Source organism: Diadema antillarum, unplaced genomic scaffold (assembly GCF_040938485.1).
Source record: "Diadema antillarum isolate AM-2024a unplaced genomic scaffold, OU_Dant_1.0 scf00000130, whole genome shotgun sequence".
NCBI lineage: Eukaryota > Metazoa > Echinodermata > Echinoidea > Diadematoida > Diadematidae > Diadema > Diadema antillarum.
In genome coordinates this window covers 1-470,000 of record NW_027271019.1, presented here as the reverse complement: position 1 = coordinate 470,000, position 470,000 = coordinate 1, and the positions used below count along the sequence as shown (strand labels likewise).

Sequence of the window (470,000 nt, the reverse complement as noted above, 5' to 3'; positions counted from 1 at the left end):
CTAATAGACAATAAATTATTCATTTAATGATATTCAGACAAACTACTGCCCATCAGTAATAGATACATCTGTATATCAGATATTTTGTTATAACAGGGACGTGCAATTTTGATCCTGTTGATATTTTGATATTCAACTATTGTTGTTATACAGAAAAGATACCCACAGAACATATTCTGATATCAAACAAAGTTGACTTCTCAGCTATGGCAACAAGTGCTTGTAGTCGTTGGCATAGTTCTTAAACGTAATCATTACTTTTCTCCATAGCTTAAGACTTTAAACGTAATCACTGGTAACGTTGCGTCTGAGCTGTGACTACTAGAAACGTAGATGTGTGTGTATTTGTGTGTGTGTGTGTGTGTTTGTTTGTTTGTTTGTTTGTTTATAAGCTCCTAGCTTGCAATGAACCACTTTTTTCAAATTAAATTACAGATTGAAACATTGTCTATATCGATGATGACACACTACTATTGGACCTTGATGCTTCCATGGTTGATAGCATTAATCACTGAGATGATTCGCTGTGTTGGGGCATCTACTGACGTGCTAGTCACCACTAATTCTATTATCAATCATGATGGATTTGATGGCGGGAATGGAACATCTATTTACAATGAGACAGCGAGCACTCTAGCCCCCTCTATTTCTGAGTTGGGGCGTGGCGTCTTCAGTTGGCACCCTATCGTATGGTCCTGGGTAAATGTCATTAAATTGTCATGTGCCGTCCTTGGAGTCTTCGGGAATCTGCTGGTAGCGCTGATCGTGTTTCAGCGCAGAGGTTCCAATCGTTCGACTGACACACTCATTGGGGCTCTTGCCTTCGCTGACGCTTTAACGTCCATCTGCTTGTTGCCAATACCCATAGCGAGGGTGGTCCCCAACAACCCACTAGGCTGGCTATATTGCAAGGTGATCGACGGAAGCATGGTCTTCTGGTTGGCCATGACTTCTTCTACTTACACACTGGTCGCGATCTCATGCGATCGCTTCCTCGCCATCACGTTCCCGATCCGTTTCAACCGACTCGTCACCAATGCCAGGGTCAACTGCGTGGTCGTCCTCGCCTGGCTGATAGGTGTTCTGGTGGTCGGTGCGGGCTTCGATCTTGTGACGTTAGACGGAGCCGCTCGCACGTGCATATTCCGATCTCGGTCCCCAGCAGCTCGGCACGCCTACGCCTGGTTCGTCATCACAGCTCGGTTGATCCTCCCAGCTACCCTACTACTCTTGACTCAGCTTCTTATCGCCAGGGTTCTCTACCTTCAGTCTAAACGCTTCAGTTCACTAGAAGAGTCCCACGCCTCGACTGTTTCCTCCCATCTCATCGCTCGCACCCGCGTCATTAAGATGATGGTGATTGTAATCGTAGTCTACGTCATTTGCTGGGGGCCAAACCAATTCTTCTTCTTCGGGCTCAACACAGGCTTCGTACCCTTTTCATATCTAGGTACCCCGCTTCATACTTGTCTCACTGTTCTGGCTTTCGGCAATTCTTGTGCCAACCCGTTCATCTACACAGCTCAAAACCCCAAGTTCCGTACAGCTCTTGTTGAGATGTTCCGCGGCGGTAAAAGGCTGCACACCCCGATCTTCACCCACATTCCAGTCAGCACCAGCAAAGATAATACGCAGTTATCAGTCATTGCTGCTTAGATCAAATGTCATCTCCAAGTGAAAGTGTTAGCGTTTTAACAGATAAGTCTAACACTGACATTCAAGATTATGGCATGACTACATACAAGCCCAAACATTTTGCTGATTTCTGTCGTCTATAGATTTCCACAGAAGAATAACCCTCTTTCATAAGGACAGGACATGCCTACGAGAAAGACAAAATGACTTAAATCATTTGATTTCTCATGTCTTGATCACAGAGAACCGATAAAATGTGACAACTGAATTTTTCAGATAATTTTCAAAACCCTTTAATCTATCACAGTGAGAAGCATCATATTATACCATTGCGACTGAATACAGTTTGGAGTATGCATTTTTGAGAATCAGATTGTTAACCAAACATTTACTATTCCCTTAAAACCCACTAAAATGAATACATTCATGTGCAGTTAGCTGCTGTAATATTGTTATTTCTTACCACTGCTCGCCGTGATCGCTCTAAGGGAGTACAGATACCATTTTTTTTTTTTTTTTGATGGGGGGAGATTCGTGATCCTTGAGTCACTATAGGATTGTTTAAATTTGATGTAATAGCCTTATGTCATATCATACACATGACACATTCTAGGAATATTTATTTCATGATGTCGAAATAATATACAGTGGCAGTTGTAGCGCATTAGGAAGCAGACACTCTGAAATCTTTCGGTTTTGAAACAAATTCGAGTTAATCTCTGTAAATGATTACAACAAATTAAACAACGTGAAATAATGCAATAGAGGCTGAAGACGAAGTAATCAGGAGGTGGATTGAAAAAGAAAGAAAAAAAAGAGAGAACGTCGTGAATAATGAACAAAAAGCTTGATATGTAGGCTACAGTCTTTCGATCGTCTTTCCCAATCGATCTATTTTTACGACTAAAATCGAAATGGCAATGAATGGAGAGCGATATATAGCGGAATCAAAGCATGAAGGTTAGAAGACAATAAAGATCCCTTGATTTTTAGGTTAGAGTGCATGCCATGTTTACCTGCTCATCAATCAAGGTCTAACACTGAAAATTTGGAATCCATTTGAAGGTAATTATCAACCATCAGTGCTCATGTATCTTCTTCAATTACTCCCTGGTTGCCTCCACACATGATCGGAGTTGGAAGTAAGGAAAGATAGTAGACTTTTTTTTTCTTCTCCCTATATTTCTCCTTTATATCAGTTTTTGGAGACTTTTTTTCATTCATCGTTGTTCAAGTCAACATCGGTTAGATGACGTGAACCTAGAAAGGAGTAAAAAAGACGGTTTGAACGCTACATCAAAGCTTTTTTTTTTCTTTTTACTATTTACTTTTTTATCAGCAAGTGTGTAGCAGACGCAGGAATTGTCAACCCTCTTCGATCTATGATTCTTCATGAGAAGTATAGCAGTGCAATGATACATTTGGAGTAGATTTTCGACCTGAAGATGAACACAAGCTTTCTTAAAGACTGTTTTGAGTTACAGCGATATGTTATTTCCATCGTCCATATACGGGGGAAAACATTCAGATGTCAACAATATGAAGGAAAATGTCAAAGGATATCACGAGAGCCAACATCTTATAATAATTTCAGTTGATTGCAAGATTTTGCCTCGGCGAAAAGATGAGAACGGAGACGAGCGTGATGAAACTCTTTTAACTTCCTTACTTTTCATTTTACCCCATTGTATGCGCAGTAACCGTGATTGTGACGTCATTTATCGATTACACCTGTAAAAAGTTCAAGACTACCAAGTTCAGAAGACGATGAACCTGGTGGTGTCATGGCAAATATTGGGAGGGAAACGACGACATAGGATAATCTTGGAGGACTGGGAGAATTCGTTCATGCAGAAGATCAGAGCTATTGATTTATACCTGAATACGGTCTTCTTTGGTCTTTGACATGGCCACTTTTTTCTTTTTTCTTCGAGCGAAAATTTTCTCAGTAGAATTAATTAGAGAAAGATAGAGAGAGAGAGGGTGTGCGTGTGTGTGTGTGTGTGTGTGCGTGTGCATGTGTATGAAAGAGAGAGAGAGAGAGAGAGAGATAGAGCTCTTCAATCTGGCCAGACGCTGTCCCTTTGTTATCATGATTTGCACTCTATGAAAAAGGTCAGGGACGAATTTCATGCCTGAGCCTTTCCTTTGAAGATACACGAAGCCGGATTTGTATGGGATTTTAAGTGCAATAAATGAACTTGCCGAGGAAGAGATTATCGATTTTGTCAAAGAAGAAAGAATTTCTTAAAAGTTCTGTCTTTCTACATGTAATTCTCTACTTCCTCTTCTCTTTATCATTATCATTGTTATTTCATTATCATTACATATCTCACGTGTATCTTACATCAATCTATCAACCAATCTCCTCCAGGATGAGCCGGGTTGATTGTAATAGTTTAAACTAAATTAGAATGGACGATCACAGAGATAAAAAAAGAGAGAAAAGTTAAGTTCTATAAGAAAGTTGTCTTTAATATCAACTTTAGATCACCATCAATGTCATATAAAATGGAGACAAGCCGACAGTCACGGCCAGTTCGGCTTCCTGTTGGTGGTGAGAAAGGTAGGATTATTTTACACTCGTACTTTGTGTCGCATTCTGACTTGAGCATAATTTCACTTGAGCGTCTTCGGTTACGAGTTTGCTGCAAATTTCTTAACTTACGATATTGTCATCAGTGCTTGCAATCTGATCTATATAAGTCAGTCACTGGTTCAACTTGACATGGAAATCTTTCAACATTTCTTCCTCGATGAATTTTAGGCAAGAAGAAATTAGATTTGTCGCGAATTTCATAGCCAGGGACATGATTAAATTCACTTCCAATGTTAATGTTCACTGAAACCGATGTTAACGTCCAGGATGGACGTTTCGGGCTTACTCGGCTTAGAGACTTTATATCACTGGTTAATGTTCTGCTACTATACATCTTTAATCCCCGAACGATTTATGATTTCGGTGAACACCCCACAAACGAAAAGGCCATACTTGTAACTCTCTGAATTAATTCCTACGGGAACAATTACTTTCGAAATTGATATTAACTCGGGTTCCTTCGCAGGCCCTGAAATACCACATTCACTTTGAAAACAGTTTATATTCAAAAAGTAAATTAACTTGCGTTGTGATACAAGTATTTATTTCCTCAATTGCATTCTCTCTTGAATTGCAATTGAGCCCAGTTTAAATTGTAAAAAAGTATGTTTTGTCATTTTTATTATCCCAACTCAATCAAATAGTTATACCGAGACAATTCACATGCGTAAGCCTCTGAATGACATGAGCGACACGATTTTTTTTTTTTAATTGCGCTGTTTTTGTAAGGAACTGCGAAATTTCTGCTGCAAACAGCATATTCCTGTACATGGTGTAACTGCCGTTCAGGCCATGCCGTTTCCTTAACTCAGGACCCTACCTTAATAATTAAAGCATACAGCGTCCAGACCATTCAAACGAGTTGAGGCACTTATTGTCTTTGTCAGAGAGAAGTGAAGTAGTGACTACATTTAAATTTCTTTTATGTGACCGTTTTCATCAAGGCTAGACGTTTATGCGTGACTATCACAAACAGTATTTGTAATGCCAATGGGCCACTTCACTTATAATTTTGCTACTGACAACTCGATAGTAGTAAAGGTTCTCATGTTGTGTGATCTGTCATCAAATTTTCGCACAATTTATGGTCTTCTCATTCATTACTGAGTACACTTTCATTACTTTCGTGCAGAGGAATGGAATCTCTTCGCAATTTGCGCTAATGCGTAGGTTATTAAATAACACGACAATAATTGCATGCTTAGCATTTCACTGATTTTGATGTTCAATAGAATTTGGATATGGAGACCAAAAAAGAGGCTCTTGATTTCAACAATTTTGGGGCTGTATTTTACATGTTTCAGAAGATAGTGTTGAAATCCTGTATGGAACTTGGTGGTAATCTTGTACGAACTACATTAAGTTTCTCTTCATATCTTGTTATTACATACCCCCGACTGAGAAGAGTATTAGTGTATCATAACAAGGTTAACCATATTGCGCACATTTGTGCATAATATTGTTCACCAGGATAAGCACTTTAATGTTAAATCTTTCGAATTATTAAAGTAATTAGTTAAAACGTGTTTCTGTGTGTCTAGTAGAACTTTGCAATTAAAGAAGCACAATATTGTTACTAGTTGTCTTCGCATGTTTTTTATTCTTTACACACTAAACAATTGCTGCCCAAAAATATTTATAGGGACTGTAGATTACTGCTGGCTTTGTATGTTATATTTTAGGAGTAATGCATGCTTAGACAGAAGTGTTGTCTTTTGTCAAAGCAATGTACTAACACCTGCGTTAGAGCGCGTAACTACTCGGCGGCATGGAGTATGGGTACAAAGGAGAGATTCTTGTCTCTAATTCCTCTTGAACACCTCCCTGTTTCGTGCAGCTACCCCTTCCGAATTATGTACTCTTATATGTCTATGATTTCTGCAATACTGTACCCCCATTCCACAGACATTTTCTCTCATCGGTCACTCATCAGAAGCAAAGTTTGTTGCTTTCGGCCACCCACCGAAGTGTATCGGACTGCATTCCGATGAATCCGACTGTCAATTGTGTTGGTCGACTATCAGGTCAGACATGTCGGGCGGTGATCCGATGAGGCAAGATCGTCCGATAAGGATCACGCACGGCATGTCTGACACTTACCCGACAGTTTATCAACCAAGTCGGATTCATCAGACTGCGATCCGAATACACTTCGGTGGGTGGCCGAAAGCAAAAAAAAACTTTGCTTCCGATGAGTGACCGATGAGAACAAATCTCTGTGAAATGGGGTATTAAGATTAGTGTTCATGGCCTAACCGTACATGTTGTCTGTATAGCCTCTCGTAAAGAGGTAACGTTTAAAAACCAACAACCGGACTGCCAGCCGGCGTTCGTATTCCAAACGCACGGTTGATTGAAATTAAAATGTCATTAGTATTCGCATCATCCCTGACCATGTAAAACATCATCAAAACTGCTTTCAGTATACTGACGAAGTTTTATATTTGACGTAAGCATACGATAATACTCTCAAGCTGCTTGTTGTAATCTACGAGTTGCAAGTGATTCGACAATCAATTTTGTATTAAATTGTTTAAAATAATATCTTAAAGGGTGGAAAGGAAGACAAGGTATAATTCTATAGAATCAGTACATACTATCAGTGTTACAGCACCTCGCTATAAGCATTATCATTTGATTATTACATTATATAGTATACCTCATGGGTGTTTTTTTTTTTTCGGATACGCATTTTCAAGGCTGTCTTCAGTTTAGGAGAAAAAAAAGCGTCCGACATGACTAATTATCATAAGGGTTTTGTAATCAAAACACTGTTGGTTGTTGTTTTTTGTCAGAGTTTGGTGGGGAAAAGACATCCTGTTTTTTATTTTGATAACATATAATTCAGTCACAAGTATTCATCAAAAATAAACAAACATTGCTCATTTTGAAGCAGTAAAATATTGAACTTAAAAATCAGCTCCACTGGAAATTGCCAAATAATGAAGTCTTCGTCGAATATTCAAAAGTCATTGAAACACATTGTCAGCTTTTATTGAGTGATAAAGCCATCTGTGAAAGCCATATGACAAAGTGGACAAGAATGTCTCTAGTGCTAAGAATATCATTTCAATAATCATAGCATCGAACGTTATTGTTACAGTTATTACCTTCGGCAGCGTACAGATATTGACTGTTATTTGGAGGACTTTTGATATCATTCACTAAGAGACTTTTATCTTAATGCTGTTTCTTTACAACTTCAAGAAAAGTTGATATTCTAGCTATTTGGAAACATCGTTTTAAATGGCACTACGATTTAATTGCTAATTTGAAAGATAAGTCGAATGGCGAACCTTCAGGCTTTCCCAAGTCTTTTGTTATTCTACATTGGTTAACATGTGAACAATTTGACTGCAAAATGAGTTAACTCCATTCTTGTGAATTTGAGATATTTGCAACTAAAGCTCCTAAATAAACAATTGAAGTAATAAGAAAATAAGAAATTTGTTGTTGTTGCTGTTGCAACTCCAAGAATATTCCTTGTTACGTAGTAAGTGAGGTGGGCCTATCACTGGAAGTTTTATCTTGTTCTGCTCTGATGAGGAATTTACTTTAAAATGTGTAAAGATAGCGCTAACCCTGTTTGCCATCAAACTCTTCATATTTATGTAGCTTTATTACAATACTTCATCTGACCCCCGCCTGTCTTCATATCACTTTCAGCATGTAATTTACTCATCTACTCAATTCAAGAATGTAATCAGTCTAATGGATCGTTTGCGATTTAGCGACTACGCCCTTAAACATCATTGCGAGATATCTTGTTATCATTAAGTGGATCTTGGAGAGAGAGAAAAAAACATCATTTTCAGCAGTACGACTCAAACAAAGGGGGCGAGAAGAGATTTACAAGGTTTTATCATTAGTTTTGCCCTTTTTCAGTCCTCTAGTCAGTGCTAGTTGGAATACTACTCGCCACTGGAAAAAAAAATTCTACCAATAGAATGTAGATAAATTTGCATTCTTATCACAAATGAAATAAGATTCTTGTCTTTGTCATGAGGACACGACTGTAATATGTTATCAAACTTTTGCATCGCAAGCGGAGTTAGATGAAGATGAAAAAAAAATCTAGTATGTTGGTTGATTTGAAATTAAAGCATGAAAAGTATTGTCTTTACTATTGTTCATTGCATTACAAAAACGTTTTGGAGTTTAGCGATTCAATATTCTACAAACCCTCTTAAATGTCGGCGTGACCGAGTGATGGCTGACGAAATTTCGCAACATTTCGACAGTAAATTGGCCAAGGTTTTTGACGACTTAGGAAACTGCGAGTATTTATAGCAATATTGATGCAAATTTAATGGATATTATTACATCATGTATTACTGCTAGATTTCTAACATTGTGGTTATATTCTTTTTCAGGCGAGTTTTAAAATCATGTGACACTGTTTTCATTCCGTGACATTGCATGCGTCACAATGAATGCTGTGTTGAATGAAGACTTGAGGAAATATCATATTAAGCAGTGATTTGATAACTTTGTTGACTCAACCAGGGAAAAGCTTCGTTTACGGTAAACCTCCTGCAACAATGTCAGAACTACGCTTCATCTCTGCGACTATCTTCCTGGCTCTTCTCACCGCGCCGAAATGTTGCGTTGATGCATCGAAGACCGTGGTGCCAATTATGTCATCCACAACGAGCGATGGCTACACCACGCCCAAAACACCAATGATGCCCTTCAACTTCACAACAGATTATACATCTAATGTGTATGCGTCCACTGTCTCTGCCGGCACGGAATTGGGGACAACGCCTCGCTTCGACGGATCCGACTGGGCGTGGCACCCAATTCCTTGGACTCTAGTGACAAAGGCACAATTGGTGACGGCGATCATAGGCGTGGTAGGTAATACTCTGGTCATCGTGGTCATTTCCCAGCGAAGGAGCTTGAATCGTTCTACCGACATTCTCATCGGGGCTTTGGCCACTGCTGACGCCATCACCTCTTTGTGCGTACTGCCTCGCCCATTTGTCGCTAGAGTTCCAAACACCTTCTGGGCCTACCTTTATTGCAAGATCATATACGGCAGGCTATTGCTGTGGTCTTCAATCACCGCTTCTATTTACACCCTTGTTGCTATCTCTTTCGACCGCTTCTTTGCTATTACTTTTCCGCTGATATTCAAACGATTGGTAAGCACAGGTAAGGTCAATGCTTGTATCGTGTTGATCTGGATATGTGCAGCCTGTATGTCTTGTCAAGGGTTGTTTGTCGTCACAGTAAACGTGGAATCCCGTTCGTGTGTCATCCAACACGCCTCGAGCTCCTCCCAGCTCGTGATGGGAAGCTTCATCTTCGTTTACCGCTTAGTCCTCCCGACGACGTGCATGCTCGTTACCCAGCTCCTTATCGCAAGAGCTCTCTACCAGCAGTCCAGGCGGTTCAGCGGGGACACGTCCTCCAGCACCACCGGCGGGTCGGTCCATCTCGCTGCCAGGAACCGCGTCATCAAAATGATGTTGATCGTTATCATCGTCTACATCATCTGCTGGGGACCGAACCAGATATTCTACTTCGGCCTCAATGCTGGCTTTATATCCTTTGCATATCTCAACGGTCCCCTACACATTCTTTTCATTGTCATTGCTTACGCCAATTCTTGTGTGAACCCAATCATCTACGCCGCATGTCATCCCCAGTTTCGGGCCGCTTTGAAGAACTTAATCAAAGGTTTTCGCATTCAGAATGAGTCATCATCGGTATTTGCGCATAAGGACGACATTCCCAACACAAAAAGCACAAAATCCTCACTTGTCAAATAACTTGCTTAAAGGTAATGTACAGCCTGCAGTCCTTTTTCCTAATTTCTTTCATCTTTCTTACGAGATTTCTTTCTCTTCCTCTTTCCACTCACATGCACATTCATTTCTTTCATAATAGTTTACACAATCTCACTTGCTCTTTTTCACAATACCAGAGATATACACTAATATCAGCGAGCCTTAGATCTGCGACGCGAACGCTAAGACGACGCAGCCTCCCGGGTTGGACAATGAAAACAGCTGTCTCGCAGAATTTTATTGCCTACAGTATAGCGTCGTCTTAGAGTTCGCGTCGCAGATCTAAAGCTCGCTATTTCCAACACATACAATGCACAACATGGACATTTTGTAGGTGCTTCGCGTATAGGTTTCGGTAAGTTTTGAATCACTTTAACATGAGGAATTCAACATTTATTTGATGAAAATTGGTTTTGAAATGGTTGAGTTATCCAAAACAGAGCGATTCTAATAAAGTGTTGGACCCACCTTTTATTACAATCGCTTTGTTTTACTTTGTTTTTGGATGTTTCAGTCATTCCAAACCCGATTTTCATCAAATAAACTTTGAATTCCTCTTAAAATGGTATGCTCTGTACTATATCATAGTGTTTTCTCGGTTTCTCGCAAAAAGTTAAAAGCCCAATTCTCATCTCCACCAACACTGTACCATCCCTTTAAACTGTCTGATATGAATGACAGCTATAAATCAAAACTAATACAAATGGAAAGCTATTAATAAGAGTCAAGTTTTATTCCAGCCAGCGGTACTGTAACAGCATGCTTCAGCGGTGTTATAAACGAAACGTTATAAACGAAATCACATTAAAGAAGTCACATATACAGACTAATGAGCACTCCACATGATGTGAAGAGATCAAAACAACAGCTCAGTTTCTGAGGTGGACTATTTTTGTCCATAAAGCAATCATTAAAAAAATACTGCTAATCTTTAATACCTGCGTAACATTCAAGCAAGTTAGGAAAGCTTAAAAAAATGGTTGTAGACGATCATCCAACGAAATATTTCAGTTCATCGTATCTTTGGTCTTTGAGAGCGCAAAGAGGGCAAATACATAAAACTGAGAAAAAAAAAACCCACAACAATTTGCACATACACTGTTTAATATTCTAATGCCTATACAGATAAACTTCTTTTTGGAGATGAAATCCATCACATTTAAAAAGAGTCTGCATTTCTTTTAACGCGTTCTATGATTGCACTTAAAAGACTTATGACTTGAGACCTTGAAAGTAGTGTGCACCATGTAATGTCTGGTCAAACTAATTACTTTAACACCATGCCATACATACAAGGACAGATAGGCCAAAAGCAGGAATTTCTCTACGTTCCACCGACGAAATGTACGTCAATCTGTCAGAAAATGTCAATGTTGCAAACTTACAATGTATCTTGACCTCTATCTCGAACACAAGAACAAAAAAACCACATGCCGATTTTTTTTTTTCATTAACATAAAGTCTACACAAAATTCATTGTTAAAAGATTATTCAAAATCGCCAGTAGGTTACAATTAAAAATAGACATCTTTGTTTTCTACTTGCAATTCTTTTTAAATATATTTCTTTCTATTTTTTTTTTTTTTGTGAATGGTTGTAAAGACATCTTCCCAAATGTTTAGGACTAAAGTTTCTTAGAAAAGTAAAGAAAGAGAAAAGTAAGAAACCCTGATTTCCTTGAATCCACAGAGTACCATTACATAATAGATAGGCCCATGCACAAAATGCTTGTATCCATCTAACGGTGTAAAGTGGTAAGATACTGTTAATGGAATAACTGAACATACTACCTCATGCACTGCTTGCTCTGAGGTAGCTTGATAACTCTTCAGACAGATAATTGTACGACAGAGAACTCCCGTTACAACAAACATGGTAATACCAACATTTTGTTACAACGATGTAAAAATTTAGGTCCCAAAATATGTATTCTATTAATTTGGCTATATAACGAAATTAAGATTCATTTAAAGAAAATTGCCTGTCCTGAAGACTTGGTTATGACGGGGGTCGCCTTGAACTAAAAGTGTGCACAATATCAAGTCGAGTATAATGCCCTTTCACTTGAAGATGAAGAGCGTAATGTATTACTGTACTGTTTAGAATAACCTAATGAGTAATGTAATTATATTGCACTGTTTACATTGTATACTTTATGTAATCTAATTTGTACATATTCATGTGTTTATCTTTTTTCTTCTTTTTTTTGCACGGTGAGAAAATAGGGTGTATCGCAAAATTTTCACACATACAGCATGAATAGATAAATTTTTGAGAGGCAGAAAATGAGAATGTACTATCTTGTTCATAAAGCAAAATGAAATGAACCATTGTATGTGTCCAGTGGCTACTTGTAATTACCACAGACACAGCCGCAGCTTTAAATTTGTTCCAACCACCTTTACAGCTGCTTGCACAATGCAAGCTACACTAGAAGTATTGCAAGAATTGAACGTCAAAGAGTTTGTTTCATAATCTGAAACTCTATACTTTTTACAGACTCTCTGAGTATGGCACTGCTTCATTGGCACTGAAACATATGTGACAGTGCACCTCAAAACAAACAAAAAGTCGCCAGGCATGAATTTTAAGTTAAGATCATATTCTGAAAGAGCAGACCTTAAGCTTTAAAATGAGGTATAACTCAAATCAAATGGACTCTCTTAACCTATCTAAATATTGGAAAGAAAGCACAAACTCAGGAAAAGTGTGAACCGAGAAAAGAGGCTCTGAAGTGCAGTGTCTATTCAAGCGCTTTATCTTTACCAAACCGTGCTGGCTGTGCAATGATGGGACAAAAAACAGGAAGTAAACCACCAGAGTAACAACAATGAAGGGATTATCAGATTAAACTGAAATTAAGCATGCCTCATTAACACATTCTGTCCATAATTAATGCCAACTTTCAAAGCAGTAGCACTATCCTTTCAAAAGTTATTAGAGTCGAAGTTGAAGAGTGTGGACAAGGTTTTTCAGAAATGAAAAAGGGATTCTAAAGACACACCTAATCACACTATTCTACCAAAAATGTTCGAGATAAACTGCTAAAAAACACACTTTCGTGCCCGTTTTATGATCCCAAATTTTAGCATAATGTAAAAGAAGACCCGCTCTTTCAGAAAATATGAAAAAGTCAAGTTTGGCTAGGTTGACCCATTTCACTTATTTTCAGTCCTCACGCAAAATCAGTGTGTGCGACTTTATGTTCGTTTTGAGGTGCACGGTCACATATAATAAGATCTATAAATATACTGATGTATTATCTACACTACAAAATCTTACGTAAGCAAGTTCTTTTGGTTTAATACAGCTTGTTATTTGACATTTTAGCGCCTGCTTCTGACGGTAAAACTGAGTCATCTGACTAGCATATCAAGTGATATGATCATCTTTATCTCATATGGCATATAAATATGGTACTTTGTACATGACCGATTGTGTATAACATATTTATGCAGTAGCTCAGCCTCACTTCGCACGAAAGAATGAAGGTACAGTGTCTTTTGAGATGTTTAATTCAGTTGAGAGTATTTGGTTTCTTATCACTTTGTGTGACATTCAGTAGTTCACTTTGATACAAATATGACTTTCTTACCATATGACAACAAAAAACAGACTAATATGGATTCGATGGATTTTCTCGGACCAGCTCTTGAATCTCATTATTGCACCATGCATGGTTATCACGGTATTGCATCTTTGTATTCATGTTCGTAGATAACCAGATGGCCTGTCTGCCATTTTGCAATCAAAATATTACATGTGTACTTTACAGAAAACAAACATGATATATATGTATTCTATGTGTTAGTTTTTGCCATGTTACCCCTGATATTATCATAAACATTCAGGCCAAAAAAAAAAAGCCAACTAGGCTGATTTGGCTGAAAATGTGACATTTGTTGTCCGGTTAACGAATCAGAAGTATGGTATTCTGACTATCTCCTATCAATATCCTGTCTCAATATCTTTGACATCGTTCAGGGAATTGAAAACTTGTCCACCTTTGGAAGCATGTATACAGTAAAGTTTAATAGTATCTTTTGTTAAGTCGACTGTACAGTACTGGTTGAGGTGAGGTTTCAGGTTTACAAAATTTTTTGGTGAGATAATGAGAAACCTCTTATGAAATATGAAAGAGCATATAATTTTAAGAAGGATTCAACATTTATTTGATAAAAATTTGCCTTGAAATCTCTGAGATATCCAAAGATCGATCTCCATAGAATTGACAGGCCACGACTTTTATTAGGATTTCTTTGTTTTACCTTGTCTTTAGATATCTCAGTCATTTCAAAACCGATTTGCATCAAATAAACTTTTGATTCCCCTTAGAATTGTATGCTCTGCAACATTTCATAGAGCAGTTTCTAAATATCAAGCAAAATGTCACAAGCTAAATCCTCATCTCAACCAGTACTGTACAGTCGGTTTAACATACAACTGTGCATAATCTACTGCGCACAAGACTACATTAAATCTTAGCTTTGAGGCTAATTGTCTCAAAACTGTCTCTATCCACTGACCAGCTTGGTTTACTTCACTGACGGTTTGCTTTTGGAAATAACTCAGCACATATCAAATATCACTAGAAAGCTTAATGTATGACAATTCTAATTATATTTAAGTCACAAAATCAGTGTATGGCAATTTCATCACTCCTTCATAGTTGACTGTTTACTTTGGTGTAGTCACTGTCTATCACTGTCCTTTTTACTGTGCCAGTTCCCACAACATTATAGTAATTTGAGCAAACTACTGTCACAGTAAACACTTTTGTGATTCTTGTTTTATTTTATCTATGTCAATAAATATCACTTGTAATTGTTTTGTGGATTAAAGTATATTGTGCTTATTTTCACTCATTTATGTGTTCTCATTTTCAAGCTATATCAATGCAAAGCAAAATTTGCAAATAATGTTGAGCAATGTGTAATTCAGTTTGCTATTGTCTGTACAACTGTCAATAAGTTAGGCACAAGTTGACAGGATTGCATAGATAGTATCTAGTGATTGCATTCTCTTCTGTGCTGGTATACAAAGCCTTACCAGAGCTGCGTTATCTTTTCAATGGCCAAAGATATAGAAAGTGACTCTACAGTTTTTATTCTCACGAAGGAATGCACTGTGTAGAGTCATCTTACCACTAATCACATGTGTCATCAGTTTAACTGGACTACAACTGTAAAACTCCACAATTATAACTCCACCGTTAAAGCATCTACCCTAAAAAGCAAATTCGACTGATCATCTCGCAGTTTAAACTTGCACCAAGTCTGATCATGGAGCTACAAGGAGCTAACAGCTTCATGGTCTGATGCTCAAAAAAAAAAAAAACACATGTTTCTGTATCATCAGCTGCATCTGTTCTCCTATCACCTCAGTATCAAGAATCAAGCATGTTCCCTACAGATGGCCAGAAGGATGTGCAGCTGTCTAGAAAACTGTCTAGAAAACTGTCTCTGCGGCCAACATCCTGACTGGCGCAGCAGAAAATACATAGTCAGTAACTTGTGTTGAAAACGAGTTCAGATTTCTGCACAACACTATTACCATGAATCTACATCTCTGCTTACGTAAGTGAGCAATTTGCTCGTACAAACTGTACCAGCAGAGTTGAAATGTCTGCTTCGCAATCATTCACCACATGCCTTTGGCCAAAAGATGATATATCTTACTAATTCATCAGTGCACTCTGTTGTCTAGATCCCTTGAAGCTAAACTGTCCTGTCAGGAATTGACCTCACATCTGTTCAGCCTAATATAATAGCGACGATGATGGATGAGAAATCCGTGATGTCATCGTTGGGAATCTTGGTGATCCTGGCAAGATGTTCAACAACCTGTAGCATTTGATACAACAAAATATGACCTTTCTTCACTGGACAAATCAGAGTTGCTACTCATCCTCTTGATGCAGACAAACATATTCCTAATGAAAAAGTGTACAAATGAAATTCACAAGATTGATCCATCCTCCACTGTCCATCCCCTATAATGTTCCTCATCAATCAATTGGCATTCTTAGTTGAAGATGATAAAAAAAAAAGAAGAGAGAACTTACATGGTCATATTCAAGCTTAATCTGCATGCAATGGTAATCAATCGCCATTTGCATTTCTGATTGCAGCCTCTTTTGACAAGAAGTCATCAATCATTATAATGGAATCCCATGCCTTTAGAAATACCAGTTTTGAGCTGCACCAATATCAGAAGAGATGGATTGACCACTACACAACATTTCATGAATTTAAAAAAAAAAATGCCTCTTTCCGAAAGAGAAATAGATACAGTGTATGGAGAGTATGACATTAGCAGTGGTCCAGTGGCCTTGTGACCCGGAAACCACTAAAAATTCATGTTGGGCCACCAAATTTCACAAAAGGTTATCTGTCGGTGGCCAAATTCCGCATCTTGAATTCAAACTGAATTTCAACATTTCCTTTTTTTTTCAGCCAATACATTCATTTGTGCACCATATCAAAATGTAAAATTTTGTGGGCTTGATACACACATTTCTTTTGTCTCTTCCATTATAAATACACATCCCAATTTCCCTCGTAGCAAATCATACAGGAACTACATTTCTATCATAAATTTATTTAATTCCAACCAACCGTACTGGTTCAACATGTCGTCAACATAATTACTTCACCTAAAGCCCGCCGTATACCATACGACTCACGCCTACATGACTGGCAGACTTTGGATCTGAAATAAACAAGCATGTTCATTCTGAGGCTGTGATTTATTTCGGATTCAAAGACCTGTCAATCCTATTATAGTCATGAGTCATTTAGTGTGCGACAGGCTTAAATCAACAACTCTCTGATGAGCAAGTGAATTAATATTGCTACAACACTTGGGTGTACAGCAATGCTAGGAGGGGGAGTGATATTTACCCCCCCCCCCCCTCCTTTACACACACAATACAACAAATAAAGCAGAATCAATCAGCTTGACTTGTTGGGGATATGCATCAACTTAAATGTGACTGGATATGCTAAGTTTTTCAACCTTTCTTGAGTAAGCGTGTCTAGTGTCAATTGTTTGTTTGTTGGTGTTTGATGTTTGTTGTGCCTGATTAAGTACACAGAATTTCATGATGTTCATTTACATTCAGAACAAAACCAATAACACAAAAATTACCCCTTACACAAACTTTAAAGTTCATACCGTAGCAGTAGCAGACATGTCAACGAAGTGAGAAGCAGCCCCAATGATCGCTGTGGCAAGTAGCATCAGGTCATTCTCCACCATGGCAAATTTAGACCTGCAAAGGTAGGAGGGAGTAAAATGACAATGTGAATAACTATTGTTACATCACTATATACAATATGTAATATCAGCATCCAAAATACATAGACAGCAAAATCATTAAACAAGTAGATGTATCACGTCAATAATACAAATGCATATCATAGGGGAATTTCAGTTATCATTTTGTGAAACTACGGAAAAATCCATCTCAAATAAGATTACCAATTGAAGATACAATACAGTTGAGTTTTCCACCTGTAAAAAGTTGGATGTGACAATCTCATGCATCTGTTGTAATCATCAGGGGAAAAAGCATTATATGGAGATTGGAAACATGAATGTTGATTATGATTGCACAGAAACACTCACTGCGTAGCAGAACTAGAATGTTCTTTGTGTAGGTAAATTACTTGATATCTGAGTTTTATATGATAAAAACAAGATACTCAAGAACATTAAGAACAAGAAAATTCTGACTGGTTTCAGGCTTGCCATTTACACTGGGTGAAAGTCTAAAATTAAAGAAACATCTTCACAATACCTCCAGGTTAGGTAGTGATGACCAACAGTATGGACTGAATTTATTCTTTTCTCTCAATGCTAAAGATATTTTCATTATATGCAATGACAATGTTCAGTTTTTCTTGCAAACTTCTCATTAAATTTACACAAAAAAATAACAAAAGAACGTAACCTATAATAGTGGTTGCTTTATGCTATTTGAACATGTCACTAAGATAGTTTTAACACAAACAAAATGACAACATAGGCCAGCCACACTACTTATTGCTCAATCTATTGACAGAAAAAGAAAGAAATACTTGATACTTGACTCTTCAAGCAAACCAGAGAGGATCACACTGGTTAAAGCAACAAATGATGGTACCTTGTTCGTTCACTGACTGGACTATCTCCTACAGCAAGTCGCAGCAGTCTTCCGTACATCTGTTTTCTATTGATGTACACCACATCCAGTATCTTCAAACATGTCTCATGAAGAATTTTGACCTGGGATTCTGGATCATTATGACCTGGGTTGAATGGGAGTGTTCACAATTGATGATGCAAGCAATAATTATGGTTTGACAAGTGTAACACTGTATAAATTTTAAAAACAGTCCTGAAATAAGGTGATATTGCAGGGGCAGATCCAGGAATTCCATAAAGGGGGGGGGGGGGAGGATGCATAAAATATTTCTGGTGTTACTTTGGGCTACATTTCATTTTTTCATTTTATTTCTTTGTTTTAACAAAAAATAAAGGGGAGGGGGCATGCCCATTGGGCCCCCATATATCCTGAATCTGCCACTGTATTGGTATGTCACTTTTTCCAAGCATGTGTCACACTCTGTATTGTTATCATTAGTAGGATATGGTTGCCAAAAATTCATTTTGCCATTTCTGTCCTACATTACATACAAATCAAAAGTAATGTGTTTAGAAATTCAGCTTGGATCAATGTCGAAAAACCATCATTTTAATCCTAGAGTAGCAAAGCCTCACTAATCATTTTCTGTCTTTGACACAGAAAGGCATAACATTACGATACCTATTTTTTTTTTTTGTACAAATACTTATCTCATAATGAAAGGGTGTCCAACTGACTCAAATACATTAGAGAAAATGCAATATTAGGTCAGTTTGCTTGGAGCAGATTGGAGATCCATGACAGTACAATTTGCATTAATGCAAAACAAGAACAAGTTTGATGCTATGATGTCATTGCAATGAAACAACTAAGGCACTTTTGCAACATATAAGCACTGGATGCCCTTCATGACAGACCCTGTATTACAACATAAGTCGATGTCTGCATGAAAATATATTTTTTTTCATATGCTCCGTTTGTTCTTCTATGATATTTGACAGATATTTGACCAATGTGCTGGCATTCCACTATTTGTTTTAATAGGAAAACACACTGAGAAACTCTAATATACTTCATTACAATCAACTCTCACACAGCAAAAACAAATAAACAAACAAAACAAAACAAAGAAAAAGCAAAAATCAAACAGCAACTACTATAATTCCATGCTACTCCTAGTAGACCTACCCATAATTTCTAGCAGAGTCTCCACATAGCTGAGTGGACTGGGAGTATGGAGGTTGTAGTCGAGTGTCTTTAGGACAACCATCTCAGAGGAAAGCACCTTGCTGGTGGAGTAGCGATGACCCTTTTCCTGTAGCATTTCTGCACACCGTCGACATGAGATAATCTGTGCCAAAGAATCGGCAAGGTGAATAATCCAGAATAATGCTGGTTGATTATTAACCCATTGGCAACTAGACACGACATGAATCAAACATACTTACATGGAAAGTTATTCAAATTCATGAAATTTTTTGGTCGAGATGTTTTCATTGCAACTGATTGACAAATTGCCCTACTGCATCGATGTAAATATTTACGGCGATGTAGGGCAATTTGTCAATCAGCCGCAAAACTGTATCTTGGAGGGGACAGGTTATAATTATGCTCAGTACAAAACTCTAAACAACTAGAAGATTAATGTTTACTACTTCACCAGTGCATAAGGCTTTGCCAGTATCACAAAACACACAAACTTGGTAATAAGGTATCAAAACTATATCAATGCTTTTAGGATGAAAGAGAATTTCAGAGAAAAACTGCATTTTAAATCTGCTAAAATGTTGTAAATACAGCAGTTCACTGCAATTTTTAGCCACATCCTACTACATGTACATTCAATATCAGAAATGGTACAAACTTTTCAAATGTCATAAGTATCAACAGTTAACCTGGGAAACTGCACCGTCATATATTAGCCTTCTATTGTAATGTATACAAAAAAAAATTAAGGAATAAAAACCTACCTTGGTGCTCATACACATCCTTCTGTTCAAAAATGAACAGGAAGTCTCATTTCACAACACAGTGATGTGCAAACAGAATCACAGCTATGAGCTATAGCATACATCACACTGCAGAAAAATTCAATACTGAGAAAGTGGAAATTTTCATGCCTTTCGCGCAACCAGAAACTAGTGCCAAAATAAAAGCACACGAATAGTTTTGTTTGCCATATGTTCCAGTAATTGATGTCTTGATTCCGTGGAATTAAAAACACGTGAGACACTTCTTACCCGGCCAAGCATGAAAAATTGTCATGTAAAAATATCCACTTTTACAGCAGTGACTATTTGATTAGTCACTGTAGTGATACCTTGTAGTGTGAACACAGCTTTGACGCTATCTGTACACAGGAAACCATGAAGACCAGGGTCTGTTTACACAGCCTTCTGATAGATGTTCTCCATTCATCAGTCCTGGATGACGAATGCTTCTTCTGTATTCTGCCTTTTACAGCATGAAGGCCCTCGGATGACATTTCTCTTAGCTGGAGAATGTACGCCCTCATAAACCTAAGAAAAGATCACCAATGGATTAGGATTACAGGAGAGACATTGGCTATGGCATAACATGTACCCAAGGGTCCTTTATTGTACAAAACACATTCAGCACATCTCAAACGACTCTAACACAAACATGTGTCCTTCAAATGAGAGCTCACTTCACATTTGGGACCAAATGTTAGTGAGGTGCATACAGTCATGGCAAGTCAACATTTGTGCTTGTGAAAAGTTTATTCTCTGTAATAAAGACACTTGCAGCTTTAATGCTAGCTTAATTAATTGTTGATCTGTTTTTTCCACCGACTCAAAATGAGATGCTTAGGATACATTACTTTAGATTCAAGTCAATCAGCTCTTCTTTTCACCTGTACTTTGAGTTCATTGAGCACTAGTGAGCAAGGTGACAGTAAATTCAATTGATCAAGAAGGCTACTGTGATTAACCCATTTGCAATTTTAGTGAGAATTATTCCATTCTTTTCCAATCTGTAACTCCTGTTTCAAACCAAGATGTTGAGGTTGGTCCTTTTCCTTTTATAAGAAACTTTTTACATTTAATAGAGCACTACAACATTTTCATTGATGACATGTTCGCAAGGTTTAGCAAGGCAGGAAAAAGTTTCATGTGAAGTTTTAAAAGAAGATAAATACCTGTCAAATAACTCCACTGCAATGAATCTTGTCTCATGTGGTTGTTTAAATCTCTCACATATGGTGAAGATGCACTCTGAAAATGAGATATCATTTATACATTTGTATCAACATGCATCAAACATGGAAAATGAAAAAAAAAATAACATGGCATACAGTGAACACTTTATTCCCATCTTCATTCTACTCTTTAACATAACTTGTGATAATGACAAAAATCATATAAATAACAAAAACTGCAGGATGAATACTCTGGGCCACCATCCATCCCAGCCATTTTATGACCTGTTTTGCTATAATTGGCACTGGTAGAAATCCTGTACATTTCCTATTGACATGCATCTCAAGAACTGATCAGAATAAAGTGTTCCACCTTCATATGAAAATGCCTGAAAAAAAAATAGTCACAACCATCTACTGAAGATGTGAAATAATTTGGGGCTCATGTCACACAGCAATCTAGCATGATCCTCTCTCAGGAAGTGTTCAAACAGAAATGAAGAAAATGAAAGGCATACAACCACTGCTCAACTGGGCAGAGAAGATAAAAAGATTGCAGGTTACATGTGTCACAATTTCATGAGTGGTACAGTGATCAATTTTTTTTTCTTCAAAATGGTTATACATAATATTTTCATTGACACCCCACCCCCACAACTTCTTTTAGAAAGTAAACAGGTGTGTGTGTGTGTGTGTGTGGGGGGGGGGGGGGGGGGGGGGAGGCAGCTTCAACGACAAAACATCTGTAACTCCCCGAGTTTCTGTTCTAGATATAGTGCACTCCCGTTATAACGAAATGCTCGGGACCGGCAGTTTTCTTTCGTTATAACGAAATTTCGTTATAACCAAACAAATACACTACATAACGAAAACAAGGAAACCACGTATATATATCATATTCAGTTTGCTGAATACTCATCATACACTGGAAAGCTATGTGAAGTTTGATGGGATAACTGTATTACAATGATAAACGCAAGTTCCCCTCAGAAACTGTGCGTGACACAAGGAGCGAACACACAGTGGTGTGAAGCGTTCACCCATGCAGAGACGCTATACGCTTGTTCCGCTGCGTATTTTCAAAAGCAATTCGCATTTCGTTATAACGGAGCACATTTCTTTTGTTTGTCTTTGTCTGTGGTGCTCGGAAAAGACTTCGTTATAACGGAAATTTCGCTATAACCGTGTTCGTTATAAGCGAATTTTGTACCATACACTTTAATGGTGATAATTTTGGGACCAGAAGATTTACTTCGTTATAACGAAATTTCGTTATAACCGTGTTCGTTGTAACGGGAGTGCACTGTATCACCTTTGATTAAGAAAGGAATCTTAAAATGTACCAGTTTTTGTTTCTTTTGTGTCAGAATTTGGGTCACAACCTGTGACTCCATGGGGGGCTACACTTGCATCTACAAAACCCCTCCCCCTTTTATTCATACATGATGCAAATTTACATGCACACCTTTGCAGTGTCTAATAATGATCCCATGTAACATGGTCAGTAATCTACCTATGACTATAAAACATGCTTCACAAAATCATGAGTAGTGAGCTCTTAATATCTCCCTGGGAATCATTGGACATAGGATAATAACTCTTTCCTTACATATCAGATAGCTAACTTGTTATGGGTAAATAAAGGGTGTACAGCATAAATAAAAAGCTACTGTTTACCTACAGAGCATTGTACATTAAGCCTTTCCACTCAAGTCAATGCTTACCTGCCAACTGCCCACACCTGAAGACACCATAATGTGCAGAGACATTTTGAATGTTTGCTTCATTGGAAGAAGCTTGGGTGATTAGCAGTTCTTCCAGGAGACCCTCTGATAAGCAGCAACCTTTCATGTTAAAGACAGGTTCTGGTGGTGTCCCGAAAATCTGAGAGCATGCCATGTTAGGACTTTAGGTGATCTTCTCGGATAGGCCTACATGCAATGAAAACAAATCACAAACAAAATTCACCACGTCACAGTGAATTTATGCATACTCTTCTCTATATTTGAACTTCAAGCAAGTGTTGGCAGTCAATTTTATCTGATTACTCCATTCATTACTTCAGGTGCCTACCATAGTAGTAGCAATATCAGATAAACATGAGATACATTACAACATGATTTATTGATACACTACTATTCTAATAGGCATGGTACCAGGTACTCGGTACAAAGATGTTGAAAAGTGTTTAGTAGATCTAGTTCTCAACAAAGCAAATCATTCCCTGCATTAGACAGAAAGATCCGTCTGTCCGGAGGACTCTTTTATATTTTGCCATTAACGCTGTCCTCTGTATACGGAGGGGATCCGTGAAGCCAGACGCAGTCTCCGCGGAACAATCCCCGACGGACAGATACAGACCGATCTTTCGGTCAATCCCTGCATAAACCTTGCTTGGCTGGGTCATAATTCCAAATGATTTTAAACATGTGTAAAAATATCAAGACGGCTACAATTACTGATGACACTTTTTCTGATTATTGTGACACCTTATCAAAATTTAGAATTGTAAGAAGAGATCTTGAAGATTCCAAAATAGGGGATTAGGACTAACAGTTAGAATAGGATCTACGTATCTACATTTTGATGCAGACTTGTATGGAACCAGTAACTGTCAAAACAGACTAATCTAAAAGCACCTTCACTATTGACTAGATCTAGATCTAGACAACTAGGCTTCTAACTAAGTACTTCTAGACCATCTACTAACTAGACCTAGTTTCAACACTGTTAATCATTGTGCCTTTATTTTGGGACTGCAAAGAAGAAAAAAAATGGACAGGCCCCTATCTCTGGCCTGGTGATAGCAAGAATGAGAGATGTCTAGAAGGGTTCTTATAGGGAGAAAGTTACGTGAGTGACCCGAGAGAGAGATTGTCATTAAGTAACGTTAAGCTTGTGTGGGTTTTCCTTATAACGTTAGTACCATTTTTAGTTTTATTCAATATTGGATTAGAAGTCAGAAGGTGACACACGTGACTATAGTCAAAAGACGCAACAAATCCCGTATCAAGTCACTCTCTTCATGTGCCTTTATCCTGCAAGCTACTTCACAGTACTTGGGTACTTGTTTGTTAGACTGGATTCTAGTTGTAACAATTGTTAGAACTCTATGTAGCTAACGGAGTGCAAACGTTAGTTGAAGTAGCAGAAACACAATAGATCTAGATGTCTAACCGTTAAATGTACAAAAATGTACGTACCACTACCAGGTAAGTTTACTTGTACTGAAATAGTCTAACAGTTAGTATGAACCACAACTCACAAGATCAAGTTACCTCCTGGGCTTTTATTAATTCGATATCTTGACGAGAGTAGACCCACCAAAGCTTTCAAGTTGTTCTTGGTTCGGACCCCCAAGTTCGTGTGTCAGGTAATGTCGTGAAAGAAATGAAGAAACACGCAGTTTCGTACTTAATTCTGTGGACTGCAAGGGCTATGACTATCGATGATCCACAAAGGAAATCACGCATGATCCATATCACCTTCCCGTGATGTGCTTTCGTACTGATGGATCGTAGCTCCAATTTATAGGCCAAAACTAGTAAAGAAAGTGTACGAGAGTCCCACTCGTACACTAAGTAACCTATTTCCTACTTCTATGTTGTATGTATGGCGCTGCTATGATGAATATACACATTTGAACTATAGAGGGCGGATTATACTTTAGGTCCAGTGCATGCAGTGCACGGCTGAACTAAATTTTGCTTGCAGTGCACTAGGACAAATAAAATCCGTAGCTGATGATGTATCTTGAGTACAATACTGATCGCTGGTCTGGTGCGGATGCGGAAGTCGGATTGTTTTATAGTCCGCCCAATGTTTTTTTGATGGTGTTACCCTATTTGGAGAATGCTGAATTCGAGTCTGGATGATGCAACTCCTGAATCACTGAGATATTCAGTACTGGTATGACCGAAAAATCTGAATTTAATTGGATGTGGATAACGTTTGGCCTTTGAATGTTTTGAGATATTCAAGATGGCCACAAAAATGATTGCCAAAGTGGCCGCCAAAACTTGAAATCTTGTGTGCGCATTTTTTCATAAATTCATTATGAAAAAAAAAAGATGGCTTTTCTCAGTTTCCATGGTGCTGAATCTAAACCTAGATGATTAGATTCTTGCCATAACCTTTAGGAATTTGAGATAATCATAAATAAATGTGGCCGCTAAAAATAATGTGTAGGGGTGAAACTCATCTTCTCATTAAAAAAGTGGTGAAAAATATCGGCTCTGAAGTGATTCGGGAGATTGAACAAAGGGTGAAAAGGAAACATTTCTACTTATGTTTCAGTTGAGGGATTTTGTCAAATCAGCCAAAATGGTATCCAAAATGGCCTCCACTCTGGTAATCTGTACACACTGATACTGATCCCAGTCATGAGTGCCTCGTGGTACATGGTAACATAATTATTCCAAAATATAAAGGGAATTCCACCAAAAAAAAAAAAAAACATTTTTCATGAAAATTGGTACACATTCCATCAAATTGATACTCACATATCTCAAGGGTAGTAATTATTCCCACTAGCCCCTGCTTTCTGAAAGCAGTTAGTCAAGTACTCTTTCATTTATAGAAAAGTGAAATGATGTTTAATCTTATTTTCTTTATAATAATTGTTGTCCACACATTTTATGTCATAAACTCAAGTAGTCTCCTCATCCAGCAGTTCCAAGACCAAATTTGTAAAAAATCATAACTTTTGCATCGATTGTCCGAATTTCCTCCAACTTTTAACTGATGTATTCAACTAAATGTTGCTGCTTTCATTCAATTCACATTTGTCTTTGGGTTTGGGTTTCCTTTAAGAGAGAGACAACTTGAGCCTTTCTTTATGTGCATTCAGTGAATGGGTGAAACGTGACATTATTATGTATTCGTACATTTTGCGCCATATCTGCCTTTCCTTTAATGAGTAGCGAACAAATACGGGTATAGAATGCCTTGACACTGAACCGTGCATGGAGTCCTCACGTAATCCGTGTAGAAAACCCGGCTTTAATTACACATTGTCCATCCATTGTCCACTCCAAGTCTTTTGAACTTCAATCCTCGACCATACTGGAAGAAAACTTTAATAGCGTCAAAAATCCTTTTCAGAGACGGTTAAGGTCTACCAACAGGTGCATTGAAACTATCATCACTATTCACAACCTTTTGTATACAGAATCACTTTAGGCCCTACCTCTGGGATTGTGGTTTCAAGGGAGTTAATAATTCTTTATTTTGTAGCTACATTGTGGGCATTTGATCCGGACAATAGAGGGTTTGGTCTCCATGCGCAAGTCTTTTTGACATCACCATATGATTTGGTTGAGCTGCTTTGAAAGGTGTACTCTCTAGATTTTAGAGAAAACGGCTGGCAGGAAGAGACTAGGCTATATACTCCGTGATCATTCATGCAGAACGCCCAAAAGTCAAAAGAGATGCAACCCCCGGATGGTCGGGCGGAATTCTCCCTGGTGGCCGTCGTGAGTGGACGTGCAGCACAAGCCCCCACGCCAGGTCCACACACCCACACGGACGAAACATCCCACCACCACCATCACCAACACTCACACCCAGGCGCCACAATTAACCACTACCATCACAACCAAAATCAGGCCCGAACGAACCCAGCACATTAGCCCAAAATAATAAGTATAAATAAAGTTTATATAATATGTGACCCTGCACCTCAAAACAAACACAAAGTCGCCAGACATGAATTTTTAGTTAAGACCATAAATTCTGAAAGAGCAGACTTTAAGCTTTGAAATGATGTATAACTCAAATCAAATGGACTCTCCTTACCTATCTAAATATTCTAAAGAAAGCACAAACTCAGGAAAAGTGTGAACTGAGAAAAGAGGCTTTTGAAGTACAGTGTCTATTCAAGCGCTTAATCTTTACCAAACCGTGCTGGCTGTGCGATGAATGGGACAAAAAACAGGAAGTAAACCACCAAAGTAACAACAATGACAGGATTATCAGATTATACTGAAATTGAGCATGCCTCATTAACACATTCTGTTCATAATCAATGCCAACTTCAAAGCAGTAGCACTATCCTTTCAACAGTTATTAGAGTTGAAAGTGGCGCGTGTGGACAAGGTTTTTCAGAAATGACAAAGGGATTCTAAAGACACACATAATCCATTATTCTACCAAAAATGTTCGAGATAAACTGCTAAAAACACACTTTCTCGCCCGTTTTATGATACCAAATTTTAGCATAATGTAAAAGAAGACCCGCTCTTTCAGAAAATATGAAAAAGTCAAGTTCGGCTAGGTTGACTCATTTCACTTATTTTCAGTCCTCACGCAAAATCAGTGTGTGCGACTTTATGTTCGTTTTGAGGTGCACGGTCACATAATTATATAAACTTTATTTACATATATGTTTAAGTCTAATATAGTATACGAACCCAGCACGTTAGCCCAACATAATATATATAAGTAAAGTTTATATATATATATATATATATATATATATATATATATATATATATATATATATATATATATGCATGTAACATGGACAGTGGGTTTTTATATACGTATAATGTCTATTGTTTATGTTACATGAAAATAAACAATTCCACTTCATAACAATATACACATCAGGTGCGAGTTTCTTCACTTTGTCTCCCTCTACAGTTCATATAACATTATCTTTTTCACATAATTATACATGATTACATTATATGTATATGAAAACCCACAAAACACCATACATAATGATTATTGTGTGTAACACGCAAAGCCAGTAAGTTGTTACCTGCTATATGCATATCTGCACAGACATAATTCGCAGAAAAGAAAAATATGTAACAGACTCGTGTCACAGTATCGTAAATGGATGTTATAGAATGTTACCTCTGAATATTCCTTTACATAATACGAAAATAAGCGCAACAGTTACAGTCAATAACCACAAAGATATAAATGGCATCCACAAACAAATTTCGATATGTTGTATTCTAAATCAAGATTATAGTCTGCGGCCAAAACCAGATTAGGAGCCTAAGTTTATTAGTGTTTATTAATGTTCTTTCACGATTTTTCCCCATCTCGAGGGTGTCGAATCTGGATGATACAGTATTCTTACATCCTTCAGCGTTTTGAGATATCCAAAAAGGTCAAGATGGTAGGAATGTATAAATGCTTGTATCTTTGGGCGCGATAATTTTCCTCACGGTGATACCAGGGAACATGTTGTTGCAAGAGATTGGTGGTAAAGACGCGTCTTTACTTATGGCACTTGAAAGTCAAGGGACGGTGAAAGATGGATATGATAATGTTCTTAGAACTGTTATAATTATAGAGTGAGAATTTTATTCTGTGGCTCTGTAAACCGCTTGGCTACGTCTGAACCGCTTTCAAGACAATTTTAGTTCAATCTCGCATACAGTTGGTGAGCCCGTCGAGACTCATGCCTTGAAGAGTACCACCGTAACGTATGATCATGTGATTTCAATACCGTCGCCAGACCCAAACTGCTTGACCGCCCTCTGTTGTTTTGACGGAAACAGTCAAAATCTTCAGCCTACCGAAATGAACAACGCTGAAAGATCGGCCCGTCTTGTGGTGTCGTTGACCTACATGTTTAGTAATGATATTCTTGTGAAGTGGGGCCTATTAGGTGGATTAACGTTGTCTTTAGTAACGAACCATTTGTCGCAAGATAGCATCTCAGAATGTGTATTGCTGTTGTTTTTGTTATTACGGCCTGCTTTATTTTAGGAATATCATTTCATTGCGTTGTCCAATAACACATTATCTCAATGCTGGCATGGATAGCTTCGTAGCATGTATATTATACTGACTGTATGCCGAAAACATTACGTATTCATTATTTTTGAAACAGTAATATATTGCCTCGATGTAAAGAATAAGATAATGGAGTTTTACACATTCGGGGGTACTGTGGCATAGTGGATAAGATTCTTGACGTCCTGAGTTCGAATCCCCTCAAGGTCCTGTTATACCTCTCCTTGGGCAAAATGTTTTTACTCACCATATCCCTCCCGACCCAGCTGTATAAATGGGTAGCTGGCAACGCTATAGGGTAATGATAATAATGGCAGAGTCCTTTGCATGGTAGAACAGTGGCAACACCAAAGAGGCTACCCTGGATGAAGAAGTCCATGTGACATTGGTTTATTTGGAGAGTATAAGGCCTTCTATTTTCTCTTGTATGACTGTGTGCGTGAGTGGGGGGGGGGGGGGGGACGCATTGTCCCATCTCGTCTTGTTACCCTATGGAGTCTATATACAGATGTAATTCTCGTTTAGTTAGCTCATTATCATAATTTGTCAGAAAGAAGTGAAAATGTTTGTTTTACTATTATATTTGTATAAATTGTATGCACACACATTATTAACAAACACACAGGTAAACATATTCCACTTTTGCTTGCTCAAACGTTCACAAGGAGTATTTGCCGTTTCAAAGGGTTTCTTCTGAATTACATTCTGTTTTAGAAAAAGTTCAAAATGTTGCGATTGTCACTTTTGTTTGCCATTGTTTGCTGTTGTGTATTATGTTATTAGTTTCACTTCCAGCCATAATCATCATAATTACATCTTATTTCCTTTCAAAATCTAAAAAAAAAACCTCAGCAAGAGCAAGTGCAGAGATACATTGTACAAGGAATTACATTCATAAAATAGCAGAGCAGCATCAAATACAAGCTTTGATTAGTTAATGATCTCTCTACTTCTCAACATAGGTAATGAGTGTCAAAACTACTGATAGGGTTAAATTTGTGCACCCGTAGGAAAATATCGAAACAATCCTTGAAGAGTTTTATTGCAAAATGGGCTAAGCGCCATATTTAAACACTTCAAAGTAAGTCCATTCTCAGATAGATCAAAATTAAACCTTTCCAATATTACCTCTCTTGTAACATAACAAGGAATATTCTAGATGTTATGATCCAAAAATATCCTGTATTTTCTTATTATTTTCTCTGTTTAGCAGCTTTAATCGCGCATATCTCAACTTAACAAGAATGGAGTTAGCTGATTTTGCGATATAACTCTTCAATTGCAAGTACTTATTTTGAATTGCTTTAAAAATTATTCTATCTATTTCAAGCTGAAACATGAGAGAATAACATGCGTAATCGTCAACAGCAATGATAATGACGACAAAACAAGCAGACACACAAAATAATACAGACACACAGACACAGATACAGATACAGACACAGCACCCAGACACACACATTGACACAGGTAAACACACAGAATGCACAGGAGCACACACAGCTCAAGTTAACACACTACGCGATTCCGTATAGGCCCCTACCTCTATCGAAAGAATAACGTTGTCATAATACCGACAACTTTCACCTATTATCAGTGTTATTCCGGGTTAGTTATGACGCTACAATAGAGGCTCTTATAGCCCCTGCATTATTGGACCGCCCCTTAGCTTCCCCAGAGTAGATCCCGCCAAAATCCATTGGCCATCTGCCATCATCATGCAGTAAGTCCTGTGTACGCTGCTGTTGTATCGTCTGCTTGTGTCGAATGTATACATTAAAGGACAGTTTCAAATTATTTCATGTATAGCCCGAGTGGAAAATGCTATCAATGCATTGGATTATGCCGAGTATCTATTTCATTCTACATTCCACCTTGCTTAGGGGATATTATTTGTGATCCGTCACCACAATAACCTGATAACGTGGCCGGACATCGATTATCAGATTTGGTTGGTATTGAGGATTCCATGACCTCTATGTCTATGAGAAGTTTTCCAATTACAAGTGTTTTCCTCTTTTTGCCCCCAAGAAACCTGCGACCCATAAACAGAGTTTTGGAGAAAATAAAAACGGCTCTTAAATTCGGACGTACAGTAAATGTAGAGAATTTTTCATTTACATCCATCCAGAAAAATGTAAACACCATGTCCGCACGCTAAAACCCGCACAAAATTTCATATCTGCAAATATTTCAAAATATCATTCGGTACATACTGAAAAAAAAAGATCTTTATAAAATATTGGTGTATAGCAATTTCTTATTTCTTTATAGCCAGCCCGGTACCCTGTACTTTTCCTGGCTTTGATACATATTACTCTATAAAGGTAATTATTTACATTCACTTTGAAACGACCTCCTTCAAGGAACATCAAGCATGGTGACAAGTTACCATCTCCAATTTACATGATTGCTGCTTTTTCCAAAAGAAAACATCAAAGTCCATTCGAATGCCACAGATGTATTATTTTAGGTCCAATACTGACTCATTTATAAATCTATTTTCACAGTTAGAAAAAGAAATTAATATTCCACATACAATGTCACTATCTCTTTTAATCGATACTTGGCACCGGCCTTGTTTAGCGCGATAGTGTCGTGAAAACAAAAACCGACAGAAGATATTTCTTTTGTGTGTGTGTGAAGTACGTGTCTTTGTAAGCTGCTAATTATGATTAACGGAATCATTGGCTTCCTAGTATACGGCAGAATGATTCTGAGTCGAACTAGCGATGGAGACATTAATGCTCGGAGTGAAATTTCCTTTAATGTTCTCATGATATCTCTGTACCATGTAGCAAACCGACAGAAATGCAACAGCTGCAAGAGCTGGTGCCCTATCCCTCGCCTCATGTCGCCTCACATAGCCATGCCAGGTATGCCAACCCGTGGCGCCTAACTCATTTACCGACAAAGGGACACCAGTCTCTGAATGCATTTTCACGTGCGAGCTGATCGAAAAGAAAATATGTAGGCTAGACTCTGCCAACTCTACGGAGTTCGGCAGGTAGCTTAACACAACGGCGTGAATAATCGTAGCACTGTGAAAGTCGTTCAACAATGTCATACCCTCAATACTAGTTTATCCGTGGCGACGTGAACTATTCTCTCCCACGGTAAGTTCTCCTTTCCCTTCCAGCCTCTCTCTCCCTCTCTTTCACCCTCTCTTCCTCATTCACTCTCTCTTTCTTTTTCTCTTGCGTAATCGGATAAAGTCGAAATTCCAGGTCAGTACTCCAAGCAGTTTTCTCGAGAAGGATTTGTAAACGTGACAGTAGAGAGTTTCTATTTGTGTGCAAGTATCCCGCTCTCAACGGGGGCGAAAAAACCCGAGTAAATGAGACGACTAAACTTACCGTCTGTCAGTTTGCTAAAAGCATTACAGAACACACATGAATAATGATACAATATACCTCGACGTAACGACGTATTGAAAAGATGTCTCTACTCCGGTAGCGAAATACATAATGTTGAAATGCTGTGGCAGCAGATCACTTTATCCTGTTTCAGTGGCAAAAGGCTCTCACTTTACATTACAGCATAACACAGAAAGATAACACATTTTTTGTAGATTCAAATGCATTACTTGGAGAATAGTAGGGCTTACTCATAAGTACTTGCAAAATATACATTACAAGATGTACTCTGCAAAAAGTGTACATGAAAGGGCAGTTTATGAATGATTAGTTACAGAACTTGGAGCTCTTCGATTCACTAAATAAATTGTTTCAATGAATGAGACCGTGATAAAAAAATAAGAAAAGAAAAAAGACTCACTTCTGTTTCACTATAACAACTGGTAAAGAGATGGCTAACAGTTTCGTGAAGTTATTGTAAAAGATCAGTTATGTTTTTTTTTTTTTATTGGAATTATTTTTTAAAAGGTTATAAATGAGACCTTTTTTTGGATAACATTCTTGCTTGCAATATCTTAAATCTTTACTTATATATTTTATTCTTTAATACTTTATTTCAACTGTTTAAGTTATTTTTATGGTTCATTTTTACTTGTATAAGTCGAGCGGGCACACAACGGTACAAAATTCGTCTCCTGTGTTTCAGTCGTCTTAATGGGATGACTCGCCGCGTTATCTTGAACATCTCGCCCCCGGATAGTGGTCATCCAGACATACTACCCGAGTGAGGCTCACTCATGGGGAATCAAAATATCCTTGTCACCTTGGAAGATAAAAATCTCACCTTCTTCTTTTACAGTTAATCTCTACTTGCAACATAGACGACATCTAGACCTTGCATCATGTTAACTCTGTCTAGGGTCGACGGCGGTTAAATAATGGTCACGGGATTAAAAAAAAAAACATACTCTCTAAAAAAGAATCGAGTGAAAATATTCACTCTTGAAAGAGTGAATAACAAAAAAGTGTGAATTTAGAGCGAAATTGGAGTGAATTTTGAGGTTCATTTTCACTCATTTTGGAGTGACCTCAGGGATCACTCAAAGATTTTGGACTGATCCCTGAGGTCACTCTAAAATGAGTGAAAATGAACATTTTCACTCAAAATTCACTCCAATTTCACTCTAAATTCACTCTTTTCTGTTATTCACTCCTTCAAGAGTGAACATTTCGCTCGGGTTTTTTTAGAGAGTATCATGTCAAATCTTTTTATTCTGCGCTTGCTTATCGTCAACGAGATTCACACTAGAAAAATAACGCGCATGAAACATGGTGCACCATTAATGGGCAAAACTTTAATAAGATGTATAAAGGAATATTCAAACTAAATAAACATTCCTCTTCCTGGTTTCAACTAATAATAACGTTCATTTTTATTTCACACTGTGTGGGTTTTCTTTGTTTGTTTGTTCGTTCTTTTGTTTGTTTGTTTGTTTTTGGGACAAAATCTCGATGAGATGGTTAAGTTGCCTTTTTCATGTGGCATCCGATGTCTCACAATGATGCAGCAATTTAACATGATATCATTGTCAGTCGTCTAAAGATTTAACGTAAGCTATCTAAAGTGCTACAAAATTCCAAATATTTCATTATAATACCATGTCGCTTTTTCTGATTATAAAGATATATCTATAAAGATAAACATGTGTGATTTTTCTTTTATTTGTTTTTCTTGATAGAAATGATCTTATTCCGGAATTTAGATAAGGATGCGTATATGGCATGAAATAAGTTAGCAATAATGCCTTCTAAACATCAATGTCACATCAGTGTGTTTTTGTTCACTCTTTGGTAATTTGTTTCATAATGCAATACCCTCGTGACTAAAAGGTTCGAGCTCTACTAGAAAACAAAGTGAATAACCCGGAAAAGATAGGAAGAATGTGAGTCATTGATTTATGAGTTAAACTGCTTTTGAGCTTTTAATTGAAACGATGTATTGAAGCATATATGTTTATATGTCATAAGTACAACAAAACTTAATAGCTTGTACTACAGATGATACCAGCTACGTTATAATGCGTTGTCAAAGATCATTCAGATCAAAGGTGGGAAATTAACATTCATCATATTGATAAATGGACGAACTCTCAAGGTTAATGCATGCAAATGGAAACGTGGAAAGAAAGTCAATATTTCAACTTGCAAAAGCCATTCATACAGCTCTCTGCAAATTGATGAGGATGTATATGTCAAGCTTGTCGTGTAAACTGAGGTGCACGAGATTAATTTTCGACTTATTCGTTAAACAAATGCTGTTGAATATTCCACACACATTCTCGTCTTATGGCAAACCTCGTGCCATAGTATACCATGGAATTCTACACTCAATGTTACTACAAACATTTCAACAACATGAAAGAAAGATATTTTTCCGAGGGGTGAAGGTTCAGGTGCGAGTTTCGTCAATTTTTCTAATAACATGTTTGTCAACTCAGTCAATTTGATTTCTTAATAAGCTATCGCTTTGCTAATCTTGTGCTTTCCCCTATGCTACGGCTAAAGATGATCCACCTTAAGTACATCATACTGTGACAATATTATCACAGTAACCTAGTTTCTCCCTTCTTGATTTCACTACAGCCGTACAACTCTTGTTGAGTGCATTGATTTTTCATCGGCGACACATTAAATCGTAATCCAAATGTAATTTCCAGGGCAGCGGGTTTCTTGACGTTGTGTTACCAAGCCACACGACTTCGCTCATAATGAGTACCGGTAGATTGATATTATCAACGGATCGAGGGCGTAAACAAAATGTCTTCCCCCACCGACTCCCATAGTGTATTGTGGAAGGTTAATGGCATTTAGATCGTACCAACTGACAGGGACGACATGTTTGATTCCCATTTAGTGGCGCCGGTTTTTAATGTTCACTTCAGCTCCATTTCGTTTGCTATGTCATTTCTATGTCAGTTCAGTACACGTGGTTCTGTTTGGAATTCTCAACAACTGGAGCCTCGATCTGGCTACAATGAGAAACCTGATTGGGTGAGGGCACTATAATCGCTTGACAGAATACGATATACATACATGTCCACGATATGTCTAATATTGCCTAACGGCAGAAAATGAGTTTTCAGTTGCACTACCCCAGTACACATAGTGAGTAGAAGGCAGGTGAATGGGCTCATATCTACATCAAACTTCCATACCACAGTGTTTTACAAACTCTAATAATTATAAGCAGGGCATTTTTGTCGTGCTATGTTCATTGAGCTTGTTAGTGTCCTCTCTATTGCAGCAGAGAAGAATTAATACGAGCCCACCTATTCCTGTCTCAGGTCAACCTTATGAGTTTAGACTGTTTCACTGCTAACCATCTCTACCAGGTGTCCGAATCAGCATAGAGTGTGCCTTTAAAGCGTCACTTAGATGCGAGTGGTCTCTATGTACGGAAAGTATGACATCACCGGTACATTACAGCTCTTATCGGTTGATCAGCCTTACTTAATGAACACACGGCCTTCCATACTCGTTCACGCTAGGTAGGTTTTGTTTCAACCCCATGAGATACGATCTACCGGCGTGTCTAACGGAAGTCATAAGTCCCCTCACACACACACACGCACGCACACACACACACACACACACACACACACACACACACACACCTTTACACTCACACATATTCTCCCTATTTGCTTGGTATATCAATACTGCCACTGGCATAAATTGCAGTGCCCGTGGATATGGCTCAGTCATCAAAACATCAGAGTAGAAAATTGATAGCACAGGTTGCTAGTGTTGATTTAGCTCTCAAGAGCTGAAATCACCAAATACACATGCCTATATTACTGCCCTGTATACCCTCCGTGGCTAACAATTGTTATTATGATTTTGGCAAAAATCAGAAGCAGCAGCATATCGTTGCTACTTTCTTCTAGTCACAGCTCTGTCTAAACTTTACACCAAGTCAATTGTGATACATCGTCCCCACCACCCCCCCCCCAAAAAAAAAAACCGCAACAACAGCAACAACACACAAACAAACAAAAATGTCAGGGTAAGTGATATGACGGTACAATTTGTATGGACTCCTTGAGCATATGCTATCAAAATTCCTGGGTTGTCTGTATGTATGTTTGTTTGTTTTTTATTCTTTAAAAAATCGCTGTTGTAAACACATGCGGCTTACTAGATAAACATTTCAACAGTGCGGTCCCATTCCATTGTCAAGCAAGACTTGATAAAGCAATCATATTATGAATAATTACCGTCATTATGTGGCGCCGACCAATTTCATGCAAAATGTAAACTTTAAAGTCCCACACCGCTCTTTGCTTCATGTCATATTTCAATGAAAGTTTGCACTTCTTTACGTTTTGGTTTGACTCTTCTCATACAAGCAAATTTGAACATCAGTTGAACTTTATCACATTGAAAGGGGAGAAAAACGTCGATAGTGGCGACGAAATTAGAGATGAGAGAAAAAGAAAGAAGGAAAGACAGACAGACAGACAGACAAAAAAGAAAGAAAGAAAGATAGAAAGAAAGGAAGAAAAGGCGATCCTCAAAGACCACATTACGCTGAAATTTCCTTGAATGTCTGAATAATCTATCAGACGCCGATAAAAATTCAATTGCCAGTCATACAAAGGGAATGTGAGAAGCTGAAGCTAACGGTACAGCGAACAGTGTATCACTTTCACTGTAATCAAATGATCGTTCGGTAAAAAATGATTCTCCTCACTTTTTCGGCTAGCATGAGATGTAAATCATTGTAAAGTGTCACGCAAGTTTTCGCTTGACTGTAAAAAGTTCAGGAGGAAACGAGCTTTCTCCACGACACGATCATGCACCTCATTGTAAATTCATTTTACTCAGTATACAGATGACGGAATGAGGCACAAAAAGTGGTACCGAAAACGTTAAAATAAGCATCTCAATTAGGCTTTTAATTAGATTGATGATTATTTTGTCAGTTTCACCATCTTCACCACTATTGCCTTATGTCACCTGAATCAGCGTTAGCAGTGATAGGAGAAATAGTGGTGATGATATACTTTACCATTATTGCTAATCAATTAATAACTTTGAGAAATATTATAAGCATTATTATTCTCATCTTCCTCATAAAACTGACTACTGTTTAATGCAAGGACAAACGTCAAATAAATCATGTTTGAAAAAAAATGAAATACCTTGTGCTTCGCTCGCAGAGGATAAGTTCGCAAATGTATTTATAATCATTACATGATGTGTAATGTGACAGTAGAAACGCTTTTCTACAATACTTTCAGTTCAAAAACCAAAGTTCCACTGTCTTTTTCATGATCACTATCATACAAAAATAATATCATAGAAATATCATCGTTGAAATTGTTGGCTAGATATCACAAAGTGAATATTTGTCTGAGTGACGGAATAACCATATTCAATCGTCTTATACATAGTCAGTTGTGTTGGAATAGTAATTTCGAAAGTACTTTACTTGCGCGATGATACATCTTGAATGTGTCAGTTAGATTTGAACAACTTATGTTAGCCTTTTGCCGTTTATTTGAACATCATCATACAGCACAGAAAAAACAAAGATCAACGATTTAATTTTCTTTAGAATGATCCAGTCACTGACAATGAGATGGGGTTTGTACTCCTTTTAACTTATGATGAGAAAACTCCCTCTTTGGCTTTACATGGAGCCATTTTTAGATCTAATGCAGATCACACAGCTTAGAGTTACCCGTCTTTGAGATAATTTTCATATTTCATTATCGTCCGTGCACAGCACAAAGCAGGGAGAGGATTTCTCTTAAAATAAGAAGACGGAAGATGCAATCCCGCCCTCGGTATATTTCAGTGATTATTTTTGTTATCGCTTTGTTTTCAATTCAAGCTGGCAGTATAGAGTAGAATGACGCCTACAAATCGAACTCAAGCACCCTTACAATCTCAGAACATCTGCTGAGTTTCACGCCAATTTCCTTTCATACCTGGCCGTCGTCTTACTTCGGTTAAATCCTAAATGTCAATGAAAACGACTGGCTGGTTGAGTATTCCACAGTTATCCAGCGCAAAGTGAGTGGTAAATGCTCCACGATGAGCTAAAACAGACGGTGACTGCCTTGGTTGACAAATGCGCAGGGAAGCGGACGGGGTAAGATATTTTTATACAGAAACTTGCTGGCGGCTGGAGCATCTTCACTGATTCCTCTGAGAGGCGCCAGGTAAAACACCTCCGACAGTTTGTGGATGACTCGCAACCTCCAGTTATATGCTATTCTTATTCCAGACTGTGTTTTCAAGGTTATTGCACGTTGAGTGAAGCGTATGTCTTCCATTCTCTTCAATGAGCTCGCCACTCACAGATGAGTATGTGAAGCTCAGAGGGATAACACCACGGGTTCTCAACCTTGATGTCCAGGATTCAAGTCCGACAGCCGTATTAGCGTTTTGGGGTTACACAGATCATTTGGTTACATAGATTTTCACCTTATAGTATTCTTTTATTATGAACTTTATTTTTGAGACATGATTATTATTTCTGGCACTGAATAATATCACTCTAATAATAAATATTTGTATAAGCTCCTTTATAGAGTTATTTTGTATGCGCTCCACTGCGGAGACATCCATTATCAGCTCCCTCGTGGAGACTTTATGAGCTCCCTCGTGGAGACTTTGTGAGCTCCCTTGTGGAGACTTCACTATGGTATATCTAATATTCTTGTTTGATACTTTTAAGATTCATCATGTTTGATATGTCTGCATTGTCTGGGGCAAATTATTTGTTGCATAGGGCCCCATTTTTTTCTCTCTTCTCTCTTTAAAACAGAACACAACAACAAAGATCATCTATCATTGAATGTTTACAAAATTGAAAATAATATCTCTTGTAATTTTTTGTTTGTTTGTTTGTTTGTTCGTTTGTTTTTAGCAAGCGATCTTGCTACTTCCTATCCACAGAATCGCTGGTATAATATCTTCCCGATAGGCATCTTGATATCTCAGTTCGAACTCTTATACTTGTTCCCCTGCATGCCTATGTAGGCCTACATACATAGAATAATCTATACACTGTTTAATGGTGGAAGATCATTGAAATCATCGGATCCCAAGCCGTGCAATAACATCCCTGACAGGATAAAAACATCACAATTTATTGATCAGTTTAATATTACTCTCAATACGACTATATTTCATGCTGAATAGTTGAATGATAAAAATGTTTTTGATGATCAATCTGTAGGTGGTATATAAAATCTTTGCCTTCATGATGGAGCGCATACGAATATGATTATTATGTATGTTGTGATAAGAAGGGTTCTTCTAATCACCCTGATAGTATATTACTTCAGTCAAGACTTAAAGCTTTGGTTTACCTCGTTGTCCTGTTTGTATGACATCACAAAATTGGATAGATTATATTTAAACGCAAAGTTAAAAACGCTTCTGGAGTCTGTAACAACACCCTCTATTACCAACTCCTGAATGAACAGGTTGTTTGTTTGTTTTTTTTTTTGGGGGGGGGGTGGGGGGGGTGAAAGATGAACTACTAGTGCTTTGATGCCATGTGATATTTATGACTATAATATTCATGATTTTTTTATTGTATAAATTTATTCCATCAGTGAGAGAGGCATCAAGAGGTAATCAAAGTCAGGCGAATTTCAAAGAATCCAAATAAAGATATTATTATAATAATAACATGATGATATGATAGTTTAGCAGAAATTAGATAACGTTGAAATTACAGAAATGTCGCAGATTAACCGAAATGCATTGTGATACTCATGATACATTGACTGTAATCGTCTCGCACCGGCACAAATTCTTGTTAGTCATTAATGTCCAACTCCATCTTTCTCTTTGTATCTCTCTTCTCTCTCGTCCCGTATCAGGCAGGAAGAGGGTTTCAATTTTCATTTTGCCGATGAAACCATCGCAGGCTCATCTCAAACAACCTGTCGATGCTATTACACTCTGTGAAAATGAAATAAAGAGAAGACAACAACCCCGAAATTTTGCCTGGTCCTGCTGATTTGTGATTTACCAAGTTGATTGAATTCGGTACTATCTCAACGCCCCCAGCTGAGCGATGCCGTGCAAGGAGGATGTAATCGCTTACAGCAATTTTCTCGTTGGTGGGAAAAAGAGAGGGAGAGAGCTGAGAGATTTCTCATTTTCCGATCGTGCTGGAAAATTAAAATCTGGAAACATCGTTCGTCTGCCGGAATAGACGTTATACTCCTATCTCATTCTTTTTCCCTTCCCACATAATTGTTCAGCAAAGAGAGGAGAACCTGGGAGAAATAAAAAATGCTTTTGAGCAGAATTTGGTGCTTTAACCCTATTTCGCTGCTTCCGTTTCGCTGCTTCCGTTGACGCTGACTGAGTCACCCAGACTGGGAAAAACTCCGCCCAGCGTTTTCAAGGCACGATTAGGAACTGGCGTTTGGAAATCGAACATCAATCAAGTAAACTGGCTCAGTTTGTCAAATGATTGGATTTCTACCACCGACCCTCTGCCCCCTTTTTAATCGTTTAGCCTAGAGCATCCAGGTAGTCCTTTCACGCAGTCGTTTACCTTTCCTCGAAAGTGAAAATGAATCTAACGTGTCTGCTTTTTCTTTAGGCATGTTAGTGGTAAAAAAAAGATTCTGTGATTCCGAATGGGATGTTCGACTTGCAACGTCGATGAAGGGTTTTTAAATTCTGATCAATTTGAGAAAGGGAGGGAGACGGGGGGATCAAGAGAAACAGACCATTCTGGTAGACATCTTGACATGAGAAAACAAAATAGTCAGCATCCTAAGAACTACATTCTAACACAGGAGGACATTATTATGTCTCAAACCTATCGTCACAAACTTCACGACATCTACAAAGAGTCATCTTGGCTACAACTCTACAATGACAGCCTGAATAATTTGATTTTTTAAAGTTTTGCTTTTAATAACAAAATCATGAAAAATCACAACATTCACAAATGATTGTTACAAAATTAGCATACAAATCACAAGAAATAAAGGGAGTAACAATTAAAAAAAAGGCAGAACAAAGATCAAATGCATGTACATTTCAAGAGTAGAGCTCCGAGACATAGGAAGTGAAGCCACTGGAATGCCCGAGATTTACATGAAGAATTTGATTTTAAAAACATAACAGGTAATCTAATTTGATTCTGTAGCATTTTGTAAATTGTGCATGTCTTGACGTTGATGGCGTCATTCTCTTGTCTAACTTACGTCACTAAACACCACAGTACTAGACCTATGCTATCATACTTATTGTTCTAAGCAGAGTGAACTGGAAAATTCTACAACTGCCTTGATCATCTCATACTTTTGAGTTTCTATCGTCTCATTGTTTGTTTGACATCTTGATCAAAGTCAATTCGAACATGGAGTGAGTATTCACTTTAAGTGCTCATTAAGAAACTCCGCTAGCACCTCGTAAGCTCATCACGTAATCGAATTTCAGTGATGCAGGATGTTGTCTGCACCATGCAGGCAAGATAATACTACCTGCACATTGTGTCGCCATTTTCATGGAACCTTTCCCAGTGGCGGATCCAGAGGGGGGCGCAACCGGCGCATGCCCCCCCCTTTATTTTTCGTAAAAAACAAAAGAAATAAAAAGAAAAACAATGAAATGAAACCCGGAAGTAGCACCAGAAATATTAATCACGCCCCCCCCCCTTTACAGAATTCCTGGATCCGCCCCTGCTTTCCTACCATCATAGAATTACTGTGTAACAACAACATTAGAGCGAAGTAAATGATAAGTTTCCCCGCTCTTTTTTTTCACTATAGTGAGACTATAATTATACGGCTCTGGTTATTCATGGAGTTGTGAATGTTTCCTGACGCATCAGAAATCACAGGGAAGGGGGTAATGATAGAAATCGGACACACCTTCAATGACGCACACATTCATATCTATGGGAAGTCTTGTTCGGCGTGCTAAAAGAAAAAGAACACATTATACAAAACGGGGATACCGTGTCAGAGAGATACAGCATGAGGGGCTTGTGTTGAGGAGGGAGAATGGCGAAGAGCACAGATCGTCTGGAGAAACACTTCAAAGTATGCCCGCCTCTTGTTCAATTAGCATCGCTACAATCATCATTACATCGACACCAGATTGAACGACGCCAGTCAGCAGCGCACGGTGCACTCTGCGCATGTTTTCCGATCGTCGAGAGAAGCGGCCCCTGGCGGAAAGCTTGCAGTTCTGAATCATCTTCCAAAGCGTGCCGAGTGTGCGTGTGTGACTGACTGACTGTACGTTGTTCGGTGGCGGTTACCTAGAAGTCATCCTGCATTGTCGTCTGCTACGAAGCTATCGCTCTACGTCGGGGGCGGGCTGTGGCCGTTGTTACCATCAGGCCTGCATTATGCGCGGTGGCCCCGTAGGAATGTCCTCGTTAATGAGCTAATTGGGCAATTTTGTGGCTGCATTGATAAATGTGTCACTGCGTATTAAGCCTCTGGCAAAGAGTGCCCTACCTTGGGCCAAAAATAGTGTTCGATGGACTATTCATCTCAATCTACTTACCTCTGGTAGTTATCGGACGCCTCGTGTGATGCTGGATAAGCATTCACTACAGAGACCTCAACACTATTACGACACGACACGTCGTCTGCTAGCGCAGACCAGCGCATCGACCAGTGCCACGTTCCCTCCGCCAAATTTATCTCCCCTGTAACGCAGGGACACTCGGTGATTGTATACCGATGTCATGTACACAGCCTAACAAAGCAGAATCCAGATCACAAGAAATTGCCTGCGGAATTTGAGGACGTCGGTATTTACATTAATGAGAACATGGAATGTTATTCTTCGTAAAGACATGCTACTCGCATGATAAAGATGTTTTTCAGTCTCGCCTAATTTAAAATAAGGCGTGTGCTATACCTGAGCAATCCTTGGCACCTTATCACTGGAATATTACTCTGGAAATATACACCCACTCCCTAAAATCTTTTTACAATGTGTTGAGTTTGATTACAAAAGAGTCATGAATCAAGTGACCGGAAGTAGCCACGGTACGGCGTCCAGCTACAAAAATCTCAATTTCAAGAAATCGACGTCGAAGTCAAAGCTCCAGGCCGTGCAACAACACGGCTGCAAAAACAAAGATGGCGTCGTGACAGTCGAGCTAAATGAGGTGAGTCTAATCGATGAATTTTGATAATTTTTGCATAATATTATCATTGGTTTTTTAGTGACATGAAAGTCGATGCTTCCAGGTTTTTCACTACGATATATGTCTATGTGTCCGAGTTGCACCAGTGGTAGCTCTCATCTTTGGGTGCGTGTGTGTGTGTGTGTGTGTGTGTGCGTTGGGGTGTGTGTGTGTGAGGGGTCACGTGTGTGACTTTATTTGCAAAAAAATGCAATTGTTTGTTAAAAGAAAAGAATGTGATTCAGCAGCACAACTGAGAATACAGGTGATTTTTTTCATACTGATTTCATTGTGAAAATAAGACTGATATTGAATGACATTCAAATAAAGAATATCATAAAAAAGTGAGTACATGAAATAACACTAACACTGTGACAACGTGATGGAATTTTCATGACTTAGATAAACGGCAACGAGGCATATAATTATATATATATATATACATATATATATATCATATATAATGTCTGACGAATTTCAGCTTGGCGCCTCGAGAACGGGAAAATTAGAGAAATACTGCGTTACTCCGTGATTAGCGTATGAAAGGGCGCGATAGTTTTAATAACAGTTGCTATACTAGATGTCATTATCAATGAAGCGTTAGGAAACTTGACCTTAGCTAGGAGAGATAGCTGCCTCCTCAACAGTAGATCCCCCAAATCATCATCATCATCATCATCATCATCATCATCATCATCAACAACAACACAAAGAACAATAGCAAAAGCATCCGAAAAGAAGCAAAACCCTCACACACACATACATGATATTTTTGAAAGACCAGCAATCGAAACATTGACATTTAAATAAATCTAACCATGGAAATATATTGGAATTTGTTTTTCTTCAAGCACCTGTATCGCTTTACTTTCACCTTCAGGTAAGGATGAAAGCGTTCAAACTCTCATAAGTTACGTTTTTCGCCGTGGCCCTGCTAGTGTGGTGGCATGCTTTATACACCACCATAACAAAGAACCGATTCAAACTCCCACGTGCCACATATGAACACACACACACACACACACACACACACACACACACACACACATACACACAAACACACACACACACACACACACACACACACACACACACATACACAAGATCACAGTGATGTTTTGAAATGAAGGTCACATCATTCAAAGACGATAACTCTCTGAGCCAACAATATGTCTCTGACTGTACCTCAATGTACCTGCCAGACTACAATCTTTGCCCAGTTTGTTCTGTCGTTCATCTCCTACATGACTAAAGTGCGGTATCTAGAAGAGTGTGTGGAATAGAGTGTCATACACTGTTGTGTGCACAATATCATAGTTTGAAAGCCGGCATTCCATTATAATCAATTCGTTGCGACAATGATGATGAAAATGAGGCATGTTATTACTCTAATTATACGACATGATTACTTAATCAATAGTAAATCTAGATGAGTTTTCTATATGTTATCATGTTCGTTGAAATTCACATAAGGCATCTAAAAACAGAATAAGTCAGCATTATTCATTTTGGATGTAACCACTTGCTTTCCATGTAACTTTGAATTAAGTAAATGTAAATTTTCAACGTAACATTCTACCCACTCTAACTTCTAACCCTAACCCTAACCCACCCACTTCCTGTTTATGTGTATATACATATACTTATTATATATATAAATATATATATATATATATATATATATATATATATATATATATTAATATGCGTGCGTGTGTGTGCGTGTATGTGTGTGTGGGTGTGTGTGTGCGTCTGTGCGATGTGTGTGAATCTTTATACACCATAAGAAATGGCATTGTCTACTTCTTGTGACAGGAAGTGCGAACATGTATAATGAATGTTTTCACGTGTCTCGGGTAGAGGCGGGCCGAAAATCCTCCGTCGTGGACTTTGTGAGTCGGTGGACTTTGTGAGTCGGTCAATGATACCAAGAAGTTGAAGACGCTGTTTGTAGCTCAACTCAAAAACAATTGAAAAAACGCTAAAAACCAAATGTTTTTCCTGAATTCCTGAGATAAGTTTTTTTCTTATAATTTGGGCTGTAACCATTCAGTTATAAACAGGATACAAACACATCTTGTTTGCATAATCATTTTCGACTCTAAGACTCTTATATGTATTGAAAATTGATTTACCAAATCCATTCACTCAGAGAATTTCTCATTGGTGATTTCTTTCAAGTTGATTATATGATGGAATTGATTTTTGTTTGTTTGCTTGCTTGCTTGCTTGCTTTTTAGGGGGATATTATATTCCTAATGGCAGCGACACTATATATATATATATATATATATATATATATATATATATATATATATATATATACTATGTATAGGATACCCATCTGTGTTTTCTCAATTAGGAAACACTTTTGAAAAGTACATTAGATAATGGCTGCCAATACGCATACGCACTTTACAAGGTGGTCACTGAGCAATTCAATGCGAACCTTTTGAGGTGCACATATCTATTTCATGATTGACAATTATTGATATTCTGTACTTGATGTTCGTGTCATTATTTCCGAAAGTAACGAAAATATTGATACCACCATAATCGTAACTGTCAGATGAAAAAAATATGTTATAGCGAACATTGCAACATGTACTGTAATCATTTCAAAAGAATTTAAGTAATATGATTATTGAATAAGGTCGGGTATTTTACTTTCGTATACTGTTTCATTTATCGTTTCCATGCCGAAGTTAGCCGTTATTTTCAAAGTAAGACACTATGATATAAGCGGAGCATTTTGCTTGCGCCATGAATCTCCTTTCTAATCTTGGCAAAGGCTTCACACAATCTGCCATTATTTAAAGGCATGAACCCTACCATAAAGAGTCCACGTAAAAACCAACCACGCAGAAGTTAAATATTTGTTCATAGTCGAAATGAACCTTCCCAGCTTCGCTGTTCATTGTCTGACGATTGTGACCTCGAAAATCATGATTGACATTCATGGCGTTTGTGTACATAAACAATATCTTCATTTAGAAAATGTGGTGATGGAAAATCTCGTGACGTTCTCTCCTTACAGATGCACAAAATAAACAACACAAAAATGCGACAGTGTGAGCTCATCCATGAATGAAAATCATAAAGGCTTGACAAAAGGCAATCTGTGCGAGGGCAATGATTAATACATCATGCTATCAGTGATCGCTCACTTAACACTGCTTAAGTCAATTCAATTTAACCCGTAGTGCGGAGAAACTAAACAACATTGTTCGTTCGGGTTCGGTAGGTAAAGTACGGATGTGCTACAACACAAACAGGGCAGACACACTGAAGAACACGTCTAAAAATAACCTATATAAATCGACAGTGGCACATAATGGAGTATGTTGATGTACTTCATTAAGCCAGCCGGTATTATTTGGCTTCCATTAGGTCGTTTGTGTGGGTTCGCCCTTATAGCGGAACTGAAATACGTAACGAAAATACATCGCTAATAGATCTTATATTTTCTCGCACCTATGGAAGTTTCCACCGTTTACACGAGTCGTAACACTGTCAGACCCAACGGTGAAATGGCACTACATGCAAAAGAAGAGAATGTATCCGACCTAACGGTCAAAGGCATACTTAAAATTTGCGTGCATCTTTGCGCGTTATCATAGTGACTCGTAAAAAGGTAATGGCGTATCTTTGGATGTTAATCTGGTCTTTGCTCGGCTTCGTGGAAAATTGTGTCGCAGTTACACTAGCCTTTCGTAATCACACGACGTCTGGAAAACGAACAATTTGCATAGTTGTCTACACGTCTAAAATTTATCCACATGCGGGATTGTTTTATTTGACATGATTGATAACTATAGCTTGGATAACCTCACAAGAAATTTTTCAAACCTTCCGTGAAAAAGATGTTCTTCTTGTTAAAAAAAAAACACCCAGAAATCAAAAATACAAAAAATTGGCTGTTATCATCATCTCCTGCCTCTCCACATACTTATATTCAACATATTTTCAAGATTGAGTTGTTCATGGTGAAACATACTACGTTTAGCATTACAAAGTGACTGATTAACTCTTCCCCACCCCACCCCCATCCCACCACCATCTCGTTTTTTTCTCCACCATCGTTCTGTCTGCGCACTCTAAAGTATATTCTCACCCGTCTCCCGTCTTTATTTATACCACGTCAATGACCGCAGCCCTGCATCTGTCAGATCTGCTCAGGAAGATAATAATATACAGTGATTTTACAAATGGCGTTGATATAATAAGTGACAAACTCGTCGCATTCTTATCGCCAAAATGAGTACGATGGGCAGCTAGGGCAAGTATCGAGGTAATTCTATCTCTTTTCTTCCCCCTCTTTGCCCTTCTTTTTTATATCTGGAAGTGGTTACAAACTTCTGTGCATAAATGAATGGGCTCTTTGGGTGACTTCAATGCATTTTAGAGGAGTTGCGTTGCTAGGCAACATGTAATGGTAGCCCAAAGCGTGATGTACAATGCATGCTATGAAATTAAGCTCTTTAAGGGAGATGAGTTCACTCTAAATAAGATAAGATAGCAGTGTATGAGAGAGTAACAACTCATGCACGTTAAAGATCCCGCTTCATTCATTCATCGTAAAGAGCAGGGTGTTTAACCCGGTGAAGTGGTCCCACCTCAAATCCAACTGGACCCCATGGAAGACCAGCTTATCGTAGCTGATCATGGGCTATCCAGCCATCTTCTCAGATGGAAAATGAACAAACAAACAAACAAACAAATGAAACCCGCCCCCCCCCCCAAAAAAAAAAAAAAAAAAGAAGAAAGAAAACGAATTTACCACAATGCATAGGAACTACATTTTGCTAGACAAGGAGAAGGGAAGACATCTTTTAATTTTGTTGGCATTTTTTAAGGAAAGATGTATTTCAAAACAAAAACAAAATGAAATTCAATCAGATGACGCGGCTTCATGATATTGTAAACTGTACGTTTTGACCAGAAATGGGATAGTGTCGTTAAAGTGGACTGTACATATTTTTTAAATTATGCTTGTAATTCTTGTAAAAAGAAAACAAAACACATGAAAGAAACTGCTATCTTATTTTACACAGAGTCAAGTGTGTTGGAAAAAACACGTCCTACGCCTGTATGATGTCTGCCGTAGCCTTGAACGCCATACAATCATCTGAGGGTGGTGGACTTTTTTTTAGCACTGTCAGTGCGTGGTACGGGTCACGAAATATGGTTGAATTCGAAAGCCCATTTAAGTTGTTTACATTCGTGAGACCATTCCTTCTGCGGTTAGTGCTAATATTATTGAGTGTGATTACGACAGTCGTGCAAAGATGTAAACGCAGTGGGTGGATCGTTGGCCCAGCGTGAAACATAACGTCAGCAAAGCCATGTTACGAAAAGGTGGCGGGATATAGAACCAAGGTCAGGATTATGTTTACCAAAATAATCAGTCTTATGTCATGAGCCAATGGAAATTGTGATTATGTCTGGATGTCATTAAACCTCAATGAACAAACATCCTAAACCAAACTTTTTAAAGTATTAATTCTATGTCATTAGCGAATGCTGAGGCCATTTTCCTGTTTTCTTCTCCATTTGAATAATAATTCCTTATTTTGGAGAATGACAGTCTCTTTTGAAATACGCATTAGGTTGTAATCATATGTAAGTATTATACTGGGGTGTTTTTTTTCCCACAAGAATGCTAGTAATGATGATACAACATTGAACAACAGTAATAACTGAAACGATAATAGCAGTACTACTGCTGCTATAGTACTACTGCTGCTACTACGACGACTACTACTACTCGTAGTACTACTTCTATAGTATACTACTACTACTACTACTACTACTACTACTACTACTACTATACTACTACTGCTACTACTACTATTACTACCACTACTACTACTACTTCTACTTCTACTACCACTACTACTACTACTACTACTACTACTACTACTACTACTATACTACTACTGCTACTACTACTATTACTACCACTACTACTACTACTTCTACTTCTACTACCACTACTACTACTACTACTACTACTACTACTACCATTTGCAACGATAACAGTAATGTTAGATGGTTAATAGAGAGTATGTAAGTCTCTTTCTGGAAACCAAACGAGCACTGGACGAACTACTTCAGACGCAATAACAGCGACAAGTATTCACACAGCTTAGAATACATTGTATCCAATCTCGGCATGACAACGCCGAGACTCGAAAACACAATCTATACAATATAATTCTAAATATTTCAATAACGATATCAAGTGTCATTTTCAAGATACGACAAGTTTCTATCATATTCCAATAGGTTTGTTCTCATTTACTATCACACTGTTGGTTGTACGTCAATGAGTCAAATTTTCGTGGAAGAAAGAACAATATCTGCCAGGAGATGAGACTAACATAAAAAAAAAAGACCCAAAGAGCAAATGAACAATGCTGACTGAAGAGTTGACAACAATGGCCGATTCTTATTATGAACATGCGTATTAAAATACTCAATATGAATTGACAATCTGATGCAATATTCATTGAATCACGCTTGCTGGAGTGTAGTTTTAGGCCTACTACATCTATAACCATACACCAACACGATCAATTGAAGAGGAATAAGCACAGGGAATAACACTGTTTGTTCTAATTAAGATAATGACAACAATAATGTTAACCGGTATCATATTCATCTTTCAACAGCATGTATGACTGTGTCAACGATTACCATTTATGTGAAGATGAGTACAGCATTCATACTTTAAATCTGAAAGATATATCACATCCTTTACCATCAGTGCCGCTTCGTCAGCTAAGGCACAACGCAAATGAGCTACCTCACGTAATTGTCATTGCCAATGCGACAATGAACAAGGAAATATGAATCGATTACTTCTGTTTAAATAATCCTCGACGAGCAAAAAGCAGACCTTTAGACTCACATGACCATGAGCACAATATTGCTATCATTTCCCACCAAATTAACCTGTTTGTTTCGCGAGTAATCGGCCGTACATTACACGAGGGCGTATCGATCTTTAGCGTTGATATTGCTTGTCGGTAAACTCGTTGCAGTTTGCTACCTGTTCGAGATGTCGACGAGGCGACTATTCAGTCACTATAAACGGGAACAGTGTTTGATGAGTCCCGTTATGTCTATGTATTCACGTGCACGAGTGTGACTAAATCATTGCCAAGCAGATACAGCGTCATGCTTATCCGTTGTGGTCGTTGTTTCTTCTTCATACCATCTTACAATACCAAAAAGAGATTTAAAAGTGTACCTGATTCCTGCTTTGATGAACATGTTTGCGTCCACTTTTAATCGTTTTCCATTATTACATGTTTAATGCATACCACACACACACACACACACACACACACACATACACACACACACACAAACACATACATAAACATATACAAATATATGCCATGATGCTTCAAATACTCACATAGTATTACAATATATCAGGAATTGATGGTATATATTTGTTTATGGAATTTGTTCCGCAAAATACCTTTATACACAATGCAATCTAAAAACGCGCTGGTATGTCGAAACAAAATCCTGATTTCTCGTTTCAGACATGGCTACAGCGTTCTTTTTGCGTTTTGCGGGGTCCTTCGCCACGGTCTGTGAATCACCAGTTGAGCGTTATGTAAAATGTCAAAAAAAAAAGAAGACAAAAAGTTCACATCAAATATGAAACACACTCGGTTCAAAGTGAGGTTTAACTGTTTGAATGTGACCGCAGAGTACTTAATACAGCAGTACAGATATATTAAACATAATAAATTGTAATAGACCTACAGCTGTTAAGACAGAGAACATCTCTCTGTTATTCTGTAGCCTTCAGTATGTAGAAGCCTTTGTAGTAAGACATAAACTGGAACTTAGCACGGGTGATATTGTGATCAAATTAATTATTGCAATAGCAATGATATGATGATAAGGAGGATTAAAATAATAACAATAACATTGTTAATAACATTAGTAATAATGATAATAATAACAACAGCAACAACAATAATAATAATAATAATAACGATAATAAAAGGTATGGCACTATTGATTGTAATAACGTAAATAACAGTATAATAGCGATGTCGAATGAGAATAGATGATGTCATTGTTATACCGCCTCCTTTACCTCGACGAGATGTCAAGACCACTTTACAACATGGCTGGGGCCCAATAACTCCAGTCAACTATCTACCGGGCACTCGTTTATACACCTAGTTATAGAGAGGAGTGTTGTAGATAAAAAAAAGGTGCATGTCACGAGTTCGACGCCTACGAATCATACAGCCCACGAGTTATACAGCCCAAGAGTCATACAGCCCATGAGTTCGACACTAATAAGGCCCGTTAGTTCGACACTAGGCAAACAAGGCCCACGAGTTCGACACACTAAGCTTCGTGATATAATGTCGGTCTCGTGGGTCGTTTTTGCCTAGTGTCGAAGTCGTGAGCCTTGTTTGCTTATAGTGTCGAACTCGTGGGCCTTGTTTGTCTAGTGCCGGACTCATGGGCCTTATTTGCCTAGTGTCGAACTTATGGGCTGTATGACTCATGGGCTTTATGACCCATGGACCTTTTGTCAAAAAAGAAAACAGCATTTCCTCATCATAAGACTAGGGTGGAACGCTACTTTTCCTATTCAAAGAGGGTTACGATTTCTAAAGAATGTCTTTATGTTGGTCATTTGAGCAGAAAATTGTCACATACCAGATGCTTCCTAACACAGTAACGAGATCAGTATTATTCATTCAGTGACAAGGAAGTACCCAAATTAAAAGATATCACGGTTCTCTTCAGAAGTATCTTGATTGTAATATTGTTCTACTGGCTTATCATAATGTCACGTGATACTTTGATGACGTCACGACCTTCACTCGTCCATGCATGGGTCGGTAGCTCAGTCCCGGATGCTTGGGTTTCGACGATGATGAGCTAATTATGATCGAGATCAGAGTCATCAGTTTCCGTTCATAGAGATCGTCTGCGAAAAAACGCGTGAAAAGAACTCTCCCACAGTATCAGCACGACCAGGCCACTGATACACTACTTTGCCTGTTTCACAATGTACCATGTTGTCTGCCTGTCCAAAATGCGCGATGACGAGCCGTGTACTGCACCAGCTCAATGGTCTAGTATTTTATCTCAACATTCAAAATTCAACTTGTCACGTTCCAAGTAAAAAGAAATCACACTTCTACCGATTGCATTTAACAGTGTGTATTACCATGAAACCATGTGCAATTTTGTTACATGTTTTGTAACTTAACCCGCTCCATACTGAGATCTGACTTAATACACAGGCTACCAAGTTCCCAAATGGAACGGGTTAAAATGAATCGAAATTCACCACTAACAACGTAAGGATGATTATTAAACGTGTCATCAATGCCGACACTACCGCAGTAAGCCAGTAAGCAGGATAATGCTGTTTCAGCTTTAGAATCATTGCGATTTAGGAAGGGCGATCCCTAAAACAGATAATGATCTCTAAAACATCGCTCCAACTGAAAGGAGTAGACCTACAACTATGAAATTCGTTGTGATATATGATACATGATTGAGCATTTTGTTCAAACGCTAAAATGGAACGATGTCACGCACTCCAGGATTAGCATGACTGAGGATTACATGTATACATGCAAAATGGATGTTGACACTTTTGAAAAATGTATGCAGGTTTTGGTTGCACTCTCTTGATGTCGTTAGGATGCCATTTTAATGACAATGTCAGTTACTGCCTTTCACCATGAGAGCACTAAATTACCCTGCACTCTGACGCACTACATTGTCTGGCAGACTAGTATAGTAGGTCTGCTGTTTTTAGTGTGCTTTATCCACTAATCGTCACGTTGTGCCATAATAATTTCATGGGATGCGGATGTTTGGGTTTTTTTTTTCAGACAATTGTCAGACGCGATCGCTCTCCAGCTCTCCCCCTCTATCTCGTTTTTTTTTTCTCAGCCTGTCTCTACATGTACCAATGTCACACTTACATATGTCTGTCTTGATCTTGCATTTTCACGCGCATCTTCGTTCTGGATGATTTCAAAAAACGGGAAAAATAATTACACTATGGAAGCTGGAAACATGTGGGCAAATAATACCGAATATTCTTGATTATGGAGGCCCTCATGCTTCTATGATACCACGAGTAGTGTGTCAAAAGATTATGTTGTTATAATCAAGGTCTCTTTGATTTCAAATAAAGGAATAGGCCTATGTTATTTAACGGAGACTGGAATTTAATGAGATATCAACACTGAGAAGTAATACAGATGGGAAAGAACAAAATAACGAGAAATTGAGAGAAAAAAACCACAAAGAAAACTTAGGAAGGAAATCTACGAAGGCTTAACGTGAGAGAGGTCGATCTTATGGCCTGCAAATATGCAATGGCGCATTTGCGGAGGCCGAGATGACGAATGCCCCATCTCACGCATTTGAAGCTGACGTTCGACTGCAATAATATTGCATCCATTATCTAAGAACGACGTTTTTATAGTGATAAATTGCATCGGGACTAAGTACCACACATAATGTCCTTGAATTGATGATTCCCCTCCCCTCCCTTTCATTTTGCCATTTTGGTCGGAAAAAAAATGGCCCTCAGTGTATAACGCCTCAGAAGTGGGTCATCTTTGGTGAGATACTGGTATATGACTGAGTGTGTGTTTTGTCGACGCATGGCGTAAAAGCTGTGGTGATAAAATGAGGGCGTATGTCATTATTGATCCTGTTCGTTGTATTTGCACAAATCGGAGACAAATTACGAGCGGCAAGGGCAATAAACACGGCCTACCTATCCATCTGGTCTGATATATCTATGCACTCTCGCTATTGACCTCTCTCACTTTAGGCCTCTTACTTATCGACACTGGCTGAAGAAGAACAAATCATACAGCTACTAACCGTGACAGTCCCAGTTGTATTGTATTGTATTGTATTGTATTTATTCAGACAAATCAAAAACAACATGTCTAGGGGTGCAAAAAAAGGTACGAATACCCATGCATGTCTGCACCCCTGGAGTACATCATCACAAAATTAAACAAATTAAAAATTATGATTGGAACATTGAAATACAAAAATCTAAATACATATAGGTACAAATATAATACAGTTATTGTAAAATGACAATGAAATCAAACTCTGGCCTTCTGAACAGCAATATATTGCACAAAAAATGGGTAACCAGGATAAAATGTAAATAAGTGATATCGCAAGAGAGGAATAATCATCTAAGACAACAAACCATATTGCAGGGTATACTAGCGGAATATTAAAACATGGACGAATACATTAAAAAAAAAAGTCTATATCATAGTATATGCACATTAATATTGCACCGGACAGAGTAAGGTTAAAATTCATCAAATGAGACTTATATGATATACATGATACATTGTAGGATGAATTCACATACATAAAAACTGTCTTAATAAATATTTAAAGCGAGAAAGAGATGTACTGGCTACAATGTTACTTGGCAATGAATTCCATTCTTGTGAAGTCTTGAGATAAAAAGAACATTTGAAATAATCAGTTCTTGCAAACGGGATATATACTTTCTTATTATGATCATTTCTACCAAATCTGTTCTCTCGTGTAATTCTTTGTTGTCCAGTATTCACTATATCATTTATCATTTTGTAAAACATTATAAGTCTGAAATACTTACGTCTTGTAATTAATTTCGAGAAATGTATCTTTTGCAACAACGTATCATAACCTGTTTCCCAGTCACGAAACAATAATCTAACAAACCTCTTCTGAACACGCTCAAGTATGTTAATGTGAGATAATCTGTATGGATCCCATGCAGCAGCACAATATTCTAAACATGGACGTATAAGAGAATTATATAAACTGATTAAAACATGTGAGGGACAATGTAAAAAATTCCTTTTTATGACACCAATAATTTTATTACATTTAACATACGTTTCATTACAATGATCGTTCCAGTTGAGTGTTTCATTGATAATTATTCCTAGATATTTTTCTGAATGAGTTATATTTAATTTCTTTTCACATAAAACATAATCATAATCATATTTTGTTCTTTTCCGTGACATTTTCATAATCTTACATTTATTAACATTAAAGTCAAGATGCCATGTCTTAGACCATATACCCAAAGCATCAAGATCTCCTTGTAAATCGTCACAGTCTTCAAGTGAATTAATACACCTATACAAAATGCAATCGTCTGCATAAAGACGAATATTGGAAGATATATCATTAGTAATATCATTTATGAAACATAAAAACAAAATCGGACCAAGGATGGTTCCCTGCGGGACACCAGACTTAACATCAACCCAGTCGGCACATTCCCCGTTGAGCACAACCCTCTGCTCTCTATGTTCTAGAAAATTCATGATCCATTTCAAATTGGAGTTTACTACACCGTACCTTTGTAATTTAATTTCTAAAAGACTGTGCGGAACACTATCAAACGCCTTGGCGAAATCTAAAAAGAAGATATCCACTTGGGAGCCTGTGTCCATCGCACTTGACCAATCGTGAATAGCTTCGATCAATTGTGTCTCACATGAGCGCTTTTCACGGAAACCGTGCTGACCGTCACACAATATATTGTTCACTGACAGGTGATTAACAAGTCGACGACATACAATCTTTTCAAGTAATTTGCACACAATAGAAGTCATAGAAATTGGACGATAATTATTTGGGTCGTTTTTCTCACCTTTCTTAAATATAGGGCAAATGTTAGCTCTTCGCCAGTCAACGGGCAGCTTTCCCGAGGACAAAGATTCATTGAATAATTTACATAAGGAACTGGCTAATTGTTCAGACCCTTCTTTCAATATTTTTGCTGGCAAGCCGTCTGGTCCTTGGGATTTACTGACATCAATATTCTGTAATAATTTACGCACTTCAGCGACATCACAAACAATATTTTCCATGACTGGAACACAAGAAAACAAATCGTTCAGTCGGGGATGAGTAAACTGGGAATCATTGAATGTAAACTGAAACTGTGTATTTAAAATATGTGCAATCATTTTGTCATCTGTTACGTGAGTTCCGTTTACTACCAAAGATGATATCGTCTTTTGTTCAATCTTCTTTGATTTAACAAACTTCCAAAATCTTTTCGGATTTTGCTTTATATCCTCACATAAGGTATTACACATATAATTCTTATATTTTTGTTTCAACAATTTCTTAGCTTCCCGTCTTATTTGTGAAAATTTTTCACGGTCATTCTTAGCGTTCGTTGTTTTAGCAATATCATATAACTTCTTACGTTTTTTAAGTATTTTCTTCACTTCTTTATCAATCCATGGTACGTAAGAACCAATAGTTACATTGCGTTTAGGTATATTTTTCTCAACTGCATCTAGTAGACTACTCTTCCATATTTTCCAATCGGACTCAATGTCATTACATGATTTACCGTGCATTTGCGATTGTAACAGATCATTTCTATAAGAATCAAAGTTAGCTCTTGAGTAAAGATAAATCATCCTACGATTCTGATTCATTATCTGTGTGTTACAAAGAATCTTAAAAACAATAGCATCATGATCACTTATACCTGAAATAATTTTCACATCACTTATCATAGTTGGATCAGTTGAAAATAACAAATCTAGTGTATTACTAGATGTTATTGTAATTCTGGTTGGTTCCGAGATGTGTTGATAAAAAGAATTCATTTCTATTATATGTAACATTTGATCAGTCAACTGAGAATTGTCCAAATCAGTAACAAACCCGTCTGACCACTTTAACTGTGGGAGATTAAAATCTCCTGTCAGAATAATTTGCTTATTTGTCTTACCATTTTCGGTTATATGTGACAGAGATTTTTCTAATTCATACATATTGATCATACAACTATTTGGTGGTCTGTAGAATACACCTAAAAACAACGATTTCTTATTTGGAGAAGACATTTCACACCAGAGTATTTCACAATTTGTTTCTAAATCTTGGCGATGCGTTACACATATCTCTTGCTTATGAGCTATAAGTACACCACCACCATGTCTATTTCTATCTTTCCTTAACACGCTGTAATTTTGTGGAAAAATCTCAGCTGATATAACGTCACACCCCAAGTGCGTCTCAGTACAAAACATAACATCGGGATTTTCAATTTCTATGATTGCCTGTAATTCTTCCATCTTATTAACAACACTTCTCACATTCAAAGATATACATTTCAAGGTTTGATCAACATTATATCTACACTTATCAGAACTAAAACATTTCATACTTTTATCTGTTCTGCCTGTCTCTCTGTCTTTACCCTCATGCCGTGCATAGCATGACCCATGAACAGTCTGACGGGCACTCTCTTCTTGGCCGACAATCTAGAATGGACAAAGTTTCGCTTTGTGTCCATATTGCATACATCGACTACACTGAAGTTGCATACCATGGCGACATGACTGCGACCTGTGATTGGGCTCTCCGCAATTTTGACAGCCGAGCGGGACTCCATGGTAGCTGGGATACAACTGAAGGGGTGGGGCACGGAGCACTGATGCGTACGATGGTCTGTCGAGAGCGTAACTGTAAGGGATGCGTTGGATGTCGGTATTTGTGCGCTTTTGGAGTGGCCGGGTGGGATGGTACACGCGAGACGTCGTGGGGTGGGGTGGCTGGTTGAGGTGATACATGTGATGGTTGGATGGGCCGTGGGGAGGAGGACCTTGGGGAGGCGGGTGGGAATCGAACTGTTGCTGTCGGAGGGGTAGGTTGGGTTGAGGATAGTATGGATGCGAGCTCGGTTGACTGGGAGGTCCGTTGCCGAGTGGGGGCGTGGTTGTTGCTGTGGCGAGATGGCGGCTGGGGGGTGGTTGACGATTTGGGGGCATCTGACGAGAAGTTGACGGATTTTGATGGAGACTTTGTTTATCTGTTCGTAGGGTTCCTGGAGGTGTCGGTGGTTCACTTGAGGGGGGTGCAGTTCGGGGTGCGGCTGATGCAGAAGCCTTGGGGATGTCCAACAGGGCATCAATGGCGTGCTGCACTTTACGTAACTCCATTGTTAGGTTCACCAAGAGAGTATGGCATCGTGACTACCTGCAATTATTATGATGCTGCTCTCAAACTATGTGTTCCGTATGTTCGCTTCCTTTACTGCGATATCGATATCACTGATGTACATCTTTGGTGTGCGTGTATGTGTGTGTGTGTGTGTGTGTGTGTGTGTGTGTGTGTGTGTGTGTGTGTGTGTATGTGTGTGTGTGTGTGTGTGTGTGTGTGTGTGTGTGTGTATGTGTGTGTTTCATTATGATGCAAGATAGTTGATTTTGAAAGAACGGTACTTAATTTAAAACTTCTTGAAACCTGGCAAGATATGAAGAAGAATATTAGCTTTCTGGACGAAAAAATGAATATTTTTTTTCTACTTTGATTTAATTTGACAACAGAGATAGTATTTTGAAAGATATCTAAGAGGTATTAAGGAATTTATAGAGTGGATCACATCCTCGAAAGAAATCAGGTAAAAGGAATGTTCGTAAAAGAATATTTACGAACTTTTGAATATTCACGAATTTGATATTAGTCAAATGTTTATCTAGTATAGCATTATGTTATAATAGAGAGGGGAAGGGAGTCATTGTTCTTACATAGAATTTCTTTCACATTGTTTATTGTATTCTTTGACATGAAAGGAGTGTGCATCAATGTGTGAAATTAGGTTTAACAAAATGCTTGGGAAGAAGGTTTGTTTGAGCGAGTGTGTGTTAGAGGGGAATATGTATCAGAGTAAATGTGTTTCATGTGAGCATACGTCCTTTGCTTCATATAGTAGGTCCTATACTGCGAAGTAAGAAGCCCAAAACATCATTCTGTGGAACGATGATGTAATCTCACCCGTAGATCGTTGCAATTTAAGTCACACATTTTGTACAGAGCTAAGATCAATGTAAGTACACGGGAAATATGCCTCAAAACGACTACTTCATACACTAAGTCTTGTAAACGAGGCCAGTTGCGTAGAAATGAAATTGTAACAATGTGAACTTCCCACTAAAATATGTCGATGAAAGTGATTCTAAGAGCTCCCCTGCCCTCTCTCCCACAGGTCGAAAAGTATAGGTACACCATATTAAGGTGGAGAAATGTCTTATGAAAGAACGCTATAAGCGGTAATTGCAACTGATTGGTCGAACAAGGTTGTCATTTCGATGCCTAGAGCGACCTTTTGAATCAATCGCGCTGTTATATGAAATACTTAATAGAAAATAAAGATAATGATCAAGTGTAGTAATGATGATGATGATGATGATGACGATGACGATGACGATGACGATGATGATGATGATGACGATGATCATAATCATCATGATGATCATGATGATGATCAGATGGTGATGATGATGATGATGATGATGATGATAATGGTGATGGTGGTGGCGGTGGCGGTGGTGGTGGTGATGGTGATGGTGATGGTGATGGTGATGGTGATGGTGATGGTGATGGTGATGGTGATGGTGATGGTGATGTGATGGTGATGATGAAGATGATAATAATTATGATACTAGGGATGATTATGATAATGGTTACGGTAGTGGTGATGATGATGGTGGTGATGATGATGATGATGACTGGAAAAGTGTTTTTGTTGTACTCAGGAGTAAGTGAATTCCCACGCGGTGTTGTTCATGTGCAAGGCCCTGACGTAGACATGGTAGATAAGCAGTATGCCTATAAATGTGCAGTAGTTTCTTCTTCACCATCAATCAAGTTACCTCATTTTATGCATTTTACTCTTTTGATGATCACACGAAAATATCGCGCAAATATAGATACCCGTATGAAAATACCCTTTAAAAGTGAAAACCCAGATCATGAAGATGTTGGTTATGAAATGCGATAAACAGACACGCTCCTCGCCACAGGTCGGAAAAAAATAAAAGAAATAAGATACCGTTTCTACCAGTAAGTCTCTCCTGTTGATCCGAGGGAACGATTTCTTAGCCTTGGGTTACTCTAGTTCATCATTGCCGTAAGGTGTCACACTAACCTTTCGTTTATCATAAACATGTTAAAGGTCTGGAGAATACAAATAGAAAAAACACCCTGCGCTGTATTCCCTTTTGGGCGTCAAATTGAACCAACTTGTTATATTTCAATCTTAATTTTTAGAAATGGGTCGGGGTACATAGGTTTGGGGAGGTGTATCTCAACTCTGCTCACAGGTTCCGGGAGAAAGACGTGGCTTTTAACCAGTCATGAATACACCAGTCTACTCTAGGTAAATTGACTAATTTTAATCATTTTTTCTGTTATTCCACGTCTATTAATATCCTAGGACATGTTTCAAGGGCCAGGCGCCCCGTCCAATCCCAAGCCCTCGTGCACCTTTTGTATTAAGAAAGTAAACATAAATTACAGATTTCTTCCACGGCTGCCACGCTTTTAAGTTTTAAGTGCTCTTTGTATCACCCCCAACAACCTCACCAAACATTCCATTATAGAATAATTACAATTCATGTTGCTTCTTGATTATGCTTAGCCTACATAATACTATACTAACTGGTATGACGAATTTAAAATGTACCTTATTTCTTCTATTATTTTCATATATATTTCTATGTCAAATTTTGTTCATAAAAAAGGTGCAAGAACCAATAACAAGAAGGGAATGAAATGAAATATGTTTGCTGTTTTATAATAATGCTCCTAGAGGCTGTTAATATCATTGAAAATATTTCTTGCCAACAAATTTATGAAGAAAATTTTGTTGAGTAATTCATCCTAATCAGCCACTGCTGGCTCGTTCTCATCAAGCTTGTTTTCCACGTGACTATTCAAACACGTGGCATGATGGTCATGCTATGATTATGTAAGACCACATCTATTTGGCTCTTGTTGGCTGCACATGTTGTCAGAGACACAAATGCATAGAAAACCGAACGTGTGCAATCATCATATTCAAGTCACTTTTAATTCCAAAACGTTGTATTTAAAAGTCACTTCTAATAATCAAACATTGTACTCAAAAGTCACCGCCAGTCATGCCGGCAACAAAACCTCGTATTCATACGTCACTTCCAATTACCAAACATTGTATTCAAAGTCACTTCCAATTACCAAACAGAATATTCAAAAGAACCCTCTAATTTTACTTCTAATAGTTTTACCCATGGATATTTCACCTGGTATGTTTTACCTAAAAAATTTCCCCTCTAAGTTTAGCATTATTATTTACCGTGGTAGCTATATGTTTATCAATATTATTCAAGGACTAATGCACATCATGAAGTACCGCGCCAACCCAATGAGCGATGACCTAAAATAATTTGCTGGTATCTTTTCTTCAAATGGTAGATAATCCTTTGGAATGGTCCAGTTGTGGGTCTGTCGATGGAGGTGCACGCTGATTTTGATTTTCAGTACTTATTGCATTTATACACTGTATCTATTTTTTTTTGTATTTTTGTATTTGGATTTTGGTAGTTTTGTATTATTTTGGTCTAAATATTAATTTTTCCGGTAAACTGTGCGCTTAGAAACATCCGTAGTAAGCGCCTTATAAATGTATTGTATTATTATCATTATTATTAGATAGAGGTCATTAAAATAGACAAGTGTCGAAATCTGATATTGATAGATTTAGACGACGTTTCTCTGTGTTTTATTTTTTTTTCATCATTCCCAAGATGAAGCTTTCTCATGTTCCGTTCTGAAGCGCTGGGCCGTCGAGATGAATGGCACGATATTTGCAAATCTTGTATACGTGCATTTACTCTTCAATGGTGAAACACATTCATTCTCTGGCAAATGTGCCTGTGCCTTACGGTAATCGAGACATCTACCAACTCAAACCAAAGCTAGGAGTGTATGCCATGACGGAGTGTAACGGCGGTGTTTAAGTGAGAGAAAGAATGGCCTGGTTTTTCGTCGTTCACGAGAATGTATCAGAATGAAAGAAAAAAAGGAATCTCATGGATATTCATAAAGGAATCCAGTATATATCCGGGGACCAATTAGAATGAAATAGCATGAAATATAGGTAGCTTCTAGAGAGCAGTCAGAGAAGACGGTGGAATTGCAAATTAGCTGGAGCTAGAGGGAGATTTTAGCTACCTACCAGGTGAGGTAGAGGTGCACAAAAGTCCTCCAATATAAATTTCTCCCCCTGTCTTTCTATCTCTCCATTTCCTGCTTCCTCTACCATAGATATCTATCTCTCTTTCTCCCCGTCTTTTGCTTTCTCCTTCTCTATCTATCCATCCCTCAATCTTTTCTTCTACTCAGTTTCTCTTTCCCTATCTCATCCTTGTATACTCTAAATATCTATATATTTCTATCGCTGTTTGAGTCTCTCTCCTCCGGTAGCTTTCCTTCTCTCCCCCATCTATCCTATTCATCATTCTGTCCATCTCATTTTAGATGTATAAGGTCACTAAACCCGTTGGACTGTTGTGCTTCTGTTTTTCATCTCGTTTGAAAGATCGTCATTAGACACATTTTGTATGTCAGATATCAAAGACGAAGTCTCATATCATGACTGTCATGAATGTCAGTCTCAATGTTTGGCAGTGATCGTCATTTGGATATTCATCGTATCCAAGGCTTTTTCTTTATGCAGTCGTACTTGACGGACAGTCAGATTCACAAATATTATCAAGTGGAAGACCTTAAACTCGTAGGACTGATGTTCGCGGGTTGCTCATGTTTGGAAGACGATCATTAAATGCATTTGATGGCAAATATCCACGACGACATCGCGAATCATGAATGGCGTGATTGTCGGTTTCAATGTTTGACTGCGATCGTCATTTGCAATTCAAGTTATTCACCGTCTTCTTTTTTCTATATGCAATGGTATTTGAGGGGCTGTCAGACCCACTTATACAATCTATCATTCTTGCCACTCTATCCCCTTCCACGTTAAGCTCCTTCTATTATTCTGATTGTTTTTTCCTTGTTATTGTTGTGTTGTTGTGGTGGTGGTGAGGGTGTTAGAGGGATGAGTCAGTAAAGTAATGTTCATCAGATCCCTGGGAGTGTCGTCTTATTCAGTACCATCATTTCTCTAAGTTGAGGAGAGAAAAATGAGGGGAGAAGAGAGAGGGGGAGGGGGGATCATGACTTTCATGACAAAATCAATTTGGCGAAAACCTTTGCAAGGCCGTATTGCAACTCACATATTATTATCATTGAGAGCTGGCAGGAAGGAATACACGTGGAATGACTTCATAATTTCGTCTTCAGCAAATTCTACTGGTATTGCTAACATTAATGTGAAATCAAGAGGGGACGTCACACTTATGTTATAAAACCGAAATGGATACACCTCTCCGTACGACGAAAATGACTGAACATATCAAAATTCAATTGTGGTATCAGAAAAATCTCATTATATTGTAATCTGTACCTGCTAGGAGGTTAAAGAAATGGAGTCGCAACAGTCTTATTCACTCTGAACAAACTTTGATGCCGCCACTCAAAGATATTTGAAGTGAAGGCGAGCCAAACTTCATCTGTCTCACAGATAGGAAGACAATTGATTCTTGTCTCATTACATAATGACCAGCCAATCTCCTCGGAAATTATGTCTCTATTATGGTAATTACTTTTCGCCAGCCCTACTTGTAAAATTTTAGTGGTATACATAATGTTAAAGACACGGGTATCAAAATTACTCGATTGGACGTGTATTTGCAAGCACTAATCTAACACAGCCATTTATGAAAAAAAAAAATATGTTGAACTTTAATTGAAGGTTACACTATGTCGTTTTTTTTTCTTTTTCTGAATTTAGCGGAAAATTTATAAAATCGGCTTCTCAGGAGGCTGTAGTTTCAAACACTTTTACAACGCATCTCTAAGTTACATTTTCGCACATACAACGACATTTCTTGACGGGATTGCCTTCAGATTTGCGTTTCATGTCATTTAATAAACATGAAAAACACACTGTCTTAGAGTTAAATATTATTCTTCATATTGCTCAGAAAGATGGTGGTATCAAATGCCGAGATCAAAGGCACAAACGCTCCTGAAGAATTTCTCTATGCATCCCTAGAAAAATGACAGCTGTTTAAATAATTACAGTCAGTTTGAACTCCAACCCTCAGACCTCCTTGGTATGTATGAAATCCTCGCTGTCAGCAGGCATACATTATGAAATAAACTTTGGAAGACAATTTCGCTTTAATTTGGGCAACAGCATGGTCAGTTCGTTGTCTTCAAGGCTTTAGAATCTACGTATTGTGACATCATAAATATCTGCATGACGCTCCTATAGTCTCCAGGACGTTCTTGACTTCGACACGTTAGGGTGAGAAAACGACGACACCAAAAAGAACAAACTCTTGGGTTGAATTTCGGCGCCATGACGTTGTTGACTCATGTTGACTCATGAATTATGCATGCTCTCTACTGACTGTCACCTGTGGCTGTTTCACACTCAGGTGCCTGCAAAGCGCTGAAAGAATGTTAGTGAAAACACTTAGGGCACACATGATAACCAGCACTTAGGTATTATGACGCAAACAGCGATCGTTCACTTTTTGGGGGGTTTTATTAGTGGTGTGATGCCCGCATGATTAGTATACAGTAAATGGTTGATACAAGGTACAATAATCTTTGTACTAGAAAGTGCGTACTCATCCCATAGCTGACTTGGCTTTATTTATTTTATTTAATTTTTACATATCTTGGATATTTAATCCAGATTTTGGAGTAAAACATAAATGTACAATTAGCTTGTATAGAAGTGTCAAACTCTTCATCTTGGAAATTACACTAAGAGCATGATTTACAAGGAATGTAACACATCGCTGATCGATAGGCCTTGAAATAGAGCAGTCAATTATTGATTTACGGCCCATATGGTTTTGTGGTCGGATAGAATTACTGGATCTACGTTGAAAGTCTTACATCACTGAATATTGCGTGATACATGCTTTTTTATTATAATTTTTTACAGAGAATATATTAGAGGTATGCTTTCACACGCATTCACACGCACGCACATACCCATACACACACGGTAATTTTAACATACATCATCTTGCTTTAGCGTAGAGCTACCTTACAATTCGGGTATACATACTTCATTCTAAAATATATCATTAATTTTGATATCGTGACGCGCAGTATTTGCCTTTTATTTTAACATTTATAAAAGTGCGTATTTGCACTGTTGTCACCATTATTTGATAAAGGGTATTTTGAAATAATAACATATTATTTTGAATGTTCTGTGATCACAGCTTCATAAGCATTCATAACAAACGATGACCGATACAATGACTTCATGTGAGTTTTTGTTCCAATATCATGATAACCATAACGTAATAAAATCCTGGTCGAAACTGGACAGTACTATACCCTATCAGCATTATTGCTTCAAGGCAGTTTCACCAAAAGTTAGCGAATTGTTCTCATATTTTGTTTTTCACAACTCGCAATACCCTATGATCGAATAAACACAAAGAGTTTATCAATTCATGATAATGTCTAATTACATTTAAGTAGGCAATATAGTATGACTATAATGCGTTGTGAAAATCAGAGCAGCCACTGATGTAGTGATTTAAATCAAAGGGATCCAGTTGATTTTCCACTCACTTGTCTTGGTTTTGACTTGATTCCAGACGATCTATTGGGATTCCCTACACTGCCATACACATTCTCTACCTCCTATCGTTTTTATCAACTTTTCTGTCTTTTTTATACCGAAGAGAAATTCACCGACCTGGATGAGTAGATGCTAATCATCTCCAGCGGTTCGGCGGCAGATGCCGAGTAGTGGCTTCTATTCCCCATACACGTTACCATGCTGCTTGATAAATCGTACGAAATTCACAGACAATGATTTCAATAGCCTTTGTCGCATGCCGATAGCTGAAAAAAAAAATGACAAAAACCCGCACTAAAACAAAATAAACACTGATAAGTGATAAAAACATAAAAGCCTAGGTAACCGTCGGCTTTTCTGTTGAAATTCAGATTCTGGCTGTCCGCAAAGCAGAGTGAAAGATGAATAGATATCTATTAAAATGTTTTTTATTCGAACACAACACTCATCTCTTTATGGACAATTCCCCAAACATACGGAAATTTCACTATAACATGCAAAAAAGAAGGTTTTATTCATTTTATTGGACTATTCAGCATTGATATTTCAAGTTAATTTGCCTCAGTTGCTGCCAGTGTGTAGGTTAGAGTTTGTTATTTGTTCGGCGAAATTGCATTAAAAATTTGTAAAAAGAACTTTTTCATTTTTTAAAATATATAATTATGACGATTTCTGATTCTGTCTTTCTAGCAGGAGAATTTCAAGTTTGGAGAAAACTTTGAATTATTGGCGTTCAGTAAACCAAATGAGAGAGTGGTGCTAGACAAGCAGAATACCAGTCACGTGATCAGAACTGCAATTTTGAGGTGTCTATTCGACCTTATATAGAAGGACTAATTGGTATTTAAGTGGTCATAAGTTTATGAAGATTTCTTTTTTCTTTTTGTTTGTTTGTTCGATGTCACAAATGTATTTCACACTTGTAAGATTTCATTTCACACCCATAGAGTTTGTTCCTGAACCTCACATTCGTGTGCTTCAAGGCCTACATAATAGAAACCCGAAAGTGGATTTTATGTTGGGCTTGAAGGAGTAATGATTTGCTAAATCTCTCGTTGAAGATTGATGAATAGCGAATAGGATCAAAATAGAGGATTCTTTACACTCGAATTGACAATACACCTAAAATATATGAACAATTTAAATGGATGGGGTACCTGCGTTTAGATCAATAGAGGCGTCTTCAAAAGCAAACTTTGTACACATTAAATCGATCAAGGCTCAAAGCCTGGTAAACGAAGACTAATCTCCCTCCAGGGTATTGGAGCACCATGTACCAAGGATAAGATACGATTATTAAGTTAATCGGTTAGACGACTTGCTTGTTTTCAGTCTGCGGGACAGCTTCTGCCGACAGACTCTGTCTCATCTGTGAATTATCATTGTGTCCAAGAATGGGACACAGGAGTTAACTATTGAAAGAGTTTAAAGAATAAAGGAAAAGATTTAAAAATCTAACAAAAAGGGCCGACATTCATCTAACTTGTATTTCTCTTTTGTGGCTGTCTCTTTCTCCAAAACCCACACACTCACCTGCTCGCATATTATAAGATATACATACAGACATATAGTAATATATATACCATGTGATAAAGTAGCACTTGAATAAACATATAGCCACCAATCAAATTTATATGATATGACAATGAATGCTGACGTCACAAACACCATATATTACGTAACTGATTGCACATGCACCAAAGTACGTGAATTGGAAACTCAAACTCTCTCTTTCTCTCTCTCTCTCTCTCTACATTCATCATGTATCAGTGAGTCATACCAGACGAAGAACTCCATTTAAAATTGCAAAGCGCATGTCCTTACTCATCAACGTTTCTGAAAATACAGGGATTGACAACCGTCTGCTGAGACAAGAATCGTTTGATATACATCGCAAGTAACTCTTCTGACTACAAGTTCCAGATGTATATTTCTCCGCCACAGTAAAAGACTATAAAAAGCTGACATGAATCTGCCCGTTTTAACGCGCCTATATATATCTTCTGCAAAATGACATTTGCACGATATTGTAGTGACGGCTGTATGGTAAGCTACTTGTTATGATATTCAATCTTTGGCAGCTGTCTTGCAATTGAAAAATGAAAAAAAAAGTCTGTGATCATGTTTGTGTCTGGCAAAGTTGTGTATAATATTTTCTAAGCTATTGATATAGTGCCCCTCACCTTGCTTATTTTGAGAATGAAACAACGATAAAGATTCTACCATGCATATAAGCGACTTAAATCAATTTTTGAAAGACATCTTGACATGAAACAAAATCAAGTCAGATTGTGTTTATCTTATGTTAAATGCATGATAATTTCATTTTCCATATCCAAATAATACAAATTTATTGCTACGTAGGATTAACAATTTGTACAAGAAGGTGGCAGTTTCATTAAGCAAATACAATAATGATAATAAAGGTTATGCCACTCATATTATACATGTATATATATATATATATATATATATATATATATATATATATATATATGTATATATATATATATATATATATATATATATATGTATATATTTATATATGGGAGTACGTGTGTGTGTATGCGTTTGTGTAAATTATATATGCTCGATCTGTAAGCAAAAATTAATTTCGAAAATGCACCTGAAATTACAGTCGGCAAGTAATAACGAAAAGACAGCTGCTATCGTAAAAGTTTTATTTTCATTTCCCAAAGAAATCTTTAATTTCTGGAGCATCCTTTTGCTCGTGTGTGCGTGTGTGTGTGTGTGTGTGTGTGTGATTTTTTTTTATGTATGTGTCTATGTCTGTGTGTATACTTGTGTATCTAGAATATCAATAGTATATCATAAAGGGCACAACGGAAAGAAGTTGTAGCAGCAAGAGCAGAGCGTGTAAACCATCCTAACTGTATTAGCTTTACTGGCCATGGGTTTAATGTAATCACACTACTTGTACGTGAGCAAACTCGTGTGTCAATGTTACATCGTTGTGGTATGATCAGAGATTGGCGTCCTCGACTCGGCCAGGGCGGCATACCTCGTTGCCATAGAGACCTCTCTGAGGTCACGCCCTTAAATCATCAAGACTTCGATTCCAGATGACATCTTGACGCCAGTGAACCCCCCCCCCCAAAAAAAAAATGATAATAATAGAGTCTTTTTGTGAAAATGTTTATTTTAACAACAGCGCCTGTTACTCGATTGAAACTACAATCTTTTTTATATCATTCACAACCCACGCAAGCACATTAAAGCGAACTGCGAGAAGCAACTCTTGTTAACCATGACAGAATCTGCAGTTGGTACCTGTTATAGCTATATAGGCTTGACATTCATTTCTGCTATCAAACCTCAATGCCAAAAGATAGATACCATACATAAATACAAAGATACACTTATGCAATACATACAGACATAATTCATGTTCAGTAGCTAGTACACACACACACACATATATATATATATATATATATATATATATATATATATACTGCATTTCAATAGATTACCTATCTTACCTTCCTTACTGTTGTATGTTAGAATATTGCAGTTTTAATTAATCAGAAACATGCTGCTTTGTCACATCTACAACACTACTTTAACGTGTCTTATCCCTGATGCGCAGAATACAGAGAGTATTCTTTTCCAACGTTTGCCGAATTTTGCTGAGCATTCGAGCAAGCTGTATGCACGGAAACCCCTACGTCGCCAAAAGTTTATCATGGAAGGTATACCCTTAGAGTTTTTCAGCTCCAATATCAACAGCCATCAGGTCTATTTTGATTGTATACTGTGAGACAGTATCTCCATGAGATGTGAACAAAGAGAGGAAATTGTTGCTGGCGATATTTGTCTTTATTGGTGAGGTGGATTCGGTTTCATCGATGTCTGAATCTCGACATAATATGTAAAAAGAATCCTTTCATCGCCGCGAAAAGAGACACAATGATGTTCTGGGCATTATTGATACCTAGTGCTTTTGTTTGTGAACTGTGGATTGATATCATCCCCTCAAATGTAATATTTCCCTTACGTATCTATTCGTTTTGTCCGTATGGTCATGGGGCATGATAGGGGAATCCATCCAAGCGCCGCGGTTCATGAACAGACCGCTTGTCAGAAATGAATACTCTTCTTGTTTGGTCTAGGGTTTCTTCCAAATCATTATCTCGTCACAGAACGAGTATCATGGAAGGCACGTTTGTAGATAAATAGATAAAGGTTCAAATAGAAAGTAGAGTTGTTTGTCTCGCGGTAAGTTCAAGCCTTCAGTGAAAGAGTGAGAGGGAAGGAGAGAGATAAGGAGAGAGGGGTGTAAAAAACATTATTGATCGTGGAATTTCGCTAGTGTCGGCTAGAGAGATAGTTAAAAGTGAACGCTTGGATTGAAGACAACCGTAAAAAGTTCGATACCGTGCTTATCTATTGTGATATTTATACAGATTAGAATGTTGTTTATGGTTCTATATATAAACGGGGCTAGAAATCACGCGTCCAAAGGCTCCGCCACCCCCCCCCCCCTCTTTGTTGTTTTTTTGTTTTGTTTTGTTTTGCTCCCCTCCTTTCTCCCATAGCTATACGTACTCAACAGGTGGAGATCTGGCTCACAAATTTCTTCTCTTCGTCTTGTATTTGACTGATTGTTTGTCTACATGTCCAGGCTAACCTTAATGGGCCTCCACCACATCTGGATGTTATTAGGTGCACTTATGATTCCCTTTGCGGTCGTTTCCACACCTGCCTCTTATATTTTGATTTATTTTTTCTTATGTTTGTGTATGGAGGTGATGGCTGAGAAAGGGGGTAAAAATGTAAATGGTGCACCAATTTAGTGGTCTTTGAGTTGCCGTTAAAAGAAGTTTCCGGTAAGGAGCCTCCATTACGATCACTCGACTCCTTGGCAAATGCATCGCCTCGCTGAATTGATTCGCTCGAGAGATGAGAATATTCATGACTCTCGTTTTTAAGGTGTGTGATGGAAGAGTGACCTACAATTGATGGTCCGTACAAGTACTTCAGAGTCATGCACCTGAGTGCCGGTGCAGTTTAAAAGGGATACTTTATACAATGTTTCAGCATTGTGTATGTATAATACATAACTCATGGATATTTGTGAATTAGTAAGCGCAATCAGAGTTTCATGAGCATTGAAAAAAAAAAGTGAGAGAGATCACAAACCTTTCTTCACAACCAAAGACATCCATATATATCAATATGTGTATTTTTTTTTCTGTAGGATTATCTTTGAATACACCAGTATGAAGAAGTCAATGCGGATATACTATGTTCATGCAGGTTCCGCTAGATGAGTGTTAGCATTATATGTAAGCATGAATGTATATCTATATCTACGGATCTCTCTCTATATATACGTAAATGTAAGACGTCTATATATATATATATATATATATATATATATATATATATATATATATATATATATATATATACACTCAGCAAAAAAAGTAAGTTCCCCCTAGCATTTTTGGATATATCTCAAAAAGTATTTTACCCATTTTCATAATTCAAACGAAAATGGATAAGGAATTTTATTACTCGTAACATGAGTGACAAATCATTGCCACCAGATATCATTATTGGTGTAAAAAATGCATTTTATGTCAAAATGCATGGAAAAAAAGCTGCACTTTAATGATTTGCAATGACTTTTACACTAATAATCAAACAACCACTCATGATTCTGAACATTTAAGCATGTTTGATTGCATATTTCTCTATCTCTTTCTTTTCATGAGCATACAGTGAAGTATTTGATAATTGATATGTCCACCATCAGCTTCAATGACCAGCCGGCATCTCTTCCTCATACTGTTAACTAAAGTTTGTACTTGGCGCTGCTCAATGTTGGCCCATGCTCTCTGCAAGATGCGCTTAAATTCTTGCAGTGAAGTGTCATCTTTCACCTTTTTACTCGCTTTCCGGTCAATGACATTCCAAAGATTCTCTTCTGGATTACAGTCAGGCTATCTTGCAGGCCACTCCATACGTCCGATGCCATTTCCCTCAACAAACTGATCTTCAACTTGAGCGCATGATGCAAAATGGCCATAGGCACATTAATGTGATCAACCTAAATTGGGATTACAAATCACATGGCTTTTACCAACTTTTCATATTGAAAAGGCTATTGTTTAAAAAGTATGCATAACATCTGCTTGATAGGGAAGCACATTGTACCTGAAGAAATACCTGAGAATTGCACAATTTAAAAAGGTCATTTGCTAATTTACATAGGAATGTATACAATATTTTTCATATAGCCTGAAGTGCAACTTTTTTCCCATGCATTTTGACATAAAATGCGTTTTTTTACACCAATAATGATATCTGATGGCAATGATATGCCACTCATATTTTGAGTAATAAAATTCCCTATCCATTCCCGTTTGAATTATGAAAATCGGTGAAATACTGTTTGAGATATATCCAAAAATGCTAGGGGGGAACTTACTTTTTTGCTGAGTGTATATATATATATATATATATATATATATATATATATATACACTATATATATATGTATATGTATATATTATAGTTATATATATATATATATATATATATATATATATATACATGTATTTACTCATACATTCATACCTATGTGTAGTCTTCTTCATACATTTCGCATTGTAATAATCAATATAGGCATATGTGAATGAATTGGTGGATCTGCTATCTTAGAATGATGTGGACGTAGAATGATTTGTCGTGTGAAGCTAAAGTGGCCTTTCAGGGCACGGGATAATGGCGGTGGCTAGTAACTCTTGTATCGGCGTGTTTACCCATTAGTCGGACCCGAGAGGCCCCCCTCGCAATGCGGCTCTACACTCTATTGCCTGATATACTCCAAGTCGCAACGTACCGACAGAGAATCAACACTGGCCGTCGTGTACCGCCCGCCTTCTGGGATTGTCGACTGAGGGAGATTTAAGAAGGAAAATACACTCTAAGCTAATAATGACATTTCTCGTTAAACATGATTGTGCAGCAAGTGGTAAGGGACATCCAATTAGCAAGCTGGCGAGTGGGGGTGGGGACTCCGACAGTACGACACACACACCTGTATGGGATTGAGTGCCTCTATTTATACCATCACTAAAATGCAACGGTTACATCCGGCTAGGAGTTGATGTTTTACGAAGTCTGTTGAAATTGTCTTCGAAAGGACTGTCCCCTGAGAGTCCCCAACTCTAATCTCTGTTTTCATTCTTGTCATTGCGGCCTACCCTGCACGTTTACGTTTGACAGTCATTATTAATTTACACTTAAATCACTGTAATGTGTTTGACCAAGGCATACAACCAAGGGAAATCATCTTGACTTTCCAATGAAGTGACTCCAAGCTGCCCCTCCCCCTCACCCTCTTCTGTGGAAAACAAACATTTGGGCAAACTAATCAAAACAGTGGTTCAGACGACAAAGTAAACTGCGAAACGTGATTTTTCTGTCTACTAGTACTGCACCCACTATCTACGAGTCCTTCGCAAACGTTCATTCGACAACACTTGCGAACGCAGCAGAGGGAGGAATCGCACACAAAAACACATACACATCACACATACACACACCACATACACAAACACACACACACGCTCACACACAGACACACTAATACATGTTTTGTCATCACCTTTATAAATCTAGTCCGACCAGGTATAAGGTTAGTAATCTCACAAATGTGACATAAATTGGTAGCGGTTTTCATAACCTGACGGGCACAATCGGCCCTTCCCTCTACTGTGTGTCTGAATCTTTCACATTGCCTCTATGTGTTTCTTTGTACTTCGTTTTCCTTTTCTTTAGCCAGAATAAGGTAATGGCAAGATATTGATAAAGAACAGGAGACCCGAAAATCTTGGTGAGGTTGTCACTCATTGTAATGTTATACGGACTGCCCAATCTAACCATACTGATCAGTTTGATCATTGACCAAGTTGGACCTTCCTCCCTTCAGGGCAGGGCTATTGCTATTACTACTACTGCCACTTCAACTATTGATACTGTTACCACTGTTACTTATAACATTATTATTTCTACTATTACTTATACTACCGCTACTATAACTTCGTATACTGCTACCACTGTCACTAAACGCTAAATATACCAATATTACTTCTCCATATATTACTTATGCTATCATTACCACTGCTACCAACTCGTTCTACTAATTGTACCTTAACTTATCAATGCTTATACTACAACAGCTACTTACACTACTGGAAATAATCATCTATACTACTATTTCTTATACAAATTACTACCACTACTCCTATCGTTATCATTGCTTAGACTTTCAGTTGATATCCTCCGTTACGAAACTGATTACGCTTTTACATGCCTTTGGTATATGGATAACAATGCTAAGGTTAGCTCATATTTGCAGGGAAACGTGTGTTTTCGTCACCTAAAGCGTGATAGATCCCCCCGAAGAACTCAGTACATTGTATTGTGGAGATTCTTTAAGGGTGTACTTTACATCGCATGACCACACCACAACACTGGAAGTACCATAACAATGGACGTAGAGATGATAATGGCAAAGGTACTTCCAACAAAGAGTTAGGACGGGTCAGTACCTTGAACATGGAACGTCCAAATGCCAGTGGATGAGGTCATGTTTGCGAGCTCGTAGCGGCAGGAGACGGGTAGCCTTCCCTTCTATAGCAAGGTTGCGGCAAATTGGTTACGCGAGCCTGCCCAACTGAGAACTCCATCTGTGCTTTTAACTTTGAGCTAGACTTACTTTCATATGCCTCATTTAGCGGCGAACGTTTCCTAGCAGACTGGGTGAGTGGAATAAGGAGAGAGGGAAAAAGAATTAAAGAAAGAAAGAGAGAGCATATGCACTTACATGCTGACTGCTCTTAAATGCCTTACACATAATAGTCAAACACATGCGTCGTAATCGCTTATTTCAGCTCTAATGCCCACATTGATGTCACAAGTCAGTTGCTGTGTAGAGTGTTACGACTGTCTACCAGCAGGAGTTTAGAGCCAACTCTAGGTCCGGGTTGAGGGACCGAGTCGTTCCTTAAAGGCACTCTTTGATAATGTTTCTCAACGTCTCTGATATCACTTTATAAACATCAACAGCAACAACAAAAAAGAAAGCTAATATAAATGCAGTTGAAATGAACCATTCTTCAATATATATATGAGTGTGACCAGATTGACCATACTCCGTGTTTCATTATAATTATGGTGATTTTTGTTTGTTTGTTCATAAATATATTTTGATGGTAACAGCATGATTTATTTTCAAAACTGCTGTGTGCGTCATTCTTTTTCTTTTCTCATTCATATTATGAATATCACTATGCGGCCCGGTCAGTTTTAAGATCTTCGATCCATCCGAGAAGAGGCCGGAGGCATCACTTCTAATTGGCACCACCTCCGTGATAAAGAGAGTCTTTAAAGCAAACCGCGGATTGTAGAAGAGCTCGTAGACATGAGTGGGAAGCCGAGGTAGTGGGGGAGTACAAGCAACAAATTGTAATGATGGCGGCATCTGCATAGCTCATCAGACGGGAACAACTGCTTTTACCGGTGTATAATTATGGATGTGTCTTTTCTACAGCGTGGGGTGGTGACAAAGCATACACGATTCCAGGTGCAATGCACTCTGCTTGGTAGCCACAAGAGATTTCATTGGTTTGATGTGGTGCATGCATTAGAAGTCTGCGTGACCAGTAAACCACTCAAAATAGATTAGGATCCTAGAAAAAAAAGACAACTCCAGATTGCAGCTCCTTTAACGCAGAAAAGGCCAATAAAGATATCATTGCTGTAGAGTCTTAAATCATGGTTGCATATTTTAGAGGAGTAATGTAGATCGTGATTCGACTGACCTCTTTGTTTTAGAAATGTGTTTGATTGTCAATCTACATTTTTCATTATATATAATTATATTGCTATAGAATAGTATAATGATCGCAATAGTATAATGATTGTACTAATTGTGAGTACCGGTAGGTGGGTCCGTGTATGTGCTCGTGTAAGTCTCTGTGTACCACATTACTTCCCTTTTCTGATAACATTACTGTGCTTGGTCATGGGCAGACCCAGTTTTTTTTTACTTTTAACCTTCCTTCCTTCCTTCCTTCCTTTCTGTTAGGTCCTAAAAGTAAGTAGCGCCCCTCCGAGAATCAAAAGATGCTCAATATAACTCAGTTTCGATCAAATAGCGTTTTTGAGGATTCACACTTACATTACAGGGGCATGTCTATATGAACAGCAAAGATTACTGACACAACATAGCATAAAAACGAAAAGAACGTGAGCACGCAGAAGGTACTTCTATTAAATACCTAGTTCTAAGTATTTCATTTCATATCATTTCATTTCATTTATTTCCACAGGGTAGATAAAAAGACATACAAACATTACATGAGCGCAACTTACATCATGCAAGATGCAATGCAATAAATATATAACACGTGGGGGAATCAACAATAGGCCATAAAGACCTTTCAAAGGCTGATCCCTGACAATTAAAAATGGTACAATTATTAATTACTATCACAGAACAAAACATTACAGAATACATTGGACTATACTGATGACAAAACATTACAATAAACAAGTGATTAGGCAAGCAATATATTATCTAAGTCATTCAAGCGTGTGTCAAACGAGATTACTGAATCAAATGAAATTGTTTATACTTTCTTTTAAATGACGAAAGACTAATGGTACTTTTAATGTTGTCTGGTAAGTTATTCCACAAAAGTGGGCCAGCATACGTTATAGTACGTCTAGAAGCATTGTATTTATAAAATGGAATATATAACTTATTACTTTGACGAGTACTGTATACAACACGAGTATTGTTTTCAATGAAGCAGTTGTCTAAAAAATGTGGCAAGATATTGTTAATATAGGAATATACAAATGTGCAGGTAACAAATTCATTAATTTCATACACAGAAAGCAATTTTAGCTTTTTAAAAAAGGGACCTGTGTGGGTTTGGGGCTGTGAATGGGTAATAATTCTTATTGCACGTTTTTGTAAAATATAAATACGGTTTAAAAGAGATTTAGCACAGTTCCCCCAGATGATTGCAATACATAAAATGAGGCAAGATCATGGTATGATACAAACTTTGAAATATGGCAGGAGGAACTATTGCACTTATTCTATTTATTGCTCCAATTGCCCTAGATACTTTAAAACATACATCCTCAACATGATTTTTCCATGTCAGATGATCGTCTAGTATAACTCCTACAAATTTTACTGTATGTACAATGGGAAGGCTGATACCTGCAATACAAATATTAATATCATTAACTTTTATCACTTTGTTTCTTGTTTTAAATATCATACATGATGTCTTGTCAATATTCAGCTTTAATTTGTTTGCTAAAAAACCAATCTTGAACTTTGGCTAATTCATTATTCAATATTGCACAGGTACTGGTGATATCATCGCCAGAGATAAATAGATTGCTATCATCTGCATATGAAATTGAGTGTAAAATATTACTTGAATACTGCAGATCATTTATGTACAATATAAAAAGTAACGGACCTAAAACAGAGCCTTGTGACACACCAACATTAATGTTCTGAGTTGGAGAAGAATAACCATTTACATATACATACTGCTTACGATTTTGTAGATAACTTTTGAACCATTCTAAGTATAATGGGATATAGTGTCACGCTTCTAACTAATGAAAAACTTGCTTCTTACTTTTGACCGCCGTCGTTCTTTATCAGCAATCGATGTAAGCCTCTAGCAAAATAGGACCCTGGTGCAACTCACTATAGTCTGATCATGTGGTCGTTAATCTTTCCCATCTTTAAAAGGCAGCTTCTGCCTCTGTTTTATTCTTTGCGCATTAACACTTTATCATGTTTTTTTTTTTTTTGCTGCTTTATTTGCACTTGTTTGATAAAGATTAACAACGGAGTTTTCTTGGTGGTTTCATCAGCAGGGAGCAGTGACGTCATCAGCGGGAAGAGAATCTTTCGATACAAGCATTCCTCTTAACAACGCTAATATCACTGCAATCTAAGGATGCATCTGCTTTCGTCTATAAAATACCGTTGGCACCTTAATTTACGTTTGTACTGGAAATCAAAAACGAATACTCGTAAAGCACAACCTTGATTCTAATAGTATGCACTTGACAACCGTACGTTTTATGCTGTCCACTTAAATATATTAAGCTGTCAAGGTCTAACCTTAAGATACAGACACCATATTCCTCCGGGCTTGAAGGTCTGTGCTTGACAAACATCCAGTACTTGCGGCGTTGTTCTCGTCAGTACTCGATGCCCAGAGTAAGAGGGTGCTCGAATAGGAGCAAAGCCTCTTCTTTCGACATGACTTGGAAGTAAATTCTGATACATTGTATAATAAATCGGGTTCACATCAAGAGCCCGACATCCGCGAGTCATACAGCCCATGAGTGACAGCATACGAGTCATGCTGTCAAATAGTCAAAGCAGTCCACTAGTCATACAGCCACGAGCTACACATTATTTGTGTAAAAAAACTCACAAACTTGACATCAAGTAAAATAGGCCAACAGCCGTACCGTCTACGAGAGAGACACTAGGCAAATAAGGGAGTTTTCTCATCTTGAAATCAGTTGAGATTTATAGGTAAAGTTTTAATTTGGAAAAGAAAAACATATATCACGGGTCGTGGTTGCACCTTCAGAAAAATTATATACTCCTTCTCATAATATGAAATACTCTTTTAAAAGGGATTTGAGATTTTTAAAAAAAGAGAAAAATAACACACAAGTGCGATCTATGCTTCCCCAGATAAACGTGCCCGCAACAAAGTTTAGAATGGACGAGCGGTATTCATTCTATTATTCTAGGATCTGCGCACTCACCGTCCTATATCTGAATAATCCACGATTTACGTGATTTTGTTGAGGAAAATGAAAGCTCGATTGTACAGCAACCGTCGAATAGAACAGTACTATACAACACGTCCCGAAAAACCTGCTTAGAAGAGAAAGATTCCCATCTACTTTGCAGTTTGTCATCATACACTCCTGTGTGAATCCAGTGACGTTTTACTGCTTGATGTGTGAAGTTCAATTTGAAGTACATGTAATACAGGCGAATAGTGTAGATTAATTATCTTAAACAGTGGTGATAGTAGCATTATGTAGCATGAATCGTTGCTCGTGAACAAGAAATGAAGAAAGATGGCATTATCTATTGTAACGAACTTTACAATGGGTAATAGTGATTGTTACTGAAGCAAAAACACTTTATCTTTTACTCCTACAATGTTTGATGCATTACTATGACATAGTGCATTTGCAATGTCTGTGATGTTTCCCATCCCACCGAATGAGCGTGCATTTATATGGTATCAAAATACTTCCGCTATGAGTTTAAGTATGAGACTGATGAAAAACAACAACATGGTATAGATATTTGAATTAAAAATATATATGATGAAACAATTGTGGATGGAGGGGCATTTCATTTCTGATAAGTGACTGATATATCAAGCTCGTTTTTCTTGATAACATTTATATACGTAGAATCAATTTTCACATTCGTCTACAATATAATTACATGATTGATAAAGTACATGAGTAATAACATATCGTTTGCAAATTGTCATAATTTAGTTCTCACTCACGTAGCATTACATGAACTCTACTCTACTTATTTACAGACACAACTATAAATAAATTAGTGATATGTGACATGCGAATGAAGATTGCATCATACAACATTTATTCAGCCGATTTGTTTTCTTTGGTATCTAGGCCTATCCAGCTTTATATTACATAGAGCATGGCTATCATGGTCAGTTTAGGCTTTACTGCAGTCCTCATTACAGACGAATACGGAGTTCACCGCTCCCTTACCATGTGGACAGTTTGTATGTATAGGGACCTGTGTTTGTGGAACGGAACACGTGGCTGATTATCCAGCATGTTCGAGGCTCCGTAGGCTGTAACCTCGCGGGAACGAATCACAACTGACTAGAATTGAAATAACAGGCGTTACGAGCGACTGCGCGCCACAGAATTCGCCAGAAAGACACACGCCACAGACAGCGCTCACCGCCATTGTGCCCCCGCGGATCTGGCTACGGGGAATAATGTATTTGAATTGATGAATGGATGGTTGATCTATCTATCAATGTCCACTGTCCGCATAAAATGTCAGAGTTCGAGGCATATGGCTTGTCATCTTTAAGGACGGACGGTTTATGCTGCGACATGTCATCCTATACCATCAATAGATGCGCTCAGTGAACCGCGGCATAGATTCATGCACAGTTTTCTAGACATACAATAATCATGTTTGTCAACATCATTCCGATCCATGTCTTACACACACAACACACAAACACACACACACACACACACACACACACACACATACACACACACACATACACTCACATATTACATTATATATGTTATATGATATATATATATACAATTATATAAGTATATCTACTTGTGATCATCCGTCTGTTTACGTTTATGTTTATGCTATACATTTTATACTATACACAGACTTGTTATCATACAAATCATAGTCCATACACATAGACATACATATGTATGTATGTATATCATATATATATATATATATATATATATATATATATATATATTCCCTGTATATTGTATTAGGATTGATGGCCACAGTATATTCTTTCCTTCCATTAGGTCAACCTCCTCCGTGTTTCTTTCCCCTTTCGTCTTTTTATCTAACGTAGATAGTAAACTAGTCACATCAAGATTCATTAGATTTGTCCGCACGTTGATGGCCACAGGACTTGGAAATCGAACCTAATCCCATCTAACTTGACAATTCTAACGAATCGCAGCTTACTCACTGTCAGTGTACAACCAGTGCACAGTGCTATGGGGATTATTCCATAAATTGTGTGCGGAGGAATACAATGAAAGAAATCTAGTCCCGCGCTTCTCAACCAGTGGGCAGCTGATGACCCGCAAAGCTCTCTCGGGTGGGCCGCACTGTCGGCCAAAAAATTAACTTTAAGTATATTATTAATATCTAATGTAACTGGAACTTTAAAAAAAAATAAATTGTAGGAGCCAAAATGGGCCTCGGTTTGAAACAGGTTGAGAAGCTAGTCCACTTTCTGACCTACAGGCGGATAAATGCATGTCAGCCCATTACTCCTTCAACGCATGCAAGTCACATCTTTATTTGTGTAGTTTCGATGTTATTTTACTTTAACAGCCTCGTCATTTACGAATAGCATGCACATTTTTTTTTTCTACCGGGGTTTGGATATCCATGAATCTAGCAAAATGTGCATGAATAGATTGATCCTATGCCGTCCACGGACTTTACCATTTTGAAATTAATATTCAAAGAGCTGGTCTTGGACAAATCCTGCGAGATTGAGAAACTATCCGGTGAAGTATGAGCACAACCCACACACATACGTGAAGAGAAGTAATGCAAGAAAGAGAAGAACATGTTGGTTCGGACATGTGAGCATGATTCAGGGTAGAGAAAAAGTGGCATGTCATGCCAAGACGAAGCACAAGAAACGAAAAGAAGTTTGGTGAAAGCTTGAGTCAGAAGAGGCTAGGCTAAAAGAGATTTGGGGCATGAACGTGAGATGTCCATGTGCTTTCTGTCCGAGTTAGAATTTCAGTGAACTTTCCGGCTCGCTGGGTCGGAAGAGTACCGGGTATGTTATGGGTCAGACGTACTCTGGGTCGTTCAGCTCCGAGCTTCTTCCCTAATGGCATAAAGTGAGAGAAAAATAGAGGGGAATATATGGAGAGAGAGAAAGAACTGGAGAGAGAATGAAAACACGGTAAATTTGAAGCTTGATTTATTCCCTCTTCCACGTCTTCAATTTCCATTTTGTGCATTTCCCACCGGTGGCTCCATCTTATTTCTATCTGAGTCTATTCATCTCTTACGCTACTTATAGAGCAAGCAGAGCTTTTTCGTGTATGAAACATAACACAAGCTGAGTGGGAAGAGGGTCAATCTAAAATTGGGCTACGGCTGCATTTGTCTTCTGAACCCCTCTATCTTCTTTTTTCGACCCATTCGATCTTCTAGCTTGCGTTGTGATTCGGTTCTTTTTCTTCATCAAGAGGCGAATCATCTTGTCATCTGCCGTGGTTCCGAATGTCCCCATGCGGCGATTTCTACCAATCATCCGTGCTATGTTTGTGATCAAAATCGATCAGGGACTCCGTCTAATATCTCCATGTAGGCCATCGGCGGGGGGGGGGGGGGGGGAGGCACAGCTCCAAAGGGATTTCGATCAAGCAATGATTCCACGGTGCATGTTTACACCCACTATTGGAAGAGATTTTTATGTCAAGTAAACAGAACAGGCGATTGTTTTTTTTTGTCTACTTCAACCTTTCGTGCTTTTGGAGGGTGGGGGGGGGGGGGGAGGTTACGCGTGGCCTGCAAATATTGTGTTCAAACGATCCGACAGAGATATCCATTATTTTCGAATGATCATATCAGACAGGTTACACGAGTTGGTTCAGTCATCTCAGTATTGAAAACAAAATATCACATAAACTACATGAACATTGGAAGGGAAGAAAATGTGATTGCGCGCCAGTAATGTGCTTATATGGGTGTTGTCAAGATCAGTAGAAAAAATAATTGGATTGAGAAAGGATAAAAAAAAAAATGTCCACCCACGGGTATCTAAAACCTAATATATACTTGTTGAAAAGTGTGTCAACATTTCCAAACACATTCAAACATATTCTCATAACACATAACAATATGAACTTGTGGAGGTGGTGAAAACTTTATTAAGAGTTCAAGATTGATTTTTGTTTACTATATTTTACAGTAAGAAAACTTTGGACATTTGCAACAAACGTAGCTTGGTCTGGAGACATCAGTGATTTTTTGTTGTTGTTGTTATCAAGTTGGAATGTACATTGTATCTGAGGCGTTCATGAACTTCAAATCGTTCATCTATAAGAACACGAGAAATGGCAAGAAAGACTTAACTGCGGTAGTGTACTTAACCTTCACCTCTTGCCGGAATCCCTGGGGAGGGAGGGTCATTAAACGTGCTTAATGGCAAATCATTGTCGGGTCTGCCGGCCGCTTCCATTTTAGCTGAGAGTATCAAACAACCCTTGGTGGAAAGGCGCCAGGAGAATGATAATGGATGCTTCGGACGCAAACAACTATCACTGTATTGCAACTTGAGATAAAGCGCATCTGAAAAAAAAAATATATGACAGTATTATGATAACAAGGATTAAGTTACATTCATGGGTAACATAAACAGGTTTGTGTCGCTCAAGAAAGAGAATCTCTACAGCGTTCAAAAGACTGAAGAAGAGGGAAAAAATGAAAACACTCGATATTCCATAGAGCCTGAGGGAGCAAGGTTTGAGCTGAGCTCACTGTGATGTACTTTCTACCACAGAGCCTGAGGGAGCAAGGTTTGAGCTGCTGAGCTCACTGTGATGTACTTTCTGCCATAAACCAGCATCTATAGACGGATTGAAGTGAGAATCGGGAAAGTTTACAGTCTATTATTTCTGGAGGAAGAGATTCCAACACGTACCTCACCTTAACCATCTAAATCCCGGCATTACAACATGTTATGGACATTACCTACAAACAGGTTGCCTGTGGTAATGATTGACCTATGAATAATTCGTGCATCGCAAACTCCTCGATTAATTGTTTCCTATATTAGAACGACACTCACGTAGCGTCTCTCGGAAATAACGGTTAAGCTGAATGAACTTTTATTTTGCATCTGAGCCACCGCTAACCAGTGCTAATGTAGGCCTATATATACATATTTGGACGCGACAGTCTATAGGATTGCATTTTATTATTTTCTTTATTGGTGTCATATAGAAGGAATGCTTAAAGGCGAATGCTACGTACGTTTTTGAGGGTTAGATGTTAACTTGTAGAGTTAGAATTCTGAATAATATCTTTGTCTTTTTGTTTGTTTGTATTTTGTCATGTGAGCTCAATGCGGGGGCGGGCAGTGGCGGGCGCGCACACACTTTACAAACAAAAATAGGGAGAAACCAATAAGAGGCCATGTATTGCGTGATGAAAGAAAAGTGAATGGTAGGCGTAGACTTTTCAAAAGCAGGTTATCTCTCTAAACATTGTAATCAATTAGGTGCACCGTCACATGTCCTTGTCATCTAGGTCTTTTCTGGTTATCAACTTTTTACCATCCTTTGCACAAATGGTTTGAATTTGACAAAACCGTATAATCTATTATGTATTCAATAATGCGAAATAATGCTCTGTTTCATTGCGTCAACATCACATTTAGTCCAGGACTGTCATCAACGGCACAAGCGGGCATGACGGTGGCGGGCTTGTGTTTCCAGTGCTCTATTATCTATCTATCTATCTATCTATCTATCTATCTATCTATCTATCTATCTACCTATCTATGCTTTGTCTTGCGTGCGTCTGTGTATGTGTGTGTGTTGGGGTGGTAAGGAGGGGTAGCAATGCAATAGCATGGTCTATCGCATTTTCAGCATTTCTTTTTTTCACCATCCGATTAGATACTGTATAAAGTTCATAAGTAACTGAGAAATTTAAATCAAGAACAGAATGATCATCATTCGCTTACGTGATGACAAGATATGTTTTCGTTTTTGCCATGATGTGACACACTTCTATCGTGTCCAAGGCTGTGTCCTTTCTGTCATCTCAAATTTCAGCGCTCTTCTAAGGTTCCTGATTTAGTGTGTTTTGCCAACTGCAAGCAAACAACCGTCTCATATTCTTCCCTACACGCTCTTGCCATAAGATTGTGTTCACCGCGTAAACTCGTCACCTACATCTCATCTCATCTGCAGACGATGGAGTAATCGATAATTTCAGGACACGGTGTCATTAAAAGAAGCAAATAGTATCATTGATCCGTGGCCGTTGAGTCAGTTTTCCATCATTTGATTACGCGCAGTGACTCGGGTTGCAAGTTTCAGACGGAGCGTCCGGCCGTCAACGAACCGCATGCAGTCTGCTTTGACCGACTGGTGGATGTTAAACATCTACGTTGCTCGTTCTGTTCCGAGGCAACTGAAAACCGATGCAGTCACGTCAATATTTTGACAGTTGAGAGCACTGTGAGACTCGGGAGAGTTATTGCTGGCAGGGAGGGAAGCTCTTTGAACTGCGATGAATGAAGTGTGAGCGGGTTATGAGGATAATAAAAAGAATTCATACGCAAGAATACGAGTTCCACATGGTCTTGTGTCTTGATTGCCACGACTGAAGCAAGGCTCGTAAATAGTGATCCAACGAAATGAGATATTGGCCGCCACTACATGGTAGATTATTTTTTATTTAAAAAATCTGCAACAAACAAGCATGACAAGGAAAGGAGATGCCTTTTCGCTAAGATTACAAAGTGTTTGCAGAATAATCAAAGATCGAGCTTCATCTTTTGACCAAGTTACTCAGCGTTCATCATTGTACTCAAGAATATCGAATGTCTATCACGATTGAACTCTATCCAAAGGGTAGATACATTAATGACAACACAGATAGAAATGAGTTGGTAACGGTGAAATAATAAACAAAAGATTGTCTGATTGACAGTAATAATAATGATGATGATCTACTACTACTACTGCTACTACTACAACTGCTGCTACTACCAATGATAATGATAAAAATAATTATGAAATGAAAATGATAATGGTAACAACAACAGTAATAATGATGATAATGTTGTAATTATAATGAAATAGTGACATGCAAAAATTTGATAATGAAAACAAAAGAAGCTTGGTTTTTAATGGCACTACACTTTTATTTTCTCGGGAGTCCGCACCATGCTTCGGAAATTGATTCGACATTTAATTTTACCTGTCTGTTTAAACCGTAGCCCACTACCTTTTATTTGCACTGGAGTAGAGCGTCGAGATCTTCTCGAGTCACGCTCGCTGCCTCTAGGCTCGCAACAAGTCGAAGCAGATGATGATGGGGGTGGGAGATTGAGCCTATATTGATGGCCTGTGGGGATCACCGATTTCCATTTGCGCAGCAAATATTTAACTGAATATACCGTTTCAGTTGGTTTTTCGACTCCTAACGTCAGAGACTGATTCTCTTTCATGCAGTAAAGGCTTGTTCGCAGGCAGGTGATTGGCGCGCAGCATCTGTGGAACTTAACGATGACTTTGGTGTTCGCATGGTGATTTTGAATACTGTTTTCTCTTTAACTGCATGACAAAACACAATAAAACAAAACAAACAAAACAAAACAATATTTGGCGTTTGAAGTGACGGCTTACAATTGTATTGTGAGTGCATGTATGTATGTATGTATGTGTGTGTACATGTGCATGTGTGTTATAGTCTATTTCTGTGAAAAGCCATAATTTCTACTTCTGTGCAAAAATTTTGTACACAGAAAGGATATGATTATTTTCTTATTAGTATCCAAATTATGATACTTCGTTACCCAGTACTAGTTTATAATATTGTTTTCGTTTCATTTGAATGGAATGAATAAATACCACAGGAAAAAAAAATGTTACAACAGTACTAGTTTATGATAATGTTTTGTTCCATCTGAATGGAATGAATAAATACCACAGAAAAAAAAAAAAAGTGCGCGTGAGGTTCATACCGAGATACATACAACAGCATTGCTTTCCATCAGTTTCAAGAAAGTATATAATCCGCAAGAACGCGTAACACTATACAAGCATTGTGACAGGAACCTGAAATCAACAAAGGGTCTAACAAACTGGTGACTAACATGCCTGAAGAGAGTGATAAAAAGGAGCAAAATGGTACGTTTAATACTGACATTCCTGTAAATCGGAAAACAACGTCCAACACTCCTTCTCTCTCTCTCTCTCTCTCCCTCCCGCTACCCTTTACAAAGTATTTGAATTTCCTACTCATTGGCAAGTAGCTGACATACAATAAATTCGTCTTTGAAAATATTACTGAATTATAATGAAGCACAAAACGTACATGATCCCATTACTTGTCGACACTTTACAACTCCATGAATTTTATTAAACGCTACATGGTAACGTTTACACCTATGTTGCGATATATTTAATCATAGGGTACGCTATTACGAAATCTTGCATGAAGTTTCAGGTCAAGCAATGCGAAAACTCGAGGTCAAAATTAAACATGACAACGTAAAGCGTAAGGTGCTGCAATGTTAAACAATTATCACACCCAGCAAGCCTTGTTGATCTCAAGGCACACACACTAGGTACCCACTCGTGGCATGAATTAAACAGTGCATGCAGAGTTGTCCCTGTCGAGTTCACGGCAGTACGAGCTACGTGTTACAAGGTGTTCATAAGTATACACAGTTTCCAAGTACTCGTCTAGCCGCCTGTTGTTCTCAACCCTATAGTGGTGGCGGATTTGCCTCGGCGAAGCGTCAACGCAAAACGGATGGACCTTGTCGCTTCACTTGAGCAGTGAGCGCCAACCGTCCTCTCAGCGCCAAAAGTGATTAACTCCTCCATTTTGTCACCCGCGGCAAGCTCGGAAGAAAAGCGTTGATCATAATCATAGTTTGACTGGGAAAAGCTTAGTCATGTCGACTTTTTCTGACATATTGTAATGGGTGAAATGAGACACCTTTTAAGGGTCTACCACGATAAAGAAGTTCATCAGCCCTTTTAGTGTTGATAATAGCAGCCTAAGCGGCAAAGATCCTCGATACTGTTCTCATTGGAAAAGGTCATAGTAAATTTAGCTGAAAATTAGGCGAAGAGAAAAATTTGCTAAACATAAACTCAATATCGTGGGAATCGCGATTCTAAATAAAGTTTGAATCTATATCGACTGGGCTGATGTGATATACGCATGTACATACTATGCATAATGCTAGTGAAGACCGTCTTCTGCTTATCCTACATAACAACACCCAGAGGCATGACAAAAACAACAAAAACACCTTTGAAATAATTTACAGGTGGGTTGTTGTAGATGAGTTACGATAATAATTACATTTCACAAAATATATCTTCAAATTGCTTTCGGAAAAGCAAAAAGGCAAAAATATGTCTTTCACGTTCTGGCATCTGATAAACGAAAATATTCACCATACGTAAAATGAGGGAGAGTTGTCCTCATCGAAGATTCTGTTTTTGTTGTTGTTTTGAGATGATGTAACCATTTAATATACAGCATGAAAATAATTACACGATCTTGACGTAAGAAATAAGCTCATCTTTCAAGTTACCTCACGACTCAGTATGATGTAAGTATCTTACCTGATATTTTCCAAATATCTTGTTCTCCTAGATTAGACAGATTAGATATATATTCCATGTGGTTCCCGTAGAAAAAGGTTAAAATCCTAAGAGAATTATGGAAAAGATTACCGTAATTTTTAATGTGACATCAGAGTTGCTAAGCCTCGCGGCAGGCCAATAAACGTACCTGATTCTGCCTGTATCAAGAGGCTCACATCTGTTCCTTTAACACTATCAACCTCCTATTTCCTAAGACATTAATTACCTAATGGAATAACGAGCTAACGCAGTTAAGCCATGATGATGACTACATCCAGCTTTAGCTTAATATTTCAGTTGACGCCACGTGCATTGCCGATGGTGTTTCGTCTCTTTCTACTCGCAGTAAAATGAATCCCATCGAATCAAAACCTAGTTAACCCGCTGTGTGCGACATTAACTATCCGTCCATAGGTTTGTGTGTGAAAGGTGTACACATTTGACTCAATGATATAGAAAGGGTTAAATGTCACCAAGTGACGCGTCATCAAGAGTGACGAGATTCAAAGAGGACCGCAGAAAGCAAAGAGCTGATTGGCTGTTGAAATGACCGTATAGTTATAAACTTGATATTAGGATGAGAAGGATGACGGCAACTTGTTAGAGTTGAATTATAACTTGACTGTCATATCTAATGTGAAAAAATTGTCCCCCCCCATATCTAAAAAAAAAAAAAAAAAATATATATATATATATGATATATATAAATGGGGACACATTTGGTCATAACACATGTTTTAAAGCTCACATGAGTCACACGCGTTAGGCAATTTTCTTGTAGATTTTGATTCTCATTGGTAAGCTATATACATAAATCATGAAGCGGTGGATTGTGCATGGATGCCAACTAGCACACGTCCATCTACACAGCTCCCGAGCTAGGCATGTTAGGGAGGGATAAATCATTGGGTTAGAAATGGAAGAAAGAAGACTAATATATAAACAAAATAATTGTAATGATTTTCCTTTGGAACAAAAAAAAAAAGGCATAAAAAACATAATATTCATAATGCATAATACATACTTTGTAAAACATGAATATGTATTTCTTGCAGAATGAATTCTTTACTGTATGTTTTATTCTATAAATCACTTGACAAAGGACAACGTACCCGAACAAAAAGAGAACAAAATAACTGTTGGTGTACAGTTTACGGCGTAATGATATTTCTTTCCTCTCCTGCATTACTTGGCCAAGACGTGGACTGTGAAATATTAAACACACATACACGCGCCCACACTCATACACAAACACACACGTACGCACGTACACTTTGTTTTTGTTTTTCAACGATGTTTATTCTGTTCCATTCAAAGTAATAGAAAAAAAATAACAATTTTCATTTGCTACCTTTGAAATGACGAAAATATACATTTGTGATCATAATAGCAAATTTGCTATTGCTGTACATAATGACATAACAAAAATTACATTTTCATGAACAATTATCAATTTATATACAGTCACTTCCCCTATGCTCTCAAAAAAATGCTTAAATTTAACAGTGATAATTCAATTCTTCTAGCATTAATCTTAATAATCATCCAAATGAATTATGCAGCAAAATTATACAGTAATAAATAATGGAACCATATTATTCATCAACTAATACCCGCCCACCTACTAACTCATATCCCTTCCTGAGTCCCTATGACCACCCCCACCAGTTCCCTCCCTTCCTGTTTCCTCCCCCACCCCTATCTGTACACATGCAACACTCAAACACACACAAACACACCCATACACACACACACATACACATGCACCTGATTTGGTTAACTGCTCTTGCCTACACATCACAATATAGTAAATATAGTTATATAATCAGCCCGCCAACAGGCTGACAGGAACGCATGGGAAAGGAGGGGGAGAAAATACAAAACAATACAAGAGAAAAAAAAGAAGAAGAAGAAGAAGAAGAAGAGGAGGAGGAATGAAGGAAAGGAAAAAAATGAAGAAAAGAAAGAGTGGAATACTATGAAAACATTACTATTTTCATAAAAGTCACAGACGTTGCCGCAGCTTCAGACTAGTTTATTCAACGATGTCTCAAAATATTCCCATTTTTGTAAATGTACATGTAGCTTCCCAGCCTTGGTCGCAAGGATTTTTTCCTCATTTATTAATTCAACAATAATCTTTTGCATCTTTTCTCCAGTGGGTAACTTATTTCCCGTTCTAGATTTAAAAATAATGTATTTTATTAAGATAATCAAAGTATTTACACATTTTGATCTATTTGAATAACCCGAGATTCCTCCAAATATATCTCTCCAATCCATATTCCTTAACTCATTTATATCAAAATAATTAATTATGAATTCCCATAACGGTTTCACTTTAACACAGTGTAAAAATAAGTGCAGATAAGTTTCAGGCTCATGTGGCAGAAGGAACAAAGGCTGTCTGTTACAAAACCAAACTTCATTAAACGCTCCTTAGTGTAAACTACGCCATGTAACATCATAAATTGAAATTCTCTACACACACACACACACACACACACACACATATATATATATATATATATATATATATATATATATATATATATATATATGTATATATATGTGACCCGCTACAACAAAATGGTCCTAAAGTCGCGCACGGTCGAAGCCGTGAAAATCGAGTTTGAAGTTAGAGCATCAAAATTGGTCAAAACTTACGATTTTCTGAATTTGACATATTATTAGAGTCTGACATGTCTTCTATCATCTATCGAAATTTTGAAGCGAAATGATGAAAGGAAAGACCAAAAAATAGCGTTTTTCTGGGCCATGTTTTTTTGGCGTTTCAACGAAGCAGAAACTGGTTCGAACATTTGGATTGAGCGCCACACATAGGCTCCGCCCCTAACAACGACCAGAGTGATCTCATTGGTCAGTTTGCTGCTTGCCGCTAACCGAAGCGTGAAGCTCGCACACTGCCCAGTCGACTGGTGCGTGCGGGCGGGTTGCGCTATGCCTAGCCGCTTCTCCTGACATCCTGGTCACTGATTGGTCGGTGAGGAGACCGCCGACGCCGTGTTTGAATGAGCATTTCGGGGGTTGCTAGGGCTTAACTTCTATTGTTCGGAGGTGAATACTGACTTGCGTGTCTCTTGATTGTGATTGCGTCGCAAGGAGAACTTTTAGGGCGCTTTTCTCGAAACAGTGATTTCCCAGACGTCTTGACATGCTCTCTTTTAGACATCGATATCTCCGCAGCCGATTATTTTTATAAGATGTGTTATATATCAATTTAAAGCAGAAAGATTAGGGAATTGTGTCATGCAATTTTCAAATAATCGACCTCGCCCGACTTTAGGATCATTTTGTTGTAGCGGGTCACATATATATATGCCAACAGAAAGAATTTCTCATACTATGGACAAGGAAACGAAATCTGAATGTAAATCTGAGAAACATAGTGAACCTATTACGGAGACTGTGAATGGACGAGGAGTGCTTCATTGTCTCAGGTGGCTTGAAATTTTCTCTCGACACTGCATCATGCTCGATGGGCCGATCCCAAATGGGAACAACGCTCCCTAATTGCTACAATTACGTAATGTAGTGAATACATTAAACTGGAGTAATTTCCTCTGAAGTCCCTGTGAAGAGGGAAATCTCTTATATTTGCTTGAATGCTAATATCCCGTGGAGCGTGTGCTTTTTAGCTAGTGTAATAGCCTCATGCGCCAAAATCGTATTATCACCAAGCATAGTTATGATGTTAACGACTGTTGAGAACGGACAATCCTACTTCATTTGTGGTTGTTTTTTTAATCATCTCACAAGTGGCAGGCTGCTAACTCCCAAACCTTAGTTGTATTAGGTGTTAAGATGCAAAGCTTAATCATTCAGAGTCATTGTTCCTTATTCAAATCAATCTGGGTGAATTTCTGCAACCCGCTTGATAAATTCCAATGTGGGTTCCCGTCGATGCGTTGTCCTTTCATTTTAAGACTGACGATTATGCAAAACTTATTGCAACACGAGAATAAAAGCGAGTGAGAGAGAGAAGATGTGAGTCGATACAACTTTTAATTATCATCGTCTTAGTATGTTAGCTCTTTGAGCATCATTCACCAATTTCGGATGCAATATCCGTGAAATTTTGGTTGCAACCTGGTTGTTCCCCGTTTTCATAACCAGCGTGTCTCGCAACAGCATCGGAGATGGAGAGAGTGGTTACCTTGTCGACTGGAATATTTCCTAGACACTCTCCTCCATAATCTCCAAAAAGTGACGCGAATGCTAACCTTCAATCTAGATTCGTGTTCAATCTGCCTGGAAAAAAAAAACACTTATTCGGCCTATTACATTCTAAAAATAAGTAATCAGCAAACAAACGCAAGTAGATACTTCGCCATTAAAGGAAAAACCGTAATCAATCATGTCGCGATAATAGCTCAAAACCTAAAGTACCCTTAGCCAGCATAGAAAAAAGAAAAAATACAATGCTACGTTAAACCCTAATTCATTGATAATTATAAGTTCTATAATTACTATCTTATATTACTTATTACAAGTACCTCTTTTTATTTTAAATCGTGATATCTCAGTTATTGAAATAGCTATCATTCGCATTACCCTTACCCGGTGCGTGTTACTGTGTTTGCGATGAGAAGCGTGAATGAATCATGGTGATCAACAATGTAGTTTTACGCCTCATTCAATTACCAGAAAGCCTAATTCCAGTCATTAACATGATTAGTGTGTTGATCGTCTTAGTATATACGTGTTATACTGGATATCTCAGAGTCGTATTAGTATTGCAAAATGCTACGATCTTAAAGTACATTGTAATAGAACAAACAGCAGTTGGCGTTGGTTCAAATGACCCCGAATTTTGAACCATTAAAACATTTGTAAAGCTAAATATCACCCACTTACGTAATCCAACCTGCTTTTGTGTAAGCAAGCTCCCTTGGAATGTTTAGAATGTTCTTATACTGCAATTCCCAAAACCGTTCAGGTGCTGTCCAAAACATCGCTGATTTGTAACTCATTGCGTTGTTTTTTGTTTGTTTTTTTTTTTCTCACGTGACCTTTATCTGCTCATGCGCAGAATGTAACTTCGCACTGGCTTATAGGTTATATTTCATGTACCCACGGCGGGAAAGGATATTTCTGTTTATGACCATAAAGATTTTGTTTGGGGGCGAATATTCTTTATCTTCCGAGGTATATATATATATATATATATATGTACTATATGACCTACATAGATACCAATGTGTGATTGGTCAAAATGCTGTCACGTAACCATGGTCACAAGGATGAGAAGCGTTATATTTTCATAACATGACGTAAATTACGTACAACCATGGAATATAACAGCGACTACGTTAAACAGATAGCGTTATGTCTGGAGGGGTGACGTAATAAAAAAACCAATTGTTACGATGCACGCAACATACACAGAGACGCTTTGCACACACGAATACAATCGTGACCAGTCGACCAGTACCACGCTAATAGTACAGCAGCGCGCTAGCGATATGATACGAGCATCACACAGACACACGATACACGAGCCCGAATTACGAAATCGCAACAGATTTGTTTTCGTCAAACTGGTATAGTAGCTTTGATGAGCAGCTGCGCTTCGCTTGAGAGAGAAAGAATTGTTGTCCTGGAAGTTATGGAGCCTACTATTCCAGTTAATGTCAAACAGTCGTGACAGGAAAGCCAAAGGATTTCCCATTACATTACCAGCGCCTGAACTGAGTAAAGTTTCATGCTACTTGTACCAGCGCAGGACCTGGACCAGGGCCAGGTCCGTAGTCTACAGCTCTTGCACCACTGACTGCAGACAGAAGAGATTAGGCCCTACATTATCAGAAAGTTCACACTTTCATACATCACCACAAACAAATGTTATCTCAACAAACGTGCTTTACCCAGACCAAAAGCGGCAGTTGTAGTCTTCTACAATTTTTACAGCTGTCATTACAAAATCTAGCTCTCATACCGCTATGAAACTAGGCCCTACGTACGATTGAATAACGACTGTTCTAGAAATGTGACAACAAACATGCGATGGTAATATTGCAGCTGTCGTGCTCCAAGCACGGAAGAACGAATTACCGGTACGCGAAAGCCATCGTAGTTAGATCTACTTATTTTACCTATGGCTCAATTGAATACCACTAGCGCACTGTTGTCACGCGGTACGCGCGTTCATGAATATGACAATAAAAAGGAGAAGTCGTTTTGCTTTATACAGCAGTTTATTTCTTCACTGTAGGTCATATAACAGATATTGACTTTTTCCTTCGGTAGGAATATAACGTTTCATTTCCCTTGGGAAGTTATATTTTTGTCTTGGAATATTACAATTTTCCTCAGCGCTACGCGCTTCGGAAAAATATGATAATCCTCGACAAAAATATAACTTCCCGCTAGGATCTCAAATGTTATATTCCACCTCTGATAAGTCAACAATATCTGTATAATATATATATATATATATATATATATATATATATAACGCATCGAAGAAATAATCAATTATTAATCAATTTCTTTCCTGCTGTTTGACAAGAATATCCTGTTAAATCCATGACGATCAACCTACCTGCAATTTGAAAATTGATTCTTCTGTCTAAACCGTCTTAAGAAATGACATAGAATACACAAACTCGTGTGATGGGGCAATATTGAAATCTCAGTGTTTGGATGTCCTCGCCCGTTTGCCCGCCAAACTATTTTCCCGCGCAATGCCAGCGTGAGCACCCGCAGAGACTCCTGTGGCGAGTACACGTCTTGTATACACATGTGTGTTCATATACAAATGAGAAAGTGTGTGTGTGTGTGTGTGTGTGTGTGTGTGTGCATGTCTGTCTGTCTGTGCTTGCTTGGGGATAGGGGACGTGGGAGGGATGCTCCCAGCTGATATTGCCTCCAGAAATAATCGATGGCTAAACCTATCAGATAATGACTGGTGCTTGGAACAACAGCGCAGTCAGCGAAATCGTCTCGAAGATCGACGTCAAATTTATGACCCGTTCTAAAAAGTAAATCAGAGCGATGGTTCAGAAACTTCCATAACCTGTACAGACACAGCAATGTGCACGACATGCTTAATACTGGTACTCCATATCTATGCGTGTGTACCTTTTTCCACCTCAAACCTCCATAATTTATCAATATTGTTCCAAATTAATATTGATATAAAATTCAGGTAAATTGTTGAATTAAATTGAATCATTTGTTATCCGAAGAACTATTTTACCCACCACATCCACTGCATCGATAAATCGGTCTCTAATTTTAAATTGTTGATGAAAAAATGATAAATTGAGGAGGAAAAGTTTTTTTTTTCATTCTTTAATCTCTCTACTGATCCTCCACAACCTCAATAAAACCGTAATATACATGTATCTCTTCATTTTTCTTGCATTAATGGTATTATCCCATTACTTTATTCACGTAAGCGTTTACTCATACGCACAGAAAACAGAATATGTCCATAAATAAAGTAATGTTAAAGTAATCATTTTTTGCGATGCCAAAACAATGTCACTGCGACTAACACACACCACACACAAACACACATACTCATAATTATGTTTATATGTGATTATATACACATATACACATATATATGAATAGATATATAACAAATATATACATGAATATAACGTAAATATGATGTATCGAATGTATTGTATAAACATAAAAACCATCAAATCAATGCAGTGCTTATTGACTTCAGAGGGGCTTTACATCTTCCCTCAGTCAATCCAAATTCTCCCCATCCATTTACTCGATATTTAATTCGTTTTCTGTATCAGATTCCAGGTCACCACACACACACACACACACACACACACACACACACACACACACACACGCACACATACATACACCGTACAAACACGGGCGAATGGTGCAATAATAATCTTGAGAGACAGCAGAAATAACAAGATTATTGAATGGACCTTAAAGAAAGCCAAGGTCGCGCTTTTCACATACTCGCTGATCAGTGACACTTTGCCTCGTTCTCCAGCATCCTCCCGTGTATATCTCCGGTTATAAAAGTCACATCAAGCCTAACGTCCGACAAAAAAAGGCCAGAAATGCATCCAAGATAATTCGTTGTGGCATCTTAAAGATGTCAGCTGGCATGTTGGCCATCCTTATTCATCAGTCCTCATTACAGATTTAATTCTAGGACTTCCATAAACAAAATAAGTACCATCGTATATCAACCAATCACTTACCCTACTCAGGATTGGGGGGGGGGGGGGGAACCGGGTATTTTCGTGGTAGCGGGGTATCGAAGAAGATGCGGTAATGACTGACTACCATCCCTCCCTTTGGTCCACAGTGCATGCGAACTAGTAGAACCCTCCAGTAAAGATCCGAGTAATAAATCTGGAAAGGGGAAATTGGCGTAATAATATCTGGTTTAGGGGGAAAAATGAAAGTGCACCAGTTTTCAGGGAGATCTATACTCGTCCGTTGGTAAATCGTGAATGGAGGGAGGAAAAAGATGGACTCACGGATTGCTGAGGATCAGCTCGAATTGTCATTGATGATAAACCTCCATGAATGCACGCTACGAATGAACTAGATGGCCCGACATTTTTGCTGCGTTGAAGCTGAACGCTTTGACAACCTTCTGATATGTTCACCGTGGATTCATTCACAGGATAATTGGAAATCCATGTTATTGGGTTTCCGAAGAGGACGGAAAGGGTCACGTGACTGTAAATGTTAGCAATGGAGGTGGGTATGTTGATTTCTTCATCTTACAACCGGTCACGTTACAAGAAATATGTATCTTGTAGCAAACCCCAGTGTTACCAAGATTACCTCATGACCACTGAGGAGTCTGGGTCCTTATTAGAAGACAATCACCGGAAGTTATGAAAACATCTTGTCTCTTGAAATCAACATTCTTTGGTCCTTCCCTCCTCAGGGCACCTCTAAGGCATTGAAAAGGTGATTTCCAATGAAGCATGCAGAAAATACATTTGGTGCACGGTATATATAAAGCATCGAATTTTGCATGCCATTTCACAGTAAAGATTCAGTTGAGTCTAGAAAAGTCATCACACCACAAATTTACAAAGCTCTACAAACGTCAATATTCAAGAGTCGTTTTTTTCCAGATATTGAATAAAGAATGTCTCGCATTGTTAAAGTCATCGATGTGTTTGAATTGGTTATTTCACAAGTTCACACTCTGTGGATTTTATTGTTGGGTTTCTTTTTTTATGATCACGTGTATGCGCTTGTCCACTGTCAGTGTAATCTACGATGGTATTGTAATTACAGTGTAACATTTCATCTTTAAATGCGGTCCATTTATAGAAACAAAATTATTCTTTACTTCAATGAAACATACGTGACTAGATTTTTTAATCAGCTTGAAAATTGAAAAAAGGGGGTCAATGCTTCTCCCTGAAGCAAAAGCAGGCGGGTCAAAACAATTGGAATAGGATGGGGAGTTGCGATAAGGGTTGGCAGTCACGTGCTGCTCGGCAGTTGCGCAGGTGTGTCTCTTCTCGCTAACCTAGTAACGCCAAAGTGCATGAGAAAGGTGATGAGGTAGCTATGCTTCACAGCATCGCGTCAAGCGACCATGTGACTGCCGTCTTACGCCATTACACTAGTTAAAAATTCCCTACTCCCCCAGGTGTGCGAATTTTACACGTACGAGAGGTCTTACTATTCACTCATCATGCATGGCGCCCGGTAGAAAGCAGCGCACCTGTAACCCGGATAAACGAAGGGGTGGTGGCGAAGGACTTGGCTAGATGTCTTAAAGGGATGGTGCAGTATTGGTGGAGATGAGAATTGGGCTTTTAATTATTTTTTTGTGTGAGATACCAAGAAAACACTTATGATATAGTACAGAACATACCATTTTTAAAGATGAATTCAAAGTTTATTTGATGAAAATCGGGTTTGGAATGACTGAAACATCCAAAAACAAGTAAAACAAAGTGATTGTGATAAAGTGTGGGTCCCACACTTTATTAGAATCGCTCTTTTTTGGATAGCTCAGCCATTTCAGAACCAATTTTCATCAAATAAACGTTAATTCCTCATAGAATTACATGGTCTTTCAAATTTTGTAAGAGGTTTCTCATTTTCTCACCAAAAAATATTTAGAAATCTGAAATTAGGGCTCAACCAAAACTACGATCCCTTTAAAAGTGTGTTGTTACACAGTTACCTGGTCCTGTGTGGTTGCGTGACATATTTTTATGGAATATCACAAGTCACTTATAGAATACCTCATTCAAGTTGTGCACATACAGAGTGTAAACAAAATATTGTGGATGAGACAATATCAATTCTGGTCATGTGGACACTGTAGAATTGTTTTTATTGATTTTCTTGATATTTTTCATTTAAGGTGTAAACTTGAGCAAACGGCTGACTTACAGTCTGATTTATAATCATTAGATCCTCTGCTGCGTGAAATGCATTGGAAAAAGTCTGAATCAAATTAGGACAAGAAAGAATAATAAAGCGATGTAATGGATACTCAAAGTAGTGGTATATCGCTTCAGTGGTGCCCTGGACATTTTTTCTTTCCCTTCTGATGTTACGATGTGTTGATAGTGATGCTGGTTTGCTGAATGTTGCAAGTCACGTAGGGGCTCTACAAAGGGTCAGCATTATTCGCCCTCTTACAGGATGTGTTTTGGATGAATCAATCACGCCATCGGGTTTGCTCCCCGATTTTTGAGAAAAGTGAAGTGAGTTGTGTTTCTCTCTCTCTCTCTCTCTCTCTCTCTCTCTCTCTCTCTCTCTTTTCTCTCTCACCAAACGAGACATCCATTTAAATTGTCCCATCCGCGAAGGAAAGAGGGACATGGCATGTTAACACATCACATTGCTCAGCTGGTCTAAATGGCCATTTCGATTGCAAGGCAAACACACCACATTTTCACAAGCTGAGCCAGTTCCCCCCCCCCCCCCCCCGGTGAAGATTCTCTGCCAAAGTGTGTCTTATGAAGACAGCAACACCACAAATAGAATTTTTTTTCTGTGCAAGTATACATCAATACCCCAAATGAATAGTTACTTATATCATTATTTCAATTGAAATACAGATAAAGGGTAGGAGTGCGCGCTAGCTTTTCATATAGTACCCTTAATGTACGTATACAGTGAAGCTGGTTTCTAGTTTCCACTTGCATGACATAAAATTTCCCTAGCGATGCACTCTCGATATAGATGCGCATGTCAGAAAAGTGCACTTAAGTTTGAGCCCTTGATCTGCCAGCAATGTTTCATCATTTCTTTTTAAAGCTCCATCTTTTGGTCAAGTCCCTATTCCTAGCTCTGGTCTTTCAATTCCTACACATTAATTCTGTTTGCGATTTTTTTTTTACAAAGGCATGGGATATCTCTCGTGTGACACTAATATTTTCTTGTTCCTCGACCGTCACTGTGCAGTAGCGAACTTCAATGCCTCTAAGAGAATATAAACGTCTGCACACGAGCACTCCCCCCCCCTCTCTCTCTCTTTCGCACACACACACGCACACACACACACACACACACACACACACACACACACAATGATACCAGTATGATAACCATTTAGGCCATTAGGGGCCATGCAGCCATGAACGGGAAGAGAAACAGACCAACGTGATATGAAAAACAGCCGAATAACTGACGTGCAGTCAATATTTTCCATTGCATTATTTTAGCAGAATTTTCCTGACATGGACGACTTTGTTTGGCGTTTTGTTGGGGTTAATTCGCATGTTTCATAATTTTCTAAGCCTTGCGAGAGAAAAGAGGTTATTCGGACTACTGAAAGTCCATTTGTAAATTCGTGTTTTGTATTTATCTCCCTGTAATGTCGTCTTTCTTGAAGAAGAAAAAAACCAACACCCACACAGTCATGTAACAGAGTAATACTGCAGTTCTCTTCGTGTCATCCTCCCCTCTCTCTCCCTCGACCACTTTCTTCTTCTTCTTCTTTTTTTGTACGACTGATGCTTTTTGCTTTGTTTCTCTCCTTGAGTGCAATAATTCTTTGCCTGAACTTGAATGTCTGTGAAGTGCGCAGCGCAGGAGTAATGTGTTATGTGTAGAGCTGAAAGGATTTCAATTCCAATACTGGGAATTAACGAATGTCGCTAATTTAGATTCCGCGGAGCAGCACGTGGAGTGGGTCGAATTACTCTCATGCGTGCTGCAGGGGACGTATTGCCAGGTGTATTGCCACATACTTACATATGAGTGGGCGTGTGGGCGTGTAGGATTGGAAAACAGCGCAAAACAAAGTAAAACGAAAGGCAGAAACATTTTGTATGAAGCCCTTTCTCAGTCGTGAAGGTTTTCATCTTTCAGTCTGCCTTTGTGTCTTTTGCTCATGGGAGCGTATGTGCGTGCGTGGGGGGGGGGGGGGGAGGAGATTGGGTTGCGGTGCTTTTGGGTTGTACTGTTTTGGAGAAAAAAAACAACTTATAAAATAAAAAAAAAGTATACACGAGCACTAACAATATACAGGGCCTATACATGCTTTTAAAATTACTAGTATAGGTCGAATTGCACAGATGTACATCTAATCATACAAAAATAGAAGGAATAATTTCATAACCATAAGTATAAAAATTATCACATTCAAACGTAACTCTAAAGATTATTACTTGAATATGGGGTACATCAGTTCAATCAAAAGTAATAAACAAAAAACAGTAACCAATTAAGTAGGGCTGCATAAAATGTTGAGATGAGATAAAACAAACAAAGTAAAAATAAGGTGTCGCAATAAAAGATGGGTCCCACCTTTTATTACGTCCTCTCTGTCTTTGGATATCTCAACCATTTCCAAACCAATTTTCCTCACATTAACTTTGAATTCCTCTTAGAATTGAATGCTCTATTTCATTAGAGGTTTCTCATTATCTCACAAAAAAAAAAAAAAAATGGAAACCTAAAGCCCCATCTGAACGAAAACCTCTCCACCCCTTAAATGTGTTTGTCACGTGGTCGCAAGAAGTGGTGACAGTTAATTGGTGCAGTAAACTAATAACCTGTGCGCTAAGACTGTGTACTTCAACTTCCACGAGAACACATTTTCTAAAAATTCGTTTGAAAGATTTTTTTTTAAAGTCAATACATGGGAATTGAAATTTGTACCAAAACAAGAAAATCTCATCTTTAATCTGTCTTTCTTTCTTTATTGTTTTCTTCTTCATGTAATCCCAGCTACCGGCTAGTCATTAATGAGACAACGAAGAATTACGACGTTTCAATGTTTCGGGCCCACAGAATCAATTTAATATCGTTAATCATCTAACGCATTAGTCACGCGACCATTAAAAAAGGGAAATCAAAAGGAGAGAACGACCATCTTTAGGGTGCAAAGGACTCCGGTAAGACGCTCCCCCCTCCATCCCTCACTGACTTACGAGGGGAATAAAGCATCGCGAGAATTATACTCGAACTACCTCGAGATTCGAGGTAGTTCGGTAGGTAGATTCCTTCTTTACTTGGAGGACGTGGCAATAATAAATAATTATACCGGTAATCTTGTTCGTCCCAATCGTACGAGCAAATCCTCTCTCTCAGAATGCCCCCCCCCCCCCCGCAGTAAATGGACTTTGATACAGAAAATTATGGACACAAGTTCTCCTTTTAAACAAATAAAGACGCATGGAAGACAGAATATGATATACTTCAGTGAATTCATACTTACATGAGGAAGATATACGAAGCATTTTTATGTTTTGTCATTGCCGACACACAAAGAACAAATCACCGTTTCATGACACTTATGACAAAGAATATTCCTTACATTCGACAAGAAAAAATGTTTATGTACGGAAACGTGTGTTATTGTGTATGTGTATATGTATGTATGATTATGTATACCAACACAACATTGATGACAAAATATGCAACTCATGCGAAAAACTTCAGTGTAACTAACAGTGACAACTTCATATTTGAATATGTCCCAGAATGAATCGGCTATTTGGAATTAATCCTTAGAAGGGTACAGTGTTTGAAGAAGCTTCATTGTCTACGAGGTAATTTCAAAATCTCAGTACTTATAGTCATTAGACAGTGCAAGTACGATAGATAGTACAAACATAATAAAACACAGAGTAATATAAAAAGAACTCTTAGAAGATCTGGGGTAAACATCCGAAAAAGCATGCATGCTAATGAAAAAAAAGTAAATCGTGGTTGGAAAGTTGTACGCCATCTTGAAATGACCATTTTCCTCCCATTACACGGCTCATTAGTCCACAGACGTATAAAATATTCTCTGCTTAATGAGTTCTCCGGCCTACATTTGTTCCGACTCATTACAGGAGGAAAGCTAGAGACCAAATTATTTTCCTCTCTTCTCTTCGCCTCTTTTGTATCTCATGAAAATTTATCCGCCAAGATCACAAATTAGCATGGCACTCGAACGCAGAGAGCTGTTTTATCATTGTTATCGTTGTGATTATTTTTACTGTTGTTGTTGTTGTTGTTGTTGTCGTAATTTTTGTTCTTCCGTGGCCACTACCCTTTCTACTCTTTAAGTTATCCATCAACCTCCCGTGATAAAAACACCTGATGGTACGAGGCTCCAACAGTTACTCTTAAAAACCCTGTATTAATGTATTTAAATACATGCGCTTCGAGACAAAGCAAACAAACCAAAAAGTAGTAGTAGTAGTAGTAGTAGTAGTAAAAGTAATAGTAGTAGTAGTAGTAGTAGTAGTAGTAGTAGTAGTAGTAGTAATAATAATAATAATAATAATAATAATAATAATAATGATAATAATAATGATAACAATAACAACAATAACAATAATGATAATAATAGAACTTTGAAATCGCTTCCTATACATTCCATGAAACAGCATTAAGCCCTATAAGAAATCCACCGAACTCTGCTACAAGAAGAAATTTTCTTAATACTTTGTAAAATGGAACTTTCAGAAGAATAAGCGCCTTTCAGGCTTTTTGTAGAATGAGACAAAGTGCAGATAATTCATATTTCAATCTCTCCACGCCTGTAGATTGTCACAGAAAAAAGAGAAAGAGGAGGCAAGATTACCCTAAGAAGGGATCAACGCGTGTTTACTTCATGTCACTTGAGATCGACGACAAACGCTTTCATAGTGTCGAAACAATCATCAGTTAAATGTTTGCTGCTTTGAAGTGAGAGTTGGCTTCTTGTGGCGGTGAAAAGATAATTTGCTCCTGCGACAATTATTGCTCCGGTCTTATTTTTCTCGAGGACCTAGGGTTAGGGTTATAGGTTGTGACGGGTTTTAGGTTTAGTTTGATGTGAGGATTAGGATTAGGGTTAAGGTTATGTTTGTGGGTAGGTTTTGTTTTGGCTAAGCGCTCAGATATTTCATGGGAGCAACTGCTGCAGAAACCAACGTCATGAAACATACTTCGAAAATTACAAAGGGAAAGAAAGTGACTGAAAACTAGAAACAAACAGACAGACAGACTACTATGCAGACGAAGGAAAACACAAGGAGAGGGATGGGGATCACTTTGCATACTTGACGATACGAGATAGGTGTCAAGTGTAATCATAATTTGAATTGCGTTAGGTGATATAACCTTGATGCATTTTCTCTGGTGTGTTCTATAAAGCAGCAATACGAGACGCAGCGGATCAGTGATTCAGAGAGAGAGACAGAGTTTGAGAAACATAGACAGAGATAGGGCTCACGCACGCACGTACATACACACACACACACACACACACACACACACACACACACACACACACACACGCACACCCACACACACACACACACACACACACACACACACACACACACACACACACACACACACACACACACACACACACATCCATAGTATCTCGAGAGAGGAGAACGAAAAAGGTAAGAGATATAACGTATTTATACCGATATTCCTGTAAGACACACTGGACTATAACGTGTACCAATGATGAGGCATAGACGGGATATTACAACATCACTGCTACAAATTTTCTTTTTCTCATTTGTGCCTTGTCTCTGTGTTATAATTTGCTATTTTAATTTATCTTTGCATACTGAATCAAATGTGTTTTGTGTTTTCCCATGTACACATGTCTGAAATGCCGAATAAATAATGATAATAATGATAATAATAATAATAATAATAATAATAATAATAATAATAATAATAATAATAATAATAATAATAATCATCATCATATTGTTAATAATAATAATAATATTGTTCATAATAATAATGATGATGATAATAATAATAATGATAATGACAATAATACTAATAGTAATTACAAGACTTTCACCAAGCAAGGTATAGATTTTGGCATTCTGTTATCGGGAAAGTCTGAAAACATCGACGTATCAACAAGGTGTTCACATCTCAGGACGTTTTAGTTTTTATGAAGTCACGTTATATTTCATTATAAATATGTTTGTTTGTGTCTTACTTCCTTGTCGTGCATTTGCATGCTTTGACAGCTTTTTATGACTTTTTATGGAATTATCATCTCTTTGCAAGAGAAATGCTACTCCATTCATGCAGAGTGAAGCACTGATATATCACCAATATTACATATTCCAAACAGATGTCATGAGCAATATGTCTCCAATTATATACCTGAAATGATATACCACAAATATGTATCACTAATGTTTTATCCCCGAGGATTATCCCATATGAGTTTTCATCAAGTGCGATGCCCTCAATAATGTATAACCCTGAGCCAGTAACTTATCGCCAATTCAGATTGTGGTTTGAAACATGCGAATATCCTGATAATGTTTCTATGCGACTCGAAACACCTTTTGCAATCAAAATTTCAGATAATTGCCATTTACAGCCATTAAGGGAAAATGGTGTTCTGGCTATCTGAATGACGTCTCGCAACAAATGACCTCATAAATCGTGCCAGGACTTTGCAGCCTGCAGAAGAGTAAACATTCGAAAGCTGCTTAAATCAATATGGACCTAAGCATAGCAGCCAAACCCTTGAATTTTGTACTCTTCATGGGCGTACATTAACTTCTGGTCTATTCATGGAATGCTCTGCATGTGTTGAAATATATTAATATGATATGAAATATAATTTCTTGTACATTGCTCGAAGTTCGTAATTTTTATAGAAATGTAAAACTGTGACACAAAAGAATTGTTTATGTGAATATTTTTTTAATATCTTTCCATTCATGCACAAAATCATCCACTATTTGCCTCATTGTTATTGGATATTCTCGATAGCAATGCTTGAATATGCAATTGAGAAGATCGAAAAAAGCATCGCAGAATTTCAGCTTTTCATTAGTTCCAAATTTCGAGTCGCGTTTTTGAAAGGTTTAAGAGATAACTGTTATTTCTATTTCAGTATGCATCTCGTCGCATTATTCGCATACTTCGCTAAAGTCAGCTTGCCCACTGGTGTTTTGTAGCTACATAACAAAGAGAGGGCGTTTTGTGCACCGAATCAGAGTAATAATCATTATGAAGTTGAGTTGCGTTTTGAAATGAATACACGTTGCCATTATCGCAAGGGAGTAAAGAAAGCAACATGGACTGCTGTATGTCCCTTCCGATGGAATCGCACCGGAGACCTCAAGACTGAGTGACAACAGTCATACCCACTGAACCACAACATTATCACAGATAGGCTACCATAAGGATATAATCATTATGTGAAAGTACCTATGATATCTAATATCAAATGTTATTAATCATCTTGTAGGTACAAGTAACAGAATCAACTCGCTTGTTGACAGAGCGATAGTTCATAGTTCTCACTTAGACTTATATATCGAAACATTATTTATAGAATAATGTTTCAAACACACTAATTTAAAAGCAGGACTGATGCATACTCCAGCCTTCACTCTTCTATGATGATAATTAATATACACTCATGATTAATCGTCATGCTGGTTCACTGTCACGCTACGCCATCGAGGCATTTGTTCTCGATGAAGTAATACACCCTTTTGCTAATTGTTGCATTTGTCACGCCATCATTCGTTAAAGTGCAATCGACAGTATTCAGAAAGAACTGGTATAATTCTACCCATATCATAGTGACATTTCCCTCTACAGTGCTGTCTCCTTTCTCATATTTGACAGTTTTATTCCTTAACCCGTATTAAGGTTGATGTAGGTATTTAGGTCAGCGCGAACAGTGAAGACACATAGGTGTGAGAGCTGAGTTATCTCGTAGAAAGATCCTATAACAGAATCTGATGGTATCATACAAACGACGTAACGCCTTTTTATGGCATTGCTGGTCTTATTTCTCTTTCCCCCGTCTCTCTTTCTTTTGATCTGTCTCTTTCTCTCTTTCTTCTCCACATCAAGTCACGTGACATTCATCACAGCATTTTAAGAACTGTTACGACTCTCGGTGAGCGCAAAGCCGATTTTTATTGGCACTCGGTCCGGTGCGTTCGTGTTGACATTAACGGTGCATCAGTTGTAATAACCTGTCATATCATATGTGATCGGGAATGATCGAGCACTGCTGTTGATCGATCTACTGGCTGGTGGCTGTCACACACGCGCGGGCGTCATAATCTACCACCATTTCATCAAGCGTATCTGACAGAACATTTTCGGATGACGTCCACTCATTAATCTTGCATCTTCGCTCTTTGGTGGTCCGCTCGCCGATGTCGCATTGCTTATTTTTACGCCCTTGAATCATCGAAACATTTTGACATGTCACAACTGACTCTCATTTTAGATGGGGAAAAGAAACACAGATAAGCTTTTAAAGTATCGCTAACCATGATCCCATGGTTTTCCACCTCTTCATTTTCGAACTCGAAATTGCCTCCGGACCTCCGGACGAAACGGAAATGATCCGAGCTGCAGGTCTGATAAGGACTGTAGATGTCGACTGTATTGTGTATATCAAGAACGGAAGAAACCTTCTCGACAGTTTTTGGCCAAACGATGTCGACAGTTTCCATAGACCCAATCTAATGTCATCAAAACCATCATCATCGTCTTCGCTTTATTTCTTCTCCTTTTCTTTGTCCAACGTTATCTGCCTGTCTTCCCTTCGTAGTTGACTTTTCCTTTCCGTTTTCCTCTCATAATCATTACCTTTAGAAAGCCGTGTAACTGTTATATTCTGTGCTGGTTTGTTATTTTCTTTCTTTTTTTTTGCAGATATGGAGTGCAGCTTTAACCAGCCTCTTCACTTCCAACCATTTTAGCAAATCGATTTTCTCATCGAATGTGATGTGTCAGACTCGTCAGGCCCAAAGCACAGTGTTTATTTCTTTGAATGACATGTTTACCTCGGCTCCTGGACATCGAGTAATAGACATCCAAAGAAACACAGTGTGTTGTCTTCTCTCAGCGCACCTCATCGACTCAGTCTAACGGGGAAAGGTTACGGCAATATTTTCGGTGAAAACTTTCCGCAGGATTACTTCTGGCGAGACTTCAAATACGTTTGACTCGTTTAAACACTAACACTGTCTTCGGGACGCCCCGTGCGCGATGCTCGCTTTCCATCACATATTTGATGTAGCTTGGCAAGAACTTTTCTAGAAAAATCATGTTTCGGCTTGAACCATGCTTGAACAATAGAAACTGTTGCTCTATGTCATTGCTGTTACTATTATGTCATTGTATTTTTATTTATTCATATTCATTTTTAATTTCATAACCATTATTGTTAGCATTATCACTGCTGTTTTCATCGCTATCACCATTTGTAGCGTCATGAATTTACGAAGCTTCACACTTGAAGTTACACACTCTTGCACTTGTGTATTGAAGAAACAATAAGAAAAAACATGAAATAAATTTGAACTGAACTGAACTGAAACCACGGGTCATTTCTGGAGATGATGAATCATAGGAATTAGATGACGTATAAAGACATAGAATGCAAATTTGCTATCAACAGTTAGTCACCAGAGGATAAAACAAATGAATTCCAGAATCCATGACTGCTGAAGACTGGATCCATTTCATCTTTTTTTTTTTCTCTTTGAGAGCTGAGCGCATGCAGTAAAAAATCATAATCAGTTTCGAGTTTCAGCTGCTTCAGGTTATCAGAAATGGGAATAAATCAGATACCTCTTTTTCTCTCTCTCTTATGGATAGCTCATAGTGTAGAAAATTAAAATCTTTCAGCTTTATGCAGTCAATAGTGTCCCGTCGTTAGCAGACGAAATGACCAATTATCACCTCGAACCCATTTTCATTTTGTTAATGGCATTCCCCCAAGAGTGTAAAACATAAAAGAAATCTGTGCTGCCCATTATACTGACCACGCAGCGACCGGGTCAAATAGAAGTCAGTTCAGCTCTTAGCATCATTAAAATTCCAACGGTATAATGGTTGAGGCTGACAAGTATATTTCGTAATGCATGAAACCCATTTCCACATCGGAGTTCCTTATACGCTCAGAAAAATGGCAACTTGTATGAAAATTGTTAAAACTGCGTAAAATTTCAATTGCGTTTCTAACCCGCTCAGGTGAATTGGGGAACAAGTCTAGTAATATCAATAACGGCAAGAAACACAGATGTTCGTGTTTTGTTTTTTTCATTTCTTTATTTTGCATTATTTTGTCCCCTGACGTACGAATGGTAGCATTCTGAATTCCTACTCTGCTCGTTTCGTCTGTCTCTGTTTGTATGTGCCATTCTGAGACATATCTCATTGTGCATACACATACACAAACAAACAAACAAACAAACGCTCAGGCACACATACACACAAAGGTAAAATAAGTTAAAGCTGAAACTCCATTAGAAGTCATTATTGTGAAAACCGCCTAAAGCGGAAAAACTGATTCAGGGATAATCCGTACCCTATGCTGGTAGCCGTATGTTGATTAACATCGATCATCATGATTGATATCGCTTATCACATTTCCCTGGGGATCCGGGTGTGCTGGCTATAAATGTAAAGGAAGCGATTGTACTCCAGGAAAATGACTACTGTATATCTCCATTTGAAGGAGTAATGACTAACATCTCATGTAGACATTCACTTGTAACACACGTCGTTACAAACAAGTCAATACAAACAATATTATGTAGGGCCTACAGTAAAATAACAGGAAAGATGGAATTATAGCAAAAACACCCAAGAAACAGAAGAAAGAGAGAAAGAGGTGAGGGAAAAAAGAAATAAAATCCAGAATTTCACCATCACGATGGCTCTTTACTGCATGGCTATCGAGCAACCTTGTCTGCCATTCTTTCGAAGGAAGATTTCTCGCTCTTTACGTGATTGCAATTACAGCTTATGTCACAGAAACTATGGGCACGCATCTTACTACTCACGCAAGGCGGGTACCACGAGTTCAATGATAATATGTGTGTTTAAAAACACAATAAAATTTTAACCCTTTCCGTGTCATAATATAATTTGGACAGTGTGTAAAGCTCTGTGGTGTTTAATATTGCCGTAACCTGTCGGGTTAAACAACATCATTGCCACTACTCACGCAAGGCGGGTACCACGAGTTCAATGATAATATGTGTGTTTAAAAACACAATAAATTTTTAACCCTTTTCGTGTCATAATATAATTTGGACAGTGTGTAAAGCTCTGTGGTGTTTAATATTGCCGTAACCTGTCGGGTTAAACAACATCATTGCCACCACCAATATAAAAAAGGAAAGAAAGACAACGAACTAATGAGCTCAGCAAGTCCAGAAGTTAGAAATGAATATTTTATTTCATCACCTAGGCAACATTGTAGAGTATCCTTGCGAGAATGCTAGTAAGCAGATCAAATTGTGAAAATCCCCCTTAATCGTGTAGGGTATCTGGTTTCACTGGTGGCGCCGGAGAAAGCAAGTTGTGTCATATTCTCGTCAATTGAAATGAATGGATGTTTCAACTAATCAAGATAAGTAAACCAGCGTATCTCATAATCAGTAACAATAGCTCGAGGATCATCAATTCGATATTCAAAACGGTTGTCTGTTTATTTTCTCACGTCGATGGAAAGTCTTATGAAGTTTTCACACGGGGCGCAAAGTTTCATGGGGGATGTTAAGTCGGCTTAATCTGCCGGAGGATTACATTTTGCGGCCGACCTTTGCAATTATGTGCAACATGATTGATCGTCAGCGAAAGAAGGGAAGACGGCTTCATGCATACACGTGCTAAAAAGGGATGAGTTGAAATTTTATCCTTTTCATGTGAATGGGTATGATTTGTTCCAATACAGTTCGTTAATAACTACGCCTGTAATTGCACCGATTATTACACCGATTTCACCCATCTGTGATCGTCGATAGCTATAAAGAGCAATTATAGCTATCACATCACTTGCCCTAATTTACATCAAGGGATAATGTATAATTCAAAAGGGATTTTGACTATTCATCATCCTAATTATATTATTTGGAAGCTTATCAGTCATAAGATCTAGATTCACAGTGTTCCCATTTAGTTTGTATAGGGGTAGGTGTGTATGTAAAAAAGCATGAGAAACTCTTGATTAAATTTACTTTTGTGTCTTCTTTGGAAAGAGAAATGCAATGATTAAATGCATAAGTGAAAGGATACAGGACTGTATGAATGAATGCATGCATGAATGAATGAATGCATGCATGAATGGATGAATCAATGGATGAATGAATGAATGGATAGATGAATTAGTGAATGAATGAATGAATGAATGAATGCATGAATGCATGAATGAATGAATCAATGGATGAATGAATGAATGGATAGATGAATTAGTGAATGAATGAATGAATGAATGAATGAATGAATGAATGAATAAAATTAAGAAATGAATGAATGTTTAACAAATATTACATGATCACGCGAGTAAGTAGATTTTCTATAAAATCACGATTGCTGAAGCATTTTGGTGGAAATTGATTTAATTGTGTGAATGAACTCAGATATGTGAGGACATTTATTACATCGTCACCTCACATTAATGTCAATATTTCTTTGTGTGAATAACCTCGGGTATGTGAGAATATATCACATCGTCACCTGATCTTAATGTGAATATTTGTGTGTTTGATTTTGAACTACAAATGGTATTATGTAATAGAGATCCATGTTATAATAGCCTACATAATTCCATGAACTTTCGACTAGCTGTCTGACCCTTTTCGTTTAGTGTTCATTTTACGTTGTTCTCTCGATAGCAGGGTAGTTTCCCCTTATTACAAAATTTCATTTTCGTTGCTTCATTTTAGCGATGAATTTGCGCATCCGTCGATCGATATTTTCCCTAAATTTTGTGCACAAATATTGCACAACCGTCATTAAATGCACCCTTTAACTTACCTGAGGCCCACTTCTTAAAATGTAGCAAGCTGCCTGTTATGCACAGTCGATCGAACACAAAGTAGTAGCTGTGTGCATACAGGTGTGAGCAAAATGGAGCGAAAGAGGTGGTGGGAGGGGGGGGGGTGGAGTGTAAAAATAAAAGTCTCTCGGCAGGGAGCGATTTGCTCGTAAAATCTCTGACCCAATTCTCCGCTCGCTGCATAATATTGCACATTCGAGATTTTGATATATGCGGCCTCACGCATTACGACAAACACTGCCACGAATCGCACGTACATGTGTCAATTTGGAAATAAAGTCACATCATAAAAGTGTCATTTGAAAGATACTCCGGACAAAAAAAAATGGGGGACAGAGATAAGTAACGCAAAGTGAAGAGGGACTGCCTTTTTCTTTCTTCTTCTTCTTCTTTTGCATCCAAATGGTCTATAACTCAAGAATATGGAATATATTGAATATATATTCTTCCTCGTTCCTGTCATAAACACAAACTCGGAAAGCTTTTGTTATTTTGGTGTCAGACAATAGTGCTGCTTATGTGTGTGTGTGTGTGTGTGTGTGTGTGTGCCTCACATTAAAGATTAACCACTGTGATTCATGTGAATGTTTTGATGAAGTGTGTAGGTGAATACACATTCTTACGAGTCTGTGTAAATCCTACGTCAAATTGGAGGAACGGCCTGGTTTATGTAACTAATACAATAAAACTCTGACACAATCCCTCTAGCTTTGATTATTCACTCCATCCATCGTATGACTCCACGTTTGCCGCAACGTGGTCAGAAATCATTAGAAACAACATCAAAACAATTCAATCCAAAGAATCGCCAGAATTGTCTGTGACGAAGAAAGGAATATACATGTAGACTGTATTTACTGCCGCTCTATGTCGGTAGTAGTGCAGAATGAGAATGGTCGACATTTACTGAATTTTGTAGACCATCGTTTCCAGCCCACAAACTCTCAGGGGCGGATCCAGGAAATCCTTGAAGGGGAGGCACCTTAAGAAAATCAAACGGGGGGGGGGGGGGGGATCATGCCCCCCCCCCCCAGTTTTTTCTTCTTATATCTTTTGTTTCAACAAAAAAATAAAGAGGGGGCGCACGCCCGGTGCGCCACCCTCTGGATCCGCCACTGACTCTCACATCTTTATCCTCATCTAAATAAGATATCAACACACTATTAAAGAGGAGTTATGCTGTGGGTAATCATATAGCAGTTTTACTGAAAAGTTCAGCTTGAAATTCAGAGCAGAGAGAGTGCCGATTTTCTTTCTTTGTCTACCTGACGCACGTCTGACCGAGACAGTTCGTTTCCCGGGGGTTCGTTTTCAATGTTGTCACCGGTTAATGTTTTGTTTTAAAGTCAAATGTGATTGGCTTTCCCAAGTCTGATGGCCGTTCAAAAAAATAAGAAAAAAAAAGTCATCGATCCTACCTAAACTGTCACGTGATAACGATGTCTAACGCGTAGCTATATGCTGCTTCAATTTACAATCATCCTGACTCTTTTCGGAACATTTTCTTTTTATTTACCTGAAAGTTTGAGTAAACTTTCTTTCTTGAATAACGTACAATTTCATTTATATGTTTAAATAACCTAAACACACTCAATTATTTAATCCATTAACTATTCCGTTCTTCTCCAAATTCTCTCTTTCTCTCTTTATGAATGTATCTTTATGTATGTGTGTATGTATGTATATATCTATCTATCTATTCATCTATCTCTATCTATCTATCTATCTATCTATCTATCTATCTATCTATCTATCTATCTATCTATCTATTTCTCTCTTATATGCTCATGTAATTCACCAGCGGGAAAACATTGAAAATTTCTATTTTAATCCCGAGGAGCCTTTACCTCTGAGGTTTCTTGGTCACGTGATGACAGCTGCTAGAAGAGCCTCTTGGTTTGACGAGGTGATAAGGATGTGTGTCATCCGGGAACTTGGCATAAACCTGTCGACGACTCTCGAGTAGTCTCTCTGTCCAGCCGGTCTGATTTTACCGCTAAGAGAGACAGAGGATTGTATTACTTATGAATGAAAGTGAGAGCAGATTTCTCAAAGCAGCAAAAAAGACAGAGAAAAAGGATAGATACACAAAGTATCCGCACGAGGTCTAGCGGAATGAAGAAATTAACGGTCTGGAATAGCACGCATAACAGATCAGTATATTCAAATTGAAATAAGTTGGAGATTTAGTAGAAAGATGTAAAAACTAGGGGTGAGTCTAGGTGATATCTTCGGGACATTGTCTGATTGATAATAAACGTGTATGAGGGAAGATGCGTTGTGATGATTAAATGAGGTCGAAATGATAGATTGAAGAGTGGTTGAAGGAGGACCGGAGGAATGCCAAGGTAGAATGCGATGCGATGACACAGGAATGCACATCACAGAGAATAGAATATGACAGATTGACGAATGGTATTTCTATTGAGGTGTGCATGTCTTGCAATAAAGAAATACTGAATTGTACAAGTAATTACATGGTGTAAGAGACAGTATGAATGCGTAGAAAGAAATATTCATACTTTCACATGGTTACAAAATAGATTGATATTTAAATGAGAGCGATGCACACGAACCATGTGACAAAGCAAAATCCAATCATCGGTGATATCGTAAAGAATTGCTGGGGATACGATTCAATGTTATTCTAATTAATAACATGAAGTTAGAAATGTGCCTCCCTATGATCTCTCTATATTACATATTTCTCTATAAAACTACCCTCTTTTAGTCAGATACAATGTATGTGATGTACTGTATAGAATGCTTGACTTCCATAGCCAAAGAGGTGACTCATAACCCAATGTGATCGCAAAACGAATATCTGCGCTGGCGCCTGATGTATGAACTGGCCAGATCGATTGCGATCGACCAAGTAAAATTTCGCTTAATTTTATTCGACATACAAAACAGATTGGATTGTTTTTATTGTGGGAATTGTTTCGATGATTGTCCCTTGTTGTATCGACTCCATGTTATGACACAAGGATCACAGCATAGAGTTGAGATCCAGAAAAGCAGTCCCTATCTGTATAATATGATATATCAAAGATCAAGAAATGATCGCTCACACACTCCGGCCGGGAAGGCCCCTACCTTCGCCCCTGACTCTCTCTATGGCTCAAGTACCTTTAACCTTGGAGGAAGGAGGGAGTGCTCCAGATTTCGTGCCGTCTTAACATGAAAAGTCATGTAACGCCCATCACGTCTTAATATGGAGTAGTCGAGACGTGTTGAGGCAGACGAGTGGTCCCAAACTCATCGCCACTTCCGTCTGAAATTCACCAGACCTGTCAGACACGGTCATGAGAGAGAAATGTACTAGGTTGTGATGTACATCATAAATAACCAAGTGACTTTTTAGTCATAGCGTTAGGAGTGATGCTTGGCAATTCGTAAGATAAAAACATGCAACAATGGAATAAGAATTTTCGTTTAAGTATACATTCACATAACCATTGCGCCAAAAATAATAGTTTTTCATATAAATATAATTTCTTTTCTTTTCTTCTTTGACTGTGACTAATTTCATGACCTGCAATCCTGTAACTCAAGTACTAGTGGTTTAGGGACCATTGCGAATTTTTCATTTTCATTTTATAACAGAATTGAGTAAATTCCAAAATTGAAAACAGGATTCCAGACGAATACAGAAATGAAATAAAGGGGATATAACATTTATTTATAGATCCATGCAATTAAGGTGGAGTCAGTATAGTCGTGTCAAGGTTAGGGTCAGGGCTAATATCAGATATCTATTCATTTTTTGAACGAACAATCATGACTGTTTAAAGTATTGTTTGATTTCTCGCAGTATAGAAATAATACATTAGAATACTTTCATGTATGGCACAGACTTAAACGGGTATTAAGGATTCAAGAACGAGTTTCCAATGCCTTGCTTTATTTGGGATTGTACTGCCATTAAAGATTTCTGTTTATGAACACTATGATTTTGTCCTTTAGTGGATCATGCAGATTGTCATGGAAAATATGATGTAAATCCAAATTTAAATGTTAATTTGTTAATATTTTTCTACCATATAGGACTAATTATCTATATTGCTATTGGAAAAAGATGGTGTGACTTTTTGATTTTTTTTTTTTTTGCCGTTGAAATATTGTTTGGTTGATTAGCTGATCGGCTGATTGAGTAGTTTACTGTCACCTTTGCTGATTTCTCTCCTTTTTTTCTCTCTCTCTCCAAAAATCCAGCTAAAAAAGTAGCTGCTACGTGGAAAGTGAATTATTGATTTGCCGTTGGAATTGAATGAATAAATAATTGGAACGTGGCACCAAAGATCATGTGCTTTGCCATCGGTATTCATTGCAATTCGGCTCATGGTTGGGACGTGCTCCGACTGTTCTACGTCTAATCACCTAGTGATTCGGTCATGTAATGATAGCCTCAGTGGTACTACTTTTTAACTTCCCCCGTGCTAAGGGTCCCCTGATAGTATGTTTGTTACGTGCATGGGTTGTATCGTTCGTGACCGCGCGTGTATGTGCATGTGTGCGATTTATTCGTGTGTATGTATGTGTGTGTGTCATTTCTTAGGATTGGGAATGTGCCCTTGTCTGTCTGTATGTATGTCTATTTGTCTGTCTGTCTGTTTTTGCTTTCATAGTATCGACGGGACCTTACAGTCAACGGTTGCTGTTGCTTGTGCAAATATTTTCACCAGAATGACCAGAGTGTATGTTGAATCTCGGCCCACGTGCCCGATTCCCCGCTCTTCGTCAATGTTAGAGTGAAAAACGGAGCATTCCGGGTAATTTCCGGCATGAGGAGTGTACAAGTTTCGTATCACAAGAGTCTCGTTTTCATATACATCCAAGCATTATCTATCTCCTTTACGCTTCGACACATGCAGGTTTGTGGATAACAATGCATTTTAATTCGATAGAGAAAATGGGAGAAAATCCCCCAAATTTGAATGTTAACATGATTTGAGTCTTAGCGTATAGCAGTCTAAAGTTTATCAAACCCTGCGAACTCTGAAAACTTATGAAAACGGGAAAAGAAAGGAAGTGCAATGCTGAGAGTGTATTCCTGTATAATAATATATTAATGTGATGGTGTCTTGTTTATCTACTGGACTTCATATAGAATTATTCGTAATATATGTTGCCATTGCAAATATGAAACGCCACTATTGTATTTATTTGTGTTTTATTTTGCCGAATAAATGGCCTAAATTGGCCTCAAATAATGTGAATATATATAGACACATAAACAATATATGATTTTTCTGTTTGTTTGCGGGAGTCTCATGTATTATAAATACTGTTGAATAGGGCTGTATAATGTATGCCCCAACGTAGATTTCTTTATGTGGGGCAGGCGTACATTCTTGAAAAAAAAAATCAGTTCTTCCTTGAATGACTGATAGCTAATCGTCAAATACATTGCTGATTGTGTGAATTTGTCATGCACGTACTACGCAAAATGAAAAAGAAAACAAAACGTTCTTTAAAATGCAAAGATATTAGATATATTTTATTTTTGGCTGACATGGTTATTGAGACTTTTTTCAGCATGATGACAATCCATAGTATAATCGAGTTATCAGAGTCTAATCTAAAGACTCGAAAGAATCTTAATCTGCAAAAAAAAAAAAGGCAGCCAATTATGCAGTTGCCATGGTAACTGACTGCGTTTTCGGACTCGGTTGACGGCAGTCAGAAGAATTGCATCACACACAAACTTTATATACATACAATACTCCAACATTACAAGAGATAATTTATACATGATATTATATTGTTCGTAGGGCCAAAACATCCAAATCGAATATCCTCCAAGGGTATACTGGAAAGACAATTTCCATGCAAACAGTATTTCCTTTCAGCCCCGTTTTATGTTCTATTTGTCTGTAAAAGTTTGGATGTGCTTGCTGAATTATCAAACATAAAACTGACTAATACAACACGTTTAGAGACAAGAGAGATAGATAGATACACAGACAGAGACAGACAGACAGACAGACAGACAAACAGACAGGGTCAGCTTCTCTTCCTCACCTCCCTCTCTCTCTCCAGAGAAAACTCCCCGGATACCATACCAAGAGAATGCATCTTCCGACACGGCTAAACGCTTCGCTGAATCAGATATGAAACGGTCGAGATGAACTTGATGGCTCCCTCACTGTGATCAGGGGATTTATTTAAAGCTCTAGTATGGTTTAATGACACAATGTTTCGGCAAGAGACTATCTAGCACTTCTTGTAAATTTGCCATCATGATTGCAACCTTTTCCTGTTCTGCCTTCACTCGCTGTATGTATCTTATGTATTCTCGTAACTCAAATACAAGTGTGCGTGTATGGTTATTGTGTTTTTGTATGAACGCTTAACGCTCTATCATGACATTTTTAATGTTTATAATGTTTATAATTTAGTGTTACGTTGGTCTAAATACATTTCTGTCTAAGTATGAATCTTGTCTATATTTCTGTCTGTTTGTATCTAAACAGGTTATTTGTCTATATAATATCTATAGTTCTGTTTAAATAGGTAGGTTGCCTTATGTATATCACGTAGGCCTACAGTATATTTCTCTCTAAATGTGTTGTAATTCTGCATGTACGTTGGCCTTGTCTTTCTTCTATATCTCCCAATCTTGTTTCTTTTCCTCTGTGTGGTTGATTAGGGTATGACAAATTTCGGCGCATCATGAGACAGCTGGCAGAGAATCTGCACCTGGTGCTGAAAATTAGATCAAATCAATTATCTCATTAAGTCTCATTATTTTGTAGCTGTCCAAAGTTATGTCGATTGGAAATGAATGCTGTTGAACTTCATGATATATTGTATTGGTGAAACTTGTAAGCTTGTAGACATCCTGCTGTGTACAAGCAATGCTATTCTTTGTTTGTAAGATGTATACATAAATACATGTAAGTAAATAAATAAATGTATACTTTACACATATTCAGTCCATCAAAATCGAGTACTTAATCAATTTTCTTGGTTGACTTTACTTTTTGAGGAGATTATCTCCACACTATTATGTGAAACAGCTAAACATCCTTGACGTCATAATGGTATTGAAAGGTAAGAGAATCGTTGGCTGAAATTCTTCCGATGATGGCTTTCTCCGACGATGCGACTTTCTCGTCCCCCAAGTCTTCTCCCTCGCCCTTCAAACCTAAGCCTCTCTCTACCCTTCTCAAAAGATCCTCTCTCCTGTCGGCCTGCGGGTAATCCCGTTTTGATGGAGTTCGCTTGTGGCGACGTATGAAGTCGAAGATCAAGGCCATTGCCGGCTCGAAAAGAGATGATATAATGGCGATCACGGCCCGGATCACGGTGATTGGGGCATCTGGTCTCACTGGCAGATGGAATCGTGATTGATCACGCAGGTCAAATTTAGTTGCCCACCCTCTTTATTTGATGGACGGACTCTAGCGAGTCCCCTTTTAGAGAAAACGCCATTTTGCTGAACTTGTTTTCCTCCATGATTTCTTTCCCCCTTTAATATGTCATCCACTCTTACTCCTTTCCCACTCTCCTTTTGTACAAACTTGCTGATCCCCCCTCCCCTTTCTCTCTTCTCGTCTGGAATATCTCCTAATCTCAGAATGCCGATATACTATCACCTGGACGAGGAAGGCAAGGTTTCGTTTACAAATAACAGTATAATCCATGTTTATCATAATAGGGATAAGCACATGGATAATCATAATGTTATTCAGTTTACATGGTATATTCCATTACAACGTGATGCTCAGTAATCTTTGCAGCATAGTTGTTACCTCGATCACAGGTATTAAAACGGTACTTTTGTAACGCATTCGTTGAAATCCCTTGAAAATGTTCAAGCTATAGGCTGCCTCTTTACTGTACACAGATACTAAATATATTCCCATCAACGTTCAGCTTCCTACCTGTACCAAATTCTTGATTCTGATCGATCTAATCATCCACTCTTTCTTTATTTTGAAAGCTAAGGGGTGCAATAGCACAATATTGTCCCCCTAAAATTCAGTGTGGAATCAGGTAATAACCTTATAGCAGGGAAGGATATCACAGGGGATATCAATTCTGGGTGAAATGCTGTCATACAGTCGTACGTGCATGTGTTTTCAAAAGTATACATGAACATCTTTGAAATTCGGAATGATATCAAAATTATGTATCAAGGTTAGAACTATGGGATATCTCCTCCACACCTCCCCCCCCCCATAAAAATCACTCTTTTTGAATATCAATTAAACTCAATTTATGTGTATTTCTATTCTCTCATGTCAGAAATTTGATCACACCGGGGAAGTTTAGAACATAACTGGTAGTGAATAACAAACAATGAAACAGTTGTAAACAAGACAATAACAAACTGAGATTACTAGTTTTTGAATAAGCAAAAAATACAATCTAGTACATGCAACGTAAATGCACATGACGTTCCGTAATAAATGCGGGGGAGAGGAACAGAATTAGAGCGTCTACGCAATTAGGTAAATCAAATTAACTTCAGTGGGATTTTTTTTTTGAGCAGCTAATAAGGTTGTATAGAATGGGTCCCTCTGGAGATAGAAATACAGGTAGACAGAGAGATACATGGAAGTATATAACAGAACATAGAAACATACAACCGCATGTACATATGAGTATACGTGCATGAATACGTTGCACATTGTACATAAACAGTTCAGTAGAAGATAATACATTATTAAACTGTATTCTATAGTATGCAAAGAGAGCTGACACAGAAACAACATACAAAATACGACAACGGACAATGGGACTATAGCAAACATTACTATGATTTACAACATAGATAAATCGAGTATCTCACGTATAAGTGTAAACAAAGCCATATTATTGCAAAATGAGGATGCTTGCAGGGCATTGTTGCCCCTTTTCTTCTTAGGTCAGGTAATAAAGCACAATTTCGCCCCTTGCCATTTCCAAGTGACCTGAGCCATTCGTTTGAGGCGTGTGTCTACGTGCGATGATTGTTTCTCGAGAATCAGACGCCCAGCAGGCGATTGGTTTGATTCTGCGCGGGAAATAGTTTCGAGGACATCGGGTAGACCATGTCGTCTGCTCCTCAACAAGAGTTCGTGCCATGGCCTGTGGCTCGCAAAATGAAGGTTGTTGATCGGCGTGTGTCCGTGCCTCGCATTCACTGCGCATCATCAATCGCACCAGAGAATGCTTATTGTACTTTAATCGGCCCAGTCCAGAACTAAATGTCATTGCCACTCGGCGGTAGCAATTCACGCTACATAAATTATTCACGCCTTGGCTAAGTTGAGATGATGGGCAGAGAAAACTTGTGAAATTCGATTAGATGGCGGCTCTCTGGAAATAATATCCGGTCCTACGTCAAAAGTAGGGATATACAGATATAATGCGAATGCGAATTGTGTTTGTCTGTCTTAGGGTCTTATAACTTTGTGACTATATGAATCCATGATGAGTGATTAGTGATTCACGTGTCTGGCGAACTCATACATGTTTTAAGTCTGCATGAATAAGATAGACATCAAGATATATCACAACTTATTTTTAGAGTGTAACTCATTTTTCACTATACTTCCGAGTGGTTTAGAGCTAAAATCCATGTTAATTCTAGGCTGAATTCTAAACACAGATTTTACATTCCCTTTTTGTGTTAGATCAAGAGAATTTCTCTCATTTATTAATTTCGTGTTTATTTTCCTGTTATTATTGTTATTACATGTATCATTATTATGATTATCATTATTATCTTTATTATAGTTATTGTTATTATACAGTTTTTCATGTTATTAATTTGTAAAGCCGAGGCAGACAATCAATTGACATCAAGGTTTACTGCCTGCATAAATCTTGAAATCCTCGACAGCAATAAATCCACTAGACACAACAGTTGCATAATTCCTGAGACGGAATTTCACATATCAGTGATTTTATTGATCATGTGAAAGCGCTATTCTTAAGGTTTAAAAAAAAAGTAACATTTATAGTGATATACCTCTGCCAAATTCCAGAGATTTGAATCCTGTATGCAGTACAATCCATCTAAAACGGTTACAAATTTCGTCTGATGCTTGGCATTCATGTTAAAAAGTTCTTTCAAAGCCGTCTAATAAAACTACTCTTTCGAAGCTCACCCAACCCTCCTCAAAGTACAAATTATTTACTTTCAAAAGGACAAAATATATGATTTATATTGCCTATAAAGTCATTCTAAATATGATAAATCAAGTCAAATTATGAGAACTTTATGAAGCGGAAATGAAGTTGTTACAAACAAGAATAACTGCTTTGCTCAGAGTATGAGATAATTGAGTACTTTTAGAGTAAATCAAGAGTTTGAAAATAAGAAAGTTTCGAGGTTGAATATCGCAAAATGGAAACTCCAAGTATATGATATGAATGTGTTTTAAGATATTATGTGTCAGCATACTTTCGAATAATGCGATGCATGTTTGCTTACAGGTCGGACTGGCCAGAGGGACGTGTGTTGTTTGTGGTTGGGTTGATTTGCAGCTTTAACTTGGCCAAATTTTCTCACGTCGACTTTGATTGGAACGAGGTTCTGATTATTTTTATCGCAGTCAGTGCTTCGAATTCCGGCCATGTGTCGGCTGGACGCACGGGGAGATCTGGCTTGATGACTTCTCGTGTGCCCTGTGCTCCCGGCAGGCGGTCGGACTAGTTTTCCGCTGGAAATATTTTGGCGGTTGACAGTTCCCAAGGCCGTGGTCTGGTAATATCTGTTGGTGGAAGAAAAGTTCAAGTGTATCTTTGTTCAAGAATCAAACAGCCATAAAGGTATAGTTCATCCATTTCGCACGTTGGCAAGTAGAAAGAGGAATTTTTTAAAGGTTGAATTTAAGTGTTATGATACACGTCTTTGGGTTGTCAGCAACTGAATGATACGTTGATGTGTCTGTTACTGTACAGTATTATGTGCGCATTTATTATCCCATCATCGTTGATTTTTTATTCTTTAGTTCTACTCTTGCTTGTTATGATGCTACAGGTATGATGTCAGTTTTAGCATCTTTAAAGTAGACCTGTGTAATTTTATGAATACATTTTATGTTCGATTTTGATAAGACTTCTATCATTCTCTATCACCTTTTGAAGAGCTCTCGAAGAACATCACAACTTGCCTTTGTGTTATTAGGTAGTTGTTGTTGTTGTTTTTCTTCTTTTTGGGTGGTGGTGTTTTATATACTCAGCAGGTTACGCATTGAATCGATTTCTGGATAAAACACATTAAAACAGAATGCATTTCTCAATTGATGGTGAGAGAAGAGAAGACTTCACGTAATACCTTTCCAAAAACAGACGTGTGAATATTATTGAAGAAAAACAACAACTACACAACAATTGCTTTTGCATCAATCAATGATAGGAACCCGTATATTCCGCGTATATATGTCGGACGTACACCACTATGTACCATCGGGACTATTGGATCTGTTGACGGATTTAAAATAATTATGAGTGCTATTTTGTTTATTCTTTCTTAACTTCCTAAAATCCGTTGAGATATCCACTGTGTGGATCGATCAGAATTATGGAATATTCAATTAATTAATTTACGATATGACTTGCTGAAAGAGTTGTGATTAAATCGTCATCCAGTTGCCCATTAATGAAATATAGATGTGGTCACAACACATTGTGCACCAAATTTTATGCATGCATGGGACTGTGGCTCATTCAATGTTTGATCTCAGTTCAATTGGAAAATTTGTAACGCAATGATACAGCATTTTTTTTCGACGTTCTAATCAAAACAGCGCAGCTGTCATTTTCACTGCTAATATATAAGTCCAATTGTTTATCTTTTCTCTGACACTTATACGAGAATTAATTTTCTACCTTTTTTCAGATTTCTCACCCTCTCCGCCGTCTATTCTTACATAATCTGTTAATTATAATTCGAACCTAAAATAGTACCTCTTCGTGCAGGCGTCGTCTTTCGTTTCGCTTACTAAGTGCACGTATTTCACTTTGAAGTATGTGATCATCCCAGAAGCATGTATTGTTTCATGATGCAGGGATTAAACGGTCGATCTAATGGCTTTTGTTAATCCATTTCGTAATTCCCACATTTGTGATTTGTCAGAATTACGTTGTGATGATTCTATGTCTTCATTTCTTGATGATCATTTTTATTTCTTTCTCTCTGGGCGGTGAGGGTCGGAGGATGAATTTGGGTCTCACAATTAATGAGATTAAAGGGATGGTATAGTTTGGTTGAGAGGTGGATTCATGTTTGAACTTTTTGCGAGATGATTAAAAACTACTTATTTACAGTATCAAAAAGCACACAATTCTAAAAGGAAATGAATATATATTTGAATAAAAACGGTTCTGAAATGGCTGAGCTATATTAAAGAAACAGAGAAATCCTAATAAAGATGGGACTTAGATTTTATTAGGACCACTTTGCTTCACTCTGTTTTTGAATATCTCAGCCATTTTAAACCAATTTCTCTCAAAAACACTTTCAATTTCTTTTACAATTATCTGCTCTTCGATATTTCATGGAATGGTTTTATTTCGAAAAATGTTAGAGCCTGAATCCACTTCTCACCCAAAACGATATCATCCCTTTAAGTTGTTGATTTTGTAACGTTGTTATTTTTATTGGCTCTGAATAAAGGAGAAAGGAGACTGAGAAAAGGGGAGAGAGAAATAGAGAGAAATAGAGAGAGATAGAGAGAGAGAGAGAGAGAGAGAGAAAGAGAGTGAGGAAGGAGGGAGAGGGAGAGAGCTGAACTTGAATTAGATCGAAGATGACATAGGGACCGAAAGGTATTTTGATATACTAAAAGCGTATTACCAAAGACACAAAAAATTAATTTTGACAATAAAAAATAAATTCAGTGATTGATCTGCTGGACCCATCTTGAGTAACGCAGTTGATAAATCTTATACTGCCTTAAAGTACGTATATACCATCTTATTGTGCGTTTGCTTGTTTGTTTATTTGTTTATTTGTTTGTTTTTCCTGGAACGAAACGACACGCCATGTTGGCTGTCATTACACCGTATCACCAACCAGCTGCCCATCGATTTTTACTCTCGTCTATCATTTGTGAAGTGAACCTACCATCATTTTAGATAAGATTTTACCACTTTAGTCAAATACTGATCAGAGGAAAAAATATCAGTGTTTCTTAAAACACACTGCCCCTGCACCGTTATCACCGCAAGTAATCGTATGCAACATCAAACTTACTCGGCCATGACCGGCTTCGGTGATAGACAAACTCTATTCCAGATCGCCATATCGATTTGATGCTAAACCCTCGCTGAAGGCAGACTTGGTGGTGTAGTTTGAAACTGTATTATTGACGAATAGGCTTTCCAAATCCTTTATGGCTCTCTTTATCACTCCTGCAAATTGAAAGATAACATACTATTCCATCCTGGATATGCCTTACGAAAAGGATAAGAAAGTCATTGTAATGGGATGGTGCAAGATATGTGTCTTAGACACTTATCAACGGCAATGCCGTTTGACGTGTTGGTGGATACAGTGTACCTATCGAGAGATAAAACACATTGTACAGTTGATAGATATGATATGGCCAGAGAATAGATGCATTGACAACGGAAATTTACCGAATACTGGCAGCAGCCTGTAATTATGAGTCTTTCCTTGTATGATAAGAATTAGGGACATGGATAGCGGTTCATGAGGATGCACTTCATAATTATCATGACAGTGCCGATCACAAGGCAGGTCCTTTTCTGTGGTCTAAGGATTAGCACGGAGGACCGCGGAAAGTTTTCTGCCCAAGACGACCTGTTCTCTCGCTCAATAATCAATATTCGCGAACAAAGCGAAGTGCGGATCACCGTGTGTAAGGTAATAATGCACGCCCAGCCCCTTTTGTTGTATACGGTGACATAGCGATCCCAGTACGTAAGGAATTATAAGACTTGGTTTAGCACTTTATTCCAGACGTACAGATAGTGAAAACATCTCCCGTTACTCCTTGACGAGTGCAAATAGACATGATGTATTGTTGTCTGCAGTTTTAGCGCGTAGTAAACAAATATAAGTGGAGGACCCAACGAAACGTTTGATCAAAATAGAAGGCACCCAACGTGGTTCTGATATTTGCAGATCTAGGCTAGTCCAGGACTTACTCTGTAAGGCCAGGACTTGCTTGAACTGTAAATTTGTGGACGTAACTGGGGATCTTGTTGGATCATAATTATTTGCCTTGAAGTGAGGGTCAAAGGCTGAGCGGTATTCATCATGTCTTCGTTTGTCAGCGGTGGGGGAGACGAGGTCGTCATCCAGGGAAAATCAGCGCTGTACAACAAGCTAGGTTTGACCAAATCTGAAGAGGTATGTTCCATATGAACTAATACTCACATTACACAGCTACAGCAGCCATCATTTGCACCATCTCGGGGAAGGGAATGTCGGGGGGGGGGGGAGCCTCTGGGTAGCCATGTAGGGAGCAATCAACACTTCTGTCATGTTGTTCTTCTTATCATTCGAATTTTTCTCATACATGAAATCGATTTAATTTACATCTTATATGTTTCCCTGGGTAAAACTGTAGAATACTTTCGAAAATGCTGAAGGTCATAAAAAGGTAAGAAACATCTCAACTTTCTACAACAACAACAGCAAATAATATATTAAACAGACAAACGCCAAAATCTTTAAGATATCCCAGGATGCAACCGAATACTTAATATTCTGATGTTTTTTCCTATGAAGAAAGTAATGACCAATGTTTTATTGTCCTGTTCATTCCACTTTAACAAAGTGAAGTAAAACTTTTAGTATGCACGTTTATGCTCTAAAATTGAAATGATGAAATTGAAGAGGCATTGTGGAATAGTAACGACAGCTCAATATCCTAGCATATAAAATCATGGGTTCGAACCTCGCCTGGTGCGAATGTAGTGTTTCCTTCATTCCTTCCCACTTGACCCAAGTGTACGAATGAATGATTGACATTTCTAGGGAAAAGTAAACCCAGGTCTGTGGATAGGACCTGTGCTAAGACGACCTGATCTTCCTTCTGCAATCAAGACAGTGTTTTTATTGTCAGATTATTATATCATCACAATTATCATCATCATCATCATCATCATTATCATCATCACCATCATCATCATCATCATCATCATCACCACCACCAACACTACCACCACTCTCACCATCATCACCATCAGCATCAATCAAAGCACTTCCATCATCATTCTCTTCATTTCATGTACATACAACGCGTTTATCTCGGCCGTAAGATCTTAACCTTACCTGAAACGATCACAGTGAGTCAACCATATGCTATACTATAAGTATTTTTTTCACATAGTCTCGCCAGTATTTAAAGTAAAAATGAATGTTATAAGGGCCGACACAAAAAGTGTCATCTGACGGCTGTGTATACTGTAAAGTGACAACAGAAAAGGTTTCCAAATGTCTCTTTGAAGTAGAGATGACTCTGCTGTAAGTATTGGCAATACGTAAGGTGGGCAAGGAAAAACTCTAAACATCCACTAAATTTGATGATAATGCTTTACAATAAAGTAATATGCAACATGCTGCCAGTCCCCACCCCTCCCCCCTTGACATTTTGCGAGGTGAGCGAACTGGTGCGGTGTAGTGAGGGAGCGATGCAGGTGTAAGACAACACCGGGTTACTCCCTTACCACCTGCCCGCCAACCACTCACCCAGCCAATACACCTCTACAGATTCCAACCATGGGAAGAAACTCTCCCTTGATAAAATCACGAAGGGCATTGGGCACCGAATCACACACACCCACACATACACATAGATATACATCTTATACACACATACATACAAACATACACATACAAGCAAGCCATCACACACACACATACACACACTCTCACAATCACACACGCACATGCAAAGGCAGAAAATTGCTCCATTTAGCTCCTCAAGAAAATCTGTTCGTAACCTTCTTTCAATCTAGTTCGTTAGTTTTTATATTTTTTTTCTTTAAATTGCGACAAGACTGACGAAATAGCAGATAATTTTTGAGTAGGGCCTTCCGCGTTACAAACCTGGTGACAATGGAAATAACACGTGAAAAGACGCGGTGTGTATGCTGATCACGCATTTACCACATTTTTTTATATCACTGAAAATAGACATTTCTGTTCACTGTTCAATGAATATAGTAATCATCCCAGTTTGTAATGAACGTCATTGTACACAATGACTCATTACCGACCTTTCAATTTCTTCTTTTTCTTTGTTTCTGTAAAGAAAAAGAAGGTATGAAGATTTCGAAAACACAGCTGTACATGCATTTGTCATTAAATAGTAGATGTTTATGTGGACAAAGACGATGCCATTCTTTCTATAGAGACTATCAAAAACTCAACAGAGCGTTTTGTTTCTCCTTCCATTTCCATTTTCAACCATTCCAACTTTATTTTTCATTTCCAGGTTGTGGCACATCATAAAAAAAGTCAGGAACATTCAATATTATGAAAAACACCCTAATAATTCACAACATTGCCATATCTTATCTCAGGAGTGTGATGCACCTGCTGTTTGTCACATTTTCCGTTTTCCTGTGGTCATCTGACCGTACATGACGGGAACGCGACGGCTGTCATTGTCTGCAGCTAAAATGTCAGCGGTTTCGTTTGTCCCACGGTTTATAGCGCTGCAGAACATCACTAAGAAAGTGCTTCAGGGCAATAGAAACAAAACCAAACGGAAGGAAAGGAAGAAAGAAGTATTCAGTGATACTGCCTTAGGAAAAGTTTAACAGGCGTTTACTTGCCCACTGTGAACATTACAGAACTTTGAGAAAGAAAAAATTAGCTGGCCATAGTCAAACTGAAAGATTTCACGTTTAAATTAACTGGAGGTTGAAATCGGAGTCTAGGACTTTAATGTAAATTACTGCAGATTGGGGTTTGATCACCTCAATCTACTTTGAAAAAGCTGAAATTAGCATCAATTTCATGCTCCTTATCTCGCATGGACGAGTTTTTTTTTTCGGACGCAACTTGGTGCACCTGTTGCCATAGCAACTTACGATTTCGGCATTCCTCCATCGACCTTGTGCCCTACATAAAAATATATTTCATTTAAATCTCTCGCATATACCCATACTCATGGAAAACAAATAGACAGTATGTGCATCTTACTGATTCCACAGTGTTGCCACTGCTCTGCCAGAGTCAGAGAGCCCTGCCATTATCATTACCCTATAGCACTGTGCCCATGACACTTAAGAAGAGGGACAGTGTGGGTAAAAGTATGTTGTCCTAATTGATAATCACTTGGAGGAATTCGAACACGGGACCTCCGTTTAAAGTCAATAGTCTTATCTATTATATACACCGCCCCAAGTGTAGTGCGTACAATGTCTCTGATTCTGAAGCGAGTCTTATGCATTTCATGTTTCATGCCCCCCCCCCCCTCCCTCAGACAATTGCTTGAAAGTCCAGAGGAAATTTTCTAAATTTCTTTCAATCTAAGGTATCAAGCTATCAGTGATCAGTATCATAATCATGCGCTGCGTGTGGCCGAATGAATCACCACTATAGTACGTGCACGCAAAATTACCACATCATTTGCACTTGACTACGCCTCGCAGCATTCGTGATTCAAAAAGCCCTCTTGTTTGCCTCTATCAAGGCTGGCCATTTCTTCAACATTATTTAAGCTATGCTTAACATAGCAGCCATCTGTATTTTCCAAAGCAGTTACATATATACCGATATACTAGGTGTTTCAAAAAACATTTCCCACGTTTGATTCTTAATAATTCATAAACTATATATCAGATAACACTGTCATTGATATGAGTAATAGCTGAATAGTGTACAATTTGGTTGAAGGTGGTTTGAATATGAAAACATAAATCAGTTTCATGAAATCCATGATTAATTTCACAGTTAGGTTCCAGATTTTGCTCTATTTTCAACCCTCTGTACAAAATTTCACTTTGCAAAGGGGTCAATGGGTGTGTATGGGAGTGTGTGGTTAACACCCTGACAATGGTCCTAAAGAATGGTTAGGGTTTGAATGCTTCACTATTTATTCATGAGAAATTCCACCATCACAACTAGTCTTTATTCAGCCTCTGGCAGTATCCGTGTAAAGTCAAACGCCTGCCGATACTGTCGTTGGGTCTCGACAGTGCTCTCCCTACTTCTGAAAAACGAAATTACAATGAAAACCTTCTGTTCTATCGTAAACATAGTGACAGGAAGCAAAGAAAATCAATTAGAGTATACACTTGTGTAAATGGAGCCTTAAATAAATCTACTGTGAAACATATCGCCCCAATGATAAATGCTGCTGAACTCTTAACCAAAAATGATTTCTTTTTATCAAAAAGAGAAAAATTTGTCAGACTATTCAATTAGTAGACAGTTGTATCAAAATGAGGAACTTTAGATCATTTATGCTTATTTACATCCCAAATTTAGTGATATGTGAAGCAAAGATTGGAAATGATTGCCAGCTGGAATGGAATGTGGTGTTTGCAAGCACATGGAAACGTGTGCTTCCTCTTTCCATGTGCATGCAGTTTACCCTTTACCGTGCATGAATCCAGACTAGCAGTGCCCAGGGCAATCCACATGAATTATTGATTAAGCATTCATGTGCCAGGGAGCACGAGACTGACGCCTAGTGAACAGGTGGTTCAGGCATGTCCATTGTTAAGGGCCATTGTCAGCACACACTCACATACACATCATTGGTTCCTGTGCAAGGTTCAATTTTTGTACAGAGGGTTGAAAATTGACCAAAATCTGAAACCTTACTTCAAAATCAATCTTAGATTTAATGAAACTGATTTATGCTTTCACATTCAAATTACCTGCAACCAAATTGTACGCTATTCAGCTATCATTTATATCAATGACAGTTTTATCGGATGAATAGTTTTTGAGCTATCAATGATCAAAAGTGGGAAATGTTTTTTGAAACACCTAGTATGTATACTGCACATAATGCAAACACAGATCAAGTTTATCTTCTAAGTTAATTGATTTGATTTGATTTGATTTGATTTTATTTGATTTATTTCTGCATTTTTCACAAAATATATACAACGTAACAAACAGTCTTCCAATACCAATCACATCATATCCAATACAAAATGAATATAAGCATAATCATATATAATGTATCAATAATGAAATATTGTATAGGTGCTTTATAATCATACAATAACAATTGGGAAATCATTGCTTATTCAATCGAATTAATACATACAAAATGTAGAAGACCGTCATCTTAAGCTGAAGCTTGAGTTTGATGGCGGCCTCTGGATTGCTAATTGCCATTCATTGAATGTATTTCTTAATTTACCTTTCCTTGCTGTTAATTCATTCTTTTTAAAAGATTTTGTGTAACTTGTTACATAACACATGCAGAAAATTCAAACATGATATCCTTCCTTATAATAAATGATCCAAATGATCCAAAATCAAGAAACAAAAAATAGTTGTATACTCACTAAAGGGTCATGAGCAAAAGTACTTTGTCTTGAAATAACAATCAAGTAATTGAATTTTTAACCTAATTTATATTGGACATGAATTAAAAAAAAATCTAACCCTGCATCAAGCTCTGATAAAACTTGATGAAATTGCATCGGACACTTTTAGCTTTCCAGTGTGGAATAAGACTGTAGGCCTATTTCGACATTGCATACTAACAGGAGACACTCATACGTATCGATAATTAAAGCTTAAATCAAAGACAAACAGTGCAGGCTTAGAGACGAAGAAGACTCCCTTTAAATGTGTCCAGTCTGACCTATAAGTCTCCTTCCTATGACATGAATCCACACTGCGAAAAAATCCCTAGAAATATCCTTCTGTTTACAGCTGAACATTGGACGTGTAAATCACACATTCCCTTTAGAGCTGGCCTTAAACTCTGTGCAAATTTCACTCAGTGGCACGAGAGGGTGATATGTATTTGTGGACTTTAGCCAAGCAGTCAGAAGTTCGTTGGCCTCGGTCGCTCCCGAACTCTTAATAGCTGAGAGTCGGACTGACATCGCTTCCTTTTTTTTCTGTCCATCTATCACAACGATAAAGGAAGAACCACAATGTTCAAATTCACACCAATATTTCATGGTTTATGTCAGTAATATAAATCATTTGGTCGCCGCTTTTGAACATTTCCTCGATACAAGTCTCCTACTATTCGATACAACAACATGATAATCATAATCAAATTAAAAACAAAGGGCGTACTCTCTCATGTCTGAATGATTGAAATGGGGGGGGGGGGGGGGGGGGAGAGGGGTGCATGCACTAAGCATACTTTTACCTTCTATCATATCTATGTCACTTAATTAGATATGCTTTGCTGATGTCAATTCCAACAAAGTGATTGCGAGAACTTAGATTGTGAAACGTTTTATAAACGGCAGAAAAAGCAGTATGGAGGGTTATAATGTGTTAATAATCGTATAACCTTGTCATTTCTGGAGGGAATATCCTGAGTCAAAGGGCGGGAACGCTATGAGAGAGATATAGGGAACGGGAGACAGATAGACAGACAGACAGACTGAGACAGAGATACAGAGAGATGAAGTTAACATAGCGAGAGTAAGAGAAGAGAAAAAGGGAGACAAAAAAAAGAAGGTTATTGGGAAAACAGAAGAGAATGGAAGAAGAGAAAGGTACAGGTTTTATACTAGTATGAGATAACAATCTACACGTAAAATGCATTTGTTAAAAGAAATGCGTAAGTATTTTAATTGCGTGCATTTTTTTTAATTTTCTTGTCAGAAGTAGACATTCCGGCTATATTATAATGATGTATTTGTATATTTGTATGTATTTGTGTACTTGTATATTATTCGGCTATATCATAATGATGTATTCCGCCTCTTTACATACCATCATATCCAGGTGGCAGCCTAGTCCTAAGCATGCTACAAAGTTGATTTTATTCTATGTCATTTATTTTTGAGAAAAAAACAGACATCATAAATGAAACTTTACAGCAAAAACAAAATTGGGAAATGAACAGGATATGTATCTATCTATGTATCTAGAATGAAAGTTAGTAAACTCAGTATGATCTATCTTGACAGACTAACAAAATTCTGTCAGACGATTATAAATGAACACATTCACATCATGCACATTGCAGTTGGACTCTAGAGATGTGTTTGTAAACATGACGTCCCTGATGGAAACAACTCCCAGTGAATATCTCATTCGGAGTACGATTATTCGTATGTGCATGTGGACGGGTGTGGTGAGGTGTGTGGGTCGGGTGTGGTTAGGTGCGTGGGAAGCATGCGGCAGGTGTGGTGTTTTAATATTACAAAATACGGATTTCATTTGATCAATTGAAGTATGCCTTATGACATTTTAGTGTACTGCAGGCTTTCGTGTCATGCTGTCCTTTCATTTGTGTATTTTGTGCGATTAAGCAGAAGTTTTTGAGTTTGATCGAGTTGATCAAACTGAATTTTGTATTGTAAGATTTTTGTAAGATTTTTATGTCTAATTTTGTATCGTAACACTGCTGCATACATATTTGTAGGTTTTCTATAGTCTTTTTTGTTTGTTTGTTTGTTTGTTTGTTTGTATGAATCTACATAAATTCATTGTTTGTTCGTATTCGTTTCAGTGTGAATATGATGGTGATTTTGAATAAAGAAATTTGAATAAAGAATATAAGAAACAAAGAGTGGTGAGACGCATAGGGCAGGTGTGAGGTGCATAGGGCCGAGGGAAAGGGGAACATTGCTTGGAATTTGTTGATTAGGAATTGGACTTTACATGTTGTAATTTCGATGTAAAAGATTGATAAATTGCTCTGAATAGTCTTTTGATAAAATGCAAGCGAAAGAGAGGCAGATATTCTGTCCACCAATCTGTTAGTAATGCACGGGAATTGATGCACATTCAAAGCCCTTTCACTCAGAAGTTAATTGTTTAAACAGTCATAATATCATTCAAATATTCAACCATCCTACTTTGGATAAAACACTGGCAGTAAAACTTTTGAAGGAGCTTATAATACGCCCACGGCGAATACATAATGGTAAGACAATGAAATCGTAAAAAAACCCACACTGGATATAGGACAGAAAAGGCGCCATTAGAAGTTAGTGGGTTTGGAGTCACTGACTTCCGTTTGACATGAAGCGTTGAATAAAATGTCTGCTGAGTGCACACACCTGACTCACAAAATGCTTCTAATAGCAAAGTGTTATCGATGGTTGTATTATTGTCGTTTGAGCAGTCTCGAGGGTTTTTCTGATTTTGCTCTATCTACCTTACGGAAACCCGCCAGACGCTGATTCAATCTATGCTTCACTTGCAGAAAATTTTGCCTTGCGCCTGCTTTCAAAGTCGTATAGCTTGTTCATTCAATCTGCGTTTTAAACATTGCGTGCAGTTTTTTAAATTCCTCAATCCTATTTCATATCACACACACACACACACACACACACACACACACACACACACACACACACACACACACACACACACACAATGTCTGTGATTTCCTGTTTTCCTTTCTATCAATCATTGTCTTTTCGCTGCCTGTCTGTCTGTCTGTCTCTCTCTCTCTCTCTCTCTCTCACTTTAATAAATTTTATAGATAAAGCTCTCATCGTATTCAATTCCAGTAGTACATGTAATCCCACCTCAGTCGTATAGGCTATTACATAATCACAACGAATATAATAGAATATATAGCTTCATATAGTATACATCATCACTATAGTGACACGACATTAATTCCTGAGACAAATGCTCCGGTCTTATTTTCTCCAAGGACTTGGGGTTAGGGTTATGATAGGGTTTTAGGTTTAGTTTGATTTGATGATTAGGATTAGGGTTAGGGTTATGTTAGTGGGTAGAATTTGTTTGGTTTAGCGTGCAGATATTTAATGGGAGCAATCTATTGTCGCAGGAGCAAATTTCATGGAACCCATCACTACATGCATTGTGGTGGTGATCATTTGTGACCCTGCACCTCAAAACAAACAAAAAGTCGCCAGATATGAATTTTTAGTTAAGACCATATTCTGAAAGAGCAGACTTTAAGCTTTAAAATGATGTATAACTCAAATCAAATAGACTCTCTTAACCTATCTAAATATTGGAAAGAAAGCACAAACTCAGGAAAAGTGTGAACTGAGAAAAGAGGCTCTGAAGTACAGTGTCTATTCAAGCGCTTAATCTTTACCAAACCGTGCTAGCTTTGCGATGAATGGGACAAAAAACAGGAAGTAATTCATCAGAGTAAAAACAATGAAGGGATTATTAAATTAAATTGAAATTAAGCATGCCTCCTTAACACAGTCTGTCCATAATTAATGCTAACTTTCAAAGCAGCAGCATTATCCTTTCAAAAGTTATTAAAGTTGAAAGTGAAGAGTGTGGACAAGGTTTTTCAGAAATGAAAAAGGGATTCTAAAGACACACCTAATCACACTATTCTACCAAAAATGTTCGAGATAAACTGCTAAAAAAACACACTTTCCTGCCCGTTTTATGATACCAAATTTTAGCATAATGTAAAAGAAGACCCGCTCTTTTAGAAAATATGAAAAAGTCAAGTTCGGCTAGGTTGACCCATTTCACTTATTTTCAGTCCTCACGCAAAATCAGTGTGTGCGACTTTATGTTCGTTTTGAGGTGCACGGTCACATTTTATTGATTGTTTGAATTATGCAATTACCTATTTGCTTACATTTTAATAAGTAATGCGATATATATATATATATATATATATATATATATATATATATATATATATAAGTAACAAAGCTGCAACAAAGTTCATGCTGTATTCACCAACGGTTTATGTGAAGAAATAAACCGTTGGTGAATACAGCATGAACTTTGTTGCAGCTTTGTTACTTATCTTTTTATCTTGCCAACACGTGGACTACCTTATCAACATTTATATATATATATATATATATATATATATATAAAGCTGTATATCTGTTAATGATAAATGTATATAAACATTATCATATATAATTCATAATCAAGTATGAAAGGATGACTACTGTTCGCAATTGAACTATCTGCTAAGAAAGGCCTTTAACGACGGCTTTGTTTTCGGCCTAGGATGAAAGAACGCCTCCCTGACAAACAGGTCAGACCGATTTTACCATTATCTCCTAATTAAAGAATAGACAGTGATTGACGAGGGCAAGCAACAGTTCTTAATTAAAGGGCACGCATCCGTAATCACCCCATGAAGAAGTCTATTATCACGTCTGAGGCACGTCTCATGGAGCCCTGTAGTCTCATTCAGTGTGATATAAACCAAGTTGTGCTGTGAGAAGAGAGCATTTTGTAGATGTCAAGTGTTCCTTCCACTGATGATAGATAATAAAAATTAAAGCTATTGTATACGTGACAGCGTGGGTGTATGTGTGTTTTGTGCTGTGTGAGTCTGTGTGTGTATGTGTATACTCTTCTTGTGATTGCTTTACAAGAGTAATCATTACTTTCGTTCTGTTCTCAATTTGCAGTCCCTCGTAGGCACGTGTTTAGAAGCAGTGATTCTCTGCAGCATTGAGACTAATAAGCCCGCAAACGAACTCAGATTCGATCATTAGACGCAATGTGAATCCATGTGGTTGACTGGTCATTCAATAAATCACCACCTCTTTTTAATTAAGGTCTGCTATTCATAATTGTGGGTCGGGTGCGTTAATACAGAAAATTTTGATATATACAACGATATCATTGAGCATCGAACACGAGACAAAGATATTGGACTATCCTTCTTCGTGGGTATATCCTACTCCTATTTCAGCGATTCAGTCAGATTTGTGGGGTGCACGGTATATATCTTATATCTTTCGATAAAATTTATGATCACAACGGTTATGAGATTACTGTTGTTTCTGCATTAAGAACTAACAATAAAATTAGAAATTATCCGTACACTATCGCCATTCATGTTAATGATGAGAGTATGTGTATGATATTCTAGTCAGTGACTATAAAGACCTGCCCAGTATCTAACTTTAAACTCTTTCGTCACAATACCCCTGTTGGAATGAATACACTGTCCCGGATGTACGCTTCAAACCCAGATGAATGCGAGTGTTCTGGCCAGCAGGTGCATGAATCCTCTTGTGGAATTGCCCTAAATATAGATGTATCGGGGGTATGATCGGAATATTTGAAGGTCACGGACACGTTATCATTCTTTCAAGACGAATAGAGTGTGTCTGTAATTTGACTACTTTTTATTCTCAGTTTGAAAAGGAATGCAAGATTCAGAAGCAAAATAGTACACTGGATTCATTCAGAAATATTTTAATGCTACTGCACAATCTCGCGCTTCTGAATGACAAAATGAGATATGGTGGAAGTACTTAAAAATAATAACAAAGCTTTCGCTCGGGAATTGTTATCATTTCCGGTACCGGTTTGATGACTAAAAATACGACGAAAATGACGAAAAATTAATGTTTTGTGAACATGTTACTTTTATATCATTTCAAGAACTGCAGGATTATCTTACGAGTTTATATTAACAGACAACATGACATAGAATACGTGTATCATTAAACATGTTGAAAACCTGAGGCCTAACTTTAAAACCTCGCTCTTTCAGTTTCTCATTCTTCTCATTTAATTGTCATTTCGTCTTTGAAGCGATTTCTATCATTGTCCCTTAAAAAAAAAGAATATTTGAGGGAAAAAATCTCAATCTAATTTCTTTATGCTATTACACTTTTATTTTATAGTACTCCACTCCACTCCAGGTATCGCCTGCTGTGATATAGCAAATTTTCTAAGACTCCAGATCATACGGTCCGGCCAGCGGTGGCGCCACTAAAAGTCTATGGTTGCACAAAGCCAGATCTATCCCCCCCCCCCCCCTTTACACTCCTGTGACATATCACAGGACAGGTGGAATGAAAAGAGCAGTTCAGACAAAAAGCCCCAAACCCTATTATTCTCCTTAGGGCGATGTTCGTACATGTGGTAGACAATTAGATTCTCTCTCTCTCTCTCTCTCTCTCTCTCTCTCTCTTTCCATATGTATATGTGTGTATGTATGTATAAGTATATATATATATATATATATATATATGATATATATATAATATTATATGAATATATATATATTGCGTGTGTGCGCGCGTGTGTTTGGTCATATTTGATCATGTTTATCGCGGGAAACTTTCGTTTATTGACATAAATGCCGTGAAATATTCCAGGTTTATTGAAATTCATGGATGACATTCGTCATGCTGAGTTGCTGAAGTATTCAGTAAATTGTTCACGCACGTTGACTCAATGAATTGAGGGAGGTTAGTAAAGCGTTATTTGACATGATTGTACGTTACGGTGACGTAAATTTGACGACCTACGATTCAATTCTTCTACCCATGTCCCATGTTTTTACAAGTTCAATTCTTTGGCAGAGTTGTCTTCGCCTGAATTCTCATCTTCAGTGGTCACAAAGCTGTGAAATCTAAAATCTATAAATGTATGTTTTTTCTGTCGTCGTTTATGATTACTAGCATCCAACAGTGTGATGTCATTACGCCCGAATATGCATATTTGTATATATAATATCATTATGACAACATGGGATTGACATGCTGTTTTATAGATTGACATGCTGTTCTATTTTTGATATATATATATATATATATATATATATATATATATATATATATATATATATATAATACAGATAGATAAATAGATAGATAGATAGATAGATGGATAGATAGATAGATAGATAGATAGAAAAATAGATAGGTAGATAGATAGATAGATAGAGAGAGAGAGAGAGAGAGATATAGAGATATGATTATGAGTGTGTGCGCGCATGTTATAATACATATTTCATCTATCTATTAACATATTTCAAATTAGGTATATCAAGGCACATGAATATGTCTACATAAGAATCTCTGCCCTGTATTTTACAATTTCTAAATTTGTTGTCTGCTCTCCTTTCGGTATCTACCAAATTCGCTACATGGCGGAAATCAAATGAACATTTTTATTAGATGAATTAGCTTGTAATTGCCGTCGAAATTCCTCTGAAATTAGTTTCAGATATCATATAGAAACTCTGTTATATCATCTTCTTACTCCCAGGCAGTTAGACTTTGTTTGCCCAGATGTAAATTGTCTGAACGAAAAGAGAGAATTATGTAAATTTGTTATCTCTTGAAGTTGTTATTTTAATTTGTAGCCCCCTCCTTCAACACACGAGTACCTTAAAAAGTACCCATAACCTCTATTCGGAAGGACAAGTTAAGTGTTTAGAATGTTACGAGGAAAAACGCTCATGACTGCTCTACAAATTTCTGTAAAGACGGTATTCTTATAGTGATCAATATGCATGACGGTAAATGTTTGGCTCTGTACGAAATTATTGAATGCGGGAGGGAAACAATTCCTAAAACAGAAATAGGAATGCTCCAAGTCGGAACAACAAAAAAGTAAAAGAATTAATCTTCGCTTCAGGGTATGACTTCTAATATTTAAAAGTGCATCACGAAATTTGGCTTTTTTACACATCTCTTTTTCTTGTTCTTTTTTATCATTTGATTTATTTGGTTGGATATAATTTTTTTTTTTGTTTCTGCATTTAAACAAATAACAAACGGACACAATGCATACTTTGATGCGTGACTGAAAGATATACAAATTATGTTCATATATGATTGCATGCAATGAGATATTTGCGATAGAGCCAGCTAAAAACAAAGAAAATAAAGAGAAAATATTGACTATTTTTTGTCATAACTTAAAAATTGTTCCTTGTTATGTAAGAAGCGAGGTATCATTAGAAAGCCTTTATTCTGCTCTGTGTGAGACTGGACTTAGTTTGAAATGTTTCAAGAATGTTGTTGTTGTTGTTGTTGTTGTTGTTTCCAGGTACTATTATACAAATATCGACTGCTGCAGAGGGAGATGGTAAAACTATTTGCACCGAGGTGATTTCTCAACAGTGCTTATGTCCCGAGACGAAGTCGAGGGACATGGCACTGTTGAGAAATCACCGAGGTCAAATAGTTTTACCATGGCCCGAAAGAAAGCAGTCGATATTTGTTTTATATCCCTCTCGAGCATTTTACTAGAGTAATGACGGTTCCCTTTTGGAAAAATGTGCAGGTTTCTTGAACGATAAATCTACCGTTAGGCCGTAGCTGTGCAGCAGCAGTGCGTGCAGCGCGTAGCGAACGACACCGCTGCGCTGTTGTTGATTCCTACACACGAGCTACACTACTACACAGCGTGCAAAACTCCGAAAGATCGAGGAGGTCCAGGACTACGTTAGAAGTAGGCCTAAAGCAGCTTCGTTACCCAGATCATCTTCAAAATCGGTTTTAGTTTATTCCCAATTCGTACCTGATATGGTGTCCTCCTGCGATCATTCCTCCGTTACTTGAACCAGTCACTTTGTCAATTGAGCTGAATGCATTGATCACACTAATTGCAAATAACGTTCCACACACACGCCATCGCACCACAGATTTCTGTAATTATGCCGTCGCGCAATTCCAAAGCGCTGCTAGCGCTAGCTACAAGCCACGCACAGGACTGTCGCTCAAAAGTATCGCTACTACGCGCACTGCGTACATTCTTAAGTGAGAAATGTCGATATCGATCGCACGATCACGATGGGTGCAGATCGTGGATTCCCAAAAGTACTATATCCCGCTGGCTAGTAACCAATTGCACCGCATCCAGCTGCTCGTAGCTAGCTAGTAAAACTACACCATGTTCGTGCTCTGTACAATCCTATGGCAAGAAGCTTTACATGAGGGATATAATACTTTCTCTTCTCTCTATACTGATGGCATTTCTGTGGGAGAAAAAAAAAGTGGCTAGATAGCTTTTTCTTTTTTGTATCACAAGTCAACACTGGTGTCTGGGTGCGTTCAAGCTTTGATAATTTTTATGTGACGTATATCCCTCCAGAGGCGTCGATGCCCACCCCCTTCTGGCGTCTAATGAAGCGTGCCGATTTCGTTGGCGGCAAAGTCACAGGAGTGAAGCGCTAAGTTCATCAACTTTTTCTCTTGCCATCTCCCTATCTCTCTCTCTCTCTCTCTCTCTCTTTCTCTCTCCCTCTCCCCTCTTTATCTCTATCAATCTCCCCCTTATTTTTGTTATTTCTCATTTTAATCTCTCCCTCTCTCTCTCTCTCTGATAATGAAGGCGAAATCAAACCTTCCTTTCCTGAAACAAGCGGTATATGCTGTATATATTTTTTTCACATGTAAAATGAAAAAAGACGCAGAATGCTGATGGTGGCATATCAACTTTCAACACCTGACACTACTGGGAATCCATCAGGTGTATCGGGTCATCGCTGCGTATCGCCCATTCGAATTTCACAGAGTAGAGAAAACTGGCTTCTTCCTCTCTTATTCGGATATTTCTCGAGGCCTGCGGACATGACTAATTAACTCTGAAAAAAAAGGTATCTTGTTGGTAAACCATCAAAAATTCTGCTACATTTTCACTGATAAATACCATTTGGAGTCAACCCTCACGTATCTAGTAAAGAGTATGCAAAAAAGTGTACATATTTCAAATCCTCTGTTTTGATTTCGTTGGAGAGTGCATTAGGTGTCTAAAACATAAAGAGCCTTTATCAGTCTTTAAGCTTTACTACGACCTTTTTCTTTCTGAGGCACCAACAAAAAGGTTGTATGTGTTTTCTTTAAGCTCTGATTTGAATCGCCCGACGCGACGATGTATATTTACCATGCTCCATAAAGTGCCTCCTTGCTACAGGGGCAATTTTCACCTCTTTTACGGGTTTAAACGTGATATATTATACCGTTAGAACAGTCGGGTGCCTGGTATTAATGAGCGAGTTCTTTTGTAGGAACCCCTATTCTTTGCAACATTATATGTCTGCGTGTGTCGATTTCTGAATAACATGCGCCATTTTAAAAACAAAGATATCTACTGTCTCTGTTTATTTGGCAAAGAGAAGTCAACGTGTAGTTCACATTTGATTTTAATGTCTGGGGCCCGTTGCATAAAAGTTACAATTATGGTAACTTTGTCATCCAACTTTACCATAATTGTAACTTTTATGCAACGGGCCCCAGGGTTAATCTCTATTATTTTTGGGTTGTTGTTATTCTTTCAAGAAAACCGGAGAGCTTTGCAAACAGTGTTTCCATCTTACATCCGAAATATCATTTATTTATTCATAATAACTTCGCAAACCAGTTTCGGGTTGTTTAAACTTTTTAAGCTATAGTACTCTGAACAGGTCTATTGTGGTTGATATCACACATCACTTTGCGCAATGGAGTCACGTGTTCTTATGCGACCGCTGTAATATTAAGTTGAATCAAGCGTTAGACTAATTGTGAGCTTTTTACACGCTTAAACTTTCTTAATGTCCCGCTGCAAGTCTGAATACTTTTTTTAGGTAACAGGTGTTTGCCGCAGAGCTGCGATATAGGAACTACGCGCACTCAACACGTGATGATCTTAATAGACTGGGTGTTATTATCAATTGTGCGTTTTTCCTTGAAGCCGCGTGTTAATGTAACTCCGAGGACATGGTACTTACTTTCCGCCAGGGAAGGGGTCACTCGATACGAATTTGCGTCGTACAAGGGAGGTGGAAGAGAGACCTCCCTGGTCGTACTGACCCGACTTCCCCGTCTAGGTTACTTCTTCTGTCTCTACCACTGCCACTGGACACTCCTCGTCTTGTTGAAAATGTTGAGTTAAGTGCTTGTAACATAAACACAAGGCTTCTTACTTCGAAGTGCTTTCAAAGCGCTTCGCCATATTGAAACGTATGCTGTGTATATTGTTGGAACGAGAGACAACGTACCACATTTAATTGTCATAAAACATGTAAAACAGAAAACTTAGTGACAACCCCTTGTCACATACAGTGGGGCTGACTTTGTTGGTGAAAATTTGAAAGTGTGGATGTATTATCACTTTAAGCAAGCATAAAAATCAGTCATATTTTATCTATATCTATATCTATATATCTAGGTCTATATCTATATCTATATCTGTATCTATATCTATATCTATATATATATCTGTATCTATATCTATATATCTAGGTCTATATCTATATCTATATCTGTATCTATATCTATATCTATATCTATATCTGTATCTATATCTATATATCTAGGTCTATATCTATATCTATATCTGTATCTATATCTGTATCTATATCTATATCTATATCTATATCTATATCTATATCTATATCTACATCTACATCTATAATTATCTTTATCTATATCTATGTATTAACATAGTATAAACTTGCGTTCTATTACATGCGTGTCCATACTGACAGAGGAAATATCATGATTGTGTTTAACCCTTTGTCTGCTTTGAGAGTCGATTGACACAGAAAACCCCATAGCATTGAACAAACTGTCCAAAGTCCCCTAGCACAGAAAGGGTTAACTTATTTATAAAATGAAGACAATAAGATCTGCACCTTTCATAAGTAAGAACCGTGGGGGAAGGGGATGACATCCTGATTAATTCAAGAAGATACTCTCCTTTGAGGCGGTATCTTGAGCTGACCAAGATATTTGATGAGTATGCAAAATTCACCAAACACGGCACAGAAACGGCTGTCTAATCCGTCATTGCCATGGCAACACATCATTGCACGAGTCTGTCGTGATGCTGACTCGGAATTATCATGTCATATACAAGCAAATACTAGAACTTCATCGTTATGCAAATACTATTCCGCTCAGACTATGACGGAGCCCCGGGACCCGCCTTTCATTCTATTGTCTACCCTCTCCCGCTCTTTATGTGTGTTTCCTATATTTTACTGTATGCGACATCTGCATGTCTGTCCCTTAAACAATATACATCTCTTTCTCTCTCTCTCTCTCTCTCTCTCTCTCTCTCTCTCTCTCTCTCTCTCTCTATATATATATATATATATATATATATATATATATATATACATATATATGTGTGTGTGTGTGTGTGTAGTTTGTTTTTGCTTTTTTCATTTTCTTGCTTTAACACATGTCATTAGTGCATCATTTTCCCCCTTTTTCATTTGTCCTGATCCCCAGACGTTTTTCATGATGTTCCAATGGTCGGTATGTATCTGATTCCCCGGACAATAGAGATGACTTTGAGCACAGCTCAAAGACCCCATCTATATTAAATTGTACATTGTGTAATTGAGTTACACGGCTCGAGCTCATTACCGACTTACTCCTGTTTGGATGATCTTAAGGGCGACCCTTCTGTCTCGTGTTAATAATGGGAACGCTCAAGATTGTTGCAAGTTACAAAGAGTTTAGTTACCACGACAACTACAATGGTACCGATGACGGATTGCTCAAATAAGCAGCAGTTTAACGTAGCATTCGTTCGATTTTTCTTCTAGTAAATTCTGAACTCTTACTTTATTTCACAAGAGGTATAGTAAATAACTGGCGTCACACTACCCATGAATTACTAAATGAATAATTAAAGCAAAACAAAATAAATAAATCAAGACATGGAAATCAAGCAGGCAACGTGCCACTGGGATGTTGAAAAGGATGCATGGCAATACTCGAGCCACTTCCATCCAACTAAGTTTTAACGTTGCACCGTTTGACCACGATAAAGATCGAAAATAATGCTCCCCAGCTCTGCTATGCATTCCATTGCTTAAGCCTTATTTCTGCGGAAAGAAGTACGAAGAGAAAAAAACAACAACAAACGAAAACACGCATCGTATATTCTTGAATTATACTACATCAGCTTCCTCGCAATCGTAGCATTTAATATGCATTGAAGATTTATGAAGTGTTACCCAGTTAATTGCGTCTGGCTGCATATAGTACATTCGTGCAGTCGTAAAGCATTTTGACAAACGACAGATTACAGAGCCCAAGCGGAGAGAACATGGCTATCTCTACAAATATTTCTTGTTATTGCAAATTCGATTATTGAAATGTCAAAGTGCCTTTAGAGTGAACAGGTAGCAACATTCTGCAATTTTCTTAGTTGTTTAGCAGTGTATAATATGCAAGTAAAGTTAATATATAGGAAAAAAGAATTCCCCGCGTAGGAAATTCTGTTGCAGTTTTAAACTTCGTGTTTGAGATTCATGTTCTGTCGTGTGTCTCGTCGCGTGAGGGCGTATTGACAACCCCCTCCCCTTTTCTTATAGAGAATGATATTATCAAAAGGGTCGTAAAAGGGACTACAATACTTCATTATTAAAGACAAAATAATGCAACCATGCGACTTCAAATTCATAGTTGTTCCCTCGATCATCAACCTATGGTAGGGACTCTTTAAAATGCATTGACCAGGAGTTTGGCGCGTTAATGAAATTCATGCCGTCATCAAAGATATTAGAAAGTATCATGGTTGCCATGACAACCACGAGGGAAAATGTGAAGACGATGAGAGTGGTGATCAGTGCAAGAGGCATGAATTTTGATACCATTTCTGGTTTGAGAAATTTGCAATTTTTCAAGAGTAATGTCTGCTCCGGAGGTGATACCAATTACTTATTGGTTGACTTAGCAAAGATAATGTTGACGCGCTTTGAAATTATGCTCAGTCTGGAAATGAAAACGAAAAACAGAATACCGCCTACAGCCGTCACTCGCTTATATGTCACATTTAACAGACCATAATTATCTTGCATAACAACAATAACAACAACAACTGCAACGAAATATATTTTTTTCGAGACCCAAATTACAGAATGATGAGAATATTTAGGATTACTTTGTCGTAAGCAAAGAGAAAGTAAAAGACGGAGACAAAAATATAAACTATAACAATGAGATGAGAAAACACACAAAATGACAAAGATCCTTGACAATTTCTTTTCACGGAGAAGCGAATTCCTAAAGCAAATACAAAAATGTTGTCAATTCAATTCAATTCAATTCAATTCTTTATCTATTTCCATCATCAAACAAAACAAAAACAATCAGAGTACAAAGTATACAAGCAAAGAGTAAAGTATGCCTACACTATAAAGAATAGTTCTTAGTATATGCAAATGAATGTGTAATGGTATTAAACAAACAATGTAGGCCCCAAACTTTGCCGAGTGACATTAAGAAATAAATGAAGTGATGGAAAAGAGTGATCCACTAAGAAGCACATTTTGTAGACGTGGATCCCTCGGTAAACAATATGCATATCTGTCCATTTTTTAAATGTCAAATCAAATATTTGTTTACTGTTATGATAAAAGCATATTGTCAACAATATTTAAATAGTACGAAAATAATACGTCATTAAAATAAGATATCAATGGGAGGATTTCAGAAATATCCAGACAATAATTCATTTACCTTCAGCGGAAATTTCCAAACATCTAATGCTGATCACACTATATACTTCCCTGATATTGAATATGTCATTTTAATTTATACACTGCTTTATGCTCACAAATTTTGCCTTATGCTTGTCTTTGTACTGAGGACGAATGAAGTAAATGAAAATATATGACTGATATAAACTAGTGTAACATGATGGAACTCAAATTTCACAGAGGTAAGCACGGAGCTGCATTATACGAATAGTAAGGACAGAAAGTTTTGACACTATACCGTTCAGCTTAACACTTGAGTTCATCATAACTGTTTGGCATTTCTTTTCTTTTCATTACATATCATCACGTTTCTTCCGTGGAATATTGCCAAGTAAGAATCAATACATTACGTTATATTTGGTCGAATGATGTTATAAATGGTTACAACGTTGAACCACGAGCCTCAAAATCATGTCCACTTCAAGAAGCTAGCTGTATAACTTCTGCTTTAGTTCAATTCATCTACATTGTTCCTATTTCGAATTGTCCAGTGTATGCTAACACTTTCTAACAATGGATGTATGCGTGTGTATGTTTAGGGAAGGGCTAAACCGCCAAAGAATAGCAGTTTAAACTGATTGTCATGATTACTTTGAAAATGTTCGTTGATTTCCCAATGAAACGTTATGATCATTCTTATAGAAAATGTTTTCCACGAAACAAATCGCCATCAAAAGACTGAGGTTAAAGTCTAACTGGAGAATACAGCATCGGGGATCGCGATAGGATATTACCAATTCTGACTGATGTGGGATTCTTGATCGTGACCTGAGTCGATCGTTAATACACCTCATCGATCAGTCCGCCCCGCATTCATTGACGGCCATTCGCATGTCATCGAAAAGTCATGCCTCGGAAGCACCTTTTTTTTCTTCTTCTTCTTGACTTTTCCATTTCAAAAGGGGGCGCTATGTTTGGGTTTTTGAGTAGTATGGTATCGTCAATGCGGAAAACCCGTGCTTAAAATCACGTTCGATTTTGTGAAGAGGTGTAAGAATCATACAAGGTTAAACCCGGCTACCGGAAGAATTTTGAAGACCGAAAGGGCCAGCAATCATTGTTAAGTACTATTCCAAATCCTTTTCTAATGAATTCGAAAGAAGAATTAATCATTTTGGATACTACAATTGTATGGAATGGTTTGTATATTTCATATCATATAAATCTCCTTGTTTTGTTAATTCGGTTTAGAGTCCAATTATGCCGAGTCAATGCCGTCGATAATCGACGGAGGTTTCAGAGAAAACAAAACACAGACAGACAAACAAACAAATAAAAAAAAAAGAACTGAATCTCTTTCACTCTTCAGAGTTGCCAGTTAACTGTTTCTCAGGCTATGATTAATAAAAACTATGAACAGTCATAAGTTAAGTAATAATCATAAACTAATTCGTTTTCTCTTCGTCGTAGGTCCACATTGTGGTCGTATATACTTCTTTGATATTGTGAGACTGCATTGCATCAAGGATAGAGGTAGAATTGGTGCATTTATTGGGGGTTATACGAAGTCGGCAGTGAGTGGATCGTGGATCAGTGGACCACAGTGTCTTTTGTGACATACACTCATACAGTCCATGTTACCTGTACTTGCTTATTTTTTAGATCACCTCAATATTTGAAATGCATGTCTTCGATTGATAACGAGATGAAAATACAGAAGATGACGAACCTTTGTGCAGTGTAAGGCTTGCGGCTTGCGGACATTCTTCGTCTGATAATGTAACTTGCTACACAATAGTTTATAATCAACTTCATCCGTGGATTATGCGAAATCTGTGAAACAATAATAATAATGATAATAATGATGATAATAATAATAACAATAATAATAATAATAATAATAATAATAATAATAATAATAATAATAAAAATAATGATAATAATAATAATAATAATAAAAAGGTCTTATTTACCCAGGGTAGCTTCTTCAGTGTTACCACTGCTCTACCAGAGGGCCCTGCTATTATTACTACCTAGAGTTGCCAGGTACCCATTTATACACCTGGGTCGAGAGGGACATGGTGGGTAAAAGCATCTTGTCCAAGGACGTAAGCACTGGGCGGGATTCGAACTCGGGTCCTCCGATCGGGAGTCGGGAGTCTTATCCACTATGCCACAGCGCCCCCACAATCATTGAGTCCTAGTAATATCTTCCTGTTGCTATTTTTGGTGTTGTTCATGATAAGTCTTGGCTTGTTTGTTGTTTGAAATTTATCTTCCATACGGCAGGTATGGTGCATGGACGAACACGTGGCGAACAGCCACGTGGTGATGACATACGTTTAATGAATCGTTTACGAGAAAATGTCGAGGCGATTTTGTGGACAATTGGTCGCCCAGGTTGGCAATCGATCGACGCTAAAACGATCACCTGGTGTGATCATTATCGATGCAAGTACCTGATCAGAAGGCAAATCATCCCAAATTGAATACACACCCAAGCGTATTTTGACCCAGTTCAGTGTATGCATTGCGGGTTAAGTCTCGAAAGCATAGTCATATTGCATATGGTTTGGTACGGTCTGTTAAATTCGTTTTGCCATACACAGGATATACCATAAAGTTGAAATAAAGATGTAAAATGCACCAACATAGTGCACAAGTCGGTGGCATTGTGATTTGTGTATAAAATATACATATACACCTGCTTGCAAAGAGAGTTTATGCGACTAACATGAATATGAGTATGTTATTGTGTGAGACAACCAACAATTTGAGCGATCGTTTTTATGATTGATCTCCCCAATACGTGAGGATTCTGGGATATTTGTCCTAACGCCCCCTCCCCCTCCCCAGAAAAAAAGAGGGGGGGGGAGAGAAGAAGCTTGGGGAAATTGATATGTCTTTCCGCATGCTTTGATGTTTGATGAATTCTTCCAGACCCTTTGGCTAAAGAAGATAAAAAAAAAAGCAAGAAGAAGATCGCCCGCTTCACTCTCCCATTAACTCAAAATGAGGAGATGCCCAGTTCGTCTAATACTGATGGTACAACGATACATCACTCCAACAGCTGACAACACATACCTCAATCCAGTCAATGCCTTCATATGATAATCTCTGTAAACCAGGGTTTGTAATGTTATGACTTCCTTGCCCCCCCTCCCCCTTCCTCGGTTTCAAATCATCAAACTGATTCTTTTCTCTGACGCTCTCTAACCCGTAGTTCCACACTCGTTGAGAAGTCATTAATCCTGATTTCCAATATCGGTGGAACAAGCACGAGCCCTTGTCTACTATATATAGAACCCCGTGAACCTAATCAGCTAATACCTACCCCATCTCTCTCACTCCGTCCCTCCTTAGCTTCCCTCTCCCCCCTCTCTCTCTCCCTCCCTTTCTCTCTCTCTCTCTCTCTCCTTCACACTCTCTCTTCCTCTCTCCTTCTCTCATTAAGTTCCTCACAGTCAATAACATCATCTACTTTTAATATGGCTGCTTCTAATAAACTTAATAATTTATGGAAATTTAACAATTACTCAACTCGTCACGAAGACGGATGTTGACGAATCAGTGTGTTTAGTTTTATAGTTAGGGTGTGCTTCCACTCTTTCATCAATTAGTCGATACGATGAGCTTCCAGAAATATGGTTACCTTGCAAATGATACGAAACCATCTGGATATTTAAGACGAAATCATTATTTGTATGCGTGAAATCAGACATGGCATTCAAAAGAATTCAACCTGATGAGGACGAGTTAATTTTACTACAGTGTATCACACATTTGCCATAGACACCTGCCTGAGTATACTACCGACTAGTCTTCCACAGGATAAGATACGTAGTGCTCGAACAACATGCGTTTATTTCTCAGCGAACAATTTTATATCATAAAGAAGAAAAATGTTTAAAGATGTCATTACAGAAACAAAAATCATGTTATCTGTTTGCTTTGAACAAGACAAAGTAAACAAGAGCGTATCATTTTTTTTTTTTGGTGTTTGTTTCTTCAAAAACATATATTATTTTTATCTCTACAATTCCATAAAAAATCAAACAAACGGGGTTTTCATACCATCATAAAACTTGTCAACTAACAGCAATCCACGGTATACATCAATGTCAGGATCGCAGCTTGCATGCGACGGTAGCAGAGCACGTTTTTCCGCGAAGCAGCCGGGAACATTCGTGCAACCAATCAGAATGCCTCGCACGGCTCCTCTGATGGCAGTTGCAGTTTTTCTTTTCCATCCACCTCTTGTGTCAAAGACATATCTGCTTGTTGATATTGCAAGGTATTTATGTAACGTACAATATGTGGGGCATCAATTTTTGCGTAATGAATCTGATAGCTGTGTCGGGCGGGGGGGGGGGTGGGGTGAGGGGAGTGGATGAATGCATGGAATTGATGAAAGGGCTCTAGCACCGGGGGCGGATGCAGGAATCCCGTAAAAAGGGGGGATCTTTACAAAATTAAAGGGGGCGCACCCCCCCCCATTTGTTCTTTTTATTTCCTTTGTTTTAATGAAAAATAAAGGGGGGCGCGCGCCCGGTAGGCCCCGCCTGGATCCGCCACTGAGCACGTAGTATGCTTCGTACGAGCGATAAGGTACAAGCTACCTTTACCTTCTTGGTAATCTAGACGATGACTTCTTTTCATGCGTTCACTGCCCTCATGAAAAAGTGCGAAGAAATTGGAACTCTGGAGGAACTTTGAAGAGACTTTGATAAATTAGATTGTCGTTCTTCTAGTCTTTATCCCTCCCTATTAACTCTCTTTCTGTCTCTACCTCTGTCTGTTTGTTTGTTTGTCTGTCTCTCTTATGTATATATTATGTGTCTAATGTATAATACATGCATGTGAGATATATGATCATCCTCTTGCTGGTGATATCATTATGGGGGGGGGGGGTTGGAGAAGAGGCCCATTATGGAACGAAAAAGGAAACCCGACTGAGTTTGGCAACAGCAGACATGCTTTAATGCCAATACTTTTTATCAGCAACTGCATGAAGCAAAATATTTATACTCGACATTGCTCTGGTTGACGGGAAAAGTCATGGCGTAAATCTCCGTGCAGCCATTAGTATGGGAATCAAGACGCAATTTCATACTGGTAATCACGTGATATAATCACGTGATACGGAGAAAGCTCGTTGAGAAGTTTTGTCTTCCTTCCCTCTGTATTCTTTGTTTGTTTGTTAAGTTCTTTTTATCGCTCGCGAATTTGTGATTGATTCATGTCTCATGGCAGCTGACTAAGAAGTGTGGCGAGTGGTCCATCTTCTGGGATTAATCTTTCGTGAAGCTTTGGCCCAGCCATCCACTCGATCGATGATATTGTATCGTCTCTATATCACGTCATAAATAATGAAAGAAGCGCGCTTCTACGAAAGTAACTTACAGAGAGCTGTAGACAATGGGTGAGAGTTTGAGGTATGGGAAAGAGCAAATACACAGAGAGATGGATTAAAGACATCAGTTAACATCGTGGCAGCTCGAATTACAAGCTTTCCCCCCCCCCCCCCCACACACACACCCACTGTATGATAAAAGAAACTGCACAATGATGCTCAAATGTATAAAGAAATGAACATTTTTTTTTTGGGGGGGGGGGGGGGCAGTAGGCTGTTCGTTGTTTGCCTCGCTCTGTTTTTGTACAAAACAGACAAACTTGTATGAATATATGACTGCGCAGTTCTCAAGATGTCAAGCTGGAAAAATTTGAAGGCAGCGACTCTAAAGGTCTTCAAAATTGTCCCAGTGACTCCGGCCCGAGAAGAGAAACTTTAATAGAATAAAGGAAAAGGGAAAGAGTATTGGAAAGGAGATGGGAAGAGGGACGAGTGGGAAGGTAGAATGGTAGTAGATTGGTCGGTATTTCTTAGCCCGTTAGGATCCAAGCCCCATCCACATGAAATGAATACGGCTGTGAGGGAAAACCACCAGGAAACATTACTGAACGACTCGGCTGCCTAATAGCATTGCATAACAATGCATCCATCTGAACTTCCTACATTGTACTAGTGTCTCTGTTATTTTTGAATAATGAGAAGCTCTAAAAGATCAGGTAAAGAACATTGTTGTTTGTACTTAAATACCATTAAATGCATAAAAACTATGAGTGACCGGATTTATCCACTTACTATTTTCACTGCATTGTTGTGTTAGAAAACGAGAGCCTTGTGATATATCTGTAATATTGGTATATATTTTGCAAAGAATCTGACAGATGAAACATTCCTAACAAGTTTTGGATGTTTTAGAGTTTCATGTACAAAAAAAAAAATAGCATCATTATGCAGCTCTGACATCATAGTTGCACTTTATTTTTTAATATTTTGCCACTTCGATGTTAAACTGTCCCTTTGACAGAAGAATCATTAATTCAAAAGTCAAGAGGTGTGACGAATCCCTTTAAAGGAAACGTACTCTTCTCATTCGTGTTGCGCAAAGTTGGCGAATTACTTCTGTTCGTTCGTAGCTCGAGATGGTATATAACGATGCATTCTGCCCGTTTTCTATGGATACGGACGTGGGTGGAATAAGGTTTAATGACAGACAGCAAAGGGGATAGCCCGCGCAGTGGGACGCACACAAGGTGACGAAGCGTCTACCGATGACGGGATAATAACTGGGTTAATCAGTACTCCCCTGTGTAACCATTGAGAAGAGAGATTGGAATACTCCCTAGTGATGGCTCCTAAGGCTTCGTTCTCTTTCCGACACATCATGTGTCTAGATTATTGAATTCTATTCACTGTCCATCTTCCTTGTCCGTCTCTCTCTGTTTCCCCGCTCCGTGTCTCGTTCCGTCTTCATTTTCAGGTAAACAACACCGAAATACTGAATCTGTGACCACTTTGCACGTAGTTTGTTTTGACATTCTAGATATCGGTGTATGATTTCAACTGTGATTGTTTCGATTGGAAACTAAAAGCAGTGACAAGTGTTCTGTGTAGTCAAATTTATTTGCCAACCCATCTCTGTATATCGTACAATCTTATTGTTTAACCGCGTCTGTTTCCTGCATTTAAGATAGATATCGAATAGACGCTGTTCAGCAATACATTTGTTTGTTTTGTTTATATCTTCGCAATTTGAATTTCCACGGTTCTGTCGGAGGCATTCCTGAAATAGCTTGCTCGTGATAAGATGAAAAAGAAGATCTATGCATAGCAGACGATAAGGATTGATGTGTGCGGAAGTTGCCGCGAGACAGTCATTGACCTTTTGACAGGCGCGGGAACATCCCCACAAGTGATGGGGGAGCATCCTGCATGTGAGTGAAAATACACAATACATAAGAACTAATGTGTTAAATGCACACATACACACACTTTATTGCATACAAACACACAAACATGCACATGTACAGCATCCACACTATATGATAAATCGTTCAGATTCGAACGCTTCCAGAGGATGTCGTGAGTACGTTGATATGCACATCTTTAATAATCCTCCAGCAACAAGGAGCAAAAGTAAGGAGAAGTGGCGAGGTTTGAGGGTGTCAGCACGTTACACTGAAAGCTAGACAACTAGACAGACGGGAAGAAATATATGATATTTAACATGAAGGGTGTGTAGGTGTGTGTGCGTGTGTGAGCGTGTGTGTATGTGTGTATGTATGTGTGTGAGGGGTGGATGTGGGAATATGTAGGGAGGAAAATTAATAAAGACTGGATGTTAAAGAAACAGAAACGGAGGCGTTGTTATTCAATCGCGCACCGGTTACACTAATAGCTATGCTCCTGTTGCGCGCGTGTGTGGTGGTTGTTCAACATACCTGCTTTGTTAGTAGTGAAATACACTAATTTCTTATTAGGATGGCGGAGTAGAAGGAGGAAGGGGGGCAGTCTAGAACAGTCTAATACTCACTCGCTGCGCTCTTGGGTTTAAACAGTTCCAAAGTTAAACTCGCGCATCCAATTCTCACCTATCCACTCTGTCTTGTGCATCATTTGTATATTGACTTTTCTCCTATTAAGTAGGATTTATGAGTTCAGAAATTATCATGCAGCAAACGTATTGACATGTTTGAATTAGTGGGATCAATTTAAGACCGGTGTCTCTTTTATAGTTTATCGATATATCAATTATTGTGTTTGTTACTATAAGATGAATTGATCTTTATCTTTCATTTGTGTTCTTTTTCTCTCCCATGGTCCCGCTTCATCTTCCATCTAATGCAATCTCCGTTTCCATGCCAACATTAATAGGTAAGATGACCGATTATTATTATATATTAACACACGAGTGTTTCAGATGTAAAGTAGTAAGCAGTTATGATATATGTGTGCGTGTATTATGTTCATTTTACATATATATATATATATATATATATATGTATATATATATATATAATATGTTTTTCATATCTGTATGATGATGATGATGATGATTCTTAACATTTGTATAGCGCCATATTTCTATCTTAGAAATATTCAAAGGCGCAAGACTCCTCCTAGAGAACTAGCAATTGAATATCTGGTTAAAAACAAAGTGTGAGTCTTGAGTGAGGCTTTGAAGTGCTCCAGTTTGTTAATTTCACGGAGAAAAGTTGGGACGGAGTATAAATGATAGGCGTCTGTGTGTATACTACCCATGGTGTTTTACTGTTTATGCTGTATCTTCCTACTATGTTCTGTTCTGTTCAGTTCAGTTCAGTTCAGTGTTGATATATTGTCACCATACAGTGCATCTGTACGTTTGATTTATCTCTTCTTTTGAACTTTGAAAAAAGGGGAAGAACATATTCATACCACTGAAAAGAATTTATATCTCCTCAGATACTCCAAAGGGGAGAAGACGGGCTCGCACTTTAATCAAAGTAGTGTTTTATCACCAAACAGCAGATGATGGATCTTTAGAAACACAACACCCATTCCATTTCAGGGGATAGCTAATATTTCAGATACGAAAGCGGATGTAGTTAAGTAGAAGGTAGCTGAATATCGCAATCCCACGTGGGGATACATTCTTAAAACACTGAGCCCTAGATCTTCCCTCATTACCAGATAGCATCCTCTCTCGTGTCTGACTGATCGTTTCGCACCTGCTAATGTTGGTCTCTTTTTTTTTTGGGGGGGGGGGGGGGGTGGGGGTGGGATGGCTTACTTCCTTATTTCAGGAAGGACTTTACTTCTACATTTTCTGTAAATAACAGTAAATATAGTAAAATAAAATGTTGACATAAATTGTCTTGTAACAGCCATTATACTACCTCACCGTCTGCTGCCAGTGTTACGATTACAATTTAACATTATCATCATAATATTTGCTTTCATAAAGCATTGATAGTGATGTTGATGATAAGGATACATTTGGTGATAATGATAATAACAGTAATAATGTTACTTACTGTTACTTAATGTTACTTAACATAATGTTACTTATAGCAGTAGTAATGAAAAGTAGAAGTAGAAAATGAAGAATATAGATACGAAGGAGAAGACGCATTTTGATAGACATGATAGAAACCGTAATTTCTGAAATCAGCTTATAAGCCGATGTCTATTCTATGCGCCTTGAGACTATTTGTAACCTTGGCATGGAGATGTCTCGGGGCTCCTCGTAACATAAACCTCAGCAATGACTTTCTGATCACGGCAATCAATCGAAGCCTGCCCTCAAGTGATGACTTCTGATCAGTCACTCTTTGGACTGAACATTCGATTGCTTTTCGCTCGCAGCTCGAATGGAATCGGGTTTTATGTTACCAGTCGTCGCTTGGGAATAATTATGACGACATCAGTGATGTAGTAAGATGTATGACCGTTTGTGGATATTTTATCAGGTCAGTAGTACGACATTTTGACCAACAATAATAAAAATTGGACTTATGTTATGTAACAATAGTTTCCCTCCTGTCACCTAAAACTGCATGAAAATCTTGAATGAAGTCAATCTATTATTGAGGTCAATTTGGACAGAGTAACGCATGATTGGTAATAACTTTAAAAACCTAAGGGTGAACACACCTATCGTAATGCATCTCCTTTCTTCTTATCAAACTTGGCCTGAACTCCGTCTCCCCCCTTCTGTTTTTTTTTTTTCTAGCCACGGTCCATTATCGTTAAACTGTCAAGACTATGGCCCTCTGATTCCCCCAAATGACACGACATTTAGACTTGAGACCAGGATTAGGGAAATAAGAATTCGAGAGCAGCTCAGACGACAAACTCGCCAAAGATAATTCCGACAAACCAAAAGCCGTCTTCCACCAGCTTCATTACGGCGTTCTCACTTCAATCCCCCCGTAGCTGCTGGCCCCTTTTAAGCCGTCGTTAGCGTAGGTGTAATCCTCGTACAGGGGGTCATGCTAGCCTCCAACGTTATCCCCCATGGTCTAACTAGTTCATTCGCATTCCACACCGGCATTTGTAAGGAGAAGGGTATCAACGAACACTCACTTTGTTTTACTGCTATGCATTAGCAAGCTGGTCTGAAAATGGTAACACGTGTGATCCACGCTTTTTTCTGTTTTGTTCTTCTTCTGCTTCGCTTCGAGTACAGCAATGTTAGGTTAAAACTGCACGTAAAGCACTGTAAAGAAAAGTTTGGTATCAAATAGTGCGAATCGAACGGTTTGTGGTGTCAAAGCGATGAAATCATTATGACGCCATCCTTTAAAATGTTTTTCGCGTCAGTTAGAACCCTCATGATGTCTCCGTCAAATTTAGATTACTACGACTTTCTGCCAGGTATAGCGTATGTCTTATTTCCTTCACTGATGTGTTGTCACGCAATCATGCAATGAACGGGCAATTATCAATATTGCAACTTTGTTTAAAAAAAGAAAAACGGTTTCCACATATATATTCTTCTCATTTGACAATTTAATGTCCGTCGTTTAGTCGATAAATGTCTACATTAGAAAGAAAAAAAAAACAGTTAAAAAGATTCGCCTCCATGCCGATGAGTGAACGAGCGAGTGCTTGCATTTGATGCATTACTTTAGTCAATATTTGCCATGCCACGGAGTCACGTTGAGACCCTAGAAATCCAAGTCAAGTAGAGCGGGTTAGCGGAGGAAAGGGAGCAGAAGAAGAGAGGATGTGGTGTCACCTAGCAACGGTTGCTACAGAAGATACCTTCCTCCGTAGATTATCTCTCGAACGAGGGGCCGTATAGTGGGAACTAGAAGACGCGCAGCGCTGTCACTCGACGTAATCATACCTTTTAATATAGACACGCAATCACGCACAAGCAAACAAATCAAACGCGCACACACACACGCACGCACATCGACCACGCACGCATACACTTATTATTTAAATTTACCACTGTCACACGCAAACAAACGTTGATCCAAAAGTAAAATCAGAAACACGTGCCGAATGGACCGTAAGCTACAACACATTAAAGCGAAGATTAGTGCGAAATCGACAGTAAAAGTTTCATCCCTCGTTCAGCACATTGCGGTAAAACGAGATCAATGAGTGTGGTGTCTACAATGTTATTCACGTTTATGTAGCATGTAGCCAATACAATGTTCAACCCATTAAATTATCCCCCCCCCCCCCCCCCCGCCGTCAACTCGAAATGGCTCCTCATTACCTGAGTCAGGGTTACTTTGCAAAGCCTTTATTCATGGGCGTAAACTATTATCCCGTAACAATGCCCGTCCTCTATTACACACGCACACATACATGCCTATCATAATACCTTCTTTTATCTACATCATGAAGCTTTTCCAAATGTGTTTTCAGAATCATCTGACAATGTTTGTAGATATGGGGATTATTGTTCTAGATTTGGCAACCCTGATGATCTTTTCAAGGGCTTTTTACACTTGTGTTTCTTAACCCCGGACTTTCTCTGACCCAGGACTATCGTTAGTCCCGTACCAATTTTTTTCAGCTTTTTACACTCGCCAATTAGTCCCGTACTATCTCTTGTCCGGGGCTAAGGAGAAAACTGACCTTTTTACACTCGTATTTCTTAGCCCCGGACTTTCCAAACCACATGAATAAATTATTCATAATTACGCTGTGTACTGTACACGTACACGCACGCACCGGCAGCACTTGATTACCTCGTTTCTGATTGGTCAGTGAGGGTCGCACTTCGTCTCCGTCGCTTAGCCCAGGATTATTTTTTCGTTCTGTTTACACTCATTTGCTTGGCACCGCAATTGCGGTGCTAACCCCTGCTATTTTGCAGGGCCAGATAGTACCGTACTATCGGTGGGGCTAGCCCACTTTGGCAAAAACGAGTGTAAACAGAAAGTGGGCTAAGGATAGTCCCGTACCAACGGTGGGGCTAAGGCCCCCCCCCCCCTTAGCCCCACCGTTGGTACGGGGCTAAGCAAAAATTTACAAGTGTAAAAAGCCCTTTAGCATGCTACAAAGTTGATTCTATTCTATGTCATTTATTTTTGGAAAAACAAACAAACAGACATCATAAATGAAACTTTACAGCAAAAACAAAATTGGGAAATGAACAGGATAATATGTTGCGTATCTATCTATGTATCTAGAATGAAAGTTAGTAAAAGTTACAAGTGTAAAAAGCCCTTCAGACTGTCAAAAAGAGAAAAAGAAAGAAAAGGGCTTTTTACACTTGTAAAATTTTGCTTAGCCCCGGACCAACGGTGGGGCTAAGGGGGGGGGGGGGGGGGCCTTAGCCCCACCGTTGGTACGGGACTATCCTTAGCCCACTTTCTGTTTACACTCGTTTTTGCCAAAGTGGGCTAGCCCCACCGATAGTACGGTACTATCTGGTCCTGCAAAATAGCAGGGGTTAGCACCGCAATTGCGGTGCCAAGCAAGTGAGTGTAAACAGAACGAAAAAATAATCCTGGGCTAAGCGACGGAGACGAAGTTCGACCCTCACTGACCAATCAGAAACGAGGTAATCAAGTGCTGCCGGTGCGCGCGTGTACGTGTACAATACACAGCGTAATTATGAATATTCATGTGGTTTGGAAAGTCCGGGGCTAAGAAATACGAGTGTAAAAAGGTCAGTTTTCTCCTTAGCCCCGGACAAGAGATAGTACGGGACTAATTGGCGAGTGTAAAAAGCTGAAAAAATTGGTACGGGACTAACGATAGTCCTGGGTCAGAGAAAGTCCGGGGTTAAGAAACACAAGTGTAAAAAGCCCTCAAGAGAGAAAATGAAACCACTCTACGCAGCAGAAGCGCAGTAAATTAACGCAACCAAAGTATCTCGGATCCACAGATGTTTGCGCGAGATATTTCAGATTTAACGACTCGTGCAGACGGCTAAGAAATACCACCATACACGTAATCACTGTCGCAGAAGTGCGTGAAACTATATAGAGTGTGTTGTGTGTTTGTGTGTGTGTATATGTTCAGTTCAGTTCAGTTCAGTTTTTATTTCTGCATTTCAGAATCAATACAAATCAACAAATCAACAAAATACTTACATAGTCATTTACACAGCTAATATTCGTAACGTTTGGATCTTACATACATTTTCTTTTTTTCAAAAACGAATATCATATATGAAAGGAAGCAATAGGAAATGATAAAAATGAAATGCAGGGGACCATCATCATAAGCTAAGCTTGACGAGGAAGATGGCCCCATGTGTATGTGTGTGTTCTTGTTTTCATGTTAAAGACTCAAAATACATAACTTTTTTTGTCATTATTTTGTCGTCATTGATTGCAAGCCTTACCTGCCATCTTTTCTTTTTTTTGATATTGACGTTAACTCGCAGTCTTTTTCCAAGTTTATTTTCGCCGTGTTTCTGCCATCTATTAGCGAGCTTTAGATCTGTGACGCTATGAAATGTTTATGACGCGTCCCCTCCCAGGTTAGCCAATGGGAACAGCTGTTTTGCGCATGTGCAGCACACTATTTTTACCTAATAGACGCGTGGTAGGATTAGAGTTTACGATTACCATCTCATCTAGCGTGCATGAGTACGTGATTTCGACCGACGTCACTTTTCAGTAAAATACGTAGGGGTCTACAAAATTTCATATTCAAATTCCACGACTTTCGAATCTTATGTTCAGTTTTGATGAGACGTCTGCCATTCTGTGCCTTCTATTTTAACTTCATTATGTAATTGAGAAAAAAAAAACTTGAACGCAAAGTAGCATTACACTTGAACGAACAGCGCTGGTCACTGAACCAACTTACGTGTTGGGGATAAAACGTCCTTCAAAAGCTTAGACGCCGTGACTTCTCGGCCTGTGTACCGTCATCATATCCCCTAGCCACCTGCCATCTATCAATACACTAGATATCCTGGCCTAAATCATTGGAGTATAGGTTTATTGACACATCGGCCGGTGTTCCTCTCTACTCCTCCTTACTGGAATTCATGTATATGATATATATATCCGGCGGAGACCAATTTTTCAACTCTTGTGCTTTTCCAAAAAGGAGGAACAGTAAGAGGAATAATGATGTCAAAGCTACGCACCAATTTCTCCTCCCTTTATCACATCTCATATATATTATATATATATATATATATATATATATATATATATATATATATATACATATATATATATATATACACACACAGACAGGTGTACACACACACACACACAGACACACACACACACACACACATTCCCACCCAACCTCGCCTCTTTGCGAGAAAACCCTGAATAATTTGTCTATTCCTAAACAAATTGATACAAAGGTCTAAATCCGTAAGTGCCCCTGTCTGCCACCGTACTATTACCAACCGCATGCTCGAGCGACAGTATGACAGTTTGCAGGTACAAGTTGCCTCACCCCCATCCCCATCCTCTACTTTCTCCATCCCACAACACCCCAGCCCCTATTCTTTATCGTCTTGAATTGAATTACTCAAGAATGAAGAAAAGTCTTGGAGGGGGGTAGTACTGCGGAAAGGTCAGATGAAAGGGAATTCGTGTCGATTGTCGTTTTGTTTATCACGCTGAAAGCAAGATGGATGAAAATATCTCGTGATCAGGGATATGTTCGTAAAATGAGATTTATTACAAAAAGGAGAGAGAATTGCCAGCATCAATCATCAGCGTCAAATTGGATACATTTCAGATTGAAATTGAGCAGGAGACATGAAATCCATTTTCTTGCACTGTTGGAATGGACGTCTCTCATCAAGCTCATTGTGAATGAGAACTGATAAATGCAACAAAAAGTCATCGAATAGATTTTTTTTTTTCTATCAAAGACCCATGAAACGTATGTGACTGTATTATGATTTCAAGGAAAACTTTAATAGCGAGCACTGTTTTTTTTTTAAATTCTCTCTTCTGTCCTAATGGCTAACATCAGTCAAGACGTGCGGTATATGAATCAACATATATATATATATATATATATATATATATATATATATATATATATATATATATATATATATATTCCTACAACAGCAATTGAGAGAAAAATCTCAAATCATCCAAACGCAATATCACACGTCTCAGTGTGGCAAACAGCCACAACGGCGATATCATTGCGGTGAAGAAAACAGTTCCCCTCAACCATTAGAGTAACGGGTCACGTCGTCATGAAAACGTGATACAGCTACCGTGATCTCTATCATCATCCCTGATAAAGTTTCGGATGTAGGCTGATTAATGGACCCATTTCTATGCTGTTGTCATGGTGATGAGAATCTGTCGATCCCAGATTTCAAAGATATGGCCCATTTTGTCGTCATAAACTGATTTGGAAAAAGAAAAAGATTTTAAGCATGCGACAAGGGTGCTCCTCTTTGGCAAATGTGGTAGATGAGATGGGGTCATTGGACGGAAACACGAGATGGTCAGAGGCGAAAATCAAAACGTTTCGCTCTGATGGAGGTTGGCATCGAGTTTCACGTTTATCGTGTTGAGTTGATGAAGATGGCGATGATGATAAAAGACTTTAAAAGGAAGGAAGAAGATAACTACAACGACAACAAGAAAGAGAAGAAGTGCTTCACACTTCTCACAGAGATAAACACGTGCTGGAATAGTGTGTTGTTCTGTTCGTCCTAATTTTGAGGTCTGCGTCCAGCGACGGAGATGTCAGTGGCGCCTCATGTGAAAACATAGCCAAAAAGTCAGACGCACGAAAATTCCCGCGCAGTGGGAATGCGACAGCAGAAGTGTGAGTGTGGTCTATTCTATTTCCACACCTTTCTTTTCTGGTTATGGTTTGTACCTTAGGCCATCTCAGAGAATATACTAAGTCTGCATGCGACAGACTGCATGACAATAACCTATGGTGGGCAAGAAACATACTGTGCTATGTGTTCCTCCTTTTGGGAACTGTGTATCACATTATTCATGGCTATCACGGTTTATGCATATAATATATGCTACACATATATTATGCTACACAACGCAAACGCTTATGATCACTTTATCCACCACTCTCGTTATCATTATGTAGTTACTTATAATGTAGGTTATCATATTATATTACATAGATTTTAGATCAAGCTTTGATTCCAGCTGAACAGCTCCATACCATTGGAATGCGTGTTCCAATTTGCCCTCCTTGTAACATGTTTTCGAGTGATGACAGCATGTTTGTTGTTGTTTTTTAACGCTATCCCTGACGCCGTTAACCACGGTGTGTTTTTATACCAAGATGTTAGTGAATTTCCACGTTAAAAGAAGTAAAATTTCACACTGCAGAAAACGCTCATTCCGCCTTCCGCTCCGTATATAGCACACTGGCTTTATCTACACGCAAAGTACCGCTGACAATATCCAAAGAACTCGACAGCGAGGCAAGAAAAAAAAACGGCATCATCTACAAGAACGTCATAATAAGGTCGCCTGCTATCATTATCCGAACTCAAAATGCATTGATACACCTGCTCCAAGTCTCGACTGATCATTTGCAGATGGTAATAATCCTTTCTTTCGAAAAACAGGCCGAGTGGATGTTTGCTAATGGTATTTTGCCCATTTTAATAACCATCGTATTATTTTCTGTGCGTTAAAAAAAGCCCACAACAACAACACGGCAAATTCCGGAATACAACCAGCGAGACATGATAGAATGTCACCATACAAGAGGAAAAGCAGACAAAAGGCGAGCCGAAATACCTGTCATCGTCACAGATTTATATTCCGTACGCCGAAATGATCATCAAGAGCTTTTCGTTTCGATTAAAGACCCACTTTATGCGTGGATACTGAAACATATAATATGTAAAACTTGCCTTACATTAAGTGTTCCATTCCATTTCATTTTGACGCACGAATCAATCATTTGACCACTTGATTTAAAGTGATTCATGTCATCATAGAATGGAATTATTATGGGCCAGACTTATCAAGTGTTGCTGTATACTAAGCTCCGACAAGTGCACTTATGAATTGTGATTTGTTTCTGAAATAGACTAATGTTCGATTTGGATACGAGTCAACCCCCCTTGCATTCCGTCCCAAATGATCACTTCAGTTTCAGGCATTTAAAGATTTGAGAACTTTTTTTTTTTGTTCACGAACAAAAAAATGAGGAAACAAGTAGCAACGATAAATATTATGTAAAATGGATTGATTGATATATTTTGAATATCTCGCAGTCTATCACATTATCTACATTAACAAGTGTGTGTGTGTGTGTGTGTGTGTGTGTGTGTGTGTGCGCGCGCGCGTGTATAGGTAGATACACAGTTTCTATGGGACCTACATTTTAAAGCAAATGCATTTTCTTGTATCATTTATGACAGCTTGCTGTCTGGCGTAATCTATCAGAAACATAATCCCCCCCCCCCCTCCGAAAAAGGCTCCTAACTCTCAACTCTTCATTCTCCCTTCTTCTCTTGTTCTCATCTTTTTATGGATGTTTCTTAATCTATCTCTTCTTCGTCGTCACTTCATAGACTCGCTTTGACATTGCTCAGTGAGAGAATAAAATTATTATTCTCTTCTGTCGCAAAAATCTAACTGAGAACATCCAGATGGTGGATATTAATGCAATATTTTGCCTTCAGCCACACACGCACACGACCAACCGGGATATTTTGTCGCTCAAAGTTGTTCTCCTTCTGAGCTGAACGGTGTAAAATTTTGAAGTGTGCCCTCAGGCAACAGAAAAGGGAAATGCACGTCTGTTGGACCAGGCCGCTCATCAGCAGTAGATATTAAAACCTCGGCTGTGTGGCAGCGCGCGTAAAGCCCACTTGATTATTATTTCGCCCGTGTCTATTTCATGTAGGATCTTGATGTATGTAATATTCATTGTCTGTTTGCGCACAAAATTATAACATAAATCGTTTGTTGTTGTTTTTTAAAGTTTTGATTTACACTGTTAGTCAATGAATTAACCGGTCTGTTGATGTTTTATTTGGTTAAAGTGTTTATAGTAAAAGAAAAAGAAAAAGGAAAGAATCTGTTGTAGCTGTTATTCTTGTTGTTTGCGTTTCTAATTCTCGTTGTTTCATGTCAGTCGTATAAATCTCATTTGTATGTATATATATATATATATATATATATATATATATATATGATGAATCATCCGGTAAACCAATTTTTCGAAATGTTTTGATACTCTGATGCCGTTTCTTTTAAGATATTATACGGAAGGTGTTTTGCGTGATTTTAAAGCAAAGAATTTAAGCCCTCTCGAAATTAGTTTTTTTTTTCCTATGGGTATTGGTGTGGCAACAATAGTTTTACGTTATGCAGATAAGTAAGGCAAAGATTTATTGCTACAACTGTGTTGCCAAGTGAAGTGAAAAGGGGAATAAATCGAACAGTTTACCCTGTAAGTATGAAACAGATTACCAGACAGTTTGTTGCTATTTACATTGACTAGACGACTGGAACCAAAATGAAGAATGGATTTCATTTTGTTTCATCACTGCTCATCATTTAAAGGACAAGTTCACTTTCATGTACATGTGAAATTGAGAAAATGCAGCAATATTAGTTGAACACATCAGTAAAAGTTTTAGGAAAATCAAACAACCAATTCAAAGATTTTGAATTCTTTAAAGTTTCTGTGCAGTCACTGCTCGATGAAAAGACTACTGCAGTTTTTTATGTCACATGCGCAGAAGGGTAAGCAGATAAGAGAATGTCCCAAAATATCATTTTAATGAAAAAAAAAGGCACGCAATAATACCTCGACTTGTCACTGACATATATCAAAGATAATGATATACCACCTGCCTTCTGATAGAGGCGGCACAAGTGTTCTTTTATTATGCGAGAAATTGAAAATGTGTTGAATTTTCTTTATGATTTCTTTATATCGTTTTACACATGTGATACCACAAGCTTAGTAGTCTTCTCATCCGGAGTTGGCGGCCCAGAAACTTCAAAAATTCATGACTTTTTATTGGATTGTCCGATTTTCCTCAAGTTTTCACTGATGTGTTCTATTAACATTGCTGCATTCTCTCAATTCGCATGTATATGAAGGTGAACTTGTCCTTTAAGTCATGGAGCATAAATCTACGAAATAATTTCATCGTTTTATAATTCGTGTTTGTTACGTCATATTTGGCTTTCTTCTATATAATCACGATTATCGTAAAATATGAAAAGACTAAATACTACCATACTTACTCTCTTGAAGCGTATACAGTATACCATCCATAAACCTTTATAATTGTTATTTCTTGAAATTCAGAAATATTCCTTATATCATTATAAAGAGTGTCTTCTTGGTTTTTTTTTTTCTCTACCCCGTTGTACACTGTTCTCCCCTCTCCCGTTCCCTCTCTCCCTCTCTTCTCTCTCCCTTTCTCTATCTTCTTTCTCTCTCTCTCTCTCTCTCTCTCTCTCTCTCTCTCTGTTTGTCTCTCCCGATGCCGGTCACTGCTCCATCTGCCTCCGGCGCGCTAAACCACCGGGAATCCAACTCATGCAGGTGAGTGAGCCTTAGTTCAAAGCACTTCTTGCACATTACAAACCGGTCCAATGAATTCACACATTTCTTTTCACAGAGCAAAGTCAGGTCGAGTATTACATAATGTATGCAATACAGACTGAAAAAACAACAACAACCCAGAAGCATTGTCTAATATGCTATTATTATAATACGATATTCTCCCTCAATTGTGAAAACAGAAAGAACAAACTGCGTTGTCGTACGAGGCTTCAAAATAAGCCGTTGAAATTGGACTGTGATTAACTTCAAGACTTCAAAATGTTTTTACTTTTTAACAAAATAATAGAAGAGCTAAAATTGTTGGCTGAAATATATTTATTATCCGTTTAACTAATCAAACTTATGTTCCCGTGTGCCTTCAGGAATATATCTATGTGTGAGTGCACATTTCGGGGAAAATATAAAGATATTTATTCTTCTATCGTTTTCATGAATAATGATTTGGTTACCTCAGTGATGGCCATGATGATTTTTTCCGGCCTTGAATTCCAATTTGTTCCGAATTTCCTTTATATCAGCGGATACGAATATGTAAAGAAGTAGGACATTACGATGTAAGCATGATTAGAGGGATTGATTTTATCATTCATGTTTATTCATGTAATACCTGATAATTTTGATTAACGATCACACTAATGCAACGATGGAGATGATGATGATGATGATGATGCTGATGATGGTTGTGATTACGATGATAGCGAGGACAATGGTGTTGATGAAGATCTTGATGACGGTGGTTATAATGGTGTTAATTGTGATGGTGGTGGTGGTTGCGATGACGATGAAGATGATAATGTCGTTGGCGATGACGAAGACGCTGTAATACCATGGCATTGCTCCTGGTGTGGCTGTTATCACGTGAATGGTACCGATCATTCTCACGATAGCAGAATATCGTCACATACCTATTGACGTCAGCAAACAAGCAAACACCAAGAAATAGTGGTGCGGCAACTTTGGTTAATTTGTTTGTGGCGATAACCTTTCTAGAGTGCAGCGATGTCTATCTCCTTCTGTGACACATATTCTATTATTCCTTAACCTATATTCTCACCTCAAGAGAGACATGACTCGTTATACATGCATCATGTACATAGATTGCTCTCAACAAACTGCATGGGGCACATAGCAATGAATATTAATATGATTTTGCATTGTTATCAATGTAATGTCCCTGAGAACATCAATAAAATGTATGAATTAACTCGTACATGCCATCGTCGATCGTCAATTTTGTCTGATCCATGATACCGCCATAGGCTATGATGACGAAGTTCTATTTTGTCAGTCTCCTAGATCTCCTTCAATCGTGTACTATTCAAGGTAAGCTTCAGTAGCATACTGTTATGCAAACCTCAGGCGCGCTATCAGGGGGGCGTTTCATCAACGAGTTCGTCGGAGTTTTCACCGACGAATTTGCTATCAGCCAATCAGACGCAAGGATTTATACTGACAACTGTCAAAAGCTAATGAAATCCTTGGTCTGATTGGCTGATAGCAAATTTGTCGGTGAAAACTCCGACGAACTCGTTGATGAAACGCCCCCCAGGAGGCAACACAGATTCATGACCAGTGTGGGCATTCAATCCGTACTCTCGTGATTTTTAGTAGGCTGCCCTCTTTGTTGATTTAGCGCGTGCACGCCTCTCGGTTGCTACGAAGGAACCATTTTCTCAAGGATTCTAATCAATCCCGACTTTCAATTACTGTAGTCTGTAGTCTCACAAACATATCACTCTTACTGTTCATCATTCGATTCAGGTCTTCTTAAGACATCCATTTTGCGTCTTAGAAATTGTTTTTAGTAATGATTGCAAGTTTAGCATAATTAATTAAGCTTTGTGAAGATTCTGGCACGTATCAAAAAAAAATTCACAACCTTGGAAAATATCACGTTGATCATGGTGATTCCCAAAATGATAATTACAATGAAAGTAATGGTGGCACAGTACTGTATCCTCAGGCTCCTTTTCCCTCTTCCTTCTTCTCTATATTTTTGTACCCCATCTGCATTTTCTGAAGTAACTCTATAATTAACGAAATCTAGAGGCATCCACAGACATGTGTATGCACTGACGAAAGCCCCTTAAGGACTCAAACGAAATCTATGTCAAAGCGCCATCACCGTTAAGGGAATGTATAGGATCCCAGTTCCTCAAGTAGATGCTGATGTCTATGGAACTATAATTACACAGATATCAGATATATCAGTTTTCCTCTAAATTTACAGTCAGACGACGTGGTTTTATATTGTTAGCTTGTTTGAAAAATCAGAACTGAATGTGTGAAACCCGTCCTTGAAAGAGATCTGCAGCATCATAAAAACTAGTTTTACCATATGCCTACTCGTTTTTTACCCTTCAGACAGTTATCTAACTATTCGGGAAAGTAATAATTTACTAGTATAGTAGATAAAACGATATCTTGATAGTGACAGCATAATTTTCCACACTTTTGTATGCTTAAAAGTTTGTTCATAATGAATCAGTGTACAGCTCAGACAACAAAGTTCGGCAATGAGATTGAGCCACCTCAATTCTAAAAAGTGTCTTTTAAGCTTATAGTTCTTCGTCAACTCCTGAACACAACCACCAGTTTGATGATATCACCCCTTATAGGTCCAACTACATGAATCGGTGCTGCTTGCTCCGGTCTAATGAAGTTTCGATTGTGGCATTCTTAAGCGCAGTCTTCCTTCAAAATTCATTTTATGGTGAAATAATTGCTAACTCGATAGAGTACGGGGAAGGGGGTGCCTCTTTCTCACCTATTACAGTACATGAGCGAAATGACACTAATGGTAGGGTCATAAATGATACAGGTTGTACGACGGAACAGGATGGTGTCCCTGAACACACAGCTTCAAAAAAAAAATAGATAAAATCTAATTAAAGGGTGCGGTATTTTTTTCCCACCACTGAAGATGGCTCCACACACATAATAATAACTCCAGTGGGCTTCTATGCATTATAACTGATTCGTCCGGTCGTCCGAATGTATACAGTGTGGAGGTATACATGACCGTCTGATCAAGCCTTAGTAATGTTGTCTATTTTCTCCACTAGCCAAGAAGATGGTTGCATGGTTGCAGGGACAATTATTCATTATTCAAAACGTCGAGCAAAACATATTGATGCCGCGTCCATCGGGTGTATTCCGACCCGGCGTACACTAAGCATCGCCATTAAATCACACAGTCTACCTACCTGTTTTGGGTTCGGAGCTACGTTCTAAATCTGTTTTTCTAGAGTTTGAAAGACATAACATTTAATATTCTTTATTTTCATTAGTGGAACTTACTGCATGGGCCACGAACAATAATTGTCAAATATAAGCCTACTATGTACATAAGCATTTCTGAGTCAATGTTTGAAGTTCAAGTGTCTTTCAAGCGATTATTTGTCTAAAGATTAATGGGGAGACATCGACAAAGGTAATGGCCTAGACATTTCTAGGATTTGAGAGCCAAAGCTTTACTTATCACTCGAAAATCCCCTTGAACTAAGGTAGACGGTAGCTCTCTATTTGCGGCCGCTTGTGATAAAATGAACATTCACTACATTCAAGAGGAGCCCTTTATATACAGTGGTGAAAATAGATCAAATGACCTAGATTTGATGGGGAACTTAACTTTTTGGAGTTTGCGATTAGTTCATTATGGTTATTATCATAACCACGCTTGTTTTTTTTTTTCATACAGTATTTTACGTGTTTATGAAATGGAGACAACGACCAATGTCATCTGCACTACGTGTCTTGTTTTAATCAACTCTTTAACCTGGTGGACTACAGAATGAATCTACTACCCCTGCTCCTTATACATGTTGATATACATACATATATATATATATATATATATATATATATACATGTATATATATATATATATATATATATATATATATATATATAAGATCGAGAGCAACGTCCGCCCTAGTCTAATTTCTTTCAGTATATATATATATATATATATATATATATATATATATATATATACATACATAATAATCACTATGTGATGTGTGTGTGTGTGTGTGTGTGTGTGTGTGTGTGTGTGTATGTATTTGGGTTTTTTTAAGCAAACTGCTCATGTCAGCTGCAATGTTTCGATCCGCGTATGAACACCTTGAGAATCAAATCATATGATTTTAGAATCTGTTGTGATGAGATGCGATTGACTATGATAATAATATATAATCACCCTGTTGAAATCTCATACGTTAGGAAGCAATGACGCATTACCTTACATATTTTGAATGAGAACAGGACATCGCAATATATAACCTAACAGAACCATTGTTTAGAAATAAAAGTTTTAATTTTGTGCCATAATGCTGGACGTCGATCGACCAAATCTTCTATAAAGGCAATGTTTGAACGTTGTATTCAGAAATCCATATATTGCTCTTAAAGGGGAAGGCTAGTAACTGATCAGTGGGAATCAGTGGAAATGCTGGGAGATGATTGTTCCAATCCTTATGGGATTCATTCAAGAGTTCATTGTATATCTATTGTTGTGTGAAAATTATTTGCTTCAGAATGGTCTCATATTCAAGTAATGTGCAGTTTAATGCTTCCAGGTTAGCGTCCCTGGTCAGTGACGGAGCATTAATCTGCACATTACTTGAATATGAGACCGTTCTGAAGCAAATCATTTTCACACAAGAATAGATATACAATGAACTCTTGAATGAATCCCATAAGGATTGGAACAATCATTTCCCAGCATTTCCACTGATTCCCACTGATCAGTTACTAAGCCTTCCCCTTTAAAGTAGTATCACCATCATCAAAATTTCATCGTACGAAAAACCACTAGATATTCCATGATTTAAAATAATTCATCAAAAACAAATCCTGGACCTCTGGGCTTCCCTCAGCCAACCACTTGTTCTTTTAGCCTTCTTTTGCCAGCAATGAGATTACTCGTCCAAAATCTGGGACGACAAGATCCATAATGCTTTTCGCGCATGAAAAAGAGATAATGTATTTTTAATAGTGCCGTCTGCAAAGATTCCTATAGATTTTTTTTAAAAAATTAGTTTGACGATCATCAAATTGCAACTATGAGCTTTTGAGATGAAAAATCGCGCATGGAACTCTATTTTTATGTTTTCTTTATAAAGTTTCGTTCTCTTTGTTACTTTCCTTCCTCTCCTGAGATGACTTGTACTCCTCTCTTCAATATCATCCAGTTGTCAATTAAAATGAGTTATATGAGAATTCCAGCGTCTTACTTCATTAATCTTTGGCACACTGTGCTATAATCCTTGTAACTGTCTTTTTTCAGTGAGAATTTGATCTGTCTTTCTTTTCTTCTATTTTGTTTTGTTTACCTCAGTTTGGAATTCAAAGTGAGATTATTCAGGTTCCTGCTTTTCTCTGCAGTCTAATAAGTATATGTGAAATAACATCGGAAATTGAAATATAATACATCCCCAAGTATCTTTCTCTCGTCTTTCCTTGCATCAAATTTATGTGTATTTGTATAACATTTTTAGCTTCGTAAACCTTTGGATCTTCATTTTTTTCTTTAAAGAAACCAAAGGCGGAAAGATCGATCCATGACAAGTCAAAGTAACGAAACATCGCGGCAAAACTTGAACAAAGAAAATGCTATGTTGTTTGATGTGACCTTTAAATTTCTAAAGGCCAATTCTTTATGAACGATTCTGAATGGAAGCCCGGGATGGCAGTATACCCATTAAAATGTCGTGAATGACCGTGTAAACCAAACTTATTGTGTCCTTGCCATTAGTGTCAGTGATGATTGCACGGGGACGTTTATATCGTCTATTCCTGCACCACACACTAATTTAATTTTATTCTCCTTTACAGCCCGATGACGTGATATCCATTGCAGGTCACAGTGATCATTTATTGTATCGATGACATGTGTTCTGCTCTTCCACACTTGGTTTCGCTCTAAACATATACCGTTCCTCGTCCAGCTGCAAAGAAAGGCTCGTAATTGTTGTAATTGTACCTTGATATTGAGGTATGCGTAGGCTTGACGACAAATACACTAATGTTTTGTCAAGGTCACTTAAATTGTAAAAACACATAGCCCTGATAAAGAATTACTCATTGTTATGTCAATTTCTGTTACGGTATTCATGGGTTGTTATGCGTACGAGACTCTACGTGGATATCGTTAATTAAATATATTGCAGATATTATGATGATAACTGCCTTAAGACTTCAAAAGACAGAATTGCATCCTTTGCCTCTATCGCCGATCACAGCAAATGAACGCTAATGAATTCGTAACTCTCTTTTCAACAACAAATTTGCGTCGGAAGATTGCAGTTGCATTAATTAGACACATAATCATCATGAATTTCGATCGTGTCATGCCTGATATTTCATACAGCGGCACCCGGCTTGCAGTGTGGGTATACCACACATTGTCAGGGTGAAGATAACTTCTAAGAATACAAGCGACTTGTTTGGTATCAAAAGATATGGACGAGATCTTGAAGAAAGACTAGTGGCCATATTTTAACCCTTCATGTGTCAAAGACTTTGAACAGTGTGCACAATGCTATGGGGTTTTCTGAGCCATTCAGCATTCAAGCACACAATGGGTTAAGAGTCGCTTACCCCATTGATTCTTAAATTTCATGATGTCATCTTGGTTTCCTTAAAGTTGCCACGTCTGTCGATGTTTAAATTACTACTCCAATACCATGTCAAAGTCCAAGCTGACTCCAAGAAGTAGAGTAAAATCAGCTGGACGAAATAGCAAAACAGAGTTTTATCACAATTGGACGAAAATCTGAGAGAGGCATGCCAGTTTCAAAGTTCCAGTTGGTTTCGAATAATGGTGATACCATTTTGCAACCAAACATGCAAATCACGAAAGAGAAAGTAAAATGAATTTTTATTATCGATAACAGATGGTAACACCACGTTTCCCTGCATGTTGACCGTCCTTTCTACGAAATCATTTTTTTTCCTTTCTTTGGAATCATAGTAAAAATATATGTTCCTTAGAGACTTTTTAGCAATTTAGTTAGAGACTTGTGTGAAGATGATTTCATTTGCATATATGATTGTGGCCTGTGTATTTTGAGAAGACATGGGTATTATCATATCTTGAGTCTTTGGCTCGAATTTAACGATTTCATGACTTTAATGGTGTCTCGTTAGTAGCTTTGTATCACTCCTTGTGTAAGTTTGAGGCTACAGTCGGTACAAATGCCATGGAATGGTTGAGACTTTATCGGGAATCCCAAGTCTGGAAATAAAGAGACTGCACGAGCACCACTTAACTTAAATAGCAGTAATTGGATAGTATTAGATGCTGTACAGATGTCTGAAAGATACTGACTCTCTTTTCCTTTAATCACCATTTTAGGGGATTCCATGATGGTCAAGAAGATAGGCATGGCAGTAGTGTCTTAAAAGGAACGAGGAAAATATATGTTTGAAGATAACATCGAAAATCTAATCGATTTTTATTTTTCAACAGACAAATTTTTTGAAACGTGAGATTGAATGAAGTCTGGATGAAGTACCTTCTGATTTATATGAAAAATATTCATATTTTGTCTAAATGATAATGATTTCAACATTACATGCATTGTATCCATTATGCAGAGAAAGGGGACATTGTGTAATTGTTAGGGGTAACGATAGTCGTAATTGAGGACGACTTGATTTTGCCATAGCACACGTTTCCCGTAGACATCTGTGACACATCGTGCCACCTTAATAATCTGTAGACGTTACTGAAAGGGTCATCTCACTGGCAAAAACGTCGCTGCGACTGCCGCGACTGATCAGGCAACTCGTGCGACTGGAAGGATCAAATAAATGACTTACTCTCTCACCAGGAAAGCGACTTCAGGGCGACGTCCGAGATGTCTCCTAAAACGGTGACAACTTATTTGCCCATAAGCCGCCGCGACGTCCGCGCAACGTACGTCGCCGAGACTTCTTCTCAGTCGCGGAGACTTCTCCGCGACGTCTCCACGTCGTCGTCGGTATAGGTCTCTATAGGTTTCCGCAAGGTCATGGAAACGTCTCGGAGACTTCACGTGCAAACTTGGTCTCCGCGACTTTGCGGAATCTACGCAGACGTCGAGGAGACGTCTCCTAGATCAGCTGAAGACTGGAAAAAAATCTCCGAAAAATTGGACATGCTCGATTCTCTCGCGACTTCCCGGAAACCAGCCTGGTCTCCAGGAGTCCCCACCATAGGTTTGCTACTTGTCTCCGAGTTAATTAAGTTACCCACTTTACTGAGGGTTTCGCTTTCATTACTAGAATCACACGCATGATTTCACTCGCTACAATGTCTAATGCCTCTTTTATGAAAGTTTATTGAATTCTTATATTTCTTGGCTTTTTGTTCGCGCTTTTTTTTTTCTCGACTCTTTCTGACCTTTCACAGCTCATCTCGACTCCTAGCGTCTCGCATCGGTTCCTGGGCGCGATCTGGGCATCTGTCTACCTGTACGTCCTAGTAGCGCCACCTAGTACTGAAAATAGATATCATGTTATTTTCAGCAGTTGGCGCTACTAGGACATACAGGTAGACAGATGCCCAGGTGTCCAGAGTTATTAAATGAATCAGTGAATAAAAGTGACGTCCAGTGGCGGTCTGCGATCTTTGCACCTTATCCATGGCCCGTGAGATGGCTTGAAGTCGGCAAGATGAATTTTTCCCTTTTAAAATTCGAAAATACAATGATGCGCTGTCCTGCAACACCTCGCCGTCATTTCTTCCTTTCTAATTTCTCCCATCCTCCACTATCATACCTCATGTTATCATTCACATTGATTTAAAAGGTCGTTCGCATAATTTTGGCGATAATTTATCAATAGGTCAGTAGGTTACCTATCTGCTACCCAACTTACATTTACAGTAATTGGATATGTCTGAAAGCTTTCAGGAGGTTTATCACTCATATTGCTGTAGGCCCTACTTTTTCGAATAGTCACAAAATTCGCATTGCATTTACAGGCGGAATGACTGTTTGTGATCAAGCGATGGTATGAAATAAGACACACAATATGAAACACATTACAATTTTACATGGAGGTAAAAATTATGACTGAGGTCCTCATCAAGACGTAACGGGCTCATCAGCTGCTACGGAAAATCCTTTCCTCATTGTCAAAAAAAAAATGGATAAAAACACCCACAGACACACATAAACGAACACACATCACACACACACACAGACACACACACACAACCACCCCCCCCCCCCAAAAAAAAACAAAAAACAAAAAACAAAAAAAAACAAAAACAAAAACAAAAACAAACAAACAAACACGCACGCACGCACACACACACGCACACACACATAATGACGCGATGTCCAAGTTTACGGACTGCTATCCCGAATTAAGTATATTCCCTTCACATGTCATGCTGGACACATCCCATCACATTCCTTTACATCTCCAGGACCAGGGATTCGTATAACAAACCTACCTATAGTCTCCCTTCCAGCCTGTGCCTATTTTATAACAGATATCATTGACTTTTAGTACATTATGGTCTCAAGTAATTATGTTAACAAACCTATAATCCACTCCACCGAGGTAATATTATCGCTATTTACGATCGATGGCTAGTTAAAAGATTCATATATGATATGATATGATTTATGAATTGAATGGTATATTGTTATGAACTTGTGTGCAAAGTAAAGAGCTTGTTCGCTTACAGCATGACCAGACAGGGTGACATCCGGCGTGCGCAACGCCTTGAGCGCCAGGACGTACAAGACCAAGAGAGAGAGAGAGAGAGAGAGAGAGAGAAATCAAAACAGCTGTCATTGTTGCTGTAATCATGATAGAGATAACTTTTCACAGTATGGGCTCTAAGGGTGTAAAACTACGCCGAGCCCGAGCTAATCATTTTAAGGAAGAAGATCTAACTTGCGGAAAAAACAAAACAAAACAAAATCCAAACAAACAAAACACAAAAACTAAGCCTGGAATCACAGACTAAACTAGTATAGAATGAGCGAAAGATATGACCCAGATGATGAGCAGCTCAAGATGCTGGATCAAATCAACTACAAGTGACAGTGCAGTCATCTGTCGTTACGCTCTAATTTCTGAGAGAAGAAAAACCGAAGTGACACAAAGCCAGGCGATAAACAGCAGCAGCAGCAGCTACAACAACTAACAACAACATCCAAGAATATAAATATGAAGGCATGATCACAGCGTAACACCTGGATTTGTATACGTATCACAAATTCATATTATTTGAACTGACATTAAATTCCTCGTACAGTTTTGGCTGTGCATATACCAAACACCGCGCTCATATCGTATTCAAGACGGTACCTGCTTCCGCATCGTGCCTACCAATGCCTATCGAAGTATTCCATAGCATCTGGCCACTCAATACCACGCTACCATCAAATCTGTAACACATACACCCAATTCATAACTATCGTTGTTTGTTACAGTCATAAAACTTGCCCCAAAGTTGCTTGACGTAGCTAAAACAATGTACATGAAATTCCAAGAACCAAAATAAATAATTTTACTGCTGGATGGGGCAGCTTGTTACTAAGTCTTGGGAGAAGAAAAAATAATATACAATATCCATAAAGTTAATAATCCAGAAACTGTCAGATTCAACATGAACCAGAGTCGAATTAAGCACGTGCGCAAAATCATCTGTATCAATACAATTTTAGCGTTGAATGACTTTCTCGCTAAATTTTCCAATCAACCTATGTTTGCTCCCAGGGGTATGAGAATTTTTCGCGTTGTTTCCGCGATAGCGATGAAGCGAATCCCAAGATTGACACAAAAATGGAATGAATGAAAAAAAAATCAGGAAAAAAATATTGAAATTGTGAAACTGAACTCTTGCTCACCTCTTCCAAATTGCGTACAACTAATACATTGGATTGCACTGAGAGTTTGATTATTGGAAAGAACACCATATGGTCACGCTTGTATGCTTTGTTTTCAATGACCTTTACATTATTAAAAGCGCTAGATATTGTATGATATATAGTCGCATTTAATCGCAGGAGTGCATTATGATAGCGTAGTATGCTATGAAGGCGTGATAACGAATCACAGATACACAGATACCAATGGTTATTTTAATTGCTGGTGTGCTTTTACAAGCGATTCGTTACGCTACGCTGTTACGGTTGCATTGACATTAGGTTTCACCCAAACGTAATGATAAGCTTCGGTATGTCAGATATTTAACTTGGGCAATTAATGTGTTATCTTTAAAAATAAATACATGTTTTCCGTCTGTGTGCGTGTGTGCGTGTGTGTGTGTGTGTGTATGTGTGTGTGTGTGTGTGTGTGTGTGTGTGTGTGTGCGTTGGTGCAATTACGTCAGGTGTACAGTGAGCCTTGCCTTCTAATCCTCACAACAAAAATTGTTCGTCATCGATTAAAAAAGAAAAAAAGAAAGTAGAGAGTTGAACAGCGACTGTATGACATGTAATGACATATTCATAATCATGGACATGTTACATTTTGGAGAACATTACGGGAGGGACAGTTAAAGTGATAGACAGATGGAAAACCCCATTACGACATTAAATCAATCAAACGCATTCACCATGAGTGGACCGTTGTCTTGGGGTGATTATTATGACCCAATCAAGTGTGACCTTTGTCATGTCTATTGACCGTTTTATTGGTCTATTTCCGACTCTGGATCAATTAGGGCTGCGTTCATGCGAAACTAGAATTGCGTTTCTAAACACGTTTAGTCGCTAAACGTGTTTAGTTGCGTTGCGTTCATGCGATTTTTCCATTTAAACGCGTTTCAAAACGCCGATCTGAAACGCGGAAAAAAGGGCGTTTTGAATCATGATTCTGCCAGAATCACGATCGCAGAAGCCGCATGAACGCAACCGTGATTTCAATCATGATTCTATGACGTCATTGTGCGCTGTGCGCATGCGTGTCTAATGCGGTATCCCACAGCTTCTTGTTCTGTTCGCGCGCTTGTGTACGTCTTATGAATCGTGTGTTTCGGTATCAAACTTGCATTTGTTGGTTTACATCAACGCCACACACCGATTCTATGCTAGTATATAGCTGTTTAATATAATAATACATGTAATTACTCTCCGATTGAGTTGATAATAGTAGTGGCTGCAGCGCTGTGCCTACCAAGGAAAGCAATTGGAGAGACGAAGAATTAAGATTTTTCGATCTGTGCATGGGCAGAGCCTGAATGCCACATCTTATTGAAAAGTATTCACCGAAATATAAACGTAAAGGCCTATAATAAACTGACTGATCAGTTGGCATAAGGTGGTCTGGCTCGAGTTGCAGAGACAAGGTCAAACTGCGCAGTATGCTGCGCAATGGCAAAGAATGAGCAGAGCCAGAATCAGCGACGCGAAAGTCCGCATGAACGCTCTTCCGCTGAGACCGTGATTTGAAACGCCGTTTTGAATCATGATTCATGTTTGTGATTCTGGCTACGAAATTCGCATGAACGCGGCCTAAGATACTCTTCATGTGAGAATGAGAGTACGGGGCTGCAGAAGATATACAAGCTTCGGCTGTTGGTGTTGATCGTTTGAATTATTATGTGCGTCAGTGTGTGTGTGTGTGTGTGTGTGTGTGTGTGTGTGTGTGTGTGTGTATAACTGTGTTGTGTTGGAAGATGGGTATAGATTACGTACGAAGATACGTCTTATTGCAGAACACATGGCCATGCTTAAGATTGATCTCGTGTAAATGAAAGACCATACACTGTAGCTCGCTACACACATAGCTTCAATTTGTTTTTCGAACTAATACTGTATAAACTGTTATTTTCGCGAGGTTTTAATTTCCACGAATTTCGCATTAACGTACATGTAAGCATCGGCGTCGAAACGCGAAAACAACATCTCGTGAAAATGTCTGTGACCTCGTCATTCGCGAAAATATATGTATGCGAAAATAACAGCGTATATAGTAATATATTTATTTCCCCTAAACAAACACCACGTTATGATAACGTTGGAGAGTGAATTCACGTTACAATGGGTTTCAATGTTATTGCTGTTGCCTATAGGTGTGTGTGCATCCATGTTGAGAATAATAATACCAGCAAACATTTTTAGTTTGTGTTTCTTTGCTGTTTTCGAAGAGAGATGGATTGTTATTTGACCCAACACACTGAGAGGGAATACGGACCAATTCACAAGACAGCTGCCGAGACGTTGTGGGGGGGGGGGGGGGGGGGGGGGGGTGAGACACATGCGTTTTCCCATGTCCTGCATGACTTACAGCATTTTCAGGTTCATATCATTTTCTCACCATTTTGTGAGTAATTTCCAGATTCAAGGTCTTTTATGTTGACACGCCTTATATGGACTACATCGTGGCATTGAGAAGTGAGAAAGTGCCATGTGTTTTGTCCGGATAGCGGTTAACCCTTTCACGAGACTCATCCACTCGTAAAAAGACGACCGAGTATGCCGTATCACGGAGAAGGGAGTCCCCCTTTTCACCTTTGTAGCATGTACCATGATGATTATGCCAAGTACTGACCTTCTACATCTAAGTCTTGAATGCGTCTTCACGCGCACCTCAATTGTTTCTGCACGCATCTTTTTCTTCAGCGAAATTACCGAAGCTTCACACCAACATGCCGAAAGATTTAACCCTTACACTGCTGGAGAATGACATTATTAACATAAACGAAGAGAACAAGACACTGTATACTCGTAGTTAATGATGGAGTTATTAATTGGCTACAAAGTCTGTGTCAGAGGTGTTGGCTTTCCTCTCCTCGTAACTCCTGAGTCCCGAATGATTTTGCCTTCATTCTTCCAAACAATCACATGGACGCACATACTGCTTTCTTTACCATGGACTGGGGCGGATCCAGGAATTTCGAAAAAAAAAAGGGTGGGGGCGCAAACAATATTTCTGGTGCTGCTTAAGGGTTTCATTTCATTTCTTTAAAATTTCTTTTGCTTTAACAACAAATGGAGAGGGGGCGCGCGCCCGGTGCGCCCCCCCCCCCCCTGGATCCGCCACTAATGGAGATACCGTGCTTCCACATCCTCCACAGTCGCAAACATAATTATACACGTGCACCGTCTCTTTATTATGATAATCAATGGATAAACAAAGTGAAAATCCAATGCATGCTCATTTCGCCCTTCATATAAAGAGTGAATTAAGAAAACAGACACTTCAAATTACAGATTAAAATCGTCTCTTTAGATGAGGACGTTCAGAATCCCACAGTCAAATAAATCTCACGAAACAGTTCTTTCGTCGCTACCACAATCATGATAGCAAAATTTATCAATGTCAAGCATGTGAACAATGATTAAATATTTCATCAACTGATATCATGTACACTCCAGTTGTTCCGTTGTTGTTTTTGAACAAGAATTAACAATATATGCAACAGCGAAATAAAACAACAGCAACAACAACAACAGTAGCAGCAGCAGCAGCAGCAACCGGGCAACAACAACAAAAGAGATTATGTTGAAATCTATGACTCTCCTGACACATGCGCACACATGCAAGATATAGCGATGTACTTAGTATCGATAGGCTTTGGGCACATGAGAGTCTTTATACTAACTGCTACCACACTCCATCCAATGCCGCCAATAGTATTGTTGTATCAACGCTGAATGTTGATCAAGCTCTTATTGTCTGCGCAGTGCAAAATACACGAGTACAATATTAATAATTAGGCGAGGTCACACTTTATACCCCAATAGCCAATTTCTATCATGACGAAATTAAAAACGGAAAAAAAAAATCGTTGGCATGGATGCCTTTCATTTGCACCACGTCAATATTTGTCTTCGATAATAATTAATCGATACGAAGGCGAATCCAATCGTCGACTGGTCGCGTTGCTACCAAGTTTCGCAGAGAGAAAAAAAAAGTAAACGAGTGAGCCCAATTAAAATCAAAACTGGATGACTAAAATTTTAGCTACATGAAGACGACGACGACGCGGGGAAAAATGCGGCACACCAACAGATCGGTTCAGCGAGCACGGACGTGTTGGCAGCCCCGATCAAATATTTGTTTTGTTCTCATCTCGCTTGCCATAACTCTCGATTTCGCAATATTCCGCGCGCTGGCTGAATACCGTGTGATCCTCGGAGTGTCATCAAAACACCATGGCATGGGTGACTGAGATCTGGTGGAATTTGCGATGCGTGCTAATTTTCATCTATCCGCTTTAATCAGGCGTAATATTTCTCGCGATCACGTTTTAATATGTGTCGGAGTGATGTCATTCGCTACTTTTTCTGCCTGGGACAATCAAAGAAATTCGGCCTACAGGTCTGATGAACGGCGCGGCCTTTTGGTACTCTGCAGCGCAATCACCGCGTTCTGCTTCCCCGTATTTTGATTGTTCGACGAGCGGCGTCAGCTTCAAGAGTTTTGTTGTCAGCGCAACTGTAATATGAACTGTTTCGGAGTCCAAAAGCAGGACGGAAATGCAATATTGCCTGAGTTCAGTTTTCATTTTCCGATGAGTGTGGTATCGTGATGTCCAACTATAGCTGACGTCTGCTTCAGACGAGCGTTACCCTTGGACTTACTTTGGAATAAGCTCTTTATCTTTTGTGGAACTTAAAGAGGGATTATCAAAAATGTTTCCGGCAGCAACCGTTATCCGCACGCGATCGGATTATTCCTCGCACGAACGCCTGGATCGGCCCACCTCGAAACATGACCGACCGGGGAACTCACAGGTCCATACGCCTTCGCACCAGGGAGAAAGAAACGTAAATGAGCAGGTAAGCAGAACGATCATGATATGATTTTTTTAGATGCTTTCTCTTTTAAATTTTTTTTTTCTTCTACTCTTCGGTTCATGTATGCATTTCACGTGTCAATAGATCGTCTCCTGCATCATTAACCTTGGGCAATTCAGAGTTCGACCCCCAGTAAGAAGGGGGATCCGGATTCCGAATTTCCATTAAAGGTAGGGGATACCTTTTACAGACCTCCCAAAATGCAGCATAACATTAGATATGAACCTCAGGGGACTTGTTTAGGCCACTGCTGAGAAATTTGGAAGTCAACAGTTATCTACAATTTGAATAATGCACAAAACTCAACTACTCAGTAGTTCTGTGTGTCAGCCACACTTAAGCATTTTTCTTGCAGTCTTCTGTATTTTGTATCTATAAACACAAATCTAAAAGTATAAGAGCTGATGTAATAACATATAGAGTGTGTGGCAAGAATGTATACTGAAATGTTTGTAAGTTTTGATGAACTTTCTCCACAAAATATACATGATGGACACACATGCAGTGCATGGGTCTGCAAAGGTAGCCTAGTAATGTACTGGAACTTACGGTGAGCCCCGAAAAAAATTCAATTCAAAATCTAACGGTCAAATAAGTGTACTAAATGTTACCTTCCACTTTCAATACTTTATGGGAGTTTCTAAAATGATACTCTCTTCAACTTACCACTGTATTTACACAACTCTTCATTTAAGGCATGCAAATGGGATTCCCTACCTTTAAGGCAAGCCATTTAAGTATGTGTGTGTTGGGGGGGGGGGGAGCTGTGTTGTATGGGTGTATCACAGACTAATCGGGGCAAACAGTCGATTACAAGAAGTGCTAACTTTCTGGCCATGTTTCAAAATGTAGTTCACAGGCTCTACACTGCTAAGGAGAGTTGTCATGGTGACAGCGATGTCATCAGTGGTAAATCACATGAGCACATAAATGATGTATGATATTATTTTCATATCAGATCCATGACGAGGGAAATTTAGCACCTATCATTAAAGTTTAGATTATTGAATGTGAACATGGCTCTCTACTGAACCATATCAGTTGATTTTGATCAATAAATTGCTCAAAACGGTGATTACCCCTCTGAAGTATTTCAAGATATCTCATTTCAAGATAAATAATTAATTCACTCTATTGTGGCAAGTATCTACATTTCTGTCACATACATACTGGTTACATGTATAAAGACATTTGGTATTTAAGGCTACTTCTGCAGTATAATAGAATATATGCATAAAGGATAAAATTTGTTACTGTTTAACCACATTAGTGATGGCCTCATTTGTAATTCAAATAATAGATTAAACAATGATTTTAGGATTGCAGTAATGAGATTGCTGCAGAAAACTTTTCAAATGATCTAATAATGTGTTACAGTGCTTTTAGTTTTCTTGATTGAAATCTTTATAGACCTAGTCATTATCTTATAGTTTGTTAGCTGAACAGTATTATGAAAGGTCTATTTCAGGTCATCATATTCATAGCAGAATTTTATGAATTTGTTTATAAAGAGATGAGTATTATTGACATGGTTCATGAAGACAAAAAACTTGTAGACCGTACAGATAACAAGCACCAATGACAAATAAAAAAGGTACAAGAGAAGCAATCAGACAAGAAAAATGAGAAAAAGAAGATTTCAAGAAAGGAACAAGAAATCAACAGAAAATGAAGTCATAGATAATTGTAGGAACAGATCAAAGGAAACAGATTAAAGGCAGATAACAGTAAGAATATACATCTTGCCAAGTAAACTACCATACAAAGCAAGACACACACACACACACACACACACACAGATACAAGCACAAACACAGAAACACAAATAAACAAAAGCAAACTCATTCAGTAAAGAATCAAAACCTTGTGCATTATATACCCCAATTATGAAAAAATGGAGAGGCCTTTTTTAGTGGGTTCGTTAACCCGTTGAGGACGGACTTATTTTGCTTCAACACACATTTCCATAGACACTTGCCTGAGTATACTTGGGACTCGTCCTCAATGGGTTAATAGATTCAGAAGTACAAAGTGTAGGCCCTGCTAAAATGCAATGAGAATGTTAAAGTCTGATTTCATAAACACTTGTGAATAAGTTTTAGTTTTCTGAGCATTTGATAATTTTTAGATTATGAGCCATAACTTGGGGAATAAAAAGGATGTTAAAACACTTCCATCAGGGAAAGTTAAGAACATAACATACTAAAGTGAAGTAACCAAAATACTCATGAAATGCATGTTGTTATTTAAAGGGATGGCCACATATAGCTTTTATTAAAGTGGAAGCTATATTTTGAAATTATAAACTTTTAGTCTGGATATAGGATGGGATGTCAATTCCCTTCTTGAGAATGTTGATTTTCAAAATAATAACTCAGGTTAGGTTGGTAGAAGATGGGCAGAGTGCTAGCATTCACCAGTTTAGGGTAATATTAGAGGGAGATGGATAAGTACCGGTATCAGATGAACATGATGCAGAAACAAGCAAAACTAAGACAAGGATTCTGGCAGATCCTCAATCACCAATTTGCATGATGCGACCACTCATGTTGGATTGAAATCAAACAATTCCCTGACTGGAATGCTTTTTTCCCCCCTGTTTCTTGCTTCCCCGCTCCTTTGAAAGGCCTGAAGTGCGCAGGCCGCGAAGCACACATGGTTTGGTGTGTGCTGAGCACTTTTTGAGGAAATTGCAATCATCATTAAAGAGTTGGAGCTTTGAGGCAGGATGAGAGGAGTATGACATGGAAGAGTACTCCAGGAAATAGGAGAGGGTCGGGAGGATGGACGGGTGGTGAAATTTAATGTGTTCCATACGGGAACCTAGTGGCCTATGTATTAAGTCTATGAGGATTTCAGAATTCAGTATGGAATGGGTTAAGAGGTCCTCTGTCATGAGTAGAAAGGGAGTCAGACTTACAGGAATAGATTTATTTAAATCAGAATCAATGTGATGCTAAATAAAAAACTGCAGAGGGAAAGATGCCTGGGTAGATATCAGATATCTAGTACTCTAGATACTGCACTATAATCTTTCTTCCACTTTGAAATGTAATGAAAATGTTCAAATTTGAATTTCTAACCAAAGTTTGGCAATCAATCCATATCATTGAATAATGTTCTTAATCCTCCGAGTGCCCAGGCAATCTTACTTGTTGTAGAAACCCTTTTTCAGCAGTACCATTGACTAGATCCCCTTTATACTTGCATTCATTAGAAGTTAATTAGACAGTCCACTCAGGCATAACAATGCCTGAGTCCAACAGGAATGCCATGTGGTGACGATATTGGTAGTACAACGTAGTAGGATTAGGTCTATTCATTAAATTGTTAGTTAGTTTCCAGACATACTGTATGATACATTGTAATATGCCAATCTGGAAAGGTAACACTCAAGCAGATGTGCCAATTGGTGCATAGAACACTTAAATGCAGAGTTAACCCATTGAGGACGAGCTGATTATGCTATAGAACACATTTTCCCATCTACAGTCTGCACTGAGCATAACTAGAACTTATCCTAAATTTGTGAAAAATTTGATCCAAATACTTAACAGCTTGCCCTTAGGTAAGACAGAAAATGACTGAATAGTGAGAAATGCCAATAAAATATAAACCTTTTCATTGAAGACAGGAATTTGGAAGAAGTGCCTAGTACTAGAAGCTGGACACATCAATTGATTTCTAAAGACATTCTGTCCTGTTTGTTATAGAATGTGGCATACATAGCATATTTCTCTACTACTGCAATGCCACAAGGGCTCTATTTGTGTCCAGGACCAGTAGCTAGAAGGTTTTTAGTAGCATGCCTCTTTGTCAAGTGATCACATGATACAGTGTAACTAATGTAAAAATTGTGGGTCGCCGGTTTCACTGCTAGGGAGAATCCTCTCCATTCATTGCTCTTAACTCTCTCCCTAAGCTGCCTGCCTAATCCAATCAATTTTATGCTCTACTTAATTAAAATAGACTGTGAAGGCAGAGATTCTTTTTTTTCATCAGGTCACATACCCTCTCAAAAAGCATGCACTGGAAAAAAAACCCAAACTCAAACAGATGAATAAATCACCGAAGGATAGACATCAAATTTATTCTGTTGACTGGTCTGGAGTGGGCAAAATACTTTGGATTCTAGGAGAAATAAGAATGTAGGCTAATTGAACACTGCTGTATTACTGATTCTGTTTGGTACATGATTGATTGATGGACCTCATGTCAAGAAAGAGAAGGCAAGTGGCAGGATGTGGGGATTTTAAGCTTAGTTAAATTATGTCCAACAAATAGTGCAATATAGTACATGATAGAAAACTCCATCCACCCCCCACACATACTGTAAACACACGCACACACAACACATACCCCTACAAACATTACAAATTTTCTCACCATAGACGACCAGCAGTTACATTCAGAACATCATTTGTTAAGTAAATGAATGATGCTACATGGTAATTGGTAGAAATGAAATGCCTCAGTTTTTAATTACTTGTACTAAGCTATGGCTTGATGAGACTAATCTTATTGGTCGTTACTAAAGAATTCTATAGTTTATCATGTCCTTAGGGGATTAACTTGTACATGTTTTTTTTTATTTTATAAAACAGTCAGTTGCTCAATGCCTAATGATTGCCAGATTTGGCATGTGGGGAAAAAAATACAACTAAAGCTTTCTGTCTTAAACCCTAAACCATAAACAAAAAGGTTGTGTGTGAATAGATATTGATGGAAAGTTTGCTTGAGCCCTTTTGGAACCACCATGTCATCTAACATTGTGCAAAAGTAAAGGTCATTAGAGGACATACTTGCCAAATGTCCTATAGATTAGTCTTTAAAAAGATCCTGAAAAAATGTAGCAGCAAAAAATGATTAAAAAGCCTTCCAGAATTGCGAATCATCAACACTTAGTGTGACACCTGAAAGAGAAGTACAGTTATATTCCTGATACTTCTGTGGAACGTCGCTGATTTGGAAAAACAGAATGTTGGACGTCCTGCAGTGTTGATGACAGAACAACAACAACCACAAAACCAAGTCTACTGATCATAAATGAAAGTGTTGTTGAAGTATGGACTTGTAATCAAGGGAGCTGAAAGAAATTAATACTGCCCCCCTGAGGAATATGAGATGAAATCTAACACATGACATCCACCATCCAACCGAATTGGTCTTGGCATGAAAATGAATATTATCCCTGTATTACAGATTGATGTAACATTGATTGCAGGAGGTATTACATTTATCCCCTGGAGTCATACATAGGACTGCAGATAGCTAGTTTAGGCTGTGATTGACAACCTTTGTCCTGTTGTGCTCATCTATGACCTGTTCCCCACCCCATCCCCCTCATCCCCCTACCCCCCCCCCCCCCCCCACACACACACCTGATGTATCAAATCACTTATTATGCAAAGTCTTGGTGCTATTTTAGTGATACAAATGTCTTAGCATGGAGGGGGGGGGGCATTTCCGCTTCTTTCTATAGTTGACTAATCTTCATGAATGGATGCATATAATGCGTATTGTCGTGGAAACTGGCATTTGCTATTATATGAAATGAATGTGTTTACTTTAGGTAATTCATAGGAAATCATTCCTACCATTTATCAGGATGTACATTACTATCTTGCTTAGTACTTTATACTACATGTACATGATTCCAGAGGGAAGTTTGTTCTCTCCAGGTAATTTTCAAGACATCTCACATTTCATTCGTAAACTTACAAAGAAATGTGCACGTTGTCCATACGTTGTACAATGCACAAGTCCCAAAAATCATAATCAAAGTTCTAGGCCAGATAGTTTAATGAAGACACCCTAAGATGAGCTATGAAGAAAAGTATTTTACCCTTGTAGTATTGTATAGGTCTAGTAGAATCTCTGTTTAACATATTGTATATATGACATTGTTTAGTTGTGCTTCCAGTTTGGAATATCTGAGCTGCGTGGTTAAATCTGCTACCATCACCTTTGATTTAGTGTGTGAAAGAAAGAAATGAAGAGCAGTGGAAAAGTTATGGCTGCAAAAAAAAAGAAAAAAAAAGAAAGAAAAGAAAAAAAGATTATCAAATGCTGCAGCAAAATTTAGCTGTTTTAGAACCACAATGTTAAACATTGCATGTCAGATGCTTTTGTGTAAACCTGCTGAACATGTCTTAAATAAGCTCAGGTTTAACACAACCCGGCAACCTTGGGTAAGACAGCTTTGATAGCTTTGCCAATGACATGCACCATGACACATTCAAGAGGGTTTATTCGTCTATCTTTCATGTGAACGACACAATTAGAAAGAAAAAAAAATGCAGAAGACAGAGCTACAGAGTTCTGAATATTGTTCACTCAACCAGCACAAATGTACAGGAACCAATAGAGGACCAGATTTGTATGTGTACGTAGCTGTGTAGACAGTGAAAAATATATGGATAAAGAGAGGTGATTCTAATGAGCTACACATTGTAGTGTAAATGTTTATAAGTTAGTAAAAGTTTATGGATAAGTGAGCATACCAGACTGATGTTAATGGTAGGGAAATAGAAGTGATGAACTTGTATAGAAATCATGTAACCGAGTTTTGTTGACTATTTTTGTTTTTGCCTAGCAGGGGTCTTCTGGAGGCTATAACCATGGGACGTACTCCCGAATGCGAGCTGGATCCGTGCCCCAGTCGGCAATGGGCGATTCTTCGGTAAGGAAAATCCACATCCCACTGTACAGGTTGCTAGCCCTGATCTTTTGTCGATCCCAAAGTTAATTTCTAGATGAATTGTGGAATAAAAACAGGGCTGTACAATATAGGCCTATCAGTTACATCCATAGCCCTGCACAGCCATTGGTACCAGTAAGCAATGTTAACTGCTTGGCAGCTCGAAACTGAGGAGACTTTGCTATGCGGTATTCAATATACTTTGTGTCAGTTTTGTGAGACTCTTATTTCTGCATCCTGCATCTATGATACCGTATATCTTTTACAATCATATCGTCTTTTTTTCATTCATTATGATATAGATTTAAGCATTTGTTGATGATTTATCTGAACAACAGTGCTTAGAGTTCACGGCCTTAATGTGGGCAAAAAGTGAATTACATTGTCCTGTGTTTTTAATGTCAAAATTATATTTTGTTTATACTTGTATGAATTTTGTTTATTTATGAGTCTGGCAAAAATATGGAAGTGTAAATTATTTAAAGAGATGTAGACATAACAATATTGTGTTTACAGAATTAGTTTGTGTCATTTGTTTACAAGTGATGCCTGCCCTGTATCATACCAGTAACATGATGTAATAGGCTTAGAACTTCATTTTGTAACACGACAGTATTTGGCTCATGTCCACTGATAATTTTTTGTTGTCTTAAACCTTGCTATTTTCAAAGTCTAAAGCTGGCAATATTTGAAGAAACAGTTACTTTGTGATGATGAACTTTCATTATGTTTCGGATGATGATCTCCTAAAAATCATATTATTACCAAATTCATTGTCAATCATTTGCAATAGATTTCCCTTTCATGGAGACATACAATGTAGATTGGGAACATGTATGTATTTATGTCTAGTCTAATATTCATATCTGTCTATGTGTGTATTCAAAGATGGATGATCGAGCATGGGTAGTGAAATCAGTAAATATGACTGTCAGTCAAAATATTTTGTATCATGATCCCACTATCTTGGCGTTGTTACAAGCAAGCACATATTCATTCTCCTTTTCCAGGGAGAGTGAGTGTGAGCGCAAAGAATTCGAAAGACTTTAATTTGAAATTCTATTTGAATCGGTGATTGATCGCAGCCAGTTGGTGAGAGGAGAAAGGGGTGTTCAGTACCAGTAATGGTCATTGAGAGTGATAGCGAGTTAAAGTAGCCATCACCCACAGGGACACTGTCCCCTGGCTAAAGAAGATGACCTAGTGGTAGGGCTTACGAGCAAAGTGTCTCTCTTTAAAAAGTGGCTCTGGCAGGTAAATTGCATATAAAATAAAAAATATTGATTTATACCATGAATTAAACAAGTTGTAATAGAAAAGGGAAAGGAAATTTATTGAAGACTTCTTTTTTGAGTGTTGAAACATGATGAGTGTGTTCAAACTGACTACAGGTGTGTGCAAAAACCAAAAGATTTTCATTAGAATCTTTGAGAATCACTTTCAGTGGGCCGATATCAGAAGATTTGTTTGATAATTAATCATGGAAATTTCTTTTATATCATGTTGTAATTATCTGAAATGCTAATGTTTATTATAGAATCCATAATTGGTCAAATATTGAGCACATATTCAATGGTATTATGTGGGTTTCTTTTTTTTTTTGAAACTATGTGGTTGTGGATTGGTTAAAGATATTGATGCTGGTGTAGAGATACTTTGATTGCATAAAAAGACAATATCATACATTGTATGTCTGGAGGATTTAGTAATCCAAATGGATATAGGCTGTGAATATGGAGACACAAGTTTGCATTCTAAAGTATATTTCTCTCCATCTTAAGAAATGTGTTTACAATGTAAAGAGTAGAATAAATTATGTGGTCTGTGTGAAAGAAATGACAAAATGTGTTTGTGGAGTGGAGTGAATTATGTAGCTGGTATTGAGAAGAAACGATAAAGTGAGCTAGTCCTTTAATGAGAGAGATTGATTTTTCATTGCAAATATGTGTTAAGTTGACAAGAAAGCAAGATGTTTGCCACAATATTCATTGGACACTTCGGGCCTGGAGGGCATTCAGAGGCAGATGTGCATCTAACCTGCTCGCATGGCAACCAGAACCAATAACGCACCCAAGTGTGAGGCATCATCCGTGGATACCCTGCTACCAATGAAACAAAGAGGAAATTGAAATTGATTTATCAGGGTCAGCTCAGCGAGGGCAGCAGACAATTTCAGCCACAGCCGCCCCCTACTATCTCCCCCCCCCCCTCCTCCTTTCATCAGTGATAAACATTCTTCTCTGAAGTCAAACAGGTCATCGGATATCATTTTTAACACTTCACCCGAGCAGCTTCTTTTTTGATTGAGGGTAGCTTTAATGAGGCCTCGTTGAGTAGACCCATGACTGGCTATTATTTCCTGAAATCTGAGAAAAATGGCGTCTGCAGTTTTTAAATTATGGATGTCGCCTTAACCCATTGAAGGCTTAAGTCCCAAGTACCTTCAAGCAGGTGTCTATAGGAAATGTGTGTTACAAGCAAAATCAACTCGTCTTCAATGGTTAAAGCCCACACACAAGATTTGGGTATATCACACACACCCACACATGCAAACAAAATGTTAATTGATAAAGAAACCGAAAATACAAAATATCAGATTAGATAAATACGGTAAAACCATATGTGTGTATTATGAAATAGAATATCTTATGTTCAGCGTATATAAGAAATTAATCTTCTTTAGTTATCGTAACTGTTTTAATTAATAAACGCAAACAAAGGGAAACTGACCACAACCTTGACCTGATTGCAGTGTCTTGTTTAGGACAATTTTTGTGAAGTGGAAGGCCAACTTTGACACAATGTTGATAAAGACAGACTTCTCTCTGAATCTATATACTGTATTTGATATAATTTTGAAATATTTGCAGGAAAAGCCATGAAGAATAACTTTACAGTATGCAAGATAAAACAACTTGTCCTTTTGACAGTGAGAAAGCATGCACCAGGTTTGTTTTGCTGTTGTTCACAAAATTGCTAAGGTATCTACATGTATTCTGCTTTAACACTTTTTTTTTTGTTTCTTCTCATTTTTTAGAGAAAATTGGCTGACAGATCGATGAGTTTTGATGGGGTCCGTATTCTACTCTGACTTTGTCACCTGTAATTATGATTGATTTTTATATCTCTGATTAATAAACATCCAGGAAATCACATCAATCATGCAATCTGTCCTTGCAGTTTCATTTTTTTTTATTGGTTTGTCCATTTATTTGTTTATTCAAAGTATATTTTTTGGACTTCACTTTGCTGCCCAAGAATTTCTTGTTCTTTCCCATCAATCAACAGCACAGAAGTGAAATTACAGTGCCACCATTAGGAAAAGGTACATAGTACACATGTATTACAATTTAGATTTAAAAGTACAACAATACAGTACTTATAGAACACAAAGAGGTCTCCATTATACATGCTGTATGATGTGTGTGCTGCAAACAAATAATGTAGTTTGCTTACCAAATGTCATTCAACATTAGACAAAATGCATAACTTTTTACTTCAAAGACATGTCAAATGAGTACAGAGCAGTCCTGTTATGACGAACTTGGTTATTGAAGTTCCCATTTACAACAAATGAAAATTCAGTTCCCCAAATTAATATTTACGCAAGTACATCTTTTATACTTTATTTGTTCAGCTATTTTGATATGATGAAAACTGCTGGTCTCAAGAACTTCATTATGATGGGTATAACCTCATAACATGTGATCCTACAGATCATGATCTATGTAATGCAACCTGCTACAGTGTTGATTTATAGAAGATACAGAAATGTATTGAAAAAAAAAATCCAGTAAAACTATCCTTCTGATGTAAGTTTGCATTTCACTCTCAATCCTATTTCATTGCAACCTGCAAGCCACTCAGACAAAGATGAAATTAGATTGGGCAAACTTTACGGCATTCTGCATTAGACCCATTTGAGGGGATCTGATTGCCTGGGTTCAGTTTAGAACAGTTCTCTGTTATCTGCCATCTGAAGATAGAACCACCTCCCTGATAGAACAGAGACCATGTTTGTGTAATACCTGCTGTATCCATCCAGATGAAGTGCAAGTATGCATGGTGGGATACAGTGATGCATAAAACAGATGTGATACTGTCTGAGTATCAGCTTTGTGTTCATGAAATTTGGAGGGTGTGGTTACGGAGATGCTTGTACCATGTTTGCCAAGGCCTGTGACATCTATTCAGGTGTAGTGATGGGTGATGCGCTCTGAAAGTCACCATGGTTCGTGGAGGAGGATGTTGCCATTGGAAGGGTCTCCACGGTGATGTGAAGAGGATAGGATCTTGAAGCACACACTGTATCCTCCATGTGCATTCCTTGCCAGTTTATTTGTACAGTAGAAGACACACAACAGTCTCTGGCCAGTATTAGTTATACAGTGTATCTATACTCCTATGAATTTAACTCTTTATGAGCCTTGGTGGAAACCCCCTGTGTGCCACGTTATTCTGAGACACGAAGGTAGTCATGCTTTGAGATAGAATTCTGTTTTTCCGATTTGTATAACTTCTACAAATTTCTGTTGAGACGGGCATAATAGTAGGCAAGATTAAAGAGGAATGCCAAGCCTTGTTACGATATAAATTGTATGACGAATCTATTTTCAATTTTTCTTTTGAGTGACCAGTTGCTACATTACTGTAAAGGCATGACTTTTGCACATAAAACCGTGACAGAAACTTAGAATGTACAAGCAAATCTAGTTGGGAACATCGCTTGATAGTCGACCACCACATAGAATGCATGTCGTATAAATGAGAGGAACAAAAGCACAAGAAACGCTTTCATTGAGCCGCGGGATTAGCAGTAATTAGCGGTTTATCGATCGGTCTTGGCGGCTTTGTTTGTTGAGCAGAATATGCGAAGTTGGCACGCCGTCGACTGAGTCGGACATGCAAACGTGGCACATAAAGAGTTAAATTTAGCAAGCCACCTATAGGCAAGTTTATCCCACTTTTTTCATGTAAGTCTTTTTGTAAACTCTGTGCATAGAATTATAAAAGTTTTACTGAGTTCCTTTGTGTGTTTCATCCACATTGACACAAATGACAATGTGGTCCCACATCAATAAGTAGAAGTTTGTGATGATTTTAAGATACAGACCACTGAACTAGTACATGAAAGTTACAGTGTGTTTGATATAAATGCAGTATATTCTCTGCTGTTGACATTTTAACCCGTTGAGGACGAGTCCCGAGTATACTCGGGCAGGGGTCTATGGGAAATGCGTGTTGTAGCAAAATCAAACCGTCCTCAACGCGTTAATGTTTGAGTGTGTCCTTTATCTGCACAGTCATCCTCTTTTTCTTTTTCACCTTCTGATTTGTCTCCTTTATTATGTTATGATGATCAGTTTTATCATCATCGTTTTTATCATAATTACCGCTATCATCACTGAAAGTATGATTGCTGTTATTATCATGAACATTAATGTGTCAAAGTATTTAGTGATGATGGTCATAATTCAGACCAAAGTACTTAATATTCCTTTTATTCTTTATTATGTGGTTGTCATGGAAATAGCTTTCAGTTTCAGTGGAAAGACCTGGTGCCAGATAGTTACCTCTCATGCAACCTCACAGGATTTTGCATATTGCAGAGATTGAATTCTGCATCACAACACACTGCCGATTTTACTATAGTGATTGCACGTCTGTGAGATGGGCAGGAGTGAAAATCTCTACCTCACCTATAAATAACGACTGTAATTTCCATGCAGTGCTTCTAATGCCCCATGCCTCTCACTTGGCACTGTCGACAGGACGACCTTGCCCTTACCGACAACCACGTGAAGTAATCTTTGAAATTTAACTGTCCCCTAAAGATGTATGTGCCATACAAACTCATTATTTTTTACACTTTTGCATATATAGTGATGTTGGTTTGTAGTACAGGAACCACTTGGGTTTCTGCAATCTGCATCGTCATTGTAAGGAAGTTGCACCCCCTCCAACTGACTGATAAAGAAGAAAAGAACAACACACAATAACCAATCATCAGCAAATAAGCTATGAACATAAACTAAAACAAAAACTAAAAAACAATCACAGCTTTTGATTCGTAACATATCACTGAACCTACAAAATCGTATCAATATTCTACCCAGAAAGATGTATATTTCTCAAAAAGAAAATACAAATTTTAGAGATCTGAGAAACTAGGCATTCACTTTCTAAAGTGGACGACAGTTCAGCAGGAACATGACATATGCCACAGTCAGATATCAAATGCTTTCCTGGGATGATGTGTTATCAGGAATTGGAAGGCCTAAAAAAAGATGAATACATTTCCTCAAATTCTCCTACTATCATCTGTCTTTACTGTCTTTGGGAGAGACAGATATATTACTGATTATCTTACACAAAGAAAGACTTTTTCTTTCACTTCTTTCAATCATTGTTCTATACACATGTGTGTTGCACAAGATAGATATGACATCGCTGAAGCCTAACATGATTAATTCGCGGAGGAAACCAGAAATGGCAAGATTTCCACGAATGACCGCGAGGCAGCGGTGTGTCTGATCGTAGGTCCTTGCACTCTGTCAATGTATGTAGAGACATGCCAAATTCGACGAAAGGCCGTGGACCAAAGTCATAAATGTGAGGTTATGAGTAAATTTGAGAGGAAGGGGTATCTTTAGATGCACTCAGCTCACATGTTGGGGTATGTGAGGACATGATGAGAGTGGAAATGTGTCTCCATGGAAACTGCTTTATGAGAGTCTTGATTGGCTGTGGCTAGAAAAAAAAAAACAAACAAATGAAGGAAGGAGAAAAAAATCAAGCTGAACTCTGAAGAGAAGAAATCAAATCAGGATTAGTTATGTGGGTCACCGCAAGGCCAAATTAATGAGACATCACAGGGTATGGAGTAAACGTTAGATTGTATGCTGTAGAGAGGGGGAATCACTGAGCGGTGCATTGTGTCCGCTCTCGCTGATTTCTGTACATCGTGGTCTCATCATTTCGCGGCTGTCGGTGGATAATTTCAGGCTTGACTGATCGCTGCAGTCCTGTTAAAGCACATTAATTCATTAGGCACGGTCAAGGTAGTACTCGGTGGCATCAAACTCCCCATCCATCTCTCAAGACTCGTGTCGGTCATAAACCCAGCTCTGTCCAACTTGGATGCGGCTCTCTTCAGTCCTTTTCTTCCTTTTTTCTTTGCTTTGGCTACCAGTGGTCCTTTAATTGGTGATTATCGTCAGTGCAGTGCAGTGACCTGCTAAATTAGGATCAGCTCCTAAAACTAGGCATAGACAATGGCTGTGGAATTTCAGATTGGTTAGAAGTAACAGCAGAGTTGTCCCAATTCTTGCCCTAATGATGTGATTTTCTTTTTTTCCCCTTACTTCTGTCTTCCTAAATCTCTACTCTGAATTAATCAAGATACTTATAAGTTACTACCTCCAGAGGCACGAAGACTTTTACCTATTCAAATTAATGCTCCGTGTTTAAAGTTTGTATTGCAACTGATTGCCGAATTGCCCTACATGGGACCAGTGACCTCCTGATTGGTAGATCATTAGACGTCACATCCCCTAGACTACCAAGCTGTAGGAAGTGATTGTTCTGGTACCTTTATAACAGCAGGTTCTGTGTATTTATCAAAAATAATGACTCTTGCATTGATTTTTTTTGTTATATTATTTGTTTTTAATCGTTTTGAGTCCAATCGCATCGAGTCCAACTTGAGTATGTGTGCCCATGATTTTTTATTCCATGGCTGCTATGAAAACACTGAATAATGGTGTTTATTCATGTCAATGTAAGAGACCGTGTCAATCAGTTGCAAGCACAAACACTTGTTCTTCAAGCCTGTATGAATCTTATGCTCAGTCCTAGCTTTGCCAGGGGATGGTGTTTGCTACCTGACTACCCCTGGCCTTCCAAGCTCTGATGATTCCAAGAGAGTTCATACATTACCCAGGCCACTTCTCTTGTACACAATAGGTGCGGTCAGACTGGCAAAAGATCAAGAACTTTAAGATCATGATCTTTAGGATCTCAAAGTTTTTTGCCATTGTTACCGCAGTCTTCCTGCAAAACTTTCTGCGAAACTTTTCGCAAACTTTCCACTCCAACGAGGAATATTTCCCCCTATGCTACCATGCCAAACTGCTCGATCTTTTGCCAGTGAGAATAGACGACAAAAGATTGTGAAGACTTGGCAATTTTAACCCGTTGAGGGCAGACTGATTCTGCTGCAACACGCATTTCCCGTAGACACCTGCCCGAGTATACTTGGGACTCGTCCTCAATGGGTTAAACTTCTCAATTTTTTATGAGTCTGACTGCGTTTAATGGGTATAATTCATTGTCTTAGAATAATACCTCCTTGAAATAAAAGTCAGCCAAGCCCACTCTGGCATGACCATTAGAAGAATCTCACACAGTCATAAGTTATTATCAATTATAGGGAATTAGGAGTTCAGGGTCAACCCTTCTGACAATGAGTTTCTGGATGTTTGCATCAATTGATCACACCATTCAATATACAGATGAGGGAACAAAGTGCTGTTAAGGAGAAATATTGTTGATATTTGGGAAGCAGACGAATCAAGCTGGTGGTTCTAAAGGAGCGTGAGGTAATGATTTGCATCATAACTATGACAAAGTGTCACAATTTGATAGATGGTTGAGGTCATTATATATCTCAAGGGAAATTCAGGGATGCAGTAAACTTTCATCTATTGTCATATCATGCAATGATGGACCCTGAAGAGTTTCTTTTTTTTCCAGCATACTGTTTTTTTTTTGTTGTCTTTGCGTGATATCTTAACCCGTTCCATACTGAATTCTGAAATTCCCATAGACTTTATGCACAGGCCACCAGCTTCCCGTACGGAACGGGTTAAGAAATGTTTGCCATTAAACTGTTGTGCCAGTGATTGATGACCTGCTGACTGTGAAAGAAATTTGCAAATGAGTCAGATGTGTGCAAACTATGACAAATTTCAAGCTGAAGATCGATATCTAAGTTTGGATCACAGCTCATTACCTCTGCCATTAGGTGAAACCTACGGGCGGCGGAGGCTATGTTGTAGGTTCTGTCTGTCTGTCTGTCTGTATGTTTGCCTGTCTGTATGTTTGTCTGTCTGTTTGTGTACAAGATAACTTGAAATGGATGAACAAATTTTCACAAAATTTGCAGGGTGTGTTCATGATGAAGTAGGAAATAGTTTGATTATGGGGTCATGAGGTCAAAGGTCACGAGGGTCATTAGGACATACAGTAATCTTAATATCCCAATAACTCAAGAACTAATGATCAGATTTTCACCAAACTTGCAGGTTGTGTTCACAATGAAGTAAGAAAGAAGAAAAATTAATTTGCCAGGTCCTTTCATATGCTGTGAACCCTTGATATAAGTGACATACACGTACAGTGTAGGTGTTCTGGCAAATACATTATCACGTAACATTGTCATTTTTTTTTTAAATTAATCTGACATCTGCCTGTTTCTATACAGTATTTATATATCACATCTCTTTTTTTACCAACAGCAGTCAGAAAATGTAAATCATTAAGAAATACCATAAAACATGGTGCATATCATCTTTATAAATTAGATTGTTCTCTAGGCTCCATGTAGCATCTATGATTCACAGTGATAGAAGAGGTCCTTTAAAGTACAAGTGCAAGATAAAGTGTATAGCTGTTGAATAGCTATTAAGGCATTGTTGAGCAGAGATAAAGCAGACATTTTACCCCCCCCCCCCCGTTCCTCTTCTTACCTAGTCTTGCCACATTAATATTCTTCATGCCTTCCCAAAGCTACTCTGCAGGTGGTGTGTGTTTCAAATCAACTAAATGGCAGTGTCGTTTGCTTGCTAGCGACATAAATAGCAGCATGCTGGAATGTGAACAAGGGAGATGAACTAGGTGAGAAGGCTGTGGTGTCATCAGCCCGGGTGAGGGGTAAAAAAAAAATTGGGGGGGGGGGGGTGATGAGGGACAGGAGAATGTGAGTTGCTAAAAGGATTCTGTATCATAGTACGATGATGACTTTATGATGGTTAAAACTATTACAGAATGGCGTCAGTGCTACTAGAACTTGTGCACAAATTTTTAATGTCTTTAATGATTAATGCTTTTCTATCAAGCCCTTGTCCACTATTTATCATTAGTTCTGCTGGCAAATAATATGCATAGATGTGGTGTGTCAAATGTGTGTGTGTGTGTGGGGGGGGGGGGGACGGGGTAGCTGTAGTTGTGTAGCACTGAAAAGGGATGGATAAATGTACATTTTCTCATTTGGTCAGGCATTCCTCATGTACAGGAAATACATTGCGGCTTGATTTGTCCTTTCACGGGGCTAGATTTTCCCCTGGCTACGTACTGGCATCTATGAGCAATATCTAGGACAGTCATAACAATTGCTTCAGGGTTGTTTTGATACAGGTTGGTTATACACATTGGCAAGATATTTTACTGTCCTTTTTTTTTTTACTCTGTCTGTTTGTCTGTCTGTCTGTTTATGTGTCTCAGTCTGTGCCATAACTATAGGGCAGGAGCCATGTGAACAAGTCATTTCCGCAATTTTGTTAAATGTGCCTGCTCAAGTCAAAGTAATTCTCCCCCTTTATGTTTGCAATTGAACGGAAATCCCTTTTCGAGGTGCTGCATGCCAGCTTTCCCTATGGGCTCGCGTGCGTAGTAGAAGGTGAAATCAGCTGCAGGCATTTTGCGTCCGAGTAATGACGCACCCTACCTTGACAATTAGGACCGTTGTAAGCGGTGCCCCCGTACATTCTTTGCAAGTGCATACAGCTTAGCGGTATTACAGCATCATGTTGAGGTAGAACAGAGATTAGACAACCCCAAAATTCAAGCGTTTTGTAATGCTACTTGAGAATCCATGTAGGTGCACATATGACATTATTCAACCTCAAACAAACCGAGAGAGAGAGAGAAAAAAAAAGACCAACTTTAGTGAAGTCCTTTAAATTAATGGACCAAGAGATAAAAAGTTCCATAGTAAGTAGTTTAACAGTTACATGTTATCCTCTTTGAACTGACAAACTATTTATGCAGAGGTGAATACATGTATGGCTTGACTAAAATATGTATACCTGGTAGTACAGAGATTTATTAAACAAGTTATTTATAAGTACTGGTATACAGAGAAATAAGAAAAAATTCAATGTGGTGTTTGCCAATGATCACTACATTTATAAGACTATCAAGAAGAGTCTAGATGTCTTATAATCCAATTTTCCCAAATTTATCTGAAGTTGATTTATCTTAGTTTTGTTTGTTCACCAAGGATATTACAGGTCTTGAATGAATTATAGAAGAAGGAAATTACCACTAAACTTCATTGAATCTTAATTTAAAATTTCCCCTTTTTTTCAATTTCTTTATTGCTGACTTTGTCAGTGTTAATGTAGTTTAGCAGGATATGCTAGGCATGCACATTAACCTGTTGAGGACAGACTGATTTTGCTACAACACACGTTTCTCATAGACACCTGCCCGAGTATACTCAGCACTCGTCCTTAATGGGTTAAATTGCCGGAACCCTACTTTTCCCCAAGAACCAGTCTTTCCCCTGACTCTGATTGTTTCAAAGTTCAGCTCATGATACCAATTGGTGAAGTTTCTTGTTCTTCTTTGTTTGGTGAGTGTGCAAACATAGCTTTCATCTAGTTGCTGTAGGATTACTGTGTATTCACAAAATAATGTAACAATAAATCCCACAGTGCCATATCATCACGTCTGTGACATAAGTTGCCTTTGTCAGCCATGCCTCCATTTCTTGTTGAAGACTGTCAAACTATTTCACAATAGAGGATTACAGATCTTTTTTTACCAAATCCTTTGATGTTGCTCTCTCGTAGATGCTAGAAATATTGCTTGAAATTTAATCTGATCATTGGAAATGTGAATATCTATTCTTCATTGAGCATGTCTTGGCTCACATTCACAATAAACTGGGATTATAATTCCCTATTAGTTTTGTTTAAAGGTTTTCATTCATTCCACCTCACAGTTGCTCTATTTCTATTCTTCTACAGCATAAAAAAACCCCACCTGTTCATTGGTATGTGTGTGTGTGTGTTTGTTTGTGTGGTGTGTGTATGTGGTATGTGTGTGTTTGTGTGCATGCGTGTATGTTTGTACCAGTGTAATGTGCTGGTGTTTGACTCTCGTTTAATGTGAATGACAGAATGTAATTTGCTGCTCTGGTGCCCAATGCAATAAAGTGCGCGACCCAGAAGGCCTGGGTGCTCAAACACACAAGTGTGGTCTTGTAGATGTTTTGAGTAGAGAGGGCCTCATAATTGGCTCTCCTGACCTCATACTTTAAAGTGAAATTCCTTGCCAAATTATGTGGAGCTACCTCATATGACAGGAATGAAGTCAGTTAAAAACACACACAGAATGTTCTGTTGAAATCTAAGTGATATAGAAACCCTCACCACATTATGTGAAGCTACCTCTGATAACAGGAATGAACTCATAAACCCATTGAGGACAGGCTGATTTTGCTTTAACACACATTTCCCATAGACACCTGCCTTACTATACTCGGGGACTAATCTTCAATGGGTTGACAGATTATTTGTTAAGTAACTGCTATCATTTTTTTTTTCTGAGACAGTGATAATGATGATCAGATATGCAAATTAGATGATGTCATCATTCCCTCATACCTCTCTCATTGGTTAAACATGATGATGTTTAAGTCATTTCAAAGTCATCATCTAGCAACATACTGTAAACCGGAAACTGCAATTTGTGGCATGAAAATTTAACGAATTGCCACTGGCATTCAATACATTGTGTAGACAAACACTTTGTTCTGCATTTTACTTTTGTGAATTTTGGCTCTGGGTGAAATTTGTGAAAAGTCCCTGCATGCAAACATTTCAAGTTTTATAGTAACCCCTCCCTTAATGAATTTTCCTTATCATTTCAACAATTTTAGCCTAAAATAGTGATTTCTTCCATAGAACATGACATTTCCAGTGTACTGACTTCAAGGAGAAAATTATGTAATACTGGATGTAAAAAATGAATGAATATGGGCAGAAGATTCTGTACTTGTCAGAGAAAAGCAAACAAACTTGACAATGAACACTGACTTTTCCCGGCTATAGAGGGGGTATGGCTGATTGATGAAATAACATGCATGGAAGCCTTAATACCATATGACACCAACCCATACAATGTAGAAACAGAAACAAAACACGTTAAACACAACTGACATCCAAGCCCACTCACTCCAAACTGTGTTTGACTGATGGCTACCTGTCTGACCAATTCTGGGGCAGGTGTGGGGAAATAAAATGTGACACGTGATATATCATTGGGCTCCTGTAGAATCTTAACAATTTAAAACTACCAATGTCCAATGATTGATATTTGATGACTTTTTTTTTCAGGCTGTGGTGATTGTGAACCACACGCTCAGATTAACCCACTGAAGACCAGCTGATTTGGCTGTAACACACATTTTCCCCTTAGAAACCGGCTCGGTTTATTCGGGACCAGTCATCAATGGGTTAAAGGACCTAAGATCCACACAGTCTATTCAGTTTTTGGTCAGTTGGGACATTGGGATCTGTGATACGATGATTTCATCTGAAGAAAGAAAAAAAATAGTGGATAGATGTTTGACCGTTTTGTAGACCCTATCAAGTTGAGTATGTGGGTTTGTGTGTTTATGAATATGTTTGAATATGTCCTTATGTAAGAATACTAATGTTTATTAATGATGTGACCTCTTGACATGATGAGATGATTAAAAAAAAATGAAAGAAAAAGAAGCCAAGACTTGTGTGGAGTTTAAGAGTACTTTACACTTATTTCCCTGAAGATGTCAAAATTTGTCTCATTATGTCAGATATTTTGGTTATCTGCTCTCATTAATGAGGTTCCACTGCATACTTTTCAAAAGCTATAAAATTTTACACCGATGTCTAAGGTACTTGAAAAGAGTGCCACTAACATTCTTGATCCATTATCATCATTTTCTTTTATCGGAAGAGTAATATACTGCATTATATTCCACATACTAAGAATCTTGCTATAGGATTGGTCAAGAGCTGATCACGTGATAAAGCGTAGTTTTGCCCATCACATCACCTGTGAAGAAAAGTTTGTTACACCCTACAGTTGTATGTTGATAGTCCCTTTTGTTTCGCTGATCTTATTCAGTCCATACAGTCCTAACGCGAGATGAGTACGTGCGAAATAAAAGTGTATTGCACTGTGGACTATCACTTAACTAGGTCAAATGATAGTCCACCATTGCAACGCACTTTTATGTTGATGCTGCGCGCGGTGCGCAGAGCATATTCGTTGTTTTGTCATCTATACATGATACGTCTAAAGTAAACTACGTAGCCTTAGCCCTAAGGATACCCAAAGACAGCTAAAACGGTTTCAGATGTGGAATGAAATGGGAATATCTAGGACCCTAGGTGTGGAATATGAAGCAAAAATCAAGTTTTAGTATCAGGCAATGAGACCAACTATCACTTCCTTGGTGATCTGAATGGGTACGCTATCTTTCCTCAGCTGCGCTTCCGAAAGATGGTACATCCAGATCGCCTCGGAAGTGATAGTTTGTCCCATCACCTTCACCAACGTTGATTATTTTGCTTATTATCGAGGGGGAGGGGGCAGTGGTATGGCGCCATTTACAGCTTATGTATTCCCTTAATTTTTTAGCGATACCAGCAACTGAATTGATGCGAGCTATCTCTTCTTTAACCTGTTGAGGACGGACAGATTTTGCTATAACACCCATTTTCCCATAGATACCTGCCGAGTGTACACGGGACTCGTCTTCAATGGGTTAACCATCATATTGTAGTATCAGTTAATGGTGCCATTGGCTGCAGAAGAGTGAATACTCTATGAAATTGGCTTTATTCCATCGATGGTCTGCCTCCGCTTTGATGTTGAAGGCGAAAACAAACACTGTGGCCATCAGTACACCTGCATGCAAGCTCAAATGAAGCTGCAATTGATCACATTTTCTCGCATTACTGCAAAATCCATCAGATAATTCACAAAAGTAAGGTGCTGAAAGTACAAGCCATAGTCCATAGACAAATAGCTGACTGGTATGTTTGATTTATAAATCAATCTGGTTAAAAGCTGAATTGATGCTCGTATCCTGGACATGAATGGCTGTATCATGGCCAATAGACCACTTTACTACAAGGTTACCCATTACTAATTCATGTGAGTGGTGTTTTCATGTCTGGGATGTGTGATTTGATTCAGTCGTTGATCAGATTGATCCATGTAAAAAAATTTACCACCAATAGAAGGGTCTATAGCACAAAAATTGGCCATCCTCAAAATAGCATACATTGTATACCCTATTTGCCATCAAAAAGCTCTTCCGCTGTACCAGGTGCATCCCAACATTTTTGTGCCGAGAAGAGAGCAAACTGCAGAAGGATTTCATTCCAATTAAAACTTCAACTTTCTGAATTTTGATAACAAACTTCATTTGTACTTCTTAGCATTTTTTGTATTTAATATATCCATATGTGAAAATATGTATAGATAGATATGATTATCATTTCAACATACATCATTATGATAATCATTTTATCAGACATTATTGCTATTGCACTTTTCTTTAAAGTAAAGTTAATGTGTGATATTACAAACAGTTTAAAGATATCTTTCATAAGAAATTTCAATCTCCAAGCTTTACTGCATGTAGAAGATATAGTGGAATTATTCCCAGGCTAGCATTACATCACACTCGTTAGGTGACTTTATTTTTGATTACATCCTTCCTTGATTGTCACTCTGTATCTCTTCTCACTGCGTTGAGATGGGAAGCAATGAGTGAGAAGGTTTCACCAGAGCCAGCATGATAGGGGTTCCCCCTCTCTACCACTTGTTTAGCTGTAAAATTGGTATTGTCTGTTGTAATTCAGATTCATGGGTACAGATACACATCTCCCCCCCCCCCCCCCCCCCCCCCCCCCCCCCCGCTTGCTCTTGTATCACTCCCAGGCCGAAATTAGACAATGCATTCTAATTACAAGTGAGTTAATGACTTTAATTAACTCGTTGTGTGCATAGCATATATTTTAGCTGGTGTACTTGTAATTGGGTCTTGCATATAGTTTTTGATATCCTCCAAGTAGTCTCTACTCTATGTATATTTGGCCTCTATCGTAGCTTCATTGTGTATGGTACATCTTCGATGTTTCACTAATTTTTGTTAATTTTGTCTTCTTTGTCTTCTAATCTGTTTCAAGTTTTTGTTTCTAAAAGTGACCCTGCACCTCAAAACAAACAAAAAAATTAGCCAGACATGAATTTTAAGTTAATACCATATTCTGAAAGAGCAGACTTTAAGCTTTAAAATGATGTATAACTCAAATCATATGGACTCTCCTAACCTATCTAAATATAGGAAAGAAAGTACAAACTCAGGAAAAGTGTGAACTGAGAAAAGAGGCTCTGAAGTACAGTGTCTATTCAAGCGCTTTATCTTTACAAAACCGTGCTGGCTGTGCGATGAATGGGACAAAAAAACAGGAAGTAAACCACCAGTGTAACAACAATGAAGGGATTATCAGATTAAATTGAAATTAAGCATGCCTCATTAACACATTCTGTCCATAATTAATGCCTACTTTCAAAGCAGTAGCACTATCTTTTCAAAAGTTATTAGAGTTGAAAGTTAAGAGTGTGGACAAGGTTTTTCAGAAATGAAAAAGGGATTCTAAAGACACACCTAATCACACTATTCTACCAAAAAGGTTCGAGATAAACTGCTAAAAAACACATGTTCCTGCTCGTTTTATGATACCAAATTTTAGCATAATGTAAATGAAGACCCGCTCTTTCAGAAAATATGAAAAAGTCAAGTTCGGCTAGGTTGACCTATTTCACTTGTTTTCAGTCCTCACGCAAAATCAGTGTGTGCGACTTTATGTTCGTTTTGAGGTGCACGGTCACAAATGGTCATCAGCATCCCTCATTCTCACCTCAACCAGATCAACATCATCATTATTCTCTTCCTCCCTTTGTTAATTTTACCCCCGCCAAGGGGGGAGGTTATGTTTTCATTACCGTTGGTTTGTTAGTTAGTTTGTCCGTGTGCAAAATAACTCATAAAGTAGTTAACGGATTAGGATGAAACTTGCAGGAAAGGTTTAGAATGACACAAGTAACAAATGATTATCTTTTGGTAGTGATCCAAGAATTTTAGGGGAATTTGTGAAGGATTTTTGATATTTTGGCAGGTAGGGTCAATGAACTTGGGAGTTTAGGCTGCGCGTATTAGAGGTTTGCATGCGCGCACTAAAGTGCGTACTCTAGTTTCTGCTAGGGCAAGGCGCGCCGCGCAGCTGAGGGGTTTATGACGTAACAAAGGCTTCTGTATTGGGAAATTGGGTGACTTTCGGCACACACTGCTGGTACATATGGGTAGAAATCACTGATATCTCTATGGAAGAACAAGATCAGTGGTGGAAATGAGCTGCATGCTTGGCGGAGGTCTGCTCTCTCAGAGTGCTCTTCTAGTTTCTTTTTCGATTCCTTTAACCTTTTCTTTTTCTTATTCCCATATCTTTTATTGTTTCATTTTCTTTTCTTTCCTTGTCTTCCTCCTCCTTGCCTTCAATTTTCTCTTTTTTCAGTTCTTTTCTTACATTTATATCAAATTACATTCATATCTAATGTAGATAAATATTAGGTACTAATAAAATTTGAAAGACAGTCATTTGGTTGTGTCTGGTGGTTTCACAGGTAGATCAAGTATTGAATTGTTATGTAATCCTGCAGTACCTTAAAGGCATAATTTACCATTTGAAGATGAAACAAAAACCCAGTATTATTCCTTCAAAATAGTTCTAAAATGTGAGTTAAGGATAGAAACAACCAATTGATGTAAAAATTTGACCCAGTATAATCAATGTTAGGTATTGTTAGATATATGCAAAATGTGAACAATAGCTACAATAACATTGTGTCTAGACTTAACCGTCTACAGTTATGGTTTAATTAAAAAAAAATTGTGATATCTCCTTTTATCTTTATAGGCTTTATTGCAAAAATTCTATATGGTGTGATGTTTTGTGATATAACTGGCTGACACATATGCATCAAAAGTGATAGCTTGAACATTTCTTTAGATCACTGCTCCCAAAGGTGAACAGGACCTTTAACATGTAATTGCCATGCACCTGCTGATCTTTTGGGCCAAAATCAAATTACCTCTTAAATTATATTAGACCATCAAGGTTAACGTGTTGAAGAAGCTCAAAAACTAATTTGTTAGAATATCAGCTCATGTTTGACTTCATATCTAACTTCTAAAGTCATTGTTTAGTGGCTCAATTGTCCAAGGTTCTCATGTACAGAGACCTACAATGTAGTGTTAAATATTGTGGATTCTAACCCATTGAAGAAAGTCCCGAGAATACTCAGGCAGGTGTCTGTGGGAAATGCATGTTATGGCAAAATCAGTCCGTCATCAACGGGTTAACAGTGAATGTTGTCTCCTGCTATGCAGTAAGGCTGCTGTGACCTAGAAAGAATGACTTTCGATCCCGTGGAGACCACTTTCCCAAGCCATGTTTCTCACAATCTTCAATCTTTCATTTGCCCTTCATGTCCATAACATTCACATTCATACCTCCCAATGATCTCATCCTTCTTTTGTCTTCTTCTCATGCAGTTAGGTATATATGTTCATTTTATCACATTTTTTCTCTCTGCTCCCTGTAGATAGCAACAGCTCCTCCTTTTTTATTTTTTACTAGACACTTGCCTATTTGTATAATTTATTTTCTTTAAAGACTGAGTCCAAAAACAATGGATGAAGAGCTGTATCTTAGCTTTTTGAGCAAATAGACTTTCTTTGACAGTTATTTTCTTGAAATTAGAACTCCAAAGTAATCTTCCATCTTTTTAGTATCTCTTTTTATTTTTTGTTTCTTTCCGCATGGATGTTGCTCCTTCTTTCCTATGCTGTCTAGAAGGATCATCTATCTTTCTCTATGTGAATCACCTAACTCTAAGCTACTTCTCATAACTGTACGGACAACAGTGCATGCATACTAACTGTTGGTGAGGGTCTGCAGTTGACCACTTCTTCTTTTTTGTGTTTAATTTATCTCTCCCCTGATCCTTTTCTTCATATTTTCTCTCCATCTCTCTCTCTCTCTCTCCCTCCCCCCTCCCCTCTCTCTCTTTCTGGTCATTTTGATGCAGAAATCCCCGAGCTCTCTACTATAAATTTTGTGCTGGTTCGTTAAGTGTTTTTGTTACTCTTGTATGCAGTTACGTGGATGGTGTAATGGGTGAAATGTTGAGAGTAACCCAAGGGTGATTCATCAAAAGGGTATATTTTGATATATTTTGTTTCCATAATTTTCCCCTTTATTACTATAGATATCCAAGAATCCTGGCATTCCATTTTAGAGACAAAAGATCGATGCAGACTTCCCACAGCACAAAATGTTTTCCAAATCTGAGATTTCTAAATTTCTGCTGTTTTTTCACTTTGTTGGTATTATGCAATTCAATTGAACTCAGTTGTACTTTATTTCCATCCAGCACAACATCATACAGAATAGAAAGTCTATACACATTTGAAAAAAACAAAAAAATTTACAATTTGGAAGAAGTCCTCAAGTCATGAAGTATTTAATGCAAAATATTTGAACAGATTAGTGTATAAAATGAGAGATATGAAGAAAAAATAATGTTTATAGAAAAACTATACATTTTTAGCAAATTTTTGAAATTGGGGTTATGACATATTCATTAAAATGCTTTGGTTCACTGTGTATTCTTTCATGTAGCTACCTCAGAGTAGCTGTAGTGGTTGTAGAATTGTGAGATTACTAGAATCATACTCATGATACATTTTGTGCTCAAAACAACTGAAGAGACAAGTGAGACAATGGATTCTATTTGAGGAGATTAATTTCTTTCTTTCTCCTTCATACAGCAGCTTTTGATGCTTCAAACACTTTGTAGGCAAATCCATACAGCAGTTGTTTGACACTGAAGGGTTTTATAAAATATTTGCCTAATACATGAAGGCAGGTAGCTGACATATATTCACTAGATATTATTTCTGACTTTCACTTCCTATCAAAAGAATACCCAGTCCTTTTTAGGACTTCACCTGGCAATTCAACCTTTGTATCACACCAATTCAAAACATAAGAAGACTCTAATCATCGTCTTTTATACTTTTCATTTCACTTTGCCCATCTTTTCTCTAGACAGTCCTTTTGAAGACTCCCCACATGGTTTACGGCAATCTTCTCCCTACGTTAATATATTCACTTGGCACAACTTCTGTCATACTTGTTGGCTTTGTATCAAACTTTCAACAATCAGGTTTCTGTACCATGGCTTGCATTCCAAAATGACTATTTCACTAGGGAAGAAGTCTCTGATATTGAAGTCTACTTCCTGTCTCTTCAATTTCTGATGGCAAATTGACTTGGATGGAAGAATCGGTGCTCGTCATCGGTGCTTTCCGTTTCGAAAGCGGACAGTGTTGTAGTTGAATATCAGACATAGCAGTGGTGCCATAAAGAGCAGCACTGACATTGCCTCTGTAGTTTATCATAAATCCATCTGCTCATGCCTTTGAAGAACAATTATTCACAATCATATATAATAGCAGGGACCCTGCTACCACATTTGTGAAGAGGTTGTAAATTTATGGGGACATTTTTGTGGGCATCAATTCACCCCTCTTGACTGGTAGATGCCCCCTCCCCTTCCTTCTCTCTCTGTCTCCATTGAATTATGTTATATTATATTACATTGTATTGTATCATATATAATATGCCTATCTCTGTCTATCTATTTCTATCTCTATCTCTGTCTCTGTTTATAATGTCTGCTTTTTATTTCAATTCAAATCTATCTCTACCTTAATCTCTATCTGAAATTCTTGTACACTATTTTGTCTCACTTGTAAACCTTCCTGAGCTTAGCATTTACAGAAAATAGTAAAGTTTGAATGTATTCCTACCCAAAGATCATGTAGGTATACTGTTCAGTATGACTCAAGTACAGCCAGAATACTGTGGCTGACCACCGAGCAGAATTTACAAAGTGATCTGACCTTTGTTTGTCATTTGATGCAATCTTATCCAATCACAAAATATGCAAGATGCTTTGCTCTCATCAGTAACTGGATGAGAGTATAATGAAGGCCATATCTTGTTGTTTTAGCCTTCTTTTTTGTTGTTGTTGCGGCAAAAATTGTGCCTGTATTCTTTATCAGAGTTTTTGTACACATTGTAGCAGAGTTCTTATAACTCCAAGCTGCAGCACATAGTTATGGATTTGTGCAAGATGGTAATGTCTTGTTATTTTTCAGAAAATTATGTGAGGGACAGAAAAAAGAATGAATATGACTCTTGTGTTTAATGTATTGTACTATGATCTCTACTCTAAATGGAGTAAGAAAAACTTGTTTACTCCAGCAGTACGTGTATATTGACAGTGTAGAAAGCTATGTGATGGCAATACACGTGTTATATGTTTGACACGATGATAATCATATAGCTGTATGTCTAGTTGATTGCATTGAATTATGCATACCCCTGTCTGTCAAACTGACATTAGTGTGATTTATTATAAAATGCAGGCATGAAGGGCATAAATAATTGATATGCTGGGTGAGGGACAATACAAATGGTTTGGATGTAATATTTTCCAACTACAGCAATGTATACACAATTGTCAATAGAAAAGCTTATGGCTTATACACTTAGACATACAAGTCACACTTATACCCCCAAAGATAAAACAAAACAAAATAAAGTAAAGAGGCATATTACACTAAAATAAAATGTGTTAGAGATGAACTTAAGAATGAAATCTTTAAGAAATGAAAATCCTTTTATATAAGCATCCATGTTTGAAAGAACACAGTGTTCCACAGTGTGAAACAGTGTGAAACACAGTGTGAAGCACAGTGTGAACACATTGTGAACACAGTGTGAAATCTCTTTACACTCTTAAATTCAGGCATCATAACAGTATGAATACATTGTGAATCATCAATTCACAGTTTGAACCAGAACATTACTATGTGAACATTCTGTGTGCAAAACAACACCACAGTATGAAATCATCTTCACACTGTGAAATTTGAGCATTTTCCCATACTGTACAAGCTGAAATTTTCGCTTACAGATATTTTTGCGAATTGCTACTTGGAGGACATTTTTGCGTGTTGTTAATTTCGCGGTTGCGAGGGTCTAACTGAACTTAGTTATTCGCGCATTGTTATTTTCGCGGTTCAAAGGCGATTCGCGAAATTTGCGAAAATAAAACCACCCTGAAAATTTCAGCTCGTACAGTAGCCAAATACATTTGTATATGAACACTATTAAAAGGTCTTGTGAACACAGTGTGGGACACTGTCTTCTTTCCAACAGGGATACCTCGTAGCTATGTGTATAGTGTGTGTGTGACTTGCACCAATTTCATTCATGTAATCCCAATTTATTAAACGGATAATCTTGTTGATAGTTTTATTGGTGCATTCCTTTTGAAGCTACAATTTTAAATTATTTTCTACATTGATTAGATATCATTGCACATCTATGTAGATTTATTTTTCTTTCTCCCTTTTTTTAAAATTCATTGTATACTGTAATGTTGAGCTCTCCAACTGTTAGCGATCAGAATTGTTATTAATATCAGTGAACTCTGTCAGGGGATCAAATTTAAGTAGGATATTTAGGATTTCAACCTTTTCCATAATGTGACTTTTATTTGATGTGTCCCCGCATTCAAGACGAGTGTGCACTTTTATTTGCTCCGCACGAAAATTGAGCCCGAGAGTTCAGTGCCTTTAGTGAGTTCGTCTGCCGCATCTGTGTTTTTGATGATGAGAAGCATCTCATACTGCCATCCCTTCAATACAGGAGAGATCGTAGCATTAGCCCGACTCACATAGCACAGCATTTTTTTAGTCTTCATCAAAAGACCTCCAAGATATTAAAGCTGTGCTGATTTGAGTGCAGATTTATTTTCAGTGGTCACTAAGTCAGGGTTTAATTGCTTAGAAGCAGGCAGCCGTGGAAACAATGTATCTTTAAGTCCACTCTGAATTGCTAATCAATGGGGATGAAGAGTTTTTTACGATACCCAAAGGATATTATCACCACTTCAAGCTGACTCAAATTGGAAACTTGAAGACTGTGGTAGTCTGAGATCTTATCCACAAAGCAGCAATGATACCATGTGATGTCAATGACAAAAATGTAAGAGTGAGGGAAAAAATGTGGCCAGGCAATGCAACCCCATTCTTTGTGATTAATTGTTAATCTGCGAAAGGCAGAGTTACTAATATCTTCCAATTCTATGTCATTGCTTACTTCTTTTTTGAGAGGTTGTTCTTGGGAACCAGAAAAAACAACAACAACACAGAAACAAAACTTTCTGGGAGATTTTCCAAGCATAGCAAAAACTTTCTCCATGTGAATTGGATCCCACATTCTGAGATGTATTTAAGAGGCACAGATAGAGTGAATACCTTACTATGAGATCCTGATACAGGCAGCACACAAACCTATATACTTGAATACATCGGTAAAGTAGGTCATCAATCTACTTAGTTTCTGTGCATGTGCAGTATGTGACCTGCTAAATATATTCAATAGTCAACACAAGCTGTATTATCTCTTTCTGTCAACAAGATGGATCCACCAATGGTTTGGCATCTGATCTTCTTCTTTGTATGAGTATTGAAGCTGTAAAAAGAAAAAGAGAAAGGGAGTGAGTTGCTCCGACGGTGAGATGCAGCAGCCTTTCACAAGAACACCTGCCATGGATGAAAGTTTCATCTGGTCTTCTATATGTCTCTTCCTCAAGATAAAGGAAAGCAGAAAAACAGCATGTATAGAGGCAATATACATCATTTTGACAGTATCATGGGTTCTTAATATCATGTTGTTGACTAAAAAAACAGGTGTTCTTGTAGAACAATGTCATAATGTCTAAATTTAGTTGCTGCAAGAGCAAAGTGTGTCAATTTAAATCACTTTTACATGCCCTGACATATATTTTTTTTTTTTGTAACAAAACCATGCCTGAGGTTTTCCAGTTTTCCCTTGTTTCTCAGAATGTGCATCAGTTTACAAAGAAATTTCCCTGAGTGTTTGATGTAACCAAAACAAGAAAGAATCATCAATCAGATCACTTTGTCACAAAAAAATGAATACCTTTAAACAATACTGAAATGAATTAACAGGTCAGATAAATGAAGATATAAAGAGTTTGGTTGAATTCTCATTTCTTTTTCTGAGTTGGTTAGCCACTTCATCGGTTTTAAAGCATTATAATGTCAAAAGATTGCCCGTGAACTATAATTTATGGCATTCATCAGTCATGTTCAAACAAAGAATGAACTTGCGTAGACCAGGTGACCAGAATGGTCCGTCAATTAACATTTTAGGAAGAAACCATTTTCTTGTTTTGCATTGGATATATATCAAGAAACTATCAATTATTATATTTAGCACTATTGCCAAATACCAGACTTGCTGTGAGGTGGATGTGCTGGCAAGCACCATTTCTAAGGATTACGTGAATAATCATTGCATCACAAATCAGTGAATTTAAAAACCAATGTGCCTACTTTTTCTGCTTAAAATGCACAAAGTGAAACTGAACTGGTTTACTGTCAAAAGTGTATCTTTATTTGTGTGTGTGTATCTATGATATGTCTGTCTGTCTGTCTGTGTGAAGTAACAAAGGAGATTGTGGGATTATGATATCACATAATTATTTGCAAATGTAGCTGTGACTGATAGTTTTGTTGCATGAAACCATGAAACTTGGGATATTCCATTGATTTGTATTTATTTTGTTATATTTTGACAAAACTGTGGCAGATTAGTTTTGTTTGAATCTACTTTTGTCTTTTCAATGGCACTTACTTTTACATGTAGATTTAGAACAGAATATCATGACTGAATCTATGCAAAAAATGTCTCTGATTCCCTGTTAGTCTTATTCCAGGAGTATAGTGAAATGTGGCTCCAGAGAGATGAGATGTAAGGCTAATTGCAGTGAAGGTCCAGAGCTGAATCTGTGACCCACTTCTGGCTAAATTGACTGCAGTTAATAGGTTTGCAAGCCGTCCATGCTGCCTGAGTTCTCACCTATATGTCTCCACTCTTTAACTATTAAAGAAGAATTGGGGGAGGAAAACATGTGAAAGAATGTGAGAGATATCATGCATGGTGAAGTAAATTAGGGCTATTATCACAGCCACTTTTTTCTGCAGGTTTCATAGGTAACGGCATAATGAGCTTTGGCCCTCTGTATTCAGAGGTGTGGCGTTTGTGGCTTTAGTCATCAGTAGATTATTCACCATGATGCTCTGTATCAAATGAGCAAGAATGGTGAAACATGGTGCATGGATTGTATAGAATCACTCACCACAATACTATGCGCCATTTTAACAGAGTCTATAATGTCCTCAGACTCCAGTTTTGTCTGAAGGTTAGTACTGATTTTCTTTTGAAAGTCCAGATGATTAGAGTATAAAGTTCTCACAAATTTCATGAAGCAGTCTACAGGCATTGTTCTGCATTATATCAGCATTTGTCAATAAAAGGTCACATACCAGCTAATCAGATTGCTAAGAAGCATGAAAGAAATTCATAACATTTCTGTTAAAGTGTCTTGACTAAGCCATTTTCCAGAGTTTTTATGTAAATGCTGTGTAGTAGCCATGATAAGAAATAGCAAAACAAAAGGTAATGCATTCAGTAGTAAAGTCCTCTGTCCTAAATGTGGAGTACAAAAGGCCACACCAAGTTGAATGAGTTGACTTGAATGAGTTTATGCTCCATTCCTTCATCACTGACAGACAGCGTTTGTATACACACTCTGCTACCTCTCTAACAAACTGGTAATTAAGAAAGCATTGGGGATGGAGAAGATTTGCTCGGACCTAGAAGATTTGTTTCTTCCCTTGGGAGATTTCTCGCGATGAGAAAGCGAGAGGAAGGACTATTCCATTTCATATCCAGTTTGCCACGTGGTTGTTCTTAACGAGTACGGCAGGTGCACATATTCTTTTAGCCACACCGGTTAGTTTTGAAATTTGATTATGCCTCGATGCAAACCGCAAACTTCTATAATTTGATTATACCCCATGGTCACATTTTTTTTCTCTCTCTCATTTTCCAAATGATTTAATCCCTTGCCTATTTGCTTAATTGTAAATACGAAAGGCATATATTTTTTTCTCTTTTTTTTTGTAATATTAATGATTGTATATGATTATTTGTATTGATCCTGTCATTTGAGGTGAGATATATTCTGATCATACATGTTCTAAGGTACACCTCGGTGGCTATGAATGACACTTGCTGTGAAAGCATGCTTGATAAGAATTAAATTATTTTGGAAAGATATGATATCCATTGAAAAATATGAATGCCAGAGTAGGGTATGATAGTAAATGAATGGATATTTAACATTCATATGCTATTCACCCTTATGACTCACTCTACATACATTTCTTTCAATGATGTGGATGAAAATACAGTAGAAGGAAAGCTCCTGAACCAATGCGGTGCATGTTAACTAATCATACTCGCCTCGGGCCGTGTGAACAGTGGACGTATAATTCCTTTGTGATTACAGCAAGCTCAGGGGATGGCAGTCGAGTGCAGTTATAAACAAGGAGCTTGACCAGGCGTAATGAGTGTTTACGTGATTGATTTCTTCACTCTGTGTTGTAAGGAAAAGAACTCCCAATCCACGACTCTAGATTTTTGTCAGGAATTTTGTCATCCTGCTGCCCTGGTCCTCTCTCTCTTTCTCTCTCTCTCTCTCTCTCTCTCTCTCTATCTATCTATCTATCTATCTATCTCTATATCTATCTCTATATCTATCTATCTATCTATCTATCTATCTCTATCTATCTATACATCTATCTATCTATCTATCTCTATATCTATCTATCTATCTCTATATATATCTATCTATCTGTCTATCTGTCTATCTATCTCTCTATATCTATCTATCTATGTATCTCTCTCTCTCTCTATCTATCTATCTATCTATTTATCTATCTATCTCTCTCTCTATCTATCTATCTATCTATCTATATATCTATCTCTATCTCTATCTATCCATCAATCTATCTATCTATCTATTTCTATCTCTATCTATCTATCTATCTATCTATCTATCTATCTATCTATTTATCTATATCTCTCTCTCTCTTTCTCTGCCACTGCCTTTTGCTCATCTTGGTAAATTTCTTCTTTGTGTAATTACTCGTTGTAAGTAAAACACTTGTCTGGAATTGTCTGCTTTCTTGTTTCCCAAAAGTAACATATATTACCGAACAAATGACTTCTAAGACCACTCTGACAGGTAACAGTCATAGGCATAAATATATCTATATTCTGTCTTCTCTCTTCCTATTTTGTCTTTTGACTGCATAGAAAGATGTCAAGAGTATTCACATATATTCACTCATTTTGAGAGAAAAAAGGGGTGTATACTCATATTGAGAGAATAAGGATGTATTGCAATTTTGCTTTTAAACCAAATAAAATTTTGGAACTCAGTTGTTCTTCTTTTGTAAATTCACAATGATGCTAATCCAAGCAGCCCATACTACTTATGTATATATGATACAACCATTTGATCAGTTAAAGCCATTGAAGCAGTTATAACTTCTTAATAATGTATTTAATTTCACACAGGTTCTGTCTTTGATGTCACAAAGATTTTATTGTTTTATTCTTTGTCATTGCATAGACTTTATCAATTTTAGAGTAGCTTTATGCTAGGAGTATTTTGCGTAATCAGTTGCTTTTTACTTAATTTTAGTTGTTTCCCCTACATAAAACCCACACCAAAATGCAAAGGAAAGAATTTCTACTTCAAACATAGATCATGGTATCTGCTATATATGCCTTGATAGAAGCCTTGCATCGTTAGGCTTACCACATTCTGTGTACTAAAACAATTGTTGCAGTTTGTATGCTTGTAACTTTAATTCAACGCTTGTAACTTTAATTCAACTCTTGTAAGTGGGATGGGATGTACTTGAGTGTACGGGAATTCACAATGCTAATGCACTGAGCCATTCATCAGGAGAAAATAATAAGTTTTCGTTTTGCTGCCACACAAAAGTGGCAAAGCAAACGGCAATTCTCCCATGGTCCTGTGAAAATTCACAAAAAATTCCCGCTGTGAGCTTGAGGCAAACTGGTGAGGGTATCCCCTGTGTTGTAATATTCCGTGGCGAAAGTGGGCTGAGCTGTAAAGTATCACTCCGCTGGGATGACCCGTGGACTTGGACATCCTGGCATCGACCTTTGGATAAGCCATCAATCGACTCGCCAAACCCAGGTCCACATCATTACTCTTTTCTCTTTTAAACCTATTTCCTCTATCTCACGCATTCACTTACTCTATCTTTCTCCTTTTTATGCTTCTCTTTCTATCTCTCAATCTTTCTCTTTCTATCTCCCTCTCTCTTTCTATCTCTTTGTCTTTCTCTTTCTATCTCTCTTTTTCTTTCTATCTCTCAATCTTTCTCTTTCTATCTCTCTTTCTCTTTCTATATCTCTATCTTTCTCTTTCTATATCTCTATCTTTCTCTTTCTATCTCTCTTTTTCTTTCTATCTCTCTATCTTTCTCTCTCTCTTTCTCTTTCTCTTTCTCTTTCTATCTCTCTCTTTCTCTCCATCTGTGTCTATGAAGATAAAATGCGATTGATATTGTGCTGGGGTCATACAATCCTAATTGTTTATTTGTTAACCCACTGAAGACTAGCCTCAATATTGATATTATCATATCAATTATCTTATCATATGATATGACATAATATGTGACCCTGCATCACAAAACTAACAAAAAGTCGCACCTCTTGGTTTTGCGTGGGGCCTATAAAAAGGTGAAACGGGTCAGCTAAGTCAATCTTGACTTTTTCATATTTTCTGAAAGAGCTATTCTTTTTCTACATTATTCCTGAGTTTGGGATCATAAAATGAATGGGAAAGTGTGTTTTCAGCAGTTTTTCTACAACTTTTTTTTTTTTTGGTAGAGTAGTGTTATCAGGTATGTCTTGTAGAGGCAAACATTTCTTTAAAAGCCCTTTACACATTCTTCCCTTTCAACTCTAATAACTTTTGAAATGATAAAGCAATACTGCTTTAAAAGTTGGTATTAGTCACGGAAAGAATGTGCTTTAATATAGAGCATGAGGAATCTCAGCTTAATTTGATAATCCCTTCATTGTTGTTGCTGCGGAAATTCACAACCTATTGTTTGTCCCATTCATTGCACAGCTAGCACGGCTTAGTAAGATTAAGCGCTTGACTAGACCCTATACTTTAGAGCTTCTTTTCTCAGTAAACACTTTTCCAGATTATGTGTTTTCTTTTCTATGTTTAGATATGTGAGGAGAGTCCATTTGAATTGAGTTATAAATAATTCTAAAAGCTTAGAGTCTGGTCTCTCAGAATCTGCCCTTAACTAAAAACCCATGTCTGGCAACTTTATGTTGGTTTTGTGATGCAGGGTCACAAAATAGATATCTATATCTATATCTATGTCTATACCTATATCATATGTGACCCTGCACCTCAAAACAAACAAAAAGTCGCTGACATGAATTTTTAATTAAGACCATATTCTGAAAGAGGAGACTGTAAGCTTTAAAATGATGTATAACTCAAATCAAATGGACTTTCCTAACCTATCTAAATATTGGAAAGAAAGCACAAACTCAGGAAAAGTGTGAACTGAGAAAAGAGGCTCTGAAGTACAGTGTCTATTTAAGCGCTTAATCTTTACCAAACCGTGCTGGCTGTGCGATAAATGGGACAAAAAACAAGAAGTAAACCACCAGAGTAACAACAATGAAGGGATTATCAGATTAAAATGAAATTAAGCATGCCTCATTAACACATTCTGTCCATAATTAATGCCAACTTTCAAAGCAGTAGCATTATCCTTTCAAAAGTTATTAGAGTTGAAAATGAAGAGTGTGGACAAGGTTTTTTAGAAATGAAAAAGGGATTCTAAAGACACACCTAATCACACTATTCTACCAAAAAGGTTCGAGATAAACTGCTAAAAAAACACACTTTCCTGCCCATTTTATGATACCAAATTTTAGCATAATGTAAAAGAAGACCCGCTCTTTCAGAAAATATGAAAAAGTCAAGTTCGGCTAGGTTGACCCATTTCACTTATTTTCAGTCCTCACGCAAAATCAGTGTGTGCGACTTTATGTTCGTTTTGAGGTGCACGGTCACATATCACGTCATGTAATGTCATGTTATGTCATGTCATATCATATGATATTAAAACAAAACATCATGTTTTTTGTATTGTTTTGTTTGATTTTGATATTTTAAATCCTAGATCAGAATAGTAAGATTTCTGTGTCATGTGATAATGTACACTGTAATCTCAAACAAATGATTGATTTTAGTTTGGACTGGAGTTTGCTTGTTTGTGTCTCCAATGGCATAGCATTGTGAAAAGGATACAATGTTTATATGTGAAATCCTTCAAATCTGTTAGTATCTTGTATGCATCTATTAACTCGTTCAGGACGAGTTCCAAGTATACTCAGGCAGGTGTCTATGGGAAATACGTGTTGTAGCGGAATCAAACTGTCCTCAACGGGTTTAATGCAAATATTGTAATGTTCATTCATGACCTATCATATGCTTTTTTCCTTGTATATGTGTGTGTATCTGTCTGTCTGTCTGTCTGTCTGTCTGTCTGTCTGTAAGTCTTCATGACTGTCTGTCTGGCTGTCATTTTGTGGGATTACAATGCATACATATTCAATCAGTATTCCTGAAAATTTGTGGAGGGATGGTTTACAGGCCGAGGGAGGGATCCATTACCATTCAATGAAGGCAAAGCAGTTGTGACTGCGATCACCCTTAATCTTGATTGAAGCTCCCATTTCCTCTATCTTCAACCTAAATCTGCCTCTTTCGCTCAATGTCTCAAGAATTGTGGCTATTTACACTTTGGAAGCGCTGGTCAGTGGAGTGAAAAATTAGCTGTCAGATTTTGGCGGAAATGGGACGGTTCAAAAATGTTTGCCAAAGTTGGCTGTATGTGCCCCCTGGGAAATTCAACTTATATTCTTAGAATGGAAAGGTAGAGGGGGAAAAAAGGAGAAACATTGCCAATTTGCCACTTGCAAAGTGTCTGAGATGTGTTTAGTGATGAAGAATTAGCAAATGGTGTTTTTACAACAACAAAAAATTGTTGTATTCTTTATCACAGTAATTTTTTTCTTAATCTCCAAATTTGACAAGCTTGACAAGCATCAGATTTATACAGACATGTGACCAAGAATCATCTTTTAGTGTCAATAATGTCCACTTGATTAACCTGTTACATGCTGAATTCTGAAATGCCCATATAGACATAATTCGCAAGCCACCAGATTCCTGTACAGAACAAGTTACAATGTACTGTATACGCCAATATTTTCGCGTACAGATATTTTCGCGAATCACGGTGTCAGTGGCATTTTCGCGTGTTGTTAAATTCGCGATTGATACTAGTAGTAGTCGGGTCTACTGCCAAGCCCGAGAAACACGTTCAAACACTTGCCAACGTACATTGTACTTGTAACGTTTTTCCATTTGCATGCGAATTGTGACTACCCAAAAATGAAAATAGAAAAGACACAGTAGAAGATTTGTGAAATGAAACAATAATTACGGGAACTTACAGTGAGACAATCACATACGGCATTCACAAGTACCTACCAAATGTTGCAACAAATAGATGCAGACTACAAAGTTTCAGAGCTGCGCTAGCGCTAGCGAAAGTTTTACATGAATCCCTTACTAGGCCTCACACACCCAACCATGTCGAGCCGGTGTTCGTTCGCGTAGGGTGACGTACCACGGAGATTGCACATTTTAATGCATGTTTATCATCGTACTGCACTTAAAGAATCGGTCGCACCCGGACGCACCGTAGCGTACTAGTATTTGTACTCAGTACTAGTATTTGTACGTACTAGCCGGTTTGACAGCTGCGCGCGCTGGTGGTCCGGCCAGAGCTTGTCATCAATTTGTACATAAGGTTTGACGGGGTAATATTTTCGTGTGTCTTTAATTTGGCGATCAGCCCAAAGCTCGTGAAATTCGCGAAAATGAAACCCTCGCAAAAATAACGGCGTATACAGTAGTTGACTCTGCGAATGTATAATGGTATGTGTGCTTGTCTTTGTCTGTGTGTGTATAAATTTCACAGGGGATGGGATGGGGAGGAATCACAATGCAGAAATAACATTCATCTACAATTGCACCTCAATTTAATACATGTGATACATTATGAAGCTATTGTGGTTACTAATCACACTTGATGGATTTATGCACTATGTCCATCTTTTACTTGAAAATATTTAATGCTTTTATGTTGTAATTAGATGTATGCCTGTCATCATCAGAGAAAGAAAAAAGTCACTTCCATCAACCAGTCTATCAATCCAAAGTTCAGGTTTAGATTTCTAATCTAACAGATAAAGGAAAAGGAATGTGGGACTATTAAGTGGTGATGCTTGGCAGAGTCATGTTGAGTCTACTCAGCATGTATTCAGTGCTCTTTGTCAGAAGAACTGTACTGATCTTGCCAATAGGTGGCAGTATTGTGAGCAGCACCCACTTTCGCCTCAGCGGTGAAACTGCAGCAATACTAAGATACTGTGAGGCTAAGCGAGTTATAGGCTTCCATGGAGCTGCCATGTGAGCACATCATGGCTGTAGAAAGTACTCAGAACTTAGATGTTGTCTTTCTTCTGCCTCGTTCTTGTCAGTGTCTGGCCTTGATTTCATTATACACAACCGGGAAATTAATTACAATGAGCCAGTCAAAATGCATTTCATTCAACAATGTAACTGGTAATGGAAAGATTATTGCAATAAGTACTGGTATAGAAGTTTCGACATATTTCCTGGAGTTTTTATGATAAAAATTGTAATTTCCATCCATCTCCCTGATCTCTGAATTTTGTTGGTACTAAAGCTATGTTGAGGGAATCCATACTCATAGTTTCACTAGTGAAATTTTGTTTGGCGTTTGATTTAAGTGGTAAAAAGATAAAATCAGTAAATCTTATTTGTGTCAAACTTTGATGCTATATTGAGCCATTTGTCCTGATGGTTGCTTTCTCTTTTTGAGCATCTCTCTCATTGCGGACAACCTAGAGCAAATTCTGATTAAGAAATTGCAAGGTTTTTGAATAACTTCCACAAATATTTTTTTTTAATGTATACCATGCAGTACAATGAACAAAGATGGGATCACCTGCACTTGAATATTTCTTTGAGATGTGCTATGACTTCTGTCAGAAAACCAGGCAAGCAAACACTTAATAGCTGCAATCTACAAACATATTGTAGAAGGAAGACGTTGAAGACAAACAGTGCTTACTTAAAAGATCAAATGCAATGATGTCTGCTCTCACCTGTAGAGGCTAGGATAATTATTCATGACTAACCCCAGAATGATGTTAATCAGGTCTAAAAAATATCTCTAAATTTGATATCATTATGAATGAGGTGAAACATGACTTAATGTTTATCTATACCCACTATGACAATAGAATTGCCCAGATATGAATCAAAACAACAGTCCATCCTTTATTTCAGAAAAGTGATTCTTACATTTTACAGTTAATGAATAAGTTAATTTTGTTCTTAATTCTATGTACTTTACATTTTAGCTATAGCAACATACCTCCCTAATATCAAACCACTTCCCTATATGTAACTCTTATTGCAACAGTATGCAATGCAGAATTTTCAGCATTTGGTCATTTCCTCTCTGTCCTGTGCTCATTCTTGAAAGCCATTCCCCTGGACATTGTAACAGTGGTCATTGCTATACGTTCCCTCGTGCAATTTGATTGAGAGTACACTCTAAAAGCGTATGTCTTTGCTCCAATACCATACAGAAGTCTTTCAGAAACTGTGCTGATCCTGTCAATAGGTGGCAGCAGTCAAAATACAGTGTGATTGTTGTATTGCTCTGTGTGTCATGGCAATGAGGCCCTATACTGCTTGCAGTGTGAGATGTAGAAGTACTGCTAACAGCATAAGATATGAACATACTGTGAATATGACTGAAATATAACTTTACAATAGGGTCAGTGGAGGCACACACACACACACACACACACACACACACACACACACACACACACACAGAGGCATGCCATCATACAAGATATGAACTACGTAGTATTCCAATGTTAAGACCTTTTTTTTTTTTCCAAAATGACCAGCATGTTACATTTTGATTTCATGTGCTCTCTACACCCTTCTGAAAATACTGCTTGTTTTTTGTTCAGTGGGTAATTAAATGCACATGATACTTTGGGGATTTTATTTCTTTTATCTTATATCATTTAGAAAAATGAATATCTATTTCATACATCTTCAGTTAGTCTCATTATGGTTGTGAGTCCATGGTCATATGAAGGGATGTCCAATATACAGCTCAATGGCTTATGACCGAGTTTCCTGATATACTGCCCTCTCATGCCAAGTGAGTGTACAGTGGTTGTGCCAGTCTTTCCATCCTTATTCACAGACATTGTGTGTGGATGATCTCACTGGTTTGTTTGTACATTCAGCTTTCTTATTAAATCATGAACATGTTTTTGTATTGTCTGGTCCATTTCTTCATCCATCATCTCTTATCATAATGCTTATTTTCTTATTTATTATTTATGTGTTTCATCTCATGGGTATTCCTGTTTTATCCTAACCATACTTCGTTCCCCAATTGGCATGTAGGCAAGAGTGCTTTCACTGCTGATTGGCAGATGTCTGAAACCTGATTGTCAATGAATATGGATTACCTAATCCCCCTAATCCCCCTAATCCCTATTGTGTCACCATTCATTCATTCATTCATTTATTTCCATATCAAAACATAACATCTACAAATATCAAAATACAATTGCCTTAGAACATTTATACATTTTGAATGGAGGGATCATAGAAAGCACACAAGAGGCTTGTTGGAAATGATCCCCTACAAACAATTATCAATACATTTCAACTAAACAATTATCATACAAATTCAATTGATAAAACAAATGTCAAAGATACAATGAAAAGAGAAGAAAAGAGACAGAGGTGGAAACAATGCATACTTATACTTACAGTTTCAGATACATTTCATCAAAAATATGTTTTTTATAAAGCCTTTTAAATTGACGTAAGATCTTGCTACTCTTGAGTGTTGGAGGAAGAGTATTCCAAAGAATAGGGCCATGGTAAAAAATGGAGGATTGAGTTTTTGAAATCCGGTTTAATGGTGTGTGAATATTTTTTGCATTCCTGGTATTATAATTGTGTATAGAACAATTCAAAGTGAAATGGTTGTGAAATACTTCAGAAAAAACATTGTTGGAAACTTTAAACATAAAAATCATACTTTCCAAAGAAATAAATTCTTGAACAGGTAAAATTTTCATCTTAAGAAATAATGGCTTACTGGGAGCTAAATATGAAGAGTTGGTTATCAAACGAATACTGCGTTTCTGTAATTTATGAATACGATCAATATTTTTCTTTGTAGTAAAACCCCAAACAATACTACAATATTTTATGTGAACTGAAACAAACGAATAATACAGCATCTTTAAAATATTCTGTGGAAGAAATTGTAATTTGTACAGAACACCAATACTTTTCGATATTGTTGAACATATATGATTCACATGAGAATTCCAGGACAATTTATCATCAATAAAAACACCCAAAAATTTTATATCATATACTCGTTTAATTTCCTCATCTCTATACATCAATTTCAAATTACTGTCAATTTTAGTTCTTGTTCCAAATAATATATAATTGGTCTTATCAACATTCAAAATCAATTTGTTTACCGACAACCAATTTCTTATACAATCAAATTGAATATTCATATTATGAAATAATGTTTTTGGGTCTGTGCCTTTACAAAATACACTTGTGTCATCTGCAAATAATATGTAATCTACATCATATGTTGAATACGGCAAATCATTTATATACAATAAAAAAAGAAGAGGCCCAAGAATAGACCCTTGTGGTACTCCACATTTTATTTCTTTAAGATTAGAATGAACACCATTAATATTTGTTAATTGCTTACGATTTGAGAGATAACTTGTAAATAATTTTAATGGAGTGCCCCTCACACCATAATAACATAATTTTTGTAACAAAATGAAATGGTCTATAACATCAAATGCTTTGGTTAAATCAATAAATACCGTTAAAGCATATTCTTTATCATCTATAGCCTGATTTATCTTATTAATCAGTTGTAATATTGCCGTTTCTGTTGAATATCTCTGCCTAAAACCATATTGATTACTAATAAGTATATTATGTTTATTCAAAAATTCTATTAACCTATTATAAATACATTTTTCTAATATTTTCGAAAATATAGGCAATACTGATATTGGACGATAATTATTCACATCAGTTAATTGTCCTTTTTTATGTATTGGTGTGACTCGTGCAATTTTCATTTTTTCAGGGAAAGTACCAGTACGCAAACATTCATTAAAAATAATACATAACGGAACACAAATCAATGAAATAACACATTTTACCACCTTAATATCAATATCATCAATACCAGAGCTGATGTTGTTCTTCATGTTATTAACTATAGTTATTATTTCATCATTTGTTATAGGCTTCAAAAAAAGAGTATTACCATTTGGCATTTTCAAATAATCTTGAAAAGACTTATTCTCATATACATCATTTTTTAAATCTTGCAATTTTGAACCAATATTAACAAAATATTCATTGAATGTGTTCACAATATCTTGACTATTGGTAACTTTTTCATTACCGAAATGAAGAGACTCAATAACAGTATTTTTCTGACTTTTATACAAAATATTATTAATCAATTTCCAAATACTCTTCATATTACCTTTTACTTTATCAAATTTCCTATTAAAATAATCTCTTTTAGCTTGTCGTATCTTCATAGTTACATAATTCCGACATTTTCTATACATTTCCTTTCGATACAAAGTGGGATTCAAAAGATATTTCTTATACAATTGTGATTTTTTATGGCAAAGCTTTAATAAATCCTTTGTTAACCATGGTTTTTTATTTCTATTCTTTGGACAAAATAATTTCTTTGGAAAACATTCTTCATAATTTTCTTGAAATATTTGCAAAAAGATACCGTAATTATCATTTACATCATCTTCAACAAAAACATTTTCCCACCGTATATTAATCATCTTCATAAAAAACATCCGTAAATTAGATTCATTAATCAAACGTCTCTGATTTTTACATGGCAACACATTCTTGATATAAGTAGGGTCTGATAGAATAGCAAAAATCGGTAAATGATCACTGATGTCATTTACAAGAATGCCTGACTGTATAGGGATAGTTACATTTGTAAGGATATTATCTAACAAAGAAGCAGATGTTTGGGTGATACGTGTAGGACTATTGATAACTGGTTGCATATGAAAACTTAACAACAAATCTAAAAGTAAATTAACCTTATAATTAACATTCAGTTTTGTTAAATCGACATTGAAATCACCCAAAATAAAACAATTGCATAATTTTAAGTCGATCTTATCCAATAGAATTGTAAAATCTCTAATAAAAGCATCAATATTTTGACATGGTGGGCGGTATATAACACCTATAACAGTTTTTTTACAGTGAACATTACTAGGGATTTCTACAAAACTGCTTTCATATGACTCAGAAAAAGCTGTTAAATCATCTCTTACAAAACATTTCAACGACTCATGTGTATACACACCTGTTCCACCACCTCTCTTATTTTTCCTATTATTACAAAAAAATTTATAACTATCAAGGGAATACATATCTATTGATGAGGATGAATTCAACCATGTTTCTGTTACTCCTATAACTTTAAATCTATGACTAATACTACTGAGACAGACATTCATATTTTCAAAATTGCACCATGACCTTCTGGTTGGACTGAGACACACTTCTACAAACTTCTAGGTCAAGTTTCAGAAGTTTTCTTTTTTCTTTTCTATTCTTTTTTCTGTTACTCTTTTGCTATAACATACCTTTTTCATCTGTGAAGACACCTGGTAAATATGTGACTCTGCACCTCAAAACAAACAAAAAGTCGCCAGACATGAATTTTTAATTAAGACCACATTCTGAAAGAGCAGATTTTAAGCTTTAAAATGATGTATAACTCAAATCAAATGGACTCTCCTAACCTATCTAAATATTGGAAAGAAAGCACAAACTCAGGAAAAGTGTGAACTGAGAAAAGAGGCTCTGAAGTACAATGTCTATTCAAGCGCTTAATCTTTACCAAACCGTGCTGGCTGTGCGATGAATGGGACAAAAAACAGGAAGTAAACCACCAGAGTAACAACAATGAAGGGATTATCAGATTAAACTGAAATTAAGCGTGCCTCATTAACACATTCTGTCCATAATCAATGCTAATTTTCAAAGCAGTAGCACTATCCTTTCAAAAGTTATTAGAGTTGAAAGTGAAGAGTGTGGACAAGGTTTTTCAGAAATGAAAAAGGGATTCTAAAGACACACCTAATCACACTATTCTACCAAAAATGTTCGAGATAAACTGCTAAAAAAACACACTTTCCTGCCCATTTTATGATACCGAATTTTAGCATAATGTAAAAGAAGACCCGCTCTTTCAGAAAATATGAAAAAGTCAAGTTCGGCTAGGTTGACCCATTTCACTTATTTTCAGTCCTCACGCGAAATCAGTGTGTGCGACTTTATGTTCGTTTTGAGGTGCACGGTCACATATACTCGGGACTAATCTTCAAGGGTTTACTATCGTATGCTCCAGCTATATGGAATGGATCTCCTTCCTTTATAGTCAGTTGGTATTCATAACAACACAGATTGAGTGCAGATTCTTATTCATGGAGAGAAACAGAAAAATAAAAGAGAGAAAACCTCTGTAACTGCATTTTCTCAGCAAAACAAATTCCCTTCATTTGTAGGTCAGGTTTGAAGGGATTATGCCATGCTGATGAAAATGGTTGGCAGGCTAAGCTAAATGCCTGAGCACATGAAATGTTAATCCTACATTCTTCCCTTTCTTCTGTCAATACATATATCACTTAAGGCACTTCATTTCCACTTCATCTATATGCACTGGTATAATCTAATCTTTTTATCCTGTAATGCTTTTAAAACGCAGAATAAATATGCACTGAGATGACAGCATAAGGATTTGTAATTGTCTAGTAAGGTTGAATTTTTTGTTGTTGAAATGAGCGTCATGAGTGGCATTTCTGTAGGGGAAATCATATGTTTGGTGTGTTTTTAGTTTCATCATTTTTTTAACCTATCTTCTAAAGTAACTGTTATGTAGCTAGAATGTATTTTCATAGTTCAATTAGTTTTTTTTTCTTAATAAAAAGAACACATCTTAAATATCCATAATGTATGTTCACAAGGCAAGTAACTCTAAGCTGTGTTTAAAGGAGGTGTTACGCAGTGCATTAACACTGATGTGGCACATCAAAGTACTATTGTAATAACACTGGTTATACTGTATATATGAGATGTAAAATGTCATACAAGCATACCTTGAGGATATTCTTACCATGAAAAGCAGAGTTTACAAAACCGCATAGTGAACATGATGTTATCAGATGCCCTCTTGTGTGTGTAGTGGAAAGTAGGCATGGTAATCACCTTTTTACCCTTTTCCTGTTTTTCCATGTCACTCCCTGTTACCTGCATACATGAAAGATTCATGTGTCCCACAAGTTTTCCTTGTTTTCTTGTTCTCAGTGAAATACAAAAAAGAAAGAGAGAAAAAGATGCTGTCAAGTTTGATCGAGATTTAATTTTTGCCAAAGTGTCAAACACTCCATTACCCAGGATCCTCTCCACATCCCCCAAAGGAGCAAGAGAGAGGAAGAGTAAGAGAGTCACAGAAGTAGAGAAACAGGAGATCAGGCTTTTGAAAGAAGAGATAAAAAAGATATAGAATGAGTAATGGAAAGAATCTTTAAGTATTTTCCAGGGTATGTGAGGAAATCAGCCATTTTTCTATGTTTTTGATGGGAGAAGTAATCATATTTTTCTGAGAAATCGACAACGGAGGAGCAAATTAAATGCGTAGCTTTTAATATTTGCACCTCAGAAGCTCCCGAGGCATAGAAGAGAAGAAATAGTCTTTGTCACAGACCTTCAATGCATTGCCAGAGTTAGAAAATAGAGAAACTGAAAATCAATGTCTTATCAAAGACTCTTTCTTCTACTCAATTTATAAACTCCTTCCAAATTTTAAGTAGTTCATAAACTTCCATCACCTGTTTTGGCCGGAAACTCACCACCATATCTTCAAGTCTCTTTTCCAAAAGTAGGGTATGGAATCAATACAAAACTGGGTTTGCTTGTAAGACTTGTCTTTCTTCTCTCCTGAATCTACAGGGAAATTGGTGTACTTACCATTCCAATCACCTGCTTCACCCGCAGAAGCCATTTTTCCCCCCGTTCCTCTCCTCAGCAATCTTGATTCCTAGCCAGCTGTCGAGAAGCTCACAAGCAACAAAGTCAACCATCCAGGCCCTTAAACTTCAAGAAGGGGGGGGGGGGGTGGAGGGGAGAAAAGAAGAGGAAGGCTACAATGACCTGTCATGTAGGATGCGATGTCTTCGAGATGCGTTAATGGGACAAAACTCGGCCTATTGATTTTCTTGCTGTTTTTCAGCAAGACTGTAGGGCAGCCCCCTTTTTCGGGGGGGGGGGGGGGGGGGGAGATAGAGACTTTACCAGGGTTAAAGCAACTCCCTGGATCCTGATGACAGCGTAGCATCCTAAGTGAGTTTAGATGTTTGATCAAACTTGCTGCAAGAACAACTGCCAAAGGAGATTACTTGTAATTCGTTGATCGTGAACCGATAAGGCAGGAAATGCAGGACATTATATCCAAAGCCCCTTGGCTTACCGGATGATAAATTATGATGCTGTAGCTCCAATATCCATAACTGAGCTGGAGGATGTATTGCTGCTATCTTTTCAAATAAAACTTTCTGTCAACTATATGCACTTCAAACTCTAACTCTTTCTTTGACAATTCTGAAAGAATGATGTTATGGTTGATATAGTCCAGCATGACTGTAATTTGTGGAGGATGTTGTTGTATGGGTTTAAAGCTTGCTCCCAGTATACTTTTTGCCATTTCATAACAACCATCTTGATGTGTTGATGGATAAGTATAGTTGTGTGAAGGTGTCAGGTGAAATAATTACACTTGTGCAGCACTCAAGAAGATAATATGTTTGTGTGAGTTGGTGAGTGTATGTCTGGGTGTGAGTATGAGTGTGTGGATGTTTTTATTTTTCTCTCACTAGTCCATGTATCAAGAATACATGGGATTCCACTTATCTGAAGAATAAAAATGATAAATAATGATAATAATAATAAAGATTATGATTATGATGATAACAACAATGATGATAATGATAATGCATCCTTTAGTCAGTAATTCTTGGCAGTGTACAAATAGCACTTGCATTCTTTCTTCACATATTTATGCACAGAATGAGAATTTACAGCTACAAAGAAAGCTCGATCTATTGCACCAAATGATGCTGAAATGAAAGGATTGTGTTTTTTTTTGTAATAGAAATCATTGATTATCAGTTTATCTTTGAGAGTTTTGGGTGTGATATCAAACATTTATATAGCGATATTTACATGCTGGATTTTTGAGCGTTTGTTACTGTTGTTTTTGTCTTATTTTCTTTCATCTTGAACCCCCTGCTGCTCTTCAACTCATTTGGTAATCTTGTGACTGTGCTGTGGTTTCATCTGGATTTTTCTTCTCCCTTCATTCAACCCCTCCATGGACGGCTTCTACAGGTTTGTCATATTTGATCTTATCTCAGTGTGTGTGTGTGTGTGTGTGTGTGTGTGTTTATGTGCGTGTGTGTATGAGTGCCTGAGTGGGTGAGTGTGTGTGAGTGCCTGAGTGTGTGAGTGTGTGTATGTAGTTGTATGTGTGTGTTGTGTGTGTGTATGTTCATGTGAGAGTGTTTGTGTGTGTGTGATTTCAAATCACTCTCCCTAGTCCACTTGCTGATTAATATGAGGAAATCCATCTATTCAAGGCCAAATTTAGCCATTTTTTCTCTCTCATTTCTTGATTTCCTTTACCCAAACTATACCAGGACTTTATTATTCAGTTGTAAAGAAAGCGTTCAAAATCCAAAGCCCGAAGCCAAATAGAGTTGCTTCTTTCACACGTTGGTGTCTTTACATGCTCGGGGAAGAAGTCAAACCGTCTTCCCAAATCTGGATGATGAGCGAACCAACACTCAATACTCTCTCAGATTTAATGTCGCCATGGCGACTGATGCACTCTCTCCAAAGACTGAAGAGTTGCAGAAAGTTCCTTTTTTCTTCTCCTGTCATTTCTGAATTCGATGGGGTATTTGATAACGTTACTAAATACTGCCCTCAGGTGTTGGGAGTATTTTGTTCTGCTTGGTGGCTGCGGGAGTGGAGCAAATTTAGCTGGAAGATGTGAACGCTGATACAGTGATTTTGAGCCTGGAGAATAGCATGGTCAATAATAGACCGAGCCTTTATTCTGTCGGCTGCTTTTATTTTCCATGTCTCTTTGTCTTGTGGGGATTATGAAGAAAAGGTGCAGTAATTTCCTGATTAGCTTGAAAGAAATTATGCCCTGTCAGCAGTCCTGTGCAGCATGTCTACGATTAATTTGAGGAAATCTAAGCCCATTATTTAGCCAGATGATAGGATGCAGGTTATAAAGCATGAGGCAATTCATAAGATGACTATGCTGGGGCTATTATAGCAGCCAGTTTTTGAGATTTGATATTGCTTATATGCAACAGAGTTCAATTACTAATTCCAAAGACTGTGTTTCATCCTGAAAGAACTAAAATGTTTTTCAATAATTAGATAAAATGTGGGGAAACTGTCCTTTTCTAATTGCCTGCAGAGGAAGAGAAAGTGAGACCTGTGAGAATATGAGATATAAATATATTTTGGTTGGTTGCAACAAGTTAGACTCTGAGGATGTAGTACAGATGATGAAAATCTCAACCATGTAGGAAGGAAAGTGAAGCTGAGAATCATATCTATTCCACAGTGAAATATTTTAATCAACTGTGGCAAAAACATAAATAACAGAAAATCGATCATGCCTTCAATATATTGCAAAAATGTAGCATTCCAGCAAAGGAGTAGAAAGAGAAAAAGAGATAGAGAGAAAGAAAAAGAGAGGAGATGGGTTATTTTTATAAGTATATCTTTTCTAAATATCTTTTAATAATTGTGCAATTTCTGATTATTGATGGATGTGTGCGTATCAGTTTATCTATCTTTCTATCATGGAACTGAAAGAATGTTTCAAATAGAAAAAAGTTATATATGTCTATCAGTATGAATAAAGTAGAGTTTACCTACATACGTTAATGTGAGGAGGATAAACTACAGAAAAAAAGTATTTCAATACTTTAGATAGGTGCATGTACATGAAATGATGGAAGCAAAATGTGTGTCCAAGCTTCAGTCACCATTCTCCTTCCTCTTCCCATCCCCCTACCACCAGCATCTTGTGTCTCTATGAGGAGGGGTGAGAAAATTCTGGATTGAGAGGGATGATGCTTTCCTGGTTGCTTGGCAACTGCATCAGTCTGGTTTATCCCTCTTCCTTCCTTGATGCATTCATGAATGATTCAAATCCGCCCCCTCGATCAACTTGATTGATTTGGATGAAACGTATGACTGATTCATTATCAATCAAAAGCCTGATGTGTGAAGTGGCCGTTGTCAGGCTTGATTTTGTGTGGGTGTGTATGTTTTATTTACGCAGTCATCTTCTGGTCCTGTTATCTCGGAAGAGCGATGCTGAGAGTCAAGTCTTCATTATCCTGTGATCATAATGCATACTGAGTGAATTTTAGAGTGGTCGTCACTGCAAGACTGATGCATAAAGTTGATTCCTTTCCTCTTTCCAACCAACAATATTAAAGTTCCAATCTTAAAGCATGACTCCCTTTGCATCTACCCATCTGCTTGAAAGTCAAAATTAGTCCTCCCCCCAAAAAAAGCGATCAGTATTCTCATTTGCAGACCTCAATTATGATTTATATCAAAGGAGACAACTTTGTCTAATGTTAGCATCAACTTTAACCTGTGTAGATAGAGTTATGATCTGCATCAGGAAACAACTGCAGAGGAAAATGATTCATCTTCTCACATAGATAATCCATTCTCATCACCACATTGTGGGCAGGGCAATTTGCTTTCTGATGTCACAACAGTGTGTAGGGGTGATTAGCTATAATTAAAGCTTGGGTAACCATTGCCTTGGACTGTGTATTTTTCACTATGTCTTTATTCATTCATTGGTACAGGACAGATATAGGCCGCATGCGAATTTCGTAGCCAGAATCACAAACATGAATCATGATTCAAAACGGCGTTTCAAATGCGGGCTCAGTGGAAGAGCGTTCATGCGGGCTTTCGCAACGCTGATTCTGGCTCTGCTCATCCTTTGCCATTGTGCAGCGCACTGCGCAGTTTGACCTTGTCTCTGCAACTCGAGACAGACCTCCTTATGCCAACTGATCAATCAGTTTATTATAGGCCTTTACGTTTTTATTTCGGTGAATACTTTCCAGTAAGGTGTGGCATTCAGGCTCTACCCACAGATCTAGGAAAATCAATTCTTCGTCTCTCCAATTGTTTCCCTTGGTAGACACAGCGCTGCAGCCATTACTATTATCAACTCAATCGGAGAGTACTTACATGTATTATTATATTAAACAGCTAACGTTAGACACTACCACAGAATCGGTGTATGGCGTTGATGTAAACAAACAAGTGCAAGTATGGTACCGAAACACACGATTCATAAGACGTACACCAGCGCGCGAACAGAGCAAGAAGCTGTGGGATACCCCTCGAGACACGCATGCGCACAACGCACAATGACGTCATAGAATCATGATTGAAATCACGGTTGTGTTCATGCGGTTTCTGCGATCGTGATTCTGGCAGAATCATGATTCAAAACGCCCTTTTTTCCGCGTTTCAGATCGGCGTTTTGAAACGCGTTTAAATGGAAAAATCGCATGAACGCAATGCAACTAAACACGTTTAGCGACTAAACGTGTTTAGAAACGCAATTCTAGTTTCGCATGAACGCAGCCTTATACACATTGTAGATATTGATATGTACCTGTCCATAGACATTGTGAAGCATTTCTTACTTTGCATGCCATATACAATTAGAAAACAAAAATCATAGCATTATTCTCTTTCTTTTTGTAGTTGCTAACATTCCAGCAAATGGTTATCTCTCACCTACACTTGTTACCAACTCAAGTATGCTGCAGTGGGACTGTATGAAAGGAGCCCACTGCATAGCATCACTGTAGTGTGAAAACTTTGTTCATATCTTTCAAGTGTCTGTTTACCATAGACTTTATTGTGTGCCTGAGTGAGATGATTTCCAGAAGATTGTGAGCACAGTTCCAGGTGACAAGATGAATCCAAAAATTAATGTTCAAACCACGGACATAAAAATGACTGTCTAATTAAGACCAAACGATAACCAAACAGGAAAAAAAATGTTTATTGACTTATTCCTTTTGAACCGTGACAGCATTAGCTATACAGCAGTAAGCCTTGTAGCAATTTCTTTATTCCTATTTACCCCCCTCCCCCCCCCCCACAACTTGTATAACTTTGAAGTGTACTTACATGGTCTTGATCCATACAAGAATTGCTTAATGATTATGGTAATTAAAGGGCTTTGATTTCATACCATTTCAATTTTGTTATCCTTATAATTGGGACAAATAGTTTTATGTCTGTGCAACATTGTTCTCAGGTATAAAGTGGGGGGGGGGGGGAAATTTCATGAAGCGTTTTGTCTTACAATTTTGTCGGACAAATTTGCTTTCAGCCAATCAGATGCAAGGATTTCAGTAGCTTATAACAGTTTGTCAGAATAAAAAAATCTGACAAAATGCTTCATGAAATGCCCCCTGTTCAGTCTTTAAAATACTGTATTTTATGTCAGCCATAACGGTTGGGGGGGGGGGGGGGGGGGAGGGGGCTTCTTCTTAAAGTATGTTATAGAATGGGTAGCGAGAATCCTGCGATCTGATTGGTCGAGAGCTATGTGTTCATTTTTACTGGCCGCACGCTGAGTCACAGTGGTAAACATGTTATCGCGCACTTAGCAAGAGTACGCGTACTTGTAACAAAGGTTCGCGCACTAAAGCAAGCATTCGCGCACTCAGCTTGGCCATGCATCCAGTAAAAACTTATGCATGGCTGGCCATGCATCCAGTAAAAACCGTAAGTACGGGTATGCATGCCCTTTACGGAAAGCCAAAACGAAATGCATCCAGTAATTTTGTCATCGGGTAACACGATAGAAAACTGGGTTTTTGACAAGAAAATTACCCATTCTATAAATCAAATGACGCACATGTCTTTTCGTGCGTCAGTCGGAATATAGTGTGCATGCGGTAACTATGGAATTTAGCCTAAACCCACTCGGCTTCGCCTCGTGGGTTAAGCATTCCATAGTTACCTTATGCACACAATTCCGACTGACGCACTCAGACCTGTGCGTCATTTGTATACTGATACACCACCATAGGATAGTGGTTTGTACTTTATGGAAAGAAAAAGAAGAAGAAGAAATGATGATTCCATGGATTATGCAATGAGTCAGGTGCATTGCTATGTCAGAGCATAAATCATGTATTATTAGGCATTCTGAAGCCCCCCCCCCCCCCCCCCCCGCCCCTTATGGCTGCAATAGACATTGACATTAAAAAACAAACAAACAACAACAACAACAACAGCACCCAAACCAATCAGGTCCATAGAACTGGCAGCACTGAGGAGAAATGGTTGCTATGGTAACTGTGAGCGTAGGGATAGAATGTCTGGGCAGATTCGAGTGCTATGCATTGTCTGGGGGCTGTTGAGTGTGTTTCCAAGAAATCACCCTTCTGCTATTGCCTTGCATTAAAAATTATACTGATTGTGTCTGACTACCTCAAAATGGTTTTTACACATCGTCTCATGTGAAAAAAGGTTTGATTTTCAAATTTATCCCTCAGTATGCATAGTCTAGTACACCTTCCTTTTCCTATAAACAATATATCATTGTTTTACCCACCATGCAAATTCCTTTTTACTAGCTGGAAAACCGTACGGTGAAAAATTAGGAGAAATAATCCTGTGAACTGCCCCATGCCATGTATATGTGATGATGATATCAAAAGATGTTATCATATTGCCATGGCAACAGATGATTTCAGATAGTATAATGGCATCTTTCTTACTACCTAGCACCAGACCCCCCGGGCTCTTCACCCCTTTCTAGTCATTAGGCTGCTATCATTTCACAGGGTAGTGAGGAGACTGTATGGAAAATGTAAATCTGCACATATGGCAGGTAGTGGGCGAGGCTGGAACACCGTGCTAAAGAAAAAGGCAGGCCCCTGTGCGGAAGGTGTCCGCTCATGCAATTTTATCGGCCACTGACTCCATACTTATACATACATATATGTATGCCACTGACTTCCTTTTTAAGCTGATTGCGTACTGGTTGCCTTGGAAATGAAATAAGTTGCCATGGCAACTGCCATCTGTTGTTTGAGGGCATTTCACAGACGCCCAGCTGTGAAAACCCTCGGCTGAGCGGCAGGCGGAAGTGATGTGTGTGCATCTGCAGGCTTGTGTGTGTGTGTGTGTGTGTGTGTGTGACTGGGTGAGTATTGTCAGGCTGTGTGAATGTATGTATGTATGTGTGTGTGTTTTAGTGTGTGTTAATAGGGGTGGGGTTGTTCAGAGTATCGGGAGACAAGCCTACATGTAAAATGGCGGTATTCCCAGAATCTGATTATGGCAAGAAGGGGAATTTTGAATGGAAATTGGGTGGTTCTCTGCGATATTGGAAATTCACAATTTACATATGTTTCTGAAGCGTGTCTTATGTTTCAGCATGCTACGATATACAGAACTGCTCTCGCTCTGTGGAAATTGGATGGTTTTAAGTAAGATTAAAATTCAGGATTCACATATCTGAGAAGAGTATTCTTCATTTCAGCATGCCAGTACTTTAATATCTAGAACTGTTTTTACTGTGTGGTTTGCAATGTGTAGAGATGGAATGCTCCACGCTGTACTTAAACATTCCAAGACCACACAAATCAAGTGTTCATTAATTTCATAAGACTAATTATCATATGATGCTCTTCTGATATCCAATTTCAGACAGGATTGGAAACGAAATGGATGAATAAACAATGAAGTAATATATCATTAGGGGATGAAAGAATTGAAGAGAGTGTAAGATATGGGGAACTCAGGGGATGTGTAATGACAAGCGACAAGGTAGCATAGACAAGGGAGGGCTCATTGTTTAGAAATGGTAGCATCGCTGTAAACAACATGTAAATCAAGCTTGCCAGCTGAAACAGTATCTATTCTGCCATAGGTTTCTGAGGACTTTGGGTTTAAGTGGTCTACATGCTGCACTGTGTTAGACTTTTGGACTGTTGGGAAAGTTGAAATTTGTTCCCTTTTCTTTTTGTTTTCTACGGTTTTTGCTGGTGTGTTTCTGAATTTGCATTTGCTGATGTTTTCAGTGAGCGCTCGATGTCTGCCTACCATAATAAACAGCACTACTACCATTTGCCCTTCAAACTGATTAATTCACCCAAAATAAATCCCGTTTGCATTTCTTGATAATTTCGGTAAAAGGTCAGTTTTAGAAATGACATATTTTGCCCCGTACAGAAACTGAAAGAAGCCATAGACTTGTGAAGAAAGTTTCAAAGAAAATCAGTATAGCATTGTCTTCATTTACCCTTTACAGGCCATTTGAACAAAAATTTGACTTGTGCCATTTCAGTGCTAATTATTTATATTTTCAGTATTTTATCTACATTGTACGTGTTGTTTATTATTTTTTATGTACAATTTGATAATATCAACAATGACAACAGAATGCCAAGCTATCTGCAATTGCATTGCAATATTTCTTGCAATTTCATTTTTGCCACCAGAATATGATTTTCACATCTCTGATTAACAAGCATGTAAAAGCCTATTATAGATAAACTAAGAATGAATTGTAGCACACGCCCCTCCCTTTTCCAAAATGATTTTGTGAGCAGTCACTGAGCTACCTCACAAAGAAATGATAAAATTTCCTCTGCACTGTACTTGACATTAAACATCAAGCAATGTGATAAGTATCACTTTTAACAAGTGAATTTAGGCCAAGGAGCTGGAATTCCAATCGATGGCTATACTTATTATTCAAACAGCCATCAATTTTCTAGGAATGCACAAAAGGATTCCATGGGTGCATTTGACCCTTTGATCTCGGCATTTGAGACATCTTTTGAGCAATCTGAAGATTCATTTTGAACTCTGACATAATGTTGAACATGTTTTGTTTGTTTATTCATTAAATGACATGAAATTTCCCAGAATGATGAAACATATAAGACAAAAGTCAGTCCAGTCCAGAAATGTCTATAAAAGTATAACCCAGAGATGTATGTTGTGACAACATTTGAAACTGTACCCTCTGGGAAAGCCAGTTGTATAACTTTTCCAATTATTTTCTGCAAATAAAACAGATATATGTTCTTAGTAAATTGATATGTCAGATTAGTGTCCAAACATGTCCAGTGAAATAATTTTGATTTTTATTGAATCAATCTTTGTGCAATTCCTATTCACACAGCCCCATGTATTTCACAATGTGTACCACTCATCTTTTACAAGCAATAGCCATGTTCAGACGTATTTCTAGTCGGAGTAAGAATTTATGGCTCTGCAATTAAAATTCAAATTAATGCATATCTTACCACGACCCTTGTGTCCACACAACGGTCGTGGGAAGAAACTCCGACCAATTTATGTACGAGGGTCAGAGTAACTTCCGGAAGTGACAGCGCCGCGCATGCCGACCATGCGATTGTTTTTTACCAGTGGCATTTGTCTTCTCCATTCTTGTTGATGGAAATTTTGGCAAGAGCGGCAGCTTCTTCGTCGCGATCGATTAGGTTAGAATTGTACTGCAAGCGCACATGTACTCGCATTTGACTCCGGAAGTTTTACCTAGGTCGTATAAGGTTTGTAAGGTCATAGATACTCCGAGGACTTGTCCGCACGGGCAATTTACTGCGACCAGCTAGTCGTGGTAGCGAGATACTCCTTAGAAAACTCAGGAGTATCTCGGTCGGAGGAAGAGGTCGTGGTAAGTTCCTCCGAACGGAGGAAGTTACCACGACCTTGTTCAGACGGGCACTACTCCGACCTATCCTCCGAAGTTACTCAGACCAAGCTTCCTCCGACCCTTCCTCCGAAGTTACTCTGACCAAAACTGCCCTCGTCTGAACACAGCTTGTGAAGCAGATTCAGTTTGGCTCATACTTCAAATATTTCTGAGAGGCGGCATGAAGCATGGGATCAAAAGGAATAAGACTGTTGTTTTTCCGTCTGTTGACCCTCCTTTGTTTGGCTCTCTGCAACAGTGTCTTGTTCTGTTATGAGCTTTGTTAAATTGTGTCTGTCTGTTTGTTTGTTTGTTTTTTTCCTGTTTAGTTGTTATTGTGTTTGACTTGGTATATTTTTGGTTTTGTCATAATTACTTTTTTTGTTTACACTTATGCAAATATACGTTCCGATGTGTGATTGTATATTTATGTTAACAGGGCTCTTTTTGAAAGCAGGCCTTTTGGCTCTGAGAAGACTACCCTGTTTTTAAAGAAGACTGAATAAATAAATAAATGAATAACAGGGAAACATGTGGTATTTTTATTGTGAACAAGTAAGAGGAATCCAGTGAGGGAAGCTCCTAAATGCTTTCTAATTTATGGAGGATTCTCAGCCTTTCACATGGAGCTAATCAATGCATGTCATGCTGGTATTAACAGGTGAAGTCTAGTCAGAAAGATACAGACTTTCTTAGTCAGTGATTACAATATCAGTCAAGCCAAGAATAAAGCAAGCAACCCTGTACAAGTTGTGTGGTTGGGAGGTTTTAGGATAGTATGCACAGCCCCTGAATACATCAGAGAGAGAGAAAAAAAAATGCTGTGTTTGACTTAATGTGAAGCTATACCACAAGGTTCCAGTTTCTTCATAGCATGACTGATGCAAGGTAAAAAGTCATCCCTCCTAGCTCGCTGACCATGAAAGACGCGGCCGCTTTGATGACCGATGAAGATGCTATATGCTGTCGGCCAGTGATCATTTTTAAGAATGCCCACCGTTTGAGGTTTTGCTGCTGTAGTCGTCAGGTAGGACAAAAGAAGGGGAAAATTCAAGACTTCAGTTCAAGTTGCACCCTCTATGCCACTGAAAATGAATAAACAGCAACAATAATGTGATGAATACCTAATTACAATTATGAATTGTTTGCTCACTAAGTGTTTGCAAAAAAATTAGTGTTAGCTTTTGGAATGGTAACCCATTAAGGACTGGCTGATTTTGCTATTATAATGTGCATTTCCGGTAGACACCTGCCCATGTATACACAGGATTACAGTCTTCAACAGGTTAAGGGTTTAGTTTGCAGAACTTGTTGAGAATTTTAGAGGAAGATATATGCAGAATCCTTACAAACTTTTACAAGGCCTATAAATTTGTGAATACACCTGATATCATTGTGCTGTTGTTAGTATTATTGCTGTAATTGTGTTATGAGTCATTGCACGAATCTTAAGAGTTGTCTTGAACACACTAATAAAGTTATATTCTAACAGAAAAAAAAAAGGAAAATGTTATCTTTGACTAAGTCATCAATGTTATAGAAACGTGGACAGCAAGTCTAGTCAAAAGACTTATAGACTTTATTGTGGGAAGACATTGAGTACCGGTGGTTGAGAAGCACAGGTTTTAAAGCGAATGTGAAGACATTGCTCAGATGTGACGATATGGTATACCCTTCAATATTGTTCCGTCAGCAGCATTGCTGATTTTGTTAACATGACACAAAATACAAATGTTGGTGTGGTTATTTTGATACTGCTGCTTTCTCAGTGTTGTAATCTAACCCATTGAAGACGATACTTGGGCAAGTGTCGAAATATGGGAAATGCACGTTATAGCAAAAGTAGTCCATTCTCAACGAGTTAAATGAAGAATGTCAAATTGGACAGAAGGGTTTCATTGCTATGGTAGATATCTTCTTGTCAAAGAGTGGAACAGTGTAGACAGAAATCACTACCAACAACAACTGGTAAAAGAGAATATGATTACCATACGCCTTCCTGTTTCTCCTGAGTATGACCTATAGAGTGATAATTCTCAGTTCAACAAATGCAAGTATAGACATTGGAGATTGGAGGCCAGCGCAGGAGACTGACCTAGGAGAGGTCAAGAAAGGCAAAATGGAGATGGATGCAGGGAGGCTTGGCCATCTTGGCATAAAACCTGGAAGGGAGTTTGATAGGAGCTCATGCTTCAAACAGTCTCTGTCGTAACATCCCTCCCATTAAAGACTAAACACACAACCGTGACTTGTGTCTATAATAGTGCATTTATATCAGAATTACCATAGTATTAAACACCACAGTAATTTGTTGAACTGTCATCATTCTCATTGGCAAAAATACAGTGATAATAGATCCTGCGATATTTCAGTTGGTGCCATACTCATTCACGAAATACCTTGGTATTTCTGTGCCTGAAAGGTAACACCTCTCCAAGGTAAGCACTGCACATATACATGCATACACATATTTCCTATAGAGAGAAGGCAGGATATGTGTCAGGCCATGTGAGAAATACAAACAGTGGTATTTCGTGACAGGATTCTTGCTCAAATGTCGCATGCGTAATTGCCGCATAATTAGCGCACCCTAAAAACCACGGTATTTCACAAAGTATTTTGTTTGTGCGGCATTTGCGTTCACATTATGAAATCGTACTGCGTATTTCACTTTAATGTGAATGGGCCTCATGTGTGTGTGTGTGCGGGGGGGGGGGGGGGGGGGGGATGGTTCATGCTCAATACACACCGCATTACCATGAAGGCAAACACAGTGTAGTACATGATCCAAGATGGCTGACTAGCCTTGTGATATATATTTGGGAAAGTATCAAACTTCATGTACGGTTTCTTTCTTTTTATGTATTGTCTGTGAAAGAGCTTCTTTTTAAAGATTTATAATGTTTTTTAATATTCTGTGCCACTTTTAGCAATTGATAATCAGTGATTTTTCTATTGTTATTTGAGAAGTACCATGCACAAACTTTAATGGGCTCCCCATGAGTTTCTCTTCACTCTTTATGTGCTATGGTAAAAACGTTTTGCTTGCCACATTATTCTGAGACACTGACATAGGCTGCATTTATCATCTTTCCCCTGTTTGAAACGGCTTTCAAAAGCCATTTTCAAAGCCCTTTAGAAATGGCTTCCAAAATAGTTGCGTGTATCAACTCATCGCAAACACGATAACTGGCCTTGTCACTGCGCAGCTGCATTGCGCAATTTGACATGAGGAGAAGGGGTCATACACGGAAACGCATGGTTCATAACCACAGTACAAAGCCGATTCAAAACAGCTTTGCATTTATCTCACTTCAAAAGGCTTCTAGAAACAGGTTTCTGGAAACCTGTTTAGGAAACCTGTTTCGGAAAGCACAAATTTGCGGCTTTCGAAAAGGCTTTCAAAACAGCTTTGCGTTTATCATCTTGTAAAAATTCCCTGAAAGCCGTTTGGAAAACCTGTTTCTGCCGAGAAAAAGAGTTGATAAACACACCCTAAGTCATGCTTTGAGAAAACATTCTGTTTTTCAAATCTTTGTAACTTAAGTTGGACATGTATGTAGTATGTAGAAAAGTTGTAGAAAAATTGCTGAGTTTTGCTTTCACATAAATTGTGTGACAAAATCTAGGAGTCTTCTTCTTTCAAATGACCAGTAGCTACTTTATTGTAAAGCATGACTTTTGCACACAAAATAGTAACAGAAACTTGTAATTTACCCGTAAATCGAGTAGGGAACACAGCTTGCTAGTCAATCACCACATAAAATGCAAGCTATGTATGAGAGGGACGGAATCGCGTGAAACGCTTTCATTGTACTGCGGCATTTGGCAATTTATTGCTCAGTTTGGGCGGGTTTATGCGTTTGAGCAGAATATGCAAAGTTAGCATGCCTTCGACTGAGTCGGTGTGGGAACGTGGCACAGAGTTAAATGATCTGACTGTCTAGCATCATATATCTCTTTCACCTGTCTGCCTTTTATCAAGTCAGCCTTTTATTAGCTGTCTGCGCTAACTAAGCTCATACGTCACTGTCTCCTACTTCTCTTCACCCATCTGTCATGCTTAGTCTAAATCTCCAACTTCAAGGCTTTTGTTTTTGTATTTGTTTTGTCTTTATTTTGTTTCTCTTCACTCTTATGCATGCACACGGTCCACTCGTGTGTGTGTGTGTGTGTGTGTTTTCACTTTCATTACTTTTCGCATTTCGCTGCCACTTGTATGTACTTCCTGTAATAGTGCAATTCAACATCATGTTGAGATGACTTTCAGAAGTGGAGTTAAACCGCTACACAGTATGGTAGAGGTGTCAGCATAGTTTGACATGAAATTAGAAAGTGATGCATGGAACTTTTAAGGAGAATAAAACCTAAATATGTAAATTGAGGGAATGCAGCAGTATCAGTAGAATATATCAGTGAAGTTTGAGGAAAATCAGACAGTTCGTTCAAAAGTCATGAATTTTTAAAGATTTGGCGCAGCTCTCGCTGGATTAGAAGACTACAACACTTTGTGATATCACATATGGACGTTGATGTAAAGAAAATATGAAGAAAATTCAACATATTCCCACTTATCTGGCATAATTAAAGAGCACTTGTCCTACCTCTTTCAGAAAGCAGGGAAAATACTTACTATCTTTAACATATATCACTAAGAAGGTGAGGGAATGTGTTCTTTCCCTAAAAGATAAAATTTTGTGGAATCTTCTTCATACAAATCTATGTTTTATATTGCATATCACTTTTTCTTTAATACTGTAATAGTTTGTTTTCTTCATTATACCCGCAAAATGAGTATTTCTTTGTGATTTAAAAGAATTATATTTTTGAATGAAATGTTCATGGCAAATCAGCTGCTCATTGAAAGTTGCAGTGAACTAGGAAAATACTGGTAGTGGTAGGTAGTCTTACTACTGTTTAAAAGCCTCATCATCCTTATCAGACTAAGGGAGGATGTTTTAAAATGAAAGATATAAATATTTTTTCTCCCTCTTTGCTACCACGTTCTTCCATTTTCCTTCATGTTTTCTTCCATCTTACATATCATCCTGCCAGGTCTTTCTGTTTCTCCATCTTGTACCTCGCTCTAACCCTCCCTCTCTCTCCTCAGTCTTTGCTTCATCTCTTAAGGATGTTTGTGTTTGTCCTCTTGTCTGTCGCGCTGTGTCTTTGTCCGTCTGTCCACATTGTGCTCCCAAACACTCCTCTAATAACCCTGCCCCCTCCTTCTTTGACTGTCTCTCCGTCTCCCTCTCTCCTCTCTAATCTCTCTCCCCCTCTCTCCCCCTCTGAAATCTCCCACTCTCTCCCCTCTCTCCTATCTCTCCCCTCCCGCTTTCCTCGTCTCTTATTGTTTTTCATCTCGTTCCATCTCTGTCTCTCCCTGTCTCCTTCCGTCTCTCACATGACTTCATCTCCGTAGCCCCCCTCTGTGATTCATGATGGGGTATCACGTTGGAGTGTGAGCCGGTAGACGTAGAGGGACACCGACTGGCTCTGATTTGCTCGGAAAGGCTCAGATGATGTTTTCCCCGGAGGATGTGTGCACGAATGAGGTCTGGGCGAGGCAGCGAGCGAGGCGTTCGTGATTACATCTCTCTCACCATCCCCCCCCCCACCCACCACTCCTTCCTCGATCGCCGTGACTACGGAGAAGAAAGTCAGGTTATTTGTCCATCCAATTTGCTGCATGGAAATCGCATCCCTTGTACAGATTCATCAAAGCTCTCCTGGCTTTCATATCTTATGCCCATCATCCCTTCGTATCCTTACCCCTCTCTTCCCCTTTCTCTCTTCCTTAACCCCTTTCTCTCTCTTCGTAAGGGGGAAGTTGATGCCGTGAGCATTCTCTGTGGAATCAATCTGGGAGTGTAAACACCTTCCTGCCTCGTTATTGTTCCCGTCATTGTCTCCGGCAACGTGAAAGGAGATCATGTCCCACTTTGCATTCCCGGAGACTTTTTCCGGGCTCAGGACCTCTTCTGCCGCTACCCTGTTAGATGGATGGGCGGACATGTTTGCGCCTTGGATTTAGCCTCCCTATGCTTACCCAAATGTGTTTGTTTCTCAGTGAAACACAAATCCATCGTGCATTCAAACCCAGTGGGAGCCACACACGGATCACTCCCACCCTTTACCACTGACTGATGGTGACAGATCTATTTGCCTTTGGACAGCAGGCGAGCTGAGACCTTCATTTACTGACAGTATCGTAGTTGAATGCTGGAGAACAAGCAAGGGAGAGCAATTTCTATTTTTTTCCTCTCTCTTGGTGCTTAATTGTATTTTCCCTATGGCATATGTGAAACTGGTTCTCTTGTGAGTTATAGTTCATCACTTAAGTTGATTGACCCATTAAACTTTGATGGAGATGCGTGGACGATGCTTGGCTGACTCCCGGATGTATGGTTACCTGCCGCTGGTGGAGGACTAATCTGATGATGTACGCTCCCTTCCTCAACCTTGGATATACAGCTGCCATACTTCAACGAGTGTGCAACAAGTGTGTGAAACCTGGTGTGTGTTATCGCTGAGCTAGTTTCAAACTTTACTTCAGTCAACCTACGGCATTCTTGTCAAACTCAGCGCACATCCCATGTCACTGTGGCATCCCCCAGTTTTTGTCTCTGTCCTTTGTGCGTGGGTACGTGAGTGTCTCCCTGCCAGCCGCTAGACAGAAGTCACTCGCTATCGAGCTGTTCTCTCTCTCCTCTCTCTCTCTCTACCACACATCCCATTTCCCCCTTCTCTCTCCCCGCTGCGTCACCCTCAGAAGTTTGCTACATTCACATGCCGGATTTACAGCAATTTCCGCAATCAATACAGCGGATCAAACCTTAGTTTGGAGAGCTCCCATCTCTAGCTTTGTGAGGAGGAATGTAATAAAACGAGACAGAAAGAGAGAACAGAAAGGAAGACAAAAAGAAGAAGAGATAAAAAATCGGGGAGAAAGTGGTTGTGAGACGTGATGTGCAGGATCTAAATGCCGCAGCTAGTCTTGTCAGCACCCATCGGTTTCTGCCTCCGCATCATCCTGCGCAAGAAAATGCATTCGGGATCACACATCAAATCCAGCGGAACCGTTTCCGTGGTGAGCACCATACTTTTATCCTGAGAGTTTCTCATCAGTAATTGCATTGCTGCTTGAAACTCAGATCTCTGTGGGCTTGTTGAAGAATTTTTGGAAAGTTTTATAAATGTTTCTCTTTGTGCAACGTGGCATGTAGTAAGTGGGCAACAGGCTGAATATGGTCATGAAACAATATGTTTATGAACGGATAGAAGTATTGAGTGCATATGGTGTAAATATGTGTGTGTGTTTGTTAATTTGTATATAATATGTGTGGTTCGCAGTGTAGATTACAAGGTAGCTTGCTTGTAGTAGTTCCATGGAAAGCTGTGTAATTATTTCTCTTAGGGTGTGTTTATCAACTCACTTCTGGCGTAGAATTAGCTTTCCAAACAACTTTCAGGGAGATTTGGGCAGTTGATAAACACAAAGCTGTTTCGATTCTTGGTTTAGAAACGTCTTTCGACTGTGAAAAGAGTGTGATCGTAAATGTGTTTCTGTGGAAATGATAAATGCAAAGTTGTTTTGTATACATGCCCTACTACACAGCAATTGCAGTGTACATTACACTCACATCAACAATATAATTTCCTAAGTTAAATTTTATTAACTGTTTCTAACTTTATGCTTCAACAAATCATGGTTTTACTTTAACAAAGCAAAAACTAACCTCTTTGCCTGCTTTTTGCAAGGTATTTTGGATCCAATTCTTCAGTATTCCAGCAGAAAGAGGATCCATGTTGCTCACTACAACCTACATGTGGTCCAGTCCATACTGGCTTCTACCGTGTGTGCATGTGTGTGTGTAGCAGCTGTACATTTAGCTGTGCATACACATGCATGGTGCTATGTCAGGTGCATTGTCTAAAGATGTGCTACTACATAAAGTATGTCACTCTGTACAAGGGTCAAATTGGCAACAGGCTGAGTGAAAACAATTTCAGGTGTACTTTCACCATATTTCATTTAAGCAAAATAAAACATATATATTTTTATCACAATTTTCATTCAAAACAGTTGCCAATTTGCAACCAAATTACTGATCTAATTAATTCTAAATGTTGCCAATTTTAATATCCTCAAACAATTTTGCCTAAAATAATTCATATGAGCCAGTCCAACTTTAAACTATGATGCTTTCATCACATAGACCATGGAGAGATATTCTGTGTACATACTGTATAGGCTGTTATTTTCGTGTACAGATATTTTCGCGAATGAGGATGTCATAGACATTTTCGCGAGATGTTGTTTTCGCGAATCGATGCCAACGCTAGTGTAAATGCACTATTACCCAAGCACATGGACACATATTTGCGTGTTGTTAAATTCACGATCCAACTGAGATTCACGAAATTTGCAAAAATTAAACCCTCGTGAAAATAAGCGTATACAGTACACGTTAAAGTGAAATGAATGAGATATCTAAACCATATGAGACAGTTTTATCTTGGTGTGTATCCAGTACACATACAGCCAGTTCAAGTAGAGTATAAATGAACAAACCCTGTTTTACACACTCAGTGTGTAGTCACAGGTTGTCCAACGACAGAAAGGGTTTGTTTGACTACCCATCAGAATAATCACCTTGTGTTTGTTGCTAATTTTAAAATTCAATTACAAAATGGAAGTGGACACACACAGGAAGGTTCCCCCTCTTTTGCTTTATGTGTCACATATCTGCACCTGACACAATCGAGGGCTTGCCCACTTCCCATATTATGCTCGAACGGACAACTGCGCACAAACCAATCGATAAATTGCAATAGCCACAGTACTCCGAAGTGTCACGTGCGAGTCCATTCCTCACACAGATAGCTTGCAGTGTGTGGTAACTGAATAGCGGTGTTCCAAAGGTGTTTTTTTTAAAGCAAATTCTGATTTCTGTGCCTTTATGCCTTCCAGACCTATTATTGAAGGCATATATGCAGTGATAACCAAGAAACTAATTTTGCAGTGTGTTTTGTGGTTGTCTTTTCAATACTAGAATTTGTGAGAGAGATATTGTATGTAGCCATAGCCTTGTCATGAAATTCTCATCACAGAAAACCTTGCAATTTTCTGTACAACTTTGCTCTTCGACATTTTGAGAGTAAACGCTTCAGTAAAAAAATTACATGGCTTTCAGAGAAAAAAAAAGACTTTTTTTTTTTTGAAAATCACTCATGTATTGCAGTCTCAGAATAATATGGCACACAGTTAGTGATACTGTGACATGCAAAGACTTGAGGAGAGCCTCTGCTAAATTAGAACCATAATCTTGGTAGACCCAGAGGTATAATGTCTGCCCCGCCCCCTCTGATTTCAAAATTTTGTCTACTCTCAGAGTAGAATGGGAAATACTTAATCTGTAAAGAATGTGACATCATAATTTAGCTTTAATTGAGCATACCATTTAAGAATGGTATGCTCAATTAAAGCCAAAAAAAAAAAAGTAGCAGGGGAAGAAACTTTATGTTAACTGTTGATGTAACAGTAAGGAGGTTCATGATATTGAACTGTAATATTGAAATTGAACAATAGAACAAATACAGTTAAGATAAAGAAAAGAAATAGATAGGCACACATAGACAGTACTTTGTCTCTTTCTCATATACTTACATAAGACTTTGCTATTAGATTTAGACTTGTCAAACAGCTCATGATTTTGGTCTTTTATATTACTAAGAAGAAAAGGAACAAAAAATCATTGTAAGTGCATTGATAAGCTAGTTGCCAGGCAGTGGCAGATCCAGGCAGGGGGTGCACTGGGCACATACCCCTTTAATTTTTGTTGAAACAAAAGAAATATTTAAAAAAAGGGGGGGGGGGGCGTGTGCCCGCCCTTAATTTTGTAAGGGCGCCCCCTTTACAGAATTACAGATTAAAATGTTTTTTTTTTTTGTTGATATGATCATTGATTAAATGGCAGACGTATTTAGCATGATCAATTGTATGATTTTATATAAAATCATGATATTTGTAAGCTGTAATAGGACCAATTTTATGTGGATCCCACAAACCTTGCTTTTAAACAGACAAACAAAATAAACCAAAAGCGGAACTTGATCTCTTTTTGTCATCACAGTGACACTTTAACAAAAAATGTATTATAAAAAACTTGAATCAGAAATAATGCAACATAGGTATCAAATGATACAATTTTCTGGTGAACTAAATTTCAAGGATATTTTTTAGGCGGTCACATTTGATTGTACTGTAAGGTGATACTGTAAAAGTGGATATTTTCGCGCGCCTAATTTTTCGCGCTTGGCCGGGTCAGAAGAGTTTTGCGTGTTTTTAATTCTGCGGATCAAGACATCACGCACAGGAATGTATGGCAAGCAAAAATTTTCGCGTGCTTCTATTTTCGCGCTAGTTTCTGGTTGCGCGAAATGCGCGAAAATTTCAACACCGTGAAAATTTCCACTTTTACAGTAGCATAATATCCTGATCTTCCTTGAAGGGACCAAAACGATGGTGCTTTGATGAGAGAGGGAATAAGATAGAAAGAATGGGGAATAGATAGAAAGAAAGATGGAATGAAGGAAAAAGATGAAAAGGAGAAAGAAAGAGAAGAGGATAGAATGAGGAAGAGAGAAGGAGGGAATGAGTTAAAAGTGCAAGTGATGAGAGGTCCAGTAGTCTAATAAAGGCTGACCCCCGCAGCCGAAATGCCTCATTAAATGTGCTCCCCCTCAACATAAACCCCCCTGCAGTTCATCTACTTTAATGAATTCGGTTTCACAAGGGGCCAGGAGAATGTTATAATCACCTTCTATTTTCACACTCTGGGAAAAGCGATGATCTTATTTCCCCAAGGAAGATGGGAGCTGAATTTTCAAATCCTTCACTATAATGAGTACTCGTCCGGAGAGAGGAAAGGCATAGTCTATATTCCTTAGTGCTGGATTGTCTACACTCTCCCGAACCGATTGAGCTGACTTGATTTCTACAGGCTAAGATGAAGTAGACACTTTGATAGATGAATTGTGATAAGTTGAATATCAAGGAATCATACTCTGTCATTGCCGTGTGAAGGCAATCAATTAACTGGTTGAAAAGGAAATACGCAGGAGGTGTGTCATTGAGCATAACATACAATGTAGGACTTTGAATGTGCTAATTAAAAAAAAAATGACGTGATAAAACACATACACACACACACATGCACACACACACACACACACACACACACACACACACACAAGAATGTGTATAACGCCACATAGTGCAGAAAAATAGTCAGAGAAAACAAAAAGGAAGTAAGGTGATGTGAAGAAAAATTACGGGAGAAGATAGAATATATAGAAGGAAAGAGAAGATAGAATAGATGGAAGGAAAGAAAAGATAGAGTGATGGAAGGAAAGAGAAGATAGAATAGATAGAAGGAAAGAGAATGGTAGAGAAGGAGTTTGATGAGAAAAGAAGGGAGAAAATAAAAATATGACAGGAATGAAAAAAATGGACTTGACAATAAGGTATGATCATAGTCATATATGTGACCCTGCATCACAAAACAAACAAAAAGTCGCCAGACATAGATTTTTAGGTAAGAGTAGATTTTGAAAGAGCAGAATCTAAGCTTTAAAATGATGTATAACTCAATCCAAATGGACTCTCCTAACCTATCTAAATGTTGGAAAGAAAGGACACACTCTGGAAAGTGTGAACTGAGAAAACAGGCTCTGAAGTACAGGGTGTATTCAAGCACTTAATCTTTACCAAGCTATGCTAGCTGTGGGATGAATTGAACAAAAACAGGATGTTGACCACTGGAGCAACAAGAATAAAGGGATAATCAGATTAAGTTGAAATTGAGCATGCTTCATTAGCACGTTTTGTACATGGCTAATACCAACTTTCAATGCAGTAGCATCATTCTCTCTAAAGTTATTGGAGTTGAAAGTGAAGTGTATGGACAGGGTTTTTTGAGAAATGGGAAGAGGGTTCTATGAGAAACAACAAATCCCACTATTCCACTAAAAAGTGTTCGAGAAAAACTGCTGAAAACTCAAGTTCCTGTTTGTTTTATAGTCCCAAACTTTAATATAATATAGAAGAAGACTTGCTCTTTCAGAAAACATGAAGAACTCAAGATTGGTTAGGTTGACCCATTTCACCTATTTTCAGTCCTCACACAAAATCACTGAGTGCGACTTTTTGTTCGTTTTGTGGTGCACGGTCATATATATACAATAAACACAAAATTAATGAACCTTATTTCATCTTTGGATTAAGGATCATCTTTGTCTACAGATTTGTGTGTTTTGAAATAACAAATCTTTTTATTACTGAACCTATTTCATGTTGGATAAACAAATGTTTAGAATAACTAACACCACCTAAAATGACAATCCAAACAATTGAACCCTTCTGCAGATACCTATTGATTTGTTGATAATGCTTTGCTTAGTCAACCATTTTGATCGCTAAACATACCACTGAATGTTTTAGTATTGATAAACTTGCAGAAAAAAAAAAAATTCCTGTATAGCAAGGTTTCGGAATATTGATGTGGACTCTGAAATTGTGATTGTTCTTTCAGTTTAAAGTATTTTGTAAAATTAGAACAGAAATCCTTCATATCTTGCCATTCTCTGAAAACATGATTTAATTTCCATGTATTGGAAGGCAAGGCAGTTCAAGCCCACTGTAGGAGGGTTGTTTGAAATGCAGCTAGTGTGACTTGAATTTTAGCTCTCTCCCCAGGCACCTGTCTGCCAAAGTGACTTTGAACTTTTACATCACGTTCAACTGTCTTGTGCTCAAGTTTATTTGCTTGCCTGCCAGACTCTCTGCATTTCAAAAAGAGTTCCACGTGGACGGTAATGCAGAGTGCATATTTACCGCTCGTGGCACAGGAGAACTTTTTTAGAGGGCGAGGGTGGAATTGTGATGTCTCAAATTTACTTTGATGTCGCCCAATAAATGGTGCAGGTGGACAGAACTCTTGAGTCACAATTCTTTCTCTTTCTTGTCTTGGCTTTCTTTTCCTCTGAGTCTAAATGCCTCGTAGGCTATGTTGTTTTGAACATGTTGATACAAGTAAATGGGAGATTGGCAGCGAATGAAACATTCCAATCTGGTTTCTGGGGAGCGTTCCTCCGTCACTCAATCAGATTAAAATTGACCTTATCAACGAGGCATCGTAACAAACGTGCAGCCTGGTAAAAAGTTCAGCTGTAACTGACAGAGAAAAAATCTTCCTGAAGAGCCTTTATTCATGTTTTGTTTGTTATCCTTTTAACCTATTCTATGATCACTGAAGTGGTTAGTGCTCTTTTAAAGACGGTCTTCGATATAAGTGGAGTTATGCATCAAGAAAATGACATAGTACATCTGTGTCCGTGCGTGGATACGGTTGTGGAAGAAACAGTGCCAATCGATTCAAATTCCATTATCCTCGCAAGATGCCTTCTGCGTGCAGACGATGGTGCTGGCCCAGAAAAAGTTAAATCAATACCATCTTATGCTTGTGCGCAGCGGAGGATAAAAAAAATAAAATCAAAATGAGGGTTCATTGGTGGAGTGACAGGGTTATTGGCACACATGAAGGAGGCATGACCATCGTTATAGCACGAAGCAAATATTAGTCATGATGATACTTCCTGCTATCTTGACGAGATGAGATGATAACAGGAATGATTTGAGGAGGATTGTGATGCTTCCAGGAGACCTGCAGGATGGCTTATCCTACACAAAGATTCTGTGGTGATCAAATGACAATCTGCTTTATGTTTTTATGTTGCTCTGGGTAACAGGGATATGAGAATTCAGATTTTAATATGGTATCAGACTTTTTAAGTCTTCCAAAAGCCCACTTTTCAGACTTTTAGCAATTCATATGCATTGAATTGTTCACGATTTAGGCACTTCGAACTTTTTTTTTTTCATATAAAGTTGCAGATTTTTTTCAGACTTTTTTCTGCAAGTATTCACACATCCCGTTGATAACAAGGGAAGCAGCAAAGGAACAAATGGTAGAAATATCATAAAAATGGGACATAAATTTCATAGAATAAGCAATAGTCTCCTGAAGTTTTGAACGATCACAAAACAATATAATGCTGTCCCGTGATAATTGTACATGGTTACTACAAAGAATTTTGTCACATTGAAGTAAAAATTCAGTTCTAAAAGTCATCATCTATGAATCCTAATAACTTATTGTTTGGCTATAGTGAAGTATCGATACACAACAGAAAATTGCCAGTCCGGAGGACTTCGTTATACTAGTAATGGGAGCCATCTCTATTGGGCATGACCCATACAACCTGCATGCAAATTATTTTAGGGGAAAGTGTCATCATCCCATTAGTCTTTCATGGATCTGCTCACAAATCTTCACTAAATTTCCATATTTTCTAATGAAATGAAAGAAAATGAACTATGTTCTTCACATCAAATTATGAGGCCCCAAATTGCCATTACTGTAGCAATTCTGTCTTTATTCTAATTCCAGCTTGTTGACTGACATCACACTGTGTTTATTCTCCGTTAATATTAACCAATGGGAGATTAGTGAAGAGATGACATTATTACTACATTAACATACCATGTGTGGTTGCGACCAATGTTATATTTCATCGAATCATCTGAAACTATGAAATGCCATACAAATGTCTTATTTTATGTCTTATTAATAGTGAAGATGTACCATCCCCATGTGTTGAATGGTTTTTAATGCAACTGATTGACAAATTGCTTTCCGTTGATGTACAGTAAATAAACACTGACTATTCAGTGCTTGAGCTACATGTATAGGAATGATTAAATATGACTAAAATCATGATCATACATGCTAGGGTTTGACTTGAACCAATGGCCTCATGATTGCTAGACAGGCGTCATATTCACTAGACTGCCGACCGGCTGCCTGATAGCAAGTGATGTGTCTGATCCGTTATTGTAGGTTCAATCCCAACCAAGTATGTATGCCCATGATTTCTATCATGGCTACTACTCAAATCACCAAATAATCTGTGTTTATTTACGTTGATGAAGGGCAATTTGTCAATCAATTGTAATCTACCATCCTGTTTGATTTACTCTTCATCCGTCATCGAGCTGACTTGAACATTGTCAATCAATTGCAATCTACCATCTTGTTTGACTTACTCTTCGTCTGTCATTGAGCTGACTTGAATATTGGGGGGGGGGGGTTTCCTTTAAAACAGACGACACATGGTCTATTCTATGCCACCTTCCCACTCGCCGCTTCTTGCGGATGATATGGATCATATGGGAAAAAGTGATGGGTGGAGTGGAGAATTTGAGAAGACTGCAATGTGATATACGCAAGGCTGCTGCAGACAGTCTGTCCGTATTTCATTTGCTTTCTGAACAATTTTGGTGTGGTACAAAGTCTGTATGGTAGGCTAACATAATTCATTGTATCTAAAGGACACTCTTAATTTCTTGCTCTTTTCGTAAACAAATGTGTCACACACTCAAAATAAATTCTCAAATAAAAAATGCAGGAAGATTATCACGGAATTGCATATATGTTTGGGAACCTGCAATGAACATAATTCATGCCCATTTTGTTGACAATGAAATGGAATCTTCAAAATATGAAGTTTGTGGATCCAAAAAGTTGTGTTTGGATTTCACCAAGGTTTGAAAATGTCAGGTATAGTGAATCACCCCTGCAATTGATAGAGATTAATACCATTGCATAGTCTTTGCCAATAAAAAAATGAAGGCATTTAGTCATCAACGCCAAAAGAAAGTGTTAAGATTTGCCATATTTCCCTTGCCATTTCATCACAAAATACATGAAATTTGAGCACATGCATTTATAATTTCCTGTGTAAATAATATTCATGTAGCTTCTGTTTTATGATGTTATTACCGATTTCAACTTTCTCATCCACACCACTGTCCATTCCTTTTGCTTTTTCTTGAAATATGCCAACCATTTTACCAGAAATAGGCCATGCTTGTATGCTAATACATGCATGTACTGTTGCCATGGCAGCAGACATTGTGGAATCTTAATCCATGACAGAGTGAGGAATATGATTTACATTTAGTCGTGTGCCTGGTTACCAAAAACGGCCATCTTTCCTGTAGGGTAGATATCACCTGAGGAATATGAATATAATGTTGATATGTGTGTAGTGGAAGTGCAGTCCTGTTTAACCCTTTGTGGGCCCGGAGTACCAACTGGTGCAGAAAACCACATAGAATTGTACACACTGTCCAATGACACTGGCTCAAAAGGGGTTACATAGAATGACACCTTTGCCTGCACACTCATTACACACATTAGAGACTGTGGCCACTTACTTCTCTGTTGTTTGTTCATATCTTCCAAAGATGAACAATCAAGATGATGAAAAGAAACATGCTTCTGATCACTGACACTGATTATTAACCCTTCTTCTGTGATATTGTCAAATCACTGCAGACTCTTCCTAAGTAACAAGCCAGGTTCCCATATGCATTGGGTTAATGTATCATCTGGCAGGATTGTTTCAAAAGTTAGTTCATATCTGGAGTTGGGTCATACAGTTATCATATGCTTAGCTGTGTTTTCTTACAATGCCCAGAAATATTTCCATATGTTTTCCTCGTCAATCTGTGGTAGCTCCTCGTGTTCTTGTCTTTGCTTCATATGACAAGTCATTAGATTTGGGGAGGAAAAAAACAACAAAAACTGCACACACAACAAAATCCTAATGTTTCAGTGGAAAGTTTTCTTTTTCTTTTTTTTTTTTTTCCAGAGAGGGAAGTGGATTTAGGAGAGGATGGGGGGGGGGGGGGGGGGCATTGTGCAGGTCGAGATTGTTTTTGTTTCATCTTTTGTATGTTGTTGGGATGAAAGAATGGGGGGGGGGGGGTGGGGCTTGTTGCCGCTGTCCAATCACTTAAAGGAGCAGTCATTGCGGTGTGTTGGCTTGTAAGCAAATTGGAAGGACATGTGGCTGAGTGATCATGCCGAATACCTAAGGCCAGACGTCGGTGATGTAACCACAAATGTTTCATGTTTTTATCGATGTAAGCAAGGAAAAGTGCATTGAAACTAATAACTTCTACATGAAGTGCCTTTTACATTGATCAGTGAAACAAATATCACAGGAAGTATCTCTATCAGGCAGAGTACTATGGGTAGCCAGCTGATATCCGGTTCCCATGGATAGGAGTTTTTTTTTTCTACTGTCTCTGAACTCATTCAACAAAAAAACAAAAACCACAAAACAAAACATGTATTCTAAAAACTTTGCTCAATCAAGTAGTTATCTATGTTTTTAAATTTTTTCCAAACTTGACTGCCTGTAAGTACAAATGAGATTGATAAATGCAATGTTGGGAAATTTGCTTCAGTATGTTATAAACTGTACACTGTGTGACTCTTATTGCATATTACCAACATGGTGTTTGCATGCAGTTGTCATTTTGGATGGAAATGTTGTTGCAGTCATTTTGTTCCGTATGTCCATCTATTATTTCTGCAAAGTATATATTGTATAGCCATGAAATCAGGTATTTAGTGATAATTCCAAAATGGACATTAATGTCTTATGTCCTCTGTATTAGCAAGTAACCTGTGTTCTTTACAGACGTTTGCTCATCTAAGTGTGCTTTAAAGTCTAAAGGAAACTAAAGCGTTGAATGTTGAATAATTGCATTACAGCTGTCAGAATAAGGAAAGCGTGATGTGTATTTCTTATTATTGGCTCCTTCCAGGTGAGTTGTTAATGGCTTTTAAATGGCTTTCAAAACACCCTTGTGACTGTAAAAAAAAAATGGCATTGGATAGGTGTAGTGTGCAAGCGTCTGCGTGATACATTGATGCTAATTGAGAAAACAGAGAGCTTGCATGCATTGCATCCAGTACAGTCGGGGGAGGAGGTTGGTGGATTGTGGGTGGTATGGTATTTACAAGGGGCAAAAGTTTTAGCTCTCAGCACTTAACAACTCAGCAGTTGTACTTGCCTGTTTTCTTTAAAGGGGGACTCTGCCCTGAAGTAGAATATATCTGAATAAAGATATGGAAATTTTTGAAAGAAAATAGACAAACGAAAGATTAAAATCAATATCAGGAAGGGGAACAGTATATTGCATAATCTCAAGGGAATGAATTTAATCACCTGCGAAAATTGTCAGGAACTATCGATTCATGAAAAATTAGACTCGCTTAATAACATAGCATATACAGTATGTGGAGTGAAAGATGGGAAACTTATGTTGTTCTGTTCAGAGTAACAATCTATTCTCCCTTCTCCATAGTGATTACAGTTGTGGTATCCAGTAGCAACATTGGGTTGAAACATGTCAGATATGTGGTGCTTTGCTGGCCTTTTGTGGTTTCCCAGAACAAGCTCTGCGAGTGCATTGGAAGGCCTTCGGTCTGAACGTTAATCAATTATCGAACGGAGGGAGCCAGGTGACTCTGGGTATAGGTGGTTTTGAGTGGGCAATCCACTTCGCATTATGCATGCAGAAATGAGGGCGTTTGCCGCAAGAAGTGCACAGATGCACCAAAGTGAATGTGGGCTGATTTTATTGTTTTTCTGTTTTTTGTCTTAAGTCTGTTTCAAAATGACAAGGGATATGACTTGCACCTGTGTGTTTGGTAAAGTATGCCTTGTAGAATGCCAAGATGATTGAATCTTAAGGGGAATTTTCCCAAGTTTGTTGTGGATTCATCAAATACTGGGAGATTAGAGAAGCACTTGGTAAAAAGTTATCAGAATTTCATATAATCCTTTAAAAAGTTATAAATTCTTAAATTTGTGGACATTTCTAATGTGAGCCACACTATAGGTAAGAATTCAACCCAATTGTAATTTCACAATAGTAGAATGTTAAATGTAAATTGTAAAGGGAGAATTACAAACCTTCACTATCTTCTAAGAAAAGAGTGCGCTTGCTTGACGTTTCAGTAAGGTACAAGTAGATTATGGCTAACATGATTTTCCATGCCATCTGCAGGGGCAGATTCAGACGGGGGTGCACCGGGCACCCACCCCTTCTTTATTTGTGGTTAAAACAAAAGAAAAAAAAGAGGGAAAAAAAGGGGGGGGGGTGCATGCGCCCCCTCTTCAATTTTGCAAAGCACGTCCCCTTTATGGAATTCCTGGATTTGCCCCTGATCAGAAGGAGCTAAGATGAAAAGCCCTTTGATTAACAAGTAAAGTCAATAATCCACATTTAATCTTAGCATGCATTGTTGTTAATTAGCCTCCAAATCTGTAGATGAAAAGTGTTTCTGGACAACAAAGTAACAGTAATGTAGATTTTATCTTCACTGAAAGTACAACTTGATATTTTTGATCTGTTGGGGTAGCCAGAGAGAGAAAAAAAAGAAAGAAAAAGAGGGAATGAGATACGTAAAACAGCGCATTCACTTGCTTTCCTGGGTATATGTAAAAAAAAAATGTTTAGACAAGTTACTTGATAAAAATAATATTCATAATACTAATATTATTTGATAAATATTTTTTATTTATTATTTTTGATTAAGTATTGGTTTTCCGGTAAAGTGTGCTCTTAGAAACATCAGTATAAAGCGCCTAATAAATGTGTTGCATTATTATTATTATTACTTGATAAGACATAAAGCAAACAAAATGTAAAACCCTCACCAACAAAAGAGACTTTCAAGGGTGACTTTTCCAAAAGAATATATAAGAACATGTTTTTAGATGCTATTAAAAATAAGGAAAACAAGCACATTGTTATTCTGACATGTTATGACCACACAAAATGATAAAACTTGCTAGTTGGTAGCAAGTTACTGGTTACTTTCTCATTGCTTTGATCTATATGAGATACTATGTTTTTGAAAGCTGTTAAATAAACCTTGCCAGCAAGCTGATATGAAGGTCAGTGAGTTTGGGAAGCTAAAAGATTTAATGAGCCTGAATTGGTGAAAAGTCCAATGCAGTGTGGGTTCGTCTCCTAAGCTCTGACATTCTATAGAGATTTATTGCTTCCCAGCCAAATACTCTCAAAATAATGTGTGCAGTATGATACAGTTGCCTTTCAATGAAAAAAAAAAATTCTCTCTTTATTTTTTCCCCTGCATAAATGAAATTTGATATCAAAACTTGATTAGTGGACTGCCACTTAGGGCATGTTTCTGCTCGTGTTAGCAATCGTCGGCTATTTGCATGGGTATCAATTCTTGTCTGGAAGAAAAAAACAGAAGAGAGAGAGAGGAAGAAAGAGAAAGTCGGATGACAGGTTTCAGGGGAAACGCGATGGAAGAAAGAGGCGCTGTATCCAGTCTCCTTGGTGAGCTTTCCCCCATTGCACGGCTTGCCTCATGCATTTTTTTTCTTTTTTTTATCACCGCCAAGAGTAAACATTTACCTCCGTTAGATTAATAACATGAAGTCCCTGGAAGCTAAAGATGCAAATGGCTTCGGGCAGAAAAAAAAAATCAAAGAAAGGAGTCAAGGAAAGAAAACAACAAATGCTTGACTGGAGCGCCATCTTGGGTAGATGTTTACGAAGTAACCCATTTCTCCAAGAGAGGGAGGGGAAATATATATTTTGCATCGCAAACTGTTTGTTCTCCAAGTAACTTTGTTTAGACATACAGATAAAGGATTCTGTTGCATGTTGGAAAAAAAAAAAGGTGAGGGCAACATTGAGTTTGCCTCAGCTGGCAGATCTGTCACCTATTCTAAGAAATTCCCTCATTCAAACATGTAAGTGTAGTGAAGTTTATGTCTGCCTCTAATGATAGAGGATTGCTTGGGGGAAAAAAAAGTGTAGCATGAAGAACAGCAGTTGGAGACAAAACATGTTCCTAATGTTGAAATAATGACAATAACAATAGTTTAAAGTGCTTATATAGTGCATAGCATGTGGTCCATACATCCTTATGTCCTAAAAAATGAAACATTATACAAAAACAATACAATTTCAATTACAATGAAATGCATTCTTTGACATTAAAGTACTAGGGATATCAAATCAATTTTCCCTTGTGTGGTATTGAAGCTTTTGCTTGCTTATTTGTGATAGAGTGTCAATTTCCACAGAAGTTTTTTGAGTGATCCTGGTATCAAACATGATATACATTTATACAATTGTGATTAATAAGGAGTAATATGTTTGAATTATACCTAAAGAGAGTGAAAACATGATTTCAGCTGGTTTTCATGTTAGATCCATATCTGAATCAAATAAGTATTGAAAATGCTCCAGAGCACAGGATATGTTAATTATTCTGGTAGTCAGATAAACCTTCACTCAGCACAGTGCTATTTACCTACCCTCATTACAGTCTTATCATGTATGATGGCAAATAGAGATAAAGATATTAAATCTGGTCGAAAGAATTGTGCCAATGACATCATATTCCTTAGGAATGGTTTTGAAGGGCTCTGCCTGTCCCTTGAAAGCAGGGATTCTAATATTTGGGATTGATCTGTAGGTCATGTAATGCGTCGTCACGCGATATGCAAGCCTCCGACACTGGACAAGGTTTATTGCAAGGTGCTGATGGGAAGGCCAAATGTCCCTTGAAATGAATCCTCTGTAAATGTGCAAAGATTGATGGGATCTTGGTCTGCCCCACCTTGTCCGTTCCCTCTTTCTTTCTTGAAAGAAATAACAGAATGGGACAAACAGTGCGGGTGGGCAAACGGTGATGAGGAACCAGAAACGATAGATCGCATTGCCTCTCCGTCATTAGCATCTGAGACGAAAAACTCATTAACAAACTTCTGTGGAGGCAGACCACCTCGACTTATCTCCCCCCGTCGCAAGTAATTTTGCCGGAGAGCGTCGGAGGTAACGGCTTCTGTTTGGCGTATCTTCACCTCCGGATGGAGAACCCCACCAGCATCTCGAGACTCCTCTCAATGAGCCATGAAATCATAAACAACCTCCTCTCTGCACCCTGGCGAGTAATTTTGACCCATCAGGGCCGTAAATCACCACAAGAGCTTTGCCCCTCCAAGAGCAGCTCGTCTTTAACCCTTTAACCCTTTAGCAACTGAAGATTCCATACATAATGGCCTATTCTTCCTTAAAAGGTACAGCAATATTACTCTCATTTTGACAACTTTCTAAATCATATAAAATAGCTCTGCATGTTTATTTTTTGTCTTTTATATAGTTATGTTTGTATGAAAGCCTACTAAGACTTTATCAAGAGAATGGTGTGTCACAGAAGTAATTCCAACATACTTTTGTAGACCTTTGACCTCTTTCAAATTATTTAAATATATATTCTATATCAAAACAAAAATGGTAAAGCTCAACCGTATTAAAAAGCAGACAGGCGGTTTTGGGCATTTTAGGGACTAATAAGTCTAGCGGTTTCAGGCGGTGCAGTTATGAATGGGTTAACCATCAACTTTGATAAATGCTTCAGGGGTGGGATGGGGCAGGAAATGGCAAAAACTGAAGACTTCCACCTGTGTTTGAAGATGCGGAGAAAAATGATGTCAAGCTCTTCATTTAGCCAGTCCTAATGAAAGCAAGTGAGGATTGTTTGACTTAGCAAAAAATCCCTTTTTAACAGTCAGATTTAACAGTCAGAAAAACACACCAAATGATCATTTTGTAGGTGTATGCTCCTAGTTAGTGAATTAAATAAATATTTTTTTATACCCCCGCCAAACGAAGTTTGAAGGGGGTATATAGGAATCAGCGGACGGTCGGGCGGTCGGGCGGTCGGGCGGTCGGTCGGGCGGTCGGGCGGTCGGGCGGTCGGTCGGGCGGTCGGTCCGTTGCAAATCTTGCATTGCGAACTACTTCCTCAGTTTTCAACCGATTCCCATAAAACTTGGCACAGATGTGTGCCTTGGGTTGTAGATGTGCAAGACGTATTTTTTGACAGTACCCAAAAGTACGTTGCCATGGTAACGGCATATTATGGGCAAAAATGGGTACAAATCTTGCGTCGCGAACTCCTCCCACAGTTTTTGATCAATTTTTATGAAATTAGGTACAGATGTTCATCTGAATATGTTAATGTGCAAGACACATATTTCCGCAGTGGCAAAAAGTGCGTTGCCATGGTAACGGCATGTTATTGGTAAAATATAGGGCAAAATGCTTCATGGCAAAACTGCTTCATCAGTGTTCTTCCAATTCTCATGGAATTCATATTGAATGTTTGTCTTAGGATATAGGTCAGCATGACACATTTCTTGACAGTGACAAAAAGTATGTTGCCATGGTAACAGCTCACATATTATGAGCCAAAATGATGGAAAATTTTGTGTTGCAAACTACTTCCTCAGTTTTTGCCCAATTTCCATGAAACTTGGCACAGATGTGTGCCTTTGGTTGTAGATGTGCAAGACGCATTTTTCGACAGTACCCGAAAGTACGTTGCCATGGTAACGGCATATTAATGGCAGAAGATCAAGGAAAGATCTTGCGGATTTAACTACTTCCTCAGTTTTTTGACCAAAGCTTATGAAATGTTGTTTTGACCAAAGCTTATGAAATGTTGTTTGGCGGGGGTATAACCAGTCGCTGTAGCGACATTTCTAGTTTTATCCGATTTTGTCTAGTAACACTTTATGCCAGAACATCAAATTGTTGATGGATATTTTAGTATTTTGGGGGGTCAAATTTTGTACTTGCAATTGTCCACTTCATAAGCAACATTTGTACACTTTACCCACATTGACACAACTCCTATTATATTGAACACAAATGTGGTAATGCATTGGCATTGGAAGCTTACAGAGGATTTCCATGCATTGAATTCCTTGTCTTAGTTTCAAATTGTTTGTACTCATGCGGAACCTCGTCCATGATTCAGCACAGCATTCCTGCCAATTTACATCAATGGAACAAGGCAATCTCGTGGATAAGTTGGAGCTCATCTCATCTTATTTGCATTGATGGCTCGGTGACATCAATTAGTATGCACTACTGCCCATTCCAATTTCATTCCAGTTGGTGCATGGTGGGCGTAATTATGCTCCATGTCCTTGCGCTGGAAAGAAAGGACGTGCATGCGCTTGTCTTTCCACTGCCTGTAGAACAGGTGGAATTCCTATTCCTAATATAGCTGGGTCATCGCTGACCAGAAGTATGATGTCCAGCTTGGTCCAGTCTTCTAATCTGATTTACTTTCCCATGTCAGTTTCATGATGAATTTATCTGTAGATGAAATCTGTCACGCGAGTACATGCACAGTAGTACTACAAGGCTCTGCCTTATGCTCGAAGTCTCGAAGGGTAATTGTTTGTACAAATTGACATCAATGGCCAAATGTAAACCCATTCAGCTACTCATTTGTGACTTCTTTTCTTCTCCTCTTTCAATTATTTACTCAGGAGGGGAACTCGACCAGTAATGGAAGACCTTGTTGCAGGGTCGTGTTTTCAAAAAGTCTTTCACTACAAACATGTTCAGTAACGTTAATATTTCATTGAATGAAGGACAAATGAGAACTGTAGGTTGTTAGTTTAATGAGATGAAAATAGTACTACTACTACTACTGCTGCTGCTGCTACTACTACTACTACTACTACTACAATATGTATATAAGCTTTTACTTTAAATATTACAATATGACTTGTACAGTATGAAAGAGTCAAGTGGCCATAATTGATCGATTGATCGATTCATTGATTTCATTCTTGCATTTCTGTTTCATACACAAATGTAATACACAGAAATGTATTAATATTGAACCACGTTCCTATGAGAAGCGTACAAATGTGTTAGTATTATTCAATTATCATGCTTGTATGATGAAAATGAGTGTTAGGTCTAAAGTATTATGTAAGTACCCTTACATTTCAGCAGTTGTGTAATGTGTTATATCATACTTGAGTGTCATATGCTGCAATAAGTCATAGGAATGTAATTCTGTGATAACATTTTTGAAATGTGACCTAATGTAAAATGTGTGGATTTTTCATGATGCTTTGCGAGTGAAGCTTGGCTGGTTCGCGTTTCCAGAATATTTACCTGTCTTTGTGGACGATGGTTAAAATGTCATATTTTTGACATTTAAAGTGTCCCTAACAGAGGCTCGTGGGTGCTTCAAGCTGCACCTTTCAATTAGAACCCATCTCTGACGCATTATTGTCATTTCTACATCGGTGGATGGGTGGTGGTGGGAGGGGAGGGGAGGGGAGATTGATCTCGATAAGTTCGATGAAGAGCAGGGAGTCGGCAAACACGGGGTGCAAACAAACAGAAACTGACACGCCTGTCCTAGTTTCTCCCCTCCTACGTCCACCAACCATGTGAAACGTCAGTAAACATTCCCCTCAAATCGAAGTTGATGCCTTGCCTGCCACCCCCTTTTTGTTTTTGATGCAGCATAGGCTTCCCCCATTTTTATTTCTAAATCTTTATGTGAGCAGATTTTTGTATCTCACATACATTGTGCCCCCTTACGTTTTTGTGTCTGACCATAGGCCACCTTTGCAGTTGTGGACTCAAAGGGTTGCTGCATTTCTGCAAAGTTTACAAACTTGATGTGGACCATCCTTGTGTATTTGTGATTGATATTTATGTGAGGTTTCTTCCTCAGTGTGTGACTAGAGAGGATATGGTTATTTTGTCATCGCATTTCCATTAAGACAAGCCAGAAACCAGTGTTTTTATATAATTACTCCACTGACAGAAATCTATAGGCCTTTGTCATGAATATGTATTTATGCAAATGAGTGTAGCACGCTAAGCCCATGTGGGGTAGACAAGCTTTGAGAGTTTTAGGAGACAGCCGTGACGCTCGAGGGTGAGAAATAAAGTTGTCAGTTGCTGTTTCTCAAAGAAAGGCTGGTGGTGATGCAGTTTTCTGTTTGGTGTTACTGATGATGATGTGTGTGACGTCCCTCTTGATTACCACTATCTCTTCCTCAGACCCGTAACGCCACATTTGTACTTGATGTTGTTAGATTGAATTTAAATATGTGACCCGCTACAACAAAATGATCCTAAAGTCGGGCGAGGTCGATTATTTGAAAATTGCATGACACAATTTCCTAATCTTTCTGCTTTAAATTGATATATAACACGTATTATAAAAATAATCGGCTGCGGAGATATCGATGTTTAAAAGAGAGCATGTCAAGACGTCTGGGAAATGACTGTTACGAGAAAAGCGCCCTAAAAGTTCTCCTTGCGACGCAGTCACAATCAAGAGACACGCAAGTCAGTATTCACCTCCGGACAATAGAAGTTAAGCCCTAGCAACCCCCGAAATGCTCATTCAAACACAGCGTCGGCGGTCTCCTCACCGACCAATCAGTGACCGGGATGTCCGGAGAAGCGGCTAGGCATAGCGCAACCCGCCCGCACGCACCAGCCGACTGGGCAGTGTGTGAGCTTCACGCTTCGGTTAGCGGCAAGCAGCAAACTGACCAATGAGATCATTCTGGTCGTTGTTAGGGGCGGAGCCTATGTGTGGCGCTCAATCCAAATGTTCGAACCAGTTTCTGCTTTGTTGAAACGCCAAAAAAACATGGCCCAGAAAAACGCTATTTTTGGGTCTTTCCTTTCATCATTTTGCTTCAAAATTTCGACAGATGATAGAAGACATGTCAGACTCTAATAACATGTCAAATTCAGAAAATCGTAAGTTTTGACCAATTTTGATGCTCTAACTTCAAACTCGATTTTCACGGCTTCGACCGTGCGCGACTTTAGGACCATTTTGTTGTAGCGGGTCACATATAATTGTGTGTGTGTGTGTGTGTGTGTGGGTGGATGTGGATCAGTGGGAAAGTTCTCTATGTTTTCAAGACATACAGTGCTTGATCCATCTGACGATGCAGATCACTGCAAATAAAACCCATTGTCCATTTGTGCAAATCCATTTGTAGAGAAAAATAATCCATAAATGCTTTAGATATCTTATGTCTCATCTTCATTTTGGATTCTAATGGGGCATGCAGATAGTTGAATTACCCACGTATTGGTATTTGTTATTCCTTGCAAGTAATGTCAGTTTCAGTTGAGTTTGGGTCCAATTTGAGTAGGATGCTCACATGTCTAATAGGGACTTGATTCTTTGCCTATGATGTAATCATAACATGCACTGTTTGTCATAAATCATGCTCTAATGGATAGAAAAATACAGATAAAAGTCATATGAGGTGTAAGTTATTGTCTAATTAATCTAGCAGTCAAAGAACTGCAAAGTCCCTAAGGCCTAATTTCATCCCAGGCAATTCTATCATTGCTATCGGCACCATCAGTGCTATCAATATCATGTATCCCAGGCATGGTTTAATTGCAATTTTGAATTTTAACGTAATTATTGAGAATGGAGATCAAAATCAAAAGGGAATGGGGGGGGGGGAGGGGAAGGGGAGGAGGTTTGGAGAGAAAAAAATTCCTTTTTGTGCGGGTGATGTTCATGTATTATCACCTCACCATTTACTCTCTTCTCCCCCCCCCCACCCCCACCCTCCCCTCGGTTCTATTTCATAGTGATTTGGCAAGGATGGTTAAAGCTATGAATTTTAAGTACTTGTATGCGTGAAGATGCCTAATATGCCATCAGGGCAAGTGTGGGTTACACCGGGGACAGTTGTGTGATGGGAATATTCCTAATATATCTGACAAAATCCTGCCTTTATGGAGGTGAATATGAAAGAAGATACCAGCCATGTGAATCTGCATACAATCTCTAATCTCCTTGCTTATAAAACTTGATGTGTGATGAACTGGTCGAGAACCCGGGCAGTTGATTAAGAACAACTCGGAAATCGAAAACATCCTCTGTGAGTCAGATTTTTGACAGCATGATCTGTCATCATCCTTCTATTATCTTGTCATGCACATCTTAACACAGCTTGGAATTAAACAGATGTATAGTAGCAGTGAACACAATAAATCAGTGAAAAACTTGATTAAATCTAAAAGCACTTGGAGGCAGCCTTATGCATGTACCTTGACTTTTTAGATCAAACATTGAGACATGACTCAGTATATTTATAAAAAGATAACCATTACAAAATCATCAATAAATGATTGTGTTTTTCCCAGTGAAAACTAGCTATTTGATTTATGAATCCTTTTAATAGATGTTCACATGCTATTCCTTTCGTATTTCATTCAGCTTTCCTTTTTAATCAGCCCTGATACATGTAATGTTGATGACTTGGATGTGATGAATGTGTAGTTTTGAGATATGCTGACTTGTAATTGAAATGTGTGATGAATGTGTCTGATGGGGATTTTGTTCAGTGCTGTTTTGAATATGACAGACACATGGCAATGTTTTTCCAAAGGAGACTGATAAATGAAGTTGTGTAATCACTGGCTATCATCAGTGACATCAAACTTAATTGCACAGTAATATACTCCCACACTATGTTTTCCAATCAGGAAATTGAAAAATCTTGTTACTTATTCATGATTGCGTATTTTTTGTGGTTGACAATATTTGTTCTTTGTAAAGCTGTGCTAGCTGTAAAACATCTCTAATTGCGTAGTTAAGATAAGAATGATTGTAAAGGTAATATTGATAATGGTAGCAATGATGATGATGATGATAGATGATGAATCAATGAAAATTACAGTAAAATGACATAATTATGTTGGTAGACAGAAATAAGATGGTCTTTGTGTTTTGCATGCATATCCATGCTTAAAAACAAAGTGAAGACTAGCATTTGAAGACATACCCTATCTATATCACTTTTAATACTGACGTATCTTTACGATCCGTAAAGTGAATGCTATGGCAATTGTTTTTTTCCTACTCCTTCATCACCAGTATATTTTTCTAAAATACAAAGTAACAAACAGCAGTTGCACCTACATGCCGGTGTCTACCGTCAGCACTAGTAGCTGATTTTTCTTTCCAAACTCTTTGTTTTCTTTCATGCTAAATCTCCACCTGTCCTCAACTCATTTGATCATCTTTTGACTGTTTGGCTTTCATCTGGATTCTTCTCCAACATTTGACTCCTTCATGGATGACTCCTATAGGTATGTCATATCCAATTTCATTTGGGTTTGTGAAAGTGTGTGTATGTAGATATATGTCATTTTGAAGGATAATGAAGAAGATGTTACTTCTTTTGAGATTTTGATGAGTAATGACATCGCTATGACTTTATGTAGCATATCAGGGGCGGATCCAGGAATTCCGTAAAGAGGGGGCACCTTAAAGGACAAGTTCACCTTCATAAACATAAGGATTGAGAGAATGCAGCAATATTAGTAGAACACATCAGTGAAAGTTTGACGGAAATTGGACAATCGATGCAAAAGTTATGAATTTTTAAAATTCTTGTGTTGGAACTGCTGGACGAGGAGACTACTACAGATTGTGATGTCATATGAGTACAACAGTACAAAGAAAATGTAAAGAAAATTCAACACATTTTCACTTTTTTTCGCACAATAAAAAAGCATTTGACTTGCCTCTTTATAAGGGCAGGGGGAATAATATTGTCCCATAACACATGTCGGTAACGAGTCAAGGGAATGTGTACTTTTTTCAAAAGATGAAATTTTGTGAAATTCTCTTTATATTTTCCTTATATTGTTGTACGCATGTGACATTGTACACTGCAGTAGTCTTCTCATCCAGCGGTTACTGCACAAAAACTTCAAAAATTCATAACTTTTGAACGGATTGTCCGATTTTCCTCAAACTTTCAATGATGTATTCTACTAATATTACTACATTTTCTCAATCCTTATGTTCATGAAGGTGAACTTGTCCTTTAACAAGATTAAGGGGGGGGGCACACACCCCACCCCCAATTTTTTCTTTTTATTTCTTTTGTTTTCACAAAAAAATAAAGGGGGGGGGGGGCATGCACCCAGTGCACCCCCACCTGGATCTACCACTGCGTATACATGAAGTATGGAACAATGTAATCAGCCAAGCAACTTTAACCCGTTGAGAATGGTTTGATTTTGCTGCAACACACATTTCCCATAGACGCTTGCCTGAGTATAGTCGGGACTCGTCCTCAACGGGTTGAAATAATAAGTTATGGTGAAACTTTAAGTGAAACTCTAAATTGAAAGCTCATATATGGTAGATGCATCACAAAATTTAGTACCATGGCCTCAAATTGACAATGTAGTCTACTATTGAAGCCTGAATTTTTAACTCTACATATCTACAGATTGTAATATTACAAAACAGCTGGGAAGAAGCAATACAAATGCTTTCACAGAGAATGAAATGAAATATGAAAAATATTTCATTTTTCAATGGTGATCTGATCTAGTATTAGCTGCTGGATGTGGGCTAGTTGTGTTTTCTCATCAAATGAATCTGATGGGCAAATTTCATAGACATTTGAAGCCTTTGTGAGAGTGCGAACAATATTATAAAGACTTTAAAGATGTATTTATCGAGGTCAACTTGGAATGAATTAATGACCTCATCAGAAGCAAGTTTTCTGTACCGTTCTGTTAAAAAAAAATACAAGTGTAAAATCAGCGACAAATCACTGAAATATTTAGGATTAATATCAAAATAATCATAAATATTTTAAGTCATCTAGTTAGAGCCCCTCATTGGTACTTCAAAATGTTTTGGTCATTAAACCAAAGTGCTTCTCAAATACCTTTTACATTTCTTGTAAACTCAATGGATGAGTTTACTGAGATATCGTAAAATCAGAAACATATGCAAGTTGGAGGTGAAAGGCTTTTTTCTAGTATGCTGACCATGAAAAAAATAAGTATGCATATATTTACTACGTAAACATGCATTGTGTAGGCAAAAACTTTTACATGCATTTTACTATCACAAATCTTCGCTCCTCGCAAAATTCACAAAAGGTTCTTGCACCCTAAGAATCTCTGATTTTACAGTATTCAAATTTTCTGATTATGGTATGAAAGGACGAGAGACATCCCAACGTTCAGAAAAGTTGCCTTAGGCTTGCCTCATCCAGTGCATGGAAGAGGGATTCTAAGTATTGGCGTGTGATCTAATAACATATTCAAATATTATGCATATAGCTTTTGCACAACCATTGTGCCTTTACAACCAGAAAGCTTTGCCTGAGGTTTGCCTCTGCAAATGCATGCAAGTTTGATTTCAGGTACTGATTTCTGACTTGTAGAGGTATTTAAACTGAGAAACTGAGTAGTAACTCTTTGGGAGTTGGGTGAATATCCACAATTTTGAGTGCATTTGTAAACTAGCATTTTCAAGTCTACTTACAAAAAGTGTACTGTCTGTACCAGTATATCCTTGTTTTTGTTTGCTTGTTTGTTTGTTTGTTTCAAAAACCTTCTTGCAGAACCGTAAACTGGGCTGTTCACATTAATTTGTAGTGAACAGGTGTAAGGATTTTTGTGGAAATCTTTGTAATTGCAAACCAAATGCCACAAGAAAAAAACAACTCATAAGATGTTGTGATTCTTATTTCCCCTGTGTAAGCCTCTTGCATCTTGGGAAGGGTGAATTTTGGTAGCGCAAAAATGTCAGAGGTTTTGTTTTGATAACATCTAACACTTCTAGTTGACTTGTACAGTTACTCACCTCCAGGTATGCATGAGTGACCAATTTGTTGACGTACATGGCTCGCGAGTTCCCGTGGGTTTTTTAATTTGCTCAGCAAGCTTGTAAATGTGCAGAATTTGGCATGTCGTGAATACCAAGAGATTTCAGTCTTTTTGTTTTTAAGTGAACTGTAATAAGCCAGCGCATGATTAGCTCATGTGTACATTTTCCCAAATGAGCTTTCCATTTTTCTCAGTTGCTTACATACTTCACACTCATTTTCAAAGTAACATAATGCTTCAGCTTGCTCGATTTAATAATTCATGGTATTCATGTTCAAAAAAAAAAAAAGAACTTGTGTATGTCAGGTGACCAGAATATAGCCTGTTATTAAATATTTAGGGAAGAATCCATTTCATTATTGTGCTTTAACTCTTTATGTACCATGGTGGAAACCCTCTGTGTGCCACATTATTCTGAGACACAAATTAGTGTAGTCATGCTTTAAGAAAGCATTCTGTTTTTCAAATCTATGTAACTTTTATAGATTTTTGTTAAGTTGGACATGTAGTGAGTAAACTTGTAGAGAAAATGTCAAGCTTTGCTTTGACGTAAATTGTATGACAAATCTACGAGTCTTTTTCTATCAAATGACCAGTAGCCACATTACTGTAAAGGCATGACTTTTGCACACAAAACAGTAACAGAAACTTGTAATTTACATTCAAATTGAGTCGGTAACACCGCTTGCTAGCCAATTACCACATAAAATGCAAGCTATATGAAAGGAACGGAATCGCGAGAAACGCTCTCAGTGTACTGTGGCATTTGGCGATTTATCGATCGGTTTGGGCGGGTTTGTGCGTTTGGGCAGAATATGCAAAGTTGGCATACTGTCGACTGAGCCGAGCTTGTGAACATGGCACATAAAGAGTTAAATGCATTAGCAAATGTTATCTGTTATTAGTGTCAAACGCTCGGATCTAATGAACTCTTTGTTATGGTCATTAGGATATGCCATCAAATGCCATTTAGGATAACATGAATATTCATTAAATCACAGATGCTTATCTCCCTGAATTCCTAAACTCAGTCAACATGCCTGTTAGCAGAAATTGCCCTTTTTCTGTTATGTGCAAAGTGGAACTACAAACTGTCCTATTCTCACAGTTTCTTTATTTGAGTATGGGCAGAATAGGGAATATTTACAAGATGTTTTGACATTCACACAGTATTCCAAAGTACAAATAGCCTCAATGACAGATTTAAATTGGCAACACTCCAGCATTGCTTCTTTATTTTGTCTGCTTTGTCTTGAGTATTTTTCACTGCTACATCCCATCCAGTCTGGGGATATTTTCATATAAATTATTATTATCTTCTTGTCCTCAATACATTCACAGTACTGGAGTTTACCCCCTAATCCTATATTTCAGAAAGATTAGACAGAGTTCATAAAATTCATGAAATCTGCACAATTTAAAGTAGAATCAGAATTTGCCAAATTTAAATGAGAACACTATTACACAAACATATAAAGTGTGTTGCCAATTTGAGGATCATATATGTTGTTATTGTAGTGTTTGTGTGGCTTTTGATAATTCTGCAATGGAAATAAATGATGGTATATGACCAAAATTTGACTTCAAAGAAATGTAATTTCTTATTTCTACGATGTACCTCAAAAGGCCAGCAGTGATTGATAAGAATTATGAAAAAAAATCAACATCAAACCAAAGAATTAAGCAAATGGGACCTGAAAGTTTCATCAGGGCTGATGTATGTGATTTGGGGAATATAAGGCTAATTTCCCATCACTCATACGCAATCAGTTCCAGTTCGTCATGTAATTTGATCCCATTGAGGGCTTGACTACATCCACCACGACATCAAACGACTACCAACGGAATACTTCAGTCAAAGAAGAAGAATAAGAAGTAATAAATCAAGTAAAAAATTCATAGCAGATATAGAGTGTTTGTCAAAATTTGCATAGTGGGGTTCACTAGTACTGTCTTTATGCCCAGTTTTCTTTGTGGAAGATGTCTAAGTAAAGTCACAAAGACAACTGATTTGACAGAGGCACAATTTTTTTTTTGAAAATGAGAACTTTCACGTTTATTTGCATGTTGTTCAGAAGTGTTATACAAGACTTGTGTATTGGAGTGAGCAGCAAAAGTGAAGTTCAACTTAGTAATTGGCTACAGACTTCTGTATTAAAAAAACAGCAACAAACAATTAGGCCTACATAGTTTCAAGACATATATACAAAGACACACGGTTCCAAACATGATTATTCCATGGTAATGTAAAGTGTGCCTATGTCAGGGATGGGGTTGTCATTAAATGACTGCTCATTACATACTTTCATTAGGCAGAACTTTACCCATTGCAAGGCACACATTGTTTGATGTCTGATCTACTTTCATAGCAGTGGGATATAAATAGAGTTTTTCCACAAGTATTTTTTTCCTCTGCTGTCCAGAAACTCATCTTTAAGCTTTTAGATAATTGCTCTGTCTGTCCCAAAAATAGGTTACAAATGATTAAATCATCAACAACATCAACAACAAATGAAAGAGAAGGATTCAATTCATGTGTTTTGGTGCTGATAGCAAGAGGTTAAATAGAGAGAAAGAGAGTGGGAAGGGGTGGAAGAGAAAGTATATGGTTAGGGATAGATAGATAGATAGATAGATAGAGAGAGAGATAAAGATAGAGATAGAAATAGGTGATAGATAGACAGATAGAGAAAGAGAAAGATTGCAGATACTGTAAAACATGTTATATTCGCAGCACGAAATTTTCGCAAAGTGGAGCCGACGGCCTTTTTCGTGGCATGAAATTTTCGCAAATTGCCACTGGTGTTCAATGCATATAGTGAAGACAAGAAATTTCACATGCATTTTTATTTTGCGAATCTTAATTTTGCCAAATTTGCAAATTTAAAATGCATGCGAACATTCCTCGTTTTACAGTAAGCTGAAACTGAATGGCAGTGTTTGCAGTTTATGAGACAATGACAAAACATTTGAACTATTTATGAGACGTGTTCAATATGGCAGCCCATGGTATCAATTCATCCATATTTTCTTCAAAGCTGTATTAATATAAGGGGAAGATTTCTTGGGAGGTGGAAGAAGGAAATCTTAGATTTAATGTATTCATTGGACACATTTGTTGAAGAACTGTTGGACTATTACTGTAAATATGAAAAGGTTGGTATGTAAGTATTTTGGACTTGGTCTAATAAAACAGTATATATTTGTGTTGATGAAGCAGAATTTAAAGGGAATACTAAAATAATCTTATTTTGACCCTAGTATGCTATAATCCATGCTAATGGTATCATGTGTTTGCTGTTGTTGTTTTTTTGTTGAATGTTACTTATGAGAGTTTAAATTTATTTTGACCATGCAGAAGAAACAATTTTTTTTTCACCCTTGCATGATATAATACATGTTCATTGTATCATGTTGAGATACAAAACATAGATTGGAAGGCTGGAATCATAATGAAAAGATGATAATCAAACCTAACTGTATATTTGAAGGATAATGACATTTAAAAGCCATAAATTCATCCATAACCAATCTAATGTGGCAATTGACAAAGTGCCAATTTCTGTAATAGGCAATCATTTTTGTTTTCATGTAGAGGAAAATAGGCAATTTAAATGTAGTCGTACTCATGCATGTATATAATGTGCTTTTTCCTTCCCTCTCTTGCTTCAGGTGTAGTTAGTGGAAATTAGATATTGTTGCACTAAAAACAGAGCCTAGCAATAAAGTCAACTTGTATTGGCTTCCATAAAGTTGGCAAGATAATGATCACATATTTGTTGGTAACACAACATTAGACAGTGTAAATGGCTTTAAAGCTAAAACATAGCAATCGGCAGGATCTTAACATTTATCTTCCATCATTGGGAATATGCTTGCTATATATTGGAAATATCTACCAAGAAATTTGTCTGGCTGGTGCGATTTGCCAAGATATTGAGTTGTTTTGTAGTATTGTAAGATCAAAAAGTGTGAAAAGTCAATAATCTGACTTTTATCTTGGGAGTACCCACCCCCATTCAGAAGTGAGTGTGTTATAGTGCTGCTCGTTCATGATGATCGAATTGTGTCCAAGCAGTAGTGTTGAATCGTACGCATGCAGAATCAGAACATACTACATGCAATTCACTTTTGGGAGCGATGGACATTGCTATGGCCTGACATATTGCTATCGATGTTATTGAATGTAAAACATTCCATGGCAACCACAGTCCGCTATAAGCTGTAAAACTGTAGTACTTCCAGTAAACCTTTTTTTTTTGTAAATGATTTCACATTTTTGTCATGGCGTTCTTTCACACATTTTTTATACATAAGTGTATAGATTAGAGCAAACATGGACAGTTCACCAAGCACACTAGAACTACGTATTAGTTTTAAAGATAGAAGGTTGACAAAAAGGAATTACAGCATGGAAGGTTCTTAGAGAGCTGTGAGAATATGAAAGACATCAGAAAACAACACCTGAGAATATAAAACTTATAATATAAAATGCCCTAATAATAGCACCTTTTACCCAAAGGGTATCAGTATCGGAGAATTTTCAAAGACTCTACAAGAGTTAATGGGCTTAGAAAAAGTTTTGCAAGATATGGAGGCTGCAGAAGGCCTAGAGAATGGCAAAGTTAAAGGCGTAATTTACTATTTGCAAATGAAACAAAAACCCAGCTTTATTGCTTTATAGTTCTAAAATGTGACTCAGAGATGGAAACAACCTATGTAAAAATGTGAATAAGTGTAATTGATGTTAAGTGTTGTTGAATATACAAATTGTTAACAATAGTAGTAATAAAAATATTTCTAGACTATACCGTCTACAGTTTTGGTTTATTGAGAAAAATAGTGATATCTCCATATATTTTAGGCTTTATTGCAAAACTTTTACGTGGTAGGCTGTTTTGTGATACAACTGATTTACATACACATATGCATCAAATGTGATATCTTGATTATTTTTTAAATCACTGCTCCCAATTGTAAACTGTATATACCTGTAACAAAACATGCCTTTGCACGTGAAAGCTTTGAAAGGCTCATGAAATATAGAAGGTTAATAAAATAGTCTCTACTAGGAAAAGTTAGGCTGCAAAGAAAAATGAAGCTCTGAGAAAAGCAAGATTAACATAAGGAAGTTACAAAGTGAAAGATCTTAAAAGCTCTTAAAAAACATAGGTTAACAAAGTGACTACACATAATAGGAAGGAGGGAAAAGTCTGAGAAGAGGATTAACATTTTTTATCTTTCTCTTGACATTATCAAATCATATGCATCTCCTTATTTCATTTGCATTACTGCCTGTTGTATTGCAATTTCACTTTATTTTACATAGGCTCTTTGAATCTAGCTCTTCAAGGGTTAAAGTCATATTTCTGACAGATTTGTATCCTTATTATTTTTTGATAAACATTCGAATCAAATTATAAGCAAACCTTACGTTTAATTCAAACTGCTACTCTAAGGTATGAATCTCTAATCAAGTAAATTCAGTTTTATGGCAGATGTCAGTGAGAATTAGATCACAGTTACAAATGAGGACACAGGGGAGATAGATAGATAGATAGATAGATAGATAGATAGATAGATAGATAGATAGACAGATGGATAGATAGATAGATAGATAGATAGATAGATAGGTAAAGAGATAGATAGATAGATAGATAGATAGATAGACAGATGGATAGATAGATAGATAGATAGATAGGTAAATAGATAGATAGATAGATAGATAGATAGACAGATGGATAGATAGATAGATAGATAGATAGGTAAATAGATAGATAGATAGATAGATAGAGAGACAGATAGATAGAAAGATAGATAGATAGATAGATAGATAGATAGATAGATAGATTGGCAGATTGAGAGGGAGAGAAAAGATTGTGCTAGAGATGAAGAAATTGTGGTGAGACACATCCATCAACACAGCATAGTGCAAATTTATCACAACATTGTGCAACTCGGCTCAGATGAAAGCATGTTTCAGACTGCATGTGTTTTAATGAAATTCACACGTGATATTGTGCAGTTTGCTGAAGTCGTTCAATGGATGTGGCAGTGATAAGACAAACTCATACAGTGAATTGACGTCGTTTGAGATAATTAAGTGTGAATAAGTTGCCATGTGCCTGTAAATGAAAAAGAAAACCTTAAAAGCAACAAAGTAATGGATTTCCATTTTATCATTAGCCATTTCTAACGATATGTTCCCAGAATTAATGTTAGGCAAGAGTGGCACAATATTCTGTCTCTTCCATGCAGGCGTGAAATCAGATTTTGTTTGCTAGACTGAGTGTTCCCCTCACCGCTCCCCTCCATCTCTCTCTCCCCCTTGAGTCCAGAGCAGGTGGTGTTTTCTTGGAGGCTGCCATTGATTTCTGGCCTAGATGACTAGAGCAAAATGGGATTTCCTGCTTACAGTGAAATGGTTATACTTTGTGGTGTGCTTTCCGCTACTTCTCCAAATGTTACTGACACAATTTTGCTTAAATTTCCTGTTCTGCTTTTCAGCCTTAGGGGAACAATGTGTTTTCCTTTTCACAGCTACATGGCTAATGGCTACATCCCGATGGAGTTTTATTCCAGGAAAATGGTTTTATGGTTAGGATGTGTTTGTGCATTTGTGTGTGAGTTTCTTTTTCAGCTATTTTCTCCAAGGTAGGTTTTAAGTGTAATAAGAAGGGAAATACTTCACTCTCACTTCTCGCCAGTTTTTACTCTCTAAGTCAACCTTTCAACACTTGTCAATATCAAGCCAAATGTTAAGAATCAAAATATAATTTCCCTAGGGTCTAATCTCTACTTTAATGAAAGGAATACTGTTGGTTTGTCAAACCTTTTGATTTTCTGAAGTTGTTTTGTTCCAAAGACCTATCTCATTCCTATCATGTTGCAGGAGTTTTCAATTTCTTTTAAACTTCATAATTTGTATTTGTCACACCATTTGTTCATTTGCTGGGTTTTTTGTGACACCTCTTTAACTACTGCTTATTTTTCAGCTTTTGTCCATTTGAGCCATCTTTCAGCATCAGTCTTAGCGTTCACCACTTTGATACGTCCATTTGTTTATAATTTTTGTGACCCATCCTTACATTCCCCTGCTAAAGCCACAGTCTTGAAATTCAAACCCCATGTTGTGAGAAATTGGAAACTAGGTTCTCACTAGGAAATGAGAGGTTATTTGATAACTTGCTTACTTTTTATTCTCTTTTGAAATATGTGACTTGCAAAATTCAAGCTAAATTCAAATTCATTTCAAGCAATCACTAAATCGACATCCATAAAACAATTCAGGCATGCAAATTTGTAGGTACACTCCAAGTCAAAGGAAAAATTTGAATATAAAGTACCTCAAGCAAGCTTTTAGCTCATGGTCTCACTTAATACTGAAGCTCTATCAAAAATATTTCTCTGACAATCTTAATTGCTCATCTCACTTTTTGTTAATATGAAATATAGAGTTTTTATGATAATCTGGAATTCTCATTCTTTTTAATCATTAACATTATTTCTGAATATGAAAAAAAAAGGTCATGACTGTGCTATTAAGAATAAGTAAGCTCCATATCTCATCTCCTTTTCCATGTAAACGCTTTGAATGTGTTTACTATATGTCTTGGAATCAGGTCACCGTTAATGATAAGAGGACTCATCGCCGCTATTTTTCCCCATCTAATGGAAATGTCTACTCCCGTTTTAGGATACAATTCACGATTTTCTAGTTCCCATGATATTTTCGGGAGGGGGGGGGGGGGCTCTGCCATTATTTGAACTTTGTCAGTGATGCGCTGCCGCTAAGTAGAACCGGTGTCCATTAGCCCAGCGCTGTGGCATCGGTTGATATAAACATGTCCATGTAGAAGATGATGGGAGCGAGTTGTATTCCTCGCGGAGCACTTCAGGTAGGCAGTTGGAAAACTGGAATAGAGCCCTGTTTGTAGAGCGTTAATCATTAACATTTCACTAGACCGCGTACCGGAGTCCTTCAACTCACAATCTGCCCACGTACCCCCGTGTGGGAATTTGAAATCTACCGAAGATTTCCAGCTAAGTAGTATATTACTCATCAACATTACATACTGTTTGTTTGTATTGGAATTAATGATTTAGGATTATACATTTTGGAGTTTTTTTTTCTTGTTTGTACATTGTATGTGTGTGGTGAATTGAAAGAGAGTAATAGAAATATAGTTACTGAATAGTTTAAAAAGCAAGATATTCATCATTTTTATAAAATTTTGAAAGTTTCTACAGCTTATGACTTTATAGTTCTTCATTAGGTTTGTGATACACCTTCATCTGACCTGCTGTCATCAGTTAGATAACAGACTGATTTTTTTCTTTCTCCGTGTTTCTTGTCTTTAGGTACATAAGATAGGAAGGTAGCTCACAGTAAGAATCAAATCAACCCTTTAGAGCCCCAGTCTTTCATTTGAATTTCATTTTCTGCATGTATGAAAGGAAAATTGCATTTCACACTTTGGTCATTTGTTTTTACAAATTTATCATATATTCATAGAGCTTAAATTGGAGGCTATGGATGACCAAGAATGATACAAAGTAGCCAAAAGAAACACATGTTTTTATAACACACACACACACACACACACACACAAACATGGCCTGAGGTAATGTAGTAATATTTTGTTTGCTGAGAGCCAGAAGGGCTTTATGGCAGTTTTGGTGGTTATTGAGTAATTGGTATCATGCTGTGGTGCTAAATCTTCTCTGCTTTATGGTGTCAATCTTTAATTATCTTCATTTTCAGTAAAATATTAAAAATTAAACCAGAAGGGTGCCATTTTACTCTATATTTGGAATGATGCTTATTAATCTACCCATTTTTGGTTGAATAAACTTTTTATTTCATGAAAATTAATTATTTTATTTTCATTTACGCTCAAATCTTAGAACACAATAACACCCTTCTGGTTGTCAGCTGACAAATTTAGAGTCAGCATTTCAGGGGCTAGAAGCTCAAAGGGGTATACGTGAAAATAAAATCCATTATCGAACAGCTCATCATCCTCATGATATCACAGGTGAAATAATCCATACTTCTTTGCAAATTAAAAAGCGAACCTTTTCCTTCAGTAAGCATTTAGTTGTGACATGGAAATAGACTGTCTAAATGAATAGTGTGTGTGTGTGTGTGTGTGTGTGTGTGTGTGTGTGTGTGTGTGTAGAACAATGCAAGGGCTGCAAGTTGTTCACACCACTGGGTTAAAGGGCAATTAAATGAGCAAATGAAATTGACAATTATGTCCAAGGTTACCCTTGCTACTTTTAGCTCTGAGAAAGTTTTTTTTTTTCTACAAAGTGAAGACGAGTGTGAAAAAAATGACCCCAGTGGTGCGTGAAATTATTCCCAGGAATGGTGAAATTGACCGACCCCCAAATCCTCAATTATCTGTGCTGAGAATTGAGAAGTGTTAACACATCTCCCACAAGTAGATGGATTTGCTGCCTTGATGAATCTAAACGCCAGGACAGATCTCAAAGTGTTTAAGCCATCTGGTCACCTAAAGTCTCACCTGCAAAGCCAGATTAACCCAGAACATGTAGTTTGTACCTGAAAGTCTCCATTAACTCTTAATGTGCCAGACCCAAAACCCCTAACGTGCCAGACGTTTTTACCCAACGCCAGAAAGTTCGCGAACTTTAGTGGCAATGTAATTTAAAACTGCCATATCTTTGAAACTAATGACTGTTTTGAATTGAGGTCTACACAACATATATCAAGAAATAATTGGTCTTTCGTGCCATGCAGTCAGTTTGCTGTAATATCTATCTCAACCTGAAATATTGCAGAAATAATTGATATCATCAAAAAATTGTTAGAAAATTTTTGTGTAGTATGGAAAGAAAGAGTCATTCGTGGTTTTTCTTCAATAGAACGCTCCCTTGACTCTGTGAGAAAGTTTTAGAGCTACATCTCTTCTTTCGAATGATAACAAAATTGTCTTCTAGAGTTGTATAATTACAAAGATATTGGCAGTTCAATTTGTCTTTTCAATTTCTTTTTTTTGCCTCGGTAATTCACTCCCCAATCTGAGTCCTTTAGTCCCAGATCTTGTATTTGAAACTAAAGTAAATTCCGGGTCCTGGAATAATGTCTTTTGTCCACTTGAGAAAGAAGCACCGACTAATCCTTCTTTTGTCTATGCAGACTGCGGGCGGGTGCACTCTATTGAAATCGGCAGGCCTTTGTTTACAGGTCTACTTTCTGTCCACTATACATGTGCATAGACAAGAACAAAAGCGTGTTCTTCCTTCGTATATGCTAGCATGGGGACGATTAGTGAAGTTCACCAAGACAAAAGGATGAAAGACTTGACCGACGAACAAAAGCTTGACCCACTTTGAGGGACAAAATGAAAGCCGCTCCCGCAGAAGAGCACCCAAGCAGAACAATGCGAGTGGAAATGCATAGACAACACACGCAGATTAAGTAGCATACACACGCGTGATTAATCAATGAGAATTTAGATCTATACACAGCTCGCAGAGGGTGCGCTCACTGCGAATTTTCCCGACGCGAAAAAAATACATCTAGCTGAAAAAATACTTATTTACTCAAAATTTTCCTATGTAAGGATACTCATATTTTTAGCGGAAACAATGGCTATGCTAATCAGCTACCAGTACATATCAGTGGCAGTTTCTTTGTGTAACAAATTATGGTACCACAAGAACCTAAATGTGACCCTGCACCTCAAAACAAACAAAAAGTCGCCAGACATGAATTTTTAGTTAATACCATATTCTGAAAGAACAGACTTTAAGCTTTAAAATGATGTATAACTCAAATCAAATGGACTCTCCTAATCTATCTAAATATTGGAAAGAAAGCACAAACTCAGGAAAAGTGTGAACTGAGAAAAGAGGCTCTGAAGTACAATGTCTATTCAAGCGCTTAATCTTAACCAAACCCTGCTGGCTGTGCGATGAATGGGACAAAAAACAGGAAGTAAACCACCAGAGTAACAACAATGAAGAGATTGTCAGATTAAATTGAAATTAAGCATGCCTCATTAACACATTCTGTCCATAATCAATGGCAACTTTCAAAGCAGTAGCACTATCCTTTCAAAAGTTATTAGAGTTGAAAGTGAAGAGTGTGGACAAGGTTTTTCAGAAATGAAAAAGGGATTCTAAAGACACACCTAATCACACTATTCTACCAAAAATGTTCGAGATAAACTGCTAAAAAAAACACACTTTCCTGCCCGTTTTAGGATACCAAATTTTAGTATAATATAAAAGAAGACCCGCTCTTTCAGAAAATATGAAAAAGTCAAGTTCGGCTAGGTTGACCCATTTCACTTATTTTCAGTCCTCACGCAAAATCAGTGTGTGCGACTTTATGTTCGTTTTGAGATGCACGGTCACAAATGACCAATGTTTTTCACGCTCTTCTTAGTCGCCGATCGGCGACCATGGCACATCAGGACTAAGGTCGCCGTTCGGCGACCATGGCACGCTAAGAGTTAACCCACAGACTCTATGAATGTTGTAGAGCCTGTAGAAAGTCTAAGGGAATGTTAGAATCTAACAGGGAATGGTTTAATTGTGCACCTGTGGTTTTCTGGACAAGATCAAATTTTGTTTCCATCCATAGTCAATTTTGTTGTGCTTTTTTTCTCTTTTTGTCTGGTAAGCAGTGGATGAGTTGATGTCATGTGTCTTTAAATAATTACAGTATTTTTTCCACTTTGCACCTTTTGCTCCATCGAGTGTGAATTCCTTGTCTATTGTTGAACAGTATGTCCTTCCTTATAGTGTAACCAGACATATTTCTTGTGTGGTGACAACTCCAATCTCTACTGCTGAAACAGTTAAAGTAGAATACAAGAAGATTACAGAATCAATTCACAACCCTTGGCCTAAACCTAAACCTAAACCAGCATGTTTTTTTTTCCTTTTCGTGTGCAGAACATGAAAATAATCCTATATGATGTTCGTGAATACTCACACATACACCTGAAAATACATACATTGTATCCACCTCTGTGATATGCATGTACTGTAAAAGTGGACATTTTGTCACAAGTAATTTTTTGCACTCACTCTTACAAGATGAAGTTTGCATGTTTTTGATTTAATGGAATCAAATATAAAGTGGTATTGCATATAGCAAGCAAAAATTTTTGCATGTTTTCATTTTTGCGCTAGTTACATGTCGCAGGAAAATCTCCACACCACAAAAATTTCCATTATTGAAGGCATATGACTTTACATACATATTTGTTTTTCTGTTTTTTTCTATTGCTTTTCTTCCTAATGGCCATAATTGTAGAGGAATCACTTCACACAAAACAGAGACAGAAACTTAGAATTTACTTATAAATCCAGTAGTGAACACCACTTGATAGTCAATCACCACATTGAATGCAAGCTACATGTGACAGAAATGGCATCGTTAAAAACACTTTCATTTTTATATACTGTGGCATTTGGTGATTCATCGATCGTTTTGGGCGGATTTGTGCGTTTTAGCAGGATATGTGAACTTGGCACACCGTCGACTGAGTCAGGCATGAGAACGTGGCACATAAAGAGGACCTGAATAGTTCCTATCCTTCGCTCCCATTAATTAATTGTTAGGAATAGAAGTCAACCTTAATACTCTGTCGCATCGATGCAGAATATGAAAGATGACAGAGTTGTCTCGTGATTTAGTTTTGATATTCAAAAAGCAGTGTGTTTCAGTCATCAGAAAATACACTGTATATAGCTGGCAGAATTTCCTGCATAATCTTTTCTTGTCTGTCTGTCTGTCTGTGTGTGTCTGTCTGTCTGTCTGTCTGTCTATCCCATCTCTCTGTCAATTTTCCCCGCAATTTTTGAAATGACAGATTCCTCTCTATAAGGTGCGATGTGACGGGTACGCCAGCTGTCGGCTTCGCTTTGAATTCCCCTTCCCACTCAAGTTTGGTAACCAATTGACTAACACTAATGTGATTTGTGTGTTTGACTGGCTTTGTGTATCCGCCTTCTGATGCTATACTGAATCAGATGGAGGTTTAAGCATTTCTTTTTCTCAAAATCACTTTTTTTCATATTCTAGTTCCTCTTCCTCATCTTCATCTTCATCTTTGTCTTCATTTCCTTTTTTCCTCTTTTTCCTTCTCCTTCTGCCATCTGGCATAGATGAATGAAAAAGTGGAAGAAATAAACAGACATTGTGATGAGTTTTTTTATTCAGAATCGGTAGATGGATCCTTTTACTATACAATCAATCACATCTGATTTCAAACTTCTCATGAAAATATAACTTTGAATAGTTTAGTTGCATTGTTTTTCCATTCTCAGGCTAATGCTATGATACATCTATCAGGCATTTGTGCAATGTCCCTTAAAAAAAAAAAAAACACCACAGAAACAGGTGATCCTCAGAATGAAATTGACACTTTTTAAGCTTTGAGTTTTGATTGGCACAGAAAACTCCATAACATACACACTGTCCAAAGTTCTTGGTGCAGAAAGGGTTAAAGTAGAATGGCAAAAAGGAAATGAGGAGAGCAGCATACTGGTGTCATTTTTTTGATATCACATTCATGTCTTTTAGGAGTAATAATCTGCATTGACAGAGAGCTTGTTTTTGTATGAGATTGTAAGACTTTAGTTATGTGTCTGACGAATGCAAGAAAGAAAAAATAAATATGTTTCATGATGGCATATAACTTTATATAGATACAGGAACTCACTTTGCTAAGAGTTGATTCAGCCATGAGTCGATTTCATGGTAACCAAAGAAATGACTCGATATCATATTATGAAAGCCGCTGCATCCAATCAATCAGAAATCTTAACCTCCGCAGCTGCTCTCTGGAAAGCACATTTGAAATCTTGTGGATTTGCAAAAAAGAGCTGTAGTCGTAGATGAACTCGCATGTTGATTGCCTGTATAAAGATTGTGATCCCCCCTTATTCATTGAATTCATCCATAGATATCAATTGCAGTGCCAACCACCTGCAAATACCAGCTGCCATTCAGCTAGCTTGCTAGGGTGACTGAAAATTTGTCCTTGAGTTTATATTTGTACTTTTCTTTGATATGACTCTGTAAAAGATGCTAAAAGATTAAAAAACAGGAACTAAGATTCCTGTTTGTATTTCACATTCTGCTCTTCAAATGACATAGTGCCGTTTGTTTGCCAGCTGAACTCATCTTGCTTTCTGTAACTTCCCAAGAGTCTTTTAATCTACCAGAATCCCTTAACCGTTTATGTGCTTTAAGTGCTGATTGATACAGAAATCCCATATAGTTGTACACACTGTCAAAGTCCCTGGTACAGAAAGAGTTAATTTCTTTGTAATGGAGAGTTATTTACAGTCAGCCACAGTGATAATCTGACACTAGTCTTCCTACAATGCTGTGGCATTAAAGACTGCTGCAGTTGACCTTTCCATGTATAGTGTTCTCAAAATAGTATGTACATTTTGATTAAACAGCATTACCAATAACTTTTCAAAGATGTGCAAAGAGTATGATTATTACATCAACACATGATCTTCAGTGCGTGTATAAACTTGTTAAGTTCAGCTGACTGCTTGCTCAAGGATGTGTATTCGAAAGAAAAGACTGGAAATTATCAGGATAAATATCACTGTCCAGAAGTGCACTGTTGACTTGTGTTGCTTAGGAATAGAGAGAGAATGAGACCGAAAGAGAAGTCAATAGAATGCTGATAACACACTATCTGTGAGTCACAGGGAGTGGCTGTGTGTCTGTTTTGTTTTGAATAGGGAGCTATTTGGGGTGTTTTTTTCTTCCTTTACCATATATTGATTCTGAGCCATCCTGCAATTATTATTTTTTCTCTATTCTATCAAAACATGTAGATTGGAAGCCAATTTGAGTTTCTGGCTATCAGATGATGTTTATTGTATGAATAGTTTGGGGATATTGATCTCTATTTTACTTTCTTTTTTTTTAAGTCATTGCTTGACTCAACTTGATTGCAGCTGAATGACTTTGGGTCAAATTCAGTGGTATTTTATATATCTTTTTTTTTCTCTTTCTGCTTTCTATGAAATGAAACTTTCATAAGATATAATATATGAATGCATAAATGCAACTATGAATGTCTGTATGTTTGAGTGTATGAATGTATGAATTCATAAATGTGTGAATGCATGAGTATGAATATATGAGTCTATGAATGTATTGATGTGCGAATGTATGTACACATGGGTGTATGAATGTATGAATGCATTAAGGCATGGATGTGTGAGTGTATGTATGTATAAATGTGTGAATGTATGAATGCATGAATGTATGAATGTATGAATGTATGAATGTATGAATGTATGAATGCATGAATGAGTGAAGGCATGAATATTTGAATGCATAAATGCATAAGCACATGAATTGACAAATGTATGAATGCACAAATGTGTGAAAGCATGAGCGTATTAAAGTTTGAATATTTTATTGTTTGAACGTGATTGTTTGAATGTGTGAATGTACCTTTGTGCATATATACACACTTACTGTACATATCCCTATACCTTATCCCTACCCCACCTGCTATCAAATGGGAGTTCGTAGTCGGGTCATTCCATCAGTTGCCATGCCAACCGTTAAAAGCGTCATGTGATGTAGGATGGGAGAGTGTGGTGGACATGAAGACTAAGAGGTCAAAACGATCTGGACAGTCTCTCTGTGCCTATTCCTCGTAACAGATTTATACGAGCCATTTTGGACAATCTACTTTGATGGCCAGTCCCCACATGATAGCAAGCAGTGCGTGCAATCCAATCATGGATATTACCTTTCAGCACAAAAGTGCTTTGGAAAAATTGTGAACACATAAGCTCTTTTTTTACTCGAAGTTTGTTGTTGTTCTTTCCTATTTCAGTTACCTTCCTGATACAGAAAGCTTGAAATAGACCAAAGCTTGACCGACCAAAACTGTATCAAAAAAGCCCACTCCTTTAGCTTGTTGTTGTGAGAAATCACCTTCCATGATTCCCTTCTATTTCACTACTGTCTTGGAGAGGAGGGAAATTAACCCTTTCCTTGTGAGAACAGCTGAGTCATATATCGATTGTATTAAGAGTTGCTGTAACTTGGCGAAAGTGGGGTAAACCATTCTTTTAGTTCTTAGTGTCTAACAGTTACACATGTTGAGATGTGATAAAGAGTATGAAAGAAAAAAAAAGTTCAGATTCTAAAGTATAATTTCCACTTGAATAGGAAAAATGACATTTCTGAGTTGGAAATAGAATGTTTCTTTTTCTGGTCAGAAAAGTATTCTAGCAGAATTTTGTACAAAGAGAAACAAAATTTTCTTCAGATATCAATTTCACTTACTATAGCAATCACCACCACTGTCATCTACCCATGACTCCAATAGAAGGAAGGGGTGGGTGTGGTCATCTGCCCATGACTCCAATAGAAGGAAGGGGGGGTGTGGTCATCTACCCATGACTCCAATAGAAGGAAGGGGTGGGTGTGGTCATCTGCCCATGACTCCAATAGAAGGAAGGGGTGGGTGTGGTCATCTACCCATGACTCCAATAGAAGGAAGGGGTGGGTGTGGTCATCTACCCATGACTCCAATAGAAGGAAGGGGTGGGTATGGTCATCTACCCATGACTCCAATAGAAGGAAGGGGTGGGTGTGGTCATCTACCCATGACTCCAATAGAAGGAAGGGGTGGGTGTGGTCATCTACCCATGACTCCAATAGAAGGAAGGGGTGGATATGGTCTGGCTTCTAGCTCTTCTTTCTGTCTACCTTGCTTTGTTATTTTTCACTTTCTACAACTTTGATACACAAAGTAGGACATACCCACTCATTTATTGCAGTAGTGCAATAATTCCGTACAATGGTATCTGTGTTTTATTGGGTGTTGATATTTAACCTGTCACTATAAAAAAAAAGACATCAAGCCTCAATGTACAAATATTCGTATTGTTTAAATTTCCAGATTTCAAGCATTGCAATGGTGTACGATTTTTTCAAATTTTATATTAAAAAATAACACAAGAATGTAAGACAAAGCTGCCAAATAGAATTTAAAAAAAAGAAAATGTCACAAAGTTGCCTCTAAACCTTAGATACATTTAAGCATGTAGGAGATGATTTAAAGATAAAGGCTGATTCAAAATACTCACATGCTCCATTATATATAAGAAGAATGTGCAATTCTTAAATAATCACAGATTTTGAAATCCAGATTGATGTTAGGTACATATCAAACTTTCTGTATTTATTAAATGAGTATTATCTTTTCAGCCAAATCATATCATTTTTACAGTCTTTTGATATCTGTGATTTCATCAAGGAATTTCATCAAGGAAGTGTGGTGGGAAAGCACATAAAATCATAGATTCTGTAGCATTTATTTCAGAACCATCTGTACCCACTGTGAATGAAAGCAAAATCTTTGTGATTTTCCATGGAGGGGAAGATTACACAGTTAAGTTTAACCCGTTGAGAACCAGTCCCGAGTATACTCGGCAAGGGTTTATGAGAAATGCGTGTTGTAACAAAATCATCAAGTTCTGAAAGGGTTAATTATCATTTGTCAGTGCTGTGCACAGGGAGACAATATGCCTTCGTCTCTGTTGTGGTTTTACCTCCTGCCCCTCCCCCTGCCCCTCCCCTTCCCCTCCCCCACCTCAAGGTTTTGATCTCCTTTTCCACTGCCTAACGGCCTCCTTGCATGCCTGCTTGGAGTGGCCCTGATGAGCTGAAGCCGTAGTCTTCAGGCAGATGTGTCGGTTTCCATGACAACAATCTCACTAACAGCATTAAAGGGAGTTCACAGGCATGCTCCAAAAAGAATATCATAAAGTATCTTCTTATACTTTTTCTTTGTGCAACAGTTGCAGATTAGGTGAATGCTATTTTGTACAGTTTAAACATGATGAATGTTACTTAGATAATCATAAGCGTATTAGGATTCAGGATGAATGTCAAAATGGCATACCATTATCAAAATTCCGTACGCAGATTTTTTTTTTATCCCATAGCAGTGTCTAAGCTTTTTTTATCAAATGCTTTATCTTATACAGTGTGTGTGTGTATGTGTGTGTGCATGTGAGGATGTGTGTGTGTCTCTTTCACTTTACCCAAACTTCAGTTTAACTTTCAAGATGGATGTCCTTAGATGTGCATCCAGCAGACAGTTAATATTATTACCACTCACTCAAATATTCTCTACATAAAAACACAAAATTCATAGTATCTGTTAACTGGTTTCAGAGGTGGAGATTGCACACAAGGTGCGACTAATAACATCCATTAAAAAAGGCCATGTGATGTTGCCTGGGAACCAAGGAATTTACGTAGGAAATTACCCCCAGAGTGGTACAGTGCAGTGGGGAGCTATTCTCATGGAGAATGTTGCCATGGCAACCCATCCGACCTGTGGTATCAGTCTTTTTGTTTTTGTTTTGTTTTTGTTTTGTGGATGGTTGCTATCACTTATGTGCAATTAGTATGTGGTTAATGACTGACAGCCTCGTCTCCAAAGATCCTAAGCCATGGCATGGCGAACATTAATGTATGATAATGAGGATGGCAAGGCCTGGCCTTCAGTGAGCATCTCACCAGAATCCAGTCAGAAGCCAGTCAGAAGCCAGGCAGCTGCCCATATGAGGTGTGAGGTTACAAAAATAGACTGTCTGCTCATTAAATATTCAGAAATCATTATCCTTTGCACTGATCAATTTGCTAGGCCATTGGCCATGCTTGTACCTTGCACCTATAAGTTTGCTTCTTCACATTTTAGCATTCTTGCTTTATATATATTTTTCCTCTCTTCCTCCCCCCCCCCCCCCCCCCCATCATCCCTACCTATATTATTCCTTCTTTGTCTCAGCACAAGGATGAACAATGTTTTGGTTACCATCAAAGTAAAATTGTACTCAAATTTCAAATGTGAAACAAATCTGTGAAAAGTATTTTTATGTATGATTCTGTCTATGGACGCATTTTGTAATTTTTTGTTCTTGTTTTTCTCTCTGTGTGTTTGTTTTTTTCGTCATGTGGGACGATTACTGTCATGCACTTGTTTGAGTGGAAAAAGGAAATGATGATTTTTACCCCTGGGATTAGACTTTTTTTTGCTTCTGATCGTATCTCTTAACCCGTTGAAGACGAGTTCGGAGTATAGGAGGCAGGTTCCGATGGGAAATGTGTGTTATGTCAAAATCAGCTTGTCCTCAATGGGTTTATTAAACGTTACTCTCATGTCTTCTCTCATCTCTTCTCTTCTCTATCTTCTTCCTCTGTATACATGATTTCCATGATTTCTGCAGTCATCACTTTCACAGAAACAAACATTTTCCACTTGGATCAGCAGTCCCAGAATTTTATGCCCCCCAAAAAAAAACAAAAAAAAAATTTCTGTGCAGAAATTAATTTCTGAAATAGAGATCGATGGACAGCGTATGTCTTGAGGTCACCATGGCATGCTGCAGGATTGGAAAATCCTTTTTCCATGAACTCTGCAATTCCTGGTGATTGTTGCAGAATAAAACAGCTTTAGTCTCTAACTTCAGCTCCTAAAAGTCAGTAACCCATGGTGTTTAGGGATATAAGGTATGGTGATATACTATGCAGGAGGCCATACATTGTTTTATCTTTTTCAGAGGAAAGTCTTGCATTGAGACTAGTAATGACAGACACACTTCATCGTCTAATTGATAGACAGCTTAAATGGTATTGCTTGGTTCAGTAAGTGTCAACAAAACAGGCTGTGACCTCAATCTATCTCACATGTGTCTAGTATTTGAAGTAGCAGTAGCAACAGCAGCAGCAGCAGCAGCAGTAGAAGTAGAAGAAGAAGAAACAAAAAAAAGAAGTAGGAGAGAAAATGTGTCCTGACACGCTGATAGTACAGCCACCAGAAGTAACAATTATTACTCTTTGAACTTTTAACTCTCCCCGTTATTATATTCAGCTGGCTATGAAAACACATTATCACATGGTCATTGTGTATATTCACTTTGCAATAGTGAATATGCAAGAAGTGATTTGTAATTAACCCGTTGAGGACGAGTCCCAAATACACTCAGGCAGGTGTCTATGGGAAATGCGCGTTGTAATAAAATCAGCTCGTCCTCAATAGGTTAAGGTCCTCTAACAACATGTGGAATTAATGATTTTATAAATCAATTTTGACTATATTGAAGGTGGAGTTATGGTCTCATAATTCAGAGCCATGAATAAGATTTAATGCTGTTCAAATGGCAATCAGGATAGGGTTAGTAGTGTAAAGCTATTTGGATTTAAGCTAAACTTTGTAATTTGTTATATTTGACAGTTTTGGCAGCAGTTGAAAGTTTCCACATTTGTTGGGATTTTTTTTTTTTTTTTACAATAGATAACTGCATGCAATATCAACAGCCTCCATATGACGGTGGTAGGACATGTTTTGTTAAGATGATGTAAATAATATTTGTTCTTAATGATGAAATATGCAAAATCAGTGCATCAATTAACCCATTGAGGACAATTTGATTCTGCTACAACACACATTTCCCATAGACACCTGCCTGAGTATACTCGGGACTTGTCCTCAACGTTTTAATGTTATTAGATCCGATGGACTAGCTAGAAGTTAAGTGTTAGAATGAACATGTATGATGACAAATTGTCTGATGATTACATCTAATCTAATTCATTCTTTGAAAACTACAAGCATGTAGTACATGTAGGATAATAATTCACAGACATGATTGATGACTCGTCTATTGTAATATTGATCATCTAATGGTTAAGCATTGCTTCTTTATTTATATTTTAAGTATCTCAGAATCCTTGTTTTGATAGAAGGTAAATGTGTGTCAAGGGTGGATTTTCTTGATACATTATGTAATATGCAAAAAAATATGTCAACGTTTCATTTGTTGGTCTTTCATAGGTGTAGACAGGCTTTTAGACGCCGTTACATCACCAATGCTCATTTTCATGTATTTGTGTCAGTTTTTTGTGTACCAGTAGAATAAGAACAATTTTGGTGTGTTTCAGAAGACTATATTATTATGTTCCTTGCCACTAATCTTTAGTAGTGTAGTGAAAATGAGGCAGTGGTAAGAGACCATTGATTGATACCACTGTCCTGCAGAATGTTCTATGAACATAAGCAAAGAAGGGGGAGTAGGGGTGGGTGGATGGGGTGGTGGGTGGGGTGGGGGGGGGGGGGTAGAATGTCAAGCAGGACATGATGGATGCTCCCTCCAGTATTTCACCAGGTGAAATGTCATCTGTCATTTTTTTTCCATTTTTTTTGGGGGGGGGGGTGGGGGTGTGGGGTGGGGAGGGGGAGTTGTTTTTAAAGGTACTGTTTACCATTGGGAGCAGCGATTTCAAAAATGTTAGAGACATCACATTTGATGATGCATGTTTGTAGGTTAGTTGTATAACAAAACATCCTACCATATAAATATTTTGCAATAAAGCCTAAGATATGTGGAGATATTACTCTTTTTCTCAGTAAACCTAACTGTAGACGATCTAGTCTGGAAAAAAAATTAACTGCAACTATTGTTTACATTTTGTATAATTACCAATACTTAATTGACATTGATAATACTGATTCAAGTTTTTACGATTGGTTGTTTTTATCCGTAACTCACATTTTAGAACTATTTTCAAGCATGAAAGCTGGGTTTTTGTTTCATCTGCAAATGGTAAATAATGCCTTTTGAGTATCCATGAAAGAGCAGACATTATTCATAAACTGACTCGCACCTTTGCTACATGATAGATTACCGGGTAGATTACTTAATCAAAATGTGGGGGTGGGGGTTTGGGTTCCTCTTGATTCTTTATGTACCGTAATGGAATTAGCCTATTTTTTCCACTGATTTTGTTTGTGCATCGAGAAAGCTTTTAGCAAGACGAGAAAAGCTCCCCTGTAACCATGGTGAAAGATTTATGGGCTACTTATAGAATCAGGTTACTGACTTCAAAATTGCAGGAACAAGAGCATATATAGGCTACAATAAATGATGTAACACATGCTTATCACCCACACACAAACAAAAGAAAAGAAAAAGAAACAAATGCTGCAGTGGCTGACATGCTTTAAAGTATGATATTACTGTTGAGTTAATTTTGGCCATAACAGTATAGAGCAAAATCACACAAACATAATAGTAGAAATTTCATAAAATTGGACACAGGATATCACTATTGAAAGGATAGGCCTAACCCCAATACTGAAGACCTCACTCCAGAGCGACATTTTCTTTGAATATTTTGTTGATTTTAACTTTGCCAGGCACCATATTACATAGTTACATTAAAAAAAGCAAAACAAAACAAAACAAAACAAAACAAAACAAAACAAAACACAATGACAACAACAAAAACTGAGACATCGAATAACCCCAAAGCATTTCAGTTCATATTTTATACGTTTTTTGCTTTTTGTTGTTGTTGTTGTTGTTGTCATTTTGGCATTATGATGTACACTTCTTTTAAATCTACCTTCGATGAATTATCCTATGCATTGAAAGTATGGCTTGTTAACCCATTGAGGACAAGTCCCGAGTATACTCGGGCAGGTGTCTATGGGAAATGCGTGTTGTAGCAAAATCAAACCCTCAATGGGTTAAAGCAAGGGGAAGGGGATAAAAAAAAGAGTTCTACATTCATTTATTATGGTATACCACATGAAAGCATTTTGTCTTTTAAATTTCCTCATTGAGTGGTTCACAATATACAAGCATTGCTTTTTAGTGGACCTCTCAGTTCTCTTTTTCCCTTCTAAACATAACTTAGTATTTTGCTGGTATGTATGTATATCTCTATTTGTTAATTATCGCTTATCTTTTGCACATTCTAATGGAAATGATGTAAATCCTGATTTATTCTGTGTTATTTTTTGTTGGAAGAAAAATGAGAATGAAAATAAAATGAATTGAATATATATCCCTTTGTGTGTCTGTGTTGCACAAACAAAGTAGATAATATCTAGCACTATTATACCCCAACCAACCCCTCCCTTTGAAATATCGTGAGGTACATTGTATGACATACAATGATTAAGCTACTTTTTTATGGAGAAGTATGATAAAATGATGAGAGATCTTATTGCAATTTATCATACACCCAAAGTATAATGAAGAAATGATATATATAGAAATATATTTTGTTATTTCAAAGTTTAAAATGAGCCTTACTTTGGTGGGCAATTTGCCCCATAAGAAAAAAAAAATAGATTAATATTTGATATCAGCAAAGCAAAATTAAATCACTTATATTTTGATTAAGCTTTAGTTGTTTTAACGGACTTGATTAGAAAAAGAAATCATATTTATTTGCTTACTGTACTAGCTAGTAGCTATTTCATTTTAGATGTAAGTTTAGTGCTTAGGAACTGAATGTATGTGGAACAAAAAGGGGTACGGTAAAGGAATTCAGATATCACATTATCTCTCATCAAAGAGAGGATGTAAAAATAACATTGTTTCAGCCATAAAACTCTACATTGTACAACTTATGGCATTTTCAACTCTGCAGTCAACCTCACTGAAAAGATTAAACTGCTATAGCGCCATCTAGTGCCTTAAATCTGCACAGTTTTAGAGCCATGATAAAATTCAGCAGAGATCCAGGGGAAAGTAATGAGACGTCTAACACAGTAACTTCAGAGCAATCAAGACTGGGTTGATATCACCATCCCTCAGTGAGACTTCATCCTGATCGTTCATATATTTTGCATAGCGCCCTCTTGTGATGGGGGTATTCATATAATTAAGCAGTCTAAATTTACATGGATGCTCTCTCTTTCCTATAGCCCAGTAATGTGATATCATATTGCTAATGATTTCCATAGTTATGACAAGGTTATTTGGTTTGTTTTTGGTTTGTATCCATGCCACACTTCATCTGATTTGTATTTAGCATTATCTACTTATGAAGACCCTGTGTGTTCATTTTATTTTTCAGTCATTTTAATGAGCTTGATTTATGGGTGTTTTCTCAAGAGTATTTGCCTGTACCCACACAAGCAAATGACTACAACTCAGTATCATTATTCCAAGGATGATACCAGGACCAAATTGTCATTCCCAGAATAGGAAAGGACATTGAGCTGGGAAGATTATAATCATCAGTTTTATCTCCCGGGGGAAAAGAATGAAAAGAAGCCAAATCTTATTTGAAGTGATGCCTTCAGTTTCTTTTCATTCACTTATAATCATGCATACATTGTATATATGACCTTGCATCACAAAACCAACAAAAAGACATCAGGCTTGGATTTTTAGTTAAGAGCAGGTTCTGAAAGAGCTGAATTTATGCTTTAAAATGGTGTGCGACTCAATTCTGATGGGCTCTCGTAATATTGGAAAGAATGCACACACTCTGGATAAATGTGTGCTGAGAAAGAGGCTCTAGAGTATAGGGTCTAATCAAGCACTATAAGCTTACTCAATTATGCTCTGTGCAATAAATGGGGCAAAAAAAAAAAGGTATGTAAAACTTCATAGTAACAAAAATGAAGGGATCATCAGTTTAAGTTGAAGTTATTCATACTCTATCCACACATTCTATCCATGAGTAACACAAACTTTCAAAGCAGTAGATCATCCTTTCAAAAGTTATTAGAGTTGAAAGTGAAAAGTGTGGAAAGGTTTTTTAAGGAATGAAAAGGGGACTTTATGACATGCCTAATCACATTATTCTTTAAAAAAAAAGTGGTTTGGAAAAACTGCTAAAACACATTTTCCCATGCATGTTATAATCCCAAACTTTAGAATGACGTAGAAAAAGAATTGATCTTTCAGAAAATATGAAAAATGCAAGATTGTCTAGGTTGACCCGTTTCACCTGTTTTGTGTCTTCACACAAAATCAGTGAGCACAACTCTTTGTTGGTTTTGTGATGCACGGTCACATATAGACAAACAAGTAATGGCAAATCGTTGCTTCAAGGCAATGAGCATAATCAAAAGGGTCAGGTGACTTTTGACGACATTGCCATCAATTCAAAGTTTGTTGTAGACTCTGTACAGAATAGCATCAAGGACATGCATCTTTTGACCCGTTGAGGACAATCTAATTTTGCTACAACACGCAGCCATAGGCACCTGCCCGAGTATACTAGGGACTCGTCTTCAATGGGTTAATCAACAGATATTTTCTGTGGTACACAAAGATGAAATCCTCCAGTATTGTATGCTTCTTCAGTACACTGTCTGATTTGGCGAATAATACAGAAGATGTAAAACTTATTTCTTAAAAGAAAAAAAACAGTTGCAAAAGTTGTGCAAGCAGCTATATCTCATCCCAATAAATGCATTACCTGTGTATGCTGAGTGAATACCTAATGCTAAAAGAGTGTATTTAAAAGAATACTTTTTAGCCATTTAAAGATTTGGTGTAAGGTCTTCTTATTCCAAGCCCTTTTAAGCTTGTCTTTGATAACTCATCAAATTCATTCAAATTCTACCAGGAAAATCACTCCCCCTCTTTTTAAGATAGTTTGCATCCATTTTTATGTAAATGAATATGCTATCATCAGTATGTATTAATCAGATATATGCAGAATATCTATTCATTTCACTTACCAATGCCATGTCAATGAGAAATTTTCATATTTTATTAACTTTATTATACAATATAATCAAATTCAGGTAGTCCAAATCATCTTATTGGTACATTCCATTATAGGACACAGCCACTCTTCAAAACTTGTGTGGCTGGTGTGTTTTTGAGAAACCTGTTTGAAATATAATGCATTTAATATCATCCCCCTTTTTGCCTCTTTTTTTCTTTTGCATTTCATCACCATCATTGCTGACTGCATTCCTGATGATGTCATCACTCTGCCATTGTGATGTCACTCATCAAAGGTAAGTGAAGTTGAAGAAGAAAAAACATGTTCTTTCACATAGTTTTCTACCTTTTTTACCCCCTCCTGTGCATATTATTTGTGTTCTTTCATTCATATAATCCTCAGTAATATCTGTGTTTTGTTGTGTGTGTGAAGTTTACTGCATGCTGTTGTCAACTAAGAGGCAGAAGGCTGTATGTGCTGATTGAGCTATTATGCCCTTTGACATCTCGACTAATGATGCATGTTCACTTGCAATCTGAAGTGAAACGACAAGAAAAGTTTGTAATCTTGTGAGCAGTCTGATACCTGATGAATAAATGATAGCAGTATTCTTAATCGGGAATTAATATCCCATCAGATCTATTAAAAAAAAATGACTCACAAACAAACAAAGCAAACTATCACCAAAAAGTTAATCAAGCAAGTAAACAAAAAAGAAAAAGGACGTCAAAGAGTCCTGAAAGTAATGATGAATGACATTCAGCAGTAATCTGCCTAAGGGAATGATATCAACAAGTCTAATGGAAATGCCCCAAAACGAGCAAAAACAAAAAGTCAAAAGTTCCCCAGATAATTACAGCCTCAATTGACAAAGAATTACAGAGCAGGTTTATTTCGTTGAGAAATTCTCCATCAAGTCCTCTCCGGTTTCTGTTTTGAAAACTGAAAAATCTGTGTTGTAGTGCCATCTACAGTCAGGGGTTCTTGTTGTAACCAAGTTATTTTTGTTGATGTGATTGTTACAAAGTTTATCATTTTGTTTTTGCATAACGGTGTTTACCAATTTATTGCCAGTTCATTTCATTCGGTCACGTATAATCTAATGATGCATATGAAAGCATGCCAAGTGATAAATTGTACTGTGTAGTGTAGCCTTTGTTGATATGCTTGTGTGGATTTTTTGTTGTTATTTATTTGACCTCGTCCCTGTTTTTGGAGCTATTGAGTGTTGTATGCAGAAATAATTATGAGGCCCAGTGTAAATGCTTCTTTGCATGTGTCTACCTATCTTGAATGATATATACTGTAGCTCAGGAGTTTAAAAGTAATATGTGTATTCATATCTGTTTGTGAGTGTGTATGTGTGTGTGCATTAATGAGCCAATATGTGCCTGTGTGTTTATGTAAGTGCGTGTGTGCGCTCATATGAACAATTGCAGGGGTGAACTCATAGCAACTGACTTCCATCTGACATGTACAGGTGTACACAGCACAGCCACAAACATTCCTCCAGATCTCTCAAGAGCAAATATTTTTTGAAATAGATTCATTTCCATTCTAGAGGGGTGAAACATATTAATGGTAGAGTTGCTGACCTTAAATATTGAAGAAGGTGTAAAACTATACTAAAATTCTTAAAACACACCCATACAGTCACAATGGACAAGATGCCCATGATAATTGTGGGCAATGTCTACAATGACATATTATTCACAAATTTTCCAGTTTGTGATGAAAATATTAATTTCTCGAGTATACCCTCCCCTATCCTACCGATCTCCTTTACCAAGAAATTGAGCCCTTCTCCCCCCTCCCCACCCCCAAATCACGATTCATCCCACCTTTCTGTCATGAGGCTAGGGTTGATGGTCGAGGGATGGATACAGCTTCCACGTCATCATCACCATGCAGTCATACATCTTCTCTACCGGTCCCAGGGGCGGTGTCCAACTGGTAGAGTGGATGAGTTGAACACCCTGCTTTGTCTTCTTTCTTTCCTCCTCCTCCTCTTTTCCCCTTACCTTCTGTCCTTCTTCTTCTTCCCCATCTCTCTTTCTTCCATCCTTCCTCACCATTTGCCTTCTTCCATATTCTTCTGCTGTCCCATTCTATGTATTCTTTCTTTCTTCTTTGTATAGTATTGTGTCTGTTTGTTTGTGTGTCTGTTTGTCTGTCTATTCTTCCCTCCCATCTTTTTTCACCTTCTTCCTTCTTTATTTTCCCCTCTGCCTTACCTTATTTTATGCATCATCAATTTTTCCATTTCATCTTTCTCCCTCCGTCTATTTCTCATTTCTTCACTCATGCCTCTATATACAGTATATTTTGATCCACACTGTATATCATAATGTTACAGATTGCTAATATTATGTTTCATTCAACCATCCGTCATCAGGTGTCACAGTTTAACACACACACACACAAAAAGAATGGACACCATATATAATATTCTTGTACATTTACTCAGAATATATTTTCAGTTCATGCCATCAGCTGAGAATAAAAAGTGCACGATCACAATCACTAAGGAAAGTATTAAAGCCTTATTAATTTTTCACTTTTGGTTGACCACGTTTGCTCCACCTCCTTTTGTTTCATAAAAGATACACTGGAGTGTCTCGTTGCCTAGCGCCAAGGGACGCATTTGGCCCAGTGTTGAATTACGCCCTCTAGAGAGGAAATGTTTCATCATTGGCCATTAGCAAACGTGACTTGAATCAACTCCGAGAACAACGTACACTTTATGAGTAGTGTCCCTCTTCTGTGTTTGCTATGATGGCAGGTGAAGAAAAAAAAAGAGTCCGTGGTTGTCCGGCTGAAAATGTGTGATCGTTCTGGTTTCCCAAGGAGGACCATTAACCCAGAAATTAATAAATCACAAATGCGGCTGTTCCCATTTAAATGATGGCATAAAATATGAATATGAATTAAATCTTGCATATCATTTCAGTCTCAAGTTTGTCATGAAGTACATAGGTAAATGTCCTGTCTATGACATCATCCCTGCGCTAGCTCATTTCGACTCTTGGGCATGATCGCTGATTGGACAAGTTAGTTTTTGCAGATGTTCAGGCATATTTAGACAGCAACCACGTGCCGATGGATCTCCTTATGACGTAAATGTTGGTAGATTGCGTGCTCAAATCACTCTCACTTTCGTGCTATGATATATATAAACCCGTGCTATACTATGCAGGTGTTGCCTTTTTGGAGGTGTACTGTAACTTCATTTTCCTGTGGGAATAGTGTTTTCCTCATATTGTCTCGAGGGGAAAATTAATTCCCGAGGGACTGCTAATTGTGAGCTATTATAATGATAGACTGGTCAGTATTTGTTTTATTACATGGTCTGCATGAATGCACATTATTTCATTCTACCTCTGTCAGCGCAGCCAGTAAAATTCTCAATTTATATTACCTGGTGTGTGTGTGTGTGTGTGTGTGTGTATGTATTTTAATGAAATAAAAAGATTTCTTAAAGATATCATGAAAATTTTTACATATTTGGAAGTTTCAGAATTTATATCTGTCTATCGCCCGAAAATGTGTCAAACGTGTTTCGGATCGTGATTCTGTCTCAGAATTTTTTTTTTCGATAAACGCACCCTCAGTTAATGATTACTGCACTTTGTTTGCCTTTTAGGTACGATTAACTGCTGGCATGTTTTATTGGCTTAACAGCACAGATGTCCAGGTATTATATATATAACTGTCAGTGAAAGAATATTATGTCATTGCATAAGTCTTCCAATATTCATTGTTTAGCCAGTGATCCTGAAGGGGAAACATGTTACCTTAATATTCTCGATTTGGTTTGTTTGTAAACCCTAAGCCCAATTTGAGAGGTATCACAACAGCACACAAAGTAGATTATGGAGCACATTACACTTCTAGCGGTACTTTACGGATTGGATTAAAGGACATTAACTCTGTGTGCTATACTGTAATCCCCCTGTGTACCACATTATTTTGAGACCACAATGCATGGGTGCTTTTAGAAAACATTCTCTTTTGAAGAGCCATTTAACTTTGTATAAAAGCATTTAAGCTCGATGTGCAGCACAGCAAAGTGATAGAGAAAATGGCAAATTATATAATGATAATGATAATAATAATAATATAGAAAATTTATAAAGTGCGTAAGACAAACATGTTTCAAAGCACTTTACAATTATCAAAAAGGAACAAACATATAGATTGACCATGAATACAAAATAATCCACAATACATAATAATCAGTTCTGTTCTTTAGATACATGGGTTGTTAGAGTCTTTTCAAAATGTCAGTGGAGGTAGAGGACTAAATATGAGCAGGAAGATTGTTCCACAAAGAGGGCCATACATACCGGAGGGGCATATATAAAACCGGAGGTGATAGCCTTCTTTCAAAACAGATCCCTTGTTTACATCCAGGACTGCATCCATCCAGAACAGTAGTTTGTAATCTTTAAACTGATGCTGGTATGTGTGTCATTGCCCTCGAGCCTAGTAAAAGGTAGTAAGTGACAGACCACTCACACATTGGTTACTGGTGTCTTTGGATAAGAGACAGCAGTTCTTATACATATGGTTGGCGGTTTTTGTGTAGAGATGCTCCTGAGGGATGTCTAGGTCACGAAGCCACAACATTGCACTGACGTCAACGTTAGGTGGCAGATACATTTTTGCATGCTTATGATAAACAGCACTTGCTTCTGTTTTCTACCAAAACGAGGCAGTTAGTAGTCATGCATGGATGCACTTTAAGGGAGGATGCACTCTTATAGAAATCTCTCTCTCTCCCCCAAGCGAAACAACCAATACCAGATTCCCTCCCCCCCCCCCCAAAAAAAAAGAAAGAACTTTGGCATTGAAAGGCAGATAAGAGATTATGGGGAAAAGTAAAGAAATGGGACATATACTGAATCTTAGCATTCTTTGAACAAGACATGCATTTTCTTACTCCATTTATATGTATGAATATTTGTGTTTACACCATTTTATTAAGGTCAGGTAGATTTTCATCTTACTAAAGTCTAAAATAGTACTTATCCTATAAATTCAAGGGGCAGATCCTCAATTGGGCATCGAGATGTGGTGAAGCATTAAATCCTGTCCTATTCAGTTAGGATCGACTTTCCAGTTAAAAACCACTGCTTAGATTGAACGTTTCAACTGTTTGATGCTACAATAGTACAAGGATGGATACTAAAACATAGAAACAAAGCAATGACACCTGAATAAAGTACCACTCTAGTGTTACAGAGGAGTAGAATGCTTGAAGCATATCTGATACGAGGACACCTGAAGTATAGCAAACATTTTGCAGCCAAGACAAACACATTTCCTACTTCTGGGATAAAAAGTGACAAATTGTGTGTGTGTTTTTTTTTTGTTCTTTTTTTATTTTCTTCTCTCCTCACCTGGTTCAACTGAATTGAAAGAGTAATGGGTCTGCGTCACGGTTGACTGATTGTACCACAGTTCTGGCGATGTCAGAACTTACCAGAGCAAATAGTGTGAAAGAAAAATCTTTCCTCTTCGGATCGTAAAATACAATGCCCCGAATCATATGAGATTGCAATGGTGTGCACGTTCACCGACAATTGGTATCAAGAGAACTGGAAATACAGGGTGTGAGAAGTGGTACACCTGGGTATAGTCTGTGTTTCTGCTTGAGAAGAACTGAAACTCCGCATTTGCTTAAAGTTTAGTAAAGTTCAATGTAGCACAGGATTTTGGAGCTGCCAGCTGATGAGAGAGCCTACTTGATTAAGGATTTTTATGGAGGATGGCAGACTTGTATGCCCCATGTTTTGGGGGCTGTTGTGGACGGGCATATATGCTAAAGTGAATTTACACCCCTGGCTGTTCCTAGGAAAACTCGTGCAAGCTGGGTTCATGGTTTACAGTCAAGAGGAAGCATCAGTTACGCTTCAGATATACCATTCCCGGGAACTTTAGTCGGAAGTTTACGAATGCGTGTAGTCTGCGTGGTATGTTTCTCTGACCACGGCACTCGTTCCTGCGGGCTTTCTCCACCTGCCCTTTGGAGATTAAGCTTGCCAATTTGGACAGTGTGGTGGTAAAGTTTCGCTCAATATGTTTGACGCAATATTACATTGTCTCCGGAGGACATAACCTTATGATGCAACCACCTTTCAAGGAGAAATAGAAAGAGACAAAGAGAGAGGGAGAGAGGGAGTGTCCAGTGGACATACCTGTCATGCAATCACATGGTGACGGAAATGTCAAAATAGGCCAGAACTGACCCATTTTACTGCAGTCACCTGAATAGTAGAAAATAACAGCGAACAAAACAAACTTTTAGAAATAGTCGCCATGGCTGCGGCCGCCATGGTAGCACTCTCTGGGAATACCTCAGCCAAGAACTCTCCCAGGATCCAGCGAAGGGTCAGCAAAGTGCGCCCTCTAGCTGTTCTGGCTGTCCAGCTTCAGGAGCATAAGGACATGGTACCTAACAATGAGGATGAAGAGATTCTCATGGTAAGTTGTCCTTGAACCATTTAGAAAACCCCTTCAAGAAGCAGTCTCTCGTTGGGTTATGCTGCTTGGGCCGCTTACCCAAAGCAGCCCCTGACTAGCTCTGTTTTCATGGCAACCAAGTTCCTCTTAGATACTCAGTGCAGGCGTTTGAATGTTCTTACATAACCACAAACTTCTTTGAGTGTGAAAGTGTACAAGTTGTGGAACATTCATCTGTGGCAGTTGGTCAACATGATGGCTAGTTTGTTTACGTTAGCTGGCAGTGATATCAGTGATTTAACTTCCAGATCTGCATTAAAGCCACTTCTCTAAACCAGCAGAGTATTTACTGCAGCCGAGGCTCTTCCAGGCTGCTATACGATCCGATTGCTCAGGTTCCGAAACCACCTAAAGGGGGTGATTTCAAAACCTGGGCAGTCAGATCAGATGTCCTTTTTCTGCATTCTGTCTGTTTAAAATGAGCTGAAAGGCTGCTTGAGGTAGCTTTAGGAGGCTTCAGAACCCCCTTTTTGCGTAGTATAAATTGGGTACCAATTTCTTTTCTGCTATACTTTTTTTGGCCCCTCCCCTAACCCCACATGGTCAGTTATCACTCCGAGGACACTTAGTACTGTGACACGAGGCCCATTTACACTTGCTTGGAAAAATCACGATTTTTCTAAAATCGCGACATTTGGGTGTTAGTTGCTACGCAACTACACCCAAACGCCCTCGAAACATCGCCAGAAAAATCGCCAGCCGGAGTGCGATTTTTTGAAACATCGCGAAGTTTGAGGCGAAGTTAGCGAGTGTAAACCCAAGCTGCAGAAATATCGCGATTTTTCATCACGTGACTTTCGGTATCGGATTGCACCGGGAGTTTACGCGGGCTCCTGATCCCTCTTTGGAACGTGTAGAGAGTACGTCGGTCACTGGCCAGAGAACTAGTACACACGGTATAGACAGCTGTGTACAGGTCTAAACGGCCGATCCTCGATCGGCTCGTGGTCTGTCACCTCCCTCTCCCTGATGAAACTAGTACGTGAAAACTACTACTAGTAGCAAACCTGAAGTTCTCCAACCACGTATCATCACCCCATGACGACTTAACAAAGTAATGTTCTCCCAGAAAATGCGTTGATTCAGATTGTGGGAGTGCCCGTATGTACTGCTCTCGATATACGTTGTTTGTGGAATGGAGTATGTAACAAGTGTGAGTGTTTGCTGTCGCCTGATAAAATACTAAGCAGTCCTAACTTCCAAGTCCTACTTCTCACTTTCGTCATATCGGCAAAATTTCATGATCCTCCTGAATGCTGCTGTAGATGAAGTTTTACACACCTACTTCGTATGTGATCTAATATAGCAAGCTCTATAGTTTTACCGTAAGTAAACAGTCTCGAGAAGCACAAATTTATGTGTGCATTGCACTGATAAAAAGCCCTGGCTCAACATTCCAACCAGCTAGAATAGCGCGCGCTTCCACTCAGCTACCGTGTTGAAAAGAGGTAAATTACGCATGCGCACTACCGACCAAAAAATCGCGATGTTTCGTGAAGCTCAAACTTCGCATGCTTTTGCGCAAGTGTAAACGGTGGACCAAAATATCGCGATTTTAAAAATCGCGATGTTAGTAAGTGTAAATGCGGCTATGTTTTACCCTGTTTGCAAACAATGTTTGTGGCATTCTAAGACAGTAAAACACACACACACACACACACACACACACACACCCACACACCCACACACCCACACACCCACACACCCACACACCCACACACACAAACAATCAAAGTGAATTCCAAGAGTACCTTAGTTGTTATCATCCTCGGGATACTTGCTAGGACAATTACTGCCTAGGACAATGCTTTAAGGGCAATGGCCTGTTAGGGAAGGAGATCAGGAAGGATTGTCCAAAGAGAGTAAGTAACAAATAGGCTGATAAGAGTGTCTCAGGGTGCTTGCACTGTGGTAATGATTTGCTCTGATTACATGGATTTATAAGTCAACTAGACCGATAAAATTTAACCTTCATTGGCAAATAGATATAGCAATCCTGACACATTGTCACAACTTTACATGATTGTGAAAGAAGAACATATTTCTATGAAATCACTAATCAGATGAACCTCATTCAGGTGTTACAACTACATGTATGTATGCACATTAGAGGGCATATACAAATCTACCAATTTTTACATTGTGATGTTAGAGTTCATGAATTAAAATGAAAATGAGCACTTTCAATGGCTAAGGCTCGGTTTTGGATGTTAATGAAGAGAAGAGAAAATAGATGGACAGAGAGAAGGAAGAAGTAGTGGAAGAATGGAGAAAGGAGAAAGAAGGACAGAAGAGAAGGACAAGAAAAGGAGGGGGGGGGGGGGTGTTACCAATGGAGTACATTGTCTACTAGCCAGCAACCAGGGGAGAAAATACTAAGGACCACACACAAAAAAAAAAAAAAAAAAACTAGCTCTAGACAGAGAGCAGATTCTTTGCTAGGTGTGATATGTTTTTTCAAGTACAGTACTACTATTGACACTACTATATTATAATCTTATGATTCATTTTTCTTCACACATTAGCCCATTCCATACTGGAACCTGGTGGCCTGTGTATTAACTCTATGGGGATTTCAGAATTCAGTATGGAACAGGTTAATTGCGATTCATGATTCTTCAAGAAGCTGCATCTATGACCTAAGTACAAATCCAAATTGTATACCCAATTAGTGTGAATTATACAATACAACATCTGACCATCAAACTCCTTTCACTGTGTGGGCTAGACCTTCTGAACAAGCATATTATCTTGTGGGTCATTGTGTTACAAGGATTATTATCCGTGTGTGGAAAGGTAATTGACCTCAGGTATTTAGTAGCCATGCAGGGACTAGATGTGCAGAATATGCGAGAGAGCTATAAATAGACCTTCTGGCTATCCGTTCGCACACACCCAAAATTAACAGTTTTCAAAAATCAATTTTCTTTTTTTTTGCACTGAAATGCAAAAGCCTTTAGGCCTTACGCTCCTTTTCTGGGCTCCCATAGAAACCTGTGTTAAATGCAGCATATTCCATAAATCATAAAAAATCAATCGAATCATAGAATTTTTTTTTTTTAAATTGAAGCAGATGAAGGGAAATTTTCTCTGCTTTCAAGCAAACAACATATTTTGGGATGTTTTCCAGCTCTAAAAAAAATTAAGAGCCTCCATACGAGACTAGTCATCCAGTCACTCTCAAAAATGATAAAAGTAGCAAATTACCTCATACATCAATAAAAATTCACTAAAAATACAAAAACCCTGATTCATTCAACTTCTTCATTGCCTGCAGAAGCTCCTGTCCTCAAGCAATGTCAAACACCACCAAAGGTGGCAATTTTCCACTTGACTGATTTTTAATGATTTTTGGGGTAAAAAATAACATTACCTCATCTTTGTACTGCCTTCCCTGTAGGCAATGCGCGAGTTGAATTAGGAGCGAGATGCCTTTAATGCTTGAATATGGGCATAGAAATATGAAATACTTCATTGATCAGTGTCACAATGCACAGATCATGCCATCTTGAGTATTTGGGGAACCCCATGCAGTGTGTGTATAAATGGCAGCAAAAAAAAAAAAAAAGAAAGAAAGAAAGAAAGAAAAGAAAATAGTGTTTTTTTAATCCCAAGATGCAGCTTACCACATTAGAATTGGGTGAGGGTTTGTGGGGTCATGTTGCAGCCATTTCGTAAGGCATGACCAGAGACTTAAAGTGCTTCACCTTCACCAATGGCTGTGTTTGATGGTGGCTGGATTGGGTCTGTTTTTGTGATCTTGAGAAATAGCACAACTTGGGTATGGGTTCAAAAAACTCATTGTTATGTTCAGTCTCAAATTGGTCAAATCAAAACATCATGGTCCAATGAATTACAACCTTGTGGCATTATCAAAACACCATGGTCCACTGAGTTACAAATATTACAAATAATTGAGGAAGTTATTCAACTGAACTGTCTTCATGTAAGTCAACATCCATGTCTAACCCGGTACGGTGTAATTAGCCTCTTTTGAAATTTACTGGTGTCCCCTCGGGTACCCTGACATGGTTGTTTGTGTAGGTGTGTGTGTGTGTGTGTGTGTGTGTGTGTGTGTGTGTGTGTGTGTGTGTGTGTGTGTGTGTGTGTGTGTGTGTGTGTGTGTGTGTGTGTGTGCAGGGGGGGGGGGGGGAGTGGGAAGGGGTGATGTTGCAGATGTGTGTGCTTCTGTGCTTTGTTCTTATCCTCTGTGTCCATGTACTACCCACCCTTCTTTGCTAATTTATATCCAAACCTCAATCAATTTGTGAAGTCCCATACATTGAAATTTACTGCTTCCTGCTGTGAAGAGATCGTGAGAGGTTGACATTGCTAGAATACTGTTGTGTAACAGGGGTACTAAAATAAGAAAAAAGAGATTGAAAGAAAGTCACTGTAAGGTTTAATTCAAATGAATTTGTACTCATGCATGTAGCCTAGCTGTACTTTCTGCTCAAAATTGAATTAGTTTTGGAGAGAGAATTCTGTGGCAAGAGATAGAGAAAAATAAGATATGACTGTCAGCATCAGTTCCAACAACACAACACGAAGGCCCTATGTACTGGCAATTGTAGCTTCTTTTTGTGCAGAATTTGTCACAAAACTGCTCACTTGTGATTGATACCCATCATTTACATGGAAAACTTTCTGACCCCTGTGCCCTAAAAAATAGAGCAAAATTACACACATACACACACACACACAAACACAAACAAACAAACACTACTGTAAACGTGGAAATTTTCCTGGTGTTGAAATTTCCGCGCATTTCGCCCAGCCAGAAAATAGTGTGAAAATGAAAGCACGCGAATATTTTTGCTTGCCAAATATTCCTGTACTTGGTGTCTTGATTCCGCGGAATTAAAAACACGCGAAACTCTTCCTACCCGGCCAAGCGCGAAAAATTAGTAGCGCAAAAATATCCACTTTTACAGTAATAGATCATTGTGTGGTCAGCGGATTAAATGCTCAGAGACAAGAACTGATCAAGGACTCTGGTATCAGTCTCTCTCCTGTAGAATTTTACGCATTGTTTGAGATGAATGAACATATTATCTTCCATTTTACTGTCCTTCCTTTGCAGTGCTTATGTGAACAGACATGAATCCACCAATTTTATACCTCTTATCACAGTATTCTAATGTAGCCAAATTTACTGTACTTGCAAAATGAAAGAAAGAAATCCGTGCAAAATGAGGCAATTTAGTTGAAAATATCAAATATCAAAATATCAAATATCAAAATATTGATTGCTTCTGATTCATTGCCTGAAATCTTATTGGTCTCTTTTTAAGTCATTGTTCATTCTAAATGGCATTTGTAATTGTATGAGGACTGGCTCTCTTATCAATTCTGTGTCAGATTTTCTTTTTTTTTTCGGGGGGGGGGGGGGGTGAGACAGGACAGTCATGGGAAAAGTAAGATTTTGGAGAAATCTGAAGTGCTAGAATCAGAAATTTGTTGGTTAGTGATATCAAGCTTTGTTTCAGTCAGGGTTTCAATTACACTCCAAGCTCCTGTTGAATATACAGAGGGAATTTCTCTTCTCAGTTTTAGGTGATCATATCATTGACTGAGAACTAGAAGGGCTTTATCACAATTTTGGGAGTATTGGGTTATTGTTGTAGAGCTCGATCTCTTCTGCATTATGATATTGATTTTAAATTATTTTCATTTTCAGTAAAATGTTGAAAATTTAAAACATAAGGACACTATTTTACTCTGCATTTGGAACAATGCTTATAAATCTACCCTTCTTTTGATGAAATTCACTTTTTTATTTCATGAAAATTGATTGTTTTGTTTTTACTTACACTCAAATCTTAGACTGCAATAGTGTCCTTCTGGCTATCAGCTGACAATGTAGTCACTAGTATGTCCCATGTCATATTTTCAGTCACACAGGGAGCCCCGAATTATGATCTGTCCGCATTGCCAATTAACAGCATGCAATGCGCGAATTCGCTCTTATATATTCAATTTGTCTGCCTCCGTCATGCATAGTTTTCCAGTAATTAGAGGCTGGAATATGTTGAGGTGCAGCATTATACAATGTACCCATCACAAGTTCAAATCTGTATGAGAGGCTGTCAGAAATAATGTGATGGGGGAAAACTGGTATGTGGCTGAGCTCCGAGTATCATATGGTTTTTGCTCTTTTTTAACAAATGAATGTCATGATAAAAGCAAAGTAAAGATGTAACAAAAACTTTGTTCCTATTCATGGTAATATTGGCTGCAATATTGCCTGATAAAAAATATGTTAAGGGCAAAAATAGGGATGTGTGTGCCATAGATTCTGAATCTACTGCTTCAACTGTGTGGTTGTAATCACAGGTGTGCACACAGCACACAGTTACAAATGCACAATATCACACATAATCTTCATGTAATCCTAAAAATCAATTTCCATTTGTGAAGTACCCATTTTTTTTTAATCATCTTTCATGAGTGTGTTCCTCCTTATTTTCAGGGAGTGGCACAGTGTAAAATTATAGATTTTTGACACATTTATATTTTTTCCGTGGTCTGCAAATCTGCTATTTTTGCTCAAATAAATCTATGGTTAACCTAGTTTCCATTTTTGTTTTATTCTTTATCCAGATCTTTTTTTCATTTTTTTGTTACCAATCAAATGCTCTTGTTTTACTCTTCTCATTTTCATTTTCATAAAAAAATGAATGTTTGTCTACTATGAGGATTGTCCTCTGTTCGACATTGAGTATACATTTTTCCACCACCATATTTCTTTATGATCTGTACTTTTCTCTCTATGGCTCCTTCTCTTTCCTTTCCCTTCTACTCTTCTCTCATCATTCTCTTCTTCCTTCTGTCTGTCCTTCTTTCCTTCTCTCACTCTCGCTGTCACCCCTTCCCTCTTTTCTCTCCCTATCCGTCATGCTCTCTTGCTAGTGTTTACCATTCCTCTATCCCATCTCCATTGACCAACTTGTGCGAATACCAAGCATATATGAAATACTAATTGATTACCACTCTGGTGGGTAGCTGTGTCTTGGGGGTGGGGGTTGGGAGGGACACCATGCTCCAACTCTATTTCTGCCACCATTCTTCTTTGATCACTACATGAGATTCCAAAGAGTTAAATCTGACATCACCATTTCAATCTCAGTGTGGTGTAAGGTCAACAAAAGTGTTATTCAACATTATCTCAAGTGTGAGGTAGAGTTGCCCCCTTTATGAAAGGAAATGTTGTATTAGAAATACTGAAGAGTCATCTTAATTTTTCCTTTAAACTGAAAATATTTTAAGAGCTAACTCACTAAGACCTACATGTAGCTGTTTACTTTGTCACATTATCATAGTTGTGCAAGTAAATATCATTGTAATACAGTGCTGTACTAGTGTTTGATATAGATATGCATAATATAATATTTTGCATAATTTATTTGTCTGTATTTTGGTAATGTTAATTTTCTATAGCATTTACTATGTCTTTCTTTTAAGTCAGATGTTTCTTGTAATTTCATATTAAATACAGTGTACATGTGAAAAGCTCATCATAAGCTACATGTAGCCATAACACTCAATAACATGCAAGACAATGCTTACCCTTTTTATTAACAGGCTTGTGCAAAATTAGTAATGGTTGCTGCTGCAGAAATTAAGGAATCATGCATTGGACTTGACAAAACAAAGCCCAAACTTGACTGTAAATTGATTTTCATCTTTGACAAATGGCAAAGTTGTTATGTTTTGAAAATAACTAGTGGGCATGTTTGCAGGTGATCCAGTCTTTTTTTCTTATTACTATTCAGTAGAACTGCCCAGCTGTTTGAGTCATGATCTGATATCTGTTGCTTCCCTTTAATAGGTAGGAGCTCATCACCTGTCATATAGTGGGGACATCTGACATTAACCCCTCCCAATCCTGTTGGTATCAAGATCCGGTATCACTGAGGGATGGTGGGTTAATTTAGAGCCCGCAGTGTGTCTAACTCGATGCTTTGATGCGATTTGTTGTTCATGGCAGGTGTATCTATGGTAGAAAACAACTCTTGTGTGGCCTTGGTCCATCAACCAATCACTTTAGCATGTGATCCTCATCTGCACATTCGTGTTGAGTTAGCTCCGATGATCACTTGGGTTCCTCTCTTTTTTTTTTTGTTTCCCTCGTTTCCTTTTTCTCCCCCTCCTCCTCATTCGTTGGGTTGGCGGGATTCTTAAATTTAGTTGCCAGGCTGGGCCATGTGTGTGTGTTTCCCCGAGGTTTGTGCTAATCGGCTTCGTAGTTACCCGTTCTGCGGTGAGCAAATGAATTTATCACCGTGGTAGCATCATCTGCATGACTGCGGCGTTCCTGGGGGAGTGCTAATTAAAGCGTGATCAGCTCGGTTGGAATAAGGACTTTTCTTCTCAGGCACGCCGTGTCCCCCCTGGAAGTCCTGCAGCAGTTGTTCCCCATCCACCACCACCGACACCACGGACGTCATTGACTTTGCCGTCATCACTGCAAAACATCGGGTGTAGCGGTCACTGTTGCTCTGAGCAGGATATAGTGTGGAGTATCACCACCATGTGAAAGCAAGCCCTCTGTAGCTGGCTTAAAGGCAGGATAATGTGATGAATGCATAGGAGACCAGGATAAGAGGAATTTATGTTGTGGGTAAATCTTTTTTTTTTTCCTCCCGTGCCTGTGCATCCAAGAGTGATAATGTTCTGCAGGATCTGACATTCTTAGGGCTGGCCACTATGCATTCATTGTTTCTTTGGTGTTGTTATTTTATGTTAGTTTATGTCTTTGGTTATAATCAGGGCTTTTCATACATTGTATCTCTCTCAGCTTTCTTGTTCCTGGCTTGTTCTAGCCTTGTATTGTTAATGTAAGGGAGATGTTGTTTCATCATAATTTGGTAGATTTGTAACTTGGCTCTATGTTTGCTGTAATAAACCTCAACAGGCCCCAGGACAAGATATAATGCATAATCTATTGTATAAATGAAAACAGCTGTGCTAATACAAGATGTATGAGTAAACACTTAAACAGTGAATCTCATAGAATATTTGTCTGTATGCAGATTTGAGATTATTGATTTCTTTCAATGTTTTGTCCTAAAACAAACAAACTCTTTAAATTACTGAGTTATCCAGTTGCTGTCTAGTTGTGATTAAGGATATAAAGACATGCATCTTTTATGTGGGTGTGGTTGGTAACAGATTGTGTCAAGAACAGCTGAGACACACCAGCAAATCAATGTCTCCCGTTAAGTGACCCCACAACAGGTGCAAGTTGGTGTCATCCGGCGATGTGTCTCATGTTATGTCAAGAAAGATATTGATTCTTTTTTTTTATTGTAGCTATCTAATCTGGATTATTTTTGTTTTCTTTTATTACTTATCCTCATCCTCCAATCTTGTTTCTGGCATGCAGAGTTTAATTCAGCCTTCTTCATCGCATTTGTCGGAATATTATGGGATTATCGTCTGGGCTTCCCCCTGGTTGGGTTTATTTCGGAGGTTGAAATCTGGAGAAGGGATGGAAGAGGGAGTTTAAATAGGGGCAGAGAAGGGGAGAGCGAGTTGGCTGCCCTGGGCTGGTCAGGTCATCGGCACTTCTTTGAGAGACTAATGCACTCTGGCTCTGGTGCATTGGTACCTTAGGAATCTACTGATGAGATAGTCTCAGTCCAAGGCTGGTCATGGTGGTGGCAACTCGTGAAAATGTTCTGCAAGTTCGTCTATTCAGTTCTGATATCTCAGCTCTTTTCGTTTGTTTATTCCTGTCTTTGAAAGCTTGCACAAAATCCACTCATTGAATTGATTTTCAGAATTGTGCTTGGATAGTCAGATGAGTTTCTTTTATCCATTGAAGACGAGTCCCGAATATACTCGGGCAGGCATCAATGGAAAATGTGTGTTATAGCAAAATCATTCCATCCTCAACGGGTTAATAAACATTTGCCTTTTACTTTTATTGTTTGGTATGTTATTGCGATATGTTAGAAAAATTACTGGGCTATCAAGTCTTGTAATGATTGTCATCATATGATTACATTTAATGTATTTTTTTTAATGTGACATAATCTCAGTGTTTGAAGGGTAGGGTTACAGAAATGTCCCAACTGGATCCATTTTTACCAATCCTAAAATATCATTCAATTCTAAAGAATCAAATAATTACCATCAGAAATATGTCGTAATTTCATTTTATTGGAGTCATAAATCAATTAGGTCTTCTTCTTTTTTCTGAGAAGGTTGGGTAGGAAGAGTAACTGTACCTTGGAGAAGATGGTACACCACATTATACTCAGTCCCATGTATTCACTCTGATGTTTTGGTAGAGGAACTTGCAAGCCTGCAATATTCTTCGTGAGTCTTTTTGGGGGACAAATTAGCACCTCTCATCACAGTCCTCCTTGGAGGATGAAGTGCCAGACTGTGTTGTATGCAGGGTGTAGAGCCTGGATTACTATTCCTGATTGATTTACATTGTGTGTCGCTACTTCAGTTTTAATCTCATCACTACCCACATAAAGATCGGCTTCGGCCCTTTGGAGCTCCTTAACCCCATCGCACCCAACAGAGTGGAGATCCATACAAGTTAGAATAGAACATCATCACTTTAGGACTGCATGGGTTCCTAGCCCTACCTTGTCTCACATGTGCACCAGATGTAAGAAAGTTTGAGGCTTAATTGGATTGTAGATAATTGATATATCATACATGCAGCAGTCATTTAACCATTTGTAGGGATGGGTGTAACTCTGACTAAAGTGCATGCTTAAAAATGGCAGACTTTAATGACAACATACCTCTCGGTATGGCTGTTTTTAATATTAAATTTACTATGATATTTCCTGTGATCTTTTTTGAAATTTTTGAATAAGTGAAGGTGAAATACAGAGTAAAACTTTATTTCTTGAAGGTCATACAAGGATTGTTGGACTGTACTCTATTGTGCTGGGTTACAGTGCTATACTAAATACTAAGATAATAATGGCTACAAACCTTGCTTGCCACTCCCCCCCCCCCCCTTTCGTTCATATCCACAGTAGATTACATTCTGTGCGTGTCTGTGTGTGCATGTATGCATGTCTGTAGGGTTAGGAATATTTTGTACAATGCTTCATTTTAGTTGTGTACACTGTACATGTTTTTTTTTTCCTCGTAAACTTGCTATTGAAATTGCTGGCATATAAAGGCTAATAAAGTCCTCTTTCTAATTATTTTTCTGCCGTAGAGTGGTTGGGATCCCTGTCTTTTTAGGCAAACAAGTTAACCGTAGTCATACAAATATTGGTTAATCTTTTTGTATGCCATCTTGTTTGATGAACCAACATTTTGTCCCATATAATTGCCCGTTAGACATCCCCACCACCACCACCAATGTACTGGGAAGGTCCTTCTGGATCAAGCTGTTAAAAGATGATGGGATTAATGTCTGTGCAGGGAGTGGTGCAGTGTTTTGGAATGGATTCTGGATGAGAGGGGCACACGAGAGGTGGTTGACCAATGCCAGGGGAAAACAATGCATAGCAACCACTGGGTGATGTCTGGTATATCTGTTGCCATCATGTTAGATGTTCGCTTTACTGTTGGAAGGTTGCATTTTCTTTGTAGAAAAAGCATTTCCTTTTCTTTTTTTGTTTCTTTACAGTTGAAAACTTCATGATACAAATGTATATTGAAGACAATTGAGTATATGGGTTTCTTTCTAATCCTTGTCAGCCAGGTATGTTTGTAGTTCATGATTCTGAAATTCCATCTTTCAAAATCAAACACAAATCACTCTGTTTGCATGTGTTTAGGCAAGCTTTGCAACCAATTGATAGTGGTTGTCAACAAACTCTTACTTAAGTTTGTCTTTTATTTTTTTATCATGATTAGATTGGGAATGTACATGTATAAAGCCAACTGTACTGAAGAAACTGATCCTACCTTTACTACTGAATAGTCAGCATGACTGGTTCAGCTGTCCCTTTAGATCTGTATTCTCATATTCTTTTCATACTTTGTAATGATGAAGCTGGAAAGACAAAATATGTTCCTCCAAAATGCAGACTGAAAGATCATCTTGCAAGTCAACGACCAGCTGGGCTCATGAATCAATGTTGGGACCCAAAGCAAATATCCAACTTTTTGTTTATTTTATTGTTCTTGTTATTTGATGTATTCATGCTGTAATCTCAATAAGATTGGAAGTCTTCCCTTGATGAGAATATCAGTGATGCAAGGCATCTACTCCTGAAGTGCTTTTGTGCATTCAGTTTTATGCATGGCCAGCATTCCTTTGGGATAGCATCAATGAGGTTGCCATGGCAGCGAAAGCTGACCGTAAAGTGATATATAATTGAAAGTCGGTTCCCAACTAAAATTCTTAAAGAGAAAATCTTAAATGGAGCCAAATTCTGGGGCTCATATGTATGCGCAACCTGATCATTCAATCAACTTTGAATCATGTCGATTTAACATCGTAACTGGGTGGGGTTCAGGGGGGATGTACAGAGAGAGGCAGGGGAAGAATTGAAGATGAGATTTTTAGTTAGGTCTTCAGAGAAATATGACTCATCTAGTGCACAGAGCTCTGGAATAATTCACAGCATGACAAACAGTGCATATTGCATGGCTTACCTGTCTTGGGTGAATTTGATGCAAGGGGTAGGGGGCATTATGGCAAGTTTAATACAGGCCAGTGCCATGTATGACTGTATTGATATTAGATTGAGAGGAAAAAAGACCAACAAGTAAAAACGTTATTAAACAAAAGTGCATTTACATTTCCAGTTCATCTGACACAATTTTGTTGTATTGGTTCAGTTTAATGATTGCTTTATACCTTACATTTGTCTCAAACCAATAAATATGCATGTTAATGTATGCCAGTGCATGGTGGCACGTTTGATCAGTATACTCTACAAAAAATTTAGAAATAAAAGCCAATCAAAGTAAAAGTCATAAGGGACAAAGTAAAGATGTACTGTTTGTTGTGATCTCGAAAGTCTGTAGGATAGAAATAGTCACAAACTTGGACTACATAAAAAGACATATTTATAAATATTGAACGTGTTATGCCATGAGGTCTCACAATATTGTTGATATATATTAGGTATAGGATTACACCATCATTGCTGTATATCTCCAACTCTTAGATATTAGTCATGAAAAAAGTTTATTTCTTTAGGATTATGGCAGCAGTACACAGTTATCAACTATTCAACTCTATAACACATTTTCTAGCTGGTTTGTAGATGATGCCGGAATTGGCGATATGTTAAAATGCGATGCAGGAAATTCTCAGACAGTGACCACATGTTCACACTTCATTCCTGTTTTTTGGAAAGACCTCATCGTATACTGGATACTGGGCACGGTTAGCACCATGTGGCAAACCACAGTCTTTACCGATGCTGGCCAGCATGGCCGCATGGTCCCATATGAGTTCGTTCAAATCTAGACTAAACCTCTGGAAGCGGCCGGATCGGGGGAAGAACTGGGGTATCAAATTCCAATTTGTTCGGATCGTTGTGTTCGCTGATCTGCCCCAATGCACCATAGCACAAAATTTATGGCCTTTAGGGGGTTTCCTGAGTTTTTCTCCTCTATCTCAGGGGGTTGTGGTAAAATTGAAAGTAGAAGGGGTAGGCACTTGGTAGTGACACGCAGTGCAGCAAACAACTGTGATATGCATGAAACCACACACAGTACATGCCAGTCACGTGGATATAACTGGTATATTTGGATTGTGTTTTGCTTGTTTTTTCCCTTTAATACAATATTTCAAGAAGTGAAGGTTCTTGAAATCAAGAATCATATCATTTCAGTCCGTCTAGGATGTGGAAGCAGTATTTTTCAGTTACTTCATCAGTTGTTGTGTTGTTTTTGTTATGTTCCTGATAACACTCAACCTCAGACCATACCTTCCTGGTTATATCCGTTCCTGCGCTGTGCAAGTTTAATGCAGACCCAAATGGAATGCAGAGATTTCTGAAGGTTAGAGGGATTTTCTCTTCTTCCGTCCTGGACCTTGAGGTGACAGGAATCTAATTCTGTATCTCCAAGTTTGCTATCTGAGGCTTGTGCTATCCTGGCAGGCATTTCCGAGACAAGTTTAAGTCCATCTTCAAACTGTGAGTAGCATAAGAGGACACATGTGTTTGGGATTATGCCCCCATCTCCACCACTTTGAGACCAATACCAGTACAAGGAGACCCGCTGGTGTGCTCATGCTGTATATATAGTATATATAAGAAATATATCATAGGCTGTTTTGAAAGTGGTATAGGTCATTTCTTCCTCTTCTTTCCCTCTTTTTACTGTTCCATAGTTTCTGCTACAAAATCCTGCATTTACCATTCAGTTCTCTTTCGTATACGTAGAGATAACAGTTAATGGCCATTTTTTCATGATTCTTATGAGGATGAACTGCTGTCGAATGGTTGCACTTTCGGTGTGGTTAGATAGATATGTCAGCTGTTAGAGTTAAAAAGAAGGAAATTGAAATGTTTGGATACCAGCAAGGGGAACTCTTAGAAAGTCCATCCTCATGAATCTCATTCCTCCAACACTACTCCAAGGGAGATGCACTCAAAATTCACATCTTTGGTTGCTAGGCAACAAAGGATGGTTAGGGGAGGAGAAGGAGCCAAGATTAGAGAAAAGCAACAAAGGACTCAAGCTGAACAACTGCAACAGATTATATGAATGACCATTTGAAGGGAAGGTAGAGAGATTGTGTGTGTGTGTGTGTGTGTGTGTGTGTGTGTGTTATGTGCATGCGTGCGTGTAAAAAGTAAAAGAGAGATAGAAGAGAGAGAGAGAGAGAATGGAAATATAGATAAAGATCTGTACAAGAAAGATGAAGAATCAAAGTTGTCAGTAGTCAAATATTGAGAGAAAGGAAAGAAGGCAAAAAGGTAGAAAGGAGGTGAATGAGAAGGAAGTGGAAGAATGTTAAAGGTCTTGATTACCTTTGGGAGCAGTGATTTAAAAAGTGTTCAAGATATCACATTTGATGCATATGTATAGGTTTGTTGTATCACAAAATATCCTACTATATAGAATTTTTGTAATAAAGCCTAAAATATAAAGAGATATCAGTATTTTTCTCATTAAACCGTAACTGTAGATGGTTTAGTCGGGAAACGTTTTTATTTTAACTATTGTTCACATTTTGTGTATTTAATAATACTTAACATTGATTATACGTATTCAGATTTTTACAGTGGTTGTTTCTATCCCTAACTCACATTTTAGCACTATTTTAAAGCACTAATGCTGGGTTTTTGTTTCTTCTGCAAATGGTAAATTATGCCTTTAAACAGTTAGGAAACAAAAGGAAAGTTAGAAGATGAAAAGAAGAAGGGGCAGAGAGATAATGTGTTTGTGTGTGATTGTGTGTATGTGTGTGTGTGTGTGTGTGTGTGTGTGTGTGTGTGTGTGTGTGTGTGAGAAAGATAGAGAGAGAATGAGAGAAAGGGGGGGGAGATGGAGAAAAAATGAGAGAAGAGAATACTTTCCCATCTTATGTAGATAACCTTTGAGGCATTTCACACTTACCGCAAAACTTGTTTCAAGCCACATTTCTGAAACATATTTTTAAACTTTCTCTGAATTAAACAGTGATTACAGACAGTCTTGGATCTTGTTAAGTGAAAGCAACAAACCACAATATTTAGTACAGCAGCTGTGTCCCAAAATTCTTTGAAATTTCAGCCAAATCCCTGACAGGCTTACATGCAGGAGTGTATGTATCTATTGTATGTATGTATCATGACAAACTAAACTTTATCTCCTCAGTTGTATGTTTTTGAGGTCAAGTCATGCTGATTACAAACACACAACCAAAACTTAGCAAAACTCGAGCGGAACCACAGTGGATTAAATGTGATAAGAAATTAGTATTTGAAGAATGTGACTCGTGTTTTCTATTGGACTTTCAAAAACTGACCGACTAGTTCAAAAAAATGCTGCTATAAAACAGGTTTAGAAATGAGTCTGTTATGTGTGCATGTGAAAGCCTCACATGTAATCCTGCAGGAATTCTTCCATACAGCAGTCATCCCGTGCCAGCCTTACTGCATTTAGCTAGCACCGAGCCAGATGTCCAAATACTGACCCTAAATCTCCTCATTTACCGTCCTCCAAAAGTACATTTGTTTTTGACTTTCTCCAGGTCACCGTCGATCCCTCACTGGATTTTTAGCTCACCTGAGCCAAAGGCTCAAGTGAGCTATTGCGATCGCCCTTCGTCCGGCGTCCGTCGTGCGTCGTCCGTCGTCCGTCGTGCGTCGTGCGTAAACTTTTTACATTTTCATCTTCTTCTTGAAAACCCCAAGACCGATTTTCATCAAACTTGGCAGGTAGCATCCCTAGGGGGTTAGGAACTCAATTTGTTAAAATGGGCACCATGCCCCACCCAGGGGGCCCCCAGGGGGGCCCAAACCCCCCAAAATTAAGGAATCTGTAAAAATCTTCTCCTCTAGAACCAGAAGTGATAGAGCTAAGTTAATACTATGAGTTAGTACATTGATGACTGTAGTTTCAAGTTTGTTCATGGCAGAATCAGGGGTGCCCCCCTTGGGACCCAGGGGAGGGGGGTGGGGAAGGGTTCTAATGGGGCCTAAATTGTACATTTTCATCTTCTTCTTGAGAACCCCATGACCCATTTTCACCAAACTTGGCAGGTATCATCCCTAGGGGGTTAGGAACTCAATTTGTTAAAATGGGCACCATGCCCCACCTAGGGGGCCCCCAGGGGGCCCAAACCCCCCAAAATTAAGGAATCCGCAAAAATCTTCTTCTCTAGAACCAGAAGTGATAGAGCTAAGTTAATACTATGAGTTAGTACATTGATGACTGTAGTTTCAAGTTTGTTCATGGCAGAATCAGGGGTGCCCCCCTTGGGACCCAGGGGAGGGGGTGAGGAGGGGTCCTAATGGGGCCTAAATTGTACATTTTTATCTTATTCTTGAAAACCCCATGACCAATTTTCACCAAACTTGGCAGGTAGCATCCCTAGGGGGTTAGGATCTCAATTTGTTAAAATGGGCACCATGCCCAACCCAGGGGGCCCCCAGGGGTCCCAAACCCCCCAAATGAAGGAATCTTTATAAATCTTCTCTAGAATCAGAAGTTATAGAGCTGAGATAATATTATGAGTGAGTACATTAATGACTGTAGTTTGAAGTTTGTTCATAGGAGATCCAGGGGTGCCCTTCTTGGGGGTTTATTGTCACCTCGTCTACAGCCACTTTGTCTATTTTCCAATTGGTCTACTGGCATATCGTCTATTACCGATTAGTCTAATACCCATTTGGTCTACATCTCGTTTTGTCCAGTACCCATATTGTCTAATAGCCACTTTGCCCACTACCCGTATTGTCTAATACCCAACTCGTCTAAGGAGCATTTCGTCTACAAATCAATTGATCTAATAGCCAAATCGTCTACACTCACAATGTCTATTTGCCATGTCGTCTAATATTTATTTTGTCTACTACTAGTTAGTCTACTCCCACCTCGTCTACAAGTCATTCAGTCTACATTCACTTTGTCTAGTTATCATATCGTCCAACCCTAGTTTGTCCATACCCAATATGGTCTATACCCATCTGGTCTACTCCTAACTCGTCTACTCCCAATTGGTCTACTCCCAACTGGTCTACTTCCAACTGGTCTACTCCCAATTGGTCTACTCCCAACTCGTCTACTCCCAATTGGTCTACTCCCAATTGGTCTACTCCCAATTGGTCTACTCCCAACTGGTCTACTCCCAATTGGTCTACTCCCAACTCGTCTACTCCCAACTCGTCTCCTCCCAATTGGTCTACTCCCAGCAACTCGTCTACTCCCAATTGGTGTACTCCCAACTGATATAGTTTTACTCTCAACAATTTACCCAAACTGATCATTTCCATCTGGTCATGCTTATAATGAATATACCACTTTGTCTAGTGTCCAGTCCGTCTCACTGTCATGAACTATTCATATTAAACCTGCCCTTGATTAGCACAAAAATCAATATTACTATTAGACTATTCTAGTTGTTAATTATTCCGCACATGCTGAATATAAAGACATACTAATCAATGGTGAGACATGACTATCCAGTCTACATTCTGGCCGTAAAATAACTAAATAATGATAAACTAGCTTACAATCCTCCATCACAAACGAATTGTCAGTCATACGTAACAGAATAACATTTCGACCGACCACCCCAGTCCACCCGTACCTCCATGTAGTTTGCAGGCACAAACCCTTGTTGGTCGTAGAGGAGTCTGCGCCAAGACTACTATATGCACCACTTCGGCACTGTCCCATAGGCCCTGTGTTGTAGCTTCTCCCAACAGCCTTTGAGTCCAGAAACACCTTTTCATGTTTATTAGGCAGAGCTTCATTCTGAGAGGATTGTCATGGTAACCGTGATTGACATGTCCTATGTAGTTTGCAGGCACAAACCCTTGTTGGTCGTAAAGGAGTCTGCGCCAAGACTACTACATGCACCACTTTGGCACTGTCCCATAGGCCCTGTGTTGAAGCTTCTCCCAACAGGCTGCAGTGTAGTGGTGCGTGTATTAGTCTTGGCGCATGCAGACTCCTATACGACCAACAAGGGTTTGTGCCTGCAAACTATGTCCTATGGGGGCCTGTCTGGCTAACCCCCACTGAGATAAAGGTCAACCTGAGTAGAAAGCCAGATGGTGGTTTGAACTGTTATGTAACACCTCGGAATGTACTTTCTAGAGCAAGAAATGCTCCATTCTGTCTGCAATGAGAGACCTCCTTGCATGAGGAACCAAGGAACTATCCCAGCCATTCCCTTTCTGTTTATTCGTTTTCTTCTTTTCTCTCTTTTCAAGCTCTCACTAGATCTTTTTTCTTTCTGTCCGTCTGTCTACTCTTCATAATTACTGAATCATGTCAAGACCAACATGATTTTTCCCTCTATTTTCACCTTTCTCTCAATAAATCTCTTTATGAAAGAAATACTACAAAAGGCCTAAAAATCATTCTCTGTTTTTGTACATTGAAAATTCACTCCCCATTTGCATTAATAGCTGAACAAGTTTGTAGGTTTTTGTTGTGTTTTTTTTTTATATCAGTCTACCTTACATGTATAGTTTTCTTGGCCTCTGGCCGACATACTTATCCAATGTGTCATATAACTCCTTCTTTCATATTTCTATAATATTTCATGAAGGGCTATACAAGATTGTACAAAACTACTGATATGTCTATACGAGCCTAACCTTTATCTGTTTAAGAAAAAAAAAGATAATAGCTATAATAAGCTTTTACATTGTATGTGACATTCTGATTTAATTGTGAATGCGAGTTTACATATATATAAAAACCCAAGTTAATTCACCTATTTATGCATGGTGCCTGCTTATCATGCATTTTATCAAATTCGCCTTCTTGGAAGTTTGAGATAAATCTACTAAGGCTTATTCATCTACAGTAATAGATTACTATACTTAATGATTTGGTGACTTTTCCCTTCAGGCCTACGTAATGTCTTGTCGTGCTATTGCTAATGCGTTGTACATGTACCAAAGCAAAATCTCAACGAAATAGTTTGCCAATAGGCCCATAGGAGCTGAGATATAAGATTAGCTATAACCTGGATCAATCCATTCAAGTAAAAATCTGACACCAATGTCAAATTTATAATTGTCATGCATTTAAACTGTTTTAGCTGAATTAGTCAATAAATATAGGCGTTCATGTATCTTACGAATAATGTGGATAATATTATAGAGCCTAATAACAAAGTTATGAATTTTTGAAGTTATAACTTGCTCTTTATCTAACTTTCCTCAAACGGTCACTGATGTGTTTATTGTTCTAATAATGTTGCTGAATTCTCTCAATCCACATGTATTTCAATGTGAACTTGACTTTTACGATATCATCAAAATATTTTTTGCGATTGTTTGATATTTCAATTAAACAGTTTTATGTTGTCATAAAGCCATGACCCTGATAACTGTAGTATTATATATGTTGTAATGCTTTTTGCTAATTTGGGGAGTAACAGAAAAGAGATTAGATATGTTTTGATGATATCGTAAAAGTAAGTACTGCGCAAGTTCACGTTGAAATCATGTGGATTGAGAGAATTCAGCAACATTATTAGAACATATCAGTGACAGTTTGAGCAAAATTAGAAAAAGAAAAAGTTATGAATTTTTGAAGTTTCTATAGCCAGGTCAAAATATCAAGGTCCCACACATAATGTGGGCTACATTGCCAAGGAATATACGCCCATTTTTTTTTTTTAACAGAGAATATTACAGTTTAAAGAACAATAGCCTACCTACATTTCTTTCAAAAACAGCAACAGAAGTTCATTGAAATGTAAACAAACAAGCAAAAATGTGTTCCTCAGAAAATAATAAGAATGTACCACAGAGGACTGGCAGCAACAATACATGCAATACAGACTAGAACTATCACTAAATGTGATTAATACCCCATGGACCTCAAACTGAGGGAGTTAGGTCAATACACAATGCTTCTGTATGCTTTTTATCAGAAATAAAAAAGTTGCTACCATGGCAATGCGTTATTTAACATTGACAAAGATGTGTTTTTCAATATGCATATCTAAAATCTATAATGGTTTACCAAAATGTGCTAAATCTAAAGCTATAACAACATTCTCAAAACTGAGGAAAATAGCGTAAGCAATGTTTTTGTTTGATTGATTTTTATTCAAAAAGTTAATTATTTCTGTGGCAAATACTGTCTGTCCCTGACGAAAGAAGTGAATATTTTTTAATGAAAAATGCCGTTACAATGGCAACACGGATTTTCCATACTCCAAAGATTGAATTTAAGTATCAACATGCTATATAGTGGTCACATGTACCGAATATCAAATCAAATGTTCAAAGACTGAGGGAGTAAGCTCTAATATATATATATATATATATATATATATATATATATATATATATATATGTGTGTGTGTGTGTGTGTGTGTGTGTGTGTGTTGATAAGGTAGTCCACGTGTTGGCAAGATAAAAAGAAAAGTAACAAAGCTGCAACAAAGTTCATGCTGTATTCACCAACGGTTTATTTCTTCAACAGTATCAACACTTGAGAAAGGGCGGCGAGACGCTCGAAAATTTGTGTGAAGAAATAAACCGTTGGTGAATACAGCATGAACTTTGTTGCAGCTTTGTTACTTTTCTTTATATATATATATATATATATATAATTATATATAATTATAATATAGAAAAAGGATGTTGCCATGGGATCCCATTGTTTGATATTGACGAAAGAAATACTTTGAGCAATTGAATTTGTATTGGTATTATGTGTCAAATCTCAAGTCAAATCCTACAAACTGCTGGGTTTAGCTATTAAAAATCAACTAACAATTTGTATGATGTTTAATTTTAAAAAAATGCTGTTATCACGTCAATACATTGACCAGCAATGACAAGAGATGAAGTTTGCATGTCTTCACTTTACAGTAGCGGCCACATATATGCGACATTTCAATTATAATGCTCAATAAGTGAGGGAGTTAGATCAATCCACATAATTCTGTAATTGTAAGATAATACTCATGTCATGGCAACAGACAGACTGAAAACCACACACACACACACGCACACACACACACACACACACACACACACACAACTGTCTTGCTAAAATGAAATAGTAGGTGATCATTATAGTCTCTCAACTTGCAAATCAATTGTTCAAAAAGTGAGCAGTTTGTTCCACAAAATTTTGTATGTTTTTTTTAATGAAAATGCTGCTACCATGGCAAACACTGTTGACAATGACAAAAGCTAAAATTCTACAATGGCGGCCTCAATGTCATGTGCCAAATTTCAAGTCTAATGCTCAAAAATCGAGGGAGATACAAAGTGTAGGTCAGTTCATGTGATTTTGTATTTATCCATAAAAATATTGTTTAATGGAAAGAGGCATATTGAAAATTCTATATGTATCATATCTAAGTGTTGTCAAAAGTCGATTAGACATCACGGTCCGGATACATGGAACACTCTTCCTGAAGAGTTGAAACAGTGTGCCTCCTTGTTTTCATTCAAAGCAAACTTAAAGAAGCATATTTTATCACAGTATACTTCAAATACGAATTAAGCCCGAATAATTTATATGACTTATGTTGGTCTCCCGATAGTAGCAACATCGTAAGTCATTCCCTCTTCCAGCAAACCAATTTTATCATTCCAAATCCCAGCCTATCTGCCCCTGTGCACTCTCAAGCACTCGCACGCACATTCACCACCTTCACACATCAGAGTTTATTTTCCCCTGCTATCCTCGCAGCAGAATTTGTATTGTTTACCAATTTACCTACCTACCTTTTCCTCGAGCCGGCCATCTTTTCAAGCAATGCTTACAATGGCGGCCCTCTCCATTATCATTTCCTAAATATAATATTGTTATTGTAATCCCAGCTGCATAGACATGCATACTGTAATATCATTAATTTCCTTTTATATCATTGTTTATGCAAGTCAAACGACTCTGTTTCAAATATACTTTGTATATTTCCCATGTTCACGATTATTCAGTTTATGTATATTGATTTGCAGAAAATAAAGTATCTATCAAACAAACAAAACAAATAACATTAGGCCAACTATAGAGTGGTCATAATTCCCAAATTGCAACTCAAATCCAAAAATACAACTGAGCAAAAAGTTTGATCCACAAAATTGTAAATGATTCAAAAAAATATGAATGATGTTGTAAATCATGGCAAAACATTGGACGACAGTGACAAATATTACGTTGTTGCCAACATACTGCAGGTTCATTTCCAAAAAGCACTTAATTAGATTATTACAGCTATGACACAGTAGATTCAACTCATTTTGAGTGAACACATAACAACTAAGTATTAGCTCTTTCAGTGTTTTGCAATTAATAAAGATGGAAAAAAATTGATGGCAACCAGCAAATGATTTTAACTAGTATAGAATAGAGAATTGCAATCAATTGCAAGTTATGATCAACTGCAGCATCCAGGAGATTTTACATTGATATCTATCAGTATCACACGTTTTAAAAGATGTGATGGATACATACATCCACTCTGGAAATGTATTGTTTTATCAGACCAATGAATAGGGAGGAATTTACAGTGAATTTGAAACACTGTCGGAACTTACTAGGAGAGAGATCAAACTAGGGAGAGAAGTTATACAGAAGACCATCTCTGACTCCACTTATTAAAAATTCCTCCTGGAAGTAGAAAACCTCTTAGAAGTAAAATGTTTTTCTGGGTCTGGTTCCTGCATAGGCACAAGAACTGTTCTTTGCTTTTCAGCATTGATTTTCTCAAAATTAAGGTTTCATTCAGAACCTACACATAATGAAATTCAAGGGTATCAATTTTAGATTGTCATATACACTAGGTTGGTATACACTTACAATGAACCTAGGTTTGTGTTAGGGCCCATGAGTACACAGTATACCAGCGAGAAAAAGAAAACAAGTAGGTGTTAAAGGATGGTAATTTTGGTTGAGATGATGATTCAGCTTTTGACATTTTGCAAGATAGAAACTACTCGAGATATTATTATCAAACAGAAGTTAAAATTCTATTTGATGAAAGTCGGATTTGGAAATATCCAAAAACAAAGTAAAGCAAGGTGGTCCATATAAAAGAAATTTCCCACATTTCATTAGGACCACTCTGTTTTGGGATATCTCGACCATCTCAAATTTGATTTTCGTCTCTTAGAATAATATGTATGCTCTTTTGATAAGGGGAATCTCATGAATTGTTGCAAAAAGTTATAACATGCCTTGAAATCTTGTTCAGAATAGTAAATAATGCCCCAAAATATCTCATTACATTTTAGTCATTTCATGGTTTACACGTGAATGAATCCACATATATCTGCATAATATGTTACTCCATGGTTTACAGAAGAGCCAGATTAAGGGGGAAAGATGACAATACGGACTACTGTGCAGAGTAGGAAGAAAAGGTCACCTGATACACCCCTTGGAATTTGGTGCACTGGTATAAGGGTTGTCTGACCAGGGAGGTCACCTCCCTGGTCTGACCAGTGTTGTTTTTATTTCACCCATGGACTGGTGATATCTGCCTAATCTGCCTTTCTAATTATCCAGTTACTGGGTGCTGCCAGACAAGTCCCAAGAGATGGTGATGGACATTGGAAAGCAACCAATCACATGGGTGGAGTTTGATTTTCACCGTGAGAAACTGATTTTAGAAGTCTGTACAAACCCTTGTTGGGAGAGGCTGCAGTGCAGTGGTACGTGTATAATTAGTCTTGGCACATGTAGACTCCTCCCAGGTCGAAATTCCCATAGAAACCAGTAGAAACCAGTAGAGACCTTCTACTGGTTTCTAATGGTTTCCGGATTTGAGTGGTTTCTATGGGAATTTCCAGAGGGTTCCAGTAGGATTCCCATAGAGACCATTAGATTCAACTGGTCAAAAGACCAGAACAAACCAATAAAAACCAGTAGAGTCTACTGGTTTTCAAATGGAGTGTTAAATTCAAAGTTAGACCAGTAGAATCCAGAAGAAATCAGTACTGTTTAATGGTTTCAAGTGGAGAGGGAAACCTGTAGAGAACAGTACAAACCAGAAGAGTCGACTGGTTTCAAAACTGGGTTGAAAAAAGACAAGTCAGACCAGTAGAAACCAATACAAACCAGCATTTTTTTTTAATGCATGTTAAGACATTACTTGTTAACCAGTAAAAACCAACAGGTACCCGTGCAGCCTACTGGTTTGAAGATGGCTTTAAAAGAAGGGAAAACCAGTATGAACCAGTACAGACCAGTCACTTTTCTGCATGTATAAACAAGAATTAAATCAAACCAGTGGAAACCAACAGGTACCAGTAGTAATGGCTGGAAGAGGGTCATACAATTGTGATGAAGTAATACCAGCATAAACCAATAGAAACCAGAATATTCTACTGGCTTAAAATGGGGGTGTCGAAATATCAAGTCAAACCAGTGGTAACCAGTACAAACCAGTCAATCTCCTATACATGTAGAAACAAATAAGTCAAACCAGTAGAAACCAACAGGTACCTGTAGAAGTCTACTGGTTTGAAGAGGGTTGTAGAAGTGTGAAGTTATACCAGTAGAAACCGACAGAAACCAGTAGAATCCACTGGCTTTAAAGTGGGGTGTCAAAATATCAAGTGAAACCAGCGGAAACCAGTACAAACCAGTCAATCTCCTGTACATGTAAAACAAATAAGTCAAACCAGTAGAAACCAACAGGTACCCGGTACCTGTAGATAGTCTACTGGTTTGAAGAGAGTTGTAGAAGTGTGAAGTTATACCAGTAGAAACCGACAGAAACCAGTAGATTCCACTGGCTTGAAATGGGGTGTCAAAATATTAAGTTAAACCAGTGGTAACCAGTACAAACCAGTCAATCTCCTATACATGGAAAAACAAATAAGTCAAACCAGTAGAAACCAACAGGTACCTGTAGATAGTCTACTGGTTTGAAGAGGGTTGTAGAAGTGTGAAGTTATACCAGTAGAAACCGACAGAAACCAGTAGTTTCCACTGGCTTGAAATGGGGTGTCAAAATATTAAGTCAAACCAGTGGTAACCAGTACAAACCAGTCAATCTCCTATACATGTAAAACAAATAAGTCAAACCAGTATCAGAAACCAACAGGTACCTGTAGATAGTCTACTGGTTTGAAGAGGGTTGTAGAAGTGTGAAGTTATACCAGTAGAAACCGACAGAAACCAGTAGATTCCACTGGCTTGAAATGGGTGTCAAAATATTAAGTCAAACCAGTGGTAACCAGTACAAACCAGTCAATCTCCTATACATGGAAAATCAAATAACCAGTAGAAACCAACAGGTACTGTAGATAGTCTACTGGTAAGAAGAGGATTAGTAGAAGTGTGAAGTTATACCAGTAGAAAGTGACAGAAACCAGTAGATTCCACTAGCTTAAAATGGGGTGTCGAAATATCATGTCAAACCAGTGGTAACCAGTACAAACCAGTCATCTCCTATACATGTAAAAACAAACAAGTCAAACCAGTAGAAACCAACAGGTACCTGTAGATAGTCTACTGGTTTGAAGAGGGTTGTAGAAGTGTGGAGTTATACCAGTAGAAACCGACAGAAACCAGTAGATTCCACTGGCTTGAAATGGGATGTAAAAATATCAAGTCAAACCAGCGGAAACCAACGAGTACCTGTGGAGTCTACTGGTTTGAAGAGGGTTGTAAACTTGTGAAGTAATACTAGTAGAAACCGACAGAAATCAGTAGATTCTACTGGTTTAAAATGGGGTGTCAAAATACTTCTAACAAGTCAAACCAGTAGAAACCAACCGAGTGCCTGCAGAAACCAATAGAAACCGGTGGATTCTACTGGAATTTGTCAAACAACAGAACGTCGTTACAATGAACAACTTTTACGGAAAATTTTGTTAATTTTGTTGTCATGTGGATATTAACAATTGCAAAAAAAAAATAGAAATATAAGTCATATATTTTGAAATAAAATTATACTTATGTAATTGTTATAACCTAATTGTCTTTAAACTCGTTATGCTCATCAATAAATCCCTGGGTCTCAAACGGCAACATGACGTCATACTACCGCGCAGCTAGCCGTTATGCAAACGAGCTACTTTTGGCGGGCAGCGCAATCCGCCGTCCGCTCCCCAGCCCTGCGCTGGCTGGCTGGCCGGCCGGCCGCCACCGCATTCATATTTGAGCTGTACATCGGTTGCGCTGTCGTACACACATCAACGCACCCATCGCAATCTGTTCAACTCTGTCATCCAGCAGCCAATTATACCGAGAAAACTCCACTTACGATTGCATTTGTGTTTCGGAATGAGAATCTTCGATGAGCTCAGGAATCTAAGGTTTAGTTAGCGGTAAACATTGACGTTTTATTTCATTTGAGAGTGACTTTGATGTCGAGTTTGCTTCCAGGCCGTATTCAACCATAGCTGATCATACTAGGTGACGATCGGAATCGAAGCCGTACGTTTGAACGCTACGTTTTTTTTCGGTGTACTAGTACGCCCTACGGTATGTTTCAGAAATGTCGTACACCATACTACATGTATGTTCAAACGATTTGAAATGTGCAAGCTAGTGACATCGTGAAAATTGACGAAACAATCCACTGTGAATCCAAACTGTATCTGGTACTACCGTTGTGGTGGTGGTACGTGTCGGAGACTGACAATGCCCGATAATGGACTGTGAGACACTGGAACAGCTACAGCCACCAGTACGCAGTAGGTTCACTGATATGCATAGCCATGCTGTACTCGTCTGCAGTGCAAGTGTATGAGGAACCCGACTGAGACAAACCGAGCACCAGTGTTGGCCAGTTAGTGAGTGTTTTGCCTTAGACCTCTTGTTAGCCTAGATTTAAAGTATTATTAACGCTAACTACAAAGTTGGATTTAAGTTAGCTCTTTATCACTCAATATCAGTTTGTGTGCCATGATGGAAACATTCTGTTTCCCACATTAGACACCAACAAAATAGTGATGATTTGAGAATACATGTACATTCAGTTTTTCTCATCTAACCGAAACATTCTGTTTGCCACATTAGACACCAACAAAATAGTGATGATTTGAGAATACATGTACAGCTATGTATTTAACTTGTAGATTTATGTTGAATCGTATTTTGGACATGCAGTGAGCAAAGTTGTAGAAAAAAATGCCAAGCTTTGCTTTCATGTGTGTGTGTAAATTGTACGACAAATCTGTGACCATTTAAGCGTACAAAAAGCCAGTATATTATAACAACAGTTCGTAGGGAACACCGCTTGCTAGTCAATCACCAAGTAAAATACAGGCTATACAGTATGTACCGGTTACCCGGTACATTGTAAGTGAGAGAAATGGAATTGCCAGAAACACTGTCTACCCTGTGCTATTGATTTATCAATCGGTGGGGGCGGGTTTGTGCATTGAGCAGAATATGTGAAGTTAACTATAACACGCCCTTGACAGAGTCAGGCGTGGAAACGTAACATATGTTGTACATTAATCATACATGTATGTATAAAGAGTTCAAACTGAAACACTAGTTGACCATAATGATATGATTGTTGAATGTTGATCTCCAATGAAGAAGAAAAATGTGCTGATTTTTTAAACAAATGTTCTCAATTTGGCAAGATTTACGTACAACGTGTAGTGCAATATATCACTTTAACATCAAACATTGAAAATTGATTGATTACTCCAAGTTCTCTTTCTGTTTGTTTTATATTTAAGTATTAGGAGACGATGAAGACTAGAGGAAGCCAGCTAAGATCGACTTGCGGAGCTCCGCTATGCCACGTACCTGGTATTTTGACTGCCACGAGTGGGCCCTACATCTTCCCTTGCCTTCTTCAGAGAATGATGACCTCACTGAGAGTTTGGGCCTTCAGCATTTTGAAATCGTCATACAAGCACCAGATGGGCCCAACCAGGGAGGCCTGGCCAAATATTTGCTCTTACAAAAAGTGTATGTTGTCAGCTTGTCATTTCAGGAAAATTTCAAGATATTTTCACACTAGTGAAAGAATTATGTGAGCGAAAGAAATGTAAAACTGAGAGAACCATCATATTCAGCCAGACTCATCATCATCAGTGCAGAGATTTGTTAGCGGCAATGTACTTTAAAGATTGACTGGAGGAAAAGGAGTGTCACTATGTCCTGTGTTATTTCATCACTGGTGACAGCTTAAATGAGGAAATACTTGAACAGTACCGTAATGTACAATGTACAAGTTTAGTACATACATGTATGTCAGAACCAGATGACTGGGCTTGGGTGATCTTCTGTGCTACAGTGTATCTTTACATTCATGATGGGTACAAGTATAAACTGCAAGAAAGTCAGCATATACTTAGTTCATGTACAGTATTTTATCATTTTGCACAAGAGAGTTGCTGTGCTGGTCGAGGAGGGGAAGATTCCTGCGCTGTACTGATGGCAAAGGATTAGGTGAGGACTAACTTGGACAATAACACAGTATAGCTGTACTTGCTATCGGATAAAAAGACTAACGGGTGTGAGCTTGAAGTGCAAAACCTGCCGCGTCCATGCTGTGTTGTTTGTGCTCAAAGTTGTGTAATTGAATCATGCAGCGGTGTACATTGTATTTTTTTCTTTTTTATTTTAAATGGTCAAATGGGTAATGTTCAGTTTGATGCATTTTCTTTCTTTTTTTTAAATTAAATTAGTGTAACCTTGCAACTTGCAGACCTGCCAGTTTGCAAATGATAATGATTTTATCAGGTCCCAGGTGAAGACTCTTGACTTATTGTGAAAAATCTATGACTACTATTAGACATTAAACCTCACAGATTGTGCATACCACTTTCCAGCTGACAGAACAAGGACCTATTATAGAAAGAAACTAGCTCAACCAAATGCTGTGTGCAGCAAAGGGACAGGGCTGTGTATAATTACAATATAGTAAGAAAGGTGATATGCACTCAAACAGGTAATTACAGGTGAATCGTGGTATTTAGGTCCTTGACATAATGAGGTTCTCTTATGTTTTTGAAAGGCTGTTAACTAACATAAAATGAGCTGCCAAGCATGCGTGAGCATTTTGGTAATTGAAATCTATTCTGTAAACTTACATTCAGATGTGACTATGAATTTGTTTATTTGTTTATTTTCCTCTTCTTTTTTTTTTACTCATTGCCTCTTACCTACAATATCCAATCCCATTTTGGTGCCGCTTTTTTTAACTCTATCTATGATCGATGCTGTTAGTGTTATCTGTGTATGTACCGTAGATGTATGTACCTGGATGATGCCAGCAAGACAGCATGGTTTATTTTACATACATAATTATGAATATCTATTCTTTGCCAACCACCAATGCTGTATTTTGTTTTGTGAAGTGAAGTTTTGTTTGTCATGCCATCAGTTTAATATCTTTATTATTAAGTTTGTTTGTGTACGTATGAGTTTTGCATCCTTTCAGATGAACATTTTCTATGATTAGGGTAATCATCTTTAAGTTATCGCTTTAACAAACAAATGGGGCATATGGAAAGTGCTCAATGACAGGAATGTAAACCTTGTATTTTTGATGTAATACAAATTTACATGTTTTTTTTTTTTCAAATACCTGTCGAGGCCTTATTTGTCTTTCAAAAACAAAAATTCCTGTCACATAATCAGTTGAACGAATTTGTTAACTGAAATAAAAATTCTTTGGCTTGGCAAAACAACATGGTGAAAAAAAAAGTAATCTGAATAATGAATACTTTGAAATGTAATGTACTCATGTAATATGATTATCATCCATTGACCTGTAATAAAATTTCCTCAACTTAAGACTGTATTTACTCCAGACTTACAGTGTGTGATAGAAGTCTCATGTTTTGATTAATGTATGCATACAAATGCAGTGTGAATTTGTGTGGCATGTGTTGTGTACATGTATGCATTCTTAATTTTGAACATTCAGGTATGTCTCATTCAGTCGAAAATTGGTTAGTACTGTACATTAGTTGATGTCTGGTGGCACCATTACAAATAGGTTTTTTGTTTGCTTGTTTGTTTTTGCTGATTTGAAGAAGAATTTGTACTACTAGTGCACATCCATTATATTGGACATGGTTCTATGGAAACTTTTTTGCAATGTATCAAAAAAGTAAAAAATCAGGTCCTTAAATTACCTGTATTTACAACTGTACTACATTTACAATGTTCTTTCTTGCATTGTTGAGCTGTAACAACATTTTAATGTAACAAAAAGAAAACTGTCGGTCCTGAAGATGTCGTTATAATGGGAGTCACTTGAAGTGCAAGTTCTTCTTCCAAATGCATTGGTACATGCTGTTACTGGTTCAGTAGGAATTTCTTCTGGTTTCTACTGGGGCCAGTACAACATCTACTGGTATTCTGTTGGTTTCTTCTGGTTTCAGTAAGGAATCTACTGGCATTCTTCTGGTTCCAGTAGAAATTCCTACTGGTTTCTACTGGTTCCAGTAAGAAATCCTGCTGGTTTCTACTGGTTCCAGTAAGAAATCCTGCTGGTTTCTACTGGTTCCAGAAGAAATCCTGCTGGTTTCTACTGGTTCCAGTAAGAAATCCTGCTGGTTTCTACTGGTTCCAGTAGGAAATCATGCTGGTTTCTACTGGTTCCAGTAAGAAATTCAGCTGGTTTCTACTGGTTCCAGAAAGAAATCCTGCTGGTTTCTACTGGTTCCAGTAAGAAATCCTGCTGGTTTCTACTGGTTCCAGTAAGAAATCCTGCTGGTTTCTACTGGTTCCAGTAAGAAATCCTGCTGGTTTCTACTGGTTTTCTACTGGTTTTGTTGAGATTTCTACTGGTTCCAGTAAGAAATCCTGCTGGTTTCTACTGGTTTTGTTGAGATTTCTACTGGTTTTGTTGAGATTTCTACTGGTTCCAGTAAAAAAATCCTGCTGGTTTCTACTGGTTTTCTACTGGTTTTGTTAAGATTTCTACTGGTTTTGTTGAGATTTCTACTGGTTTTGTTGAGATTTCTACTGGTTTTGGTGAGATTTCTACTGGTTCCAGTAAAAAAATCCTGCTGGTTTCTACTGGTTTTCTACTGGTTTTGTTAAGATTTCTACTGGTTTTGTTGAGATTTCTACTGGTTTCATTGAGAGTTTTCATTGGTCTTCACTGGATTCTACTGGTTTAAATCAAGCATTTCTACTGGTTTCTACTGGTTCCAATAAGAATTCTTACTGGTCTGCTACTGGTTCCAGTACAAATTTCCTACTGGTTTTCTACTGGTTTTATTTCACTTTCCATATTGAAACCAGTAGAAAATCGGTCTCCACTGAACCCGTACAAACCAGTAGAATTCTACTGGTTTTAGCTCTACTGGTTTCTATGGGAATTTCGACCTGGGCTATTACGACCAACAAGGGTTTGTGCCTGCAAACTAACCTCCATGCGCGTGCATGCATGCATGCAGCGATCTTGGCGGGATGCGATTTTTTTTTTTTGAAATTGCCAATTGTGTCACTTGAGCAAAGACTATCAGTGTGCTGGCTGGTTTTTGTACGCATGCGCGTGGACTTCGTTAGGTTCCTCGCGAAACGTGTATTGAGTACATTGCAGGCTAGTAAATTATTCATCTCAGTAGTAGCTATATATTGTACATGAATCATATTTTTGTGCATATGTTTCAACCTTTTTTGTGCATTTAACCGTTTACATACATCAGTACGTGGCAGACAGAATAAAGAATACTGATAATGTACTTCTAAAGTGTTCATTTTCATTTTTACCATACTTATGATTGTGTATCAAAGTTGAATGGATGGAGTGTTGGAGTTTGGACATATAAATGCTGCATGATTGCTTCTGATATAAATTACACATCCACCACAAAAATAACACAGCAAGTTTTTCACACTGTGACATTATCTTTTTTTCCTAAAAAAGTGTCATAATTAGAACATAAAAATTTAAAATTCAAATGGGGCACCAAGAGTGTTCAACCTATTTCACTGGGAAAAAAGAAACTGGATGAAGTAGACTTAAATAACAAAAAAAAACTATAACTAGTAGTAGACCAGTTGGGAGTAGACTAGTTGGTAGTAGACGAGTTGGCAGTAGACGAGTTGGGTGTAGACGAGTTGGGTGTAGACTAGTTGGGAGTAGACGAGTTGGGAGTAGACCAATTGGGAGTAGACGAGTTGGGAGTAGACCAATTGGGAGTAGACGAGTTGGGTGTAGACGAGTTGGGAGTAGACCAATTGGGAGTAGACGAGTTGGGAGTAGACTGACTGGTTATTAGACTAATTGACTATTAGACAAGGTGGTTGTAGACTAATTGGCTATTAGACAAAATGAACTGTAGACTATTTTACTCATAGACCTAATGATTAATAGACGAAATGGTCAATAGACATAATGGGTGTTAGACGAAATGTGACTTAGACAAATTGGACTATAGATAAAATGGCTAGTAGACGAAATGACAATTAGACTAATTGGCATATAGACAAAATGGTTGGTAGACGAGTTGGTAGTAGACGAAGTGGGTTTAGACGAGATGGCATTAGACTAGGTGGACAGTGGACAGGGTGGGTGTAGACGAGGTGCCAATTTACCTTCTTGGGTGGGGGGGGGGGGGGTGGTTGGAAGGGTCCAAATGGGGGCCTGAATTGTACATTTTCATCTTCTTCCTGAAAACCTCATGATGGATTTTTGTCAAACTTGGCAGGTAGCATCCCTAGGGGGTCAGGATCTCAATTTATCAAAATGGGCACCATGCCCCACCCAGAGGGCCCCAGGGGGCCCCAATCCCCCCAAATTAAGGAATCTTTAAAAAATTGGGCCCTTATTGTACATTTTCATCTTCTACTTGAGAATGCCTGGTCAAATTTTAATTTAGATTAGTGACTGCGTGAAAGGTGAACTTGCGATACTCAGGTGAGCGCTAGACCCGCGGGTCTCTTGTTATTTTTGTCGACCCCCCTGAGAAGGCCAAAAATACAAATGTTGGTTTCTGCCACCTTTCCCTACAGCTGCTGTGCCCAGTTGTAACTTAAAACCTGCGTTGCTTAGCAACCTAATCGGATTGAGCCAAATTTTCCTCGGAGTGCTTCTGTAAGTGTTCTTCCTATTTCTCCATTTAGATCAGTGTCTCTTAAGTGCATTTCTGCTTTTTCTTCTTTCTCAGGGAGCCAAGGGTCTGTCTGTGGATTACGTAGGAATATTGTCTGGATTGTTTTTGTTTTTGTTTTTTTGTCCATGTGCTTTATGGGAGAACTTAGGAGAGACTGTATATCAAAGTATAGAGGGTACACATACTGCAATGCGAATATCTGTGCATACTTCTTGAAAATTGTTCCCACCAGTATAAATGTTCTTTTAGACTTGTGACCTTTAGAAAGAAAGACATTTGACACAAATTTCAGCGACTGATTTTGGTTGTCTGTTTGCTATCTTATAGCTACTTCCAGCTAGGCAAGGAGTGAAGATTTTGGTTAGGATTCTTAGAGAAAGAATCATTATGCCCAATCAATGTTTAGCCATGAATCAATATATTTCTTCTATTCTCTGAAGTAAAGCGTCCATCCTGTAGTATTAGCTAAATGGGGCTACCATCTTTCAAAGAAACTCTGGACATTGCATGAACGAGGTGGAAAAATAAAGGTGGTACAACCATAGGTATCAAATTTGCAATAAGAATGACAATATAAACTTTGATTCTTTATTCACATGTAAATGCTCAAGCAAATTAAAAACTGTAGAACTCTGAAATTTATACTCCTTTAAAGAAAAAAGGGTTTTTGATCTTACAAGTCAAATGATATACTTGTATCTACCCTACCTTTACCACTAGCAACCAAATTACACATAATATAAAATGTGCTTTTAGATGGTGATCTTTGGAAAGTCACAACTGTTACACTATTAATCTCCTGAATTGATAAAGAGATCTTAAATCTTTCTTATTCCAAGTCTTTGTTCATTTTTGTCTTTATTTTCCTCAAATGGCTAGCCATCTTGACCAAAATCCTGCTGCAATACTGCAACATGTGTTGATTTGTTAATGACAGTGGGTATTCGATATCAGTTAGTACAGTAGCTACCACACTCTCTTCTTCATGGTATATCCGTATTTGTAGTGGCCAGAATACAAATTGCAATTTTTTCATTGTTTTAGTTGGCCCATGCCGCGTGAAGGTCTTTGAACCATGTGATCTCATTGTGTTAATGCGTCTCCTGAGAAGAACCCATTGTTTGAGGAACTCTTGGCACACACAGCCAATGTGGACAGATCATATTTGCACCTGAATTCTAATGCACCCCGTGCGGAAGCAAGCATGGCGGACACTCTGTAACAAGGAAAGGATGTTTGCTTCGTTTCTGTTTTGATCCTTTCTCTTTCACTTGGTACATTCATTGCCCAAAGTTTCCTGAAAAGATGGTAGCCTTAATTTGGTAATAATGAGTGGAAGAGGGTCTTGAGTAGAAATAGAAATATGCTTATTACTGATGGGAAAATGGTTTCCCCTCTCAACGTGCCATTTCTTTCCATTCATGATTGAAATTTCTGCTTAGCTCGTACATCAAGTATCGTATCGAGATGTACTAAAGATGTTTGAGCAGCCACAATCAATGCCAGCAAAAGAATTTTAGTGGATGTTTTTAATGTCTTATTTTCTTATTGACTTATGTTTCATCAAAATATGGAAGGTTGTATTCTGGTTCTGTTTAGCTTCATCTTTCAATGTTTTATAGTGGAAAGGAGTTAATGCTGACAATTCAGGGCTACTAATACCTTTAAGATGTTGTCCCAGAGTGCCAGCAGTTGGACCACCATCTCTTCAAACTATAGTGGAGGGAGTAGGAATAGGATTGGGGGGGGGGGGGGGGTGGGGCAGAACCCTGTGGGCTATTTTTATTGGGATGTGGGATGTGCTTGCTGGAGGCTAGCTGGCTTTACATTTGCCCATATCCAGTCTGCCAGTGTTTGTATAGGGTCCATCAGAACAGCTGGTGTTTGGAATTTGCACACCAGCGTGGCCCGGTCACTGGATGCGAACTCGTCAGAAGGCTTCTGGTTATTGTTGTTGTTTTCTTTTCATTGATATTCGTGAGTTTTGTTTTTAATTAGGAGAATATTATCAACTCAAAATCAATGGTGATTAGGTGAATGTGTATTATAGCTGTTTATACACATAAAGGTGTCATTTTCTTTACTTTGTTGGTGTTTCTGTGATGAAGATTTCCGCCGAAGATTTTTCCTGAGTGTACTTGATGCAGGCAGTCGCAACATTTGATATGATATTGGAAATCGTAACTAAGAGGGTTGAGTTGGTAACAGCTCTTTAATCAGGCTTTGTACTGCCTAGACTGGATGTGGAATGTGCAGACACAGTGTGTTAAAGCTCTTAAAGTGAAAGTTAGATGTAATACATGGGGCTTGAAGCTAGAGATTTTTCGTCCAATCTCTGGCGAAATTGTGTGTTTTTACCAAAATCAAGATACAATCATCCGCCCAGCCCATGAACTTGTGGCCCTGGATGAAACTGGACATCCCAGAGAGTTATGGTCAGGATGGAGTGATCCGACAGCATAAAACTTTGAGATTTATTGATGTAGCCCCACTGGTCTGTCTCCTTTCCTGCCAGCTGGTTGAGTATATACCACCCAATGCCAAACTTTTGTGCAAAGTAACTTTAGAATTTGCAAAGCTCAATGTGATACTTATGCAGCGTGGCACTGTCGGATGCAACTTTGGAAGCATCGTCTGATCGGGGAGAGAGAGACGTAACCACATGTCAGTGAAGCAGCGCCAAGTTTCCGTGGATGGATGCCCGGCATTGATGCGCATCTTTGCTAACGACGTGAGAACAGGTTGCGAGGAGTTTTGACTTCTGACATTAGAGTGCGGGCCACACTCAACGTTTAAAGCCCGAGTATGGGAGCCAACTACAGCGTGCGTAAGAACAGTTTTGACAGTGTGACAGGGAACGTAAGGAAGATAGAAGCTGTGAGTATATGCAACGTCATTCAAACATTCTTTTTTTTTTTATCATTGGAAAAAAAAAATGCATGTTAATACGGCCTTTGAGATCCATTTATTTCATATGTTAAATGTTGTCTTACCGTGTATTGTGGTGTTCCAAGCATGTTGAATTTTTTTCTTTTTCTGTTTTTTGTTTGTTTGTTTGTTCCTTTTTTTTTTCCCCCTGGTACATTAAAATCTAACTTGGCAGTAATTGTATGTGGGACCTAGGATTAATGGCAAATGTCTGCAAATCGTGTTTGTAGTCAGCTAGTTGCATGACCTAGATTGTGAAGTGGTGTTCTGTTATAATTCATGATTTTTGGAGATAATTGCCCTTTTTTTTAATGTAATAGTTTGTTTTTCAGATGAATTCCTCTTCAATGCTATTATATTTTCGATCGGACATAATACAGATAGCCCACGTAGACAAACATTACCCATTTTTCTACCATGCAAAAAGCTACAGATGTACTGCATTTTACAGTGGATGGCTATTTGCTCTGACTAGGATGTTAAAGCTGCACACACACTTACCATCATACTTTTTTGTCATACTTGCAGTGTATAGCATAATGCAGCAAATGTGTATGATAGTACTATGGACTGTTCCTTTATGAGATGTATGCAACCCTCTCCCCTTTGAACTTGTTGTTCGCTCCAACACATTGTGTCACATCATTAATTAGTGTAGACTTAACGAGGTTGCAGCAGCCTGATTATTAATGGAAACAGATCCAGCGGCCACCTGGGGCTGTCGGCATGAATCTGTCGGGGGAACCAGCGAAGCGTGTGGATTGGCTGAAGGGCCGTGGATAGTCCAGTGATGGCTCAACACTTTGAGGGGCGGTTCGTTTTGCGCTTCTTTGTCTCAGTGATAGTGATCTAGGTATGATCTTGTTACAAAGATGGTTAAGAGGAAAGACAAGTATTTTAATTTGAAGGATACTTGTGTTATATGATCTTAGAAAACCACACAGTTTTATATGTTAGGTCTACAATATACAAGACGTACAGGCATGCATTCATACATATATACACAACGCACATACCTACATACGGACATAGATACATACATACATACAGTCCATGCATACATAAAGGTGTGTGTGTGTGTGTGTGTGTGTGTGAATGGTGATGAATTTACTTTACATGCTGGGATGAACAAACAAAATTACTAAACAAAGAGACTCTCAGGATCCTTGAATTTAATTCCATTGTAGTACAGGAAGAATACATTGAACTTGCGATGTGCCTTGGTGCTGACAAGATTATTTAAAGATATTAAAGGGACTGTACAGTACTGGTTGAGGTGGGGATTCATGTTGTGAACATTCCTAAGTGAGATAATGAGAAAAGTATAAAAGAGAATGTAATTTTAAGAAGGATTCAACGTTTATTTAGTGAAAATTTGTTTTCAAATGGCTGAGATATCCCAAAAAGTGATAATAATAAAAGGCGACAGACCACGCCTTTTATTAGGATCTCTTTGTTTCACCTTGTTTTTGGATATCTCAGCCATTTCAAAACCGATTTTCATCAAATAAACTTTTGATACCCTTAGAATTGCATGCTCTTTTACAACTCATAGAGTGGTTTCTGAATATCTCGCAAAACGTTAAAAGCTAACTCCTCACCTCAACCAGAACTGTACACACCCTTTAACTAAAGAAAAAAACAACAGCAACTGACAAACCCCACAACAGGACTTTAACAGGCATTTTTGGTGTATATTTAAGTTCTGAGAGAGGATCTGTGGTTACACACCTGATCAGACTGTCAAAATGAAGTCTTAAGACTCTGCACTCTTCAGGGTCATGTTACCAAAAAGGGTTTGCCGCTCTAAATGTGAGCATGAGTATAAAGTAGACTATCCTGTAAGTAAGATCAACGACGAGATGTCGACCATTTTTTTGAGTAGATGACAGTTTGCCGCGTATCATATTCAAAACCCCAGTGATGGTGTACCAGGAGATTCTATCACCCCCCCTCCCCTCTTGCCCACCTTTCCTCCTAGCCTGCCTACGAGATCAAGTTTCATATTAATGATGACGGACGACCCGTCTCTTGACCATTAGGGATGGCTGGGGGCTGCACGCCATCAGGCCTCCACCTTTGACCTGGCATATAGTCTTTTTCCAGATGTTCATCATAAAACATGTATGGGGGTGTATAATTAGTACCTCATTGGCTATCCTGGCATGCTCTGAATTCTTTTCTGTTAGTTCGGAACCAGAAGAAGGTCTAGCAGTGAGTGAATTAAAGGGATTGAATAGTTTTGGTTAAGACCTTACGTTCATGTTTCTAAAATTTTGGGGGAGATAACGAGAAACCTCTAGTGAAATATGAAAGAAGCATGTAATTTGAAGAGGAATTCATCTATTTGATAAAAATTGGTCATAAAATGGCTGCAATATCCCAAACAGAGCGATCCTAATAAAAGGTGGGACCCACCTTTTATTACCATCGCAGTCTTTTACTTTGTTTTTAGATGTCTCAGCCATTCCAAAACCAATTTTCATCAAATAAACTTTGAATTCCTCTCAGAATGGTATGATCTGTACTTTTTTAGAAGTGGTTTCTTAATATCTTGCAAAAAATTAACCTGTTTAGGACGAGTCCCCGAGTATACTTGGGCAGATGTCTATGGGAAATGCATGTTGTACCAAAATCAGTCCGTTTTCAATGGGTTAAAAGACCGTGCAATCCTCATCTCTACCAGTACTATACCATCCCTTTTAAAGACACAGTAGCACGGGATTCATATAGTGCAAGAGCTGGCCCAACTTGAAAATATTCGAAAAGACCCGTAACAAATTGTTTACAGCTTTATACAGATGCAGCCAAAGAATCTTGAGTGGAGTGAACCGTTACTGATGACCGTATGCTTAGATGTTCATATTCGCTGACTGATGGCGCTATTCATGGCTTGTGAATGTACCCAAGTGGGCAGCAAATTTAGTTGATTTGATTGGACCACCCACGTTTCCTATAGCTACCAGGTCTTTAACCCGTTTAGGACGTTTTAAGTTTGCTACAACACACAATTCCCGTAGACACCTGCCCGAGTATACTCGGGACTCATCCTCAACGGGTTAAAGTGACACCATAATATTGAAGCAGCAATTGGTCATTGCAATTTGAATAATGTTAAATAAAAAACAAACCAAAACCTGCATGCTGAAAGTACAAGCTAATCACTGAAGCATAAAACTCAGATTCAATCTTTAAAGCCACTATTTACCATTTGTAGATAAAAAAACCCCAAGCTTTAGTACTTCAGAATAGTTTTAAATTGTGAGTGAGGGATATAAACAACCAATGTAAAAAATGTTGATCTATATAATCAATGTTAAGTATTGATAAAAATACAAAATGTGAATGATAGTTTTATCAAATTTTTTTAAAGAATAAACTGTCTACAGTTTTGGTTTATTGAAAAAAATTTGTGATATCTCCTTATATTCGTGGCTTTATTGCAAAATTTTTATATGATAGAATGTTTCGGATACAACTGAGCTATACATACATTGTATGCATCAAATGTGATAACTCAACATTATTTTTAATCACTGCTCCCAGTGGCAAACAGTGGCTCTAAAATTAGATGTGTGAACCCAACTTATGTCAGTCCCTGTCGTTTGCATACATTCTCTATATTTTTCTGACATGATCAAGGATGATATTTGTGTCTGTTTTCTTATTTTCTCCCTCCTTTTTCTCCACTTTCAGTGTTTTCCAGTACTTCATCCTCACTACATATTCACACATTTTTCCATCACATATATTAGTCTTGAATAAAGTATAGAGCAAGAGTCTGTAGGTGTATACAATATCTCTCTCTAGTCCCTGATTATCCTTTCAGCCTACCAAAGTGAACGAGACATAGGGGTGTACACTTAACAATGGACTCAGTCATGTGAAAGAACATCACGTTATATTTCCGTCATTAAACATTCCGATAACTGTGTGATATTTGCGAGCATGAAAAGAGGTACAATAATCATCGTCGTGTGGGAGTGTGTCTGACAGAATGCAAGCCAACATACACAGCTTACTGTTTACACCATATCACAGTACATAAATTCAAAGACAGGGGTCACCATTTTGATTTCAATCATGCGCAATTTGATTGACGAAAAAATCATGATTGGCAATTAGTAGGGTATTTCAGTCCATCTGAATAGGCGCAAGAAAAATCTTAATATTTGGAACACGATCGACATCCCACTGTTTTGCCTGCATGAATGACACTATGGGGAACTGTTGGCCAGGCTTTTTAGTTTCTTAATTATCACAATAATTTGCACTGCAGTGAGTGTGTGAGCGTTGGAAATAATTATCCCGAGATTTTCTATCCCGTCATTCAAAACACACATCGCAGCACGTTCACCACCATGTGCTGTTTATACATTTTCAGATCAGGCCAGCCTTGGAGGCTGAAACTAGGAAAGATTCCTGCACAAGTAAACACCGAAAGTGTGATTCCGCTTGACCTCCGCGCACTGCGCCTGGGTGCGGAAGATCACCTCATTCATTTGCACGTAGTGTATGGCCAGCATATTTATCCGACCGCTAGCGACAAAATGTTTACATCTATATGCAATAGGGAGATAAGTTAATGGCCAATGAGCCACACGACTTTGAAAGAGGAAACATTTTCTATGATTTTGTGTTTATTGGGATGTAGTGTTTCATGTATTGTCTCTGTCTTTATCTTCTTTCTATAGGCCTTCACATTTTCAAGTTTTTCAGTGGAGTGTAGAGAGTCTTTTCAAGTATTAAACCTTTTGTATGCGCTGTGTACCAAGGCCTGGTGTTTATTTGTGCAGGGAGGTGAAGGAGAAGAAACAATAGAATATTTCTTTTGTAACCATGCTCTGTGCCGCCAAGAATTTATGCGCTCTATTGCAGATGTTAAGAAATTACCTCGACAAAAGACAGCACTTCTGTGTAAGCATGCATCATTCTTAAAATACAACATAACTAGCCAACAATAATGAGCTGTTCACTTCAATATTTTAGGCAACAATTATTTAGTGTGCTAAGAATATAGGACATGCAAAGAATATTATTTTAAAAAGTACTTCTTTATCTGTAAAATGCTACTAAACACACAGAAACATGCATTATCCAATTAACTCAAAAGGTTTTACATTCAAGTGCTAAACAATGTGATGCACAAATGTGCACAAGATGATTATAAGTCAACTCTTTTTTTAAGATTCCTTTTTCAGTCTGGGAGTATCAATAAAACGAGATTTGATGAAAACCTTAAACTACTTGTTCCATACAAGATTGCTGCCAAGTTTCATACATGATTTTAACATTTCCTCTGAAATACAGCTTAAAATTTCCTCTGAAATACAGTTCTTCAAATTGTTAAAATCAAGACACCACTTCTTTGGTCTTCATATCCAAACTCTATGGAAGAGCAGCTTCAAGCATGGAACATCAAAACCAGTGAAATGCTATGGGCATTTAGTTGTCGTGGTATAGAACCTGTGCATGAATTTGCAACAAATTCAGAAAAGATTCTACTCCTTCTCTATCCCTTATTTATGTAAGTTTGAGTTTGTGTATGTATGTGTGTCCAATGTTATTGTCTGGGAACTTCATTCTCTACATGTATGTACACATGCACATGTATTAACCAAAAACAAAGAATGAACATTTTCACGAGTTTCACAAGAACCCTACAATGTGAATAAGTAAACTAAAGAAAGGATTGAGGAGGTGATTGAATGCACTGTTAATGTTCCAACCCACGTCTTTCCTTTTTCTCTCATTGTTGCTATTCACTGAAAACACACAGATTTTCTGCCTCGTTCACAATATTTCTCTGTTTCATTTGGTACCTAAAGCTGCATTATAGTCATTTCTGCAAATCTGAATAAGTTTCCTTTGTGTACTAGGAGGGTATTCCCACGATTATACTCACCAGCCTGAAGTAAAATTAAAGTTGCCACCCTCGCTGCTACTTGAAAGAGAACTCCTGGCCGTGTCTGACATAAATTCTAATATGTGATGCGGAAGCTAATGCATTTTTCTGTCAAGTTTTGTTCGTATGTATAGTGAGATTGATGCCTACATACTTCTTGTTTTACTGAAATTTGCAAATATCAGATCCAAATAGGCGCACCTTCAAACTTTATTACAAGGCACTTTGTAAAGGAAGCCTGCATGACTCACATGAAAATGGTTGAAATGAAATCAAGTTAAAGGGAAATTCCAGACCACTTAAAGTTAATCTGAAAAGAATGAGTAAAATTTTATAAGCACAGAAGTGAAATTTAGATCAAAATCAGATAAAGACAAAAATTATGAAATGTGATATGATATCTTATATGAAGTTTGAAAATGTTTGCATAACACTTCTCATACTAGCAGTTGATATGTTATGCAAATCAGTGAGCTGATGATGTCATTACCGTATAATTTTCCTTTGATCCTGTACAAAAAACTAACAAATATTCAATTTTCTGATAAAAAAAAATTAAGCTTGTTAGTATGGAGCATTAGAGAAAGAAATCTAAAACTTGTAGATATTTTGATGGGCTTGCATAGTTTTAATTGCCTGAATAAAATTAAAAACAATCTGCATGACCATAACTGGGTAAACCCCAATATATAGTTTGCCAAAGAAACTGATCGTGCAATTTTGTTTGATGAAGAGACACTTCTCATGGACTATGTGATATGTTTCTTGCCCCATTTTTCATTCGCTGGGGGAATTTCTTGCCAAACACAAACAAACCAACATGTCATGACATATTTTCTGTTATGTCAGCGATATATCTGCTAGTATTGAAATAAGTGCCAGTATTGAATTGCCCTACCCTTGACATCTGAACAAAACATGCAGGTTAAATGTTAGAACACTTTGTGGCTAATTGATTCCTGTATACAGGTGTGTTGAGGTGCATACCAGCACATGATTTTTATGGGTGCTGAAATTTGATAGCTGTCCTGGCCTGTGCATGTAGAGGCATTGCCTCAGCCAATTCTCAGAGGAAGATCCTTTAGATCCTTTATTTTCAGACACTGCATGGAAGATTTGACAACCTGCAAAGTGCACAACACACTGTGCAGCTGTCAAGGGTTTCTACTATCTAGAGAGGTGCTATGTCAAAGGGGAACAATCTTTCCCCTGCAGGTGGTATAGGAGATACAATACCTGTTGCAAAATATTATTTCACCCAATGACAAAGCAACCTCCTATTTGGAAACTTTTTGGTCCAGTGGAGTTTGGATTTTGGCTCGGAAGGGTTTTGTGAACTTGTGATCAGTGCAAGTTTCAACCTTTTTTTCTGGTTGTCAGTCTAGCTGGGCATGATTTATTTCATATCTTCTACATCTGTACAAGCTCTGGTGACACAAATGCTTGCTTAAGATTCCACATCGGCATTCACACTTGGATCTTGCACCCAAAAATGGCTGATCTTGCTGATAAAATCTAAACATTGGAGAGAGGATTAACAGTAAACCCTTGTCATTGGGGAGTGCCTTGCTCCATTGGATTTATTTGGAGTCTATGCCTACCAAATTCGTCAATTTGATCTGCAACTTGATATTAGCAAGCAGCCAAGATGGGACCTGCTAAAAGCATGGTAAGCTGTTACGAGGGTTTCTGATTAATTTTGTATATATTATATGATATGATATATATATATATATTATATATATATTTATACACATATATATACCGTAAAGTTCCGTGTATAAGACGCACCCGTGTATAAGACGCACCCCTAATTTCGGACCTAAAATAAAAAAAAAAAAAACACGAAAATGTCCACGCAAATATTGCGTGTGTCATACATATTATTTCAGCTCAAAATTTCCCTAGAATGCAGCATGTATTTGCTCTATTTTTCGTTTCCTTTTATATCTTCTTTTAACGGTATTCATCGGACATCAACAAAAAATATGGAAGACGCAAAATGCGAGACTTGTCTCGGTACTCACTTGCTATTGTTTCGCCTTTCAATCGTGGTACATGTGTCATGCATATCGTACTCATGAGTATACAGTACGATCTTTGCTGTCATACATAGCAGAGGGTGTCTTGCATATTGACGCATGTCAGACTGGAAGGTTCATCACGAAAAATAAGAAAAACATCAACAAGTGTAGCAGAGGGATCATACGACAAGACGTACGGTGCGTACGGTAATTACACTCATGCACTGTTACCAGTAACATGTGTGTCTCTTGTACCATGCTTGTATGCACAGTGTTAGCCTTTTGCAAAAGGCAGCTCGCTATAATTTCAGCACACGCGCACACAGAGAGCAATGGACTTGCACACACAGCGCGCAACAGGCAAGCGCGCTTCGATCCGATCGCTGTGTGCACGCGAGTCCATTGCAAAAGCCTCTCAGTCTGCAGCTGCTGCCTTTGCCAAAGGCTTGCTAGCTAGCTACAGCTAGCACAGTGTAGCTAGCTATGCTATCCTAGCTAGCCGGCCTCGCACTCGTGAAATGAAGAGCGAACGAACGACATGGATATGCATGCATGCTTCACACATCGTTCATATTTACGGTGACATAGTGTCGATCCTACTGAAATTACTCCGTATTGTACAGCTTTTGTCTATGGCCATATTGATACTAGTACATTGATAAGTTTTACGGTATCGGTAAATTAATAATGATACCTGTACATCGCGTATTCCAGCTACTAGGTTGGCTGTTGGTAGCTTGTTAGACTGACATCGGTAGCACACAGCAGTGCTGTTACAGCTGTTGTCTATGGCCAGATTGATACATCGTTACTGCACAAGGGCGATGTTAGTTTATCTCATATTTGCAGCTTTTGTGTGTGTCCAGATTGAAAGATCGCTCTTTTATCCGTAAGTTTTAGTGATTGCTTACCTTCCAAACGTCGATGGGCATACATGGCCCCAAGTTGGCCTTATAAAATTGGGTGTACATGACGGATTTTTTTCTGTGATTCGACTGTACCCGTGTATACGACGCACCCCCCATTTTCAACGTTTTCCGACGAAAAAATAGTGCGTCATATACACGGAACTTTACGGTAGTGAAAACTTTGAGCAAAGAAAATGGGTTTTCATCGGGATTCGAACCCGAGATTCGGACCCGGGATTCGAACACACACACACACACACATGTATATGTATATATATATATATATATATATATATATATATATATATATATATATATATACACACACATATATATACACACACACACACATGTACATTTTTAATAGTTTTCACTTAATTGCCCATTAGTCATCTAGGGGTTTTTCAAGATGCGCATAAGTGTATCTTGTGCGCATACCTACAGTGTATATTTGCACACTATAACTCCTTGGAATTGTGCACATATCTATATTCATGAATTGTGAAATTATACTTTATGTCATTCTGTCTTCTCTGACCGGTAGCATAACAACTTAATTTCAATGCCTTGATTTAGCATAGACATCTTGAAATTAAGTGGAATAGGGTACATTAAAACAAATACCACCAGCATTTTTTTTTTTGGGGGGGGGGGCAGGTCAAAACATTGGTGATTTCTCAAATGTCCTATGCCCTTCGACTTTGTCTCAGGGCATCACACTATTGAGAAATAACTTCTCGGCAAATAGTTTTTAACTATTACCCTCGAAGCAGTCAATATTTGTATACTATATTTCTGGATGCAGGGGAATATACATGTTTATATTCCACATACTAAGAATGTTGCAACAGGATTGGTCCAGAGCTGATCACGTGATGATGCGTAGTTTTGCCCATCACATCACCTGAGAAGAAAAGTTCGTTACACTCTATGTTGATAGTCCCTTTTGTTTCGCTGATCTCCACACAGTCCACACAGTCCTAACGCAAGATGAGTACGCGCAAAATAAAAGTGCGTTGCACTGTGGACTATCATGTGACCTAGGTCACTTGATAGTACACAGTGCAACGCACTTTCACTTCCGTGCCGCGCGGTGCGCGCAGCAAATTCATTGTTTTGTCATCTACGCGCACACGTAGCCTAAGCCCAAAGGATACCTAAAGACGGCTAAAACGGTTTTAGATGTGGAATAAAATGGGAATTTTTAGGACCCTAGATGTGGAATATAAAGCAAATAATCAACTTTTAGTTTCAGGCAATGAGACAAACTATCACTTCCTCGGCGATCTGAATTTGTACGCTATCTTTCCTCAGCTGCGCTTCGGAAAGATAGCTACATCCAGATCGCCTCGGAAGTGATAGTTTGTCCCATCACCTTCACCAACGTTGATTATTTGCTTAATATCACAGGAAAGGAAGTGCGGTGACCTCATTTGACATTTGTCATCAGCCATTCATTTGAAAGGACATCTGTACCACCAACACATATAATGTTTATATTCCTTTGCAATTCCCTGAATCGATACAAAATCAACTCTTTCCCCTTCCCGTGAAAAAGCGCATGAAATGATTCGTGAGTTTTGTCTCTACAATGGACAATTGTGAATTCTGAAAACAAATGATTTCAATCATTTTGTTTTTCCTTTTTGCTCCTGAGGTATGATGTGTATGAATAGTTGACATGTGTACGTGACCACACTCTTTTTTTAAATCTTTTATCATATTCTGTTCACATAGGCGTGAAATATATCTTCCACTCTGTGGTAATGAGTTGGAGATGTAATCACCCTAATTTGCATGTCCATGAATTCAAGAGGCATTCAAATCGATCCCTTGAGAAATGAAATTGGGATAATTATTTCCCCTTGTTTCTGATATCACCCAGTGACAAGACTTTGCATCATAAAACATATATTGCCTCATTAATTTGGCTGCTTTTTTTTCTTATCCTTTCCTCCTCAGGGGACGAAACAAAATTGTAACTTGACAAATGATATGCCAAGGTTACGGGAATAAACATTTTGTCATCCTAAAGATTACGAGTAGAATGGATGTTGAACTATGAGGCTGATTTTGTCCTTGGAATGAAGGCTCTACCACTGATACCAGCCCTTGTTTGCCAAGTTTCTGTGTGTAGATTACTGGTGAATTTGATTAAATGCAGTGTATAGAATCAGTGAGTCTAAACAAAGCCAATGCAACAAGACATCAGCATAGTCACAGTCATGGCTTCCTTATTTTATTCCTTGTGATATTTTTTTTAATTCTTACAAATTTTTGTCATACCCGGTATGCATCATTTGGTTATATTTGCTGTATCTCATTTAAAGTGATAGCGTGAATAAGAAGATGAGTATACATTTGTATGAATTGACCATACATAAGTCTGCTATCCTTGCCTAGAATACCTAGAATTAGTAAATTTATCTTTGGCAACCTATTCATAAACTTTCATGCCATGAGTCATAAATGCTAAAGTTTTAAGAAAATTAAAAAATAATCTCATTTTGAAACAAGCAGATTTGTTCCGGCCTTTTTTATTATGTTGAAAAATGGGGGAAAACGAACAAAAATTTTGCATGCTGTGACATAATTAATCTCAAGACAAGTTATGGAATAACCATAATTACATAGGGCTGTATAGTAGATGGAGATGTACTCAGTAATATGATGTGTTGGTGATCTGACATGATGATATAGCGTTATATATATTTGGAATATAAAGTGCATTCATATTCCTAGTGAAATTATTGGTGTCTATTAATTGATGTCATTTTAGCAAAAGAGACTCTAGAGGGAGCTGTGCAACATTTTCCATTTTTAGTGGTTGAGTTTATTTAACGAAACACAAGAGTAATACACTAAACACATCTTGCATTTAGTCTAAAGTGATGATAGTTTGTACAGAGTCATTATAGCTTGTTTGGTATGGATAATGCATCCATTATATAGTACAGTTCTCTGGAATCCTAATGAGAGCAAATGTGTGTGGCTTGCCGTGCATTTTCACAAGCCTAATCACTCCGAGGTATGTGTTGGGGCATGGTTATTTATTCCCCTTGCCACCTTTAATGCCTTGCTCGTGTCATATTTACTGGAGCATATGTGAGTTCTGTCACATACCATCCACTGGGGCTTTGTATTTCTGTGTGGATGTTATTGACCCTTCCAAAGGATGTCATTTCTGGGTTGGCTGGAGCCAGTGAGATTGATAGCAGGCAGCTAAAGAAAGGGGAGGTTACGGTGGCTAGCTCGGTTGATGACTGTCTTGTCTCTCAACTCTAGAGGGCGGTATAGCCATTTCTTGGAGAACTTGGATTTAGTGTGGCAGGTTTGTGTATTGCAAACACAATACCATTTCTGTTCTGTTGGTCTTGTGAGAATGCACCACAAGTTTCAATTCAGTACATATCTACAGAAGATGATTACAAAGCATGATGACAAAGTTGAGACGGTGTGAATGTAATCTTTTTTTTTTGGGGGGGGGGAGGGATAGAAGCATATGGTCTTTTTGGTGTGATTTTAAACGAATTTAACAACATATCTATTCTCATTGTAGAGATATGCTTCTCTGTTCCTGTAGTGGGGTGAGACCCATGTGGGACAACCCTACGTTATTATCAATATTTTTGTCATTTGAATTATTATGTAGAAATGAACTAATTTATTTGAAAAGGGGTAACACTAGACAGGTCTCACTATAAGGATGTTTAACAAGCATGCCCTTGTCAAACACAAAATTCACACATACAAAAAAAAAAAATGATTAGCCTACTGACACTCGCTTCCTCATATTACATTGCCACTGTGTTTGATTTGGCACAGGAATATTTCATTTCATCATTGACAGTGTTCTGCAGAGAGGCCACAAAAGATTTCATCCAGCCGTTAGTGAGAGATGGTCAACATGGGATATCTTCCTCTCTCACGATATTGACAGGTGGCTACATTTCATTAGCTCATATTGTTTTCATTCAATATCTCATCCGTCAGGAGTACGGGAGTGATATGTTTGCAGTGGTAGAGAGAGAGAGAGATAGAAAGAGAGAGAGAGAGGGAGAGAGTCAATATATAACTCATATGATTGCCAGCACGTGTATCGTTTCCTACCCACTAAGAATGAATGAGCAGTGTCTTGTTTAACCAGTGTAGCAGTCTATCTGTTCATATATCTGTTCATAGTTTAGTGTAGTATATCATATTGCTTTATCAAGTAAATTATTCATATTTGTATATCTAATTAATCATAAGCTATTGTATAACCTTTCCAGCATATATTGATATATCATAATTCATATGATCATGATTCTTGATATGTTCCTCTTTTCCTGATTTTTCCTTCATTTCTCATGTTTTTTAATATACATGTAAATCAATGATTTGTGTTAGCTTAATACAGACAGAGAGATGTATAGAGAATATACTGCAGCATCCGTGGGTGTTTCCATGTTATTTCTTTGTTGATGTTGATACATGTGTATGTATGTATGTATGCATGCATGTATGTATGTATGTATGTATGTATGTGTTACTTACATGTATATGTATATTTATTATAATGTAGTATAATTAATATATTTGTTGTTGAAACCATTGTGTGCTCGTTTCATGTCATTGCCAAAGTAATATCATATAAATAATGTTTGTTAATGTGTGATTTCAACGGGAAAAACCTGCCTGTAAATGATAAAGAAGGAAAACTGAAGAAAACAGAAAGTGGTCCTCTCTTTTGCCATTTGGCAGCATCTACACTCGTTGATATTCAAGGGAGAGTGTCGTCGCTCTGCCTCATTGAGTGAGTGTTTGTCGGCTGGCGACCCCATCTCTTCTTGACCCTCCCACTTACTCTTTCCCCTGCCCCCTCTAAGTGGGCGCCCCTGAACTCCCTTTCTAATGCTTGATAAGTAAGTCAACAACTTCTTGAAGAAGAGTGGAGTCAACAGGGGCGCGTTTTCCACGACCTTCACTTATACCTGGGTACTCTGGATGTAGGTCTCTCTTCTCTGTTAAAGTGTTCTTGAACTAGAGTCTGAGATCCCCTGTAAGGTTTGCATAGTGCCTGTCAGTTGACCAAAGGAATTTTAGTTTAAAAACAACAGTGCATTCATTTTGTATGTTTTAATTATTAAAAACAAAAACAAATAAGAAGAGAGACTGTGACTCATGGAACCAGTATCTTTGTCCAACTGTGAGAGATATCATCAATCGAGAACTAGAAGGGTGCTATTGCGTTGTAAGATTCGAGTGTAAATAAAAACTAAACAATCAAATTTCATGAAATATTATTGTATTTAATCAAACGTTGGTAGATTTATAAGGATTTTCCAATCATCAGGTAAAATAGTGCCCTTGTGGTTTTGATTTTTAGCATTTTATTGAAAATGAAAATAATTTGAAATTAAAATAATACCATAATGTAGAGGAGATCAAGCTCTACAATGTGATAGCAGTAACTCAGTATCCCCCCAAATTGCAGTAATGCCCTTCTGGTTCTCAGCTGATAAATCATAATGTTTACTCAGTAAATGGGACTTAGGAGTAAGGGGGTGGAGCATAATGTTGTTAGTGTGATACACCAATTATTTTTTGAATTGAGACTTGTTAGAGAAGTTTACAAGTGAGTGAATTTGCGATGAAGAATCATAGTGAGGAAATAAGAAATAAGAAATATTCCTTTTAATGAGAAATGTCAGTGCTTTCCCACATTTTAAACAATACAGTGCATTTCTATAATGGAATGCAATATTTTTGCAAGTCACCAAATTGCAGATATCAGTCAACTCATGAAATTTGTGAAAATAAAACACTATGAAATGCCCCCATCTACAGTGGTCCATCTGCTTTCCCCCTATATTTGTACGTATGTAAAAATCCTATTAGGCGGTATTTCTTTATCATTTCACGTTGAACAGTTTCTTTACGTGAAAAAGAAAAGACTTATTTCCACTTTTGTGTTATTCTGAATGCTTGTGCATTGAGAAGTCATTATAATCTACCATTGTATTGAAAACTATGATTTGAATATTGTCTCATACAGTTATAACACAATCTATGCAGTGTTTATCTGTATCTTAACCCCTTACTGTGTTTGATTTGATGATACGCTCCACTGGAGTGTTTTCTAAGAAAAAATACAGGACAGCTGTACCTAGATGTCTTGTGCGGAAACGGTCCAGTGCTCTCCTCCTTGAAGAGTGAGATGAAATGTGTGGTGGAGCATTGCATCCACCGATCACAGGCTCTGATTTCTGGGTGGGGTGATGATAGCCAACTTGCAGTGCTCAAGTGGAGGTTATTGGGTTCATTAGTGATTATACACAGCATGTATACACCAACTTGCAATGAAATATCTGAGAGAAAGCAGAAATATATGGGATGATCACCACTAGAAAAGTGTCTGTTGATCTTGTAAAATTATGTGATCAATATGATAAAAAAACATGTGTTAGAAAACATTAACATTGCAGTGATTTTAAAGGAGTAGATGAGTGAAAATAAGGATCATTACAATTTAGTGGACGCATACATTCAAAATATGAAAATACTTTCATGGAAGTATGATTTTTTTTCCCTCACACACTTTTCCGTGAATCCGGTGGAGAAAAGATGGAAGTGAACAGATGCATTGAACCAACCATGAGAAAGTAACAAACCTCACAGATGGAGAATGAGGAATTCTTTGATTGCTTGATGTGAATTATGGCAGGTGGCGGTAATACAAACACAGCTGGGATGCTCAAGTGTGTATGATTCTAAACCAGATTTCCTTGTAAATACCGACCTGAATACCAGTTGGATCCTTTTGATGTGTGTAGTATTGATTTGTACGTGTTTATGTGTGTGTGTGTGTGTGTGTGTGTGTGTGTGTGTGTGTGTGTGTGTGTGTAATTCCATGAATCAAATCATGTGGCTTCCCTTTTACTAAACAATAACAGACATTTAACACCACCCCCATATCAAATACATGTTTGTAGACTGATTTATTTGAATTTGTTAAAACTCAATCAAGTATTGATATGCAAAAAGACCAGATTAGACCAGTAGATACAAATGCAAAAATATTTCTGAATGTGATTTTAATTCTAACTGTTGGTCATGTTTCTACAGCGTCATTTTGTTTTTCTTTTATTCAATTCAATTCAATTCAATTCAATAGTTTATTTATTTCCATCATCACAAAGAAAAGAAAAGAAGAAGTTGACATAATCCAAAGTGATACAATTTTTTTTTTCATTTCTCTTACACTCGTCCGATAAAGGATTTTTTTTTAATACAATATAGATTATACACGAATGATGTCGTAAAAAAGAAACAATGCACTTTGTCATGGCAACAAAAATAGTAAATAATCACAATGATGGAAAACAGTGTTCCACTAAAAAAGCCACGCTTGTAAAACGTGGAACACTGGAACAAAACAACAACAGCACCAATTTGTTATACCAATAAGACATATTCATTTTAAATTCTTCTATATACTACTGTACATTTTACTCATTGATATAATGATGTTGATACTATGAACAATACTTACTAGGATTTTAGGATGCAAACGTATAAACTATATAACATATCACATTTGTGGCACAGACACTATGGGGCCAGGTGTGCCAGGAAAATTGAACGGAAAGGAAGATATGCAATCGGCCACAAAAAAACATAACGACGACAACAACAACAACAATAACACAATACACAGAAACAACAGAATTTGAGGAAATGCACTCAGACAGATACTGGACAACGAAGAACGAGGAAAAAGGAGCAGGGAAGAATAGAGAAGGAAAAGGAGAGGGATGGAAAAGGTCTGTGGACACACTACAAAATCTCAAGGAAAAGTGAAACATGACGGGTTTTTTCATTGAACAGAATTAACTGGTATATTTAGAAAACAAATATTTTTTGAGTTTATACTTAAATGTAATTAACTTCACAGATTCTTTTAGATCATTATCTAAGCTATTCCAAAATCTGGGTCCGGTATAAACAAATGTATTTTGAGTGTGTACAGTTCTAACTAAGGGAAGATGAAATTCTTTAGATTGTCTAGTGGGATAGTTATGTACGTGGCTGTTACGGTGAAATAAAGAATAAAATATTTTGGGTAGATGATTGCAGTTGTAATTAAACATAAATTGACCAAGTTGAAACAAATACAACTCTTTTATTTTCAGAATTTTGTGCTCAAGGAAAAGCTTGTCAGTATGTGCTCGGATATGAAGGTTAAAAACAATTCTGAGCGCCATCTTTTGCAGAAGAAAAAGTTTATCTAACAATGTCGAATATGTATTCCCCCAAGCGAGAATTCCGTAATTCAAGTACGGCAATACCAAACTTGAATAAAGCGTAATCAAAGCCGAAGAAGGAAGATAATATTTCAATCTATTCATTATGCCTATGTTACGTGCAATTACTTTACATATATTGTTTATGTGACACTTCCATGATAACTTATTATCAACACAAACACCTAAGAATTTAATAGACGAAACCTCTTCTAGGGGAGTAGTGTCAAATATAACATTACCTGGTAATCTATCTAAAGAATTACTGAAAAACATATACTTTGTCTTCTCAATATTCAGTGACAATTTATTTGCATATATCCATTGTGAGACATTCTTCAATTCATCATTCACTGTACTAATCAAAGTATTAGGGTCAGGGTGGGAATAAAAAAGATTGGAATCATCCGCGAATAATATGAAAGAGAGTTTATCTGAAGATCTATAAAAATCATTAATGTAAACTATGAATAACAGTGGGCCTAACAAACTTCCTTGCGGAACACCACATTCTATTTTCTTCATAGAAGAATCAAAACTGTTCACATGTACATATTGAAATCTGTCAGATAAATAACTCGTAAACCATTGCAAGGCTTTTCCGCGAATACCATAATGGGATAACTTAGAAAGAAGTATACCGTGATTAATCGTATCAAAAGCCTTTGAGAAGTCCAGGAAGATGCCTATTGTATGCGAAAATGTATCAAGTGCATGTGTAATCTTTTCCACAAAGGTAAGTAAAGCGTGGGTGGTGTTGTGATTTTCTCTGAATCCAAATTGAAAATTCGTAAATATATTACTCATATTGAAAAATTTTACAGTTCGGACATATACTATTCTTTCCAAAATTTTAGAAATTGAAGTTAATAACGATATTGGTCTGTAATTATTGACATCATTTTTCTCCCCTTTCTTATATATAGGTATAACTTTGGCAGTCTTCATTTGACTTGGTACAAGCCCAGTACTAAGTGATAGATTAATAATATATACTAAAGGATATATTATTTGAAGAATTATATTTTTCAACAAATAATTATCGATTCCATCACAACCTGGGCTTTTCCCTTCTTTCAAATTATTAACAATATCTATCATATTCTGCTGGGACATAACTATACCTATACATGCGTATATCCGTGATATACACATGCACTTGTATATGTACAGCAAGAGTCATGAGAACATACCATGAATATATTCCATTATAAAACATTGTAAAAATTACGTTGTAAAACTATTTTAAATGGACTAGTTGGTTGGTCAGGCAAGCCTTAGGTAACATTTCCTGTTTTTAGAGACGGGCCATTTCAGCAGGCTTTGCATGTGATTTGAAAAAGAAATCATAAAGTGGCTGATCAGGAAAGTCTGTAAACAGAACCAATATACCATTCACCAATATAGGCACTGTTTAGAGAATGTTTGGTTTTGTTGTTGTTGCAAAGATGAAATTGATTATAAACCAATTCTTCTGTGGACCAAGGAAAACAGATATATTGCATTTTAAATGTGTGTATTGATATCAACTAAAGTTGACCTTTAGCATTAGTTTCCTTTTGTTTGAAGGAGGTTATGAAAGCATATGAGATTATGTTGCTGAGACGATGTTGCGAGATTGTAATTTGGGGTGGGGCCTATACGTGGATAGAAATGCTCACGAGGATTACCAGACAGTCTCACGGCAGTCGCGAGGTAGAATGGGAATTAAGCACAGCCAATTTGACGAGGGAGCTTACGACGCGCGAGCCTGGTTCCTAATTTGATTTTCATGTTTGCGCTGATGTCATTCTCCGATGCGGCGTGACGTCAGGGCCGAGACAGGAAAGTTCGCCTTCCATCTTTCGTTATGTTTACACATGGAAGACCTCGGCCATAGCGAGACTTATTAATGGCGGGACGGACGCTACACCGGAGGCACTGTATTTGTCTTGGTATCCTTCCACAAAGTTTAATTACTTTCTCTGCTTTTTAGCACAATCTAAACAATGGGGGCGGTGTGGCTCAATTTAGATGATGGCGTCGAGTATCATTGGGGAAGGTCTCTACTGCGAACCTGACGTGACAAAATATTTCTTTACGCTCCGCAGACTTTTCATCAGTAAATGTGTTACTGCCATCTGATGAAGTGGCCTGTATATCTCTTGTCATATTGTGCCCTGATGTGTTCATAAATTTGAAGGATGGTTTGTGTGACACCTGATTTGAATGATGGTGGTGAAGAGGGGAAGTTATGTTGTCATGTATCTGATTGAAAAATGAAACTGCTCTTTATTAATAGCATGGGTTGTCAAGGGTTCATAGATGAGAATAATCTCAGATTCTATATCTTTCGTAATAAATGTAGTTACAAAGAATAAAAAAGGGGCCACACAAATATGTACTCAACTCCTCTGAGATACAATTGACCAAGAAATCTGCATGATCAAGATGATAAAAGATGACATTTTGGATGATAAACTTAGAGTTCAGATGCTTGGCTTAAATGGCTGGCCTGACTTCATCATTGGAAAGCTCAGTAGGGCAAGAAGTTATGATTGCACCTCACACTCCTATTAGCAAATAAATGCATTTCTAAAAATACATCTTTAAATAAAGGGAGATTTATTAATGCACTCTTTTGTAAGGGATGCATGTCAATCATTGTGCCACCTATGAAATATGGAACAGAAAATACATAGTGTACACATGTATTTAGGAGTCTTCATCTTTTCACAGGAAGTGCAAAGTCATATCTATATTGTACAGATTTTCCAGTTTGTATCTATTTTGATATTTGCAGCATAATCCATCTTGTCTGTGTCAGAGCCCCAATTCAACTGCTTATTATTCACGCCCACAGTTATGTGTCTGATATTCAATCCTCATTATGTTATATACGCACACCAGTATGAATCTCTCACAACTATCTCTCACTCCTCTTTGTGTAATTTGTATGTGTAACGAGGCAGAATTAGTCTCATCTTTTCTAGACTGAGAATGATGAAAGATGAAAGAGATAGATGGGGGTGATGGTTCTTGGACGCCTGGTATGGGTAAGAGAGGGAAGAATGGATTAAATAAATTGTGATTGATATTGGATATAGAGCTGACCTTCATGTATATGAATCCTAATAAACCCAGTTCCATACTTTCTTCTTCCTCTTTGCTATCTATCTATCTATCTATTTATGTACCTATCTATCTATCTATCTATCTATCTATCTATCTATTTAGTATCTATCCATCTATCTATCTGTATTTCTATCTGTTTACCTTTCTATCTATATATCTATGTGTCTGTCTTTCTATATTTCAATTAATCTTTATATCTATCTATCTATCTATCTCTATCTATTTATCTATCTATATCTCTCTTTCCTCTACGGCTTTTCCCTTAGCACCTTGTAGCTTTATAACTTTGATGTCTTTATCCTTATTCTATCTATCTCTCCACCTCTCTCTCTCTCTTTTCTCTCTCCATATTTTACTTTTGTGTGTGGAGACATTATTGATAATACATATATCATATATTCCTCTTTCCTCTTTCTATATCTCTCTTATGTATATATGTATGTATTTTCATATGTTTATACATATACTCACAAATATGTACATTACCCATTACCATGAAAGCTCAGAAGACCATTACCCCTGAAAATAGAACTTTTTGGCAGATGTGTATGCTTGATGTGCAGAGTCTCTCAAACATAGCATGTTTCTTTTTTATTTAATTTAAAGATATCTATTTTAAGTTAAGCATGTGTCTGTGCTATTGAATCAATGTTTTCAAATGCCTTACCCCTTGTATAATTCACCACATCTAAACTTCTAAACCAGTTGTCTTCATGCTGTTTCTGTTTTAAACTATTTATATGCATGATATAAAATATTTTTTAGCATATAGTCTGGAGAATTGATAATACTAAAATCATGTAAACAATGATGGGCAACTTAAGCAGGTTTTCATTTAAGTGGGTAATATATATATATATATATATATATATATATATATATATATATATATATATATATATATATACATATATATATATATATATATATATATATATATATATATATATATATATTTATATATGTTGTATTTGTTTATCTATCTATCTATCTATCTATCTATCTATCTATCTATCTATCTATCTACATGCCTGTCTTTCTAGGTTATCTATACATTTTTTTTATATGTATATGTATATGTTATGTGTTGCATATATTCCATGTTTCTCTCTCTTCTCTTTTCTGTTGAATGTCATCAATTTCCCATTTCACATTCTGTTTTCATCCATCTGGCTTATTGACTGCCATTACTGAAAGCCTGTGAAATTCCCTCTGGTGCATTTAACCCAACAAAATGAGTTTCTGGCTCTTTTAAGGGCTTTCCCCCAAATGGCAGGAATATCCTATCTCGCTTTGAAATGTGGATGTAAATGTAATATTTGCTGTAGCGGCTTTGTTTTATGTCATTTTGGGTAAATCAATGACTGTGACTTAGATTAGAGAGCTGAAATTTGTCTATGAATTGAAAATTAATGCAATAGATAGAAAGCACTCATGTACTACACTCATAGGCATTTTTTTTCTCTCTCTCTTTTTTTTTAATAGATAATCCTTGTCTATTTTGGCCTGGTTATGGGAGATCCAGTTTTAGTTTTATTTTTGTTGTTTTATTTCAACTAGAAGTGGTCACACTATAAAATTTATTGAAAATTAGGCTAAAATCTGATTTATCAGTAAAAGCCAAATCCCATCCCATGCATAATTTTCTTTAAACCACCATAAAGCAGTATGTCCACCTTCACTTTTACACTGCGACTATAGTGAAGACTCCAAGATGAAGTGAGAGCAGATGATGTTGCAGACATGGACTTGAGTCTTGATGGTGACAAATTGAACAAATGCATAACTGACCAAAAAAACTCTCTCTTTTTTCAGTCCCACATAGCCATGTATGTGTTGGTGATCAAGTTTAGGTTGGTAAGCAAATTCTCATAATGTTGTCCACATATAATAAAGTGTCTCAAAATAGAAAATGGGTAGCCAAATTTTACAAACAAGTTTAGACAGGTAATGTGATTCTCAGTAGGTCCTCTCCATCCTGCCAGTATTGTCAGGATTTGTCCACACCCCAATCCAATTAAACTATTCATTAATATTCCATTGTTGTTGGGTGGTTATATTTGCCTTGTCTTTGTGGCTGGCCGAGACTTCCTGGTTTTGTAAAAGGTGAAAAGATTTGTTCAGACAGATCACACCTAATTGAGGCAGGCAGCAAATAGCCGCGGGGATTCCAGGAAAATGGGATACCACACTCCACCGCAGTGACCAAGATAAATGATGAGATTTTGATTGCTATGTAATAACCGTTACATCACCTGTCCGAAAGACAACCTGGCCTTAGGCCCAAGGTATCTGCATGCATATTGTCCTTACTTGGACTCCATGTTTAAGTCCTCCCTTGGACACAATTTAAATGTCCTCACTTTAAATGTCAAAATCCTGAACCATACCACACACCCTTCTGAGTGTATGTATGCGTTGTAGTTGTGTTTTTTTTTTAATCTATACTATGGAAAGTTAAAACAAATGAGTCCAAAAAATATGCTGTTGTAAAATTAACTGCTTTTTATCATTGTATTCTTTATTCACTTCATAAAAAGCACATATTATATACAATAAGATATTTCATAAAAACATGCAAATACACAAGTTGAAAAATAATGTATTCAACAAAGAAAAGAAAAGAAAAACATACGGATGAGTTAAAAATACCTTCGGGGAGATCCAACAGACATCCAAATTCTGTTGTTATTTTGGATTCATATTCTTGAAATGTCTTTCTTTTGAAGCACTACAGAAGCATACATGTATATCTGCATGCCCTGTCTTTCCTTCTGTAGACAATAAACATTGTCACATTTGACTCTTTTTTTTTAAATGTGTTTTCCACTCGGTTCTAAAATCTCCCATAGACTTTGTACACCTCCCATCAATTTCCTGTAGGCAATCTTGTCAAGTTTTGATACTAAATGACAAAGCATTTTTAGAAAAGGTTAGGGATGTCAACTTTTTGCGTGTACCCTTTCATGCTTTTTTTCTGAACTGAAATCAAAATATAAGACTCAGAATCAGAAACGTATTACCATATCAAGAAAACCAATTTCCTGTATGGAGGATGTCCTTGCTAACTTGAGGTACTGTAAAAAGAGTGCACGGTCAGTGCACGGTCAGTGCCCGGTCAGTGACCAAGCATGTGGAACTGGGGTTGATTGGTGGACATTTACTCCTGAAGATTTGGAAGAGTGAAGGATACATCTTCAGCTAAGCGTCAGAAGGGCGTTAAGCCTGTCCATTAAAGTCTGTGGAGTTACTGCCCTCCTAGCACTCATGACAGATGATATGTCAATTTGATGAACCAGCCATTATGTGCAGCGCATCATTCAATTTTACCTCAAAATCAATTTTGCTTCCAAAGTTGCACTGGGGGCTTGGGACCTAGGTTCAATATTTTAAAGGTGTTTTAGTTTTACCTGAGAAAAGTGGGACTTATCACCTTTGCTCTCTAGGGGGAAGGGAAAGTTCCACATGAAGCGTGATGCATAAATTGGCCATCAGAGAACCAATTACTGTTGATTCATTTCCAATGTGTTCATCTTCATTTTTTGCACTGACTGGCAGAGCAAACAAATTAGAGCACAGGTCCACCTCTTTTTGTCATAGTATCTGTTTTGTATTCATATCTCTTCTTTGAGATTGCTACCACAATTGATGAAATCACCTTGTGGGGTCACAGATTGCCTTCTGCTCATTAACCCTCAAAGCGCCACCATCCTAAAGTGCTTTGGGCACTGTTCTTATGCATATTGCTCTTGAGCTCGAGAGAGTTAACTGATTTCAAAGTTAGACCCCTTTCTCATTTCCCCAACCCCTTTCTGCTCCAAAGGTCAATGCACTGTCATTGGCTTCCTAAAGTGCATTTCATAGGTAATAGATTTGGCTCTAATTCACAAACAAAAGAGTGGAAAATATCATACATTGCTTCAGCAGAAAATGTTTAGATCTGACTTTCACTGTCTGCATCTGTAACAAAGAAACCATTGTGTAACATTTACAAGTGATCTCTTGATGTGTTTTTTTTTTTCACCCCACTTGGGGACAGGAAGGAGCCTGGAAGAATTCCAATGAATATTTTCTCCTCTCATAGATGTGAGAGGCAACTGGCTGTTTCAAGCGTTAACACTTGGTAATTTGCGGCCATATGTCATTTAGCTCTTAGAGTGCTCTCAAAAGATAGCCTCCACATCTTTGGCCCATCCTTTGACCACAAGATAAGGTGATTTCCCGTAGAGATAGCTAGTGGCATATCTTGTTCACATAAACAATTAGTTGAGTGTTTATAAAGATATCTTTTCCCAATCCATTGAATGTATTTTTCTTTATTCTCATCCCCCTGTATTTATAATTTTTATTTATTTATCTATTTATCTTTTTATTTATTTATTTATTTATTTATTATTATTATTATTTTTTTTTTTTTGGGGGGGGGGAGGGAGGGGGGAGGAGGATAGGGGTATGGAAGGTAGCTTCAGTAATTTCCTTTCAACAATAATGGCAAGAAATATTCATTTCTCTATAGTAGTTCAAATTACAGCTGACTAAACAAGAATGACAATTCATTTGCTATGATTCTTTTTTTTTTCTGCCAGTAGAAAGCAAATTTTTAAAACCTGTCAGACAATAAAGAATCTTGAATCCCGACTCTTTGATCTTGATAGGCAGATGTATATATTTTGGTATCGTGAAAGCGATCATTGTAGCTAAGGAGATTCATTATTTTGTTAGATTTTTCTCCTTCTTTCTTTCATTCTTTTTTGTTTTTTATCTTATTCATTTTCTGCTCTATTTTCCTTTAGTGTGCTGTGGTGCCAGAGAAAAAAATTTTTTCTCACCATCACCCTGACATGGCTTAGGTCATGTTACCACGGTAATTGTGGCGAGGACAGGAAAACGAGAGGGGAAAAAGGGTAGGAGAGTTTTTAGCTCAAGGGTGGAAGAGTGGTTTGTATCGAGGAGGTGCTAAAGAGAGGGATCCCCATCTAATGGGTTGGGGTTCAGAGTGCTTCATTGGTGGTGTAGAGGTAATTTCTTATGTGCCTCTGGTCTGCACCTAGAGGGTGTAAAGGGATACATTGTGAGTTTGTCTTATTGTCTGTCTGTGTGTATGCATGTGTGTGTGTGTGTGTGTGTGTGTACAGGTATGACGGAGAGATAGAAAAGGAGACAGAAAAAGGGAGAGAAGAGAGAGAGGGTGAGTGGTAAGGAATATGTGTGTGTGTGTGTGTTTATGTGTTCATAGTGTGTGTATAAGGGAGAGCTAGAGAAAAGAGAAAGGGCAAAAGCAAAGATGTGGTGAATGTGTGTGTTTGTGTGTGTATATGATAGGGAAAGAGCAGGTGTAAATTGAAAAATGATGTGTGTGTGTGTGTGTGTGTGTGTGTGTGTGTGTTTTGTATGAAAGGGAAAGGGAAAGAAAGCAAAAATGAGAGATAAATAGGCCTACAGTCTATGTGTAGCAGTGTGTCTATTACTGTAAAGAGCATGGTTAGATATTGTACTGCACTATGATTGACCCTTCTTGGCCATGGCCTTGTCAGTGCAATTCTTCTTCCTGTCTATGGATGATAAATACACAAATACACAAATACTCACCCTATGGGTAAAATTTCAGTATATTTTTACCATTTCCAAATAACAGTGTGTATGTGTGAATACAATGAATGTGTGGATGTAATTTGATATATGTGACCGTGCACCTCAAAACGAACATAAAGTCGCACACAATGATTTTGCGTGAGGACTGAAAATAAGTGAAATGGGTCAACCTAGCCAAACTTGACTTTTTCATATTTTCTGAAAGAGCGGGTCTTCTTTTACATTATGCTAAAATTTGATATCATAAAACGGGCAGGAAAGTGTTTTTTTAGCAGTTTATCTCGGTTTTTTTTCCTGAGTTTGTGCTTTCTTTCCAATATTTAGATAGGTTAGGAGAGTCCATTTGATTTGAGTTATACATCATTTTAAAGCTTAAAGTCTGCTCTTTCAGAATATGGTATTAACTAAAAATTCATGTCTGGCGACTTTTTGTTTGTTTTGAAGTGCAGGGTCATATATATACTTTCATTTCATTTTAGTTTTCACACAAATCGTACGGTACTGTATTTGTAACATACATCCACAGAGATCAAGGAAAAGTAGCATATACATGTATTTTGTAAATTCAGTATATGAAGACTATAATGATACTACATGACACAAAATGAATTTAAATCAGTCTTGTAAGAAATGAACAAAAAAGGTACTGTAATGTATGTTATACATATACAAGATATATCACCTTTTCAATCAAGTGATATTAGAAAAATCATCATGAGCAAATTTTTGCTTCATAAGAAAACTTACCCTGAAATAGCATGGCACCAAAGCATGTCATGATTTCATATCTGTCTCTTTCTACAAGGTTTATACAAATCAATTTTTCTATAGTTGTCAGTAGAATAGAATTAATGAGCTTGCAATTAAACGCTGACTTTTGAGTGGCAGATACCAAATCAATTGAGACATCTTTGCCCTTGTAATTGTTGTTTTGGATCGTATGTATTTGTTTCTCTATACTGATGTGTGTATGATTTCCTATAAACTGAAATTAAAGAAAAAACTGTGACATTCTGCCCCTCAGGAGAATTTCAGCAAAGAAGAATAAGACCCCCCCCCCCCCCCCAAAAAAAAAAAAAAAGAATGGATGGAAGGAAGGGAGGCAGACATGGAAAAGACAAAGTGTGTGAACGCCAAATGTCAAATGGTACACACACGTGCACACACACACACACACAGTGCACTGGACTTGTACTAATGACAGCTGTTACCATGGTGATAGCTACTCCGGTGTATTCATGCTTGATGAGAGGGATGGGTTAAGTGACGGTCTGGGTCTGGGTTTAATGAGAGACGTGGAATGATAAGAGATGTAAATACAAAGTCCAAGTGAAAGAGAGATATGTAGCAGAGAAACATAGAAAGAGATGGAGAGATGGAGAGAGAAAGAGATGGAGAGAGAAAGATATGGAGAGAGACAGCTACAGGAAGAGGAGGAGAAGAAGTTTCTGTTTGATCAGTAACAAGAGACCGATATGGAAATATGAGCATTTAATTGCTTTTGCTCATTGCAGCTAAATCTCCGTTGAGCCTATCACGGATTGTGACGAAAGTGTAATTAACCGCCACCTGAATGCATTATCCCCTCTGCCGTACCTTTTGCCATCGAAATTAACTCAATTATCGATAATATATGTCTGGTGGCTGACAGTGGTTAGTCCACGGGGTTCCCTCAGATGCTTATCAAGACGGGGTGGGCGCCGATGTGGGTGCTCGGTGATTGAATCTGTTGGAAGAGGCTGGCGCACCATTAGGAACACGTTTGGAAGAAAAGGGACACAAACCAGAGACAGAGAGACAAGAGGAAGACGTAAAGGGTGGTTTGGAGGCTGATTTTAGTCGGTGAGGGACAACGTCTGGTCTTATCGCTGAATCCAAACAGGACTAGATAAGTGGAAGGGAGGGGAAAAGAGAAAACAGAGGCCCGCGGGGAATGAAAATGCAGTAACCTCGATTAGTCGCCTCTCCGGCAGCGTTCATCACCCTTCCCCATCATTAGCATTCCCCGGTCCTCCTACCACAGTGGCCTCCCCGTGTGTATCTCTACCAGAATCCAGTAACCTTTTTATGTGCGGACAATCAGCCCAAGTGATTACGACACACAGCGAGATTTTTTCAGTGAATATTTTGTGCACACTCGTCACTCTCTCTCTGTCTCTCTTTCTCTAATGTCTTCTTGTCCGCACATTTCAGTTGCTGTGGTTTTAGGGTAGGAGCTGTTGCTTTCGTGTGCTGAGGCTGCATCCAAATACTCTTGTCATTGGTAAGCGGAAACCAATACGCCTGTTGAACAGCAAGGGATGCCTTGGTAATGGAGTTGGCGATGACTTGCCTGGAGAGGGGAGATTTTCTGGTCTTGACATTTCAAGATTAGCTTGCTGCTTGCACTCTGCGGGGATCCAACACAAATCCTTAAATCCTGTTGCAGCGGAAAAACAAATTTGTGTTATCTGCAGTGAAGAGTGTGCAGTCATCCATTCGGCCCATTCTTCTCTGAAGCATCTCGATATCAAGGCCAAGATAGTGCAGGAACTACCTGTATTTGGACTCGATTTCATAAATGCTGGCACTCCTGCATTCCTACATCTCACATGTGTCATTCTTTAGCGTCTTGGATGCAACTGGCTTCTGAAAGGCAGATGTTCTTCCCTAAAAAGTAATCCTGAGGGTGCATGTAGGCAGCAGTTTGCACTGGTGGGACTAAGCAAATTATCGGTTCATCATCTCGGCTTAATTCAGGTCTGCCCATCGCTGGGAGGAGGAGGAGAAAAGAGTGCGTTGGTGTGTATGTGTGCCCTTTGCAGCAATTAATGTGAAAATGAACCCTTGGGGGTGAGGTGCAAAATGACTAACTGTGTCTGGGAACTCCTGGATGAGATGATCAGCTGCATTTGCAGACATTTTTAATAAGACAAAACCCAAAGCTTCTCCATGCCTGCTGTGCTCATCAGTTCATGCTACCGGTCAAGTAGAACATTGTGGCACGCCCCAAGGGAGCATTATTTATGGTATACCAGCTACTGTGCCAGAGAAGGTGCAGAAGGCGCAAACTATTCTGTTCGGTTGCCTGGCAGTATTCTCGTATCAAAACCACCTGCATGGCGGGAGGAGGGAAAAGAAGTAGTTGCCCGCAAATCTTTGATCATATGATATTCTGATGGCGGTGGGATATTGCTGGTAATAATGAGCGGGATCTATTCATAGCCTGGGAGATGACACCGATACGGCTGCAGTGAGGCTTTGTTCAGGGCCACGGAGTGCGTAATTTCTGATGACTAAACTTAATCACAAGAGAATGTCATAGTTTAGATTCGGGATCATGGATATTGGTGAGCGATGGGAGCGCACATGAAAATGCTGAGCTCTTGAGCAGAGAGTTGTTATAACGCAGTGAAAACAGCCCTTGGTCATGAAAGCCAGGCGAGGATACGTGGGGTAGAAGGGGGAAGAAAATAGAAGCATCGATTGGGAGTAGCGCCAACTCTCTGTCTAATTTCAAGCCAAGCAGAATCTAACGATTTGCAATGCAGAATGCCGTATGCAGCCTGAGGAAATTTCATGTGCACTAGATTAAACGCTACCCTATCATCTTCACTTGGTTCTACACAGAAGTCTTCTCTGATTCCACAAGACCCCGTCCGTCACGCCACGGTTGTTTTCCTTCAGCGCATGACGATTCAATTTCGGCTGCCGGCTTCTTTTTCCACCTCTCAAGTGTTCCTAGCTCCATGCCTGTGATTCATAATTGTCGTCCAAACACAAGATTTTGCAACAATCGCTTATTTCTCGACGGTTTTGCCGCAATTAGCATGTACGTGCCCAGGAGGTTGAGAGAGATTTGTTGTTGTTATTCCAATTTTTGAACAAGTTTCTGGTGAATAATAAGCACCCCACCCCCTGGAGTGCTGGAAGAGAGGCACGAAGGAGAGTTGTGTTAGTAATCTGCGATGCATCATGTTCCTGTTTGACCGCGTATTAAGGCCATCAGCATCGGATTACAATATTGCCATTTCCCTGAAATAATCCAGAATCTCCCTACGGCACTGGTGTCTACTTTTAGCTGCAGCACTCGGCAAGCAAAAGAAAACATTTCCATCCGTGAATATACATAAGTGCTCCCCAAGATCCAATATACCATCAATCTCTCATAGGAAGGAGCTCCGTAGTCAAGGGCTGAACAGGGACACGCTTCCGATGAAACTTTTTTGTCGGTCGACAGGCATCCCTCGATCACATCTTTTTTTTTTCTTGCCCAAGTTGTGAAAGACAAACCTAGTTCTCAATGACGACTTTCCTGGCAGACGCTCCGTCCCTCTCAAACCCAGAGAACATCTTTCGTCTCTACTTCATCCCGCCCTCGTCAGAAAAGCGACGGCGGCCAAAGTCCTTCTCCTTTCGTACGAAGATGCGGTTGTCGTCGACTTCGGGCGCGACCGGGGAGGGCCAAGAGAAAGAAGTAGGTTCATCTGTCTGTATGTGATGCATTTTCATTTTAAATATACTTTTTGGTTCTTGTCCTGTATTCTTTGAGTTTTACATTTTGGTTCTTGTGTTCTATGATTTTGATTTTGACTGATTTATATTACTCTACCTGCAAACCTAAATATATATATATTTCAATATATTTGATGTGTATGTGTTTTTCTCACCAGTCACCATACTCTGCAAACAAATGTGTGTACATAGGTAAAGTGAGAATTTCACTATGACTTGTGCATCATCTATATCCTGTGGTTACCAGGAGATGGCGATGATAGTGAACATTTGGGTTGATGTTGGTGTACTGCTGATGGTGATGATGATGAATGATGATGATGATGATGATGAATGATGATGATGATGATGATGGTGGTAATGATGATGATGATGATGATGTTGATGATGATGATGAAGATGAAGATGATGTGATGATGAAGATGATGGTAGTGATGATGATTAGTCGATGATGGTGACCTTCATGCATGCCTTGTCAGAGTTCATGTTAAGTTTGTGATAAACATTTAAAAAAAATCTGGTCATAGCCATGCACATTGATATTACAAGTAATGTCACTAGTGCTAGTTGCATATGTAGCCAGGAGAAGATAATCGTTTCTTTTGCTGACTTTTCATTGTTGTCTGAAAGTGGTATGAAGGTGCAAAAGAGAGGAATAGGTTTAAATAGATTGCTGCTCCTTACCTTTCTGCTAAGATTACTAGAATTACGCAGTTGAAACAGACATCAGTGTCCATTGCACACTACTGTAAAAACTGGAAATTTTCGTGTTGTTGAAATTTTCATGCATTTTGCGCAACCAGAAACTAGCACGAAAATATAAGCATGTGAATATTTTTGCTTGCCATACGTTCCTGTGCGTGATGTCTTGATTCCGCGGAAATAAAAACACGCCAAACTCTTCTGACCCGGCCAACCGAGAAAAATTAGTCGCGCGAAAATGTCCACTTTTACAGTATAAGGAATCACAGGAAAATATGAGGAAAATATCAAGGCCCATCTCAACAATGGAAAGTGGTTTAAATCTTTCGTTTTAATTGATATTCACATCCAGGAATATCTAATTGATATATCCGAACATGCAAATCACCTGTCACCCGTGGCTGGAATATACAGACAATTGTCTGTCATCTTCCATTTTTAGACACATTTTCCTGCCTTTTGCCTGCTTAATGATACCAAATTGTTGCCCTTTGCTACTGGTCAGTTCTGATTTATGCTTGTGCACGCAGACATGCACACACACATACACACAAACAGCCAGTGGCACATTGCTATCAGAGGTAGATCTTAACTTCCTGTGTGTATGTGTGTTTGTTATTGTCTATGGACTGCCGGGCTCATACTCTTTCACATACACCATCTAATGAGAAAGCCAGCTAATGCAATGTGTACTGTGCATAAGGCACTAAGCACATTTAAACACTATCGACAAGACCATCATTTTTTTTTCTCTTCTGATTTTTTCTTTGTATTTTACTTTTATTTTGGACAGGGAAAATAGACTTGAAGAGTCAAGAATTCTAATCCAAAAATTGATCTTATCAGAAATCAAATGAAAGGGTTGTTTTCCGAAAAAAAAAATTGGCAGTCATTTTTACCTTTGTCTTGTGCTCAGGAAATACATATAAAACAAGCCAAGAAACAAGCCTGTGTAAAGAGACTTGTTCTTCATGAGTGATGAGACAAATTGAACTTTATTTCAATTCAACTTAATGAAGATTTTATTTCAAAATTCATATAGATTATTTCAATTACATTAATTTCAAGAAATAGATGTAATTCCAAATGTATTCACATACATTTGAAAGTTTAAAAGAAAAATAAACAACTTCATAACCTATATTAAACTGTTTGAACAAAACACTTACTTGAAAAGAATGGATATACATCAATACAATGTACATCACAGAATTTTGAAGCAAAAGTGCTGCAGTGTTTCTTTGATCTTTGCATCTGAATGATGTTAATGACAGTGGTGAAGATTTGAAGATTTTTGTCATGTTTTTTCTCAAACACACACTCACCTATTTTATCTTATTTTGTTTGATACTCATAACAGTGAAACAAAGCCCTGTAAAATATTTCATGCTCTTCACTTCTCTTTTCATTCTTTTCTGATGTATTCTTCCTATCTTTCCTTCATGCCCATTTCATGTCTTTGCCTAGCAAGGATTTGATTAATTACTTCATTAGTTCAGAACAAATATCAACTATTTCTTTTGCACTGCTGTGCCATTAACTGCGTACTACACTGGCTATCTGCATAATTTTGTAAAATACTGTATTGCATTCAATAGAAGATGGGGGTTAAGTGTATTTCACCATATTTTAGCCTCTCCCTTCCCTAACTTCACCTTTATGGGTGAGAGAGAGAGAGAGGGGGGGAGGGGAGGAGGGGGTAGAGGAAACTGTGATCAATCAACTGTTCTGTGATGCATTGTGAAACAACGTCTTTATAAACCATTTGCGGCACACATGCCGAAGCGATTGCCCTTCCTAGATAGATGACTGGGCCACCCTTAGCTACTGGAGCGCATCTTGAAGGTCGCCGCGGTAACAAGAGGGTGACCTTTTCAGGTGAAGAGTAATTGACAGATTTCGCGCATACACGCGCCAAGAAGGTGCGGCAACAGTGTATGCACTCCTTCATGCATTACAAACAGCTTGGAAGGGCCTCAGTGAAATACAACTCTGCATAAAGAGAGAGGAACAGACAGACAGACAGACAGACAGATAGACAGACAGACAGACAGACAAGAGAGTAAAGTAAGGGGGAGGAAATGAACAATTGAAGAGTCAGCCTCTGCCCACAGAAACTTACATAAGTACAAAATGTGCAAGAATTTGAGAATCTTGCTAAGGGATTAATAAAATGATGTGATAGAGGAGATGCAGCTAACAATGCATTGTTCATGTAAAATAATGCAATCATCACTAGCTGAAGATTACATCCCATGATTAAAAAATGATTGGAATCCAAACTAAAGTATTTACCCATATCCTCAAGCATCACAGGATGTTTCACATGTTTCATATAATCATAAAGCAGCAGTGTAATGTACAGTATCCTCCATGTGCTACTTGTGGGGATGGAAGTGTCTTTATGTAATATGAGCTTAATGCACTTTTGTACTGACAGTTTCAAAGTTTGTGTGTTTCCTTTGCAATCCTGAAAATTAGAATCCTTTCATAAGCTGGTATGTTGTAGAGGTAAGTAATTCAGATCTTTTCTCTGGAATCGGGAAACTTCTTCATTATGGAGCGTGAAACAATACTGTAGATTTCCACTAAATTTATTTGAACCTGAAAAAAATCTGTCATTATTGATGCAATAGGGGAGTGTATTCTCAAATGACTTTGGGGTAAGTTTGTTTGTTTGTTTGTTTGTTTTTATGCTCTAAGGTGTATAATTATCTGATTTCATCCATGCAAATTTTTTGATGTTTGCAAAAGGGATATACAACCTGAAATAACCAATATTGCTCCACCGTGTACAGCAGTAATAACATTAAAAGCAGGGTATGCAAGTCTGACATATTGTGTTATGGGATTCTGGAAAGCTTGCTGTGTATGGTGTAGGAGAGGCTGACCAAATCTATTCCGTGCAACAGATGAAGATTCCAACTATTTTTTGTGGTGTGAATGGGGTAGGTGCCCCATTGATATTTCAATACTCAGTGCTGTGGTGTGAATGGGGTAGGTGCCCCATTGATATTTCAATACTCAGTGCTGCTGGGCTGTTTTTACAGCTTGACACACAAGAGTGCTACTCAGGTTTAATCACTCTCTGGAGAGTCTTAGGAGATATGTGTGATTCGGAAGGTATGTGTGATTCAGGAGATGTTTATCAGAGGGTAGTTTCCATCTTGGCCACCATCTTAAAAATGCAATTTACATTGTGGGTCCTAGCTTTTCCACAGACAGATTGAAAATAAAGCACAAAAAAAAAATAAAGCAGAAGAAGGGAGGGAAAGTATCCCTTGCCCTCTCACCATTACATCCATTATTCTGCGTGTAAAATGTGTGCAGACAAGATTTAGATGAGAAAGAAAATGGCCACAAACACACACAGGTGACACTACCTAGATACTTGCGTGCCTTTTGCTATATTAAAGTTTACAATGATTGATCAATCTGTGTGCCTTATGTCCATAACCTTTTCCGACCCCTAACAAAGTTTTTTTTTTTTTTTTTTTTATAAGTCCTCCCCCTGCACAACTTCCAAAATATGATGACATTTGTTGCACTGACATATAGGAGATAGAAATGAAATTAAGCTACTGCCTCTAAAAATAAGTATTTGTAACCAAAAGGTGTTTGAGTATTTTCAAAGAATATGATGTATGGCTGTAGCAGAGAGAAAAATCAAACACAAAAGGCAAGTGAAGGAATATCAAAATGCTGAAATGCATGAACCATGGTAATTATTTGGGCAAATACTTAGAGATATGAAATTGAAATGTACATGTAGCTTGTATTTGTTCAACAAGGGCCTTTAATCAAATTATAATCATAAATATCATTATGGCTTTGTTATTTGTAGGTTCTTTGTGAGATGTAGGGAGAACAACATCATTAATGATAGATTAGGTTGAAATGGAATGACGCTCTGACTCGTGTACCATTTATTAATGAAGACCCGCGCTTGATAACCTAGGACTTCTAATACATCTTGATGCCAGATGCCCCTTAGCCATAGAATTGTATGCGCATGTTGGTGATCTACTTTGATTCATTTTGCTTCTTGCCTGATTAGTTTGTCATTAACGAGGCAACCGTGTCTGCAGATTGTTATAAGAGGGGTTCCCATGTCTGGTGATATCACTGAATACCAATCTGTGGTCGCAAAGAGAAAATTATGTATTTACATTGTATTTGCAAGACATTGAATTGCAGCTGATGTCTATAATTGATGATGTATATTAGTGTGTCTGGGAGTTTCAACCAAATGCATTTTCCAAATGGAGTTTTGTTTGCCCATATCTTATAATCCCATTTAAAACCAGTCACAAATGTTATATATACATGGACTTGTGGTTTGGTATGACAATATATAAAATTTGTTAAGAAGTTTCACGTTTTCCTCTTCTTTCCTCAAAAATTTCATGCTAATTGGTGCTGGTAAAAATGTTTGCTTCAGTGCGAAGTATTCAAAGGAAATGGCAAAATTTTGACATAGAGCAAGATTGACCAACAATGATATGAAGTTATTTAAAATGGGTGAAAGAAAGATGTAAGAGATTGCTAACAAACCAGAAAAGTATAGAAAGATATCAGCAAAAAGGAAGATGTTAGAGAGAGAAAGAGTGAGAGAGAGAGATACCACTGGAGAGCAGTGCGAACAATTACAATAAATGTATCCTGAGTAACAGAAAAGAGCTTGCATATTTCATTACCCTTGAATTTATTTAAGAAGATGAGAAACTACAAGTGTAATAGTAAACCAACAGTATACGAAGACTTGCCAAAATATAAACATATCCAATATATATAAAGCAGTTATGTCTAGTGAGATTTGGATATCAGAAAAGGGAAAAATTAAAGGGAGTCAAGATATTGTGGGGGAGGAATATCCATTTAATCACGCATGCATGATGATATATGATGGCGAGAGAAGAGGGCGAAAATTTTCTTCCACTCAAACGCTTCTCACACGTCGTATCCAATGTGTTCTTCATCCTGACATCGCAAGCAGAATGATGACATTTCCTGTCAGGATGTTTACACAAAGTGGAGAAACGAACAAGAGTTTGAGTTGGAAGGAATAAAAAAAAAAAGACAGCATTTTCATTTTGAATGCAGTACTTGTCACGTCTTACAGGCAAGGTGGAAGCTAAGCACAATGTGAACAGGTGTAATCAAATTTATGGTGCCGTACCCTCTCATGGTTGGCACTTTGCTGTCAAAATATTTAGCCAAAGTGGAAAGCAAGGCGTACCGATCAGCTCTTTAGAATCTGCATTTAGGAAGAAAAACAAAACAACCATGACTACAACTACAGAAGCAGCTAAAAAGTGTGTTGTTTTAGTTTTGTTGTCCAATGAGTGATGACATGACTAAATCTTTTGATTTATTAGTCATGAGGCTTCTAAACAGATTTAAAGAAAAAAAACTTCTCAATAGCTAAAGGCACTTTGGGTGGAAATTAAGTCTTAGGGATCTGTCAGGAGGCAACACTCAATTTGCCTGTTTATTATAGGAATCTCAAACAGACAGAAACCTACAAATTGTAAAACAATGACTCAACTCTAAATAGTCATGATTTGGTCATAGCATAACATAAAATACAATATTATCAATTATAAACTTTGAACTAGAAGTTGCTTTTGCTGATCAACAGAAATGCCAGGGTGCATGATTGATATCTTGTGTGTGTGTGTGTGTGTGTGTTTTAATTTCTGAAGAAATACTTAACTTTGATTTAATTTGTAAATTTGCAGACAAGACTGTATATAAACAGAGTTACATAGTTCCTGCTTTATTTCATTGGTGTATTTCTCTTATTCTGATATGCTGAGAATTCCTTATGCTGACATATATACATGTACATATACACATTTATTGTCTTCTTGTGTTCTCTTGATTGAAAAAGTTTTGACGTAGTAAGTGTAAAAAAATATAAAGTGGGCATGTCATTTTCTCACAGGCAAAAGGGTGCTTTTATGAAAATAGAGTGATTGTTCTACACCCCCAAAGGCATCTGCAGTGCTGAGCAGGTGCACATTTCATTTGGACTGGGTGACAGAGGAATGTGTTTTAATCAACTGAATTAAGCGTCTCTGTTCCTGAGCTGTATTCATCAGGGGAAACCGGGCTTGGCACCTCATTAATTTCGATGCAGCCGCTGAAAGTGTTCTCGACGACAACTGATTAAAAGACATTGGAAGTTGACAGGGGCCTGACAGACGACTAGATTTATGGATATGTGCATCTGAAATATCACAACTGTAACCCTCTTCAAACCACCACCTTAAAATACCATTCAGATGCTGTGCAGTGTCGTTTACCTGTGATGGTGGCAGCGTACTGAATAAGTAAATGTGGTGAGAGGTAGGGATTGAAACCCTTAGGACTTAGTTGAGCATTGCTTGCACTAAGCAAGAAAAAGGTATAGAAAACACTTTTTGACCAGAATGAAAGTCAAAATTATGGTCATGAGTATTCTCCCTAAATTCATATCCTTCTTTCATTGATCTAAAACCTGTCCTGAGCTTAGAAGTTAGAATGAAAGTCAAAATAATGGTCACGAGTATTCCCCCTAAATTCATATCCTTCTTTCATTGATCTAGATCCTGTCCTGCACTTAGAAGTTCATGGAGGGAAAAAAATCGATTTAATGACTCACCAATGATGAAAAATAAACAGTTCTCTACTAATATCATAACAGGAAAGAATTGTTTGTTCTTATTTCACAGGCAAATATGTAATTAAAAATGGGAGGATGGCATGAATTCATCAAAGCGTGTGTTGCAAGAGCAGAAACTCAGCTCATAGGGTTCACCGTAAAACCCTTACCCAAAATATCTCTTTATTTAAGGATTATTCTTGGAACATTCTGCAGCCTGCTTGCAAAGGAATTTGCCTTTTATCAGAGCTCAAGGGTATTGGCTCCATGTCATACATGCACAAGAACCAAACAAAGAAAAAAATCCTGATTTACAGCCGTTGCTTTATACCGAGTATGGTGTCTCCCACCATATTTGTTACATAGCCCGGTAAGTGAGAATTTGATGTAGAGCCTGCACGTATGTAATGACAAACCAATTTGAACCCAAGAACATTCTGACATGAGGGCCTCACAGAATCTTGTATGTTTTCAAGGCCAAGTAAAAAGAATGTGAAATAAATTTCAGGCAAATCAGCTGAGCAGTGTGACTTGAATTTACTAACTGCCTTCCTCTAGATATGGGGAAAATATACATGTATTATGAATGTGTATATAAAATCTTAATGAGTCGTCAGACTTTGTGCCAAATATGTATTGCTTCTTTGACAACTCTCTTCTTCAATTTTGTGGCTTGTATATGTTTTTGTTTTGTTTTCTGACATTTTGAGATGTTTTGTCAAAAATGGTACAAGCTCTACTGCCTGATCACACAATTGTTGGTCAGAGTACAGAATGAGAAATAAATGAGGATGTGTTTTACTTTAAACCAAAGATCAACAGCATGATATTGTAATACTGGTTGAGGTCACAAAGAAGTGGGAATTTTACCTGTGTTTCAGTTACATTGTTGGCACTAATCATGTTGCTATATTTCTCGCTTCTGGCGACTGTTCGTCAAATATCTGCTACCACCATCAGTGCCACTACCACTTACCATAGCACAATTAGTGACACTCCACTTTGGCTATCTCTATCTACTCACTCTGTATAGTCACCAGATGAACGGTAAACGTAGTATTCTTTCTTTCTATCTTATATATTTCTCTCTTATATCTAACAATTACCACATGGTGTGGTATAAAGCATATTGTACTCTTTCTTTCTATCTTATATATTTCTCTCTTATATCTAACAATTACCACATGGTGTGGTATAAAGCATATTGTACTCTTTCTTTCTATCTTATATATTTCTCTCTTATATCTTACAATTACGTACCACATGGTGTGGTATAAAGCATATTGTACTCTTTCTTTCTATCTTATGTATTTCTCTCATATCTTACAATTACGTACCACATGGTGTGGTATAAAGCATATTGTACTCTTTCTTTCTATCTTATATATTTCTCTCTTATATCTTACAATTACCACATGGTGTGGTATAAAGCATATTGTACTCTTTCTTTCTATCTTATATATTTCTCTCTTATATCTTACAATTTCGTACCACATGGTGTGGTATAAAGCATATTGTACTCTTTCTTTCTATCTTATGTATTTCTCTCTTATATCGTGCAATTACCACATGGTGTGGTGTAAAGCATATTGAACTCTTTCTTCCTATCTTATATATTTCTCTTATATATCTTACAATTAGCACATTGTGTGGTATAAAGCATATTGAACTCTTTCTTCCTATTTCATATATTTCTCTCTTATATCTTGCAATTACCACAGGGTGTGGTATAAAGCATATTGCATGTATTTTTTCTCTTTCTTTTTCTCTTCTATCTCCCCCTTATATAAATCTTACAATTACCACATAGTATTCTAGGCATATAATATATATTCTCTGTCTTTTCCTGTCTTGTCTATCTTTCTCCACCCATTTCTTACAACTACCACATGCATGGTATGGTAATATATACATGCATTCTTTCTCCTTTATATTTGTCTTCTTTGTTTTCTCACTTACAATGTATATCTTACAATTATAGCATGGCATGATATGCAAATTATATGTATTCGCTCTCTCTCTCTGTCTCTGTATTGTCTATTTCCTCTCATTTTTTACCACCACCACATGGAAGTCTAAGCATAATGCATGCATTCTCTCTCTTTTTTTTCTCTTTTGTTTCTTCCCGCTTGTCTCTTAAAATCCCCACACAGTACGTTAAGCATATTGTATGCAGTTTTTTCTCTTTCTCTTTCTCCTCTATCTCTCCCCACCTATATGCTACAATTACCACATGGTATGGAAAGCATATCATAAACATATATTGTTTTCTCTTTTTTTTTTCCTGTGTTGTCTATATCTCTCCACTCATTTCTTACAACCACCACATGTGTATTGTAAGCATATTGCATGCATTCTCTCCCTTTTTTCCCCCTTCTATATCTTTCCCCTCATCTCTTAAAACCACCACGCAATATGTTAAGCATATTGTATGCATTCTTTTCCTCTTTCCCCCATATTTCTCCTTGCTCTTCCCTTGCAACCACCACATGGAATATGGTAAGCACATTGCTGAAAGCGATGAAGATTGGGATGGGGGGAGAGTGGAAGGGAGCAGTGTCGCAGTAAATTTTTCCGCCAGCTGTCGTCGGCAGTCGGGTTTTCGCCACAGCCTTGCTCGCCCGGCACACTGTGATATTTGGAGCGTCTGCCATGAGCCCTCATCGTTGCCTTCGCCCCCTCTATGTGAAGCCCAAGTGGATTATATCGTTGGGAGTTGGGGAAAGAAAGAGTGAGAGAGAGGGGGAGAGAGGGAGGGGGACAGGCATGAGTGGTAGAGAAAGGGGATAGCTGGTAGACAGCCTACCAGGCAATGTCAACGGAACGGTGTCTGGAATTTCTTCATCACGTACCCCAGAGAGACGTTCATGAGGTGGCAATTCCATATCTGGCAGTTATTATTATTTTCCGCATGTATGTTTATGTGTGTCCTGCGGGTGATGCTGCCTTTATCGAAAACATTGGCAAGTAGTATACAAACTTTGAAAGACGTGTACAGGCCATTAGCCATGCGGATTACTTGTGTAAACATATGTGGTGCACGTTTGACTGGCGGACAAATATCAAGGGGATGTCTCGTGCCTTGGAGCTTTGTTTTTGCAGGGCCATGTGCAGTGACCTGTAAGGATGATAATATTTTTGAGCTGCAAACAATTTGAGAAATATATGCAGTGATTAGTGGTAATGGAAAACAATGGCATTACATTTTAACAGTTTTAGAGGATTTGAAGTTGGATCCAGAGTGAATAGATCTGTGTCTGTGCTATCACAAGGACCAGGAGCTGGGATGGTGTTGTGATCAATTGGCTAATTTTTGGCTCCGGTGTCATTCCAGAGGAAATTTTCTGTCAGGAACACCAAAGAACCCGTGTGTCGGGCAAGAGTGCTTTGCTTTGCATGTGAGCATACACGTTTTGCACATTAGGGCTTTCCTGCTTGGCAATCTATTTCTTGTCATCGAACATTTCTCCTTTTTTCTATGGGAGGATGGGGCCGATTGGAAGTCGTAGACACAATCTCCTTATCTTGCCCTCTTCCTTTTCAATCGTCTCAAAAGATGCGTCTTGGCGGATCTACACCCAGGCAAGCTCCATAACTCTAGTGCCAGGGAGCCTGGCCTAAAGGTTAGCCAATTCATGGATGACAGCAGAATTAAGTGTGTACTGGATATGGGTAACAGTGCTTCAGCTTCGATGATGTACTACGTGTATTTCTACGCAAGGGAGCTCTCCACATTGCACTCTAGAAGGTCACGCTATGAATAGGCCTTAACCTTTCTTGGGTGGGAACTACAACCAAGTGTGTATATCCCCCTGTGTACACTCGTAGACCACGCTGAGACAGAACCACAACACCAGGAGCTGAAGTGTTTGGACCGACCGTTCTATTTTGCCAGCCCTCTTATAGTAATCCATGCTTCCTCTCTACACCTTTTTAAGAGTGCTTCATGCTGTGCTATGCCCTTGGACCACAGTTTAAAGTCTGAAAAGGCACTTCAAAAAAAAGGGACAAAAAATCTGCTCACTCAAATCTCAGACAATCACCCAGAGACTCTCCACGCTTGAGTGCACATCGTCTATTCCCTTCTGAAAAAGGGGTTTTAGACTGCATACGCCTGATTTTGAGGGATTTGAGAGTTTTACGAGCTTCTTTTTTTTTTTCACATTCCCATTTTCTTTTCCTCAATGAATTCATTCTCTGTGTGCAGTTAGTCTTTCATTCATTGTCGCCATATTACAACGTCTTGTTCCGTCTCATGAGTGCAAAAGTCAACAGTCATAAACAGGCAATGATGTGTCTACAGTGAGGGTGTGAATTAGAATATTATCTGCTGTGATATAGCTGTGCCCTTGTTTACTAGCTACTACTCAGTCCGACTGTCAATAATCCCGCCTCTTAGTCTCTCTAGTGAGTCACTGATGCGTGAAACAATCTTTGGACCTCGCTGAAACTTTTCTTTTGGAAGGCAAGCGCTGGATTTCATTGGATGGGACAGTCTGGGACAGAACACTGGATATACCACATTTGTGCTGCACTCTTGTATGTTATTCCACTGGAAAACACTTCTGTATGTGTCATTGAGTGTATTCTACTAGTCTTCCGTGCATTGAGGACACAGTTGGATATGGTGTCAGGTGCTTGACATCGCAGGATTGTGTTTGGAATCCGTTTCAATCACCGTGGCCTGGGACTGTACGTGTCCTGTGCTTTGGTGTGTAACACAGCGATACTGTACAGTTGCATCATTTTGTTTCTAGCGAGGAAAGGAAACTGTCTACATGGACATTAACAATTAAGGAGTAACTGCTACCAATTGTGCAACACTTTTGTCCTGAAAAGTTGTTTCTGATTTGACCCCCTGCCCCTCCCCCCTTGGATTGCAGTTAGGGATCATTGGCCTGTTGACCCCAGGGGAATCCAAACACGAGAAACCCAGTTCAGCCATTCTTGGGTGGAGTGTACCTGAGCAGCACTGCTGGCGTACACACTTTCCTCTGTCTGCCTATCATAGTCATGTGACCTACATTGGAAGAGTCAGGTGACCTACAATTTCACTGCCCACTGAACTTGTGTTTGTGAGCATAACTCCAGCTTGAAGTAGAGAGTTTGTGTGTTAGACCACAGGATGGGGGATCAAGGACAGTATGACTCTTATGGCTCCTTACCCAATTCATTTTCTGAAGATGGTGAAAAGGTAAGATTTGTTTTTTGTAGCGGATCCAACAGCTGGTAAAGTGGTCAAAGTTATCATTTTTTTCTTTTCCTGCCAAATTATTTGTAAAGAATGGTTCTCATACTAGCTACAGGCATGTGTATGTACACTGTATGCCAGAATTGAATGTGAGAGATTATGGAGTATTGTTTTGTTTTGAGGAAATGAACGTAGGCCAGTCTGATGTGTGTGTTTCAAGGCTACCAACATGTGTGCTGAAGAGATATGTGTGGAATGCTGTGTGTGTATGTGTGTTATGTACATGTATGTATGTAGCCAGCTGTAATCATGGTGTAAAACATTTGCCTGCAATTTTTTTTGTTACACTTCCACAAGATTACTCACAAATGCTACGACAATCAGCAACATACATGTACCAAAAAAAAAAAAGACTATAAATTCTTTGAGATCTACTCATACTTCAGTCAAATAGATTTTCTATCAAGTTGAATAATTTGAATATAAAATTACCAAAGGGTGATATCTGTTTTATGAAGCTGGTGTTGTGTAGTATGAGGACCCCCCCCCCCCCCCCCCCCCCCCCCCCCCCCCCCCCGTCACCACTTCTGTGCCCCACCTCCATTCTGGGATCATGTATGGTGGTGAAGTTCAGCATTGCAAATTCTGCATGGATAGTAGGAAACACACTTAACATGATATGTCATTCTGAAGTAGTTCACCTCATTCCAGATTGTTTAGAGGTATTCCTATAAAGATTGGTAGACCCTATTGGTAGTGGCAGATTGCATTTAAATGGATAAATGAGGAGAGAGAGAGAGAGAGAGAGAGAGAGAAAGGCAAAGAGAGATAGATTGAGAAAAGCAGTTTACAAGGAAGGATGTGAGGAAGAGAAGAAAAAAAAAAGGAAGAGTTCAAGGAAAATATATAGTTTGTGATTTTAAAGGGACTGTAATGGGAAGAGACCATGTATTGCATGTGAAGTTCTGCAAGATGTTCCAGAATTTCATAATGCTTCAGAAAACACGCCCATGACAGGCCTGTGCAAGTAGAAGGTACTGTAAAACATGATATATTCGCGGCATGCAATTTTTGCAAATTGCCCTAGCATTCAGTGCATATAGTGTAGACAAGAACTTTTATATACTTCTGTGCATTTTAAAATTTGCGAAATTAAAATGCATGTGAACACTCCTCGTTTTACAGTAGACTATCAAGTGGTTTGAGCTTCTTTCAGACAACCTCCTCGTCTTCATGTATAAAAATGTTGTAATATAATATGCTTCAATGCACAGATTTGCTCAGGGACATATTTCTATTCTAGCTGGTAGTGGTTTTCAACTACAACACAGTGGGCAGCAAATTTAGATTGAAATAATAAAAGAACCATAGTTTTACTGATTGGTTCCTTTTTATGGGGGAAGTTACAGGCCCGTAGCGATATTTGTGAAGGCAACTCTTGGAGAAAGCTTATACACCATAGACCAATTCTGTAATTTATTCAGATTTCATGCATACTCTTTTTTCCACAAAAGTTGCTCTTAACAACCATAAAGCTTACTGGAGGCTTGCCGTACCTAGCAAAAACTGAGTGAATTCCTGCATATGGAAATTAATGGGAGGGAGCAGATGAATTAGATGCTTTGTTACTTGGCTTTAGGAAGAGAAACATCCATAAATTGTAATAAATTACAGAAACCAGTCTCTTCAGTTGGAATTGGCATCACTTTGTCTCCTTGCAACCAATGATTGGCATGGTTGATTTCTACCAAACATCCAAAGTGCATCAACCGGCATCAGTACCTACCACTATGGACTTTTCATTGCCGGACACAATATCTCACCATGGTGGTAGACCAGCAGTGAAATAAACCATGCGATACGACAGTCCAGAGAGTGAGAGAGAGAGATGTTAGCGGAAATCCTGGACACAATTTGTCCTCCCAGAGGATTCTACAATTTTTGTAGATTGAATTGCGTGAAGGAGATGTGAATCGGTGCGCTAAATTAATAGCCTACTCCATGCCGCCCCACGAAGCAGGGAAGTGGCCTGCACTGCAGCTTGATTGCACATTCTGCGGGTACCAAAACAAAATATGTCTTTTGATATTTTTTGTCCCACTGTAATGAAAAAACATGATAAGATGCAGGTGGATTCTTCATTACCAATTCAGCCATACCCTCGGAGCTTTGCTCTGTTCACCAACCGTTTTATTACATGTGATATTCACAATGAATTTCTCAGGATATTACTGTGAGATAATATATTTTGAGATCATTGCCGATGTGAATTTTTAAAACACCTGCACAATGAGTTATATGAAGTGTAGTTGTTTTTAGATGCTTAGTGAAACTGCAAGTTTCTTACAATTCTGTCAGCTACAGCAACTATAAAGAAGAAAAGGTCATTATAAAACTAATATATGTGTATGTTTTTCACCATTTTATTTGACCTCCATTCAATACAGATGCCAATTAAACTAACTAGTCATGTGTATCATAAATAGTCCTCATCATTTTCATGGTCAGGATCAGTGGTATAGAAATGGAGGTACAATAGTTAGGACACCATATTATGTAGATTGTATGTACTTAAGCACAATTTTTGTGACACCTCTACTTCCCTGATAACCAGCATTATAAACGTTAGATAAAAGATAGCATTGCCTTCAGAGGGATTGCGTAGCTGCATTGTGAAGTTAGTGAGTTTTGTGTGTCACGTACTGTTTAGTGGTACTATAGTCAATACAATGGACAAATATATGTGTAGTGTTTACGTCAGTCATATATAATGGTACATAAAGTATCAAGTGTTTGAATAGTACAAGCTCTGTAGCAGTGTCTGATATGAAGGGCCTACATGTCTATCAGGTTTCAAAGACAAGCAATCTCTTTCAGTCTTTCTTTAACCATCTGGATCAGTTAATCAAAGGTGACCTTCTTGGACAATTTAATCATCTTGATTTTCTTAAATATCCCCCCCCCCCCAGAGTCTTTACTTACTCGCTACAGTTAACACTGCCAAGAGCTTAAAATGTCATTCTAAAGTGTGTTGAGTGAAACTTCCATGTCAGATTGTTTGCTGTGTGTAGTACACTGTTTGTACAGCACCTTTATCCCATATTCACCCCTAGATCTATTAAAGTCTTTCACAGTACCATTCATACCAGCTTTTCTGACGTCTGAGCAAATAACCATAAAATGAAACCCCCTTGGTGATGTTTGAGTACTTTATCTGGCAGACAAATATTTACTGTACATGATTCAGATTTGGAATGAAGACGAGAAATAACCAAGTATCTCTCAAGCAAAGGAGACAGTGATGTGACTTAGAGCCTTGCTAATGCTATATCGCATTCGATAGCACCACCCCCTTTATAAGGGGTATCTGTTACCAATAGGGGCTTCTCATACACTGAGCTATTCACATAGCCTTTCATTCTTTCATTCATTTCATTCACATACAGTGCTGAAACACGTCAGCTAAAGGCTCTTGTTTAGCCCATACACTGTTTTATTTATTGAATCCCTCATTTAGTACCAAACCCATCAGTTTGATTTGGCAACTCTAGGCAATACTGGATTCTTGTATATGCAGAAAAAAAAAAAGTGTTTCCATCTTTTCTCTTTCTCTCTCTCTTTCTCTCTCTCTCTCTCTCTCTCTCTCTCTCTCTCTGTTTGTGTCCTTAGATCCAATGCATTAGTGCAGCTTTTGTATTTGTAATGCACTGATTGTAATGCTAGCCTAGACACGGATTAAATCACTATAATCCACAGAATGTCAATCTTTATTTTGAAAAGAAAAAAAAATGTATAATGCTAAGAATGCTAATCTCTTGAGGTGGATTTGATCTAAGGTAGATCTAATGGTTTTCATGAAGAAAAGAAACCAAATTTGTTACAGTGGTTTAACATGGGAAATGTGCAGGCAACAAGGTCATTTTTTTTCTGAAGATATTTACATGGGACATTACAGTAAATCTCTTTAATTCAACCTTTTGTTCAGTGAAGTAGTAATTGCTAGTTTGGTGTTTAGCAGGCTAACTCTTACTCAGCAGAACTCACTGGCTTATTATGGTGGAGGCTTCACCTCAATATCTCCCGTAACTCTGCCGTCGGGTTTTGCACTTAAGATTGTGTCTAGAATCTCCACCCTCCTAACGATATCTTAACTTCTACTTCTATGGTGCTTCTCATCAAAGCTTGTTCAGCAACCGTTGAGGATGGGCTGATTTTGCTATAACATGCATTTCCCATAGACACTTGCTGAATATACTCGGGACTCGTCTTCAACTGGTTAACAGTGATGCAGAAGACACCAGATACAATAGTATGCTACATTTTGTTTTGATACACACTTGTCGAAAGTGTCAAATGACTGTTTGATCTAGACAGTACCCCTCCTTTCCATGCATACAGGTGCATTTTGACACAAGCACACCAAGTATCAAGCACCGCAAAAGCTATTGAAAGCAGCAAAATGTTGTTTTACTAGTATTGTGGAATCTTGAATCATAAGATGTTTGGTTGTAAAAGTGAGGATATCGCCGTGGCGCTCTCACCAATGCTTTTTTAAAGAATATTTTCTTGTAAGATGTTTGGTGTGTTTGTGCTAAATATGTGAGAATTACAGTGGTTAAGATATCTTAGTTTGCCTCAATACAATGGATACTATTTAAAATCATGATTAACAAGCAGTTTTTGTGATATATACAATTTAAATTGTTTTAGTATATAGTTCCTTTGTATTAACCATGTGACCTCTGTCAGGCTTCTAAATGCCTCATACATAATGGAGGAGGGTATCTTTTTTAAAATGAGAGGATCTTCAGAGAAAAGACTTTGCTCTGATAACAAACTCTTAGAGATTGAGAGATGCTTTTATCTCGGAGCAGACTTTGGAAACTATAAAATCAGTTTGTATTTGCTTGCTGTCTGCAGTGCTTGTACAAACATTTTGATCAGAATACACTTCGAGACACTATTAATTTGAAGTCTCAAGGGACTTAAGTAAACAGCATATGTCTGTCGAGGTCCTGAATGACAATATGCTTTTTCTTTAATTTATTCTGCACTTTTTCCTTTCTTCTTTTGTTTTCATTTGGTACTCACCTAAAACAGAATTACCCTACCACTTTCAAGTGTTCCAAGAGTCATTCACTATCTGTGATGTAATGCTCTGCCATAATCAAACTGAAGGACAAGATTCACAAATTTGTTATCTGATAGGATTGATGGATTTAATTTTTTTTTATCAGCAAACACATGACTGTCTTCATTATTTTCTGTGATGCATCAGTCATTGACAATACACAAACTTCACAATGCCTCCCTTAAAAAAGAAACAACAACAGCAAAAAACAAACAAACAACAAAACATATTTAAACAATAGAGATTTCGTCCTGCCATTTACGTCTCTTTCTTTTAGCAGTGTGGTTATTATGTGACCTTCGGTGCCAAAGAATTCTAATAGCTTAGTGATTTGTAAATCGTGTCTTGGTATCTATTTGCAGTGAATCTTAGGAAATTTAAAGGAATTTATAATGCAAGTATACATGTAAGAAGGGCATACACCTGGTCTTGGAAGCATTTTCCTTACACACCAAAGTTGTGAGATTTGGTTGCTAATGATAACACTTGTCTGTCAATGTGGGAACAAGACCTGGATGTAATGCAACGCTAAACTTACCATTGAAATGAGACATATGGGAATAAAGTTTGCTGTAGATCCAGGAGTCCCAGGAGTCTGCCTTTAACTAGAACAATGTTTACACAATCTATATTTACATTTGCTGGACCTAAATATTGGAACAACCTTTCTAACAGTTTGAGGACATCTCCAAGTTTAAGTTCCTTTAAGAGTAATCTGAAGAAAAATATTTTGAACAGTTATAAGAATTGTTGATTCTTTATTGGTTGCAAAGAAGTGTAAAATCCAACCTTATATTCTATTGGAATTACAGCTAAGCGGCTCCATCCATCCACTACTTCTCGTGTCCTTCTATTTTTTTTTGTCTCTTATCTTCACACCACGCATTAAGCTGCTTTCTCCCCCCCCCCTCTCTCTCATACACACACACACACACTCACACACACACACACACACACACACATACTATTTTGTTTCTCTCCTCTCTTTTCCGGCATGACAGCGACTTAGTGTAGGGATTTGTTCAGGGTTTTTGTTTCGGATAAGTTAGGTTATAGGTCTTTTTGTCTTAGTTTCTTTGTTTCATCCATTTTCAATGCTTATCAGTCTATCGATCATATAATTTCTTGTATTACGTGTGGGGGGAATGCAGCCTACAAGCTCAGCTTTTTAGCATTCCTCCCCATTTCCAACATTTTCCTATACCTACAAGTTTTCTGTAAATTTATCCTTTACTTTGTATGATGAAATTTATGCACTGTATTCAATTTTTGTAATATATCTATATGTTTTTGTTGGAAATGAAAAATAAATGAATGAATGAAAATGAATGAATGAGTGACTGAAGAAATACATGACTAGATTTAAGTACACAAGCATGATTGTTACTCTGACATGAATTAATTCAACCATGTTGTATTGTGAAGTGGAGAGAACAAAATGTTAACCCTCAGGGTGCACAAATTGACAATTCAAAGTTAGCTGGTTGTATGCCAGTGATTTTGGTCATGCAAGTTGCGTTAATATGATTTGAATGCACTATGTTATTGATCCATGAAAACAAAAGAATGCATGTTATTATGTACAGCATGTATATCTCAGCCCTAGCGAATCTTGATAGGACTTTATGTCAATGAGATCATTTTCATGAGCAGACTGTGAAACATACCCAGTGGACTGTTTCTCGTCCGCGATGTTCATTAGACAAGTAATGATGACTATTAGCAAATAACTCTCGTTATCCAAAGCATGTCCTCATGTGCTAGGGTATAGCGATGAAACCGTGATTAATTTTCGCTGTGTGGTGGTGCATGATGGGAAGTCTCGTGGGCGCAATTTTGTACCAGAAGGTTAGCCATGATGAGAGCGGGTTTTTAACATCCTGGCCGTGCACTACAAGCTCATTGGAGCATGGAAAGTAGGACATACCATGGAGGGAACAGCGAGAACGGAATCGCTAATCAAGTTACTGGTCACTGTATCAAAATTAGATCAAATATTTATACCAGACTGTATGCCAGATATATGTGCCATATCCTGGCCCGTGGCATTACTTTGACCTTTATCCTTACTGCCCTTTTCACATACATGATAGAAAATGTTGTGCCCACATTGAGTGGCTGATGCACAGAATACAATGTAGCACCGGGAAACCGCAAAGTACAAGTTTGTATGTGTATGTTATTTACAAAGCATAATGTGATTCTTTGTGAATACAGAGGATATGCTTAAGAGTGCAGTGACGACTGAAAAATGCATGTCTTTCCTCGTACAAATGCATTTCATTGGTTTATGTCTGTGTTGTTGTTGTTGTTGATAAAAACAGGCATTTGCTTGTTAATAAATGATACAAATTAGACTAAACAGTTTTTAATGGGTTTAGTTCAAGTTCTTGAGGATCCGAGGGATGATACATACCAAAGAACATGTCAGTTTAATTTCTAAATGGATATCTTACTCTGTGGATCAAGCTTCTTCATACCTCAGAGCAAATCTATAAATATATTAAAAAAATAGAAACAAAATCAGGAAACAGACAAGTTGTTCTATAGTAAAAGAGAAATGATATTGAATGAACAAACATTAGCAAATAGGGTGCAGTATTTACATGTCCATTGTATGTGTTTTTGTGTGTGTGCGTATGTCGAGTACAGCTTAGAATATCAGTAAATAATACCTTTACAGTGCACTGTTCAGGTAAACACAGATGAGCACTTATATAACAGAAGCAGCATTCCAATTAAGTGCTTAGGTACGTTACACAACATACACCCTGTGTACTTGCTTATCGAGTATGTGTACACTACAAATCACTTCACGTATAGTGCATTGTTGATCTATGATGCATGATCTGAGCTGCCGTAATCATCCATCATGGCAAACTATACAGACAAATGTTGAATTTGACAAGGTCAAACAGTCACAAACAATGCACACATACCATTTAAGCACGAATATTGTTATGTTTAGAGCAATTGCATTTTTTAGCATGTTGCTTTTCAAGAATTTGGCAGACCTTATAGAATATTGGTAGTGTGTACCGGTATGTCAATATATTTGTCTTTATCTACACTTCACTAATACATGACATGCTGCATGGATGGTGTCTTTGCTATCAAACAATTTTGAAAAGAGAAACAAAGTTTGAAAACATTCAATTTATTAGTTCATTTCCTAAAAAACCCTCTCTGGGGCTCTCAAGGTCCTGTTTACCTTTGGGAGTGGTGATTTAAAAAAAAAATGTTCAAGATATCACATTTGATGCATATGTGTAGGTCTGTTGTATCACAAAACATCCTATCATATCAAAATTTTGCAATAAAGCTGAAAATATATGGAAATATCACTATTTTTCTTAATAAACCATAACTGTAGACAGTTTAGTCTGGAAACATTTTTATCATAACTATTGTTCACATTTTGTATATTTAACAATACGTAACATGAATCATACTGATTTAAATATTTTACAGTGGTTGTTTCTATCCCTAACTCACATTTTAGAACTATTTTGAAGCACTATATGCTGGGTTTTTGTTTCATCTGCAAATGGTAAATTATGTCTTTAAGAGCTGAACATTCAGGATGTCATAATCAGGGAGGCCATACTTGCAGCCTGCTGCCTCTGCACTGCTCCCGAACCCCCGACACAATCTTGGTAAATGTCAGTCTATTGATCAGGCGTATGCCTCAAGACAACATGAGTTGATTTTTTTCTTCTTCTTCTTCTTGGAGGAGCTGGGGCAAAGAACTTGCAGCCCATGCCATAGGCAAGGCTTTTGCCTCAAAGTCGTCGTCACTGACCGTAGCAGCTGCTAATTCCCTGCAGTCTTGCCCATCTTCACTCTCCCTATCCACTCTTTCTTTCTCTTTGTGTCATAATGTTAATTCTTATCTCTTACTTCTACCTTCAGGTCTAGTATTTGTTGTTGTTGTTGTCTGTTTGTTGTACCTGGTATGGCTGATCATATATTTCTATCATATGATGCAGTACATCAAGTGTTATCTGCAATCTGATTCAGTTCACACTCTGTCGAAAGATAATAATTATGTTTAGGATTTGTATCAGTCTAGTTGTCTTATTTATGTAAAATATGATTCTTCTTTTGCTCTTTCTTTTTCTTCATCTCTCTCCCTCTATTTCTCTTTTTTTCATCCTGTTCAGTCTAATTGTCTTTGCATGGGGACATACACTTTGTTTCAACTATGCACAATACATTATGTGCTATATAAGCATTGTTAGTTATTATCACTGTTTGCAACTGAAACATTGATAATTGATATGAATGATCAAAATGTCAGATCTTATGTGAAAGTGAGTGCAGAAATATGGATGAACAATCCCCCAAACTCAATACATTTCACTGATTGGCGTGTGTCAGAGAAATATACATACACACAGTACGATGACATTTATGATACTATATTTTTATGCACATGTGTTTTATCCCTTTTTTACATAACTTTTTTTTTAAAATCTATGATTTTGACAGGTGATTAATTATTTTTCTATCTACTATGCATGTCTCATATAGGAGGGAGTTTTGTTTGCTGAAAAATATCATATCATATGCATCTTTCATCCATCCCTGATTCCCCTACGCCTGGCCAAGTACTCGGGTTTCCTCCGGTGGTGGGTAGCGGTATACCCCGCCCCGTCTCCTTGCTCCCAGGTCTTAAACATGTCTGTGGTTTCATGTTGCATTAATCATTGCACGGTGTCACATTAACCGCCCGTGTCATGAATGCATGCACAACATCTGATGATATCAACGCCCAAATGAGCCCTGACTGCCGTGTTTGACAGGTCTATTTAGTGGCGCTATCGCCACCAGACCCGCCGACTTAACCCCATCCCTAATTCAGAGATGCGTGCTACCCTGTCCTCTTCTTCCATCTCAGTCCCCTCTTTCTTTCTGTCTTTCTCCCGTTCTCCCTTTGTATTTCCTCCTTCCATTTTCTCAGAAATAATAATTGATGGTTTAAGAACATTACCACTCAGAAGTCCTTTCCAAGGTCAATATTGAAAGATGATAGTTGTAGAGGTTCAGTTAACCCATTGAGGACGAGTCCTGAGTATACACGGGCAGGGGTCTATGGGAAATGCGTGTTGTAGCAAAATCAGTCCGTCCTCAACGGATTAATGTATATGTGTATGTGTGTGTGTGTGTTTGCTGAAGTAGCTAAAACTTGTTAGGAGTGTAAAGGAGTTAGTACTAGTGGATGCCGTACAGCACTTCACTTTTATTCCATCGTTATATCTTCATTCGAATACAAGAAGAGAAGATCCTTGGAGTTGTTTATGTTTTGCAGCATTTATACAGAACTCTCATGAGAATGTGAAAATGAGAATGATGATACCTTCTGCGGGGGGAAAAAAACCCAAGCAGGGAGAATGCTTGCCCTTGTGTGCACTTTGCATCAATCATTTACAGTGTTGAAGCTGATGTGGAAGGTATTGAGAGAAAAGCAAAAGCTCCACCGGAGGCAAATCCTTCTAGACAGTGCATCGGTTTGCACACGAGTGCTGTTACCACTTACCAGCCTCACATAAATTTCATCACGCATGTTGAATGCACCCCATCTATCAAAGCATTACAGAAATGTATTTCTCCATACGTCCTTCTTGTAAGGTAGCCTCTGCATACCCAAGTAGTCGAGGATCGACGCTCTGCCAACATTCTACTTCAGGATTCTTCTGTAATGATCTCTGTCTTGTCCATCTCACATAGCTCCCTGCCACAAGATAGTTCCCCCTTCATCTTTATTATAGTTAACCAGTCTACCAGACTTCAACATCCATGCCCCCCCTCCCCCCACCCCCCACCACCACTCTTCTTCCTTACATAGATTTTATAGGTCATGGATTGGCACCTGATTCGAAAAGCGGTTTCGCACATGGTTTGGCGATAGGTTTTTGTTGGCGATAATATCCACTTTCCCCAGGCTGGTTAAGGGGACAGATCAGGAGCTGTGGTTTGCAGTCAAAAAGTCATCATCTATCATGATCAGTGACTTCTTCTATCTACAGAGCACCATTACCCAGTGGGTATATTTTGTGATCATAATTGTCTTTAGCCCTGAAAAAAAAAAACAATGAAGAGGATACTATCATTATTTTTGTGGGTTTCATCTTCTCACCCTGCCTAATTTTAAACCAAATAAGATCTGTATCAGTTTGATAATCGATTGCATTCAAATTTTGATTATTATCAAATTTGCACATGGGAGATATAAACTACATCCTTCTGTTTTTTTTTTTTTCTTTTTATCTGTGGCATTAGTAATCTAAACTAAGAAAACTATCATCTAAAGATTTCATATCTACTTTAGACACCTCACACACACACACACACACACCACACACTCACACACAACACACCACACACACAACACACACACACACACAAACACAACACACCACACACACACCGATGTAAACTTCTGTGTAACCGTTAAGTTCAGTGTTATACTATCAGTGAAAAGGAAAGTGTTCACACTGGTAGAAATGTTGACTTGAATACATCTTCATATCATAAAGTGTGTGCAAATAGAAATTATTCCATGAAAGCACTGAAAAAAAAAAATCTATTTTCCAATCTGTTGGATCAATAACTGTCATACACAACTCCTGATTAACTGAACAAATTGGCTCAGCCAACAAACATACAAACAAACACACAAAGGTCTTTATTGATGATCCATCTACAAGTTTGTGTTGCAGGTTTCATGCAAGATATGAAAGTCAGCCTTAAGAGCTCTTAAAGCTAAACCAAATGTCTCCAGATATAATGTTTATCTGTTTGTTTCTATGGTTTCTAGGCAGGGTTTTGGTTATCATGATGATGAAATTGGTGTTCTTCTGTGCCAAAAAAAGATCATAATAAAACAAACAAAACCAATAAAGGGAAATGAATCTTGTTCAAGCTTATTTTGTTGTCTTTTCGGTTGTATTGCTCATGTGACTTTTTACTATTTTTCTCCCCCTGTGCTTTTGTAAGACTTATGTGCATGTAAGCGCTAGAATGATAACATGTTTTCATGGTCATGTTTTGGACAGGAGATACATTTGGCAGATATCAAAGCAAATCAGGGGAATATTATCCTTGCTGCTTACTGATCGCCGAAACAGATGTTGGCATTTTTCCTGATTGATTGTCTCATTTAATGCCGTCAACTCTGGTGTGTCACATTTGGATTGGGTACTGGGGCTCTATCATAGGTTGACATGAAACACATGTGTATGAACTTGCACAAAACATGGACACAGATACACACATACGCATCATAAAATGTAGCCTGTAAGTCTTGTTTTGTTTTGTTCGTTTGTTTTTTAAGGAACATTCTAAAGGTAAGGTTATGCTTGGCCATATGGAGCAAACGCAAATATTCCTTATCATACACCAATTAAGTCTTCAAATCTGAAGCATGCGATTGTCAGTGATTGAAGATAGGTTCATGCAGTCACTGTTGCATGTAGTCTACAGCTATATCTCCTTTTTGTAGAAAGAATGAAAATACAAGCGAGCGCTGTGTCTGTTTACACCTATTATGACGTATTCTGAATGTCTGATACCTTTTTGCCATGATTCATTTATCATACCCATCATCAAGTGTTTATACTTAGCTAATATCGCTGTTATCCTTTATTATGTTTACTGTATTCATAGACTACACATTCTCCTCAGTAGTTGTGATATTAATATACTGCATGAGAATTTATGTTGTATATCCAATATGATGGAATTAGCATTATTTTAGTAAGATTACTACACACCCATAAATATATCTTTTTTGTTCATCTGTCTCTCAGTGGTCACATATTGGAATGCCACGTAGGTCAGTGGAGCTTGTTCGCAGTCCGCAGTAATTTACTCCACGCCCCCTTCAAACCTGGCCCACACTCGCAGACATTGTTAACACAATGTATGAAGCTTTACCCCAAAGTCTAAAGAATGAGACCTGCTCATGTCAGTGAGCATCTGCTCTTCTGAAATTATCTCATTTGACGTTGCAGTCTAGAAGCTACCACATGCCCGTTTTGCTACAGGTCAATTAGACTGAATGCTCTGCCGATCCTATGTTGTTTACATAAATCCTCTGATATAAAACATAATTTGCATGTCTGAAAGCATCTTGTGTGGATTCTTGCTGGATTTGCCCTTAAAGGAAGCCAGAGTAAGGGGGGGGGGGGGGGTGGTTGGTTTGGATGATAGATTTGATTTGTCAACTTGCTGCAAATGTCAAAGCCATTTGGTGGCCACCTGCTGCTCCCTGTGTGTAACGAGGAATTCATGTCCCTGGCAACCAAACATCCAATAATGAAACACTCGACAGAGATGGCACAAACCTCGTAATTCAAGGGATTTTATGTCCAAGCAGACGACTCCACACACTAATGAACCCATGGTGGGAAGTAGCACACACATTGTAAGGCATGCACAACCTGAGTGCGAGTGGCATATTATGATAAGGGAAGTGCACAGGGGTGGTATACCCACTTGAGAAATACAGAACCTTAATTGAAAAAAAAAAAGAAGCTAACCGCAATACCCTTCATATCTCAAAGAAATTAAACAAAAATTTGTAGACGAAAAAAAAAGAAAAAAGAAAGAAATGCATCTCAAGAAGTAATTTATTCTGTAGCTGGAAATTTGCATATTTTGTGTATGTTCCAACGTGACAGCATTTTCTTTTTTTAAATTGCCTGACGCACAAGCCAGTGACACTGAGTTGAGCTCTAGTTTGCTGTTTTGTTCACTATACAGGATAGTTTGGGTGGCCTACAGAGGGCGCTTTATTTTTTTGTAATATGTCTTTTTTCTTATCTATTTTTGTGTGTTTCTGTTTGTGTGTGTGTGTGTGTGTGTGTGTGTGTGTGTGTGTGTGTGTGTGTGTGTGTGTTGGAGAGGGGGTGTCCCGGTGAGGAATGGGGATGGAGTGGTCCATGAAACAGTACCCCACTTGAAATCAGTTGAGGATGTACTTTGGCATGTCATGTGTGAGGCATACTCATTAAGATTGTGGTTTTTCATCTCTTTGGATTATAATGAACAGAAATCTGTGGCGATTGATGGCCAAATATTTGTTCCCATTTTAAATAGATAGTGGCTGAAATTGATCAAGTGAAAAGAATGGCACCAGCTTGACAACTATCTCCTCCTTTTGACAGGCAGAGTATAAAAAAAGGGAGATGTTAATTATCAAAAGCTGAACTTCATCTCGACATGTTCTTTTTTGGCTTGTATAGCATTTGTTGAGTGTATCAATGTCCTATAAGCACTTCCTTCTTTTTAAAATATTTTGGCTTTAATATGGAGTTTTAATTGCATACATGTCTACTCCTAATTTGTTCAATTTAATTTACCTTATGCTTGACTTCAGTGACTCATCCTTGCAGTTTTAAGCTGTCTATGTGAAAATCAATAAGTTGGTTTTGTTTTACTTTCTGTTTGCAGGTTGTTGTTGTTGTTGTTTGATGGAAAGGGGGGGGGGGGTTACATCAGACTGTAAATTTCAATGAGGGGAAATTGTTTCAGGACCAATGCGGGCGGAATCCAGCAAATATTTCATTACGGCTGGCAACGACTGACGACAGTTCTCACCTTGGGAACACAAAGGCCTTCTTGAACTCGTACTGGAGTGTATAAAGTCTGATATCAATCAAAGGGATACAGCCAAATGTTGTTTACCATCACTGTGATGTATGGCTGTCATGTATAAGGTATTGTAGTTACGGAGCTGCCAATTTGGATGCTTTAACACATGGAGGATGATGATTGCTTGTTATTCATCAAAAATTAGGAAAATAGATTTTAGAATAAATATGTTTCTTCAAGAACTTGATTTTGCAAAGTAGTGCATGGTATTCTCTAAAAAAAAAAATCGAGTGAAAATATTCACTCTCGAAGGAGTAAATACAAAAAAAGAGTGAATTTAGAGTGAAATTGGAGTGAATTTTGAGTGAAAATGTTCATTTTCACTCTATTTTGAGTGACCTCAGGGATCACTCCAAAATCTTCGAGTGATCCCTGAGATCACTCCAAAACGAGTGAAAATAAACATTTTCACTCAAAATTCACTCCAATTTCACTCTAAATTCACTCTTTTTTGTATTCACTCCTTCAAGAGTGAATATTTTCACTCGATTTTTTTTTTTTTAGAGAGTATGGGATTTTCTTTCAAATCTTTAAGCAAAATGGGGTATGTGTGTTCTGTATCATTTGCCTTCAGAAAATATGTTCTCTTCTTCATACTTTTCCCTGTTCCATTGTGTTTCTGATTTGGAGAATGTCGCGGCCGTGTGACTATTATAAGAAGGCAATTTTTGTATAGTAGGTGACTGTAAATTATACAAGTTTCAATTGTCAAAGAAAGGGCTGGTTATGTGCTGAACAAATATGTATCTCTTTTAAGTATAGAATCCAGCTCTGAATGAGGGTGGAGTTTATCTGAATAGCTTGGGTACGCCTAGTTGGCCCCACTCGCATTATTCATGATTGCTATCGCAAATGCAGGGGCTTAAGTGCACCCGCCGTGGTAATAACTTTCTGGGGTCAAGATTTCCAGCACAGTCTGAAATGCCAAAGAATAGATATTCTCTTCCCTCATTTCTTCAGGTTCTATCTTATATTTTTAGAGTTCAATAGAGACTAATATTTTGATTCGTGAATGAAAATTGCTGAGGCGAATAGTTTGCATAATGAGCATGAATCCAATAAAAGAATTCATGTTCACAAAAATAGAATTACCAGCACTCCCCATAGACATGGACTTAAAATACACAAATATTTATGATTGGAAAGTTGACAATAACCGACACGGACGGCCATATGGCTTCTGAAATTAATTTGATAGGCTGTCACCAAGTGAAAATGGATTGCGTCCTTACTGGTTGATAACCTCTTGTGTGTGATATTATTTACAATCTCACCCCCCCCCCCCCCCCCCCCCGCCCATTTCCTTTTCTGAAGATGCAGGGCAGTGACATCATAAATTGCCCTTTGTCTTTCTGAGTATTGTTACTTTTCCTACAATGCCATTATGCCATACATTGCCAGTCTTGTCATAAGCAAGGACTATTTGCAGCAAATTTGGCTGAGGTGTCCGTGTGGGACACACAGGTACTTATGGGGCAATGAGGATTTCCATTTCAGTAGGGCGCCCTCTTTCGGCTGGATTTAGGACATTGAAGGCATTTGTGTTCCTAGCATTTTTTCAAGAGAGGATACTTAGCAAGTGATTCCAGGACTACTGTATAGAGATAGGTTTTACTGTTGAATATGATTTCAAAGTTGAAGATCTTTTTGAGTGTCATGCTTTTAAACAACATTAGTAGCAGCAAAAATAGATATATATGTGTATGTATGTGTGTGTATGTGTGGTGTTTAATACCACACACACACACACAGGCACTGGTTATATTGTATATACATATATATATATATATATTTTTTTTTTTGATTATTCAAATTAGTGTAGGCTTATAAAATAACATTTCATTGAACATTCCAATGGCACAGTTTGGATAGAGAATGATTTTTTGTATATAGTGAGTGACATTTGATATGGTACCAAAAAAGAGGAAATGCATTATTAATTTATACGAAATTGCAGGAATGTTTATTTCATATTCCATCATTTTTTAGATGTATTGTTTAATGAAAATGATTTATGGCTATCAATAATATACATGGTCATTAGTATGGGTAACACAAGCTATTTTCTACCCTTGGTGTGAACACAAAAGGGATAGAATTAGTGGGAATACATGTACAAATAATGTAAAACATGTAGGGCCTAAACTTGCAAGCTGAAGGTACAAACATTTTTTCCTCGGCTTCACTGGAGTCCAACTCATGGCCGACTCAATTGCAGTACCGAATAATGTTTGACATGCGCCCTCTACAGTTGATGTCAGCCCAGTGCTATCTGAGCACTGAATGTCAAGTTATGCAGACTGCCAACCCAGCTGTGCCTTCCCAGTATACACCTACATGTACTCCAGTGTGTACCTTGCATATGGGTCTCTAATATCTGTAGACAGTGGTACCCATGCAAGATAAGTGCATGCTATTCACACACATGCACATACACATACATACTTACACACAGAAGCATGCATATTAGCACTTTCTTTGCTCTACCTTGTGTATAATGCCAGTGTGTATTCAAGCAACCTGGGAAAGGGCATCCATAATGTATGGCCAGGTGTAGCAAATCACATCGCTGTGCATATGAGTGCACTCATACATGTTTCATACACAAATATCTCTTACAATTGGGTTGTTGTGTGATATCTTTTTACATGGTTTTGGCATATTATATGCCAGGTTTTAAGGGAGGCGGTTGGCAGAGGAAAAATGCAAGCATGCTAAAAAATGCACAAGGAAAGAGAGAGAGAGAAAAAAAGAAAAACATTTACATGTTTATTCAAGCCCTCTTGAGTATACACACACATACACATAATATGTATGTGTATGCATACTATATTATAGTCACACACACACACACATTGTATGAAAGGGTACTGTAAAACATGATATATTGGCAGCACGAAATTTTCGCGAATTGGAGCCGACGGCCTTTTTCGTGGCAAGAAATTTTCGCGAATTGCCTCTTGCGTTCAATACATATAGTGTAGATAAGAAATTTCGCGTGCATTTTAATTTCACGAATCTTGGCGCTCGCGAAATTCGCGAAATTAAAATGCACGCGAACATTTCTCGTTTTACAGTATGTGGAATTGAAGTGATGTGGCTGGTGGTGTTTCACGTTGGTATTCAACAAGATGTTGATGGGTGAAAGAAAGTAGTACGAAAAATGGTTGCTGTCACTTGTGAGTACTTAGAAAGGAGGATGGCAATAATAACATCAGATATATCCAATTAGGATGATGACAGGTGAATATGATCATTGAATTAGTAATAACCATTGCATTATAGCTGAAGGAATTACAATGATTATAATGTTCACAATGATCATAATGAATGATTGATGATAATGATGATGATAATAGTGATGATAGTGTTTATAAATATGATGTCGACAATGATTATGATAAAAATGATGATAATGATGAAATAATGGATATATTGATAATGATGATAATGATAACGATAGTAATGAAGATAATGATGAAGATGATGATGATGATGATGATAATAATGATAGGGATGAAGATACACATAAAAAATGATGATGTTGGTAGAGATGGCGATGGTGTTGGTAATGGTGGTAGCAGGTAGGATGACAGAGACTCCAACTCTCCCGTTTTCGACGGGAGATCTCCCGCCGAAAACCCATTTTTGCAAAATCTCCCATTCTCCCGCTTATGATTTAATTTCTCCCGCCCTGGCTCTGTGTCTCCCGTTGGAAAGGATTTCTTACTTATTGCTATCGCAGGGCTCGACACTAACGGTGGCCCGGTGGCCCAGGGCCACCAAAAATGAAAGTCGGGCCACCAAATTTTAAAAAAGGGCAAATTTGGTGGCCCGCCTCGGGCCAACAATTTTTTTTTTGAAAAGTATGTCAATAAATTCGTAACTTTTTGCACCGCAAATTAGCACTTAAATTTGTTTAAAGGATGGATGAAAAGGACTGAATGAGTGCCTGAGAGCGAGTGTTGCAAGTTTGTTGAAGTTTATTTATGAGTAGATATGTCCAACTTCGAATTCTTACTATCATAAAACTTAAATATTTGACTCATTAAAAAAAAAGACTTTTAATGTTTTTTATTGTTTTTTTCGGGACACCAAATTTTTCTCTCGGGCCACAAAAAATTTGAAATTTAGGATTTTGGTGGCCCCATCGGGCCACCAAACAAAAAAGTTAGTGTCGAGCCATGGCTATCGTATGTTGAAAAAAATAAGCCTTAGATAGCACGAGAGAGCATCTAGAACCTGGGAATAACGCACTTCGCACACATCAACTTGGAAACTCCCGTTTGCTAGGGGTTTCAGGCGGGAGAATCTCCAGATCAGAAGGTGCTTTGGGTTGGAGTCTCTGGGATGATGATGAGTAAACTGATAATGATGATGGTGACACCTTTAGATATGATAGCAGCTGAAGTCTTTAGTGATGATAACAGTTGTCCCAGTCGTCATGGAGATGATGATATGGTTGTAACTTTAACCCATTGAGGATGGACTGATTCTCCTACAACACACATTTCCCATAGACACTTGCCTTAGTATACTCTAGACTCGTCAATGGGTTAATGGTGATTATTATGTCGGCAGTGATGATAAGGATACTGATATGGTGGTAGGAGTAATAATTATGTTGGCAGTGATAATTAAGGTATGCCGGTGCTGTTTTTAGATGATGTTTCAGCAAACTGATGCCAAGGATGAGATGCACCTTTAATTATTTAGGTCATGAGTAATTTGGTGTCTCTGCTAAATTGATACTGCATGCTAACATCATTGGGGGTTCCCTAATGGTATGAAGTCCTTTGTTCTGCCCTCGATGAATTTGTTTGGCATGGTGAGATAAATAGCGGTAGACTGCAATAACAACTTCTGAGGAAAATGATAGGAACATAATGGATAATTTGGCCAGTGGATCATGAGCTTTGGACTGTAGGGACACAACTGATGTATTCCTTTCCTTTTGTATTAGTTATCAGATAGAAGGATCAGTATGGGTATCCTATTTGGTGGTGATAGAAGGGTTATACAGTGTAATCAATTGTATTTAGATTTATCAATATAAAACCAATTGACTATGTCTTAACCCATTCAAGACTGAATTCTGAAATCCCTCTAGAGTTAATACACAGACCCACCATGTTCCCATATGGAATGGGTTAATATAATTGTTTCTTTGCAGTATATTACTCTGCAGGCATAGGCCTATCACAGGGGAGGAATAGAATATATTGAATATATTTATAGTACAAGTGTGTGAGGAATAATGCACAGGTAACCATGTAGCCTGCAAACACACTGCGTGACATTGGTTTGTTACTGTGTATGTCACCATCAGCAGTAGATCATAGCCTTAGCAATTTACCCCGGTTCTCTTGACATCATTCATTCAAGTGGCTGGACTGGAAGACTAGGATGCATAGTTCGAATGACATCGTAGGCTCTTCCATGACCTTTTAATGTCGTGTCACAGTGCTCATGAGATGGGATGCATATCATATGGGAGGGGCAAGCTATCCGTGGAATGGAGTGCCGCCATACGAGATGTCTATAGGATGCAGGGAAAAAACTCCAGGGGGGATGGTATTTAGGTGCTCAGTGTCTTTACTTTGGTTACTAAGCACACCACCTCTTTCTCAGCCCAGTACATCTGGTATCTACACACACATTGATGTACTCCTCAGTGATACTGCGCACATTCAAACAATCACATGTACAAAAACACATAGATGCTCACACAAATGCACACACACACATCAACAACACACAACACGCACATACACAACACATAACATAGAATATACACATACAAATGCACACATTCAGGTTCATGGACAGACTCGTACTCTAAGCATGTAATGTATATCTTGTCACAACTCAATGCATTCTACAAGGATTAGCTCTGAATTACACATCCTCTTTTTTTGCTTGCTCGAGGTTTTTACATCTGCCCAAATGGGAATAAAGGTTAAACAAAATTTCAAGGCAATGGCTTTTAACGTATCATTTTGTTTAATTGAAATGTACAGCTCCCTAATTGTACTTCAGTTTTTCACTTGCTGTACTTCAACCTCTGTCAAATGAAAAGAAACTCCTTGTTTTGATATTTACTTCATGCAAAAATTACCAAGGTAATCCACTATGTTTTAATCATGATAATTCACCTGCAACCACTGTTTTACAATTACTATCATGTTTGTCAGTACGAGAATCACTAATAGAAAGACTTGGACAGATACACGCTGCCATCTAGGCATATTTACCACTCAAATTGAATTATATTATTAATTTCCAAAGTATAAATGTAAATAATAACAGAACAAAAGGTGATCGTGTGTATTTTCTGCAGCCCTTATTTATTATCATGCCCCTTCAACCTTAAACACTTCACTTCTATAGCCTAGTATTCTTTCATCAATGGCATTTTCAAGTTAAATGTGTGATAGCTGTAGACAGCATTCCCCCGTTGTGTAATTCCTGCGTCATTTCCAATCTATCGACCCACTTCCCCCTGTATTGATTCGTCCCATATGTTGTTTTAAGCGCTACTTTAACGTCCCTCCTGCACGAAGGCAGATGCATGTTTTATCCACCGCTGGAGCCAGCACGGAGCGCATCCCATGTTTTTACTGGGTCAAACATGCCGATCCCTTCCCCGACACGACTCGTGCCCGAATGGGCTGATGTGATATTTGCATTTATTAGATTAATTTGCATTTAATTGTCAACTTTACAGCACCCCTTGCTGAGCAATTTGCATCATTGCGGCAGTCGTGTTTTGACTTGGAGATAACTTGTCAGGCTCGATATTCGAATAGCTTCTCAGCAGGAGTTCCTTGGTTGTGATGATGTGGAGTTTTCCCATTCATTTGGTGTCTGCAAGACATATTAGTTTAATCTTCCTTTCTTGTTTTCTTGTTTTATATTTCCTAGCATACTTACATTGTGCAATCTGTATGCATACCCCTCCTTGATAGGTGAAAAAGGGCAATACTGCACGAAAAAAAAGAGAGTAAAATTGAGGGTACAAGAGAGGGATGGGAAGAAGATATAAAAGTGATTAAAAAAATTTCCAATAAAAATTGATGAGATTTACTTTGTCTGAAGTTCTGAAGACTGTTTGATTCTGTTCACATGTTTGATTGAACATTTCTGGGCTTCTTCTTATAAAACATTTTTGTGATATATGATGAAGTTACTTGAACTACTGCAATAAATCTACCATTATTTTAAATACCAGTACTACCCACTTTGCTGCTATGCTTTCCTCCTAGCCTTATGCTGGCATGTTGCTTGTATGTTGTTTTTTTCTCTGTCTATCGCTCACATAAACACTATTTTTTGTGAGAAAAAAATGGACTTCTATCAGAAAAAGTTTTCAGCTACAAATGGATATCCATCCAAGGCTATTAAAAATTGTGTAATTTTCTAATGCAAAGTTTATGGGGATGGGGCGGGGAGAGGAAAGAGAGAGAGAGTTTTATTACTCCCATGCAGTAAACATTCCATGCCCCATCCATGTACCTTTGATTGATCGTGCTTCAAAAAATGTTTTTTTGATGTTTGTACAAAACACACCTCCTGACAACCTTGGTGGCTTCTATGTATTTGTATAGAAAAATGTCCATGAGAGAAATGGATATGAATATTTTAATAGCCATCTGCCACATTTCCGGATCAGCTATCATTCAGAAACTGTTACTGGATGTGCAAGAGATCTGCTTCAAAATAAAACAAGCACAAAAATTAACTTTTGAAGCTTTTTGCTCTCTCCCAGCAGCATTTTACTTTTTATACAGTATTGAAGCAAATTCAAGCTGCACGCCAAACACATGCACACACACTCTCTCTCCTCACAAACATACACCCACACATACACAAACAAAAAATGAAGAACAAAAATGAATAAACCAGACAATAATTACAGGATAGAGAACTAGTATGGCAGCTTCACTTGTGCATCTAAAACTTCTTAGGTCTCTTTTGACAAAAAAAAAAGATTTACAAATGTGGAGAAAATGGTTATGTTTTTATATTTTTCACTGCACATATGAACACGTTCAAATTCTAAGCATTTTTTTTTTTTACTGAAAGGTTGTTTTTAACAACTAGAAAGCTTGCCTGGGGCTTGTCTGACATAGCAACAACTAATGTATGTAGGGTGGATTCCAAGTATTGAAGTTTATTCATCATACACAGGTTAACAGAAAAGCTTAATTGTTACTAGTACCCCAGGAAGGAAACATGAATCTGCCTACATGTACAATTTAGTCAATCAGTCTATTAATGTTAGACCATTTTCCTTATCATGCGGTTAATACCAGAATCTGCCATGGCTGGATGTTTTTATTTATACACCCTTCTTTGTATTTTGCAAATTATGACTTCTCCATTTACTGTATTTGGGGGACACTTTGTTGTTGTTCAGCCACACATTGTTAAAGATGGGTTAGTTCAGTCATAAAAATCATTGTATGACATAAAAACATTTTCTGGCAAGGATATCCAGGGTTAGAGTAATGAATTCTGTGACCTCTCTGCCAGCCTTGGGCAAGCGTCTTTGTTCTGAAGTTAGTGTTGATGTGAGTTGAAGTGTCTGGTGCTGAGACTAAGATGATATGAGTTATGATTGAGGACAAGCATCAATGGTTGTAAAAGATCATTGTGTGTGTGGGGGGGGGGGGGGGAGGGATATTTGTATTTCCCAGTTTGCAAGGGTATACACTAGCTTATTAACCCATTGAGGACCAGTCCGAGTATACTCAGGCAGGTGTCTATGGGAAATGCGTGTTGTAACAAAATCAGCCCATTCTCGATGGGTTAAGAAGGGGGTTTCCTGACAGACTTAAGACTACTTGTGGCTTTAAATCCATTCTCTTAATATTCTCCAGTAAAGAAGTAGAGCATTGTACTCATAATCGTTTCCCTTTTTATCTCAAGGCATATGATATGAAGGTCCCATCATATTCTGCCAATATAATATAAAGAATACAATCTAAAAAGATAAAGGAAGGGACAAAAGACCATGAACTCTCTTATTCTTGAATACTGTATAAACAGGATGAAAGAGAATCAGCAGGTTATACCATGATACCTTTTTGAGTGCACCTGTAATGATGTTCCATTTCTTAAGATTTAACCTTTTCAGTGTCATGGAGCTTGGACAGTGCATAGAATGCTGTAAGGTTTTCTGTGCCAATCAATTCGCCCTCAGCCTCAGAGCATACAAATGGTGTAATGTGATTCATTCTCTAGTTGTCTTTATTGATTATTGCAGGCATGTTATACCACTCCCCCTCCCCCCCCCCCCCTTTTTTTTTTAATTTGTGTTTTGTGGTAGCAGGTTACCCACTCTCAAATTTGGAAGTATAGCATCATTGCACCTCTGGTAGTGCTCAAAGTCCTGTATGGGGCCGAGTGTGATTCCATCCGGCAGGTCTTCAAGAATCCATTGAATATTCATTGTCCCCCCCCCCCCCCCCCCCCCCCCCCCCCCCCCCCCGCAATGTAGATGAAGGGAAAGTCATGGACCCCTATTTTCCCATGAAGGTGGCAGGGAAGCTCGGCACACAGTGGTTTAATAATGCACGCTAGTCTTCATGTAAAATTCACCATGCCTTTGCCAGAGTACCGGTGTCATAAGATAGAAAGAGGTCCAGGGAGAAGAGAGGGAGAGAGTGTGAGGGGCACCATTACTACATGTAGAATAAGAAGAAACAGAGAGGAAATAATGTTAACCCATTGAGGGCGAGTCCCGAGTTAACTCGGGCAGGTGTATGGGAAATGCATGGTATAGCAAAATCAAGAGTGTTCTGAACGGGTTAAAGTCTGCCATGAAAATTATGAAGGGTAAAAGTGTCAGTACCATGTTGGAGAAGAGGGTTTTTTTCCATATTGGCTATTTCTATTATTTCATTCAACAAAAGGTTTGACCTTTAATGGATTATTTGTGACCTTACGACGGATTATAGCTCCAGTGTATTTTTCACAGGCATCAAGCTCTTGCAAATTTTTTTTTCTTAAATTGTTTAGTTATATATTTTATTTTGTTTAGTTTATCATTTTAGTTATTTATTAAGCTTTGGAGTACAGTATCTAAGATGCAGGCATACATTTGATTATCCCCCCCCCCCCCACCAACACCACCACTTTCCCCAGGCTGCAGGAAATATCTTTAACCCATTGAGGACGATTTGATTTTGCTACAACACGCATTTCCCATAGACACCTGCCCGAGTATACTCAGGACTCGTCCTCAATGGGTTAATATGCAACTACCACAAGAAAATAGACATTAAACGCTGTCAAATGATTTCCTGTCTCGTCTATTGTCTTGCTTTCCTGCTGCTTGAGGTGATGTTTAATTCACGAACTTAGGAAAGAGTTTGCTGAAAAATGGAACGTCTGCCATAGAAAATGACGAGTTTGCCAGAGGCAGAAAAAGCAGCTGCCCTTTCAAGGTTTAGTGAGAGAAGATAGCAGAAGTCTACGGCATAAGCCATCATCGCGTGTGGAGATTTTTGGTCTCGGTGCTTTGTCAAAAGATTTACACAGCTTTATGTGAGGAGAGAAGAAAGGGCACGAAGGATGTATGTTGTTGTAGTTGTTGTTGAGCACATATGTCCCTTGTTATAAAATGAAAAGAAATCTTTGCTGGGATTTGGGTCAGGTTTACTCCTTTTAACAGATAAGTGTAATCCATGGCATTAAAGCTACAAAACAATCATGAAAACTACATGTAGAATGATTTTAATTCCCTATACGCATGTGTTGTGTTTGGTTGTTTTTTTTTCTTCTCAAAGTCAAGCAGGTTTTTCATTTTCGTGCGTGATTTGCTTAGCAAGGCAATGTATTGTCAGGAGCTGAACAGGCCATACCTTGCACAGATACATTTAGGATATTCGTGCAAAACTACAGTAGAAAAATCCAAAAGAATATTTGCTATCTGATAAGGAGCCATGCTTTGGAGTACTGTTCAGTGATCATGAATAGAATTTGGCATTCAACTTCATCCGTCTGCAAAAAGAATTGAAATGGTGGTGGTACTCTGTTGTCTATAGATTGCTAGAGGCACTAGTAGGAAAGAATGAATTTAGGGGGAAAAGAAGAGAGAGAGAAACGCAAATAAAGGAATATATTGTTATTGTGTGTTGATGTATCACGATATCCATGATCTAGAATTAGCTCAAAAGATGTTTACAAGAAGGGGGTGAGTAGGTTTCCTGTACTGCACCCTTATATCAGAATTTCTGTGAGCTTGTCGCAAGCTTGCAGGTTGTTAAAGAAAACTCCTCAAGCTTACTTAAGCTTGTGAACTGTGATCAAAATCTTTGCATGCTTGCTGCAAGCTTGCGGGTTAGAACTTCGCAAGCATGCAAAATGCAGTCAAAATCTTCGTGAGCTTGTCCCAAGCTAAAGCTTGTGGGTAAATTGTTAGAGCAAATTCTGCAACCTTACCGCAAGCTTACTGCAACTGTATGGCCACAATCAAAATCTTTGCAAGCTTGTCGCAAGCTTGTCGCAAGCTTGTCGCAAGCTTATAGGTTAATTGATAGAGAAAATTGCCTGGTGCCCTCTCAGTTACAAAAAAGAAAGTTACTTTGTTCACTCTGAAATTCAAAATGGTGGTTTGACTGTTTCTGTGTGCAGCTTAGATTTAAGGACAATAATTCTGTTAAAGGTATGAAATTGATTAATACTATTATAACTAACTGCATGCATTAACATGCTGAATAACTTCACCATATTTTCATTCCCCATAAACCTCAATAATCTACACATTTTAACAAAGTAATCATAGTAACTTCCCCTAAATGTGCAATACAGTCCCACCCATTGTAATTTGTGTGTGTATTAACAGGTATTTTTATTGTTACATATACCAGGTAACTCAATACCGGTACATTCTGCATACCGTACCTCTTTTTTTTTTAATAATAAAATAAATGAATGTATAACAGATTTGAGTGTATTATTTATACTTCATCCTTTTTTTTTTATGTTTCACTTTTGTGCAAATTTCAATTAAATTTCCTAATTGTATCCCCCGAACAGAGTTCGGAGGATACTATGGATTTGGCCTCGTTGCACCGCTGCGTCCGCTGCATCCGCGTCCGCCACAGAGATTTTCTTGTGAGAGCGCTCTACTGGCTGCAGTTCTTCGTAGATCATCTTCAAATTTGGCATGAAGGTGTATTATGGTACAACAAAGATGTCTGTTGTTTCTGGTGTTGGCGCCCTCGCTTGTTCTGTCTTTATACATGAAAATAAGGTCAATTTAACAGGGTCTGCTTGTGTGTGCAACGTACGCTGGCCTTGTTTCTTGACCGATGTTTTTTTTTCAAATTTGGTAGGCCTATGTATTAATGTATCATAGTCAAATCTATACACCTACGTGTATACCTATTGATAATGCTGCCCTCACTGTTCCACCTTTTACAGGGTCAAAGGTCACCCTGATCATGTCAAAATTTGCAAATGTGCTTATATATGCAATAACTTGATTGTTACTCAACGGATTTTATTCAGACTTGCTAAGGAGGTGTATGGGTGGTCATTCTACATGAAGGACACAACAGTTTGTGGTGATGGCGCCCTCAGTGTTCCGACTTGGATGCCATGTCACATTTCTTGTGTGTGCTCTATCAGCCACATTTCTTATTAGATTTTCTTCAAATTTGGCAAAAAGGTGCATCATAATGAAATCAAGGTGCCTATTGTTTTTGGTGGTGGTGCCCTCGCTTGTTCCGTCTTTATACATGAAAAGGTAAATTCAACAGGGTCTGCTTGTGTGTGTGATGCTGGCCTTGTTTCTCGACCAATTTTTTTCAAATTTGGTATGTAAAGGTATCATAGTCAAATCTATACACCTATACCTACAGTGTATTGATAATGCTGCCCTCACTGTTCTAGCTTTTACAGGTTCAAAGGTCACCCTGACCATGTCAAAATTTGCAAAAATGCTTACCGGTAAATATTTATGCAATGACTTGATCGTTACTCACTGGATTTTACTCAGACTTGCTATTTTAAAGGAGGTGTGGGTGGTCAATCTACATTGTACATGAAGGACACATAACAGTTTGTGGTGACAGCGCCTTCAGTGTTCCGACTTGGAGGCCATGTCACATATCTTGTATATGCTCTATTCGTAAGCTATTTAGAAGCGACATTTCTTGTCAGATTTTATTCAGGCTTGCTATGGAGGTTTTGTGGGGGGTTATTCTAGGTACCGGTAACAAAAGTTTTCATTGACAGCGTCCTCATTGTTCCAACTTTTAAGGATATGTCATATTTCTTGTATGTGCTGTATGGTACTACATGTATGGGTAACCTCAATTCTTATGGGATTTAATTATTCAGACTTGCTAAGGATCGGTAAACGAATGATCATTGTACATGTACATGTAGGACACAACAGCTTGTGGTGGTGGTGCCCTCAGTGCTCCAACTTAGATGCCAGTCACATTTCTTGTGCATGCTCTATCAGCCACATTTCTTGTTGAATTTTGTTCAAACTTGCTATTGAGGTTTATGGGGAGTTATTCTAGGTAACAAAAATGTTCATTGCCAGTGCTCTCATTGTTCAAACTTTTATAGGATGACATGTTATATTCCTTGTACCATGGTATGTGCTATATACCAGCCTCATTTCTCGTCAGATTTTATTGTATCCTGCGACAGTTGCCATATTATACAACATTCTGGCCTAAAGTAATCCAGATGGGGAATGGGAGATTGGTTCAGGGGATACAATGTATGTGAAGAGTTGTTCGCAAAAACCGATAAGTCCACATACCAAATGGAGATATTTGCGATTAAAGGTCAAGAAAAATAAAGAGAATAATAAGGAAATTTTTGCCTCTTTTGACCATAACTTCAAAAATGTACCTTTATATGTAAGGACCAATATATCATTTTAAGGGTATAATTTGTACTTTATAACAGAAACCGTACTTCAAAATCTTCAAAAATGGACTTATCGGTTTTTGCGAACAAACTCTTCAAGTGCTCGAACGGGTCTCCTGTGCGAGCGCTCTATAGTAATCAAATTTCTTAATTTCTTTAAAAAACTAAGCTTGCAAAGGCTTGCGACAAGCTTAGCAGCAAGCATTCCGCGAACTCGTGGCATAGCACACAAGGTTGCAAACTCCCTGCAAGCTTGCAGGTCAGCTAGCCCTGCAAGGTTGCCAGAAGTCAATACACAAGGCTGCAAATTTGCAGGTCAGCTACCAGTAGCCCTGCAAGGTTTGCGGCAAGCTAATATGCAAGGTTTCAAACTTTGTGCCAGCTTGCAGGTCAGCTAGCCCTGGAAGGTTGCAGCAAGCTAGCATGTTAGGTTGCGGCTGCTCATTTGAATATTTGGAACCCTGCAAGCTTGCCGCAAGCTTGCAGCGAGCTAGCCAGCAAGCTTGCGGCAAGCTAAAAACTTTGTGCAAGCTTGCAGGTATGTGAGCTAGCCCTGCAAGGTTGCAGCAAGCTAGTATGCAAATTTGCAGCAGCTCATTTAAATATTTGGAACCCTGCAAGCTTGCTGCAAGCTTGCTGCAAGCTTGCCACAGGCTGGCCCGCAAGCTTGCAGTGAGCTGGCCGGCAAGCTTGCGGCAAGCTAAAAACTTTGTGCAAGCTTGCAGGTATGTGAGCTAGCCCTGCAAGGTTGCAGCAAGCTAGTATGCAAATTTTCGGCAGCTCATTTAAATATTTGGAACCCTGCAAGCTTGCCGCAAGCTTGCCAAGATCTGGCCCGCAAGCTTGTGGCAAGCTAATCCGCAAGCTTGCGGCAAGCTTGCGAGGCATGCTTTACAGATTTGTATAAGGGTTGTACACATGCCCCTTATTTTATTCAGCATGTGTATGTCAAGTTGTGTTGATGCTATTTTTCACACACTTACATGTATGCTGTATTTAAAGAACTTGCTTGAATGTAGTAAACAGTGTTTATTGGGTTGTGAGAGAGAATTTGGACTGTTCACTCTTGAGATGAGTGCCAAGGAGTTTGATCTTTGCTGGGGTACCGGTCCCAAAGCACCGTGGGAAGTCAGTGTACCACCATCTACAGTAGAGGAGGAGGAAAAGGAAGGGGCACCGGTTGTTGTTGTAAGAAAGACCCTTTTTATTGATATCATGTTCTTTTCAGATTACCCGTATGCGTACAACATATTTTGTGTTTCTCAACAATTGGTCAATGATCCACACGTGTACACGATTTACACATATGTGACTGGCGACAACGGTTTCAGGCAAAAGTCGGGCATTTTGAAAATTCATTTTCTCACTGAATCACATTGCCCATTTCCTAAGCTTTGCATTGATATAAAACACTTGCATTCTTCGGCACCATAAGTGGACATGGAAAGGGAAATAAAATGCACTTTTTAAGTTGTCAGCCTGACAAAATTGCGAGAAAACGGGCTTTGAAGATTCACCTCTTTCTCAAAGACAATGTCCGAGCGGTGAGGCGAGGTGAGAATCACCCATCCGTACGATGGTGCCTATCGATGTTAAGCTCCGCCTCTAGCAACCACATCGCCTTCTGATTGGCTCACTGAGAGAGTCAAATTTCCCGGGCACCCTTCCTAGCAGCTCAGCGTATGGAGCCGAAAAACAATGCGATTCGCTCGGGTTCGTTTTACCATCACGTCTTTCAAGATGGCGGGTACGATAATTGCACGTATGGTGTACATGTGTATGGTGCACATATTACGCAATGGCACCAACACGCCATGACCATGTGCATGTAACAGGAGCGGGTGGCGAATCCAACATTTACAAATCGCGTTTTCATTGTTGTTGATTTGACTTTATCATTGCCGACCCTTTTGAAGGCAGATAATGACAGTGCTGGCAAAGTTCACGCTTCCTGTTTGTTTTGCTTTTACACCGTTGCCTTGTTTGGTGATGTTAATTATATTAAAACAAACAAACACGACTCGTTAATTTCGTGCGATCTTGATGTGTAGTACTTGAATATAACTGTTTCATGTGACCTCTCCTTTCCTCTCATCTACCTTCCCTTGAGTCAGTCTGCTGTCATAATTTTTACTACATGTATAAGTAGACTATTGTTGTTGTTTTTTTCTTTTCACACGATTGTGTCGTGCTACCACGTACATGATATCTGTTTCACTTCCGTCGAACATTGCGGTAGAATAGTTTGGATAGAAAGCCAAACGAAGAGCACGCACTACAGCGTATAAACCACTATAGCAAGAACAATGGAGCATGTAATCACATGCACGCGTGGACAAAGCATTCCCCAAACGCTGCAACTGGTGTCTCCGAAAGCCGAATTATGTAAATGTGCGCGACGCACCAGCCAATCGCATGCGAGACCTTGCGCTGTAGCAACGCTGGGGATATTGGCGCGGCATTCGAAAGAAGCTCGAAACTGACGAGTGCGATCCAACATAGGGTACTTAAAATTCCATTTTCGATAGGAAAAACGTAGTCTTATGCTACGAAATTTAGTGTAGATGTAGAAAACATACCAAAGATTCGATTTCTGCAAAAACCCCAAATCGACAAAAATAATGGTAAAGATCTTTGTACCCCGCCTAGGAGGAAATTTGCTATTGCGACTTTTGCCTGAAACCATTGTCGCGGGTCACATATGATGTTGACGTTATTATAGATCAACACAAGGCAACATGCATTTGCATTGCATAGGTTCTTTAACCCAGGTGTATAGCTCAAGTGAGTATGGTGCCTCGAGTAATGATCAAATTTTTATTTGCGATCCTCTAAAGAGCAGAGAGCTGTAAAACACTGGCTGGCCACTTTGACTACATAGCCTCATATTATCATACATCATGCATACTGACTTAAGGCTCTGCTCTGTTACCATGACAGTGTGCTCATTGATGATGGCAGAGTTGTACTATTACACTAGATACAACATATATATCAATTAAAGATCATTTCAAATTATGCTCAAGTTCCAAGTTTTTAAATTGGTACAGTCAGCTCTAAATTGCATCTTGAATCATTTGAATATTAAATTGAACTTACGTAAACGCCTTGTGCACATAACAGCTTACACATGTCTATAATTATGCTAAAGGTGTAAATGCAAAGCATACTTCACTTTAAAAAAAAATAATTTTTTGTATATATGTTTGTAATCTATTGTTTGTGAAAGTATCTTTGGTAATGAAATATACAAGCAAGTTAGAAATATCAAATTATTTTATACCATTTCTCTCACTAGAATAAATCTGCACTAGGCACGAGTGCAGTGTCAGTCTCCCAAATACCCAACAAAACAAAGAGAAGCTTTTGCCCTCAATCATGACTTAACTAGTACCTATCCAAATCCTCCTACATTACCACATGCATCAAAACTACATCGTAGATATCATTCCAAGGTCTTGTTGTTTTGTGTGAGGTTTTGTTTTCTTTTCAGAGAAGACGAAAGTGAATGGTAAAGGTGAAATGGGTTCAGTTTCTGATATTGATCATGCTCCACCCCCCCCCCCCATCCCGCTGTACCATGCAATAAGTTCTAGATGAGCCATGTTCTGTCAGTACAGGGACCGTCATGTGACAAGTCAGGCATCAGTTTTCACAGAGTGCGAGCTAGCGGAAAATGCAATCCTGTTTGTGCAACATATCTGGTGGCAAGTCTGGCATGAAGAGCCCATTTATATATCTCTTGCATTTCTGCCCCATCCATGTTATCCGCAGTGCTTTGGTGGTTACAAAGTCTGGGTTACGTTTCATCCCTTAAGAAAAGGTCAGGGGTACATGCAAAGAGCTGAAGGAGAAAAAGAAATGTCAAAAAGTGCATGCTACATTACATCTTCTTCTTATTTGCATTCTACCTTGTCATGTCATACTATAATCTAAACTCTGTCTGTTTGTCTCTGTTTGTTAGTAGTCAATCAGTTTCCCCCAAAGTACAACTAAAAATCCGCCATCGGCTTTATTTATTTTATACCAAAATGTAAAATGTTCTACATGCCTGCAAAACTATTTGCAGTTTCAAAAAAGCTCTTAGGTAGGGCAGAGAATATTAAGAAAAGGTCACATTTCTTAGTGTATGTCATTTTCTTCTTCTGATCGAGTTTGTACCAAATGCCACCCCGTTTGTTATTGCGGACAGACCGTCCAATTCCCCATTTTTCTGTTTTCCTCTGAAGGTTCCAGGGTCCAACTGAAATCGGGGCAATAATGTCTGTTGACATGTGCCAGCCGTGGAAGAAATATGAAATATGTTTTTGGGACAGGCAATAAACCGCCTTTCGTATGCCCAGAAATCCACGCTGTCAGTTTTTATTTTCTGCAATGGACACACACTTCGGTCTAGAATCCTTGCCCCATGTTTTCAGCTGTCTCTCTAATAAACCACAAGATTGAGATGGTCCTGATCTTGAAAAGAAATTATTTTTCATTTTCTTCCTTTTGTAGATTGCCTCTGTGCCTATATACTTTGATATGACATACCTTCAATCTGTCACTTTATACAAACTGGAGAAATTTGTGAGGAGCATTGTTATCAACCCTTCGTGTCCCAAGGCACATAGGACTAACTTGGCTTGCTTTTTCTCAACATTTGGATATTGTTCAAATTAACATACTCCTCCAAGCATGACAAAGTTTTAAGTTAGCCAGTGCATTCAGGTATAACAATGCGCCTCAGTCCCACAAGAAGATCATGTTGATACAGCAGAGATTAAGGGGATTAGTTAATCTGTAGGAATCTTTTAGACATCTATGCCAAATGTCGAACGAATCATGGTAAAGATTATGCTTCAAAAAGAAGATATTACAAAGCAACAGTGTTAGCATTGTGTAATCTGTACACATCATATTCTCATATCAGTTATTCAACTTTTTGTTGTATTTTGTTCTTTTCCTCTGCTATCGTCTTTTAATTTCCAATACTATTTTTTTCATTTCTCTTCCTGTTTCAACTACAAGAGTCCTTCCTTCATTTTCTCCACATTCCTCTTTGAATTGCTCCCCTGTCGCTGCTATTTTCTCCTCGCACTTGTCCCATTATTTGAAGAAGTGTAATGCTCCTTCTTGCACCCCCCCCCCCCCCTTAAAAAAGAAGTTTGTCAATTCAGACTTTATTGCTCATCTATGGGTAATTTCATTCCACTAAATATACTGCAAGAAGACATTGTTGTTGTTTTTTTATTCATCATCATACAGTGAATGTACCCAGCATGTTGTGTCACGCTTGAGCTATTGACACTTAGTTGTCAAATGTGTCACCGTGGAACGCGGTATGAAACTACACCTCCACGGACGCATTGCACCGCAATGAATAACAAATTGGAAATGCTGCGCTAGTGTGATGAATTCGCAGCGTGTGAAGACCGGTGGCGTAGCTGCAACATCTGGAATGCCACATTTTGACACTGATGTGCCCAGACATAGTTCACTCCAAGAAAAGTTCACAGCTCTGCTGTTATTTTGGGAGGGAGGTGGGCGGGGCTCATTTAGGGGATGGGACGTGTCTCTTTCACATTCCATCTCCACAAACACTGTCCCAAATCAGCATCAGAAATTGGATTTGGCCAAAGGAAACTCTGTATTTTGTTGTTGCAGATTGATTTGAGTTACAAGAAACATCAATCTCTATTATTTTTTTTTTTTGCATCATGTTTGAAATGATTGATGTGTCCATGAATGTTTGGACTCATTTTAGTGTTGTAATGTTATTTCTACTACAAAGTACAAATAAAGTTACTTAGGAGATACAGGGATACACAATGACACACAAGCGATGCAGTTTCAGAGGAGGCTTTATTGCAAATACACATCTGCCCACACAGTTTGTGTGGTAGTCTTATTGCACAGACTGCTTTCCCAGATCATTTTTATAATCCATAACAGGTTTCATACAACCTGTATATATGACGTGTTAAAATGACTGAAAGATCACACAGGTTTGTTCATGCTGTTTTACAATTGCTGTAACTAAGCCTGTACTAGCATATACATGTTAGTTTTCAAAACACTTTTTTAATTGAGTGAATTAAGCAAATCGGTGGTCTCGTTCAAGCCAATGGCATCCAGAATAGTGTAACAAAAACATGTATTCTGATATCCTTATCTCCTCAGGTATCTAGGCTCTATTATTCCATTACAAAATGCGATCTTTATGCCCAAGTTGTGACAAGCATAATTTCAAGCTGTATGGCTATATATGGTGGATGCATTATTCGTCTCTATCCTAGATCACTCTCACTAATAGTGAATAGAACCAGAAATATTCTATCAAAGAGCAGTAATATTCTTTCCCTTCTTTCATTCATATGTCAGCTTCATTATCAGTTGCTCTTGGTCTTGTGTTGCATGGCATCGCCATGGTAACGGTACTCAATTACATCTTGTCCATCAATGTGCTATTGTCCTCCTGGAGCGAATTCGTCTCCGTCCTTTAGCTGAGATGTCTCAATTCTAATTGGTCGCTCCAAGCTGCTGGCCAAAACTGACCTTTTGGATACCACAGTCCAAGATGATGCATATCAATTACGTGAATGAAGTTGGTAGATTGCAGAGAAAATGTGAAAAAAAAAAAATGCATTGATATCTTGCTAACACAAATAATCATGTGAAAGTCAATTGAGTGGAATGTATACAAAGACTTGGTTAGAAAGTCCCTTTGTAAAAGAAAGAGATAAAATAAATAAAATCTATTAATTCTTTATGTTTTTGAGGTTTTAGTTTTTTGTTTATTTTTTGTCACTCTGCATGGGGAAGAATATCCTTGTGATTTAATAGAAAAATAGTTTTAAAGAGTCATTAAAACTGATACCAATTTGCATCTAAACATAAAGAATGCTCAATGTCTTAGACCTTTTCCAAGTTTAGGGGCAAATGGAATATGTCACACATTGCAGAATAGTTTGAATTATCATGGTGCAAAAAGAGGAAAAGAAAAAGCACTGACTTGACTTATAGCAAACTGCTCATTAAAGACAAAAGGTGTCTGTGTGATTAAGGCAGGAGGAGGGGAAAACGTGTAATATCGCATCACTCGTCAATCTCCAAAATTTCCCTTTTTTCCCCTTTTCTCCCCTCCCCCGTTACCTGACGTTTCTGTCTACTTCTCCATAATCTTCCCTCGCAATCAGCACAACGATCTGATTCATTTATCTACGGGAGCAACGGTTCCTGCCTCCACTGCGAGAGCAAGAGAGAGAGAGAGAGAAAGATAGTTGAAGGAGGTCATGTGAGGTAGAAACGACTTTAGCTCATCACACGGGAAGACATCTCTGAGATGGCGACTGCACGGAGGTTTTGTGTCTCTTCTTACAGTTGAGGTGTGCTCACAGATAGAGGAGGAGGAGGAGAGAGTATGACCGATCTCATCCTCCCCCCTTTTCTCCTCCACCCCACCCCCATCTCATTTTCCCCTTTTTTCCCTTCTTCCTTGGATGCGGGAAGCTCCATGCTGTCACTACCATCACTCTTAACTCAGAAGGCATCTCGCTGATGTTTCTGTTTGGTCATCTCGATTTCTGGAGGTGGTGAGCTTTGCATGTTTGCATCACGGCACCTCGGAGGAGAGGGGGGAAATTGGCTCTGTGGACGGAACCAAAGTTTGCCCGTTGGATCTGTCTTGTTTTGTTTTGTGGTCAAGGATTGGATCATTTTGAAATGAGGTCCTTTCACAAGTTTATCTTGGAAAAATTGAAAGATGTGCATGGAGGTCCGATGAGCCGTGGTGTCATGTTTGGATAAAGGTTATCTTGTTGATTAATCTTTCTTTGTGAGGGGAAAGTGTGGACATGCTGATACCATGCTTGGCAGAAATCACCTCTACCAGAAGATGTGGAAGGGATTTTTTTGTGATGTGAAAATTTCTTCCTGTGCCTGGACGTCAATTTTTTTTTTCTGTTTTGTAGAGGGAGTAATCAAGATATCGTTTATTTGGTTTATTTCATATCTTTTTATGCTTTTATTTTAGTAATCATGGGCATATTATGATATTCCCATCTTGTCACTTGATTTTTTAGTCTAAAGGGAGACTTATATGTATCTATGTATATCTATTCAATTATTTTATGTATTTAGTTACTTGTTTATTTTTTTATTTATTTATTTTTTTTTAGTTAGCATGCACATCATTGAACACTAATATAAAAGGACATCTAGTCAGGGCTTAATTTTCATTTGTGACCAATGTGTAAGTTGTGGTTTCTAGGATGTTCTTGGGTCATGATATTCTCACTTTACCATGAGAAAGTCTAAAATTACACTATACTGAGGCTACTTTAGATGGTTAGAGACATTTATGTGGCATCTTCAGAGATACAGTGTACAATGGAGAATGTTTGTCCCCCCCCAAAAAAAAAAGTGCAAAAAAACACCCCCAAAAAAAATTATTTGCCAACTCTTGAGTAATTTCAAGTCCCTCTAGAGGCATATTGGGAGAATTCCATCATGCCATTACTGAAATGATGTTTTCAGCTTTATTATGCCTCAGAGAGCATGCACTCAAGATATCATTACTTCTCTGCAATGATGAATGCAATAATCGCAATTGTGTGACGTAAACATCCTTTTTAAATCACACAGCGTCAACACAGGATTGAAAAAACAACCACTTGAGCAAACCAAGTACTGTAGAAGTTACATGGGTATACATACATAATGTGGCTAGGATGACAAGACCTTTGTGTCTCAAAATTTGATGGAAATCACTTTTTTGGATTTATTATTGAAGATGATTAGATATGTGATGTCCTGTCCAAATCCTAGCTGTCTTACCGCAAATATGAAACTGGCATGGCATCATGATGTCAAAGAAAAGGTGATCCCATTTGTTGTAGTGCCTTAGCTGCCATGTCTGTGTGCTCTCCTGAAAATGTTACATTTTAAAGATGATGAGGTTTTGTCGCCCAAATAATGATAAGTTGTAGACCAGGGCAAAATTGACTATTGATTTGACAGTTGTGCTGGATTAGGTCTTGTTTTGTATGCCGTTATTCAACTTTTGAATTGGAATAAGGAGAAAGAATGCAAATGTACATTTAAAGTGAGTGGAAAGGAGTAGGTAAGCACAAAAGGATTTAAGCAACAGAATGTAGTGGGATGGGTCAGTATGAGGTTAGCCATACACACTGACTGTATGCAATAAGTAGTGGCTATTAGGTTTTATTAGCTTCTTTAGCAATAATCAAAACTGATTAAAAGTGCCGATGAAATTTGATAGCACATCTAATTCGTGTGTGATAAGAACTACATTATGTAGATTTTGTGAAGAGCAAAAAAAAAAAAAAGATAGATTCTTATGATATTTTCACTTTACAATCAACTCGACAAATTGAGAAAATTGAGGATTTGACACGTTAGTATTGGCAGAATGAATTGGAAAAAAAAAACCCCTGGTAAAATGAACTGTTAATGGCTTAAAAAAAACCTGGTAAAATGAACTGTTAATGGCTAAAAATGTGTAAGAATGCGCATTACAATATTTTTTACAATGAAGTATGTGTTATATGTAGTCACCACACTGGGAATGCTGCCACAGAAAGCAGAGATATTGTACACATGCAGCCATTCCTTTGAAAGTTTTGATATTGGCCTGTGTGCCATTTAATGTGGCATCCTGTCTGTCTGTCTGTCTGTCTGTCAGCTGACATGGACCTCCATGTGCTCCATGATATGAGTTTGACCCCGTGTCTCGCTGCCCTTTACTGCAGTTCCTTAGTCTCTCTCACTATACCCCACACGGGGGGGAGGAACCGACCCCCTGCTGTCGCCCCCCTACTGGGAGCAATATTGGTGATATCACTGTGACTTGGCCTAAGTCTTCCTTGGGATAAATCCTCACACTATGCTACCGTCTTATTGGTTAGAATCAAACAGAGATGGGTGGTACAATGTGAAAATGTAGTGAATCTCACTACCACCAAAGTAATATATGCATATTGTGTGGAAATTGAAATTTAAAGTTTTGTATGTATATGTTCCTTCAAATGCCACACATATGTTGTCTTTTAATCTTACTGAAATACATGAGCAGTTGTGATGAAATCCAATTAGTAGAAGAATAGTCACATTCAACTGTGTATTTAATAGTCATAATTTTTGTACCAACAAGAAGACCACAAGAATAGATGGTGCTGTTAATCTGTGGTATTAAAAGTATTTGTGTATGTAAAGACAGTCAGTCTAAAGAAGGTCATCCTTAAGGGACATTTTGGTGGTAGAAGTGCAGTATTGTATGATGCTACATGTAGTGGCTAATCACAATCCTGTCAAGTTTAGAGGCTTATCGTGGCCAGTCATTATCTACTTCTTGTCTAGCTTTGTGGGCTCTGAGAGCTGTACGACACCAATTCTCACAGATGTAATTACTAGCATTTGGCTAACTCTATATAATGAAAGAGAAACCTTCAGATATAAGTGTAGGTGTCATGAGTGCAAACTTCCATGCGTATATACTTTTTCCTTTTTGAAAGATAGATTTACCAGAACTATTGGATGCTGTTATATGTTTGCATCCAACAAAATGACAGATACGTAATTTTAGCCCTGAACTGCACTTATATTTTATTAAGCATTTCTTGCATAACAACATCAAAAATGTAGTACAAAATGCATTTAATTAGTTGGAGTAGGTTCAAGGGAATAGGCATTTTTTCCCCTATCATAGACTTTCCATCAGGTTTCTGTATTGAAGGTTATTTCTCACAGAGCACATTTCACATATACTTTTGCTCCCTTGAACATAATTTTTTGTTGAAGAATTCTACAGTTGGGTTTTCTTGTTTTTAATTCTGCATTCCACACTTTTATTTTTCATCAAAAGTTATAATTATTTAACATCTGTATTTAGGCAAATGTGAACACACCAAGTTTTATACTTTATGTACTTTGTGCTCATTTGTTTTCTCCTAGTTCTTTATGCCTTTAACAATCCTGAAAGTAACGAGAAGAAATTCATGCCTTGGGAATAATGAAAGTAATGAAAATAAAGAGATTGGAAGTGTATCCCAAGGTCATCCATCAATTATTGCTGACTTTTATGGTTGGATAGGATATACCGTCTCCAAGGGGGAATACCTTATGGCAGACACATCTTGAAGCAAGAAAGATGTGTGATGAGGTCAAATCAGAAACCCATCTCGCATTTCTCGCATCTTGCGTCCATTTACGGCTGATGGCTCCATCGTCAGCTTTGATGCTGCATTATTTTCTTCCATGTTTGCTTTGTTTGTAGAATCGTTCCAATGCACCATTAACTCTAGTACACCCATTTGAAAGTCATTCCAATATCAATAATTCTATCCACTCGGAGCATGAAAGCCATAAACCGTTTTGCTGCAGGGTGGTTGGGGGGGGGGGGGGGGGATGGGCTTTAAAGTGAACTCAATCATATTTTCATGTTTGACTTGTTTCTCCCTTATACCACAAGTGTGAAGCTCTTTTGTATTCATGTATGCGAGGTGAATAGATTTGTTAACAATCTTTGAAGAAGAGGAGAAAGAAATGCATTTTATGTCGACCAATTCTTTCTTATGGTGATATATGGCATCATTTCCATATGAATTAAACATTGTAAGCCGGTCGTCAGAGTGGAAGGGGGTTTAGAAAGGTCAGTGCTCAAGTTTTATCATACCGTTTCAAGTCCTGAAATCACATGCAGCGTGATTCAAGGAGAACAGCAGAGTGAATCTTTCTGCTGTAATGTGGATGCCACAGGATATTGGCAGAAATCATGTGCTGGTTGCAGATGCTGCACAATGGCTGTTGAGTTGAACGCCATGTACCCTCAACCGCTCAGGCAGCCTGCGACGTCCTGCATGCAAAATATTTTTCATCACGCCAAATATTCTTTCCAAGTCCTCAGAATACTTGATATATGAAACTCTTCCTACTGAATTTCAATTGATTGACAGGAATCTACAGGGACCTCTTGAAAACAACACAGCACTTTGTCTGCATTCGTGCTGGCAGGTGCCATTTTGAACATGAGTGGAATACTAAATCAATAGATGGGGGGCGGGGGGGTGATTCTCTACATTTTCAGAATTACTTTTCTCACTATGAAAATGCGTAATCATGGCAGTGGCAAGTTATGATGTAGATAGAGTTATTGATGGGACGCTTTAGACAGCAGAGACTGTGCAGTGTTTAAAAAGTGCTATTGCTGCATGCAGGTTTTGTTAATTCTTTATGTGCCACGTTCACACGTCCGACTCAGTCGATGGTGTGCCAACTTGGCATATTCTGCTCAAACCCACAAACCCACCCAAACCGATCGATAAATCGCCAGTTGCCGCAGTACAATTAAAGTTTTTCTCGCGCTTCCGTTCGTCTCACATATAGCTTGCATTTTATGTGGTGACTGACTATCAAGCGGTGTTCCCTAAGAGATTTGCGTGTAAATTCTAAGTTTCTGTCACTGTTTTGTATTCAAAAGCTATGCCTTTACAGTGATGTAGCTACTGGTAATTTCAAAGAAAAGCAGTCATCGATTGTCATACAATTTTCATCAAAGCAAAGCTTGGTATTTTCTCTACAACTTTGCTCACTTCATGTCCAGCTTTAATAGAAATCTATACAGTAGTTACATTAATTAGAAAACAATGCTTTCTCAAAGTATGACTGCGTTGGTGTCTCGGAATAATGTAGCACACAGAGGGTTTCCACCGTGGCACATGAAGAGTTAAGGTTGGTGTTCCAGTGCAGGGCAGCGAGACACATATTCATCTAGGAGCTTTCATCTACATGTGCTTTTCTCATGCGTCATGGCAACAAGTCAGTAGGTGACAGTTCTTGTGCAAGTGATGACCTTAAACAGTAATCACTGGCAGAATGGTCAGAAGAGTCAAGATATGTGGCTCAAGATTGGAATTGAGAGATTTTCATAACAGATTCACATTCTCTGTCATGATCTCATTTGCACGCATACATTTAAGTTATTTTGACATTGAAATGAATTGAATGGAATAAGAAAGTTCACTTCACACTCTCTCTGATCATAGCAACACAAATTCAAGATCATCCAGCTTCCTTTTTTAATTCTTTAATTGCTGATATTAGTTTGCATTGTAAGGAGACACACTAAAAAAAGGTCTTCATTTCTTGGCATGCAAAACACCAGTATGTCTGTTCACGCTGAAGATTACATTCTTTTCACCCAAAAATGTTGGGTGTACCTGAATTTTTATTCTTAAAAGCAATACACTTGGCAGTGATAGTAGCATTGCTTTCAAGTACTCAAAAAGTGATAAATGAGAGACATCTCGGGGCTATACCTCTCATCCTCCTCCCAGTGGAGGAGACAAACTCCTAAAGATGAAGCCGACTGAGACGGGACACCGGTCCTACTCACGTGTGACGAGATATGACCTTGCACTCCACTTCACAGATTGAGTTATGCTGTTGCTACCAATTTTCTGATTAACTTATGAATTAAAGATACACAGGCAATTTTTTTTTTCTCTCTTTTGAATGGCACCACCCTGGACAATTCCTCATAAAAAAATTAACCTCTTATCTATTCATGCTTTTAGTGGGTGATTTCCGATGTATATACATATATATACATAAATATTTAATATCAGCATGCCTACAGTGAATATGATGGGTATATATATATATATGTGTATATATATGTATATTTCTCTTTTTTTTAAATGTCGGTAGATGTAAAAGATTGGTGATAGAAACCACACCCTTATACCTAATAAGGAATGATTGATATCACAAGATATTGCTGTAGCAGTGGTGCTTGCCATTTCATCAGTGCTCGGTATTTCTGCAAATCACACTCCAATTCCTTTTTTGGCAAGCTTTGATCCTCTCCAATTTTTTTGTCGACAGTGGACAGGATTTTCCAAAGGTGTCTGTACAGATTGAGCCAAGCTTTTGTGAGGAGCTGACGTCGGATTTGTATTTTATTTGTGTGTGTGTGTGTGTGTGTGTGTGTGTAAATTTATTCCATGTTGTTCTTAATGCCAGATTGTGGCACTGATGTGTTTACACTCTCTATGTTTCAGTTGTTTTGGTTTAAAGTTAACTCTGACATGTTGTCATAAAAATAAAACAGTGAGGGAAAGGGGGGGGGGGGGGGGGGGGACCGTGATGCTGATGCCTGTTTGCGGACCGTGCTTCAGTCCGGCTGTTGCAGGGAGTGTTTGACGGCATGTTTGCCATGTCGCAATCGGCAGGCAGCCCCAACGAAGGCCTTAAGGTATTTAATCTGCTGCATAGTCTTGTCCTTTAATGAGATTCTGTGACGGCCTCAAAAAGCTAGCGGGAAGGCGCAATCACCGGATCGGACGGCCACTTCCCTCCGGGGAGAGAGAGAATCGTAAAGCGGAATTTCTTAAAGAGGTGTTTTAAGCGTGCTGCATGTCCACACTACCCAATGTGTCTTAATCCCCAGGTCTTTCTTGGCTGGTTTGAGTTTGTGCAACATGGAACGACACATTGTTCGTCAGTGATGTGAGGCCGGGCAACGTATAATTGTTTCTCTGTCACCGAAGGATGAGGGTCTCCGTGTGTGTTAATTACTGCAAGCATGATCACATCAAAGTATCCGAATGACCCGGCCAACTTGATTAAACGAGATTTATACTGATCTAAACGCTATTTAGAATTGCCATTGCTCCAATGCGTCTCCACATATATCTGGAAGAGAATTACATATTGAGATTGTGATAATTGGAACAATAGGTCGTCGCATTCATCCTCAGGATAACAATAATCGCTCCGAAGACGTATCGGTATGGACGGCATCGGAAAAATTGTAAGTCTGTGCATAGGGGCATTTCGGGGTTTTCATCCGCCATTTAAAATATCCACAGGTGGGAGGGGAGATTGAAGTATGTAGAAGAAGAATATTTTGACTCTTTCCTGAAAGAGGGGTTAAGGTAGTATATTATGATAAACTGAATTGGTAAATGCAGCTATATGTATAGCTTGTTTTTTTATATTTCTCCCCATTCTTTTTGATAAGGTATATTCTGAAGTTGTCAGTAACAGTCTTCAAAGGAAAATTATTTTGAATTTTCTTCAAAAGAATAAAGCCATTTATACAATTGATTAACCTTGATGCCCTGTCTTCAGAAACCTGTTGGATTGGTGTAGCTTTGAATCGTTTCCACTTGACATCAATCATTTTCTTGACATGAGTTATCGATCCTTGATTATTTTAGATACAAATGAGGTTATCTACGGCATTCTTTCCGATGTGCTACAACTTCACATCTACCTCTGATAAGAAAAAAAAGTATTTAGATACTGTGACCGCTTCTTCCTTAAAACTTTTATTCTTTACATTCCTCCCTAGTTAGAGGAATGAATGACAATGTAGGGTCATTCGTATGATGATTTTCATATTTTTTTTTTTTTTATGCAGTAGATATGTAGGACTTCTTACCATTGGAATAAAAAAACATTTATTGTGTTATTGATATGCTACACAGATCATGATAATGTAGTTTGGTGATAGTAAGATTGCTTGTTTTTGCATTGTCATAAAATTGGTTTGTTATGAACTTCTTAATCACTTCCTTGTGTCTACACAGGCAGAGAGGCTTCAGAAACAGCCAAAAGTGAGAAAATTCAACCACATTGCTTTTGTTTTTTTTTTTTTTACATATATTTGGATTAATTTGCACCAGAAACCCACAAAAGGTTGAATGGGTCTAATACCTGTATTCATGGAAATATGTTTTTGGTAAAAAGAAAAATAAGATGAAAATAACTGAAAAAAAAAGTCAGCAATAGCTTTGATACTTTCAGATAACAATGTACAGAAAAGTGTGGTAATGAAGATAGTATTGTGATAATCCTGTGGTAGTGGTTAGCACACTGTTATGGAAGACTTTTATGAGTGCAAAATTGAGACCAAATTATGTGCTTTAAATTCATACCCTTCATTTAAAAAAGAAAGAAAATATCTATGACATGATTACAGAAGTTGGATTGTCGTGTAATCTCAGTTGGTTTGGAACATCTGATGTGAATGACTTGAATATCGATTCAAAGATGACAGTCTCTATTATTATGGAACCATACTTTTACAACTCCAAAATTTAACCTGTTGACTTTTTATGGGTTTCCGGATGTGAGATCGCATTGGTTATATTGTACCTCAAATCAGGATGACATTCAGCTGGAGTGTAAGTGTCACATTTGCATGAAAAATCATTGTATGTGTCCTTGCTGCCTTCCATATAAACTGCTATATGAATGTATTATGCTAAAAATCCAAGAAGGGCATTTCACATGAAGAGCTTGGTGGTTGCTGTTTGATGTAAATGAAAAGTGCTACCTATAGCACTCTTGATGTGTGTTTAATCAGTAGCAAGCTTTAGATCTGCAACACACACACTAAAGTTGATGCAGCCTCCTGGGTTGGACAATGGAAACTCTGTAGTTTTTTTTTTTTTTTTGCCTGTTTACCATCATTGTAGCATTTGTACTGCAGACTTAAAGCTTGCTAATATCGTGAAATTGTGTGACTTAGAGGTGGCTGTAAAGCAAGAATAACTGAAAGTGTAGTGTGTGCATAAAAATAACTCCCTTGCCCCCTCCACCTCCCCACCCCCTCTCCCACAAAAAAAAAAAAAAAAACTGTGCTAGCATACTTTAAGTATAAAGGGAAGTTGTGAAAAGAAAATGTTGGAGGAAGTTTGATCAGAAGTCTACTGTTATTTTTCTTTTGTACACAACTATGTAGAATAGCATGAATGGACATTTCAAAAGACCTGCACAGCACAGGTATGGATGAATAGTCACATGCCAACCATCGTGAAATTATTCTCTTCTGGTGCCAGCAATTTTAAATTGTCCTAGGGCTGTTACTTTGACTTTATAGTAGTCAATAGACTGATGTGAAGTGGGTTTTTTTTCTCCCTTGGTCATAACATGAATAAAATATGACAAAAATTGTAGCACTGTGACTTAAAGCACTTTCATCCTTAACCCATTGAGGACGGACTGATTTTGCTGCAACACGCATTTCCCATAGACACCTGCCCGAGTATACTCCGGACTCATCGTCAATGGGTTAAATTGTCTTCCAAGAAACTGATTTGAAATCCCATGGAATAAAGAGGAGATTTATAACCTCATGAGGCCATATTCATTGAGGGCTTCTTCCTTAGGGAAGTTTTTGATGCTGCATTCTTCTCCTTTTTTCTACTGCTTTTTTTTTGAGGAACAGATGCAAAGAAAAGAATCCAGTTTAATCCTTGTATAGGTCAATGGAGCAACCTTTCATGGTAAATTGCCGTTAGTTAGAGAGATGCCATTACTCCTGTGAATCCTTCAGTCTTTGGCCACTGCCATCTTCACGTCACTGCCTAGGAAAAAAAAAAATTGATTTTCACACTTTGCTCAAAGAAAACATTTCTTCCCAGACGTGCCAGTAGTTTATCAAATATTTGCCTCCTCCTCAAATCAGATATTTACTGTACCCACCTCAGGGGACAATGGGGAATTAGGTTGATGCATTTTTATTTCTCAAACTTCTCCATCCATATGTAATGTGTGACTTTTATTACTAAGAAAGTTTTCCCGGGAGGGGAAGGAGAGGCATGCCATATCATGTGTAAGTAAGTCCTCACCAAATGGGCAGGTGTCAGAAAAACAGATCCTGAGAGAGAAAGTGGGGAGTGCTTGCTATCTTTTGTGTTGCTATAGTAACGATTCCAGACATTTTACATGGCAGAGACATCAACCCTCCCTCCTTGACCCCTCCCCTTTCTCTTGATATAGTCTAGACTCCTGTTTGTCTATGCGCTGCATTCAGTCAGTGGAAACTTTTGACTAGAAGAGATCGAGAAGACGAAGTCTGGCAAAAGTTGCTTGTTTGTTTTTTTCATCTTTGAGATATAGCAATGGGCATGGGATGGGTGTGGGGGGGGGGAGGGGGTGGGCAGAGTGGATTGGGATGGAAGATATCAGGATGGGGGGGGGGGGGGTATGCTTGGAGGCATCAGTCCATATGTTCAGCCGCACTTTTGAAAACTTCAGCTGAGTCCGAGGACCGAGCCAGTCCAAATAGGCAGGACCAAGTCTTCTATTCAGGTTGGTGCCGATGTATTGTACATTAATAGATAATGAAGAATAGGAAGAGGAGGTGATGAAAGGCCCTACTTACAGTTCCAATTAACTCCCAGTCAGCAAGCCTCCTCATGTTCCAATAGAAAAAGCTACTTCCCATCTCGTTTTGGATGGATGGCTGTGCTATTTACGGTACAAACAAGAGCCCCGTTTCCCTCTACAAATGGTCTCTGTCTGGACAGTAACGGCATCGAGGCGAAGCTGCCAGTGTTTGCTGTGCAAGCAGGCGACTCGCCTCCTCCGACAGTCGATACATTATTGTGGATTTAGTGACTCCCCAGTGGGTATTGATTACTCATTTTCAGGAAAATATAATTTCTTGCACATATTTGCAGTCTTGAAACTGCAGACCAGGTATTAGTTGTGTTATGGCCCTGGCAATGTGCAAGGATTAACAAGCTTTGCCGACTCTGACAACCAATCATGTTCCCATGAAATGTTCAAGAAGTGTGACAGCCAAATAAAATGTTTTTTTAACCTGCATTATCATTGAGATTACATAAAGCACGACATAGCCCTATGACAGAAGAATTGTACACTTATTTCATCTCCAGCACAGCTTTCATAATCACCTCTTCATTAGAATGCATTCTTTATGAACAGAATATCTATTCTACATTCTTCATAATTTTATGTTCTATGTCATTTGATTGAAGTAGGTCAATTGATAAGAATATCAGAGTGGTAGAACGAAACAGGAATCTTTGTTTGCTGTTTCAATTTTTGTGTGTAGTTTGAAGAATGATATTTATACATTTGTGCTGTTTGTCTATCCTTATTAAGAATTATATGATGCTTGAATTATTTGCCAACGGAAAAGCCGTAAAACCTCATATGTGATTCATCTTTATGGCCCCTGCACAAACACACACACACACACACACACACACAAACACACACACACACACACACTCAGAAAGAGTAAGGAATTAAAACAAAAAGAATGTAAACAGCCATGAAGTCATATTCAGCTTTGTAGAATATAATCACTTCAGAGTCATAGCAAGCCGTTTGTCTGCTGTCGCAGACAGGATTGACGTCGTCGCCGCGGGAACAGGAGACGGCGTCACTGATGGGGAGTCGGTGATGACTGCAATATGATAAATGATGTGTACTCACCACGGCAGTGAAGTCATCAATATATTTAGGGTAACGGAATGGCTGATGTTTGGAAGAGAGTATCTACAGAAGTGATATCGTGATTGCAGTGGTAAAGTAATCTAGACTGTCTAATGACTCATTAAGTCATGAAAGTAAAAAGAATTTAGCTGCCCATTTGATAGGATGAATCTGTAGAAGCATTTATCAACACTGTTTCAAAATGAAGAGATGACAGTCCAGTGATGCAGTAAACCACAGTCTCTCAGTAATTATCAAATCATTTCAATCAAAGCAAGTTAAAGTGTATAGCTACATGCCTAGAATGATGGCAGGAAACTTCAGAAGTATTCATCCTCAAAATATCAAGATTAGGACATGGCAATCCCACCATTAAAGGTCATCTATGTACATCTAGCATTCTTGCCGAAGTATTGAACGAGACAAAAGCTTATAAATGTTGGTATCATAATTCATTTGATGACTGACACGCTGAATAGTATTCACTTTGACGTGTATGATCAGATTTGGCAAAGATGACTGCAGTGATGTCATTTGTGGTAATTGTCGTCAGATGGTTGAAGTGATTACTATTCCTTTGTTGATGATAATCATAAGGTCATGCATCATTTAAACAAAGAGGAGCTAATGATTATGAACGTTATGATGGTGGCAGTGGTCAGTGCTGATGATAACTCTGGTGTTGATATTGGAGGAAATGATAGTGATAATTAATGATGTCAATGTTGAAGATGATGATGGTGGTGTTGATGGTGGTGATGGTGGTGATGGTGGTGGTGGCATTGATGATGTCATAATGACGATCAAGAGACTGATGATTACAACTACAAGGACAAAGACAACCATTGACTACAATTGGTATATCTGAAAACAATCAAGAACAGTGATATCAAAGATATATGATAGTTTTTAGTTTGAAAATATAGTTTCTTTTCCTTGATATAGAGAGTGGGAAAAAAACCCACCCTGAACTGTATACATGACAATCCAGGCCTATGTGTTATCAGATGGAACTTCAGCTTCTCCCTAAATGCTTCATAACTAATCTTCCTAGTGCTTAACTGAGGCATGAGATGTGGAGCGGAAATTGTGATGATTAAAAGGTAGTGTTAATTGCGGTACAAACAATGAAGGCCATGAACCTCTAGCTCCATCAAGATATTGAGCAGACACCCTTTGTCGTCGCTGTTAATGAGAAAGGAAAAAAAAGCTAGCTGAGTGAGTGTATTAGATGGTGTATACAGGGCCATGGCATTGCATTAGGTTCATCGCTAGAAGTTATGCATCAGCATTGATATGTATTGCAGGGCTCATTAGTGCAACGTTTGTCCACCGTAATCCAATTAAAATAAAAGCCCCTCCTCCATCCCCCCCCCCCCCTCGCCATTGCTATTTCATCTCCTCCTAATACAAACCACTAGATCTACGACCCTATCCCGTTTACACTTTGCATTGAGGTATTAGAGAGACCAATATTGCGTAGAGTAATCGAACAATACAGATGGAGAAGAGAGTGGAAAGAGTAATAGGGGGGAACAGAGCGTTCGTAGAAGCGTGCCAACAAGCGATTGATTGGTTTTCTGTGGTGCCATCAGGTGCAATATATCGACAACTAGACAGAGAGCTACCGTTGCTCCCGGGACCTCCAGGGAAGCTTGTTTGGTTCCGCTGCTGACTGTTGGTGACAGCTTCAATGGTCAGCTTTGGACAGTGGGAGAATCATTACAGACATTAAAGTGATGTCTCAAATCATGGGCAGTGTTTGGGCCAGGAGAAGGGTCCAGCAAGGAGGAATTACTCCAGGAATAAATTAAACCGGAAGTTTCAGCCTCCAATGGAAGTCAAAGTGGATCTCAAGATAGAGATGGAAAGAGAAAGGGGGAAGGAGTAATGGAGAAACATTTGATTGTCATTGAGTGGAGATGATTACTTGTTTGTTGTTGTTTTCTATAATTCAAGACTTGGAACTCGCATGGACTCGGATTGCCACAAGGGAGCAGAGTGAAAAAGTTGGCAGTAGCCGGAAGACATGGCTGAATTTTTCATGTTTGAACTGAGTAGGGTGACTGGGAAAGATAATTGCATGGTAGGGAGGAGTGTGAAGATCAGAATAGAATAGCGGTGTTTGTCTGGACCGGCCCAGGGTAGGGCTGATCTTTGAGAACCTTCCTCTTTCTATGCATCAGATATGAATGATATACTGGGATCCTCCCATATGCGTCAAGGCAACACTTTATAGCCCAGTAACTGCCAGGCATGTGGAAATTAAGTAGGATTAAAAATGCTGTGCCAATATACAGTGCAACGAAGGATGGCGCTGCCATTTTCCGCCAGTTGTCCACTTTGAAGATTGTTCAATAGCGTGATTGAATCGACTTCTATAGAGGTGTCCCTGTCACTTCAGTCTTCTTTTTATTCCTTGGCATACTTTTTTATGCGCCGCTGGTAGCTCCGAGACCCGCTGAAATGTATGCCATTCAGATGCTTCGTCTGTTCATTCGGATCTACGATACTTTTGTCTTCTGTCATCTGTAGCAGGAATTCACTTTGATAGTGCCTTTGTCGGGTACAGTGATGGTATGATATCATTGGTTACTTGATTAGTGAAATTCTTGCCTTTTGTGACGGAATCTGCAAAATCATCAAAGAAGGAAGACGAAAAGAAAGCCAAAGACATGGAATGTTTGAAACCTGACAGGAAGGACTCAGACTTTAAGCTCTCTTCACATTGGAAGATTGTGACTAAATTTACTGTTAATTAAAGAAAATATTGAGTGGTCAGAATTTGAGCTGTCCTAAAGAGAGAAAGCCAGTATAAAGGAAATATGAATAGAAGTCTTCTCCATTCGCAATCCGTGGTACTACATTTTTATTGCATTTTTGCAATCAATATTTTGATTGGATGCATTCTTTCACGCTGGACAAAAGGGCTACTTGTCAAATAAACTCATTTCCAGCAAGTCTGCTTTGCTATCCGAGGTTCCTGCTACCAGGAATTCTGTGTGTATTGCACCAATTTTCATTGAATGCCACACAGACGACAGTTGGAATAAGAGCGGTGTGACCCCTGCCGTGGAGGAGGAGGATGTGTAGGAGTGGACGGCTACTAACGTCTACCACCAAAGCCCAGAGACGGACTCTGAGGGGAATTTTTCCCTCTCTCTTACTTACACATCTACTGTGTCCCATTTTTTGTTGCATCAAAGTGGATAGATAGAACAGCTGCAAGATGCTTAGTGGAGCGGTAACCGCGGGCAAGCCGGGCAAGTCGCCCAGCAAGAGTACTGGCAAGAAGGTGACGATAAACACACCAGCCAATCAGCAGGGCAACAAACTTGGTGGCCCGACGATGATCGAGCTAGAGGTACGGTCACCGGCCCTCTAATCAAAGAGGGCACGAAAGGTTGGGAGGTGCAGTGTTGAAGGATAGGTGATATGATACATATGGGTTAATAAGATAACAGGTGCCCAAATTAAGAGGAAGATTACCTGCCAAAACTTGTTGTCTTGACGATGATCTGTATAAATATGCAGGTTGTGCCTTTGGCATTTCTAATACGGAAGAAAAGAAACACAGGGTAAGAATCTCTTACAGGTAGGATTGTGAGCTAAAATTTGCCACAGTTGACAACTCTGATGGTAAATGTACTGACTTGTTATTTGAGGGGGCTCTAATGTTGTTGGAGTTTATTGTTTATCTTATTCTGTTTATCGTCTGCAGAGTTGTTGTGGTCAGGTTGTTGGTGTCACTGTCTCTAAGTACTTGTGTGGTCTCTGCTTTTCTTTATTTCTAACCCTCGTTAGGTGAAGTTTCCAAATTTAGACAATGCTTCTTGACATTTTTCACGCCTTTTCTGTTCTGTGACATTAAGAGTTTTTTTTTTCCTGATTCCCTCATTCTTTTCAGTGACTTTCAAGCAGCTTTTCTTTGATAGTGCTTAGTTTCTTTCTAACCAGTATTCTTGTAAACTGAATAAATGGCCAATGGCATAGAAGATTTAGCATAAGTTTTAGGAATCAAAAGCACCTAAATCTGTGAATAAAGTGAGCTAAGCCTGAAAAATGTTAAGAAAATTTTTTTCATTTGTACTACTTATGTGATTGTTTATGGCATCATTGATTTAGTATTCATTTAACACTTTGTGTGTAATGGGTCGTGTATGACAACAACAGTGCACACTGCAGACATATCTATTTCATGATAAAGATGAAAAATACTACAAAGTATTCTACTTCTATATACCAGGTAAGAATCATTCAAGACAGCTGCATTTACATGGTTATTCCTCTCATGCTAATGCAACCCCCCCCCCCCAAAAAAAAAAAAAAAAACATTGATGTCCATGCATGGGACTACAGAGTAAAGTGATGGAGAATGCTGTACTAGCCTAATATGTCCACAGTAGAATTGAAGAAATAATCCCATAATGTTTCGCCAATTTTGCTCAAATGCTCTCTTCAGTAGGAGAAATCTTCCTTGGAGTGTATGATTGTACAACTGCATTCAGCTATCTTGCTACCTCTTCAAGGTAAAATCCCTTTCAATGGGCCAGGGCAGTAAATTATGGGGACCATAGAATGCAGGACTCTTCCTTGGTATTAAACATTGTGCAGCTCCTTTCTCCCCTATCTATTTTGAGACCTTCTTCTGCGCTGCCTTGATGTGTGAGGAGCAGTCAGTTTGAATTATGCGATAAGACCTGAACTGTTTCCCCCGACATCAAGCAAGCCCTTGAGACCACATAAAAAGACAAATTTGTTGGAGCTTGCGATGTCTCATGGAACCAAATTGCAGTGGCGCACTTTAACGACCGTCGGATGACCACATTATGTTCCAGACATGCCGACTCAAACAACGTTGTTTGTCTCGCACTTGTCCTCGCAGATATTCCCGAAGGATGAGCATTTGTACTATTAGTCGTCCGTACAGGGTATGCAAGAGATGACAGTGTATGCACATAATTATACTACATCAATTTACTTGGTGATCCTCAGAGGAATGATGGCTGCCATTTTGTTGCCAATTTGACCAACTTTGCTCATTTTTTGAGACTGCCATTATGGTATTAATCTTCACAATGGTGACATGAGACATGTTCAACAGTTGTGTGATGCATAGTAAGTCTGCTCTTTGGTTAATGGTGCTTTCTGAGCACATCAGCAAAATCTGGTATATTACCTTGAGTAAGGCAATCCATCAGTGGAAATGAATCAATATGTTGTAGAGAAAGATATTTCATGCTTTTTATAGCCACCCAAAAACTGAGACATCACTTAAAGGCACTGTTCAGCAGTATTTCTAGTTATCAAAATGTCAGCTGCATGGTCCAATGGGATACCGGCATATCTGGATGTTTGTAAATATAAAGCTATGAAATATAGAGGTTTAAAGTACTGTAAATACAGGTACTCAAAAAAAGTTAGAATCTGTGATTTCCTAAGTTAACCTTATATTCCTGATATCTCCCAAGATATTTTCTGAAATTGTATTAATAGATTTAGTGAACGTTTTTGTTTTAGCATGGTTAATATTTGAATCACAGAGTTTCACTATAAAATGGACCAAGCACCAGTTTTTAAGATGTTAAAGTAAGTCCACCATCAGATAGAGCAAAATAAAACCTTTCCATTAAGATTACCTCAGTTGTAACATTTTGTAGCAAGGAATATTCTTTAAGTTATGAATCAGATATCCCATAATGTGACAATTGTGAATAAGTTTTTAAATTGTCACAAGCAAATGTGGAATTGGAAGTTTTAGAAAATGTTGGCTTCTTCAGGTAAAAAATGTGACATGTTCAAAATGACAGAGTATGTACTGATGGTGAAGTGTACAAAAAGCATGATATGAGTTTACAATGTAGCGAGATGTGTTTTGTCAAGGGACAGCTTTCACTCTGCAGGAAATTGGCAAACATGGCAGTATACAGGTGCTGGTAAAAAATGCTTGCCATAAGGCGTAGAAATCAATAATGGCTCCTCTATGCTTGATGCCGAATAGAGCCTAATGAATGCCGAAATTATGTCAATATTTTCCAGGGCCGAGCCAATCTTGGCTAATGGAATATCATTAGAGCTGCAATATCAGTGGTGTCGTGTAGTAAACATGCCATGAGGCTGGTACGTGGAAAAAAGTGTGTTGGATTACCAGTCTCACTTTATTATCACTTAGCTCTTCCTTTCTTGTTTTTACCTTGAGGCCACTCTACACTGCTTATTGGGCTAATACAATAAGTGCCCAGTCAGGAAGGGCATTTTGTGTGGACTGCGTTTTGAAAGATCGGAAAACGTAAACAGAGCTTGTCATCGAATAGGAGTTTCATCTTGAAAGGATGGTCAAATAATGAGATCGGCAGAAAAGTCCCCGTGGATTATTTGGACGATGTTCTTGAGATTTATGATAATTATTGTAGGTTGTTTACTCAAAGATTACTAGTATGAGAAAAATATGATATCATATGTGTTTGTTTTCCCGTCCTCCTCGGAGAGTTTGAAAGGACCTTAGTTCTCCGAAATCAGTTCCTGACAACTGGCAGAAGTGATTTTACGTCTGCTAGGGGTGACAACGACATTAACGTCATATCTTAGAGTAAGGAAACACCCCCAAGGTATTCATCATCCTTCGATTGTCACCTCCTTCCTCACCCTTTCTCTCCAGGGTTTAGGGTCACGAGGTTTGATAGCCAGGCACAAAGTCACTTGTCTTAAAGATGTTATTCCACTCCCATGTTCAAGTTTCCTTAAACAGAAAGAGTAAAGATCAAAGTATAAAATGATAGAATGCTCATTGAATTTGGACGTTTAGAAGCAAAGTCAATAGATTTTAATACAGTTTCACAAGATTTCACAAATGATTGATGGAAATATGACCACATTATGCAAATAGATATGGAGATGATTACATTACTTGTATGTATACATACAGGGCTCAATACTAACATTTTTTTTTTTTTCTGGTGGCCTATTTGGGCCAATAACATCTTTAAATTTCAAATTATGGTGGTCTCTGAAAAGACAAAATCAATTCACCTGAAATAAAAGTAATATTACAATCCACTTCAAATCCAAGTTGCCCAATTGGGCCACCAAAAGATTTTTTTTTGAAAATTGGTGGCCCAACATTGATTTTCAGTGCCCATTGGCCAGTGGGCCACTGCTAATTATGAGCCCTATTTATACACTGTATGTGTATTTATATACACATGCATATATTAAACATGCAAAGAGAGAGAGAGAGAAGAAGAATACTTTTCACTATATAGCCGTGCTGACCCTCAGTGCCCTAATGCCTGCCTTTAAGGTGAGTGAAAGGCATGCATGGAGGGTGAATATAGCACCACTATCATCACAGCCCCCTAGGGGAGGACATTGATACCGTCTTTGATCTGGTAGATACCCCGCTCAGCCCCCCTTTAATGCTCTTCCAGACATTTTGGGTTGCTCCACTGGGCTCCGTTTGTAATGAGGAATACTGAATACTTTATACCCTCTGATAGAATAATTAATCCTCCTCCTACTTCCCCAACCTCAAAAGGGCACAGTATTCATTTCCACAGCCAAGTGACAGACAGACCAGTTCTAATGTCAATAGTGACCAGGGAGAATATGATTATGCTTTTCCAACTATCAAGAATTTAATTCTCTCAAGACATTACTCATGATCAAATACAGAACTCTATGACAACGTTTATTTTTTACTTTTTCTGCCACAGATGAGGTCTGAAAGTGATATTGCTCGATTAACTTCATTCTATATTAGTTCGTAAAGGCCGACATTTGAGATCAATTTGTATCTACTCAAGACCCAAAACATCATCAAATTGCCATTTTATCAGCAGCAGCAGCAGCAACAGCAAAATAAAATACAACCATGATCTGTGTTGTCACAGTTCCACTTACCTGTTTAATGCAGGAAAAAGGATTTCAAAAGCCCATTGTAGATTTTGCCTGTAAACATGATGAGTGGATGACAAAAAAGTTACAGAGAGGAGATGCAGTTCATTGTATAGATGGGTTGCCATGGTTACCCAACATCATCAATTACTGCTCCACTTCTCAGTTGTGCACACCCGTAATATGAGAAGAGGAGTCACAAGGAATGAAAAGACTGAAGTGTAGTTTACCTCTTGATGTGTACTCTCACTTTGCTTCCAATTTAATTGTAAGACACAATTTGATTGTGAGGTGTTGTGTGGGGAAGCTTCAATGTTTTATTCACAGGACATTGATTAACCCGTTGAAGACTAGTCACAGGTGTACTCAGGCAGGTGTCTATAGAAAACACATGATGGCGCAAAATCACATCGTCCTCAAGGGGTTATGGTACGCGTAGGTTTATTTTAAGCAGCTGGGTTGGTCATCTCATTACTTACTGTGCAAGGGCTGCTTTTTCTAATGGCCGGGTATGTTTGGCCCCAATCTACAATTCTTGGTTTTTGTGATGGTTATTTTGTTTTGCCTGCAATCTACTCATTATCCCTTCTTGGCACAATATCAGTATCCCTTTATATCCGCAGTGCATCCAATCCAGTTAGGAAGCTGTTTTTTTCTGATAGATCCATTAGATGTTATCATGTGTAGAACAAACTCTAGCAGAAATAGGTCAGCTTATCAAAATGTAAAAGCTTACTAAAATGAGGGAGGCAGTTTTGAAAGGGTAACTTGACTTAAGCAGGCAGTTGCCTTGATGGTTTTATCATGTCTTTAATGATGTTTTTGACATCATTTTGCCCTACACCTCCTATTCTTGGCTTTTCCTTCTTAAGTTTCATACTTTTCCTACTTTCATTCTAATTTTGTTGTCTAGTCAATTTGCCAGCAGCTAGTGTGCAGCATTCTAATGAGGTGTTTAGTGACCTATTTTCCTGTAGATCATTTTACATTGGTCGGTGAGGCAAACAGAGAGAGAGAGAGGAAGAGAGATAGAGAGAAAAAAAGAGAAATATATAGAGAAAGGGAGGGTCATGTAATAATACACAAAAGATCACTAGGAAAATTTCATGGAAAATGTATGACAGTTTGAAGCAGAGATATACCAGTGCATTATTGTTTGTGTGTGAGTATGTGTGTGGGGGTTTTGTGTGTGTAAGGGGTGTATGTATGTGTGTATGTATGTAATGTCTGTTTGTCAGTGCTCTCCTGTACTTCTCAAGAGTTCAAAGTCCTCCTTCTGGAGTGGTTTCATATCTACGGAAGACGGCGGAGAGGACGAAGTTCACGAATCATCGCCGCTACCTTCCATCTTCATTCACCATGTTTGGCCACAATTTAAAGTCCGCTCAAGTACACCTTTGAACATACCCGTTTCGGCGGAGCACCGACAGAAATTCTCCAGGGCATTTTCTTAGATGTTGCCTTGACCCCATGCCCAGCTGATTTTATCATCACTTTTGTTTACAAAAACTTCACCAGTATCGCCAAAGCTTATCGGCAAATAAAGACAAAAATTTCCAGGGACTCATTTTATTTGCAGATGCTTGTCATAACGAGATTGGATGTAGGAATAAGTCCAGTTCTCCTTCCCTTTAGATGTGTGAAAAACAAAAAAAAGAACACCACAAGCTTTCTACTTGTAGTCAACATTGTCTGTAGTCATCCATAAAAGTTTTGATTTGTGATGGTAGTTAAAAGTCTTGTAAATGTCCTTTCATGATATATATGTGCAGAAGGGTAGCAGGAACAATAGTCTACCTTCCAGAAGTAGAGGAAATAATGTTACCAGATTTATTTGCATTTCATGATCAGTTTGATCTTGTCACTGAACAGTGCTAATATTACGAGTTTGTTTTTGGAAACAGAATTCATTTCATAGTGTAAGTGAAAGCCAATCTTATAAAATGTAGGTGTGGTTTTGTGTGCACAGAAAGTGGAATTTTGACATAATGGGCCAAGTTAAATCATTGTGATAACATGTCTTATACATGTGTACTTCCCGTACTCTAGTTTAACTTTTAAAACCATCTAGACTCTGACATTAGGGCAGGGCATAATTGGATGAAGGTATCCCAATCTTAAGGAATTAACAGATGTCAAATTAGTGTCTTTTTACCTAAATTTCCTTCATTTGCCATATCCCTAGCTCTGATGGGACTTTATTCGAGCTCCCCGTAATGGCATGTCACAGAAAAATTCGGGGCTAGCTAACTAGCTAATGCAGTGGCATGACATGAGCTTACAGAATACTGTATAGAAAACCCATGGCGCCGAGTTTCTGATGAAATATTAATTGCCATGAGTTGTGAGACACTCTGACTGAATTCCATATTTATGGTGCTAGCATCCTTACAAGCCCCTAGACCGAGAATGGTTCCCGTCCACACTCTGTTCATTCGGCGCTCCGGATGTGCCTGGAATTTATTATCCAGACTACCACTGGTGTCTCCACATATAATGGCTGAAAATTCCATAAATGTTTGACATGTGCCGGTACTTCTATACTAGTGTTGACACCTCATTATCTTTATAAGCCTTAATTTCTCACCCCTCTACCAGCTGTTTATGTCCATGCACCATGTTTATCAATATCCTGTCTGCTACAGTTGTTTAACAAAAGGAAACATGTTTAAACAATAACATGTTCTGTACAATGTGTGCATATTTACTTTATGTCTGGCGTAAACCAGCTCATTTCATACAAGATTTTGAAACCCATACAGGTTTTATACGTAACCTATTAGGTTCCTGGGGGCATGAGGGAAAATTGATATTAGGGAAGCTTGTGCTAGTCATGAGACTTGTTTAACCCGTATAACAAGGGATTATCGAGTCTGATACAGTGTTATCATTCAATAGTTCAGTGGCTTCCTCGTTGTATTTGAATACTATCAGACACATCAGTCATAGTGATGATCTCTTCAACTACCAAGTATTAGAAAGCAAATTGTGTTTAAATTCTATTCTGTTTGGGAGAAAGAGTAGAAACATTGCCATGTAATGAGTATACACTTTAACGTTCATAACACAAGTATTTTGTCATAACAGTATTTTACCTATAGATGTGATGATGGCTCTAAGTAGCGAGTATACTGCAAGCTGTTTAGTTTTATTGTTATTGCCAGTAGTCTCAGAAATTCATAACATTGATTTCTTTTATGTATGTGTGTGTGTGTGTGTGTGTGTGTGTGTGTGTGTGTGTGTGTGTGGGTGTGGGTGTGTATGGGTGTGGGAGTTTTTGTTTGTTTGTTAGTTTGTTTTTAGTGTGTGCTTGCATGTGCTTGAAATGCTGGAGTAGGTATAGACTGTTTGTGTGAGAGAAAGCTTAGGATGATAATGTAAGATGGAAATGGTGACTAACCAAGGTAGGTCAGACTGGATTACGACCTTTGTGCTTGCTTTGCATAAGTACGTAGTTACATGCAACTTTCTGAGTTAAAGTTTATCTTTCACCTGTACTCATGGTAGCAGCGATGAGAGTGATTGAAAAATGAGTTTGAACGATGATAGTGACCATGGTGATGAGGATGATAGTCATGATGAAATTATGATATCGATGGTGTGTAGTATGTCAAGTCTGTGTGAATGTTGATTTTAACCTCAAACAAAGCATCATGTTGTGTATATGAAGAGTTTCTTCACAAAAACCGACAAGTCCATATTTGCCAAATGGAGATATTTGCGATTAAAGGTCCAGAAAAATAAAGAAAATAATAAGAAAATTTTGGCTTCTTTTGACCCTAACTTCAAAAATGTACCTTTATATGTAGTGAACGATATATCATTTAAAAGGTATTATTTTGTACTTTATGACAGAGACCATACTTCAAAATCTTTAAAAATGGACTTATCGGTTTTTGCGAACAAACTCTATATATTCTTGAATTGTTGTAGTTTTTTGTTATGCCTGCATGCTCACAGAAAACAATCCTGTGTGCTATGTATTGGTGTCAATTATTTTCTTTAACCTTATTTTATTGAATATGTGTGTATTTTTGTTTAGTGAGTTATGCACCCTTGAATTAGCATAAATACATCAAGCCAAGCCTTTGTGTTTTGTGCGGAATTGTGTAGTAATGGGTGAAACTTAAATGTGCCTTGATGCTTTGAAGACATCCTTCCACCAGAAGAATATAGAATGATTTTGAATCTTTGATGAGACACAACAAACTATTTCATTTCACTGTAAATAGCACTTTGAATTGTTCTATATCATATTGTTTGTGTATGTGTTTGTGCCTGTGAGTATGTCAAATGTGTACCATTATGTATTCATAGCAAGAGTATACATGAAGTGATGCTTGCATAGTTTGGTGCTGTGTTGATGTTTTCATCTTTATTCATTTTGTTCCTATCACCTTTCAGTTTCAATTTTATCCTTCATTGCTTTATTAGATCTGCAGAAACACTATTGATCGCACTGCCAGCATATATAATGTCTCTCCACTATTGTGTTCATTGTATTCTGTGTTGTGTTGCATGCTGCTCAGGTGGCCTATACAGATTTCTGTCTTCCATATTTCATAAACAACTTTTTTCTGTTTTGTGCGATGTGAAGTCGTTACTTTCTCTTTATGTAAATATTATGCAAATGTACTCTGCGATGTTTTGTTTGAATGATATCCAAGTGCTAAATGTCAGATTCATCCATTATTTAGCATTGCTTTAAGGCTTCCCACTGCCTCAGTACTTAGCATAATCAAAATGGGTATTTTGCGGAAAATAATATTCAGTTTGTAGTGTAACCAAGTTTGATGTCTGTAGTGCCCCCCCCCCCCCCCCCCCCCCCCCCCCCGACGTAATCGAGAAAGTGGCTCAAATTGAACCAGACTGCTGGCCATGGGTATTGAATAAAACCAAGACATATTGTGAGGAGTAATCTCTGTAAAATGGATTCCAAGACATTCTTAAAAGTAGAATGTGCAAAACTTGCAGAGAAAAAGGTTAAGCACCACGCAAAGAGGGTTTGCATAATACCCCTCGCCATGAATGGTAATATTCACCTTGATGAATGAATATGAGATCAACATCCAAGTCCAGACCAGAAAATACTTGATGTTCATGTAATCTTGTTGAGCAGAGTAAACCTCACAAGACAGGATTGACCTTAAACAGATTCCAATGTAGTTCACTTGATTGCCATGTAGCACTGCTTGCATACAAAATCAATATCTGCAACATCTTTGCTTTAGTTATCTTTTTTTTTGATGAAACAAATTCCAATTTAGTTCACTTAAAGGCATAATATACCATTTGCAGATGAAACCCAAACCCAGCTTAAGTGCTTGAAAATAGGTCTAAAATGTGAGTGAGGGATAGAAACAACCAATGTGAAAATTTGAACTAGTATAATCTATGTTAAGTATTGTTAAATATACAAAATGTGAACAATAGTTATAATTAAAAAAAAATCCATACTAAACCATCTACAGTTAGGGTTTATTGAGAAAAATACAGATATCTCCTTATATTTCAGGCTTTATCGCAAAAATGTTGTACGATAGGGTGTTTTGTGGTGCAACAGACCTACACGTATGCATTAAATGTCATATCTTGATTTCTTTCTTAAATGACTGCTCCCAAAGGTAAACAGGACCTTTAGTCATGAGCAGTATCTTTGTTATTTTCCTGTTTTTGAATATCATTCTATTTCAATTTTCCTTTCAATGAACAGGAACTGGTGGGAGGGACAGCAGAAAAGCGCAACTGGCGAGGTATCATCATATCTCTCCTGGTCATTCTCCTCATCTGCTCCCTGATCGTCGTAGCTATCATCGTTGCCACACCGGGTAAGACTGACGTCCAAGTCAGCATTTAGATGTTGTTGACTTCAACTTCCAAAAAAATTGTGCTTCTCTTTGCTCCCAGTATATTTGGAGATGCAGAATATGTAATCTCTTATATCAGATGTACATTTAAAAGCCTCATAAGAAAATACCCGTACCAATGAATATAAGAAAGGTGTATTTATGTCATTTAGCAGCTTGTTTATTTCATGGAAATCAATCTTTATTTTATGAAAATCATATGTCTCATCACCACCTCACTTTCTTTTTTCTATCCTATATTTAGGTTCAGTGGTCGTCATAGATGTATATATAATTTTAATGTGTCATTTCAAAAACTTTATCTCTTACAATTGTTTATTATCTTTGTTCATATGTCCATTTCCCCTTTAGGAAATGATATATGAAATATGTATCGAGACCATTCTACTAGCGAAAACAGACAAACAAAAAATATATATACAAAATATACAAACTCAAGTACTGGTATACAAGTTTTATTGAAAGATATTTGCATTGATTACTGTCCTTGAAATAAAGTTTTACTTGTTGCACAATCGTAAGTTATTCAATGAAAACCTTTGCAATTTGACTTTGATCTTTTTAAGAGATCTTGGGTCTTATAGATCAATTTTCTATCACAGTTTCTATGTCAAATTTAATTATCATTTCTAGGTATAACCAAACTAAGATGGGACAATAAATCCTGTAGCATTACAACTTGTTTTGTTTAAATGGCATGATGACACTATCATCTTAAAAATTTGAAGAAAATGTATAGCTGTAAAGATTTCAGAAACATGACTATATGTGGTATCGTTGGCCACTGGCCACTGTAACCTTGTCACCGGTCAGTTAAACTTCATAGCTGGTCAGTCAAACATTGTCACCAGTGGGCTTTCAGACTGAGGATTATTGATGACATGGAAATAGATTCAGCAGCATTTGGTTTCATCTGCCAAACTACTCCACAGTCGAGGGGCACAGCTCTAACAACTGTAAGGTTTTTTTTTTTTTTTTTTTTTTTTTTTGGGGGGGGGGGGGAGGAGGTGATCAAAATTCAGAAGTTGCTGTGTGGCAGTAAATGACACCCCTCTTAGATCAGAAAGTGATCCATTCTTTATGCAAAATGCACTCGTCTTTGCAAGAGGAGATGGCATTGTCCTCGAGGCCCGACGAAGGACAAATATTTACAACATGGCTGCCAATCAGCTAATTGCCTGGGGCAATGCAATGGAGAAATGTTTGTATCTCTGTGGAGCCTAGCCGTATACATTCATCTCAATTTTTATCTATCTGCTACCATCTATTTACATAAGCCACCATCTGTAAGGGGTGAGTGGCAATTAAAATATGACAATTTCTTGGCAGACTTTCCATACTGGAGGGCGAAGAGTCTTCGTTATTTGCAGAGTGACTGACAGATATGTGTGAAATGTTTAACAAGGTGGTTCAGTTTCGGTGAAGACATCTTCAGTCATGATTGCTTGTTTGTTTGTCGATAAAAATAATGAATTCTTTGAAAACCATACTTATTGAAATGTTAGATATATTGCATAGTTTACCACAGTGCATTTAATGTCCAATTCCTGTTTACATGACCACTGTACGTACTGTTATAAGGACCACTAAATCTAGAGAGGATAAATGGATTCCATAGATCAATACCCAGTTCTACTTTATTCATGAGCGGAAAATACTCGCTTTATTGATGTTTATATTTGCATTTTGACCAATCATATTCCACCACAGTGTATCATGCACGAGTAATTGTACTTTTTCATTGTACTTACTGGGTGTGTGTACTTTCATTACCGTCGCACTCAGTGTTCTGGAAAATTGAATTATTTACTTTTGATATCTGCCATATGCCTAAAATTGTTGCAATGCACTTTTATTTCTGTCTAATTCATTATTTTTTGTTTAAGTCATTATCCAGTAGTAGTCCCTATAACATTCTTAGATTGGCAACAGAGCAAAATAGCATTTCTAATGTTTCTGATGCACCCTAACCAAAGGGGGGGGGGGGGGGGTCGTGGAATAATGTGCATCCAAAACAAATAGAGAAGGACGGTGTTTCTACTCGCCTGTGATAAATTTGTGGAGTCATTTCTGTGTACAGTTCCCCGACAACGGTAAGCTCGCAAGAAAATCAATCACTATGACAAGAGCGGAGAGGTTCGGTCCACATCATTTTTCCGACCGAAATGAAATGCCAGCATGACCAGCTCTCGAATAGGGACATCGATCAAGGCAGTGGTCGTCGATTGATCCCATTTATTGCATACAGAGATGATTAATGAGACAACGCATTTTTCTCCGTGCCGTCAGGATCCAACCGACAAACACTTTTCCACCATTTCGGCACTGAATAGCCGCCGTTTGATATATTACGGCGGAGAAGAGGCAGGGTGTTCAAAGGTCAGGATTATACTCTGATAGTTCTACTTCAAATATCATACAAAATGATAACAAGTTTAGATCGTAATAGGTTGCCTTCTACACATGAATCTTGAAGAAAACGAATGAGCTGCACCATACGTACACTTTGTATGTTTTGTCATATACCTTAAGATGCAGGGCATTGTTGAATGATACTGGAGATGGGCAGATAATTAGTGGCTTGGATTACAGGCATGTATTGTTTCAAAAACTCTTTTGGGGTTTATGCTGATGCTGTAAAGCTTTTATGCATGCTTCCTCAATAAGGGTTACTGACAGTGAAACAATAGGAGGTACACCAGTCCTGCATTCATTATGAACTGAGCTGGGAATCAATAGGTATTAATTGAAATGATAATTGAAATGATAATTGACATAAATCATTAAATTCCATTAATTGGATAAGTTTTTATTGAATTATAAATTTATATTTAGAATCATCAAGGCATGAGATTCATCTGTTTGTCATTTACAAGCAATTAAGGTGTTAAAATCATAGTTTTAGCAGCAGCAAATTACTTAATGAACTTGTCAGAAAAGACATCTTGAGGTTTCTTCAAATTAACCCGTTCCGTACGGGAACCTGGTGACCTGCATGTTAAGTCTTTGGGCATTTCAGAATTCAGTATGGAATGGGTTAAACTATGAGGACATCAGAAGAGTTATAAGTCTCATTTGCACAAGACAAAGGAGCTGTTGATTTGGGTTCAAATACTTTTCAACTCTGACCTACACACGTTTGTCAAAGAGTGCATCTTCATAAAACTTTTATTCAATACTTTGATGCCAAAAGTGGATGAGAAGGATGGCTGTCAAATGATCAAGCTGGTAGCTTTTAAGGTGGGTGTGCTTTTTTGTCTTTGGCAGTGTAATGATCAGAAACTATTTTAAATACTGTATATGCCATATATTTTGCGAGTCTAAATTTTCGTGAATCCAGAATTCCCGACGATTTCGCGAGTGGTTAAATTCGTGATTGTGGAGTGCTGTACTGAACAGAGATAATGTACATGCGTACGTCACATCCACATTGTGATCAGAGTCAATATTTTTGCGTGTCTTTAATTTCACGAATAGCACCTAACTCGCAAAATTCGCGAAAATAAAAACCTCGCGAAATATTCGGCATATACAGTACTTGATCGCAAAATGAGTTAACTCCATTCTTATCATTTTGAGATATTTGTAATTAAACCTACTAAAAACCAATGAAAATAATAAACTATGGGATATTTGTTATCATAACTTGAAGAATAATTAATTGTTTTGCAACAAGTGATATATCACTGGAAAGGTTTTATTTTGCTCTATTTGACGATGGACGTAATTTATAATGTTTAAAGATGGCACTTAAACTGATAAAAATGCAATCAAATTCATGATTTCTTCAACCCTCTACAGGATGTGCATTTCAACATTAGATACATCGCAAAGGGAATATCATTCAAAGAAAATCATTTTTAGCTTATTGGTCCTCTCTACAGCAGCATTCCCTTTTCTCCACATGTCTCCATTGTAATAACCCAGTTTGATATTTGAGGCAGATGATGTATGAACATCTAGATGTCCCCTTTTGCACTATTTCTGCGAACATGTTGATATATATATGGCGCGTTACTCAAGAGAATCAAATTGACCTAACTCTGCCTTATGGTAAGGCAGGTGCTTTGCTGCCAGGCTAGAAATAACTAGATTTTGGGAAATGTCAATTTAATTATCATGACGATGGCAGGAATATATACATATATTTTAGAAGATATATCACGCAAATGGCCTACCTTTGAAATGACCCAATTTATACAAATTGAGTTGATGGTTTTGAGGCTTGCCAGGGTGTTTGTGTGTATATCTGTTTGTACATAAAGTGTGTTTGTAAGTCCGTCTGATATCCCGGTGTGTGACTTCCCGTCTTGGATATTTTAGTGGATGTCTTGCATGATAGGCAGTTTGTAATGACAACACTCTGGCCTTCAATTTCCATCATTTGGAATTGATCTAGAATGCTTGGAACCAGTATAATGCAGGCATTTAAAATTTCACATTGTCCTTTTGCTCTCCATAAATGATGCCACCCTCGCAGTATCACCAAAAGACATGACAGACACACATTTTTTTTCTCCCCAATATCAATATTGTTTCCCATTCTTCAACAACATCATACTGCAAGATTCTTCACAGAAGTGGAGATGCTTCCCACTATATGAGACACAGAATATCAAGAACGGAATAATGTGGGGCTTGACATGGCAGTTGCACCCTCGGTGTCAAAAGACCGGTGGCTGCTCTTGACTCTTAAAGAGGGAAGAATGGAGGGTAATGCTTAGCCTATCACTTTAACCCTTTCTGTGCCAGGAACTGTGGACAATGTGTACAATGCTATGAGGTTTTCTGTGTCAGTCAGCACTCACAGCACACAGAGGTTTAAATGAGGCAGAGTGGAGGGTAATGCATGAACCTGTCACTAAGTCCTCGTGTAAAGGAAGAGTTGGTTTCTCCCTCTGCCATTAGACCGACTGCATCCGTCTTGAGTGTGCCGTGTGGTAGTTGATCTGGGCAGCGCTCGGAGATAATATTCCGTAATCAATCTCGGGTTGTCCCACTTGCTCATTCGTTCACTGTGACACCCAGGCTTCCAGAGCTGTTTGCAGGCTGCTGTACGCGTGTGAATGGGACCATCCACATGTCAAAATCTGCAACCAATATCGTGGTTGTCTTCAAAATATGCAGTGCAGATACACTTAACTTCCATGTTGGAAGATCACACTGGGTCGTGTAACCAATCAAATCAGCAAACATCAATTCTGTGATTTAGTCTGTGTCTTTCTGTCATAATGTTTATTATTCATTGTTAGGGTTTTTGAATTTATAGTAAAACATCCTTTTTGATTTAAGCCCCGTGTTGTTGCTGTATAATTATTTGTTTCAGTTGCTACTTTATCAAAATCCTCTTAATTGCTTAATTTGTCATTGATTCTTAAAAGTTTGCTACTTATTTTTCTAAGACTAATATTCCATGTCTTCTCTCAAATTTACAAATTTATGATAAATTTCTCTCTGCTTTTGTACAGGTTTAATTAGTTCAACCAGTTCCAAAAGATAAAAGATGTGGAGTAAAATTCAGGAGAGTCAGTTTACAATGATAAGAAGATAAAATCTGCCGCAAAATTCCCCAGGATATCATGAATTAGATGTCTTCTGTGGCAGAAATTTCTGAAGGTAGCTTTATAAATACAATGACCAAGGGCTGAAGTAATTTATTTTATGGCTATATATGTTTCTGCCTAAAAACAAGTGGAACAGAAATGAGATTTGATGTAATGTAGAACTCCAGGTATACCCCATTGACAATAAGATGTATTTTGACAAACATGAGCGTATTTGTTTCACTTTGTTTTTTAGTGTGTGTGTGTGTGTGTGTTTTAGACTTCAAGTTTTGTTCTGTGAGGAAAATGACACACTGGTTGAAATGACAAAGGTTGAGTTTTCTTGCAATAAATGATTCAGCAGTTTACTCAGCAATGTGGAGTCTTACATCATATTGGAATGTCCGTATTCAATATCCGTGATACTTTTAGATGACAGTTATATTATAAGAATGCATTTGTTTCCAATCAAAAATTCAGATGTAATAATTTAACATGTCTTTCTTCTTTCACATCATAATTGTCATTTAAGATACTCATGCAATATGGAAAAGTGATATAAATGTCAGCATCACTTAGATGATTTTTAGATGGTCAAATTTTGTTTACGCCTAGACAGTTATTATTTATTTATTAAATGTTATTATGCCATAATCATGCTTAGAAAATGACATGTAAAGTAATACACTGCTTTATTTGTGATCATGAAATCTAACCATGTAGTAGCAATTAGATTAGAACCAGTACAAGGAAGATGTTTAGTTGCTTATATGCGATGATATTAATTTGTTCATTGCTTGCGCTTTTTATTTTCATGTCCAATGCTGCCCTCTTATTGAAAATTTGTGTTTTATTACAGGACAAATCATCTACACTTGCAAACCTTTTTCTTTGTATTTATTCTCAGTTACAGCATTTTGTGCCACCCTAACATCCCCCCCCCCCAAAAGAAAAAAGAATAATATGTAAATGCCTGATTGATGAAAAAACCATCAAGTGCATGCTTCGGGGAAATCCTAAGTACTTCGAAGCTTGTTGAGCACATAATGGGAAAGCTTTACGATGTGGGAAAGTATGCATTGTCATAAAATGGTAATTGAGGACCCTAGAGTTTTGCACAAAGTTCACGCTTTTAACTTGTTATTTTTCTCCTCTTGCATTAAGTTCTATGTCAATCTAGCTTTTTCAATGAATTTTATTTGCAGTTTGATGTGTTTTACAGGAATGTATAGATGAGCAATTGTTTAAAAAAAAGACTACTGTGAACGCATGTGAAAAATCAGTCAGTAAAGATGGTCCATACTCTAAACAGACTTTATGACAATGAATGTTTGCTTTTTTTTCAGTTGATAATAGACAAAAATTTGCTGATCGATTAGTCCATTTATTCTACTGAATTACTCATTTCGAATCAAAATAGCTTTTCTCTAGTAATGAGGAAAATTAGATCATAAATTCATTAGATGTGTGATAGCTTTCATCAACATCTAGTCAGATATGAAATAAAATGCTTTTGCTCCATTCTAGCATTTGTTATTATTGTTCCTTGCATCCTCCTTTCCCCATGCTTATGTTGAGATATATATAAATTGTCTGCTTGCAGATCGTTCAGCCAAACAAATGGATTTCGTTGAAACTATATCTCCGCTTCCATGGTGTATCACAACATGCTTATCTGTATATTACTCAACAGAATGATATGGAACCGGGTCTTAACTCCTTTTTTTTTACTCCTTGACCATTTCTCATTTCTTTCACCCCGCTACGTGACATTCCATGATGTTATATTGCTGATTCCCGTCCCTGTTACATCATGTCTCGCTCACACACATATGTGGAAGTAAGTATGGCAAGCCACTTGAGCAAGAGTTGAAGCATTCAATAACTAATATCAATAATGATTTTTAATTTCATTCTCACATGCTTTATTCACCACTGCACATATTGCACTTTAAAAGAAATATCAACTTGTAAGCCACAGCCAATAATCACAATTCATTATTTTCTGTAACATTCTAATTCTTGTCAGTTTTCTTCTTGCATCAAAATTCATGTGTCTATTGTAATGTTGCCTTATTTCTAAACTCGTTCTTGACTGCAAAGTGATAACATTGTAATTTTGTAGCAGCATTGTATTTTCACCTAGGAAACCTAATGTTTATATGTAAACAAACTCTGTGTATCTGTTGCTAGATGTAGCCAAACATCGGAGTAATGATTCTCGCTGTTTTTTAATGCAATGCAGCATCAGGCATATTTTTCAATTCATTTTAATTCAATTCCTTTATAACCATATCGTCGAACACAAAAGCCCTCTCTCTTTGAACGTGGCTGTGATGAGCAATGGCCACGTTTGGCCAGGTACTAATCGCCGAGGCAGCAAACAGTGAGATAAATGAATGCAAATGAGGAGTCAATAGATTCTCTAGCAGTTTGTAGGCATTGGGCTGTCCAATCAATTATGCAAATTGCAAGGAGTATTGGAATATGGTATTGATCTTTTTTCCCTAGAGTGGCTTTCAATGATCTCAAAGAATAAAAACAGCTACAAGAAATAATTGTGCCTCCTGATACTCTAGTATTTTTTTTTTCTAAGGGGGATGGGGCAATGATAAAATTCGATCAAGGAAATTTCTTTGTTCAACACATCCAGAGCAGGATGATGGAAAATGATTGTCTGTTATTTGAATTTTTTTCTAAAAAAAAAAAATCAACAACAAATGAACAAAACAGAACATCTAGTGATACATTTATTTGATGAGAATTCAGGGATGCGTACTTAACATTTTTTTGGTAACTTGATGGATTCAATGTAGATCAAGGAAATATGTCCTGAAATACTAATTTGTACTGTGAATGCCTCACTTAATCTGTATATGAAATATCTAAAACTCAATACAGTGCAGAGCAGGGACTTTTATGTTAGTAAATTTCTGTAAACTCACACAGTTTCAAAAAGAAAAGTAAATTTCAGGGCATGCTGCTTTTAAAACCTGCACATTTGCTCTCCCCTAACATACTGATGTCTTTTCGTTATCTGTCTAATTTTCCTTAATTCCTTCCTGTCAAATTCACTTTCTCTTTGTTATTTCCCTATTTGTCTATATCTCCATTGAATTTATCCTTTCCTTTGCATCGTTTTCTTTCTGATTTTATGTTTGAATGTGGTATTTGCTTGTTTCTTTTCAATTTTGTTTGCCATCTTGTCCCACTGATGCATTTAAAATAACAAATCTTTAATATTCAGTCGTGGTTTTCCTGTTTTACAGTTTACTAACATTGAATTTATCACCGGTGCAGTAAGTTGAGAGACTGATATATATAAAAAAAATTACTAGATACATGTATGTGCAGTTTTTCATGCACTTTGGTTTTCAGAAATTGTCCATTTGGTGAAGGAAAGGAATACAGCTGTCTGGTTACAACTGCGAGAAAATCAATCAATTATAAAATTGTCATAAATGCAACTACCAACCCTGATGAATATTCCTTTCCTTGTACGCTTTGAAGTGATGCATTTTATCACATCATCTGTTGAGAAATGATTGGACATTCGTGACACTTTTCACTGCCGTCAACAGATTGTTGTTATTCTCAGCCGACAATTCCCTCTTAAGAAATAAGAAACTCATTCATAACAACTCCAAAAAGAGAGTTATCAAAGCAGTTATGAATTACCCATGCTCTGTGAAGGATAGGTTTGAGTGCAGAAAATTATATGTTTGTATGTTTTATCAGGATTAGTAGATGTCCAGATGTGTGTTATAGATTTAGGTTATTGTAGGCAGGTTTTCAAATAGTTCACTTTCCTGATGTTCCTCTCTCTTTTGTTTGTATGTGCACAAAAATTGACAGTCCTTATACCCTATTTGTTTTTCCTGAGTAGCATGTCAAATCTATGATGAGTACCGTTATATATCTTGATGTCATGCATACTAAACATATCCATTTAAGTACAAGAGTGCAGAAATATGACAAATGACATTATTTGGTAATTATTGAAAATTCACTTCCAATTTCTTCCCTGATCTTTGTAATTTGTCAGTGTCAAATTTCCTTTAATATGAAATGAAATATAAATTTTTGATATGTTGGAATTACATGTACATTGGCCCAAGAACCAAATTTAATGATCCCCGAATATTCAAGAAACAAGAAATAAAGAGTTTGACCACTGTGTCAATTGTTGCATGTACAACTGTAGATACATAATCATGAATTATACTTGTAAAGTCCAGTGAATAGGACAGTCACATTGATTTGTTTCCTATCAATTTTCATAGCCTATTTGGTTAAGAAAAGATTGAAATTCAGATGATAAAAAGGCAGTGTATCCTTTAGAGTAAGGCTTGACATCATTATATCTGCCAGTGTGTGATCAAACATTGCACTGAGATAACCATGCACGTCTTCTCCTACACAGTATATGTTTTCATATATAGAATATATGATGTATAGTAACAGAGATGAAAAAGAAATAATATCTCTGTGAAGTATACTATGATATCTACTCCATTTATGTGATCTTATATGCCTTTTATTTGATTAGAGCTTTCAAAATAATATCCTTATTGATATAAGACACTGTTTCACAAAACCAATAAAAAAGAAAATGGCCTAATGTTGATTTGTGTTTTTAGTTGAGGGCAGATTCTAAATTAGCAGAAGCTAAGCCTTAAAATGTGTAACTCAATACAAATGGAATTTCCTAACTCATCGAAATAATGGAAATAAAGTGTACCCTCTAGAGAAGTGTTTGTGGAAAAAAAAGAGGCTTTGGATTTTGGGGTCTACTCAAGTGCTTAATCTCACCCAGCGGTGCTCTGTATAATGAATGGGGCCAAAAATAGGATGTAAATCTCCATAGCAACTACTATATAGGGATTAATTCTGGCTTTTAATTAAATTGCATCATCATTTCAAAAGTTATCAGAGTTGAAAGTGAAGAGTGTTTGGAAAAAAAAAGAAATGAAAGGGACCTCCCAGACTTGCCCAATCACATGCACTTTTGTAGAAAAAGTTGTTCTCGAGAAACTAAAAAAAAAAAACCTTTCACATTCCTGTAGTGATCATTACCCATAGAAGTAAATAGAATAATTGCTTTTTCACAAAATATAGCAAAGGAAAATTTAACTAGGTTAATCCATTTCCCCCATTTTGTGTTCTCATGTAGAATCAAGTTGTGCCATGTTTTGCTGGTTTTGTGATGCACAGTGACATATGTGCCACTGATGTTACCCCTTAAGAAATAATATGTTTAGGCACTTATACTGTTTATTTTGTCCCCATATATGCAAAGTGGTAACTTTCATCATTGCTTTACTTATTGGCCTGCTGGCATTGGCCACTAGGAAAACAGTAGACAATAGAACTGAAGAATAAAAAGACGGGTATACGTTAGTGCTACTGAAATATCTTCTAGTGTCTAGTTGAGTCAAGGGACAGCACTTGATAGCTTTTTTATGTGTATAAAACAAATTCACTGCTCGGTGCAAAATTGCCTCAGGGATTCTTGGTAGTAAATCGAAAGTGCCTTTAATACCAGCTATACATCAAGCATCGCCAATATTACGACTCACAACGTTGTGGCCTTTATTACATGTTGTCATGACGACACGGCTTCACCCACTCGGTGAGAGCTGCCTCTTCACGGTCGTAAAGGAGTCCTTACCCTTGGGTCAAATTTAAAATGTACATGTGCTGTCGAGTCGAGTCCATTTTAACATAATCAGCAGTGCTTTGCCGCCCTCTAGAGTCTGGGGTCTAACGTGGATTTTCAAACTCTATCCTATCCCCAGGTGCAGAGGAACATGTGTTTGAAAAGTTCACCTTCGATGACATCTTCGACGAACAGTACAAGCCACAGTATTTCGATGCTGTATGGTTCTCAGGTAGATTACCGTGGTCATTTTATTTGCGTACTTGTTCTCATAATACTCAACCCTGTCCCGCTGAACAATCCTAATTTCTGTAAAGCAGCTGATTCTAAGATTTTAAGAATTGCTCAGTGAAATCCATCAGAAGATTAGGACTATAATTATGACTTTCTTATAATTCTACAAGACATCATGTAGTAGAACCTGTGTGCTTTTGTGACTGTCATGTTTGTTTTGTGAGTTGATCGATCAAGATCGCATGGAGTGTGTGGAATAAGCCGTAAATTTAGTGCTGGGCCATTCTCATCAGCTAAAGAAAATTCATCCAGTGACTTGAAAGTAGGCTATAGCATGTCAGATGTAATGAAAATGAGTTATGTAAATAATAATTCTGAGTGCCAATGGGAAAAGAAGTGACAAAATAATCAACTCAATGAACAGAAACAGCATATCAAGGATGGTTTGTGCAATTTGGATAATTTTTTGGAGTAATTATTGGGAATATGAACAAGATTATCTGAAATTCAAATTTCAATTATTCTGTATCCCTGATTGTTGAACATGTGTCATCTTTCATCATATCACTTTGGCATTGTCAGCATTATTGCTGTATCATAAAAAACAAATACTCATGAAACAGAGGAAACTTTTTTTATTTTCTTTATTTTTCTAAGGACCCTATTCAAAGGATATCTATAGGTAAATGTTTTCATTTGCCTCTCAGGAGCTCAGGAAGAAAAATAAAGTCAATCAATTCAAACATTCAAGAATGATGGCACAATGACATTACATTTTCCCGTACACTTATCTCTTGTGAGGGACTGATGATAGTAAACCCATAGCTGACAAATATTACTACAGTGCACATTGCTGAATCCAGTGGTATCCGTGATTGATGACTTCCCAAAGATTCAGTCAGGTGTAACTTTCTGTCTTGCCGTGCAATTTGTAGAGATTGTTTCCGTAGCCTGCTGTTTTTGCAATTATTCGGGAGCAAATTTCTCTCGCAGCGTGGTGCCCTTTTCGACAGTAATCATTTTGAGTAGCAGAGGAGCAGTGCCGATGCTGTTAATCCTGCTCTTAGCAAAATGTCATCACGTTCTATAGGTTAATGAATGATGTGGAGCATTTGGGATGCTGCTTTGAATGACTCAGAATCTGTAGACAGTTCCAGAGGCATATTAGCTCAGAGATGTATGGATATTTCCTTACGATGTGACGTTAATTTGTCACAGACCACAAATCCTCAAATTTAGCAGAAAAAAAAAATCTGAGTAGCGATGCAAGGAGAAATTGCATTGTACCTGTATTTTGATACACAGACAAAAAAAAAGCATTTTGTGTAAAGAGAATTACCGCAATTTAACTTCCAAAGTAGGCATGGTTGAGCAGGTAACAGTCTCCACGATGTATTTCTCATGTCTGCAGAAAATGAGTACATTATGCGGGACTCCACCAACAATATTGTCGCTGTCGATATCTCCGGCAACAAGTCAAGCATCCTCATCACGAACAGGACGATGGTAAACACCCTCATTTCTTCCCACTCTTTGATCGCATGCCCATTACCAACTTGGCCTAAAGTGGTTGTGTTAGGGCATAAACAGGGCCCCATTTCCTTAAAAAAAAAAATGATATGATAGCAACTCTTGCTGGAATGGCAATTGTCATAGTAACGACAAGAAGCCAGCTTCCTGATTTGCTGTTGCTATGGGAAGTTGCCATTCCAGCAAGAGTTGCTATCCTAACATCTTTTATGAAATGGGACCCTGGAGTGAGTTTTTTCATCATAGAATGACAGATTCAGTCAAAATGGGTTTGTCTAGATGGTGCAAACATGACTTGTAACCAAATGAAAATGTTCATAACTTCAACATATGTCAGTTTTAGGCATGATGAGAACACCTTGTCTAAACTTCAGCTCACCGTTTTGAATGTTTACATAAGAAACAGGAACTATGTTTTTGATACATAACAACAGCAAAATGATACCCTTCATCAAATATCATAAGGATCACATCTGAAGGTTTGTAGCTACACTACTAGATTGTTTGCTCAGAATATTAGAGTAGTAAAGCAGTGTTGTATTTAGGTTTGTTTTAGACAGACTGGATTCCTAATTTGACACATTTGGTATGTCAATTTTTGATATATATGATATCATATCTTTCTCTAATTTTGTCTTTCTACATTAACATCTTGTCAGAGTATCTGTGACGCTAAGGTCTGAAGGTAGACAGAAATTACTCTACTTGAATGGGATATGTGTTTTCATTGGTATCTATTTGCATATATTTGTTTTGTTCATTTCATTGCCAATATGTCACAATTCTTATGTAGCAATATTCAGATCTGAGAGATATATCCTCTTCATTTGAAAGAATCTCTTGAATTGAGCAATGTTTAATGTATTCAAAGCATTCCTTGTGTCACAAATAGTAATTGCTTGTATTTTGTATTATCTCTGAAACATATATTAAAAATGAAATATATAAATGGAATATATGAGTGAAATATATAAATGAAATATATAAATTAGATATATAAATGAAATATATAGATGAAATATATAAATTAGATATATAAATGAAATATATAGATGAAATATATGACTGAAAGATACAATATAATTATACCATTATTGAGGTGTGATTTTTCTTCAATTTGTCTCCCTTTACAAATGATATTTGTCAGATCGCAACTGCTGGTCTGTAATTTAACAGGCATGTTGGAATAAAGGAATCGTGGAACTAGAGCCTGTCATCTACTGCTTTCTGGGCAGCGACACTACCACCAGCCAATACCATTATTGGCTGTAAATTTTCTGTATGCGCGCAACCACAATATTTTGTGAGCTGTCTCCAAACAGCCTATATAGTTTGTTTAATACAGTGGAAGCCATGAGAAATAGCATCATCATTTCAGGCCAGCATAACTTTCATTTTTGAATGCTTAGCCCTTTTTGCCAGCTATGCAAAGAAAAATTTGAAGAAAAGGTTTGAATTTGTAGCAAATTTCAGTCTGTGACCTGACCTGACTTTTAACCTTTAACCTTTGTACAGGATGAAGAAGGCATCATCAGGGTGTGGGTGAATGCAGACAAGGAACACATCCTGGTATCTACCCAGGAGAGGAAACTCTACCGCTCCAGCTTCGAAGCCATCTACAAGATTTATGAAGTCTCCACAAAGTAAGCCCCAGCACAGTCTCTGTACCTGCACTGTAGAGTATGTCCCCCCAAAAATTACTATCAGATTTTTGCATTTATAGATACCAATATGATTAAACTGTCTAAAAGTTACTTCAGGGTCATAAAATATGACATCTTAGCTTTATTTTGCAGAAAATCCCATTCAATTTGATAAAGTAGTCACAGAGAAATGTGGATCATTGTATTAAAAGCATGTCATGGGTCTGATTCTTCCAAATTTAGCACATGGATGTTCTTGGAACTGCATAATGTGTGAACACAATGGACAGAACTTGGAGGGAAGGGATTCCTGACATGCTCTACAAAACTCCTCATTTCTTTGTGACCACTGAAGCAAATTGGATGGGGGTTTCTGTAAGATGTGGATAATAAGTTTCATATAGTTTCATACCCTGAAATTTTGTTTGGATTGATTCACTATTTTTAAAGTAATCATTGCAGAGGGTCCGTTGTAATTTTTTTTTTTTTTTTTTTGGGGGGGGACATACGGTATATGTCAGTGTGATTAACTGGTTCCCCACCAGGCACGCAAATATTCATAGATTTTGTACAACACCCACCAGCATCCCAGTGCCAGTGAATTAATCATGCCACTTTAGTAATGACAACATAAATTAATTTCAAGATGAATAGATTGTTTAGTTACATGTATTCGGTAACTGTACTTGCTGCCATGGCTACAATTTGTTATTCTGATGGTTTGTTGATCCAAAGATGAAGTAAGTTCATAATTCTGAAGGTCCATTAGTCTGTCTCTTCTTTTCATTCTGTCTGTCTGTCTTTCTGTCTGTCTGTCTGTCTGTCTGTCTGTTTGTCTGTCTGACTCTCTCTCTATCTATCCAACTATATATATATATATATATATATATATATATATATATATATATATATACATCTTTTTTATTATTATGTATTTATTTTGTATTGAGAATGAAAATAAGAAATGGTAATGCATTTTAGTGTCCAACAACTTTTAATTGTTACACAAAGTTTTTGACAGGTCACATGTCTTCTTCAGGGTTTTGGTGTATTAAATCATTAGAATGTCTTCTTTTCATCTTTTGCATACTGGATCCAACAGGTGGAATTAAGTGCTTCTTTTGTTTTTATTGTATACACTGCATATATCTCTTTCTTCTCCCACACCTCGACTCATCTCAGATCTATAAGTGGGACTTTGATGCCACCGGGTGTGTCCAGCCCAGTCCACCTGCAGTATGCCACCTGGGCCCCCACCAATACTGCCTTGGTAAGACGTCTATAGACCCAATGGGTGCTGTGATGACCCCCATGTCACTCTCATTCCAGCTTTTGTTGTATCTTGTGCATGCTCTTACCTCATACCTGGCGTCCTCATTTAGACTTTCGCCTTGCAAACTTTCAAACAACACGTAATACTCTGCAGAGCAGCTTAGCTCTTCTCTGGGTCTTGAACCCGTTGAGGATGGGCTGATTTTCTACAACACACATTTCTCATTGACACCTGCCCATATATACTAGGGACTAGTCTTCAACGGGTTAAGCTCTTTATGCATCCATGAAGTTGGCCATAGCTTGCCTATAAGCCAGTGCACTGTCATTCCATTAGATATCCCAACATAGGGAACCAATTTACAGGTGGAACAATGTTATTTCCTTCCAATTAAGATCCTTTTGGAATACAATAAGACATCTACTCTATGCCAAGTGGTATAAAAATCATGTACAATTGTAGTGCACCATACCTCAATTCATCAATGGAGGACAGTTACACGTAGGTCACTTTTTGACCATGATTGTTTCTATTTTTAATTTTTACTCGCATACAATAGTCATTTTGTGGTAGCTTATAGTGCTTACAAGTTGAGGCTGAACTATGAAATGTATACCCTTTTGCAGTTCTTGGTTTTACTATGTTTTCTGGAGTTTTAACATTTTCCAGTGTTTGCATGAATCCGATGTATTAAATTGGAGTCTTGAAAGATCTTCCCACTGTTAAATGTCTTCATTCTCTTACTTTTACTTCTCAGGTTTTTGTGTACCAGAATAATCTGTACTACCAGACTGCAGTGGGCAATGATCCAGTGGCCATCACAGATACTGGTGTAGAGGGACAAATATTTAATGGAGTGCCTGATTGGGTGTATGAAGGTAATAAACCCCCTGTTGACAGAATAGAATCATCCAATATTCCACTCACTGCTCACACCAAAAGAAGCAACCAAAATAGCAAAGAGGGACTTGGAAATTGTAAATACTGGTATGAATTGGGGGAAAATGTTTGATGACTTGCCCAGTTGGTTTGAATTAGATGATACACCCCTCTTTGACAAAATGGAATGTTCCAATCCTCCATTTATCACACATACATTTGTGTATATCAGGAAGGGTCAAAATAGAAAATTGGGGCATGATCATTCATACAACTAGTGAGATGGGAGGGGGGAGATACAAGTAGTGAGTGGAGTGCCTGCTTCACATTATAAGCTGTACTACCCTCCTCAACTGGAATATTCCATTTTCAATTACTGCACATGAAAAGGGGGGGGGGGGCACACCCCCTCTTTATTTTTTGTTGAAACAAAAGAAATAAAAAGAAAAGGGGGGGGGGGGTTGTTACGCCCCCTTTTTGTAAAGGCGCCTCCCCTGTACGGAAATCCTGGATCTGCCCATGTCTGAGTGGGAGTTTGAAGTGAAATAGCCCCTCAGGACAGAATGCACAGTGTTCCTATAGTTTCCAAGCACTGCAAATGTACAAAAAGTGTAGATGCTAAGATCAAAATAGCAAATTGGGTTATGATTGTCGCACAGGCCTACTAAAGTTTGGCATGAAATATGTGATATTGTATGAAGGTTAAAGGGCCCTGGTTGGATTGAGCGCATTGTGCACCCACGATGAACTTTTGGTAGTTTAAGCTTACCATTCCCTCCTCTCCCCCCAACACCCCCCCCCCCCCCACAAGAAAAAAAAAAAAGAGGTGAAATACTTGAGAGCAATGGAAATCTCCATTTTTCAACAGTTTTAGTGAAATTTGACACACACGTACCCTACATAGGTCTTAATGTAGCGAGGTTAAACTATGGCAAAGAGAGAGAGAAAAAAAAAATAGGTCACATAGTCAAAAACATAAATACTTCTTTAGAATATAACAAATATTCAAATTTCATTAGCATACATGTTAGTTTGAAAGTGTTAATGTTAAAGGTGCTGTGTGGAAAAGTGGTAGAAAGTGTTGCCTTGATTGTCAAGGTATATTATGCTGAACAGGACAAAACTGGTGAAGGAATATTAGTTGCTGTCATTGATATTGTGATTTTGTCCGTACATTATTAAAAAAGATTTACTACTTTGTGAGAGTATCCATGGAATTTCAAACTTATCTTTATGTGTGTGTGTGTGTGTGTGTGTGTGTGTGTGTGTGTGTGTGTGTGTGTGTGTGTGTGTGTGTGTGTGTGTATTTGTCTGTCTGTCTGTCTGTTTGTAAAGATTAGTGCAGTATTGATGTATTTGCATGTAACAAATTACTGAAGTATTGATCTGAGGCTAGTCACGTTTCGTCTCTCATTGATTTCTGCATGACAGAGGAGATTCTCGATTCAAACAACGCCATCTACTGGTATGAAGATGGAACTCTTCTGCTCTTTGCCTCCTTCAACGATACCGACGTGCCCAAGGCGTGGTATCCATACTACGACAACAAGGTTTACAGTGAGGTAGGTCTAAAATGATTTTAATTTGATCTTGGTTTGTTTAACATGATTGCTGAAAAAGCAATGAACACTTGCAAGTCGGCAACCATGGAACTGATAGCATTAAGTACCCTCCAAAGGACTAGTCAATGGGGATTAAGTTCTTTGCCTAGGGGCACAACTGCTGCAGCCAGGGGACTTGAACCAGTGACCTAATGATTGATAGTCTGTGGTCTCAACCACTAAGCCTCAACAGCTCCTCTCAAAACAGGGATTTTCTTTCCTACCATAGTTGGTTGTCACTTGATGAGGACGATTGGAAGATGTGCTACTTATGTTAATTTTATCAGTGGTGATATCCATACTGTGATAATCAGATGTACAGTGAAATACACATATGTCAAAAGGTAGTACCGGTATTTTTTGTATGTCTTCCTTTGTTTATGAGAATATTGCTTGAAAAAAAAGTATCACTAGGCTTTTGTGCCAGCAGTTAACTTTAAATTGTAAGCTGGCTCTTCCATTAAACTCCACATACCTGGTAAGAGTAACATTGATTTCATCATTGTGTCCATTCTAATTTCAGGTTGTCAGAGGCATTTCTTTCAGGATTTCCTTAGTTTAATTGATTCATGACAGTTCCTGTGATGATGGCACCAATAAAGATGTTCTTTTGTCATACCTATAAAGCTTGTTTTGATGTAGGGTCCAACACCTCTCTAATCTTCGATTGTATTTCAGGTGAAATACATCAGTTATCCTAAGCCCGGATACACCAACCCAGTGGTCAAACTCTATGTGATGTCAACTAACAACCAGCAGAATTTGGTCCACATAAAGCCTCCTGCTCAGTTCCAGGACCAGTAAGTTCTAGCCCAGTGCCTTGTCTTTGACTCTGTCCTTGTCTTGGCCCACTTATCCTTGTCTGTTCCAAGGACTTTGGACAGTTTGTACAATGCTGTTGGATTTCCTTACCTATTGGTACTCAAATCACAAGTACGGTTGATATGATTATGGGACTGTGCATCACAAAACCAACAAAAGTCACACACACTAATTTTGTGTGAAGACTCAACAAAGATGAAACGGATGAACGTAGTCAATCTTGAGTTTTTCATATTTTCTGAAAGAGCAATTCTTCTTCTACATTATTCGAAAGTTTGGAATCATAAAGCAAATGGGAAATTGTGTTTTTAGCAGTCTTTTGTAACACTTCTTTTTTTTTTTGTAGAATAGTGTGATTTGTTGTTCCGTAGAGTGCCCTTTTCATTTCTTTAAAACCTTTTACACTAGCTCTCATAAGTTCTGAAAGGATGATGCGGCTGCATGAGTTGGCATTAATAATGGACAGAATGGTTTTATTAGGGGTGCTCAATTTCAGCTTACCAATCTGATAATCCCTTTATTGTTGTTGCTATAAAGATAGACATCCTGGTTTTCGTCCCATTCATTCCAGGGAGCACGGCTTGGTAAAAGTAAGCACTTTAATACCATTGGGCCCACCATAGTATTAACTTAGACACTTTCAGCATGTAGAATGCTGCCAGGTAAATGCTTAAGAAAATCAGTTGATTTAGATACCATGATGAAAATGGCACCATGGCATCCATCACAGTGTAATAGTGTGACAAGTGTGGTCCCAAAAGAAGGTTTATACTCGAGGAGGTTCAACAAACTTTCTTGCTCCATCCATCTGCCGCCAGGGATCACTATTTCAAGAGTGCGGTGTGGAAGGACCAGTACCAAGTCACCGTGACGTGGTGGAACCGGCCTCAGAATATTTCCCTCATCACCCTGTGCCAGGTGGACTCGGGAGTCTGCGATGTCAACTACGAGCACCAGACACCAAATGGATGGATCGTGCAGGTCAGAACGACTTTTAGAATCACATAATGATTTTAGTGACAATAAGTGACACATAGTGATTGATGTTAGTGACAATTTCTGCATGAGTAGTTTTCCACACTTGGCAGAGTAAGTTGAATTGAAATCCATGCAATCAAAATACAGTATAATGTAGTATTACGTACAGCAAACAAAAATGTCCACTTTTACAGTAACTTTACCAAGTATCAGAAATGCATATATCTTCTTGTACCTGATGTTCAGAGTAGCGTATCCATCTCGTGGAAGATCAGATAATGTGACACAAAGTGACATTGTATTGATTGATGATATTGATTGGACATAAGGTATGAATAGAGCATGCGCTGATGGGCTTGCAAATTCTTTTGTTATACACTATAATGACAGCCGAATGGGGTCAGCGAAAGTCAAAATCTAGTGAGCTCAGCCTTGACGGCTATGTACACCGTGTATGTCTTCAAACAAGCTTTATAGCAAAACAAGCGCACTGCTACTTAGAGGAAAAAGGTAGATAAGACAAAAATAAACACATTTTGGAGATAGAAGAAGAATAGATGACAGAAGAAACTAATCTTTTGATCAAAGTATTTTTATTTTATTATTATTATTATTATTTTTTTTTTTTTTTGGGGGGGGGGGTCAGCAGAACACAAATAAACATGAATTTAGGCCACAAATGCAGACAGTCTTGTCTACATTTTGGGAATGTGGTGTACCAGGTTTCCGTTAGGATGAGTTAAGATGCACCGTAGCTGCTGATGTTGATTAAGTGTGCAATGTCAAGTCATGAAGCCTACAAACTTCTTTTTTTTTGTTACTTACCAAGGTTTTTGTATACCACATTTTCTTTTCCAACTTTCGTAGAGGGGAGATATCATCTTTGCAGACGGAGGCGAGTCCTACTTCACCATCCTTCCACAAAGGGAGGGTCCAAAGGGAAATTACTATCATATAGCACAGGTCACTTCAAAGGTGAGTTGCCATGCCAACGGTGGAGTAGTAGTGGTGGTGATAGCACCATCATCATCATCATCATCTTTGTTATCGTTATGGTCACCTTAGCTGTTGTTGCTGTTAGACTAGAGCTAAATTCTGAGAACCCAATATCTCTATAAATCTGTTGAATGATGCGTTGACATGAAAATGTTTTCATGCAGGATTATAAAAGACTATTGAGACGTATTATGTATAGAGAATATTGTATAATGTTACATGTTGAAATGTTCCTTATAACTGAAGGATATGGTTAGCAGTCATGGCAACTCGGTTAAAAAAAAAAAACCCATTGCACTCTCAAGAAAATATTAGGGCTCTATTTTTTCCTTTTTTTTTTTCTTTGATATGTTATAGCATTCCTCTGCTTCTTTCCCTGAGAATTCTGAGCATATGTGAGTAAAATCTGTCACTTGTATCTAATATTTGATCCTTGTAGGCAAGAAAGTGATACCTGCAATTTGTAATCAAATGAGGATTGAAGTCCTCTGTATTGAACTTTGATTTGTTAGAAGTCAAACAAGAAGTGTACAACATCAAGGCAGGTATGACAGCCAAGTGTCGATTGTGATGCAGCCGCTAATTTTTTGTCTCATTCTACCCAGGATGCTGAGGCTGGGGAGGTGACCTTCCTGACCCAAGGTCAATGGGAGGTCACGAGTATCGTGGCCTACAACAAGGATGCCAACACACTCTACTTCCTCAGCACGGAGTTCGGGCCCGGCAACAGGACCATGTTCAGGTAACTTTCAAATAGCTGCTTGTGGCAACTATCTTTAATGGAGACACAATCAGGAATTTGATTAGTTGTATTCAGCACTTAATTATTTGAATAGTTGTACTTTGAGAACATAACTATAAGTTATACACAGAACATAACTAATTCTGGTCATACGTACATTGTAACATAATCATAATCTTAATCATAAAGTGCATCCTCAAGAGCATTTGCATGCTCTAGTACCATATCGTCACTGGAGTGACAAGACCTCATATCTACAAAATGTCAAATGTTCAAGAGAGCCAAAAAACATGGCGGCTAAAGCACTGTGGCGATTTGGAATTATAGCCTTTCCTTTGACATGCCGTGGTGGCTTCATTTTTTTTTTGGAGTATGACAGTTCAGATTTGGACAGGACATTACTTAACCCATTATTTGACCATTAATGCAAAAAAGTCATTTTCACCAAAATTGCAGATACAAGGTTTTGTCACCCCAGCAATGATATGCAATTTACTACAATTCAGTACCTCAACCTCATTTATAATTTATACACTTCTTGCCTCATTCTGTCTCTCTCTTGATTTCTTGCTCTCATAGCCTGAATGTTGCCACTGGCACCAAGTCCTGTATCACGTGTAAGTTGATGAACCAGACCTGCACCTACTTCAGTGCCATGTTCAACAACGAGGCCACGCGCTACTTCCTCCAGTGCCATGGTCCCTGGGTTCCCAAGACAACGCTCCACGCCGTGGATTCCTCAAACTACACCACAGTGCAGGACAATGCGGCTGTGGTTGAAGCGTACAAAGACAAGGTAAATGGCAGTGCGCGTAGTTTTTGTCACGCTCAGAGTAAGACTATGTCATGATCTTGTCGTACTCCACAAATATCGTGTCCCTTAACTCATCAAGTTCCGGGATGGTTCTGTTGCTGAAACTATCGTCTTGTCTGCACTGAATTTGCAACTCTGAATTTTACTACATCTTGGTAAAATTCTTTGCAAACCACAAGTCCTGTAGCAGGGTGCTGCACAACTATTTTTTTAACACTTACCACTTCAGCAGATTTTCAATTTGTTGCAAAACACTTTAAAATTCCCGAACATGGATTTCACATGCCCAAAAAGAAAGTCGATCCAAAAATATAATAAATAATATTTAGAAAATCACTTGTAAATCAAGTGCTTAATAACACACAATCATTTGAATAAACAGCACACATTGATTTGCACAATTAAACATATTAGAGTTACAAACTTGGTTCATTCGAGTGTTGCTGTTGCATTGCATTGGGGCTGCTTCAGGTAAGTGTTGGAAAGTTGCTGAAATGAAATTAAGTTAGTTATGTAGCAACTTGCCTGTAAGGCATACACGTACTAAAGATCGTGAAGAAAATGCCTTGCTGAATAAGACCTTTCACACAAGCTCAAAAAAGAAAACCTTGTGTTGTAATCACAATTTGAATATCAATGTTTGGAATGTGATCTAAATTTGTCTTCCTGCTGAAGTGGACAGAAAAGTCATCGTAATCATCAGTGAAGTCTGGATCACCACCGAAAGCTTACTTTAACCCGTTGAGAACGAGTCCCGAGTATACTTGGGCAGGTGTCTATGGGAAATGCATGTTGTAGCAAAATCAGTCCGTCCTCAGTGGGTTAAAAAGTATGATTTTTGTTTAAACAAGAGTATCAATTCACTGTGAACATTACCCTAAGAAGCGAGGTATTGTTCCGCATAAGATTGTCCAGATATCAACCATCAAGTCGCTGTTCTCTTTAGACTGTATGTGAAGTCATGTACAACATTTACCTCGCCCTAGATTCGTAACTGACAAATCTGTACTATGATAAAAAACAGATGAACAGTATCCTTTACAGAATGCATTTTTGTGCGTCTCTCTTTCAAGGATTATGTCGTCAAGCGATTGTATAAGACAGAGTCCAAAGATGGAAATTACCAGATTCCCATCGAGCTTTTGGTCCCACGAGAAATTGACACGGCGAGAAAGCACCCCCTCATGATCGATGTCTACGGAGGTCCAGGGAGCCAAAACGTAAGAAACCATGGCAACAGTCTTGATCCTCAGTCATCAACAAGGCAAATAGATAGCAAGCATACAACAACAGCAGAAAGTGTATGGAAAAAGAAAAACACAAAAAATATTTGGCACAAAAGTAATTGGCGCAAAGACACATCCACTAGCACAAACTCTGTTGTCAATGTGTGAGGATAAAGATACAAAATGATTAGTACACCTGTGTATAAAACATACTTTTAGTGAATGATGTTCTCTGCTTTTTTTTCTCATTTAAAAAAAAAAGTGTGACAGAACGAGAATGTAATCAAAAGATAACAGCAAAGTACGGTAGGTGATAATAGACAGTGATTTTGGAAAAGGAAAAACTATTGTTTTCATCATGATAAAGGAAAAATGTTTTAAAAGCATACAAGATAACAGTTTATAGGCAAATCACATTTAGCATTTATATGGTATTTTGTTGATTTACTCTTTCAATATTTTGAATTCATTTCAGATACAGTCTAAGTTCAGAGGTCATTCTGATTGAAGTGTCCTGTGGTAGTGAAATGTGGACATACTGTATGTGTGTGTGTAGGTGTGTAGGTGCATGTGTGTGCAGATGTGTGTATGCATGTTTTCAAATTCTTTTGACAAGCTTTACAATTCAGGGAATCTCAATTAAAACCCTATAGTTGACTCTTGCCATCAGAACAGCCTAGACTTTTACCAAATTTGTTTTTGTTTACTCTTTTTCTATGTTTGCTGTCCTGATATTCTTATTTCTGTTTTAGACATCCCCCATTCTCTGGTCAACATTCATGCTTTTTTTGTGTGTTGGTTATCTTGTAATAAAATGCGACATTATTGGTACCTTGTAACAGGTGGACTCAAAGTTCATCCAGGGTTGGTACACCTACCTGATGAGTAACTACCACATCATCGTTGCCAGGATTGATGGGCGGGGCTCAGGCTATAAAGGAGAGAAGATGATGTATGAGTTGTATAGGAGACTGGGATCTGTGGAGATAGAAGACCAGGTCACTGGAACCAAGTAAGGAAAACTATCGTGATATCTCCTGGTTGTCCATTCTCTTCATGCCATAGTTAAAGGGATGGAATAGTATTGGTGGAGATGAGGACTGACATGGGCTTTTAACTTTTTGCGAGATACCAAGAAAGCACTTCCAAAAACAAAGTAAAACAAAGCAATCCTAATAAAAGATGGGTCCCACCTTTTAATAGGATTGCTCTGTTTTAGATATCTCAGCCATTTCACAACCAATTTTTTTTTTTAATCAAATAAACGTTGAATCCCTCTTGGAATTACATACTCTTTCATATTTCATGAGAGGCTTCTTATTATTTCACCAAAGATGTTAGAAACCTCATGAAGGTCTCAACCAAAGCTGTAGAATCACTTTAAATGATTTGGCTGAAGAATGTATTTAATATTCATTTTTTAATCAAATTCCAAGTGTTCACTTCCTTCTCATTCAGTGTAAAAATCTTGAACATGCCTCAAATTTTGAATTGGTAATTTTTCTCAATGTGTTCCATATGACATGCTGAATAGACCTATTCTTTTTATCTAATACAAGATCTCATCTCTTCTATGCTTTACTGCTTCTTGAAAATTCACGGCCAATTTTATAATCAATACAGTGTTAACTCTGTAGCCAGATTGCTTTATGTTTGTGTAGTAGGACAAAAAGCATAAATGGAAAATTTCATAGTGCCAAAATGAGATTTTCAATATTCAACAACCATATCAGGATTTTTTTTTTCTTATGGTTGGCCACATATTATCAATTACTCATCTTTCCAATTTTTTTTCCCAGTTGTCACAGGTTTAATGTATCTATAAACAAAAATTTAAATGGTGATCTTTTGAGGCTTTTGAGACTGTCCTGTTTCTCGGAGGATCTTATCATTAAGTTCTCATTACTACCATGTCTTGTTAATGAATCAAAAAGTAAATTATGATTTGAATATCTGTCCACATGCTTGTAATTTTTACCATGACATGAATAAAGTGTGCATTATTGTGATTTTTCTTCTTTAAATTTTCAGTTTTCTTCTTGAGACTGAGAAGTTCCTTGACTGGAATAAGACTGCTATATGGGGATGGGTGAGTTCATTCTTTCTCTTTTTCCGCATCTTTCAGGAAAGTAATCCTATTTGTACAGCCTTCATTCCTTTCCATGTCAATGCCTTCCTGTTTAGAATCAGCTTATATGTGCAGCTTGAAACAAACAAACAATTTTTACTGGTCCCAGACTGTCGGACCAGTGCCAGTGTGCTGATTTCTATTCAAGGACATGAAGATATATTATATTTTAACAAGCCTCTGGCTTTCCTTGCTTTACATTCCCTGTTATACTTTGTTACATTTTATTCTATCTTTCAAAATGATTTTATTACTGAATAAATGTCTAGATTTAATGGAATTTGATTTTTTTTTTCTGTCTTTTTTTTTTTGTCTCAAAGTCTTATGGTGGCTTTGCATCAACTCTAGCAGCAGCCCACGGCATCTTCAACTGTACGATGGCCGTCGCTCCTGTCACTGATTGGAGATTTTATGGTGAGGATTTTTGTTCTTCAATTTAACCCTATTCTAACTGGGGGTGGGGTCAAATTGACCCCCCCCTTGACATTTCGCGCCACGATTCCGCAACGCGCAAAGATTTTGCCGCGGCGTTTCATGACTTTTTTCATTGAAGTCTCCCGCATATTTTGAGACCAAATTTGCGACGTCCAGGTACACTGTTCTGAAGTTACGCAATGTTTTGGATATGCATGTCAACCCAAAAACAGCTCAAATTCATGATTTTGTGTGCAAATCCAATGCAAATTGTGTTTTTTTGTTTAATTGATATAAATTAGATTATTTCAACTTTCAACCATTGAAATTAATCAATTCTAATGTAGATCAGCTTGGAAAA

General features: G+C 38.0%; 4 protein-coding genes across 4 annotated transcripts; 3 read left to right on the top strand and 1 right to left on the bottom strand.

Moving 5' to 3' along the window:
* The first annotated feature begins 516 nt into the window (after nucleotides 1-516).
* Nucleotides 517-1,656, top strand: LOC139720599 (melatonin receptor type 1A-like). The gene has a single exon (XM_071631955.1). The coding sequence runs from the start codon at nucleotides 517-519 to the stop codon at nucleotides 1,654-1,656; it is 1,140 nt and encodes a 379-aa protein (XP_071488056.1).
* A 7,119-nt stretch (nucleotides 1,657-8,775) lies between these two features.
* On the top strand, nucleotides 8,776-10,011 carry LOC139720598 (galanin receptor type 2-like). Its single transcript, XM_071631954.1, has one exon. It carries the CDS (start codon nucleotides 8,776-8,778, stop codon nucleotides 10,009-10,011), a length of 1,236 nt encoding a protein of 411 aa, XP_071488055.1.
* A 5,771-nt stretch (nucleotides 10,012-15,782) lies between these two features.
* On the bottom strand, nucleotides 15,783-23,216 carry LOC139720597 (cyclin N-terminal domain-containing protein 1-like). Its single transcript, XM_071631952.1, has 7 exons — nucleotides 23,042-23,216; nucleotides 21,318-21,393; nucleotides 20,478-20,676; nucleotides 19,346-19,508; nucleotides 18,176-18,320; nucleotides 17,206-17,302; nucleotides 15,783-15,872 (listed from the first exon to the last, which is right to left on the bottom strand). The coding sequence occupies exons 1-7, from the start codon at nucleotides 23,214-23,216 to the stop codon at nucleotides 15,783-15,785; spliced, it is 945 nt and encodes a 314-aa protein (XP_071488053.1).
* A 157,546-nt stretch (nucleotides 23,217-180,762) lies between these two features.
* On the top strand, nucleotides 180,763-469,639 carry LOC139720596 (A-type potassium channel modulatory protein DPP6-like; the record flags this gene model as incomplete). Its single annotated transcript, XM_071631951.1, has 18 exons — nucleotides 180,763-181,479; nucleotides 188,096-188,179; nucleotides 443,004-443,118; nucleotides 454,499-454,591; nucleotides 456,005-456,099; nucleotides 457,639-457,766; nucleotides 458,949-459,036; nucleotides 459,797-459,917; nucleotides 461,350-461,480; nucleotides 462,198-462,319; nucleotides 463,160-463,322; nucleotides 464,187-464,294; nucleotides 464,921-465,057; nucleotides 465,637-465,853; nucleotides 466,945-467,091; nucleotides 467,940-468,109; nucleotides 469,129-469,186; nucleotides 469,546-469,639. Coding segments are annotated over exons 1-18 (2,218 nt in total), but the record flags the coding sequence as incomplete, so codon positions are not given.
* Nucleotides 469,640-470,000: the final 361 nt, after the last annotated feature.

Coding starts and splice junctions, on each gene's coding strand:
- LOC139720599 (XM_071631955.1), top strand. CDS start 517: ATGATTCGCTGTGTTGGGGCATCTACTGACGTGCTAGTCACCACTAAT.
- LOC139720598 (XM_071631954.1), top strand. CDS start 8,776: ATGTCAGAACTACGCTTCATCTCTGCGACTATCTTCCTGGCTCTTCTC.
- LOC139720597 (XM_071631952.1), bottom strand. CDS start 23,216: ATGGCATGCTCTCAGATTTTCGGGACACCACCAGAACCTGTCTTTAAC. Junction 21,394..23,041: donor CAGGTGTGGGCAGTTGGCAG/GTAAGCATTGAC, acceptor TCTCATTTTCAG/AGTGCATCTTCACCATATGT. Junction 19,509..20,477: donor AGCTGTGTTCACACTACAAG/GTATCACTACAG, acceptor TCTTTGGCACAG/ATTATCTCATGTCGACGGTG.